Source organism: Apodemus sylvaticus, chromosome 12 (assembly GCF_947179515.1).
Source record: "Apodemus sylvaticus chromosome 12, mApoSyl1.1, whole genome shotgun sequence".
NCBI lineage: Eukaryota > Metazoa > Chordata > Mammalia > Rodentia > Muridae > Apodemus > Apodemus sylvaticus.
Window position 1 is genome coordinate 16,547,504 of NC_067483.1, and position 576,716 is coordinate 17,124,219.

At 41.5% G+C, this 576,716-nt stretch overlaps 3 protein-coding genes, 1 long non-coding RNA gene, 1 other non-coding gene and 1 pseudogene across 13 annotated transcripts; 5 read left to right on the plus strand and 1 right to left on the minus strand.

Moving 5' to 3' along the window:
• The first annotated feature begins 7,594 nt into the window (after nucleotides 1-7,594).
• On the plus strand, nucleotides 7,595-20,017 carry LOC127697754 (glyceraldehyde-3-phosphate dehydrogenase-like; annotated as a pseudogene).
• A 127,226-nt stretch (nucleotides 20,018-147,243) lies between these two features.
• On the minus strand, nucleotides 147,244-274,502 carry Pign (phosphatidylinositol glycan anchor biosynthesis class N). 3 transcript variants are annotated; one of them, XM_052200217.1, is made up of 31 exons: nucleotides 274,330-274,502; nucleotides 270,299-270,373; nucleotides 269,884-270,002; nucleotides 268,799-269,047; nucleotides 267,848-267,969; nucleotides 267,076-267,174; nucleotides 264,117-264,223; nucleotides 257,672-257,796; nucleotides 256,643-256,773; nucleotides 255,163-255,279; nucleotides 252,366-252,406; nucleotides 248,965-249,024; nucleotides 246,723-246,815; nucleotides 246,051-246,106; nucleotides 222,953-223,031; nucleotides 221,245-221,427; nucleotides 216,495-216,634; nucleotides 214,375-214,474; nucleotides 214,198-214,290; nucleotides 213,096-213,187; nucleotides 210,046-210,154; nucleotides 202,044-202,152; nucleotides 196,945-197,047; nucleotides 190,055-190,157; nucleotides 188,430-188,516; nucleotides 185,174-185,229; nucleotides 184,801-184,876; nucleotides 182,743-182,816; nucleotides 180,575-180,617; nucleotides 178,197-178,249; nucleotides 147,244-149,157 (listed from the first exon to the last, which is right to left on the minus strand). In XM_052200217.1, the coding sequence occupies exons 4-31, from the start codon at nucleotides 269,017-269,019 to the stop codon at nucleotides 149,034-149,036; spliced, it is 2,796 nt and encodes a 931-aa protein (XP_052056177.1). In that variant the 5' UTR covers nucleotides 269,020-269,047; nucleotides 269,884-270,002; nucleotides 270,299-270,373; nucleotides 274,330-274,502; the 3' UTR covers nucleotides 147,244-149,033. The 3 variants fall into 3 exon arrangements, 2 of the variants coding, with proteins under 2 accessions (XP_052056177.1, XP_052056178.1); XR_007980427.1 differs by lacking the exon at nucleotides 147,244-149,157 and adding an exon at nucleotides 181,527-181,703 and having other exon boundaries at nucleotides 178,234-178,249; XM_052200218.1 differs by lacking the exons at nucleotides 269,884-270,002; nucleotides 270,299-270,373; nucleotides 274,330-274,502 and adding an exon at nucleotides 269,451-269,518.
• Nucleotides 274,503-274,699: 197 nt separating this feature from the next.
• Relch (RAB11 binding and LisH domain, coiled-coil and HEAT repeat containing) lies at nucleotides 274,700-376,685 on the plus strand. Of its 6 annotated transcripts, none has more exons than XM_052201233.1 (29): nucleotides 274,700-275,453; nucleotides 297,427-297,516; nucleotides 306,244-306,315; nucleotides 306,425-306,480; nucleotides 306,572-306,685; nucleotides 309,101-309,304; nucleotides 309,409-309,500; nucleotides 310,103-310,396; nucleotides 312,691-312,766; nucleotides 313,741-313,836; nucleotides 328,963-329,075; nucleotides 337,802-337,892; nucleotides 340,896-340,967; nucleotides 342,885-343,025; nucleotides 343,326-343,490; nucleotides 344,574-344,721; nucleotides 349,929-350,085; nucleotides 350,623-350,746; nucleotides 352,252-352,300; nucleotides 355,079-355,158; nucleotides 357,067-357,173; nucleotides 358,471-358,570; nucleotides 362,835-362,917; nucleotides 363,682-363,745; nucleotides 365,515-365,653; nucleotides 368,309-368,425; nucleotides 371,550-371,638; nucleotides 372,161-372,231; nucleotides 375,085-376,685. In XM_052201233.1, the coding sequence occupies exons 1-29, from the start codon at nucleotides 274,928-274,930 to the stop codon at nucleotides 375,203-375,205; spliced, it is 3,651 nt and encodes a 1,216-aa protein (XP_052057193.1). In that variant the 5' UTR covers nucleotides 274,700-274,927; the 3' UTR covers nucleotides 375,206-376,685. The 6 variants fall into 6 exon arrangements, with proteins under 6 accessions (XP_052057193.1, XP_052057192.1, XP_052057194.1 ...); XM_052201232.1 differs by lacking the exon at nucleotides 362,835-362,917 and adding an exon at nucleotides 363,399-363,481; XM_052201234.1 differs by lacking the exon at nucleotides 362,835-362,917 and adding an exon at nucleotides 363,399-363,481 and having other exon boundaries at nucleotides 355,088-355,158.
• A 4,734-nt stretch (nucleotides 376,686-381,419) lies between these two features.
• On the plus strand, nucleotides 381,420-385,227 carry LOC127697768 (uncharacterized). Its single transcript, XR_007980526.1, has 3 exons — nucleotides 381,420-382,875; nucleotides 383,414-383,496; nucleotides 385,031-385,227. It is a non-coding gene; the product is annotated as an uncharacterized LOC127697768 (long non-coding RNA).
• A 10,052-nt stretch (nucleotides 385,228-395,279) lies between these two features.
• On the plus strand, nucleotides 395,280-457,009 carry Tnfrsf11a (TNF receptor superfamily member 11a). 2 transcript variants are annotated; one of them, XM_052200790.1, is made up of 10 exons: nucleotides 395,280-395,418; nucleotides 421,852-421,933; nucleotides 422,832-422,957; nucleotides 427,814-427,957; nucleotides 433,142-433,235; nucleotides 437,719-437,813; nucleotides 439,190-439,303; nucleotides 442,978-443,030; nucleotides 445,299-446,064; nucleotides 456,109-457,009. In XM_052200790.1, exons 1-10 carry the CDS (start codon nucleotides 395,341-395,343, stop codon nucleotides 456,453-456,455), a joined length of 1,899 nt encoding a protein of 632 aa, XP_052056750.1. In that variant the 5' UTR covers nucleotides 395,280-395,340; the 3' UTR covers nucleotides 456,456-457,009. The 2 variants fall into 2 exon arrangements, with proteins under 2 accessions (XP_052056750.1, XP_052056751.1); XM_052200791.1 differs by having other exon boundaries at nucleotides 395,348-395,418; nucleotides 433,147-433,235.
• Nucleotides 440,352-440,476, plus strand: LOC127697984 (small Cajal body-specific RNA 14). The gene has a single exon (XR_007980639.1). It is a non-coding gene; the product is annotated as a small Cajal body-specific RNA 14 (non-coding RNA).
• Nucleotides 457,010-576,716: the final 119,707 nt, after the last annotated feature.

Consider the following 576,716-nt stretch of genomic DNA (forward strand, 5'->3'; position numbering starts at 1 on the left):
GCAGCAGCAAGAACAACAAGAGCAAGAAGAACAAAAGGAAAACAAAGTGGTAAAGTCACAGTCAGGATCACCTCCCAGGTACACCAGCAGTGGGAGAACAAAGAGCTTCTGAGAATGGCGAATGCCCGTGAGCTATGCATATTGAGGCAAGAGACACTATGGAGTCTATGTGTAACTGAGTAGTTGAGTAGTACAAATATCTAGCAGATATTTGTAAAACTATTTATATAAATGGGTGGCATATATGGAGATATATACACATCTGTACAATGGTTACATATCTCTCCAATAAATGCATATATATTATATTCATTTTATTTTATATATATGTGTGTGTGTGTGTATATATATATATGGAGAGAAAGAAATATGCATGTATATGCACACACACACAAAATGTAATTACAATTATCCTTCACAGCAGGTAATGCCCTTCCTAGAAGCTATAGGTTACCAAATCAAAAGCACAGTACCAAATGTGGGATACCCTACCTCAAGGTATTAGTCATAGATTTCCTAGAGACCCTCAAAATACAGGCTACTGCCACTGCTCTTGGTAAAATCCTATTGCTGATGACACCACACATTTTGATCACAGGAATATCATGGGAAAATCAAGTTGGTACTGACCACGAATCTTCCTCTCTGCTAGCTAGCTTTCATATCAATGAAATGTGCTATATAGGCTGACTGATGGAGAAAAGACGCCAACAATGATCTTACCCAGTTATGAACTCATGAACTGCAATAATGACCAGAGTGACACGATATACCCATGGGTGTAATAGTGGCACAAGTGTTATTAGGGGTAACCAAACACTTTCGGATTGGATATAAGCGATGCTCCACAGGAAGAAACTCATTCCTTGTGCTGTAAATATCGTCAAGAATTCTTGTAGGGCCTTATAGGCCACAGTGACAAACTTACTGTTGTTCTAGTAAATTTACAAACTTCCCTGTAAATCCTCTATACCCTTAGATGGGTGCAGCTCACAGATCTCATCAGAGAAGTTTCTTTGTGTAGTGGATGGGTTAACATAGAAACACACAACTGAACCAAGTACAGAGAGAATAAGCCCCAGCAGTGTGCCCAGACACAGAGGCAATGTCTATCTACCACCTCCTCACAGGTTCATCCTAGAAGAAGGGCAGAGAGCTGTGAGAGTCAGGGGTTTGGGAAGACCTGAACAAAACAGTGTCTTCTGGACATAACACGGCCATTGTATTCATAAGCTCACAGGGCTGTGGTTGCTCACGGCTAGTCAGTCAACATTCCAGCATGGAGCCCCCATTCCCCCAGAGCTGTTAGTAGTTGATGGGTCTTGGAAAGGGAAAGACAGTTTTCCTCAAGGGAAACTGACCTCTGATAGGTCAAGCACGTTCCAGTGAACAGTCTCATATTCAGAATGTGATCAGCACAAATTGGGCTCAATGGATTTTAGAAAAGGAAAAGAGAGAACTCCAAGCTGGGAGAAAGTTGGAAGATGGATCTGGGAGGAGTTAGAAGGGGGGATGAATATGATCAAAATACATTGTATAAAACCTCAAAGAGTTAATAGAAATAACATTTTTATAAGAAAGATCTTTCAAATAATACGATTATGGGTTAGTAGTCCAATATAAAAACTACATTAGAAGAAAAATATTCAAAATAGATCATGCTTACAGTTTTAATTTATTATTTTCTGAACACAGATGTTTTACCTGCATGTGTATCTACCTATCATGTGCATGTCTGGTGCCCAGGGAGAACAGCAGTGGGTATTGGATACCATGGAATTACGGATGGTTGTGAGCCGCCATTCAGGTGCTGGGAATCAAACCCTCTCCTCTAGAAGGCAGCTGGTGTTCTTAGCTGCTGAGCTATTTCTCCAGTCCCAGGACTGAAATTTTAAACAAAGAAAAGCAATAGCTACAATACAAATGCAGAGAAGTGGAAAAGCATGCAAGTGTTCCTGCAGAAAAATAAGTTAGAATATAGGGCTGGCAAAATGGTTCCTCAGGTAAAGGCACTTGCCAGCAAGCTTGGTGACCTGATCCGTAGGACCCACATGGTGGGAGAGAAGAGACTCTTACAACTGCATCTTCACCTCAGTGCACACTGTGGAAAGTGGCTACCCACACCTTCACATATGAATAAATAAAAGTGAAATTAAATCCTCTTACAAATATGCAGCATAGACTTGTCTACCCTGCACAGTGTTTGATGCTTTGATAATAAATCTCAGAATCTGACAATTTTCTTGAGTTGTAAATTTCTTAAATTGAAACTGAGAATCATAAACTCTAACAGAGCAATAACAAAAAATAATAAATTGAAAGAAGTATGAAAGAACTCTTTCCTTAAAAGACTCCAGAATGTGCCTTTTGCTGAGAGATCTGTTTAATCAGTCTCTCCAGGAGTGAAGTTTGCCATCCCTATAAGCTGCTCAAGGCATGTGAGGCAGAAGCACACCATTCACACACACACACATGCACACACCTTCCTCTTGCTTTCTGCTGTCCCTGTCCCGTTCATCGTTTATTGCTACTTCACCAAACCCACTGAGAAAGTGTTCCTGTTCTGTGCTAATAGATGACAAACAGGAATAAGTTTGCTGTCTTCAGAATCTGGCTTCAGTACTAAATGTGTCTTAAGTGGGTGGCCCTGGCCATTAATTTAACAAAGACAAGCAGGCTATCTTGCCTTTGAGCGTGCACTTTAATTTTAACACATTTTCTTAGTTTGTTTCGAAGCCTTGTCTTTCATTGTCTCTCTAACATCCCTAAGATCTCTGTTCTCACACTTCCATTGCCTTCACTGCAGAACCTAACTGCTGGTCCGTATACTGCTTTTCAGAACACGAAGGTGAACTAAGGCAGTCAGACCCTGAGCAAGGAAACAGAGCTACTGGGCAGAAAGACTTCTCCCTTCACATCTGGTACACTCGGTGGGAGTGTGGACAGCCTGGACACCCCAGGCGCTGCAGAGTCATGCTCACTAAGTTTAAAAGCAGAGCTAGGGAAGGAAAATCCTGTCCTCACACCTGCCAACTGTGCCGCAAACATTTGAGTCCTTACCAAAAAGGAAGGTCATAGTTCCGCAGAGTTGCCACAGTAAATTCATGGCAAGGTCCTTCTTGGTTTAATCCCTCAATGCCTGGGACCATGATGGTGTCTCCTCTTCTACTGGTATACATTATATTCACTTTTAGTATATATAATATATTAAAAGTAAAACATGTAGTTTTTAAAAGGTAATGGCTCCTTGGGAAGATCACTTGACCTCGACCTCTGGCCTCCAGTTGTATTCACACATATGTGCACATACATGTTCATGTGTCTATTGAGGATGCTGCTTGACAGAAAATATAGTCAACTCTGTATTCCTCTACCACCTCAACTGAGCCTCACAACATAGTTACACTGTATAAATGTTGTTTCAAACTAAATCAAATCAAATTTCATCTAGCTAAAATAAAGACACAAGAAGCAACAGAGGAAAAAACGTTTCTAATTCTGCCCGGGGAAATTAGGAAAAGGCAAAACAAAAACAGCACTGAGTGTGTTCCGAGCAGTTATGCAAACCCTTTTAACAATTCAATTTAATTGCATGGAAAAAAAACCATGCACTTAATTTTAATAATCCTTATATTTTTAAAATGCAGCATTTTAATCTTTGAAGCCTTCCAGGCACTAAATAATTGAATTTTCTAGACTGCATTCTTCAAAAATCAACCACATTGATTTAATGTTCCCATCAGAGTAGTTAAATGAAAATATCAACAAATTAAATCAGAGGCAGCAGGAAGCTCAGAACTGCTGTCATGTTGCTCCGAGGACATGTTCTTTAAGATGGGCATAGGGAGGGTCAGATGGTGCTGCTTCTGTTCTGGGGCAAGAGAACCCACTGTGTCTGCGTGGACGTCAGCATAGTCTCACCAGGTATCCAAGGCAGAGGACACTCCAATCTCCCATCTTCAGTATGAAAGTTTCCAAACTTGAAGGCCAGGCCAGGTGGGACAAACTTGTATTCACAGATACTTTAGTGGCTGAAGCAAGGAGAATCTTGACTTGAAAGCCTGCTTGGGCTATATAGCAAGAATAAAGTCAATCTGGGTAATTTATGAAACCCTGTCTCAAAATTAAAAATATAAAACAGTTGGAGATAAAGCTCAGTAGTAGAATGCTTGCCTAGCGTGGTACTTGCAAGGTTCCATGTTGTGTCCAGGTTCAATCCCCAGCAGCATCACTGATGATGATGATGATGATGATGATGATCATGATCATGATGATGAAGGTGAGGAGGAGGAGGAGGAGGAGGAGGAGGAAGAGGAGGAGGAGGCCAGTGACAAAAACCTTACAAAGTTCAATTGGCCATTCTGTCCTGTTCACCTAACTCTCAGTTAATTATCTTCCCTGTGGCTGTGATAAAGTACCCTGAAATCAACAGTTAAAGTGAGAAAAAGTTTATACTAGTTCACAGCTCAAGAATACAGTCCATTGTGTCAGAAAGGTTAAGGCAGCAGGATCTTGAAGTAGCTGGCTACATTGCATCCACAATCATGGACAAGGAGCAAAGAATACTTGCTACTTTTCCATTCTCTGCCTCTACCTACCCCTTAAGGACCCCATAACCCTCTCAGGGAATGCTGTAACCCACATTGGGCAGGTCTTCCAACATTAATTAATGAAATCAAGATAACCTCCTAGATGCCCGGGTGATTCTAGATCACACTTAGAGGACAATTAGCACTAACCTTCATAACCATTTATAACATTTATTGGCAAACTAAAGAACTTCAGGAAATAGTTTTCATCTCTGAAGGGCATGTTTAATAAGACTCTGCCAGCCAAGGCTTTGAGCATGGCCCCCTGTGTCAGGAGCCCTCTGATAAAACTCTCTGAAGTTCGTCTCTAGCTTCTTCAAAAAAGACTACCCATTGGAAAAAGTAAATTGTGTGTGAGACATTGAAAAAGAGAAGGGAGAGGGGTGTATGTGTGCATGAGTGCATGTGTGTATATGTATGTGTATGTGTATGTGTATGTGTATGTGTATGTGTATGTGTATGTGTATGTGTGTGTGTGTATGTGTATGTGTATGAGTATGTGTATGTATATGTTTGTATGTGTATGAGTATGTGTATGTGTGTATGTGTATGAGTACGTGTGTATGTGTATGTGTATGTGTGTGTATATATATGTGTATGTGTGTATGTGTGTATGTGTGTGTATGTGTATGAGTATGTGTAAGTGTATGTGTATGTGTATGTGTTACAGACAGGCAATGCAATGGCTTTTTCTTAATCTCAGAAGCGGGAAGCCACTATATGATCCACTCCCAGAGACTGTAGTATGAAAGGAGTTTCCATAAGTCAAAAAGAAAGAAGGAAGCCCTGACCTTTCCCATTGTGTCTTTAAGTCTCAGCTGAGATCAGAGGTTGAGAGGAAGCAGCTCTGCCTCAAATGGAAGACAGTTTTGATCTGAACTAGAGAAAACATAGCTCCTGCAAAATGCTTGAAGCTTCTTCCTAAGACTGACTGCCTTTAAAGCAGACAGCCGTCAGAAGGCTACAGAGTCTGTGCAGGGTACTCTGTGGGTCCGGAGACGAGGTTCCAGCAAGGTCACAACGGGGAAAGTAAATATCCCCATGCACTGTTTGTGCTCAGTGAGGTCGTTCCACTTAATAAATAGCAACAGATCCTTAAAACACAGGCTTGTCTGTCCGTACGTGGCCAAAATAAATAGGCTCTACATAGTCTATTCTGTTAGGGGCTGTAATGATTCAATTGACTTAACAGCATGCTAATCGAAATACCATGCAAAAATCAACTGTAATTGTTGTTGAAAACTCTAAATAACTACACGGACATTGAGCAAATGACCCTGTATGGCTACAGCTTGAAACTTATCCCCTTGTTCTCTCACACAGTAACTCTCAATAGAACTAAAGGATGAAATGGCAACCACGCTGTCATTAACATGACACTACAACTTGTTTGGATAATGAAAGCCTGGCAGATGGCCCGTGAGTTGCTGTCATTTTTAAACAAACACTTCCAGTTTTCCACTGGGACATGGGCCAAGTGACTAACCCCAAAGATTATTAAGGACAAAGTTTAGCTGGAGAAATAACTTTCAGCCAGTCAACCCTTCAGAGGTCCCAAACTCCAACATCTCTCTGAAAGAATTTATGTATTTATTTGCATGTCTCTATATGTGGTTTTCATACTTGCCTATGTATGTTCACATGGGTCACTGCATGCATGTGTGCATGCATACATGCACCTGTGTGTGTGTGTGGAAGCCTGAGACGGACACCGGGTGCCTTACTTGATAACTCTCAAGATTATGTATTGAAGTAGGCTCTCTCTCTCTGGGTCTGTCGCTTGCTGGTTCAGAACCTGGATTAGTTCTGAGCCAGGCAGTGTGCTGTTGGGGTTGCCATGTCTGCTTTCTGTAGAGCTAGAGTCTGAACTGCAGCCTTATGCATGACCCACTGAAGCATCTTCTCAGCCCACAGAAGAACTTTCTCCCACCATAAGCTGCTTTTATTTTATTTGTAAGATCAGTAAGCCTGACCAAATGAAAGAAATCAACTAGACAGGAGAATGTTAAACGAATTCTCCCATGCAACTTGGAATGTTTTGTAATTAGCTGGTAATGACAGTGTTTACAATAGTCCGATGCTCATTATTTGATTTTGCAGTCCCTTCTTACTCTACAGTGCAATGGCAGCAACTGGTTTTATAGAAGCAAGATTATCTTTCTATTCCTGAGGCTTCTGTCCATGTGAATGGACTCTATTATGAGTAAACAGGAGATGAAATAGGGATTTTAATATGATTATAGGTCAGTGGTTTTTGAATTATTAATGTATAAAACATCCCAGGGGAAATTGCTGAATATATCGTCTGTGAAAGACACAATTAAATAAACAAAAAGCAATCTACAGGCTGGAACACACTTTGGTTCTCATGGAGTGTTCGCACATGTGTCCTCCAGCACCAAACTTAACAGGGCTGAGAGGACAACATAAAGAGAGGCAAGTAAATTAATTTCACTTCATCACCCAGAACCTGGAGGAGAACGGTGTGTAGGGGAGCAGCCCAAAACCAGAAATATGAACTTCAGGGATAAACAACAATGCTTAAGGGCATAAAGGCAGCATCAAAGGAGATTCATCTCGGGAGGGGATACAAAACAGTAGAGATGTGATAGATTTATTTGTGATATTGTACCTATATCATAAAAGTCCCTCAGTGAATGAAAAAGAAAGCCTGAGGTAGGAGACTTTTCAGTCTAAATTAGGTAATATTCCCAACACACATGAGACTCTGGGAACTTCTGTTCATTTGCTTCTCTTTGATAGTGCAAGAGTCCCTTTGCCATGATAATCAACTTCTTTATTTTCTTGGCTCCTATAAATGCTCCTGTAGGTAGTCATTGCAGGGTGAGAAGATAGCCTACACTAGATGTCATGGCTCACACTGTAGAAAAACTTCCCATCCAAGCCTAGACAAGATGGCTCACTAAACTTGTTAAGAAGGAAGAAAGCAGGCTTACCTATTTTCCTAATCTGTGTGTCCAACAATTCAATTTATTCTCATGCCGATGGCCCAAAGTGATCATGAAATTCCATACATTGAAAAGGTCAGTCCCAAAACATTTCCCTCATTCAGATGCCAGAAAAGGAGTACATGGGGTAGAGAATGAAAATGTCCCAGGGCAGAAACCTCTGTTCTTGGGGTAGTGAAATGCTGTGTCTGCCTGCTCAGAAGCTCTTTCAATTGTGATGCTTAGAGATTATAAAAGAGGTTTCATTATGCAGGCCTATCGTTAAAGGATTGACCATGATGATGGAACTCAGTCTCAAGTCCTCTTCTTTGCTTGCTATTCCTGGCTACCTGGAAGCATCCTGTAGCTTGCTAGGTTCTAGTCTAGAGTAACCCCACCAGCAGAAAGCTCAGAGACAGTAGAAAGACACTTCCAATAATTAGCAAAAGACATCCCTACTACCCTGTGGAAGGCCTGGATATTTTAAGATCCTTGTTCTAGGAACCAGGTGCAAAGCCCACATGCATAGAGTCTTTTAGCACAAACCTTAAAAAGTCCTCCAAGATCAACTTATCCAAGCCACCCACTCCCAGTAAAATGAAAAGCAGATCACTTCCTGTCCCCCTTCATGAACTCCCACGCGCAATGATGATTTCAACTTTGTCCCATAAATATCTTCTTTTTTTAAAAAAAGATTTATTTATGATTATATGTGAGTATACTGTAGCTGTCTTCAGACACACCAGAAGAGGGCGTCAGATCCCACTACGGATGGCTGTGAGCCACCACGTGGTTGCTGGGATTTGAACTCAGGACCTTTGGAAGAGCAGTTAGTGCTCTTAACCACTGAGCCATCTCACCAGGCCACACAAGTATCTTCTATGAGCTAATTATGAGTAAAGGACACTGCAGAGGATATACTCATGTTATCTTTGGTTACTGAACAAACATTTTAGTTTATTGGAGACAACTATCACATGTAACTTTAACTGTCAACTTGACACAGCTGTGAGTCACCCAAGAAAAAAGAGTCTCAATTTAAGGATTTTCCAGAGCAGACTGGCTTGTGGACATGTGTACTAGGGGTTGTCTTGGAGGTAATTGGTGTAAGAGGGTCCAGGCCACTGTAGGTGGCACCATTCCCTAAGCAGGCTGTCCTGAGCTAGATGTAGAAGCTACCTAAACGTGAACCTGTGAAGGACACTTCTTCCGTGGTTCCTGATAGACACCCCAGGCTGTGAGTGAGCTCCCTGGTTGGAGGTAATGCTGCATGGAATGTGGAGTAGGCCTGGTTTTGGTTCCTGCCTTGAGTTCTTGCCCTTACTACCCTCAGTAATGAGGTGTGACCTTGAAGCCTAAGATAAAATTAACTCTTTCCTATCCTAAGTTGCTTTTAGTCACAGTATTTTTATAATACAGATATAAAAGGAAACTAGAACAGATATACTATGTATAATGACAGAAAACTTTAATAGATTTAAAGAAAAATTAAAAATAAAGCCTTATTAATTCAGATGGCACTGATTCATAATTAGTGTTAAGTTAATAGAAGCTATGCAAATTTTTTTCCTGGCAAAGCCTTTCCTAATAAATCAAGAAATTAATTACACAATAATGAGTTTTATACTTGGTTGGATTCTATACCTTTACCCTTTATTTTACTGAATCCAATTGAAAGTCAGATTATCTGATTTGTCACACCTGCAAAACTTAACAGAAGAATATGTAATACAGAGCGCAGATGTTAAACTCTTTCTACAACAAAGTCCTTTGATTTGGCTATTTTATAAAATGTACCTAACCAATTTGGCAAGTTTAGGTTGTTTTATTCACAGATATAAGAAAATATTGTATACTTCTGTTCAATGTAATCCTCATAGAGAATATGATCTTGGTTGTTATTTCCTAGGTAATGACATCATTCATAATAAAAACTGCATCTTCTAAGGCAGCAGGAGCACTGAGATTTAAAAGTTCTTTAACAATAAAACTCTGGGGGGAACCTAAAGGTTCTGCCAGGCTATAAAACATGTTCAAATGCATTGTAAGTGGAAAAGAGATATTCTTCTTTGTACAATACATGCTAGGCTAACAGATTTCTCCCCTTGGCTTAAGTTTACATGAGATATGAATCTCTAGGTCCAATATTGAACAACAAATCATGCAGATACTTGTGGTTCCATTGACTGTATGGAGCCTTTACTAGTTTAAAACATCTTTTAATTATTAGTGAGTGTTCATGTGTGTGTGAACATGACACATATACAGTACTCAGTAGAGGGAGAGCATGTGTATAATGGCACATATATGGAAGGCAGAGGACAAATCTGTGGGGTCAGTTCTTTCAACCTTTATGAGGGTTCTAAGGCTGGAACCCAGATCACAAGGCTTACCATGGGAGACATTATCCATTGAGTTCTCACTCACCACACACACTTTCCCACTTGAAATAATAGCAAAAAGAGAAAAATAAAACAGGCTCTTATTTCAACATTAAAAATTGTCAATAGGAAGCCAGAGAGATAGCTATGTTGATAGAGTGTTTTCTACACAAGTGTGCGGACTTGGGTTTAATTCCCAATTAACCCAAATAATTAATTTATTTTTTTAAAAAAAGGGACAAGGATTCCAAAAGTCTGCTAGCAACCTACCAGCCTACTCTAAGTGGAAACTTCCAAGACAATAAGAAACTCTGTCTCAAAAAATAAGGTAACTTGGGCTGCCAGTACTGCCCAAAAGAATCTCAGAGGATCAAAACCCCTAGTACCAAGCATGAAAAACCTGTTGAATGATTGTTCAAGACAGTCCAAGTGATTCCCAAATCAATATAGATTATAAATGTATCCCTTCCCTGCCTCAGATGTTGAAAGTGGGCCTTATTGCTGAAGACACTGCACACAGATGATTTCATCTGAATCTGACCTCAACATGTCTTTCCTGCTGTCTAGCTTCCATGGTTCCAGAAAATACTATTCAAGCTTCTAAGTGAGGAAAGCTATTTAACTCTCTTACTCAACTGTAACACCTATGAACCATGACAGTTACCAGCATGGCAATATATGCATAAAGGTGCAATCAGTGGCACCCACATGTCAGTAGCAACCAGCACCTGTCTGATTGAACATAAGGCTCACTCAGCAGAAGAGAAATCATTCCAGGTTCTGTAAACCTAGCTAGCTTTCTGAGGCTAGTGAGATCATGAACTTTGGGAAATATTATCCTGCCCCACGGGACCTAGTTATTCAGGAGGGTTGAGGAGGACCAGGCCTGAAAGAGAAATGGATGAGAAAAAGGAGCAAGACCAAGCAAAAGGTTATCTTGTCAAGGTCTGTTTAATGAAAGGCTGAAGGCCTGGTTATAAGCTCACAGTGAAAAGGGAATAGGGAGGGGGCTGAGGGAAAATGATTAAAGGCACAGAAGGAGGGAAGGACATCTGGGGCCTATGCTAGCGGAAGGCTGGCGGCATCTTGAAACATCTTGCGGTTTTTCTGGAATGCTGGTTTCTCCTTAACAACCCCAGGTGTTTAGCCAAGAAAAGTACCAGTTGGTTCCCACAATCAGACTTGTGTAAAGGAGGGGGAGGTTCAGGTCCCAACAAAGGGTCAGTGGATTCTCAGGGTGGGAGCTGTTGAAAGTCTGGTTTCCCAGTTTGGTCTCCCACAAAATATCAATCTATCAATCTATCAACGCCACTATGCTAGACCAGTACAATTACTTACTACATTTTAACCTCATCTGTATACCCACAGATAAACGTTGAAGTCATCGAAGAATCCTCTCTTTATAGCACATGGAGACCATCACAGAAACCCACAGCTGGACACAATGCAGAGATGAACAGACTTGGGGAAACCCACCCCAACAAATACTTATATGCTCCAGCATATATGGCTCAAGAATGTCTCAGAAGTATGAAAAGACTGTAGAGCCAGAATATCAGTAAAGCTGCTATGAAAGTCTCTCCCAGAAATGGCAATATAAATAAGACTGGAACAGTGGTATTATCAATGATATGTTAATGTGGAAAGTGGAAACTTTCACAGGATCCCTGGACAAAGAACTACAGGCAACTCATGACTGCTATGAAAGAGAGTTAGCCTCTCTCATACATGAGTGCCTCATTGGTTTTCCAATGCAGAGTGATCAGCCTTGAACACATGGACTCAGCAAAGGGTGTATGTGTGTGTGTGTGTGTATACACACGCACACACACATGTGCATTAAGACATATATATGAATATATATATATATTCATATATATATATATATTACATGTTACACAATAAAAATAAGCAAACAAAAATGGTTATCAATTTGAAAGGGGTCCACGGGCAGGGCTTGAGGGAAGATAGCTGGGAAGGGCTGGAGGAAGAAAATGGAGGAAGGAAAATAATAAATTCTGTTTCAATCAAAAACATACTTTTTAGAAAGGTCCTAGATGGATCTCTGCTTGCTACATACATGTGCATAGACACAAGTTGTCAAGAGTAGTGACTGAAATGAGCTGGACTCCAAATCAGTTTACTCAATAAAGTAGAGATGATAGATAGGTTACATCTTTTTACAAAGTTATGAATCGATTTTAATGCCAATAGATTAGAAATGAAAGAAACAGAGAACAAATATCACTGTGAAAAGGAACCTCAGGATCTGAAGGCCCCTGCCTGGAGCTGTCCTGGGATAAAGCATAGGTACGGACAGTCAGCATCATGGGTTCAGGATTTGAGTTTCTCTATGAAGCCACTGAATGAAGCATGCTGACCAATGTCCTTATTTCTAAGATGGAACAGACAGGGAAACCATGACAGACATGAGACTGTGACCCCACATGGCTGTGGTTCTACCACCCCAAGAATGGCTATGGTCACTTCCATAGGTTGAGTTGTGTCATCTCTCAAAAGATGTGTTCCAAAGTCCCATATAGACACATCCAGACAAAGCAAGCCAGGAGATGTTAGTAGCAGACACTGGAGTCAATAGTTACAAGCTAAGGATTGTGGGTAATCATCAAACCAAGAAGGACCTTTCCCTAGAGCCCTCCGAGTGAGCATCATTAGGCCAACACCTTGGACTTTTCAGCCTCCACAACTGAGAGCAAATAATCACTTTTGTCTAAGCCACCCCACTTGTGGCCATTTATCAAAACAGCACTAGAAAACTCACACAGTGACTTTCATACCTAATATCACTATAGCCCATTTCATCCTAAGACAGGTTACAGTGGCAAGAATCCCAGTGCACAGAAACATGACACACACACACACACACACACAACTGCTTACATGACTGTTGTTTCTGAAGTAGAACATTCTTGCAATGATGTGTGATTCTCTCCACTGGAAAAGGTAAAGGGAGAGTGTGAAAATCTTGAGGAAACCGGTAGAAACAACAAAATAACAAATGTTAAAGTTGGAATCAAATCTGAGAATGCATATCTCAGAAACTACACTGGGACCAGCAAGATGACTCAGTGACTAAAAGTGCTGCCATGTAAGCCTGAGGGCCTGGGTTTGATCCCCAGAACCATGGTGGGAGAACATGAACCCTCTGTCTCTCTGTCTCTCTGTGTCTCTCTCTGTATCTCTCTGTGTCTCTGCCTCTGTCTCTGTCTGCCTCTGTCTCTGTCTCTGTCTCTGCCTCTCTCACACATGAACCCTGTCTCTCTGTGTGTCTCTCTCTGTATCTCTCTGTGTCTCTGCCTCTGTCTCTGTCTCTGCCTCTCTTTCTCTCTCTCTCTCTCACACACACACATACACACACACACACACACACACAAACAAGTAAGTAATTTAAAAAAGCCATATTGTAGCACTAACTTCCACTAGCTACCTGTGATGAACTGCCTGTCCACTGGTAGAACTCAAATTGTGCAGCTTGAAGCCCTGGACTGTACAATAGGTATGAAATGACTTCACACAGTCATGAACCAAGAGAAATATCCATGCATGCGGTTTCCTCTGTGCTGCAATGTCAGGTAGCAATCTGGATAGAATAAGCATACCCTGTCATCCCCTCCTCTGTTGCCATGCCTCCGCGTTCATTCATTCATCCACGTGTCCAATGAGCACAGACCACATATCTTCACATGCTAGCCGCTCTGGGCTTCCATGGGCCAATGAAAACACAACACATTAAGTTTGCTTCACAGCACATGGAGTGAAAATGTGTCAGGATGTAAAAGGGATAAAATAAATCCATTGTTCAAAAGTAAGTCATAAAGCTTTCCCTCAGATTCTAGCTCTTTAGCGAATTCAAGATTTTGTTCTCAATACTAAATGTACAGTTCAGAAGAGCCAGGTATTGGTGGTTTACCAACAGGAGGCTTAGGGAGTGTTTTGTTGTTTTTTTTTATTTTACTCACTCAAAGGTATACGGAATGAGAACTCAGAAAAGGGGGGAGGGGTGCTGAAGCAGCAGCGTGTTTTTCCCTGGCATGCTCCATGAAGACAGAGAATTTAATTTCCTGTTCTGCACAGCCAGAGTTTGGGGGCAAATAAGTGGGGTTTCCAACAGGCTGTATAAAAAATAATAGGCATAGCTAGTGTATAGGCAGTGGGAAAGCTGGAGGCTGATGGAGCAGGCAGAATGCTGAGGTGCATGTGTATGTGTGTGTCTGTGTGTGTGTCTGTGTAATGTATGTGTGGGTGTGGTGATGTGTGTGTATGTGGTGTGTATGTGTGTGTGTTTGTGTGTGTGATTGTGTGTATGGATGTGTGTATGTGGTGTGTGTATGTGTGTGTGTGGTGTGTGATGTGTATGTGGTATGCTACAGAGTGTGTGTGTGTGGTGTATATGTAGTATATGTGTGTGTATGGATGTGTGTATGTGTGTTGTGTGTTGTGTGTGTGTGATGTATATGTGGCATGCGACAGTGTGTGTGTGTGTGTGTGTGTGTGTGGTGTATATGTGGTGTATATGTGGTGTATGTGTGGTGTGTGTGTTTGTCTATGTGTGTGTGTGTTGGGAGCGGTATGTCTGTGTATGTCTAGTGAATGTTTATATCTAGTGTGTGTGTATCTTGTTTTTGTATGTATATATCTGTGTGTGTCTAGTATGAGTTTGTGTGTAGTGTGTCTGTTTGTGTGTCTGTTGTATGTGTATATGACTGTGTTTGTATCTATTTGTGATTCTGTTTTATGTGTCTATGCCTATATCTGTGAATATATCTGCGTGTGTCTAGTATGTATGTCTGTGTCTGTGTGTCTGTGTATGTATGTATGTGAGAGTCTGTGTTATGTGTGTAGTTGTCTGTATCTATATGTGTCTATGTATCTGTCTGTATGTGTCAAGTATGTATTTATGTCTATTGTGTGAAATCTTTTGTGTGTCTGTGTTGTGTGTAAGTCTAGTATGTGTTTGTGTCTATTATGTGTGTCTGTCTGTGTATATTATCTCCATGTGGGTCTCTATGTATGTATCTGTGTTGTGAGTGTAGGTGCCTCTATCTGTATGTGTGTGGTGGTGGTGGTGGTGGTAGTGTATGTGTGTGTGTGTGTGTGTGTGTGTGTGTGTGTGTGTATGAGTAGAGGTGGTTATGATGCTAAGGTCCTGCTCACCAATTGGTTCTTGATCTGTCAGTAACGAAGCCATGGGCCAATTTTTAGACAGAAGGAGGAGGCAGGACTTCTAGGTGCTGGGATGCTTCTGATGGAGAAAAGTTGACCAGCCATGTGAGATCTTACATGGAGTGGCCACACATGCCCCTCCTATAGGTGGGTGGTCAGGGGATAAAGTTTAGGGCAGATGGGAGGTATGGAGCTAAGAGTATTGATAAGGGCATGCTAGCTGTGAGAGTTTAACAATGCCCAGCAATTGTGCCAAGAAAGCAAGTTGAAAACGAACAACTGTAAATGTGTCTTTTATCCATAAATTCAAGGGAATCTGGATGAGGGCTGGTAATGCAGCCCCTTCCAGGAGCTAAGGTGGGGTAGCAAAAGAGCTACATACAATGTGTGTGTGTGTGTGTGTGTGTGTGTTATTTCAAGTGGCCACAAATGTGCATCCACTAGGAGTATTGGGCACTGATGCTGGAAATGTGCATGAGCTGAGCTCAGGTGGATACAAAAGGGAAGAGGCCCAGGGAAAGAGCAGCACTGTAGGATGAACGAGGAGAAAGCCCTCTGCTAGGCCTCCGTTTAAATAGCCCCGGCCTTCCTGGTGATAGAATGCTTTTTGTTTACCTACTTAAACTGCAGTAAAAGAGACCTTCAATGAAAACTGCAACTCACTCCTCTCCTGCCAGTCATCACAGATGTGCCACCCAAGCCTAGGGAGGCAGCCCAACCTCCACTGCTGATGTTTCTATTTATATTTTTAAATTCCTCTTAACTGGGACAATGGACACTTTGTTGAGTTCCACATGGAATTAAGGCCCTGTGAATTGTCTTTATAGAAAAAGGATATTCTCCTTCTCCTTATCTTTGTTGCAAAATTCTATAGAGATCTCACCAACACAAAGATTACCTCTAGATTCATCACTGGCATTTTATTTCTGTAAAGGATCAGACAGTAAATGTTTTGAGGCTTTGGATACCATACAGTTCCTGTTATGCCAACTAGTGTAAGACAAAACAGTCATCGACCACATGTAAATCAATGAGCATGGCTGTGTTTTAATAAAACTTTATTTATGATATGAGGAACAGATTTGGAACATGTGTGATATTTGATGGCTTCTTCTTTAGTGAAATGCAACTGTCCTTTTGAAGTAAGCAAATGTTCAATCTACTTTGTAATTGGTCAATTTTAATTTATTTTCCCACTCAGTTTGCTCCTCATTTTGATAATTTGGATTAAGAATTTTTTCAATTGCAAAAGTTTAAGAGATGGTGCTAGAAAATACTGGGTAGGAAACATGGAATTGAAAAACAATAAAGAGGTTATTAGCAGTTCAATTATTCCCACGACAACTAGAACAATATCCTACTGGGAAACTAAGAAGCCAAGATAGGATACATGATTCAAAGTTATCCTCTCTAAGGAAAAAGAAACTGGGGGTATATAGGGTGTGTGTGTGTGTGTGTGTGTGTGTTGTGTACACATGAGTGTGCATGTGCGTATACCAGGTGGGAGATGGGGCAGGAATTCACAAGGACAAGCTTTCTTACTAACCTGGAAGCTTGCCTTTCTGGCTAGGCTGGCCAGCCATCAACCTCTCAGAATCTAATGGTTTTCCTCACCAACGCTGGCATGTACAGCCAGGTCTGGCTTTTTTCCCCTTCCCTTCTCCCTCTTGGGCCCCACTCACTCTGGCCCAAAGGTTTTTTTTTTTTTTTAATTTGTTTCTCATTACAGAAGGTTGTGAGCCACCATGTGGTTGCTGGAATTTGAACTCATGACCTCCAGAAGAGCAGACAGTGCTCTTAACTGCTGAGCCATCTTACCAGCCCCAGGCCTGGCTTTTTACATGGGTGCTAGGGATTTGAATTCAGAGTAAGTGTTCCTCACCAAGAAGTCATCCTCCCCTCCCCCAGGCCAAGCACTGGGACTTATATACCCGCTCCCACGGCTTAACAGGCAAAGGAATCTGAATGCCTGCTAGCATAATGATAATAATAACAATAATAATAAATATAACACTCCAAGTAAACCAGGCCTTCTGTCCAACTATCCAGTCCCAATGAGCATATGCTCAACACAAAGCAGCCACATCACTAATGAAGGCCACCTGGGCATAATGGCATATCCATGTAATCTCAGCACTTAGAAAAAGGAGGGGGGGAGCTTGCCAAATGTCTGAGGCCAGCTTGCACCATACAACAAGATCAGTTTATTTCCTGTTGCTATGATAAACACCATGACCAAAAGAAACCAAAAGAAGAAAAGAAATTTATTTCATCTTATAATTTACATCCATCATTAAAGAAAAGAACCTGGATGAATGCAGGAACTGAGGCAGAGGCCACAGAGGAGCCCCACTCACTGGATTGCTCTCCCTACACTCCTCAGCTTGTTTTCTTACAAGGCTCAGAACCACCTGCCTGGAGGTGGCACTGCCCACTGCTCTAGATCCTTTCACATCAAGCACTAATCAAAAAATCCCCAACAGAATTGCCAGCAGGCAATCTGCTAGAGGCGATTCCGCAACTAAAATTCCCTCTTTCCAGTTAGACACTGGCTATGAGGGGTAGACAAAAGGAGAGAGGGTAGAAAGAAAGAAAGGAAGGAAGGAAGGAAGGAAGGAAGAAAGAAAGAAAGAAAGAAAGAAAGAAAGAAAGAAAGAAAGAAAGAAAGAAAGAAAGAAAGAAAGAAAGAAAGGAGGGAGGGAGGGAAGAAAGAAAGGAGGGAAGGAAGAAGGGGGAGGAATGGAGGAGGGAGGAAGGAAAGAAGGAAGGAAGGAAGGAAGGAAGGAAGGAAGGAAGGAAGGAAGGAAGGAAGGAAGGAAGGAAGGAAGGAAGGAAAAGAAAAAACATAAAAGGTTTTGTTTTTAAAAGCCAAAAAAGAAAAGAGAAAGTAGAGAAAACATTGCAGGGAAGTCATAAAGCAGGGTAAGTATGTGAGCAAAATAGTGTGGTTCAGACATGACAAGTCTGTGGAGTTTCTGGTAGCATTTTTTAGAACCACATGTAAGTAAATCTATCAGAAAATCCCAATTTCTCTGAAAATAAATAAACATTTATCCTTTACTAGTTATCTGATACGTCAAAGGAGGCCCTTTGTTAGTGTTATCAATGGAAGATAATGGGAGATTGGTATAAAGTTGAACTACAGACAACACACACAAAGATCAGAAAGGTTTCTGCAAGGCCATAATAGAATAGTTTCCCTTTGGCACATTACAGTCATTTTTAATATTGTCAAAGATTCTCTGCTATCTCCCTATCTCCAGAAGATATGCTCTTTACCTGAGTGTGGATTATGCTTTGAATGAAGCACCTGAGAAATTTTCAAGTATGAACAGGCCTGTAGCTAATAAATCCCAGGAGAGGTTGTGTTTTCAGGAGAGTTGGCTGTGGGCTGTGACATAGACCAGCAGCTGTGGAGAGTGCCACATGGGGAGAACTGAGGCCTGCATCCCAGAGGATGTGAAATGATATGCAGGTCCTCCCACCCAGACAAGCCTCCAGAGGACAGGGGCTATGGCCAGCCTCCTGATAGCAACCCAGTCTCCAAGTATCCCATCTGGAGTCTTAACCCTCTAAATCTGTGTCAGCTAATACATCTTTGATTGTTGGTGATTGTCTTAGTTAGGGTTTCCATGGATGTAAAGAGTTGTGTTACATGGTAATTCATCTCAGCGTGATGTAAAGTCAAACATATTGGGAATGAATGTGTGGCCAATAAGTCTTGTGGGATCATCAAAAATCGACAGCTTTTTACCCAAAAGTTGTAGAATTATTTCCTATGATTCTTTGTTCTTCAACCTCTGTTGTTCTCCAGTTCTTAAGAACATTCTGGTCTCTCTGCTCCTCCCTGTTCCAGAGATAGCTGCATCTTCTTGTGTAGTGCCAGCCTCATCCTGTAGACAAAATGGTGAAGGTCGGTGTGAACAGATTTGGCCGTTGGACCAGCAATAGAGACTGGTTACCATGGCTGCCTTTGGCTTTGCATCTGGCAAAGTGGAGATTGTTGCCATCAATGACCCCTTTGCTGACCTCAACTACTTGGTCTACATGTTCTAGTATGACTCCACCCATGGCAAGTTCAACAGCACAGTCAAGGAGAATGGGAAGCTTGTCATCAACGGGAAGCCCATCACCATCTTCCAGGAGCAAGATGCCACTAACATCAAATGGGGTGATGCCGGTGCTGAGTATGTCGTGGAGTCAACTGGCGTCTTCACCATCATAGAGAAGGCTGGGGCCCATTTGAAGGGTGGGGCCAACATCATCTCTGCCCCTTCTGCCAATGCCTCCATGTTTGTCATAGGTGTGAATCATAAGAAATATGACAACTCACTCAAGATTGTCAGCAATACATCCTGTACCACCAACTGCTTAGCTTCCTTGGCCAAGGTCATCCATGACAACTTTGGCATTGTGGAAGAGCTCATGACCACCATCCATGCCATCACTGACACTCAGAAGACTGTGGATGCCCCCTCTGGGAAGCTGTGGCATGATGGCTGTGGGGCTGCCCAAAACATCATCATTCCTTCATCCACTGATGTTGCCAAGGTTGTGGACAAGATCATCCAAGAGCTGAACGGGAAACTCACTGGCATGACTTTCCGTGTTCCTACCCCCAATATATCCATTGTGGATCTGACATGCCACCCAGAGAAACCCACCAAATATGATGACATCAAGAAGGTGGTGAGGCAGGCATCCGAGGATCTACTGAAGGACATCCTGGCTTTACACTGAGGACCAGGTTGTCTCCTGCAATTCCAACAGCAACTCCCACTCTTCCACCTTTGATGCTAGGGCTAGCATTGCTCTCAATGACAACTTTATGAAGCCCATTTCCTGGTATGGCAATGAATACAGCTACAGCAACAGGGTCATGGACCTCATGGCCTACATGGCCTCCAAGGAGTAAGAAGCCCTGGACCGCCCACCCTAGCAAGAGAGCAAGAGGGAGGCCCTCGGCTGCTGAGGATTCCCTGTCCCAACTTCGCTCCCAACACTGAGCATTTCCCTCACAATTTTCATCCCAGACCCCCATAGTAATAGGAGGGGCCTAGGATATGTTCCATATTCTCTTGAATACCATCAATAAAGTTTGCTGCAAACACACACACACACACCAAAAAAAGAACATTCTGCATCATTTGTCAGCAACTTTTCATTACCATATTTGGAACTACATCTACTTTACTATGCTTCATCCTACCCCAAAGCTCTATAAGGCAAAGGCCAGCTTACTCTGCTTAGAGCTTCCACACCAAGACCCAAATCGCAGCAATGGCAGCTCTGCAGTCATGCCTCAGACTCCAGCAATAGAGACTCTACAGTCATGCCTCAGACTCCAGCAAAGGAGACTCTGAAATCAGGCCCTCAGATCCCAGCAATGGTGACTCTGCAACTGTGCCCTCATCACAGAATAAAGTACATCTTTGAGATAGGAGGTACGGGCCATGGACATCAGGCTGAGGCTTTCCTCTAAGCACACATTTTCAGGCGTGAACATTTACCTCTTTCTTTCCCCATCCCCTTCCAGAAAGATCTCGTAGTATCAGCGTATGTGACCTACCTGATTTGGCACTAGTCCATAAAAATGCCTTCCTGTCTTTGGAGCCTTGTGAGCAAAACTGTCTATAACATCTCCTTGAGGCTGCAGGGAAGTGAAAAACAGTAGATTGGGCTGGGTGGAGAGCTAATCTTTGCTCCTTGATCCTGCCTTCCTGACAACAGCCAATTGGCTTCTCCTTGTGGTGGACTGAACATACGCTGGACTCTTTTAGCCCAAAACAACGGAAACAGCTGTGTTTGCAAGTTATTGCTTGCCAGAACTTATTCCTCTCATACTTGTTCAAACATCTACGAGCTGAGAAAAGGCTGATGGAAGGAAAAGAGTATTCTGTTGTCCTCAAATTATAGGGAACTGGGGAACTGAATTCATACTAACATGAGGCAGGAAGCAAGGGTGTTTTTCCCTACAGTTCTCTCAGAACTAGAGAATGAAATAGAACTCTGGTTGTAAGTGTAAAAACATATGCTCTGTGTTCTGAGAGGACATTTAATTTTTTAAGCTGGAGAGACAGTTCAGTGAGTAACGTACACGCCTTGCAAGCACACAAGAAACAGAGTTCAACTTCCAGACCCATGTAAAAAAAAAAAAAATCCATGTGTGCTGACACACATTTGCTCTCCAGAGCTGGTGAATATCCAGAGAGCAGTAGCCAGACAGCCTAGCCTGCTTGGCCAGTTCTAGGTCAGTGAGAGACCTTGTCTCACAAAACTAGCTAGAGAGACACTTGAGGTGGTCCTATGGACTCCCTATGCAGAAAAACACACATATACACATACACACACCCCTACATGAATGGACAGTCTCGGCATGATTTGCAGCCTCCACATTAATTTGAGTGTGACTCATTATAGTCACCGACATTGTAATCATCTAGCAAAAGAAATAACATGCTTTATCTGGTAATAAAAATTCCCAGGATGAATCAGTAAGTTCAGAGCGCCAGGCTGGTTGGTTTGTACCTCTGATCTCAGCATCCAAGGGCCTCCACGTGTCTAGAATCCTCCACTCCAGGACCCACACTGGTCCTCTTCCATTTTCTTGCCTGCCCAATTTACACTTTGAATTCAGATTGTTTAAAGATGAGCCAAGCTGATGCTTCTCAAGAGTTTATTATTGATTTGAATTATGAATTGAATCCAAGATGATTTTGAATCTTGTGCCAAACCTGAAGTTATTCCAAAATGCTTACTTTGGCAAAGAATACTAGAATGCCTGTCACATAGTAGGCACTTAATACTTATATGATCCTACTATACATACAATATATTTCTTTTTTTAAAAGATTTATTTATTTATTTTATGTATATGAGTACACTGTAGTTGTCTTCAGACACACCAGAAGAGGGTGTCAGATCCCATTACAGATGGTTGTGAGCCACCATGTAGTTACTGAGGATTGAACTCATGACCTTTGCAAGAGCAGTCAGTGCTCTTAACCACTGAGCCATCTCTCTAGCCCCATACAATATATTTCTTTACAAAGTTGTAGCAATATGTTCTTGAAATATGAATCACAGGTTCTTTAATAGAACTAGGACATGAAACAGAGTCCTACCCTGCCATCTCCCATGAGTAAATGATTTCTTCAATATCCATATATTGGATACATTCTGGACAGATATTTTTGTTCTTGGGGATATAAAATTCAGTAGTGTATGCAAAAATGTGTCAGTAGCTTGAGTTATAGCTTAGTTGGTTGAATATTTGGCTGGATTGTAGAAGGCCCTGTTAATCCAGACCCCAAGCTCCCAGAATATTGCCTCTGAGACTCAATTATATTCACAAATACCTAGGCCATAAGCTTTGGCTGTTCTCCAATAAGATCATACCCAAATATCTCATTTTTTCTAATCTAAGTTCTGCCATGTGACTGGCTATCTTTGTTCAGGTTCCATGCGTGCCCTCCTTCCTGTTCCCAGGGGTCCAATCTCTTGCACATGGCTCTAACCCAGAATCCCTTCTCTTCCCAGATGTCCCAACTTTCTGCCTCAGCTATAGGATAATCATCTCTAATTGACAGGTGTTGTATCCATACTGTACACAAGAGATTTTTCTCTATAAGACCCTACATTTAATCCTCAGTACCATACAAATTTGGCTTGGTGGCACAGGCCTATAATACCGGCACTGGCAGATGAGTGCAGGAGAATCAGAAAGTCTAGGCCATCCCTGGCTACACACAGTGTTGAGGTGAGCATGAGATGCATAATCTCAACAAAACAAACTGTGTTCATCTCCCTAAGCTATGAAAATCTTTATAACAAATCCCCTTATATGGACTTGTATATTGGCAGGAAAGGTGGGAGAAGTAGGGTAAAAGAAGGAACAAAAGGGATTTTCAATACATTCTTATGAGCATATATCAAAAAGAGCTCCAGTGCTTGGTCAGGCTGTGTCGCATACCTTTACTCTCAGCAACTAGGGAGCAGAGTCAGGTGGATAGCTGTAAAAGCCAGCCTGATCGCCCCAGTGAGTTAGAGGCCATGGCTATATCCCCGTTTCAAATAACAAAACAAATTGGGGTCTGAAGAAATGATTCAGTGGTTAAGAGCATCAGCTGCGCTGAAGTAGACCTGGGTTCATTTCCCTGCACCCACAGGGCAGCTCCCACCTATGTCTTACTCAAGTTTTCCAGGATCTAATATTCTGGCCTTCACCCTATGCACATGGAGCACATATCCACAGGCAAAACACTCATACACATAAAATAAAAATAAATAAATATGCTTAAATGTGATGCTGCTCAAATTTCATTCTGGGCTAGAGAGGTGACTCAGGGGCTAAAAACTCAGGGGACTCAAGCTCTGTTCCCAACACCAACATAGTGGCTCACAACCATCTGTAACTTCAGTATGGAATCAGATCTAAGCCTTTTCTGGCTTCTCTGGACACCACAGATGTACAACACAGATGTGTCGCACAGATGTACACATATGGTACACATGCATAAATGCAGGCAAAATACTCACACATTAAAAATAAATAAATCCATTTTTTAAAAAAATGTAAAATTCTATCCTGAGAGTACTCCCCACACACATACATACCCACACATCTTAAAGTAACTCTTCCCAGTTTCTTTTTTCTGGGGAAGAAATGAGAACAACCCACTAATGTAGCTTTCTTTCAAAATCTCTACAAATTAGATCAAGGCAATTTTGAATACCCAACAAATGTGTCTATCTTGAGACATCTCTGTCTCCTTTTTATATTTTTCACCTTCCTGTCTTGCATTTTGCATTTTCCTTGACTGTTGAGTCCATGGTTTCTATGGTATCTTCGGCATCTGAGATTCTTTCTTCTATCTCTTGTATTCTGTTGTTGATATTTGCATCTATGGTCCCTGGTTTCTTCCCAAGGTTTTCTATCTCCAAAGTTGTCTCCCTTTGTGCTTTCTTAGTTGTTTCTACTTCTGTTTTTAGATCCTGGAAGTTTTTGCTCAGTTTGTCATTTGCTTGTTTGTGTTTTCCTCTAATTCTTTGAGAGATTTTTGTGTTTCCTCTTTCATGACTTCTGCCTGTTGATCAAAGTTCTCCTGTATTTCTTTAAGTGAATTTTGCATTTCCTCCTTATTGGCTACAAACTTCTGACCCATATTGTCCTGCATTTCTTCAAGTGATTTTTGTGTTTCCCTTGTAAGGGCTTCTAGCTTTTGATCATTTTTCTCCTGAATTTCTTTAAGAGATTTATTTATGTCCTTCATGTGTTCTTCTAATAGCATCCTGACCAGTGCTTTAAATCCAACTCTTGTTTTTCTGGTGTGTTGGGGTATCCAGGACTTGCTATTTTTGGAGAGTTGGGTTCAGATGCTGCCATAATGCCTTGGTTTCTGTTAGTAACGTTCCTACACTTGCCTTTAGCCATCTAGTTCTCACTGGTGTTAGATGGTCTTATTGTCACTGGCTGGTGCTTCAACCTACTGTGAGCCTTTAACGCTATTTCCGAGACACTGGATGACTGGGTTTCCTCTGGCACAGATTACTGATATGCTACCTCCCTCTTTTGTGCCTTTGGAGCCCTGCTCAGTCTTGCCTCAAGAAATGTTATAGTTGGGTTGTCAAGGTGAACCAGGTGTTCTCAGACAGCTCTGTTATGGAGCAAAGATGGTGTGGGGGGAGTCACTCCCTCTGTTGATTCTCAGGTAGGACACAGGCCCCAAGACCAACCAGCTTGCAGATAAACCACCTATGTTCTCAGGTCCTGGGCGAAGGCAGACCCCTGGATATTTGCACCCCCAGAGATCTTAAGCTCAGGATAATACAGTACCTAGTGATGCTTTTCTGCCCTAGTAGGTCACGAAGATGGCCATGGGGAGTTGCTCCCTCTGCTGTTCTCCACACAGGACACAGGCCCCAGGACCTACCAGCTGGGAGATGAACCACCTGTGTGCTCAGATCCTGGACTCAGGCCGATCTCTGGCGGTTTGCACCCCCAGATATCTTAAGTTCTGGGTGATACAGTACCTAGTGATGCTTTTCTGCCCCAGCAGGCAGCGAATATGGCCTCGGGGATTCTCTTCTTCTGCTGCTCTCCAGGCAGGAAACAGGCCCCACGCCCAGTGGACTGGCAGACGAACCGCCTATGTGCTCAGTTCCTGAGTGCAGGCAGACCCCTGGTGGTTTGCACCCCCCGAGATCTAAAGCTCGGGGTGATACAGTACCTAGTGAAGCTCTTCTGCCCCAGCAGGCAGCGAATATGGCTGCGGGCCACCTTCCTGTCTTAATCACTTGTTCTCTCTGCTGCTGACAGTATCACTATATAGTCTTTACCATATATACATAATCTCAAAAAGACCCACAAATATTACATATTCTTAAGCTATACCAAAATTGGAGTAGTTGACAAGAGAGCTCTAGGAAATGAAAATCTCAACCATTGTCCTCTAGTAAAAAACTTGGGGACTCGTCTGGGAACTGGTGCTTCTCATGGTGTCTATGCATAACCATAGCTGTGTATCAGTCAGGAAACTGGGTTATGCTAAGGTAACAAACAAGTCCCAAACTGCAGAAACTTATTTGTCGCATGAGTGCATCTACCACCAGGCAGTCATTGCCTTGAAACCCATCATCTCTAATCTCACAGCTAAATTGAGAAAGAAGTTCCTGACTTGGAAATAACCAGTCTTTCCTTAATTTCTTTTAATTTTGCTTGTTTTTTTTTCTTTTATTCATTTTAAACACATACTTCCCAGGGTGGAATCCAAGTCTCCAGGTAGCTGAGATTGACATTGTATGTCTGATCCTCCTGCTTCTATCTCCAAGTGCTAGGAACATAGGTATACAACCCCATGGCCTGTTTGATATGATGCTGGAGGTTGAACTCAGGGATCCACACATGCTTAGCAAGCATTCCGCTGTCTTGGCTATACCCCTTTATTAAGGTTACCTGGAGAAATAGAGCCTTGGGGATGAATACACATATATTAATGATTTATTAAGTTCAGCTTACATTACAACAGTAACATCAGCTGAATCCCACCTGAGAGCAGAGACCGAGGCATTACTTGGGTGCTAAGCATCTAGAGTAGCCCCACAGTTGCTAGCCCTCACTAGGGAGGATGATAACCCAGTAGCTGTTCTGTCCACAAGGGTGGGAGCCTCAGAAGTCCCAATCTGGGTCTCCAAACACGCAGGGTTTCTGGAGAGCTGCTGATCTTTACTCGATGCAAGAAACATCAGTGCATGTTCTGATAACACCAAAGAAACCAGCAGCAGCAACAGGATGAATCAACCCATGGGCAAGAAAGGAGACTGCCTGAGTAAAAGGCAGATACTCTTCTTCCTGCTCAGTACTCTTTATGTGGGCTGATACATATGGATCCACTACCATGCAGATGACTCTTCCCCCTATCAATTTATGTGACAGGGTCCCCCCAACAGAGTCCCCCCCTCTAGAATGCACCGGAGACCTGGGAGGTGAGAGACTCGCAGGACTAAAAGGGAGAGATCTTAGATGAAATACCTGACAGTAGGGAGAGGAACTTACAGAGCCTACCTCCAGCAGGAAGACAGGGCTTCAAATGAGGGAGAAGGGGCCATCCCACAGTCACAACTCTGACCCATAATTGTTACTGTCTGAAAGAATTACAGGGATGGAAATGGAGAGGAGTCTGAAGAAAAGAAGGTCCAGTGACAGGCTCAATGTGGGATCCAGCACAAGGGGAGGTCCCAAGGCCTGACACTATTACTGAGGCTATGGAGTGCTCACAAAATGGAACCTAGCATGACTGCACTCTGGAAGAACTAAGAAGTAGCTGAATTAGTCAGATGCAGATATTCTCACCAAACCAATGGACAGAAGCAGCTGACCCCTGTTGTTGAATTAGGGAAGGCTGAAAGAAGCTGAGGGCGACCCTGTAGGAGGCACCAGCAGTCTCAATTAATCTGAACCTCAAGATCTCTCAAACACTGGACCACCAAGCAGGCAACATAAACCAGCTGATATGAGGCTCCTAGCACACATACAATAGAGGACTGCTGGGTCTGTGTTCATTCAGAGATGAGGCACCTAACCCTCAAGACTGAAGGACCCAGGGAGTTTAGAGGTCAGGTAGGGTGGGGGTGGGACATCCATGTGGAGACAAGGGGAGGGGAGGAGGTATGGGATGTGGAACTGCCGGAGGGTGGACAGGGGTTGGTGGGGTGGGGAATAGAATATGAAGTGTATAAAAATAATTAATAAAAATATTAAAAAATAATGCAACAGGACAGTCTTCAGGTTCAGATCACTACTCAGATGATTTTAACTCTCCATCCATTCTGAGCAACCTTCCAGCAGAAGGAAGGGAGCAGACTGGCTTCTCAGATGCCTTCCCATACAAGTGCCCTAGGAGATCCTCAATGGTGGGTGGCTTTACAGAGAAGTTCAATGTCCGTCAAGAGGATACGGACTCCTATGCCTTTCACAAGCAAAGGGTATGTGCTAGAATTAGATACTGTCAGTAACACAAAGAGGACTCCCTTTCCTGCTTGTGAAACAGTTGAGTAGTTACTGATACCCAGCACTGCTCAAAAAGAAAAATCTGTGTGTTTCTTATGCAAATTGTACTTCTTTCTTTTATTATTTTTTATTTTATGGGGAGATGGGGAGACAAGGTCTCATATAGAGCAGACGACAACTTTGTGGAATTGGCTTTTAAACCTTTACATGGGTACTGGGAATCAGATTCAGATTGTCAGGCTTATATGGAAAGCATTTTTAACCTATAAGCCATCTGGTTGGCCCTGTAGCTCCAATCTTAAAACAAAGAAACACACATACACACACACACACACACACACACTCTCTCTCTCTCTCTCTCTCTCTCTCTCCCCCCCTCTCTCTCTCTCTCTCACACACACACACACACACACACACACACGTATGTAAAATCCTCGGAACACAAGTGTTGGGAAGAGACTGACTGAAAGTTACTGATAAACAATTCATCCTCTATGGGTTCAGAATCCTTCTTGGAAATGCTTGGAGCCAGATACGACTCTGACTTCATCATCTCCATGCTTGTGAGAGCTGAGGCACTGCACGTGCTCTTAACATTGCTACATAACATTTAACAATGCTACTTAACATTTCTATGGAGGCACAAGGCTATAACTCTAACCAAATATAACCATATAAATGTGCTCCTAAGTTACAATTAAAGGCATTGATTTTTATACATTAAGATTTGAGCTCTTCTATAAATGACTCTGACACAAGCTTATAATAACCCTCTAGTGGGATTTGGCACATATGGGTAAGAGACTGTGAGTTCGTATTTTATTTCATGTTTTAAATAGCCTTGTGATGTCTTTACCATATCTTAAGGTAGAAAGATAGAAAAAGAACCAGGAATAGTATGTCCCCTTTATCGCACAAAGTAGGGAAATGAATATTTGCTTATATTTTTAAAATACTCTTATTCAGAAGGCTGAGGAGATGGCTCCATGTATAAGGTGTTTGCTGTGCCAGTGGGAGGAGCTGACTTTAAGTCTTCAGCACCCATGTAAGACCTGGGCATGGCAGCACATGTCTACATTTCCAGCATATGTAGAGACTGGCAGATACTGGGGCCTTTCTGTGCAGCAAGTTTAGCCAAAATAGTGAGCTCCTTAAGACCCCTACAGAAAAGATATTATTATCAAAATAATAATAATTAATAACAATAATGTGGAGTGTGATAGAGGAAGGCACTTCATTCATCTTCCACCTCCACATATATGTGCACAGATACACAGATACACATGTGCACATGTATGCGTATGACACATGCATACACATAGAATTTTTATTTATACAAAGAGAAAAGAAAGAGACAGGAAGCGAGCTAGTTAGGATAGGGAGCTGGCCTGGGACATGGGATAAAGAGGGCTGGGAGAAAAGTTGACCTTCTTTAAGTATACCTTGACTACACCAAACCTACATTTTGAAAGTGTGTAGTCCTTGCATATCAGAAGTAATGCGCAGCAAGTTCATGAGCTGCTTGGCTGAGAACTGAGGCAGGAAAGTCACCACACAAAACCAGAAACTATTGTGTGAGAATTCAGATGCGTGGCCTCCAGTGAGATGTCACCTCTGGACAAAAACACCATTAAAAATCACGCCGTTTGCAGTTACCACCTTGTTGGCAGTCGTTCCACAGTTACTGCTTCAAGGCTGTTGTCCATGTGTTTGGAGATAGTGCACGTGAGGCAATGTACTGGTTGTGTTGAGAGCTGGGATTCTCGGCTTCTGAACAAGTGATGGTGCAGAGGCATTGTGGGAGAAGGCAGGAGGGGCTGGGATGCTGGTAAGGAGTCAGCAACCAGACTGAAAGGAGAGTGAGGCAGAGGGTAGAGGAAAGACTGAGAGGGGAACTGTGTACTTCAAAGACACTTAATAGGCCGGTGAGGTGGCCCCAAGGAATAGAGCTGCTCGGCCAGGCAATCTGACTCAGTGGCTGGCACTCCCATGGTGGAGGCAGGGACTGACTCCTGTAAGGTTGTCCGCTGACATCCACACAAGCACCCTGGTGCTTATCCCTCCTCACACACCCACTAATAGATGTACCTATCAGCTATGGATACATGTATCCCTGGCTTAGTCACGGTGCAGAACTAGACGCTGAACAAGTTCAAAGCTGAAAGGCAGCAAGATTGTGATCAGAATGAAGTCCTGCACTTTCCATCAAAATTCATCACGCATGGACTTAAAGAGGCCGCCAGTGACCTTTTCAAAATGGGGAGCTGTCAACAGCAACAAGAAAATGGCCGCAACAGAGGAAGACTGCCTAAACATGGTTCCTGGGCACTGGCAGGGAAGCCACATGGCAAACAATTGCTCTTTTTTGTTTGTTTCTAATCTGTTTTGTGGGGTTTTTGCTTCTTCCCAGAGAGACATCAGGGAGTCTAGAGGGCCCCAGGTCCTTTTGTGCGAGCACAAAATAGCACTAGAAAAACCAGGAGCATTAAACTCACAGGCATTTCTCTTCAGCAGAAGGAATTTCCAGCTGTCTGTCCACCTGGATGGGGGCAGTTAATAGCCGGCCATCTTTTGCTATGCAAAGAACCAGGCTTCACTGGAATCCTGCCACCTCCAGAGCCCTGCTTCTCAGTCAGACCTGGTCCTTGGCAAAGGAGTTTCTATGAAGTCATGCCTTAAATTTGTTCTGAAAAGTGTGACAAGGAAACATTTTTCCCAAGTTGTGCTGTGCTTAAATATGAAAACAACAACAACAACAACAACAAACCACCTGAGTCAGGCATTAGAAGTTTGAACTAACACCAGCTACTGAGTTGGTTTGAACCTGATTCCCTTCTTGCCTCAATGTAGATCATTTCTCTGCCAACTGGGGCGTTTGCAAGGACCCCCGCATGGGAGCTCAGGCTGTAGCCCAGGAAGATTGTCAACTCCAGATCTTCATGACACTCCTTCCCAAGGTTTGGGATCACAAATATGTGCCACTCCCACTCCTGAATTTAACACTTTAGAAAACAAACAGTAACAAATAAGAATTTACCCTTTTGTCTCTATTCTCTCTGTATGTCTCTGTGTCTCTGTCTCTGTCTCTCTCTCTGTCTCTCTCTGTCTCTGTTTCTCTCTCTCTCTCTCTCTCTCTCTCTCTCTCTCACACACACACACACACACTAGTAGATGATGAAGCATTTATTGTGACAGGAAAAAAATAACTGAAGTTGTAAGTAAAGAAGGAATGACTGGATTATAAGAACCCCCTGGGCAGTTTCTAAATCAGTGTGAATGCAGCAATCAATCACCAAAGGCTACACCCAGAGCAGAAGAGAAGATAGTGGTAGACGTCATGCCTGTGATGAAAGTCATGTACTACTACCGACTAAGAGGGCATGCAGCAGGTACATAAATGTGCACAATGGGAATCCGCTTGGTGACATCCTGGGCATTTAAGCCTTAAGTGCAAGGGACTAAGAACTGATGAGATAGCTGCCCCTGATGTCATGGAACAGCTGAGCAAACTTTTGTGTAATGATAGAACTATGATGATTGTCAACAACTTTAAAAAGTGACCTCTTTCAGAATTCAGACTGAGTGACTCAGAGATCCAGTGCCTGAGATTCACTTGACAAAATGCATAATGGGAGGGGTGGGCAGGAGAGAGGAGAGCCAGCAAACAGTAAAGGAGGGAGGGTTGGGTAGCGATGACAGGGAGCCGCGCTGTGCATACCATTCTGTCGCATCTGGACAGGTCTAAAGCTTAATGATACAAAATGGCAGCAGCCAGGTTCTGGCACCTACCTGTCATCCAAGATGGTGGAGGCAGAAGCACCAGGCATATGCTGGGTTCAGGACCAGTCTGAGTTACACAGGACTTTATGGATAAATGAGTGAATAGACAGATATGTTTACAGCTGAAAACCAAACAGAAACAAAGAAACAAACAGAAAGCAAAGTAAAAATATAACCAAAAACTCCTTGAAGGAGAACAACTAAATATTTCCCCAACTACTAAGGCAGGAGATAGCCAAACTTCATGACTTGGGGTGGGGGAGTGGGGCAGCCTAACCCTTGTTGCCCAAAGTCAAAGTTTATTTGTGGACATTGTTCCTCAGTAATCACCCACAAGAGAGAACCCCATCTTTCCTGCTTTTGTTACAGTCACAGCCTTGGTGGCAGCCTCTTCCTGTAAGTGTGTCTGTCTGCACTCGAGCCTCCTCCTGTAAGTCTATCTACACTCCAGCCTCCTCCTGTAAGTCTGTCTGTCTGTCTGCACTCCAGCCTTCTCCTGTAAGTCTGTCTGCACTCCAACCTCTTCCTGTAAGTCTGTCTACACTCAGCCTCCTCCTGTAAGTCTGTCTGTCTGCACTCCAGCCTCCTCCTGTAAGTCTGTCTACACTCAGCCTCCTCCTGTAAGTCTGTCTGTCTACACTCCAGCCTCCTCCTGTAAGTCTGTCTGTCTGCACTCCAGCTTCCTCCTGTAAGTCTATCCGGTTGTTCCATATTTAGCCTTCACACTTCCCAACTCTTCACAGCACAAAGACTTTTCTACGTTTTTCATTTTTAATTTTAAAAGAAAAGTTATTTTTCAATGCCGTGTCAAAACTGCTGCTTCCCAAATCCTAGGCAAGAGTTCTACCAGTGTGCTCCAACAGACAGCTGGATCTCATTTAAACACTTCATGATGTCACTCAGAGACTATTCCAGAATGTATCCTACCAGTAAAGACTGTCACTCCAAGCACTCTTAGATGTCCTCTCAAGACGCTTGCCAAGTTTTCTCTTTTCTAGGAACCATTGCAGCCTGTGACCCACATGGAATTATCTTGCCATTTGTTGCATGCTGCTCTGATGTGTCTTGACTTGGGTGACGTGTCCGAGTTTGACCCTCTCATTTCTCAGGTTCCCTTGTGAGTCACTTACTATCTGTAAAAGTCTAATCAAAGCTTCACCCAGACAGTCTCACCAACCTGACAGCCCAGGGAGAAGTGAACAATGATGGTGCCAATGGGCATGTCAAACTGAGAGGGAACACCTGCCCCTCAGCCCTACACAAAACTATAGGCATCTGAGTAAAGCTGAGAGCGGGGCCGGTGGCTTCCCCAGGAAGAGCACAGCAGCTGGTTTTCCAGGGCCAAGTCAATGGGCAGCCTGGAAACCCGCATACAAGTAACCTTATACAGACTGAACAGGCTATATTTAGAAATATATATGCATATGCATATATGCATGCAGTAACAACAAAGGAAGAAGACATGAGTTTGAAGAAGACTGAAGAAGGTACATGGGAGGGTTTGGAGTAAGGGAAGGGAAGAATGCAATTATAATCTCAAAAATTAAAAAGTATATCAAAGGTTCAAATCTCATGCTAATAATTTCCCATAGTGCCTCCTCCACTTATTCAAGGGTTAATAGAGTTTTTCTTCTTTTGCACAAATCCTTTCTTCTCCCATGCCTTGTCAGACTTGTGGTCATGTCACTATTTCTTATCAGACTTCTTGAACACACACATTGTAAAGGTTTGTATATGTTTGACCCAGGGAGTGGCACTATTAGGAGGTGTGGCCTTGTTGAAGTAGGTGTGTCACTGTGGGTATGGGCTTTAATATTCTCACTCTAGCTGCCTGGAAGTCAGTCTTCCACTAGCTGCCTTCAGATGAAGATGTAGAACTCTCAGCTCCCCCTGCACCATGCCTGCCTAGATGCTGCTCTGCTCCTGCCTTGATGATGATGGACTGAACCTCTGAACCTATAAGCCAGCAGCTCAATTAAATGTTGTTCTTTATAAGACTTGCCTTGGTCATGGTGTCTGTTCACAGCAGTGAAGCACTAACTAAGACATGCATCAACTGCAAACATCTCAGGGGACACAGAGCAGACCAAGCCCTTCAAGACATTCACCTTCAGACTAAATTTAGAAGGTCATAAAGGAGATAACAGGGTTAGGGAGTGCTCCGATTCAATTTCCTGGTACTGAACTCTAAACAGCATCTTACTTCTAGGGCATTAAATGCTGAGCCTGGAGGAAAATGTTTGCCTCACATGAGCTTCAGGATGCAGTGGGCTTGGTCTGTGGATTTCTGGTGGGAGCCCAGGGCTTCCTATTCCTCCCTCACGGCTAACATTGAAGCTGTGATCTACAGTGACTTCCATGCTTCCATAGGCATTTCCCTTTCCTTTCTAAACAGCAGGAATGAGAGCACAGCCTATCCTGTCCTTGAGGCACCAGACACATTGTCATTTCAAAGCACAGGCACAAGCAAAGCTTCAGAAAACAGTACTTTTCTCCATGATGCACAGGCGGGGAGGCAAGCAACTTGTTCAGTAGGTTCTTCAGGGGACCACCTTGCTTATCTACAAATGGCACAATTCATCCGTCAAAGCTGTGTATTATTCCTGATTGATGTATGAATTAGTTACGTATCTCATCGCTATAACGAAGCACCCGACAAAAGCAACTTACAAATGGAAAGCTTTATTTTTGGCTCACAGTTTAAGGTCCAATCCATCATGGCAGGGTAGTTACAGGGGTCACAAGTGTGAGGTGGCTTCCCATCCCACAGTCAGGAAGCAGCAAGAAATTATTGCTGAATGCAGATCCGCTGCACTCAGCAGACCAGGAGCACCATCCCATGTCATGGTGCTGCCCACATTAGAAGTTCCATTGCAGAAATGTCCAGGGGTTTATCTCTTACAGGATTTAGATCCTGTCAAGCAGAGAGTGTCCATGGTCACAACTCATGCACTCACAGGCTCCTCTTTGGACTACAGACCTTATGCACAGATATATTGCTGAGCTTCGATCCCTCAGCCAGGTTGTTCTTCATACATTAGTGCCTCATTCATGTGCAGCTGTGCTAACGAGATCCAGAGCTAACCAAGGGGAAAATGTATTGCTAACCCTATAGTGCAGAGCTGGACACTTAGGCAACACCCAGCATGCACAAAGCAATGCGTAACGTAGCAGCTATGTATGTGGTTGAGCCAAAAGTATCAAAAGAACAATGCCTCCAAGAAGATCCGCTGCACTCAAAGCATTGGATAAGAACCCTCCCAAAGTCCCACAGCTACCACTGGGAGCCCAGTGGGTTCCGGGACCCATCAGCCCCAAACCTCCGCAGGCCGAACACCACTCCCCTTTGGCCCAGTCCTTTTGGCTAGGACAGACTTCTAGCTAGTCTGCTTCCATGAAGATAGCACATCCTGGGGCATCCCAGGAGATCTGCCGCACTCAGAGGCAACTGGGTAACTGACACCATGGTCTGAAGACCTGCCAGGAGCACTGTGGCATGAAGGGCAACTGACCCCACAGACTGACAGCCTACCTGGAGTTCTGCTGTACACAGAGAAACAGAAAGCACAGTCTATAGGCCCCCCTGGAGAACAGCTTCACACAGGACAACAGCTTGACTGCTCCTCTGAAGACCCAGCAGTCTGAAGGCCTTCCAGGAGATTTATTACAGACAGAACAACCAATCAGCAGCTTCCCTGCCCCTCTTAAGAACCCCCAGTTGGAAGGCCCCATAGAAGGTCTGCTATAGACAGGGTCTCAGGTATAACAGGAGACCTGAAACAACCCAGGGACAAAAGAGGCAAACTCCAGACAGAGCCACCCAAACCAGCAAACAACAGGGATAACCAGATGGTGAGAGGCAAGCACAAGCCCACAAGCAACAGAAGCCAATATACATGAGCATCATCAGAACCCAGTTTTCCCACCACAGCAAGGCCTGAATACACCAACACACCTGAAAATCATGAAACTGACCTAAAATCCTATCTTATGAAGATAATAGAGTCCAATAAAGAAAATATAAATAACTCACTGAAAGAAATGCAGGAAAACACAGGTAAACAGGTAGAAGCCCTTAAAGAGGAAACAAATCCCTTAAAGAAATATAGAAAAACACAGTCAAACAGGTAAAGGAATTGCATATAGCAGTCTAAGACCTAAAAGTGGAGGTAGAAACAATAAAGAAAAGACAAATGGAGACAAACCTGGAAATTGAAAACCTAGGAAAGAGATCAGGAATTATAGATGTAAGTATCACCAACAGAATACAAGAGATAGAAGAGAGAAGCTCAAGGGTAGAAGATACTGTAGAAGAGATTGACACAACTGTCAAAGAAAATCTAAAACATAAGAAACTCATAACTCAAAACATCCAGGAAATTCAGGACACAATAAAAAGACCAAAACTAAGAATCATTGGATTGGAGAAAAAAGATTCCCAGCTCAAAGGACCTGGAAAGGCCTTCAACAAAGTCATAGAAGAAAACTTTCCCAACCTAAAAGAAGAGATGACCATAAAGGTACAAGAAGCCGACAGAACACCAAATAAATGGGACCAGAAAATCCTCTTACCACATAATAATCAAAACACTAAACACACAGAACAAAGAAAGGGTATTAAAAGCTGCAAGGGAAAAGGGATAAGTAACATACAAAGGTAGACCTATGAGAATTACACCAGACTTCTCAACAGAGACTATGAAAGCCAGAAGAGCCTGGTCAGAGGTCATGCAGACTCAAGGAAGAGAACACAAATGCCAGCCTAGGCTACTACACCCGTCACAACTAATCCACATAGATGGAGAAACCATTTATCACTAGTCACCAACAATGAATAGCTCTTCTTACTGTATGATAATTCATTAGAAAGAGTACTGGGACCTGAATTCCAGAGAATCAAATTTTAGGATAGTAGAGAAGAATATGGCATTGCTCTTAAGAAAATAAAAGGCTCCATATTAGCATATATGTGATTTTTAATTCATTCAACAAACCCACGCTGTAGATTTTGTTGAAACCTACCAGCTGCTGCAAGTCAATTATTCATTAAATCATCAGCACCTCACAGTCCAGTAGAAATGGACATGGACATACCATGGCATCATTGAACACGTAGCAACATAGAGGCAATAAGGGAACCACCTCCTTCCTGCAGCCATGCCCCAGCCCCAGCCCCAGCCCCAGCCCCAGCCCAGTTCTGCCCATGCCCGCTCTGTCTCCTGCTGTCAGCACACGTCACTTTTGAGTTCTTCCCTGTTTCTCCTGCAGGCTTTAGAGCTGTTGGCATGGCTTCAGGAGCAGCCGCAGTAATTGCAAAGCATACGTAGACTGGTTTTAGCTGGCTGGCTGGTCCAAGTAAACTCAGGCTAGCAGATGTCATCATGCTGCAGACAGGCATCTGGGGAGCTGAGGGCATCCACAAACCCCTGGATTTCACCTCCAAACAAAGAAATCTGACTCTTGGGGGCTGAGCTTATGGTTATGGCTTTAAAGCTTTCTGTTAATACAGTCAGGCTTGGGAAACACAGCTCCAAAATGTTCATTGTGAGTCATTGGGCAGCCTAAGTACACAGAGGGCCCTACAGGACTGGACTTCTTCAGAAGGACAGAAACCCTTACACTATCTGTAAACCAAAGGTAACTTCACCTTATCTAGTTGTCGCCTCCAAGAATGTAGATTTGAGCAAGTTTATAACCCTTATGTTCTAAAATAAATAAGTACATAAATACATAAATAAATAGAAGCAGGGAAGTAAAGGGGAGAAGAGAGGACACACACACACACACACACACACACCATGAATATATTCAGGGTGTAAAAAAGAAAATGGGGGACACTTGGTCTTAGGTAAGGTTTACCTGCCTTACCTAACTTAACTGGTTCCCTAAGACTCAGCAGCCTTGTGTACTACTTGAGGCCTATGCTGTTAATATGATGCCTTCAAGTTTTCAGAGTGAATCTCATGCAGAATACAACTGTTGTGTTACTTTATTCTTTCTTTTTGCTCCTAACTAATTGAGGCTTTGCTTTATTTGTGTTTCTGGATAAAAATCTGGTCCCAGATGATGTTTGACAAAGGTGCTAATAGCTCCCTACTAAGTGCTAAGTGGACAGAAACAGAAATTCTTGTCTTGTTAGGTGTCAGATCACAGAGAATCCTGGTTGCCTGACATTTCTGTGATTTGGGAATTCTGAAATCTTTATTTATAAAATGTTATCATAGACATTCTGGATGTGTTTTGCAAATATTCTAATCTTTCAACAAGATTTGATTTATAAGGAACCATCAGGCCCTGAAGTAGCTCTTGAAAAAGAGCTACGTTTCTTGAGCATCAGACAAAGACTAACTAGGGCAAAGCCTGTGCCTGGCCTCCCCTCATGTCCTGGGAGTGTGTCCTGTTGGCTTTTATACAGAACACAGCCCTTCTATGACTTCAAGACTATTTTCATTCCCTAGACCAACTGGAAAGGTAGTCATCCAGTTGAGCTCTGCTGAGACTGTGATTGTGAACTTTATGTTTGGTGTTTGTGAGCTCTTACTGCACTTAGGAGACTGAAGTTGCTGGTGCTATGTTAGAATTGTGGCTTGAATCTGGACAGACTACCCCAGGCCAATTCAGTTCCATGTGGTGTTTATTGTGGGGAAACAGGACAAAGGTGGCAACGAAGACAAAGACAAGGGGAAAGAGACAGAGAGGTCAGAGGGTTCTGCCTCTTTTACTTGAAATGTGAAGAAGCTGCTCACAAGTAAAGGTGGGAGGTGAGCCAAGTGGATTCTGGGGATGTATGGCAGTTGCCATGGTAACAGGTGTGTGGGTCCCTACCACCTATGTGTAACATCACTGTGTTCGGAGCCGATTTGCCATGTGGGTTCCAGATACCAACAGCTTGTCTGTGTGCAATAAAGCCAAATCATACAATAAACACACACACACACACACACACAAACACACACACATGTTGAGGTTTGGTCTGTTGCTATATATTGTAATGCTAAATACTGGCTCCAAAGTCTGGTTGACCTTAGGGATGAGGAAATCCTACGAACACCAAATAATTTTATGCAACCCTTGCTCCTTAATTTAAAATATTGGTTGACTAAAGATGTTTACAGCCTATAGCTGGGCAGCAGAGCTCTGGTTCTTGGGCTTGGGGTCTATGGCAGAGACTACAAGAGGAGGAGAGAGGAGAGAAGAGAGGAGAAGACACCATGGGGTAGGTGAATCATAAAAACCTGCCATGAGTGCTGACCAATTGAAGAGTGGCCCAGACAGATCATGGAAAGTTATATTATGGGGTTATCTACAGAGAAGTAGACAAAACAGCCCAGAGGGTCGGCACCTGCCCACCTCTAATATTGTTCAAGCTTACTATAAATATAAAGGCGTTGTGTCTTTTATTTGGGAACTAAATGAACCAAAGTGGGGTAGCCACACCACACACATACACACATATGTTCACATATACACGCCCATACGCATACATGACTCTGAGAATTTCAACTATAGATGCAATGTATTTTAATCATATCCACCTCCACCCATACCAACAATGCCCCCACTCCACATGCTCCCAGCCTCAAGTCCCCCTCTTTAAAAACTAATAAACTAACAATTAGTTCAGCCCAGATATGCATGTATGTATACAGAGCTCTCCACTGGACTCTACCAATGGTCATGACCCCAAAGAAAACCCAGTCTCCCCCCACCCCACCCAGAAGCCTTCTCATCCCCACACTGGGATGTTTTTTTTTTGTTTTGTTTTGTTTTGTTTTGTTTTGTTTTGTTTTGTTTTGTTTTGTTTTTGCTTAGTCACGTGAAGGGTAGCACAGAGGCTGTGGGTTCATGGGTGAAATGGCTGTGCTGGGTCTTTACCTAAAAGACTACACTCCACAGTTCTACCTCCCATGCGTCAGTCCTTAGATTCTTTTTGTCCATTTTTGCATGATATTCCCTGAGCCTTGAGTTTTTTCTTTCCTTTTCCTTCCTTTCTTTTTTTTCTTTTTTCTTCATTGCTGTTACTAAAAATATGTCTCATTCTCTAGCCCCAACCTAGACCTTGCTGTGTAGTTCTTGTAGCTCACTATGTCACCTCAAACTCACAATTCTTCTTTCTTAGTCCCCCAGTTTCTAGAATAACAGGTATATTCCTAAGTCACAGGAGCCCCCGTTTTTCTTCTTGAAAATTAAAAGTAATCAATGATTTTGCAATGTTCATTATATTTTTCTTCTCTTTTTCTCTCTAGCTCTTGAAAATGCTCAGAGACAGTTAGGAAACCTACTCATGTACCTACCTTCTGGAAGAATGGTCAGGCAGATCTCACTGCAGAGAACAACTTCTAACACAGACTCAGTCTGATTTAGCAGAGCACTTGATCAGCATACAGAAGCAAGGGGTTCTACACACAGACACACAACACACATACATATTTAAAATAATTTAGAAGCTTAAAATAAATTTTAAAGTAACTACAGAAGGTAGAAAAATCTAGTTTAATGCTTTCAATGTGATGGTTGTTTAAAAGGAAAACATTTAAGTTTGCTGAATCTATGTATTAAAGAGACAAAAATAATGTGCTTGTTCATAGATTACAAAACAAAACACAGGGAGATGAGAGGATTTAAAACACAAAGAATGTTAATTTATATATGGTCTGTAACTTCTATAGGTATAAATTTTTTTGAAAGTTTAAGATATAGATGTTTCTTTTTTTCCACTTCCTTTTCAGTGAGTACTGTGGATCAGACTTAGGCCATCTGCATGATAACCAAGTCCTCTCCCATTGATCTGTACACCCTTCGGTTCAAGTGCAACTCAAATGGAAATAGTAATTTACAACATGTTTCTGATTATATTACAAACTAAAAACAATATTCTAATTTCTTCAAAATTTGGATTGATTTTCTCAAAGAAAGCCTAACTAACTAGTCTTGGAATTTAGAAGTTTCATAAATCAAGAAAGCTATTGTTATTCTACAAACATAAAAAGATTTGTCTAACTAAATAATCATATCACTAATATTCTTTAATATAAAAGGCATATTTGTCCTGGGCATGGTAGCCCATGCCTGTAATTCCACACAGAGACAGGGGCAAGAAGGCCGGCCCCAAGTGCCTTATCCGTTTGGACTACACGGTAAGACCGTCTTGCAAAACCAGGGGCTAGGAGTATGGCTCATGGTCACAGGCTGCCAGCACGAGTGAAGTCCCAGACTGCAGTCCCTGCACCACACAATGTCTAGCTGATGTAAAATTTTACAATTGTATAGCTTATGTTAGTGAGCACATACATATGAAAGAAATATGTTTGCAAAGCCTGTTTTTATCGAGGTGCCATCCAAGTAACATAAAGTTGACTCCTTTAAAGTGCACATCTGAGTGGCATTTATTACAGTCAGGATGTTGTACAATCGCAAAAGGCCAGATGGCGCTTCCACGACCCCAAAAGAGAGCCACATACACACTGCAGTCACCCTCCTCCTCCAAATGGCAAGGGGGTGCTCTCTACCCCTCTACTGCAATGACTTGGCACCAAGCTTTGGGGACCGGTGTACACTAAGTACTTCAATCCCAGAAACAGAATTGCCCAGTCACAAGACAACCCATGCATAACTGCAGAAATCACCAAATAACTGCTACATTATCACCAGCAACGTGCCATTTCCTCTTTTTAAACATCCCAACCAACATTTCCCCCCTATCTACCATGTTTTTTGTTTGTTTTTAACTATTATCCAGTTATCTCAGAGGATGTGAGGTGGTATCTGGCTACCAGTGTGGAACTCCTTTCTATGTGCGTTTTGGCTGTTTGTAGCTCTTCTCTGGAGAAGTATCTGCTACAAGTCTTTGGCCATCATTTAAACTGAAGAAGCTTTCTGTTGCTGATTTCTAAGAGGGTGTAGAATTTCTGTGAAGCTCGACCCTTACCAATTGTTTGAATAAAAATATGTATGTTTAGTCTATAAGTTGTTCTCTCATTTCCTACATAATAATAGACTCTGATGAGAGGGAGTGAATCCTCACGGCCATCTTCGCTACCTACAGGGGCAGAGAAGCATCACTAGGTACGGTATTATCCTGAGCTTAAGATCTATGGGGGTACAAACCACCAGGGGTCTGCCTGCGCCCAGGACCTGAGCACATAGGCTTTTCGTCTGCCAGCCAGCCCTTTGTGGGGCCTGTGTCCTACATAGAGAGCAACAGAGAGAGTGAATCCCTGTGGCCATCTTTGCTACCAGCCAGGGCTGAAAAGCATCACTAGGTACTGAATGATCCCGAGCTTAATATCTCTGGGGGAGCAAACTGCCAGGGGTCTGTCTGTGCCTAGGACCTGAGCACATAGGCAGTACATTTGTCAGCCAGCTTGTCATGGGGCCTGTGTCCTCCATGAAGATCAACAGAGGGAGTGACTCTCTGCTGCCCTCTTTGCTCCATGACAGAGCAGTCGGGAACACCTGGTTCATTGAGACAACCCAAGTATAACATTGCTTGAGGCAAGACTCAGCAGGGATCCAAAGACACAAAAGAGGAAGGCAGCATATCAGCAATCTGTGCCAGAGGAAACCCAGTTATCCAGTGTCACAGAAATAACCTTAAAAGTCCACAGGAGTTTGAAGCACCAACCAGTGACAATAAGACCATCTAACACCAGTGAGAACCAGATGGCTAAAGGCAAACGTTACTAACAGAAACCAAGGCATTATGGCAGCATCTGAACCCAATTCTCCAACAACAGCTAGTCCTGGATACCCCAACACACCAGAAAAACAAGAGTTGGATTTAAAATCACTGGTCAGGATGCTGTTAGAGGAACACATAAAGGACATAAATAAATCTCTTAAAGAAATTCAGGAGAAAAATGACCAAAAGCTAGAAGCCCTTACAAGGGAAACACAAAAATCACTTAAAGAAATTCAGGACAATATGGGTCATAAGTTAGTAGCCAATAAGGAGGAAATGCAAAAATCACTTAAAGAAATACAGGAGAACATTGATCAACAGGTAGAAGTCATGAAAGAGGAAACACAAAAATCTCTCAAAAAATTAGAGGAAAGCACAAACAAGCAAGTGAAGGAACTGAGCAAAACCATCCAGGATCTAAAACCAGAAGTAGAAACAACTAAGAAATCACAAAGGGAGACAACTTTGGAGATAGAAAACCTTGGGAAGAAATCAGGGGCCATAGATGCAAATATCAACAACAGAATACAAGAGATAGAAGAAAGAATCTCAGATGCCAAAGATACCATAGAAACCATACACTCAACAGTCAAAGAAAATGCAAAATGCAAAAAGCTTGTAACCCAAAACATCCAGGAAATCCAGGACACAATGAGAAAGCCAAACCAAAGGATTATAGGCATTGATGAGAGTGAAGATTTAAAACTTAAAGGGCCAGCAAATATCTTTAACAAAATTATGGAAGAAAACTTCCCTAACCTAAAGAGAGAGATGCCCATGAATATACAAGAAGCCTACAGAACTCCAAATAGACGGGACCAGAACAGAAATACTTCCCGTCACATAATAATCAAAACCCCAAATGTACTAAACAAAGAGAGAATACTTAGGGCAGTAAGAGAAAAAGGGCAAGTAACATATAAAGGAAGACCTATCAGAATTACACCAGACTTCTCACCAGAGACCATGAAAGCTAGAAGATCCTGGGCGGAGCTCATGCAGACTCTAAGAGAACACAAATGCCAGCCAACACTACTATACCCAGTGAAACTCTCAATCACTATAGATGGAGAAACCAAGATACTCCATGACAAAACCAAATTTACACAATATCTTTCCACAAACCCAGCCCTACAAAGGATAATAGGGGGAAAACACCATTACAACAAGGGAAACTATACCCTGGAAAAAGCAGGATATTAAACTTCTTTCATCAAACCCAAAAAAAGATAACCACACAAGTATAAAATTAACATCAAAAATGATAGGAAGCAATAACCACTACTCCTTAATATCTCTTAACATCAATGGACTCAATTCCCCAATAAAAAGACATAGACTAACAGACTGGATACACAAACAGGACCCTACATTTTGCTGCATACAGGAAGCACACCTCAGTGTCAAAGACAAAAACTACCTTAGAGTAAAAGACTGGAAGACAATTCTACAAGCAAATGGTCTCAGGAAACGAGCTGGAGTAGCCACTCTAATATCAGATAAAATTGACTTTCAACCTAATGTCAGCAAAAGTGACATGGAAGGACACTTCTTGCTGGTCAAAGGAAAAATTCAACAAGAACTCTCAATCCTGAACATCTATGCTCCAAATGCAAGGGCACCCTCATTCATAAAAGAAACTTTACTAAAGCTCATCTAACACAATAATTGTGGGTGACTTCAACACTCCACTCTCCTCAATGGACCGATCAGGAAAACAGAAACTAAACAGGAAGACAGTGAAACTAATTGAAGCTTTGGACCAATTGGATTTAACAGATATATATATAGAGAGAGAGAACTTTTCATCCCAAAGCAAAAGAATATACCTTTTTCTCAGCACCTCATGGTACCTTCTCCAAAATCGATCATATAGTTGGTCACAAGACAGACCTCAACAAATATAAAAAGATTGAAATAATCCCATGCCTCTTATCAGATCACTATGGAGTAAAAGTGGTCTTTAATAACAATAAAAACAACAGAAAGCCCACATACACATGGAAATTGAACAATAATCTACTCAATGATACCTTGGTCAAGGAAGAAATAAAGAAAGAAAGTAAAGATTTTGTTTTAGAAATTAACGAAAATGAAGGCACAACATACCCAAATCTATGGGACACAATGGAAGCAGTGCTAAGAGGAAAACTTATAGCTTTGAGTGCCTCTAAAAAGAAATTGGAGAGAGCATACACTAGAAGATTAATGGAACAACTGAAAGCCCTGGAACAAAAAGAAGCTAATTCACCCAGGAGGAGAAGACAGGAAATCATCAAACTCAGGGCTGAAATCAATCAAGTAGAAACTAAGAGAACCATACAAAGAATCAACAAAACCAGGAGCTGGTTCTTTGAAAAAATCAACAAGATAGATAAACCCTTAGCCAGACTAACCAAAGGGCACAGAGACAGTATCCAAATTAACAAAATTAGAAATGAAAAGGGAGATATAACAACAGAAACTGAGGAAATTCAAAAAATCATCAGATCCTACTACAAAAGCCTGTACTCAACACAAATGGAGAATCTGGAGGAAATGGACAATTTCTTAGACAGATACCAAATGCCAAAATTAAATCAGGATCAAATAGATCATCTAAACAGTCCCATAACCCCTAAAGAAATAGAAGAGGTCATAGAAAGCCTTCAGTCCAACAAAAGCACAGGCCCAGATGGTTTTAGTGCAGAATTCTATCAGACCTTCAAAGAAGACTTAAAACCAATATTCTTCAAACTATTCCACCAAATAGAAACAGAAGGAACACTACCCAACTCTTTCTACGAAGCCACAATTACGCTGATACCAAAGCCACACAAAGATCCAACTAAGAAAGAGAATTTCAAGCCAATTTCCCTTATGAATATCGATGCAAAAATACTCAATAAAATTCTTGCCCACTGAATCCAAGAACACATCAAAACGATCATCCACCATGATCAAGTAGGCTTCATCACAGGGATGCAGGGATGGTTCAATATAAGGAAATCCATAAATGTTATCCACTATATAAACAAACTCAAAGAAAAAACCCACATGATCATTTCATTAGATGCTGAAAAAGCATTTGACAAAATTCAGCATCCTTTCATGCTAAAAGTCTTGGAAAGGACAGGAATTCAAGGCCCATATCTAAACATAGTAAAAGCAATATACAGCAAACCAGTAACCAACATCAAACTAAATGGAGAGGAACTTGAAGCAATCCCACTAAAATCAGGGACTAGACAAGGCTGCTCCCTCTCTCCATATCTTTTCAATATAGTTCTTGAAGTCCTAGCTAGAGCAATTAGACAACATAAGGAGGTCAAAGGGATACAAATTGAAAAGGATGAAGTCAAACTATCACTATTTGCAGATGATATGATTGTATACTTAAGTGACCCAAAAAACTCTACCAGAGAACTCCTACAGCTGATAAACAACTTCAGCAAAGTAGCTGGTTACAAAATCAACTCAAGAAAATCAGTAGCCTTTCTATACTCAAAGGATAAGCAGACTGAGAAAGAAATTAGGGAAATGACACTCTTCACAATAGCCACAAACAGCATAAAGTATCTTAGGGTGACTCTAACCAAACAAGTGAAAGACCTATATGACAAGAACTTCAGATCTCTGAAGAAGGAAATCGATGAAGACCTCAGAAAATGGAAAAATCTTCCATGCTCATGGATTGGCAGGATTAATATAGTTAAAATGGCCATCTTGCCAAAAGCAATCTACAGATTCAATGAAATCCCCATCAAAATCCCAACTCAGTTCTTCATAGAGCTAGAAAGCAATTCTCAAATTCATCTAGAATAACAAAAAACCCAGGATAGCTAAAACTATTCTCAACAGTAAAAGAACTTCTGGGGCAATCAGTATCCCAGACCTCAAACTTTACTACAGAGCAATAGTGATAAAAAAAACTGCATGGTATTGGTACAATGTCACGCAAGTGGATCAATGGAATAGGATTGAAGATCCAGAAATGAACCCACACACCTATGGTCACTTGATCTTCGACAAAAGAGCTTAAAGCATCCAGTGGAAAAAAGATACCCTTTTCAATAAATGGTGCTGGTTCAACTGGAGGTCAGCATGCAGAAGAATGCGAATCGATCCATTCTTATCTCCTTGTACTAAGCTCAACTCCAAATGGATCAAGGACCTCCACATAAAACCTGACACACTGAAACTAATAGAAAAGAAACTGGGGAAGACCCTTGAGGACATGAGCACAGGGGAAACATTCCTCAACAGACATCAATAGCTTATTCTCTAAGATCAAGAATTGACAAATGGGACCTCATAAAACTACAAAGTTTCTGTAAGGCAAAGGACACTGTCAAAAGGACAAAAATGTCAACCAACAGATTGGGAAAGTATCTTCACCAACCCTAAATCTGACAGAGGGCTAATATCTAATATATCCAAAGAACTCAAGAAAGTAGAACCCAGAGAACCAAATAACCCTATTAAAATGTGGGGTACAGAGCTAAACAAAGAATTTTCACATGAAGAACTTCAGATGGCTGAGAAGCACATTAAGAGATGTTCAGCATCATTAATCATTAGGGAAATGCAAATCAAAACAACCCTAAGATTTCACCTCACACCAGTCAGAATGGCTAAGGTCAAAAAATCAGGAGACAGCAGGAGTTGGCGAGGATGTGGAGAAAGAGGAACACTCCTCCACTGCTGGTGGGATTGCAAGATGGTGCAACGACTTTGGAAATCAGTCTGGCGCTTCCTCAGAAATCTGGGCATGACACTTCCGGAGGATCCTGCTATACCACTCCTGGGAATATACCCAGAGGATTCCCCAGCATGCAATAAGGACACATGCTCCACTATGTTCATAGCAACCCTATTTGTAGTAGCCAGAAGCTGGAAAGAACCCAGGTGTCCCTCAACAGAGGAATGGATACAAAAAATGTGGTATATTTACACAATGGAGTACTATTCAGCCATTAAAAAAAAATGAAATCATGAAATTCTTAGACAAATGGATGGAGCTGGAGAACATCATACTAAGTGAGGTAACCCAGTCTCAAAAGATCACTCATGGTATGCACTCACTGATAAGTGGATATTAGCCTAGAAACTTTCAATACTCAAGACATAATCCACATATTAAATGATGTCCAAGAAGAACAGAGGAGTGGGCCCTGGTTATGGAAAGACTCAGTGCAGCAGTGTAGGGGAATACCAGAAGAGGGAAGTGGCAAGGGGTATATGGGGGAACAGGGGGAGGGAAGAGGGCTTATGGGACTTTCAGGGAGTGGGAAGCCAGAAAAGGGGAAATCATTTGAAATGTAAACAAAGAATATGTCGAATAAAAAAATACAAAGGAAAAAATAATAGACTTTGATGAAAGGAGATTCTAACTTTAACAATGTCCAATAGTTTTCTGTTATGTCTGCTTTTGTGTATGGAATCAATGCTAAGTGCAAGGTCAGGAGGCTTTGCCCCTGTGTTCTCCCCAGTAGTTCCTATAGCAACCTCTTATATTTAGGTTATTTTATTTGGAGTTGATTTTTGTATATGTTCTGAAGTTTAAGGCAACTGCACTGCATGCCGCCTCTCACTTCAAGTTCCACTTATTCAAAGCATCCTTTCCCTCATTAAGTAGCAGTCTGACAAATTTGTCCATGGTATCTTAAGTAGTGTTTTCAGCATCATCAGTGACTTAAAGGTGTTGACCTAATAGGAAACTGAGTTATTAGTATCTATTTTTTCAAGCCTGGAACTGTATTCATGTATGGTATCAGTCAGCAGTTTAAATCTAGATATACAAGTTTCTGTGGGGAAGTGTGTTTCTGGTCCAGCCTGGCAACCTCACTTCAGTGCCCAGAAGCCAGCTTTTGGATCTGCAGGAACAGGCTGGCAGGCCCACGCAGCCCCTCCCCCTCCCAGCACCCCCCCACCCCCCGCCCCCGTTAGAAAGGACACTGTCATCACAGACTGCGAGATGGCTGCCTGTGCATCCCAGACAGTCCTCACAGAGCAAGGCCTTCGTGGAAACAGTCTGTTCAGTGTAAGATCACCCAAGCACAAATCAGTCCCCTAGGACCAGATGACTAGGGGGAACTCAACTGTGTTCACTGTTCTATTTGAATGGGCAGAAGAGGAAAGAAGTTCTCCATTCTTTGTAGCTTAGCACTGACCCTCAATTTTGCAGGCTGTACCATTCGAACTGGTTAAAACCTCTTTCAGTGGTGTTTTATTCCAACGGGACCTAAGAATTTGGGGAGAATTTTTTCTGAAAAATATTAATCTACATTATGATGTATAAATCAGGAGGGAAATTGTACTTTAAATGTAATGATTCTTTTACAGAATCATTAAGAAATCATTTCATCCACAAAAGTAATAGGACAATAGCAGCAGTGGATGGGTGTTTGGCCAAACACATTCCTGGGGGTCTTTTTCATCCTTTGTCATTAAACTGTTGTTAAATATTTGCCATTAAATCTGTTTCTATGTTGTGTATATCTGAGTATATGCCACATGTGTGCAGGTGTCCATAGAGGCCAGAAGAGGGCTCGAGGTCCTCTGAAGCTAGAGTGACAGACTATTGTGAGCTTCCTGATGCCTGATGCAGGTGCTTGGGACTGAACTCTGGTCCCCTGGCAGAACAGCAAACGCTCCTAACCACTGAGCCATGGCTCCAGCCCACGGCCCCTCCAGTTGCACAGTCAGAGCAATGCTCGCATAGGTACAAGGGGAATATGTTCATTTTCCAACGTGTATAACTGAATAAGTCAAATCCATGGGCATGATCATGCCAGGATCCTCCTCTGATTGGGTGAGGCAAACCCAGAATCCACCCTTCACGCACAAAGACAAGTTCTGCAATGAATTCCTGGAAAAGCTCTCAGCCCTGCTCCCCTACCTCCCCTTCCCTCTCCTCCCTGCTGCCCCAGGCCTGGGCGGGTCAGAAATGCTAACACAGCAGGTGTCAGGGAAAAATAAGTTCCCGGTCTATCCAAAAGTCACTTGTACTTTGGGCAAAGTCAGGAAGAATGAAATTGAATGTTGCTTAGCCCTGCTGCCAGCCAAGAAACTGACCAAATGAAACACTTCGAGGCATAGAGTTAGTTCTCTTCTTCAACTGCGGGCTGAGCAGGGCTTGGCCTCATACCGACTCTTCAGTTTTAATTCTGTTACTCATTTGAATAGTCAGAAAGGGAACCTTTGTGCTTCGTACAATGGTTACTCATATAAAAATGAAACTCATTAAATAAAACTTAAAATTAATAGTACTGAAAGAACGGACCACCAGTGACCCCCTTAGTAAAATCTGACATGTAGAAAAAGGAATTCCGATCTAAAATGGGATGCAGACACTGTGATGAGCTCCTGTTAGGACTGAGGGCTGGATACAGTGGGAAAACTAAAAAAGAAAAAGAAGAAGAAGAAAAGGAAAAAGGAAAAAAAGAAAAAATATGTTCTCATCCAGAGCTAATAAAGAATAATGAAATTACTGTCTATCTCTGTGTTCTTAAAATAGTGACAATTAAAATAATCCCTTTAACCCCCCCAATACCCCCTCATGATCCCTGAGCAAAAGATAGTCCACCCCCACCTAGAGCAGAGTGCTGCTGGAATTTGACACTCTTGGCAGCTGCAATCCTGCCTTCCCCCTGCCTTGGTTTGGTGGTTTCTCAACAGAAGGCCATTTGTACTGGCTAGTTTTGTGTGTCAACTTGACACAGGCTGGAGTTATCACAGAGAAAGGAGCTTCAGTTGGGGAAGTGCCTCCATGAGATCCAGCTGTGGGCATTTTCTCAATTAGTGATCAAGTGGTGAGGGCCCCTTGTGGATGGTTCCACCTTTGGACTGGTGGTCTTGGGTTCTATAAGAGAGCAGGCTGAGCAAGCCAGGGGAAGCAAGCCAGTAAGGAACATCCCTCCATGGCCTCTGCATCAGCTCCTGCTTCCTGACCTGCTTGAGTTCCAGTCCTGACTTCCTTTAGTGATGAACTGCAACATGGAAGTGTAAGCTCAATAAACCCTTTCCTCCCCAACTTGCTTCTTGGTCATGATGTTTGTGCGGGAATAGAAACCCTGACTAAGACACCATTCCTGCAGAAGCGGGACTCAGGTCAGGTCGCTTCTTTGCACCTCAGCTCTTTCCGGCTCCTTCTTTCCACGAGCTTGCACCTGTTGGCTCATCAGGCTTGGAAGAAAATGGTGTGCACACTTTCAAGGTATTCTTCATGAATCCATGCGGGACTGTGCCCCTAAGAGCAGGCAGCTCCCCACCCACACCCCCTCACCTCCAGAACAGCTCCTTTTCTTTCCCCAGGGCCCCAGGGCCAGCTTGAGTGAGTGCTAGTTGTGAGGGGTGCAGGCAAACACTTGTGCAGTTCTTACTGCAGGCTGCTGGGGCCACTCCTCTGCAGGGCTGCACTGGGCAAAAGAAGTGTTTACCTCACCGTTTAAAATGTAAGGAAGGGAGGTATGCTAGTGAATGGCTGGGGCTGTAAAGTGATTGTCCTGTAAGCATGAGAACCTGAACTACTGTGGTTCCGTCCTTAGAACCCATGTCTTCTTAAAAAAACAAGACAAAACCCGGCAACCATCACCAACTGACAGAAATGCTGGTGTATTCTTCCAAACCCAGTGCTGAGGGCATGGATACAGGCAGATGCTCCGGTTCACTGGCTGGCCAGCCTAGGAAACTACAGGCACACACACACACACACACACACACAGAGAGAGAGAGAGAGAGAGAGAGAGAGAGAGAGAGAGAGACTCACAGACACAAAATGTACATAATGTATATATAAGGGAAGGAGGGAGAGATGGAAGGAAGAGGTAAAGGCAGAGGGCAAGGCTTGGGCCGATGTGCTGAGGGACCTGGGGCCCTGCTGCATGGCCTCTGTAAATGTGTCTGTGCATCCTTTATCTCATTATATGGCACCAAGCTCATGTCCTGGTTAAACTCGGGAAGCACAGCCCCTGGCCTCCTGTGATGCGAAAAGCAGGAAGGTAAAAATCCATACTGCTATTCTCGTCAGCTTAATAATAGAGAGCCTCGGATTCCGTATAAAATGAAAGAGATTCGATTGTGTGAGGGCACCGGGTCACAACGTTCCTGAGAACACTGCTATTTGGAGCCAAACATCCTTCTGAGAAGGGTCCTGGGGCTTTAATAACATCAGTCGACTGCAGCAAGACCCTTGGAGAGCACAGTGCAGAAGCGCAGCTCTGAGGGCTGTCTATTACAGGGAGCCCCGGGTTACCTTGTGTGCAATTTTAGATCATCAAAGGTGACATTGGATGCTGTCTTCTAAATTTCAATCACAGCCTTAAACACTTTGTGATGCAGTTAGTAGCAGTTCTGTGACTCTTTTGGAACAAAAGGCCACCTTTGCAAGGCTGGGGGAAAGGCACAGCCACAATAGGTGACCTGAGCGGCTCATGCTGCAGATTCTAAGCAATGAAAGTAGGCTGGCTTAGTCTCTGACTAGGATCCCTAGTTCCCTAGGAACTGCTGCTGTCTCATACTTGTTACAGAGCCCTCTTCCCATTTAGTCTAGAATCTGCATATCTTCTTAACTTGGCCCTCAAGGGAAAGTAAGTATCAAAGAGAACAGGAAATGTATCTTTCAGCCAGAAGCTGGAAAGAACCCAGGGGAGGAATGGATACAAAAAATGTGGTACATTTACACAATGGAATACTACTCAGCTATTAAAAACAATGAATTCATGAAATTCTTGGGCAAATGGGTGGAACTGGAAAATATCACCAGAGTGAGGTAACCCAATCACAAAAGAACACACATGGTATGCACTCACTGATAAGTGGATATTAGCCCAGAAACTTGGAATACCCAAGACACAATTCACATCTCAAATGATGCTCAAGAATAAGGAAGAACAAAGTATGGATACTCCAGTCCTTCTTAGAAGGGGGAACAAAATTCCCACAGAAAGAGATACAGAGACAAAGAGTGGAGCAGAGTCTGAGGGAAGGACCATCCAGAGACTGACCCTCCTAGGGATTCATCCCATATACAGTTACAAAACCCAGACACTATTATTGATGCCCACAAGTACTCACTGACCAGAACTGGATATAGCTGCCACATGGGAGGCTCTACCAGTGCATGAGAAACACAGACGGGGACACCCTCAGGCAGCCATTGAACTGAGCACAGGTTCCCCAGTGGGGAAGCTAGAGAAAGGACCCAAGGAGCTGAAGAGGTTTGCAGCACCATAGAAGGGACAACAATATGAGCCACCCAGAGCTCCCAGAGCTCCCAGGGACAAAACCATCAACCAGAGAGTGCACATGGTGTTACCCATGGCTTCAGACACATAGGCAGCAGAGTATGGCCTTGTTGGACATCAAATAGAGGAGAGGCCCTTGGTCTTGGAGAGGCTTGATGCAGCAGTGTGGGGGAATACTGGGACAGGGAATCGAGAGAGGGTTGATTAGGGAACAGAGGGAAGGGAGATGGCTTATGAGATTTTTGGGGTGAGGGGACCAGGAAAGGAGACAACATTTGAAATGTAAATGAAGAATATATCTAATAAAATAAGGGGGATAAAGGAAATCTATTTTTCAAATGTCTGCCTCCTTGTGGATCTCAGCTTAATAATGCCCAGTGAGAAAGACAGACAGCAAGCAGTATCTACTCTTAAGGCTCAGTTTATCTGAAGCTCAAGGTCAGGCTAAATTAACCTGTGATGACAGACCTCAGGAAAAGGTTGACTCTGAGTATTGCTGAGGACCTGGAACAGGGAAGGAATGCGGGGACAAATAATTAATGTTCAGCGCAATGACTCAGAGGCAAAGGATATTTGATCCCTGAGTCCTATGCTTTGGAAAGAGACAACAGACTCATGAAAGTTGTCCTCTGATACTCTCCCTCTCTCTCTCTCCATTTCTCTCTCTCCCTCTCCCCTTCCCCCCCCTCTCTCTCTCATTCACACACAAAGGTAATCAATCAATAAATATGATTGTTTTAATGTTTAGTCTCTATATGTGGAAAGTGAAGTTTCACTGCGCATCTTTAAAAGTTGTTTTTGTATGGCCCAAGAGTGTTAACACCTTTGCTGCCTTTGCCAAATAGTAGCTGTAGCTCTGTTCTAGCATTTCCTTGTTGTGCCCTCCACATCCTAGGTCTAGGGACACAAACTGGTACAGCTCCCATGCTTTGTCACCTGCACATATGCACTGACTGTATGCACAGGGGCTTGCATACATGACCGTGAGTTTCTGGGTTACTTTCTAACACTGTGTTAAAGACACCATAACCAAGGCAACTTACAAAATAGAGTATTTATTTGAAGCTTACAGTTTCAGAGAGTCAGAGTCTGTGACTCAGGTAGGGAACAAGGCCAGACAGACATAGTGCTGAAGCAGCGGCCCAGCTTTCACACCTTGAGACACAATCATGATCAGAGAGAGCTAGTGGGGAATGGAATGGGATTGTGAAACCTCAAAGCCCACCCCTAGTGACACACCTTCTCCAACAAGGCCACACCTCCTAATCCTTCTCAAACACTTCCACCAACTGGGAGCAAACAGTCAAACCCCCAGCTCCCATGCCCTGTCACCTGCAGACATATGCATTGTATACACAGGAACTTCCTCAGACCACTCTGCTGTTTGCTTTACTATACCTTTCTCATTCAAAGAAGCACAGTTATGGAAATTGAGCTGGAACAGAAATGCATAGCTCTTGAACAAAAGAAACTAACACCAGATGAGGCAGAAGGGAGGTTGGCCCAATGAGCTTGGACCTGAGGTTCTCCCTGGCTCTCCCTCATCCCATAGGCCTTTCCCTCCTCACCATGCTGCCCTGGGTGTCTTGATAATAGGCATCCTCCCTTCTCTTTAAGATTTCAGTGACTACATTTTGGTCAGTATGCACATAACATTATTAAACATTGGCATCAAAATGCTCAGTAGAAAAGATGAGAATTTAAAGCTATCCTTGTTAAGCTCAGTGGGTAACATTTTAAAATGAGTGCAGAGGGATCTTTCCCATATTGTCTTTTGTTGGCAAGAATTCCATAAGACACTGCTGTTAACGGAGAGACACAGTCATCCATGATTTATATTTATCTCATACAGTAGATTCAGAGGAAGGAATTTCTGTATCTGCTTCCCAGGAGAATAGCTGATGTTCTTCAAACCTAGCTGTGAATTCAGAGGATAAGTGTTTGATATTTGTTGAAAATAAAATTGTAATAATGTGTTTTCCCCTCTCATGCCCAGCCAGACGTTCCCTCCCATAAATCTTCAGACTTAAATTAAAGTTCGCACAAAAAGAAAGACCTACTGATTTTAAGCCATAATGTAATTCCTTTCTGTGTCCACATTAATTCTCTTTGCAGACTATGCAAGGCCAAGCACAGTGTTCTTTGTTTCCATCAGAGTTTTGTATCCACAAAAATGGTTTGTGTTATTTTAGCTTGCCATTTCTTATGATATTTTGAATGTCAGAAGATAATTATATTCCCATTTCATAGATGAAAAGGTCATGCCAGAGAAAGCACTGACGAACTCTTGACTTAGGGCTAGGGATGTAGCTGTATTAGTAGTACTTGCTGGATTCATCCCCAGTACCACATAGCCAGCATGTGATTCATGCCTGTGATCTAGCACTCAGGAGGCAGAGGGATATAATCAGCTAAAGTTCATCCTTGGATACACACGGCTTGAGCTCCCAAGTTACATTATCAAGTTTTACCAAATCACGTGTTTCAGAACCATTGATTCTGTCACTGGGGCACTGCTGAGAATAATCACCAGAAATCATAAGGGTAGCCACTGAGGTCCCTAAAGAGAAGGCCTGCAGTGGTTCAGCTAGGTGTGTGACTAGTCCATCATGGCCAACCCAGAGGAAGGCGAATACTGCATTTACCATGGAAGAGATGCATGCAGTAGGTTCTCCAGCAGGGTCACAACAATATCCATTCACCATTTACCCATTACCCAAGAAAATGGGTAGCTTTGTGGCACTTCTGGCTTTCTCTCAATGCAGGTAAATCTGAAGGGGGTGCAGAATGTTGGGACAAGATCCATTCCAACTGGATGCGTCTGTTGAGTTCCGAGAGAGCCTCCCCTTAGGACAAGCATCTAATGAATATTCTTGGCTTGTCAACAACTGCATCATCAACATCCTTAAACATTAAACAGTCCTCTGACAAGTGAGGAGCCAATTACTCAACAGTTCTCAGATGCAGAGATGACATGGGAAGCCAATCTCCATATCTGTTAGTTAGAAAAGAGTTCACACATTGTTGTGTGAACAGAAATCAAAAGTCTACCAGGGAAAACACAAACTGCAGAATGACTTCTGAATCCTCTTGGTGTTTTATTTTGTTTTTGTTTTTAAATCTTGTCAGTTTGTTCTGAGGCATTATCTAGCAATTCTGATCACTAATGAGGTGTTCTAAGACAGAATTAGACCTCTGAGTTGCTTGAATACCTTAAAACCTACCAGCTCACCACAAAGAAGCCCAACCCTCAAACCTATTAAAACCAGAGTGTGGGCTGCTTCCAACCTGCAGTCAAGGACATTCACTGTAGAAGAATGCAATTTGCATGTCTCCTTGCACCAAGAACTTTCCATGGCTTGGGGAGGAACACTTGCAAGTCCTCATTACTTCCCTGGAAGTCTTGCCCTAGGCAGCTCACCAGAGACAGCAAAGGGACAGGACTATAGTCTGCAGAAACATGAATCATGTACAGTACAGCCTCCTATTGCTACTCAAAGCTGCCTCCTAAATACAAACAGTTCTCTACTTTTACAAGACTGATCTTAAAGCAAGTGTTAGGCAGAATGGATCCCCACATTTCCCCAAACTCTCACATCTTCACATGCCAACCACCATCCTAATGGTACTAGTTGTAGATCCAGAAAATGTTTATTCATGCAACTAGGCAGATATGGCCCTCTGCTATTATCCTAGGAACATGCATGAGGTCAATCAGATGAATTAGTGTTTGAGGTTTTAGATACTTCCAAGTATTTGAAAGGATGAAAATCAGATAATTGATATCAAGGAAGAAATGCTATTTAAATATCTTATCAAAAGCAGAGGGTCATCTTTGGCTAAGCAGTGACTTCAAGATCAACATGAGACACACGCTAAAGCAGGAACATGCCAAGCAGTGGGATGACTTAATGTATCAAATCCAGCGTGTCCTCATGAGACATACAATGAGCCAGTGAAATGTGGAAATGGTTACTCATCATACACGTACAGAAAATGACAAATAATGCATATTTGTAATAAATTTAAAAAAAAAGCTCCATGCTTCTAGGAAGGCTTGTTAGAGGAGACCTAAGCCAGACAGGCTTGCAGAGAAGGATGTCTTGATGCGACAACTATTAAAGACTAAAGGCAATAAGGTAAAGATGGTAGCATATGATGCCAAGGTCCTGGGACAGGCAGGTGGCAACAGTCAGGAACTAAAGGGAGCCAACATGGCTGAACCACAAGACTTGCATGTGGTCTTGGAGGACAGACAGGGTCCAAGGTCAGGGAACTATAGAGAACAGCTGTAAGCACTTCATAGGAGAAAAGGTGCAGACTTTGGTCTAGGCATGTGACTCAGGCTTGCTGAGCACCTCAAACCGCTGAGGTCAATCCCTCACAGAACATAAAACTAGACATGGTGATTCATGTCTGTAATCCCAGAACTAGTGAATCTGAGACTATTCATGAGGGGAACATGAGACCCTATTGCAGGAAGGAAAAGAGAAAAAAAGGTATGGGGGGAGGAAGAGAAGGAGGAAGTGAAGGAATGAAGGAGGGAGGAAGAGAGAGGGGGGGGGACTGAGGCATGCTCAGTGGAGATGAAAGACTGGGACTGTGGGAGATGGACTGAGCTCTGGAGACAGTTTGGGCTGTGCATCCCACCCAGAAGCAGGGCTGGACAGATGAGCTTGTAGAAGAATGAGTTGCTCTCCTACTCTCTATCAAGAGTGACTCTGCACTTTAAATTTGCTGACATCTTTACCCATCTTCTACCCAGCCTCTTGCACTGGGATGTTACATGCCCTCTTTTCCCACAAGTTATGGGGTCCAAGATTCAAGAGAAACAAGCCTAACTCCCATTTTCAGATGAGGATCGGAGGTAGATGTTTGAGTTGTTTTGAAAAAGTGAGAAATTTATATCCCCAAAATGTGTCCCATTAAACACCAGTCCTGTGTGATACCATTAGATGCTTGGTAGAAGAGACATGTGGCATGCTGCATACTACAGTTCCCCTTTAGACATTTACAGTGCTTATTAACCTATTAAAGGCTCAAAGAAGCTCTACACAAACAAAACTTCTAAAGCTATTTTAGAAGTGAATATTCTGGATACTGATATAGATATTTATATAATTATATACTTAAGTATATTTCTATTATTAAAAAAATAAAGTTATTGTGGAGGGTACCTCAGTGCATATATGCAAGCTAGAAGACAAATTGTGGGAATTGGCTCTCTCTTTCCACCACTGGATACTTCTTAAACTAGATGTGAACCCCTGCACTTGGTGATGGTGTTTTTGGTGTTGTTGTTGATGTTGTTGTTGCTGTTTTACTAACCTGTCACTTTTAAGGCATATAAGGGGCAGAGAACTGTGAGCAAAGAGCATAGAAAGACTACAAAAGAACTCTGCCCCGGCAATGTCCTCTACACAATTTGTTCTCTTCCAAATATTCCACTTCCTCTTCCATGAAGCCATAGGCTTCACAAAGTCTTCAAGCCTCCCACCACTTCATCTCCTACCAGTTCAAGAACACCCATGGTGAAGGCTGGAGAGGGGAAACAGCTCATGGTCTTCAGTCCCATCATCTACCAGGGAGACAACAGAAACCAGGGCCTGAACTGGACATTTGAAAATTCTCAGCTTTTTCAGATGCGTTCACTTCTACAAGGTTTGTAACACCCTGTGAAAAGTTACAATGAAATTCACATTGCCTTAGCCACACAGCAGAGCCTCAGTCTGCACCCTCCCTGTGGCCTTTTCTGCCTGGGAAGAGGCGAATGTCCTGGCACCCTCACCTTTGCCTCTTCTGACAGCATCCATCCACTGTGACGGGCTTGTTCCCTCTCCTGGTTCTGTAATGTTTTCCTCTGTGTCTAGCTTTGGGTTTCTCATTCCTCAGTCCTCACAAATGCAGCCTGGCTGACGTGGTGCATGCAGAGTTCTCAGGGTCTCCTCTGGCTGCATCTGGCTTAGTGGGAAGCTATAAAGCACTCAGTGTGAGCACGTGGCCCTTTCTCATCTCCTCAGGTGGCAAAGCGGGGTGAGTGTCATGGCTTAGGGCCATGCCTTTTGGGTGCACCAGCTGTGCCCTCTTAGTCGAACCAATGGCCTTTCCTCAGAAAAACATCCATTCAGCGATGGAGCCCTGCAAATGTTTAGTGAAAACCTCTCCTTATTCCCCTTTGGCCCCATTGCTTCAACAGTTGGTGTTGCTCTCTCCTTCTTGTGCCTTTTCTGGCGTTTCCATCTACTGCAGCCAAGTCTTCCACTTCACATCTGACGCTCTGGCTATAGAGTCAAGGGCTCCTAAAAATCCATTAGGAGCCACAATCCCCGCCCCCCTCCTTCTCTGTTTCTCTGTTTTGTTCTGAGTCTCTGTCTTGATATATCTGTCTCTGTCTCTCTCTCTCTTACACACACACACACACACACACACACTAAAATAAAAACCTGACTGTATTCCTGGAAGCAGCAGCTCTGGCCACAAGCAGTTTGTAGGCACCCACCTCTTTTTATTTTTTTTTCTAAGTCTCTGCCAAAAAAATCTAAAACTGGCACAGCATAGCATTATTTCAGGTTGTATTTCCCCCTAGTTCCTTATGAGAAGGGTTACCTCTGGCCTGTGCCCAAATAGGTGAGAAAATGGCACCCAAATGTAGTGAAAATATCCGTATATTTATGATTTATGTCTGTATACCTTAGACACTGAAGGAAACACATGCTTAATGAATTCCAAGCATACACACCAGCAACTACACCTCTCTGGCCCCACAACAATATTTCCTGAATCTTTTCAGGGACTGGCCCCAAAGAATGTGCAGAGGCATCACCGTGAAGCAAGGGGTTTGTGATCAGGAAGAGCTGTAGCTTCCCTGAGCTCGCCAGTGTGTCAGCACTTGCTACAACACGAACATTGGCAATGACAAATCATGGGCTGAGGAGAAATGACTCAAAGATCTGATGGGGTCGAACCTCAGACACGTGCAGCTCCCTGGTACAGTCCATGTTTAGCATGCACAAAGCCTGGACTGGATCACTAGCATCACAAAGGGAAGAAAAAAGGAGTGGGGGATGGGGGAAGAAATACAAGAAGAAAGGGATAGGAGAAGAGTGGGAGAGAAAAGAGGAAGTCTTAATTCTGACATTTTGTTACTGTCCCACTTGTTTAAGAAATGAAGAAAAGGGGAACCTCAAGAATACCTTCCCTTGGTGGAAAGACAACTGGTCTAGAAATTGAAGGGGAGAAACTCAAGAATGGTAACTTTGGGCATGAGAGATTTGATTGACCTAACTATTCAGCCATAGGCATGACTGTCTCTATAGTCAAATAAGTGGGAGGGGCAGAGAAGGTGCCATCTTATGGAATAAATCAATATCAGAGTCTCACCACCTATGCAGTCCTGGTCTTGCTTTGCAGGTTACCTTAAGAAATCTGCCTTAGAGTTAGATCCGCCTTGTGACTAACATTAGGTCCTTCTTACAAAAGAAGAGAATGGACCAGACCATGGTTCACCTTTCTAACTCACCATGTTCTGATTCTGAGGAGTTAATGCTAGAGTCCAAAGACCTGGGAACAAGGAAATCAGCCAGGGAGACAGCACTGCAGAGAGGCCCTAGGAGTCAGGAAAGTCTATAGCCCAGAAACAGATGCCTTATCTGCTTCCTGAGACCTCACTTGCTCTAAGATAATGAAATTAAATAGAGAAGACTTAGGTGTGGTAACCCAATTCACTATAGCCCCAATGGTCTGTGCCCCGCACCTCATTAACCCGCCCCTCATCCCCACCCCTGCAGACCCATGCTCTGATCCTGTACATGCTCCAATCATGCATAGAATAGAACTGGCCTCTGTCACTCAAAGGATATGCCTAGTTGATAGTTGATAACCCTCCAACAATTGACCAACAATTATGGTTTCTTCAACCAATTTGGGATGTGTTCTGATTATTAATCTCAGAAGTCATCTGCCATGTCTTTTGATACAGCCTGGCTGCTGTGGCAGCCCACCAGCTACACTAGACCAGCAAGCTGAGGAGCCCCCAAGGGTCCCCCTCTGTCTTCCCAGCTCAGGAATTACAAACGCACATCTCCACGTGTGGCTTTTCCCACTTTAGTGCAGGGACCCACGCATAGTCCATGTACGTGTAAGGTGTCTCCTCAGTGCTGGGAGCACTTGAATGGGAAGTATCTCTCATAGGCTTCTGTGTTTAAGCACCTGGTCCCCAGCCAGTGGCACTGTTTTAGGAGGCTGCCAAAGCCGGTGGCTCGGGGAAGGCTGAGGGACTCTGGACTCAGCTGTGGCCCTAGAAGTCCCTCTCTGTTTCTCACCTGCTGCCTCCATGTGACCAATCACAAAATCCTGCAGGGAGGCAGAAGCCCATGCTAGCATATATTCCTGCCACTACACTGTAGACTAAAATAAATTTATCTTTCCCTAAGTGTTGCTTCTCAGCTACTTGGTCACAGCAATGACACAAGCAAGTAATGATGGGGATAACCCAGCTGCCCCTCCAGGACATGAGCTCCCATGGCAAGTTCATGAACTTGGGAGTCCAGACTTTCTGCCAGCAACTAAAATCAATTGCCACCCTGAGACTGCATCTCTTGGAGGTGGCCGCTTCAGTCCAGTCAAGTCTAGAGCTGACAGAGCACAGGCTGTAGCCTCTGAGGAGACCTAGAGCCAGAACCACCTGGCCGCTGACCAAAAAGGCTGTAATACGATAAAAATTCTGGCTTTTGTCTTGTGCTGCTAAGTTTGGAAACAATCTATTCTACAGTAATAGATAATTAGTCCATTGGGGAAATTGCTAACTACACAGAGATAGCTTTTATTCATGCTGAATTGCTCTGGAAATTTGGAGGTAGCCTAGCTATCGCCCCCAGGGAGACAACATCCAAAGATTTGTCACTTTGAGGGACAGCAGCCACACTGATGATCTACCTGTCAAACTGCCCAAGAGTCAGGACTGCAGGGACTAACCAGCTACAGCTTGGCGAGCACGGCTTTGGCAGGCCTGGCCCCTCTCCTGATTCCCTCTGCCTCGATAAAAGGCATTAGATTATATTCCTTTAAAGCTGGCCAACAAGGTCTCTCTTTTTATTTGGCTCTTCCTCTTCCTGAAGCTGTCTACCAAGGTCCAGCTATCAAAATATTGAAGCCCAGGCGATCATCAGCCCCTTTTGGTTCACCTAACGAACACACCCAATTAAAAATTAATCACATCCTAGCACAGCATCTCCCATTTTTACCTATATAAAGTGCCATTTTCCTATGGGCCACATCTGTCTCCTCGCTATCCAGAGACAGTCCTTGGTCCTCTGATACAAACACCACTTTCCCCTCTCCCTTATTCTCTCATTCCCTTCCCCTTCTCCTTCATCCTCTATCGCCTGTGGTTGGCTCTTATTCCCCACCCTCTGTCCCTTTTAGGGGAAAATAGATGTCATTCATGGTGAGAACTTGGGAGGTCCTGAGCTGATACAGGTCCTTACAAAGAAAAACCCAATACAAGCTAACAATCTGACTGAACAGCGAGGAAAGGGTGGCAGGTTAATTCTCACTTCTAATTACAAATGTGAGAGATACATTCCTCAAATGTCTCAGAAACCTGGGAGCAAACTAAGCTATTCTTGGGGCTTAGCCACATAAGAGCCCTTGGCAATCAGGGGTGATCAACCTTACCAAAAATTTTATCAGTGTCAACCATCAAATATTGTTAGCATTCAGAGCAACCCCCACAGTCTCCGGAAATGATGCAATAAAAGATTGAAGAGACACCTAGCTCTTGAAAGTGTGCTCTTATAGAGCTCTGAATTCTCATTTACAAATGCTCACCCTGAGTCCTCAGAAGCCTTGTTGATGTGACCCGAGAAGGTTTGATGAGTTAATTAACTCGCTGGAATCAATCTAATTTCCTAAGAGTCACCGGACTGCTCAGAGGCACTGACGAAGCAGCTACACAGATAACAGCAATGGCGGTCTAGCCATGTTCATTGTGGTGCTGTCTGGACTTCAAAGTCACCCAAAGATTTGGCTGCAGCCCCAAAAGTAATTTTCCTGAACACAGACCAAGGAGCTTTCCCCAAAAGACTGTACTTCACACAGAAAAAAAAAAAAATAAAGTCTTCATCCCAAAAGATTCTCACAAGTCGGTGACAAGTATTCAACAAGAACCCAAGGAGGCAGTGTGCTAGGAAGAGAGGAGGGCTGTAAGCCTCCTGACAGAGCCTTGCAAGGAGCCTGCCGGCTATGAGTGCAGTAACCTTGCCAAACTTTTCCTTCAGATTATAGCAGTTTGAATTTTTTAAATACATACATACATACATAAATTGGCATGCTGAAGATGTAGCCTGGGCATAGAGTACATGTCAAGGGTGTGGAACATAACTGAATGTAATGTTACATACCTATAATTCCAGCACATGAAGATCAGAAATTCAAGGTCAGCCTCAACATCACAGGGATTTGGAAACTAATATGAGTTAGAGACTCTGTCTCAAAAAAAAAAAAAAAGGATAAAACTATAAAAATTTAGTCTAAGCAGGGCAGTGGTGGCTCATGCCTTTAATCCTAGCTCTTGGGAGGCAGAGGCAGGTGGATTTCTGAGTTTGAGACCAGCCTGGTCTACAGAGTGAGTTCCAGGACAGCCAGGGCTACATAGAGAAACCCTGTCTCAAAAAAACAAACAAAAAAAAAATAAGTCTAAACATGTTTTCTCTCATTTTAGGGGCATGGCTGGAACCAGGTAGAAATAAGCAGTGAACACTGTAAGCTAAAGTCCCTGAGAAGCACCTACAGCTGACAGGGATCTGAGGTTGTCTTCTGCTGGTTAACTGCAAGCTAATTGGATCATTTGACCCTGATAACACCATTTTTGAGAGTGAGCACTCCTAAAGCCAAAAATGCAGGGCAGTAACAAGCTGCTTGAAACTTGGGGCATGCTTCCTTAAATCATGCCAACAAATACAGCTTCTGTGGCAACACAGGTTGGACCAACAGAGTGAGGTAGGTGTCCACACTAAATTGTTGGAAGCAATTTCTGACTAAAACTCAGCCCTCAGATACTGGACACCACATCTTTGTGACTTCAGTAAGCCAGGACAGGGTGGGAAACTATTAGAGGAGAATCCCATGCCTATGGGAAGGAAAATTTGGAAATGGCTCATGGGTTCCCAAGAGTGGCTGGCTTTGAAATCACGTGGAAGCATTACAAAATGAGCCTCGGATTCACCTAAAGTCCTTCTAGGCACAGAAATGCTGGAATTTACCTGTGGGCAAAGCTAAAGCTAAAATTTCAATCACATTTATAGACTGACTATTATTCCCTACAGCTCTGTTTTTAGTTGATTTATTCACCCTATTGAAACACTTCTTGGTGGAACTTAAATTTAAAATCTGACAGTGAACAGTAACAGTGATTCACCCAGGAGCCTCTTCTAGAGGCTCACAATGCACAACACCAAGTGCATGCTGCTGTCCTACAAACAGCCAGCAACTCCGGGAAGATGCGAGGGCTGAGAGTGAAGGGAGAGAGCTGGGAAATGTGGTCAGGAAACACTTATGCATAATTCACCATTATGAAGGTATGATGTCAACTTTTTAAATGGTGTACATAGATGGAAAACAGGAGGGATAATGGAGGGGAAGGTCACTCTTAGGGTGTGGGGGATGGAGAGGAGGGTCCCCAGGAGGACCAAAGGACACAGGAAAGGTGAGTTAAGACCAACGGAGACAAATACGATGTCCTTTCATGTTGCCAAGGGCAACACTGAGTCAGACTCAGAAGCTTGGGGGCTCATGGTGATCTGTATGCCACCTTCAAAGACCCCTGTGCTCCTTCCCCTGGTTGAATGGATGACATCATTTGACAAGTCATCTTCAATCATGTCAGGAGGCTTAGGGAGAGGGAGAGACAGCAGCAGGAGTCAGAAAGCTACTCAAAGGCAGAGGTCCTTGGGATGCCCGCCCAGTTCCACTCCACCTCATCAGATGACTTTATTATTCTCATTGTTATTAGGCTATTTTACTAAGGACCAGTACAATACATAACAAGATCTGGAGGTCACTCAGGACCACTCATGTGAGCTCAGTATCTAAATTAAAAGTAAACATTCTTTCAGATGTGATTAAAGAGAAAATAAATATTAAAGTTTTAAGATCAAGAGAGAAGAGTGGAAAGATTTGCTGAATCATTCTCCCCTTTTACAAAAACTTTTTAGGGCCAGTGAGATGGCTTAGAGGGCAAGGGTACTTGCCACCAAGTCTGATTACATTCTGTCAATCCCTGAGGATTACATGGCAGAAGGAGAGAACCGACTCCCATAAGCTGGTCTCTGATCACCACACATGATAGTGGCACACACACACACACACACACACCTACCATCCTTGGCAACCATACCCTTCATTCTGTCTTAGTATATTTTTCTATCTCAGATAATGGTTGTAGATCAATCATAAAATATATGACCTTTTGAGCCTAGCTCCTCTTACTTAGCTAATGTTTTCTCAGTTATCTATATTATGACACATATCAGTTCTTCACTCCTTTTTATACCAGAGTAATACTCCATTGTGATGGCTTCTATGATTCGTTCATTCACTCCTCTGTTGACAGACACCTTGTGCTCAGACCTTTGGCTCATTATACTACCTTTTCCTTTTATATTCTTTTCCTCCAATACACAAACATACTCCAAATGTACCATTCTTTATCATATGTCTTTCCCTTTGAAAGAGAAAGAAAGATATAATGGTAGTTTGTTCGAATGGGGTCCTATGAGAACTAACAAAACAAACACAAAGAATAAGGAAGGAAGATGGGTCAAGAACGAAGACTGGCATGATTAGAAATTAGCAGCCACACTGGAGAGGAGCAAGAGACACAGGACGGAGCAGGCTGGTGAGCAGATGAGGAGGACACTGTCATCCGGGCCCAGGAGCTCAGCGCAGGTCTCACAGAGACACTGAGGGTGCTGGTTGAAAGATGACTTCCTATCCCTCTTATGACACTTGAACTGACCCTGGGAACAAACGTCCTATGAGTTTCTCCAATGCCGTAAAGATTATCATAAGACTGTCCTGAATCCTAAGAGTCTTTGTAGAATTGTTTACATTTATTTCAATTTTAAGTAGCAAATAATTATCAGATGTATCTGTTTTGTGTAGTGTGCTGTTTGACACATGTATGTATACACTGGAAACTCTGCACACCTATCTTATCAGATATGTATCATTATGTGATGAACCAACATGTAAGATGTAAGATATATATTTTTATTTTATGTATTTTATATTTTTATTACACACACACACACATGAGCAAGAGTAACATCTACCTCTGTCACCATAGAATCTTAAAATTCTTCTTAAAAGAAAAAAGGGAGCTAGGAATAGTGCTGTACACCTTTAATCTCAGCACTTAGAAAGCAGAGGCAGGTGGATTTCTGTGAGTTCAAGGTCAGCCTGGTCTACACAGTAAGTTCCAGAACAGCCACTACATAGTGAGACCCTATCTGGAGGGGAAGGTGATATAGCAAAAGAAAGAAGGGGGAAGGATTTTCCCCTAAGGGGGGGTGGATCTCTGAGCTAGCTCAGGGATAAAAGTGCTTGTTGCTAATGGACTAGGTTGACTCCATCTTAAGGATGGAAGCCATTTTGTAATGAAGTCAGAACGAGTTTGTTTCCTTTTGCTACAAAATTCCAGTTTGAACATGCTGTAACTCCTTTGTGATATTTGTCATGTATCCCATCCTATTAAGTTTGACTCACACCTTGACTGTTTTCTGATAAGATATTCTGCCAAATAGTTTTGAAATCTTCAGCCAAATTCATACGTAATCAAAAATTCTTCTAGAAATCCCCCAACCTTTGAAACCATCCACCCAGTCTTACAGTTTTTTCAACTATATAAACCTTAACCTCTCTTATGTTCAATGCTATTTTTTCAAATCCCACTCTAGGGAGATAGCCCTGTCTGACAGAAAATAATTTGACCAAAGAATCTGGGTAAAGGTCTTTACTCTTGATAGGTGAGATTTTTAACAGCTGACTAGTAACAGTACAAGGAGAGAACTGACTCCCAAACGTGGCCTCTCACCTCCATGAGATGTTGTAGTTCACTTAGCCACATGCATATTCATGTAAAATAAGATTTTAAAGTTAAGCTCTGGCTAAGCATGGTGGCGTCACATACCTGTAACCTCAGCACTTAGAAAAGGGAAGAAAAAGAGTTTGGAGGTTAGCTTGGTCTACATAGCAAATTCAAGGCTAGCCTGGGCTACATAAAACTATTTTTAAAACAAAACTAAAACAAACAAAAGAAAACAAACAAAACCTAGCCCCCACCCCCAGCAACCACATGGTGACTCACAACCATCTGAAATAGGGTTTGATACCCTCTTCTAGTGTTTCTGAAGACAGCAACAGTGTACTCATAGACATAAAATAAATAAACAAAAACTAAAACAAAAAAAACAAAAAAACCAAAAACCTAGCTCTAAATCAGCTCATAAAAAAGTATGTGTGATCTCTATGAATGTAACCTGTTAATCAGTATTGAGAGATGAGTAAAACAAACTAAGAAGGCATATGCCTGCTTCTCGTTCTACTAACATGTATTATATTTGGAGTCTTGCTCTCCAAATATTCAAAATACTGCTTTAATGACAAGGATCAGGAGGTCCTGCCTACCGAAGCAATTACATGTGGCAAAGGCAGAGAAGTGCAGCCCACTCTCACACTGGTACCTTTAATTCCTGCAGCTCCTGGGAGATCCAGAGCTGGTCGATGCAGCAGGTGTAGTCTAAGCAGACGCATCCACGGGTGTCATAAAGTGCAAGAACAAGTCACAATCAAAACAGACATAAGAACCAGATATGAAGTATCATCTAATGCCCTCACCCAGTCCTCAAGTAATATTTTACTTTCCCAATGCCAGAATGGAGAGTAGGTATACAATTTTATGCAACTCAAAAATTACCTCTGGCCCACAGTCAGAGACGAAATACAAAATCTCTTCTATGATCAGAAAAGAAAAAGAAAGTAAGAGAGAGAAAGAAAGAAACAAAGAAAGGAAGGAAGGAAAGAAGGAAGGAAGGAAGGAAGGAAGGAAGGAAGGAAGGAAGGAAGGAAGGAAGGAAGGAAGGAAAGAAGGAAGGAAGGAAGGAAGAGACAGTATTAGTTTTTGCTGCTTTACTGGGAACACTGTATCTGCCCAGCATGATCCCAGCATCCTATGAATTCAGCTTGGACAACCCAGGTATAAGGAGAGAGCCAGCATTGTTTGGTGTCCGAGTATGAGGCAAGAGCTGTTCTTTTTTTTTTAATTTGAAATTTTAAAAAAATGTTTGAAACCATGCCATTGTGCACATGTGGGGCTCAAAGGACGACCTAGGATATTATCATTGTCTCCTGTCTTGTATCAGGGTCTCCGTTTCTGTCATTGTATTTGCCAGGCTAGCTAGCCCAAGAGCTGTCAGGGATTTCTCAATCTGTCTCCCATCCTCCATACAGATTGCTGTAAGCACAGAAGCACACGCTACCCTAGCATAACATGCATTCTGGAGATCTGAACTCAGGTCTTCTCTCTTGCAAGGCAACTGTTTTACCCTCAGAGCTATCTCCCCAGTCAAGCTATTGGTTCTTAAGTTCAAGACCAGCCTTTACATTCCAAAGGGATAGTTTTTAAAAGCCATTATGGACAGTGATCTTTGGAATGGAAGTTTTCCAAATGTGGACTCTGGGCCAGCTGTAACTACAGGAGTAGTGTTCCAAATGAAGGTGAAAGTGGCCAGCCACGCCCTAGTCAACTGTGATGGCATTCGGGCCATCATATAAGAATATGGCACTGGGAGCTTAAACAACAAAGGTCGTTTCTCAAAGTTCTGGGTACTGATGTGCAAGATCACAGTGTTTTTAGTGGCCGCACCTTCTGATAAGGCTTGTCTTCCTTACTTTGAGAAGGCTAATCCATAGACAGGCTGTTCCTCTGGGCCTTCCGGGGTGGGGTTCCATCCACATCATCTGATTTCATCTTAGCTAGCTGCCTTCAGCTCTACCCCCAAAACATAACACTTTGGGAGTTAGGGCTTCAATGTGAATTTACATAATTCAGCCCCTACCACATACTAAATCAGAAGCATTGAAGAGAGGCCCAGGTTTAATGAAGCCTTAGCTGGTCCTGTGGGTAATTCTGCTAGACACTCACATTTGAGAATCAGTAACCAGAAAATGAAGAGCTTGCTCTTTCCGATCCCTGCACTCTTCAGGGGTTGTGTGTTTGTTCACCTGAGGATGCTCCTTTCACCAGGAGCGTTTGAACTTTAAAACTGGGCATATAACATCTGCCAAAATGATCAACTGTGTTGGCCTCTTTGTTAGCAAGGGTGAGTGTTTTCATTAAGGACCCTTTGGAAGTACCAAAGTAATCACACATCGTGAGAGGGAGCAGAGCCAAATTGTCTAAGAGAGCTCAGAAGGGCTTTCCTAGCGGGATAGCAGCCATTGGAGAGGTGACCTGCAGCATCTGCATATTAAACAGGGCTGTTTCCTCCCTGACCCAGCACTGGTGAGAGACTTAAGTTTGCAGGAAAGAAAATCCAGTATCAGAGAAAGGGGTCTGTTGCTCCAAAACAGGGGTGGCTTCTTTGGAAGCAGTGTCCCTTACAGACATTGATTTCCACCTAGAGCAACAGAAGCAAAGATGCAGCCTCTTCCAAACAAAACACAGGACTAAGCAGAGGACAAAAGCAAGAAGGCAAATGGGAAATGTTCTAGAAGGCAAGCACATGACAACAGCCCTGAGAGTATGTCCAGCCTCTCCTCCCCACCATCTTGACTCTCTTAGACACACAGCGAGGACTGATCCTGAGAGAGAGAGACAGAAGGGAAGATAGAAGCCAAGTCAGTGTTCCCCATAGCCCTCGCCAATGCGAGGAGGAGGAAGGGAACTAAACCACACACAACACAACATGGATATTTGAGATGTGGTTTTCTTCACACTGAACAGTGAAGACAAGAAGTTTTTCAATTGCGAATTGATATTTTGTCAAGTATTATTTTTGCTTCTATGTAAACGATTATACTTTTTTTCTTCTTTTTTAAACTAACAGTTAAGTGTAGCTCTCACCCTGCAGCAAAGTTTCCTTTTTGGACAGAGACCATTGAAGAAATCTGCAACTGGTCAAAATGAAATCGATAGATCACAAGGGAGATGAGTTGGGCCTGAACCCCTGTTGACACACTTACAAAACAAACCATACATACACTTAGTGATGAGGGTAGATCAAGGAAGAGAGGGCAGAAAAATTTTAACAGCCAGGGAACTCAGAAGTCTACTGTGAGGTTGTCTTCTACAAATAACTGGGAAGCAAAATGCTTAAACAAGCCTCAAGCAATGACACCACCACCGGTTGACATGCCTATGGGATTGTGGAACTCTCTAAGGGCTCCAACCCTAGATGAAGAACTACAGATAATTATCATCCTGCTTATAATCAAAATGCTTCTCTCACCCATGAGTAATTTATAAGTGTTTGTTGACGCTAAACATGTCAGGATTTCCTAGTGGCCTTTCCACTTTAAGAACTACTCCATATGATTTTTACCTTCTGGTGGTTGTGAGCTTGCTTTACAACCAACTGCATGTTATCTCAATGAGCATTTTAAAATGTTCAATGTGCATTTTAAAAGAATTGCACTCTGCTGTTGGAAGCAGCCTCCTCCAAATGTTGACTATAGTAAGTGACTGGTGTGCTTCAAATTTCCTCTGCAGTTATTGGGATTTTATTTCTTTAAACCCTGTTATTTGGGTTTTTCTGTCTGTGCTTTTTTTTTAATTTCTTGTTTGTTTTGAGATTATATTTTATTTATATTTCCCCTTCCCGTCCTTCCCTCCATGCCTCCCATATGCCCCTCCTCACTCTCCGTCAAATTCATGACCTCTTTTTTATTGTAATTGCATGCATATATGTATTTGCATATACATATTTCCCCAACATAACCTGTGGAATCCATATAATGTTACTTGCACGTATGATTTTGGGGTTTCTAGACAGCCAATTGGCATGCTCTCCCATGGGAAAACCCCTGCTTCTAATTCTCCCAGTTTCCCTCAGTTTTGGGCAATTCTTTGTATAGGGTGGAGGCCTCTCGGGCTTTTCCTTGTGCAGTTTGGCATGTTGGCTGGTGTCTTCCTTGTTCAACTCATATTTGGGCAGTTATTCTTTGTGAGATATTACAGGTGTAGCTTCTGATGTTACCAAGAGACAGTCTCCCAAAGTCTCTGACTCTCCACTTCTTACAATCACTACCACCACCATTTCCATAACATTCCCTGTGTGCTTTGTGTCTGAGAGTGTTTGTAGATGTATTCACTAGAACTGCATTTTGGTTGGTTGTGGTTTTCTGTTTGGTCTCCCTTTGTTGCAAAGAGAAGTTTGTTTGACAAGGGGTAAAGACTAACGTCATCTGTGTGTATAAGGGCAACAAATGTTTATGCATTGTCCTTAGGGATTATGCTTGCTTAACTGTTTGCTTTGTTTTGGTTTTGAGACTGTTTCATATAGCTGTGGCTGCCCTCCAACTCACTATGTAGCCAAGGGTGATCTTGAATTTCTGTTCCCCTGCCTCTACCTCCCAAGTATTGAAATTACAGATGTGTACCTCCACCAGATGTCTGTGGTACATTGATAGGTACACACAAACTTATAGTTATCATATCATGGAAGTGGGTAGACCTTGCCCACTGAAGTTTCTTTCTCTTTTTAATGACTTTTTTGCTTTAAGGTTCACTCTGTGTGGTGTTCATATAGCTATCCCAGGTACTTTTGTTTAGTGTTTTCACGGTATTTTTTAACATTTTGTTTATTCTTAGAGAATTTCATATGAGTATACAATGTATTTTGATCACATTTACCCTCCACCCACCTTCAATTTACAAGCTTCCCCAACATCATACTTTCAAAACTTTTTTCATAATTCACTGAGTCCTATTAATGCTATACACATATGCACAGTAGAGCCACCTACTGAAGCACAGACAAACTACAAGGCCATACTCCCAAAGAAAACTGATTCTTCCTTCCTCCCACAATGGTCATAACTGACAGTTCTTAGCTAGGAGTGAGAGTCTCACATATGCCCTGCCAGCCACTGAACTGTGCTTCTTACACTTGCATTCCCTTAAGTGCCTTGAAAGTAATCTGTAATTGGAGAAATACAAATTAAAAATACTCTGAGATTTCATAGTACACCAATAAAACAAATGACAACTCATGCTGGCAAGGATGTGAGAAATAGCAACACTCATTTATTGTTAGTGGGAGTGCAGACTTGAAAATAAGCCACTATGGAAATCAGTGTGGCAATTCCTTAGGAAGCTTGGAACAGATGTACTTCAAGATCCAACTATACCACTCTTGGACATATACCGAAAGGACTTCACATCCTACTATAGAGACATATGCTCAACCAGTTCATTCCTGTTCTATTCATAATTGCTAGAAACTGGAAACAGGCTAGATATTGGTCAATGGATGGATGAACAAAGAAAATGTGCTGTATTTATACAATGGGATATTTCTTAACTGTTAAAAAATGAAACTCAAAGATAAATGAACGGAAGTAGAAAACTCATTCTGAGTGAGAAAACACAGATCCAGAAAGATGAATAAGATATGTATTGACTTACATGTGGAAGTTAGTGTTAAGTCTTTGATACACAGGCTACTATCCATATCACTGCTGAGGTCACTTACAGAGTGAGGGACTAGAGGGGAGAGAGCATCTCCTCAGGAAGGAGAAATAGAACAGCTAGCTATGGATTCAGGGGAGGGAGGGTTGAAATAGGAGGATCAAATAGAAGAGAGGAAGAACAATGCAGGTGAAGGAAGGAATACAAGAAGGGACAGCTAAAACTAAGAGTCATTTGAGGGGTATAGTAGTTATGTATATGAAAGAAATCTAAACAGAATCATCAAATAATGGGAGACAAAGTCCCAACTAAACATCTCTCAGCACCAGATATTGAACACAGAGATACCAAGTTGGTGCCTACCTAAAATCTTCACCCTTACTGACTAGTGTTAATGGAAAAGAAATGAAGGTATTCTGCATGCTACCAAAGGAGAAAAATAAACACCAGTCCAGCTCCAAATGCTTCAGTCTACAATTGTAATCTACCTGCAAGATGTACAAGTGAAATAGTGTGCAATGCTTGGGGAAGTTATCAACCAAAACTGGATTACTGGATTTATTTAAGGCCTCTGCCTCATGAGATGGAGCCCATTTCTAACACTGCAGGACCCTGAGAGTAGATGGCTCAGGAATCTTTAAAAAGCCAAAACTAGCCAGGCGGCAGTGGTGGTACACACCTTTAATTCCAGCACTTGAGAGGCAGAGGCAGGCGGATTTCCGAGTTCGAGGCCAGCCTGGTCTACAGAGTGAGTTCCAGGACAGCCAGGGCTACACAGAGAAACCCTGTCTCGAAATACCAAAAAACAAAAAAACAAAAAACAAACAAACAAAAACAAACAAACAAAAAAAGCCAAAACTACTATTCTGCTAAAGAAACAGCAATGAGATGACTCCTGACAGCACTCTTCTATTGTCAGCCATCATCAGAGAAGTTTTTCCTGCAGTATGTGGGATCAAATACAGAGACACACAGCTGGACAGTGTGCAGAGGGAGCGACTTGAAATACTCGGTCTTAAATGGATGCTTCTGTCAAATCCCTTCCACAGGGCTTAGGGGACTCTGTAAAAGAGGAGCCAAAGGATAGTAAAAGCTAGTGGAAACAAAAGACACAAGGGAGATGAGGCCTTCAGGACACAACAGGACTGACACACCATGAACTCCCCAAAGACTGGCAGCATGCACAGAGCCTGCTTGCTTCAAGACCTCACATCCTTTGCACGTTGTACAGTTGTGGATCTTTATTTCTTTTTCCAATTACAGGGACAAATGGGGTCTCAGAGCTGAGGGGGGAGAGGACACAAACCCTTATCCATAACTCAGAAAGTATCCCCAATTGATAACCACCTGCAAAGGAGTCTCACATAAGGGCAGGCCCATGTCCAGTAGGAGACACCCAACATAAAATGCGTACCACCATCCTGGCTGTTTCTGGTTTGGGGTTTGTTTGTTTGTTTGGGGTTTTTCATGTTGAAGAAAGAACATGTGATATTAACACTAATATAATATAAAATATTCCAACTTTTAAAAGTTCTACAGTCTTTAAAATTTCAAATACTTTAAAGGTTCTGTCTCTCTAAAGCATCCATATTTGGGGCTGGAGAGATGGCTCAGCCCTGAGTTCAGTACCCCACACCCACACTGTGACTCTCAACTGTTTCTAACTCAAGCACCATGGGATCTGGCACCCTCTACTGGCCTCTACATTTAGTAAAAATACCCATAAAAATAAATTAAAAATAAATTAAATCCAGATAAATAAAATATCAGAAATCCCTTTCAGAGTTCAAGCCTCTTTAAAATATCCATCTACAACCCTGACATCTCTTTAAAAGTTCACAATCTCTTGTGAATTATTGTGAAGGCTCTTATAAAATGAAAAGTAAGTTACATACATTCAATGCCATGAAGAAAGAACAAGGACACAGTTACAGTTAGACCAAAGCAAAACTGAAGGTTCTCAAAGGTTCCAAAAAGGTCAGTGCTTGACATCTGAGACTCAGTCATGCTCCTTTGGGCTCTGCCCTCTGCAGCTCAAGCAGATGGCCTCCCAGGCTGAGGCCAATTTTGTTACCCTCCCCAGTTGGCCTATTGCTGAAGACACCTCAAACGTGAGCAATATGACCTGTGGAAAGCAAGCTGCTATCTACCCGGAAGCTCCAGCCCTACTGACTCGTTTTCACAGTGCTAGAAGATTCTATGAATTCTATGGGGTGTGGGCTGGACCTGTGGTTGAGGGAGAAGCATGGCAGGGGGATAGAAGAGGAATGAGTGGGCAAAGAAGGATATGATCATAATGTACTAAAGAATGCATGAAACTCTTAAACAATAAATATAGCTATAATTCATTAATATTTTTTTAAAATATTGCCATCACTCACTAAGCTGCTTTTAGACTCTCTTTAGACCATCTTAATACTTTGAGGCAAATAAAGCAAATTCAGCCTCAGTACGTTCTAAATCACAGCCCTTATCCCCCATTATTTTGTATGGGGCTGAAGTCCCAGCCAAGGTGTTTGTAGTCAGTGTCTGGTGAGAATCAACTCCTGGTTCCCATCCTGTGCCATCATATGGTAAAGGCTGATGGAGCTCTCTGGGGTCTGTTTTATAAGGGCACTAAGTCCACTCACGTGCTAATCACGTCCCCAAAGACTTCATGCCTAAACACCACAATATTGGAGATGCTGTGTGAACATGAATTTGGGGTACACAAATATTCAGTCTATGGTAGTGACCCACTAGTTGGTTATGATCTTCAATATCAAAATACAATACACACACACACACACACATACATACACACAAATATCTGCCTATATGGTCGAATTTTTTAGGGCAGTAGGAATTAAATAGAATTTGTGTACTGGTCCATGCCTCTGGGCTTTAGTCATCATTTATAACAACATTTACTCTCATTTCAAACAACTGGATTAGCGTCCAATTTGAAGAGCTCAATACATCTCTAAACTGGAGCCAGCCTGTTCTAAATCAGGAACATTTTTCTCTTAGGAGTTCACTTACACCAAAACAGAAAAGCTGAGCTAGCCTTCATAAAAGCATTCCAGCACACACAACTGCCTGGGAATAGTACTGTCTGGGAAGCAGTTATCCCAACGCTTGTACAGCTTCTTCCCCCTTGCACAGAAACTTACTTTTAACTTCTGAAGATAGCACTGAGGCAACTGACTTCCCCATAACTCATGGATTGGAAGCCACTGGAGTATGTTTGCTACAAAATAAAAATTGGCAGTGCCCTGATGGGTTTTCTCAAATATACTTGCCCTTACCCTGAAGGTATTAGGTGCATTGAGGCAAGACCTTTCCCAACCCACCTGGGCATGTTGGCATGAAGATGTCAGGCAGCTGGGAGACTTTCCCCATGTATCTGGATTTCACCACAGATGTCTTCAGAAACTTTCAGAATATCTTTTGGCAGAAGGTGGTCTTCTTTTCAAACGTTTGCAATTCTATTTTATTATAGTTTGAATTGAAGTCTCACTTAATGGGCTCCATTATTTTACCAGGAGCTATCAGGAGGCTTCTTTGGAGACACTTTAATCACTTTATGCAGTGATCTCAAGAAACTTTGGGGTTGCTGGGCAGTGGTGGTGCATACCTTTAATCCCAGCACGCAGGAGGCAGAAGCAGGTGAATTTCTGAGTTTGAGGCGAGCCTAGTCTACAGAGTGAATTCCAGGACAGCCATGGTTATATAGAGAAACCTTGTCTTGGGGTGGGGGTAGGGGGGAGAAACATTGGGGTTAGGCAGTACATGGGTTTCTACTAGTTCATCACTTTAAAAATTAATTCTATCAGAATTTGCCAAGGACCAGCCTTGGCTTGGAGAGGGGGTCCCAAGGAAGGGATGTTTGGGAGCATTGAACGAAAGAATCAAAGTCATGGGTACAAGCTGACAACTTTGTGTTCTGCTATAGATGGCTCCTTAGATGGCTCTCTGCTTGAGACAGCTCTCTACTCGATAGAAAAAAAATTCTAAAAGCTCTCTGGATAGCTCATGGGTTTTACAACCAAAGTCAGAAAACTGCTAGAAAAAAAATTCTTGGATTTTCCCAAGCAAAATCAAAAACCTGCTAGAAAAGTTCTAAAAGAGTTGTTTGTTCTCCAAGCAGTTCTCTCTGGATAGCTCTCTCTTGAAGACCAAGGCCCAGTCTTTTATTTACATATCAATTCAATCATTTATTCCAGGTTCCCTTTTGATTATCCCATGATTCAGCATTTGACCTTAGCCCCTTGATTCTTAGAAGTCAGCAAGTAATTTTAAAAAAATATGGCAAATGAATTTAGCAATCTGCCTGCCTTTGTAAGCACAAACAATAAACTTAGCTGGGTGGGATCTCACTCTAAGATCACCATGCCCCAAATCTCTTTATCACCTTCCTTAATATCTTTCTGAGAGGCTGTCTCATTGTGCAGCTGTCTCTGTTCTTTTGGGTCTATGAAGCCCCTCATATTGCATCCTTATAGTCTGCATAGTGGGAAAATCCTGTATATATATTTTAAACTCGTGTTTTTGAAGTTTCTTTCCACAAGGCTATCCTGAAGGTCATAGCATTTATCTTTTGCTAAGGACATTAGACACACCCTCAACTCCCTGACTCTTACTGTTTCTAATTACCATAGAGTCATTAACCTTGACAGAGAGGGCATTCCCTAACAACCTTGGCAGGGAGACTATTTCCTGAAGGAGGAACATAAAGTAAATTATGTGCATTATTATACAAATAAGCCTCGTATATAGCAACCATTAACACTCTTGGAGGCCCAAGCTCTTCTGATTCTTCTCCAGGGGCAGAAAATGTGTCAGTCACATCATCACTTGCATGGCCATGCAGGACTTGGCAAGAATTCTCAAAAGAAGAAACAAAAATGGCTGAGAAAGTCTTAAAGAACTGTTCAATATGAAATGCATACTAAAACTAGACTCCAGAGAGTCTTAACTTACCAGAGAGACCCCCTGAGTGGACCACATGGAGACAGAAATCAATGCATAAAGAAAGAGGATTTTTATTTAATATCTAGCATGCTGGAGCCATCCTGCACATTGGAGACAGAACGACCCCATACTCTGGGCTGCACAGGCCTATTATACAGTTCTCAGGGCAGCCACCGTTAGGCATAATGTGATTGGCAGAACAGTGTTACCTTTAAACTAATTGGTTGTTAGGGGATGAGGTAGGTGATCAACAGACTCTGGGCCTTTCCTAGTACAGGGACCTCCCTGTAGTCTAAGGAATATAATTTAGCCTCTCTCTTCTGGGAGGGGGAACACTTGCCCTTCTGGAAGGGGCATGTGTTCCATGACCTTTCCAAAGTTCCTGAGTTAACTCTTTCACTATTATTTCATCCTACATCTGTAAAAATTGTCAAGATCAGTAAAGGGCAGCTCCTACTGGTAAGAATTTGGGGTAAGAGAACACTCATGGATTGCAACTTGTACACTCCATGCAAAATTGTACAGCCATTACGGAAATCAGCGTGGCAGATCCCTGGGAAGCTGGGAATAGTTCTAAATCAAGATTTAGCTTTATCATCCTTGTAAATATACCCAAAGGACTCTAGATCCTACTACAGAGACACATGGTCAGACATGGTCATTGCTGCCCTATTCATAGCAACACCAAATAGAAATTGACAGCAGCTAACAGGAAGGGGAAAGGAACTCACTGGATACTAATGTGGAAAAAAGATCAGTTCTGATGACTACAGTGTCACTGAGCTCCAGGATCAGAATCATTGATGACCAACAAAGAGCACACTGAATGAGTTGGCTAGCGGCAGTCTCCTCTGACTAATACAAGCATTGAAGGCACAATCAAGGACAATGATCCTCACACACATTTAAAAACATATATTGGTATACCAACTTTATAGATTCACTTGTGGAAAACCTCAATGTAACAACATGATATAATATCATCAACTTGGCCACAGGTTGTGTAGCACATTAATTAATTAACATTAGAGGCTTGAAGAAGAGACTGCATGGGCCTGAAACTGTGAGACCATGACCTCCACTCAGTCAGTGGTACTTACTTCACAAAGATGCAGATTGATGCAAAAGCAAGAGGTTTATTTTTCAGTTTATCACGGTCAACCTTTGATTAGTCCCTCAAGGTGAGTGACTAGAAGGTGACCCCCGAATGGCTGTTACAGTTTTATACTTTTTAGGGGCACAGGTTACATCAGCAGGGTTACAATTCAAACTTCTTGGCTAAGCATATTAACCATTAAATCTATTAGCTAGTAAGCATGCCACACATTTGAACTCTACCTGGGACTTTCCAGAGGGTCAGGTAACTATCAGTCAATACATTCTGCAGTTTTTCTGAGATTTTTTTCACTCGAAAATGTTCCTATGGGTGGAGAATGGAACTTGGCCTAGCCTTGACCCCAAGAAGGGGGTGGAAGGTGCAGGAGCTATAAGAAGGGTGTGGGACTAGAAAAAGCCCTTAGGGTCCCTCAGAACCATGGCTCTGTAACAGAATTGCTGGTGTTTGTCTAGGGAATTGACATATTTGTTCCTTGACAAAAAATTGAATGACTGAGCAAGACAGAAGAACAAGCTGTAGGCATGGACATTCACCAAACAGACTGATTTGAATGTTTTCTGGAGGCCCTGGTTCCTCCCCTTTCCCTTGTTGATCCTATTAAGATATCTGCCCCTAGCCTTCCCACTGTTTCTCCTCATAATCTCTTCAGGGAACAAATGATGTCAGGAAGCCTGCTTTCATTCTCCTTGCTTACCTCTGTCCCCCTCTAATTCAGCTTCATCTCACTAAGATGACTCCTCCACAGGAAGAAGAGAGATGCGAGAATGTTGGGAATGGGAAGTGCAGGGGACTGAGGCAGGTGTCCGCCACAAGTTTAAGGAACCAACTTGTTCAGTTCAAGAGGCCACAATGACCCATGTATCTGTTTCCTCCAGTGATTTACATCGTTGACTGCAGATGTACTGAGGCCATCAAAGAAGGAACCAGTCAATAAACATCACTGATAAATTGAGGAGCAGAAGGGCAGCATATCACATAAGACAGTCAAGTTTGCATAAAAACTGTTAGTAAACTACTGGAAGTTGAGCTGGAAGGAGGAGACATATCTACATACCAACAACACAAGACAGACAAACAAATATTATGTGTTAATTTTCCTGTGGCAAAAGGGAAATGAGGATAAAATTTCTTCAGGTGGGACAAATGTATATTCTGCAATGACAGTGGCAATCATGTAATTTGCATAATTTATATTCCCCTAGGAAATTCAATAGTAACTGTGCCTTTTCCCCGATCTTAATTACTGAGGTTTTACAGGTCCCTGAAGAAGCACTTTTGTGCTTTGACTGTGTCCGAAGCAGGCAGATTATGCAAAGTTCATCATATACTTCAGCTGCTAATACTCTACAGTTGTCACAGTCCCTACCCCAAGGGACTTAGAGTGTGCTTACTTTCTGAAATAGCTTCTAGTCCCACAGCATCTAACCCAGACACTCAAGCAGAAAAAGATAAATAAGTGCCACTCAGGAACAAGAGAGAAAAGTGCTTTCAAATATCCCTGGGTGTCCACATTGGATCATAAGAAAGAAACCACTACATTTGGTTAACTCTGAGGCACCATCACACAAACTTGCCCCACTCAGGAAATCAGTGTGAGAGGCTGCTTAGCAAAGAAATGTCATACCTTCACATAATATATTAAAAGCAGATAGATGAGTTGAACCACAAAGCCTTTAGATTAACCAGGAACCAAAATAGCTTTCCCCTTTGGCCCAAATGTGATGACCTAGTTACGAATAAGCACACATAAGGCACAGAAAACTCAGATCTGTGGTATGAGAGGGGTGGGAAGGAAGGTACATGAAATACAGTCATCTTTGGAAGCAGGGATTTAGAAGCTGCTCTTGACAGAAAGCATGGACTCCTTCCTTGGGCCCACAAGGTTGAAGATACAAACATAAGTCACTTACTAATTGTGTAGTCATCTTACATTAAAAAAAAAAGCAAAACCTCACAGGACACACTCTCCCAAAGTCCCCAGATATCACCCCAAGATGAAAGCAATTACTCACAAAGGTAAGGCTGCACCCAGGAGCAGAAGTTACCGTCTTCTGAGGAACCAAGTCATTTCCTCAAGCAAGAAGTATTGTTTTGAGCCATCATGCAGGATTGTTGTTAAGACAAGGAGAGGTGGGACCGCACCTGCTTAGTGCTAAATTAATTTCCCTTGGTCTTTATTATTCCATTGTGAGTGGATCTCTGGACTTTCCTCTAAGAACTGCACCTCCCATTTGGATATTAGCAATGCTAATTGTTGGCTACTGGGGAACCTCCATTCCAGGAGAGCTGCCCTCCCACAGTATCTACCAGATGCATCTGTCATCTATGCTTACTGTCAAGTCAAACTCACACCATTGCCAAGACAAAGCTGGTGTCTAGAACATATGTTTCTCTTTGGGGTCTTGATTAGCAGCCAGTTTGGCATCTTAGAACATAATGGAAATTAAAAAGACTAAATTTATTGTTCTACACTCCTTAAAGTGTTTTTGCATATGAATTTCCAAACAAATGTAAAAGAAACTAAGATTTAATAACCATGTACAGAACTTCAAAAATGGCTTTGTGCTGTCCTTACAAATGCCTCTAATACTGAGATTATTTTTTCACTTGAAGGTTGAAGATTCCCCAGGCACTTACCTAATGCCACAGAACTAAATGCAATGAAGCCAGAGTGTGAATCCAGGTGGTCTGACTCCAGAATTCAAGCTCATGCTGTTTCACAATACATCTTTGGAACCTCATGCTAAAATCACAGGGTGAACTGAGAAGCTTATACCAGTCTCCCAGACTGAGTTTATTGGCAGCAGCTTCACCAAAGATGAGCATATAAGCTATAGCATGTCTATATTCTGTTTTTATAAGTGTGCATGTACACACACACACACATATATATATATATACATGCAGCATATATTCACAAATAAACATAAATGCAAATAAAATGTTTATAAAATTAAATAATTTGCAGGAATAGGATCATTAGTGAGCTATTATCATAAGTATGAAGTTTCTTGGCCTTTAGAAAAAATTACTAACTTGATATGGAATATTGATTATCTCATCTGATTAGAAATTTGATTAATGCATGGCTTTTGCTATCAAATTTAGAAATCTAATAACTTCCAACAAATGCAAATTTACAGTGAAAGTTTTTTGTGTTTTGTCCTTTCTTCCCTTTTCATTGTACTACGGACAGCTCTAGATCAACAGTCTGCCACTGACCTGTGTCCCCAGCCCATGGGTTACAGTACAGGTCATGAAATTGCTCTTTTGTGACAGAAACCTTAGGACTCAGTTGACCTAAATTGGTCTTCATGATAGGCTTTCTCAATAAAATTCATCATGTTTCTGATCTCCTATGAATTCCTCTCCCATAAAATTCCCCTTGTGTTCTTAGAGAGAAACACTTTCTGCACCTATGATGCAATGCATAGATTTACTTTCTTAGTTTGTCAGTTCTAAGGCACTCTCAGCTCTGACCTGTACCTGGCTTTGTAAACAGCAAAGGAAGAAAAGGAAAAAACTACCAGCTAAACTGTGCAACTCCCCACACTCTCTTCCTCTGTTCTTCCCTCACTCCCATTCCCCACTGTCTCTCTGCCTCTGTGTGTGTGTGTTCATGTGTGTATTTGTGTGTGTGCATGTGTGTATGCTTATGTGTACAAGTGCTTGTGTGTGTCTGTGTGTGTTGCACATAGGGCTTCACCTAATCCAAGCATATTTTCTAGCTATACCTCAAGCTCCTATCTTAGTTTCAAAATGTGTATTGCAGAATTTGTGGAAAATGATATCATTAGTAGTTTGTTTCATTTCTCGTTATACATGCTTAAGAGGGCACTGAACTATTTGTCTTGTTTATTTCCATTTTCTCTGAGCATTGTAACTATTTCTTATGTGCAGTATCTTTTCAATATGTGCACTGTATTGAATTGTCCTACAGTTATCTCAGATTCCCAAAACAAAGAGCTCTTAATTTGTTCCTGTTCTTTGCATAAACTTGCAGGTAAATCCCATTGATAAATCATTAAATAAAGAAGAAAGCATGTGGAATTGCAGATTTCACCTCTCTCCGATCCTTCAAGTTCCCAGTTCTGTAGCAGACCACCTCCTGTAGCCTCTCTTACCTGCCTTACCCCATTTCCAGTGGATCACACAGACCTTCCCCTACAATCTTCCTTCCCCCAACTCTTGCTTTATCCCATTCCCCAAATCCAGCAGGGATTCCCTGGGAACTGTGAGGTCACTCCAGCCAGGAGAGCAGGTAGGTAAACTAACTGCAAATTTTTACCTCTCCCCCAATCCTCCAAGCCTACCTTAGTCTCATTCCCAGTTCTCTGGAACAACACCTACTAAGGTCTCCTTTCTTCTCTGAATCCGAACTCCAATGGATTCCATGGGCCTGTTCCTTGAGTCTCCTTTCTCTCCCCTAATCCCATTATTCCATCTTCCAATACCAACAGGTTTTCCTGGGTACCTCCACCCAAGCCTGACAGACAGGGAAGTAGGCCAGCAAAGTATAGTGGGTTGACCTAACACTGTTCATATTCTCATGTTAAGTGTTGGCCTCCAAAATTTGGAGTCTGCATATAGCCTAAGGGATCCTGCTCCCAGTTGATTTTGATTGATTAACAAATATGCCAACAACTAATAGCTAGGGGAAGAGACATAGGCAGGGTTTAGAAACCAGAAGGAAAATGCAGGAGAAGAGGGGTCACGAGATAGAGAAGTAAGAAAAGTCAACATGGACCCTGGGCCAAGAGAATATAGCCTAGAGGGCTGACGGCCCAATTGGTTCAAGGCAGCCAAGTTGGAACATAATAAACAACAAGTGACAATTTGGGGTTAGCATTGAAAAGAAGATTCTAACAGCATGGAGGGTAGGCAACTGCCCAACTATTGTGCTGCTTAAGACATATTAAAATATGTGTGTGTCCTTCATCCGGGAACGTAAATGATCAAAGGTGGAAAGGGACACCATAATGGGATTTTTAAAATATTTCTTACAATAGCAAAGCACGTAGGTAAGCTTCAGATCTTCACTCTCCCTGCATCTCCTCTATATCCAGTCCTCAAAGTCTCCTCCCCAGATCTGTAGCACACTACCTGATATGGTCTTTCCTCACTCTATGCTCCCATTCCCAGTGGGCTAAGCAGATCCTTGTGGAATATCCTCCATTTCTCCTTCCTGGAACCCTGCTCAGTACCCCAACCCTTGTCAGCCCAAGGACACTGTCATTTGGACAAAGCAGCAGCCTACAGAATGGGGAAAAAATTAACAAATATGCAACTGATAGAGGACTAATATCCAAAATATATAAAGAACTCAAACAAACTAGAAATAACCCAATTAAAAAAGGGTAAGGATCTAAACAGAGAATTATCAAAAGAGTAAACTCAAATAGCTGAGAAACACTAAGATATTTTCAACATCCTCAATCATCAGGGAATTGCAAATCAAAACTTGGTTTGAGATTTCATCTTACACCTGTCAGAATGGCTCAGATCAACAAAACAAGTGACAAGGATGTAGAACAAGGGGGATACTCATCCATTGCTGGTGGGAGTTCAAACTTGTACAGCGACTATGGAAATCACTATGTTGGTTCCTCAGAAAAGTGAGAATGAATCTACCTCAAGATCTATCTTTACCACTCTTGGGTATATACCCGAAGGTCATTTCATCCTACCAGAAAGAAACTTGATCATTATGTTCATTGTTAAAACTCTATTCATAATTACCAGAAATCAGAAAAAAAAAAAAAAAAAACTAGATATATTTACAAAATGGAGTGTTATGTGGAACTTAAAAAAATAAAATCACAAAATTTACAGGTAAATAGATGGAATGAAAAAATCACCCTGAGATAATCCAGACCCAGAAAGAGAAATATGAAAAGTTTTTTACTTATATGTAGATATTCTCTGTTAAGTCAATGATAACCAAGGTATAATCTAAGGACCCAGAGAGATTAGATATAGAGTAAGGGACTAGGGGATAAGATAGACAGACAGATTATACTAAAAGTGGGATATAGGATAGATATGGATAAACTGGAGGTAGATGGAATGGGAGGATCAAGTGGAGACAGGGAGGGAAAAGGGGGAAAGAGAGAATACAGGGAGAGGCAGCTGACACTGAGGGCCATATGAGGGGTGTTCCCTGGGAGTATGGAAACCTAATACAGTAGATATTAAATATATAAAAAATTACATATGTGAAGGCAATCTAAATGAAATTGCCAAATAATGGGGAGACAGAGCCCCAACTAGACATCCCTTGTCATCAAATGAAGGTCCGCTACCTGGAATAGGTTACATCTAATTCAGTTGTTGTCCAAAGAGGTCTCATGGGAACCCCCAAACAATCCAGACCACTGTAAAGACTAAAATTTGTTCTTCACTCTCTTAGTTGGGTTTACATTGCTATGAAGAGACACCATGACCAAGACAGCTCTTATAAAGAACAACATTTAATTGGGGCTGGCTTACAGAATCAATGGTTCAATCCATTATCATCAAGTCGGGAGCATGGTAGCATGTAGGCAAGCAGGAGGAACTGAGAGTTCTACATTTTTGAGACATCTACATTTTGATCTAAAAGCAAACAGGAGAAGACTATCTTAAAAGCAGCTTGGAGGAGGGTCTGAAAGCCCACCCCCACAGTGATACACTTCTTCCAACCAGGCCACACTTACTCCAACAAGGCCACACCTACTCCAATAAGGCTATACTTCCTAATAATGCTACTTCCTGAGCCAAGTATATTCAAACCACCTCCTTCCACTACCTGGCCCCATTGGGCATAATACTATTGGAGGACCCTGCTATACCACTCCTGGGCATATACCCAGAAGATTCTCCAACATGTAATAAGGACACATGCTCTGCTATGTTCATAGCAGCCTTATTTATAGTAACCAAAAGCTGGAAAGAACTCAGGTGTGCCTCAATGGAGGAATGGATACAGAAAATGTGGTACATTTATACAATGGAATACTACTCAGCTATTAAAAACAATGAATTCATGAAATTATTAGGCAAATGGATGGAACTAGAAAATATCATCCTGAGTGAAGTGACCCAATCACAAAAAAACACACATGGTATGCACTCACTGATAAGTGGATATTAGATTAGAAACTTGGAATACCCAAGATACACTTCACAGACCACAAGAAGCTCAAGAAGGAAGATCAAGAAAAGGTCCTTCTTAGAAGAAAGAACAAACTACCCACAGGAGGATATACAGAGACAAAATGTGAAGCAGAGCATGAGAAAAGACCGTCCAGAGACTGCCCCCACATAGGGATCCATCCCATGTACAGTTACAAAACCCAGACACTATTGTGAATGCCAACAAGTGCTTGCTGACAGGAGCCTAATAGACCTGTCACCTGGGAGACACTGCTAGTGCATGACAACTACAGAGGGGGACAGTCTCAGCCAACCATTGAGCTGAGCACATGATCCCCACTGAAGGAGCTAGAGAAAGGACCCCAGGAGCTGAAGGGGTTTGCAGCACCGTAGGAGGAACAACAATATGAACCACCCAGTACCCCCAGAGCTCCCAGGGACTAAACCATCAACCAAAGAGTACACATGGAGGGACCCATGCCTCCAGATGCTTATGCCTTGTTGGACATCAAAGAGGGGAGAGGCCCTTGGTCCTGAGAAGGCTAGATGTTCCAGTATAGGGAAATTCCAGGACAGGAAAGCAGGAGTGGGTGGGTTGGTGAGCAGGGGGAGGAGAGAAGGGCTAGGGGGTTTGGGGGGGGGCGACCAGGAAAGGGGACAACATTTGAAATGCAAATAAATAATATATCTAATAAAAAAAACACACTGTGTACACAAATTCAAATAAATCTTGTGTAGAAATTTTTTTAAAAAGAAATTTATGTATTTTCTAATAAGAGATGGAAAGGGGATGGATTCAGTTGGGAGAGGACATGGAAGGAGCTGAAAGGAGTGGGAGAAGGGAAACTATAATCAGAGTATATTATGTGAGAAAATATTTTCAATATAAGTGAAAAGAAAGAATAATGGTTCTAACAGACTCCCTACATACTGTTGTGTTTATAAAAGGATAAAGAGAGAAGGAATATGTTTTGGTGGATGCGTGGTGAGGTATGGGGGAGGGGTGCCTCTGTGGCCCATGCTGAACATTCAGGGCAAGGAGAGGGGAGGCAGAGAGGGTGGAAGAGGCAGAGAAAGAGAGGGAGGGAGAGGGAGAGGGAGAGGGAGAAGAAGTAGAAGCTGGCTATGAGCATGTGGAGAGTGGGGGAAGCGAAAGGGGAGAGGGTGGTAGTAGGAAGGCAAAAGCAAGAGAGAGAGGAGGGCAAGCAGTTCATTTTATAATGAGTCAGTCATACCTGGCTGTTGCCAGGTAACTGTGGGGAGGAGCTTAGACAAAATGCTAACACTATCAAAAGTAAACGAAATTATTTAAGCCAGGCGGTGGTGGTACACGCCTGTAATCCTAGCACTTGGGAGGTAGAGGCAGGCGGACTTCTGAGTTCGAGGCCAGCCTGGTCTACAGAGTGAGTTCCAGGACAGCCAAGACTACACAGAAAAACCCTGTCTTGAACCCCCCCCCCCCCCAAAAAAAAGAAAGAAGTTATTTGTGGTGCTGGGATATGGCTAATTTGACAAAGCACGTGTTCTATATGCACAAGGACCTGAGTTTGGTATTGAAGCACCATGTAAAACCTAGGCACTGTGTGTGTGTGTGTGTGTGTGTGTGTGTGTGTGTGTGTGCAACTCCAGTAATGGTAAAGGCTAGAAGGACAGGCAGATCCTTGGAGCTCACTGCCCATCAGACTTGATAGATTTCAGGGTCAGTGAGAGAAACTGTCTTAAAAACATAAAGTATAGACCACCTGAAGAGGATACCCATATGCTGCGGTAGCTCAGTGAAGTCTGTAAACATGATATTTTACAGACAGAGGCGAAAGAAAAAATGTTTCCTGGGAATAACGGACCTCCCTGTATATTTAGAAGCTGAAATTCTCACTTGGCAATTTCCTAAACTCTCCTATTTCCTTAGAGATGGGACATGGTATAACCAAGCAAATATAGATATATAATTATTCATCTTGTAGCCAAAATATTCTGCTTTGCTTTGCTCCATCCACTTATATTATTACGGGAGAAAAGGCATTCCAGAAACTCTAGTCACAGGTTCTTTTCTGCTTTTCAGTCATTTCCTTTCAGGGTAGGTGGATTCCAAACAATAGGCCAGACTAAGAATATTTACATCTGAAAAATCTTATGAGGTCCCTGCCATAGAGATGAGTATTGGGCAAGGTAGAAAGAATTTACATTTGAGTTGATACCTAGTCCCACAGCTACTACCTTCCCCCACAAGTTAATCCAGTTCTGCCTTTAACTCTTGATTTTGCTTACAGACAGGCTATCTCAGGCCCACCTGAATAGCAACGGAAGTTTATGAGGAACTGGCCTTTTGTGTTGCAGGCCTCACACAGGGAGCCCTTGAGAAAAACAACTTTTCTTAGCTTAACCAGGTGTGATTCAGGATACAGTTTATACTTAATACTCAGGAAGACTCAACTGAGTATTAAGTCTGAGTCACAGAGGGAGAGTAGAAAGACAGTAGATACATTTTACTCAGAGAGGCAATAGATTCTCCCTACTTAGAGAAAGACTCAGAGGAGGAATGAGTTAGTTAATTCATCAAGCTAAGGGCTAGAGGCTGGAGCACATCCAGCTAATCACCCAAGGCCTAGGGTGGCCCCTGGCTGAGGCTAGGGACTAAAGGAACTGATCACCAAGGGCCTTGGAGGGCCTACGAGGGCCCCAGGCATGGCACAGAGAAGAATGCAACCGGCAGACTAGACAAAAGGACTCTTGAAAGACAGTGCGAGCCAGACAGCTTCCCAAGCTCTACAATGTCACCATTTTTGCCAGAAGGCTAGGCACAAGAATCATCCTTCTTCAGCTCCCGGGCCGGCACAACATCAAGACCAAGATGAAGAAGCAGTTTAGCCACATGGGCCCTGGACTTTGGGTAAACACCCTGTATTGCCCGAGAAAGCCTAGCTAGCATTTTACAGATGTATGTGATGCTTAATTTGAGATGTTAACTTGACTGGGCTTTGGGAGATACCTGAAAAATACATTCAGATTTCAAACCATCTCTGTAGTCATGTCAGTTTGTAATTCTCGCCGAATCTGTGTCTTCCTGACCAAAGAATGCTGGTTATCCTGCAGCAGACCCACGGTCTGTAACACCCATACACACACCCACACAAATGCATGAACACAGATGTACATGTGTACATATCCACATGAATACATGAACTGAACATGGGCATGCACATTCACATACCCACACGAATGCATGAACACAGACACATACATGTACATATTCACACGAATGCATGAACAGAGACGCATACATGTACATATTCACACAAATACATGAACACAGACACATACATGTACATATTCACACAAATGCATGAACACACACACACACACAGGTTGTTCGTTAGATCTGTCCTATATCTGTGGTTCACAGCAGTACCTATTTGCAACCCTTGAACAACCACTTTTGGAAAGTGGACCAAGCAGGCATGGACATACAGGAATAGGAGCCAACTCAAACTGAAATCTCTTGCCTTTGGCCCTAGAAAATACAAGTGTCTCAGTGAATCCATGGATATTTGATTGGCAGTGTGAGTAGAGGGGTGGAGGGTGAGTTGGTGGTGAACTGCTAGCTTAGTAATGCTACATAGCAATAACAAAAGCTCCGTGCCACTCGGTAATTCCAATGTCTGACTCGCATGCTTTAGCAGAGTGCCCTGGCGATTTCTGCTGGGGCTGTTCACACAGATTCACATCAGCTGGGAGCCAGCTGGGCTGAGCTGGTTCACTGAAGCAGCAAGAATAAAGTTACTCTGCTCCACGAGCCTCTCATTCTCTTCCCGGGAGCACAGGCCCAGCCTGGACAGGCTCTTCTCTTCGCACAGAAATTGGCAGGGTATAGAAAAGCAAGCAGAAACATGCCAGGTTCCTTAAGGCCTGAGCTAGGAATTCTGCATACTCCTACTTTTGTTGTTCCTAGTGGGTGAAGCAAGCCTGTGCCTGCTAATATAGGGAAACACCCTTCAGGGCAGTGCTAAAAAGGAAGGGTAAAGAGTGAGGATGAGTGATGGGATTATTTTTTAATGATGGCCTCCCAAGTCACAAATGCCAGAGCTGACAGTCACATACATTTTCTCATCTGATCTTCAGAAGTGAGTGAGCAGAACTGAGCAGGCAAGATCATTACTACTCTACTGGCTTGGTAGGGTGCAGGGTACAGCACCGAGGAAATCTGTCCATGATGTGGACTCTAAGCTGAATATGGGAGAGTCTGACCTGTACTACAGCAGGTCTTCCTGGGTGCCTCTACTGTAAGTATGAAGCAGGGCTGTCAGTATACTGTAAGGATAAAGTATAAGGCAGCTGGAAAAGCAAGGGGCGGAACAGCATCCTCCCCTCCACAGCATCAGCTGCAGTTTTCTAGAAATCTTACCAGGAACTCCATTTCTAAAGCAAGGGTGTGCACCTTGTGCAACCCATGGATCCTGATTTTATAGATTTTAATTCCGTACAGTCCCCTGCAGAGTCTTCCTCTGCTCTCACTTATCCGAAGAGAAAAAAGAGGAAAGGTTTCTTAACAGTCTTTACAGATATAATTTGATAGCTACCAAAATGGCCTATGCGTCTAATATTAAGAAAATTAGCTCAAAGTTTCCCTCGTGGGACCCATATCCAAACTAGCCTATGGTTCACCCCCTTTCTCCATCATCTTCCTCTCCTCATGACTAAAGTCTATATTAAAGTATCTCTAGTAAAATGTCTAACTCTGCTTTATTCTTGATAATCCTGCATTTCTTTTCTGCATGGAATTCACAAGCTTGGATTGGCTTGAGCCAGTGATCCTGAAAGATTAAGAGACATCCTGAGGCTGCTGAGTGTGAGGATGTGAAGATGTGTCTGCCCCTCATTGGCTGATGGACATGGTGTTTGTGTGTCATTAGGAAAGGGTTGGACCAATATCAGAACAACTCCTGATATTGGATGTTAGGAACAACCAACCAAACCCAAGCATCTGGGGGCCCCGTTTTAGCTGGTTGCTAGACTATAGACAGAAAAGCATTAATTTACAAGCTGATTGGTTAAGGCATTCAGAGAATGATGAAAACTTAAGCCTGCGGCAGCACTGACGTACAAACAACCTCACAGTGAAAAACAACGCTCATGAATCTTCTGTCTTTGATTGGCTACAAAAAAAAAAGACTAGTTGGGGTGATGAACTGTAACATGCTGGAAGAAGTTGGTTTCATAAGGAAAGGAGTGTTGATTTAGAAATACCAATAGTTTTACCCTCCTGGGGGATTAGTGTGGGAAGCCATTAGAGGCCCTTCCTTACAGCCCAGAGGGCTGACAGGGCAAAGGTCCTCAGTAAAACAAAGAGCCTCTCCCTGTGATCTGCTGGTGGAAGGAAGTCCTGAGATAACTGTGGGATGCTCCAGGCTATGCAAACATCAGATGTCTCCATCAGAAGTCTCCACTGGAGGACCCTTATCTCTCCCTGCTCAAACTGCCAAAAATGCCCCTCCCTCCTTTGTTCTTGCCTTGAGAAGAGCTCTTCCTGAGAGCTTAAAACCTGTGTACCCCGAATATTAAATGAAGCCTCAACAATTGAACCCCCATTGCCTGGCTTCCTTCTTTCTCTCCCCCCTTTGACCCTCAGGTAGTGCCCCTTCGGAACCCTGAATAACTGAACCTGCTGGACTGGTCAGATTAGTAGAGAGAACGCACTGGGGCTCCCCAGTGACCTGACAGGCTTATAATTTCACTGGAACAGTGAAAGCCTCATGGACATGACACCTAAGAACATGTGAGCTTAGTCCTTCCTACCACAAGTTCAGCTTCTTTCCACCCTGCGACATCTACACACAGAGGGACGAAACTCGAAATGCAAGGTCACCTAACAAAACGTTTAGGGGGGAAATTGTCCCAGTGGTCTCTGCCTCTCCCACCCCAAAAGTGCAGACACTGATGTATGAGCACAGAGCATCCTGCACTGCTGTCCCCATGTCTGTGGATTGCGGTTTATTAACTGTTTTTATGTGACCATCGTCATTCTGCTGCCTGCACAGACTGATTTACCTGGGAGCACGAACCAATTCATTTCTGATTCAGTTCTGGTGTCTAGAGCACTTGTCAGATGAGAGGGTACTGTCCACATCAATCATTTCTCCCTTTGTGTAGCATATTATCTGGGACCTGGAACAGCAGGCTATAGGAGCGAGTGAGAGGAGACATACTTTTCATTAGTAGCCTTGCCCTGATTCCTAAAAGCTTCTCCTTGTTGTCCTGTCAGAAGCAGCACTGTATTCTATACTCCAGGAATCGGTCTTTTTTAAAGATTTAATTACTTACTTGATGTATGTGAGTACAGTGCTGCTTTCTTCAGACACACCAGTAGAGGGCAGTTGATCCCATTACAGAACCTCTAGAAGAGCAGTCAGTGCTCTTAACCACTGAGCCATCTCTCCAGCCCCAGTAATTCATTTTTTTCATTTTCATTTTTCTTCATTTTTCTCGTCCTTCACTCCGGCCCCGAGGACACTACAACCCCGTGTGATCCAGCCCATTGCACACATAAGCCTTTCTGCCATGAACCCTGCTACACCCCCACCCCATGCCAGCTGAAATATTTCCTTTCTGGGCTGCCACTCCACCTGTTTCCCCAGTGAAGCCTTACCCAACTCCCCACACTAGGTCTTGTAGCACAGGCTCAAAGAACCGCTTACTTCTCTCTTCAGCAGCACAAACTATAGATTTTCTTTGTCCATACGTGTGCTGTGCACTGGTGTTCTCAGGTATGTGTGGAGGCGTACTTGCATACATGGGCGTGCTCATGTGAGTCCAGAGGTTGACATCAGGTGTCTGCCTCCATCATTCTTTGTCATACTTGATGAGGCCGAGCTTTATTAGTTCCTTCTCTCTTGCTTTGGAACTTCAAAGTCCCCCTCCCAGTGACATACCTCCTCCAGCAAGGCCACACTTCCTAAGCTTTCCTCAAACTATGGGAGCCAAGTGCTCAGATGCCTTGGGATGCATTTCTCTTTCAAATTACCTGAGGCAGGGCAGCTCACTTGAACCTAGGACTTACCAATTCAACCAGTCCAGCCAGCCGGCTGCTCCAGCAATCTTGCCTCTAGAAACTGTGCTGGGATTGCGGGCAAGCTGCAGCACCTGCTTGGCCCTTTGTGTGGGGGCTAGAGATGCTTTCACAGCAAGCACTTTACCCACAGAGCCATCTCCGCACCTCTTGTTGTCAGTGTGCTTGAGTCATCACTGATCAATGACTGTGTCTCTACGGGGCTAGCAGCTGCAGGAGCACTGGGAGTGTGACAGTTCTGCCTGCTATCTAGTGTCTAGCATCCATGCCTACCACTCACTACTCAGGGCTTGCCAGTGAGGTTGAATACTTACTGAGTGAAGCAGTCAATGAATGGAATATTCACATATTTATCGCATCTCTTCCTCTGTCTGAGAATGTGCCTACAGGTGGTAGATGTGGTTAACCGCAATTGTGATGGCGATATGTCAAAACATTCTCTCTGTCTCTCTGTCTCTCTGTCTCTTCTCTCTCTCTCTCTCTCTCTCTCTCTCTCTCTCTCTCTCTCTCTCTCTCGTTTCTTTCTCTTGCATAATACATGACAAATTTTCAGTTCCTGTACGCTACTCCCTAGAGATCATTTGACTTAAAGAGTCAAGTTCTGGATGTGCATTTATTAAGTACAGGCAGCATGGTCTACATAGTCAGCCAAGAGTACAAGGTAAAACCTTTTTTGTTTGTTTGTTTTCATTTTTTCTTTCTTTTTTAATTAATCCACATTTTATTAATAGATACAAACCCCAGAAGAGAAATCCTGGTAGAAAATTTCTAAAAATAATTCTTGGGTTTTTTCCATTCAAAATCGAAAAGCTAGAAAAAGAATTCTAAAAGCTGCATTTTCTCTTCAGAGTCTGGACAGCTGCTAGAAGGCATTCTAAAAGACTTATGTTAGCTCTCTAAGTAATTCTTGAGATTTCTGACCAAGAAATCCTGTTAGAAAAAAATTCTTGAAGAGCTGTTTTCTGCCCCCTTAGAAATCTCAAGATAGCTCAGCTCTTGCTAGGGAAAAAAAATTGTAAGAATTGTAATTGGTTTCTGCTAGCCCATCTCAAGCGGCCAAAACTCCAGGTTTGTATTTACATATCAATTCAGTTATTTATTTCAGGTTCCCTTTTGATCATCCTATGAATCAGCATCCTGTAACCCCAGGTCCTTAATTCTTAGGAGACTGTGAGCACTTTTTTAACATTGCAAAAGAATTCACAGATCTGCCTGCCTTTGTAGATTTTGCCTGCCTTGTCCAGAGATTACCATTCCAAACACACCTGGACCTAAATTCCCTCTGTCCCAGGCTGACCATGAATTTAGGAATCTGCCTGTATTTGTATCTGCTTGTCTGTATCTTTCTGACAGGCTGGCACATAGAGTAGCTGCCTTTGTTCCTTTAGATCTGTGAAGCTCCTTATACAATTCATATTGTGTCTTTATATTTTTGCATAGTTGAAAAATCATATATTTTCGAACGGACGTTTTCAGAGTTTTTTCCCTCAGCTTTAAGAGCTGTTCTGAAGGTCCCAGTATTTACCATTTTTCTGGGACATTAGCCACACCTTCACCTCCCGGACTTAAGCTGACTCTGATTATCTCGGCATCATTAACAGGGAGGACATTCCTCTGAGGGCCATGAAAATGTCTACATTATTATACAAACAAGGCTTATGCCCACGGCAGCCATCAACACGTGTAGATGGCCCACTCAGATAGCCCTGTCTTAGGGGCAAGAACCATGTCATTCTGTCCCCACCAAGACCATGCTGGACTCAGCATAGCACGAAAAGTAATGTGTGTGAAATGTGAATTTTGGAAAAATTTGTGGCATATGTATGTTTTGGGGTTACAAAAGAGGATCTTTTCCTTACTGTGGAACACCTTTTTTTTTTAAATTAACTTTGAAGGACTATGGTTACAGTTTAAAGAATGTAGACAAGAGAAGACTCAGGCATCTCTGTAACCTTTCTTTTAATAAAGGGGAGGCAAGGGAGCTGGAAAAATGACTCAGTGGGTAAAGACACCTGCCACCAAACCCAAACGTCCAATTTTGATCCCAGGAGCCATTATAGTGGTTATTCTCTTGCCTCCACACATGAACAATGGCACAAGTGCAATCATACACACACACACACACACACACACACACAAACACACACCCTAAATGATTTTTTAAAAACCCCAATAAAGCTAGAAATGGTCATAAACACCTATCTCCATACAGACTTCGTTTTTATCATCAAATGAGTCATTAGTGAGTTTTTTCTCGCAGACACTCATCACAGTTTATCACTCATATTCTAAAACTCCTCTACACCCACCCTGCCACATATGGCCACTGCTTGTTTGCAATGAACGCTGAGCTGATTTGCTTTCAAACAAACCTACTCCCATATGTTCATGATTCATTCTGTCCCTGCCTTTGCTTCATTTGTTTTACAGTTGGAATGTAATTCTGAAGCTGTTGGGGTGACAAGAAGCAACTGGGAAAAGGAAGAAATAAGAGGAAGGGGCCCAGAGTGTGGAGAACACGAGATGGTGAGAGACCCGAACTCAATGTTTTTACATCCCTAAACAACTAGCCCAGCACAGAGTAACTTGTTTTTCTGCTTTCAGCTTGAGAAAGATAGCACACCTTGTTCTAGTTCCAATGTTTAACTATACAATGGCCAGATAATCTCCAGATTATGCTCCAGATCCTTCCTTAAGGCATAAACTATTGCCTGACTTCCTCATTCTGTGCTTCCGCATTCCATGCGTAATTTGTCCTCCACCCCTTGTCTTATGATTTTCCCCCTTTAAATACCTCTGACTTCAGTTGCATGGGGTCCACAGTCCTCTACCCCTGCGCAGGTGTATGGCTGTGGAACCCAGAATTCTGAAATAAAGAAATCCTCATATTATTGCATCGAGATCGTTTCTCACAAGTGATTTGGGTGTCACCTTCTGAGGCGTGGGGTGCTGGGGCACCCTCGGTTTTTAGGGGGTCTTACATATTCTTGGTACATTGGCCGGGAAGTGCAACTTTCCTTCACACACGAGAAATGACTTGGAGGTAAGGGGACCCCTCTGGAATGTGTGTGTGCTGACGATATCTTTGTTCTAAATTTCTGAGTGTCTGTCCTGCAGTGTTTTCTGAATCTGAAGAGATGCGTGTTTTTGGTAGGCAGCTGTCCTCTCGGCTCGTGAGACCAGAGGACCGTGGTGAGTAGGCCACAGGCTGCGACCCTGGGAGATGTCCAGGTGTTTTGGGGGAACTCCAGGGATCCTGGAAGATTCCCATCTGAGTGTCAGAGAGGACATGGTAGTTCTACTGAATTGGTGAACTTATATGCCCTCCTGGCCATCTGGTTTTCTGATCTGGTTCTGTCAGTCTCAGTGGAGGTAAATACTTGTAGGGGTGCCATGGTTTGTTTTCTGTCTGTCTCACTGTTTGTCAATCAAAGTCTGAGTCTATAAGCCTTTCTGAAAATTTCGGTTTTGCTTGCAAGCTTCTGAGGCTTGGAGAGCCTGTCTGGTGTGGTGTGTTTGACTGGCAGCTGCTAGAGTCGAGACCTCGGGGGTCTGGGGGAAGCTTTAGACCCTGTAGAGAGCTGAATAAGGCTCTTCTCCATCTGTAAACAGCAAGACACAGACCCTGTAGAGAGCTGAATAAGGCTCTCCTCCATCTGTAAACAGCAAGACAGTAACAGCAGGAACCATTTTGTTTTGCTGAATCTGGTTTATCTGGTCCTGGCAATGTGTGCAGGGACACCAGGTGTCTGAAACTGGGCCCCTCTAGGGGCAAATTGTGTGATTTTCCTTGTTCTGTGTTCTTGAATCTAGAGGCCTGATGGTGGCAGGGTCAGGCTGTCTATGTGGTATTGTTTGTATCATGTTTTGTGTTCTTGGACTTAGACGGACGATATTATTTGGACTTTAGACTGACTGAAAAGCAACTCTGTGGCACCAAAATCAGGTCATGTGACTCAAGCGTGCCAAAATCAGGTCACATGACACAAGAGCACCAACTTAGAACAAAAGGAGAGACAAAATACTTGGACTCTGACATCCCCTGGTGGGGAAAATAAGTCTTGACAAGATTCTCAATGTGGCAGGTGTGAGTATTCTGGTACATTAAGTTGGTACAGATGATTTATTTCTTTTATTTTAAATTGTTTAAATTATTATGATCGATGTGGTGTGAAACTTTGTGGTTATATTGTTCCTCTGGGAGAGAGGTCAAAAAAAAAAAAAAAAAAAAAAAAAAGAGAGAGACCTCCAGAAGACTAGATTCTAAAATATTAAATGAAAAATCTGTCTTTGTGATACTAAAATCTTGTTTTGAGATTTACATTACAGAAAATACCACTCCCCTTCATATCTCAACATCCATGTTCAGATTGAAAAGAAATGGTCTTTCTAGAGACTATAGAAATAGTCAGGTTTAAAATGGGGAGAAAATAAAATTAATTTCATTTGATAAAATCTTTATAATTGTTATTAAGTTCAAGGCATAAGTTCTTATTTGATACAGGTTTTATTTTGATACAAAATCAAGGTTTTATAATGGTTATTAAGTTCAAGGCATAAGTTTTTATTTGATACAGGTTTTATTTTGATACAAAATCAAGGTTTTCATTGGTATAAATACTAAAAATTTGAAAGTACAGGATTTACACCCAGTTCTTTGTTATTATTACCAATCTGAGATGTTTAAGCCTATGAGTTTAGGGCCAAATAGAAATATGAGGCTCTGAGTTTATTGTTAGGGTGTTTTCTAGGTTTTAATCAGAAATAGCTGAAGATAGTTTAACAGACAACAGTCCACATTACTTTACATAGATAGTTTTCAAAAACATCAAAAATCCATGGAATATGATGTTTATGTCTTAAAAGATATGTTAAGCTTTCTATATATTTACAGTTAATATTGGTCACTCTTAGATTTCTGATGGTGTTGAAGACTGTTAGTCTCACAGACAGCCCAAGCTGTTTAATCTTGAAAAAGCTGATATAGATTTAAATAAATGATTTTCAGGTGATATAAAATTTAAAGCCAGGACATGAGTCAATTCTTACAATGTTAATTTTTAAGTGTTAATTCTGACAGTCTTTTAAGATAACACAGATGAAAAGGTTCTGTTTAATTGACAGGGATGATTAACTAGATGTTATGTCTATCTTATAGTTTATAATTTACAAAATGGTAATAATTATTATGCTCAATTGATATTTAGAGAGGACCACAGAGTGGAGCAGGAGAGGATCAGAGACCACCTATCCTGATACCACAGTGGCTCTCTCACTAAGGGCATATTTCCGAAGAGACTAATTAAGCTCTTTGAGACTGTTTTATTTGTGCTACAGAAAGCCAAAAAGATTACCCCCTCAAACAAAAGGAAAGAGGCACCTGAAAAAACAACACTAGACTCCATTGGGAGGTCTCGAGGGCATGGCAGCCCACAAATTTGACCAAGGTATGTAAGGTTAAGCAGGGACCAGATGAGTCTCCTGCAGCTTTTTTAGAGCAGCTCATAGAGGCATTCTGCCAATATACACGCTATGACTCCAGGGGCTCGGAATATAAAGTTACTATAATGATGGCTCTTATAGACAGGGCTAGTAGAGTTATCAGGAAAAAGCTTCAGAGGCTAGAGGGATTTTGTGCAGGTTGCTGAGAAGGTCTGTAGAAGGATTTAGTGTAAGTTGTTGAGAAAGTCTGTAGAGAGATTTAATAGTTTGCTGAGACAGGGAGACAGGGGAGGAGAAGAAACGGAGAAAAAGAAAGAAAGAAAATGATAGAGAAGGAAGGAAGCTACAGAGAATATAATGGCTATAATAGAAAAAGCAGAAAAGGGAGATGCTGTGTGCATACTGTAAGGAGAGAGGCCACTGAGCCAGAGTGTGCCCTAACAAATAGAAGCCAGGAGCAGGAATTCCCAGGTCTTGGGAAAAGCGCCCCCAAATGGCAAACCCAGGTGTTAGCCCTGGGTGAAGACAGTGACTAGGGGAGATGGGGTTTCTGACCACCTCCCCCAACCCAGGATAACTGTAGTAATGAAAGAGAAACCCACTCAGTTCTTAGTGGACACAGGGGCTCAACACTTGGTCTTCCAAGCCAATGGTGCTGTTTCCGAAAAGATCTTGGGTCCAAGAAGCCACTGGCACCAAAATGTATTCATGGACTACCTAAAGAACAGTGGAGCTAGGGATGGGATGGGTAGCCCATTCATTTAGGGTCACCCTAGACTGTTCCTACTCTCTGTTGGAGTAAGACATACTCTCCAAAATGGAGAGGGGGGCAGATATGCTTCCTGCCCAACAGGCTGCAGCTAACTGGCTCAAAAAGAGAGACTGACCCCTGCTGAAAGTTGCTATAGACAAGAGCAGTTTTCTCCACGATAGACAGAGATAAGCAGGTGCTGCTATGGTGGACAACACAAATGTCATCTGGGTAGAAGAATCTTTACCCCCTGGCATGTCAACGCAGAAAGTGGAGCTCGTTGCCCTCACCAAGACCTTGGAACTTGGAACCAGCAAGAAAATAAACATCTACACGGATAACAGGTATGCCTTTGTCACAGCCCATGCCCACAGGGATATATGCCAAGAGGACTGCTCACATCAGAGGAAACCAACAGGAAAGCGTGAAGTTCTTAGATGTCCTAATGAAGCCAGCCACTGTGAGTATTCACTGCCCAGGACATCCAAAGGGAAAAGACTAAATGGGCAATAGCCAGGCAGAGCAAATGGCTCCAGGAATGGATATGCAAGAGCCTATACTGATTATGGGTATGTAAGAGGCACCATTGGGGAATGGGACAAAATTAAGGAACAGCCTCAGTTAAAAAAGGACTGAGATTGTTAACCACCCTACCAACTATTACCAAGAGAAGGTGCACACGAGAAGGGAGAACTATACTCCCCAGAAAGTAAGCCAAAGACTCACTAGGACAAATGCACAGATGGACTCATTTAGGGGATTAAAAACCTTGTCCTGGCAGTTAAGGGACCAAACGTATATATTTATGACTCAGGTTTTAGGCTAGAGAGATAATAGAACAGTGTAAGATATGCCAGCAAGTAAATGCTTATGCAGTAAAGAGTAAACAGGGCAAAAGACTTAGAAGAGTACAGCCTAGAGTACATTAAGAGATTTTATAAAAGCTAAGGTAGGAGAATATGGCTATAAAATATCTCCCAGCCTTTATACATACTTTTCTCTAGATGGGTTGAAGCAAGAAACAGCTGCCAAGGTTAGAAGAAATTTTCCCAAGTTTCAGAGTTTCTAAGGTAATTGGATCAGATAATGGTTCTGTTTTTGTTTCTAAGGTAAGTTAGAAATTGACAGAGATATTGGGGACTAATTAGAAACATTATTGGACTACTGTCCCCAGGGTTCAAGGCAGGTAGAGAAAATAAACAAAACCCTATGAGAGACCTTATCTAAATTGACCTTGGAGACTGGCTCAGGCTGGGTGGTGCCTCTCCCCTTGTTCCTGAACAACCCTTACCATTTTAACCTGACGACCCCCCCCCCAGAGAGCCTCTTTGATATCCCAACTCCTTTGGTGTCTACTGGCCCCCCCCCCCCAGGAGGTGTCCCACAATATGAGATTTGCCTTAAATGCTCCAGGCATGCCAGAGACTCCTCACTGCTTCCAGATAGGTAACTGGATCTATATAAAAAGGCTTCAGGAACTGTTGCTGAAACCCTGATGAAAGAAACCCTCACCAAATTGACCACAGAGACTGGTGTTAATGATTAGATAGCTCTCCTACCCTTTGTGCTCTTCAGGCTTTTGTTCTCTAGGCTCAAGGAGTGCGTGAGGCAGCGAGCATGGAAGCAGCTCTGGAAGGCCTACTCTGCGGAAGGAGACTTGCAAGTCCCACGTCACTTCCAATTTGGAGATTCAGTCTGTTAGACGCCACTGCGCAGAAAACCTGAGACTTAGTGGAAAGGCCCTTATCTTGTACTCTTGACCACCCTGCTTTCTGCTTTGATGAGACCCTTTGTAATTTTACTCCTTTTGCTTACAATTGGAACCTGTGTGATTAACCAGTTAATAGTTTTTATTAGAGAACATATAAATGCTGTGCAGATTCTTATGCTACGCCAGCAATGTCAGAGATTAGGGCAGGACAATCCAGAATATATAGAGTCAGAGATTTAGTTTTATAGTTCTAAGATTAGAACTATTAACAACAAAAGGAGTGGGGAATGATAGACCCCTCAACTCAATGTTTTTAGACCCCTAAACAACTAGCCCAGCACAGAGTAACTTTTTTTTCTGCTTTCAGCTTGATAAAGATATCACACCCTGTTCTAGTTCCAATGTTTAACTATACAATGTGCCAAGAACATTTGCTCCAGATAATCTCTAACCTTCCTTAAGGCATAAACTATTGTCTGACTTCATTCTGTACCTCCCCATTCCATGCATAATTTGTCCTCCACCCCTTGCCTTGTGAATTGTGTCCTCCACCCCTTGTCTTGTGATTTCCCCCCCTTTAAATACCCCTGACTTCAGTTGCATGGGGTCCACAGTCTACCCCTGTGCGGGTGTACGGCTGTGGAACCCAGAATTCTGGAATAAAGAAATCCTCATGTTATTGCATCGAGACCGGTTCTCACAAGTGATTTGGGTGTCACCTTCTAAGGTGTGGGGTGCTGGGGCACCCTCGGTTTTTGGGGTCTTACAATGACATAGTTATATTGCTAATTAAGCTTGCAAAAGGGCTCTATGCCTGTTAGAATCAAAAAGCCTTTTAAAGATACACAAAATTCCTCATCAGCCTATGCAGGTGGTTAATTAAGGTCAGGGAACAGAAAAGACATGGGAATGGAGAAATGTTGTCTAGCCTAAGTGGGTGAGAAAGCCTTAGAAATCTTCAAACCAGTGCATGCATTGTGGCAGCTAGTTTTGGTTGGTTGTTGGCTTGACACAAACTAGTATCACTTGGGAAATTGTCAGTGGTTCTCAATCTTATTAATGCTTCAGTCCTTTAGTACAGTTTCTTATGTTATGGTGACCCCCACCACACAATTAATTGCATTGCTACTTAATTGGGTAATTTTGCTACTGTTATGAATTGCAATGTAACTGTCTGATACCCAGGATATCTGACGTGTGACCCCCTATGAAAATGTCATTAACCCTCCCCCCCCCACACACACAAAGGGGTTGTGACCCACAGGTTGAGACCCACTGCCCTAGACTAAGTTGGCCTGTGGGCATGCCTGTGAGGGATTTTAACTGGATTGATGGATGTGACAAGACCTCCCTGGAATATGGCAACACCATAAGTCTGGCCCCTGGACTGAGTAGGGAGAACATGACCATGAACACGTTAGTCGGCACTCTCTACTGTGTCTTGACTGTGGACACAATGTGACTAGTTGCCTCAAGTTCCCAGACTTTGACTTCCCAAAAGATAGTCCATAACCTTGAACCATGAGCCAGATAAATCTTTGTCCCTTAAGTTGCTTTCGTAAGAGCAACAGGACAGGAAGCTAAGACACTTGTCTTTAAGGAATATTAATGCAATTGAAGAATGGACTGGGTGATGTTTTCTGATGTGTGACTTTACTGGAATAAAACATCATATAAAACTAGCTTATACTTCTTAGACAACTTGATAATACTGTTCAGTAGAATGCATGCCATAGCCCTTTCTAGTTAAAGGATTCAATACTGAAACAAGTTAGCAAAGCAGATTTTCTTATCTTCATGGAGCATATATCTCAACAAGACAAACAACTAAGCAAAAATACACACAATGGAACTTAATATGCCTTGTGGGAGAAGAAATATGTAAGTACTCTAAGGCAACATAGAGGATGAGGTTGGTAGCTTATTCTGGGAACTCGTTTTGCTTTTGAGTGTATATGTAGTGTGTGTATATGGGCACACATTTGCATATATGTGGATAGACGTGCAGAAGTACACATGCACAAGTGTGTTGTAGACTACAGGTTGATGTCAGGTGTCTCCCTCGATCATTCTCCACTTACCTAGTAAGGCAGGGTATCTCTGCGTGAACTCAGAGCTCGCTGATTTCAGTCTAGCTAGCCAGCTTGCTCTGAGAATTCCAACTCTGTCTTCTCACTGAGACTACAGCGGAGTCGCCATACTCAGCTGTTACTTGGGTACTGCAACTCAAAATCCACTCCTCCTGCTTCGAAGTGCTTTACTGTTGAAGACATCTCCCCAGCCCCAGGGTTATTCGTTTCAGTAGGGAAATCAGAGAATTAACACATCCATCACCTTCCTTCTCCCTATTCTCCCCTCCCACTCTTTTCCCCTCCTCCCTTCCCTTCCTTCACCCAAATCATTGCTCCTCTCTCTCTCCCTCCTCTCTGTTTGATAGAACATTTAGAATCTACTCTCTTAGTTTTCAAATATACATCAGGACCAACAATAATTACAATGTATAAGAGATCTGACTGAAATGTTGTGTCCTTGACCCCTAATTCCTGGTAAGCTCTTTGCTTCTACCAACTTGAATTTTTGCAGATTCTCTGATCAGTGAGATTATGCAGTTTGTCTCTCTATACCCTGGGTCTCTCACTGAGCATATATTCTTCTGGGTCATCCATGAGCCACAAGGTACAAGATTTCTTCAATGGTCTACTTTTAGGCTGATGCACAGTTTGATGCACAACCAAAATTCAGTTTCTTTTTACTAACTTGGTGGATTTTTAACTAAGGAAAGACTTTTTTATTTTAATCTTCATAAATTTGGAATATGGGGAAGTGTGGGGAAAGGAGAGTTAAAAATAGTAGTAGCTTACTTTTGTGCTAAAATAATGAGGAGATTTTCTATAACTGTAACTGAAATTTCACTGGGAGGCTGTTCTAAGATTTTTTTTTTTTTAGCTCAGATGGTTTTCTTTATAAATTAATGTTCTGCTTTTCTGAGAAGTTAACTTTCTTTATAATGTACAAATCTCCTTAAATATCCCAAGTAATGGCCACTGAGCCGTTGCTTACTTTTTGTATACCAGCAAAACTATTATTTTTGCCACACACACACAGGAAACAACCTCATTTTATACATAATAGATTCCAGATTAGGTTTAAGTTAGAGTGAAAACAGCAAAAAACTAGAGTTGCAATTTTTTAACTTTTGTTTTTGTTTTTTACATCCATGAGTGCTTTACCTGCCGGCTGTGTACCATGCATGCCTGGTGCTCTCAGAGGCTACAACTGGAGTTAGAGAGGGTTGCAGGAAACAGGAATGCAGTGGTAAGTCAGCCCCACCCCCATAGGGAGGCCACCCTGTATAATTCTCTGCTCTCTCATTTGAGGCCATAGCTTTCAGCTGTAAGGCACCTTTAGGCAGCACAGGGGTGTCCAGGAAGGCACAGAACCCAAGATGCCAACCTCTGTGAGCTTTCCCGACAGCACCATGCTTCTTATATCTCACTGCCACACAACTTACCTCCTTGGCCACATGCAGCTCATGCTGACATCAATTTTCAATCAGTTGTTTGCAATGCCCAAAATTAACCTGTAAACTCCACATGCCTAAGAACCAGGTAATTTTCTGGATTGCTGGGAGTTGTAGTTCTTTGGAAATAACAAAATCTTGTGGTCAAGTATGGTGGCCTATAGGTTTGCTCTTATAAGTCTCTGCAACATGTGGCTTGAGGTGGGAAATTCCAGGCAATGGTCCTGACCAAAGTCCATGTCTTGGTCAGTATTTAATATTTAATAAAACTTGCTTTAAATTTGGTTCAAAATGGTGGAGTCGGTTTTCTCCAGTGAACTGTAGGATTAACAGGCATGTTGCCACCTTAAAAAAAAAAAAAAAAAAAAAAAAAAAAAAAAAAAACGTAGGCCCTACCACTCTGCCTGTTTTTCTGAGGCCTGACAGATCCAGGGACACCTAAAAGGCACCTAGCATAACAGCCATCTGAAAGGCTTCACCCAGCAACTGATGGAAATAGATGCAGAGACCCACAGATGAACACTAGGCAGAGCTTGGAGATTCTCTGGAAGAGGGCTACAAAGGGTTGAAGGAGCCAGAAAGGTCAAGGACACCATAAGAAACCATACAGAATTAACTTATCTGGTCCCATAGGGACCAACGGAGACTGAACCACCAAACACACAGCATACATGGGACAGACCCTCAATGTTATGGAGGGTCAACAGGTCTGCAGTCTGATCTTCACTGGGACCCCTAACAGCAAGAGCAGGGCTGTCTCTCACTTCTGCCTGTCTTTGGCTCCCTTTGCCCTGACTGGGCTGCCTTATTTTGCCTCAATAAGAACAGATGCAGACAGTTCTACTGCAACTCTATATGGCAAAGCCCAAGGCAGGCTGATATCCGCAGGAGGCCTTTCATTCTCTGAGGAGAAGGGAGGACAGGAGCATGGTGGTGGGGAAGTGAGAGGGAGGGACTGGGAGGGAAAGAGACAGGGGGAACTACAATCCAGATAAAGTAAATTAGTTAGTTAATAAACAAAAACTATAATTCTGCTAGCAAAAACAAAACAAAAAGCCCAAACCAAACCAAAAACAATGCTAATGGATTTGGGTTGGCTATAAACTGTGTGTTCATATAGCCACTGGCTTCACTCACATTTGCACTTAACAACAAGCTCTGCTGCAGATAGCACCTCTAGTGGTTGACAGGTGGTATTGGCTCCTGGTTGCTTCTCAGAAACTTGGAGGTCACCTTTGTCTCCACTAAACTGTTTGAAACCACCTACCTTTCCTTTGTACCTATGTGGCATAACATTTTTTGCCACAAGAGAGACCCAAACTTGTACAGAGCCATATTGGGGCAGTCTTGCACTTGGTCAGAGTTTGACTTTGGTCAAGGTTAACTTCTCCCAGTTAGCCAGGATTCTGCTCCACTTAGGGTGGAGCGCACGTAGTAAAGGTTAAGTTCATTGTTCTTCCTGGTATAGGGATTCCTGAATTAAACAGGTGACCCACCCAGCTGCCGGAGCAGTCAAGACGAAGACCTCCAAGAGAAGCTAGACAACTTCCACCGGAACTCAGCCTGGAGTCTGGGGGGAGGGTTTGCCCAAACTGTTAAAAGGTCCGGCGCCATTAAAGTTGACGGCTTTGATCAGTGAACATTGACTTAGCCGTACTTTCTTTTCGCCGCTCTTCCCTATGACCCCAAAATTCTCTCAACAGGTAACCCGGTTTACATGTAGCTGCTGGCGGCTACATAGTGGCGCCTGAACGTGGGAAGACCTGGCACGAGAGAATTTCTTGAGGTAGCCCTATCCAGCGAAGCTTCGCAGAAAAAGGTGAAAATTAATGGTGTCCGCACGGTAAGCAACATAGAGGGCAAAACTAGCGCTAGTGAATTCGTGTCTATGGTTGTGAGTGCAAGGAATGGATACAGTTTTTCAAGCATACTGCGTGGACCCAGCGCAGGACTGCTTGGGTTGATAAGATAGGGAAATATGGGGAAGGAATTTGGTAGGCATTTGCCCAAAGCTCGTAAGAGCTGATTTCGGCGAAAAGAAAGGGGTTTTTAAAAATAGGCATATGTCCACAGCTTCTAAGAGCTGTTTAAAGAGGAAAATGGATGCAATTGCTTAACAAGCACGCTTAACTTTCTGTGTATCTTTCCGTGTTTGTCCCGGTGCACCGACTGTCTATGTGTATGTTTATGTCCTCTCTGTGTCTTTGTGTGAATGACTGTTTCATGTTAAAAAGAAAAAATTGGTAAAGATTACATCTGCTGGTAACCTTTTGAGCTAGCCACAGTTTGTGTGGGGATTGATTCAAAGCCACGCTGCAGCAGCGTAGCTCACTCACCCAAGACAGAAACATGGCTGGGGAAAAAGCCGCTCTTAAAAGCCCAGAAACCTCGAGATTTGGGAAGACTTTGGTTTGGCTTGTGAAATTCATCTAGTCGCTTTATACTTGTTTCTAATTGGTTTTAATGATATAAGGCTTTACATTTCTTGACTAAAGAGTTATAAATTAATTGGTTATTATGTAAAAGGTATAGTGTTATTAAGAAAAGGTTAGTTTAAAACTGGTGATTCAGTGTTAGAGCTATCTTAACTAACTACACGTGGCCTAACGCCACTCATGCCTTGTTCTTGTTTATAATTGGATTTAAAGGTATATTTTGCATGTCTTGACTATAGAGTATTGGCTTAAGTCACTGCACATGATTTAAAAGGTATAATGTTATTAACAAAAGTTAGGTTAAGGCTGGTAGTTTAGGGTAGTCGCCATTTTGAACACGTGGCATGATGGTTAAGGCTGGTAGTTTAGGGTAGTCGCCATTTTGAACACGTGGCATGACGATTAAGGCTGGTAGTTTAGGGTAGTCGCCATTTTGAACACCACGTGGCATGACGCAATCCAGGAAATACAGGCCTTTGGGACGCTCCTAAATTGGCATGGTGTTTCATGTGAATCTTGGCCTGGAGATTAGACTTAATGAAGATTAAGATCTAAAATATTGTCTCTTTAATAAGTTACACTGTTATACACTTGAACATAAGAACTGGCATACTAACCTTGTGCTGTAAATATGTGTTTGCCATTAATTTTAAAGAAAATAGATTGTTTAAAATTGAGATTTGCTTCCAAAATTACAATTGTGCTCTAATATTGCAAGAAAACATTGAGTTACAATAAAAATCAGTGTGTCATTGGCTACAGTTTTCAGTTTGCAGGCTCGTAATTGTTAACATTTTGTAATTAAGATAATTTTGAGAGTGATACAGCTATGGGTTTTAGGGGCCCATTGCCACTTTTCCACAAGTTTATAGGCTACAATGGTAGGAGCAAAATTTAACCCTCCAAGATTAAAAAGGAGATCTCTGTAGAAATGTATTTGATATCAAGTAGGTTCCTTTGACCATGAAATTACAGGTTTCTTTTGTTTAATCCTTAAATTGTCCTTGTAGGTTTGGGTCTGGTCTTAGATAAAAGGCTCAGATTAGAAGATATTTACATTTGAGGAATCTCATACAATGTCCTTGCCAAGGACTCAAGGTGGATCCTAGGGCAGATAAAAAAAAAATTTACATTTGAGTTAATGCAAAGCTTAGAGCTGCCTCAGGGGAAGCTAGTGAGGAAGTTTTGAGAAATTGTTTCCGCCTTACAGGCCCCACCTAGGGAGTGTTTGGCTTTAAAAAAAAAAAAAAAAAAAAGGTTTTTGACTTATCCAGGTGTGGGTTAAAATGCAGTTCAAATCTATGAAAGGTCAAGGAGGCTATAAAAGCATTAACATTTGGCCTGTCTACTCCCTATAAAATTATTGTAAATTTAAAGGGTTGGTTTTTTGCTTTACATTCTGATAATTATAAAAGCATTTGCTTCTAATTTTAAAGAGACAACAAAACAATTTCATTAGAAAGTTTTGCCTCAGGGAATGGCTAACCGCCTTATGTCTTGTGAGAAAAAGTGTTTTGTCTCTGTTTCAATACTAGAAGTTAAGATCTTAAAATTTTCAGTGTATAATGTTCATAGAATGTTTGTTACAGGCCCTTGCTCCTATAGACTTTTAGAATTTTTAGGTAAATGGCTTTCAAAGGTTGTTAGGATATATTAATTGGCTTTATCTTATTTACCTCATTTTAAGCTTGCCACAGAAGGTCTTAAACCTCTGTTTTCAAGGTAGGAAACGTTTGTTCCTTGCTTTAAGCAACAATCAAATTTATTATTAATGGTTGATCTATTACATGGCAAGCATTTTTAGGCAAAATTAATAACTGTTATCCAAAAGATAATTTGTACTATCAGATCACATGTTTATTCCTTTAAGTTTCTCCCTGCTTCAACACAGATACCTGAATTGGGTGCTATAGCAGCTATTTTTAAGATGTTAAAGGTCAAGCTTTTAATAATAGTAGATATACATAGCTCATGGTTTATAATTGCTTAAAATTGGTCCATTTTTAATACTGCTAATTCTTAATTTCTACAGTTTATACAAATGTGATTCAAATTTCTAAGAACAAAGGATATGTTCTCTAAATGACTGTCCTTTAGGTATTTGAAATAATTTTATATTTTGTGCACATCAAATTATAAAGATTTGTTCTTGATGTCCTCAATTTCTACCTCTACCACGTAATGGTGTTAATCCTAGAGGACTTAGTTATTACAGATAAATGATATTCATATTTCTAATTTAAAAGATAAAAAAAATATGTACATGTGACTAATGATTCATTTTTAGGCTGTCTAGTTGCAACTGCTCTAACAGAAAAAGCAACTATATTTTATATAATTACATAGTTATTGCCTATGTTATGGTTTATACTTTGTGTTCCAACTTAAATTAATAAAACAATATCTTCTTGGAAGAAAGAAGAGAGGGGAAATTGTGTCCCTGTGCATATAATTTAAATTATGCTTGCATGTTTTTAAAAAAAAAAAATTTTAAAATTTGGATCCCAAGAAACTCCTTGCTAAATGTATATGACATCTTGTAATTAGACATATTGATGTCTAGGTGAAATGAAGGAATTCACTTACTAACATATGCCATGATCCTGATTTAATATTGGGGGAGAAGGCATGTCCTCTGTTTTTTCCACAGAATGCTGCAGAAGATATGCTGACTGTGTGCTTGCTGAATGCCCAGACCATGGTAACATAAGAGCTATATTGGATATATGTTCTTGACTTACCTCAATTGTTAAATGTCCCAGGTTAGATAAATTGCCTAGCTTCAAGCTTTTAGACTTTGTGGGACAGAACATGGAGACTGTTATGCTAGCTTAGGAAAAATTAATTAAGAAGAGTTAAAATGACTCTTCTCCTTATTGTGCTCAGCTGACTCAACCATAGACTGGTCTAGAAATAATTCCAATATTGAAGATTCCAATTTTGAAGATGGCTAACAATCTTCAGCCAGCTGTGTTAATTTAACATATAGTCTCCACTTTTCCTGAGAAGTAACAGCTTAATTCTTGATTCACAAGGCTACCTCTCCCACCTCAGAGGCCAAGCTTTGGATCCTTAAAGTTGTTAATTTACAACTGAATTGGATACTTCTGGGACAAGTTAATCCTATTCCACCTTTAACTCTTGACCTTGTCTGTTAAGCAGACTGGCTGTCTCCACCCAGGCTCACCTGGATGGAGAGATTACATGTCTGTTAAAGACACTTGCAGACCCCCCTGGCTTCAAAACTTACACAAGTGGATCTCCAAAGAGGGAGCCACATAGAACTCAGATCTATGTGTGTTTGTTTTTGAACAAACATGGGTACCAGCGAGACGTGCGAGGCAAAGCACTGCATGGGGAGGTGAATTTCTGCTTCTGAGTCCCCAGGAAGTACACCTAATTGCATAGGGGTTAACGTCGAGAGGCTGTCCTTAAAATAATAAGGGAGCCTATTACCCCTCCTCTGAAAAAGACGTTATACAATATTTAAGAGGAATTACGGTCAATGCTTCCCCTCCTGGTTAAGGCCCGCCTTCTTATGAAGGATATTTATCCACTTGTTTTCTACCTCCTCGTGTTCAAATTAATAAAAAAAGGGAGGACATGTACAGAGCCATATTGGGGCAGTCTTGCACTTGGTCAGAGTTTGACTTTGGTCAAGGTTAACTTCTCCCAGTTAGCCAGGATTCTGCTCCACTTAGGGTGGAGCGCACGTAGTAAAGGTTAAGTTCATTGTTCTTCCTGGTATAGGGATTCCTGAATTAAACAGGTGACCCACCCAGCTGCCGGAGCAGTCAAGACGAAGACCTCCAAGAGAAGCTAGACAACTTCCACCGGAACTCAGCCTGGAGTCTGGGGGGAGGGTTTGCCCAAACTGTTAAAAGGTCCGGCGCCATTAAAGTTGACGGCTTTGATCAGTGAACATTGACTTAGCCGTACTTTCTTTTCGCCGCTCTTCCCTATGACCCCAAAATTCTCTCAACAGGTAACCCGGTTTACATGTAGCTGCTGGCGGCTACACAAACTCAATCTTCAAGTAAGACAGAGGCCACCGCTTTCTGAGCATGCAGCCCATGAAGAACCATGAGATCTGATTACACATGCCCAGACCACCAGGTACATCATTTTCCCTTACAACCAATTACATTTTCCCTCACCTTACACCTTTGGGTTTTTATTATAAATAAATATCCCTGGGCCCTATCCTGTAGGAGGTACATTTATACATTTTCTTATCTCCACAAAGTTGACACCTCAGGATTAAACTCTCCTTTGCAAACACTTAGAAAGTCATAATTGTCATGCTGTGTGGTAACCAAAATAGGTCACAAAATTTGCCTTATTTTCCCCTATTTATTCCCTCCACTGTGAGAGAAAAGCAGTCAGAGCTTGAAGCCCCACCATGGGCTGTCAGAAACCAGCCATTGGGCACAGGGGATAGAGTGAAAAACGGAAGAAGGGCAGCTTGTGCACAGGCAAAGCGGAGATGGCACCATATCCTTTGGGACAGGAAGCTTAGCAGACATGCAGAGATCCAACTCAAGACTACCTACCTTAGCAGAGGCAGCTGGCTGCTTTCACCAGACCTGGGAGCAGGGGATGCCTTATGTAAACTGAGGTGAGCAATTCCATTTGATTCACACACATGTAAAATTCACCCTACCTTTACTTTTTAAGTGCCTCCAATCTTTCTCTTCTTGCTTATGATTTATATTCATAGGCCAGGGCAGTGGTGTCTGTAGGTAAAACTGCTCATTGGGTAAACCTGAGGACTTTAGTTCCGATTTCCACAGCTCAGGTAAAAGACAAAGTCAGTGGATATGTCTATAATCCCACTGTACAGTGAGATGACAAATGGAGATGAGATAATCTTCTGGAAGCTCCCAAACCAGAGTATGCAGTACAATAGAAATAGCAAAAGAAGCCGGGCAGTGGTGGCACAAGCCTGTAATCCCAGCACTCTGGGAGGCAGAGGCAGGCGAATTTCTGAGTTCGAGGCCAGCCTGGTCTACAGAGTGAGTTCCAGGACAGCCAAGGCTATACAGAGAAACCCTGTCTCGAAAAAACCAAATCCACAAAAAAACGAGAAAGAAAGAAAGAAAGAAAGAAAGAAAGAAAGAAAGAAAGAAAGAAAGAAAGAAAGAAACAAAGAAACAAAGAAACAAAGAAAGAAACAAAGAAAGAAACAAAGAAAGAAACAAAGAAAGAAACAAAGAAAGAAACAAAGAAAGAGCAAAAGATACCCTGCCTTAGCAAGGTTGAAGGAGAGAACTAATTCTTAAAAGTTGTCTTCTGATCTCCACTTGTCTGGAGCCTGGAAAGGAGCTACTCTAACCTCTTCTTCTACAGGAGGAAGCCACAAACAAGGCCATCATGGGATCAAAAGACCTGCCTAACCCTGACAAATGAAATGTAGAAACTTGTACCTAGTGTCCTGGGTCCTTTTGTGTCAACTCAAGTGAGAGCCTCTGTTCCTGATGGCTTAGTATTCAACTGCCTCACTCCACATTCTACCAGAGATACCATTTTTAAACTTTAATGTTCCTTCAAGATATTTTGTTAATATTCACATCAAGGTCTTCTGAGACTAAGAAATTGAATTTCTTTTGACATTACATTCTGAATCTATTACTACTTTTTGAAGAGTAAGAGTGTTAACACCTAGGTAACTTTTACCTGGATAGCCTGCCATTTTGTGCTGTTACTAATATTATAAGGAAACTTTCTCATATGTTGTTTCTGCTGTTACTAGGAAACTTTTTCATGCCCAAGTTCATTACATAGTCTCTTATATTCTATGCTCTTGGAAATCAATCACAACAGAAGTCAGTTAAAGCAGCTTTGTATAGTTGGCTAACTATAGAAACCACTACACAAACTGTTAGCCAACTATACAAAGCTTGGACCAGAACCAACCACCCAGCAGCACTGCCTGCACCAGTGTATAAGCTTTTATGATATTTTCTTTTATAAGCTGCCCCTGGGATGGACACCAAGATAAGAGAGACACCTGCTCCAATACAAGAAACTATTTGGAGTAAGATTTCCATTTTGAGTAGGGGTCGAGTAAAGTTTAATTTCCCAAGACCTCCCTGGGAAGTGATGTCCTACTTGGCAGAAAAAGACATGTACATGGGTAACTGACACCTTGGTTGGCAAGTTAAGACATAAATGTTAGGCAAGACCAGTCCCCTACCAGAACTGAATACCCCAACCAATGGGAATGGATAAATGTACAACAAAGACATGTTCCTAAGGAAATCTTCTATCCCTAAATCTTGATTGGTGAAATATCTCAGCACAGATGTCTGTAGATCTCAAGCTTTAAAAGCTCTATAGGATCTTAACTCAATGTCTCTGTTCAGCTCCCTAATATGACCTGTACCCTTGATCATTCTTAGAGTGTGGCATTCAATAAACCATCCCTATTTGACTGAGATTGGTATCTGAGTGGTTTGTTTGGTGATTCCCAGATCCCAACAGGAGAAATTACCAGGAACTAGATATAAGCACATTTTAGTTTTTCACTAATTGACTGAAAAACAAAATGGAGGGAGAAATGTCTCCAAAGACACCCCCACAGCCTCACTTCACCAGTAGTCATTAGGAGGTGACCCCATAGGAGGTAGGGTGACCCATCACACCATGGTCGTGCATCGTGTGGTCTCCTTGGGGAAGCCTTCCGTGAGCCAGTTCTCTGGATGAATTCCCCCCAATATAGCACATTTAGGACTCCACTGCTGGCTATGGCAGGCTGTCTGTGGACCAGCCTTTCTATGGTAATCAACAATAGCAGCTGATTACCTCTAAAACTAAGCCTTTATGTTTGCGCTTTCAGACTGTGAGTGAAGGTGGCAGATGTTTATGGTCCAGAAAGAGACATGCCCTGTAATAGTCCTCAAGTCTTTCCAGGTGTGGCACAGGTGATCCCGCCGAGTGGAGACAATAGAAATCAGAAGACTGGGCCACAAGGACAGTTGGAATGTGCAGAGTGAGCTTCCTCAGGGAAGGTTACCAGCAGGGCTCTGAAAAGGGGACTGCTTGGGCTTTTTACTGAACCCCATTTGTAGGGTAAGACTCCACATGACTCATCAAGGGACACTAAGGAGAAAAGAGTACAACTCTTGGAGCCTGAAGAGGCCCAGAGGGCTTCAAGTGATAGCATTGCCCTGGCACCCAAGAGAGAACCTTGAAAGCCTATTCTTGACCTCTGCTAATAAGGCTTTCAACCAGCATTTGAATATCAAGATCTTCTATAAGGAAATGAACTGACAACTATAACAGATTTGATGTTCTAGTAAATAACTCAATGAAACATAAATGACCAACTCAATGATGCACTATTCATAACTTGCAGCATACAGTAAGTAACGAGCAGGAACAAGATGTGACATATAACCAAGAGAATAGGTATCTAGCAGTGACAGACAAGATGGAATCAGTAAATAAGGATTTGTATGTGTATGTGCAATGTGTGTGTTCATAGGATGCACATATGTGTGCATGGAGACTTGAGAGTGATCTCAGACCCTCCTGCTATGTGGCAAGTACTTTATGAAGTGAAATATCTCACCATCCCTAAAATAGCTATTTCCCCTCATTGTACAAAATATTTGACAGAAACTTCAACAGAGAAGACATGTAGGGCTAGTGAGATGGTTGAACAGGCAAAGGCACTCGTTTATCAAGTGTAAATGCCCGAGCTTTGTTACCAAGACCCACATCATGGAATGAGGGAACCCTCAACCTCCACAGATACACTGTGGTATGGGCATGCCCACAAACACACACACATAAATAAATGTGATAGTAAAGGAAGATATATAGACATTATAATAGTAGCATATCAGTCATTAACACAAATTTAAATCAAGCAACCACTGAGATGAGTAAAATTTAAAAAGGCTGACAAGGATGTGGAATAACTGGGTCTCTGCTATCTTTGGGTGGAAAAAAAAAGTCATGAACATTTGGGAATATAGTTTCGATATTTAAAAAAAATAAAAACTACATCTACTATATGACCCTAAATATTTCTCTAAAAGAAAAGAAAATATATATTCATATTCATAGATATTTACATTACCTTGACTTACAATAATCTCAAATGAAATAAATCCAAATGCTAATTAACAGATGGTAGTATGGGATAAATAAAAAAATGTGCCCCACAGGCTCATGTGTTTGAGGACTTGGTCCCCAGCTGAGGACACTATTTGTGAAAGTCGTGGGACCTTTAGGAGGTAAAGCCTCATGTCAGAAGGGCCTGGGGGTCATAACTCCCACCCCGTTTCCTGTCCACTTCCGCCTTCTGTTTTCCCTGCCTATACAATGTGACAAGCCAGCCTGCTCTTCCTCAGGCCATGCCTTCTCCAACATGATGGACCACAGCCCCTCAACCTATACATCAGAATCAAACGTTCCTCTTTGAAATTGCTTCTTGTGAGGTATTTGGTCACAGCACCTAGAAAAGTAACTAAGGCAGCTGGATAAGCAAATGGTAGCATATGTTAAGGCAGAAACTGTGTGATTATCATAGTTTCAGGGATATGGGCAGAAGATAGTCAAAGACAGGTTAATCCTCACAGCAATAGCCATAGCCAGAGTAACCCTGCATAATCTCTGCTGCAGAGTAACTCTGCTGCAGTCCCCCTGGAAGGAGGACATATGTTGCCTGTATACACAGTGGACATGTCATAAGGGAAGCAGCATTGATATTTGAGCTGACTGGATAGGAACTAGACACAAACCCACCTCATCTTCCCCTTTGGAGAAATGTACCCACAGAAGTTCTGTAGGAAAGCAGAGAGCACAGTCAAGACTGTATTGACAACTGTCATCAGATGTGTATGATTTTTACTGTTGTTTAATAAACAATTATAAATGTAGACCATAATTGAGAGTAGAAAGAAAAGTAGTGCCCCCAAGGCAAGTATGATACAGAAAGCATTCTCAAAACTAAACAACACAAAATGTGCCTTTGGTTCTGCTCTGAGGGGAGGAAAGCCACAGAGAAAAGTCAGCAGGGCCATCGCAGCAGAAGTTGCTCCATGTGCACATCAGAGAAACAGCATGCAATTGCCAAGGCCAGCTCTTCTGGGCGGGAGCTATGTGCCAGCAAATACACGCAGAGTGGTTTAGCCACCCTAGCAAGGACTCCTCCAGTAGAAAGCCACCATCACCATGCACAACCATTGTTACTGCTATGCTTGCAGTGTACTTACTAAGCCTGCTTTCATCCTACTGTGCTCTAAAGGATAAGTTCTTTCACCAACCCAGCAACTACCATGCCAAGCCCCACTTAGCTGAAATGACACCTGCTTATAACCTTTAATTTCTGTTGGTTAAAAGTCTGGAATGGGGCTGGCGAGATGGCTCAGTGGTTAAGAGCACTGACTGCTCTTGCAGAGGTCCTGAATTCAATTCCCAGCAACCATATGGTGGCTCACAACCACCTATAATGAGATCTGATGCCCTTTTTTGGTGTGTCTGGAGCCAGCTAGTGTACTCATATATGTAAAATAAATAAATAAATAAATCTTTTTTAAAAAAAGTCTGGAATGGATTCTCTATTCAGGATCTTAAACCTCAAATCAAGGTGATAGCAGAACTCTCATCTGAAGCTTGGAGCTCTTCCAAGTCCAGCCAGGCCACAAGAAGATTGATTCTGACTATAACAGGTGGAGCATTCCCAACTAAGCTGCAACCCCTTTAATGGTCAACCAACCTTTCACAGGGGTCTGCTAAGGCCATCAGAAAACACGGATATTTAAACGGATAGTACATGGATATTAGGATTCATGACAGTAACAAATTAAAATTATGAATATCTTCCTTGATGTTTTAGTCAATCTAAGCAAGCTCCATTGTTTTTCCCCCAGGTTATGAAACTCCCCTCTGGTGTGTCCCGACAAGGGAGGGCAGGATTTACTGTATTCTTGCTCTATTGGGTTCTGCTAGCATAGACTCCATTATAGCACACTGGATTCTTTAAGCCTTTGAATCTGGCTGGAATCTGAACTAGCTTCAGAATTAAGTAATTCTCAACCTTTCTAACTTTGCAACCCTTTAGTACAGTTTCTCATGTCGTGGTGACCCCCAACCATAAAACTATCACATTGCTACTTCATAACTGTAATGGTGGTACTGTTATGAATCATAATGTAACTATCTGATACGCAGGATATCTGAGATGCAACTCCTAAAAGTCACACCCCACAGGTTGAGAAGCACTGCTCTAGGCAATCTTGAGGGCCAATGAGCAAGCTGAAATTATGTTAATCAATATTAATAGTCAACAGGAAAAAATGATAATTCTGTGACCTTTAAAATTTTTGTCAGGACATTAAAATTCTCTTGCTGTGGGTTATAAATGTAAAGAGAAAGAAAAATTATTTAAGGAACTAATTTACTTAGAACTTTATAATTCATTAATGACATATTTATTGAGTTATAATTTATGTAAACTCAAAGCACATCTCGGAAATTCTCAGCAGAGTCATAGGATTCTGTGCCACAGTCTAGTTCCAGAATATTCTCACAGCCTCCCCCGCTTCTAGATCTCATGCCCATTATCACACACTCCTCGATCTCCACACTTTTCCAACTCCTGGAAAGCACTTATCTGCTGTCTATAGGTTTGCCCAGGCAGGGCATTTCCTATAAGCAGAATTCACAATCAGCGGTCTTGAGTGGCTGGCTTCCTACATAAACTCTAATGTTTCCCAGGGCCACTCATCCACATGTGGGTCAGCATTCTGTTCTCTTCATGGTGCAGTGGATTCCAATGCATGGATGCACCACATTTTGCTTACCCATCTGTTTGTTGATAGACATTTGGACAGAGCTTTTCCTCAGTTCTGTCACAAAATTGGAATGTTGTTTTCCTGGCTGTACATTTAGTGTTTCTCCATAGTGGTGGTGTCATGGCCCCACTATGTGCTGGTTTTTCCAGAATTCTGTTTCTATTTGAACTCTTTTCTCTTTGCAGTATCACCAATTCTCTTTTTTGGTGGCAACCTTTCTCTCTCTCTCTCTCTCTCTCTCTCTCTCTCTCTCTCTCTCTCTCTCTCTCTCTCTCCATCTTTCTTTCTGTCAACCAATTTTCTCCTTCAGTTATTTATACTTGCAAAATCTCATGTAGTTTTTTCACTGAGAGACAGAGACATCATGGCTACACACCTCAGTATGCACGACCTGACTCCACATACAGAGTGACCAGTGGCTGACCGATTTGCATCCAGGTACAGGAATGGTCACTGAGTATGGTGTGCACCTGCAAGTCACACATTGGTGTGTTGACCGTGGTGCTGGCAGTGCAGTTTGCCCATTGTATTCACTTGATGCAGCAGAGCCACTGCTCTACGTTCCTGAAACCTGAACGATGTGCAGCTGGGAATTGGTGCTGTTTACCTTAAGTGTAGCAATGGACCAAGCTGGTCCAAACTGCACACTGATGATAGCCTGTATTCTTCCAGAACGCCAGTACATTGTTTTCCATTTGGATTAGAATAAAAAGAATTGGTAATTGGAAAACACTTGAGTAGGCTTAGGCATGCTAATTCCTTCCTTTTAGATATAGATTGGATTTTAAAATCAAGTAACTAAATCAACCAAAAAGTGCTTAAGTTCTCCTTGCTCACACCAGTGGCAGAGGAAGATGGAGATCTAACAAATATCACAGCCTCCCCTCCCCCTGCTCCCTCCCAAGAAAATCTGCAGGTTTCTATGGTGCAGAGTCACCAGGGAAAGGAGTCCTGCCCCCTTTTTGTCCTGGAATTACTCTCTTCATCCAGGTTAGCTCTTCTCCAGGCCCCCTTCCTCTTCTTACTTGGGACCCCCATGGTTTCCCCATGAAGCAAACGTTCCATCTCTCCTCCCACCCAGACTCTCTAGGACAAGGCCAGGAGAGGGCATTGGATTTGAGTGGGACTGGAGTTGAAGGTGTTTATGAGCTGCCCTGTGGGTGCTGAGAACTGAACTTGGGTTCCCCATGAGAGCAGCCAAGTGCTCTTAACCATTGAGCCATCTTTCTAGGTCCATTTTTGCTATTTCTTTGAAGGTACATCACTCAACCGAACTCAACTCTTACAATTTGACTGTCACCAAAAGCTTGCTACCAAATACAAATTATAGTCTAAGGTATGGTCTAATACCAACACTGGCCAAGTGTTAGAAATACCACAGTAGGTCAAACATTGTTCCTATCCTTCAGGAAACCTAGTAAGCGCGCAGAGTCATGAAAGCTTTTTTTTTTTTTTTTTTTTTTTTGATATAATTTATTTACATTTCAAATGATTTCCCCTTTTCTAGCCCCCCCCACTCCCCGAAAGTCCCGTAAGCCCCCTTCTCTTCCCCTGTCCTCCCTCCCACCCCTTCCCAGTTCCCCGTTCTGGTTTTGCCAAATACTGTTTCACTGAGTCTTTCCAGAACCAGGGACATGAAAGCTTTAACTATCCTTCTGCACACAGTAAGAAGGCACATTTTTAGAGGAGGAAACATTGAAGCAGGTGTCCAAGGGATGTGGAGAGAGTGCACCAGGGGAATAGCTCAATTGCAAGGGTTTCATGCAAAAACGAACCTCTCTTGGGGATGTATGAAAATACATGCTTAAGATGTGAGGTCTTTCACATATACTTTTCTGTTATATACATGTGCTTTATGAGATCTTCAACAGGTCACTAGTATATACAGTTTGCCTTAGATGCCTTCAGTCAATATTAGGCTTTTGTGATTTTCCTCCACACTGATAATGTGATTCCAATCCATTCATTTAACTATTGCATACAGCCCACTACAGAATAGTACCAAGAGACATGCGTCTCTCTCTCTTTTCATTAGATATTATAAAAGGATTTATTTGAAATCAGAATTCAAAGAGCATATGACAATTTATAAATAATATGTCAGAGGGGCAGTGGTTTTTATTCTCTTGTGCCATTCCGGTGTTTATCCATCTATGTTTCCTCAGGGGAAATGAACCAAACCACCTTGCAAATACTTAGGCCATGTAACCATCTGTCTTAGTCAGGGTTTCTATTCCTGTACAAACATCATGACCAAGAAGCAAGTTGGGGAGGAAAGAGTTTATTGAGCTTACACTTCTACGTTGCAGTTCATCACTAAAGGAAGTCAGGACTGGAACTCAAGCAGGTCAGGAAGCAGGAGCTGATGCAGAGACCATGGAGGGATGTTTATTACTGGCTTGCTTCCCCTGACTTGCTCAGTCTGCTCTTTTATAGAACCCAAGAGCACCAGCCCAAAGGTGGAACCACCCACTAGGGCCCCTCCCCACTTAATCACTATTGAGAAAATGCCCCACAGCTGGATCTCATGGAGGCACTTCCCCAACTGAAGCTCCTTTCTCTGTGATAACTCCAGCCTATGTCAAGTTGACACACAAAACCAGCCAGTATACCATCTGTTGTGAAAAGAAAGAGAAGAAATTCAAACAAATGTTTTTAACATGTTTTAGCTGGAGAGAATACCATTATTTTGGTGGCAGTGGCAGGCAAAAACGTTCTTCATGGCAAAGCCTCAGAGATTTTCTGCTTAAAATGTTTAGAAGCAAGAAATTTCTACTCCTTCTTATCCAAATTGTGAGTCTAATTAGTCAGACCGAAAGCACACTGCTGCAAAGACGTGATTCTGAGGACGGATCCACATTTCTCATGGATCAGTCACCATGTGGTTCATGTAAGGATCTGTGAAGGGGAAAACAGAGAGCAAGGGGATAGAAGGCCGGATGAATACATGGATACCTGAGAGTACATGAGACTCTTTCTTAGAGAAAATGAAGCAGTTGACATCCAGCGGACAAAGCTGATTTGATGATGAAAGGAATGGGGCTTGCCACTGTAAATTGCTACACCCCAAGATGTGAACAGGAACAAGCCCAGTGTTTCAAACTGTACCCAAAAAGGAACTGAATAGGAATGAAAAGAGAGGGGACAAAGTTTTATAGGAGGAAGTATTGGCCTTTTTAAACACACACACACACACACACACACACACACACACACACACACACACACACCTACCTGTAGTTCATATCAGTTCTGAACCAAACTCTTCCAGCTGAATCCAGGTTCGTCAGCTTTCTTCGTGCTGTCAGTCGCATCCTAGAGGAACAAGTCTAGCAGATAAAATAAGGAGACAGTGAGTGAGCCCCTGGCACTCACGGATTTCACACAAGCAGACCCATGGGATGGAGCACAGGTCTTCACCTCATTATTCTCCCCTCTCCGACTCTAGTGAGTTCGGTCATCCTCCAAGGACTAAAACGCATTAAGAACAGCAGTGTCAGCCATCAAACTGACACAAGATAAGATCTTATAAACCAGGATGTCAGTTAGCATTACACAAGACTTGGGGCTTAACAAATGAAATGCCACCGGAAGGCTTAACCCTGAGTGAGAGACTGTTCTTGTTATGGTGCCAGGCTCTGTTACAAGGTATGTGATGGCGTGTCTAATGGCGGGCTAGTCTGGGTGAGGACTGAGAAGACTTGTGTGCAGGGCTCCTGGGAGCAAGCACACTTCCAATTCTAAGTTAGGCTATGGACTCAGCAAAGACACCCAGCCTCAGGCTCTTCCAAGTCCATCCCTACAGGAAGGGGGGGATAAAGGATAGGCAAGTTTATCATTAGCTTTCAACTTTCTAATTTCAGGTGGATCTAGACATGCAACCTATCAAAGAGAAAAGCAAAGTTCCAGAAACTGCCACTTCAGAAAAACATGACTGGAAAGTAAGCCAAAACCTTTAGTCATCTGACAGTAATAATGATTTGACTCCACTTTCCAATTTTATGTGCTGATATTTTACATTTCCATTTTTTGGTAAACTGTAGGACTTAAACCTATGTCCCAGGAAGTTACTGGCAATGGCTATTCAGGCGCTCTAATTTGAGCTTTCAAAGTGGAAAGGTACATGATGGAAGTTGGGGGGAGGGAGGGAGGGGTGATGGCTTCACTCCTGTATGGTGCTGTGTATGTCTTTGCAGATGACCAAAGACTGAGTTAAATATGTCTAGAAACAGAAATATGTGTTTAGAGGTACTTCTTACATCAAGACAGAAAATGTTGCCAGACAGAAAGGGAACCTTTGGAAAAGAATGAGGGGCTGTGTAATCCACACCCACTGCAATGTGTTTCAGCAGATGAAGTTTCCTCTGAAGGAAGCTGAAAAGCTGAGTGATAGATAACCTTGCCATCAGGAAGGAGCATGGCTTTCCAAAACTCAACAGTGACCTCTCCTAGGTGCAGAGACAGGCCAAGGACTACACCATCTAAACACACAGGCATAGCCTGGACCATACTTTAAAATGGAATAGAAATGGGAAGACCCAATTTTTTCTGTTCTTTTCTGTTTCCGTGTTTATATAACTCACCTAAGTCAGGACTTCAGGGCTAGGTCTCAAAGTCCAAAACAGTCCAGAAAAATGGCTGATGATTCTGCAAAATTCACCTCCCAAAATACAATCATTTCTCATGACTGCCTTAATAAATTCCCACAAACCCAGTGCTTTAACCATTGGATGTTTATCCTCTCACAGTTCTAGAGGCTAGACATGCTAAATCAAAGTAAGGCAGAGCTGTGCTCCCCTTTGTACTGCAGGGAGGTGGTATGGGACAGGCTTTTCCTGGGGAATTGTCTACTCCCTACAGGTAGGGAACTGACAACTGACCAAAGCACTGTGAATACCACCAAAGTTTAACTTGGAGAACCAATGAGTTACTAGAGTTACTTACAGGAGCTGAAGCCATTCAAAGACCACTGCATCAGAGACAGCTCACCAAAGCTGGGAACCTAGAGTGCATAGGACAGCCTGCAGGCAGCTCAACAGCTGGGGTGTATCTTTTCTAGGTGGTTCAGTTGGTGCAGCTTTTCAGGCAACTCAGCTGGTCTTTGTTTCTTCTAGGTGGTTGGCTGGTCTCTGATTCCATCACCCTGGGCTTGTCTGAAAGTCTTCTTGTAGCTTGGCTGGTTTGAGAGCAACTCTCAGGAGCCTCTACTGCTTATATACTGTCTGTGTTGGGATAGGGGTGTGGGGGAGGGGAATGGAGTAGCTAGGGAATCTGGTCCGTTTCAGGGACATCCTGAAGCTATTTTGAGTTGTTTACTTCCTCCCTTAAGGAACTCTCCTTCTTCTTAGAACACCACGTTGTTTCGCTTACCTGTAAACATGCTGTCTTAAGAAGTTTCCCTCCAAGATGGAAGGTTTTAATATCCCAGAAAGCTACAATAGGAGGGCTCTACCAGACCCCTTCCTGTGGCTGCAGGGCTTCAGTCACTTGTGCTAAGTAATTCCAGTCTCTGCTTATGTTGACTAGGGGCTTTCTCTGCCTTCTGACAATCTCTTACTTAGAGATCTTATCTCAATATCTTTACATTTGTAAGACTGTTTTTCCCCAAAAATAAGGTTATAATCACATTCTGATCGTCAGGACTTGAACCATCTTTTGGCAAGTCTCAGGGACTGCTCACTACAGTAAATATTCTTTGGAGTTCTGGGTCTCTGAAAATTTTCCATAATTTGAAAATAGACAATATTCACTCCATTCTTTCCTTCATTTACTATTAGAAAATAGCAGGCAGCCTTGTCTAGTCCCTGATTTCAGTGGGATTGCTTCAAATTTCTCTCCACTTAGTTTGATGTTGGTTATTGTTTTGCTGTATATTGCTTTATTTGTTCCCTTGAACAAGATATCATTGAGTAGAGCATTGTTCAGTTTCTATGTGTATGTGGGCTTTCTGTTGTTTTTGTTGCTATTGAAGATCAGCTTTAATCTGCAGTGATCTGTTACAAGACAAGGGATTATTTCAATCTTATAACTGTTGAGGTCTGATTTGTGACTAATCATGTGGTCAGTTTTGGAAATGGTACCATGGGGTGCTGAGAAGAAGATGTAGTCTTTTGTCTTTTGGGTGAAATGTTCTGTAGATATCTGTAAAATTCATTTGGTCCATAACATCAATTAGTTTTACTGTGTCTCTGTTTCTGTTTCAATGACCTGTCCATTGGTGAGAGTGGGGTATTGAAGTCTTCCACTATTATTGTGTGAGGTGTGGATGTGTGCTTTGAGCTTTAGTAAAGTTTCTTTTAAGAATGTGAGTGCCCCACCAGTCAGAATGGCTAAGATAAAAAACTCAGGAGACAGCAGGTGTTGGCGAGTATGTGGAGAAAGAGGAACACTCCTCCACTGCTGGTGGGATTGCAAGCTGGTACAATTGCTCGGGAAATCAGTCTGGCAGTTCCTCAGTAAACTGGGCATGATACTACTGGAGGACCCTGTTATACCACTCCTGGGCATATAGCCAGAGGATACCCCAGCATGTAATAAGGACACATGTTCCACTATGTTCATAGCAGCCCTATTTATAATAGCCAGAAGCTGGAAAGAACCCAGATGTTTCTCAATGGAGGAATGGATACAGAAAATGTGGTATATTTACACTATGGAATACTACTCAGCAATTAAAAACAATGAATTCATAAAATTCTTAGGCAAGTGGGTGGAACTGGAGAATGTCATCCTGAGTGAGGTAACCCAATCACAAAAGAACACACATGGAATGCACTCACTGATAAGTGGATATTAGCCCAGAAGCTCTGAATACCCAAGACACAGTTCACATATCAAATGATATCCAAGAAGAAAGGAGAGGCCCCTGGTCCTGGAAAGGCTCAGTGCAGCAGTATAGGGGAATACCAGGACAGAGAAATGGGAGAGGGTTGATTGGGGAACAGGAAGAGAAAAGAAGGCTTATGGGACTTTCAGGGAGGGGGAAACCAGGAAAGGGGAAATCATTTGAAATGTAAATAAAAAATATATCTAATAAAAAACCAAATACAGCTGGGTAGTGGTGGCGCACGCCTGTAATCCCAGCACTCTGTGAGGCAGAGGCAGAGGCAGGCAGATCTCTGAGTTCGAGGCCAGCCTGGTCTACAGAGTGAGTTCCAGAACAGCCAGGGCTACACAGAGAAACCCTGTCTCGAAAAAGCCAAATCCAAACAAACAAACAAAAAAACCAAATACAAACAAAAAGAATGTCGTTGGTGCCCTTGTATTTGGAGTATAGATGCTCAGAATTGAGAGTTCTTCTTGGTAGATTTTTCCTTTGATGAGTATGATGTATCCTTATCTTTTTTGAGGACTTTTGGTTGAAGGTGGATTTTATCTGATTTTATGTGACTGGAGGAATTCTTTTTCTGGTCTAATCTATTTGGAGTTCTGTAGGCTTCTTGTATGTTTATGGACATCTCTTTCTTTAGGTTAGGGAAGTTATCTTCTACAATTTTGTTGAAGATATTCACTGGCCCTTTAAGTTGGGAATCTTCACTCTCTTTTATTCCTATTATCCTTAGATTTGGTCTTCTCATTGTGTCCTGGATTTCCTGGATGTTTTGGGTTAGGCACTTTTTGCATTTTGTATTTTCTTTGACTGTAGTATCAATGTTTTATATGGTATCATCTGTACCTGAGATTCTCTCTTCTATCTCTTGTATTCTGTTGGTGATGCTTGCATCTATGACTCCTGATCACTTTCCTAGGTTTTCTATCTCCAAGTTTCTCTCCCTTAGTGATTTCTTTATTGTTTCTATTTCCTTATTTAGATCCTGGATTGTTTTGTTTAATTCCTTCTAGACAAAATATCACTATTTGCAGATGATATGATAGTATACTTAAGTGAGCCCAAAAACTCCACCAGAGAATTCCTACAGCTGATAAACAACTTCATCAAAGTGGCTGGATATAATATTAAAGCATACAAATTAGTAGCCTTCCTATTCTCAAAGGATAAACAGGCTGAGAAAGAAATTAGGGAAATGACAACTTTCACAATAAATAGCTACAATAAATATAACGTATCTTGGTGTGACTCTAATCAAACAAGTGAAAGATCTATATGACAAGAATGTCAAGCCTCTGAAGAAAGAAAAATAAGAAGACCTCAGAAGATGGAAAGATTTCCCATGCTCCTGGATTGGCAGGATTAATATAGTAAAAATGGCCATCTTGCTGAAAGTAGTCTACAGATTCAAAGCAATCCTCATCAAAATTCCAACTCAATTCTTCATAGAGTTAGAATGAGTAATTTAAAAATTCATTTGGAATAACAAAAAACAACCCAGGATAGAGAAAACTACTCTCAACAATAAAAGAACTTCTGGGGTTCATCCCTGACCTTAAGCTGCACTACAGAGCAACAGTGATAAAAACTGTATGGTATTAGTGCAGGAGACAGGCAGGTAGATCAGTGGAATACAACTGAAGACCCAGAAATGAATCTACACACTTACAGTCATCCAGTGGAAAAAGGACAGCCTTTTCAACAAATGGTGCTGGTTCAAATGGTGGTCAACATGTAGAAGAATGTAAATTGATCCATTCTCATTTCCTGATAAAAAGCTCAGGTCCAAGTGGGTCAACGACCTCCACATAAAACCAGATACACTGAATCTAATAGAAGAGAATGTGGGGGAAAGTCACAAACACATGGGCACAGGGGAAAAGTTCCTGACTTATGCTCTAAGATCAAGAATCAACAAATGGGACCTCATAACACTGCAAAGCTATGTAAGACAAAGGACACTGTCAATATGACAAAATAGCAACCAATAGACTGGGAAAAGATCTTTACCAATCCTATATCTGACAGAGGGCAAATATTCAATATTTACAATGAACTCAAGAAGATAGACTCCAGAGAACCAAATAACCCTATTAAAAATGGTGAACAGAGCTAAACAGAGAATTCTCAACTGAGGAAACTTGAAGAGCTAAGATGCATGTAAAGAAATGTTCAACATCCTTAGTCATCAGGGAAATGCAAAACAATCCTGAGGTTCCACCTCACACCAGTTAGAATAACTAAGATCAAAAACTCATGTGACAGCAGATATGGTCACGGATGTGGAGAAAGAGGAACACTCCTCCATTGTTGGTGGGATTGCAAGCTGCTACAACCACTCTGGAAATCAGTCTAACTGTTCCTCAGAAAATTGGACATAGTATTACCTGAGGACCCAGCTATACCACTCCTGGGCATGTACCCAAAAGATTCTTCAACATATAACAAGGACTCATGCTCCACTATGTTAACAGCAGCCTTACTTATAATAGCTAGAAGCTGGAAAAACCAAGATGTCCCTCAACAGAGGAATGAATACAGAAAATGTGGCATATTTGCACAATGGAGAACTACTCAGCTATTAAAAATAATGAATTCATTAAATTCTTAGGCAAATGGATGGACCTAGAAAATTTCATCCTGAGTGAGGTAACCCAATCACAAAAGAGCATACATGGTGTGTACTCACTGATAAGTAGTTATTAGTCCAAAAGCTCTGAATACCCAAGATACAATTTACAGACCACTTGAAGCTCAAGAAGAAGGAAGACCAAAGTGTGGGTGCTTCAGTCCTTCTTAGAAAGGGAAACAAAATACTAAAGGGAGCAAATATTAAGACAAAGTGAAGAGAAGAGAATGAAGAAAAGGCCACCCACAGATTGTCACACCTGGGGATTCTTCCCAGATACAGTCACCAAACTCTGACACTGCTGTGGATGCTAAGAAAGGCTTGCTGAAAAGAGCCTGATATAGCTGTCTGCTCAGAGGCCCTGCCAGAGCCTTACAAATACAGAGTAGAATGCTTGCAGCCAACCATTGTACTGAGTATGGGGTCACCAATGGAGGAGTTAAGAGAAAGGACTGAAGGAGCTGAAAGGCTTTGCAATCCCACAGGAAGAACATCAATATCAACCAACCAGACCCCAAGAGCCCCCAGAGACTAAGTCACCAACCAAGGAGTACACATGACTCTGGCTGCATATGTAGCAGAGGACAGCCTTGTGAGGCATCAATGGGAGGAGCGGTCCTTGGTCCTGTGAAGATGACTCAGTGTAGGGAAATAGAGGGCTGGGAGGTGGGAGTAGGAGGGTGGGTTTGTGGAGGAACACTCTCATAGAAGCAGGGGAAGGGAGGATGGGATGGGGGTTTCCGGGAGGGGGGGAAATTGGGTAAGGGGATAACACTTGAAATGTAAGTAAATTATAAATGAATGAATGAATGAATGAACAAATGAATAAATAAAGAAAATTTTTTAAAAAAAAAAGGAAAAAGAAACTAGCCAGCAGGTACCTCCAAGGCTAACACTGAGACTCTGGTGCAAGAGCATCCCAAGCCAACTGCCCAGATGGAAGAAACGCAAGCAGCTGGTTTTTCCCTATTACCTACATACAAGAGAACTTGTCTGGTTTTTCATATACCAGCTTGTGCATGGTGACTGCATTTTCAGAAGGAAGCATCTGTGCCTGAGAAAACACCTGCACATGACATGATAGAAGGTCATGGAAAGCCATCAAATGTAAAAAATAAAATAAATGTCTCATGATTAATAGCTGAGATATCTTCAACAAATTATTGCTATGTTATGCTTCCTTTTTACCATAAGGTGATATAATACTTATCTCTTCGGTTATGAGGTTCAAACAATCCATATTTTAAAACTTTTTAAACAATGTTTACTTATGTAATGACCACCCAAATGCTCATGAACAGGTTTTAAAGTTTGTAATGGAATACTTGACATGGTTTTGGAACATTCAGTCCTAAGTGGGATGTCTTCATCAAACTCCTCCCTTCATGGCTCAGGGAGCTGTGCAGGAAGTGTAAGAGCGTAAGAGTCTGAAGGGAAGTGCACCACCAAGGAATCAGCATCTTCCAGATACAACAGGATTGGCACACATGAACTTACGGAGACTGTGGCTGCATGCACACCATAGGCCCAAGACAGATGGGCTCCTAGAGCTGAGAGGGGACAGGGAAACAAGCTTCCATCTGTAATCCATAAACTAGCACCAGTTGATAAACACTTGCAAAGAAAATATTATTTTTCTCCAGTGGAGTCTCACTGGGTACACAAACCACATAGTAGATGGCAAACACAAACCAAACTAAATGTTGTTTTGGTTTTTTGTTTGTCTCATAATGCTTCCTTAGAGGCATTTTTTTGGTTTTGTTTTTTACCTTACTTATCTTTTGCTTGCATATTATGATTTCCAATTTTGTGTCTGTATGGTGTGTGTCTATGTATGTTTTTTTCTTTTTTAAAAAGATTTATTTAGTTATTATATGTAGGTACACTGTAGCTATCTTCAGACACTCCAGAAGAGGGTGTCAGATCTCGTTACAGATGGTTGTGAGCCACCATGTGTTTGCTAGGATTTGAACTCAGGACCTTCAGAAGAGCAGTCAGTGTTCTTAACCACTCTCGCCAACCCATGTTTTTCTTTTTTAATTTCTGTGATATTGGTCAGTTTGTTTTCTAAACAAAGACAAAAGATTGGAGTTGGATGGGTAGGGAAGATCTGGAAAGAGATGAAGGAGGAGAAAATATGTTCAGAACATATTGCATACAAATATTTTCAATTAAAAAAAAGAAAGAAACCTTAAAGGCTTAAGATTTATCTCAGTTCATGGCCTCAGGAGGTTTGCTCTATGACTGCTTGGCCATAGGTCCTTGTACAGAACATTTTGGTAGTAGAAACCTGTAGCAAATGAATCTCTGTACCTTGTGGTAGATAAAAAGCAGAGCAGAAGACATGAGGGGCCAGGTAGAAGCACCCCAAAGCCTGAACAATGATCTACTGTTTCTAATTAGGCCTTCCTTTTCCAATTTCTACAATCACCCCTAAATAGAGGCAGTAACTGGAGACCAAGTATTCAATACTTGAATGTGTGGAAGACATGATGTATTCAAACCATGACATTGCATTTCTGGTCCCCATGTCTCAAGGGCATCCCACAGTATAAAAATATAGCCAGTCCATCTCTAGGAGTCCCCAAATTCTTAAAAGTTCCAATATTTTTCAAAAATATAACTCTGAGGGCTAGGTGTAGTGGCGTACACCTTTGATCCCAGCACTGGGGAGGCAGAAGCAGGAGGATCTCTGGGAGTTCAAGGCCATTGTGGACTACGGAGAGAGTCCTAGGACAGCCAGGATTACACGAGAGAAACCCTGTCTCAAAAAACAAAACAAAATCAAACAAGCACAAACAAACAAAAAATTTTAACTCTGCTAACTCCACTGAGACTAAGGATAATCTCATAGCTATAGGCTCCTATTTTTTTTATATATTTTTCTATTTTTTATATTCTTTGTTTACAATCCAAAAGCTTTCCCCTTTCCCAGTTCCCCCCTCCCCATATGTCCCGTAAGTCCTCTTCTCTCCATCCATTCTCCTATCTTTCCCCCTCCCTTTTTCTCTGTCCTGGTATTCCCCTACAGTGCTGGATCAAGCCTTTCCAGGATTAGGGCCCTCTTCTTCATTCTTCATGGGAATCATTTGATATGCTAATTGTATCTTCAGTATTCAGAGCTTCAGGGCTAATTAATATTCACTCATCAATGATTGCATTCCATGTGTATTCTTTTGTGATTGTGTTACCTCGATTAGGATGATATTTTCCAGTTCCATCCATTTGCCTAAAAAATTCATGAATTCATTGTTTTTAATCGCTGAATAGTACTCCATTGTGTATATATACCACATTTTCTGTATCCATTCCTCCATTGAGGGACATCTGGGTTCTTTCAAGCTTCTGGCTATTATAAATAAGGCTGCTATGAACATAGTGGAGCATGTATCCTTATTGCATGCTGGGGAATCCTCTGGGTATATGCCCAGGAGAGGTATAGCAAGGTACTCCGGAAGTGTCATGTCCAGTTTTCTTTTTTTTTTTTTTTTTTTGTCTTTTTTTTTTTATTCGATATATTTTTTATTTACATTTCAAATGATTTCCCCTTTTCTAGCCCCCCACTCCCCGAAAGTCCCATAAGCCCCCTTCTCTCCCCCTGTCCTCCCACCCACCCCTTCCCACTTCCCCGTTCTGGTTTTGCCCTATACTTCTTCATTGAGTCTTTCTAGAACAAGGGGCCACTCCTCCTTTCTTCTTGTACCTCATTTGATGTATGGATTATGTTTGGGGTATTCCAGTTTTCTAGGTTAATATCCACTTATTAGTGAGTGCATACCATGAGTCACCTTTTGAGTCTGGGTTACCTCACTTAGTATGTTTTCTAGCTCCATCCATTTGCCTAAGAATTTCATGAATTCATTGTTTCTAATGGCTGAATAGTACTCCATTGTGTAGATATACCACATTTTTTGCATCCACTCTTCTGTTGAGGGATACCTGGGTTCTTTCCAGCATCTGGCAATTATAAATAGGGCTGCTATGAACATAGTAGAGCATGTATTCTTACTACATGGTGGGGAATCCTCTGGGTATATGCCCAGGAGTGGTATAGCAGGATCTTCTGGAAGTGAGGTGCCCAGTTTTCGGAGGAACCACCAGACTGGTTTCCAGAGTGGTTGTACCAATTTGCAACCCCACCAGCAGTGGAGGAGTGTTCCTCTTTCTCTACATCCTCTCCAACACCTGCTGTCTCCTGAATTTTTAATCTTAGCCATTCTGACTTTTAAAACGTAGGCTGGAGAAATGGCTTAGTGGGTAAAGCGCTTGCTGCCACACAAGTATAAGGGCCAGCATTTGGATCTCCATCATTCATATGAATCATATTGGCCTACATGTAATCACAGTATTCAGGAGATCCCCGGAACAACCTGGCCAGCTAGATTAGCTAAGTTGTTGAATTCTAGATTCAAGTAGGAGACTACATTAACATAGAATATAGAACAAATTATTAATTAATTATATTAGTTTTAATATAGAAGCAATCAAGGAAGATACCTGACATGAACTTCTGATCGCTATGTGCATGCACACACATGTGGCCATATACATGTGAACACACAGGCATACATGCATGCATACTACACATTTAGCATGCAAGAGAAGAATTACATATTTCTAAAACACATTGGTTCAGACTAAGCATTCTCATCCTAACAGGGTTTTTCTTTAGGATTTCTTTGTGAAGAGCTGGATGAGGAAGGAACATCCATCTAAATGTCTTCCTTCTACCAACTTTTTTGAAATCAGTACTTCCACATCTCTTTAGTTATTGACTTTGGCATAACTGATTTATTTCTTTCTCTATTAAATGTGAACAATAAAGATTAGATCTCCTAATTCTTCCTTTTTCTTTTTGATAGTGTTTCAGTAGCCCAGGCTAGCCATGAAATTCTAGCACTCATGCTTCTACTCCTAAGGATGATAGGCAAACAACACCACACACAGCTTACATGGTAATAGTTGTTGAACCCAAGAGCTTTGTGAATGGTGGGCAAGTAGTTGACCAACCAAATCACATGCCCAATTCCCCATCTGCTAGCTCTTCTAAAGCATTCAGCCAAGGCTCTCACACAGTAAGGGCTCAGTAAGCATGCATTCCTGTAAATGTTTGCTTGATAGATTATGCCCATTTTTTCTGAATATAAATTTAGTTCTAAAAACACATTGAACCATCCCTGGTTTGAGAATATCTCATCATGGGACCATGCTTATTTGAATTCATGTCTCAAGGCCTGTCTCAGCACACTGCTTCTGAACTTTTTTCCATGAGTCTATAAGCATTAATTTCCAAGTGTCATTCATAGGGAAAATGTCTCATTTCAGTTTTACTCAACAGCCATAAATTAGATACAATATTAAGCACACGAAGCACTTAGTACAGAGCTAACATCTTATCTGAATATGCACCCTGTGCATGAGGAATTTAATATTTCAATGCAATTTATCCTAACTAAAATGAGAAAAATTTCTTTTGTAAAGAAATGTGTCACTGCTTTACAAAAACCTCAGTACAGACACAGAGAGGCTTGCCTGAGGTCACACAAAAATAAGAGGCAAGGCCTAGATAGCCTGTGTGGTTGGTGCTCATTACCAAAGAACACAGAGTCCTGTCTCCTAATTTGGATGATAAATTTTTCACATCAAGAATAAGGTAATGTAGCTGGATAGGTGACTCAGTTCTTAAAACCCATACCCAGGAACACAAGTTTGATACACTAGAACCAATGTTTAAGAGTCTTGCATGGTAGTATGTACACACTTGTACCAGGGAGGCAGAGGCAGGTGTATCCTGGGGCTCCATGGGCAGCCAGTCTAGATGAATCACCAAGAACTGGGTAAAACTGTCTCAAAGTCAACAACAAACAAAAAGCCAAGTGACAAGTGATTGATGAAGACATCTGATATTTACCTCGCTCCTCAACAGCCATGTTCTTCTCCCAAGAACAAGTGCACACATGCATACACAGACACAGACACAGACACCCCACCCCAACACACATATAGGGGCATGGAGGGGGAGAGAGATACTATGTAATAAAAAGTAGGCAAGTATTATAGGGAAAAATGCTAAATTGCATTTCCCATAGTTAGGCAAGATATACACATATATATATACATATCCATATCATGTATAACTATACAGGGTGCAAAAATATGCTCCAAATGTGAGCAATTAGCAAGTTAATTACTTGATTTTTGTTCAATTACACAAAATTCAGCTATGGCCATGCATACCTGCCACCTTCATTATGGTCATCGCTAAACAAAGCAAGGTGATTCAGTTTCATGTTTAAAACCCTACAGCAGCGGATTTCCTTTAGGAAACCAGAATTCAATCCTATATTTTCATATAAAACCTACTTTAAATAACTGGACTTTTGATAGTAATTATCTAAATTTCTAATTTCAACAAATTTATCAAAAAAAATTAAGGATCACTAAATTTAGGCCATGTAAGAGAAAAGAGGCTTTTTTTTTTCTCATGTATCATTAAGCTAAGACTAGCAAAACAGTCCAGTGGGCAAGAACATGAAGATCTGAGTTCAAATCCATAGTATCTGAAGGACTACAGGTACTTGTACCTCCAGAGTTAGGAGCAGAGACAGGAGGATCCCAAGAAGTCACTCCAGTGAGCCTAGCAAAATGGTGAACTTCAAGTTCAGCACAAGGCCCTGTCTAAAGAAATAAGGTAATGTGTGATAGAGCAGGACACTTAATGTCCTCTTTTGGCTCCTCACACATGAACAGATAACTGTATACACACATACAGCACATACCACACAGCCACACACAAGACCTGCATACCCATGTGTAGCACCCCTAGATTAAATTTCATTGGCTAAGATTTTGGTCTTTCTCATTGTAACGACTGTTTAATCTGCCAGTCTTTTGCTGCCGCAGAGTTTTAAATGTGAGAAGGAGCAGAATGGGGACAGTGGGCATGGTCAGAAGGGCTTGCTTTAGATGAACTAGGACTGTGAGTGCACAGACCAGAGTTCTTTCTTCCTACATCCTGGGACTTCTCTGCTTGCATGGCATATGGCTCTGAAGAGGAAACATTGAAGAAACCCTCAAGTAGGACACAAGCTGTCTATGGGTCTAGTTTCCTTCTGCTGATTCTCACTGGCCACTATTTGCCCTTCCCGGGCATCAATTGCCACTTGGGACACTGGCACTTCATGTGAAGCACATGATTAGCCAACATCATTTCTTAAAAAACTCGTTGTAGTGATGTTAACTGGCATGTGACCCCTTTACTGAAAGATGTTTTTTCCTCTAATAACTCACCATTTGACGACCTGTGTCTTACATTGCTGGACTTACTTAACATAGCAGACTTTCTTGTATACAGGCTAGCATAAAGGGAGTAGACAGTAAATGTTGCATATACGTGTAACTGTAGGCTAAAAGGTCTGAGTTCACTTGCAGATTTGAAAATTCACCAAACCCCACCAATCCCTGAGCCTAAAAACCTATCAGTCACTGTAGAAAGCTCCTTCCTTGTGAAGCCCTACAAGCCTCCCATTCAGTTCTTTGCTGCTTCTCACCCAAGCAGAGGTAGTCACCCTCTTGTGTATTTCTCAATAAATCTCTTCTGTAAATTTTGCTCTGTGGTGTAACTTTGTAGTATTCCTTGACTCTGACTGATAGGATACTTTTGCCTTCAGAACTGCAACACTTCTATTAGGGAAATGTTTCCCCTCAAAGATATAAGACCTATATTGCTATTATGCCTTGGGTAGGCTGCATTGAGTCCATATTCATATGTCCTTCGTGGCTTTGGTTTGAATGGGAAAGTGTGTGCTTTTGAAGGCCTCAGTGGTCAGAGACGGGTAACCACTTTTGAACTCTTATTAACCTAAGACAGAGACAAACAACAAAAAGCTGTTTTGTCCTCCAGACAAACTCTAAAAAAAACAAAAAAACAAAAAACCAAAAAAACAAAAACAAAACTGTGCTCGTTCTCTGGGATGGGTAAGAAAGACCAATATAAATCCAGACTTAAGACAGACACATTAATACTTTCTATTCATGAGCATGGGAGGTCTTTCCATCTCCTGATATCTTCTTCAATTTCTTTATTTATGGACTTGAATTTCTTATCATACAGATATTTTACTTGCTTGTTTAGAGTTGCACCAAGATAGTTAATATTATTGGTGGCTATATGTTGTTAAGGTGTTGTTTCCCTAATTTTTTTCTTGACCTGTTTATTACTTGTATAAAGGAGGGCTACTGATTAATTTTGCATGAAGCCACTTAGCTGAGGATATTATCAACTGTAAAAGTTCTCTGGTAGAATTTTTGGGGTCACTTATATATACACTATCATATCATCCATAAATAGAGATGATTGACTTCTTCCTTTCTAATATGTATCCCCTTGATCTCCTTTGTCTTCTTGCTCTGGCTAGAACTTCAAGTACAATATTGAATAGTTAGGTAGAGAGTGGGCAGCCTTGTCTTGTCCCTGATTTCAGTGGAATTGCTTTAAGTTTCTCTCCATTTAGTTTGATGTTGGCTATTGGCTTGATGTATATTGCTCTGATCATTTTTAGGTATGTGCTATATATGCTTGGTCTAATAGTTTTAAAATGAAGGGGTGTTGAGTTTTGCCAAAGGCTTTTCCAGAATCTAATGAGATGATAATGTGATTTTTTCAGTTTGTTTATATGGTGGACTACATTAATTGTGTTTCTTATATTGAACCATCCCTGCATCCCTGGAATGAAACCCACTTGATCATGATGTTTTGGATGTATTTCTGGATTCAGTTTGTGAGTATTTTATTGAGTTCAAAAGAGAAATCAATGTGAAATCCTCTTTCTTTGTTGAGTCTTTGATTTAGGTATCAAGGTGACTGTTTGGCACTGTTCCTTCTGTTTATATTTTGTGGAATAGTTTTAAGAATATTAGTATTAGCTCTTCTTTGAAAGTCTGGTAGAATTCTCCACTAAAATCATTTGGCCCTGGGCTTTTTTGGTTAGGGGACTTTTAATGAATGCTTCTATTTCTTTACGTGTTATATGGCTGTTTACCTGTTTAAACTTTGGTAAGTGGTATCTGTCTAGAAAACCATCCGTTTCATTAAGGATTCCGCTTCAATTTTAAGGAGAACAGGCCTTTGAAGACCTAATGATTATTTGAATTCCTCAGTGTCTGTTGCTATGTCTCTCTTTTCATTTCTGATTTTATTTGTATATTGTCTTTTAGTTTAGCTATAGGGTTGCCTATTCTGTTGAATTTCTCAATGAACCATCTCTTGGTTTAGTTGATTCTTTGTATTGTTTTATTTCCTGATTGATTTTTGCCCTGATTTTGATTAATTCCTGCCTTCCACTGCTTTTTGGTGTGCTTGCTTTTTCTTCTGGAGCTTTCAGGTATACTTTTAAATTGATGGTATGACAGCTTTCTAACTTTTTATGGAAGAACTTACTGCTATACACTTTCCTTTTAGCACTGTTTTCATTGTGCCCCATAATTTGTTTATGTTATACCTTCATTTTCATTGAACTCTAGAAAGTACTTAATGTCTTTCTTCCTTTCTTCCCTGAATCAGAGATCACTGAGTAGAGAGTTGTTCAATATTCACGAGTATGTAGGCTCTGTGGTATTTGTTGTTGAAACCTAGCTTTAATCCATGGTGGTCTTATAAGATACAAGGAATTACTTCAATTTTTTGTGTCTGTTGAGGCTTTCTTTGTTACCGACTATATGATTACTTTTGGAGAAGGATCCATGAGGTACTGAGAAGAAAGTATATTCTTTTGTGTTTGTGTGAAATACTCTATAGATGTCTGTTAGGTTCATTTGATTCATAAAGTCTGTTAGTTTCATTCTTTCTTTTAAAGCATAAATTGTTTTATTCGTCCAAGGTGTTTTTCCTTCTGCCCTTATAAAGCCACCTCTTCACATGGGCTTTGCTGGAGATTGTGGTGTAGCACCAGCAGGTCTAAATTGTGGTGGGGCTGTTCAGTCCTTCCAGGGCTTCACAAGATCAATTCCTAGTGACCTTGCTGTGAATTGCACAGCTCATGAAGTAATACAGCTTGACATAGATCTTGGGAAGCATATAAGCATCTAAGGCACTTGGTTCAGGTATGTCCCCAACAGCAGCAGTTTCTACTATGTTCCCAATGACAAACTTAATGACCTTATCCTTGGGCATGCAACAGGTGCAGTTCATGCATCGAATAGGCTGCACATGGTCACAGCCTTTTTTTGACATGACCATTGATTTTTATTTTGGTCATCTTGGAGCCAAGACCCCACTATTAATATGTAGGGTTTGATGTGCAATTTAAGCTTTAGCAATGTTTCTTTTACAATTGCATCTGGGGAATAATGTTCAAAATTGAGATATATTGGAAAATGTTTCCTTTTATGAATATGAAGTATTTTTCCCTGTCTCTTTTGTTTGGTTGAAAGTATATTCTATTAGATATTAGAATGGCTACTCTAGCTTGCTTCTTGGGTACATTTGCTTGGAAAAAACTTTCCAGCCCTCCTTTACTCTGAAGTAATGTCTACCTTTGTTGCTGAGGTGTGTTTCTTGTATGTAGTATAATGATGGATTCTGTTTTCCCATCCATTCTGTTAGCCTGTGTCTTTTTATTAGGGAATTGGGTGCATTGATTTTAAGAGATATTAATGACCATTGTTATTTCCTATTTCATAATGGAGATGTGTGTGTGCATGCATGAGAGAGAGAGAGAGAGAGAGAGAGAGAGAGAGAGAGAAATTTCCCTTGTTTTTGATGGTATGGAATTACTTTTTTTCTGTGTTTCCTTGGATGTAGTTCTCCTCCTTGGGTTGGAGTTTTCCTTCTACTATTTTCTATATGGCTGGATTTGTAGATATTGCTTGTATATGGATTTGTCTTGAGATATTTTATTTTCCCCATATATGGTTACTGAGAGTTTTACTGGGTATAGTAGTCTAGGTTGGCAGCTGTGGTATTTTAGAGGTTGCAAGATATCTGTCCAGGCCCTTCTAGATTTTAGAGTATCTGCTGAGAATTTGGGTGTAATTTGTGTTACCTGGCCTTTTTCCTTTGCCACTTTTGATATTCTTTTTTGTTCTGTATATTTTGTGTTTTATGTGGTGGGAGAATTTTCTTTTCTCATCAAATTGGAACTCCATACGCTTCTTGTATATTTATAGGCATCTCTTTTTAGGTTGGCATTTTTTTTTCTGCTATGATTTTGTTGAAAATAATTTCTGGGCCTTGAAGCTAGGACTCTTCACCTTCTATTATTCTTAGGTTAGATCTTTTCATGGTATCCCAGATTTCCTGGATGTTTTGTGTCAGGAATTTTTTCCCTTCCATCTCCTGTATTGTTGGTTATGCTTACATCTGTTCCTTTTTTCTTCCCTATCTTTTCCATCTCCAGGATTCCCTTAGTTTGTGTTTACTGCTTCTATTTCCACTTTCAGCTCTTTTACAGTTTTACTTATTTCCTTCACCTCTTTAATTGTATTTTCCTTTATCTTTTTAAGGGATTTATTCACGCCCTCTTTAATGATTTAAGGTCATTTTCTTGTGCATTGGTTGTGTTAGGATATTCAGGGCTTGCTGTAGATAAAAACTGTGCTGCAAAGGTGTCATACTGCCCTGGCTTTTACTGATTATGCTCTTTTGAAGTCCTTTAGCCATCTGGATGGCTTTGGTCCCTGGATGTTCCTATTGTACTATGTATTGGGAGGGGCAGGGGTTAACCTTAGTGGTCCTGGTATGGCAGGCCTTTGATGGATATCCTTAGGCTGTATGGTTCTGGATCTGCAAGCCTGTATGATTCAGGATTTGCAGATCCTATGAAGGTGGGTAGAGAAGTGGCAGGAGAATGGCGGTTCTCCTGGGCTATCAAGCTGATCAGCAGAGTAGTTTAGAGTGCCCAGAGAACTGAGAGAACTGGGAAGATGGGTGGGGGAAGCAAAGTTTACCTGTATGTCTCAGGCTCAGCAGGTCTTTTTTTTTCCTGCCTTTTTTACTCTTTAGTATGTGTTATATATTAATTATTCTACATATAGACACACAACTTTCATACATATATGCATTTCTTTTATTCCCTCACACTTGTGCCAAATTGGTTATTTTTCCCCTCATCTTTTACCTTTCCTTGGCACCTCTAGGTACCTTAGTGAATTTACTCTTTCTTCTTCTTCCCTCTGTTTTTTAAATATTAGTTGAATATTTTAGCAGTGATATTTAAATAAACTGATCCACCTTCACTATTATACTTTTTCTTTCCCTTCCTGCCCTCACTCGTCACCAGGTTGCAAACATGTCCACTTCCTCCCATCATCCTCCTGCACTCAGCCTCAGAACTTTAATAGGATAATCTTAAGCTCTCTCAGAGACTTCTTTTACGTTATACTGTTTTTAACTTATTGTCTACAATAACATTGTAATTTATTATTTGTGTGTGTGCATGTAAACGTGCTTACCTGTACGTGTGCATGTGAAGACTACACATCAACATTATATCTCTTCCTCTGTTACCCTCTACCTCATTTTTTGAGAAAACATTTCTCACTGACCTGGTACTTGCTGACGGAGTAGGCTTGCTGGTCAGAGAGCACCAAAGATCCTCCTGTTTCCATATATCAGCACTGTATACAGATTAGATGCATGACATCACACCTGGCTTTTTAACATGGATGCTGAGAATCCAAACTCAGGTCCTCGTGATGGACCAAGTACTTATGAAGCAAGTACTACTGAGCCACCTCCCCAGGCCTCCTCAAACATGCAAATGTGGCTATACCTTTGATTAGCTCCATCTGTGTCTTAAGACTTAGTCTTTGTGACTGGTCTAATTCTTGGAGGAGCAATGCCCTCAGAAAAGATACATATGTGATTCATTCCACATTTCTGTAGAAGCAAATTACCACAAAGTTAATGCATGACAAAGCTACTATTTTATATTCACTTAGGGGAAAATTGCTCTTTGAGACAAGCTGCTAGAGGCTACCTGCCTTTCTTGGTTCATACCCTTCCTCCATCTTTAATCTCAGTCTCATAGTGTCTCTTTCTTGCCTCCCTCCTCTCTCTCTCTCTTTTTGTTTTTTTGTTTTTTTTTATTCGATATATTTTTTATTTACATTTCAAATGATTTCCCCTTTTCTACCCCCCCCACTCCCCGAAAGTCCCATAAGCCCCCTTCTCTCTCCGTCCTCCCACCCACCCCTTCCCACTTCCCCGTTCTGGTTTTGGCGAATACTGCTTCACTGAGTCTTTCCAGAACAAGGGGGCATTCCTCCTTTCTTCTTGTACCTCATTTGATGTGTGGATCATGTTTTGGGTATTCCAGTTTTCTAGGTTAATATCCACTTATTAGTGAGTGCATACCATGATTCACCTTTTGAGTCTGGGTTACCTCACTTAGTATGATGTTCTATAGCTCCATCCATTTGCCTAAGAATTTCATGAATTCATTGTTTCTAATGGCTGAATAGTACTCCATTGTGTAGATATACCACATTTTTTGCATCCACTCTTCTGTTGAGGGATACCTGGGTTCTTTCCAGCATCTGGCAATTATAAATAGGGCTGCTATGAACATAGTAGAGCATATATCCTTATTACATGGTGGGGAATCCTCTGGGTATATGCCCAGGAGTGGTATAGCAGGATCTTCTGGAAGTGAGGTGCCCAGTTTTCTGAGGAACTGCCAGACTGATTTCCAGAGTGGTTGTACCAATTTGCAACCCCACCAGCAATGGAGGAGTGTTCCTCTTTCTCCACACCCTCTCCAACACCTGCTGTCTCCTGAATTTTTAATCTTAGCCATTCTGACTGGTGTAAGGTGAAATCTCAGGGTTGTTTTGATTTGCATTCCCCTAATGACTAATGAAGTTGAACATTTTTTAAGATGCTTCTCCGCCATCCGATATTCTTCAGGTGAGAATTCTTTAACTCTGTACCCCATTTGTTAATAGGGTTGTTTGGTTTTCTGGAGTCTAACTGCTTGAGTTCTTTATATATATATTCGATATTAGCCCTCTATCTGATATAGGATTGGTGAAGATCTTTTCCCAATTTGTTGGTTGCTGATTTGTCCTCTTGATGGTGTCCTTTGCCTTACAGAAACTTTGTAATTTTATGAGGTCCCATTTGTCAATTCTTGCTCTTAGAGCATACGCTTTTGGTGTTCTGTTCAGAAACTTTCTCCCTGTACCGATATCCTCAAGGGTCTTCCCCAGTTTCTTTTCTATTAGCTTCAGAGTGTCTGGCTTTATGTGGAGGTCCTTGATCCATTTGGATTTGAGCTTAGTACAAGGAGACAAGGATGGATCAATTCGCATTTTTCTGCATGCTGCCCTCCAGTTGAACGAGCACCATTTGTTGAAAAGGCTATCTTTTTTCCATTGGATGTTTTTAGCCTCTTTGTCGAGGATCAAGTGGCCATAGGTGTGTGGGTTCATTTCTGGATCTTCAATCCTGTTCCATTGATCCTCCTGCCTGTCACTGTACCAATACCATGCAGTTTTTAACACTATTGCTCTGTGGTATTGCTTGAGGTCAGGGATACTGATTCCCCCAGACTTTCTTTTGTTGCTGAGAATAGTTTTAGCTATCCTGGGTTTTTTGTTATTCCAGATGAATTTGATAATTGCTCTTTCTAACTCTGTGAAGAATTGAGTTGGGATTTTGATGGGTATTGCATTGAATCTGTAGATTGCTTTTGGCAAAATGGCCATTTTAACTATATTGATTCTACTGATCCATGAGCATGGGAAGTTTTCCCATTTTTTGAGGTCTTCTTCCATTTCCTTCTTCAGTCTTGAAGTTCTTCTCATACAGATCTTTCACATGTTTGGTAAGAGTCACCCCAAGATACTTTATACTGTTTGTGGCTATTGTGAAGGGGGTCATTTCCCTAATTTCTTTCTCAGCCTGCTTATCCTTTGAGTTTAGGAAGGCCACTGATTTGCTTGAGTTGATTTTATAACCTGCCACTTTGCTGAAGTTGTTTATCAGCTGTAGGAGTTCTCTAGTGGAGTTTTTTGGGTCACTTAGGTAGACTATCATGTCGTCTGCAAATAATGATAGTTTGACTTCTTCCTTTCCAATTTGTATCCCTTTAACCTCCTTATGTTGTCAAATTGCCTGAGCTAGTACCTCAAGTACAATATTGAAAAGATAAGGAGAAAGGGGGCAGCCCTGTCTAGTCCCTGATTTTAGTGGGATTGCTTCAAGTTTCTCTCTATTTAGTTTGATGCTGGCTACCGGTTTGCTGTATATTGCTTTTACTATGTTGAGGTATGGACCTTGAATTCCTGTTCTTTCCAAGACTTTAAGCATGAAAGGATGCTGAATTTTGTCAAATTCAGAAGGTCTTATGAAGGTGAGAAGAGAGGTAGTGAGAGAATGGAGGTCTCTCTGGGCTAGTAGGAAGCTCAGGATCTGTATAAAACATCTGGGATTTGAGACATTCTTTTCGAAAGCCTGGAATCCAGGCTGGGCTCCTCAGATCTTACCTGGCTCCAGTGGTTATAATGACTCAATTTTTGTATCTTTTTTTTTTTTTCAGTTCCCTGGAGCTTGGGAGATTGTGCTCAGTTCATAAAATGTTCGCCACATAAGCATGAAGACCTGAATTAGATCCTCAATACTCAGGAGTAAGACCTGAATTAGATCCTCAATACTCAGGAGTTTAGCAGCCAGCCAATCTAGCCCACTAAGTTCTAGGCCGACAAAAGACCTGTCTCTCCCAGCAAGGTGGGCAGCTCCTGAGGAAAGACACCTGAGGTTGACCTTTGGCCTCCATGAATGCTTGAATATGCAGATATATACATGAGCACATTCACACTCAAACACAATTTCATCATTTCAGTTTAAAAATCTTGCAAATGACTCAAATTGGCCTTGCCTGAGTCAGATGTGCACTAGTAAATCAGTCAAGTGTGGGGAAAGACAGACAAAACAACTCATTCAGTTCTTCAGAGATACCAGACTCAGGGCCACAGCTGCCCCAAGCAGGGAACACTGCACAAGAACACAGCTGCCCACTGCAAAATCCCACTATACACCAAATTATACAAATACAAAGAAACCACATTAGTATACAAGCTGGGCCAGTACTTAAATGCCTAAGAGGCCTGAGTGCTGGCAGATGAGCAGAAAGCAAGAAAGGAGAGGGAGAAAAAAAAAAGAGAGAAACCACAGAAAACATTAAGTATCCCCAACTTATCATCTAACAAGCAACATGCATTATGTAGTTATTTGTGAAGAGAGTAAACATTTTAAATCAAGTTAACATTTTTATTCTCAAAGTTTCATAAAAAATTTCAAGAATGGTGCAGAGTTCCCTAAACAGCCCTTTGCCCGGTTTCTATTTTAACACCTTACATCAGTAGGTGCATTTTTCACATTTAATAATATAGGTTGATATTTTATTAACTGCATAGTATTCTGCTTCAGTATCCTATCCAGAATACTTAGCAATCATGTCTTCTTAGATTGTTCTTGATGCTGATGGCTTCTTAGGCTTTTCTCGTTTTTTTTGAAGACTGGCCATTAGGTTTTCCTAGAATATTCTGTAACTCTTCCTAAATTGAAGACAAGTCCATTCTTCCTTATGATTAAACAGGTTGTGAACTATCAAGAGGAAGGTGTCATTTTCATGATGGCATATCTGTCTGAGTCCAGCCTTGACACAGGATTGGAGTTCTCAACTGGAAGCAGGGATATCTGGAAGGCGCATAATAAATATACACAGACGACTTTTTGGGTACAAGCTAAGTTTCTCTCCTCTCTCATTCTCTGTTCTCTCTCTCTCTCTCTCTCTCTCTCTCTCTCTCTCTCTCTCTCTCTCTCTCCCTCCTCCCCCTCTCTCCCTCTCTCTTTCATTTTCTCGCAGCTTTAGGCTATGCACACTTTGTATTCTCCTGCTCACCCTGCTTTCTCCTGTGCACTTTTCTTTTCTTGGACTCTCATGCTTATACATACCTCTGTGCGTTCCCCTTTCACACACATCGCACGCGCACACACACACATACCACATGCTCTCTTTCACTCACACACACTCTCCATAAGTACCTCATATTCACTTCTCACTTTTCACATTCTCTCTTCACTCACTCTTCACATGCTCTTCTCATGCTCCACCACCTTTTTCTTGCTCTAGTATTTTACCGATACTCCAAAAGCAGACAGAAAAAAAGACATTGTATAATCATTGCCAAATCAAATTCAAACGGATAACCAAGTCCCACAAAGAATCAAAAATTATAATTGTTCCCCAAAGTTTCAAGCTTCCCTGTTCCCAGGCTTATAGCTAAAGTAATAATAATTGCAAACTTATCATTATTTAAACTTTAACTTATTATACTTCAGAGCTCTGAAACTTACATTTTCTTGTGAAGCTCTAATGATAAATGGCATGCGCAAAGCTGCCAGGCAGTGGCCAGAAAGAATCAAGTTAACCCTTACTCAGTAGTTCTGCTAGCTTTCTGCTTCTACACATTGCACACAACTCTCATAAGAATCCCAGTGTTTTGACTTAGTTTTACTAATATAAGATTTCATATATTCTATACTTGCTTATCCAGGAACCATTGTCAAATGTTGTGCAAAACTTATTTCATAACTTCAATAGTTTTCTTTTTCTTTCTTGGGGTCCCAATGTTAACTCTATTTCATTTTCTAATAATTTCTTCAAATTTTGTTTGTAAGTCAAACATTAAACTAGAACTACCATTGTGCAGCTACTGCATTGTTTCCAAGATAAGAACACACAGCATGCACCTGGGCCATTAGGACTGTGCTGTGCTGTGCCCCATGCCTCAATTTTAATTGTTTAAGAATCATTACACCAGGGAACATCTAGTTTCACAGAATTCGCCAGAGCAGAAGGAGAAAGAAAAAAGTCAGATATAATAGAATAATTATGCACATCAAGGCCAACTGAAAAGCAGTCACACACAAATGAAATCTATACAGCCATGGTCCAGGGCTAAGGTTAGCAGAAATGGGAACAACAGTTGTTATAAAGAGCTGCTGCGGGCTACTGATATGTCTCCACACAGGCCTACTGCAGGCAGTCCCTGTCTCTGTATGCTGTCCCCAACTGTACTGTCAGCACAGCTTTCACTAACCTCATTCACTTGGCTGAAGTGGTACAAAAAAACAAAACAAAACAAAACAAAATAAACCCTTCTGCTTTATAAGCTACAACCAGCCAATTACAATAATTTCCAGGATAGAACAAAAATAAACCAAGGCACATCAAGAAAATTGACTTTGAGTTTTCTAATTTCAAACATGAAAGACATTATTTATCTTCAGCACAGGACCTATTAAAACACGGATCACATCACTGAGTTCATATTCTTAGCTATCCTGTGAAGATAGGATCAAGATAGTAAGAACATCTGTAAGGACTAACAACTATCCTTGTCAATAATATTATCCAAATCCACTGAACCTAAAAGGCTAAAAAAAACTAAAATGGCACAGTAGCACACACCTGCAATGCTACTACACTCAGAAATGAGGCATAAGGATCACTCTGAGACCGATTTTGGATATGAATCACACCAGGTGTCCCAAGAACAAAAAAATCATGGAACCATTGCTACTTTCAGGTATGATGCAAGCCAACCTAATTAAATCATTGCATGAAAAGAACTTACCTTTTCACCTAAGAGTAATAATTCAAAAATTTAGTCATTTTAAGAAATCTAGACAATGTTTTCACTGTGTTCTTACAAAATATTTTAATATTCATACATGCATATCTTTAAACCAAACTTGCCATCTGCCCCCTCACTACTTTTCTCTCTTATCTTCGTGAGCTCTTCATTCTTTTCTTTTCTTTTTTAATACTCACCATGACCATTAGTGCTGCCTGTATTCCATGGGTATAGGACCATCTACAGGAATATGAGTGGCCTCTTAGGGACCATATCACTGAAGAAAACAGAATGTCCCTCCCAGAGGAGCCATCATATATGCCGATAGTTCCTCAAACCATCTTCTACCCATGCTGGGATCCAAGCTGCCTTGATCTTGCTTTCACAATTTTTGAACAAAATAGTACTAAAATATTTAACTACTAATGCTTTTGAAAGTGTCTCATCACAAGAAAACAAGTTGTGATTTTATTTTTTTCAGGTTGAAGATACAAAAGACAAACTCCAAACTGTACAGACAGTGATGCACAGGCAAAATCTGCAGTATATTCTCAAGTTTTCTCAGTTTAACAGTTTAATAAACATATTTTACCAGTTTCCAGAAAAAGCTTCAATTAAATGCACAACACACGTTTGTAAAAATTTTGTGGAAAAGTACATGGAAACTTTTGTAGAATATATGTACCCACCAGAAAGGAAAAAACACTCTCCTGTCAGGCATATGGAAGTTGTGGGCATCCTGCATAAATTGATCTAACTACCAGAAATAATTAAACCTTCTAACCTAGATGTTTCCTAAACACTTCCTCAGGAAACCCTTTTATTATCATATATTTATTCATCAACAAGTGATGAAACAAATTTCAAAACCCTGTTTGTGCACATAAATATTACAATTCTAATGGTGAGTCCATCAACAATCTATTTTAGTATACTAGAGAAAATTAGTGACATATATACCTCAAATATTTTTATTTCTTAATAGAATTATATTGAGCAATCTATTTTTTATAAACTAAAAATAAGGGAAGAAATGGGAAATGCTGCCAAGACATTACACAGTGCAATAATTTTAATCACTCTGAAGTATTTCAGAGAGGACGAGGACACTGTTGGCATAACAAACTCTTGATGAGAGGAGAGCCCGGGCCAGGCTACTTTTGGTCTCTTAAAGGCTCCTGAGCACTAGTGGGACATGGGAACTCTCCGTTACCGTGTTGGTTCAGTGTCATTCTCTCTAGCCTCCTGATGAGATGGCATCTAATGGGTAAGTGGAGCTCACTTGGCTCCCAAAAGGAGAGGGGAACACTTAACTGCTGCCTGTCTCTAAAGGCATGACTGCAGCCCTTCATTGTCTCCTGAACTACTAGCATTAGAAAGTAGTTTCAAAAGGAAGAACAAAGGAACCCCTGACTGCTAAGAGTATGCGATGGCACAGGTGGTAGCAGGGAGGAGTACTGATGTGTGAGTAGCATAAAATCTGGAATGAGGGTTCCAGGAGAAGCCACACTGTAACTAATGAGCCACTTTCTAGTTCAGTTCCCTGATAATTAAGTTACTTCACACCTCACATACAGCGATTTTATAATACAATAGTCCTCTACCACAATCTGTTTCCTAATACAGGGTCTCATGTAACATGTGTTACCTATGCTGACCCTGAACATGTGATCCTCCTCCTCAGACTTATAAACTTTGGTATTATAGACAGGCCTGTGCCACCACATCAGCTTGTAATATCGTTTTTTTCTAAAATGTAAGAAAGCATTTTGTGTTCTAAGACTGTATATACTAAATAATAAAATACAAGGAATTTATTGGCAAATTATGAGCATTATAGTTAGTAGCAAAGATTCATTCATGATTTATGTAACATAGTATATTTTTTCATCTGTCAATCAATATTTTAATTTTTTTCACTTTGAGATGCCTACCCTAACTCTTTTCAGAAAGCACAGGTTTTTAGAAGCATAGGCTGGTGTCTAATTTTCTATGGCCTTCAACTCATGATCTCCTACCTACACCTCCCGAGTGCTGGAATTACATATATGCCACCATGCCCAGTCTATCCCCACTTCCCTAAAGCACTTACTAATTGAAATAATGCTGACTGGCACATTTTATAGGTTTTCATTTTGAAACCTAGTATAATATTTGCAGAATAAAATGCCTTAAAAAGAAATAAAAAAAAATTTGCCTAAATCTCATTTACTTCTGCTATTCAATGCAAAAAAAAAAAAAAAACAAACAAAAAAAAAAAACCAAACACTTCAAGATATGAGAAACACTGTGCCAGAGGGAAGAGTGTCTCCCAGGGAGTATGAGTGTGGCTGAGTGCAGCTGCGAGTCCTATATCTGCAGAAGCGTGCCTTTTACAGACTGGACACAACCTAGGGGCATGAGCATACTGTGGGGAACAAAATGAAACACACAAGGCAGAAAGCACCATTTACAATGTTAGTTTAAAAACATTAACTCTGGAGTTAAAGAGATGTCTCAGTACTTAAAAAGTAAATATTATTCTTGCAGAGGATCCGAGTTTCTCAGTGCCCATGTTAGGCATCTCACAATCTCTGTAGAAAAGGAATGTGAATTAAATTGTACAAAGGCAAATGGTAAGTGTTCACACAATGGGCTCAGAAGTCACCTGAGGGTTCTGCCCGTGTCAGCATTGCTGCAGTAGCTCTTTAGCTGCCACCTAGACTGTTCCCCAGTGATGCTGGGGCCTGTGCTAGGACCAGTACTTCTCACTTAATGCACTATAATGGGTTTCCTCTGTATCAGTAGAAAATAAAGTATATTTTGCTCAGCTGAGCTTACTCATCTAGATACGTATTTCCTTACCTGTCAATTTGAAAAATTTAATGACTTGTAAAGAGCTTTTTGGTTACCAATATAGACTAGTAACATCATAACTTGAATCAAAAAGGCAATTATTTTTTAAATGGGACATATACCAGCAAAATATTAGCCAAGCACTTAACAGTATTGTATAGGCAACTCTACAATGTATAGGTCACTTTATAGAAAACCCAAATAAAAATTACTTTCAAATTACCTCATACACTGGAATATACAAAAGGAAAGCTCAGTCTAATAAGAGGGCCGGCCTTTGGTCTAGCTAGACTATCAAGACAAAAGAGCAGTAAGTTAATTTGAGTCTTTGTGATACTGTCAGGAAACTATAGCCACTGATTTGGGGAGTGACACTGAAACAATAACCAACAAAGCCACAGAGTCCCCCCAAATTTGAAGATGATGCAGAAACTGACAAACTGTAAAGGTGAAAGCATTGCTAGCTGGCTGGCTGTGAGAGGCCTGGAAGCAGCACAGAGAGGCACAAGCCATTGTACTGCAGGAGCAGAGCTGGCACACCTGGCACACAGCTCTGCTCTGAGGCTCAGTACATCCCAGACTGTCACATGCTCCTGCACCACATGTACTTATCACATGCTCCAGCAGTCGGAGCTACCAAAAAAGCAAGTCAATGCTGGGTTTATGTTGCAACCTGTTGGGGAGGACTGTGGAGGGTGCCAGTATTGTCCACACAGTAACATAAAGCTGACAGAGAGGAGCAAAGGGCTATAGGAAAAAAGCTGTCAGACAAAAGAAAGACCATTATTTCACAACACCTGTAAATCCAGAATGCCAGATGCAACATTCTCTAGAAGAGAATGTACTGTGCATTATCATCCATCATCTCTTAAAATTACAGTGTTATCATGTATATGTGTAGGACATATGTGTAAGTGCATGGTGTGTGTGTGTGTATGTGTGTGTGTGTGCGTGTGCGCGAGACAGCTTGTACTTGGAGGCTAAACGACATCCTTTAGAAGTCTGTTTTCTCCTTCCCGCGTAGGTTCTAGGGATCAAACTCAGGTTGTCAGCTTGTTCAACAAGCACTTTTACCCGCTGAGCCATCTCGTTGGTCCAATATCCATTTTCTTGAATCCTTGGTGGGACTTTTCTTTAAGAAGGAGAATCAGGATGCAGATGCTGACTGATGGCTTCACCAACATCACATAAAATGGCTTTTGGGTTTGCCACACAGTTGGAGTTTCTTTGTTGTGAGCAACTGTGCCAGGCCATTAAGAAATACCAGAAAGATGGTCATGGACATGACAATCACATAGTGGCTGATGCTGCAAAAGGAGAAAAGAAACATGTAGCAGGCAAAGAGGGAATGTATGAGAAAAAGCACAAGATGCCTTCAATTTTTAACTGAAGGAATTTTTTAACCTGATGTACAAAACATGGAATTTAAAAAAATGCATAGAATTAGAAAAGGTACCAAGAATTTAAAACAGACATGAGGAGCTAGGGAGGTGGGCCAGTGGATAAAATACTTTTCCCAGCACCCATGTAAAGTCAGCCGTGGCGGCATGTTCCAGGAGGTGAAGACTGGAGGATCTCATGGTCTCACTGGCCAGCCAGCCAGCTAATCCAGCTAATTGGGAAATGGGTGTTAGGTCTCAAACCCAGGATAAATGGCTAACTGAGTACCTAAACATATCAAAGTAGATCTGGCCACCAGGTTCTCCCTGCATCCCTCAGTCCAGGCCTGTCACAGGGTGTGGCTGGCATACCATGTCCCCTCCCCTAAACTCCTGCAGCCCAGAGCTGGGCTGCTCTTCCCCCAGTTGACCTTCCCTATATAATCCAGCCATTTTGGTTACCTGGCCCTTTTGTCTGCCCAGGAGAGTGTCCTGGGCTCCTGGGTCTCCTCTCTCCCTGCTCCCTTCTCGTCACATGGCCTAGCTCAGGGTCATGTTCACCCTGGGCCCTCTGTTCCTTTTATCTATAATAACCTCCTCCCCCACCATACCTAGGAGTAGCCCGATACTTCATTTATTTCTTTTTTTCATTCATCTGGTGCTGAAACTATGAGACTGAAGTAAATGAGTTCTTCCAAGAGCCTTGGCCTCTCCAAGCCAACACAGCTGCTGACTTGACTCTCCTAGGGTTTGTTTGTTTGCTTTTGTCAGCTGCCACATTTGATTGCAAACCCTAGAGTGTGCATCTTCAGCAGCTGTCTCCTCCTACCTCCTCTCACCATCCGTCTCTTGCCTACTCCATGTGTCCTCTCTACTTACTAGGACACTTACCCTTCTCCCTCTTCTGGAGCCCTCCCTCTTCCTCCAAGCTCCTTCCAGTTCTCCGTTTTCTCCTCTATTCAGTCTGTCTTATCTTTCCCCCTCATCTAGGTAAGTGTTCCCACAGAGCTGCCTTCTTTGTCTACTTTTACTACAACAGCCACAGTGCTGTGCCGGGACACTCCTCTCACCCTACTGGGGCCCCAGTCACACGGAAAGGACATCTCTCCTTTGTTTTGAACATTTCTCTCACACAAGTCTCCAATCTGCACCATGGATTGAAATTCTTGTCACCATGACACTTAGGCCCTCTGCTCCCTCATAGCCTCTCTTCAGCTTTTTCCTGGAACTTCCTCATTTCCCCCTAGGAGCTACCTGCTAAGTTCCACAGCTTCTCTATGGCTAGGCTACAGACCTATACTGAAACCCTATCCACACCTCCCATACATGTTTATAGCTCCCTCCTGGAGTTTCCTCCCCCTTCAAGCTACCTGCTCTGACTCTTCCTTAAGCCCTCCTACATAGAAGTCCGCTTGGGCAGAGTCTCTATACTTTGTTCCTCTCAGCTCTTTCCTGAAAGTCTCTGCTGTACAGAGCCATATTGGGGCAGTCATGCACATGGTCAGAGTTTGACTTTGGTCAAGGCTAACTTCTCCCAGATAGCCAGGATCCTGCTCCACCTAGGGCGGAGTGCTCGAAGTAAAGGTTAAGTTCATTGTTCCTCCAGGTCTAGGAATTCCTGAATTAAGCAGGTGACCCACCCAGCTGCCGGAGCAGTCAAGACGAGGACCTCCAAGAGAAGCTAGACAACTTCCACAGTCAAGATGAGGACCTCCAAGAGAAGCTAGACAACTTCCACCGGAACTCAGCCTGGAGTCTGGGGGGAAGGGTTTGCCCAAACTGTTAAAAGGTCTGGCGCCATTAAAGTCTCGGGCTTTGATCAGTGAATATTGTCTTAGCCATACTTCTTTTCGCCCCTTCCCTTCCCTATTTATCCCTCAGCTTCTGTTCCAGAAACCCACTTCGTAATAGCTGCAGGCAGCTATGGAACCCAACACTCTGCTGCTTCTCTAAGCCCTCCTGGGCCTGTGACTCTTTCCTTGGTTCACCCCCAACCCCTGCTTAATTCAGGAATTCCTGCTCTCTCTCTCTCCTAGTGGTGTCCTGGCTTGTACATTGTGAATTTCCTTGCCTCCCTCTTTTAAGTTCTTCTGTGCCTCTGAGACCTTGTTCCTCCTGGAAATCCTGCAGCACTGGAGCCCTCCCTCCGGTGCAGATCCTGTTTATCCTCCTTGTCCTTCATGACTACAAGAGTTCTAAGAGCTCTCTTAGCTCCCTCTTAGATCATATGTGAACCCTCCCTATGAAGGAGTTTGTTTTACCTCCTTTTCTCCTCATATTCAGAGATTTTTATTAAAACCTTGCTGTCTTACTGCAAATGGCTTGGCGTCAGTATATAAAGCTCTATGGCCAAAGATGGCATACACCAGTTTCAAATTCTTACAGATTTTAACAACTTTGCCAATACACAAGCCATCCAAAGTATTTTATCTCTAAGGTTTTTCAAATTCCCACTCTTAAATCTTTTATCCCTATGATTTATTTCTTTGTGCTCTTCTCTCAAGAAATCTTTTAAGACTATTATGTATATAGTCTTTATCTCGGGATTTATAAATTCATTGGGTTTGGTTAAATAAACTATAAAATCTGTAATAAAAGTTACTTTAAAAATTGTAGACAAAGTTAATAGCTAAAAAAAAATCTATGCATAGAGTAATCTTAATTTGCTACATCATAATATATACAATCAAGGCTTGTTTAGGGTTTATGTGTTTGTATAACCTGAATTCAGCTCTTGTTTAGGAAAATAGATATTCTTAAAAAGCAATCATGTGGTCTTGGCTGACAACCTCATAAAAATGAAAACAACCAACTACATGAGTGGCAGCCATTTTACTAAGGTTAAAGAGCACATGCCGTGTTACTTCTCCATCTTAAGGTGACTAACCATGTGGCATTAAGCAGCATTTATAAAGCTTCTTAGTCTTAATGAGCTCTGTTTATCATTCTTCTCCTTTTTAGAATAAGGAGACAATAGGTTTCCAAAATATACTGGATTAGTATGGATGTTTATATGATGTTAAAAATTTAAGGTTATAAAGGTCTGCTAAGGGGGCTGGAGAGATGGCTCAGCAGCACTGACTGCTCTTCCGAAGGTCCTGAGTTCAAATCCCAGCAACCACATGGTAGCTCACAACCATCTATAACAAGATCTGATGCCCTCTTCTGCAGTGTCTGAAGACAGTTTCAGTGTACTTACATATAACAAATAAATAAATCTTAAAAAAAATAAAGGTCTACTAAGATAAGCAAGAGTTGATTTATAGATTTACACTTAACTACTTATATATCTTCACTAACTTGTTGAGTGTCAGAAAAGTTAGATAAGTAACAGCATGTGTTTGATAAATAAGATTTATAAATTCTTAATATCTATTCAGGTTCACAGTAATATTTATCTAGGTTCTTTGTCTTTGCTCACTTTGTTAAAATTTAGATATCTGGATAAACTCAGTCATACAAAAATCTGATATTTGACCTTCTGCCCGGTCATTTCTGCTGGGGCAGACTACGAGCTAGTCTGCTCCCCTGAAGACACCATATCCTGAGCCATCCTAGAGGATATGCTCTACTCAGAGCAGCTGACACCATATCCTGAGCCATGCTAGAAGATCTGCTGCACTCAGAGCAGTTGTCTGCTAGACAGTCTGCTCCCCTGAAGGTACCATATCCTGAGCCATCCCAGAAGATCTGCTGTATTCAAAGCAGTTGAGTAACTGACATCACAGTCTGAGGCACCCCAGGAAATCTGCTCTACACAGGGCAACTGAGCAACTGATTACCAGCTTGTCTGATCCCCTGAGGATACCACAGCTTGAAGGCATCCCAGGAGCTACTCTGTACATAGGGCAACTGGGCAATAGACACCTGAAGACCTGTCAGGGGCTTTGTGGCATGAAGGGCAACTGACCCAATAGACTGAAAGCATCCCTGAAGTTCTGCTGTACACAGGAAAACAGAAACCACAGTCCTTAGGGCCCCTGGAGAATAGTTTCACACAGGACAAAGCTTGACTCTTCCTCTGAAGACCCAACAGTCTGAAAGTCTCCCAGGGGATCTATTGCAGCCAGGGCAACTGATCAGCTTCTCTGCCTCTCTGAAGAACCCCCCCCCCCCCAAGCTGGAAAACCCCATAGGAGGTCTGTTATAGCCAGGGCCGCAGGCCTACCAGGAGACCTGAGGCAACCCAGGGACAAAAGAGGCAGACACCAGACAGAGCCACCCAGAACCAGCAAACACCAAAGATAACCAGATGGCAAGAGGCAAGCGCAAGACCATAAGCAACAGAAGCCAATATACATGAGCATCATTAGAACCCAGTTCTCCCACCATAGCAAGCCCTGAATATACCTGCACACCTGAAAATCAGGAAGCTGATCTAAAATTCTATCTCATGAAGATAATAGAGTTCTTTAAAAAGGACACAAATAACTCACTGAAAGAAATATAGGAAAACACAGGTAAACAGGTAGAAACCCTTAGGAAACAAATAAATCCCTTAAAGAAATACAGAAAAACACAGTCAAACAGGTAAAAGAATTGTATAAAGTGGTTTAAGACCTAAAAGTGGAGGTAGAAACAATAAAGAAAACACAAATGGAGGCAAACTTGGAAATGGAAAACCTAGGAAAGAGATCAGGAATTATAGATCCAAGTATCACCACAGACTATAAGAGAGAGAAGAGGGAATCTCAGGGGCAGAAGATACCGTAGAAGAGATTGATACAACTGTCATAAAAAAAATTCAAAACATAAGAAACTCCTGCACAATTAGCATAACAAATGACTCCCATGAAGAAGTAAGGAGAGGGTCCTGATCCTGGAAAGGCTTGATCTAGCATTGGAGGGGCGTATCAGGACAGAGAAAAAGGAGAGAGGGGATTGGAGAATGAGTGAAGAGAAGGTTTATGGGACATATGGGGTGGGGGGAACTGGGAAAGGGGAAATCATTTGGAATGTAAACAAAGAATATAGAAAATAAAAATATATAATTAAAAAAAATAAGAAACTCCTAACCCAAATGAAAAGACCAAATATACCAAATATAAGAATTATTGGACTAGAGGAGAACTAAGATTCCCAGTTCAAAGGACCTGAAAATGTCTTCAACAAAGTCATAGAAGAAAACTTCCCCAACCAAAGAAAGAGATGGCCATAAAGGTACAAGAAACTGACAAAACACCAAATAAATGGGACCAGAAAAGAAAATTCTCTCATCACATAATAATCAAAACACTAAACCCACGGAACAAAGAAAAAATATTAAAAGCTGCAACGGAAAAGGGCCAAAGTAACATACAAAGGTAGACCTATCAAAATGACACCAGAATTTTCAACACAGACCAGGAAAATCAGAAGATCCTGGTCAGAGAGATGCAGACTCTAAGAGAACACAATCAGCCCAGGCTACTATACCCATCAAAACTTTCAATCAATATAGATGGAAAAACCAATATATTTTAGGACAAAACCAAATTCAAACAGCATCTATCTACCAATCCATCCCTACAGAGGATGTTAGAAGTTAAACTCCAACACAAGGAAGTTACCTGCACCTAAAAAAAGACAAGATAGTAAGCATCTCACAACAAAGCCTAAAAGAGAAAATCACAGCACAAAAAGTCACAACAAAAACAAACATATCAGGAACCAACAGTCACCTGTCTTTAATATCTTTCTATATTAATGGACTCAAGTCACTTATAAAAAGACATAAACTAACAGACTAGATTTGCAAACAAGATCCAGCATTTTGCTGCATACAAGAAACACACCTCAATAACAAACACAGACACTATCTCAGAGTAAAAGGATGGAAAATGGTCTTTCAAGCAAATGGTCCCAGGAAACAAGCTGCAGTTGCCATACTTATATCCAATGAAATAGACTTCCAACCAAAAGTTATCAAGCATGAGGAGGAAGGACACTTCATATTCAGCAAAGGGAAAATCCACCAAGAGAAAGTCTCAATACTGAACATCTATATCCCTGCCAGGAGCCATTCTCACATAGATCTCAAAACCCCTTCCTCTCAGCCATTTCTAGCCTGCTTTCTGTAGCCTACTTTTAAAAGGAAATGTACTAGTTTAAAGATTAGCCAGGTAAGCTAGATGGTCAGTACATGCAGAGCTCACCAGAGTGGGCTAGAACAAACGAAGCTCACCTGTGGTTAGGTTACCATAGCAACTCCTTTCCACTTGATCAATTTATTATGCCAAGTTCCTGCAGCAATCACCAGCTTTTCCCTGAGATTCTGAGAGACAATTCTGAGAAACTGTTCCTGAGAAACGATACTAGCCCCCTGAGATTGCTCCTCGAATACAATCACTTTCCCCCTTTACCCCTCCCTAAACCTTACTTGCTTCCCTTTAAATTGGCTTGTGTAAAAAATAAAATTTGACCGCTTGACAGAATACTGTCTTGCTGTCCGTCTCTTGTGTCTCTTGTCTCTCGCCTTCTCCTAGGTGGTCTGGGAACCCTGTTGACTGTCCAGAAGGTCGGGACATGCCCCAAATGCAAGGGCACCCACATTCATAAAAGAAACTTTACTAAAGTTCAAAACACACATTGAACCCCCCCCCAACAATAACAGTGGGAGACTTCAACACCCCATTCTCGCCAATGGACAGGTCATTGAAACAGAAACTAAACAGAGACACAGTGACACTAATAGAGGTTATGAACCAAATGAATTTTAACAGTTATCTACAAAACATTTCACCCCAAAAAACAGAAGAATACACCTTTTTAGCACCACATGGTACATTCTCCAAAACTGACCATATAATTGGTCACAGAACAACCCTCAACAGATACAAGAAGATTGAGATAATTCCATGCATTCTATCAGATTACCTTGGTCTTCATTAACAGCAAAAATAGAAAGCCCACATAAATGTGGACACTGAACAACTCTCTACTCAATGATAAGTTGGTCAGGGAAGAAATAAAGAAATTAAAGTCTTCCTGGAATTTAATGAAAATGTTGACACATCATACTCAAACTTATGGGACAAAATGAAAGCAGTGCTAAGAGGAAAATTCATAGCACTAAGTGCCCTGGTAAAGAAACTGGAGAGATCTTATACTAGCAACTTAACAGCACACCTGAGAGTACTAGAATAAACAGAGGCAAACTCACCTAAGAGGAGTAGACAGCAGGAAATAGTCAAACTCAGGGCCAAAATGAACCAAATAGAAACAAAGAGAACAATACAAATACCAAAAGCTCATTCTTTAAGAGAATCAACAAGATAGATAACCCATAGCCAAAGTAACTAAAGGGCCCAGAGGCAGTATCCAAATGACAAAATCAGAAATGAAAGGGAGACATAATAACAGAAATGGAGAAAATTCAAAATCAGATCCTACTACAAAAACCTATATTCAACAAAAACTGGAAAATCTAGATGAAATAGATGATTTTCTAGACAGATACCACATACCAAAGTTAAATCAAGAGCAGGTAAACTATTTAAACAAGTCTATATCCCATAAGGAAACAGAAGAAGTCATTAAAAATCTCCCAACCAAGAAAAAAAAAAGAAAGAAAGAAAGAAAAGAAAAGAAAAGAAAAGAAAAGAAAAAAAGAAAGAAAGCCCAAGGCTAAATGGATTTAGTGCAGAATTCTATCAGACCTTCACAAAAGACCCGATATCAATATTCCTTAAACTGTTCCATAAAATAGAAACAGAAGGAACACTGTCTAATTCATCTATGAAGCCACAATTACTCTTATACCTAAACCACACAAGAACCCAACCAAAAAAAGAGAACTTCAGACCAATCTCACTTATGAAAATTGATGCAAAAATACTCAATAAAATTCTTGCAACCCAAATCCTTAAACTGCTCCATAAAATAGAAAGAGAAGGAACACTATCTAATTCATTCTATGAAGCCAGAATTACTCTTATACCTAAACCACACAAGAACCCAACCAAAAAAGAGAACTTTAGACCAATCTTGCTTATGAATATTGATGCAAAAATACTCAATAAAATTCTTGCAACCCGAATCTAAGAACACATCAAAAGCATCATTCACCATGATCAAGTAGGCTTCATTCCAGGGATGCAAGGTTGGTTCAATATATGAAAATCCATTAATATCATCCACTATATAAACAAACACAAAGAAAATAATCACATGATGATGAAGGAAGAAAAAGCATTTGGCAAACTACAATACCCCTTTCATGTTAAAAGTGTTGAACACTTTTAATTCAAGACCATACCCAAACATAATCAAAGCAATTTACTACAAACCAACAGCCAGTATCAAATTACAGACATACTTGAAGCAATTCCATTAAAATTGGGGACAAGATAAGGATGCCCACTCTCCCCATATCTATTCAATAGAGTACTCAAAATGCTAGCTAGAACAATAAAACAAAAAAAAAGAAATCAAGGGGATACAAACTGGCAAAGAAGAAATAAAGGTATCACTATTTGCAGATGATATGATGGTATACATTAAGCAACGGCAAAAATTCTACCAGAGAACTTCTCCAGCTGATAAACAACCTCAACAAAGTAGCCATATATAAAACTAACCCAAATAACTCAGTAGCCTTCCTTTATACAAATGATAAACAGGTTGAGAAAGAAATTAGGGAAACAACTCCTTTCACAATAGCCACAAATAATATAAAATATCTTGAGGTAACTCTAACTAAACAAGTGAAAGACCTATATGACAGTAACATCATGTCTCTCAAGAAAGAATTGAAGAAGATCTCAGAAAATGGAGAGATCTCCCACGATCATAGATTGTCGGAATTAATATAGTAAAAATGGCCATCTTACCAAAAGCACTCTATAGATTCAATTCAATCCCCATCAAAATCCCAATACAATTCTTCAAAGACATGGAAAGAGAAATTCTCAAATTCATCTGGAAAGGCAAAAAACCCAGAAGAGTGAAAACAATTCTTAATAAAATAACAGGTGTGGGAATTACCATCCCTGACTTCAAGCTTTACTACAGAGCGACAGTGATAAAATCTGCATAGTATTGGTACAGAGACAGACAAGTTGATCAATGGAATAGAATTGAAGACCCAGGAATAAAACCACACACTTAGACACTTGTTCTTCAGTGTCTAAGAAGTAAAAAATATGCAATGGAAAAAACAAAGCATCTTTAATAAATGGTGCTGGTCTAACTGGCTGGCTGTATGTAGAAAAATGAAAACAAACCCATATTTGTCACCTTGCACAAAGCTCAAGTCCAACTGGATCAAGCACCTCATCATAAAACCAGATATATTCAATCTAATAGAAGAGAAAGTGGGAAAGAGGCTTGAACTCATTGGCACAGGGGGAAATTTCCTTAACAGAACTCCAATGTCTCATACTCTAAGATCAAGAATTGCCAAATGGGACCTCACGAAACTGGAAAGCTTCTGAAAGGCAAAGGACATAGTCAGTAAGACAAATCAGCAACCTACAGATTGGGAAATAAATGTTCACTAACCCCACATCTGATAGAGGGCCAATATCCAAAATATATAAAGAACTCAAGAAGCTAACCACCAAAAAACCAAACCCAATCAAAAAATGGGGTATAGAACTAAACCAAGTATTCACCACAGATGAATCTTATATGGCTGAGAAGCACCTAAAGAAATGTTCAAAGTCCTTAGTGATCAGAGAAATGCAAATCAAAATGACCCCGAGATTCCACCTTACACCAATCAGAATGGCTAAAATCAAAACCTCAGGTAACAACACATATTGGCGAGGATGTGGATAAAGAAGAACACTCCTCTGTTGCTGGTGGCATTGCAAACTGGTACAACTACTCTGGAAATCAATTTGGAGGTTCCTCAGAAAACTGGAAATAGATCTACCTGAACACCCAGCAATACCACTTTTGGGAATATACCCAAAAGATGCCCCACCATGCCACAGGTGCACATATTCCACTATGTTCATAGCGGCCTCGTTTGTGATAGTCAGATGCTGGAAACAACCCAGATGTCCCATGACAGAATGGATACAGAAAATGCGGTTCATTTACACAATGGGATACTACTCAGTATTGAGAATGAGGACATCCATTTGCGATCAAATGGATGGAACTAGAAAATATCATCCTGAGTGAGGTAACTCAGACTCAAAAGGAGATGCATGGTATGTACTCACTAATAAGTGGATATTAGCCAAAATAAATAAATAAATAAATAAATAAATAAATAAATAAATGTACAGAATATGCACGATACAGTCCACGGAACTCAAAATGGTCAACAAGCTGAATGGCCCAAGTGAGGACACCTCAATCCCACTTGGGAGGGAGAAGAAAGCAATCACAAGGGGAGGGAGGGATTTGGGAGAGAAAGTGGATGGGGTGGAAGGAGAGGGAACAGGATGAGGTACTGGATGGAGGAAAAGGACTGAAGCCCTAAGGGCCAGCAGAAAAAATGCAAAGAGGCATCCTTGGGAGGTAGGAGGTTGTGGGAACCCTCCAAAGTGTTCCAGAGACCTGGGAGGTAAGAGACTCTGAAGACTCAAATGGAGGGCTCTTAGATGAAATGCCCTACAGTGGGGAGAGGGAATTTGTACAGCCCACCTCCAGCAGAAAGACAGGGCATTTAGTGAGGAATAAAGTTGCTATCCCACAGTCAAAATTCTGACCCATAATTGTTCCTGTCTGAAAGAACTGCAGGGATGGAAATGGAGAGGAGCCTCAGGAAAAGGCCCAGCAACAGGTCCTACGTGGGATCCAGCTCAGGGTAGGTCCCAAGGCTTGACACTTACTGAGGCTATGAAATGCTCACAAAATGGGACCTTGCATGACTGCACTCTGGAACAAGCAGCTGAAAGAGTCAGATGCAGATATTTACACCAATCAATAGACAGAAGCTGCAGGTCCATGTGGTTGAATTAAGGAAAAACTGCAAGAAGTTTAGGAGGACCAGCAATCTCAATTAACCTGGAACCCTGAGATCTCTGAAACACTGGACCACCAAGCAGGCACCAGCTGATATGAGGCTCCCAACACACATATAGTAGAAGACTGCCAGTTCTGTGTTCATTCGGAGATGATGCACCTAACCCTGAAGAGATTGGAGGCCTCAGAGAGCTTAGAGGTCTTACTGGGTGTGTGGTGTGTGGTGGGGACATCCTTGTAGAGACAGGGGTGTGTGGAGGAGTTATGAATTGTGGAACAGTTAGAGGGTAGACTGGGTGGGTGGGGGGGATAAAATCTGGAGTGTAAAATAAATAAAATATAAAAAGAAAAAAGCTATATGAAGTGACAGCTCTAAAAGAAAAAAACAAACAACCATAATGGTAGACGAGTAAAGGATCAGAAAAGTTCCTAGTTTCCCTACAGACTGTATTTATGATTTAAAGTTTTATTTTGATGCTAAAAGATCTTCAATTAAATCTTCAATTCAAATTTTAAAGTTCAAACTTAACAGGGATAAAGTTGTACAGTTCTAGTGTTAAAATCCTTGAAGAATCCTAGCTACTAATGTAAACTGTGAAAGGTAATTAAGACATACAAGTTAATGTATTTAGGGTTAAGCCTAAACTAAATATTTAATAAATGGTCATCATACTCTTCAGAGATCTGTTGAATATGCCATTTAAAATGTTTAATTTAAAAGCTTCACAAAACAAATAGAAAGTTTCCTAGCAGAAACACCAAGGTCTCAAAAGAAGATGGATGGGACACTGACTACACCTGAGTTACAGTGACATTAACCACAGGGCACAGCTGTCCCACACTTCCCCTGCAGCCAGGGCTCTGTGCAAGTTCTGGACAAGTTAGGGTTGATTGCCCTGTTCCAGGTTCAAGTAAGGTCAGTCCTCAATTTCTTCCTCTGGGAAAATCTCTCAGAGCTTATGGATTTGGCAGCTGAAGGCCAATGCAGCTCTCTGTGGAAGCTGGAAGATTAAATGCTGTCCTGTACAACAGTTGAAGGCCTACGACTACTGCCCCCAACAAAACTGTCAAGAACCTAGGGCAACCATTCACAGTGTAAGTCTCTGTCACTTTAACTGACACATATAGCATTTAGACTATACCTCCTGCTATAATTTATCCTTCTCAGATCTCTGAGGATACTAATTGTAGATTCAAGAGCAACAAACCCCCAGGCCTGCCTCAAGGCTTCAGCAGTCTTCTCAGTCCTCGTCCCACATGTAAAGTGAGGCCTCTGTCCTGCAGCTACAGGTCTCCAGCTGAGAAAGACAGTTACCTTGCTACTAGACTCCGAAGAGATAATTTACAAAACAGGTTTCAAAGTAGCATTTTATTATTCCTTTCTTTAAGGGTGTCTTGCAATGACTGCTCTCAGTAATAAACTACCTGTGTACCATGGTAAATGATTGAATAGAAAAGAATAAAGTGTATGTGAGGATCTAGGAAAGTGTATATAAATAGAAGTTGTAAAGGTATGGCAATATGAAACATTGAGTAAGTTGTGAGGGTCAAAAAGTGTTTTAAGATGTGTAAAGGTCTAAGAAAATGACTTAATGTACATGAAAAGTAGTCTTTCATATTTTTTCTTCCTCGATAGAATATTCTTATACTAAAACTTCTAAAGTTCAAAATTCCAACTTCAATTTTTGGAGTTCTAAAAAGCTTTGGTAAGGTGCTGAGTACTATTATCAGTCACAAGGCAAAGATTTTAATTGTTCCTTGGTTGTCTTTTAACAACAGACTTAAAAGTGCTTCTCAATTGTCCTAAAAAACATCTCTGTCCAATCTATTCAGCCCTCTGGAAATCTGAGTGTTAATGCTTATAACCCAGAATTATTTTTGGGTCCCTAAGTTTTTACTATGACTTAGAGGCATGAGTCTATTGACCTTCATACAATGTGGATTTCAGTACAGACTTCAAATAGTGGTAATGTTAATATATCTAAAGCTTTTATCTCTTCTTATAAACTTCAAAATATTATATAAGCTTCAGGGAATCTACCTGGATCCACCTAGCTGGTCAAATGGACTGTAGACAAAGACAGTTTCTCCACCTCCTATTCCTGGTGGTGGGATCTTGCTCCCCTAGTCTTGGGACTCCCTCCAACTACTGTCTGGACTCCCAAGAAAGTGCTTTTCCCAAGATCTGGCATTTAGACAAAAGCCCCCATTTCCTCAGATGCTTGAAGAAAGTTCCTGCTTGCTAAAAGGGATTTTTTTCTTGTTTCTGGCAAGAACAACATGTCAAAGTCAGTGCTAGCTTCAGTCCTATTCACAAGCCTTAACCCATCTCCAGAGGCCCCCCTTTCCAGGTTCCATTTAACCCTGAAAATCTCTCTCCGTGTCTCTTTCTCCTAGCTTTCCCAGGAGACAGCCTGGGCAGTTTGAAATAAACCCTTTTGCCTTTTCACCATGGAGCTGCTGAGTTAGTTTCCATTACCAGGGAGTCCCTTAAGTGAGTCGTCCTGGGTTGCTCCCAACAAAGCAGCTGATCTGACTCTCCTAAGACATGTATGGTTCATTTGTTTCTCCTGGCTCTTCCACCCACAAAATTTGATTCTAGATTCCACCTCTTTAGCTGCTTCTTCTCTCTACCTTATCTAACTGCCCATCTCTCCTCACCAACCCAGCTATGCCCATTTCCCAGCTGCCCACCACACTGGCATCTCCCTTCTACCCATTTGGGCCCCACCATGTAGGCAGTTACAGAGCTCCCTGCTCTGGCTACTTTTACTACAAAAGACAGATGCACTGGTATGCCAGGAAGCTTTCTTGCCCCTACTGGCCTCCAATCACTTGGAAAGCGACTCCTGAGAGTTGGGATATTTCTCTCGAGTCTCCTAGTCTGCTTAGGGACACCCCAGCAGGACACCTATCCCCTCTGCTCCTCTCAGTCATGGAGGAGACATTCCTATCTGGAATTCCCTCACCTCCGCTAGGAGCTGCCTGTTCTGTCCATAGCTTCTCTATGCCCTCATGGCTTCTACATTGTTGGAGTCCTCCCTAGGGTGGACTTGATTCTTCTTCCTCCTTGTCCCTTATGGCTGCACTGCTCTGTCTGTTAGCTGCCTAACCCTTACCACGTGGAGTTTGTTTCACCACCTTTCCTCCGTTTTCTTCTAGGACTCAATTTTTTTCTTTTCAAACTCAACATTTTATTTTAAAGCCCCTTCATCTTACTGAAAATGGCTTGGGTTCACTATATCTAAATGATGGCACACTCAAGTTCTGGATTCTCCCAAATTGCAATTTTTTTCTGCCACTGCACAAAGCCAATAACCCCAAATTCTCTTATCTCTAAGTTTTTTTTTTCACACCCTTAAATCTCCATACTTTCTCTATGCTCTGCTCTCAAAAAATCTTTTAAGACTCTTTTTTTTTTTATGTAAACAGTTATGATCTCAGGGTTAATTTGTAAGTTCACTAGGGTGTGGTAAAGAATCTGTAGCAAATTGGCTTTAAACTTATAACAAAAGACTTATAATTAAACCCTATATATAGGAATTTTAATTTGCTTTAACATCCTATATATGTGATTCAACTCATCTAGAATATACTGTATATGTAACTCTGATCCAACTCTTGTTTAAGAAAACAATTAGCAACTAGGTGGCTGGCTCTCTTCCATCTTGGCTGATTACCTTCAAGATGTAAACAGCCATAACACTGGTAGTTAACTTTACTAAGATTAAAGAGTACACACCAGGGGCTGGAGAGATGGCCAAGAAGGTAAGAGCACTGACTGCCTTTCCAGACATCCTGAGTTCAATTCCTAGCAACAACATGGTAGCTCACCACCATCTGTAATGGGATCTGATGCTCTCTTCTGGTGTGTCTGAGGAGAGACAGTATACTCACAAACATAAAATAAATAAATAATTCTTAAAAAAAAAAGTACACATCCTGTGACTTCATCTTAAGATGACTACATGGCATAAAGCAACAATTATAAAACTTCTCAGTACTACTGAGACCTTACTTATCACTGTAGCTCCTTTTAGACTAAGGAAGCAACACTGAATCTCAAATGTTTTGGATTAATATGGCTTTTTTTTTACAATGATTAAAAATTTACAATATACTATATATGTGATTCAACTCTGGTTTACAATATACATTATATGATGATAAAATTTTAAGGTTATAAAGATCTATTCAAGCTGGGCGGTGGTGGTGCACACCTGTAATCCCAGCACTCTGGGAGGCAGAGGCAGGTGGATTTCTGAGTTCGAGGCCAGCCTGGTCTACAGACAGCCAGGATAGCCAGGGCTATACAGAAAAACTCTGTCTCATAATAACCAAATCCAAAAAAACCCCCAAAAAACCAAAAAAAAATCTATTCAAATAACAAAAGCTGATTTAAGATGTATGCCTAACTACTTATGTCTTTGTTAGCTGTTTAGCACTAACCTGCTAGAAAAATGTAGATAAGAAACAATGTATGTTTGATAAATAAACATAAATTATATTTGGTAATCAAGATTTATTAATTCCTAAAGTCTACTCAAGTTAACAGTAATATTTGTCTAGCTACTCTGTTTTTTCACACTTTGCTATCTAGTTGCCATAACAAACAAACAAACAAACAAACAAACAAAACCACCACCAACAAAAAACCCCCTGTAATATTCTATAACAGTGTGTCTAGTCCCAAGGTTGGACATTTGAACAAAAGCCCTCATTCCCTCAGGGGCTTGAAGAAAGTTCCTGCTTGCTAAAAAGGGAGTTGTTTTTTCATATGTTTGGCAGGAAAAACTTGTGGCCCTCAGTCTGTCAGAAGCCACACCACAGTTCATAAGCCCTCTCTCTCCTGGACAGCTTAGGCCATTTAGAATAAACGTTTTCCTTTTCACCCATGGAGTGGCTATTTTGGTTTCTTTACTGTGCCCAATTTCAAGATCAGTAAAAATACCCATCTCCCTGTGATCATTATGTAAGATTAAAAGTTTTATTTTGATATTAAACCAGATTCAATTCAAAAATTGTTATTTTTAAGGCTCAAACTGAATGGGGATAAATATACAAACTCTTAACCTTATATAAGCTATTAACTAACTGTTAAGAATAATCAAGACGTGCAAGCTGATATTTTGTGCAGAACTGTACTACTTGTAGTCATGCTAAGTACTTATGTAATTAATTACAGGAATAAACTTTATTTAGCTTCCTGTATATGTTTTCAAAGTTAAGCAGAAAGCAAGCAAATAGAAACAAGCAGTTTGTCTATTTAGATACACTTAATACATGGTCATCAAGCACTTCATATATCTGCAGAATATGGCATTTATAGTGTTTAATAAAAAAGCTTTTTGTGATAAGCATGCCAGCTCCTGCCAGCATACCTAATCTCCTCCAAAGAAGATAAAAGGCACAGAAGAATACCACCTAGAGTTTGCTTTAAATGTGGCGAAGCTGGACACTAGGGGGAAAGCTGCCATTTACCTTGACTGCTAACACGCAGGACACTGGGAATCTGATTGCCCCACTCTGTCTAGACAAGGTATGCCAGTCTCCCCAGATTCCTACGCCACAGGAAAGCCTGTCAGGTCTAGTAGGCCTGGTAGCCAAAGACTGATGCTGCCCTCTACCCACCACAGAGACCCTAAGGTGACGTGAAGCTGCTTGGAGCTACTCCATGAAACTCGTCCTTCTCGGGTCTCTAATGGGCTTGAAGACTGGGCTAGCTACAGAGTTAACATCTTAAAGCAGCAGCCGAGGCTTCAGCTGCCTTCTCTCTTCTCTTTTTCCTAGAGCTGCATGTCTACCTAGATACAGTTCACCTTGTTACCAGATGCAGAAAAGAGGTAAGCTCACAAAACAGGTTTCAATGTAGTTTCTTTTTACTAATGCTTCGTTGAAAGGAACTTATTTACAATGACTTCCCAGTAATTAACCACCTGTGTCTCCTAGTGAATAACTGGATAGGAAAAAACATGTAGAGTCTATGTCATAACAGCCCCCCAGTCAGACGTGTGCCAAGCTGGATACCCACTTGCTTGTTTGCTTGCCTCTATAAATACTTGCTTGAAACTGGGCTCTGGGCTTCACCCTCATGTCCTGCTGTGTCAGTGTTGACTGTGTGGCCCTTTAAATGATTGGCTGGTGCTGGGAGTCAAGCCTTAAACTCTCCTAAGTAGATATCTTTAGGTACAACTGTAACTTATGCTCTCCCTGTGATTGGCGGTTGTTAGTGAGTGATCTGGAGACCAGGGCTAGGTGCAGGCTTGGTGTGTTTAACTCGAGTTCTGCCTTAGGTCAGGCTCTCTAAGATGGAGCCTGAAGCCAAGATGGAGTTGGTCTGGTCTCTCACCTGCACTTCACTAGTACTAGGTAGAGTAGACTCACAAACTACTCCAAAGTGGCACACAGTTCTCTAGCCCCCAGATATCCATAGCGCCTGGACAGCAGGTGAAACAGCCTGCTCTTCCTGGCCTGGGCCAGCGTTTCAGCTGTCCTGGGTTCCCAGCAAAGCTGCTCCAATGTCAGAGGAAGCAGTCATAGAAAAGATTACATTGTCCACCATCAGTTATTAAAAGGCTGGTATGTTAGGTCTCAAACCTGTTGCCCCTCCTTATATAATCCAGTCATTTTGGTTACCTGGCCCTTTGGTCTGCCCTTTACTCCCTTGGTCTCCTGGTCTTCCCCTCTCCCTGCTCCCCTTCTCCTCACTTGGCCCAGCTCAGGGTCATGCTCAGGCTGGACTGTCCCGGATGTTTATGCCTCAGACTGTGTTCTCCCTTTGATCTACAATAAGCCTCCTCCAGCATACCTAGGAACAGTCATGTTCTTCTTATTTCTGTTTTCATTCACCTAGCTTCAAGAAGAGACCTTGCCTCAAAGCTAAGGTGGAGAGCAATAGAGGAAGATACCCAATATTGACCTCATGCTTCTACAAGCACATGTACTGCCCGTGTCCCATACAGAATAGATACTGATAACAAAAAAAAAACAAAAAACCCAGAATCACTTAAATAAAAATATATGAATAATGAGTTTACTGGAAATGAGTTAAAATAAATAATGTGAACCCTAAGCCTCAAGGGCAGCAGAACGTGATTGATTTTAATGCTCATGCATACAAGATACACCATATTCTGGAACAACACCAACCTCAACAGGTGTGTAAGAACTGAGACCATATAGATCATTTGTCTAAGCATCTCACAATCAAAACATCCAGCAGGAACATCTCTAGCATGTGGCCTAGATCCCTATTTAGCCCAGGGTGATCTCATGATTATCGTGCTTCACTATCTCAAGTGTTGTGATTTTAGAGATGTGTCACCATGTCCAGCTCAAAGACTCAGTTTTGAGAAAAATCTAAACTTATGTTTGACTTGGGGGTTGGGAAGATGGCTCAGTACATAAAGGCAATTGCCACTGAGCCTCACAACTGCACTCTTGGCATCCACACAGTACAGAGAGAAAACTCACTTCTACAAGTTGTCCCCTGACCCTCACACTTATGTCATGAGTGCCCATGCATAGATAAATGCTTGTGCACCCATGCCCATGTGTGCGAGCACACAAACACACACACACACAAATTTAAAAATACTTGAATAGAATAAAAATGAAAAGTATGCAGAACACTGTAAAGCCCTAATGTAATTTATATTTCTCTTACTCTGCCCAACAATGCAAAGCAGACACCTAATATTCAGCAATTATTAATTCATACACTTGACACAAAAGTTAGCTAAATTAGGCCATGGACTTGGATACAACAATAAAACAATTTTAGAAAACAAACAAACTAAGGTAAACTCATTAGGACCTGAGCTAAGCAAACAGTTCTTAGTTCTGACACTAAACGCTAAACAAGTCTTGATCAGGTAGTAAATCTGATAAAGAAACCATCATGGAACTGGAAACAATCCTGGCTGGCATTACTTAAAGTTTCTGAGCACAAACGTGATTGGCTTATCAGCACCTAAATCCTGAGGAAGAATCACCTCTGAGTAACTGCAACATGTCCTCCCTCCACGTTCTGCTACCGCACCGTCATCTGGGCTGATGACTTCATTCACAACGTAAAAGTGCCTTGTCTTTGCCCCAGAGCCTCAACCACGCAAATCCATGCTGATACTTTCTATGTAGCTGCTACTCCTAACAACGCCCACCTCTCCTTGGAGCCCATCTTGATTTTCTACTGGAAGACCCCTGTCCCACTTCACTAGTCTACCTCTCACTATGGAAGGAGCAGCCCTCACTTGACACACTTCACTTTCTAACCCAACAAATAGAGCAAAAAGCCTCTCGATCTCTTAACTCCGGTCCAGGGTCACCTGAGGACTCTTAAACCCCACATTCCTGAGCCCAGCTGTTCATCTCCTACACCCTACATCAGCAGGCTCACCTCCAGTCTCCCACTCAAGACTCACTGACCAGTGCTCAGAGTTCAGTGAACACAGAGTTCCATTATGCATAATGAAAAGTTCTGAAGATCTGATGTCAAAAGGAGGAGTATATCAGTACTGAACTTAACATGTATAACAAAGACAAAATCTTGTTCTGTTAAGCATGGCAGTTGCATAAAAAGAGACCAATGGAATAGAGAATCCAGAAATAAAGCTGGACAATTCCAGATCCCTATTTGAAATGCCTGTCTTGCAGCTTGTTCAAGCTGACATCATTGGTAGGAAGCATTCACTGATGAGGATCATTATCAAAACACCACAGCCCCATCAGGCATCTGGCTGGGAGATTCTGCATCCATATTTACTTTTTATTAACTTGCAATTTACAGCTGAGAAATTTTTTTAAAAAATATTCTGTAGATCCATTCTGGCGTTCTAGGTAACACTATATAATATCACAGGTAAGTTAACTAAGCTCACAAGGCTAATGAATTACTAGGATAATCTTGTCTAAATTCACAAGGCCATACAACAGTCCAGATATCCCTATGAATAACAGACACAAAATGTTTGAGGATCTCTGTTATTTCTAACACAGAGACGTTTAGAAAGAAAACTTGTCACAAAGGCAAAACAGCCCAAGACCCCATTCACACAGCCCTGGTTCCCATGGAGGGAACTGTCAGTGAATTCAGTGATGCAAGACAGACAACATAACTTTTCAAATACCCTTTCAAACAGGAACAGTTGCCAAACCTGACTGGAAGGCAATATTTTCACAAATGAATAACATGACAAAGCTTTAATGCATGGGCCATATTATCTGGCAGTTTATTTCTGAATGTTGCCAATGTTTCCTCTACCCAGGCTTGTCCCTGGCCATCGTGTAAATCCTTATGAAGATGTGTAAACAGTGCCCGTCCATTAGACCCGCCCCGCCTTGCTCGTGAGGCAATATGGATACTGCGGCTGTACAGTACGCAAGGGAAAGACTCATGCTCCAGGTGACCAACAAGAGCATCAGCAATAAAACACGCAGTGTAACCCCACAATACAGGAGCAATCCAGTGACAAACGTCATCTCATCCCATCTGCCGTCTCTCCACCTGACACCCCTTCCCCAGCACTTCTCCTCCCTGAATCACCTTCCTTTCTTAAAGAAAAGGTTAATATAACAACAAAGGCAAAGAACAAAGAGAAATTTCAGCAGCAGAGACCTGCTGAACAAGTAGGAAACGTGTAGATTAGTCCACTGTCTCAGTTTGGACTAACAGAACCGTGTCTTGTGGTCTTGTGTCTTGTAGAGATAAATCTATCTCTAAATAACCAGAGAACAAACAAATCAGAGACAGCACTCGCCCATGAGATGGTGAAGCATGACCGTCTTGGGAACTACTGACTTTGCACTGTTCATTGTGTAGCCAGAGGTGTGATGATGATCAGGGACAACAAATAAACATCAGGCCTGTCCCAAGCAAGCTTGGACAAGTCTCCATGAGTGAAGTACTACTCCCACTTCAAAAAGAACACCAGAAAAAAACCTTAACCCTTCATGCTACTCTAATTACATGGTATTTTAGTAGGGGTTTAACCTACATGAGTACTGTGACCAGGAGGACCTGCCCTGTCAGCCTTCTCAGCCACATCTGCCAGGTGCTGTTCCGCTTCCTTGGTGTTCTCTGGTTCTCTCTTTCTCTATGGTTTTGTGTTTGAATGAAACCTGTATTCCCACAATGGGAAGGTTTTAAAAACAGCAGAGAATGAAGCTGAAAGTCCTGAAAAGTGTCATGACAGATGTGAAACACAAGTTCTGCAAGGGCCCCTTAAAAACACATCAAACAAACATAGAACACAAAGTGAAAATAAAATAATAAGACTTTATTGGGGCTGGAGAGATGGCTCAGTGGGTTAGAGCACCGACTGTTCTTCTGAAGGTCATAAGTTCAAATCCCAGCACCCACATGGTGGCCATCCGTAAAGAGATCTGATGCCCTCATCTGGTGTCTGAAGACAGCTACAGTGTACTTACATATAATGAATAAATAAATCTTTAAAAAAGGACATCGGTACAGGGAGAAAGTTTCTGAACAGAACACCAATAGCGTATGCTCTAAGAGCAAGAATTGACAAATGGGACCTCATAAGTTTACAGAGTTTCTGTAAGGCAAAGGACACCATCAAGAGGACAGATCGGCAACCAACAAATTGGGAAAAGATCTTCACCAACCCTACATCAGATAGAGGGCTAATATCCAATATATATAAAGAACTCAAGAAGTTAGACTCCAGAAAACCAAACAACCCTATTAAAAAATGGGGTACAGAGTTAAACAAAGAATTCTCACCTGAAGAACTTCGGATGGCAGAGAAGCATCTTAAAAAATGCTCAACTTCATTAGTCATTAGGGAAATGCAAATCAAAACAACCCTAAGATTTCATCTTACACCAGTCAGAATGGCTAAGATTAAAAATTCAGGAGACAGCAGGTGTTGGAGAGGATGTAGAGAAAGAGGAACACTCCTCCACTGCTGGTGGGGTTGCAAATTGGTACAACCACTCTGGAAAGCAGTCTGGCGGTTCCTCCGAAAACTGGGCACCTCACTTCCAGAAGATTCTGCTATACCACTCCTGGGCATATATCCAGAGGATTCCCCACCATGTAATAAGGATACATGCTCTACTATGTTCATAGCAGCCCTATTTATAATTGCCAGATGCTGGAAAGAACCCAGGTATCCCTCAACAGAAGAGTGGATACAAAAAATGTGGTATATCTACACAATGGAGTACTATTCAGCCATTAGAAACAATGAATTCATGAAATTCTTAGGCAAATGGATGGAGCTATAGAACATCATACTAAGTGAGGTAACCCAGACTCAAAAGGTGAATCATGGTATGCACTCACTAATAAGTGGATATTAACCTAGAAAACTGGAATACCCAAAACATAATCCACACATCAAATGAGATACAAGAAGAAAGGAGGAGTGGCCCCTGGTTCTGGAAAGACTCAGTGAAACAGTATTCGGCAAAACCAGAACGGGGAAGTGGGAAGGGGTGGGAGGGAGGACAGGGGAAGAGAAGGGGGCTTACGGGACTATCGGGGAGTGGGGGGGCTAGAAAAGGGGAAATTATTTGAAATGTAAATGAATTATATCGAATAAAAAAAAATAAAAACAATAATAAAGGAAAAAAAAAAAAAGAAAGACTTTATCAAGCCAGAACAAGAGTTTGAAACCATTGCATAAGAGAGTGAAAACATACATAATCAACAGTTCAATGAGGAAACCAAAGAATGGTAGGAAAATTTGTAAATTATATGTATAGCCAATAAGTGATATACAGAAAACAGGAAGTCCCACAACTCAACAACAAAACAAACAACCCATTTTAAAAAAGGAAAACTGACTTGGAGAGATACTACTCATTATGAGGGAACCAGAGGTTTCAAATTCAGAGAAACAAGCAGAATAGTGTTGGCCAGCTTCTGGGAGAGGGAACTATGGGAAGCCAGAGTTCAGTGAACACAGAGTTCCATTATGCATAATGAAAAGTTCTGAAGATCTGATGTCAAAAGGAGGAATATATCAGTACTGAACTTAACATGTATAACAAACACAAAATCTTGTTCTGTTAAGCATGGCAGTTGCATAAAAAGAGACCAATGGAATAGAGAATCCAGAAATAAAGCTGGACAATTCCAGATCCCTATTTGTTGTTGTTATTGTTGTTTTTCAAGATAGGGTTTCTTTTGTGTGGTTCTGCCTGTCTTGAAACTAGCTACAAACCAAGTTGGCCTTCAATTCAATGAAATTTGCTTGCCTCTGTCTCCAGAGTTTATGCGTCCTGGGATTAAAGGCATGTACTACCACAACCCAGCTTCAGATCTTTACTTCTTAATAAAGACATTAAAAGCACATATTAGAGAAAAGATAGCAGTTTACTGTTCTACTTGGCAGTTTGACCTTGGAGGGTGGAGCTTAATAATCAGTTAGACTAAAGTCTCATACAATAGCCTATTTTATTCAGAGCATCAGACAAAATATGGGTTAAGAAAGGGCACCTGAGTAAAGTTCTCATGAGTTCAAGCTGTATATTATCACAAGAACAAGCTTCACATGGTAAAAACATGTTTTTCCATAAATAGAAATCACAGCAGCCAGCTGTAATGAATGCTCTAAACTCCGATCTGCTGTACCTGGAAGGGGCATGAAAGCACACCCCAAGAGCAATTCGTTGTTTTATAGAAACGTCATTTCCGGAGGATCCTGCTATACCACTCCTGGGCATATACCCAGAGGATTCCCCAGCAGGTAATAAGGATACGTGCTCCACTATGTTCATAGCAGCCCTATTTATAATAGCCAGAAGCTGGAAAGAACCCTTAACAGAAGAATAGATGCAGAAAATGTGGTATACTTACACAATGGAGTACTATTCAGCCATCAGAAACAATGAATTCATGAAATTCTTAGACAAATGTATAGAGCTGGAGAACATCATACTAAGTGAGGTAACCCAGTCTCAAAAGATCAATCATGGTATGCACTCACTAATAAGTGGATATTAGCCTAGAAAATTGGAATACCCAAAACATAATCTACATATCAAATGATCTACAAGAAGAACGGAGGAGTGGCCTGGTTCTGGAAAGAGTCAGTGTAGCAGTATAGGGCAAAACTAGAACCGGGAAGTGGGAAGGGGTGGATGGGAGAACAGGGGGAGGGAAGAGGGCTTATGGGACTTTCGGGGAGTGGGGGGGGGGGTCGGAAAAGGGGAAATTATTTGAAATGTAAATAAAAAATATATCGAATAAAAAAGAAAAAAGAAAGAAACTGAGGTCACGAGACTTGTCTGGTTCTCTGGAGTCTTCTCACAAGCACTCAGAATTTCCCTCTCATGACTCCATTCTTGAACTGAATTCTGACTGACAGCCTTTTAAGCAATGGAACCAGATAATCCTCACAGAAAACTGAACCTAAATTTCTCTTTAAACTTAACTCAAAATGGGCCAAAGACTTGAATGCAAGACCTATAACTATGGCACTACCAAAGGAAAACGCAGGGAAAACACTTCTGGCTTTAGGCATAGAGAATAACTCCTGAATAGAACTGCAAAGCTCAGGGAATAATATGTAAAAGTGAACAGATGGGCTTGCAGCCAATTTTAAGAGAATAAAGAGAAAGCCTACAGAGTAGAAGAAAATCCTCACCAGCTTTTCTGCCAATAGAGTATTAATACCCAGAACACAGAAAGAAATCAACAATCAATACCAAAGAACAAGCAATGCAATCAGCAAGCAGTCAAATGAACTGCAAAGGCACTTGTCAAAAGAACAAACTGGTAACTGCCTGCGAAAAGTGTTCAGAAATTTTGGCCACTAGGGAAATGCAAATCAAAACAACACTGGGATTCTCCAACTCTCCTAGTCAGAACAATTTTCCTTGTGAACACAAAAAGTAAGTGAGGATGTGGTGGGGGAAATGAGTCTTTGTTGATAGAAAGATAATTTAGTAGAAGCACTAAGTAAACCAGTATAGAGGTTCCTCAAAACTAAAACCAGCATAACCCTAAGATCCAGATATGCCACTCTTTCCCCGTTTAAACCCCTAATTTATATAATTCAAAACTTCATGGTAAACAGTCCCTCTGTAAAAATTAGAAACACCATTAGACACAAAGCCACCACTTTCTAAACAGCACTAGGGCATGAAAGCAAATCTGGTGTATGTTACAAACATTCTAACACTGAGCTAACATCTGTAGCCCCAATTCACTCAGTTCTGAGCTACAGTTTTAGTGGAAAGTGGTGCCAGACTTGCAATCTTTACTCAGGGTCTTCAGTAGCTGGGATAGCCACCATAGCTAGCTTAAAGTCCAAATTTTGGTTGATTTTGTGAAAAGGCTTATTTCACTACAAAACACACCTTGTGAAAAACTCCCCCTAAGTCCAGACAGCGAGGGAACAATGAGAAAACTAGAGCCTCCACTATCAAAGTGCCACCTCTAAGCTCAAACATGTACAGGCCCTGTAGTGTGAAGCAACTGCCATCTCCATAGGGTGGCAAGGTCAGATGGAGACAGCAAATACATCTGTTGGGCAGGGTAACAACTACTTCTCTGTTGGGATGGAAAGTGCATAACATAGTATGCTGGGAAATTCTGCAAGTAATGTAGTATAATACAAACGCAGTCCTTTTCTCCTTCCTCCCTTCTTCCCTCCCTCCCTTCCTTCCTTTTCTTTTGGTAAAGTATGACTCAGTACAATCCTCAGACTGACATCCTGGACCTTCTACTGAAATGTGAGTGTTTTGCTGTGGTTTTTATTTTCCTGTGCTAGATGGACTCTGATGGAGCTTCTGAAGTGTCATGATACTGCCTTTGAGGATCCACAATCCAAATAACCAACTTTGGGTAGAAAGGGTGTGAATTGCAATGCACAACCCTACTCTGAATTACGGGCAATTCTTTGCACACCACTTGGACTAACTGCTTCCAGAAACTTACTTTGAAAGAGGATAATCAGATAGGATGAACTAAGGGATGTTCAAATCTAATTATAATATTCCTCACATCCATTACTATGTGAAATGTAGATAAAATCTCGTGAAAGGTGTGACAATATCCCCAATACAAATGTTGCACATGTCTCTTTCCCTTTCTAAGCAAGCTTCAAAGAGTGGCCTAGGAGGACTTCTGCTTCCTGCCCCCACTGCCATTGAAGCACTCTTCCCTTCCAGCAGGAAAGGTAGTACTAAGAAGCCCAGGGGAAAGGAAGAGTGATCAGTAAAGAGCTCATTCTTTCATTTCCATTTCTCAGAGCAGCACCTCTAGTTCTATCTGTAGATCTTTAATTAGTATCTTCATGCTTCTGTTATTGAACATCAATTAAAAAGAATTTATGACCTTTATAGAAAAGAACTTATGTCATGTTCGTGACGATTTCATATAGTTCTGTTTTTCTTTATCAACTGAGTTTCAGATAAAAGTTCCATGTGAGACAATAGAACTATTTTCAGTACCCAATTAGCTGAGTATTAACAATAGGTACACCCATATGGCCACCATTGTTTTCAAGACATCTAGAATACTTCCATTCCCACAGAAGCTCCCACGAGTACCTCTGAATCAACTCCACACCCCTCAGACCACCAGAACCATTGATTAGCTTTCTGGAACTAGAGATTGGAATTTTATATAATTGGAAACAATATACTGTACACCCCTACATATCTGGTTACTTTAGATCACTATAGTTTCTGAAATCTATCCATGAGGCTGAGTCAATCAATCAATCAATCATTTGCTTTCACTGGCAAGTGGTTATCTATTGTCTAGATGCAGTGGAACCAATATAGCCACTCATATATTCATAACAGATTTTATGAACAAAGTTGCTATAAAAATTCCTATACAAATCATTCTGTGCACATTTTTCCTTCATTTGGATAAATACCTAAAAATTGAGTAGTCAAGTCATAGAGCTCTCTCTCTCTTTCTCTTCTCTCTCTCTCTCTCTCTCTCTCTCTCTCTCTGTATGAGATTGTGTCTCTGTGTATGTGGTATACATGTACACATGTTCATGTACATGTGGGTATGGGTGCGTGTGTGTGTGTGTGTGTGTGTGTGTGTGTGTGTGTACAGAAGTAACTAATGTATTGTATACGATTAGCTGCCTAGCAAGTTCCAGGTACCATCCAGCTCTGAGTCCCCATCACAGGCACATGCCACTATGCCAGGTGTTTGCCCCACCCCTTTCCCACATTTGTATATCATGAAATATGACCAATATATCCTCATTTCCCCTTCTAACCTTCCCTTCATACCTACCCCTCTCTCCTAGCCATGTCCACTTTCTTCGTATAGCCCACTAAGTTCAGTTAGTGCTGCTTACATGTGCATTAGAGGTCTACCATTATGCCTAGCTTTTTATGCAGATGCACGTCAGACCCCAGGTCTGAGAGCATCCAGTGTATCTGGAAAGGCAGACAGGTACAGCTGGAAGCTTTGAGAGGGTTGTCTAATGTATACTCTTATATAAACCCATAGAAATTCCTAGAAGCTCAGAGGATGACTACATATTAATTAAATGAAATCAGTTTATAAACACATATTCTTAGCTCATTATCCATTTGGGGACAAAAGATAGAAGAATCAATTTTGCTTTCTTCTTCTCAGAAAGAAGAATATATCACTGCAAGAGATAATCAGACACAGGAAAGAGGAAGCTGACTTGCTCAGATCATGTTTTAGATAAACAGCATGTTACAATATTCCTTAAAGCTTCTAAAAGGCAGATAATTATTAGAAGTCATCTAGGAAAGGCTATGGAAAGCAAGTGAGTTTCTGGAGACGGCCGGCCACCATGTTGCATGGCTGGGGAGGGTAACTTCCCTCCAGGATTGCTTCTGGATTCTGCTACACCTTTCTGCTACTATTACATGGCCTACGGATTCCTGGGCAAGAGCCTACCCTGTGGGGCAGATGTCCTGCAGAATCAATAGGAAGATGTACTTTCATGTAGTAATGCTGTGTAGATGAATTGATGATTTTATAATTTCTCATAATGATTTTATAGAACTCTTAAATTAATACAAGTAATATCAATCCCCCTAAAGAGTAAAAGCTGCAAATATAGCTCTGTAAATCTTCATTTGTCATGGGTTAATTGCACTAGAAGAAGAAAATAGGCTTGAAACAAATTTATGATCAAGGAAAACATTCCTTCTAGGTTAGGAATGAGGCCACTAGGTTAGGAATGAGGTAACTAAAGGTCATAAACTAGGAATGGGCAAATTATTGTAGGTGCAAGAACAGAAAATAAATGGTGGATTATTTATACAAGACTTCAAAATAATAAGACACAAGGCAGATGATTTGTCTTGACAAAACTGTGCAAATCTATGACATAACATTATTGTTTTAAACTTATAATAAATTTACGGAGCTAGAAAATAGATAATGAATGTTTAGTCAGGTATTAGTCTTAATGGAAAGACATGTGAACAATTGTGTTATAACTCCTGCAGCCTTACTGACCTATGACATGAACTTCCTTCAACTTACTATGAACTCATGAATGTAAAGATGCTTTAAAAACCATGTGATCACTTATCCTGAGTAGGCATGAAAACTAAGAATAAAAATAAAGTGGTAATGCAGGCCTTTCCTGCTTCATCCAGTATGTGTGTGTCTGTGAGTGGCCTGACTTTCTTTCTTTTCTTTCTGGCTCACCAAGAGTTAAGGACCTCACCTGACCAAATGAATCAAGTAGACAAGAACCTAAGTAACAAAGTTTCTTTTCTTAATTCCCCTGCTGCTGTCAACAGGAGTTAAACTGCCAGAAGCCATCTATCAGCTTTTGGTCCCCACTGATGCCACCCTCACTGCCTTCCTCAGACAAGAACACACAAGGACACTGGAGCTACTTTGAGACTCAGGATTCCCTCCTGCTGCCCCAGTTCTCTCCACACTAAACACTCATCCTCCTAGGCCACAGCAGCCCATGAAAATACCTGCCAGTGTGTTCATATCAAGAATTAGAAAAAGGTATCTCAACTCAGAGCTGTAAGATTGATGCAACTTCCTGTCTATGTCTCAGAGTTACACTGGCACCTGATCCAAGCCACTTTAGGAAGTCTTTGTGACTATGTACCATGCATACCTTGTTCCGATATCAAGCCAGCTGCCAGAATCCTTGACCAAGAAGAAAAAATGCTGTAAAAGATAATATAATATGACTTTATTAAAAACAAAGACAATTTAGTTGCAATCTATAAGAAAAGTTGTTTTAAGGGTGAATATTTGACATTTCTAACCCCCTAGAATCATTTCCTGCCCAGAATCCACAAAGATATACCCTTAACTGCAACTTCTGTTTGTATAAAATAAGCAATTGCCCAAATTCCACAAATGGAATTAAGATTCAATCAAATGAACAAAGTAGTGTTTGTGAATAAGAAAATCAACCAAGGCTAATACAAATATTAAAAATGCCAAAGATCCAACTGAAGCTGTATCACCTGATCATCAACAAACTTGCTAAACTGTCTACTATGACTCAATAATACTCACTGCCAGGGTCTAGAGAAAATTCCCTCAAAAGATGCATAATCTATTGAATCATTCAAAGTATTATGTTTGTAAATACATGTGTGTATGTGTGCATATGTATGCACAGAAACAGAGTATTGTATTTTCTAAAAAGATAAGGAGAGAAGATATATTTTAGTGGATGTGTAGTCAGGTATGGGGAAAGCAGGCCCTCCTCAGGTGCCTCCGCAGGCCCATGCTGAGGCATTCCTTCTCCTGAGGGACCAGCCAGAAGATAGTATAGTATAGAATGGGGTTTATTCAGACTATGGGAAGGGTAGTAGAGACAGAGAAAGGAAGGGAGGGGGAAAGGTAAGGGGAATGGGAGGGGGAGGGGGGAGAGGGAGAGGGAAAGGGAGAGGGAGAGGGAGAGGGAGAGGGAGAGGGGGAAAGAGAAGAGGCAGGACAAGAGCATGTAAATAGAGAGGGGGAAGGGCAATGGGAAAGGGGATGGGAGGGAAGGGGCAAGAGAACAGAGCAGGAACAAGAAGGCAAGAGCAAGAGAGAGAGACAGAGGGAGAGACAGAGAGGGAGAGACAGAGAGGGACAGGGAAAAAAGCTATGTGAAAGGTAGAAATAACATATAGACAAAATTAGAGATAGAGAGATAAGGAAGTTGTTTCTGGGCAAAGGGACTAGCTTGTTAAACACCAGGAGTCCAGATCAAGTTTAGTAGGTTCAAGGAAAACAAGAAAGGAAGGATATAAAATTATTCCAGCCAATGAAGCTGGATCAGAAACAGTTACCTTATTCTTGGTTCTCCACACAAAATCAAGCAGAAACATTCAATTCTCATCTATTCTTGTTTATTTGTCATTTTTGAATGATACTTTTGTTCTAACATCATGTGTGATCCATTTAAGATATATACTAGATACTTAGTTGAAGAAAATACAAAAATGCTCTCATCTATATCAAGGGGCCAGCAATCAGATTTGGGAAATTACTTAGTAGATACATAGTCAGGTATTAATCATAGCTTAAAAGAGGTATGGCTCTCTGCTCCTGAGAGGTGATTTCTAAGCCCTTGGAATGTCTAATGAAGCATTTTGCCTGAGGCACTGGCTACCAGTCTAAAATATGATCTATGATGGGATTTTTGGGCAGTATGGTGTGCTTTCAACCCTTGAAATGTCTAGAGATTAATGACCAGTCAAGTCAAGTGTGCTCTGTTGACCAAGACCCATTAAAAGGCAAGTAAGTGTAGGTGGCAATGTTCCACGGGTATTGTCACACTTTGTGCTGAAAGAGTGTGCTGTCCATACTCCACTGGAGAAAACAAGAGCCTCTGCACCCCACTCGACACAGAAATTCCTTTGGCTGACTTATCTCTATGATCTCACTGTCGTAAACCAGCACTGACTATAGAGACTCTAGGAAGATTCAGCAAGTTCTGAAATGGCTTCTAGAGAATTACCAAACCTGGGAGTAGATATGAGAATTCCTCAAATACCCAGAACAGATTTGCTCTTTTTGTTAAGACATTCTATGCATGAAGACTACATGTCAGTCCCTTACTTAGAACTCACTGAGGATAGCTGTTAACTCCTAGTTGACAAGGCTGTGTCTCCTTATTCCTTCACTCACCCACTCCTTTTTTACTCTCCTTTATAATCTGATAAGACTAAAAAAAAAAGTGCTGGATTATTTAAATCTGAAATTGGATTCTCCTGTTAATCTATGAAAGATTCATTTCACACACAGTGAGAATAACCTGAAAGACAGAGCATGAAATCACGAAATGACAGTGTGACTAAGTAAGGTTACGGGAAAAAATCTTGACAATTTAAGAACAGTTTCTACATAAGTACCTATGTAAGCAGCCATCATTTAGAACTCAGTATATAAAGATTTCACGTAGAGAAATGGATTCATATTTCTCCCAACTAAATAGATATGGAATTTAAGTTTCCTAATCCTACTTACACCATATATTCAACAGTGCCTTACCAAAGCCATGATGTCTGATATGATGAGAACAACAAGAAAAAGGCTGAAAAGTAAAGAAATATTTACATCAATGTAACAGGCATGCCTTTCAGATACATTACAACCCGATTGTGAACACTGTCCCAAGGTAACGCAGGGGGAGTAAAGCTAGACTGTAAGAGTGAAGGGAGGAAAGCAGGGCTGCTGAGGGGCCAAGCAGACTCTGCTCACGGCTAGCTTCACTGCTGGCGGCCTGCAGCACCCTTAGCCCACCCTCTATCAGCTACCCTTCATGCCCATGTGTCATTTTATGCCACATCCAAAATAAATAAGGCTTTATAGTGAGCCCAGTTATGGAGACTGAGGAACAAGACAAAGAAATGGCAATTAGAAAAGTTCATTTTAAGTCATAAAAGAAAATAAGCCTAACATGGCTTGTCGGCCTCACTTCTTCTGTCTAATACATATTTTAAGGAGCAGGTAAGGAGAAATGGAGGGAGTCTTCTCACTGGTGTGTAGCATTCAAATTACATTTTGGCAATGTGGGTATAATAAACAGCCAGAAGGTAAATGAAGCTTCCTTTATCCCCCAGACTTAAAAATGCTAAGATGTTTAGCAACAAAACTACAGCAACTATGAAGATGCAGGGAGAGGAGGGAAAGGCATGAGCGAGTTAGAAGCAGATCAGCCGTGAGGGAAGCTGTAGCCTGACTGCCACGGTTAGGGAGACAAAAGAGAGTCGAAGCGATCTGTCAATAGGATAAGGGAGTCACCGAGTCCAAAGGACGGCACATTAAACATGGGGAGCTTCTGATGCACAGTGGACAGTCAATGCCTCTCAGGGCTTAAAGGGCAAAAGACAAGATATTTTTTAAAGCCTTTGATTTTAACACCTCTGCTTCAGGTCTCTGTGTCTAGGGCTTGCTTGCATTAGACTGAACACAGAATTGCCATACAAAGTCACATAAATACCTGTATATAGATGCACACATCTGCGAGCTTTCTGTTTCCATCCCATTGCCCCAGTTCCTCTTATATAAGGCTTATTTAAATTTCCTTCTGAAAAATTTGTCTAACAGAGATGCAGGAAAGCATGCTATGTTGCTTACTAGTTTCTGTTGCATCTAAGCAACTGTCACCTGTAAGATACTGATGAGTAGTACATGTTTTCACTATAAATTCATGTAAATTACCTCAAAGACTATTTACAATTAAACTAGAAATAAGATTTTCACTATTTCTAAGCAGTAGAAGGAAATTTTCTTCTAAAAAAAGCTTAAATATATATATACTAGCATGCTAAACTGAGTTCTAGCTTAAGCTCATCAAGAAAACATGCAAATTTATGTTAAAACTATTCATCCTTTTAGCATTGACTGTGCCACCTTCATTCACTTATAAAACTGCTATTTATAAGTGGTTTCCAGAGAATCTCTGTATAGAGAATCTCTGGTGAGGTAATTTTATATGTTTAAAAAAAAGCAAATACTTGATTGACATCTTTTATTTCAGAATATTGAATGCTGAAGACTGATAGCTTCAGATATATCTGAAAACACAGTCTTTTGCATACATTTGTCAATGTATATTTTTGCAAATTATTGATATACAGAAAAGTTAATGTCAACCCACATAAAATGAAATGAGATTAACAACTTTGTTCAATAACTTTTTCATTTGTTTTTTGAGACAGGGTTTCCCTGTGTAGCTCTGGCTGTCCCGGACTCACTTTGTAGACCACGTTGGCCTTGAACTCACAGAAATCCACCTGCCTCTACCTGTGTCTCCCATTTGCTGGGATTAGAAGTGTGCGTCACCACACCCAGATTGTTTAATACATTTTTAAGAACTAAGCCAAAAGACATTTCAATGATAGCACTTTTCATTTTTTATAGGTGCCATTATGCCATAAGAGACAAATAATTAACTATAATATTTAAAATTTATGATTTTCTAGAGACTCTTACTAGCTTGAATAATATTCTAATGTTTTACTGTAAAGAAAGCATATTTTTTTGCTAAAGGCCCAAATTAGCCAATTTCCTTTAATGACAGCTGAAATCTAAAATAGCTTATTATAAACAATTTGTGTTACAAAGCTTTAACAGCAATCACATGAAATATCTTCAAACATTCTCTCATTTATGAAAAGTAGGGAAACTCAGGGCTTCTTAAGCATTTATCTTACCCTTTTGATGACAGCTGTGTAGTTATCTGAACTGCTTCAAAAGCACACATCACAAGAACAAAAGGAATTAAAATCTGTTTCAAAGAACAACAAATGATGTCATTGGTAACAGGCACCTGAAACATGTTCTGCTTATAAAACAACCTTCAATCGCTCCAATAACTCATATATAAAAGACAATAGGAAACAGAGAACATGGAACTGTCACACAGGAGAGTGAGAACTGATGCATAAACTAATAACACACAAAGAACAACAGCAAACATTAACATGTATTTCAAATTAAAATCTTCTCCAAATTTTGCACTATGTGAGACATTCTACTGATTCATGACAATGTTCATATTTCCAAGAATATATGAAAGAGAATGCCCAAAGCAAGTTAATTACCCAGCCTGTTGCTATGATATACAACATTCTGGTCTTAGCTTGTTATTAGATACTATAGCACCATGAGCATGACTCTGCTATCTTATTATTGCTTTTCTGAGTTTAAAAATGTTATTTTATTCACGATATAAACATACTTAATGTAGTAATTTGAAAATATATATAGAGAATAAAGAATGGGTCATGAGAAAATGTGCAATATCTTTTTTACCATTTCTTAAATTACATTTCTATTAGTATAGTAAGAAAGTCAGTACAACTGGTATAGTAAGAAAACTACAAAGAAGACATATACTTTCAACAGTTATTACTTATGTATCGGAATAGTAAAATAAACATATACTAACTACATAAAATATGCCAAGAGCTATAGAAGAGAAATTTGGTAGAAGGAACAGGTAAGTATGACCACTATACTGGCTTGAATGAGAAATGTCCCCTACAGACACTGGGTACTACTGGCACTGTTTGGAAGACTATGAACCTTTAGATGGCCAAGTCCTGCTGGAAGAACATCACTGTGGCAGTGATGTGGGGCAGGCTCCACTTCCCGTTCGTTCCCTTCTTCCCATGTATAATCTCTCTGCGTCCTGACTGCCAGGCTGGATTTATGCTTCTGCTTCTGTACTATCCTTCCATGACAGACGGTGTCCTCTCTGGAATTGTAACCGACAACAAACCCTTTCTTTCCTAACTCTCTTTTTGTCAAGGTATTTTATTACAGCAACAGAAAAGCAACTAATACCATAATATTAAAGATGATGGAACTGTATTCCATCATAATATTTATCTCTAAAACCCAGAACCTATAACTACATTGATACTGTAAATAAAGTTGGTGCCTGACACATTAAAAAGAGTACTTGATTACACATCTGTTGAAAGGACCCATCAACTCTAGGTACATGGGAAAAATGAGAACACTGTGGCCATCTTGTGGTTGGAGATCCACGGGGTCAGGGAACCTTATCATCTTTAGCTACACTGCAGCTTTGATCACAGCTCCCAGGCAGTCTTTAATTACCTATGATAAAAATTTCTTTTTTTTTATTTTTAATTTTCTTTTATTTTTTATATTGTTTATATTCCAAATGATTTTCCCTTTCCCAGTTCTTCCCTCCTCATAAGCCCCATAAGCCCTCTTCCCTCTGCCAGATACCCAATCAACCCCCTCCCACTTCTCTGTCCTGGTAATCCCCTACAATGCTGCACCAAGCCTTTCCCGGACCAGGACCCTCTCCTTTCTTCTTCTTGGGAATGATTTGATATGTGAGTTGTGTCTTGGGTATTCAGAGCTTTAATATCCACTTATCAGTGACTGCATTCCATGTGTTTTCTTTTGTAAATGAGTTACCTCACTTAAGATGATATTTTCCAGTTCCAACCATTTGCCTAAAACTTTCATGATTTTTAATTGCTGAGTAGTATTCCATTGTGTGCTAAAAGAATCCATATTCTTTTGTAGTCAAATAGTCTTAAAAATACAGGAAAGATTAACTATATCTGGAAGCAAGGGTTAGAGGGTTGTCTCCATCAGTGCCAAGACTGAAAGACTATCTCTGTTATAATGACAATGACTTTACAATCTTAATGCCACATGTTATACAAATTTAATATCACAATCTTTAAATCAACCATTTAATGCAAGTAATAAATTAGAAAACTAACCTTCCACATCATGAGCGCTCCCATCATGAAAGGACTAAACACCGTCAGAAAGCAATACACAGAGGCGAGGTCAAAGCTAGACAACAGCAAAGGGAAGAGTAAAGCTTTTAGAATGCACACTGTGACTAAAGGTCTATTCTTCTAAGAGGACACTCAGTAACTTTACTAAAACTGAATCAGAGTCGAATGAACAAAATAGCTCTCTATGCTAATCTCCTTTATTATCTATCTTATTATACTCCATTGTACCATTGAATATAAAACAAGGAAAAGGACAGGGGTCGGGGGGATGGTTCAACAGTCAGAGCAGTTGCTGCTCCTCTAAGGGGCACATACACATGCAAACCAAAACTAAATAAATATAAGAAATTACCTGTTAATAGAAGCTATATTTCCAGTTCCAAAAAATGCAGTTAATAAAAAGAAAACCTACACAGTTAAGGAAATACTGACACAACTCAGAATTCATACAATTTCTTTCTTTCCAAATCATTTATTCTTGTTTAATTGTCAAGACAATCTTTCAAGTGGAAGATTTCCAACTCTACATGCAAATCAGGCATGTTTTCTTGATTGCTTGCAAAGGACATTCTCACCATTCAAGCCTGTTTCTCCTACTACTTTAGCCAAAGCTTTCTAACCATGTGTTTGTTAAGATCTCTTTTTCATTTAGGAAAATAAAAAAGCCAATTCTACGACAAAAGCAATTTGTTTTTTTATCTGTTTAATCATTGTGAATTGTTGGAAAGGGATGGTTGAGAGCATCCCTGGTAAGCGTATCACAAAGATCTGAAAACTATTAGGATCATGGAGTTGCTGGTGACTCTTGAGAAGCCTACTTTCCTTTTTTTCAAGCATTGACAAGATAGACTGAGTCTGCAGTTGTTGCTCATGACTTTTTCAAAAGGAGGTAGGCTAGAACATCATACATTTTTCAGCTACAAGATAGCTTTATTCATATATACTCATCATGTGCCCTTTACATGTGAAACTCATAACAGATTCTTCAAAATGCTCTCTCTATATATAAATACACTTTAGAATAACTCAGTAGGGAATGCCAAACATTTTAAATATTTATTGAACTATATGATTATTGTTGTTGTTGTTATTATTAATATAATTATGATTATTATTAATAATATGATTATGTGTACCTGAGCATGGGCACAGGAATACTCAGTTTGCATGTGGAAGTTAAAGGACAACTTTGGGGAGTTCATGCACTCCTTTTACAGTGGGTTCTGAGAACTAACCTCAGGTCATTCGGCTTATACAGTACATTAGTTACTTTCTATTGCGGTGATAAACCAATGCCGACCAGCAGTCTGGGGAGGGAAGGAGTTATGTGGTTTACACATTGGTATCAGAGTACTTCACTGTGGGAAGACAAGGCAGGAATGTGGAGGCAGAAAGTGAAGCAGAGACCGTGGAGAAGTACTGCTTACTGACTAGCTAACCATGATTTGCACAGCCTGCTTTCCTTATACAAACAGCACCACCAGCTCAAGGGTAGCATCATCCACAGTAGGCTGGGTCATTAATCAAGAAAATGTCCAACAGACTTGCCCACAGGCAATCTGATGGAGGTAATTCCTCAACTGAAGTTCCCTCTTTCCAGTGACTCCAGTTTGTTACACGTTGACAAAAAACTAAGCACCACACACACAAAGAGGGCTTTTACCTGCTACACCATCTTGCTGCTATATTTCTTTTTTTTTTTTTTTTAAGATTTATTTATTATATGTAAGTACACTGTAGCTGTCTTCAGACACCAGAAGAAGGCATCAGATCTCTTTATGGATGGTTGTGAGCCACCATGTGGATGCTGGGATTTGAACTCATAACCTTTGGAAGAACAGTCAATGCTCTTACCCGCTGAGCCATCTCTCCAGCCCCGCTGCTATATTTCTTGAACTTTGATTTGTATTAAGTACCAATCCCATTCGTGTCTACAACTTAAGCAAAGTACTCAAAATACTGCCTGACTTAATGAAAGCTCTTGTTAACAGCACACATGGCACAGAGATGTAGAATGAGAGTGCGAGAAAACCATGACTAGTGACAAGGCATTGTCTGAGCCGGGAGCTGAGCCACGTCTCCACACAGTGTTTACTGAGCTCCCACCTAAAAGACCAACATTTACTGTCTAGTACCGGTCTGAAACAAAGTTTAAGAACATAAATGTGAATGAAACTGTCTTAAAGTGACTTAGATATGCTGGTAAAATTGGTAGACATGGTGGAAAATTACATTACATCATCATCAAACAGTAGATAGGTGTGGTGAGAGCTAATGTCTCATGAAAGACACAGTAAAAATTAAGTAATATAGACTTTACTAACTTGCTAATAAAAACTTTAGCCTTTTTGTGGAAATAATATTGGAGGCAAACAGTTAGGTACGTAACATAATAAAACCCATGATGTGATACACAAGCACAGGAAGACAGGGGCAGGGGGCTGTCTACAGAGCTGGTCTGTGCTCCAGGTCAGAGGCAGGGAGGGGGCTGGCTGGCTGAGGAGCTGCTCTGGATAGACACAGCTGTTACTCAGTTGAACAAGATTAAGCAAAGGAAGAAAAGGAGAACAGAGTGATAAAAAAAAATGAGGGAAAGGAAACCAAGAGTTGGAGAAGACAGTCGACTTCCTAGAAGGAATAGAGAGAGAGGGCCAAAGGAGGAGCTCTGGTCAAAGGACAAAAGTTTCAATTATCTACAGTGAATAAGGTCTGGACAGCTAAGGAACAGTATGGTAAAGTTAATAAACTGTATTGTGCTGAAGCCTGCTAAGACAGTAGATCTTAATTATCTTCACAAGGGAGGGAGGGCAGGAGGGAAAGAGGAAGGATGGAAGAGAAACGTGAAGGAGGAAGGGAAGAAAGGAAGGATGCAATGCGAATGGCAGCTGAACAGGTGAGGATGTGTCAATCACTTTGTGTGATCACTTTGTGTGATCACTTTGCAGTGTATGTGAAAGCACCACGTTATACACCTCCAATGTTCATAATTTTTAGTAATTTTACCTCAGTAGAGCTGAAAATTTAAGTAAAAACCTTTTTAAAAGGAATAATCTCCTATGAATTTCCTGCAGCTGGCCAGTAGGTCCCCTGAGCCGAGGCTTCGTCATTGTCTTTCAAAGTTGTAATGCTCAGTAATTCATCTGATGGGTGCAAAGCTATGAGACAGTTACGACCTAACAAGCCTCAGGAAAGCACACAAAATGCAAACTCCTAATGGTTTCTTCTAGGGCAGGAGTTAAGAGTTGAAAGAATTCCGGGTTAGCTTTAGCATTTCATTTTTTAAGGAGCGTGCGCATATGGGAAGAAGCCCTTAACTGCTAAGACACTGGATGGTGGGACACTTTCCCATAGCTAAGCCTGTCCTTGTTTGCACTGGTAGGGATTGAACCCAGGGACGGCACTTGCTAAGCAAGAACTCTATCCTTGAGATGAATGCCTAGCATCTAACATCTCCAAATTTTGATGAGACCTAGGCATGTGGAAAACTCAAGTTGGGAAGAAAGTTAACAGCCTCAAACACCACGATTAAGTAAACAAGCACAAACACCTAATCATCTTATTCTATAAAAAAGGTTGGAGGATCTTAAAAGTCCCAGAGCAAAGGATACGAGGAAAAAGGCCCTACGGATGTCATCCAGATGGAGCTGTCGGAACTGAGCTATATCAGTGCTCCAGGTGAACTGGATGCTGGTAAGCTGGAGGTAACAAGAGAGCATTAATACACAATAGCAACTGGGTTACATACACACCTACAGACAAATTAAGATAAGTCAACATAGCTAAGAATTTATACTGTGCTTACAATAAAACAAATACAAAAACAAAACAAAAAACCTACAACAGAGAAACAGCTTAAATACATCTTACTACAACACATTGGAAAGTAAAATATGTTAGTTACATGCTAAGTGGAGTTATGGTGCTATTGTGTCATTACAGTGACAGCTGGTCATTTTCCTACTTTACATAAACATTCCACTTTCAAATCATTATTCAGAGACTTCATTTATCAATGTTCTGGTCTTCTTAAATCAGTAATATAATCTTAAAAAGATGACACAAAGTAAGCATTTATCCCTTTCTTAGTCCTGCTAATTCTATTTGCAGATAAATTATTATTTTTCCTTATGAAAGCAAACTATTTCCATCTTTGATAAAAGGGGAAGTCACCCCATTAAGTAATGCACAGACGTTCTTGCTTCAGTCCCCAAACCCTGACAAGAGAGTTGAGAGCAGAACTCTCCCTGCTGCCACACACACCCTACATAAATACCAGCAAGCATAGGCAAAAAAACAAAAACAAAAAGCCGTGCTTTCAGTTAAAAGTCAAATTTTAAAGTTATGTGATGATCTTTCTTTTCCTGGGATAGTACCAGAGACAATTACTGACTCTTTACCCTGGTCTGGTCGACACTGGTTTTCACACATCAGTATAGCTGCTTCTGCACTAAGAGGTTATTCTGAATGAGCAGTGTGCCTCTTGGAAGGCAGCTGGAGCTAGGATCATTGTGCCTGCACAAAGTACTGTGCCCCACCTGACGTCAGTAAAACTAAATACTCTGTCACCAACTTCTCAGAATTACCTTAATTCCAAAACAGATGATAGACATTACATAAGTTTCTATTCATCACGGAGGGGACGTCCTTATCAAGCTTTAGCCAGTTCTAAGCACAGCACAGTGTGTGAACTGTGGAAGACATGGTCGGAGGCCACAGTCAATAAGATGACAGAGTAAGTATCTTGGATTAGGATGGCTAGAGAAATAATGGGTACTCAAATGTCACCTATGCCTAATCATCTGTCAGAAGGGAAGAACGGAGATGAAAACAGGAGTGGGGACAAACACGGAACGCATCACTAGACGCGCGTGAGTGGCACTCTTGGCGCTCTCTCTCTACCACTGGCCACAGACCATGAGGTGCACTCGCATCCCTGACATGTCTCCCTCACCCTATATTGATATTTTTGATCTGATTCTCAATAATTTTCTAGGAGAAGCCCAACACATACACGTCTTGCAAAACTTTAAACTGTGTTTGTTATATGTGGAAGTTTCCCTCATGTGTTAATTACTTACCTTAATTATTAATGCCAACAAAAATTTTCTAAGTTTTTTAAATGGTGAAATTTTAAGCAGAAAGAATTTTTGTCAGAATTACACTATACTGTCCTTATAGCTTGGAAAATATTGTATTATAGCCAAGTCAAAGCAACAATGGTTTGTAGCGCTACCTTCTGTTTACAGTAAACACCAGGCTGTTGAAGGGTCTCTTGTTCCACGTGTATCCACACAAACATCAAACAGGACAACACTAAAGGAAAGAGAGCTTCATACCTGAAAGACAGGGGTGAGAACACAAAGCTGAGTCCACTAACAGAAGGCTCAAAGCCAAAACTGGACATCATTCATGATGTCATTTGGATGGCAGCTGGGACGACGGCGCGGCAGTTATGAGCAGCTGCTGCTCTTACTCAGGACCCAGGTTTGGTGCCCAGAAGCCACCTGGTGGCTTACAAGTCTATCATGCCAGTTCCAAATATCTGTTGTCCTCCTCTGGCTTGTGGAGGCACCAGGCACACATACAGTTCATATATGTGAAGGCAAAACAGTCATACTCATAAAATAAAAATGAAATAAACCTTAAAAAATAACTGCAGTAATATTTCAAAATCTGTAAGTATTTTAGACAAGGGTAGGAAAAATACATTTAAATTTGAACTTTAATAGCATCTGTTTTTGAACTTCATTAAATACTGAGATAATTACATGCTTAAAATAGTAGAAATATTTTGTGAAAATCATCCCTAAAGTAGGTAACAACTATTTATTAATAGGAAAAAAAAGAAAATGCAAAGAATATTCATTCACCACAATCTAAGAGGTGTACAGAGGGGCAACAGAAGGCCTTGATGTTCACAGCACAGTGATCATCAATGCCCATGAACCTCCCTATGCTGGAGAACAGTCGACTTGACACAAAACAAAAAAGAAGTACTCAAGGAACAAGCCCTTTCCCAAACAGCTCTGCTCTAGCTTGAGGTAAGCCTCCATGATCTGAGCAAGTGCTGTATTCCAGCACTTACCATGCTGCTTGGATTGCACATACACGTTAATACCCTTCTAGTTTATGAACAGATCCTGGCTACCACAAGGTCTAGCTTACAAGAAGTTAAAGAATAACAAACTTGATCCAAAACAAAAACAAAAACAAAAACAAAAACAAAAACAAAAAAACCCCAGTGTAACCTTGCTTCACTTACTACTATTGAACTCTAGTCCATATGACATCATTTCCAAGATATAAAAATGCAAATGGTACAAATGCTTTCAATTCTACCACAACAATAAAACAAAAGTACTGAAGTCTGGGCAGAAACAGCTGGATTTGAGGAAATATATACAATCACTCAGTGTTTAGGATGCAGGATGTCCTAGGATATGAACACAGATTATACACACGAGAAAATGCCATTAGCAAAAGGTACAGAAAGCTGTACACACAAAGCAGAGTCATTTATAGCTCATTAAAACTGTACTTGGCATTCTCATGTGAAGAGAAGATTACTCAGCATTCCTGAGGATGGTATGATAAAATCGCACCTCGCGTAGTCTGCCGTAGCCCAGTTGCTAGCGTGCTTTCCTCGTATGAAGCCCTGGGCTTCATCCCACCATGGAACAAACTAGAATGTTAGCAGCACATGTTATAGTCCCAGTAATCAGGAGGCAGAGGCTGAAGAATCAAAGTCATCCTTGGCTACATAGTGAGTTTGAGGCCAGCCTGAGCTTCCTGAGACTTTGTCTCAAGAACAAAAAATAATATTTTTTTAAAAAAATTGGGAACAGCTAAATAAATTAAAGTATATTCATATCATAAAATATTATGCATCTACTAAAATGGTAGAGGAGGATATTATTCACATAAGAAAATGCTTCTAACATAAGGAGAAAAAATTAGAAAAATCTATCTGTACTATGACTAATTACATGTTAAAAGACAAAATTAAAGTTAGAAAGAAATATACCAGAGCCTCAACAATAAGGTGAATCACTTCTTCCTTTACCCCACTTTACTGGAATTGATGTAACAATAATTTAACCTTTCTGTTTGTTTGTTTGTTTGTTTGTTTGTTTGTTACAATGACTTAAAACACTGGGGAAAAAATTAAACTGCCTGTACCCTGGCCATTGTTTAAGATTTAGTTCAGCCACTACTCCACATGAACCGCTCACTGCAGGCCTGTGTACAGTGGCATGCCCTTGGTGGGACCGCAGTGCTCAGCACGCTGAAAAGAGAAAGGAAAAGCGTGAGCAATCAAGAGAAGGAAGGTGCGTACTCCAGGAAAAGGCCGACCGTGAGTTTTAAAAGATTTGCTTATTTTTGTTTTCTATGAATGAGTGTATTTTGCTTGCATGAACACGTGTGGATGCTTGGTATGCAAATATGCCAGAGGGCTCTGAATCCCATGGAAGTGCAGTTACAGAAGGTTACTAACACCATATGGGTTCTGGGGACAGAACCTGGGCCCTCTGAGAAAAAGCAGCCAGTGCTTTTAACTGCCTCGCTGTGGATCCAGCCCCATGGCACCATGACTTCTACAAACACTTGCAGTTGTACGTGAGCATCATACTTTCTAATAACACATAACCATAAACACATCACAGTACTTCAAACAGAGGAATGGCCCTTTTCTGAAATATAGACAAGATCTCGGGTAGAAACAGTCCTTCTATGAGACTTTATCTCTAAAGACAATATTTCATACACAGTCTGCAAATCTAAACTAATAAGGGAAGATCAATAAAATGCCACTGTGGACTTGAAGAGAGTGTAATGGAATGCTGAACTTTCAGTTGCAATCAGTTGGTTTGGCCTTGGACAGACTGAAATGGGATGAAAAGGCATTGGGACCTGTGTTATATTTTGTTAAGCAAAGGGATAATGTAAACAAAATTTCAAAGGGAAACATTTAACAACTTAACAGACAACTATTTTCAAGAATTATAATAGCTTTCATTTGTATAGCATTAATTCAGGGCTGATTACTAATGAATCTTTCTTACTCATTAAATCAAGAATACATTGTTGGAATTTAAGATTACCATTACTCTGTTTCTGTAATATAATAAAGGTGTATTAAGAATCTCTTATGTCTGAATATTCACCAAATTATAGTAAGGAACTACATAGTTCGTAACTTTTATAAGGAATAAGGGTAAGAAACCAAGGAACTTTACTAACCTAAGTGACTAGACCACATTATTTTATGACCATTTTTCAAAGCTAAATAGATTCTGATATTGAATGGTGTCTCTTAATGCTTTCATTAGTAAGGCCATACTCAACAGTAATATTCTCATTTCAGTCATGAACTTTCCTGGTTTTGATTTGATGTCATCTGTTTGACAATCCACTTTGTATCTAGAGTCTACAAGGACTTTAGTGTAGGTTCCTGAGGATGTTAAGGTCCATTGGAAGAAGCTTTATGTCTCTCTAATACTTAGTGAAAACAGCTAAGATTCCTAAAGCGTGATTCAGGCCTTGGACCCTAGATAGCTTTATAAGATCATTTAAATGGACAATAAGTAGTATCTATCTAGCTTTGAAAGATGTCTATGGTGTCTAGTTGTCACTAGAGCCCCTCTCATTAAAGGTTCTCACACATCCTGTTTCTTTTTCTTTCTCCCTGACATAGTTGTGGGACACAGCTATGAGCAGATGGCAGGAACATTATGAAAACTTTCCTCAGTTGCTTTAATAAAGAAATTTTGTGCTTTGCTTGTTTGCTTTAAAACTTGAAGTATGTGAGAACCTAGGTGTTCTTATTCAAGAGTGATAAACCTAATTTGAAAGTCATTACATTTTCCCACATTATTGGTAAAATTTTAGCATAAACAATTCTGTTATATTAGTACCCTTCAAAATAAAATATGCAGAAGTTTTTAGCACCATAGTGAATTCTGGGCTGAGTCTAATTTGGATCAAGTTCCCATGTTTTAGCCAAACGTTGAACTGGTGTTTATTTAATTTGTCTGGTCTGTTTATCATTTGTTCTAAAGAAAAAAAATTAAATAAAATTCAAATTCAAATGGCAAACTGGGCTTGATGACATGCCTGGAGGGTCAGCACTCAGGCATCCAAAGCAAGAGGAATTAGGAACTATACTACTGCTACACAGTGAGTTTAGTGTGTGTGTCTGGGGGTGGGGGGAGAGGAGGAGGGGGAGGCAGAAAGATTCATCCCTTCAAAGTCAACATGGAAACCATAAAAGGCCTTCACTGAATTTCAAAGTAATGTTCCAGGGTTTATGCCACATCAATGTCAGATTCTTTATTTAAATCAACTTGGTAAGAAAATTTCAATTCTATTTTAATTGCACATGCCTTTAATCTAAGCACTTAATGCAGAGCCAGGCAGAGCTCTGACTTTACTGGTCTATACAGTGAGATCCTATTCTAAAACAAAAAGAAAATAACCTCCAGTGTTTGAAAGAGATTTCTGTTTATATGCATGTGTTTTCATGCCAGTGTGTGCTCATCCATCCCAGTGCAAACTCAGAGGCCAGCAGAGGGCACTGCATCACTCAGCGGCAAGGACAGCTGTGAGCCCCGCCATGCAGACACTGGGCACCAAAGTCTTGTCATGCAATCTTAACTGCTGAGCCATCAATCCAGCCCCAGAGAATTTAAATTTTAAACAAAAATTAATTAACTGTTTTGGAAATACTCTCAAGTTTCTTTTATTAAGAGAATTATCTTAATTGCAAATTTCTTTTGGTGGTGTTGAGGCCTAGCACATTTGGACAAGCTTTCAACCCAAGTTACATCTCAAGTTAATGCACATTTTAAAATGCTTTAAAGAAAAAAATTTTCCCAAGGAACAAAGCCACAAACACACTACATTTAGCAAAGTGCGAAGTCCTCCTTGTTTTGAGTAGCCTACTGCAGTTGGGTCTAGTTACCTTTGGAAGCCATGCTGGACACTGGTTCTTGTCTACCTTCTCATGCTTTAGAGTAGAAGTTCTCAACCTTCCTAACGCTTGACCCTTCAATACAGCTCCTCATGTTGTAGTGACCATAAAATTATTTTTGTTGCTACCGAATAACTGTGATTTTGCTAATGTCATAAATAATAATGTAAATATCTAATATGCAGGATATCTGATATGTAACCCCTACAAAATGGTCAGTCAAGCCCCCCACCCCCAAGGGGTTTTGATCCACAGGTTGAGAACCACTGCTTTCAACTAATCTATGGGCATTTTTTTTTTAATTTAAAAAAGTCAAACTGCCAGTTTAGTACGTAGGGGCTGCTGTGGTGGTATCGGCACTGTCGGGTGGGAGGTGGGGGGACAGATGAGTGAGCCTAAACTGCTCGCGCCATGGAATGGGAGGCACCCAGACAAGAAGGATACTTCAGGGTCTTGAGCAGCTTTACCTGAGGTCTGCTGCCAGCTCTGTTCACCCAACAGTTTACTATGTTCAGCATCACCAGAGGATTGCCCAAGCTTTGTAAGGTGCCACTATGCCTTCCCTTACATAGTATCCCCAGTCACACACTCTGAAAAAACCACACTGGGCACAGTGATCTTTTATACACAGAAAACCCAACACTACTAATAGCAATAATGAACAAGAAGGATGAGATCACAACTGGAAAAGCAGTGTGGTGGTTTGTATATGATTGGCCCAAGGGAGTGAACCTATTAGGAGGTGTGGCCTTGTTGGAGTAGGTGTGTCATTGTGGGTGTGGGCTTAAGACCCTCACCATAGTTGCCTGGAAGTTAGTCTTCTGCTAGTAGCCTTCAGATGAAGATGTAGAACTCTCAGTTCCTCCTGCACCATATCTGCCTGAATGCTGCCATGTTTCTGCTTTGATGACAATGGACTGGACCTCTGAGCCTGTAAGCCAGACCCAATTAAATATTGTCTTTTATAGAACTTGCATTGGTCATGGTGTCTGTTCACAGCAGTAAAACCCTAACTAAGACAAGCAGTGACCTACAGCCCACCAGCATCAGTGTCACAAGATAGCTCTGTTACTAGAGGAAAAAGTCTCTGGTGCCAGAGCTGAAGTCTATTGTTATGACAAAGGGAAGGTCATACTGATTGTCCGAATGTTTTAGGTTCAGATGATAAAAGCTGTTAGGGATGTAAGCGTTAAACTAAAAGTTACATTGGGAACATACAATTTGTTTTAATTTTTTTCAAAAATTATTTGTTTACTTATCTGCTAGATTCTTGTCTTGTAATAAATATGTTACTTATTTTTTAAGTGCAATAGGAAGTGGTGATACTGTTCTGTGTTGAAAATAAATTTGTTTTGTTCCTAGCTGTACAGTTATTTAATGGAAGAGAGAGCACAGCACTATGCAAAAATGCATTAAAAGAATGCAACAACAACAAAAATTCCTTCTTAAAATGTCTTTAAAACATAAAATTGTGTCATAATATATCAGGATTTCCTAACACTATAATTAAATAAAACTTTAGCATCTCCAAGTAAAAGCAGATGGCAGACAATAATATGAAAATGATGAGAAAAATAAAGCAACTTACAGAACAAGTTATCTACTCACATATAGAATAGAAAATACTTATAACTTATCCTTCGAGATTTAGAGAATGTTCTCATTTCCAAGCTTAGCTACTAAAGAAGAAAAGTCAATTTAGCATTTAAACTTTACAACTATATTTTGAAATTATATTTTAAGAAAAGTTTATACCTATATATTTATAACAATAATAATTATAGAAGTCATGAACTTGAGAGTGAGGGGGGACACAGGAGGAGGTAGGAATGGGGAAGGAAGGTATATAAATAATGGAAATATAGTTCTCAAGAAGAGAGAGAGAGGAAGGAAGGAAGGAAGGAAGGAAGGAAGGAAGGAAGGAAGGAAGGAAGGAAGGAAGGAAGGAAGGAAGGAAGGAAAGAAGGAAGGAAGGAAGGAAGGAAGGAAGGAAGGAAGGAAGGAAGGAAGGAAGAAAGGAAAGAGAGAGAGAGAAAGAAAGAAAGAAAAAAAGAAAGAAAGAAAGAAAGAAAGAAAGAAAGAAAGAAAGAAAGAAAGAAAGAAAGAAAGAAAGAAAGAAAGAAAAAAGCAATTAACTAGAAAAAGGCTTATACCCTGTGCTTAGGAGCAGGTAGGTCGACATCAGGGAGAGAAGTATGCTGGCCAGCCGCTGAGAGAGAGCTGTGGAACTCAGGAGTGGTACCACCAGGGAAGAGGCTGCAAGAAAACAGAGCCAGTACTGAATCAGTTCTGCAGACCCAAGCACCAAACCTCCACTTACACAGCTTAGCATCTGTGTGATCTGTAACAAAAGCCAGAGATTTCTGTAAGAAAACCAAAACATTGATATTCTTTTTTTATTGGATATTTTATTTATTAACATTTCAAATGTTATTCCCTTTCCCACTTTCCTCTCCGGAAACCTCCTATCCCACCCCCCTTCTCCTGCTTCTGAGAGGGTGCTCACCCCCCAACACCCACCCATCCACCAACCCACCCACTCACTCCTGTCTCTCTGCCCTGGCATTCCCTATACTGGGGCATTGAGCTTTCACATGACCAAGGGCCTCTCTCCTCCTATTCATGCCCCACAAGGCTATCCTCCGATACATATGCAGCTGGAGCCCTGGGGTCACACCATGTGTAATCTTTGATTGGTGGTTTAGTCCCTGGGAGCTCTGGGTGGTCTGGTTGGTTGATATTGTAGTTCTTCCTATAGGGTTACAAACCCCTTCAGCCCTTTCTCTAACTCTTCCATTGCAAACCCATGCTTAGTCCCATGGTTGGCTGCAAGCATCCATCTGCCTCTGTATTTGTCAGGCACTGGCAGAGCCTCTCAGGAGACAGCTAAATCAGGTTTCTGTCAGCAAACACTTCTTGGCATTCACAAGATGGCTCTAGTGTGGGTTTAGTGTCTGTATATTGGGGAAGGATCCCCAGGTGGGGCAGTCTCTGCTCCCGGCTCTGTCTCCAGATTTCCTCCTGTATTTTGTTCCCACTTCTAAGAAGGACTGAGGCATCCACATGATGATCTACCTTCTTCTTGAGCTCCATGTGGTCTGTGAATTGTATCTTGGGTATTCCAAGCTTTTGGGCTAATATACATTTATCAGTGAGTGCATAGTGTGTGTTCTTTTATGACTGAGTTATCTCACTCAGGATGATATTTTCTAATTCCATCCATTTGCCTAAGAATTTCATGAAGTCATTGTTTTTAATAGCTGAGTAATACCCTATTGTATAAATGTACCATATTTTCTGTATCCATTCCTCTGTTGAAGGACATCTGTATTTTTTTCCAGCTTCTGGCTATTATAAATAAGGCTGCTATGAACATAGTGGAACATGTGTCCTTATTACATGTTAGAGCATCTTTTGGGTACATGCCCAGGAGTGATATAGCTGGGTCCTCAGGTAGCTCTATGTCCAATTTTCTGAGGAACTGCCAAACTGATTCCCAGAGTAGTTGAACAAGCTTGCAAACACAGCAGCAATTGTGAAGTGTTCCTCTTTCTCCTCATCCTCACCAGCATCTGCTGTCACCTGAGTTTTTGATTTTAGCCATTCTGACTGGTGTGAGGTGAAATCTCAGGGCTATTTTTGCACTTCTCTGATGACTAAGGATGTTAAACATTTCTTTAGATGCTTCTTGGCCATTCAAGCTTCCTCAGTTGAGAATTCTCCGTTTGTTCCCCATTTTTTAATAGGGTTATTTGGTTCTCTGGAGTCTAACTTCTTGAGTTCTTTGTATATACTGGATATTAGTCCTCTATTGGGTGTAGGATTGGTAAAGATCTTTTCCCAGTCTGTTGGTTGCCATTTTGTCCTATAGACAGTGTCTTTTGCCTTCCATAAGCTTTGCAATTTTATGAGGTTCCATTTGTTGATTCTTGATCTTAGAGCAAATGTCATTGGTGTTCTGTTCAGGAACTTTTCCCCTGTGCCCATGTGTTTGCGACTTTTCCCCACCTTTTCTTCAATTAGTTTCAGTGTATCAGGTTTTATGTGGAGGTCTTTGATCCACCTGGACTTGAGCTTTGTACAAGGAGTTAAGAATGGATCAGTTTGTATTCTTCTACATGCTGACAGTTGAACTAGCACCATGTGTTGAAAATGCCTTCTTTTTTCCACTGGATGATTTTAGGTCCCTTGTCAAAGATCAAGTGACTGTAGGTGTGTGGTTTCATTTCTGGGTCTTCAATTCTATTCCACTGACCTACCTACCTGTCTCTGTACCAATACCATACAATTTTTTTTAATTTTTTTCTTTAGTGATATATTTTTTATTTACATTTCAAATGATTTCCCCTTTTCTGGGTCCCCACTCCCCATGAGTCCCATAAGCCCTCTTCCCTCCCCCTGTTCCTCGATCTACCATTTTTATCTACAATTTTTATCATTATTGCTCTGAAATACACGTTGAGGTCAGGGATTGTGATTCCCTCCGAAGTTCTTTTATTGTTGAGAATAATTTTCGCTATCCTGGGTTTTTTGTTATTCCAAATGAAATTGCAAATTGCTATTTATAAGTCTATGAAGAATTGAGTTGGAAGTTTGATGGGGCTTGCATGGAATCTGTAGACTGGTTTCGACAAGATGGCCATTTTTATTATATTAATCCTGCCAATCCATGAGCATGGGAGATTTTTCCATCTTCTGAGATCTTCCATTTCTTTCTTCAAAGACTTGAAGTTTCTGTCATAAAAATCTTTCACTTGATTGGTTAGAGTCACACCAAGGTTTCTTCATTACACTTCATTTTAATTATATTAACTGATGTTTTCTCAATTTTATTCAAATTAAATTACTATACTAATATTAACTCCTAAATAAATAATTTATTTTCTAACGAAATAAAATGTATTGCTTTATACTCAGCAACTTGTCTTTCAGACATTTATGTCCTAGTTTAAAGACAACATAGTCCCTAGAAATAGATTATGCCTATTATCAGAGAAGTTGACAACTAGAGTTGTAGTGTACTACCTGATATATTAGAAGCAGGAGAGAATGATGCAGGTCAGAGTAGAGACATTACCCTAGAGAACCAGATCCCTCTAGTTGGACAAGGTGATGAAAAGGGGGCTGCAACAGCAACACAAACTTGTTTTGTCTACTTCAGAGAGAAACTCTACACAATTGCCTAATATCCGGGGCTCCAGAGTAGGAAACTTGGGTGAAGCTTTGCCAATTCACTCACTGTTTCTTTTGGGGGGAAGAGTGGCTGGGAGGTCAGGTTTATTAATCCATCTAAGGAGAAGTTTATACATATGTCAAGTAGGATGACATTCAAGAAAACTTTCCTTTAGTTTTAAGTGCAATCTCACCTATAGTATTAGCTGTTATCTTTATAAGTAACTAGTATCTTGTAAGGCAAGCTAAATATACAGATGATTTTCATTAAAGCTATAATTTCCTGCAAGATTCAAAGCGCTACAAGTCCTACTTGTAAAGCTTTAGCTGAGGTATGTAGCTGGGTCAATAATGCTATTTTCTGATACATATTATAACTACAAGAAATAACTTGCAATGTTTCTTATTTTAAGTGAGGTCAGAAGCATTTCTTGGTTGTTGTTTGTAGATTCTTTTTTTTTCCTCCAAAATTCAAGGCCTCAGGCACGTTGGGCAAGTGCTGTATCACTGAGCTACAGCCCCAACAAAAACCAGTTAAAATGAAACCAATTTTTCAATATTGAATATTTCATCTTGGTTTTATTTTTGTCTGAAGTAATAATAAGGTATTAAAGAGAAATTAAGAGCCTCCATTCTAAGTGACATAAACATATTAATATGTTATTAAATTGGGCACTTATGAATTTAAGCAAAATATGCCTGCTGTAGGACACCATGGCGCATCAGTGTTGAGGGTAGATCTTTAGAAACACTGCAGACTTTCTCTGAGTTGTTCTTACATGCCTCATATACTTGATAGAACTCTTGAAGCTAATACCTAGCTCTACTAATACCAAGGAAGTAATTTCTTATTTAAAATATTCCCAGGGAAATAATTATGTAGATTGATTGATTGATTCTAACTATAAATTTCTTCTCTATCACCCCAAAATGAAAATGTGATCAATATAGACATGAATAAACTATATAGGATATCCAAACTGCAGGCAGGGGTAGGATAGCAATTCTTCCCTAGCATGCATATGTGATCTACTATAACCTATGATACCAGGATTAGGGCTACAATCTAGCTTAACAAATAATGGTCTTCTCCTCTCCTCTTCCTTCCCCTCCTCTCCCCTCTCCTCTCTTCACCTCTTTTCAGACAGGGTCTCACTATGCATTCTTGGCTAACCTGGAACTCCCTGTATAGAGTAGGCTGACCTTGAACTTAAGAGAGACACACAAACCTCTGCCTCCCTAGTATCAAAGGCATGCACAGTCAAGGGTACTGTTTTTGGTTTTGTTTGTTCTCTTCTGCTTAGTTTGAGACAGTGTGTAGACCTGTTTGGTGTGGAACTCAGGGAGATCCTCCTGCCTCTGCAAGGGAACTTGAAATACTGTGAGCAAAAAGTACAAATAATTGGATTCCTACAGCATCCTTAAGCCTTTCCTCACTCAGCTCCCTGTGTATTCCTGAGGCATCTCCTGAGGCAGATGTGAACTACCATGTGAGTACAGGCAGCTCACAGTGTCCATGAGAAAGCAGGAAGCATGCAGCCACGGAACTGTTTCTCCATCCCCAAACCTAACACTCTTAAATACAGGTGCCATACAGAGAAACATGACTACAAACACATTTGTAGCTTTATAAAATATGCATCATGCTGAGATATAGCTAGTGAATGTTGGCTCTGAAAAGGGAAACATAAAATTTAATCATTTACTAATCTGTGTAAGACCTGAAAATGTAAAGATTGACAGGAAAATTAAATATATATGGTGCATATACAGTATGGCATATTCATAAAAACTTCGTTTCTAGAATAGATTCAATATAGAGATTTAATACTTTTATTAGATATTCATTAAATACACAGTCTAATTATCGATTTTCTATCCAGTAATTCTTATTAATTCATATTCACAGACTTCTACTTTTCTTTGTCAAATTCCAGAAGGAACTAGAAATAATAGCTGGTGACAGCTTTCCTTTATCAAAACTAATTCTTTCAGCCCAACAATGCAGACATAACGGTATCATTTTTAAGAAAAGTGACTGGAGGTCAAGTTTTCCCATTTGTTTTGAGTGGCCACTTACCTAATGTTGCCCAGCTCACAATCTGATTCATAAGAGGCAGGCCTTCTTTCTTTAACAGACTGTAGTGGGTGCTGTACACCACATACATAGAGAGCACCGTACTCAGCATCTGAAAAAACAAACCAGCTTAGCAAAGAGATGGCAGCAACAGTGATACACGACCAAGATGCCTAGGCGATGCTGAGAACAACTGGAATGCAGCTGGAACAGTGGAATCACAGCAGGCTGCCCTCTTGTACTCCAGAGCTACATGTTAGTACTGCTCTGCTGAGCCAGAGACTTGCCCAACGGTAACATGGGGCATGCACAGTATCAAGAGTGCTGTTGCATACCTCATCAGAGCTTCTATTTATAAGTATCTGTCACAAATGTTGAAGGCTTCTTAAATTATGCATACAAAAAGAAGTGGCTAGTCTAGTGCCTTTCCCTCCTCTGTTCCTCGCACAGTACTATCTGTATGTTTATTTATTCAATACAGTTCTGTGGTCTGTATATTTACCAGGCCCTGGGGTTCACTGTAGTTACTGTATGGGAGGAGTCAGGTTAAAGGCTGTTTTCATAAGAAACTACTTCATTGCAATATAGTCTTTCCTTTTCATTTATATTGTCTCTTTTTGTGCTGACATGTTAAGAGTTGAACATTTTTTAACAGACTCCTTGTGCACGACAACCAAAATATAATTCAGCTGTATAGAAAAATGAATACTGATCCCTGATCAATAGTGGATTAATTACCATTTTTAAGACATGAGCTGAAGTGTGACTACAAAAAAATAAGCTCTCTGAGTTTAGATCAGTGATTTCATCTAATCCTAAAGATTACTTCAGTTTGTCTTTTTGGTGAACCGATTAAGACACAAACATTTCTGTGAATAAAGCTAAGATGCACTCCTAGGATCCTTTCTATTGTAAGACATTTTCTCAATTCAGAGATGCCAAAATTGGGGGGAAAATGTATGCTTTGGGATCAATAAAATATGTCAGGCAGCACAGAAATTAATGCAAATTACTAAACATAATGCAGTAAAGAACTTTGTAATGGAGTTACATAATACTCAGGGGTATTTGTAACAAAGTATATAAGAATTTAAGCATGATATTCCTCAGTCTTCTGGAGTGAGAATCAGAAACACACGTTCCTGTCAAAGCTTTCATTACTGTGGGAGGATTCTGTCAAAACTACTCCAGTTTTAGAGGAAAGGCAGTGTGCTATTTACAATGAAGCATATGTTCTAAAGCTTGATAGGATGTTTACAAAGGATTGCTTCTCTTCTTATGAGTTCACTGTTGCTCTCCAAGAATGAACATAACTTACTGCATCTTTTAATCATGGTTCTATTTTTGTTTCACACACTTTTGAAATAAATGATGGTGTTTTGTCCTGAGTAACCTTTTTAAGAAAACTCATATGGTTTGGTTGAGCTCCAGTTATGGTTATCCATAAGAAAAGGGTAGAGAAGCTGGTGTGGAAGTTGTAAAAAGGGAACTCATGTTGGTGGGGCACGTTGGATACCAGTCTGGGGGTTTCTCAAAAGGTAGAAACAGAACTGATAGATGACCTGGCTGTATCTTTCCTGGGCAAGCACCCAAAGTACCTTATATTCTACTACAAAGACACTAGTATACCCATGTTTCCTGTTACTCTACTGTTACTCACAATAGCTAGGATTAACTAGCTGCCATAATAACAGAATTAACCTGTATCACTATTAGCAGATGATGGGTCAAAAAAAGTAGCACAATGGCATTTTCCTGAGCTTGACTGGCCATGACCGTCACACACATGAACCCACACTGCCATGCACCACCCCTAAATGAGGACATATTAGAAGTGGATAGCTGTGGGAGAAGGAGCATCATTCTTTTTGAGGGTGTTCCCTTGGCTGGTTTCCCATGCTCCAGTGAATGGCCTCACACCCATGCAAGTATGGACAGAACTAGATGGACTTAGTGGTACATCTACCCAATGGAATATTATTCAACTGTAAAGTAAAATGAAATGATGAGGTTTGTGAGTAAATGGATGGAAGTGAAAATAATCATTGTGAGTGAGATACCTCAAACCCCAAAAGACAAATACTATGCTCTCCTATATTTGGACAACAGATTTGATCCTTTAGATATATGTGTTTGAATTAGAGTACCAAAATATTACAGGAAACCAGTAAGGGGTCAACCAGCAGGGCACTGAAGTTGTGGGCCAGTGGGATCCCAAAGACCCTTCTCAATAACATTATAGGCTAATGCCATTGCTCTTGGTTACCGTCCAAAGCTTGACCGTAAGATTTCTGCTGAAGACACCATATGTGTGCTTTATCAAACATGGAGAAACTAAGATGGTGCCAACCTGGAAGCTTTCACAGTGTGGGAAGGTTCTGCATGTTACTAAGGAAGAAAAATAATCAACAGTCTTATGCAGCTACAGTGATGTCAGGACTGGGGGGTAGGCCCACCGGTGCAATAGCTGCACAATTACAGGAGCAACCACCCACTTTCTGCTAGGGCTTGATTTCCCTGACAAGATAGAGCATATTCCTGGGATAGGTAATTGTGCCCAAACTACTGCCTACACGAACTCGCAGCGGCTGTGACTGTGCTGCATGCACAGACCTGCAGGAGATTAAGGAGCCAAAAGTCCAGCACAGACGGGGTGGGGAGCACATAAAGTCTCATCCTATCAGAGAAGTTACTGGTTTCTACACGATGAAAAATTTTCTTCAGGGAAATGGTCATATATAGGTAGCACAAAATAGATTCAGTGGGTTTACATAGAAAGCACATGAAGTTGGGAAGGATCCGTGTTGGGGGGGGGGGGAAGAAGGAATTGGAGGGGAAGGAAAGAGGAGTGGATTTGACCAAAGCACGTTATATGCATGTCTAAAATAATAAAAAAATAGCATAGCTTTTGGAGCTGGGACAGCAGAAGGGTAAGAAGTAGATGATAGAGTTTCCTAGTATCCTTGCGGATCTGCCACTGGAAGAATCGGACTTTAATAAGGCTTACAAGATCAGGTTTTAGTTGTGGTGCCCAGAGACTGAGTTACCATTTTCTGAACTAAGTTTCTATTGCATTTTCCTTCATTTGGCGGCTTGTCAGCAAAGCGTGGGTTTGCCAGATGTGCACCACAAAGGCTGTGGGGGATCTGAAGCATGGGGTTGGTGTGGTAGTGACCCACCACTGGGAACCCAGCTAGCTGGGTGGAGACATTCCAGGAGCTCCAGGCCAATGAATCTCCATGAATCTCTAGTGCATGGCCAGCCAGGCAACCAGGGCGGAGAGTTAGAGGCACAACTGTGGTAATGTGCCAGTTCCACTTTTTAAATATTTTTCCCAAAAGATGGCAAACCAATGTGCTGACTGAGCATGAATCCATTAGAAATTAAAGAATCTTAGCCTGGAGTTAGAGTTTTATTTTATTCCCTTTCTTTTTTTTTTTTTTAAATGAGTAGCTGGGTAGCATGAGATGAGTCACTTGGGAATTGAAACATAGAAAGCAGGCTCTGAGGTCCCTGCCATGGGGAATGCTGGCTGCACTAGGCAGAGAACTTAACAAGTAAAAACTACCTGCTTTCTATAGGCAGATATTAGTGAAAGTTTGAATTAATTGCTTTACAGATGGTATAAGATATATTGCTCTAATATGTCTTACAGGATACTCGATTTTTGTCTAACGTGGGCTCCATGGGAATTCTGGGTTAATATCCTGCTTTGACTAGCTGCCTGCTTATAAGTACGTATCGATAGAAGTGTGAATCAATTGTGTTAAGATGGTATAAAGATATATTGCTCTAATACGCCTCACAGGATACTCATTCTGTATAATGTGGGCTCCACAGGAATGTTGGGTTTTATATCCTCTTGGCAACATAGGAAAGGCCAATATAGGAACATACAGTATCTTAGTTTACATCATTTGTTTTGGATTGTCTTAATTTTTAAAAAGGGTGTGATGTTGACTTTTGTGGTTATATTATTCCTCTAGGAGAGAGATCAAAATATAGGTTTTTCTGGCTACTGGCTCAAGGATATGCTGATTTGGGAGAAAGGATTTATGTTTGCATATTTAGAAATGGTGATTAGTGCCTATACAACTTCCAGAGTAATATGGATCAGATTTGATAGAGGGAGACCCCCCCCCCCCAAGAAATAGATTACGAAGAAACAAAAAAGTTATCTTGATAATATTAAAATTTTCTTTTGAGATTTGTATATTACAGAATATAGAGCCCTGGTGAATTTCCTCATCAGACATGCTGAAGTGACCTGTCTGAACTCCTGATGTTTTGGTGTTTCTTCCAGACCGAGTCAGGACACAGACATCAGAGACTAATACAATCGATGGCATGGACTTCTTAAGGCTAACCATCTCCCCCATTTTCCCTACCCTTCCCACCCCCTTAAAAAATATCTCAATGCCCATATTCAGCTTGAAGAAGTTATAAAGAGTCTTTGACCCAGTTCCCTGAGTTTTGCGGCTGGAGGTGGTTATTATAAGTTGTCTTTCTAGGGAATGGAGAAATGGTCATAACTGGAAAAGGGCGGAATAGCTAGAATTTATTGCATAGGTATAATTTCATTTGGTAGAAATCTTTTCAATTGTTACTAAGCTGAGGTCATAATTTCTTAAATGGTACATAATTTATTTTGATGCAAAAATCAAGGGTTTCATTGATATTTCTACTGATACAAAAAATTGTAAGTATAAGGATTAGACCCAGTCCTTCTATAACTGTTATTTTAATCTGATCTGAGATGTTTAAGTCTGTGAGTTTAGGACCAAATTGCAAACTCATGGCTCTGAGTTTATTGTTAGGGTATTTTCAAGATTTTAATTAGAAATAGCTGAGAGTTTCAGTGTGTCTGGTTTTATATGGAGGTCCTTGATCCACTTGGACTTGAGCTTAGTACAAGGAGAAAAGAAACTGGGGAAGAGCCTTGAGCACATGGGCACAGGGGAAAATTTCCTGAACAGAATACAAATAGCTTATGCGCTAAGATCAAGAATTGACAAATGGGACCTCATAAAATTACAAAGTTTCTGTAAGGCAAAGGACACTGTCAAAAGGACAAAACGGCAACCAACAAATTGGAAAAAGATCTTTACCAACCCTACACCCAACAGAAGGCTATATACAAAGAACTCAAAAAATTAGACTCCAGCGAACCAAATAAACCTATTAAAAAATGGGGTACAGAGCTAAAAGAATTGTCAACTGAGGAATACTGAATAGCTGAGAAGCACCTAAAGAAATGTTCAAAATCCTTAAGCATCAGGGAAATACAAATCAAAACAACCCCGAGATTCCACCTCACACCAGTCAGAATGGCTAAGATCAAAAACTCAGGAGAAAACAGGTGCTGGTGAGGATGTGGAGAAAGAGGAACATTCCTCCACTGCTTGTAGGAATGCAAGGTGGTACAACCACTCTGGAAACCAGTCTGGAAGTTCCTCAGAAAACTGGGCAAGATACTACCAGAGGACCCCATTATACCACTCATGGGCATATACCCAAAGGATTCCCCAGCATGCAATAAGGACACATGTTCCACTATGTTCATAGCAGTCCAATTTATAATAGCCAGAAGCTGGAAAGAACCCAGCCATCCCTCAACAGAGGAATGGATACAGAAAATGTGGTATATATACACAATGGAGTACTACTCAGCTATTAAAAACAATGAATTCGTGAAATTCTTAGGTAAATGTTTGGAACTGGAAAATATCATGCTAAGTGAGGTAACCCAATCACAAAAGAACACACATGGAATGCAGATATTAGCCCAGAAGCTCAGAATACCCAAGAAACAATTCACATATCAAAGGATGCCCAAGAAGAAGGAAGGCGAGGTCCCTGATCCTGGAAAGGCTCAGTGTAGCAGTGTAGGGGATTACCAGGACAGGGAAACAGGAAGGGGGTAATCGGGGAACAGGGGGAGGGAAGAGGGCTTATTGGACAGAAGAGGGCTTATGGGACTTTCGGGGAGGGGAGATCCAGGAAAAGGGAAATCATTTGAAATGTAAATAAAGAATATATCGAATAAAGAAAAAGAAAAAGAAAAAAAGAAATAGCAGAGAATAGTTAACAGACAATAATCCATATTACTTTACATAGATAGTTGGTTTTCAAAAACATCAGAAATCCACAAAAATGTGACATTTAATGCTATTTATTCACTTGTTGTTGAGACTAGTCTGCTCCTGACAGCTTTCCCTGTCTTGGATTCAAAGAACAAATTGAGCATCTACGTGTTACTCCAGTTCTGGCGAGACAGCCACTAGGCAAGAATTGCCTCTTTTCATCTACAGACACAATACTGTCGAAAAAAGGACACAATTGCAGGTTTAGAACAGCTTGGTTCTGCCAAGACTGAATAGGCTGGTCCTTAATATTCCTGTATCTCTATGGTCTGCCAGATGATCCTGACCAGAAGGCTGAAGGCTGAAGCTCCAACGTTTTGAAGTAACATACTGTCCAGGTGATCATAGGTCTCTATAAATTGACTAAGTTTTGGAAGCTATGTTAGGCTTCTTATATATTTTCAGTAAATATCAGTTGTTACTAGATTTCTGACATGGCTGAAGATTGGTAGTCTCAAGCCAACCCAAGCTGTTTAGCATTGAGAAAGATGATACAGATTTGAGAGGATAGTTTTCACATGGCTTTCAATTGACAAAATTGATGGACTAGGTGTTAGGTTTATCTATACCTAATCAATTACAAAATGGTAATAGTTGTGCTCTATATTGAGAGGAAGGTTTTGTTTTTTATTAGAACAGAACAGGGGAAGTGTTATAGATGGGCATGATGCTGTTCATGTGAACCAATCCCCTAATGAACAAAGGAGCCAATCACTGGGCAAGCAGACAGGACTACTGGGTTGGACAGAGGAAGAGAGGAAGCAGGAGGGAGGGAGTTCCTTTTGGAGCTGGGATGGCAGAGGGTAAAATGTAGATGTTAGAGTTTCCTAGTATCATGGCAGATCTGCAAGGATCCGCCACTGGAGGGATCGCATTTTAATAAGGCTTACAAAATTAGGTTTTAGTTGTTGTACCCAGAGATTGAATTACCATTGTTTCCGGGGGGGGGGGGAAGCATAAAGTTGAGGAGGAAACATCTTAATGGGTACATGGGAGTAGTTCACAGAGAAAATATAGGTTGATATATTTTATTGTTTATAAGTATGAAATTTTCAAGAATAAAGAAAAATTGCAATAAAAACAAAATTTTAAATCTTAAAAGATAAAACCTATTGTTTAAAACATAAAAATTAAAGAGGACTATTATCCTATTGAAAAAATGCTTTCTAAGCTGTGCTGTGGTGGCTTATATCTTTAATTCCAGAACTCCCAGGAGGCAGAGGCAAACAGACCTCTTGAGTTTGAGGCTAGCTAGGTCTACAGAGTGAGTTCTCAGACAGCCAGGGCTACATAGAGAAACACTGTCTTAAAACTAAAAAGAAAATGAAAGAGTACTTTCTATTCTACTACATAAAAAGATATCTCATTTTGTAAAACATGGTTACTATGTAATATATAACTTTCACAACCCTGTTAAACATTTGCTACAATGACATTAAGAAACAAACTGGAGGTTAATTACTGGAAACTGTACATCCTGCAAACACAATAACTGGGCACCCCAATCAGCAACCAATGCAAGCCTATCTCCCAGGCCATCTGTCACAACCTGCCCAGGAGCTGCCATATCAAAGCAGCTTGGTATATCTGAGGACTACAAGAATCTCAGTGCAGAGGAAACACTTTTGGCTCTTATTTGCTCTAAAGTCCTAAGGTGTCCTTAGGACTGATTTCTTGACATCTCTCCTTACTGTTGCTGACCCTTTGCTATTCTATGCATACTTCTGTATACTACCTTGAAAAGAAAAACTTCTCTGGTGGCAGTCTTGAGAGACAAGAATACAGGAATGTAACAAAGTATAACACTAAGATACATTTTACTCTATGGCTAGTATGATACAGTATAGAAAATTTTAACTGACCTGTAACAGAAGTACCAACAGCTCATCCTTTACCAAATTAATTTTTCTTTTTATGAGAGTTGTTAGAACAGCCAGCGACAGCAGAAGAACCAGCAATCCGGCACCCATTCTGTTTCAAAATATTATTCACGTTCAGATTTTTATAAAGAAGCATACTAAAGACAGCATATGAAAACATGAGGCAGTTAACTCACATGTAGACCTCTCATGCACTTTGTTTAATCATCATCAAGTGGTAAAGATGTCAGAGGGATGATGGGAATTGCAGGGCAAGCACATGGCAGTGTTAGTTGTAACCACATTCCATAATTTCTTTTAGTATATTTACCTTATTACCTATCTGTCTAATTCATTCTTTTTCATTCATTAACTGCCATGGCTCTTAAACTGTACTGGGTGAATACAGAGACTAGAAAAGGCAGCTAAACAAAGCATCTGCCGCAGAGATTCTCACTGAGAGAACGGATTCACACAAAGAGGGGCACAACAAGGTCCTCAGACCAAGTAGCTCCTTCCCATCCCAGACCGCAGTGTCTCCGCAGCTGCCTGTCTGGAAGGTGGGGCAGCAGTCTCAATAGTGTTGGGGAGTACACCACCATAGAAATCATTTTGGATACTATGGTGAAGTGGCTGAACTCATTTTCTAGACTGTCAGGAATATTGTCACCAAAATCATAGGTAACTAATACCAGGGAATTTTGGTTCTTCACAAAAAATCTGAGTAATACAACTGAACATATGTTTAAGATACAATCTAGAACTCAAATTATAAGAACTAAGGAAAACTGCATGTTAGAGAAATGAGAAAGTGCAAACCCATGATCAGGTATATGCCAAGAATATGGCTGATGTTCAGTTTTTATTCTTCAAATAATCTCTTGAGGTCATAAGAAAAAACATCAACACTTTAAAATGCATCATAATAAAACTCATAAGACTAGTTATGTAGAATAACAACTTTTGAATTTTTCTCTTTCTTTCATTTTAACTCACTGGCAATTGTTTTGCTTTAGTACACTGGGCTCACAGAAATCCAACAGTAACACTATACACCTATTGTCTGTCTTATTTTATCCTTAATTATTTTACACATCTGTTTCTGTAATCTAGAGGATGAAACTGCTATGAGAGATCAAATGGACATAGAACTTTCTCTATGAACTAAAAATAAGATAAATTTGCAAATAATCACAGCAAACCAACATGCATTTAACATTAATAGCAATTTAATCAAGTTAGATAGAAAGACCAAAATTCTTAAAAACATAAATTTGATTTTTTACATTTTAGCAGGCTTATTTGCTTTTTGAGTCAGTCTTTAATAGAAAATGCAAGTGGTAATTTTCTATAGAGACCATTTATGCAATATATTGATCTTTTATAGTATCTTCTCTCAAACTATGTCAGAACTGCATGAACAAGACTGATAAAAGGTAGGAAAGGACTTTAGAGAGACAGCAGAAGAACTTACAGGGAGAACTGTATCAATCAATAAACAAACAAATAAAAGTATTTGAATTTTGATTCTCACATGCTATGTTTACTTCATGAAAATTCCAAAATTTTTACTTAGTAATACTGTAATGTTGAAGTATAGCTTAGATGATGTGGTTTTATAATTCAATACAATTACTGGGCTCTGATTATTAACTGTATTCCTATGACAATTCCTGATCTAGTTTTTGTTGTTGCTGTTATAAGAAGCCAGAAAAACCAACAAGCAAAGAAAAATAAAGAATTTCTTAAATTAACAGACACTTAAGAATATTCAGTCAATCTTCTTACAGATAGAAAAAGATACACCCTCATGTATTAAAAGTTAGGCAAAATTCTTTTAAGAAATGCCCAGAGCACTAAGAAGCAAGCGGCAAAGTCAACTATATGATTAATGGTGTGGACTGGTACACATGCCTACAATCCCAGTACTCAGAAGGCTGAGGAAAGACCGTGAGTTTGAGGCCAGCCTGGGCTATGTATATAGCTCTGTCTCAAAACAAAAACAAACAAACAACAGCAAGATGAAACACAGATAACTTAGTCAAGCACACAGAGACTCAGACATACAAGGATGGGCACATACACACGCACTCAGATACCCATGGTGGTTGGGGGAAAATGTCAGTAGGTTATGTATGGTAACTTAAAAACAAAGGCAACTAATTTAAATACTTGTCTAGGTCATACTGAGAGGAAATGTACTATTAACAGAGAATATATGAAAGAATAAAGGGTTTTTTTCCCCAACTTGAATGGTTAAACATACAAATATGGCCTAGCAAGTATAAGTTCCTGGGGTTGATTCCTAGTTCTGTAAACAAAACAAAACGGGAAAGAACATCTTCAGAATAAATAGAGGTTATTTTTCATGGAAAAATTTTAATCAATTAAGACAGACTTTCATTTTTCAGTGGCATTTGGTTATGGACACCCTAAAAACTAACATTTGAACAGAGAACACTTTCACAATGTAACTAAATTTTTACATTTACATTACATTACAGATTCTATAAATTTCAAAATAAAGAAAATCTAAAGCAGGAGTAGGGCTGAGTTTTAAGTCACCACTTGGTGCAATTTTACTGCCTGTAAAGGTCTGGTAGCATCTCTAGGGGAACCAGGCCTCTCAGGTGACAGGCTAAGATCATAACTAGCAATTCAAAATTAGTATTTCAAGTTTACTCATATAATGTTAAGTTCAGAACCAAGATCAGTTCATGGTGTTGGGGCTGGAGACGTGGGCCAGCAGTCAAGAGCATTTCCTGATCCACCAAGCAGTCCTAGTCTAGTTTCCAGAACCCAAAGTGGCTCCCATATATACATAACCCAGACCCAAGGGACTTCATGTTTCCTTATGGCCTTCATGGATATCCACATATACATGGCATGCATGTGTGCGCGTGTACAAACACACAAAGAGACAGAGAGAGAGAGAGAGAGAGAGAGAGAGAGAGAGAGAGAGAGAGAGAGAGAGAGAGAGAGGAGTGTTTTTTAATGTCACGGTGTCAATAAAGGATAAACTCTATTGAAATGGCAAACAATATTGTACGTACACTAGAGAAAGGTTTGGCTTTCTACCTACAACAGGCATTAGTGGGAACACTGCCAGAAGCAGAGAGAAGAGCGCCCAACTCAGGCAGGTGACCTACAATCAAGAAAACAAACATATTTAGACAAACATGGAAGAGAAATCTGTTTTTAGCATCTCACATAGTACATGGCTAAAACTGAAAGAAAAGCTGTGCCAAATTTATTTGGACACTAACATTGTATTAGTTACTTCTGTAATGACAAAATATATGACAGAAAGCAGCTTAAAGACAGAGGGTTTGCTTTTTCTTATACTTCCACAGATGGCTCTGCCCATCATGGCAGGGGGGCAGCGTGGGCCACAGGGGAGTAGGTTATGCAGCCAGCAAGAGCTGGAGGCAGCTGACCACCACACTGCCACCAGTCAGAAAGCAGAGTGAATGTTGCTGCTCAACTTTACCTTCTCCTTTTTCAAAAACATAGTCCCAAGAGTTTTAAGGTGGGACTTTTCACCTCCATTAATTTAGAGAACCACCCCCCATAGATTTTCCCAGAGGCTTGTTTGTATGTGATTCTTAAACCCACCAAGCTCACAGTTAAGATCAACCATCATACCCTGAATCATATTTATTACCTATTTTGGGTTGGTTTATTATTTGAAATTTGCATACATGTGCTTTGTCAAATTCCATCCCAACTTCTTGTGGCTTTTAAAATACTCCTGGGTCTCCATACTGCTACTTTCCCAAGAAAGAGCTGTGTGGATGGGGCACAAGGAGGTTGGCTACTCCTCGGACTGGAGCTTGCAGTATGGGCCTCTGGGCCACTCTGTTGCTCTAAGACTTCTCCCTCTCTGGAGACTAGAAGCTCACGAGCACTGCAAACAAGCCAGCTCTGACTTTATAGGCTTTCTCTAGCTCTGGTTCATTATGATAGAACACACGTATAAATCAGAGAGACAGAAAGTTCCTGTCAGCCCTTCCTTTCAAAGGACCAGGCCTCTTATGTGTGTGTGCACTCCACTCCGCTGTGTAAAAACAAACAATTCTTTGAGATAAACACATGTCAACACAGAGTAATGACTACTGAGTTGAGACCACAGAGTTTTGCTAACATGAGTATTACCTTTGCTCGGGTCCACAGCTGAGTGAGAAACGGCCAACCTGCAAACACAATCAGTCCAGCTGTCAACATGTAGCGGTAGAAGAAACTGAGCACCTGGTAACAGATTGCAAAGAAAATGAAGAGTAAGGTCACTTCATGCCAGGACCATAAAAGCACAAAGCACTGTCAGGTACTTACCAGTACTTCAATGCCCAAGGCGAAGACAAGCAGGGAGGCAACCAAATGGCTCAGAGGGAAAGTCAACAGGGATTCGGCCAGGTCTTGCATAACTTCACGTCTGTTAAAGGAGACAATTTACAAAATGATTACTTATAATTTGCAACAGCATATTAATATTAGCAATATAATGCAAAATTAAAATTGCACAAAGCCCAAATTTCAGATGTTTTCATTCATAAACTATTTAAAATTTAAGATAAATGGTAGCAATTTGTTTTAATGGCTTTGCTTACTTTTATTTGTAGAAATCTGTATTATAGGAAAAATGATGATAAGCATTTGCTTAGTTTTATAAATATGAGTAACAAAAATGATTTTTGTATGACCTTAAACAAAGGTACATGCACTACAGATAAATCAAAACTAAAATAAAATGAACCCAAATGTATATAAACTGAAAAAAAAATCATTGGAATAACCTTATATCTACCTACCTCTGAGCTACACCAAAAGCCTTCATAAAGAAAGTCCTAATTGAACTTATTGACTTATTGACTTTCCCTTATTTGTAGTACTGAGGACTAAACCTAAGGCTCTACACACGCCAGACATCCAGTCTGACACTAAGCTAAATTCCCAGTCTTTACTATTTATTTTATGTCGTCATTCAGGCTGGCCTCAAAATGCCAGTTTTTGTGCCTTAACTCCCGAGGAGATGGGATTATAGACATGCACCACTAATCTCAGTTTAATTGAACTTTTAACTGAGCCAAATAACCTTTTCCAAACCCAATTTAAGATGTCATTAATTGTACACTAATTGTAATTGAGAATTTATAACCACCAAAAATGTATTACATACTTGAGTACATTCTACATTTCATCATCAAGAAAAAAAAAACTTTAGCATTTGTAGCACATTAAGTAGGTAATTGTAAAAGGTCAGTGTCATTTGGTTTATGACCTTTTTCTGACTGAAAACAATGGCTATAGAATAAGATTATATCACACTGTTAAGTAGCCACCTAGGAAAGGAGAGTATTTCTTTTGTTTTCAACTGTGAATAAATAAAGAGGCACAAAAGATTAAATGAAGTCATTTTGGAGGATTTTTATTCTAAAAAAATGGGTTAAATAGTTATTAATCATTTATTATGAGGATATGTGTGGAAGTGCGTCGCACACTGTGCACCCACAGTGGAGGTTGGAGAGCAGATACTGTCTCAATGATTGGGCTATGTAATCATTCAGAGGGCGTTCTACAGATTGGCTGAGAAACTTGGGCTTCTGAAGGTAGAGAAATGATGAGAGAAAGGTACAAGTGAGCTAACTGAGCAATCAAACAATCCTTTCAGATGCTGAAACCACGGTATGTTCTTTGCTCGCTGTCTTATTTCTTCATATTTAAAGTACCTGAAGCATTTCCATATTTTATTTCTTATATTTTAGTATCTCGATATAGTAGTCAAAGCTAGAATCAACGAATATTAGAATAAAATATGTACTGTCAGGACACACATGCTAACCAGCTGCCTTGCTGTTTTTTAAGCAGCCCTTCCCTAACCTAGACCTTTCCCAGACCTAGAAATGCAGATCCTCCTGCCTCTGCCTCTGCCTCCCAAGCCAGCTTGGCTGAGTGTCGTCCTTTCCAGGCTGATGGTAACAGGAAGAAGCCACTTTTAGGCCATGCTGAGAAAGCACATAAACAGAAGCACAGCACCCCGACTAGTAGAGGCCCTGTCAGCACACAGTTCATTTATTTCATGGCTAAGGAAGGAGAAGTAAAGCACATGGAAAGAAAACATAAATCTTGTAAAACATGAATAAACTAAAATACAATATGACAAAACAAATGCAAGATGTAAGGTACTCATGATACAGCACAGTAACATTTATTATGTCATTTTATTCTATATTTTTATTTAAAAAACATTCAAAGAAATGAACCAGGTCACTGCTTCCTCAAAGAAGTACAGGTGAAGTGAAAATGGTAACACAAAAGGGCTGTTTAATACGGGCATATGCAGTTCTAAATGAAATGAGAGCGCTGGGACATCTGAGAGTATTACAGCCATCTTGTAGGACTTAGGCTATAAAATCTAGTCAAGTAGAAACAAGGCAGAAAGGCATGCTACTTACTCTCTTAGAACTGCATACCATATAGGCACTGGCAGCAAGCAATACACATAGTAAGTCCAGGGACAGGCTTGAATCATCAGGAAGCATGCTACGAAGACACCAGTAGCTATGAAGCTACAAGGCAGGACATGGTGTGGCTTCTGAAATGAAACAGAACATTCGGGTACATTCAAACCCATGCTGACTTACAGTTTTTAAGAAAAATATCTTTTTTTCTATTTCTGCAACTAGATGATTAATCAAACTTCTTTCAAAATGAAAAACCTGTCATTGTCCTAGCATAGCAGAAAAGAAACTGGCTATTCTAAAATAGTTATCGTTTGTCAATTCTCAGTTGCAGGTTGGCAAGGGTCCTAAAATTGGTTTGTAAATAACTCATTCAGAACTCTGAACATAATTCTTAGAAACAATTTTTAAAATGAATCTTGACTGTCTTCTATGTCTGGCTATGTTACAGGGCCCATTCACCACACAATAAACTACTCTTATTTGGAACAGTTTCTGCATCTTCAGGGCTCCAGCCTGCCATGCTGCCCACTCCCCTCTCCCACTGCTTAAACACAGCTGGTTCCCTCAACCACATCTACTCTTCTCAGCCTGAATAAGGACCTCCTACATGTTTGTCACCAGTGCCAGCCTCACAGATTACCAATGCTTCTTGATGTTCTGGGCCATACAGCCCCACAACGAGGAAAACAGTGCGTTTAGGGGATGTTATAATGCTAAGAAATAGAGTTCTGGGGTTTGAAGCAGAGGTTACAAAATGGTACAAAGTACATTTAGTGCCTTCAGAAGATGTTAGAAAAGAAAGGACAGTGGGGAGGGGTGGTCTTTTGTCTCCACTCCATGTTGTTTGTTTCCTTAGCCTGTTAGCCAAGGATAAATGCAGCAAGAACCCAGAACCTCTTTCTGGAAATGCACAAAATTAGGAAATATATACATTTATATACATTTCCCAATCCTTTTTTATGTTTTTCTCTACTAGCGTAAAATATTAAGTCAGAATCAAGCATGGGTTAGGAAATGGCTGTAAAAGGAGCACAGCATTGTAAATAAGAACATGGAGTCCAAGTTCAACTGGCTATGATGGTGTGATGGGTGATATCAGTTGTCAACGTTATACGCCCAGAAGAGGAAACTCTACCTAAGGAACTGCTTCCATCAGATTGAGTTTTGAGCACGTCTGTACAACATTTTCTTGATTAAAAAAATAATGTGAGAGAGAGCAGTCCAAATTACAAGGCTTTCCTTAGACAAAGTTTTGCCTATCCATAATATGGGTACAATAAAATTATACATATTTATCAGTGTTGGTAATAAAAATCGGATTACACAGGGCTTAACAAAATAACTAGAATGTACTGCTGCTCAATAAATGATGGTTATTATTTTTATTTTTATTCTTCTTTGTATTAATCTCAGCAATTATAGAATCTCTCAGTAAACAGAACAAGAAATAAAGATAATAGAGGTCCCACAGAAAAAATGATGGAGACTAGAAGGCCACATTTAAATAACTGGGGACAGATAAGAGCTCTAAAACTGAAAGGGGTGATACCTGCAATTGACTGTAGGAGACGAGACTCATTTACACTATTTTGAGAAGAGTAAAATAATAAATGAAAGATATGAGTGTCTAAAAACACCTCCATATTCTAGAGTTGATACAATATGGTGGAATGTGGGGAGCACTTCTGGAGCTAACTTTGACTGACTTTTTGCTTGTGATTAATCATGAATGAGTCTGCCGACATCTGTCTTTGTTTTTAATTATGACACGCTTTATACCCTGACAAGTTCCTCTGCTTACATATACATCCTTGAGACATTGTCCTGGTCTGTAGGAAACAGCCCTAGCCAACATATATACTGTGTACCATAAATTTGCCATGTGAGGATTGGTGGTCATTGTTTACCTTGTGGGGATTGGTCATGCTTTTTCTTCTTCCCTTTAAAAGACTCTGAGAAAACACACTTGTTCAGTGGCCGATACTGACCAGCAGCCCTCCCGTCCCTGTCTCTGACATCTTCTTTCTGCCTTTCCTATAATCATGGTCACTCCCCCAGTTGTGGTTCCTATGCTGAATGACTAGCTGGCTCCAGCAATAGAATTATCTAAGCTTCAATCTTTCTTCCATATTATGAGTCATAACTAACAAAGTTGCAGTAAGGTTAAACCTAACTGAGCAACATTAACAAAGCATCCAGGGGAGGGTAGACTTGGAAATGATGGAGACCGTAGAGATAACTTACCACCCAGCACAAAAGTAGAGAGTTCAGCTTTACTTTTGCTTGTACCACCTAATCGGTTTGACTCTTCCCCCTCACTATATTCCCAATTTCCAGCAAAAAGCTGGAGAAATGATTCAGTGGTTAACAGTGTGCACAGCATGTGCAAAGGACGCAAGTTCAGATACCAGCACCCATTCTCGACAGTTTCTTAAACCCTGTAATCCTAGCTCTAGATCTGATTCCTCTGATTTCCACAGGCATCTGTAGTCACATGCACCCTCCTAGATATGTACAACCACACAATTAAAAATAAGTCCTTAAAAATAAACTAAACTCACACCAGGACTTCCTTTTTTTACTGTTATCAATATGATGGATTCTCTTTTATTTGAAAAAGATAATCACATCTTAAACACTAATAGTACGATATATAGTAACCAAAATCATTGAGGTTATTGTTGCTTACCTATTTTATTTAATACCATGATTTTTCATGGTAAGATCTGAATCTCCTATTTCTCTGTAGTACACCTAGCACTTTGTACTTGTACACTCAACTAAATACTGACTTGTGCTGTCAAATTAATAAGCAAAAGAACTATCAACCATGAAGTCTTGACACATTAACAAAAATATATCTTGTCTCAATATTCCGAACAACAAAAGGAAGAAGCAACGTTTGGCACAACAGCTCAGCTCTCAGTGCCCCGCCCCCCACGCCCCGCCTTGGTTGGGAGGCTGCTATGAACTTAGTTAATCCCCTCAGCTTAGTCTCATCTGTTATAAACAGAAGTTGAAATGCTCAGAGGGCAGTATATATTTCAAGAACTCAGTACAGTTCTTAGATACATCTCTCCATTGCCAAAGCAGTCATTTCTGTGTATTTCCCTAACATAGGAAATCATTCCCATTACAGCCAACCTCGAATACATTGAAATAATTACAATTACTTGGAAAAATTATTTAAGATGCATAGAAAGAACTGTAAAAAACTTGAAATTAAGCAATAATGTTCTTCCCTACATTATAGACAAATAAAATATAAAATGATAAAAGTTACCACTAGAAATGTTTAGAGACTATTATTATTTAATATACTAACAGTATATTTTTTAGAGGATTTAGACACAGTAATAATCATTAAAGAGAATGAAGCAAAGGAAATGGAGGTAGGGTATTCTGCCTGGTATAGTCAGCAATATACTTTAAGATAGAAAGTGTTTTAATGCAATAAAACCATGTAAGTACTGTTATATTCTCTGTTTAGAGCAGTGATTCCCCCAGTGGGTCACAATGCCTTTGAAGGGTTAAATAACTCTTCCACAGGGATCACCTAGGACCATAGAAAATACAAATATTTATATTATGATCCATAAGAGTAGCAAAATTCGTTATGAAGTAGCTACAAGAATAACAGTCACAGCATTAGCCAGGTTGGGAAGCCCTGGTTTAGAAGTTTGACCTCTTCCTTTCACTGAAAGCACAGGATGCCTCCATTCTTAAATGAAGGTAAAGATACTATACATATTAAAGACTCAGTACAATTCCTAGATACATCTCTCCATTACCAAAACAGTTATTTCCCTAATGTGTAAGAAATAATTCCCATTACAGCCAAGTTCAAAGACATTAGAATAATTAAATCAATCTTAAAGTAAAGAAAACATTCTTGAAATTTATGTCAGAAAGATGAAAGAGAAAAATCATACAAGTATAAATATTACTATAAAATAATATTTAACAATGAATATATTATTTGGTCAGTTCTTAATACGAGATAAAAGTAAATATATTGCTTTGAAGTGGTTTGCTTTGCGTTCTGGTGTTGTGAGATAGGGCTTCTCTGTGTGGCCCTGGTTGTCCTGGAACTTGCTCTGTAGACAACAGTGGCCTTGAACATAGAGATCCACATGCTTCTACCTCCTGCCTGCTGTGATGACCAGTGTGCACCACCACAGCAGCTTTAAGAGGCTTTAAAAAATATAGATTTATTATTTTTATTAATTTGCATGTGTATATGTGTATGTGCCTGCATAAATTTATGTGCCATGTATAATGAGATGCCTGGGAAGGCCAGAGGACATCAGATTCCCTGGACCTGTAGTCACAGGCAGCTGTGGGCCTGATACAGGCTCTAGGAGCTAAGCTCAGATCCTCAGCCAGAGCAGCAAGCACTCTCAGCCTCTGAGCTGCTCCAGGCCTGAAGTAGTTTCCTAATAACCTATTCTAGAAGTAAGTACAATACTAACACTTAGTAGTTATTTAAAAAACAGAAACAGCATCATTGAGATTACACTATAACTTTAATTATTCATATACATTTCTTTATGCTTTTCTTAAGTTACAGAGCCACTGGGGGGAAAAAACAAACACACCAAGAAAAGCAAAGACAAAACACATCACTTCACTTAGTCCTACAACGTGCATATTCTATGACCTCACTCTCCATGACTGACCCAGCCTGGAGTCCTGGTAAGCCAGACAGTGTCATCTGACTCGCTGTTACATCTGAACTTACCTTACCTTCCTCTCTGTTGCCTCTGGGAAGATTAGAGTGAGACTTGATGGCTAGCAGAGACGCATAAGACATCCATCCCACAAAACCAACTGCAACACTGACGCCCAGAAACAGTCTGTCGTAAGTGTGATAATAGGACAATCCTCTCAGTGCAAGGCCAATCAGCTCCTCACAGAGGGACACCTATGGGGACAAAGCATATACACAATGTGTGCTGTGAAACAGTCAAAACCCAGCTTCTCCAACCCTGGACCTGGCGTCCCATACAGCAGACCACGGCAGCAGACTAGAGTGAGAAGCTGTCCATGGAGGCTTAGGAGCAGACTGTCACTGTGAGGATCTTCTTACAAAACATGAAGAAGTCTCAGAATAAAAAAGGCTCTTTAATTTGTGAAGATAGGACATTCTAATGAAAATGATCTATGCTCTATATAGTATTTTAAAGTAACTCGTTTTGTTGGCATGGTCCTCAGATGACACACACTGGAGATGATGGTGCTTCAGCATATATCTCAGATACTGGAAATGCCCACATGTATATACATGTGAAAGCATGTGAGCACATGTACTGTATTTCACGTTCATGCCAGATTACACAAATCTACTATAAAATGTCAGCAAAATAACAGTAAGTTAGAGGAGAAGAGAGGTTAGTGAGCTGGGAATGTAGCTTAGTGGTCCAGGCTAGTCTAGCGTCTGAGACACTCTGGGCTCAAATACTACCAGGGAAAATGTCTAAAATTTAAAAGCATAATTAAAAAATTATAAATGCACAGACTGGTAATTACTTAGGTAATCTTTTAAAATAAATGTAGACTGCCGGGCGGTGGTGGCGCACGCCTGTAATCCCAGCACTCTGGGAGGCAGAGGCAGGTGGATTTCTGAGTTCAAGGCCAGCCTGGTCTACAGAGTGAGTTCCAGGACAGCCAGGGCTATACAGAGAAACCCTGTCTCAAAAAAAAAAAAAAAAAAAACAAAACAAAAAAAAAAAACAAAAACAAAAACAAAAACAAAAAACCAAAAAATAAAAATAAAAACAAAAAAATCCAAAACACAAAAAAACAAAAACAAAAACAACAAAAAAAATAGACATAGACTTTGTAGTGAGTCATGGTGCTTTAGAGACTATGCAAATCTCACACTAGCCTGGGCAACTGAACAATTCTATTTTTAAAAAAATTATCAAACAAATTGATAAATTAAATAACTAAAATAGGGCTGGGGATGCAGCTCGCTAATAGAGTCTTTAATGAGCATGCACAGGACCCTCTGTTAATCCCCTGCAATGCAAACACAATCCTATGCACTGCCATGCACAGTGCTGTGATTCAGAAGAGCAGTGAGGTGCAGGTGCTTAGAGCCCAAGCCTTAGTATGAATGTGGTGACATGAGCGGCCAGTGTGACACACGACACCCTCACAAGAAGATGGGGTTGGGGGACTCAGCATTGGTTTCTTTATTTTTTTTTAAAAAAAAGCAGTACAGTTCCTTTCTAAGCTAGAAGCTACCCTCCTGAAATGAAGAGGAGACCATCTGAGGCTAGTGCCCCTCCTCACCCCCCCCCCCAGTCTGCTGATGTGCTCCCCAGGCAGGGTCCCCTGCCTGCTGATGTGCTCCCCAGGCAGAGTCCCACAGCCTGCTGATGTGCTCCCCAGGCAGGCCCACCCCCCCACCCCCCCACCCTAACCCCAGGTGCCTGAGTACTTACTACTTCTTCAAATTTCTCTTGTTTTATGTAAGATCTTGCTTTTCTTAAAATGTCCATCTGCTGAGAATCAGACAGTGATCTACAAAAGAAAAGGAAAGAATAAGTTTAATGTTTCCTAATTTGGTTTCTAGTATTTCTTGCTAAATAAAGAGAAAAAAAATGGAGAAAACTGAAAACAAAACCAAATAAGAACAAAAAGGAAACATAAGATTAAACTTTACTGTGGCTGGATATTTGATTGCCTCTAAGAAGGGATTATGGTTAAACTTCATTTTGTATTTTGTTCACCCCAGATTTCTTTTTCTTTTTCTTTTCTTTATTTATTTATTTATTTTTTGGTAGTGCTAGGAATAACACAAAGCCTTGGCCATGATAATCAAGTGTCCCACTGGTGAGTTATACCCCAATCCCTGATGCAAAGCTTCAAACACCAACTATGTTTATGAAATCCATATAAACCATCATTCTAAAGAGATTTAAGGCTATGAAAAGAAACTGTGGATAAAGTTAAGATGATCAGTAGCTCACTGTGTTCTGTCACTAAGCCCTTCTGTGTGTGCAGACAAGGAGACGGGGCATCGGGCTGACACCTTGGTGCAGTTGCATGCCTCCCTCAAACAGGGCTAGGAATCCATGTTACATAAGTGCTCTGGCAGAGGTTAACGAATGCTGGGAGCTAATGAGCTACTTGAACTTCTTCATCATCTTTGCACTAAAATGTGTTCAGAAAATACTAAAAAATATAGAAAAACTGAAACTCTATAAACCCAAAGGCATCACTAACTTATAGAAAAAAGGGAATATCAGAACAATCGCCTTTATGATATAGGTATGTTTAAATGCAAATTTGAGTATATACTGCTTTACTAAGCTTGCATTCCTAAAGTGAGTCTCATCAACATCTAACAATGCACACAGACTACAGGAAGTGATGTATGACAAAACTGTGACAACTGCGAGGCTCAAACATCATGTCACTTGTCTTCTTTCTGACTGGTGGTTCCCCACCTCTGATGAGACTTAAGTAAACTTTCTATGTAACCTGAGGTGGGATGGTCTGGAATTCATTTATTTGAGACTCTTCTCTACAAAATAAGCATAAATACAAGCACGTAGGAATTCCACCAGACCAATGGAACGGGTTCCTTCCAGCCTAGGCATGTGCCTTGAGCAGACCTTGGGCGCAAACTCCACAGTCAGTCTCACAACATCCAGAGATATGTCCAATATTGTACAATCCATACACACATTCTGCTTGTTTGTACATGACAGTGTCTCGCTGTGTACATCATAATGGTCTTAAATTCATGCTTCTCCTATGTCAGCCTATTAGTAGGATTGTTTATTTGATGTTTATACACTATACTATGGCTTTCAGAACAGCTTACATATTTCAAAATTATTTATACAGCCAAAAGAAACTAGACAATTAATTTGGGAGGTGGCTTGTAAGAGAACAACAAAGAGTGAGACTAAATGTTTTAATATTTATAATTACTATATCAATTTTGAAGATGACCTTATAAGTTATTCTTTATCTGAATAAAGAATATTCAGAGATAAATGCTTTTCAAAATCATCACAGTCAATGAATCAGCATCTTACCCTCATGTAATAATGTCTCTGTTACCCTCTAAGAAGAAGCATTGTTCATTGAAACAGTTCATGAATGAACTTCATGGATAGACTATCTTAATACACACACCATTTCTTAAATGAATGTAACCTGTTCCCTGTGGACTGAGAATGATGACAATCACTCAAGTCAAATAGCTTTGACCATAGCAGGAAATCTGTATCCAAATAATTGTATCTACAATTCATTCCTTGGCACAGCAGAACTATCAATTCTTAGCTTAGCTACTATGAGGTAAAATCCTTTGGTGATGTGAAGGACATTGAAGTACATCCTTATTACAATGAACTCCAATATCTAAAAATTGTTTTTAGTTTGGGTTTGTACCATAGTAAGAGCCAAGATTTTAATTTCTACTAAAAATAAAAAAAAAACCTATCTTTTTATGTTCATTTGATAACATACCCACCATTTTTAAGATTGGTATATAAATATACATGGTTTTGAATATAATAAAAAATTAAAATAAAAAAAGAAGTTTGAAACTTAAAAAAACTATCTCCAAAATATTGTAACTTCTACATCAATATTAATAAAATGTATAATTAAATGTCTAAGAAATACAGCATTGTGTCAACAACATTAATTGCTAAAATCTGTAGTCATTAAAAAGTCATACGTTGGAAGTTAAAAAAAAAAGACAAAAGAAAAAAATAAAATGAACATAATCCCAAATCCTGTATGATTTTCCCAGAAAAAAAAGGAAAGCAAAAAGGAAGGAAAAGAAAAAAATTCATGAAAATAGTCTTGTGTTCTACAAGAAATCCTGCTTAAGGATCTGTGTTGAGAGGCTGGAGAGGTGATTCAGTGCTCTTCAGAAGTCCAACATTCAGTTCCCTGCATCCATGTCTTGTGGCTCTGCCTAGACACCTAGACACCTAGACACACACACACACACACACACACACACACACACACACACACACAGTTCTCCTTGAGGAGAACTCGCTCAAGGGCTATCATGTTTCTGACTGCAGGAGAACTCACCATCCTCCCATCCCTGCCTTCCAGGGATTTAGATTTGTAAAGAAAAGGTATCAAGAGTCAAAAATACAAAGAAAGTGAAAAAGTTACTTCAAAATGTTGGTTTTGTCCCTTTTTCTATCACTAAACATTTGGAATATTTTCTCGGAAGCTTTAGAAATTGCATTACTGAGCCAAGGGCACAAGCATTTTTGTTGAGGTTTGTATCTAAACTGCCAAATTGGAAAAACAAAAACAAAAACAAAACAAAAATAATAAAAAAAAAAAGGGCCCCTACCCTATACTAGCGGACCTCCTTTTCCTTGGTCGGATGTGTTCTAGTCATGAATACTGACTGCATCCTCCAACTTTCTTGTACTTATGACTTCTTTCATCTACTTCATCAGTTCTATGCTCCACATACTACTTCTATTACTCTTAATTCCTCATGATCCCAGATATACATACATACATACATACATACTCATGTACATGCATACACCCCTTTTCATCTGTCATCTACTTTGCATTCACATCTGAGTTCTTGTCCATAAAGAGCCTTATGCTTTCCAAATCAAATCGTTATGCCCCATTTCAAATCTCTCCTCACACCATTAACACTTTACTGTGGGTTAATAATCAGTTTATTCCCATTCAATCACATTTTAACTTCAGGTGGGCTAAGATAATATCTTATACTTCCATTAATTTTCACAATAATACTTAGGAAAGTGCTAAACAGACAGAATGAATCAATAAATCTTACTGGATAAATGCTGTCAGAGCCTGCTTAGCAGCACAAGCCTATAGCTCTCAGGCGCAAAGGCAAAGGAGCTCAGACTTGGGTCAGCTTAGGCTTCAGAGCAGGTTTCAGGCAAGAAAGAGCTACAGAATGAGCCTCAGGCATTTTTGTTTGTTTTGTTTATAAAGCTATCAAAATGCTGTAGGCCTGTACTTAGGGGAAAAAAAATAAAAGAAGGATATAGTCATATTGTCATTCTAAAAATAGTAAAGATTTACAAATTAAGTAAAAAGATAACAATTAAAAAAAAAAAGCCAGGAAGTGGTGGCACAAAGCTTTAATCTCAGCATTTGGGAGGCAGAGGAAGGCGGATTTCTGAGTTTGAGGCCAGCCTACTCAGTTCCAGGGCAGCCAGAGCTATACAGAGAAACCCTGTGTCGAAAAAAAAACCAAAAAAAAAAAAAAGAAAAGAAAAAAGAAAAAAAGAAAAAGTAGAGGAAGAAAAAAAAAAAAACAAGACTAATGATGCTGAACATTTCTTAAGGTTCTTCTTGGCCATCTGAATTTCTTCAGGTGAAAATTCTTTGTTTAGCTCTGTACTCCATTTTTTTAATAGGGTTATTTGGTTCTCTGGAGTCTAACTTCTTGAGTTCTTTGTATATCTTGGATATTAGCCCTCTGTCAGATTTAGGGTTAGTAAAGATCTTTTCCCAATTTGTTGTTTGCCATTTTGTCCTTTTGACAGTATCCTTTGCCTTACAGAAACTTTGTAATTTTATGAGGTCCCATTTGTCAATTCTTGATCTTAGAGCGTAAGCTATTGGTGTTCTGTTCAGGAATTTTCCCCCTGTACCCATGTGCTCAAGGCTTTTCCCCAGTTTCTTTTCTATTAGTTTCAGTGTGTCAGGTTTTATGTGGAGGTCCTTGATCCACTTGGAGTTGAGCTTAGTACAAGGAGATAAGAATGGATTAATTTGCATTCTTCTGCATGCTGACCTCCAATTGAACCAGCACCATTTGTTGAAAAGGCTACCTTTTTTCCGATGTTTTCAGCTCCTTTGTCAAATATCAAGTGACCATAGGTGTGTGGGTTCATTTCTGGGTCTTCAATCCTATCCCATTGATCTACCTGCCTATCACTGTACCAAAACCATGGAGTTTTTAACACTATTGCTCTGTAGTACTGCTTGAGGTCCGGGATACTGATTCCCCCAGAAATTTTTTTACTGTTGAGAATAGCTTTAGCTATCCTGGGTTTTTTTTGTTATTCCAGATGAATTTGAGAATTGCTCTTTGTAACTCTATGAAGAAATGAGTTGGGATTTTGATGGGGATTGCATTGAATCTGTATATTGCTTTTGACAAGATGGCCAATTTTATTATATTGATCCTGCTAATCCACAAACATGGAAGATTTTCGATTTTCTGAGGTCTTCTTCGATTTCCTTCTTCAGAGACCTGAAGTTAGAGAAATGCAAATCAAAACAACCCTGAGATTTCACCTCACACCAGTCAGAATGGCTAAGATTAAAAACTCAGGAGACAGCAGGTATTAGCGAGGATGTGGAGAAAGAGGAACACCCCTTTAGGGCTGGTGGGATTGCAAGCTGGTACAACCTCTGGAAATCAGTCTGGCGATTCCTCAGAAAACTGGGCATGACACTTCCGGAGGACCCTGCTATACCACTCCTGGGCATATACCCAGAGGGTTCCCCAGCATGTAATAAGGACACATGCTCCACTATGTTCATAGCAGCCCTATTTATAATAGCCAGAAGCTGGAAAGAACTCAGATGTCCCTCAATGGAGGAATGGATACAGAAAATGTGGTATATTTATTCAATGGAGTACTACTCAGCAATTAAAAACAATGAATTCATGAAATTCTTAGGCAAATGGTTGGAACTGGAAAATATCCTAAGTGAGGTAACCCAATCACAAAAGAACACACATGGAATGCAGTCACTTATAAGTGGATATTTGCCCAGAAGCTCAGAATACCCAAGACACAACTCACATATCAAATCATTCCCAAGAAGAAGGAAGGAGAGGGCTCTGGTCCTGGAAAGGCTTGATGCAGCAATGTAGGAGATTGCCAGGACAGAGTATTGGGAGGGAGTTGATTGAGGAATGGGCAGAGGGAAGAGGGCTTATGGGACTTACGGGGACGAGAGAACTGGGAAAGGGAAAATCATTTTGAATATAAACAAAGAATATAGAAAATTAAAAAAAAAAGAAAGAGAAAAAAAATTTTTAAAAAGGAAGAAAAACATTTTGAAGGAGAAGCATTTATGCTTATTATAGCATATTAGGGACACTCAGGTAAGGAAAGAAAAGCTGGGGAATAACAACATATGTTTAGCCATATCAAACATTTGTAGACTATCTGAGCCATGGTTTATCTGGAAGGTCGGCACAACAGGATTTAAAATCATCAAAGACAGCAGTTACCAACTTGTGGGTAATCACCCCATTAGAGGTCTCACATCATATATACTGCATGTCAGATATTTACAAAATGATTCATAACAGTAGCAAAAATGACAGTTATGAAGTAGCCTGGAACTAATTTTACAGTTGGGGGGATATCACAACATCAGGAATCGTAGTAAAGGCTTGCTGCATTAGTAAGGTTGGGAATCGCTGTCATAAAACATATCCTTCTGGGTGTTTCCAGAGAGTATTAACTGAAGATATTCCCTCAAAGTGAGTGGTGTCTTCTAATGAACACCAGAGACATAAAGAAGCAACATCACCTGTCTTTGCTTTTTATTTATCAGGAAGCGTCTATTGCTGCTGCTACTACTATGTCCCTATTCTAGAAGGAAAGTGGCACACTTTCCCCTCCTGCAAGTTCTAGATTGTACCATCCCCCCAGGACAGCATGACGCTGACTAAGAGTGGCAAGGTCAGGACAGGAAAATATATGCAAAACCATGTCATTAGAAGAGTCCTTATCCCTCTGATACTTCTCCACTAAATCAACTATCCTGACTGAGTGTCATAATTTACTACTCTTTGTAAAATTCAGTCACAATATAATATTCTGACCCACAAACAATAGAATCTTAAAAAATAGAGGCAAACTTTTGCTTTCCCTAAAGGATATATATTAACACAATCATTTTGAAAAATTGGGAATATAAAATAAATACTATACATACAATGATCCAAAATTTATCCCATGTGTATTTATGTATAATTACATCATAAATAAAAGCTAAAGCTAGTGGAACATACTGGCAATCCTAGAATTTGGCAGGCACAGAGCCCTGGATTTGAGGTTAGACTGTGACACATGGCAAGTACCATGCCAGACTGAGCTTACATAGCAAATAATGTCCTAAAAAACCCATAGGGAAAAAAACCAAACAATAAAAAAAAAGCGTAGAATATATAACTGACAAAAACTAGACATAATACAAATGTTTGTCAGTAGTGAAACACATAGAAAAATTGCAGGTTCACAATCCTGTATAGCAGTGAAAACACCAACATGTGGCAACCAGACAGAATGTCAGTCTAACAGTGGGCAAGGGAGCCGGGACAAAGGAGCACAGCCCTTTGAATTCTTATATGTGAAGTTCATACAGGACAGGACCAAGCAGGCTTATAAGTCCACATTGGTTTCTAGAAGCGTAACTAGTGGTTCTGTTTCTTCTTTTTTAACCTGAATAATTGTATTTGATCTGGTTTTGTTGCTTACAGAATGGGGTCACTAGTCTCAGTTCTGGATGAAGATGTTGTTTCACGCTGTTAATTTTTATAAGAATCATAGCTATGAGCTATATCCTTTTCTTTTCACATATTAAACTTATGTTTACAATTTTATCAATGCTCAAGTATGTGAGACAGAGGAAGGAGTGCTTATGCAAGGGACGAGATGGTAAGACACTCCATGATACATCTCAGTGGAGGCCAACAGCACAGTGCTTAGAGATGTCTAGAAGCACTGCTGAAGGCCAGGTGTATTTCTGGGAAGAAAGAAAACAGGAGGTAACAACAGCCACCAGTGCCAGTGCCACCATGGTCTTCATTCATTCATTTATTCATTCATTCACTCCTTCATGTTTTTATGTATTGCTTTTCGGCTTTATGAGACAGAGTTTTCTGTGGGGCTCTAACTGACTTGAAACTCAAGAGATCCATCTGCCTCCTGAGTTCTGAGATTAAAGGTGTGCACCACCACACCAAGCCCAAGCACTATGGTCTTGAATTTTTTTTCTTACAGTAAATTACATAGAACCAAAGCTCACTGTACCAACACCTACTCAGTATGCGTCCATGTAGCCACTGAGCTCAGAGGGGACACAGTGACAGCAAAGGTAGCTAAAACACTTGGCATAAGAATGCTCATTCATATACTCAAGTTTTCATTTTAAAAAGCAGCTTGGACATTGGCATTTAAGAGTTTAGACATATCACATTTTGTATATATTTGTATCCTTTCTAGAATACATAAAGTTTTAGGTTTAATACAACTTAATGGTGTTATGTTTAAAATTTCTAGAATATTTACAGAATTGATTAGCTCCGAGACCTTTAGAAAGAATGAGACAAATGAGTTAGTTGCATATTCTGCAACCCCAGCAGTTACGAAGCTAGAGCAAAATCAGACGTTTCATATTAGCCTTGGCTGTATAGTGAGATCTGCTATAAAAAGCGGGGGAGGAGAAAAAAGGAGGGAAAGAAGGGAGATAACAGAAAGATAGAATGATGGACATGGAGAAGGGGAAGGAAAGGGAGAGAAGGAAGAAGGGGTAAAGGAGGAAGAATGGGAGAGAAGGAGGAGGAAGAAGAGGAGAGGATTGGAAGCAGCAGCAGCAAACGATAGAAAGGACTGCACGATTTTCTTTCTCTCCTGACATTCGTACTAGAAAGTGAGCACAGTATTTCATGTAGACTAGGCAAGAACTCTTCTATTTGAGTTACCTCCTAACCTGTTACGCACGTTTTTGATGACTATAAAAAAAGACTCCAATAGAAAAAGAAGTTAATCTCTCTCCTCCAGCTGAGGCAGATGCCCCAAGGAAAGAAGGCCAAGAAGGGGTGGCCCAACGCTCCGCTGTTGTGAAGAAACAGGTGGCCAAAAAGGTGGTCAATCCTTTGTTTGAGAAAAGACTCAAGAACTTTAGCACTGGTCAGGACATCCAGACCAAAAGAGATTTCACACACTTCAAGTCTCATCAGGCCACAGCAGCAGGGGGACATCTTCTATAAGCAGCTCAAAGTACCTCCTGCCATTAACCAGGACACTCATGCCCTAGATGGGCAAACAGCTACCCAGCTACTTAAGCTTGCCCACAAGTACAGGCCAGTGACAAAGCAGGAAAAGAAACAAAGGCTCCTGGCCCGTGCTGAGAAGAAAGCTGCTGGCCAAGGAGACATCCCATCTAGGATACCACCTGTCCTCTGAGCAGGGGTCAATACAATCCCTACCTAGGTGGAGAATAAGAAGGCTCAGCTGGTGGAGATTGCCCATGAAGTAGACCCCTGCTTGGTGCCATTCTCGTTCTTTTTATACATAGGTTTAATCTGCCAAGGGTCTACTCCAAAACAGTTTTGAAATACCATTTCTATTCAGTCTTTTGTGCCATGGAAAAATTAATTTTATATATCACCTATATTCTGTGTTAATAAGCTTTCCTGTCACAAAACACATTCCAGAAAAGTATCTACACTGCTGCTTCTCTTTTAAATCTCTTCTCAACAGAAAATATGGGTTTTTTTCCCTTGTTCTGTGAAAACTGAATTCTATTCTTTACTATGAGGAATTATTTCTATTCTAAATTCCACAAATCTAATATAATAAATTCCATCATTATATATCATATATACATATGTACGTAAATACATACATACATACATACATACATACATACATACATACAAGCTGTGCTTGTTGTACTCACTGGTAAGATCTTAGTGGCCTTTTCTGCAGAACTAGGAGTTGGACATAGCCTCATATATGCTAGACAAGCATATACAATAGAGCTCCAACTCCAGCCCCTAATAAGTCTAATTTACCTTGTAACCAGTGTTTTCATCTCATGGTACATAAATGAGAACAAATAATTTGGAAAACCATAACAATTCTGAATAAGTTATAAAAGTTTGATGACAGCTGTAAAACAAGTAAACACTGTATATAACTGTGTATACAAATTGGCTTATACAGATAGACAAATATCTGTTAGGAGGTAGAGCATCCTAAATTGCACAGACTGGCTTTGAACCTATGGGCTCAAGCAATCTTTCTGCATCAGCCTTCTGAGTAGCTGATAATACAAAAGTACACCAACCACACCCAGCACAAACTACATTTTATAAAGGGTTTGATTAAACTAGTGTAAGGAACACTGAGAATATAGAGCAGAGGTACATTCCAGAGGAACATTCATGAGGTTCTGATTTCAACTCACACATATGCACAACAAACAACTCTGTATGCTACTTTTGGCATCAAAATAGAAAAGACAAATGTGAGAACTTCAGACTGTGCAGAGGTTAGAGAAGAGATAGAACCCGACTCTGCTTCCTTCAGTCCCATCTGATATTTGTTAACGTATGGTAATGAAGAGTCTAGACCAACCACCTTTGATGGTAAGATTTGCTTGTGATTAAAACATATAAACCAAGAGGTGCTGGAGAGATGGTTTAGTGGCGAAGGGCACTGGCTGCTCTTGCAGAGGACCCAGATTCAATGAAAGTGGTGCAAGCAGCCTGCCTCTGCCTGCTTTCTCACTGCTCACAGAACTTCCCCTCCCCCTGCGCACACAGGGCTCCCCTCCCCTCTCAGGCCTTTCAGAGAGGACCTGATCAGAGAGGCACCAGAATATTGCTATCACCATTTTCACAGAGGCACTCCCTAAAGAACCCCGACCCCCCACCTGGAGCAGATGCTGGCTTAAGAAATAGACAAAAGGCAACCTCCCTCACCCCCATATTGCCAAGGCTGGCAGTCTCACTGATAGATGGCTAAGCACTTCCCAGTGCAGCTGTTGCCTGTTCCTGGGACAAGTCCACCATATTCCTATTGTACAAAAAGGATTCCCATACGGAATAATTTTATTTATTGTTACTGCAGTATTTTTCTTCCCTGGTTTCTTCTCAGCATTCTATCACTCAATCCTAGTCTCAACACATGACCTCAGAGACAGCTGACCACCAAGAGTGACAGGCTAGCATTGAAGAAGATCAGCATTCTATATCTGGGGTGCTATATCAGGATACCATCTTAAGAAAGGGCCTTTGTTTAAATCTGCACTGATAGAGAGACCTGGACATTTCCAACAAGACAGTCTATAAACATCCTGCCACCATGTCTAGGTGGAAGATGGGAACAAGAGGTATATGTGGAGGGGGTAGATTCAAACAAATTCACTGAGAATAACAAGGAACAGTGAATCAATCCAGTCTATGTAGGCCATAGCAACTGTGCCCTCACATTCAAAGAATAAGACCCATTACCTGTGGGTTACTGCACAGAATGAGAGTTTGTCCATGGCTGGCAATCGCTTAGGCACAGGGGCTGCCTCCTTCTTCCCAACATAGTTTGTTGCTGGTCTAGTACCTCTGGGCCCACATCAGATCCCTAGATTTCTGCTGGGTAGTTTCCTGCCATAATCTGTCTAAAAGCAGAGCACCAGGTTCCCTGGCTTATCCATAACTTATGATCTGATGCTATACTTAAATGGTACTAAGGGCCTCACTAGAAAATTCATAAATCTGATAAATACTTTCAGTAAAGTAGTAATTTACCCATCAATATACAATCAATATACAAACCAGTTACTTTTCTATCAACCAGTAAATAGCATGTTAAGAATGAAATCAAGAAAGCAATCCCATTCACAATAGCAAAACAAAATACTTTAAGAATAATCCTTGAAGAAAGAGGTGAAAGACCTCTAAATGACAACTATAAGACAATAAAGAAGGAAACAAAAACAAACAAACCTGAGAGAAAAAAAGACCTCCAAGGTTTGAGGATCAAAAGAACTGATACTGTTAAGAATAGCTATATTACCAAAATCTATCACATTGGGCGCCACTTATCCCGTCCTGTTATTTGGGACCTAGTTATTCGGGGAGTCAAGGAGGACTGGCCTGAAAGAGAAATGGGCGGGAAAGAAAAGCTAGGCCATGCAAAAAGGGGTGTTTTGTCAAGGCCTCTTTAAAGAAAAGCTGAACGTCTAGTTATAAACACACTGTGAGAGAAAGTAGGGAGGAGCTGAGGGGGAAAAGAAAGAGGAAAGGTCATCTGGGGCGGATGCTGACTGTGGCTAGAAGCATCTAGCTGTTTTTCTGGAATGCTGGTTCCGCCTAGACAACCCCAGGTGTTCACCAAGATAGCAATCAGCCTTGTGTGAAGGAGAGGGTGGTTCAGCTGTAAACCGGAAGGTCAGTGGATTTTCAAGGTGAAAGCTGTTGAAAGTCTGGTTTTCCACAGTTTGGTCTCCCACAGCTATGAACACTTGAAGCTCCTCCAGAGAACCAAAGTTTGCTTCTCACACCCACATTAGTGCTTCCCAACTCCACCTAGAACTACAGCTGCAAGGGGTTTGATATCATCTTCTGGACTCTGTGGGTACCTATACTCATATGTGTAAATATACACACAGAGATATACATGTGCATACCAAACTTAATTTTAAGTCCTTTAAAAAAAAAGGAACTGTAAGTCAGAAGGGTCGGCTGAATGACAATGTTGTGAGTCTGTAATACCAGTACTGGGAAGACAGAGGCACGATAGGAGATAGAAGGCAGTCTGGGCTGCAAAGTCAGATCCTATATTAAACAACCAAAAAAGAAAGGAGAAGCAAGGCAGCTGTGTGAGCCAAACAAAACAAATAAATGGTCACATTTTTGCCCCTATTTGGCTAACACCAGGAAGTCTTCACACGGCATTATTAAAAACAAAAAGATTTAGGGATGCTTCATCTCAAACACAAATTTCTCTCATTTACTGAAAAAAAATTACCTTCCAGAAGTAATAATCCAAAACCATCATAACAGTGCATTCTCTTACAATGCAGCAGCTGCACTGGAACTGAAAGTCTGTCCCTCTACACTGCCACTCCTGAGTCTCCTGTCCCTCTATCAGTGGATGCTCGCACCTGTTCCCATCTTCTCTAGTGAATTTATGGTACTACACTGCCGACATCATAATGGATCTACCTTGGTATGGTCCATCAGTATGTTCCTTCTGTATGTTCCCACAGGGAACAAGTTGGAATGATCCCTCTATAAGGCAAAGAACACTTAGGGCATGCCTAATGATCCCTCTATAAGGCAGCCCCAGGAAGCTATATGGATCAAGAAAGGATTCCTTCCCAAGAGACGTTGAAGGGGGCAGAGTCTTGACAATATTTTAATTGTAAAAATAGTCTATAAAACTAAGAAAAAAACTTTTGTTGTATCAAAACAGCCAGGTTATGATAGTGTGCAACACTCTTGTACCACGCCAAAATTCAGGGGAAAGGAAGGGAAAGGAAGGGAAAGGAAAGGAAAGGAAAGGAAAGGAAAGGAAAGGAAAGGAAAGGAAAGGAAAGGAATGGGGAAGGGGAAGGGGAAGGGGAAGAGGAGGAAGGGGAAGGGGAAGGGGAAGGGGAAGGGGAAGGGGAAGGGGAAGGGGAAGGGGAAGGGGAAGGAAAGGAAAGGAAAGGAAAGGAAAGGAAAGGAAAGGAAAGGAAAGGAAAGGAAAGGAAAGGAAAGGAAAAAGTTGGTTGGTTAGAGGAAAATATATTGGGTTTTCTAAATAAAATTTACATTTTTAAGTACTTACTACTTACATAGTAAGTTTCAAAAGAGAAAGGATATTTGAGAAGATTGTCCTCCTATGTCAGGCGCACAACTCCTGCCTGGTTCTACTGCCCCTGTAGCATCTTAAGAGAGCCCTCAGTCTTCTTTCTCACTGCACAGCATTATTTTTTTCAATTTTTGTTTTGATTATTTTAGCTATGCTATGTGTGCCAGGCTGACCTTGGACTAGCAGCAAACCTCCCGCTTGTTTTCACTGCTGTATCACAGACCTGCACCACCATGCCCAGAAAAACTGAGCACTCTGGAAATAGTCAGTCCTTTCTCCTTTAGGTCAGAGAGTTGGGCATTTCACATGTCTTTTAATCATGTAGTGCCACCTGCTGGCTAAGCCTTAGCATACCAACCACATTGACCACACACCTTTAGCCTTTAGCTTATTTCTATTTGTGAAAAGAAATAGTTTGTAGCTTTTATTCTTCTTTTTTTCAGACGTATTTGAAACTAAATAGGAAACTACTTATTTAGGATAAAACAAAATATACAATTATAATAAGAACTATTGGGACTCAAAAAATCTAAAACACACATAGGACATCAGCAATCTTATTTTTCCTATTTTAAAATCTCTGCTATTCCATTATCTCAGGAATTATTTTACTGTTCATCAATTCTTCATAGCTATCTAGACAAAAATTATTAGATAAAAACTTAGTGATGTTGTAAAATCTAACTTGTAAGAAAAAATATAAAGATTATGAGATGCTCAGATGTCACCACTGAAGAGATAAATTTACTTCCATGAAGAACACACTGGTGAACAATTTCTCCGGGCAAAAAGAAAATACAAAGAAAAGCCATTTTCAGCCAATGGTTTGGACAACAGCCTGGGTCATTTCACTGAAAGACAAATCACCACAACTTTCCCTCATCCTTTCTATTTATATGCCAACATTTCTTTTATTCAGCTTATAAAACAACACCGACATTCTATGTATACAAAAGTCATTAAAAAGCAGATAATATGGGTGTAAAAATTTATTGTATTTAATAACTAAAAAATAAAAACATGTATTGCATTCAGATACTAGTGATCTTTTTCCGGTGGGTGAGGACAGGGGATATATGTCAGGCTAATATAGTCACAGCTCTCAAATACCTTTTAAGGTATAAAAGTAAAGATTCTTTTAAATTGTAATTTATTTTATGTCACACACAACTTCTCAAGTAACAGAAAAATCATTTTCAATTTAATATTATTCCTAATTCCTATATCTTCCATTTTCATATAACTAAATATTAAGCCAATAAATTCTTCCAATGATGCTAGCTAATATCAACTATTGCTCTTCTTCTTCAGCCACACAACTACCGCATGTGCACTTTAGGATTAATTTCACAAGGTTGCAAAGTCCTATGCTCACTTTTTTCTCTTGGTTTACAAACACCCTCACATGGGTGCCGCTGCGCTCACCACACTTTCCTCCTTGCCCGCCATCAACTGGCTCTCGATAAACAATGCGACTCTTACCTAGCCCACCTACTATTGATAAAGACGTTTCCAGGTCGCACTATGATAATTTCTCTACATATAATCACTTATCTCAGAACACATTGTCAAAAGTAAACTGTTCGGTACAGTTTGGATAGATGTACTTTAAACTGTTACTACAAAACCACACTAAAAAGTAGCTAAGAGTACAAGAGACTGTGGAAACAGTCATCTGGTTTCAGATTAGGATTAGAATTAGGGTTAGATATCTCAGAAAAGTCATTTTGCTGTGCCTTACTTTACCAGTAAAGAAGGGAAAATAATAGGAACTGCTTCATAAAGGGAATAATCCATTTTAATATACATTGTAAACACAAAATATTTAATGACTAGTAAATGATCAACAAATGAGGTTGATATTATCATAACAACCATCTATGCATTCTCTTTTGATGAATTTTTAAGCATAATTTTCCATTTCATTAAGGTAATATATTTTTTCTATTGCTGTATAAAACATTTTGTTACTGAGGAATGTAAGGGGCATGGAGGTGAGACACAGAGGTCAATCTAGGATGCCATCCTTTGGTACTTTTCCTTTTCCTTTTCTTTTTCGATGAGGCAAGGTCTCTCACTGGAAGAACTGTGAAAGCTATCCGGTTAATATATCCCAGGAATCTGCCTGTCTCCAACTCCACAATGCTGAGAGTACAAACAAAACATCACAACTAGCCTTTCCCCCACTTTTGTCTATTTTTGGAACTCAAACTCAGAGCCTCAAACTTAAACAGTGAGCACTCTATTGCCTAAGATATTTCCCTAACCTGATGTATAAAGTTCTCATAAATTATAATTCTTGTTATGTAGTTTATAAATGTTTTCTCCAAATCTGAAAATAATTTAATCTTTATGGTTTATTTTATGTGGCACAACATTTAGTTCAGAGATAATCAAGCTGTCTTTTCCTTATTCCTTATATTTTGCTTTATGGGTTTTATACTGTTGCTTTTTAAAAAAACATTTTTTTTCATTTTTAATTAGTGTAGAATTTAATTTATGACTGAAGTAAGGTAGGGGACCTAGTTATATTTTTTTCAAGGCAAAGGTAATGTATTGTATGTAATTCTTTTCCCCACTGATGTGAAATGCAATTTGTAATCAAAACTAAGTATCACATGGACAGCAACCTCTTTATGCACTAGCATCAGTCTGAGTAATCACATGCTACACTTATACCAATGCTGCCTTGTAAGTAACTTTAGAAAGCATTTACTGTCTAGCAAAAAAAAAAATCTCTGTCCTGTTCTTCCTCAGTATTAATTAAGCTATTCTTGAAATTTTACTCTATATAAAGTTTAAAAAACATCTTAAACCACATGAAAATTAATATTTTTATATTTAGTAACTATTTTAGACAGTGTTAATATTGTATGATAGTTAACATTATTAGTCACTATTTATTTACATTTTATTATGGCCAAAGTAAGTTTTGGATCTTTTTCCGCATACACATTTCTATTTTGTTTTACTTTTGCTATGAATGGTATCCTTTATGCTATTGAATATTCTACTTGATTAGTATCAAATATTACAATATTTATATTTTGAATTTCTTTTTTTAGATGACAGCCTCAATATGCTGCTGCTCAGATAGTCTCAAACTCATGACCTTGAACAATATATACATGCATTGTTGAAAAATAAAGCAAACAAAATACCACTTGATAATTTCATATGGTTTTTTGTTTTGACTTTTTTTTTTTATCTTGCTGGGAGTTGCTTGTTTTGATTTTGGGGGATGTTGTTTTTCTAGAGAGAGAGAGAAAGAACAAGAACTGGGTAAGAAGGTGGGGAGAATCTGGGCAGAGTTGGGAAAAAGGAAAGAACATAATCAAAATATAAGAAACAAAAATGTCAGTCAAGCAGAACTACATAATGATAATGCGGAAATATCCCTCTAGTTTCTTTGTCAATCAATCCAGAGGGACAAAACACCTTGACCTGTTTGCTTTGACTCTTCTAGTAGCTTTCCCCATAGGCATTCTTAACACTAAGTCATGATTCATCACTCAATACACTTTCTGTTAACCTGCGGCTGTCTCTAGACCGCCTCTCCTCAGCTGGGCCACCTCACTACTTTTTCTGTTATCCCTTGTTACTGCCATAATCCACTAGCTAAATCTATGTTATTTACTCAGTAGGCAGGATCTTCTGTGTTCTAGTTTATAAGGTCAGTAGGACCACCACATACATGTTTCCTCTCCCCTCTGTCTTCCAATTGACTGTACTATGTATTGTCAAGTAGTAACATTTCCATCCTATTCTGTATTTCTAATAAATTCTTCCGTGTTTTCCCTATGGATTGCCTCTAAATGCTGCAAACAAGTATTAACATGAGTATGACTAACATTTAAACGCTGCTCACTGTCTAGCAAAGCCCTGTGCTATGATTATCTTTTCTCATCTATTCAATCAAGTCTTGATCCATGTGGAAATGGAGAATCACTTTCCCCATCCTCACACTCCCAGCAACTGATCACAGTCATGCACAGCTGAGGTGTTATTTGGTCAAGTTTTCCTGCACACCATCCTTGTTAGAACCTCTCTCAGCTTTCTCCTCACTCTGCTACTTTAAATTTGTACAGCTCTACTCATGCACTATTCTAATTTAAAAGAATTGCTTCCTAAATGGAACTAGTCTTCAATTTATCTTTAAAGTTCTAATTGCATCCTTTCCTTCCTTTAAAATATACTTACTAATTTTGTATGTGTGCGTGTTTGTGTGTGTGTGTGTGTGTGTGTGTCTGTCTGTCTGTCTTTCTGCATGAAAACCAGAAAAGTTTGTTCGGTGTCCTGAAACTGGAAATACAGGCAGTTGCAAGCTGCCTGCTATGGGTCATGGGGATAAAATATAGGTTCTCTGCAGAGCTAGAAGCACTCTCAACCACTAAGCCAACTCTTCAGCCCCTCTTTCATTCTTTTGGCACATCCATTCATTCATTTTGTAAAGTAAGTGTTATTTTTATGAATATAACAGTTTTTGAAATATTGCTAAGAATTTTCAACATCTTAGATTCCATTCCTTGAACAGTATTTCCAGAAGAGTCCATTTTGCATTTTAGCATTATAGGTTTTTCTAGTGATACTGAAGGTTTCAAGTAAGTGATTTTTAGTCAGACAAATTTGGAGACAAGTCTTATCATTTTGCTTCAAAACCTGGTTGGGCCAAGCCCCCACATGAAACCGAGCAATGTCTCAAATACAGGTAGCAACATTTATGCAGGAGTTGAGCATCAAAGTAATGCTTATTTTAGACACTAAGCCAAGTGGAAGAAAGCAAAAAGTATTCACATGTCCTCGACAAAAACTCTATTCTTGACCAGCCTTGCCAGAGACGTAGGTTCAACCTTTAGAATCTCCTGCCTAGAGAATGGTGCCGCCTCACAGTGAGTGGATGTTTATACCCCAATTAAATAATCAAGTTAATACCCTACAAAATGCCCACTGGTCAGCGTGATCAAACTAATTCCTGATTAAGAATCTCTTCCTTTGCTCCCACCATTTGCACCTGGAAGCCAGGCAGCTCCAGAGCCTTCTGTGGATGGCCCGCCAGGAGAGAGTGATCTCCCAGTGAGTGCTGAGGTGAGATTTCTAACTTTTCTCTGAGGGGAACAGCTAGGAGCACACAGGGCATAAGATCAGTGAAGCAGCTGGGACAGAAGTCTTCCCACCGCCATTTGCATCAGGGAGCCTGGCAACTCCACAGCCTTCTTTGCACAGAAACTGACAGAAGAGAGTTAGTCTCCCAGGAATATGGACACAGGGTTACAGGCCCACAGGAGGGACAAGCTCCAACCAGAGACAGCAAGACCAACTAACACCAGAGATAACCAAATGGTGAAAGGCAAGCGCAACACACCAGAAAAGCAAGAGTTGGATTTAAAATCGTATCTGTTGATACTGAGAGAGGGCTTCAAGAAGGAGTAAATAACTCCCTTAAAGAAATACAGGAGAACATCAGTCAACATGTAAAATCCCTTAAAGAGGAAACACAAAAATTCCTTAAAGAAATAGAGGTCATGGGTCAACAGGTAGAAGCCCTTAAAGAGGAAACACAAAATTCCCTTAAAGAATTACAGGAAAAACACAATCAATCAAGTGAAGGAACTGAACAAAACCATCCAGGATCTAAAAGTAGAAGTAGAAACAATAAAGAAATCACAAAGTGAGACATCTCTGGAGATAGAAAACCTTGGAAAGAATTTAGGAGTCATAGATGCAAGCATCAACAACAGAATACAAGAGATAGAAAAAAGAATCTAAGGTGCTGAAGATAGAAAACATTGACTCGCCTGGTGGTGGTGGCACATGCCTGTAATCCCAGCACTCTGGGAGGCAGAGGCAGGCGGATTTCTGAGTTCAAGGCTAGCCTGGTCTACAGAGTGAGTTCCAGGACAGCCAGGGCTATACAGAGAAACCCTGTCTCCAAAAAACCAAAAAAAAAAAAAAAAAAAAAAAAAAAAAAAGAAAGAAAGAAAAAGAAAAAGAAAACATTGACTCAATAGTCAAAGAAAAATGCAAAATGCATAAAGCTTACAACCCAAAACATCCAGGAAATCCAGGACACAATGAGAAGACCAAACATAAGGATTATAGGTATAGAAGAGAGTGAAGATTTCCAACTTAAAGGGCCAGTAAATATCTTCAACAAAATTATAGAAGAAAACTTTCCTAACTGAAAGAGATGCCCATGAACATACAAGAAGCCTACAGAACTCCAAACAAACTGGACCAGAACAAAAAGTCCTAATAATAATAATCAAAACACCAAATTCACTAAACAAAGCAAGAATAGTAAAAGCAGTAAGGGAAAAAGGCCAAGTAACATAAAAAGGAAGACCTATCAGAATTACACTAGACTTCTCATCAGAGACTATGAAAGTTAGAAGATCCTGGGCAGATCTCATACAGATGTATGAGAACACAAATGCCAGCCTAGACTACTATATCCAGCGAAACTCTCAATCACCATAGATGGAGAAACCAAGATATTCCATGATAAAAACCAAATGTACACAATATCTGTCTACAAATCCAGCCCTACAAAGAATAAGAGATGAAAAACACCAACACCAAGAAGGGGAACTACACACTAGAAAAAGCAAGAAAGTAATCTTCTTCCAACAAACCCAAAAGAAGATACCCATACAAACATAAAAATAACATCAAAAATAATAGGAAATAACAATCAGTATTACTTAATATCTCTTAACATCAATGGACTCAATTCCCCCAATAAAAAGACATAGACTAACAGAAATATATTTCATGTAAATCTTCAATTTTATCAGAAAATGTTTGCAATTCCTCTTTCAATTAATTTAGTAATGTTTTTTAAGTATACCATTTTATCTGCATTATTTTTCATGATAATCTTCAATTTTAACATGTTTTTCTTCAATTTTATCAGAAATATTTTCCATGTAAATCTTCAACTTTATCAGAAAATGTTTTTAATTCCACCTTCAATTAATTTAGAAAGGTTTTTATATCTTTTATACATTTTATCTGTATAATTTTCCATGAAATAGTCAATTTTAATGTGTTTGTCTATATATTTCTTGAATTTTAGCAGAAATATTTTTCATGTAAATCTTCAATTTTACCTGAAAAGGTTTATAATTCTACTTTCACTCAATTTAGAATTATTTTTATGCCTACCATTTTATCTGTATAATTTCCATGATAATCTTTAATTTTAACATGTTTTTCTACATATTTCTTCAATTTTATCAGAAATATTTTCCATGTAAATCTTTAACTTTATCCAAAAATGTTTATAATTCCACTTTCAATCAACTTAGGAATACTTTTATACCTACCATTATTATATCCATATAAAATTTTCCATGATAATCTTCAATTTTAACATGTTTTTCTACATTTTTCTACAATTTTATCAGAAATATTTTCCACATAAATCTTCAATTCTATCATAAAATGTTTCTATTTCATTTTCCAATTAATTTACCAATTTTTTTATGTCTACCACTTCATAATTTTCCATGAACATTGTCAATTTTAACGTGTTTTTCTATATATCTCTTCTACCTTATCAGAAATATTTTTCATGTAAATCTTCAATTTTATCATAAAATATTTTTACTTCCTTTTTTAATAAAAGGACATGCTTTTCAAAAAAAAAAAAGAATCTCCTCCTTAATTTGACACAATTCAGCATACCTTCATGTTAAAAGTCATGCATGGAAAGATCAGAAATTCAAGGCCCACACCTAAACATGGTGAAAGCAATATATAGCACACCAGTAGCCAACATCAAAGTAAATGGAGAGAGACTTGAAGCAATCTCACTAAATCAGGGACTAAACAAGGCTGCCACTCTCTCCCTATATATTCAATATAAAGCTAGAGCAATTAGACAAAAAGAGGTCAAAGGGATACAAACTGGAAAGAAGTTAAAATATCACTATTTGCAGATGATATGATAGTATACTTAAGTGACCCCAAAATGCAGCCAGAGAACTCCTACAGCTGATAAACAACTTCAGCATAGTGACTGGATACAAAATTAACTCAAACAAATCAGTAGCCTTCCTATACTAAAAGAAAAAATGAGCTAAGAAAGAAATTAGGGAACCGACACCCTTAACAATAGTCACAAATAATATAAAATATCTTGGTGTGACTCTTGTGGTTACACAAGTGAAAGATCTCTACAAAAAGAACTTCAAGTCTGTGAAGAAAGAAATTGAAGATCTCAGAAGATGGAAAGATCTCCCATGCTTGTGGATTGGCAGGATTAATAAAGTAAAAATGGCTATCTTGCCAAATGCAATCTACAGATTCAATGCAATCCCCATCAAAACTCCAATTCAATTCTTCATATAGTTAGAAGGAGCAATTTGCAAATTCATTTGGAATAACAAAAAACCCAGGATAGTGAAAACTATTCTCAACAATAAAAGAACTTCAGGGGGAATCACCATCCCTGACTTCAAGCTGTACTACAGAGCAAATGTGATAAAATAATAATAATAATAATTTTAAAAATTGCCTGTTATTGGTACAGTGAAAAGCAGATAGATCAATAGAATAAAACTGAAGACCCAGAAATGAACCCACACAACTATGACCACTTGACCTTTGACAACGGAGCTAAAACCATCCAGTGGAAAAAAAGACAGCATTTTCAACAAATGGTGCTGGCTCAACTGGCAGTTAGCTTGTAGAAGAATGAGAATCGATCCATTCTTATCTCCCTGTACAAAGCTCAAGTCCAAGTGAATCAAGGGCCTCCACATAAAACTGGATACTCTAAATCTAATAGAAGAGAAAGTGGGGAAAAGCCTCCAACACATGGGCACAGGGGAAAAGTTCCTGAACAGAAAACCAATGGCTTGCGCTCTAAGATCAAGAACTGATAAATGGGACCCTATAATATTGCAAAGCTTCTGTAAGGCAAATACATACACTCAAATACATACATATTGCTAGCCATTGCTAAGTTTGTGTCACCTGGAAGCCCAGCTTAACCAATTGCTCAATATTCTGGAACAAAGTGACCAGGCTTGCCTTTAGACCCATGAGTCTAAAATTACTCACTGGCTGAAAGCATTATCTCTTTAAAAACTGAAAAACAATTTCCAAAACACACACACACACACACACACACACACACACACACACACGTATGTACATGCACACACAAAACAATCATTCTACCACAGTATTCAAACTTTTCTGTATACCTATATTTTATAACTTGCCAAAAGTAATTCCAATGAGCTGATGGTGGTGGTGGTGGTGGTGGTGGTGGTGATGATGATGATCCTATAATCTTTTTTAATCAGAAGTAAAATCTTTCTAAATACAAATATCCAAGAGCTGAGCAAACCTGCTGAGCCCACACATACAGTCAGACACATATAAATAGAGTGAGGTCTAGGACTCAGATCTGCTCTTTCATTGCTCATGAAAAACAGATCTTCTCTGGTATTAGAACAAAGAAATCTCGTTCCCATCCATGTAGCTCTCATATTTGGGAACCAATATTTCTCCAAATACTACACCTAGCCTTTCCCTGTCACTCTCTACACTCTCCTAGAGCCTTCTACATATTGAACAGTTTCTATCACCATGTTCACAGTGTTGGCCTCCAAATAATCAATACCCATCCAGATCTGGTATCGATGCCTCTGTGTATAGCAAATGAGCTGACATCTTCATGTGTGATGTGAAGTAACCAGGTTGACCATCTTTTTATATAGGTCACTACAGTACCACACCTCCATTCCTCCTCCAGCCTCTCACAGGTATGTAAGGCTTGGCCCACTAGCCAAAGAAACAAAAGATAACTTCAGTTTAGCCTCTGCTTTACCAAACACAAACATGACAATGCTTATACATAAATTAATCTCTTTCATTGGCATCAAACTCAAGTGAATATTTTCCTTTCAGTTAATAAAAAATATTTAAAACTTACTTAAATGGTGTAAACAAAAATGGTAAAGTAGCTTCTTTTTTCTGAGTCATTTTCACCTGGGAACCAAGCATGAAAATACTTACTATATTATAAATGAGAAAAAATAATGAATTTCATTCTGAAAGTTAAATATCAATTAAAATGCCTCTTTAGGGATGATTAACTTTTTATGGAAATAAAGGAATGTTGTGTTATTATTTTGGATTGTTTTATAAGTATTTAAAGAAAAATTAAGTAACCTTTTATTATCTCAGTAAGCTGAAAATTACATCAATTTTACAAAAATAGCATACTATAATGCAATTACAACAGTCCTTCCTCAACTCTGAAAATAAAGAGAGGCACAGTTTCAGTCTTAAATGCTGTGTTCTCTAATCTACTTCTTTTAGGCACATTCCCAATAAATAAAGATTTGGATTATAGTCTTTATACGCATGTACAGCAATCTTATAGTAAGTAGATAGTACTCAAAGGAAATTTTATGCACTCTCACTGTCCCCTAAAGCCTGTATTACAAAAATCTGTTACAGAAATAAAAACTTTATAACACTAGGCAAATATTCAAGTCCCATGATATTATTACAGGAAACTATTCATTAAAATACAAAATCAAGTATTGTACTTAACATGTTAAAAAATTATAGTACAATTCATTTGTTTAATTTTTTTCACCTTGAACTGTTCAAGAATCTGTACTGCATTGGTAAGCATGCTCTCTGCTTTGAAGAGACCAGTGTTGTTAAGATAACCTACAGGAAGTATTCCCTAGAAAACAAAACATAACAAGTATTAATAAAGACTGTAGTGTTCTGATTGTAAAACAAGCACCTCCCCATAAATCTAGTACCTTGGAGGCCAAGGTGGGGGACGGTAAATTCCGGGCCAGCCTAAGCTACAGGGTAAGAGTCTGTTTCAATAGAGAAAACAAAGAGCTATAGAGAACTCAGCAGGGCACTGGCTGCTCTTCCAGAGAACCTCACTTAATACCCAGCACCATTTGGTGTTGTAGGACCATGTTTAAACAACAGTTTCAGAGGTTCTGACACACTCTTCTGGTTTCTTAGAGCATCAGGCACTCATCTGGTACAGACACTCATGCCAGCACTAAACTACACATCTATAACATCTAAAAAATAAAGAGTGCTTACTGCTCAGTGGTTAAGGGAGTTTGTTACTCTTACAGAGGACAAAGGCTTCAGTGTCCAGCATCCCCATTAGGTAGCTTAAAATGCCTGAACAAGTGCACACATGTGCCCCCCCCCCCCCACACACACACACAGAGAGAGAGAGAGAGAGAGAGAGAGAGAGAGAGACAGAGAGAGACAGAGAGAGATGTGCATACACACATTAAAGACTTGGTCCCCAGTCTAGTGCTAATGAAAGATGACAGAAGAGAGAAGCGGTAAGACCTATTAAGAAGTGACAGAAACTTTGGGGGTGGTCATTTGGGTCGCTAGGGACACTCCCTATTATAAGACTAGGGCATCTTGGTCCCTTTGTTTCTCTGTCACAAGGCCAGCAGTTTTGGTTTTGGTCTGGTATGTACTCCTGCCACAATGTGCCAGCACAGACTGACACTTTTAATGCTGTGAGCCAAAAATAAACATGTTTTATTGCTGTTGCTCCATACATTTATTACTAGGAAATTTGTTACAGTGGGAAGCTGACTAATGTAACTATGTTGGTCATACTGTTATATGCTCAGTGAATTAAGTACAACACTATATACAAAGAATAATCACTGTAATGGTCACTGCTATAATACTTTTTTATAAGACAAAAGGACATTTAAAAGACATATATAAGACAAAGATATTCTATAGATTTTAAGAATAAAATAACACACACACTTATTGCAGTCAATATCTTATTGCTTAAAGTTTTGAATTATATTCTATTTTTAACATAAATTTATCTCAAAAATACAGCGGGTTGCAGCTGTCACCATTTGAATGCACCTTTTTTTGGTAGTGGTGGTGGTTTTTCAAGACAAGGTTTCTCTGTCTGTCCGGGAACTCACCTTGTAGACCAGACTGGTCTCAAACTTACAGAGATCTGCTTGCACCACCACCGCCCTGCTCAGACCCATACTTAGCAGCATTCCTCCTTCCTGCTGAGGGTCTTGCAGTCTGAATAAAGCATGGTGGGACTGTGATCTGAGGCCCTATTCTCCTCTGCGGAAGGGTAGGCAAATACCCAAGCCATACAATCGAGATTTGGGTCTTGGGAGTCAGAGAGCAGCAGCTACAAGCATAATTTTGCCTACCGTAAGGTTGGAGCCTTGAGCAGCACAGCCATGCAGGGACCTCTGGGTTCCTATTGATTTGCAAACATCGTTTTCAAGCATCTATGTGATCTAGCAAACCTCAAACCTTTTCAATAATTTCTCCTCTAAATGGACTCAGCTTCTGTTGCTTATCATCTAATGTTACATATATATATTATCATATATGTACATACATATATGTGTATATGTATATATACATATATCCCTTGTTACTAGAATAGAAAAAATCATATATTTTTTAAAGAAATAAAACATTTAGGGGCTGGAGAGATGGCTCAGAGGTTAAAAGCACTAGCTGCTCTTCCAGAGGTCCCAAGTTCAATTTCCAGCAACCACACTGTGGCTCATAATCATCTATAATGAGATCTGGTGTCCTTTTCTGGCCTATATGCAAGCACAATGCTGTATACATAATAAAACAAATTAAATTGTTAAAAAAAAATCCTGCCGTAAACCTTTTAAAGGTAAGCTTTCTTTCATGTTATATAGCATATATTTAATTATGAGGTATTAGATATAGATATATAGGAAGGAATAGTTTCAAATATAACTACAGATTGGGCAGAGGCACAAAAAAAGTAAATTTTATTTTTCTATGGAAAAATGGTAATAAGTGTTATTCCTTACCACCGAATTAAGAGGAAAGGGGACTCCAATAAGGGATGCCATCAACGGTGCAATATCTGCCTAGAAGTACAAAAGTTCAATTCTAGTAAGTCTGCACATTGAAACCAGCAAATTGTATCCTTGCATACAACTATAGACTATCACCATATTTATTATAATCAAAAACCTTTAAATATTTATATATGTTTTTATATAGCAGTGTCTTTAAATGCCATTTGCTAGAAATCCATGAACTTAAGAAAAACTAACTTTAAAAAGAAATCATTAAAGGTCATCAATACAAAACAATGTCAAACAAAAATTACTTGCCCTATTAGCTGAGAACCTGAGTATTTTGTAGAATGATTTCAGTACTGTGTAAAAGAATACTTTGGTGGTTACATAACAAATAGAGAAGATTTTACCTGGAGACATGTGCACAAGCATTAAAGAAAGCCCATCAGAAGGAAGGCTGGCCGACCAGTGGGGAGGGCAGCCCAAATGGCACTATGGGTATTTCTTTTTCAATTCCACCTTTGAGAAGAGCTGTTTATGTTTCTATTGTTATTCTGTTTCACTACCCACTCCTCTGCATACTGCAATTTACTTTGACCTATTATCATCCAGAGACTAATCTCCAAAGGGAGCTAACAACCTCAATTTTTCTAAATTTAATTGGTTGTGTTTATATTAGTCCTCAAAACTTGCCAAGTAGTAAAATACTTAGCAGTTGGATGAGTCAGCTTCAAATCCTGGCTTGAAAACTTCAGCATGATTTTAGACTTCCCCATCAGTTAAATATGTCTCTCCCTTACAAATAATGGCAGAATTAAATGAGATAAACTTACGGTGTACCTAGGACATAATAACCTGCAATGAAGGGCAGTTACATTGTTGCTCTTTCCAGGCCTCTCAGTGACCTGGAGATAAATTCTCTTCCTGGCTGCTTCTGACTTCCCTTTGTTTCACTGCTTCTTTTAAAGTACCCCTCTTTTTCTTACTTAATGTAAAGTTTGTGATGATAGCTATCAGATTCAAGCTAGTCCCAGAAAACCAGTGCTATTCAAAATCTTCCTTACATCTTGTCTCTCCCACTCATCTATTTGAAGACCATCATACACAAACAATTTTTATTTGTACCAAAAGTAAATCTTAGTCAAAAACTAAATGTAAAGTTTGTTTTCCGAAGTTTCTGAGACATCTTGTCTCTCCCACTAATCTATTCATCATAAAGGATCCTTACACACACACACATACACACACACACACACACACACACACACACACATACACACACTCTTCAGGAGCTTCCTTGAACTTTTGGAATTAAGTCCCCAAGGGCCATCATGCCCTACCAGACCAGTCCATAGCTGTTTCTGCCTGACTCCTGCGGCCCCTGTGATCTGAACACAAGCTACTCTACCACCCAACAACACAGGAAGTGCCTTCTCTGCAGAGCTCTGCGCTCAGGCTGCTCTTCTCCCTGGAGAGCCCGGCTGCTGCCCTGGCCTCTTGCGTACTCTTCAATCTCAGCTCAACCCCAAATGTCCTAGGAACCCTTTGCTAAGCAGAGTTTTCCAGGTAGATACATCCGTGCTCAGGTGGCTATATGTGTTCCTCCTATAGTATTTACAGTCCTAGTTTCACAGCTGGTTATACAATGCTCTGACAATGGCAGTTCTCACCTCTACAGCAGAAGCATCCCAGGCCACAGCTTGTATTTGTCTTTTCTCACAATTACCCCACTTCGCACAGGGCACAAGTGGGCATATGAGTGTTGATTGGAGGACTGAATACAAAGATACTCATCTAACACAGTTGTATGACAAGAATATTACCCAATAGATTGGAACTTTGGGAAACAAACTTCCCATTCAGTTTTTGATTAAGATTTACTTTTGGTACAAATAAAAATTGTTTTTGTATGATGGTCTTCAAATAATTTCTAGCCCTTAGACTGATTTTTAAATTAGAAATTAGTGAATTAATATCTTAAGCTTATATATATTCATTTTCTTCAGTATCATGCATTGATCCTAAGAGGAGAAATAAAAACAACCTATTTTTATTATGCTCCTAGAAACAGATTTTCAAAGGATAGACAAGAAACTGAGTCCCTAAACTGTGGTTTACTGTCCTTAATAAAAGGACCTTGTAAGTGACTTAGAAGACAGGCTACCTGCCACTTTCATATCCCAGTGACAGTGACCCTTCTGCCAACAGTGAAGGCACCTGCTTAAGTACCACACAGTCAACAACCCCGCACTTAGCATTACAGGTAATGCTGTCTAGCTTTTTGTTTTCCAAGAGAGGTTTTATTTGTGTAGCTTTGATTGTTCTGGAATTAGCTGCGTACACCAGGCTAGCCTCAAATTCAAAGAGATCTGCCTACCTCTGCCTCTGGAGTACTAGGATATAGGTATAAGCCACCACTGCCCAGTTTCTCTTTCTTAAGTTATACACACACTCTCAACAAAAGATCTGTAGCTGAGTAATCTAAATCTTGTCACACTTTTCCATTGCAATATCAAGGATGCTTATTCGGTTAAAATACAGTGAAAAAGTATCTATTAACAAGTCAAACAGTAACTGAGAGCAAGGAAAGAAACTCCTAAGAGGAATTTAATGTATGTCTGTTTAATGTAAGCAATGCAACCATCACAGGAAGTCAAAGAAACTTAATAAGAACATAAGTTTAGACTGATCAGAACAACGCCCGACCAGTACATGCATGGAAGGAGCCTTCCAGGCGGAAGGTGTGGGTGTACACATGTGTTTAGCAGCATGCATGCATGCATAGACAAGAGGATGTCTGCGGAGGATGTTGGGCGAGGTCTTCTATAGCTGTCCATCTTATATTCTGAGACAGGGTCACTCAGTTAACTAGAGACTTAGTCCACTAGGCAGGCTGACTGTTCAGCAAGCTCCTGGGACCTCTTCACCTCTCAACACTAAGGTTGGAGGCACATGAAGCCATGCAGAGACTCTACTGGATGCTAGGGCTTTGTATGCAGGCCTTATTTCATAGTCAGAATGCTTGAATACCCCAGAAGGGGGCTTTAGTTTCATTTGACAGTTTAAAAACTTGTTTATTCTTACTATGATGGAGGCTCGGAGGGAGCATGCGTGCCACAGCATGTGGAGACCAGAGGGCAGCATGCTACACAGTTCACTCTGCAAACTTTGAACTCAAGCTTACGTGGCAAGCACTTTACCCACTGGACCATCTCAACTATCCACTTGGTATTTGTTGTGGTTGTTTGTTTTAATTGGCACTAGAAGATTAGTCAGGCCAAAGCACTCGCACTAGAAGTAGTCTCCATAGCAGGCATGTTGAAAAATGTTTTGCCACTATTATTATTACTGCCAATTTTTCACTAAATTTCTTATAGAAAATAACATAATTAAATTTAAAAGGATACCTGATTGACATCTTGCCTCTTCCAGTTTTCCAGTCTCCATTCTGAATGACAGAGACATAAATATAAATATGAAGTTAAGATTTTTAACAAGAACAAATTGTCTTATGTTCAGGACACGCCATGTAAAGGATAAGTATTGGAAACCTCTCTCAACGAAGCATATAAAAAAAGGGAGAGATGAGGACACATGCTCCACTATGTTCATAGCAGCTCTATTTGTAGTAGCCAGAAGCTGGAAAGAACCCAGGTGTCCCTCAATGGAGGAATGGATACAGAAAATGTGGTATATTTACACAATGGAGTACTATGTAGCCATTAGAAACAATGAATTCATGAAATTCGTAGACAAATGGATAGAGCTAGAGAACATCATACTAAGTGAGGTAACCCAGTCTCAAAAGATCAATCATGGTATGCACTCACTGATAAGTGGATATTAACCTAGAAACTTGGAATACCCAAGAAATAATCCACATATTAAATGATGTCCAAAAAGAACAAAGGAGTGGCCCCTGGTTCTGGAAAGACTCAATGCAACAGTATAGGGGAATTCCAGAACAGGGAAGTGGGAAGGAGTAGATGGAGGAACAGGGGGAGGGAAGAGGGTTTATGGGACTTGCGGGGAGTGGGGACCCAGGAAAGGGGAAATCATTTGATATGTAAATAAAGAATACATCGAATAATATATATATATATATATATATATATATATATATATAAGGGAGAGATGTTAAAATAGCAAAGGAATAAAATAACTCTTCAGTGTTTTCTGTGCTTATTAAGCATCATGAGATAGAATGCCCAAAACATCCAAGGAAAGAAGGGGAGAGCAGGCCCAATGGCCGCTGTCAGCAGGGCTGCTCCCACTGTATAGAGGTGACAAGGCACAACAACCAACAGCCCTCCCTCCCTCCCTCCCTCTCTCTGGGGGGACAGCTGTTAGCAAAATAGTTACAACTATAGCTGTGAGGCTCCTAGGATCATTAACACCAAATCTTAAAAACAGTAATTGAAATTACTATTAAAATCCCGTCATGGGGCAGATCTATTTCTATCTTTTTGGGAAACCTCACCCTGATTTCCAGAGAGGTTGTATCAGTTGCAGTGACTATGTAGCATAAGTTACCTACTGTGTAGGTGACTAACCAGCGGTGAGTCCTTCCTTTCCCATGCTCTCCCCAGCGTTTGCTGCCATTTGTGCTTTGAAGCTTAGAACTTCTGACTAAGCTAAGATGCTTTCTAAGTAACTTTGATTTGCATTTCCCTAATGGCTAAATATTTGAATATTAAAAATAATTGTTTCTCAGCCATTTATATTTCATCTTTTGAGAACTTTCTGTTCTATGCCCTAATCTTTGTTTTTGTTGTTGTTGTTCAGTTTTTAAGGTCTTTACATAATCTAGTTACTAACTCCCTGTCAGATATATATTTGGTAAAGATTTTTTTTTCCCCATTCTGAAGGCTGCTTCTTTATTCAAATGATGGTGTCCTTTACTGTACAGATGTTTTTGTTTTCATCTGATCCCATTTACCAGTTGTTGGTTTTTGTTGGTCTTAATACTTCCATGACTGTATTCTTGTTCAGAAAGCCTTCCTGTGCCTGTATTTCAAGCATATTTCCTACCTTCTACTAGATTCAAGGTGTAAGATCTTAGCTCAAAGTCCTTCCCACACTGCTTTTAGTCATCATGTTTACCACATCAATTCAAAGTAACTAATACAGCACTTACTCATAACAGATAACTTCTTTATAAAAGTTTTAACCTACTAGGCAAGTTTCCACAGCATGCATAGTGTAAACACATATCTGCTTTATAGGTCATTGGAACACAACGTCATCCTCTACAAAGCTCATGTTCAAGAATGGCTCTCTTGAGTTTCAAAAATCTACACTTACAAACTTATGTTTTAAGCGAGCCTACTAGTAAGCTTATGACTTTGTACTGAGCAGCCTTTGCAGCAGTCCTGAGCTACACGTGGGCCATGAGCTGGATACCCCTATGCTAGTACTACGATCTGTGGAGACAACTGTCCCAAAGACAGCATAGTAGATTTAAAAGCAGCAATAAAGAGCTGTCTGAGCTCTATTCATCTGTGCTTCACTAAGTCTGGAAGACTCACAACAGCTCACTACTGCTGTGTTCTGGCCCTTTGTCAAACACTTCCTCTGCAGGCCTGTGGCCTGGCCTGGTGTTCTCTGCCAGAGTGGACAATATAGAAACAGAATAATGAAAAATGCACCATGACTTACATGAAGCCATGCTGTTCTGTCCAAACAGAAATAACTTGGCATTACATCTAGCTTTTCACATAAAAGATATACATTTTAAATACTGCAATATCATGAAAAATAGTAGAGGTTTTTTTGGGTTTTTTTTTTTTTTTTTGCTTAAGTTGGAAAATTGTAATCAATTTAACAACTTTCCTCTAAGAAACTGCGCATTATGTTTTATTCTTACTTATACTCAAATTCTTTAATATAATTTAATAAAAATGAGAATAACATTTCCAATTCTTAAACATTTAGGCCAAAATATTTACTATCAGTGCTATATATGTTCAACAAATGGCTCTGGGAAAAGAGAAAGAGAAAGAGAGAGAAAGCTAACTCCTTCATTTGGAGAATCTGCATATATAACAGTGACAAAAATAATGTCACAATCATTAAAATAAGAGATTTCAAACAATCTAAAGTGATTTGAAAAGAAACTGATTGAAAAAGTACTTAGTGTACTTTTGTTTTATTTAAATGCTAAGTTGCATAGGTACTTGAGACAATAAGAACAAATGTTTGTACCTTTTAAAAACTCATCATCATATTGCTGAGCTGATACGTTTTGAGGAAATTTGATTCCAGCCCCCCATGTAACGAAAGGAGTTAAAGTCTCTGAAGGATGACCAGCTCCATGAGAACCTACGGCAAAGACATCAAGTCATGAGACAGAGTAGGTAATCAGTGACAACAGCAAAATAATATCTAAGTGCTTTGGTATTAAGAATCGGTCCATGTATAGGCTGGGAAAACCATAGGCTCCAGACACGAAGACTACTACTATTTTGCTAAATGGATATAATGTGACTTTTCAATTATCTTCTCAATAATCATGCTGATATCCATGGATTACTGCTTTTGTTGGCTTTCGCCAAAGGAACTGCTTCTTACAGTGAGCAGCAGTAATTGCAGTGATACACAACTGATCAAGTGACAGAAGCAGGTGGCTATTGAATGTTCAGCCATTAAGGGGAACATTCTATATAGCTTGTAAACACACACACACACACACACACACACACACACACACACACGTACACCGAGACCCAGGGATCATCACAGAAGGGGCTTGGGTAGACAGAGGCAGAAAGAGTAGGAAGAGATTATTCAGGGGAATCATCTCCCATTTGGGATCAAGTGGTATGAACAGGACAGCCAGGTGTACAGATTCACCATGATTTGACAACAAAATGTTCCTCACAGGTTTACATATTAAATACTTGTGCCCAGCTAGTACTGATACTTTGAGAGGCTGTAGAAACATTAGGATGTTGCTAGCTAGAGTAATTAGCCACCAGATGTGTGCCTTTGAACATAATAACCTGCCCTCATCTCTGTTTATCTTTGTTTCCTATCAGCTACAAGGTGAAAAATCTCCTCTGCCAAATACCCAGCAACATGGAATTCTGCCCAAGCCAGCCAGCCACAATGAATCCTCTAAAACAGTGCGCCAAAGTAAATACTTCCTCTTTAGCTGTTCTCCTGTATTTTGGTCACAGCTATGGAGAAGTAACTACAGAATCCTTTTGTTCCAGCCTCTGTAAACAGGGGAGCTAAAAGCAGTCCTTTAGAAGACAGATTCCAGCTCACTACAACTTCATCTTATGAGCCAAGAGGCCAAACCTCAACTTTGTGTCCTACCGATCTCTACGCACAAACCCCACCTGCCTTGAAAGCCTCGCTGGGAGCAGAGTCCTGGTGTCTGAGGCAGTGCTCAGCCATACGCCTTAACTAGTGTCACTTACTTTGCCTTCATTGCAAATATAATTTCCAGGTACAATTTCTTTTCTAATAAAAAAGTATGAGGTAATTTAAAAGTACTTAGGTTTTTGTTCTCATTTGTAAATGAGAATATGTTCATTTTACAATTAGAAAAAAGTCTTTTCATAGAAGGTCAGACATTTCAAACATACAATTACATGCTGACATCTGATTTTCTGAACATAATACTTGGAAGCTACATCTACCACAGGTTCATTAAGATAGTACTGTAAGACAGACTGACCCCAGTCTGTCATTCCATGGTCAGAGGTAAAGATAAATGCTGTTTTCCCATCATCTCCATAAAAATGCTTGAAAATTGACACAATTTCTTTCACTCCATCGTCAACTTTTTTAATATTGTCCTTATATTCCCTGTTTACAAAAAAACAAAAGAACAAGTTAAATTAATGTAGAGAAATCAAATTTATTCAACCAAGACTCACTACATTTAAAGTAAAAAACTGAAAAAAATGCTTTCAGATTTAATCTTTACTACTTTAAATCAGACCCTCTCATAAGACTAATTTTTTTGTTTAATAAATTTCAAAAAACGGAAATAGTTTTCATAGACATTTTAAAAGGAAAGTATTGATTAGTAAATATGTTTAAATGAATACTTTTTAAATTCTAAACAGGATAATAAAGACTTCCATGTTTGTGTACCTAATAAACTACACTGTTCTGGTGACCTTATTAGGGAAGTACCATTATTTAAAGTACAGAATTTTTCCACACTATGGAGTACTTGTGATTTATCTCTACTACACTGTTGAAAACAAATTGAATTTAAGCTTCCCAGATAGTTAAACAGAGTCAGCTTAATATGAATGTATTCCACTAATGAAAACACCACATCATGCTAAACTAGGAGAATATGAGATATTTATGCTTATAATTAAACCAGCAGACATTAGAGTTAATATAAAACCAACTCAAAATAAAGAATAAAAATTCAAATGATTTCTTCTTTCTTGTGGTCTGCAAAGCTGAAACTACCACTGAAGAATTAATAAACAGCACGTTATACAATTGTTTGCTGGATACAATACTGTTAAATAAATACCCAAAGGCATTACATGTGTTATAAAATCCATACCAAAAATGTTTGTGCTTTTGAGATTTACTAAAAATACTCCTAAACAGAGGATAGTAGTTAAATAAAGTATTAGTTTTGCTGTCATAATTACAATGAAAATTCCAAACTATACCAATATTTTAATCAAAATAGCTACTCCCCACAAGATCAGACAGAATACATAATTCAGATTACCTGGAAGACGGCCGATGAGCGTGTCCATTTGTATCTATTCCTAATAAATGTAAGAAAAAAACTACTTTTTCTTCATTTACTTTTGAGAACAAAGATTGGTTGTTTCTTGCAGCATCAAAGAAGTCCTACATGTAACAAATCAGGTGAAAACTAATTTATTTTATTTAAATTTATAAATAACTTTTTAAAAAAGATTTATTTACTTTATATATGTGAATACACTGTCTATCCTTTCAGACACACCAGAAGGGTGCATCAGATCCCATTACAGATGGTTGTGAGCCTCCATGTAGATGCTGGGAATTGAACTCAGGACCCCTGGAAGAGCAATCAGTGCTCTTAACCACTGAGCCATCTCTCCAGCCCCAAATAACTAACTTAAATCATCATATATAACTAACTTAAATCATCATATTTTGTTTCATTTTTATCCTCAAAATATACCAACAAAAAAATCTTTGTTATCAATTCAGATATTTCTATCCAAATAATCATTCAGCTATTATAGTACTATTTTTAAAAAAGGAGCTTAATTTCATACCTTTGTTACCACAGAACTATTATAATTTTAAAAAATTGAGTATTTTGTTAAGTGGCAAATGTTAAACAGTAGGGGTGGAAGCAGTTCAAGACCATGTATTATATTTAATATACTTGGAAATGGATCATTTTTCATTGTCTTGTTCCATTGAATTGTTGGTCAGACTATGACATCTCACTTAGATTATGAGAATTCCCACCTACCGCCACAGGTTCATGAGTAAGACCTGTTCTTTGTGTCCTGTGCTGGAGAAACATCACTTAATAAAGTACAGGTCAGAAATTCCTAATGCCACAATTACAAACTGGATTCATAAACCCTTCAGCCATAATTTTCATATCCATGAGCATGTATGCAAGTAATCATGGAAGAGTGCTTTAAAATTATTCTAAATGAACCTATTATATTAACAGGTATCATTTATTTTTTACATAACTATACAGATTTAGAAGATGCTAACTTTCAACAAGATAAGTGTTCTGCAAATCTAATTATAAAAAGTATTGAAAAGTATACATGGGATAACTAAGGAAAATTGTTCAAGGATAAAACTACCCTTAATCTTCAATTTATCTTCTACTTAACTTGAGTTAAATTATATTTTTACCATGATTAGCAAAAACTTTAAGCATGTGTAAAGATTTGGAAAGTTATGAAACACTAACCACGCAGAGCTCAACCTGTCTCTTGACAGTTGTCACTTTGAAAGCGGTTCTAAAGTTCTGTTAATTAAAGAAGCTCACGGGCATTTATGCTGCCCACAACTCCTCCTGCTTGCCCAGAGGGGAATAGGTACAACACTTGTACCAGGGACGCCATATAAGACCCCGTCCCATTCCCTATGCCTGTCACCTCCCCTTACAGCACACCCAACAGTTATCAACTGCACCCTATCCCCTGCGCTCCATTTTCCAGTCACAATTCCTCCTGCTTTCCCAGAGGCCACACCAGCACCAGGGACACCAGGCCACAATGGCACTAGGGACCCCAGAGACAAATTTGACATGCAAAACCACAGCAGTCACAATGGCCACAAAACTCCCATCTGAGACACCAGCATAAATCTGCAGATGGGCCGGTCACTAGAACCCTAGGCTACTCAGGCCAAAAGACTGAGAAGAAATTGAAAGCAAAGGGAACCAATCTAAAATAAATAAATAAATACATACATACATACATACATACATACATAAATACATAAATAAACCCACCCATCTAACAAAGATAAACTTATAAATCAGCACCCAAACCTCCACTAACAACCTCCAAACTGAGAGGACCGGAGAGCAGCTTAGGAACACGATCAACAACAGGCAGGGCAGTAAGGCGCCAGAGCACAGGTATCCTGCAAGGTATAGCTACGTCACCATAGCTTAAGCACATGAAAACGATATTAAGTCCAGTCTTAACAAGATAATAGAGGCCTTTAAAAAAGAAAATGGATAAATTCCTTAAACAAAAACTGGAAAATACAATCAACTAAGTAAAGAAAATGAATAAAACTGCTCAAGACCTGAAAATGGAGATAGAAGTAATAAAACAAAAACTGTGGAAATCCTGAAGATGGACAACTTAAGTAAGCGAACAGGAACTTCAGACATAAGCATCATCAAGAGAATACAAGACATGCAAAAGACACTCTCACACACAGAACACATGATGGAAGACATCTGACAAATAAAATGGTAATTTTAAAAAAGCTCCTGACACAAAACATGCAGAAGTGTTGGTCACTATGAAAAGACCAAAACTAAAACTAATAGAAATAGGAGATTCCAAGCTCAAAAGTCCAGAAAATATTTTCAACAAAATTATAGGAAAACGTTCCCATAACCTAAAGAAAGAGATGCCCATAAAAGTACAAGCTTAAAGAACACAAAACAGAGTAGACCAAGAAGAAAATCTACCCACTATAATCAAAACACTAAATGTACGGAAAAAAAGAAAGAATGTGAAAAGTGGCAGAGAAAAGAAGACATATAAACATATAAAGGCTAACCTATCAGAATTATACTTGACTTCTCAACAGAGACTCTAAAATCCAGAAGGGCCTGGACCACAAATGTCAGCCCAGAAAAACTCTCAAATTACCACAGACAGAGAAATCAAGATATAACATGACAAAACCAAATTTAAACAATATCTTTCCACCAACCCAGCACTACAGAGGAGACTAGAAGAAAAACTCTAACCCAATAGGCCAATTATATTAAAAACAAAACAAAACAAAAACCTCAAGAATCATTAATTTCAAACATTAAGACCAAAAGAAGAGAATAACTAACATACACACACACACACCACCACCACCACCACCACCACCACCACGAACATCAAAAAACAGGAAATATCATTGGTCGTTGGTATCTTTCAACATCAACGGATTTAATTCCCCAATAAAAAGTCATAGGCTAACAGAACAGATGCAAAAATGAGATCCAGTATTCTTCTACATACAAGAAACAAGCCTTAGGATAAAAGATAGAACTTATCCCAGAGCAATGGGCTGGAAAAAAGTTTTCCAAGCAAACAGACCCAAGTAGTAAGCTAAAGCAGCTATTCTAATACATAATAAAATAGACTGTCAGTGATAACTGTTCAAGAGATGGGAAAGGACACTTCATACTCATCAAAAATATTCACCAAGATAACAGCTCAATTCTGAATATCTCTTCCCTAAATACAAGGACCCCCAAATTCATAAAAGAAACATTAATAAAGCTTACATCACACATTAAATTCCATACATTAATAGTGGAAAACTTGGTAACTCTATTCTTACCAATGGACAGGTTATCCGGACAGAAACTAAAGAGAGAAATAATGAAACTAACTGATGTTAAGAATCAAACAAGCCTAACAGATATCTACAGAACACTTCACCCAAACACAAAGAATAGACCTTCTTCTCAGTACCTCAGGGAACCCTCTCCAAATTTGACCATATACTTGGTCACAAAGCAAGTCTTAAAGAGATACAAGAAAGGCATGGATTAAACTATCAAATTTTTTTAAAAAATCAGAAATGAAAGGGAGACATAACAACAGACATTGAGGAAACCCAAACAATCATTAGGTTTTACTTCAAAAATTTGTACTCAACAAAACTGGAAAATCTAAATAAAATTGGTGTTTTTCTTAATAGATACCACTTACCAAAGTTAAATCAAGATCAGGTAAAGGATTTAAATAGACCTATAAACACTAAGGAAATAGAAGCAGTCATTAAAATCTCACAACAATAAAAAGCTCAGGACCAGATGATTATAATACAGAATTCTACCAGACTTTCAAAGAAGAGTTAATATCAATACTCCTCAAGTTATTACACAAAATAGAAAAAGAAGGAAAACTTCCAAATTCATTTTATGAGACCACAATCACCCTGACACCTAAATCACACAAAGATTGAACCAAGAAAAAGAATTTCAGATGAATCTCCCTTATGAATACTGATGCAAAATTCTCAACTAAATACTTGCCACTGGATCAAAAACATTATCTGCCATGATCAAGTAAGCTTTGCTCCATTCAGGGATAGTCCAGCAATGTAAATCCACCATATAAACAAAATGAAAAAAAATACATGATCATCTTATTAGATACTGAAAAAAACCTTTGACAAAATCCAACACCCCTTCATGATAAAAGTCTTAGAGAGATCATGGATACAAGGATCATATCTAAACACAATAAAGGCATTATACAGCAAGCCAATAGCCAATAGCCAACATCAAATTAAATGGAGAGAAACTTAAAGTAATTCCAATAAAATCAGGGACAAGACAAAGCTGTCCAGTCTTTCCATATTTATGCAATAAAGTACTTGAAGGTTTAGCTACAGCAGTAAGACAACTAAAGGAGATCAAGCAGATACAAATGGGAAAGGGAGAAGTCAAAGTACAGCTATTTGTAAATGATATGACAGTATGCATAAGTGACCCCAAAAATTCTACCAGAAAACACATGCTGTAAAATACCATCAGCAAAGTGGCTGAACACAAAATTGACTCAAAGAAATCAGTAGCCCTCCTTGATACAAATGATAAACAGGCTCAGAAGGAAAACACTCTTCACAATAGGCACAAATGATATAAAATATAGTGGTATGGCTCTGACCAAGCAAGTGAAAGATCTGTATGACAAGAACTTCAAATCTTTGAGGAAAGAAATTGATGGGTTGGTAGGATTAACATAGTAAAAATAGCCATCTTATTAAAAGCAAGCTACAAATTCAATGTAATCCCCATCAAAATTCCAACACAATAATTTACAGACTTTGAAAGAACAATATTCAACATCATATGGTAAAACAAAAAACCCAGGATACCTAAGACAATCCTGTACAATAAAAGAACTTCTAGAGGTGTCACCATCCCTGATTTCAAGCTATACTTACAGAGCAATAGTGATTTAAAAAAAAAAAAAAAAAAAAAAAGCATGGTACTGATACAGAAAACAGGTTGGCCAATGGAATTGAATCAAAGACCCAGAAGTAAATCCATTTACATATGGACACATGATTTTTGACAATGAAGCCAAAATTATACAATGGAAAAAAGAAAGTATCTTCAACAAATGGTGCGTCTCTAACTGGGTATGTGCATACATAAAATGCAAATAGATCCATATTTATCACTCTGTACAACAACACAGGGTACGCTAACTATGAAAGAAGCAAAAGTGGGAAATAGTCTTGAATACATTCACATAAGAGGCAATTTTCTGAACAACACCAATAGCTCAAGTACTAAAATCAAAAACTAATGAAGAGGACCTCATGAAGATAGTGAGGTAACCCAGATCCAGAAAGACAAACATGGGATGTACTCACATTTAAGTGGATATTAGCCATACAGTAAAGGATGCACATGCTACAACCCACCAACCCAGAGAAGCTAAGTAACAAGGAAGGCTAAGTGGAGGATGCTTGAATCTTACTGAGGAGGAGAAAGAGAATAGTCACAGTGGATAGAGGGGGTAAGGGAAGGGAGGGAAGAGTGGGAGTGGGCCTGGGAGGAAAGGAGTGGGGGGAAACTTTGATCAGGATGTAAAGTAAATAAATTAATTAAAAAAAGTCATCACTCTGGGGGGGGGAAAGCAGCTCATAGGCATTTAATAATGGCTAGCTGTCTAATCTGTTTGGGTTTATCTGATTTTTCTTCCCTTTTTATAGAAAACTTTTAAAAATGTGTATGTGTAGGGGCCTGACTGTCTATATATTTACCAATTACATCCAGGCGCCTGAGGAGGCCAGAGGAGGATCAGATTCTTGGAACTAAACTTATAGGTGGTTGTAAGCTGCCCAGTGTTAGCCCCAGGGATCGAACCTGGGTGCTGCAGTGGGTGGCCTTAGCTGCTGAGCTATCTTTCCAGCCCCTAATATTTCTTTAAAATCTATTTCTTAGTTATTATGAAAGTATTATTCTGAAACAACATTTTCAAGATGTTCCACCTTTCACTAGTAGACAAAAAGCTTCAAAGGGCAACAAAAGGTCAAGAATTACCTACGGTGATTCACCAAACTAGAAATGGTCAGCAGGTTTTTGTTACTACTAACCTAGGGTTCATTTTACCTTAAGAAACACAAATTTTTAGAGGGTTATTTAAAAACAGAATTTTAAAACTTTTATTAGTAACTCTTGTACATGTAATTTCGTTTAAAAATAGCATGATACAACACTGAATGTTCAAGTTCATATAGGCAGCAAACTAAACCTGAGATAAGTTTACTCAGAAATAAATTTTCAGGACTTTAAATAAGAATATATTTATTATGAGGCACTGCATAGCAAATACCTCCCCAGGTGTAGTGTACTCCCATGTAACACAGGACGTGAACACTGAAACAAGAAAGCCTAGAACAATGGACAGCCTGTTTCAAACAAAGCAAAACAACAGCACCTTAACTTTATCAAATACCCAGGTATCCAGTTTTGTGGCATCGTGAGCACCAAAATCTTCTCTTTGAGCATCGTAAGTATATGTATAAACATGATCACCAGTAGCACCTGAAGCAAAGGAAAGTTGATGAAAAGAAAAATTTTAGGAAACAACAACAAAATTTTCAGCTATCATATGAAATAATCATTTATCTTATTTTTGTTGTTTTGAGATCATCTTGCTATATTGTCCCTGCTGGTCTTGACCTCGTATCCTCAAATCATCTTTCCTTTTAAGCTTCCTGAGTTCTGAGATTACAGGCATGCGCCCCATCATCATGGCTCTACATCAAGAATTTTACAACTAGCCAGAATTAAAACAACATGCTTATGATGGAGAACGGAAACAGGAGAAATAATTAAATTGTATTTTATGTGTCATGAGTCATGTTATATACGTCAACATATCCTTATTAGTCAAAATTCTAATATGCAATAAAATAAAAAGAAGTTCTAAAGCTTGTTTCCGTTTAACCATGCACCTCTGAAGAGGTTACAATAAAAACAGATGAAGATGGCTAGCATGACCCTTCCCAGAGCAAACTCTAAAACATTTCACATGTCTTAAAATTGTATGTATTTATCTCAACTTTAGGAAATAAGCAGCCTGGAATTATAGTGTGTGCCTGTAATCCAAGCACTAGGGAAGTGGAGACAAGAAAAATCTCAAGATGGATGGTGAACAGACCAAGTCTCGAAAGCAAGGATTGGGGGAAGTCGATGCCTCTTATTACCAAATAAAGAGGTGGTCAAATATGTCAATCTTACAAATTTATAAACATGTATTAAGACTCCATAACCAATTTCTGAGATAGGTATGTTTTATATAGGTCATGAGGATGATACATCATGAAGTAATGACAGTCTACAACGCCAACTCAGTTCTGGTGCTCCTGTGACTCTGCTCAGCCATTCGATTTCCCACACCCCAAATGTAGATATTGGAACATTCTTACTGGTTTGTGTCTTATCAACTGTGACCAGAAGTAGGAAGATTAATTTAGTAAGCCACAGTAACTTAATCAGTCCTCACTGCTTCCTAAAGAATGAAATATATAATTAGCAAACGGGGTTTGTCCAGTGAAATACCAGTCTATGAACAGCATAAATACAATTCTGAACATATATTTTGCTTTCTGAACACAAAATTTTCTCCAGTACTTCTACTTATATCTATGTGTACTGGCTGGTTTTGTGTGTCAACTTGACACAAGCTAGAGTCATTAGAGAGAAAGGAGCCACAACTGAGGAAATGCCTCCATGAGATCCAGCTGTAAGGCACTTTCTCAGCTAGTGATCAGTTTAAGGGAGGGCACAGCCCATTGAGGATGGTACCATCCCTAAACTGGTAGTCACAGATCTGTAAGAAATCAGACTGAGTAAGTCATAAGCAAGCAAGCCAGGAAGCAGCACTCCTCCATGGCCTCTGCAGGAGCTCCTGCCTTCAGGGTTCAGCCCTGACTGAATTCCTGTCCAGACTCCCTCCAGTAATGGATTATGATCTGTAAGTATAAGCTAAGTTAATCCTTTCCTCCCCAATGTGCTTTCTGGTCATGGTGTTTTGTCGTAGCAATAGGAACTCTAAGACACCATGCTATGTATAATATTATAACATTCTCCCATTAAATGAAGGGACCAGTCACTTTGCTCCCAGTAAAAATCATTCAGAGACAAGAATTACACCCGATTGACTTTTTAAAATAAATGAATTTTCTAATCAAGAGATGCCCTGTTACTTGTGGATTTGTGCATATAAACAAATTCAACAAATCAACAAATCAAATATTAACTGACACATTAGTATGATATACATTAAATGACAAATTTTTGGCACAGTAAATAGATTAGTCATTATAAATGTTTGAATAAGCCAGGCGGTGGTGGCGCACGCCTGTAATCCCAGCAGTCTGGGAGGCAGAGGCAGGCGGATTTCTGAGTTCAAGGCCAGCCTGGTCTATAGAGTGAGTTCCAGGACAGCCAGGGCTACACAGAGAACTCCTGTCTCCAAAAAAAACCCAAAAACAAAAACAAATACAAAAACAAAAACAAAAAATAAAATAAAATAAATGTTTGCATATATAAAATCTTATGTGACTATCTACTGGCTTTTTTTTAACAAATTATATAAATATGAAGAACCAGACACCAACACTGTCCCTATAAAGAGAACACATACTTTAATAGTCAAATGAATCATTTAATTCTAAAAATAAACTTATAAGGTGTAATGACTATTATAACACATTTTATATAAAGGAAAACTAGAGCTCAAGTTTATAAGGCTGTTATATGATAGGACTATATAGCATTTCATTAAATTAAAAAATACTAACAGTGTTACATAGCAATATTTAAAATACAATGAAGGAGAAACCCTGTTTGTTAAACTGATAATCAAGTCCACTCTAGAAAACATTTGTTTTCAGTGTCATTTAAAAATCTCTAGAAATGAATAAATACAACATATAAAGATAGACTATATGCCAGCAAGGCGGCTAAGCAGAGAGAGGCACTTGCTACCAAGAGTGGCAATCTGAGTTATATGCCTGGAATCCACATGCCAGAAGAAAAGAACAGATGCCTGCCAGTTGCCTCTGGCCCCTAGACGAGTACCATGTACAACATGAGCACACAAACTATATAGCTCTGCCAGTCCTGGAACTCACTACATAGGTCAGGCTGGCCTCAAGCTCAAAAACATCTTCTTGCCCTGCTTCCAGAGAGCTGGGATTAAAGGTGTGCAGCATACCACATCTAGCTAAATACATTTTTGTAGGTAAAGAATTAAAAGCCAAGGAGTGAAATGTAGTTGACTAATAGACTACCCTAATTTCATCCTCAATTTCATCCTCAATACTACAAGAATGGAAGCATTTATTTATGACTTATTTCTTACCTAAATTTTAATCAATGTCTCTTACCTTTGGCAAACATAGGCAAGATATCTGGACTCCCCCAGCTCCATGTGTACTTGCTTTCATTAAAAAGAGAGTCAAATTCTACAGGATTTTCTTTCCATCCTTTGGGAAACGGAGAAAAGAAGCAAGGAATAATACAAGTGCACAGTAAAATAAGGCCCGAAAGCAGCATTCTTCAAATAGTACTTGAGGACAACACATAAAACTCACAGATTATCTGAGGCATATTGTATGCCTATCTTAAGATAAGTGGCAGACAATTCACTTATTAAAATAATCACTTTCAAATTCTTGATTGTAATGTCTAACAAAACACATATCTGTCCATATATGCCTTTTTAGTAGGTCAGGATGAGGACAGACTAAAGTTTAATTCCAGAATCAACACCAGGATGTGTTTATGTGGATAAGGCATACTTAAAGCCTTGTCAAAGGTATCTCAAAAAGCTGGAGACAGGCTTAGAGGTTAAACGAACTTGCTGCTCTTGCAAAACCAGATTCCTAGGTTTGGTTTCCAGCACCAACATTGGGAGGCTCACAACCACCAGCAACTCTAGTTCCAGGAAGTTGAATACCTTCTTCTGGCCTCCACGAACACCTGCATTCACATTGTGCACAAACATACAAGCACACACATGCACACTTACACACACACATGCACACAAATAAATCTTTAACAAGCACACTGAGTTATCAACTGATGTCAGGACCCAGTGGTAGGAAAGAGTGTTTATCTAACAAGCATTTTACTTATGAAACTGGTTCAGAACCCAACCTTTGGCAACTGCACTGACATCCTCATAAAACCCAGCTATCAAGGCTACATGGCCAGGCCGAGATTCTGTTGGCACACGCGTGTGAGATACTCCCCAGCTGCCTTCATGCATTATAACATTCCTAAAAGATAATTGAGATGAACAATTAATATATGCTAGTATTAAAACTCCCATCAGGCTTTAAAATTTTTATACAAGGAATCAAACTAAAAAGTTAAATTGTAAGATGGAAAGGAATCTCAAAACCTCCTTGAGCCCAATCCTATACTGTCCACCAACTCAATACAGCAGCATGAAGGAGCCCAGGCAATATGAACAAAAAAAAAAAAAAAAAAAAAAAAATTACTCCCCACTACAGAGAATCAGGAGATAAACTCCACCCCAATGTTTCAAGGCACTAAGCTGAAGAGTTTGGTTACACAGAAAAAGCTGATATACAGATTATATTGTTAAGTTTTATTTGATGTGAAAATGTTTATGGCTATATAAAAAAAAGTCCTTTTCCTAACATATATAGTATAGTGTTTGGTAGAAAAATGCCACATTGTCATATTTTCAAATTGTTCAGGGAAAAAAAGCTAAAAATTCTACAATATGCATATCCACAGTTATATGTGTGAGAGAAAAAAATCACATAATTTTAAAGTGGGAAAAAAAAGTAATGGCCAGGCATGGAAGTACATGGTCTTAATCCCAGGACTTGGGAGGCAGAAGCAAGCAGATCTCTGAGTTTGAGGCCAGCTTGATCTACACAGCAAGTCCCAGGTCAGTCAGGAATACATAGTGAGACCTTGTCTCCAAAAACAAACACACAAACCAAAACACAAATTGTAAAAATGTTTTAAAGATGGTCAACTGCAAGCTGATGTTCATCAATTCATAATAGGATCTCTCTTTAAACTTAAGCTAATATTTCTAAGACATGTCCCTGAACCTGTCAGCATCTTTACCTAATGAAAGGTGCTCTGGAGTTTCCATCTTCATCTAATTCATAAAGAGCATCTGCTCTCAGGCCGTCAGCAACAAATAACACTAATCTCTTTGCTGGAGGAGGCAAAGGTGTAAACTGAGGAGTCATTCCATGGACCAGAGGAGATGTAAAATAAATGTCAAAGATGGAGGCGAAGAACACAAAATGGACAAGCAATCCCAAAGCAAAAAACAGCAGCATATCCACAGTGGGCTACCTGCAAGAGAAGCTGAGAGAGACACACCCGATGAGGACCTTTCCTCCACAATCTGGTGGCTTAATAAACGTGGGTCAAGGCAGGATACTACACAACTTAAAAACTTGCCTTTCAATTTTAAATGGTAACAATAAATACTGTGTAACAACTTAAGATAATACTGTAATAAAACATACCTTATAGTACACGAAGCAAAAAGAAAGAGTTCAATTAGGATTGATAAACTATAACAATTCAGTTACCTACTAAACAATTAAAAATTAGCAAAGGAACTAATTTTAGTACTTAAAAATTAGTTAAGCTCAGTAACAGGAAATCCTAAATAACAAAAAAAAAAATATATAATTCAGTACATTCTTGGTTGTGCGCACAACACCGTTCCTACTCTTAGAATTTAAATTTATTAATTACTTACAACTTTAAATTTCTTGAGTTATTCTTTTAACCTTGGTAATCAGCCTAGGAGAACTGTCTGACTCTTGGGAGTAGTAGCATACATTTTATCCATTTTGCTGAGTTACACACAAGAAATTAAACTATCTCTAGTCAGAAAGTCTGCACTCTGTAGATAAATACTTTACTTCTCTGAATCAATAAAATGGTTTATTTATTCACTGAATACAAGTTGTGTGTCCCTAGAAAAGAACACCAAGAAAGGTTATCAGAGGTCTAATGAGTTTTTAAGTACTAAAGAAAGAAAACCAAGCCAACTGAAATGTTTAAATAATACTGTACGATAGTGTCCCATTACACCTCAAAGATCAAAGTGACATAAAATGTTTTTCAAGCTTTGTTTTTATTGGTAAATGTGTCTACAGATTAAGAAAGAAAACACTAGAATTTCTTACTTGAAGCAGTATTAGGCACAAATAATGACCGTGATCTGGAAAATATGAAAGATGAGACTTAGGACAAATCTTTTTCTTCCTGGTCTGAAGAATTAAATATCATAAGGATGGAGAATGTCCTGTAAAAAGGAAAGAGGCACTAAAAATGTGTTTATCAAATACAAACAAATTAGAAAAAATAAAATGAACCAAAAGATCAAACTATAAGATACCTTTTTTATTCTAAGAGAACCTAGGGTGAACACAATATCAAAGATTCCTTAGTAAACACATGCAACTTCAAAATCTAATCTGTCAGTATAATGTTGGCTTCTTTCCTAGTTTATATTATCATTAAATTACACAGTGGGTACCATCATGGTGTTCTAAATATTAATAATGGAGATACAGAAAAAATTAGCCAGGATTCTACTACCTTTTAAATCAGCAGTTCTCAACTTGTGGGTCATGACTTCTTTGGGAGGATCAGACAACCTTTGCACAGGAGTCACTGAAAATAATTGGAAAATAGGTATTACATTGTTTCATAACAGTAGCAAAATTAGTTATTAAGTATCAACAAAAATAATTTTATGGTTGGGGGTCACCACAACATGCAGGAACTGTATTAAAGGGCCATAGTATTAGGAAGGTTGGGAACTACTGTTGTAAGCAAATATTTGTCAATAGTTTCTTTAAAACTTTTATATTATCTCCATTTTATGTAGGCAAACATATCTGTATACTTTTAAAAAATAGATTTTAACATTTAAAAATGTTTTATTACATTTTATTTGTGTTTGTGTGTGCATATTTGTGTGAATATATATGCACCTATGTGTGCTTTTCTGTGTTTGTCTGTGTGTTTGTGTTTGTGTGTGTGTGTGTGTGTGTGTGTGTTTGTACGTGCGCATGCGTGTGCATGCGACAAACACTGGTCTTCAGGTTTACCGGCAGTGCCCTTACCTACTGAGTCATCCTGTGGGCCCCAGCACTCACTTTTCCATAAACATACACTACCATACTCTTAAAAACAAACTCCTCCCCTATATCGTGTACCATTACCACAATTTGTCCTAAAATGCATCTTTGCTAACAAATCCTAAACTGGAAAACACTGAAGGAGACTTGTCTTTAATTTCTGACTACTGATAGCATCTATGTGGTTAAATAAGATAATAGATGAAGGGCTTTGGATTTAGCTCAGTAGTAGATTTATGGGTTCAGTACATAACTGATTTTGATGATTTAATGTCTGCCTTTGTCACTTCACTATAATTCAAGGACAGCAGAAAAAGGTCATCATTAGCATCCTTCACATTTCTATGCAAAGATCAACTTTGCTCATCTACATTTCAATGGCAATATGTAAGTTAGCCACTAGAGGTCGCCTTGCCTCTCTCTTTGGGTTTCCTGGATAAGGTGTGTTAAGCTTCAAAGATACTTTCAAAATAAACCTCAAAATGCCCATGTTTTAAGATTAAGCAATTTATTATATATGAAGTTACAGTAATTTGAAAGTATGAGTATTTATATACACAATCACATTTTCTCAAGAGATATTACTATATAATTTTTTCTTAAATGGAATCACTTCTTATTTACAATTATTAAAAAAGAAAACTTCAGCTGGGCAGTGGTAGCGCACGCCTTTAACCCCAGCACTTGGGAGGCAGAGGCAGGCGGATTTCTGAGTTCAAGGCCAGCCTGGTCTACAGAGTAAATTCTAGGACAGCCAGGGCTACACTGAGAAACCCTGTCTCAAAAAAAAAAAAAAAAGAAAAGAAAACTTCTCTGACATAAACTTCCAAAATAAATGCATAACTAAAACACACCTATTCATTTGCCTATAAAAATATAGTTTATATCTGTGAAATATACACCACCATAAACTAAAATCTAACAAAGTTTTGGAAAATATCAAACACTAAGTGAACCAAACTTTCCATTTATAATGCTATTTGTGGTTATTTAAGACTATGGAATTCTCAAATAATTTTAAAATATAAATGATTTAAGTATTTAGGAGAAAAAAACCTAGCTTTTCTATTTTTATTTTTAAGAGACAAACTTCAATGACTATCCTTACTTATTCAGATAAGATGTCAGACTTAAAGGTTCTGACCTAGGTTAGTCTTCCAAAGAAGAAAGAAAATTTCCAACAAATATTAATAAATTATAAATAGAGGGAAGAATTTCTTAATATCCCAGCGTGTGCATTAAACCCCACACCCCTAACTCTTAACCCTAACCCAACCCCCCTAATCTTAACCCTAACCCTAACCCTAACCCTACTGAGAGGCAAAGAACCCTATGGGAAGCTGATTTGTTGAGAACTTGCAGTAAGATAAACAAGCCCTGGGTTACAGGATAGGAACTAGAAGTAGTAACTACAGATGGCAGGTCAGCCACTAACCTCGACTTTCAACTGAAAACTCAGCGGTAAACCTTTTAAACCTATTTTCAATTTGTGCTTTCAAATTCAGACCCTAAATCCAAGCTGCTGCCTCTTTTTGTCCTACTGATATAACTTTCTCATGCTGTGCTAGCCATTAATAGCTATGTTTAAAAACCTGACAAATGTCCTCAGTATCCAGTATCTCATTAACTGACCATACCAACATTTGCTGCCAACCAGCTACCAGGCACTGTGACAAGAACATTCACAATTCTATGTACTTTCATTGTCCCTCTGGGCAGACGAATGCAAGAGAGGCTGGGAGAATTTAGGCTCAAACATTTCCAATGTCTCACAATAAATGATGTGTATGTGATGTGCCCTTCTATTATTTTAAGTGCAGTTTTCCTCAGGCACCCTAATTGTAGATTTCTAAACATCGCCATTACAAGAAAAACAAAACAAAACACATTTCTGCTCATGTTTTTCCCATGTCAGTCACTAATCCTCCATTGCAAATTTTGGTTCCATTTTTAATCTCTTTGGCACTATCAAAGTAGGAACTGATAACCCGTTTTGCTAAGAAATGTAAAACACAATAAAATACTGATCATTCTATACTATTTCCATGTTGCTGAGGATTTTTTTTCAGATTCATCAATAAATGGCACATAAAACCATTTAGCCCAAAGAATTGAAAGCTAAAAGTCTCATTTTAAAAAAAAATCCTTACTACTAACATTATTTTTAAATTACTTCACAATATAGCAAGGGTCCTTATGGTCTTTTTACTATTTGGGTTAACTTTCTTCCGGGTCTCCTATGCTTATTTCAAGCACCCACCCCAACCTCCAATATTCCCTCTCCACCTTCATAACACATGTAACATATCGTAAAAGCTTCTTTTAAAAAGCCCAAACAATAACAATAATAGCAATAACAACCAAACACATCGTCTCAGAGCCTCATTCAAACGAAATTTTAGTTTACTGTGAGACTGATTAAACTGAAATTAAAACCTACACTTAACTGCTGGCATAGTTTACATGTAGACCAGTAACCAGACCTAAGGTCATATAACAATGCTCTATTTTTATTTTCTACAAAGCTATAGTAGATATTTCATTGCTTCAGTGTGTGTGTGTATAAATATATATATAATGTGTATATATCTATATATCTATATCTATATATAATAGAGCAGATGATTAGCACTGCTGGGTATTTATTTTGTTGTCTGTTAGGGCCTGGCTAGTAAGAACTTAAAGAATTCTAAAATCAGGAAGAAGTGGCAATCTGTGTGTAACAAAATGGAAGCTACCAACCAGGGCTACCTGTCTAGTAGCGACAGGGCACAATCAAGGAATGACATAGAGGATAAATGATCTTCCAAACCTTCCAGTATAGTTAGGTGCTAAATGTTTCATAAAGGCGATCCAATCTCTCTACAGCGTAGTTTTTAAAATCGCTAACATGTGACTGATCCACAATGAAAACCTCGATTCTAGCCTAAATGAACTCAGCAAGGTTTCGGGGGATTGCGGAAAAGAATGGTTTGGGACGAACGACAGGCGACACTAGTTCCAGGGAATGTGTGTCCCCGTGCAGCGGACTCGCCCGGGCCACTGGAGCGGCCGCTCTACGCTACTCGCTTGTACTGGGGAGATGAGGTTAACAGTCTGGAAAGTTCCCGATGCAAACTGCACGCCAGTCTCCAGGGTTTACAGAGCACTGCGCTGGCCGTCCAGGACCAGGCAGCTCACAGCGGGCAGCGAAGGCATCCGATTCCGTCCACGCTCTACCCGCGCCCTTCGGCTTTCTAGGTCCCACTCCCGGACGGAGGGGGCGGGAAGGCGCCCGCGCGTAAACCGCAAGGAGGCCGGCGGTCGCCAGATCTCCCAGGGAGAGAGCAGATGGCCGGGAAACTACGGAAAACCAAAGCAGCCAGGCTCCGACCGCAGCCCAGAGCACTCGCTGTCTGGGCGGAGACAGCGAACGGCGACACGAACAGCAGCACGAAGGGAGCAGGGCGTGCGGACGCCTCAATGGCAAGGGTCCCGGGACTTTACCTGGGACTTATCCGGCTCGGGCCCGGTCTTGGGAACGGGGCCTCCTCCAAACGAAGGCAGGACCCAGGGCCGCGAAGGACTCGGGAGGGCGCCCTTCAACCCTCCCAAACCAACGCCAGCCCGAACCCCTCAGCCACTACTCTTCGAGGAAACGCCCCCAACAAGCCCCAGGCCTCCGCTACTCTCGCGATAACTGTCTGGCCTGGCCCTGTAATTCCAGCCAATCCTCGAGTGCTTGTGGGCGTGGTCTCACGTTTGAGTCCCGAGCGGGTCCTTCAGTCTTCCGACTCCAAGGCCTGAGGTGGGTGGGGCTGAGGCGGGGACGGGGCGGGGCGAAGATGGGACCAAGACAGTTATCGCGAGACTAGAGACCAGGAAGACGCCTGCAGAGTCGGCTACTGGTGCAGCGGCGGCCGAGACGGGAGGTGCTGCTGCATCCCGGACTCCTGCCTCCCAGTCCGGCCTAGTCTCTGGGTGAGGAGAGGCGCGGTGGGCCTGGGCTGCCTAGGTGGTCAGTGGCTCTCGGGACCTAACGGGGATTCAGACTGAGGGCCTGTCGGGCCCAGCAGGGAAGCACCCACACTCCTGACAGAATAAGATGGCGGCGATGGCGCCCGGAGGTGGTGGCAGTGGTAGCGGCGTAAATCCTTTTCTCAGCGATTCGGATGAAGACGACGACGAGGTAGCGGCCACCGAGGACCGGCGGGCGGGCCTTCGGCTGGGAGCTGGAGTCGGCCTAGATCCTGGTTCTGCAGGCTCGCTGTCGCCACAGGACCCCATGGCCCTGGGAAGCAGCGCGCGGCCGGGGCTCCCAGTGGAGGCGTCCGCCGCTCCGGCGGCTCCGGGGAGCAGCGGGGAGACCCCTGCTCGATTGTCAATCGATGCGATCGCTGCTCAGCTGTTGCGCGATCAATACTTGCTGACTGCCCTGGAGCTGCACACCGAGCTGTTGGAGAGCGGCCGCGAGCTACCGCGGCTGCGCGATTACTTCTCCAATCCTGGCAACTTCGAGAGGCAGAGCGGGACCCCACCAGGCCTGGGGGCGCCGGGCATCCCCGGCGCACCGGTCGGTGGAGGCGCTGGAGGTCGGGAACCGAGTACGACGTCGGGCGGAGGGCAGCTCAGTAAGTAGGCTAGCCTGTGCCACCTGCAGATGGGTAGGGTTACGGCGCGCTGGAAGGGTATTTGTGGGCGGGCACTGAGTCTGGGGTCTTTTTGGGCAGCGAGAGTGAATCCTGCGAAATGGAAGCAAAAAGACCCTGCTGTAGCTCTTCTTTGCCTTGGTCTCCGATCTTTGGCAGGTGCTGCCCTGCTCCCCGCTTCCTGTGCGTGTTGGGACCTATCACATCAGAGTTTCCAGTTTATTGACTATTATGGCGCTCTAGAAAGCTTCCTTATGACTTGAGCATTTTTCTCTAGGCAGTTTTCCTTCTCCCCCAGTCTGTTGAGTCACACGATGAGGAAATAAGTGTTTCTTGGTAATTCTTTGACTTAAGGAAAAGAACAAAACAGGAAATGTCAGTACTCCCTAAGGTTGAATCCACTAAAGATCTTTTGTCTTTGCTTTTCCACTATTTTGTATCATTAATATATGCTAATAAAAAGGAAATGGGATTTGTCTACTTCATAGAATGTTTTCTGTTTGAATAATATCAATATAATTCAGTTCCACTGCCCCAATTTCAATAGTATTCAGTTTATAGGAAAGCTATGGAACAGATCAAGGATATCTGCCAGCTTTCATTTTCAACATAGCAGCAGCAGCATTAGGGCTTTTTTTTCTCTGAATTAGTGAGAGATTTGCTCTTTTTTTTTTTTTTCTTTTCTTGCTACAATCATTTTTTAGCAGAGTAATCACTGGCCTAGTCATTATTTATATATAAGCTTTAATAAGAATTCTCAGTGTCATCTTTAACAGGCATCAAATTTTTCCATACTAAAGCTAATACTTTGGTGTGTTCTGTGAACCCAACTGGAATTTACTAACAAATAAACCTAATTGATTTCTAATGACTGTACTTTTGCATAATACCAGAGGCTTGAAGTTGCTAAAGTTTGATGTCATAAAACTGGGAAGGGTGGGTTTTCTATCAGAGTAATCCTAAGCACATTTCCTTCTTTTATAATTGTCTAAATTATTCAGTATTGTCACTTGACGAACTATCCCACTGAGACTCAGACTTTCACCTATTTTATATATGGTACTTTATGTACGTTCCAGCCTTTCATTCTTCTGCACTTGATGTGATGACAGTAGTGAGTTAACATTGTCATTTCACTTATTAGCTTGGAGCTCCTGCCTCTCCTTTGTTAGGAACGAGGGGGTTGTTGACAGGAGGACTGCTAATTAGAAAATGAGGACTTTACATATTTTATCATTTAAGTGGCAGATCTAATATTTGAACTTAGATCTCTAAGATAGCATTGATTTTTACCACAGCTATGAATTATGTCTGCTTCAATACACAACTCAGCAAAAGTTAGGTTTTTTTAGTATATGATCAAGTAAAGTAATAATTCAGAGTATGTCTTCACTCAAATAGGCCAATTAGCACAAAAGGCAAGTAAGATGATAAAAATTTGATAATGTAAAGGATGAATTGACAAAACAGTACACCATATTGAGGTGGGAGGATATGAATGATCTGATTGGAGCATCACTCCCATTTCATCAAGGTAGCCACACTGCACGGCATTAAACTCAAAGTTAGGAAGGCAGTCCCAGGGCATGTGATTGTAAGCAATCCAAGATCATCGCCTAAGCCTCCACAGGGAACCAAGAATGTTTTTAACAGATTTTTAAAAAATCTTCCAAAACTTAATGCAATATATTTTGATCCTATCCATCTTCCGTTTCTTCCCCTAACTCCTTGTCTCCATATCTCCCTCTCTTCTTTTTCAAATAACCCACCAAGTTCTTTATGTTGCCCATATACTCAAGGATATGAACCCATTCACTGGAGCATAGTTACTCTACCATAAGTCATGCCCTTAACTGATTCTTATGAGAAGCCACCAGCTGTCTCTGGCTCCCCAGGTAACTGTGTGGACTTGTGAGTCCCTCCCTGCTCATTGTTGGAATGCTCATTGGCTTGATCTTGTGCTGGTTTTGTTCAAGGCAACCCAGCTGCTTTGAGTTCATGGGTACCACATTCCGGTCATGTCCAGAAGACACTGTTTTGCTCTGGTCCTCCCTAACCTCTGGCTCTTAGGGTCTTCAGAGCCCCTCTTTTGCCACAGTTTGTTGAAAGGCTTTGGTGGGGTGGGGGTAGGGGGCGTGTATGGTAAAGTTTTCTCATTTGCACTCCACTGACATTCCGTGATCATTTGTGAGTTTCTACATTAACTACCAGCCAGATCCATGGACATTTATCAACTATTCTCAGTCAAATCATCTAAGAAGGCCAAATTAGTTGTTAATCAAAAAACTTAGCTGCATGATTGCATGTGGTATTTCTGGTGACAGAGCAGGCATGGTTCAACCTCAGGGAGAATAAAACAAAGTTGTAAGCATGGGTGTAGCCTTCCAAATTGTCTCACCCATTTCAAAAATTACAAGTCAGTTTGTTTTTAAAACCTGCTAGTCCTGTTGTAGAGGTATAAGATTGCTCAAAGTAATGTCATCAGACTTTTTATGTAATTTCTGCCATCTCTCAGTTCTGTATTTGTGAAGTATGTGCTCCCTTAGCTCATACTTCAAGCTTGCATCTGATCCACCAGTTTTACCCTTATTCTGTGGCTTGATCTTGTCCTCTTATCTTTCCTCTTACTTTATTTTCCCTCACTTTATTATTATTACTGTTCTTAACACAGACATAAATTTCTTTGTACTGGTATACAAATATAAAGTAATCCTATGCACAAGATATAAGATATTTTCAGAAATACATAAGATCAAAAAGTATGAAATGAAATGAAATGTCATGGTGCACGAATTTAATCTCAGGACACAGAAGCAGGCAAATCTCTGAGTTTGGAGCCAACCTAGTCTAAAGAGCAAGGTCCAGAACAGCCAGGACTACACAGAGAAACCTTGTCTTGAAAAACAAACAGACAAATAAGTAGTATGAAATGAATTAGCATGGAACCGGGCAGTGGTGGCCCACAGTTTTAATCCCAACACTTGGGAGGCAGAAGCATGTGGATTTCAGAGTTTGGTCTACAATGTGAGTTCCAGGACAGCCAGGGCTACATAGAGAAACCCTGTCTCGAAAAACAAGGAAAAAAAGAAAAAAAGGAATTAGCATGTAATAGAGAGGCAAGGCATATAAACATCATTGTTGTTAAGGGAATGTGCCACAAATAAAAAGGCGCATGTGGAACTTTCAAAAATAGATGGAGGAAGGCAGACCAATGCAGGATAATTAGGAAACATTAATTTTTAAATCATTTATTTCATGTATATTTATATGTACCCACAAGCAGAAGCCAAAGGACACTATGCAGATTTTAATTTTCTCTTTCCACTTCTATGTGAGTTCCAGGGACTGAACTCCGGTTGTAATGCTTTTACCCACTGGAGTCAGCTCACTGTCCTTACTTTCTTAGCATACAGAGTAATAGGCTTTATTGGGGAATTTCATACATCTCTGCTGCTAGACTTGATTTGTATTCTTTCCCTTTTCCTCACTGCTGCCCACCAGTTCTCCCTGCTGCCCTCCTGTTGGTCTGGTCCCTTCCCTCCCTTCTGCTTTTATATCACATGTGTTCCATTACTCCTCTCCCCCACTGCGCTTTACAATTTCTCCTGCCTACCATGGTCCCCATTTTACTTTTGTTTTTCATTTTTACACACTTATAGCCCATATGTTCATATATAAATTTAAATCTAAAGGTCATGGTTGAAAAAAAATGGTATTTGTCTTTTCGACTCGGATTATTTCTTCTCCCTCTCCTCTACCCTCAGTGTTCAATAGTTAACCTAGGACCCCATACATGCTACAAGCCTTCTGCCACACAGCCAGGTAGTCTCCAGCCTTCCTTTCCTTGCTGTCTTCCTCCCTCCTTTCCCCCACTTACAGACAGGATCTTTCTGGGTTACCAGGTAGCCATTGAACTCTTTCTGGGAAAGAGGCATACCTTAAATTCTTGGCCCAGCCTCCTGAATAGCCATAATTACAAAGCTGAAGTGGCTGGCTGGCCAGTTAACTATTCAAAGTAACTTCCTTCTGTCCAAAACAATTCTTTGCAACCCTCTTTATAATTATCAAAAGTTTGCATTATAGGAAAAAAATATGACCCTTTTGAAAATTTGCCCCCGGTTTTGTCTACTATATGATAAAATTTGACTTTACCTCATTATATATATATTTATGTAGCAGTAAAGTCTTTCTTGTAAGTGTGCTTCTTTCTTCCTCACAGACATGCTTTTGTAAGTAATTAATCTTAGTCACATTTGCCCAGTGCCTACTATATTCCTATACTGGTTCTTGTTAACTTTTTCTGACACATTCACATATTCTTGTTCTTCTGAAAGGAAGTCCCAACATGTGAAATCTCACTCTTGAGTTGCAGGTGTGTTTCTTTGCTATAAAATGCTGATGGTAGTAACTCTTCTGCAGGGAGTTATTATAAAAATTAACTAAGTTGTCTATAAAGTATCTGCTGTGTAATAACTAGTCAGAAAGAATGCTAGTAAATAGTTCATAGATTATAATCATCCTTATTCCCTATCAGCCTGGTATAAGTAAAAATCACTTAGCATTATCAAAATTTTAACTTACATAAGTGATTTGTTTATTGCTTCAGCCTCTAAGTTTCGAAGTTTAAATATTTTGACCTTGAAATTTAGCTTGTAGAATCATGTGACATAGACTGCAAATTAAAAGATAGAAAATCTACTATTAGCTTGTGCACAGATTTATCATAAAGTGATTGATTTGTTATCTACATATGTGGCTTTACTCTCATTGCTTGTTGAGTTTAAAGCAAAGAGCAAGTCTTTTTTTTAATTTTTTTATTAGATATATTCTTTATTTGCAATTCAAATGTTTTTCCCTTTCCTGATTCCCCACTCCCTCATACCCCTGAAAATCCCATAACACATCTCCTCTCCCCCTGTTCCCCAGTCAACCCACTCCCGCTTCCCTGTCCTGGTATTCCCCTACTCTGCTGCATCCAGCCTTCCCAGTACCAGGGGCCTCTCCTCCCTTTGATGTCCAACAAGGCCATCCTCTGCTGCCTATGCAGCTGGAACCATGGGTAACTCCATGTGAACTCTTTGGTTGATGGTTTTGTCCTTGGGAGCTCTTGGGGTACTAGGTAACTCATATTGTTGTTCCTCCTATGTTGCTGCAAACCCCATCAGCTCCTTGGGTCCTTTCTCTAGCTCCTCCATTGGGGACCTTGTGCTCCATTTAATGGCTGGCTAAATGTCCCCCTCTGTATTTGTCATGCACTGGCAGAACCTCCCAGGTGAAAAGCTATATCGGGCTCCAGTCAGCAAGCACTTCTGGGTATTCACAATAGTGTCTGGGTTTTGTAACTGTATTTGGGATGGATTCCTAGGTGGGGCAGTCTCTGAATGGTCTTTCCCTCCTGTAATATTATGCCCAATTTTCTGAGGAACTGCCAAACTGATTTCCAGAGTGGTTGTACCAGCTTTCAATCCCACCAACAGTGGAGGAGTGTTCCTCTTTCTCCACATCCTCACTAGCACCTGCTGTCTCCTGAGTTTTTAATCTTAGCCATTCTGACTGGTATGAGGTGAAATCTCAGGGTTGTTTTGATTTGCATTTCCCTGATGACTAAAGATGTTGAACCTTTCTTTAGTGCTTCTCAGCTATTCAGTATTCCGCAGGCCAAAATTCCTTTAGCTCTGTACACCATTTTTAACAGGTTTATTTGGTTCTCTGGAGTCTAATTTCTTGAGTTCTTTGTATATAGCCTTCTTTTTTTGGACTGAAGGCTTTCTATGACCCCTTCTATTTCTTTAGGGGTTATAGGACTGTTTAAATGATCTATGTGATCCTGATTTAACTTTGGTATTTGGTATCTGTCTAGGAAATTGTCCATTTCATCCAGATTGTCCAGTTGTGTTGAGTATAGACTTCTGTAGTAGGATCTGGTGATTTTTTTTTTTTTTATTTTCCTCAGTTTCTGTTGTTATATCTCCCTTTTCATTTCAGATTTTGTTAATTTGAATACTGTCTCTGTGCCCTCTGGTTAGTCTGGCTAAAGGTTCATCTATCTTGTTGGTTTTCTCAGAGAACCAGCTCCTGGTTTTGTTGATTCTTTGTATAGTTCTTTTTGTTTCTACTTGGTTGATTTCAGCCCTGAGTTTGATGATTTCCTGCCTTCTACTCCTCTTCGGTATATTAGCTTCTTTCTGTTCTAGAGCTTTCAGGTGTGCTGCTAGTGTATGCTCTCTCCAGCTTCTTTTTGGAGGCACTCACAGCTATGAGTTTTCCTCTTAGCACTGCTTTCTTTGTGTCCCATAAATTTGTGTATGTCTTGCCTTCATTTTCATTAAATTCTAAAAAGTCTTTGATTTCTTTCCTTATTTCTTCCTTGACCAAGGTATCATTGAGTAGAGCATTGTTCAGCTTTCATGTGTATGTGGGCTTTCTTTTATTTTTATTGCTATTGAAGACCACCCTTATTCCATAATGATCTGATAGGAGGCATGGAATTATTTCATTCTTCTTATATCTGTTGAGGTCTGTTTTGTGAGCAGTTATCAATTTTGGATAAGGTACCATGAGGTGCTGAGAAGTAGGTATATTCTTTTGATTTAGGATGAAATGTTCTATAGATAACTGTTAAATCCATTTGGTCCATACCTTCTGTTAGTTTCACTGTGTCTTGTTTAGTTTCTGTTTCCCTGATCTATCCATTGATGAGAGTGGGGTATTGAAGTCACCCACAATTATTGTGTGAGGTGCAATGTGTGCTTTGAGCTTTAGTAAAGTTTCTTTTACGAATGTGGGTGCCCTTGCATTTGGAGCATAGATGGTCAGAGTTGAGAGTTCTTGGTAGATTTTTTCCTTTGATGTGTGTGAAGCGTCCTTCTGTGTCTTTTTTGATGACTTTTGGTTGGAAGTCAATTTTATCCGAACGGATGCTCCAGATTGTTTCTGGGACCATTTGCTTGGAAAATTGTTTTCCAGCCTTTTACTCTGAAGTGGTGTTTGTCTTTGACACTGAGGTGCATTTCCTGTATTCAGCAAAATTCTGGGTCCTGTTTACATATCCATTCTGTTAGTCTATATCTTTTTATTGGGGAATTGAGTCCTTTGATGTTAAGAGATATTAAGGAGTAGTGATTATTGCTTCCTATCATTTTTTTTATTCGATATATTTTTTATTTACATTTCAAATGATTTCCCCTTTTCTAGCCCCCCACTCCCCGAAAGTCCCATAAGCCCCCTTTTCTCCCCCTGTCCTCCCACCCACCCCTTCCCACTTCCCCATTCTGGTTTTGCCCTATACTTCTTCACTTGAGTCTTTCTAGAACAAGGGGCCACTCCTCCTTTCTTCTTGTACCTCATTTGATGTATGCTTCCTATCATTTTTTATGTTAATTTTATACTTGTATAGTTGGCAGTAGAAGACTCCTACTAATTTTGTCGCCTTTTTTAGTTCATGAGCAATGTCTAGGTCTTAGTATGTGCAAACATCAGCTTTTTTAAACACTAGGTTAAATATGTTTGTCAAGTGTTTATGATCCTTTGCTACCAAAGTTCCTAATATTAGTAACCATTTCAAACAATTTCAACACTGACCTTGATTAGCAAGAGGAGGCAAACAAACCATTTGGTTTTACTCTGTTGCTCTTTGATAAGAAAATACCCATTAGTACTGGGAGCAGATTTGCATTACTGCAAAAGTAGAAAACTGGGTATTACTGTTTCATAGTGTTCGTTAGAGGCACTTTTTAGGTTCACTTTCTCAGACATGAATTGCTAAGATCTATCCTTAAGTACCTAATATGTATGAACTTGAGCTTCAATATAATTAATTACTTTTAAGGGAAAAGTTTTAACCTATTGAATTTATATATTACATGTTTTCATTGACTTATATTGAATTCACATATAGTTATATATCATGACAAGGTTTTAAGACAATACTGAGTAAATGAATATTTTACCCAAAGAACTGTGGTTTAATGCCAGTTTCTTAAATCCCACACATATACGTTTTAATTGAATGTTCAATATTTTATGGTTTCAAAATTTTAAAGTACAATAGAGATTAAATGTAAAATAGGAAGATAATAGCAAAAATACAAACAAAATGCTCAAATACTATAGAGAGGAATATATAATTGAAAATTAACATTCTGCTCCAGAGAGTCAATTATTACCATTTTGTGCATATTTTACAAGCACAGTATGGATACATTTATGCACGGTCATACTTTCATTGACAAGGTAAAAGTTTGATTTTGTCACTTGTTTTTAAGATAGTCTCCCTATTAGTACAGATTAGATTGCCCTTGAGCCCAAAACCACACTACTACTGCTGCAGCTACAATGTTATGATTACGGCAAGCACCATAACACTGGGTACTTTGCATAGATTTTGTGTATCCACGTTTGCTTTTACTGCTGTTCAGTAGGTTTGGTTTTTGGTGTATTTGATATCAATATTCTTGATGACTTGGTACATAGTAAGTATTCAAGTTTTGAAGAACTGATTCCCCTTCTTTAGCCTCCCAAGTAGCTAGAACAGCAAGTGTATGCCGTATGTCCATCTGGTTGTGTTCTTTTTTCAAGAAAAAGAGGTTAGAACATAGAATCTGCTTGCATGGCTAAAGAGTTCTGATGCTCAAATCTTTGCTGCCTGCTGAAGCAGAAAAGCAGCACCAGTTACTGAGACATCCCGAGTTTAAGATCTCTGGCGGTTGCCAGGACTCTGCCTGCGCCCAGGTCCTGGGCAGATAGGCGATTGTCTGTGTGCCAGCCTATAGTGGGGCTTGTGTCCTGCTTGGGGATCAGCATAGAGTGACTCCCCGCCAAGATCTTCCCTGGCTGCCAGGGCAGAAAGGCAACACTGGGTACTGAGATATCCCAAGTTTAAGATCTCTGGGGGCGCAAACCACCAGGGGTCTGCCTGCACCCAGAACCTGGCCAGATAGGCGGTTTGTCTTTGTGCTAGCCTGTCTTGGGGTCTGTGCCCTACAGGGTGATCAGCATTTGGAGGGAATCCCAGCCACCATCTTCGCTCAATGACAGCATTATGTGAGCACCAGGTTCACTGAGAAAACCCAACTATAACATTGCTTGGGGCAAGACACAACAGGGCTCCAACAACACACAAGAGGAAGGCAGTCTGTGCCAGGTGAAACCCAGTCATATAGTGTCACAGAAATAGTTTTACAGGCTCACAGGAGCTTGAAGCATCAGCTAGTAACAACAAGACCAACTAAAACCAGTGAAAACTAGATAGCTAAAGGCAAACTTAGGAATGTTACTAACAGAAACCAAGGCAATATGGCAGCATCTGAACCCAATTCTCCTACAACAGCAAGTCCTGGATACCCCAACACATCAGAAAAACAAGATTTGGATTTAAAATCACTGGTCATGATGCTGTTGAAGGAACTCATGAAGGACATAAATAAATCTCGTAAAGAAATTAAGGAGAAAAATGATCAAAAGATAGAAGCCAATATGGAGGAAATGCAAAAATCACTTAAAGAAATACAGGAGATTTTTGGTCAACAGACAGAAGTCATGAAAGAGGGAACACAAAAATCTCTTAAAGAATTACAGGAAAACACAAACAAGCAAGTAACAGAGCTGAGCAAAACCATCCAGGATCTAAAAACAGAAGTAGAAACAACTAAGAAATCACAAAGGAAGACAACTTTGGAGATAGAAAACCTTGGGAAGAAATCAGGGGCCATAGATGCAAATATCAACAACAGAATACAAGAGATAGAAGAAAGAATCTCAAATGCCAAAGATACCATAGAAACCATGGACTCAACAGTCAAAGAAAATGCAAAATGCAAAAAGCTTGTAACCCAAAACATCCAGGAAATCTAGGACACAATGAGAGGACAAAGCCTAAGGATTATAGGCATAGATGAGAGTGAAGATTTACAACTTAAAGGGCCAACAAAAATCTTCCAACAAAATTATGGAAGAAAGCTTCCCTAACCTAAAGAGAGAGATACAAGAAGCCTACAGATCTCCAAACAGACTGGACCAGAACAGAAATACCTCCCGTCACATAATAATCAAAACCCCAGTTGTACTAAACAAAGAAAGAATACTAAAGGCAGTAAGAGATAAAGGCCAAGTAACATATAAAGGAAGACATATCAGAATCACACCAGAGTTCTCACCAGAGACCATGAAAGAAGACTAGAAGATCCTGGGTAGACCTCATGCAGACTCTTAAGAGAACACAAATGCCAACCAAGACTACTATACCCAGCAAAACTCTCAATCACTATAGATGGAGAAACCAGGATAGTCCATGACAAAACCAAATTAACACACTATTTTTCCACAAACCCAGCCCTACAAAGGATAATAGAGGGAAAACACCAATACAAGGAGGGAAACTATGCCCTGGAAAAAGCAAAATAATAACTTTCTTTCATCAAACCCAAAAGAAGATAACTACTCAAATATAAAATTAACATCAAAAAATGATACCAAGCAATAATCACTATTCCTTAATATCTCTTTAACATCAATGGACTCAATTCCCCAATAAAAAGACATAGACTAACAGACTGGATATGTAAACAGGACCCTACTTTTTGCAGCATACAGGAAACACACCTCAGTGTCAAAGACAAAAACTACCTTAGAGTAAAAGGCTGGAAGACACTTCTATAAGCAAATGGTCTCAGGAAACAAGCCGGAGTTGCCATTCTAATATCAGATAAAATTGACTTTCAACCTAAAGTCATCAAAAGAGACACAGAAGGATACTTCTTGCTGGTCAAAGGAAAAATCCACCAAGAAGAACTCTCAATCCTGAACATCTATGCTCCAAATGCAAGGGCACCCTCATTCATAAAAGAAACTTTACTAAAGCTCAAATCACACATTGCACTGCACCTAACACAATAATTGTGGGTGACTTCAACACCCCACTCTCCTCAATGGACCGATCAGGAAAACAGAAACTAAACAGGGACACAATGAAACTAATTGAAACTTTGGACCAATTGGATTTAACATATATATATAGAGAGAGAAACCATTTCTTCCCAAAGCAAAAGAATATACCTTTTTCTCAGCACCTCATGGTACCTTCTCCAAAATCGATCAAATAATTGGTCACAAGACAGATCTCAACAAATAGAAGAAGATTGAAATAATCCCATGCCTCATGTCAGATCACTATGGAGTAAAAGTGGTCTTCAATAGCAACAAAAACAACAGAAAGCCCACATACAAATGGAAACTGAACAGTACTCAATGATACCTTAGTCAAGGAAGAAATAAAGAAAGAAATCAAAGAGGTTTTAGAATTTAATGAAAATGAAGGCACAATATACCCAAATCTCTGGGACACAATGAAAGCAGTGCTAAGAGGAAAACTCATGGCCTTGAGTGCCTCAAAAAAAAAAAAAAAAATGGAGAGAGCATACACTAGAAGCTTAACGGCACAACTGAAAGCCCTGGAACAAAAAGAAGCTAATTCGCCCAGGAGAAGAATAAGACAGGAAATCAATCAAACTCAGGGCTGAAATCAATCAAGTAGAAACAAAGATAACCATACAAAGAATCAACAAAACCAAGAGCTGGTTCCTTGAAAAAAAATCAACAAGATAGATAAACCCTTAGCCAGACTAACCAAAGGGCACAGAGACAGTATCCAAATTAACAGTAACAACAGAAACTCAGGAAATTCAAAAAAATTATCAGATCCTACTACAAAAGCCTGTACTCAACACAACTGGAGAATCTGGAGGAAATGAACGATTTCCTAGACAGATACCAAATACCAAAATTAAATCAGGATCAAGTAGATTATCTAAACAGTCCCATAACCCCTGAAGAAATAGAAGGGGGTCATAGATAGCCTTTCAACCAACAAAAAAAGAACAGGACCAGATGGCTTTAGTGCAGAATTCTATCAGACCTTCAAAGAAGACTTAACACCAATACTCCAATACTCTTCAAACTATTCCACAAAATAGAAACAGAAGGAATACTACCCAACTTGTTCCAAGAAGCCACAATTATGCTGATACCAAAACCACACAAAGATCCAACTAAGAATGAGAATTTCAGGCCAGTTTCCCTTATGAATCTCAATGCAAAAATACTCAATAAAATTCTTGCCCACCGAATCCAAGAACACATCAAAACAATCATCCACCATGATCAAGTAGGCTTCATCCCAGGGATGCACGGATGGTTCAATATATGGAAATCCATCAATGCTATCCACTACATAAACAAACTCAAAGAAAAAAAAAACAAACTACATGATCATTTCATTAGACGCTGAAAAAGCATTTGACAAAATTCAGCATCCTTTCATGCTAAAAATCTTTGAAAGAACAGGAATTCAAGGCCCATATCTAAACATAGTAAAAGCAATATACAGCAAACCAGTAGCCAACATCAAACTAAATGGAGAGAAACTTGAAGCAATCCCACTAAAATCAAGGACTAGACAAGGCTGCCCCCCTCTATATATATCTTTTCAATATAGTTCTTGAAGTCCTAGCTAGAGCAATTAGACAACATAAGGAGGTCAAAGGGATACAAACTGGAAAAGAAGAAGTCAAACTATCAATATTTTCAGATGATATGATAGTATACTTAAGTGACCAAAAAAACTCTACCAGAGAACTCCTACAGCTGATAAACAACTTCAGTAAAGTGGCTGGTTACAAAATCAACTCAAGCAAATCAGTAGCCTTTCTTTACTCAAAGGATGAACAGATTGAAAAAGAAATTAGGGAAATGACCCCCTTCACAATAGCCACAAACAGCATAAAGTATCTTGGAGTGACTCTAACCAAACAAGTGAAAGACTTATATGACAAGAACTTCAGATCTCTGAAGAAGGAAATTGAAGAAGACCTCAGAAAATGGAAAAAATCTGCCATGCTCGTGGATTGGCAGGATTAATATAGATAAAATGGCCATCTTGCCAAAAGCAATCTACAGATTCAACGCAATCCCCATTAAAATCCCAACTCAGTTCTTCATAGAGCTAGAAAGAGCAATTCTCAAATTCATCTGTAATAACAAAAAACCCAGGATAGCTAAAACTATTCTGAACAGTAAAAGAACTTCTGGGGCAATCAGTATCCCAGACCTCAAACATTACTACAGAGCAATAGTGACAAGAAACTGCATGGTATTGGTACAATGACAGGCAAGTAGATCAATGGAATAGGATTGAAGACCCAGAAATGAACCCACACACCTATGATCTCTTGATCATTGACAAAAGAGCTGAAAACATCCAGTGGAAAAAAGATAGCCCAAATGGTGCTGGTTCATTTGGAGGTCAGCATGCAGAAGAATGCAAATTGATCCATTCTTTGTACTAAGCTCAACTCCAAGTGGATCAAGGACCTCCACATAAAACCTGACACACTGAAACTAATAGAAAAGAAACTGGAGAAGAGCCTTGAGCACATGGGCACAGTGGAAAAGTTCCTGAACAGAACACCAATAACTTATGCTCTGAGATCAAGAATTGACAAATGGGACCTCATAAAATTACAAAGTTTCTGTAAGGCAAAGGACACTGTCAAAAGGACAAAACGGCAACAGACAGATTGGGAAAGGATCTTCACCCACCAAGAACTCAAGAAGTTAGACCCCAGAGAACCAAATAACCCTATTAAAAAATGGGGTACAGAGCTAAACAAAGAATTTTCACCTGAAGAACTTCAAATGACTGAGAAGCTCCTTAAGAAATGTTCAACATCATTAATCATTAGGGAAATGCACATCAAAACAACCCTGAGATTCCACCTCACACCAGTCAGAATGGCTAAGGTTAAAAACTCAGGAGACAGCAGGTGTTGGCGGGGATGTGGAGAAAGAGGAACACTCCTCCACTACTGGTAGGATTGCAAGATGGTACAACCACTTTGGAAATCAGTCTGGCAGTTCCTCAGAAAACTGGACATGACACTTCCAGAGGACCCTACTATACCTCTCCTGAGCATATACCCAGAGGACTCCCCGGCATGCAATAAGGACACATGCTCCACTATGTTCATAGCAGCCTTATTTATAATTGTCAGAAGCTGGAAAGAACCCAGATGTCCCTCAATGGAGGAATGGATTCAGAAAATGTGGTATATTTACACAATGGAATACTACTCAGCAATTAAAAACAGTGAATTCATGAAATTCTTAGGCAAATGGTTGGAACTGCAAAATATCCTAAGTGAGGTAACCCAATCACAAAAGAATACACATGGAATGCAGTCACTGATAAGTTGTTATTAATTAGCCCAGAAGCTCTGAATTCTCGATACAGTTACCATTTCAAATGATACCCAAGAAGAGGTAAAGAGAGGACCCTGGCTCTGAGAAGAGTTGATCCGGCATTGTAGGAGAGTACCAAGACAGGGAAATGGGAGGGGGCTGATTGGGAAATGTGCAGGCAGAAGAGGGCTTATGAGACAGATAGGGAGGGTGGAACTGGGAAAAGGTAAAGCATTCAGGATGTAAACAAAGAATATAGAAAATAAAAAAATAAATAAAAATTTTAAAAAAGAGGTTAACTTTTCCAAAATGTCCCTCTTGTATTAGAACATTTGGGAAGTGAACGATATTTGTTTGTTCTAGAAAAGAACTGTGTCTGATTAATGGCCCTGACCATGTTTCTGTGGTGCACTATCCTACAGCCATGTTAGTCAACAAAGAACTCCTGCAGAAAGTTCTTAAAGACTGTGTTTAAAAATCTGTGGCTAAAGAAGTGCTTTCTGGAAGGAGCTGTCTCCTGAGGGGCCCTGCCAGAGCCTTGTAGAAACAGAGGCCGATGCTAGCAGCCAACCATTGGTCTGAGCATGGAGTCCCCAATGGTGAAGTTGGAGGGAGGACAGGAGGAGCTGAAGGGAGGACAGGAGGAGCTAAAGGGGTTTGCAGCCTCATGGGAAGAACAATGATGTAGGCCAACCAGACCCCCCTCAGGGCTCCCAGGGACTGAGCCATCAACCATGGGGTACACATGGGTGCAGCTGCATTTGTGGTGGAGGAATGACTTGTCAGGCATTGGTGACAGGGGAGGTCCTTGGTCCTATGAAGGCTTGATGTCCCAGCATGGGGAAATCGAGTAGGGGGTAGGTGGGAGGTGGATTGGGTAGAAAGGCATCCTCATGGAGCCTGGTGGGGGGGGATGAGTTGGGGGTTTTCTGCAGGGGGTGAACTGGTATAGGGAATAACATTCGAAATGTAATTGAAGAATATATTCGATTAAAAAAAATCTGTGGCTAAGCTGGGCAGTGGTGGCTAATCCTAGCAGTGGGGAGATAAGGCAGGTGGACTGTCTGAGTTCAAGGCCAGCCTGGTCATGTACACAGTGAGTTCTTGAGCGGCCAAGGCTACACAAAAAAATCTCTGCCTCAAAAAGTCAAAAGAAAAAAAATTACAAGCAAAATCCAAAGAATTATACTTATCTTGAATCTACAATACATTTACTTACAAAATCTGTTGCAGTTTAGTCCAGTCAAAATTAATATTAATTTAATAGTATGTATTCTATGACAAGATGGAATGAATTGTAATGAGTTGAAATATTTTAATTTCTTTTATATACTTGACTGTTTAGCCTACATGTATGTCTGGACATCACCTGTTGTACCTGGTGCCCCACAGAGGTCAGAGGATTTAGATTGCCCAGAGTTGGAGTTACATTCAGTTGGAAATGGTGGCACATGTGGAAATCAAACCTGCAGAAGCAAAAAAATGCTCTTAACCATGGAGCCATCTCTTCAGCCCTTGTATTTGTCTTCTATGAAATTATAATTATTACTTTTAAAGACATCACAGGAATATTTTCCCTATTATAAAATATAAAATAAAATTATTGACTTGAAATATATTAAAAATAGGCACTAGGCTTATAACTAGATGCTGAAGCAGTCACCTAGGAAGCATTTGTGAAGCCCTGAGTTTGATATCAGCACTTTTCACACACACCCAAAAAATGTAATAAATATATACATCTTATCACTAAGTAGCTTTAACTGTTTTAGAATTCACTTTACAGATCAGGATGGCCTAAAACTCAGAGATCTAACTACCTCAGTCTCTCAATGCTGGAATTAGAAGTGTAAGCCACCAATTCCCAGCAAGAAAATGTTTTTCAGTGCTATAATGATACCAAGTTAAAAATTAAATTGTATTTGCCTTCCTTAAAGTTCTTCCCTGTTACATATTTAAGTTCTTTAAAAGTTAAAAGAACAATACTGCTAGTAAGGATAAAGAATGTATTGTGACCAAACAGGTTCTAATCTAGGCATTAATGTATATCTAAAAATATTAGGAAGAAAAGGAAGACTTAGTAAACTATTAAAAGGTGGGTATTTCAATAGAGAACTCATTTATCTTAGATTTTTTTTTTGTATTTATTACCTTTTAAAGTTACCTTTTAATAAATTTAACAAGAGACAAAAACAAATTTTTAAAAAAATGGGTACTTAATGTTTACCTGAAACTGGGATTTTGGGACCCATGTCTAAAATCCCAGCATGCATAAGGCTGAGACTGACAGAAAACTTTAGAGTTTAAGGTCAGTCTAGCCAGCTGGGCGGTGGTGACGCATGCCTGTAATCCCAGCACTCTGGGAGGCAGAGGCAGGCGGATTTCTGAGTTCGAGGCCAGCCTCGTCTACAGAGTGAGTTCCAGGACAGCCAGGGCTACACAGAGAAACCCTGTCTCCAAAAAACCAAAAAAAGAAAAAAAGAAAGAAAAAGGTCAGTCATGTAGGGAGACCCTGTTTTAAACTAAAGAGAAAGTTATAGAAAATCAAGTCAACATATTTCTATCATTCCTTTAAAATCAGGTGTGAAACAGAATTCTGATACAACACTAGAATATTGGTTGATAAAAGACTTTCCTTGTGTTCGTGCATTTAATACACAAATTGGAGACATCGGAATAGCTAATAAGGAGATATATTTGTGCTATTCCTATTGGTGTAATAAAATAGCCTGACAAAAAGGTAACTTAAGAAAGGAAGGGTTTATTTTGATGTACAGTTCTAAGGTCTGGTTCATGGAAGCAGCAGGAGCTTGAGGCACATTATTCGGGAAGCAGAGGGAGATGAATGCTTGTGCGTAACTCACCTTCTCCTTTGTATGCAAGCTAACATCCTAACCCAGATGAATCTTCCAGCTTCAGTTAACCTAATCATGATAATCATTATCATGCACAGACAGTCACAGAGTCTAGTCTCCCAAGGGATTCTAGATCCCATCCGGTAGATATATAGTATTCATTAGAGGTCATTATTAAAATGGGTTTCCTATCTTTTGAATGAAAACTTACTAAGATTTACAAATCTTGAGAGTACAGTTTGATGGTTTCTTTTTTTAGTTGAAATAATTTTTTCATAGAAAATATTTTGATCATGTTTCCTCCCTCTCAATTCCTCCTAGATTCTTCCCCCATCTGCCAAATTTGTGCTCTCTCTCTCTCTCTCTATCTCTCTCAAAAAATTTTTTAGAACCAAAATACATACAAACTGAAACCAAAATATACAATTTCAATATAAGTAAGACAAAATATACCATTTTGAGTTCGTATTTTTTTGTTGTTCAACTATTCCCAGGTGTGGGGACCTATTCTGGAGTATAGGTAATACAACCAGTGAGAGGCCATTGGATAAAACTGAGTTTTGCCAGTAGATAACAATTTTAGATTTAGATTGCTTCTTGGTTAGGGGTGAGACCTTGTGTTCGTACTCCCCCTTAGTGCTTGGATCTTGTCAGGCTTGAACCTGTGAGGCACTTGGACATGTTATCCTACTCTCTGTGAGTTCATCAGTCCTGTTGTGTCTGAGAGAGCCATCACCTCTGGCTCTTACAGTCTTAACATAGCCTCTTCTACATAGATCCCTGAGCCTTGAAAAGAGGGGTTTGATTAAGGCATCTCATTTAGGACTGAGTGCTCCAGAATCTTTCGCTGCACGTTTGCAGGTTGTGAGTCTGTATTAGTAACAGTCTGCTGCAACAAGCTTCTCTGGTAATAGCTGAACAAGACACTGATCTATAGGTAAGTTTAGCAGAATGTTACTAGGGAGTCATTTTGTTCATTGCTGTGTTCTTTTAACAGAATAATATAGTGAGTTTTTTCCCTGGCCTATGACCTATCTAGTCTCTCACCTACTTGGCTACTTTAGCATTCTCAGGCATGGGTTCCATCTTTTAGAGTGGGTCTTAAATCCAATCAGATAATGGTTGGTTGTTCTTAAAACATTTGTGCCACTATTACACAGTATATCTTGCAGGCATTTCACTATTGTGACTTACAATGCTTGTAGCTAGGAATGAAGTGTCTAGTTCGGCAGGAGCTTGACTTCTCTGTGTTCAATGATATGTGTTAAGTGTCAATCTTCAGCAGTAGGCCCTTACCATCAGATTGTGGAGAGTAACCAGTAGCCTTGTCTGATGGTTGGGTGTTTCTAGGGCACTACTTTGGGCAATAATTCAACAAGATGTAACTCATTGCTGACACTGGGGGGTTTACATAAGGTATTTAATTAAGGCATGCTATCCCTATTATTTGCTGACTCCATTTAGATTTATTTCATACAAACAAATGTAGGTTTCTTTCATATATGTATACATTTACATATATGTATACATTTACATATATGTATACAGCAATAGGTTTTCCAAGTGCCCTTTAGTATTAGTTGTCCTTTCCCGCATTCACACTTTATCCTCCTCTCTCATACCTCTCCCCATTACCTTCCTATTATATCTTCCCTTTGTCTCTTCATAATAATATATTCATATATTCCATTTCCCTTTATTTAGGAGACACCTGCTCCCCTTGCCACTGCCCCCGCAACCACCCACTAGTCCCTTACTAGGTACCTAACCTCTGTGGCTATTGGATTGTATCATACATATTAAAAACTAACATCCACATATAAGCGAAAGCATATAATTGTCTTTTAGGGTCTGAGTTACTGCATTTATAATGATTTTTTTTTCTGGTTCCATGCATTTACCTGAATTCATAATTTCATTTTGTTTATTTGTTTACTTACTTGCTTACTTAATTTTTTTGGCTTTTTGAGACCTGTTTCTCTGTGTACCAACTCTTGGCTCTCCTGGAACTCGATTTGTAAACAAACCAAGCTAACCTCAGACTCTCCAAGATCCACCTGCCTCTGTCTCCTGAGTGCTTGGGATTAAAAGCATGTGCTACCACACCCAACTAATTTCACTTTTCTTAACAACTGAATAACATTTTATTGTTTAAGTATTCCACACTGTCTTTATCCATTCATCTGTTGGTAGACATTATGCTATACCATGCTATACCAACATCTATGCTGTCCAATTTCTGGCTATTATGAATAAGCACCAGTGAACATGGGTGAGAGGGTGTTTTTATAATAAACAAATAAAATGTAGAATCCTTTGGGTATGTACCCAAGAGTGGTATAGATGGATTTTGAGGTAGTTTGATTCCCAGCTTCCTCATTAACCACCAAACTAGCTGATTTCTATTATAGATGTACCAGTTTTCACTCCTACTAGCAAAGAATAAGTGTTCCCTTTCCCTACATCCTTGCCAACAGTATATACTGTCATTTGTTTTGTTGATGTTAGTCATTCTGACTGGGGTAAGATGAAATCTCACCATAGCATTATTTACATTTCCATATTGGCTAAAGCTATTGAACATTTCTATAAGTGTTTCTTAGCCATCTTCTGAGAATTCTCTGCTTAGATCTGTGCCCCATTTTTAAATAGGTTTTCTTGATGCTCAGGAGATTGTGTGTTTGTTTTTAAGTTCTTTATATAGTATAGATACTACCCTCTAAGTCTGATGAACGTTGACAAATGAATGCGTCTGTACTAACACAGGCTCCTACACTTTGTATGTGAATAGCCTGTTTTTCTTAATATTTTCTATTCATTGGTTTTTAGCAACTATGATATTCCTACATTTCTGTGCTCTGTCCTCATTGGTATCCTCTGTTTTGAATCTGTATCTGCCCAGCCTCTTGTTTTATCTGTTGTTGCTTCCACTTCTGTATAACTTGTCTTAGTTAGGGTTTTACTGCTGTGACAGACACCATGACCAGTGCAAGTTTTATAAAAGACAATGTTTAATAGGGACTGGCTTACAGGTTTAGAGATTCAGTCCATTGTCAAGGCAGAAGCATGGCAGCATCCAGGAAGGCATGGTACAGGGGAACTGAGGGTTCTGCATCTTTATCCAAAGAAAGCCAAGAACAGACTGGGCGTGCTCAGGTATCTAGGAGGGAGATCTCCAAGCCCATCCCCACAGTGACACACTTCCTCCAACAAGGCATACCTTCTGATAATGTTACTTCCTGGATGAGCATATACAAATCATCACATACCTTAAACATGTTTTTATGGTGTTCCAAGGAAACAATTCTGTTATATTTTATGTTTTACCCTTTTTCTTTATTCTTCATGTTGAATACTTTCCTTATTCTTTTTTAAAATCCTCATTTGTATATGTCTATGTACACGTGCCCAGAAGTTGATTAAAGAAATTGGTTCCTTCACTATCTGGAGCCCAACTGGCTACATGTCATTAGACTTGACAGCAAGTGCTTTTATACACTGAGTCCATCTCACTGCCCCTGTAATTACTTTTAAATTCATTCCTCTGCCGTGCTTATTCAGTTGTTATACTCTGCATTAAACTTTTCATATGAAGCATTTGCTTTTCAGGTCTACTGATATTTTCTAGAATTTCCATAGGTATTTTCTATATTCTGTTTTTTTTTTCTGCTAGGATTTCCTACCCTGATGTTGTGTTGTTCTTGTTCTGGTTGTTCTTGTTCTTGTTGTTCTTATTCTTGTTGTTCTTGTTCTTGTTGTATTCAAACATCATGACCAAGACAACTTGTAGAAAGAAGGATTTATTTTGGGCTTAAGGTTTCAAATAGATAAGTGCCTATCAAAGTGGCAGCAGGCAGGCAAGCAGACATGGTTGCTGAATAGCTGAGACATCACATCTTGAACAGCAAACAGTAAGCAGAGAGAGAGTCCCTACAAATGGTGCATGGCCTTTGAAGCTTCAAAGCCTATGTCCAATGACACATCATGAGCTCCAGAAAGCTGACACCTCCTACACCTCCCCAAATGCCGATAACTGGGGACCAAGTCTTTAAATGCCTTAGACTTATGGTGGACACTTCATTAAAACCACACACTTTCATTCATTGAACATAATTTTAACAGCTGCAATGTCCTGATTGTCACATACTCCTTGGAATTGATCCTGTTTGCTGATATTTCCTCTTGGGACTAGATGATTTGATTGTTTTGCTGTTCTTGTGTACCAAGTCACCTTGGTCTGTATGATAAACAGTGTATGTGATAGATTGTTAAGGCTGGATTTGGTCTGGGTTTTCCAGTGTTTTATGTTTTCAGTCAACAATTATCTAGCCTAGACTAAATCTACAAAGTCTTTGAGGTGGGAGTTCAAATAATTGTTTGGGGGAGGTGGCTGTTGTCTGGTTGGAATCTTTGGTTGGTTGGCTGGTTCTAGCTGGTTGTAGTATTTATAATACTCTCTTTGTGTGCTTGGTTCATAAGTAGGACATTTATTTGGGTAGGGAAACATAATTACCTAAAGTAGTTGAACTGGTTTAAACTTTTTTTTTTTTTTTTTTTGGATTTGGTTTTTCCAAAACAGAGTTTCTCTGTGTAGCCCTGGCTATCCTGGAACTCACTCTGTAGACCAGGCTGGCCTCGAACTCAGAAATCCACCTGCCTCTGCCTCCAAGAGTGCTGTGATTACAGGCGGGCGTGCGCCACTACCGCCCAGATTGGTTTGAACATTTTTATCTTTTTGGTTTAATAGAATTTCTAGAACTTAGAGTCATAGTTTTGTTAAGTGAAAATATTTATGGGTATTTGAATTATAATCTCCTATTTTGCAACTAAGTAAAAAACCTGTTTTGTTACTTTTCTCTTTTATATAGATCGAGCTGGGAGCATTAGTACTCTTGATTCATTAGACTTTGCAAGATATTCAGATGATGGTAACAGGGAAACAGATGAAAGAGTGGCGGGTAAGTAAGCCTAGAAAAATAGATTTGGATTCTTTCACCTTCCAGAAATAACAAAATGACCTGAGGAATTCCTTTCTCCTACCATACTAATGTTAAAATACCTAATTATTATACAAAGAGGTGTTGTTACTAATTTATTATGTTGGAGATACCCCAGCATTCTATCCCAGTGGCATTAGGAATTTTAGTATAAACCTACAATTTGCTGAATTTTCCTTGTGGCAAGCTATTAACAACTGCTGTAAAAACAGTTTTATGTTATCAGTTGCATAGTTCAAAGGTAACTAACCGTACCTTAGCCTCATTCCCTTGGTACTCCCAGCCAGGACCACATATGTCTCTCAGTACAACTCTGGAGTTTTCAAAGCTGGTTGAAATATATCTGTTCTGATTATTAGGTTAAACTTTGCCTTGAGTTCTGTGAACATGCCATAACTCTCACAGTTGTTTCCAGAAATTCTTGATTTTCCTGTGGTATCTGGTTCAACAGGGTCTTCCAGGATCCTGCCCATCCTAATAGAATAATATGTTTTCTAATTGCTTACTCAGTTCAGTTTCCTCCATTCCCATCCCCACCCACTTCCTCACCAGTCCTTCCAGATAAATATCAATCACTACTGGATATGTAGGGGACTCTCAGGACCAATTTGTCTTACATTGTATTCTGTCGGTATCATTTGATTCCAGTGAAAATTTCCTCAGAATCTACTGCAGAATTTGCCAGTGGAGAAACTATGGCTCTTTGAGTGCAAATATCTGGTTCTTCAGGGTTATAGCTTCCTATCATTGAAGTCATTCTACTTAGTGTTATAGGATTGTTTTTATAAGACTTTGCCAAGAGTGAGACATTGAAAGCAATGGAATGTGGGCATTCCTGAAACAGTAGAGCCATACAGATAGAGCTTCGAGGGCAGAATGAGTCTAGATCTACATCTATTATTAACGGACTTTCTTGTACTTAACTGGGACAAGTTTGTTAAAGTCTACACAATGCTGACCTACTATAGTCATTATAATAAAAATAATTAATTCCATGGGCTGGAGAGATGCCTCAGTGCTTAAAAGTACTGACTGCTCTTCCAGAGGATCCAGGTTCAATTTCCAGAACCTACATGATGACTCACAACTGTAACTGTAGCTCCGAGGAATCTGACTCCCTCACACAGACCATACATAAAAGTAAAACACCAATACATATAAAATAAAACTAAATAGATGAATTATTAAATGAATGAATGAATGAATGAATGAATGAATGGGACTGGAGAGATGGCCCGGTGGTAAAGAGCACTGACTGTTCTTCCAGAGGTCGTGAATTCAGTTCCCAGCAACCACATGTGGCTCACAGACATCTGTAAGCAAAAGTGTGCTCATATACATAAAATAAACCTTAAAAAAAAAAAGAATGAAAGAATTTTTGTAAGGTCCCTGCTTGCTCCAATCTAAACACTGATACTTATTGTCTCATTGAGGTAGACCACCTATCCACAAGAAACTAAGGCCTTGGGAGAAATTGTACCAGACTTGAGCAGTTGAGGTAGGATTCAAATCCAAATAGCCTTGAAACAGAGCCCACAGATAATTAGATTGTATGCTACTTCTTGATGTGAAGGATTAGGTTTGAGATAATTAAAATTTCCATTGCAATATGTGATATCCATTCCTTGCCCAAGACTAGAAACTTGATATTTAAAATTCACAATATTACATAAGTAAGGGGAGAGAGACTCAACAGTATAAATAATAATAATGTTAATTTAAAGAAAAGGTCACTGGAAGAATTTAATGTGACCTCTTATTCTTCATTATTTATTCTTTATGGCTATTTTGTTATGAGCATAATTTAGCAACAGTCATCAATACAGCAAATCAGATCTGCCATAGTAGCTAGCAACTCTACTCTAGCACTTGGATGCTGGGGCAAGAGAACTGCCCTAGACATAAGACTAGGCAGGGTTGCACAGTGAGACCCTAACCAAGGAAAGAGAATTAGAAAAAGAAGAAGCTTTATAGATCACATCTCTAATGTATAAATTAGCAAATCAAATGGTAGGTTAATTGAATAAACTTACGATTGGTTTATCCTCCTGTATCATTTGTACAGTAACATTGTTATATAATTACATAGTAAATACTTTGTTATATAGTTAATATGTGGATTTCAGGGGAATTTTTTTTGTTTAAGATGGATTGAGTAGAACTCAGTATGTAACTGGGAGTGACCTCGAACTCTGGCCTTCCTTGCCTCCACCTCCCAAATGCTGGGATTACAGTTGTATCCCACCACTACTTACGTTGCTGGCCTGGGGGTCAAATTCAGGCTATAGCCTCAAGATCCTGTTTAGTTTTTTCAAAGAGTTAATATAACAGATTCTATTGTTTTTAACATGTAACAGTTCCATACTAAAAAATAACTCTTGCCCACAAATTGGCCACATAATTATGTACCTTAATTTCCATTTGAAATTAGATCCCATTAGATTGAATCTGAACAAAGAGTTTCTTGTTACTTAGGTATTTTTGATTTCTGATTAGCAGAAAACACTGTTTAAAAAACAAACTTTGGGCCATTCCATCTTCCTTGGTGTCAGGACAGGAGTGAGAAGGTTGGTAATCTCTCCTCCAGCTGCTTCCTCATGGAAGAGTGGACCTCATCCTCCAAGCTTGGTGCAGCAGGAAGTAGAATGTGGGACTAAAGAGTTAGCTCAGCACTTTAGAGTACTGGCTGTGCTTCCAGAGGGCCCAGGTTCCACTCCCAACATCTTAGCTCAGGGCAGGACAGTCCTTAACTCCCATCCCAGTGACTCCAGCACCCTCTTCTGGCCTCTGCAAGCACCAGCAGTGTACATGGTACCCGGACATTTGTGCAGGCAAAGCAGAACATAAATATTTTTTTTTTAAAAAGGTGTTTTGAATGTGACAATTTTGATCTTACATTTTAAATCTAAATAATATATTCTACCTTTCTGGAGATAGCCATTTTTTTTTTTTTTTACTGTACTGTTCTGATATGCTAATGAATGTCTTCATTTTCCTTAAAGAAAGAACATGTTATTCTAGAAAACAGTTTTCAGTCTTGTGTGGAACCAAACATGTGTATGTGTGAGGCTTTAAGAAATTAATCACATTCTCCAAAGATTTTGATTTTTTTACTAATCATTTGTAATAATTTAAAAGTTAAAGACCATGATTCATGAAAGTAGGTTGTCCTGTCATCTGTCATTAGATCATAATGGAACCCTTAATAATATAGATAACACATATCCAGAATACATTGTCCTATCAATGTGGCTCTTTTCTAACCTTATGTTTGGGGTGGGCTGGGGTAGACTGCTTACTTTATCTTTTTTTCTTTTTCCTTTTTTTTTTAAATGGTGCAGGTCTCAGGTAGCCCAGTCTGATCTTGTACTGTATAGCTGAGGCTGGGTTTGAACATCTGATCTTCCCACCTCTACCTTCCAGGTATTGGAATTGCAGACAAGCATCACCATACTTGAACAGCTGTTGATATTTTATAAGACAGATATTATATTTATCACCTTTCTGCTAAGTTAAAAATCTAGTTATTTTCTAGGCCTGTAGAGTGTTTTTTAAATAGACACTCCACCCCCATCCCCAGAGATTAGATGGATGTATTTAGGACCCATTCATATGCTTTCTTACTGAGCCCTATCCCCAGGCTTAGGGGAAGACTTTAAATATTAGGCATTCTGCTCAGTATTGATAGAAAATATCTTATTTAATACTGTTAACATTCCTGTGAAGTAAGTAATGAAATATTTATTTTAAAAACTAGTAAAATGATACTTCAAAGATTTGCTAGTAACAGAACGCAAAAAAGTATTATATCCAAAGCCTACAGTGTCTGTTAGTATAAGCTGTACCTCTGAAAAAGTGTATATTTTTAAGAATATCAAATTTTAGTTTTTTCCCAATTAATTAATTAATTAATTAATTTAACCTAGTCACTTTATTTTCAACGAGGTAAAAGACTAAGGCTTTTTATTGTTGGCAGGTTTTCATTGAACTATACATTTAAATTGAATTGTATAACATGGAGGTTTTCCTTGGCCCTTAACATGCACACAAGTGTCTTTGTACCTCCACATGCAAGCTTGTATTCACAGTTATTCACACATTGAACTATATACATAAAATTGATAGTAACATGTCAGAACAAATGAGCTGGATTCTGATTTTGTTAACAAATGACTAAAGCTTTTTTAAAAAAGATAGATTTATAATATTTGAACTGCTGTTGTTTAGTTTATTTTATGCATTTTGAGCATAGAAGTGAAAAGTAGTTTTTGCCATCAAGGACTTTCTTTGTTCCTTGTTGCAAGATTGCTATGGAATTGTTGACAAGGGCTTTGATCGCTTTAGAACTGTGGCTGGGAGATAACTCAGCCCATAATGTGCTTACCTTGCAACCATAAGGACCCGAATGGAAGGAACTGCATGAGCTTCATCCTCAGAACCCGTTTAAAAAATCAAAATGAAAAAAAAAAACAGGTATGCATAGTATCATGCAGCTATAATCACAGTGCTGAGGAGGAGCCCCGGGGCTCTCTGGCCAGCCCACCTAGCCTACTTGGAGAGTTCCAGGCCAGTAAGACACACACCCTAGAAACAAAATGGAAGTCAGCTCTGCCCAGCACACGTAGCAAGTGTCTTTGTACCTTCACACACCTCTGTACACAGTTTTTCACACAGGAGAACCTGCTTTACAAACATCCATCTTTTAAGATCAGAGTTGTTGATTTTATTCTTGTATTTCTGCCTACTAGAGTAAACTTCTATGTTCACACACTGGTGAAACCCAAAGAGACACAAAGCTACTTGCTTACTAATTTTCAGGGAAAGATCCTCCTTAGTATCATCAATGGTCTTGTTGTTCCTTGGTTAATGGCCAAGGCAATATCTGTATCTGTTTTGCTTGTTTTATTGAGACAAATCTATGTGAACTAGGTTGGCCTCAACTTTATGATTTCCCGCCCCTAGCTTTCTGAGTACTGAGATGGCAAGCATGCAAGCATACACACACAAACACAGACACAGCCAGATTTTTTTTTTTTTTTTTTTTTTTTTTTTTTTTTTTTTGCAACAGGGTCTCACTAGGATACCCTTGGCTGTCCTAGAACTCACTATGTAGACTAGGCTGGCCTCAAACTCAGAGATCTACCTGTCTCTGCCTCCCAAATGCTGAGATTAAAACCATATGCCACCATTCCTGGCCTGGATATTTTTTTTTTTATGAAAACCCAATTTCTCTTATTTTGTGTATCTCCCTAGTTTAAACAAACAAACAAACAAACAAAAGGTGTATATGTGTGTTCTTTTCTATTAGCAGAGCCTTTGATTTTATTTTCTTATATTGAACTTGATATATGAATCTTATATTTAGATATTATTTAAAGTTGGATTGGTATTTCATGTTACCATGAAATTAAGGTAGTATTAGAAATAGGGAAAAAATATTGTAATGGGTGGTTATATGTAAGTTAAAAATAAAGGTAATGTTCATTAAATTTTGGTAGATTTCAGAGTCCAAAGTTCTCATGACAGTGTTAGTTTCACAAACAAAAGGGTAGTGGTGGCGCTCATGGGTAAGAAAGTTTAGAAAGATGGGGTTTTCTGCAGATTATTTATCTTTGATACTTGAGTATCTTAATATTAATATATTATTAATTAGTACTAATAGTATAGTATTAGTGATTATTGATATGTAATGCCACAAAAGTTTGACATTTGAGCAGTTACAGAGATAGTTGAGATAAATTGCTAGTTACTAAAGGATTAGAATCAGTATGATATGGACATTAATTGATGGTAGGATAAAGACAACATGTATGTGATAAGTTATCTCCAAGTTTCCCTTAGTTGGCTTCCAAGCCTGCTCACTGGATGGATGAACCATTAAGTGGGAAGAGTCTACTAAGGAAGATCAGGTTTGAGAAGGAAATGATGCAATTCATTAGGACCAAATTCAAAACTTAGGAAACATTCAAATGGGCATGTCTAGGAATAACAATGTATCTGGTGAGAGGGTTTTAAGATTGTGATCCTCAAAGCCACAGGCATTCATGTCATGGGTTAGGTAACATGAGAAAAGGTCCAAAGATGATAATGAGAGAAACCAAATTCAAGATAGTGGAACCTAAGCAGAAAGAACAGTGAGGGCAAGGGTTTCATCGCTGAAAGGCTTAGAGGAAGGATCTCATGTCAGCATGAGTTAAGTTAAAAACAAGCATTGTAAAATAGTTGTACTGGGTTGGGACCTAGGGTAATTTAACATTGCTTATACTGACTTAAATGTTTAAATTGTAAACAATAAAAGTCTAAGGCACACTCTTAATATGCATGCATGTTTGTAGTTATTACATTTAATCTCATGAGATCACCTTAGTTTGGGTTGGTCAACTAGAATGAGTAGATTGGTTGTTAACTCCTACAACGCTTTACACACACACACACACACACACTCCTACAACGCTTTACACACACACACACACACACACACACACACACACACACGCACGCACGCGCGCGCACACACACATACTCCTTTATATGCTTTTAAAAAGAATGGTGATTTTAAGAACTGCTTGGAATTTGTTCCTTACAGGGAACTCAGTTTGCACTTCAGTCCAGTGTTTTAGGAGGCTTTGTATGTATAAATACTTTGTGGCATTAAAAATCTTCCTTGACAGCAGGAGAGAAAAAGAAAATACAAAGTACACATGTATAAAATTGCCAGAAAATCAATTTTTAAACTTTGAAGAAAAATGTATTATAAATTCTCCCAAATTTGTATTTCTTGGTTATATTCTACCTTTTATAGAGATGTGCTATAGCTTCAAGCATAAAACTCTGTCTTTTAGAACCTGTGTTGTATACTAAGAAACATGCAGCAGAGTGAATTCATTTTGGAAGTCTGTCTTTTCAAATCATTGGTATCTTCTAATGACATTTGACAATATGTATATAGATGTTTATAAAATTATAAATTCTTGCCGTCTGACATGGGTTTTCTGGCTTTCTGTGCCTTTTCACTCTTTGTTTTGTTCCTGGTCACCAGTTTAATTTGAGCATTTCCCACTTTGTGTTTTAACCAGTTTCCTCCCTTCCCTCTCTCCTCCTTTTTTTTCTGTCATTCTGGTGTAGGGCATTTCTGATCTGCAATTGTTCTGTAGTGTATTTTGGATAATTTTAAGTGATATTGAGAGCATAATATCTATATTTTTACCTTATGCATAGTCTAGTTAGGTTTTTTTTCAAAATTTCATAGAATTTTCCATTTTTTTAAATGAACAAATTTCTACATAAAAGTATTCAGTTACGTAACTAATCTGACTTTAACAAAAACTCTTAAAGTGTTTCAAGGAATTGCAGTTCAGGGTAAATGTCTTAGCTTTGCTGCACAGAAGTGTTTGCAGATCAGCTTTGCTGACTACCAGCGGCACGCAGTGACTCAGTGCCATGCTAGCTGTGCTTTCATTGCTGCTGCAACTAAACTCTGTGCATCAAAATAAATGGCCATCACAGCTGTGACTCAACTACATCCTAAGTTTTTTATTGAACACATGCAAACTGAGTGAATCCTAATTTTTCCATATATTCTTAAAGCTTTCTTATATCTGATCCATCTCATCTTTTTTCTACCAGTCAGAGCAAAGTTGCATTTCTTAGGATGAAAATTAAACTCCTTAGTTTTTATGCAAGTCTGTAATTACCATTTGTGACAAAGATCAATTAATTTTCCCAGAGTTTTAGTTGACAGAAGTAACTCCTGCACAATATCTATACCTTTTAAGAAAACTTCATAGGTAAGATACATTCAGCTCAGTCTTGTTCATGATAAATAATTCACAAAGCTTAATAAGAAATTTGCCCAGCATTCGTGCTATCTTGCATTCAGACTAAATGATAGTCGGAGAAATCTTTAAAGTATATTAATCTCTCTTAAAAGAAAATAATTTATTTGAAGACCTATTAGAACCTTTAAAATTCTCCCTAATTTTACCTCTCACAACTATTTTAAAGGTGATTGGTATGTATGTAATATTTGCTTTAGGATTAAGTCATTTCTATTTTTGTTGCTAAATGAGAACAGAACTAAAACATTTGAGCCCTTTTGTGTGTGTCTTTAACCTATCTGCTTGTTTTTAGAAAACTTGCTTCCTTGGAGCGAAATGTATAGGCATACAACACTTGTTACACATTTAAATGTAACTCAACAAGCAGTCTAGCCACTAATGTGTCTACAGTTACAACATTCTAAACAGTACATTTCAGAGTAACTTAAATCGCTCTTTTAAAACTAGTTAATTTTCATATAATTTTTACCTCCCTTCCTCCAAAATTATGTTAACCAAAGATATTTTATTACATTTTCTTACTCAGATTGGCTAAAATAGTAGTACCCAGATTATTAACTTTTTAATTACCCAAATAAATAAAAGTATTGTATTTTTAATAGCTGTATTCCTTGTCAGACAGCTAGAACATATACCCCTAATTCTGCTAAAACAATGGAAAATGATCACCAGTTTGCTTGCAAATCAACTCTGCTGCATGCGTTCACAAATTTCATAAAGGTTGCATGCTTTATGTTTTATACAAATTGTGTTTTTTTTCATACCCATCTTTGCTTTTTATTTTTTTTTATTTTTGTTTCCCTTTTCTTGGTTGGATGCCTGTGTGTGTTTAATCCAAATCCCTGTCCAGTCCTGGAGTTTGAACTACGGAAAGCCAAGGAGACCATTCAGGCCCTCCGAGCCAACCTAACAAAGGCTGCAGGTGGTGTACATAAAACTTTTTGAGCCTTTTCCCACTTTTACAATGTAGAAGTAGCTGGACTGTTTTTAAGTATAAAATAGTAAAACATTATCTCATTTTATCTCACCAGAACATGAGGTTCCTTTACAGGAACGAAAAAATTACAAATCAAGTCCTGAAATTCAGGTGGGTGATTGACAACACCAGTTATCTTCCATACAATCCAGTGTCAAGGGCAAAGCTCACGTTTCCCATCAATCTTTTTCTTTGTTTCCAGGAGCCCATCAAACCTCTTGAAAAGAGAGCTCTCAACTTCCTAGTCAATGAGTTTTTGTTAAAGAATAACTACAAGCTTACATCAATAACCTTTTCAGATGAAAATGATGATCAGGTAAAGACACTGTTTTAAGTAATGTCTACTTTTAATCTACTTTTTCTCTAACTTGATTTTTAACACTTATGCCTGCAGTAAGATTCCATGTGGTAGTTTCTAAAATCAAAGTAGGTACTACTCAGTTTAGTATTCCATTGGCTCACAAACCTTTTCTATTTAAATAAATCTTTTTAAATAAAGACTTTTCTTTCCAGGTAATTTTTTACAGCCTAATAGTAACCTTTCATGTTGTGGTCATTCATAAAGTATGTCTTTTAAAAACTGAATAATTATTTGGTCATATTGATCAGTGCAGACTTAAAAATTGAGTTTCACTCTAAGATAATTTCTTGAGTAGCACTGTATATAATTCTGATGGTCAGTAGCTTGTTTTGGGGTTGGGGGGGGGGATTGTTTGGTTTTGGTTCTTGTTTTTTGAGGGTTGTTTGTTTGAGGCAGGGTTTCTCTGGGTAGTCCTGGCTGCTCTGGAATTTGTCTTCTGGTCTACAGAACTCAGAGATAGACTTGCTTCTGCCTCCCAAGTGCTGGGATTAATGCTGGTATCAAAGGTGTGAGCTTTACTCCTACCTGGCTGGAAAATACTCTGAATGACTGTGTGTGTGTGTGTGTGTATGTGTGTGTGTGTGTGTGTACATATATATAGTACACATATAGTGCATGTATACATGTTTCTATTTGGTTCTCTGAATAGGAACCATTTATTCTTCTGATAAAATGTTGAAGACAGAGAAATAATTGTTTTATTCTCATCTCTCACTCTGGAAGCGTGACACACAGCTTATTGTCCTGTGTTTTAATTTAGACACTGTAGAAGTAAATACCAGAGAATTTATTATGAATAAAGCGGAAGGCTGTCATTTTTGTTTTTTGTTATTTACTTACTTTTGTGGTGTTTGAGATTGTACCTTACATATACTAAGCAGACACCCTACTTCTAAAGCTTCATTAAATCTCCTGTTGTTATTTTTATAGAAATGTAAGTTCTCTAAAAGGACATAGTTGTTTATTTACTTCCTCGATTATCATTACATTTGTCCACACTTAAATATGATATAGTTAATTGTGTATCACTTAATAATATGACACTTTCTGAGAATAGTAGCAGTCATTCAGTGATTTCACCACTGTGAAATTCATTGTTATAAAATACACTTTTGGAGACTCAGCAAAGTACTATAATTCTACTGTGATGTCATTCATATATGAAGACTTGTTGATTTTGATGCAGTATGTGGCTTATGCTTATAAATAATTTATCTGTCCATGACTTATTGCTATGTAATTTCATACAGCCTGTCTAAAAATCTTTGCCATAGAGTATTCAAGATACTCTTTTTGTGGTTTTAATGAAGTTGATTTATTCTGAATTAGAGGGAATGTTTCAAAACACAATGGCTTTATAGGTAGCTATTTGGGTTAATTTCCAGAAGTATTTTTACTAATGCAAGTTAGATTTTAACATCTATAGCAATATCAGTAGGCTATGTTGGTTATTAATTCGTTAGAGAGAACAAGACTATATGCAGTGTGGGATGATGGAAGAACAGCACCATTAATCAATCTACTTGTAACGTGTAAGTATGCATGATGAACTAAGCATTTAGACTTTTCCTGCCCCAGTGATCAAACTCAGGATTTCCTGCATTGTAGACAAGCACTGAGCTCCATCCCAGTCCATCCCTGATAGGTTTAACTATTAAAAAAACAAAACAATAAAAAAAAACCTGACCAACATCTTATCATCTAACAGATTTAGACAGAAAGCATAAAATTGTAAGAATACTAATTGTGCAGTGTAAGAGCACCTAGAATATACACTTTGGGTTTTGTTGTTACTTGGTTTTGGTTTGTTTTGCTGTTTGGAGACATGGCCTCATTATGTGACCTGGTCAACCTGGAGCACAATAAAGGCTGGTGTCAAACTCACAGATCCATGTACCTCTGCTCCTTTGTGCTGTAAGTAAATGTATTGCACCATCATCATGCCCAGCACACTTAAACATTATAATAAAACTTAGGTTTTTCAGGATAGTAACACGCAAAATGCAAGATACAATTGCCTTAAAGGTTTTTATTTTTATTATTATTATTTTTATTAAGTGTGTGTGTGTGTGTGTGTGTGTGTGTGTGTGTGTGTGTGTGTGTGTGTTCGTATGTTCGTATGTGCATTCTTGTGTATGGAAAAATCAGGAAACAGATTTCTGGAGTTTATTTTCTACCTCTACCATATTGGTGCCAGGGATTGAGATCGGGGCATCTAATTTGGCAGCAAGTGTCTTTGCACACTGAGCCATCACACCAGCTTCTCAGAAGTTTGTTGTTGTTATTGCTGTTGTTGATGATGAGCTAATGGGAGGTTTTTTTTGTTGTTGTTTTCTTTGTGTGTGTGTGTATGTGTGTGTGTTCTATTAGGATTTTGAATTATGGGATGATGTAGGATTAAACATTCCCAAACCCCCAGACTTGTTACAACTTTACCGAGACTTTGGAAATCATCAAGTGACTGGGAAAGATCTTGTGGATGTGGCCAGTGGAGTAGATGAAGATGAATTAGAGGCTCTTACACCAATTTTAGGCAACGTCCCTCCAACCCTTGATACTCCCCTGCCTATAGAGGTGAGAAATACCAGTTAAGTACTCATTTCTACAAAACATATTTATGTAAAAATGTTCCTGTGAGATCTTGAGTTTCTGCTTCTTTTTCCTGCTTTGATTTTTAGAACTCCTTGCTAGTACAGAAATTAGAAGATAAAATTAGTTTATTAAATAATGAAAAATGGTCATTGATGGAGCAAATCAGAAGGCTTGAAAGGTTAGTACTTAGTTGTTATTTCTAAGTCCTAAAGTTTGTGTTGACATTGGCAGGTTATATAGTTATATGAAGCAGGATTTCAGTAGTAAGGCTTAGTATTTTCACATAGCTGTTATTAAAGCCTTTTAATTATTTTCTTTATTTAAAATAGCAAAATATCTCCTTTCACCGATAAACTTGATTTATGTGGTATTCTTATACTTAAGAAGTTAGATATTTCAACTTCACCCAAGTCTTGTCAGTTTCAGTAAAATAACTTCAAATTAGTGGCATTCATACTTAACCATTCATTATTTCTTTAACTTTCTTTAAATTTCTTTACTTTTTGTAATACTAAGTGGGTTTGATGGGGTGATTTCCCTGTTTCAAATAGATTTCTCTAGAGCAGGCTTTAAGACTGTTGTTTCTCCTCCTGGTTGATAGTTCATAGCTACACTTTTAGAACTAGGAAACTTCAGTGACTTTTGTGCAGAAAAGCCTGGTTACTCAGGAGCTAATTGACTTTAATTTGTTCTGCTTGTATTCACCCCTTCTCTGGGGGTGGATACTATTGTCAAAGCTTTGAAAAGTGAAATTGTTCTCTGGGCATTTTCTTTCTTCAGTGAAATGGACATCCTCAAAACTGAACACTTTACCACCCCAGCAGTTGGTGATTCTGTTCAGCCTTCCTTGGTTTGGTCTTCCCCAAAAGATTCTGAAGACAATAGGCAGAGCCCAGTTGTAAATAGTTCAGACCAGGAAAAAACCAAGGATGTTCATCTTGAAATACCACATGGAGCTGATTCCGTTATTCCTAAAGAGAATTTGTCAGATTCTTTCCCCACGAAGGAAAGAGAAGAGCTGCCACCTTCTTCTGTTTCAAGTAAAACCACTCTCCACTTCGATCAGCCCAATAGGTTAGTATACGTGCTATGCTTTGTCCTGTGTCTTTCATTATTGTGCATTGGCAGGCTGGAAGAACTTAGTGTTCATATTGGAACACCTTTTGCAGAGTTACAAATTTTTATATTTGGTATGCTTAGCACATAAGCAGAATATATATCTCAAGACAGGACAAGTATTAAATTATATCAAAGAGAAGAAAACCATAAATGGACAAGTTCGATCTTCCTTAGGTGCGTGAGGCCATAAGTAGTGTGTAGTTCCTAAGTGCTCTTGGCCTTCCCTCCATGCTTCTCCTTCTCTGTTACCAAACTCAGATCTCAGTGCTGCATAGTTGCCTGTGCTATAACAAAACAAGACAAAATAGTTTTGGTCTTAGTCGGTTTTTCTATATCTGTTTTACTACTAGTTGTGTGCATTAATATTCTCTTTATTTAATTTTTGCTGGATTATAGTACTTAAACTCAGGAAGTGAAAAAGTTATAAACCTGCCATCCTTTGTGATCAAATTATTTAGTAAAGAAAACAAAGCATAAATTTTAAATATTTTCAATTATAACTTGAAAAAAGTACTGTTAAGGGACTATTTACTAATTTGCTTTTTATACATATATGCTTAGTGTATATAACTCACTTAATCCTATAGTGTACTTTTGGCCACAGACTTGTTGAAAAAAAAAAACAAAAACAGGCCCAGTATACCCAACATTAGGATACAATTTTTAAATCATAGCTAATTTGCTTTAGACTTACAGATCTTCATTATCAGTGAGAAATACTGAAGTTGTTTGCATAAGAAGCTTTCCATTCGTGAATCACCTATCACTTCTGTACCTATCAGACATAGTGATCTTTGTGTATATAGAGCTCACAACATTGGAATAAGGTGTGCGATGCTCAAAGAGTTTTTTTCTAATGTGGATGAGATAAAAGTCATGGAAATATCTATCGTGGTGTTCAGTAGGAATGGCTCTTGGAAAGTCCTTTTGTATCAGAGCAACTGTATAGTTCTTTACACTGTGAAGATAGGTGGTGTTGTATTCACTCAATGGGTCGTGACTGTGTGCCAGGCTGTGCTACTGAGAATACACAGGTGAGTGAGACGCACTGTAATCCTTTTGTACATAAGCATTACAATAGGAGAGAGAGCCAGTGAAGCAATTAAACTAAAGCATGAAAAATAAAAGAATAGGTCTTGCTTTAGGAATATATAATCAAAGCCCCGAACCTAGTTATCAAACTGAAGGGCTTTATTGAAGAAATACCATCTAATCTAAGTTTTAAAGGCAATGTAATAGTTAACTAGGCAAAGAAATCAAAGGATTAGTGGGTAAAGAGAGTGTTGGGAATGAACATTGGAAAAACAGATTTGCAAGATAACTAAAAGTTGGAAGGTTTATTGGATTTGAAGTGGAGAGAAAGGAATGAGTCCAGTGAAGTTTACAGAAAGACTAGTTTGTAGTTTCTGGTTTCAACAAGTAAGTAGATTGTGGCCCCTTCAGTATAGAGGGTGGGGCAGTGCATAGAAGAGCCTGGGGACCTCTCTCTAACTATGTAATCTTGGAATGAGTACAACTTTGTAGTGCCTACTAAGGGCAGGTTTGTTTATTTTGCACTTTTGGGGGCTTTTTTTGTTTTGTTTTTTGAGGTTTGGCTTTGGCTGGCCATGTCTTTGTAGATGGAGCACATGAGCAACCTGTAGTCAACTTTATGAGTACTATTTCATGAACATCAGCATTGTAGAAACGAAGATAGCCTTGACTATGCTTATTAACTATCAAAGAAAGTTCATGTTTTCTATTGCCTCTCCAATGATTTTCCTTTAAATTAGATCAGTAATATTCATTGCCTTTTATCATTTTTATATAGGTTAAAGTTCTGTCATTATAGTTCAGTACAATTGTAGTGCCTTTCTGGCTTTGTCTCTTGTTCAACCTTCGTCAGCTTTGCTGAAGCCATAGAAAATGGAGGATGGAGATAGTATGCATTTTAAATTGCAGAAATATTTTCTATAATTATGGATTACTGTACCACTTAGCATGTAGTCCACTAACACTTTAAGGGACAGTTGTTAATATGGCATCTAGCTGTTTGCAGTAGGCAGTGTTTTTCCCTTAAGATTGTATCCATCAAGTCTGGGCAACACAGATCCTAGGGTAGGGTGAGTGGGGGGATGTGACTTACCATGTGCAGATAGGCAGCCTCCTTCCTCCCAGACAGCAGTGCTAATTCTTGTGTTCGTGTTCTCTCTCTCTCTCTCTCTCTCTCTCTCTCTTTCTGTCTGTTGTTTTACATTATTATTTTGTAGGAAATTGTCACCTGCTTTCCACCAAGCACTACTCTCTTTTTGTCGAATGTCAGCAGATAGTCGGTTAGGATCGGAGGTAAGTTTATATTATAGATTTCATAAAACATCTCTACTTTTTTGGGAAGGTTGTTTATTTTCTTGCTTATAAGGTTTTGTATAAAAATGTTTATGCTATGGTTCCACTGCAGTTGAAAATTTGTTATTTAAAAGTAATTTTTAAAGAAATAGTACTTAAATTTTTCAGCAGTAAGGATTACTGGTTCACCTGTAGTCTAGAAGACTTTAATAGAAAATTAGGTCAGCTTTCTTGGGCCACTCATGATGCGTTTCATCATGCAAGCTGTTGACATGGTTGTAACTTGGGGGATGTTTTTAAGAGAAAAAGCAAATGAATATGCAGCCATTGAGGAGGCCCTGTCTGGACTATTCCTGCTTCCCAGAACTGAAACATAGTATCCCCAGGTCTCACTGCTGTTATTAATATTTTATCGTATCCTTTAAGTAAATATTTCCTTTTCCTTGCATGTAGAATTGTACACGTTTATGCACATTGTGACATTTAGATACATCAGTGTACAAGGATCCACTGGAATAGGATGACTGACATCTGTCCTTTCACATATTTGTTTTGTGTTGGGCACATTCAAAAATTATAAATTATCTCTATAAGCTAATTTGTGATATTCAATTTGTTACTTATTACCATAGTTACCTTATTGTACTATATCCCTACTAGGATAGACAACTTTTTGTGTTGTCCTTAGCAGCTAGAGGGTATAGCTTAGTAAAAGGCACGTGCTTAATGTGTGTTAGCCCTAGCATCATAAACATTAGACATTATCCCTCATACCCAGCTTACCCCTGTTACTAGCATATTTACTCCATGACTGACCTTCAGATATGATGTGTTCTGGGGCAGTCATGTTATCTGTATGAATCATAATTCTTGAATGTATTTTTACATCAAGGTGACAAGATCTAAAATATAAACTTTTTCCCACCTTTGTGCACAGAAGTCATCCACAGTCTTTTAACTGTTTGGTTTTCTAGGTGTCTAGGATTGCAGACAGTGAAAAAAGTGTTATGTTAATGCTGGGACGCTGCCTGCCACACATTGTACCTAATGTGCTGTTGGCAAAAAGAGAGGTAAGAAACATAGAAGTGTTTTCACCCCATTAGTCCCATCATGTGGTCCATTTTTTGTCATTTTGAGGTTTACTGTTATCTTTTTATTTTATTAAGTCTGTTACTTGCAATCATATTCTTACTTTTGTGCATGCATCTCTGCTCCTAGAGAATGGTTTTACACCTCTGTCAGGTGAGTTCTGTAAACCTGCATGGTCTTTATGGTTTCCAACTTGCTAAAGCATTGGTATTAGCTTCTGCAGTGCTGTTGCTGTAGGTCCATTTACATGTCATCAAGGTAGTCATTTTCACTTTACCAAATACTAATTGATCTTTTTCTGCTCTTTTGATGTCTTTAATATGTCTACAAAAGTTGACACTCACTGAAAATTAACAAAGACTAATAATATAACTTTTCTCTAAATGCATTTGTAACTGACTGTTATAAATGTTAGTTTTATTATATTTGTTTGACAATAAATCATCTTGTAGTGATAGGATAGTGGTGATAGTAATTATGATAACCTTTTAAGGTTCCTTTTAAAGGTTTTTTTAATAAATATCCTGGAAAAACTGCAAATTCATTTTAGTACATGTGACCTAGACCGTGAATCCAGAATATATAATGAAGTTATCTTAATAGTTAAAAATGATTATTACATATTTATATATTTATCCAATAATGATTGAAATGTTTTTGTCATTATCGTGTTAATGTTTACCACTGATTTTACGCTTAATCATGGGACCTACAGTATGATAGGTACATAATGCATTGGCAAAACCCATTTAAAGCTGACCTTAGTTATCTATTTAAGCAAAAAGAAATTTGTACTGATCCTCAAGAAATTTAGGGATTTGAAAGTTTGTATTCCTATAGGTATTTTTAATTTTTAAATAAATTGAAACCATTTTTGCTTGAGGCTGTATTTTTATCTAGTTTAAAATGATTATAAGATAATACTATATATGGAAGTTTTCTAGATCTTGAAGGATCAGTGTCCAATTTCAGATTGTTTTGCAGTTCTGCCTGGCAGGGTGATGTTTGAGCTTTTCCTTCCTTGGCTTGTAATATCATCTGTGATGATTTACTATTTGCATCCTACTTGTCCTTCCTCGATAGTCTTTAAATGTTAACAAACCTGATTCTTATAAGGTCAATTTTGCCTATTTCATTTCCCATATTAATTATAATACACTTCTATAACTAAAATCTTATTGTAGTGCATGAAGTATTTATAGATATGTATCATCAATAATCAGATACTGTGTGTGCATGTGTGCGTGCGTGTTTGCGTGCGTGCGTGCATGCATACATGCGTACATGTATACTTGTTTGGCTGATTTTAAATTTTTTTATTTTTGAAAACTATTGAATGTTCTTATAGGTTCATGATCCTTTTCTCTATATAGTTATTTTTATCTTCCTCCATTCAATTGAAATTGTAGCTTCTCAAAATTAACTTAATAAATAGTAAAATGTATATCAATCTGGCTTAAAACAAATCCTTGGGGTCAGAAGGACAAAGTCTTACAGCATGGGCTTAGCACCCATGAGGCTTTAGGTTCAATCCCTAGTACCACAAAAGGGAAAGAGAGGCAAACTTGTTTTATTATATCCCTGACATTGAACTAGTTTTTATATTTCACCTCTTTAAGTCTATATTTTTAAAGAGCTCTTATGAATAAACGATTGGTATTTGGAACTTATTTTCCAAATTTTGTGTCCTTTTTTTTCAGTATAAGCAAAGTTTAAAATTTTAGTCAACTATTGATCATAATAATATTCTGATTACATTATATTACACTAGAAACAGGATTTAAGACTTTTGTAAGCAATATATTAATGTGAATTAACTCTCTTTAAGTAACAAAAGGTAAATAACATAAACCCTTTTTCCCCATCCCACATATTATTTTACTAACTTCTAATATTTTTTCCAAGTCCTTTGATCATTTTTTTAACTGTACCATCTTTGTATGTTTTGGTGTTAACCGTATAAGTCTTCATATATTCTGGATATGAAATCCTTGTCACCTATGACTTGCAATCATTTTATAGTCTAGCCTCTTATATGAAGATTATTGAGCTGACACACGTTCAAGAGAAAAAGTTTTGCCTGTTGAACGTGTTTGCCATTGCTGTTCACAATCAGCTGGCTATAGATTGTTTAGATCTAGAATCTCGTGTGTGTGTGTGTGTGTGTGTGTGTGTGTGTGTGTGTGTGTGTGTGTGTACATGCACATGTGCATATCTTTAAGCCACTCCCACAGTGTTTTGATTACTCTAGTTTTTAAGTTTCAATAATTAGGATATCTGAGTCTTCCAATTTTACCCATTTCAATATCACTTGGTTATTTGGGGGCCCTTGTATTTATATAGTTGAATGCTTCGTTTCCCTTTCTGTAAAAACAGGTCATGAGGATTTTGAAAGAAATTACACTGAATCTGGAACTCACTCTGTAGACCAAGCTGCCCTCAAACTCAGAGATCCACTTGCCTTTGCCTCCCAAGTACTGGGATCAAAGGCTTGTGCCCCCACTTCCCAGCTTGTTTCGTGGCTTTCATTTTGTCATCAGTACTTCAATTTCTTTGATTACATTTCTCCTTAGCATTTACTCTATTGGTTGGTGTTAGAAATGGAAATGTTTTATTACATTTCTTTTTAGATTATTCATTGCTAATATATAGAAATTTGACAGACATATTTGTGTTCATTTATAATATCTTGTAACTATGTGAATTTGTTTTGTTAATAGTTTTTTGTGAATTCTGTGGTGTCTTCTGTAACCACAGAATCTACAGAGATAATTTTGGAAACTTGAGTAGCCTTCACTTATTCCTGTGTTTTCAATACTGTGTAGGATTAGGAATAAATTTTGAATGGCTCTCTCTTTAGGAAGCAGATAAAACTTTTGTGACTGATCTTGTGTGGGCAGAGATACTCTTAGGCTCTTTTGCCTCTAAGTTTTATGTTAGTGTTGGATTTTATTTTAATGCCCATTACCATATTGAGGGAATTTTCTTTGAGTTTTTTTTTTCTATTTTTTTTTCCAATTAGGAAAAAGCATTAAATTTGGTCATGTGCTTTTTTTCATATGTATTAATGTGATAGTGATTTTTTTTCTCTTTATTCTATGTTTGTTGTATAATGGTTTTTCCATTCTTGACTTGCTGGAGTATATATAGCCCTTTGTGGTTTATAATCTTTTAAATGTACTATTGATTGGACATTAATATTTTGTTGAACATTTTTATGCTTGTATTAATAAGAGATACTGATCTATCTATCTCTAGGTTCTACTGTTGTTTTCTACTTTGGGTAGCTGGCTAGATATATCTTCATAGAAAATGCTGGGGACTACTTATAGCTCTTCTCTTCCCCCCCCCCACCCCCCCATATTTAGTTAGTTGAGGTAGGATTGATGTTGAAAAGTCTCCGAAGCTGGACCTTCTTAGTTGGTTACTTTTTGAAACTCCTTACTGCATCATGACCTTCTAAACATGACAACATCTAAATATTCATTTTGTTTTAGATCCTTTTTGGATACCTATCCCCTTCTTATCTAGTACAGATACACACTATTTTTTCAAAATTTAAAAGTGAGACTAGAGAAATAGCTAAACAGCTTAAGAGTACTTGCTGCTCTTACCCACACTCTGACTTCAGTTCCTAGATACACATAAAGTGGTTCACAGCCGTCTGAAACTCCAGCTCCAGGGAATCCACCTCCAGGCTTGTGGGTGTACACACACACACACACACACACCTGACGTGCTCATTCAGATATACAAAAGTTTAAACATTTTTTTTATCTTTAAAAAATTATTTAAGATTTTTGTTTCTTTGAAGTATGAATACAGGTTTGGAAAGATGGTTCAGTAAATAAAATGATTTCCCTTGTAAGCCTGACAACCTGAGTTATGGTACCTAGAACCAATTTAAATAACCAGACTTAGAACTGGTGGTCTTGGCTCCTTATGCCTTTAACCCTAGCACTCAGGAGGCAGAAGGAGGCAGATTTTTGCATTTGAGGTCAGCCTGGTCTATAGACTGAGTTCTAGGATAGCCAGGGCTATACAGAGAAACCTTCTCTTTGACTTCATGTGGTTGGGGTGAGGCAGGGGGCAGATGCTATAGTACATGTGACTATAATCCCATTCCTATGGAGAGAGAAGAAGTAGAGAAAGGAAAATCACCAAAAACTTAATGGCTCCCTGCAACAGTGAGTGAGACTAATACCAGAAGTTGTCTTCTGGCTTTCACACTTGTGCTATGGCAAGTTACAGACATACATACTCACACACACAAAGGCAGACAGAAAAACAGACATGGAGATTTAAGTGGCTGAGGGTATAGCTTGTTTGACAAGAAGGCAGGAGGATCCCCTTGAATAAAAGTCCAAGCATTGGAAGGCAGAGACATGTCACAACAGGCTCTCTGAAGCAAAGTGGCCATATGGTCAAACTGTGTGTTTGATGAAGAGACTCTACCCCAGCAATTGAGGAAGATACTATACATCAATTTCAGGACACACACATACCCACATGCATACACATGAAATGAAAAGGAGGTAGTTGAAAAAACATGGAAAACTTTTCTTACATAGGGAAGAAATTGTCTTTTAGATTTCTTGTTGTTAGAGTTATAATTACCATGAATATTTTCTTAACAAGGATGGGTATGATTTTACTTTAGTGTAAAATAATAAAATCCTTAAATGTCTGAAAATCATCACATTTTATATAATTTTTTTATTTGATATATTTTTTACTTACATTTTAAATGACTTCCCCTTTCCAGGATCCCCCCTCATAAGTCCCATAAGCCCTCTTTCCCTCCCCCTGATCTGAAGCAACCCCTTCCAACTTCCCTGTCCTGGTATTCCCCTACACTGCTGCATTGAGCCTTTCTAGGACCAGGGGCCTCTCCTTCCTTCTTCTTGGGCATCATTTGATATGTGAATTGTTTCCTGGGTATTCCAAGCTTCTGGGCTAATATCCGCTTATCAGTGAGTACATACCATGTGTGTTCTTTTGTGATTTGGGTCACCTCACTCAGGATGACATTCTCCAGTTCCACCCACTTGCCTAAGAATTTCATGAATTCATTGTTTTTAATAGCTGAGTAGTATTCCATTGTGTAAATATACCACATTTTCTGTATCCATTCCTCCCTTGAGGGACATCTGGGTTCTTTCCAGCTTCTGGCTATTATAAATAAGGCTGCTATGAACACAGTAGAGCATGTGTCCTTATTACATGCTGGAGAATCCTCTAGGTATATGCCCAGGAGTGGTCCTCCAGTAATATTATGCCCAGTTTTCTGAGGAACCACCAGACTTATTTCCAGAGTAATTGTACCAGCTTGCAACCCCACCTGCAGAGAAGGAGTGTTCCTCTTTCTCCACATCCTTGCCAGCACCTGTTTTCTCCTGAGGTTTTTATCTTAGCCATTCTGACTAATTCTGGGGTGAGGTGAAATCTCAGGGTTGTTTTGATTTGCATTTCCCTGATGACTTGAGGATGTTGAACATTTCTTTAGGTGCTTCTCAGCCATTTGATATTCCTCAGGTGAAAATTCTTTGTTTAGTTCTGTACCCCATTTTTAATAGAGTTATTTGGTTCTCTGGAGTCTAACTTCTTGAGTTCTTTGTATATCTTGGATATTAGCCCTCTGTCGGATTTAGGGTTGGTAAAGATCTTTTCCCAATTTGTTGTTTGCCATTTTGTCCTGTTGACAGTGTCCTTTGCCTTACAGAAACGTTATAATTTTATGAGGTCCCATTTGTCAATTCTTGATCTTAGAGCATAAGCTATTGATGTTCTGTTCAGGAATTTTTCCCCTGTGCCCATGTGCTCAAGGCTTTTCCCCAGTTTCTTTTCTATTAGTTTCAGTGTGTCAGGTTTTATGTGGAGGTCCTTGATCCACTTGGAGTTGAACTTAGTACAAGGAGCTAAGAATGGATTAATTTGCATTCTTCTGCATGCTGACCTCCAATTGAACCAGCACCATTTGTTGAAAAGACTGTCTTTTTTCCCCCTGGATGGTTTTAGCTCCTTTGTCAAAGATTAAGTGACCATAGGTGTGTGGGTTCATTTCTGGGTCTTCAATTCTATTCCATTGGTCTACCTGCCATACTGTACTGTACCAATACCATATAGTTTTTAACACTATTGCTCTGTAGTACTGCTTGAGGTGGAGGATACTGATTCCCCCAGAAGTTCTTTTACTGTTGAGAATAGTTTTTGCTATCCTGGGTTTTTTGTTATTCCAGATGAATTTGAAAATTGCTCTTTCTAACTCTTTGAAGAATTGAGTTGGGATTTTGATGGGGATAGCATGGAATCTATATATTGCTTTTGGCAAGATGGCCATTTTTACTATATTAATCCTGCCAATCCAAGAGCATGGAAGATTTTTCCATCTTCTGAGGTCTTGGATTTCTTTCTTCAAAGACTTGAAGTACCTGTCAAACAGATCTTTCACTTTGTTTGGTTAGAGTCACACCTAGATACTTTATATTGTTTGTGGCTATTGTGAAGGGTATCATTTCCCTAATTTCTTTCTCAGCCTGTTTATCCTTTGAGTATAGGAAGGCTACTAATTTGCTTGAGTTGATTTTATGTCCAGCCACTTTGCTAAAGTTGTTTATCAGCTAGCTGTAGGAGTTCTCTGGTGGAGTTTTTTGGGTTGCTTAAATATACTAACATATCATTTGCAAATAGTGATAATTTGACTTCTTCCTTTCCAATTTGTATCCTTTTGACCTCTTTTTGTTGTCTAATTCCTCTAAGCTAGAACTTCAAGTACCATATTGAATAAATATGAAGAGAGGGGACAGCCTTGTCTGGTCCCTGATTTTAGTAGGATTGCTTCAAGTTTCTCTCCATTTAGTTTGATGTTGGCTACTGGTTTGCTGTATATTGCTTTTACTATGTTTAGATATGGGCCTTGAATTCCTGTTCTCTCCAAGACCTTTAACATGAAAGGATGCTGAATTTTATCAAATGTTATTTCAGCATCTAATGAAATGACCATGTGGGTTTTTTTCTTTGAGTTTATGTAGTGGATTGCATTGATGGATTTCCATATATTGAACCATCCCTGGGATGAAGCCTACTTGATCATGGTGAATGATCATTTTGATGTGTTCTTGGATTCCGTGGGCGAGAATTTTATTGAGTATTTTTGCATCAATATTCATAAGGGAAATTGGTCTAAAGTTCTCTTTCCTTGTTGGATCTTTGTGTAGTTTTGATATCAGCAAAATTGTGACTTCATAGAATGAATTGGGTAGGGTTCCTTCTGTTTCTATTTTGTGGAATAGTTTGAAGAATATTGGTGTTAAGTCTTCTTTGAAGGTCTGATAGAATTCTGCATTAAAACCATCTGGTCCTGTGCTTTTTTTGGTTGGGAGACTGTCAGTGACCACTTCTATTTCTTTAGGGGTTATGGGACTGTTTAGATTGTCTATCTGATCCTGATTAAACTTTGGTAGTTGGTATCTGTCTAGGAAATTGTCCATATCCAGATTTTCCAGTTGTGTGTGAGTATAGGCTTTTGTAGTAGGATATGATAATTTTTTAAATTTCCTCAGTTTCTGTTGTTATATCTCCCTTTTCATTTCTGATTTTGTTAATTTGGATACTGTCTCTGTGTGTCCTCTGGTTAGTCTGGCTAAAGGTTTATCTATCATGTAGATTTTCTCAAAGAACCAGCTCCTGGTTTTGTTGATTCTTTGTATAGTTCTTTTTGTTTCAACTTGGTTGATTTCAGCCCCTGAGTTTGATTTCCTGCCTTCTACTCCTCTTAGGTGTATTAGCTTCTTTCTGTTCTAAACCTTCCAGGTGTGCTATTAAGCTGCTAGTGTATGCTCTCTCCCAACTTCTTTTTGGAGGCACCAGAGCTATGAGTTTTCCTCTTAGCATCGCTTTCATTGTGTCCCATAAATTTGGATATGTTGTGTTTTCATTTTCATTAAATTCTAAAAAGGTTTTGATTTCTTTCCTTATTTCTTCCTTGATCTTCCTTCCATCATTGAGTAGAGCATTTCAGTTTCCATGTGTGTGTGGTCTTTATCTTGTTTTTGTTGCTATTGATGACCATCCTTATACACCATAGTGATTTGGTAGGAAGCATGGAATTAATTTGATCTTCTTTTATCTGTTCAGTTCTGTTTTGTGACCAATTATATGGTCAATTTTGGAGAAGGTACTGTGAGGTGCTGAGAAGAAGGTGTATTCTTTTGATTTAGGATGAAATGTTCTATAGCTATCTATTAAATTCATTTGGTCCAAAATTTCTGTTAGTTTCACTGTGTCTCTGTTTAGTTTGTGTTTCCCTGATCGGTCCATTGATGAGAGTGGGGTGTAGAAGTCACCCACAATTATTGTTTGGGGTGCCATGTGTGCCCTAAGCTTTAGTGAAGTTTCCTTTACGAATGAGGGTACTTTTGTATTTGGAGCATAGTTGTTCAGAAATGAGAGTTCTTCCTGCTAGATATTTCCTTTGATGAGTATAAAGTGTCCTTCTGTGTCTTTTTTGGTGACTTTTGGTTGAAAGTCAATTTTATTGGATATTAGAATGGCTATTCCAGCTTGTTTCCTGGGACCATTTGCTTGGAAAACTGCTTCCAGCCTTTTACTCTAGGTAATGTTTGTCTTTGGCACTGAGATGCATTTCCTGTATGCAGCAAAATGTTGGGTCTTGCTTATGTATCCATTCTGTTAGTCTATGTCTTTTTATTGGGGAATTGAGTCCATTGATGTTAAGAGAGATTAAGGAATAGTGATTGTTGCTTCCTGATATTTCTGATGTAATTTTTCTGTTTGTGTGGTTATCTTCTTTTGAATTTGTTGAAAGAAGATTAATTTCTTGCTTTTTGTAGTGTGTAGTTTTCTTCCTTTTGTTGGTGTTTTCCATTCATTATCCTTTGAAGGGCTAGATTTGTGGAAAGATACTGTGTAAATTTGTTGTTGTCATGAAAAACCTTGGTTTCTTCATTTATGGTAGTTGAGAGATTTGCTGGGTATAGCAATCTGGGTTGGCATTTGTGTTCCCTTAGGGTCTGTATGACATCTGCCCAGGTTCTTCTGGCTTCCATAGTCTCTGGTGAGAAATCCGTGTAATTCTGATAGGTCTACCTTTATATGTTACTTGCCCTTTTTCCCTTACTGCTTTTAATATTCTTTCTTTGTGTATACGTTTGGTGTTTTAATTATTATGTGACGGAAGGAATTTCTTTTCTGGTCCAATCTATTTGGAGTTCCGTAGGCTTCTTGTATGTTCGTGGGTATCTCTTTCTTTCGGTTAGGGAAGTTTTCTTCTATAGTTTTGTTGAAGACATTTACTGGCCCTATAAGTTGGAAATCTTCACTATACCTATAATCCTTAGGTTTCGTCTTCTCATTTTGTCCTGGATTTCCTGGATGTTTCGGGTCAGAAGCTTTTTGCATTTTTCATTTCCTTTGACTGTTGTATCAGTGCTTTCTATGGTATCTTCTGCATCTGAGATTCTTTCTCCTATCTCTTGTATTCTGTTATCGATTCTTGCATCCATGACTCCTGACCTCTTTCCTAGGTTTTCTATGTCCCGAGTTCTCTCCCTTTGTGATTTCATCATTGTTTCCCCCTCCTTCTTTAGATCCTGGGTGGCTATGTTCAATTCCTTCACCTGTTTAGTTGTGTTTTCCCTTAGTTCTTCAAGGGCTTCTCCCTGTTTACTTGTGTTCTCCTGTGTTTCTTTAAGGGAGTTATTTATGTCCTTCATGAAGCCCTCCATGAAGTCCTTCATCAGCATCCTGACCTGTAATTTTAAATCCAAATCTTGTTTTCCTGGTGTGTTGGGGTATCCAGGACTTGCTATTGTGGGAGAAGTGTGTTCAGATGGTCCCATATTGCCTTGATTTCTGTTATCAACGTTCCCACATTTGCCTTTTGCCATCTGGTTATCTCTGATGTTAGTTGGTCCTGCTGTCACTGGCTGGTGCTTGCCCGTCCTATGTGCCTGCAAGCCTATCTCAGCAACCCTGGGTGACCTGCTTTCCCCTGGCACAGATTGCTGTGGTGCTGCTGAGTTCCTGGGTGCAGGTGTTGTCCTGGCAGGTATGTCCCAAGTGATCATCTCTACTCTGGTGTTCCCTGCTTACCAGTCTGCTATACAGTCACAGGAGCGATATCTAGCCTCTGCAGGCTGGACTCCCTCCAACAGCTTCCCTGCAGGAGTATTCCAGCAGGGTACCCCAGCAGGGAAGCTGCCCAGCTGGCTGGCCATGGCACTGCGGAGCTCCTGGGTGCAGGCAGAGTCCTGGCGGGGTGTGTCCCAAGTGATCCTCTAGTCTGGTGATCGGCATCTTATATATTACTTGGTTACTTTTGAAATATTTAAATTAAATTTTACAGAGACATTTTTCTAACAGTTATCACTTTGTTTGCTTAGAGAAATTTAGCTGTCTTTTTTTTTTTTAAGATAAAGCATTCAGGATTACAATGAAAGTTTTAAAAAGCTAGAGGTCTTGAATTAGAGGATTGATGAAAAAAGAATACTGATCCAGTTTGTGAGTGGATGTGTAAGGAGTAAAATGACAAACCGTAATCTCTGAGGTGTGGATGTATTAGTGCTTCAGAGACTTGGAGGTGAACTCAGAGTTAAATGTGTAAAGAGCACAAAGGGCATGTGTTTCTAGATTTCAGTATTTCAAGGGTAGTGTAAGTAGAAGATGGGAATAAATAACTGACAGAATTAGGATTACTTGAGGTCAACACAGCTTAGCAGGTAAAATTGTAGTAGAGTTCTGTGCTATTTCTGTTAACAGACCTCTCAATGTTTTTATCATTTTTATTAGCATTGTGTCTGAAGAAGAAGCTATCTGGCATACCTTCTCTGCTGAGTTGTACATGTCTGTCCTAGTCAGGGTTTCTTTTCCTGCACAAATATCATTACCAAGAAGCACATTGGGGAGGAAAGGGTTTATTCAGCTTACATTTCCAAATTGCTGTTTATCACCAAAGTGGTCAGGACTGGAACTCAAGCAGGTCAGGAAGCAGGAGCTGATGGCCATGGAGGGATGTTTCTTACTGGCTTGCTTGCTCTGCCTTGCTCAGCCTGCTGTCTTATAGAACCCAAGATTACCAGCTCAGAGATGGTACCACCCACAAGGGGCCCTCCCCGATTGATCACTAATTGAGAAAATGCCCCACAGCTGGATCTCAGGAGGCAGTTCCCCAATTGAAGCTCCTTTCTCTGTGATAACTCCAGCCTGTGTCAAGTAGACACACAAAACTAGCCATTACCCTGTCAACAGCCATTACGCCATCAAAATGTACCTAATTACCATGGTGCTGAGCATCAACCAAAAATTATTGGCAGTGATTTCTCATGTCACAAATTTCACTAACAAAAAAATTAAGTAAGATAGAAATTATTAACAGTAATCATTTTAGCAAACAAAAAGTAGGGTTTTTTTGTTGGTTTTGTGTTGTTTTGTTTTACCCAGAATCTTTAATTTTTAGAATAAAGGGACCCAAACAAACTTCAATGATTCCCTTCTCATGTTTCAATTTGGATTGGTTGAGTAGTGGCTACTATGTTGAGAAGCTTTTTGAGGCCACCTTTACTCTCCTGAGATCAGTGTATCCACAGTGGATACATTGAAAATGTATGTATAAAATACTTGTCATCTCTGCACTAATTCAGATTCCTACCAGCTTCACTTAAAAAACCTGAAAGAAATGATTGCCTTGGCTTTGTATAGAAACAGTGGTTGGCTTATCCTTAGCTATTACAGTTAAAAGATTTTCTATAATAAATGAGAAACTTGCCCCGTGGTTAAGAATACTAAACCTCATGATAATGTTGTAAAGCATAAACAAGATATAGTTTGATGTTTTGTGCTACGTTTTTTAATTTTTTTTAAGACCAAAGGTTATACTCCTTGTTTTAAATTCTATTTCTGTCTTTACAAGTATGTCAAGTAGCTGTCCTTCATTTCATCATTTTAAAGTTACAAAATAAGAAAAGAATATGAAAATAATATAGGAAATACATAGAAATAGAAAGGAAGAAAGATAAGGGTTCAAGAAAACTGCTAGGGGGCAAAAGATCAGACCTGACAAGAAGTACAGGGGAAACCTGGGAGTCTGTTTTGGTTTCAGAAGTCATTTCTTCTCAGTGCTTCTGGGAGAATTTATAACGTACAGTTCTACTCTTAGTAGGGTGACCAGATGTTGACTCTTGGAGCTTCTCTCATTGCTTGCGTTGACTCAGCAGCCTGAATAGAATCGGCTGGGATTGTGTCACGGAACTGCCAAGTCAGATTAAACATTTATTCTATGAGAGTTCTCCAATAAAATAATAATCCACCAGGCATCATTTACCGTCCAGTGCTGTCATACAGGGCTCGTGTTCTGTCTTCCACTCTGGCTGCAGAGCATCTTCATTAATTATTATTTCTGTCACGTTTCAGTTGCTTTATTGTCTTAAGAGCCACATAGGCTTTTAAATTGGATGATTGAAATAAAAAAATAGGTACTTTAGACTTTTTACTTCTTGTATTTTGTTTGTTATTCCTCCTATCTAGATTTTATAACTTCAAATTTAAATTTTGTATTAGCTAATTAAAATTTAATATGGAATATTAAAAATTTTGAAAATAATAGAAAAGAGCTTTTAGTTACACATTTACAATTTCAACTCTAAAAATTGTGTCTCTACTACTAAGGAAGCAATTTCATACTTAAGACATGCTTCTCTTACAGTGTAAGTATTAGCATTATTTTCTTTGCCAATAAGCTGTTACATGTTCACTTCTTAGTTTAAATTTCTTGACACTTTGGGGCAGGTATTTAAGTAAATGGGAAAGAGAGAATCTTCCCTCCACATCACAATATAGTGTAGTGGCTTCTTTAAAATGCTCGTATTTTGGAATATTTCGCTCTAAAAATCTCCTTTCACTTTTTAACTTTTTTTCCCCCATGAGATTTCAAAATCTATTCAATTGAGAAGCAGAATATATTCAGGGTTCAGAATGTTGTCTAAATGAAAATGTTGAGCAACTTTAATTTCATGCATTTCTATGAAAAGGAAAGTAGACAGATACTTTCCTAAAAAGTATTTATGTTACTTCTGCATATTGAATGTGTAAAGAAATATAGTTTAATGTCAAATATTTCTAAAATAACAGTAATACTCACTGATCTGCACCAATAGCCCAGAAATGGCAATTGATTAAATGTGAAAAGTATAAAATATTGAGTAATATCCAATCTTAAAAGAAGCATATTGTAGTGTGGAAAGGAATTTTTGTTATATTGTTTGGAAAAAGTTTTCATTAGTTTGACTTTTGTTTTCCTGTGGTTGCTTTTAACATGGAATTTTATTATTGCTGTTGGGGTAGTATGTGTGTGGCTGAGTGTTGGGGTAGTATGTGTGGGGCTGAGTGTTGTGGTAGTATGTGTGTGCCTGAGTGTTGGGGTAGTATGTGTGGGGCTGAGTGTTGTGGTAGTATGTGTGTGCCTGAGTGTTGGGGTAGTATTTGTGGGGCTGAGTGTTGTGGTAGTATGTGTGGGGCTGAATGTTGGGGTAGTATGTGTGGGGCTGAGTATTGGGGTAGTATCTGTGGGGCTGAGTGTTGGGGTAGTATGTGTGGGGCTGAGTGTTGGGGTAGTATGTGTGGGGCTGAGTGTTGGGGTAGTGTGTGTGGGGCTGAGTGTTGGGGTAGTATGTGTGGGGCTGAGCGTTGGGGTAGTATGTGTGGGGCTGAGTGTTGGGGTAGTGTGTGTGGGGCTGAGCGTTGGGGTAGTATGTGTGGGGCTGAGTGTTGGGGTAGTATGTGTGGGGCTGAGCGTTGGGGTGGTATGTGTGGGGCTGAGTGTTGGGGTAGTATGTGTGGGGCTGAGTGTTGGGGTAGTATGTGTGGGGCTGAGTGTTGGGGTAGTATGTGTGGGGCTGAGTGTTGGGGTAGTATGTGTGGGGCTGAGCGTTGGGGTGGTATGTGTGGGGCTGAGCGTTGGGGTGGTATGTGTGGGGCTGAGCGTTGGGGTGGTATGTGTGGGGCTGAGTGTTGGGGTGGTATGTGTGGGGCTGAGTGTTGGGGTAGTATATGTGGGGCTGAGTGTTGGGGTAGTATGTGTGGGGCTGAGCGTTGGGGTGGTATGTGTGGGGCTGAGCGTTGGGCTGGTATGTGTGGGGCTGAGCGTTGGGCTGGTATGTGTGGGGCTGAGCGTTGGGGTGGTATGTGTGGGGCTGAGTGTTGGGGTAGTATGTGTGGGGCTGAGTGTTGGGGTGGTTTGTGTGGGGCTGAGTGTTGGGGTAGTATGTGTGGGGCTGAGTGTTGGGGTAGTATGTGTGGGGCTGAGTGTTGGGGTAGTATGTGTGGGGCTGAGTGTTGGGGTAGTATGTATGAGGCTGAGTGTTGGGGTAGTATGTGTGGGGCTGAGTGTTGGGATGGTATGTGTGGGGCTGAGTGTTGGGGTAGTATGTGTGGGGCTGAGCGTTGGGGTAGTATGTGTGGGGCTGAGTGTTGGGGTAGTATGTGTGGGGCTGAGTGTTGGGGTAGTATGTATGAGGCTGAGTGTTGGGGTAGTATGTGTGGGGCTGAGTGTTGGGGTGGTATGTGTGGGGCTGAGTGTTGGGGTAGTATGTGTGGGGCTGAGCGTTGGGGTGGTATGTGTGGGGCTGAGCGTTGGGGTAGTATGTGTGGGGCTGAGTGGAACTCAGAGCCTGACACAGACAAGCTTGTCACTGAGGTGAAGGTCCAGTTCTAGGGAAAGGGTTTGTTTGATTACTTTCTCTTTTTGAAGTTTTAAAAAATAGTGAATTTATTTCTAAGAAATTTAAAGTACTTTCAGAATTAAAGTTATATCAGTTTGTTACATGACGGAATGTTAATTTAGTTAAAAAAAAAAAAAAAAAAAACCTAGTGGAGCCTTGAACAATACTGAATAAGAAAATAAGGTTAGTTGAATCTTAAGTAACTTTTATTACACTAATTTATCCTCCTGTATAACCAATATATACATATTTCTAATGATACTCTTGATTTTTGAGGGTTAAAGTTTGTTTTAAGAATATTCTGGAAGAAAAAAATAGAACATACAGCAATGTATTTTTATTTTGAATTTCTCTACCCTCATATTTCTGTAGGAGTTGATTCCTCTCATATTGTGTACAGCATGCCTACACCCTGAGCCTAAAGAAAGAGATCAGCTCCTCCATATACTCTTCAACTTGATCAAGAGGCCAGATGATGAGCAAAGGTAGGTAGACTGCTTCACGATGAAAACACACAATGCTGACATCATGGGTTTTTCCTAAGTGAGCCCCACTTTTGGTGATTTAATCTCCAGACTGGTTTTCCCTTACAGTATCCATCTCAGTGTGCTTGCTGGAGCAGATGACTTCAGTAATGTTGTCAATAATGGCTTTCCTTCTGCTCACCTCTTTTTTGAAAAGGAGCCTATAATTTGCCCCAACAAAAAGAAATAAATAATAAGTTAAGCCAAGGATCTGGAAATAAATATGTTCATGAAGTAAAAATAGTTATGAAAAGTATGTACAAATCCTATTGAGAGCCCGTACTATTGTAATTACTGATAACTAAGTCTTTGCAAAGTGAATCTGTGCCTTGTTCTTGAACTGTTAATTTCTCAGGGTCTCTAGACATATGTATATACTGAAGGATATTACCACAGCTATCTTATATTTTGATCTGGAAATTCTATTAATTAGAATCTATTAATGTACTTTTCTCATTTCTAAAGAGAGGTGTTGGGTTATAGCTGAGACTTCATTATAAAGGAAACAGATAAAGCAATATAAACCTTGCTACTATTCTCCCATGTGGTATAGATGAGTCAGCTCTTCCTTGGTCTACAAAGTGCAAGAAGCTGTAGTTAGGTGACATGGAGAAAATTGATCCCACTCAGTGATCATCCAAGCATTCTAATATCCTTAGATAGGAACCTCGCCTTATCTACCAACATATGTTCTTAGTGCTGTTTTGATGAGGGAGAAGACCTATAAAAACAAGTGGTAAAATCTGAGAAGGTTCTAAGCTACTTACTCAGATTTTCCTCTTTTTTTTTTCTATTTTATTTATTTTTTTACACTCCATATTTTATTACACCACCCTTCCCCCCTCCTCCCTCCAACTGTTCCACATCCCGTACACACACCATGTCTCCATGTGGATGTCTCCACCCCACCCCTATCCCACCTGACCTCTAAACTCCCTGGGGCCACCAGTCTCTTCAGGATTAGGTGCATCATCTCATACATATGTGCTAGGGACCTCATATCAGCTGCTGTATGCTGCCTGTTTGGTGGTCCAGTGTTTGAGAGAGATTAATTGAGACTATTGGTCCTTCTACAAGGTTGCCCTTCTCAGCTTCTTTTGGCCCTCAGCTACATTCAGCCTTCCTTCCCTAGTTCAACAGGGCTCAGCTGCTTCTGTCCATTGGTTGGCTGCAAATACCTGCATCTGACTCTTTCAGCTGCTTGATGGGTCTTCCCGAGTGCAGTCATGCTAGGTCCCTTTTTATGAGCTCTCCATAGCCTCAGTAATAGTGTCAGGCTTTGGGACCTCCCCTTGAGCTGGATCCCACTTCGGGCCTGTCGCTGACCTTCTTTTCCTCAGGCTTCTCTCTCTATTTCCATCCCTGTAATTCTTTTAGACAGGAACAATTATGGGTCAGAGTTGTGATTGTGGGATGGTCCCCCTCCCTCATTGGCATTTTCTATGAAGACATAAACTACTTCGGGGTGGGGAGTAAAGCAATAAATATTTGTCAGAAAGACGTACTTGGGAAATAGATGTCCCTAAATAAAGCTATATTAGGAAAACCATTGTTTGACCCTTCAAAGAGGATGAGCTGCCTTTTGAATATATAGAAGTAATTGAGACAGGCAACCATTATTTGTGTAAGGAAACTGGTTGTTGCTTTTGCCCTCCTTTCACCTGCATCCAAGATCCTTGCCAGTAAGAAGAACTAGACAGAAAGAAAGGTGCAAGTGGCATAATTTTGACCAAATTATGTGGTCTTTGGTAAAATCCTTTAAGCCTATAAGAAAGGCCAGAAATCAATCAAGAAAGTACACAGCTAATTTCATTTAAATGAATTTGCAAGCCATCTCAAATGTTTTTAATAACATAAATTCTCATTGTGAAGAAAATAAGTACTGAGGCAGAAATGCTAGCTATCACATGACTAATCCCATATGCAGGAGACAGAGGCATGTGGTTCCATTAGTTTGGGGACATCCTGATCTAGTGAGTCCTAGCAGGGCTTTATAGAGAGACCCTATCTTAAAATGAGAAAAAAGAAAACCATGTACTAAAAAGAAAAAGAAAAAAGCAATCCTAGGTACAGTATAGCACATAACATTAAGTATTTCCTATGCCTAAAGTATCTCAGGAGTAAGCTATTGTATAGCCTCTTCTTCCTCTTTGAGTTCCCTTTCCTCAATGTTGGGCACTTTGGCTAAGGTCATCCCCCATGAGTCCTGAGAGTGTCTCACCTCCTGGGTCTCTGGAACTCTCTAGAGGGTCCCCCTCCCCCACTACCCAAGGCTGCTTATTTCCATTTATTCTCTTGGCCCTCTGGATTTCTCTCCTTTCCCCTTCCCTTCTCCTCTCCCTCTCAGGTCCCTCTCGCCTTCTGCCTCCTGTGATTATTTCCTTCCCCTTCTAGGTGGGATTGAAACTGCCTTACGTGGGCATTTCTGCTTGTTATACTTCTTATGGTTTGTAGGTTATATCCTAGGTATTCTGTACTTTTTGGCTAATATGTACTTCTCAGTGAGTACACATACCATGCCTGTCCTTTTGGGTCTGAGTTATCAGGATGATATTTTCTAGTTCCATCCATTTGCCTGCAAAATTCATGATGTTCTCATTTTTAATAGCTGAGTAATACTTCATTGTGTAAATAAGTCACATTTTATGTATCCATTCTTCAGTTGACAGACATCTACATTGTTTCTAGCTTCTGGCTATTACAAATAAGGCTGCTATGAACATGGTAGGTCCTTGTGGTATGGTGATGCATCTTTTGGGTATATGCCCAAGAGTGGTATAGCAGGGTCTTCAGATAGAACTATTTCTAATTTTCTGAGGAACCACTAGGTTGATTTCCAGAGTGGTTGTACCAATTTGTAATCCCACCAGCAGTGGAAGAGTATTCCTCTTTCTCCATATCCACACCAGCATGCGCTGTCACTTGAGTTTTTGATCTTAGCCGTTATGACTGATGTGAAGTAGAATCTCAGGGTCGTTTTGATTTGCATTTCCCTGATGACTAAGGACTTTGAACATTTCTTTTAAGTGCTTCTCGGCCATTTGCAATTCTTCTATTGTGAATTCTCTGTTTAGCTCTGTACCTCATTTTTTTATTGGATTCTTTGGTTTTTTGGAGGTTAACTTCTTGTGTTCTTTATATATTTTGGATATTAGTCCTCTATCAGATGTAGGGTTAGTGAAGTTTTTTTCCCAATCTGTAGGTTGCCGATTATTCCTATTGATGGTATCTTTAGCCTTACAGAAGCTTTTCAGTTTCATGAGGTCCCATGTATCAATTGATCTTAGAGCATGTTGGTATTCTGTTCAGAAAATTTCCCCCTGTGCCAATGTGTTTGAAGCTCTTTCCCACTTTCTCTTAGATTCAGTGTATCTGGTTTTATGTCGAGGTCCTTGATCCACATTCACTTGACCTTTGTGCAGGGTGATAAATATGAATCTATTTTCATTCTCCTACATACAGACTACCAGTTAGACCAGCATCATTTATTGAAGATGCTTTCTTTTTTCCACTTTATGGTTTTGACAAAAGATCAAGTATCCATAGGTTTACTTTTGGGTCTTTGAATCTATCCCATAAACCAGAAAGGAACTCAAAGAAATCAAGTCTTAGAAAGAAAAGTCTAAAATAACAAAATAGCAGAAAGAGTAAAATATGCAAGTTTTTCAAATTTATAGTAAGACCCTGCAGTAGATTTAATACTATAGAAAACTGAGCATATGTTATAATTGATAAAATATCAGTAAACTACTTTGTTGTCTGGCCTCTGGAGGACTGAAGAATTGTTTGCTCAACTGTCAGTTTTTAGCAATTTGTACGAACTCTTAAGTAATAGTTCATAATTTATAGTGGTGGACAGAATGTAAATGTAGAGTTCCTCTACTATGATTATATAAAATAACTTGAAAAACATCAAAGCCACTAGAACGGGTAAGTGGGAAGGGGTGGGAGGGAGGACAGGGGAAGAGAAGGGGGCTTACGGGACTTTCGGGGAGTGGGGGGCTAGAAAAGGGGAAATCATTTGAAATGTAAATAAATTATATTATATCGAATAAAAAAATTTAAAAAAAAAACATCAAAGCCTTTCTAAATAGCATGTGTTTGTTTTATCAGCCGCTTGATAATCTTGGAAGCCAAGTGACACATTTACTATTTCACTCAGTATAAGTTTATAGATGTTCATATAAAGAGCCTAGCAGTTCCTCTGTAAATGTTACTATAATTTAAATATTCCTATTATAATCACTTTTCATGAACTTAGCCACCTATGTATCTATCCATCCTTCTTTGACCCAACACATACACACACACACACACAAATAGGTTATAATCTCTGAAAGTTGGTTTCAGTCAACTTCTCCATGGTGAAATCCAGTTTCACTTTCATTATAAAAGGCTGTGAACTCTAAAATTATGTACAAGTGAATAAAGGAACCATTACTCAATGTATTGAATAAACTGGGAATCTACCCTATTTCTATTCTTATTCCAGTTACCCCTGTTGAGTTTTTGCACTTACAAATTAGTTATGTGAGGGCATCTTATTCATATTATCTTTTTTGCTTTTCTTCTTCATGCTTGATTTCTCTTAGGAATTCCCATTTTCCCACATAGATGAACATGGCTTCATAACTATTAGTCTTTAAAAAAATATTACATGAATATTTGCATCACTGATTTATCATTAAACCACTTGTGAGCTTGTGTTTAGGCTACAATCAATAAATAAGAAAAATGTAGAAATTTATTTTGTTCTAAAGCAGTGGTTCTTAACGTTCCTAATGTTGCATGTGACCCTTTAATATAGTTCTTCATGTTGTGGTGACACCTGACCATGAAACAATTTTCGATGCTACTTCATAACTTTAATTTTGTTACTGTTATAAGTTATATTGTAAATGTCTAATACGTAAGACATATATGTGTCCCTTGTAAAAGGGTAGGTTGACCACAAAGGGGTCACAACCCACAGTTGAGAACCACTGATATAAATGGTGGTTTGACTGCTAGTCTTAACATAGAAAATGTATGCCCTAAAACAGAAGACTCTGGCAAGCCTATTGTAAGACTGCTGAGCTAACTTACCAGAGGCTCCCTACCCCGAACCCCCAGTGCACAACACAGAGCCAGGGATCAGTGCAAAGCAAGAAGATTTTTATTGTTCCATCATGTTCATGTGCAGGTTCGCCCTGCACATGAAGGAGAGAGGAAACAACCATGCGCAGCCCATTTGCGAATTTTTATACATGTGCTCTATGACTTTTCTCTTCTAGGAGGGGAGGGGTCTGGTGGAATTTTCCAAAGTTCCTGAGGTGACCTCTTCAATATTTCCAATTGTAGGAGAAGACCTGCATTGGTCTTATAATGGCTAGCCACGCTGTAAATTTAACTCTTTGTCAGAATCTAACAGAATTTGGCATCTTTAATCTTCCCTGATCTTCTCAAGATTATTGAGAATAGAAGTCATTTTGTTGTCATAAACCCTGGGGAAGATCAGGAGCAAGTTCACTGGCTACGGTATTTCCCAAACTTTATTGCCCAGCACAGATACTTGAGAGACAGGAAGGACACTATGTGGGTTTCTCCGGATCACACCAGTTTCTGAGGGAATAAGATCTCTTCTTTCAACATTGATCAAGTAGAACCTCTGCAGAGTAGATAGGTCAGAACTTCCTGGAACAAGTCCTTCCTGGAGCAGTCATGCAACCCATGATAGAGGCAGACAAAAACAGATAGTGTAGACTTGCCTCAGACAGCACGCTGCACACAGGAACTCAAGCAAGTGTGTTGTCTACCTCAGAAGTGAAGTATTCAAGCACTATGGAAAGCTGCTAGGGTAACCTGAAGAAAGCAGCCTGGCAAAGATAAAATAGTGTGCCCAGATGTTTTTCTATTGCATTCTTTACTTTAATAATAAAGGAGATTTTGCTTTTATTTTGTAAAACAGAGTTGTGCTTCCTGAGTATTTATCTAATTTTACAGCTGTTTTTTAGAAACCATCTAATGATTCATTTAACAAATGAGTCCTGGGACATAAAGCTGGGAAGTTAAAATAGAAAGAACTCCAGAGTTGTGACCACACAAGCCTAATGTATCCTGAAATTTACTATGTGTCTCTCATTCTCACAGAACCTACCCAAGAGCAAAGTGGAGATGCATCCTCAGGACGCAGCCAAAGCTAGCTGCATGCTCACTAAACAAGTAGGGATGAGGGAATCAGATCTCTGTGGAAATACTATTCAATTTCAGTGTTTTCTAGGGATAATTTGGTGATACTGTACAGGAAAGTGCATATCTCATTTTCTTCTTTAAAGTGTCTTTCCCTGTCTTGGTAACTTAGTAATAAAATACCTTCTTTGAATTTGTATTCTAGGTTTGCAAGGCAAAACTTAAATGTAACTGCTGCCACCTGGTGGCAGGAATAAAGTATCCATGTCTACTGTGTTTTATCTTACAAAAATACAACTTTTTATTTTAAAAAAGACTGATAAATTAAAAATAATCAATATTATTATATAAATGAAAAGTGGACATAAGTGTTTGTTAGCCTTTGTTTGATAAATAACCACTTGTTATTTTTCTTTAGTTAATCTCAGACTTCTTTAACAATATCCCAGTAAAACTTAATTGACACACCATGATAGTGTTTTCTTCAGTGCTTTGATAATAACCATACATATCATATTTCTAGCTAAATCATTTGGTAATTAGTTTTATTTTTTACTGTATAGCTTACATCCAGTGCTATTAATAAGGTGTTGGACATCTGACCTTTTCTATTTTGAACTGCATTTCATAGTTATCACTTTTTCTATTGATGTTTAGATGTGGTTAGTATTGTGGTAGCACACGATTTCATGATTTCAACCTCTGTACATATATATCATGAAGAAATTTTCTAAAAGCTTAAAATTTGTGTGCCAGTGAACATGACGACTGTCTCGGGGTGCATGTATGTTAGCCAGAGGGCAACTTGAGTATTTTTCTCAGGCACCATCCACCATTTTAATTTTGTTGGCACTAATGATTGGGCCCAGAGACTTGTGAATGAAAGTCAAATAAATGCTCTACTACTACTACTAACCTACAGCTCCAGACCTGACCCTTAAAACCTAGTTCTTTGGGGACCTAGAGGAAAACAGGCTAGGCTGACAAGCCAGAGGGTACCCAGATCTGCCTGTCTCTACCTCCCCTGAACTGGGCTTACAAGTGTGCCCTATCATACCTTGATTTTTCTATTGTCATTTCTGAGAAAATTGAATAACAACAATTATAAAACATTTATGGAATACATACATATATGAATGTAGTTGGTACAAGAATAATCAGTTATTCTAAATTTCTCATTCAGGAGCAGGTGGCAGAATTTCTTATATTTCCTGTTATTCCCTTTAGTTTACCTGGCTTCCTAATGTGTGGGGGGGGGGGGGGTAGAAAAATAAAAGATAAAAATTAAGAAATTAAAACAGGATGATAAAGACATTAACTTGACCAATTGGGAAACAGCAATAAGGATACTTAGAATTGATGTTTTTCTTGTTTATTTTTGAGTTCGGTTTGGTTTGAGTTTGTTTTAAGACAGGGTCTCACCATATTGGCCTGGACCGTTGTGTATATCAGACTGGTCTCCATTCACAATGATCTGCCTAACTTGCTGCCAAGGACCAGCCTTGGCTTGTGGGGTGGGAGATGCTCTTTAGGAAGGGGTGTTTTGGAGAAGCAAAAGAAATGACTCCAAGTGTGGTGTGAGCTCACAACCTCCTGTTCTGCTCCTGCTGGCTCTCCAGACAGCTTGCCCAGGTAGCTCAGACCAAAACCCAGTCTTCAGTTTGCTTATCAATTCAATCATCCCCTCCAGGTTCCCTTTGATTATCTCATGAGTCAGAATTTTACCATCTTAGCCCCTTGATTCTTAGAAAAGGAGTTATACTTAAAAAAAAAAAAAAGAAAGAAAGAAAGAAAACATGAAAAATGATTCAGAGATCTGCCTGCCTCTATAAGCACAGGCAGTAAGCTTCTGAATAAGATCTTGCTCTGAGATCACTATTCCCACCACACCTGGGCCTTACCTTGCTTTGTCCCAGGCTGACCTTGAACTCTGTGTGCCTGCCTATCTAAGTACTAAGAATAAACTTAGCTGGGTGGGATCTTGCCCCACAGCCACCACTCCCCAAATCTCATTATCTCCTTTAATATCTTTCGGACTTACTGGCTCCTGATGCAGCTACCTCTGATCTTTTAGGTCTGTGAAACCCCTTATATAATTCATATTGCATCCTGTTTATATATTTGCAAATTCATGTTTTTAGAATTCTTTGCCACAATCTTAGGGGCTGTCCTGAAGGTCATGGCATTTACCATTTTTGCTAAGAACATATACGTTCTCACTGCTAATTATCACAGAGTCATTAACTTTGGCCAGGGGAATATTTGCTGAAAGAAGAACATATATTATGCACATTATTCTATAGGGCAACCATCAACACATCAGCCCACCCCTCTGGCTTGCTCCAGAGGCAGAACCTTGTCACACAGTCCCTTCCAAGGCCATGTAGGACCCTTTCCTCCTAAGTGCTACGAGTAGAGGTTGTGCCACCATTCCTGCTATTTAGCTCTTTTTAAGTTGTGGTCATAGTTCTATTTACTAATGCACATTCAAGGGGTTCCCCCCCCCCATTATTTTTCAGGCAAATGATACTGACAGGCTGTGTGGCATTTGCACGTCATGTTGGACCAACACGTGTGGAGGCTGAACTTTTACCACAGTGTTGGGAACAGGTAAGTTAACTGTTTTTGTTAGCTATTTTGTTCTTAGTTTTGAAGGTTTTTATTTCTTAAATGCTATGAGAAAATCCATGGAATGTAAATTATGCTACTGTCCATTGCTCAGCACATGGCTTATTTGCACAAAAGAATATTCTGGAATACCCTGCTTTATTCATCCACTCAGCAGATACTTTGAAAACGCTAATTCCAGTACAGAATACTAGTATAGTAACTAGAATAACTGTGTGAAAAAAGACAGAAGCATCCTAGTGAGGAGATGGCGTAGACAAAGACTTGATGTGCTTCCTTGTGTTGGTATATGGGAAGAAAAACAAAGTAGAAGGAGGTGGAGCACCGTGGAATGTGTCGTCCTGCTCTGAAGAAGTGCTGTTGGACCAAGTGTCTGGGGAAGTAAGGAGAGGCAGCTGCAAAGTCCACAGAGTGCTTCTTTGGTGACTTGGAGGTTGAGGTAGCAGTGTGTGCTCTCACACAAATGGATGACCTGTACAGTTTGTGTATTTAGGTTTATTTTTGGATTCATGCAGTATGCAAAATGTAGACTGTTGGTATAGCAGGTTTGTGTATTTATAATTAAATTCTTTTTTTCTGGAGTAGTTTTACCTTTATAATGTATGCTAACATTCCAGTCCTGAGAAGAACTCGGAATTACTGATTTTGTAAACAGAAGTCATTAAGCACCTTTAAAAGGTACTTTCTCATTATAGACACAAGTTTATAAAACTGAATTTACAATACAGTCTCTTGTTCTTAAGAAAAATATTGGTCACAGATAACACCAAATGTGTCACTGTTTAAAATTCTAGTCCTAATTTCTTTGGGCATTTATTATTAAAGTGGTAGAGCTATCAAATTCAGTGTGTAAAGTGAACAATGTAGCACAATGTAGTAATAGTTACCTTTGACAGTGGCAGGCAACATCTTTTTATTACAAAGCATGCTAATTTAGAATGTGTTTCTAATTGCTTAAAGTCAAAATTAACTCCAATGCATCATGAAACTTCAAGTTGATAAATCTGTGCGACTATTCATGTGTGCATATAATATTTTATAGTTTTTTTCCATTTTCCCTTTTCAACTTGCATTTATCAAACTGAGCGTAGTGGTAAACATATATAATCCCAGCACTCAGGAGATAGATACAGGAGGAATCCTTAAAAAAAATTTTAAAAATTATACTAGTCACGGTGGTACATGTCTACAATCTCAGTACTGGTGAAGCTCATAGAGTATTACACTCATTTCTGCATTCAGTTTGAACCCTTGTATTACCCCCAACACAATCGTGCTGCTAGGTTTGCTGTAGCTACTGTTAGGTGTCTTAAATCTCCATATGAATTTTAAGATCTGTTTTTCATTTCTGCAAAGAAGCCAGCTAGGATTTTGGTTGGTTGGTTGGTTGGTTGGTTGGTTGGTTGGTTGGTTGGTGGGTGGGTTGATTGGTTGGTTGGATGGATGCATGGGTTGGGTTAAGTTGGGGTGGTTTTTTTGTTTTTTGTTTTTTGTTTTGTTGTTGTTTTGTTGTTGTTTTTGTTTTTTTTTTTGAGGCAGGGTTTGTCTGTAAGACCCTGGCTGTCCTGCAACTCACTCTATAGACCAGGCTGACCTCTAAATCAGAGATCCCATTGCCTCCCAAGTACTGGGATTAAAAGCATGTATCACCACTGCTTGACTTTTCAGTTTATTGATTCTTCAGATTGATCTGAAGAGGATTCCCATCTTTTTTTTTTTTTTTTTTTTTTTTGGTCTTGGTTTTTTGGTTTTTCTCGAGGGTTTTTCTGTGTAGCCCTGGCTGGCCTCGAACTCAGAAATCTGCCTGCCTCTGCCTCCCAGAGATCTGGGATTACAGGCTGGGCCACCACCGCCTGGCTGAGGATTCCCATCTTAATCATATAAGTTTCTAATCTGAGTTTAGGGCAACTTTCAAAGTCTTTTATAATATTCTGCAACAGTGGTTTATAGTTTTCAGAATGTACGTTTTGTACTTGTTTCATTCCTTAAGTACTTTAGTTATAAACTGAAAGAGAATCTTTCCTTAGTCAAGTGCAGAAATACAATTGATTTTGAGTGTATACTTATATGAGACACAGTACACTAGACTGAGAAGGAATGAAGTGAAACTTTTTAAGTACAGCACACTGATGTTAAGACTTACTCTGCTTTTAGAACAACTGTGAGTGGATCACTCTTAGCCCCAAGATGTTAGTTTCATGCATCTTTGCTATAGCTCTTTTGAAATCTTTGTAATCATGGATCTGGAATCTACCTAGCCACCTACCTTCAGTTTATTGCCCAGTAGATTTCTATATAATTTCTTTTCTTAATTTTAGGCATCTAAAACATTATTGAATTATATATCATCTTTTGATATGGGACTATGAGAACAGATATACTTCTTTTCCAGTCAAAGAAAGATTTATATTCTATGAAGAAGACATATGGGAACAAAACCCAGTATGTGTCATTTTTTTTTTGTTATGGTTCAGTATAGTTAGCATATAGCAAAACTCTACTGTTTTGCATATATAAACAGGAAAGAAGTCTTCTTAAAGAGAAAACATAATTCTCATCTAGCTGGTTAAGTCATGATTAACCTGTTTGCTAGCCTTATTAGCAGAAAGCAGACCGATGTCCGTCACATGCCAGAGGCCAGATTTCCAACTCAGACTTATGCTTCTGTTGCTTGGAGAAGATCCTTCTCCCTCTGACATCCTAAGGAAAGCCTAGGCAAACTTAATTTCTAGATAGCTTGCCAATTAATTCTTCATGTTTGATTTTCCCTCTTTTCTTTAACAGATACCCCTGTGACTTAATGTTTAGGCTCTCCTTGATTCCCTTATTCCTGATCCAGGTATAGCCACACAAGGGTTCCCAGAAATGGAAAGGGAAGACAATAAATGGTAGTCTTAGCAGGATCTATGGTGAAAAGTAATTGTCTTTGGGAGAAGAGAGGGTGTGTTGCTTACTCTTGGCTAATATGCTTGGTTTTTATACCAGATTAATCACAAATATCCAGAAAGGCGACTGCTCGTGGCAGAGTCCTGTGGAGCACTGGCACCTTACCTTCCTGTAAGAGCAGTTTTCTTTTTCTTTGTTTCTGTTTAGTATCTTATACATTTTAATCCAAATCCTCTTAGTCATGCTGTTTTAATAAAATAAAGAGATGGGCAAACAAATAAAAAAAAATGGAGGCTTAGACTAATGTTTTCTTTTAAAAAAAAAAAAGGTGCATCCTAATTGGTTGTGCGTGCATATAAACATGCACCAGTACTGGTGATTCTGACAGTATGTTCTGAGAACCCTGGAAAGTTCCTTGTGCTTCTTCCAAAGAGGAGGTGCATAAGGTGGGGCCTATTTTCTTAATAAGATCTTTTTTTCCTCTCATACCTAGACATTGCTGGCACAGAAGTAGTGGTGAGCAGAAGTGCTCCTGGATGACACTGACAGAGAGGCAGACCTCAGATGTCCTGATAAGAATGTGCTCTTCAGAGCCCCACATTCCTAAAACAAACAGTTTAATTCAAAAAAAAAAAAAAATGACCTTGCTTATTCAGTAAAATTATTCATTTTACTAAATTTTATCCCTTGGATGAATGTTATGTTCTATGACACAAATGAAAGTAATAGTAGGAAACACTTTGACTGCACACTGAGGTTTGGCAAGGTTTTCAGGAAAAGCACTTAGGTGCTTGTTTGAGTACTCAGTCGCTGTTTTTCCTTAGGTTAACAGTTTTTCTCAGGACAAACACACAGTTGAGCTGTGCTTATTCAGAATGGTGTGTGACAGACATCCTCATTTTCATGGCCTTGTATGTGGAGGAACATACATAGGAAAAGGGATCTTAAGTGGGTTCTAGAATTGTGGGAATTTTGTATATACTACTAGAAGCCTAACAGCTTTAAAATGGATAAAGCATTTTTAATAATAAATTAGTAGCTTTTTTAAAGTGATGAATGTTCTGGATTTAAAGAAAATCTACGTTTTTAAATGAACAATATGTATATTATCATAAAGGCATTTAGTCTGAGATGGAGGAATGAAATTTAAGTATCAGAGACTTGTGGGATTTGGTTTGCTTTGGATTTTAGAAAATACAGTCTCATTGTAACCCTGGAGGGCCTGAAGCTTGCTATGTAGAAGATGACCTTGAACTTCTAATCCCCCTGAATCCATCAACCATGTGCTCGGATCACAGGTCTACATAAATACAACTAGCTCATAGTTTTAAATGTTTGTAGATTTGACTTGAGAAAAAGTCTAAACAAAAGCCAGGTCTTTGTTTTTATTTTATTCTGTTTTTTATATATTTTATAGCTGCCCAAACAAGGTTAGGCTTGATTAATTTTATAACTTAAACAAGTTTCAATAACTACAAAGAGGGATATGAACTTAGATATTGATAACTTTATTTTTTATGATTTTTTAAATTATGTGTCAAGGCAGGGATAGGGACTACACATGAATGCATTTGTTCAAGGAGGCGATATTCATACCTGTATAGCTATAGTTAACTGCTGGTTGTGAGCTGTCTGACATGGGTACTGGCCATGGAACAGAACTCCAGTCCTGTAACAACAGACAGGGTTTCAACCAGTGAGCTATCTCTCTTCAGCCCCTGATAACTTTATTTTAATCTCAGCCTTTCATTAAGCTGATTCTTTAACATAACTGGGAACAGTAGTAGTGTGGGGTCCTGAAGGTTAGCTCCGTGTTGAGCCCTGTCTGGCATTCATGTAACTCTGGGTTTCCAGCATTCACACCAGGTGTTTCACAACCACCTCTAACTCCAGTTCTAGGGATCCAACGTTTTCTGGCTATCACAGGCACTGACCCAGTGTTTATAAGCACCCTCCCCCCCACACACACACCATTTATAAATAAATGAAAATAAATTGGATTAAAAGTAAGCTAAGGCACAGCATTGACATTGTTATTAAGTATTGTCATATTAAATAACATAAATAAAACATATTGATTATTTTCAGAAAGAAATCCGTAGTTCCTTGGTTCTTTCAATGTTGCAACAAATGTTAATGGAGGATAAGGCCGATTTGGTAAGAGAAGCTGTGATTAAAAGCCTGGGTATCATTATGGGCTACATTGATGATCCTGACAAGTATCAACAGGTATGTTTTTCCGTGGAAACTTCTTTTATCCTGTTATAAATTTTTAAATTCAGTCGCTTGGTTGTCTGCAAGTGATGTGGCATATCTGTGTGGTCAGCGAGAAAGGCAGCTGCTTTCAGTGCATGGAAACGAGTGTGCATGTATCCCGCCCTATCTGCTCAACATTAACACTTAAGAAAATGGGAAAGGTTTCTTAAAACACTGCCTCAATTTCTTGAAATATATATTGGTTGCATTTTCTTAAGCTTTTTAGAAACTTATTCTTTTAACAATCTCCACTTGCCTATTTCTCTTTTTCAGGGCTTTGAATTGTTGCTCTCGGCTCTGGGTGATCCCTCAGAAAGAGTTGTTAGTGCAACACACCAAGTATTTTTACCAGCCTATGCCGCCTGGACAACTGAACTTGGAAACTTACAGTCTCATCTTATACCTACACTACTGAACAAGATTGAAAAGCTTCTCAGGGTGAGTTCTCCCCTTTTATAAATTGTTCATAATAGCTTTCACTCTTAGAACCCTTTGTGTATTTTATACAGAAATTAGGACCTGGTGCCTAAGTAACTTACCAGGTCCCCCAGCTCTCATACAAAAATTGATTGTTGTTTCTAACTCTAAACTCTTATGCTCTGTGCTTCAAATTTTTTAAGGCTCTATAAGGCTCTTACTATAAGTCATAAAACTAATAGATGATCTCATATGTATATGTATGAGTGGCACTTGAAACCTGAAGTGGCTTGGTCAGAAAATGTAGGATTTTTTTATATTAATTATGTGCGTTCCTTCTGTCATAATTAACCACGCCTTGATTTCAGTGTATGTTGCTATGGTCTGAAAAATGCCGCCTGGCTTCTAAGTGTCTCCAGTATTCTACTTAGTAATGTTTCTGTATAAAAATTAACTGATTTAGAAGTTAACTGTAAGTCCTATCTCTTAGATTATAGCACACTTATTTCCTAGTATAACAATGACATCTCAAGTAGATTTGAATGCAACAACTGCCTTCATCTCTAATCTTAGTGTTCTGGTTTGGGGTTTTCATTATAGGATTTGGTTCTGGGTGCCGTATCAATCCTTCTTTTTCTGTCATCTCTCTTTTTTTTTTTTTAAGTTTCTGCTACATTTTGTCTATGTAGAATTGTTTTATAGTACTTTTAGCACCTGCACATACAGATAGTACCAGTGTTTAAAAGCACTTAGGAAGTAGAGAAAACAAATGATTCTTTAGAATTAGCAGTGCCACACTTACTGTGACTTCTGTGACTCACTCTAGTATACAAGAATTTCAAAAGACAAGATACTCCCCAGAAAAACTGTTCCCAGCACTGGAAATGACTGTTTGCCCTGAGTGTTTTATATTAAAAATTCTGGTGTGTGTGCAGTGCCTTCTTGCTTCACAATTTTCATAGACATGTCTGTTAAGTGCGTATGCATTTGGTATCTAAAGTCGAGGTCCTTAAGTGTTTATTTGCCCATAGAAAGGAAGTCATGCATCCAACTTGCAGTGTGATTTCAAGAGCCTAAGGTTAGCTCCCACCCGTTGTGTTTCAGGAAGGAGAGCACGGGCTGGACGAACACAAGCTCCACATGTATCTTTCTGCTTTGCAGTCCTTGATCCCATCTCTCTTTGCATTAGTGCTACAGAATGCACCTTTCTCCACTAAAGCCAAGCTGCATGGTGAAATACCACATATTGAAGGTACTGGACTGGGTTCTTGAAGGAAGGTGTGGAATATTACCAGTTTAGCTTCCCAAAGAGTTGTTTTGATTCTAATCATTATATGTCAGCACAGGTACTAAAATGTATTGTATGTATAATGTATAGAACATTGTGTTTAGAGATTATTAAAGCTTCAGATAAATATATATAATTTTTTAATTTTATAATGAAATTTTATTAATTAAATTTCACTATAATATAAATTTTATAATGAAATTTTATAATTTCATCTTTTATGGATAAGCCATTTGAAATTATTTTGTAATATTTGTGCTTCTGTTACCCATTAGGTGGGTGGGTGGTTGCATGCTTGCTTTGCTTTGGTTGTTGGTTGTATGGGAGGGTTTGGGGGTTTGTTGAGACAGGGCCTCACAGTAGTGCAGGCTAGCAGTATTTATAGACTTTGCTAGGAAGCTGGAATAGATATCTTTGAATCAATGAAAAGGCTCACTTAATAATAACTAATGCTAGTGTGTGAGGTTTCCCATTTCCACTTTTTTTCTTCCCTAGCTCTTTTATTTTCAAAAGGGTAAGATAAATACAATTGTAATTTTTATTTGGTAGAAAGAAACAAGCATGTGGATAAGATTTTTTCTTTCTACTCCCCCCATTAAAAGAAAATGACTTATCTTCAGAAACTCATGAAATCAGGCTGAGAATACAGTTGACTGACAGAATGCCTGCTCAATATACGTGAGGTACTAGATTGAATCCCCAGGACTGGGATTGGGGAGAAAGGAAAAAAAAAATCATCAAGTCACACTCACAGTCACCAATAATTATGTATAGCAGGTGATTGACAGCTACACTGCAGTACATCTAGGAAGTGGCTGTACAGATGCTGTTCCTGAGTATGAAATATCTCTGTAGCATTTGTAGCTTTATGAAGTTATCTGTGTGTCTTACTGGCTTCTGATAAAAAATTCCTGTTTTAAAGATAATTTTCAAACTTCATTAAGTTGAGATCCCTTAAGATTTCATAGCTAGTCACTCTGTAATTCTACCACTGTACTAACATCTTGTCCTAATTTTCTCATCCTCTTCCTAGTTGGCTCTATTAGTTTGCTGATGTCTTGACAAAGTATCACTGGCTAAGTATCTTAAACAACAGAAATATGTTATCTTGTAGCTCTGTGGGACAGAAGATATTTTAAGAGTAAGGACCTTCCAAGGACTGCCTTAGATAGCAGCCTACCCAGCCTACCCTCCCTTTGTCTAAACATACCTGTAGCAGTCCTGTTTCCAGACAGAAGACTGGAGAGGTGCAGAGAGACTAGCTCAGCCTATAATATCTGTTACCATTCTTACTGTATTCAATAGATACTTCTTGAATGCCAGCTGTTTCCATCCACTTAGTTACTCTGAACATGTTCCTTATACAACTACTACTTCTTGTGATTGTCTTTGTTGTTGTAGTAGAAGGATTTAATTCCTGGCCTGAGGTTTCTACCCCACCCTAGCTATTTTAAGTTCTTGAATGAAAGACATGCACACCTTTATATTTACAGTAAGCCTTCAACAATGCAAGAGCTGGGCAGCTTCCTACCCTCTATGCTGTTAGAATCTACTTTCTTATCAATAACCCCAAGTTATTGCTAAATTTCATCTGGGCTGCTCATAACTCCAATTGACCAGCCCTTAAGGCCATTTTCTTACGGCTCACCTAAGCCATGCCAGCATCCCCTTCCTCCTGCACTCACTCTCTGTCTCTTCTGTCCAGCTATTGGCTATTGGCATCTTTATTTACCAATCAGAAATAACTTGGGGCAGGGTCACTCGGCATCTTATATGGGAACTCTCTTGTCTCTGGAGCAACCAGTCTTGGGTGGGTGGGGGGGGTGTAAATTAGCATTACAATACAAGCAAGATTAAGCCAACCCACTACACTTGCTTATGCCAGTAATAATCTTTTGGTTTTAGTTACTGTTGCTGTACCTCTTTGGCTTGTGGAGGTGATGGTGGTGGTGGTGGTGGTTGAGATAGGGTCTCTTTATGCCTCTGTATCTGGAGAGCTGGAGTAGAAGGTGTGTGCTACTATACCCAGCTTTTAATTTAATATTAAAGTTGTATCCTTCAGTTAAGTGTTCTATTTATTATAATTGAAAATTGACTATATCATCTTTTAAGGGATTATCTACTTATTATGTTTATATCTTGGTATATACCTATGTACAACTTATGGTATAATTTACTATGTCTAAAGATTTGTGTTTTTATAAAGGATGATAGATGCAAGTTTTTTATTGCCAGATATTTCATAATGTTAACCAAAGTTTACATCAGGCACTTGTGTTTAGGGCACTTGGGGTGTACTCATGAACAGGGAAGCACTGTCTGACATTTTAAAACTAACCTTCAGAGATTCACAACGGCTATTATTCTATACAACTACTTACACATTTCATTGCTGATAAAATGCTATTGTTTTACCATCTTATTAAAATGGTATTCTGAGAATCTTTCTGTATTCGTTAATGTTAGATTTCAATTTTTTAAAACAATTGTTAAGTAGACAAATATTTTAAGGCTCCTGGAACTCACTCTGTAGACCAGGCTGGCATTCAACTCAGAGGCCTGTCTCTGCCTTCCAAGTCCTGTGATTAAAGGCATTACTATGCCCACCCACTGAGACTTTCCTATTTCTTCTCTATAGCTAAGTTAACCACCTAATTTCCTGTCATCATTTTGTTTCTTTTGGACTCAGATTTTAGAATGCTTTTAGTCTCACTCTTTATAGTCCATCTCAATCCATCTACTTGAATTCCTATTTATTACATTATTTTCCTATCTGTGCCAATAATTTTGAAATACAAGCATTCATTCTATCATAGTATATCAGCTTGTGCCCAAGGTGATAGGTCTCTGGTTGAAATTGTATCAGATATGCTTTAATGTGATGTAGAAATTTGAACACAATACAATGAGGTACCCTCATTATCCAGATCTCCTATTGCTGAGCAAGGCTAGTAAGGATTCAAGCAGAAACCCAGGTGGTAATGTTACCCACGTGTATTGTAAGAACAAATCATTGTGTGTTGTGAGTACACATAGGAGAGCTCACGCAGCAACCATGACCATGCTCTACATTTAATATATTGTTGAGTGCCTGTTGCAGCAAAAGAGTTTGAGAGTCTTATTTTTAACTTGGAACATTTTTTTTAATTAAATGAGCCTTTATTAGGAGGAAGCAGGGCATGTCTGCAGAGGTTGGTGGTCCACAGAACAAGGGCTTAAATTAAAGTCGCTAACTGTATTGTGTCAAGGGAAACCAGGTCTGGATGGGGAAAGGACAGCAACAATCATACGAGCAGAAGGCCACCCCCAGTAGTGCTGGACACACAGCTGCTTCTGCCTTTCACAATGGAACCAGATATAAAAAGGGTGAGGGAAGAAGAAAACAAAACAGAACAAAAGTAGACTCGGCCTTTCAGATCAGACATCCCTATGGATTGAGAGGGAGTAAGCCCTACTGACTCTAGACATAAGGGTTCTGGCTGGGCCTTGCCTGGGTGAAGAGAAAAAGGATAGAATTTTTTAATAAGATAAACCACAAAAAATAACCCAGCAGCCAGCTGTGGCTCCAGCATGGTGGACCCAGCATCGCTCTGAGGCCTTTGGGTGTCAGACAGAATCTGAGCTGCGATTCATTCTAAGTGTGGAAGCCAGGGGCTACAGTGAGCAGCAAGATACGACTAGAGCCAGGGTGGCACCTGCCATCTCTGGTGCTGCCACTCCAAGCATCCTTTGCGGTTAGAGCCTATCAGACTGCACCGTGTACAACAATGATCCTGGGTCTATGCAGTTCACTTTTAATTCTATCATCATCATGAGGTGATTATTAAAAATAAATAAATAAAATAAAACCCAAACTTCAACCTGTAGATGGCTATGAAGAGGCAGAGACTCAGGGACTAAGATGGGAAAAGCCAAAAAAACCAAAACCAAAACAAAACTTTGGGAGCCCCTGGTGCCAGCCTGGCCCACTGGCCAGGCAGAGCTGGCTCCAGGTCCAAGTTTCTTCTGGTGTCAGGGAAACTGAAGGCAAAAAGGAAAGGAGAAGGCCCAGGGGGAAGGTCCCTGATTCTGATCCCGGCCGCAATGGCTCTGCACTCTAGCTTGGAGCATTTTTAAAATCAAGTACTAATTTTGTGAAACCTAATGTCGTTTAATATACTTTGAGCAAATGCTGTACCTTTATGTGTCTTTTGGTATTTGTTTGCTATTCACTAGAATTTTATAGCCTACAGTAAATGAACTTACTATCATACATTATTCATTTAATAGTCATGTAAATATTCCATAATACCATGAAATCCTGGGCTATCAAGATGGCTCAGTGGGTAAAGGTTCTTGCCACCAAGCTTAATGACCTGAGTTTAATCTCTGATACCCATGTGATAGAGAACCTGCTTTTATAAACTGTCCTCTGACCACTATCCATATTGTAGCACATGTGTACCACCCCCCAAATACACATACAGGCAAAATTAAAGTATAATTTAAAAAAGAAATCTGATTATGAACCATAGAATTACAGGCCTTATTAATATGCTTAAGCTTTTAAAATACACTAATATTTACATGTATGTATTCATATTTTAGTTATATGATTTAAAAGAGTTCTTTCAGTTTTCCTTCAGATTTTTTAAGTTTATAGTATGAGACCTTGGTTACAGTAACTGTATAGATTGTGCTTTAACTTATTGTCACTGGCTTTAATACTTTACATTAACTCAAATAGACTGAAATATTTTTAATAAAACATTTAATATTGAAAATTAATTTCTAAAGTTTGTTCAGCTGAAGTTTTAATATTTTACATCATTATTTTCTCCTGTGAAACATATTTTCCCTGCTTTTAATTTTAGTCCCTAAAGACTATCTTTTATAGATTATTTCATTAGAATAAACAGTATGATATAATTTTACATTTTCTTTTTTTTTAAACTTATTGGAATCTTTGAATCAATTTTAATTTCACGTACATAAACATAATTTTCACTAATAAACTTTCATTAAAGCATTTATTTATTAAGTATGGGGGTTTCAAATTCTCTTTAGTGTTTGAGAATTAAAGTTTATAACATGTTATAAGTATTAAACTGAGGGCCTTATTTTGCTTTGGACAGAATAGCTAAGTGATCAAACTACTTTTTCCTGTGTGATTTATTTTGCTTCTGTTACAGTGACCAGGTTCCCTCGGCCTATGTCACCTCTGCAAGATGTGTCTACTATTATTGGAAGTCGTGAACAATTGGCAGTGCTGCTACAACTTTATGATCACCAACTGGAACATGAGGGCACAACAGGCTGGGAGAGTTTACTCTGGGTTGTCAATCAATTGTAAGTTACCACCTCTGTGTCCATTTTATATTAAATTAGCTTAATTGAAAATAGCTCATATTTAGATGAAACAGAAAGTTTATAAAAATAGATTTACTTTCTTTAAGAAACATCAATTGGTATCTTCAGTAGCAAAGCTTTGGCAGTACTTACTCCCCCTGAGTATATAATGTTCTGTGAAGAGGCTGCATCTTATGCATATTATGTCAGGACTGGTCTGCTGCCTTTACACAATATTCTAATTTATTAGTTTTGAGTCTAGAATGAATGTTGTGTAAACAAAGGTTATGTGATGTATCAAATCCACAATTTTGAATCCCATTAACCTCAAATACAGAAAGCTGTTTTATAGCAAGCAGTTAAGACTGATATTTGAAGAGTTGATCTAGATGAGTCCACTCTTAATGCCATTTCAGAAGGTGTGAGGCCATCCTTTGCTTACAGAACACAGGGAAGGTTTGTAATCTGTGCTTCTGCGGCAGTGTCATGGAGACAATCATTTACATGTGCCCCTCCTGTCTCTCTCTTCACATTCAGGTTGCCACAGCTTATAGACATAGTGGGCAAAATTAATGTGACCTCATCTGCCTGTGTCCATGAATTCTCCAGATTTTTCTGGCGTCTTTGCCGGACATTTGGCAAAATTTTTACAAACACTAAGGTAAATACTTATATCTTTTCTTATATTCAAGAGACAGAATCTTAATATGATAATGCTTTAGCAAAGTAACCGATAACACAATCCCTCTCTATCTGTTAACTTAAATTTTAGTAGTTTATTTAGCCTCAGCCTAGTGTGTATTAAGGTTTTATTATGAGATCCGCCACAGTAAATCTATCAAAGGCTTTTACCATAGGTATATCAGGGGAAAGAGCCCAATCCTTTTGAGTACAGATCGAGTTTTTTTGCGATATAGAATAGATTTTGGAAGCAATTGTCTGCTTAGCACTTGAGAAAAACCTGAGGTGATGGATATTCAAATGTGTCTCAGTCATTACCAGAGTGTGGTTTGTCACTGTGGCCTGTGATGTTTACAGTTTCATGTGTTAAAATTTGAGGATGCTTGCATCCAATTTCTTCTTCAGTTCTGTCTTCATAGTTTATTGCTAGGATAGTTGCTTAGAGAACTAATTTTAAAAGAGTTTTAATGTTTTTTTAGTCTGGTTTTCATCAAGATACTTAAATAGTAAACACTAAGTATCTGCTCCTTACTATTGAATCTGTATTGTTGCAATATTTAAAGCAGAAAAGTATTCTGTAAGACTGTTGAGTTCAGACTTCCTTTATAGTGTATTAGCTTCTAACCTCTGTGACCTTTAATAAGTTAAATAATTATTAGTGTTTTGTGAAATGAAGAAATTCAGTCTTGGTTCTATGATTCTGCAGATTAAACTTTTTCCCAGTGTTCTTCCTTTCACTCTACATTAAATATGTGAATTAAAATGACTGAGATGCTGACAAGAAAGCAAACACTGGATTTTAACATTAACATAGAGAAAGCAAAATCCTTGTGCCTCTTCCCCAGTCTGTTACCATTATCATTGGAAATTGCTCAAAGCTCCTAAGTAAGTAGCTAGCTAGCTGTATGGGTTCAGAAAAACATGTAGGAGTCATTCAAATATTGAACACTGCAGAATTGTCTTCCAGAGTTTGAAATCTATGATAATTCCATTTTTAAAAAACTGGAATTTTTTTCTCTACCTTAAGATACTAAAGAAATTTTTCTACCTTAAGATAGTGAAGAAAAATTTCTTATTTGAAGGAATTGATAATGGATTGTGAATATGCTAACTATGAAAATCCTAAATGAGGAAAATCTCCTTTCAAATATAGCCAGATGCTTTTTCCGGTAATTCTAATCATATTATGGTGATATAAAATTTAATCATGTATGCAAGTTAGCTTTTTGGTCACTAAATTTAGTTTTTAGGAGGCAATAATTGTAAGTACTTAGAATCATATTGAAATTATTTTAAGAAAAGAAACCAAAGGCTGTTCTGAAAATACCTGCTGATTTGAATTGATTTTTATCCTTGAAGGTCCTGTTAATTAAATATAATATACTTCTGACCATTTCATTGCCTATAAAGCAAAATACCTGTATCAGTAAAAAGTATATATTTTATCACTGATTAATCCATAGGTCTTTCTTTTGCGTTACTTAGGTTAAACCCCAGTTCCAAGAGATTTTAAGACTCTCTGAAGAAAACATCGGTAAGTAGGTCCATTATTACTTTAAAAAAAAAAATCGAACCTTTTATTCAGGAAAAATATTATAATCAGTTACTATATTTAGTATCTTATACATTTGGAAAAGTAATTGAAAAGGAAAATGTGTATCATGAAACTTTTAGTCTGGGCCATGTCAGTTATCTTGCCATGGGGTGGATTCCTCCTTCCTCACTTTAATTTTAAATAAATAACTGCTTTGTGACCAAACTAGCCTAAGGCCACATTTCTCAGACTAGGTGCTTAATCCGTTAAGTATGCCATGGTGTGCTCAAAATACTTTATCTTAAGAAAAGAAGCAGCATTGATAAATAAGAGTGGAGGGCTGGAGAGATGGCTCAGCAGTTAAGAGCACTGACTGCTCTTCTAGAGGTCCTGAGTTCAAATCCCAGCAACCACATGGTTCCTCACAACAATCCGTAATAAGATCAGACGCCCTCTTTCTAGTGTGTCTGAAGACAGCTACTTACATATAATAAAAAAATAAATCCTTAAAATAAGTAAATAAATAAATAAATAAATGTGGAAATGACATAAAATAACAGTAGAAGGCAATGAAGGTTATGGAAGGTTTTTTTCTTTAATGAAACTGGAAATTTCAAGAAACTGTAGGTCTGTGTGATCAAACCTTGCATTGATCATTTTCACTCATCTATCTAGACAGTGCAGCATCACTCTAGGCCAGCATCACTGGCCTAAGAAAGTAGTCATGTAGACATACCTCTTGTAGCTCTGTGTATGTTTTTAGTTCTAAGAATAAATTATAAAAAATATTAGATGGAATATATAGCAACTTCTAGCTGATCAATCTTAAACACATAGACAATTCTTTGTCTAGAATCTTACCTTAATAATGTTATTTGATGGTCCATACAATTACATTTCTGGTGTCCTTAGAAGTACTTGAAGAATGAATAAAATGTCAATTACCTTTGGTACAGGTTTTTTATTATTTTGTTTGTTTCGAAGGAAGCAGAATTTAAAGCATACTTCCCAAATTTTACTGTCTTAGTTGGGGTTTCTATTGCTGAAACCAATCACCATGACCAAGTTGGTGAGAAAGGGATTATTTGGCTTACACTTCTGAAGTGCTGTTCATCATTAAAGGAAGTCAGGACAAGAACTCAAACAGGACAGGATCCTAGAGGCTGGAGCTGACATAGAGGCCGTGGAAGGATGCTGCTTACCAGCTTGCTCAGCCTGATTTTTTTTTTTTATAGCACCCAGGACCACCAGCCCAGGGAAGGCACCACCCACCATGGGCTGGGCCATCTCCCATTGATCATTGAGAAAATGATCAATTTACATTACAGCTGGATCTCATGGAGATGTTTCCTCAACTGAGGCTCCGTTGTCTCTAATGACTCTAGCTTGTGTCAAGTTAACACAAACCAACCAGCCAGTACAGTTCCTTTTAGTGGTTTTTTTTAAAGAGTTGATATTTGAAATGCCTAATTGTTGATGCTTGAGTTGGTTACTAATTCTGATGAATTAGTGAAGAAAAAAAATCAAGTTATTGAGAATTGACAGCTTTTAAAATCAAGTTAGCTGTGAATAGTTAATTGTTCAGAAAGAAAATGATTATTAATCCCATTTTTAAAGTCAGGATTGCTAAATACCACTTACTCCAGCCTCAGATTTAATTCTCTGCTACCACTGTCATGTTCAGCTAACACCAGTATCCTCCCATGAAAAGGTTACCTTTACCAGCAAAATAAACTTTAAATGCTAGCTAATGTGAAACCTGTTTTGTTGTTGTTGATATTACATCCAATTGTTAAATGTATCTTTTCAACTCAATTTCTTTATGAATGGCTCTGAAAATAAATGAACTATAAAAATAGAAGTACAGTAACAACAATATCAAAAAAAAAAAAAAGTTTAAGAACATAGAAACTAACCAATTAAAACAAGTATGTAATAACCAGTAAATGAACTAAATTGTTTACCTCATTGTCATGTCTGGAAGTTTTCTTTGTAAGACTCACTTTATCTTAGTATTTGTAGATAATGACTCTTAGAGAATGGGTCATATGTCACACAGTCATGGTTGAAATCTCTTGCTTTTCTTTCTTTTCATTTGTGTAGTCTAATTCCTCCTCCATGAACATTATCAGGGTGCTGTCTGGCCAAAACCCTACAGTACATACAGAAGGGGCCCTTGGAAACTAGAATCCCCAAGCTAAAGCAGGCTACAGATTTATATCCGGGTGCTACTTTTCGTTAAGTGCCTTTATGTTTTACAAAATGCTACAACCTAAAAGCATACAGATTTACCAAGACCTGGCTATGTAGGTGCTTGAGAGACTCTCAAAGAAAGTTTTTGGTTTTTTTATTCTAAAAACACGAGTCTAAGATCCCAGTTTGGCTCTTAAAATTCCTTTTTCATCTATTAGAAGTGTGTGTGCTAACCAGGCAGTGGTGGTGCACACCTGTAATCTCAGCACTCTGGGAGGCAGAGGCAGGCGGATTTATGAGTTTGAGGCCAGCCTGGTATACAGAGTGAGTTCCAGGACAGCCAGGGCTATACAGGAACCCTGCCTCAAAAAAACAAAAAAAAAAACAAACAACAAAAAAAGTGTATGTGCTAATGCCACTTCAGAAATACTAAGTTATGGTTAACACCCCAAAATGTGTCTTCACCAAAATACTTCCCAAAAGAATCTTGTAAATAATTGGGCTTTTAAATACAATTGTGATTTTCACTTTTTTCTTTACACTTAAAGTATGCTAGAATTTTTAAAAATATTTTAATAATTTTAGATTCCTCAGCAGGAAATGGGGTCCTCACTAAAGCTACTGTCCCCATTTATGCAACAGGAGTCCTCACGTGTTACATTCAGGTAAGAGAAGAATCTTCCTCTCCAGTAAAGGTGATTTCTCATTAGACAATACCTGATGTTTGCTTGCTGAGGTCAACCCAAAACCTCTATCTAGCTTAAATGAAAATGTTAGCCAGAAAAAAATAAAAACCAAAAGTTACTCTTTTTTTTTTCAGGAAATGTTTTGTAATAAGCATATTTGAGTAAGTCTCCGAATTAAGTATCAATTTAACAAATAAATTTACCATCACATTTACTTAGCGTAATTTCTTTGTGTTTCATGATGTTTTAAATAAATGAATGAATAAATAAATAAATAAATAAATAAATAAATAAATAAATAAATAAATGTATTAGGTAAACCAAATTAGAAAATACAGTAGAAACTTGTTTTACCAAGGCACCCTTTAGAAGGGCTTTGTTTTTCCTAATTACCTCTCTATATTAAACTACCCCAAGACATAGTATTTTATAGCAGTTTTAAACCATTGTATTAGTTCATGATTCTGCAGTCAGCATGGGCTTATCTGACTTTCTTGTCATGCTCATTCGTGCTGCATAAGCAGTTCTGTTGGTGGAGCTTTGGCAGGGGTGACTGAGCTCCACCACCCATGTGCCAGGACCTCTGTCTGCCTTCCATTACCTGATGTGGTGATTCAAAAACCTGAGTGGAATAGAAGTAGAATGCGCTAGACTAAGAGTTAGTCTCAGAACTGGCACAGCTTAGTGTAAATAAGTCACAAACCCAGCCCAGATTCAGGAATAGGGAAGTAAACTAGTGTTGATGTTAGGAGTTGTGGCTCATTGCTTACTGCTGCAGCAACAGGCTGGCACTCTGTGTTCCCTGTGGCTTGGAGCAAATTCCATGATCCATGTCCCTTCTCAGGAATCATTCATCAAGAAATGCCCACCAACTTGCCCAGAGGCAATTCTAATGAGGTAGTTTCATCTTTTGAATTTCCCTCTTCCCTGATGACTCTACTCTAGCTTTTGTCAAGTTGACCAAAACACAAACTAAAAAACTAAACAGCACAGTGGTTTAAAAAAGAAAGAAAGAAGGAAAGGAAAAAGGAAAGGAAAAAGGAAAGAAAAGGAAAGGAAAGAAAAGGAAAGAAAAGCAAAGAAAACATTCTGTGTCTCCCTTTGATTCCATGTAGCTAGTGTTCCTTCTGGACCTCTGGGTGTCCGGAGCTGTTAGTCCTTGGCTTGTATCCTGTTGGGCTGTTCCACCTTACTTATGTATTTATTTCCTGGGAGAATATCAGATTCCTTCCCTGATATGGACAATTCAGATTAGCTTTACCTCTCATCTAACAGCGTTGTTCATTTCTTAATAAAAATTATGAAAGTCATAATGACTCATTGAATAAGACTTGAAAATGTTACTAATTTATTTTTAATCACAAACTTGAACTGTTTCTAGAGCAATTAGAGTTTTCACCACTAGATATTGCAAACATAATTCTTGGAACTGTTTACTATTAGAAAGGCAGTTGTTTTGGTGGTCTGTATTAGCTGTGTATAGCCACTATTTATGGAAACTAAAATTGATAATTTACATTTTAATAAAATATACCTTAAATCAAGATGAACCAATGAAACTTTTTATAGTATATGGTGTATAGATATATATCAGAGTCTTCTAATACTAAGGATACTGAGGAGTATTTAAGACTGTTATCTAGTGTGGCTAAAGAATTTTTATGCTACTTAATTTTATTTAAGTATAAATAATCATGGCTACTGGCTTCTATATTTGACAGCAGTCTTTGACCTCATCCCATTGTAATCATGGATAAGGTTAATGAATAATATTTTTAAATGGGATTCTCTACATGTGGCAATCATTTCTTATTAAAGATGGATAATTATGACACTTGTTTCTACTTAATTGTTCAGGAATTCACCATCAGTATCTTTCCTCTGTAGGAGGAGGACCGAAAGCTGTTAGTCGGCTTCTTGGAGGACGTGATGACGCTGCTCTCCCTGTCTCATGCTCCTCTTGACAGCCTGAAGGCTTCCTTTGTGGAACTTGGGTAAAAACAAAGTAGCTTATAGGTGGCTTGGCTTGTGTTTTTAAAAGCATATTAAAGAAAAAGATAGACTCAGGAAACTGAGTCTCAAACAAGGAAGGGAAGCTCCTGAGTGATAACAGTGGGAAGTCCCACCTAAGAGTGGAAAAGCAGGTGAAAGGAGCACCCACCCACCCCGACTGAAGCCGGGCAGTGCTTGCCTGAGAGGCAAGGGAAGGAGCTCTCACACGCTTCCACAGCTAGAGAAGGAAAACAGGATAAGATACATTCTTTTTTTGTTTTAAGGTATATGTAGTTTTTCAAATGTATTTATATAATGAAGGAATGATTAAGCTTAGTCACATAACTCTTGTTTTTAAGGAAATTAACATTTTACATTTTGAGTTGGTTTGGGTTTTACTTACTTGATTATTCTTAAATATTTTTGTAGTCAATGTGTTGTAAGTTTTTAATGAGAAAAGCGGTGCAGACTAGTACTGACTTTGAAGCTAGTAGAAAAATATGATTGAGTACAGATTTTTTAAAATGGTTTTCCAGAAGTGAAAAAAGAGCCTCAATTGAAAGCTGCTGTCATGAGGTCCCTGTGATGAGCTTAGTCACAGCTACCGGGGTACTTAGAGCTCAGTCATTCTTCTGTGCTACTAGAAATTAAATCTGGACCCTTGTACATGCCAGACAGATGTTCTCCCACAGAGCCTCTTTTTAATTTTTTCATTTGTTATGAACAGAATCTGACTTAGTTGCCCTTGCAGGAGTTCATGCAGCACTTGAACTCATGCAGCACTTGAACTGGGAAACCGCCTGCCTGCCCTGTTCATCAACTAATAGCACCATCTTCTCTTTGAATTGGCTTTTCACTGCAACCATGGGGCAAAACAGGCTTTGATAGACCTTGGCTACATGGTGGAGGCTAGCCTAGCTAGAGCTTGTTACCCTTTGACTCTCGCCTCCTGTGTTCTGTATATAGGGATGTCCTACCATTCCTATTTTTATTCGTAATTTTAATTTTCATGCTATTAAATTGTTTAGAATTTCTGTCACAATTATAGATGCTTAGAGAAAAGTGTAATTCTGACTATGGTTTACACTTAAATATAAAATTACTTTTTTGTGGAATCTTAGCTGTGGTGTAATAAACATATACTTCATCCATATATTTCATTCATATTCTCTTCCAGTATTTTGCCACTAATGTGCTTACGCATAATAAAATACACACACACACACAGATGGATTATGATTTTTCAATGCAGCAGTTAGACATGGCTTAGATCTTAATGTTGTCATTTTTCTTCCACAGTGCCAATCCGGCCTACCATGAGCTGTTGCTAACTGTTTTGTGGTACGGTGTTGTTCACACTTCTGCCCTTGTCAGGTGTACTGCTGCTAGAATGTTTGAGGTATGTTACATTCTCTTTTCTTGCCTCTATTTGTGATTTCCTTCGGAAAAGAAAAAGTTTTAATACCATGTATATGTGTATATATATTTATTGATTGATTTGTGACATTAAGTACTATCTAGTTGTGTACTGTGTGATGGGGCAGAACTTTAGCTTTGGCAGATTGAAGAATGTTTTCTATCCTTATTGGTTCTTTTAAATGTTATTCTTGGTTTCATTTCTCCTTTAAACCTTATTTGAATTGCATCCTATTAAATGTTTCTGGTTGTCCTTTCCTATTTACAGAGGTAAATAACTACTCAAGCTAAAACAACATAGAGAATTGCTTAAGTTGTAGTATTCTTTATTAGTATTAAATGCAGTTACTTACAATTATAGTTTTTCTTCACATATCATATCTGGAATAAGATCCCTAGTCACTGACTACTGACTGCTTATAAGACAGGAAATTGTTCTGTAATATACCTAAATTTTATTAATTTGCTATCTTCCTAATATGGTATGATAACTAAGAACGCCTTTCAGTTTACACATTAGGTAACACATTATAACATAGAGCTAGGTTCTTAATTTTAGATCTTGGAGTCCTCAGTTGGTTTAGTTTTGGTGCTGTTGGGTTTTACCTAGAGCTAGGCTCCCTGGGTTCAGTTTACATCTCTTCTAACAACTTTGTTAATCACTAAGACAGAGTTGAACTTGTCTATTCATTAGTTTCCTCATCTACAAAATGAAGATAATGATTAAACATATCCTACTCAAATGATTTTTATATTCTGTGAGCTAATACAGCCATTAAAATGGTGTCAAACATACGAACTGTTATAAATGTTGATTGACATGTCACTGTTTTTCTAATTTGTGCTATTACTTTACAAAATAATAAAAGTATATATAAGGAATGTATAAACTAAAATTATCTCTTTATGCCTGTCATTCTATTTTTTAATTTTTTTCACACACAATACTTTGGTAATATTCATCTCCTTCCTCGGCTCTTTCTAGATCTTCCTCGCCTCTTATCCAACTTCAAGTTCTTTCTCAAAAAATGATTTTTTTTAAAAGCCAACAAAATATTTAAATAAGCTTTAAAAAAAAAGAAAAGAAAAAGAAGAAAATCAGTAGGACAAGAAAACAAAACAGAACTAAGCAAAAAAAGCTCTAAAAATAATACAAAGTCTGTTTTGTGTTGACAGCTGCTCTTTTGCATGAGCCCTGCCCTGGAGTGTGGTTGATGTATACCTAGTCACACTCCAGTGGAGAAAACTGGCTTTTCCCTTTCTCAGCCAGGTATCGTGTCTCCATTAGGGGTTAGAATTTAAAATGCTCTTGGGAAGAATAAATTAAAATCTTCGTAAATTTAAGAATTTCTCCATAATTTAAGACAAACTGCAATTGGAATGATAAAATACAGAATATACCTAAAATATTTGCTTTCTATAATTTTCAATAACTAGATTGATCAAACCTGAATAAAATTCTCTTGGCCAGGAAGTTGAAAGTTTTGTTCTTTTTTGTTTTTGTTTTTAAGATGATCTATAATTAAAGTTATCTGTTGAAGCCAATGCCAGAGTAATTTTGATGTTTTTATCTGTACAAATTCCCTTTTGGATAAATAACTTTGTTTATTCAGTGTGTTGAACAGTGGACATTATTAACCATGAAGATGGCTTTCTTCATTTCTCTCAAAAGAAAAATGTGTCCTTTCAAAAACTATCATTAATACTCTCTTTGTGCAATTTTACTCTCTTAAGAACTAAAAACTAACTTCTTTCTCTTGACTGCTAGTTTCTAAAAGGTATGTATATTTCAAGCATTTCAGATAAATAAAAGTAGCTTCCCACATTTCATGTTTGGTTTTGCCTGTGTCTGCCTTGAATGCTTGCCTTGAATGCCCAAGGTTCTGTGTTCTGTCCCAGGAACACATAAGATTAGGTGTGGTGCTGCAGAACTCAGGCAGGTGGATCAAAAGTTTATGCTCATCCTCCGATGCCTGAGAGTTCAAGGCCAGCCAGGACTACCTGAGAGCTTACCTCAAAAGTAAAGTAACAGGATTAAATAATGAAGTGCGAAATTGATATACTAGGAAATTTAACACAAACTCAGCTTTGTTTTTAGATAGCAGGACATGGAGAAACACACTGGAATTATGTTGTTCCTAGTGCTAAGAAAGATACCATGCCGTGCTTTTTGAAGTAGAAAATAAATGGATATAATTCTTTACTGGGGGAACACAATGACTTTCATGTTAAGTGGCCTTCTAGAGTGACAAATTACAGAAAAAGACATCATATGACTATTAATCATGAGGTAATTGAACTATATCATTAGACTTTAACTCAAAGAAAGGACCGACATCAGTTAAGACAAAGAAGAATGAATCAGTCTGTCTTCTGGTTCTACTTTTGACCCTGAACAAATGCACATTACTATACATCTAAGACTTTCATCTGCTAAAATTTTGATAGTTTTGTATTTGCCTCACCAGACAAAAAACATCAAAAGGAACAGCATGTGAATAGCTAATAATTGATAACTCTTAAATTTATTCCTAATTGTCTACCTTTTTTTAAAAAAAAAAAAAATTACCTAAAGGATCCTAGAGCAGTGATAAACTAACTTGTCCTCTAAATTACCCTCTTTGAAATGATGAATTCAAGACACCAGGCATCAAGATAGGCCTTGCTGATCCAAACTTAAGCCAGCTTATGGTGCAATGAATTTGAACTCCTTGAACTATTTCTTCCTACCCGAACTTAATATTACTCAAATAATAACAAAATATCTTTTGTCACTTTACTCCTGCCTAATTAACATAGGCATTTAATAAATTGTTTCAGAATACTGAAATCAGTTCTGGAATGAATGGGTTGATAAATGGTAATGGATTACCGCAGGATTAAATAAATTCACATGTTAACTAAGTTTTTCATACTTTATAAGAGGAATGCCACCACATGCACAGAGGTGATTGTGATATTGAAAGTTAATGGTAGCTCTGATTCTCTGAGAGCTACAACTAATGAACAGATTGATTAGGATTTAGTAATTAGATGTGCTTACATTCTGAATCTGGGAGGAGTGACTTCAATAATCTTTATAAAACAAAATTTATGCTCTACTACTATCTTGTTTTATGAAAATTAGCATCATTTACTAACCAAAGTATTTTAATGACTGTTGGAGAGATTGATTCTGTTCATCATATGTACTTTAAAATGTATGTAAGCTTTTAGAAAATTATATGAAAAAGATCTTTTCAAAAGTGACCTAACAGATGTAATTAAATTACTTATTTTTATAAAAATTTAGTAGTATTATAACTAAATTCATATTATATGCATATTCTTTGCCGTGCGCAGTAGTTCTTGCTTGCAAATTAATAGTACATTCACCATTTGAGTTAGGTGAAAAATTCAACATTTTCAGATGAGTAAACTAGTCTCGAGATTTTGTAATTTATCTAAGGCTGCATGGCTAATAGTGAGAAAGAGCTGGAATTTGAACCCAAAACTAATGTCTAGGTTGAGTACTCCAGAACATATTGCTTCAGTATATGTCTGCAACTCAGATGATAAGGCTGTACAAGGAAAGGTTGGGAGTTTTACTGTGTGGTCTTTAGAGTCCTCGCTGTAGAACAGACAGAAGCAGTTTAGTGATGACTCAAGCCATTAAAGTTTGTTTTCAAAAGTTTGTATTTCATTGATCATAATAAAATCCTACTCAGTTGACTTTTAATAATTTTAACTAATAATTATTAATATAATACACATCTCCATTTTAGTTGTTTTTTTTTTTTTTTTTTAAAGAGCTGAGTGTAGTGGTGCATGTCTTTAATCCCAACAGAGGGAAGCAGAGGCAAGGGAATCTCTGTGAGTTCAAGGCCATCCTGGTCTGCATAGTGAGTTCCAGGACAGCTGGGGGCTACATAGTGAGACCCTATCTCAATAAAACCAAAAAGAAAGAAAAGGAAATTCTCCTTACATTGCATTTTAATTGAAGATGAAAATTGAATATAGTCTTTGACCTAAAGAACAAACTGCCATCCAACTGGTGGCAAGCCTCTTTGTGGACTGCTAAGCAATTCAGCTCTCTTTCCTCCTGAGCCCTCTGCCTTGGTAAGCACTCCAGCAGCAGTGTTCGCTTAGCTTCTAATTTTGGTTTTGCTCTTGTGTTTTCTCTCTCTTGGTTGTCCCTCTCTCTTCCCGCGGGCCGCACACTGTTTGCTTTCCGTGCACCATGTGAACCCCCTGTGCTGACCAATCAGCTGTTGGTGAAGGGGGTGAATGAGACTCTGGTAGCTCAGAGGGTTGTTCCTGCTCTCATTACTCTCTCCAGTGACCCCGAAATGTAAGTGTTGTCCCTGCCTTCCATGTCCAGCATTCCTTTCCAAATGTGCCTGGTGAGAAATAACCATCATGCTGTTAACAATCACTTGAAAATAGTAACATTGGGTTATATGCCTATTTGATTTTCAACTTTATCATGTTGCCAGTAGTGCACTGTTGAGGTTGTTTTTTAAGTCAATCTCACAATAAGCCTAACTTAGAGGCCATAAATATAGTAGCAATATCAATAAACACTTTCAAAACCAAAACATGCTGATGGACTATTTCTTCAAGCCAAGAAAGGATGCTCTGCTAATCTCACTAACAGGTTGTTACCAGTGAGTGTAGTGGCATGAACCAAAGGCTTAACATTTTTAATGTCTCATGTGGACACTAAAGCAAGAAAGGCCAGTGAGTCTGCCTGCCCATCCGCAGTCACAGCTAACCCAGTTCTCATTCCAGTTTACCAAACCATTTTTTATTGCATGTTGACTGGTTTACAGCTGACTCTTCGAGGCCTGAGTGAAGCGTTAGTTGACAAGCGGGTTGCTCCGGCCCTTGTTACCTTGTCCGGTGATCCTGAATTGTGAGTTCACAGACTGTGACCCTGAGTTATCCTGCCTGTCTTATTGAGCATTCTTCTTGGTCTGCTCTTTACAAGTTTAACTATCATTGCTAGAGACTAATGTGGGATTTCTACCTTGTGCTTATTTTTATATACATGTTAATGATGATCCTATTGTCTTTCAGGGAAGTCTCAGTCTCTTTCTTTTTGATTCCTAACAGCTCTGTCAGGATTGCTACAATCCCAGCATTTGGCACTATTATGGAAACAGTTATTCAGAGAGAGGTAGGAAATGGACATTTGTTTAAACTCTGCGCTAGTGGTGATGACAGATTTCTGATGACGTACCCGAAGGTGGGGTCAGGAAGCATCATAACTTTTATAGCATTTTGTAATTAATTACTTACCAGATATTTAAAACTACCATAGTTTAGAAAAATAAAAATCCTGTACCATTTCTGTATTAGAGTTCTCAATTTAAAAAATTAGCTTTAGTCTAGCTGGATATAAGCCATCCTGTATACATTTTTTTTCTCATTTCCTTTTTTAGATAAAATCTCACTAAATAGCCATGTCTGGTCTGGTACTCCCATTGTACGCTAGACTGGCCTTAAATTCACAGAAATCTGCCTACTTCTGCCTTCCAAGTGCTGGGATTGATGATGTGCACCATCATGCCCAGCATACATATTTTATTGTTATAAAACATTAGGATGCCGGGCAGTGGTGGCGCACGCCTGTAATCTCATCACTCTGGGAGGCAGAGGCAGGCGGATTTCTGAGTTCGAGGCCAGCCTAGTCTACAGAGTGTGTTCCAGGACAGCAGAGCTATACAGAGAAACCTTTTATCAAAAAACAAAACAAAACATTAGGAAAACAAAGCTATCTCCCTTTTACAGATGAAGTAGAGGAGGGACCTGTATCCTAATAACTGTCACAGATGCTACCTTATAAAATCCTCTAATATGTTACATAGATCTTTGTGGCTTGTACCACTGTAAATCCTGACTTCCATGCTTCAGGTGTTTAGGAAGATTTTTTCTCCATGACAATTATCTTGATTCTGAAACTGTGGTTTCATTTCAAGATTTTTATGTTCTATGCCTAACTGCAACATTACATATGACACTCTTCTCAAGGTACTAGAGAGTGCTTCAGTGCCTAAGAGCTTTTGCTGCTCTAGCAAAGGACCTGGGTGTGGGTCCCAGTACCCTCATGGAGGCTCACAAGCATCCATGCCTCCACTTTCAAGGAGGTAAGGAAGATGCCTTCTTCTGGCCTGTCCAGGCACCAGGTGCATACACAGTGTACTATATACATGCATACATGCCAACACTCAAACACATAAAGGAAAAATTCGTAAACACTTACCAAGATGAGTTTCAGAGGTGTTTTGTTTTTTGTCATACTGGGCATATATTTAATACAAATGAAAAAAATCTTGTGGACTAGAAAATAAGTGATTTGAGGATTTATTACTCACCAAAATAAGAAATTCAATGAAATTTCATTTTTGTAAAGAGTCTTAGAATAAAAACTAAATTTTTAATTATAGAAAGAATATTTCTCCCTTTTTTGCCCTCTACATATTTCACTGACAAAGCAACAGAAAAAAGAGCACATCTTTCTGCAATGCTTGCAGTCTTGCCAGAATTTCAACATGGCCTTAAATCCTAAAAATACAATGTCTTTTAGGGAAATGTGAGTAAGATGTAAGTCAGCCATGACTCACTGCTCTCAGGGGTGGATAGCTGGTACCTACAATATGTTTTGAGACGTATAACTTAGATACAAAAGCAAAAACTTAATCAGATTCTCCTTACATAGTTGGCTTTGTTTTTTCCATTTGTTTTTAATTTTTTGTCAGGTGTATTTGCTTGTTAACCTAAATTAAGAATTACTACAAAAACAGAAAGTGAGATCTTTTCTTAATAAGAAAACTTGACTATAATGGTTTTGCAGTGTGAATCCACTACTATAGGCCATTTTTAATCTGCTTATTATTCACCCTAACAGCATACTCCATTTCTCATATTCTTATTTCTGATTTCAAGTTGCTAGAAAGAGTGAAGATGCAGTTGGCTTCTTTCTTGGAAGACCCTCAGTACCAAGACCAGCATTCTTTGCATACAGAGGTCATCAGAACATTTGGCAGAGTCGGGCCTAATGCAGAGCCCCGGTTCCGAGATGAGTGTAAGTGATCTTGTTCTGCATTGTTCCTTCACAGTAGTGAAGCTTACTGAGTGTCAGAGCCTTTCTGCTCTTTGTTTCTCGTGGTCCAGCAGCTATCCTGGGATGCACCCCTGTTGTGTTCCTAAATACCAGCTATAAGACCCCAAATACCTCTCCACCTGCAGTTAAGAGACTTTCTTCATCAAAATTTTATGTATGCCTTAGTGCTTCTAGTCACTAGACACATTCTCACTTATCCCTCTTGGCCATCCTGATACACTACTTTAATTTTCAGTGTTTAGATCTACATCGTGATATGCTAACTCATTTTCTCTTGTTTCTACTTTGTCTCCTTTATCGTGGCCCACATCCTTTGTAACAGTTTCTTGGGTGGCATCAAACCCACCCAAGCATATTTGGTATCCAAAAGCATGTTTGTTTTCACTGTGAAACTTAATGGTCCTATTAGTTTCAGGAGTTTTCCATCCTTTCTAGAGGATCATAGGATTGGCCACTTAAATCAGCATGGTTTCTGCTGTAACAGTGCAATCTCTAATAGACTTTATTATATAGCCAAGATGATAGTCTTTTTTTCAACCAGTCTTAAGATCAGAATGATCAACAAAATATATTAAGTTATTTGGACTACAGTGTCTAAAAGGTTTATGAGGGCATGGGCACTTACTAACACAATGAGAGTCTCTGCGTATTAGGTGAATGTACTTATAATTGGTTAGTCAACCAAAAGAAAAAGATTGCTCTTCTAGTTATGAGCATGGACAATCCCAGTGTTACAGCACCACATTTATAGAGGTCCCACTCAGAGCTCTGAAGGTGGGTTGACATTAAGACAGTAGTTCCTTTGAGGGAGAGAGTAACTCCTAGCTCCTAGATTGAAGGATATATGCTAAGTAATAATGGGTCTGTGGCTTATGCCATGTGTTGAATTTAGTTGCCAGTAGAGCTTTTTGTAACCTGTCTACAAATACCCTCGAGGGCGATGTGGAAGAAGAAACGATCTGGATCGCCATGGGCATGATGTGTAGTGGTTATTTTTATAGATCCACGCAGGCTTTGTCCTTTGTAATTCTAAGCTGACAGTTATTTCTCAGAGCAAACACTATCTGTATTTCAATGCCTTTTTTTTACAATTTTTAAGAACTGTTAAAAAATTGGAAACAAAAAAATTTTTTCTTCTCCCATTAGTCCCAAAAGAACAGTTAAAAGTAAATTTAAGAAAAACTTCAGTTGAATAGATCTAGTTAACTTTGTCTCTGATATCTCTTTAAAATTTTTAGGAAAAAAAGAAATTTGATTTTTACCCTTCCCCCTTGCTTTGGACTACTTTCCCATTCAAGGGGCTTTTACCTTGAGGAATTTAATGTCAAATCTGTAAGTAGGATTTACAGTGAAATCAAAAAGAATACTGTATTGTTAACTATCCATATTTATAGGTAATTCTCTTGGTGTTTAGAAAAAGAGTAGAAGAGTCGGAATAATACTAGCATTAGTTCTTTCATTAGTCCATATTATTTCCCAATTTTCCATTTAGGTCTTGCATCTATTTGAAATTTTGTTTTGGGGTGTGTGTGTGTGTGTGTGTGTGTGTGTGTGTGTGTGTGTGTGTGTGTTTTGCCTGCATATATTTCTAAATGGTGTGTGTGTGTGTGTGTGTGTGTGTGTGTGTGTGTGTGTGTGTGTGTGTTTTGCCTGCATATATTTCTAAATGGAAGCCTGGTACCTGAGGAGGTCAGAAAGGAATATCAGATCCCCTGTAACTGGGAACTGGAATCAAAGATAATTATGATCTACCATGTGAGTGCTAGGAACCAAACCTCAGTCCTTTGCACAATAAGCACCAAGTGCTCTTGACCACAGAACCATTGCTACAGTCCCTTGCATCTATCTTAAACATAACAATTTTCAACTACTTCTAAGGGTCACTAGGGATGCACCATCATACTTTGGAGGCTTTTGAAAGACTCATATAAATCTACTTTGGTTTGAGTTGGCTTCCTTTTGTTCCCATATTCTACCTGTGCCTGAACTAATGACAGTCTCTTGCCTCAACCTCTCAAGCACTGGGATTACAGTGCAGGTTTCAATCCCCAGTGCAGATTCTCTTCTAGGTTTACTTCAGGTCCAAATACAAACAAACAAATAAATAAATAAATCTATCTCTTTGCTTTGGCTGTTGTACCTACCTCAAGATCTTACTTAAAAGTCTCCTAAAATCTAAAGTTAAATTCTATGTTTGTTTGTTTTATTTTATTTGCTATTTTAAATCTTTGCCTAATCAGACTTGAATAAAAGACTTCTTAGGTATTGTATCTTATTTTTCTTTGCCCTTGAAGATGAGTTTTAGAATTATTCCCACCCAGGTTATGTGTCATGCTGTGTTCCTAGACATAAGTTTCCATATGAATAGATTACCACTACTGTCTTGGCTCATTTCTTTATCAGTTTTTCCAAATGGGAGATTGAGAGGTGTGGTGAGATCACCTGTCCTCAGAACTAACTGTGGTGTTATAATGTCTGAAATAACAAATCGCTTACTTAGAAAAGCATACATTCTTGCCTTATAAGAAAAAGCATAACTATACATTGTAAAGTATGAGAGCTGTGTATATGTGATTGTGATAACATTTAACAATTTCTCCCCCCCCCCCTTTTCAGTTGTAATACCACATTTACATAAATTAGCCTTGGTGAACAACTTACAAATTGTGGATTCGAAAAGACTGGACATTGCAACCCATCTTTTTGAAGCCTACAGTGCACTGTCCTGTTGTTGTATCCTTTCTGAGCTGAACTGTATTTGCTGATATAACCCACTATAAACCAGTGTAAACCCACAAAAAAAAAAAAAAACTAAAAATTGAGTGGACTTTTTGGAATTTCTAGTTCAACTTTGCCACATCTGTTCTACTCTACTCATCTCATAATTTTTAAAAGTAGTTTTTAATCCTCTGTTTATATTTTATAAAAATAATAAAGCCTTGATGAGTTTCATACCCTGAGCTTTACTATATGATGAACAATAAATGCATGGCAGAATGAATCTAGGCTCTCATTTTCTGGTATTGGACTTTTCAATAAATGTTTAACTTAACTAGTGAAATACTATGAGTTTCTCTTAGAGAAATGTTATTCTCTGGAGAAGTTCGGGGCCAACTTGGTAGTCATCTCTAGTAATCAAATTGGGAGACAAACAGTGGTCCATATCATCTACTAGATTATAAATGATTAAACCTAGACTTAAAGACTAGTAACAACTTCTGCTTTCCATAGTTAAAAGCTAAACTGAGCTGGAACACAGACCTTTAACTGTCGTGTTGAGCTGCCTTTCTCTACTGTGTTTAGTAAAGTAAAACAGGAAGGAAGTGAAGATGGGCCAAGTGAACTCTAGCCTCTGGCACTCAATAAGAGACAGGGAGTTCAAGAAAAGGAAGTAAGGCTTTGGGAAGGGCGAAAAGCTGAATTCTCAAGAGAACCATGGAAGCACATTCTAGGCAAGTAATTAGAGAATTACATCATAGAAAAAAAAGAAAAGAAAAAGTTTAAACTTCCTAGTGATTCATAGAGAAAAGGAAGAGTTTTAGAATACTGTGGTTGTGTGTTGTATGCCAGGTCACAGTCCTCACCAGAGGGAGCAGGTCATTTGAAATAAGATAAAGATGTTCTAGAGTACCACAGACACTCATTAGGGCTGGATTTTCTTTTAAACTCAAGTATAACCATGGAGGATTGCTTTTGTTCAGTCTGGGACTGTTAAAACTCAGGAAGCAGGGCCCACTGCTGAGTTCTTCACTTACTGTGAGGACTGAATGGTCTGCTTACATGGACTCCATCAGCATGCTTCCTGTACATGTAGATCGTACAGTAAGCAGAAGTCTTAACATTTTAGTTTGATAACTAAAGTCCGTGTCCTTTATAAGTTTTGTTCCACTAAAAGCAGAAGTCATTGTCACTCCTGATTCATCTTCTAAGCTGGATTTTCAGCTTAGAGAAGATAGAGGAAACCAATGAGGAACTCCTGGTGTGAGTTGGCAAGGAGGAATTTTTTATGAAGAAGTGACAGAACCCTGGTGAGAGAGATATGATAGTGTAAGAATTAGCTCAACTGTGAAAGGGTCCATTAGAAGTTAAGCAAAAAACTCATGTAATCTAATTAGCTAATAGAAAGTTTATAAAATGTTCCTCAAGGAAAGGGAAAAGCATCGGGACAACTTTAGCTATGTAAAACAGGATCTTTAAATAAGAAAAGCAATAGTTTCTAAAGAACATACAAATTTATACAGAGAAAATATCAGGTATTAAGTATGTATAAACTGTTGCTGGGATAAATAAATCAAAAGGACAATAAGGGGAAGAAGAGCCATTTTAGAGTAGCCCCCCATTCAGTCAAGCACTGGGTTTGTTGTGCATTACTCCAACCTTACTTGTGTCAAGAGTATAGTCACAAATAAATTCTCATTTCCCGGGTCTGTTCCAAAACTGATTAGAACATAGCTTCCTTGCAGAACTGACATGGGAAAGTTACAGGTAACATTAGGCCTAATAACAAGTCAAAATGTCATGACATGCTTGAAGGACCTTAAAAATCTTTGGAGAGTAGGTGGCTTAGGGGTGATGAGAAAATTTGACAAGGCGTGTGTGCCAAGGAAAGATGAATAAATGCGAGTTGGTGTATGTGGAGGACAGGGCTTAATGTTGGGTGGCAAGTATTTTAAAGGGAGTTATGGAGAAGGAAGGTCATATACTGTGGATATAAGGGATAAAGACAGAGTTTGTTTATAAAGAAACTTTATTACAGAGCTATCCAAAATACAAGAGCATGTCTTACGAATCTCTAAATGTCTTCTTGGCAGTCAAAGGTGTTTAATCATTTACCACTGAGGTAGAGTCAGTTTTAATATCAGACAAGACTGAGCCATATGCACATTTCCAGTCCTTGAAACTTTGATTTTATAAGGAAAAGATAAGGCCCAACAAGTGAGTTGAAAGAATAACTTCCCTATTTTCTGTATGTCTGGCCATCTCAAGCCTCCATGCCCGTTTTGGTATTTCATTTTCTCTAATCCAAAGGTCACCCACTTATATCCTGGAGGTACTTTCCCAGTATCTAGAGAAAAGTCTGTACAGTAACTAAGCTGCAGTCCTCTGTGTCATGTGCATATCTAAATTGTGCATGCAAATGTAGGTGTGCGCACAGTGACACAGTACAACATTAATGCTAATGCGCACGTTAGCAGACCACTCTCTAGAGTTGGTTCTCTCCACCATCGCACCGCTTGGTGTCAGGGTGGGTCTCGGGTCACTCAGGCTTGGGTAGCAGACAGGTGCTTCTAATACTGCGTGGCTCACTGGCCCCGTCTAGATTTTTGGTTTTTTGGTTTGGTTTTTCGAGACAGGGTTTCTCTGTGTAGCCCTGGCTGTCCTGGAACTCACTCTGTAGACCAAGCTGGCCTCGAACTCAGAAATCTGCCTGCCTCTGCCTCCCAAGTGCTGGGATTAAAGGCTTGTGCCACCACCTCCCGGCAAGAGTTTACTTAATTTAACATTAGATTACATAATTAAATGTTCATCATCATTATTTTATTTATATAGTATTTAATTAAGTTATGGAATGTTAGTGTAACAGATATCACCAAAATAAATAGAAGTGTGAGAATACACTTAGATGACTATTAGTATCAGCTTTCCCCACAAAGGTACTGTCTGAAGGAAGTCTGACACATGCACGTTTGCTGTGCCTGAGCACTATCTAATGAGCATTTTTCTATATCATCTCTTCTCTGTTGGCTGAGGTTTTTGGGTGGGTGGGTAGGTGGGTGGTTTGTTTGGGGCTTTGTTTTTTATTTTTTTAGGTTTTTTCTCTCCCTCCCCCCCCTTTTTCTTAACTGCCTTTCCTCAGTCATTTCAGAGGATTTAATGGTAAATCACTTTTTACCCGGCCTCAGATGTTTACGGACTGACATGGAGCATCTGTCTCCAGAACATGAGGTAAGTGCCTGTGACCAGCAGCAGCAGGCCTGTGCAGTTTGGGCTCTCTGTACACTCTCTTCTCAGGGTGAGGCTAGAGATGACAGCCATGCTCAGCACTGGTTAAGTCTAGCTTGGCATTATTTTGTGAGTGTGTTTACTAATTGTAATACTTCATCAGGTTCTTCAATATCTTTGAACCTCTACAACTCTCTAAAGTAGGGATAACACACTCTCTTCACTTGATATGAGGAGAATTTAATATGGAAGTGTCTGGGATATTTACTTGCATTCTGTCCATGCCTTTCCTTGCCTATCACTTGTTTCTAATTCTTCGGTTGTATTTCTCCCCAGCATTCTGTGCCTACTCCTGACTGTCACACTATTGGCACACAAACCTACTTGCATGTCAGAGCCTTGGCCCAGCCTCTTCATGGGGTCCCTATCACTTCATCCTCTTCAGGTTTTTACACTTGTTTAGACTGTGGATTATAGTATTTGATAATGTTAATTTTATTTCACTAAAATGACTTTTCTAATCAGGTTATTTTAAGTTCCATGATAAAAGAATGTGAACAAAAAGTAGAAAACAAGACTGTCCAAGAGCCTCCAGGGTAAGACGTTTATTCTTTTTTAAGTGTTCTTGTTTACCTCAGTTTCTCTCTCTAAATTTGCTATCTATACGTATAATATTTTGTATTATTTGTAATCACTTCTTTGGAAGACAAGAAAATTATGCAAGCCAAGTGTGGTGGCACACACCTTTAATCCCAGCAGAAGCAGGTAGATCTTTGGTTCAAGACCATAGTGAGTTGCAGGACACTGAGGACTACATAGTAAGTCCCAGTATCAAAAACACAAATAAGTAAAAGGAAATTATGCAGGTCAGCTTTTTCTCAAGTATTGAATGAAATCGTAAGAACCAAAAATGAGAGACGGTGACTTTTTTAAGATTCATATCTCTAGTCAATGCTTTGTACCTTCCTTCTAAATATTCTGACTCAGCCTTGAGGAAGGGTGCACGTGAGGGTGCTCAAGTGTGTTTTCTGACATGCACAAATATGCACTGTCACACATGTGAAGACAAGAGGACAACTTGCAGGAGGCAGTGCTCTTTCTGCCAGTCAGGTTCTGAGGACTGACCTTGGGTTGTCAGGCTTGATGACAGGTATCTATCTTGATGAGTCATTTTTCCAGTCCCCAGCCTAGAAATCTTTATGTTTAAAGGCTTCCAGAGACATTGCTGGAGTTGCTGCTGGATTGAACCTTACCAGTCAAATAAATAGTACCTATAAATTTATGATGGGAGTTTTCAAATGTGGGAGTGCTCTAGAAAAAGCCAAATAGAATTCAAGGAATCAGTTGGGTTTCAAGTTAGAATGTGAATGCAGAAGTCTAACAGTGATAGTGAACATTCAATGTCTAACAGTGATATTGAACAGTCAGTGTCTAACAGTGATAGTGAACATTCAATGTCTAACAGTGATAGTGAACATTCAATGTCTAACAGTGATAGTGAACATTCAATGTCTAACAGTGATATTGAACAGTCAATGTCTAACAGTGATAGTGAACATTCAATGTCTAACAGTGATAGTGAACATTCAATGTCTAACAGTGATATTGAACAGTCAATGTCTAACAGTGATATTGAACAGTCAATGTCTAACAGTGATATTGAACAGTCAATGTCTAACAGTGATATTGAACAGTCAATGTCTAACAGTGATAGTGAACAGTCAATGTCTAACAGTGATAGTGAACATTCGGAAATGGTATAACTTATACGTGTTATGTATACTGTTATTTTTAAAGAATAATTAAGATTTTTGAGCAATAAATAGTAAATAAAATTCAAACATATTTCCTTTAAGGGTGACTGCAGAAATGTTTCATCCAGGCAGTCTTGAGTTCTCAGACATAGGAATAAGCATATACATGTGTGCACAAACACATACACAGAGAGAGAGAGAGAGAGAGAGAGAGAGAGAGAGAGAGAGAGAGAGAGCTCATGCTCCTCCCAAAGCCAGTACACATACAAGTCCCTTGCCTCTGTATTGGGAAGTTTTCCCAACCTTTTATGATGAAAAGAGCTTCCACACACACTCCAGTGTTTTATCATGGGTCTGCCTCTGTGTGTTGGAATTGCTAGTGCACACCACCATGTCCATTTAAAACATAAATCCATTCTGAAATCAGGTGAGTGGAAACTTGTAACTTGCCATGTGTTGCCCTTGATGTGTTCACACACGTTTTCTTACTTAATGCTTAGAACATTTGCAGTAGAAACTGCAAGCTCTGTTCTGTAGACAAGGAAACTGAATCTAAATTAAGTCTAAAGCTTCTTGATCAAAACCACAAGGCAGTAAGCTGGGTTTCCTGTCTATTGCAGGACATTTTTGTCAGGGCACTGAAAAATTGTGCCTGATCAGGGTTCTCTTCCTGTTAAGCAGTGTGGTAAATCAGCAGTCTTCAGCAGTCATTCAGATTGTGTTTACTCCCTGCATACTAGGTTGGAGAAAAGAAGAAATGAATTTGTAATCTCTTCATTGAAATTAGTATAACACACACATACACACACACACACACACACACACAAATAGGATTGTTATCAGCACAGTGCAAACCTCACTGTGATTTAGTTTACTCATTTGGGAAATATCTGTGTTCCAGACTTGCTGTAAGAATTGAATGGAGTGATAGAATTAAAGAACAACTGCACAAAGCTAGAAGGGTAGCTTGGTTAGCAGCTGTTCACTGTGCTAGCTTTCAGGCCCCAGAACCGGTTTTGAGATGTGGGTGGGGTGTGTGTGTATGTGTGTGTGTGTGTGTGTGTGTTTTGTTGATTTTGTTTGGTTTGTTTGGTTTTGGTTTTTGGATGTAGTGGTACATTCTTATAATTCTAGCTCCAAGGTAGCAGAGACTTTATGTTCATCCTGCATAGCCAAATTAGTAATTCCGAGGTCAATAAGCAATCTGTCTCGGGTTGGGGTGGAGGGCTCCTGAGGAACAAAATATGCAGGCAAAAGGATAACCATTAAACTACTGACATTTGCAGAGTACTGTAATGTGCCTCACACTAGACTAAGCACTTTGCATGTGTGGAGTCCCAATAGGCCCCATTGTGTAGACAAACAACTTCCTCAGGACCTCACAGCTAGAAAGCCAAGTCTGGCAAACCCTAATCCATATGTGGTCTTAACTGCTGCTGCTGCTGCTGCTGCTGCTGCTCATGTAAAAGAGAAAATCTAAGATAATACATAAAAATTCCTCATCACAAAACTTCCTTACCTTTGTGTGATGTAATGATAATAATATGTCACTTGCAAATGAAAAACTGGAGAGTCCCCAAGATGGCTCCGTAAGTTACGGCATCTACCGCCATGCCTGATGGTAGAAAGACCCACAAATTGTCCTCTGACAACCACACATTTTAAAATTTAAACTTTAAAATTTTTCTTTTCTAGCTCAATGTCAATTGCTGCAAGTTTAGTGAGTGAAGACACAAAGACCAAGTTTTTGAACAAAATGGGCCAGTTGACAACATCAGGTGCCATGCTGGCCAATGTGTTTCAGAGAAAGAAGTAGCCGCAGGAGGGCCGCCCTGTGAGCACCAAGATGGACTGACTGCTCCTTGTACTTGAAGCGCTTACCATTTTACTTCCTGGCTTTATGTTCTTGTGTTATAATTTCATCCTAACCTCCAAAGATATTTGCACTGCTTTTAATTATTGCTGTGTATCTATTGGTTTGGGAATTATAACTGGTAATAGAAACTTGATTTAATGATCTCAGTCCCTATTCTATGTTCTTATTTTTGAGAATAACTTTTATATATAATATATATATGTATAGTGAAGAGGGGTTTTTTTTGGTTTTGTTTTTTTATTTTTATTTTTGGATGGGATATTCACAAATATCTGTATTATACTCTAAGCTATTACAATGGTACTTAAAATAATGTAAATTTGAAGTCATTGTTATAAAGTAATAAAAGTGGAGATTACTTAAGTATTTAAATTATGAAAGAATAATGCAGACTTTTTATTATTTCTTAACTGACTAGAAAGAGCCACCAGCATAATTCTGTGCCTTTTGGACTTCAGTTTGTGTGTTCTGTAAGAACTACATGCATTCCTTTCTCACAGTATTTGAGGCTGCTGTGGTGGATTTGAATGGCAGACCCTACAGTCAATAGATAATGATGAGACTTACCACATTTCACATCTCTCTTGAGAATCATTTAAGTGCTATTTAGCCTCCCAACATGTAGATAGATGCATATGATGTTATTCCCTGAAGGAAACAGCCCTTGAGCATGGTGAGGAGTAGCCATGGTGAATTTCACAACATTTGTACTAGATTTGAATGCTCAAGAATGAATGTACTGAGAAGAGCTAATAATTCTTTATCCTCAAGTTGAAATACACAAGAAAATATGATTTAAGTCTGAAATTTAACACCTACTTCCTGTAACATATTGTAGGATGCTTTCTGATTATTTAAACTTAGCAGTTTACTTTTTCATCCTGACTGAGAAGTACTAAGTGGTTTAGGATATTTGGGGGTTCCTTTTTCCCTTCTAAAGTGAAAGCGATGTTGGTTAAGTTATTATTAGTCAGTCACCACCTGGTCCCTTAAACTCAGTGGCCATATCCATTGCTGTGTTTTATTTATATGGTATTATGTTGATAGACAGTCCCACTGGAATTGACTGATTGTCCACACAGTGACACAGTGCTGTGTATCGAATGGAGTAACTGGCTTAAGGGGTTAATGTGAGGCCTTACACAGTTCCTGCATATACATGATTCTCATATTTATTATATAAATTGGCTTTAATGCACTTGGATCACATTCACGTCCTTTGGAAAAGCTAGCTTTCCCACACAGTCAAAGTTTATAAAGTTATTTGCTTTAGGCAAAGTCATTCTTTTGCCTATAGTGAAATTATTGAGTAGTAGTTTTTCTGAACTGTTGGATTCTAGGCATTCCTGAGAAACTGAAAGTGGCTACCTTTCATGTCAAAATGTTGATCTGTTATAAGTAAAATGTTTTGCATACTTGTTTTGGTTGTGCATTTTGTTTTCATTTTGAATCCCTTTATCCGTACAAAAATAAGAAATCATTTATTCATGAAAATACATTTTAGAAATCTACCTATTTAGAAATCTAATCTCTATAAATTCCCTAATCTAGTTTATGTTAAAAGGATTGAGGTAGTATAAAACTAATGTATTTTGAACATAATTTCTAAAGAAAATGTTTATGCTCTGCTCTGAGGTACAGTGGGATAAGTGTGTTGGCCTACCAGCTGACTAGACATGGAGCCCTGGAGTGTCTGGAGGGTGTTCCAAGAGTCAGTGCTGATGACAGAGATCTGCAGATGCCTGAGTGGATAGCGTTTACAGCTAATGTTATCCTTCCATAGACTTTGAGTCAATGCTATATTCATTATAGTATAAGGTAAAGGAAATCATTTCCTTTTTTAATATTTTATTAGTTCTTTGAGAAATTCATGCAAGTATTTTGATCTTATGTACCACAGAGTCCTTCCAGATCCTCCTAACTTTTTTTGGTTTTTCCAGACAGGGTTTCTCTGTATAGCCCTGGCTGTCCTGGAACTCACTCTGTAGACCAGGCTGGCCTCGAACTCAAAAATCCGCCTGCCTCTGCCTCCCAGAGTGCTGAGATCACAGGCGTGCGCCGCCACCACCCGGCTGATCCTCCTACCTTTGCAGGGCTTTTCGTTTTTTCCTTTTTTGTGGAGGGGGCCGATATTTGTGTTTTGTTTGTTTGGGGGTGGTAGTTGTTTGTTTGGTTTGGTTGTAGTAAACCCATCATGTCTGGTTTATGCTGCCTTACAGTCTTATATGTGCAACATTCGCCTGGAGTGTGGTCGACTTACCAGGGACTATGCTGTTAAAGGTAATTACTATCTAAAGATTACTACAGTACAGAAAATGTAGCTGCTTGATAGTAACAGTTTTTATGAAAATTTTTCAATCTGTAATTAGGCAATTTATAGTAAACTAATATATTTCTGTTATACTTTTATTAATGAATTGATATATTTAAATAAGGATTTTTGGAGGAAAGCATACATTGTATCTCAAGTAAGAGTCCTTTAACCTTTTGTCTTATCTATTACTAAGACTTAACATGATTGGGAAGTAAAGTTTGAACTCTTCAGATGATAGTCATTGATTGTAAGTTCATCCAAAACACAGCAAGCATTTGAATAGTAGGAGTACCCATCTCTATATAAAGCTTGGTTGACCTGAGTAAGAGTTTCAGTTGTTTCTCTCACATATTTGGTGCAGTAATGACAAGCCTATAATACGCAAGGAAGAATAGGTTGACAGGAAGGCTTAGGAAGAATTGTTGTCATTAGAGTGGTTACATAATTTGTCTTCTTTGAATTTACATTTTACCTAGAAGTAGCAAAACCAGGCTTTGGCTGTGTGACACAGAAGAGAGAAGAACCCTAAGTGTATGGGGCATAAAGTGACCTAAAGAGCTAGGAAGACATGAAGAGCAGCATGCTAGGATGGGGTACCACAGAGGGCTAGCAGGAGTGAGTGACAGGTCAGCACAGTGGCAAAGAGGCAGGGAAGCCTGAGTTTGATGGTAATCCTGTTTTAGGTTTGTGAAATCTCTGATGCCTGAGAATTGTGGTGAAAGTGGCATTTAAGAAGTCCACTAGCTGCACCTGTATCTCAACAGAGGCCAGGGCTGGCGCAGCCATTCATATTAGAACGGAATGAGAGTCTGGGATGAGTTACTATGGAAGAAAGAATCTAAAGCAACCTTGCCAATCACACTTGCAAATTTCAGCAGAGCAAAAGCAGCAGGGGACAATGAGACTGGAGGGAAAGCAGCAAGGAAGGGCTTCTCCGCTGCAGGCATGGCAGCCAGGGGCAGCAGCTGAAGGGGACACTTGAGAAAACAGCACGTGGATGGACAGTAGGAGAGAATGCCACGAGGCCAGACACTAGCAGGTGAGCCGTAGGAAGATTAGGGGCTTTCCACTGAATCCCTTCTGTTTTATCAGTCAAGTGTAAAGCAGACATTAGCTTGCCTAATCTAGAAAATACTAGAAGCTTGAGAAATAACTTTAAAATAGTCACCTTCAAGAACTGTCAGAGAACTGTAGTCCTACCAAGCAATTTTCTGAGCTCACTTGGAAGTAAGAATTGTGAATTTTAAAGAGGAAACTACTTAGCATAATTGTTTAGTGTGTGTGTGTTCGCACGCGCGCGCGCACACACACACACACAAGATCAGATTACCAAGACATTCAGAAGTAGGACATAGCCAGAGCTGATTTTCCATGTGTAGAGCAGAACGTTAAAAGTCCTGTAGAGAAATGTGTAAAGTGATGGCCACAAGAATGAGCTACTGGAGTAAACATGAGGGGAGATGTCTGAGCTCTCAACAAAGAACAGCAGGAGTGTTGTAATGAGAATATTCGTGTGAGTGAAGTGGAAGGGTGTGTCCTGTGGAAGAAGAGATGAGAAGCACACAGTGTGTCATCCTGCTCCACGTTCCGAAACAGGCTCGTGGGGACAGTTTGATCAAAGCAAAGCCGTAAGGCACCTTCCTTAGGGTAGCTAGAGTTCACTTAGAATGGTATGTAGGGAAGGGCCTGTCAAAGGTTTACGCGTAAGCTGAGTTCTCTGAAGACAGCATGCTTTTCCATGGGCCAGGCAGCTGGTAGGGGAGGATTACAAATGGACTTACCTCAAAGGTGTTCAGTGGCCGGGTTAGAGTTCAGGTTGATGTGCACACACATTGAGAGAGGGAGGTAAACAAGATTGGGGTAAGCCCGCCCCAACCGTCCTGAAGATCTGACCCTAGTTTGTTTCTATTTATGTATTTCCTTTGTACATGACTTGACTTTCTACCCTGGAAATTGAGGTCTTCTCTTTAACTTTTGTGTTCTAAAATATCATAGAGGGATTTGGGGGGGGGGGGGTTGTTGCTGTTTGATTTGGGTTTCCAATGTTAATGCTGAGAGTTCTGCCCAGTTTCTACAGCTTTATGGGCAGTGAATGCATTCGAGACTACTTGCTAGTAGATCCCAGCATCCTCGTGGAGGTTCACAAGCATCTGCAACCTCGTCTCCAGAGGATCTGGCACCCTCCTCTGGCCTTGGCAGACACTGCATACACATAGTGGCATGAATTTTAAAAAGAAATATAAAAGCAAGGACATAACAGATCCTAGTATGGGGAAGGAGAAAGTTTAGTATAGATTTATGGGCAAGCATATCGAGAGGCAGATGCATCTGGCAGAGTACAGAGTGAATATGACCAGGCTGAGCTGGGCCTTGTGCAGGTGGAGGAAGAAGAGAGAGGGAAATGCTGCAGCCAAGGGGCCAAAGGTGCAGTGTTGGCTAACCAAAATGGCTAAACTACATTGGGAAGAGCAGCCCAGCCCAGCCTCCTGGGCAGAAGGGTTCAGGGTGGACAGCCACACCCTGTAACAGGTAGAGAGACTGAGGGATACTGGGAGAACCTGGAGGCCAGGTCTGCTTTGATATGTTAAATGCCCAGCCATTTGTCCTGGTGTGAAACTTAACAGAACACAGGCAAACATGCAGGCAAAGCAATATGTGGACATTTAAAATAAAAATAAAACTTTTTAAAGTGTGTGTGTGTGTGTGTGTGTGTGTGTGTGTGTGTGTGTGTGTGTGTGTGTGTACTGGAGACATATATATATATATATATGAAAAAGTAGCAGTCTCTCACAGAACCTGTTTTTCATAATTTTACTTCTCTCAGAGTTGTATTTTCTAAAAGATTTTTGAAGGTTATCTTTTGTCTTTTTTTCTTTCACCAATTATGTTCACTCCAGAAGCTTTTTTGTATTCTCTGATCCTTTTTCCTAGTGTTTAGGACTACAAAAAAAAATGTCCTTGAAGATTTTAATTAGATTTGCTTTTAATTTTCTCCTTTATTACCTGTTTTTCTTCAGTATTATTTTGTATTTGTTTGCCTTCTTCCCATCTTCGGTTTCTCGAACACCTGGTCACTCTTAACTAGGGGAGGTTGCAAGGGCAAAGGGCAGGTACGAAGATGTGAGGACATGAGCAGGATTGGGGTGTGTGATGTGAAACTCACAACAAATCAATAAAACACGTTTAAAAACCAAACTGTGAAATAAGCTAATTGGGCTCTTCTGTATTCGTTGTTGGGAGGAAATTCCTCACAGGTCTCAGGCTCTCAGAGCTCCTCCAGACAGACAACTAACTGCCTTGCTGCTAGTCTACTTCACGGAAGATTCTAACAGAGAGAGAGTCTTGGAAGATTTAATATTGCTCTCCAGGAGGAAGAAAGGATTTGTTTTCTGCTTCCTTCCAGGAAGGAAGTTCAGGAGGGCTCTGCCTATAGTTAAAGCTGACTTCCCTGTGTGTAAGGCACACCCTTCTTCGCCTTATCCCTGAGAACTGTGACTCAGGGAACCAGTTACAGTTGTTGCAAGGAATAGCAGGTTGCATCTTCTCTGTGCCATCCATAAAACCCTCTAGCTTGTCACCATTCAAATAAAATTATCCCTGACAGTGGTTCGTGATAGTAGCAGGGCGTATTCATGCAGCAAGCTCCATTGACCATGAAGCCTAAGAGAAATTTCTCATGAAATTCATGCAAACTGAGTCATTTCAACCTACCTGTGAATTCTGAAGGTTCTCAAGCAGTTAATGTGATCTGCCTCTGACTCCTGTTGGCGGTTGGTCTGGTGCTGTGTATACAAATGCTAAATTCTGAACCCCAAGATCTGGTTGCCCCCTCCCTCCCCCCCCCCCCCGCCCCGACCAAAAGGTTCTCATGTTGCTCCTTCGTTGCTCCCGAATTTAAAGCTATTGGTTAAATAAAAGTGCCTACAGCCAATTACTGGGAAAATAGAAATAGGTAGAGTTTTAGTTTCCAGGCCAGGGGTCGCAGGCAGGGATCAGGAGGAGAGAAAAAGGAGAAAGAAGGCAGGAGAACAAGAGCTTTCCATTAGACAAGATAGACCAGGGACATGTGGCCCAGTGAAATGTCCCCTGAGGACAGGCTGATGAAACAAATAACCTGGGCCAGCAAAGCTGGGGACTTAAGAGTACAGTGTATAGAAAAATGGGTTACGGGTAATTCACATAATAATTGTGCTAAAGCTGATTTTTTAAAAATCTGTCTGAATTGATTATTGGGTAAAGGCTAAATCAAATTAAGAATAGAATTAATTAATAACTTTTCTCTCTTTTTTTAATCAGATATGTTCTTTATTTACATTTCAGATGTTATCCCCTTTCCCAGTTTCCCTCACAGAAACCCCCTATCCCATCCCCCTCCCCCTGCTTCTATGAGGGTGTTCCCCTATCCACCCACCCACCCACTCCCACCTCCCTACCCAGGCATTCTTCCACACTGGGGCATTGAACCTTCCAGAACCAAGAAAGGACCAACCTCTCCTCCCATTGATGCCCAACAAGACCATCCTCTGCGACATATGTGGCTGGCACCATGGGTCCCTCCATGGTATTCCTTGGTTGATGACTGGTCCCTGGGAATTCTGAGGGTCTGGTTGGTTGATATTGTTGTTCTTCCTATGAGGTTGCAAAGCCCTTCAGCTCCTTTGGTCCTTTCTCTAACTCCTCCAATGGGGACCCCATGCTCAGTCCAGTGGTTGGCTGCAAGCATCCGCCTCTGTATTTGTCAGGCCCTGGCAGAGCCTCCCAGGATAACGTTTTAGCAACAGATTCCACTTACTCCCTACTCAGAACAAAAACCATGTCATTCATGCCTCCATCCCAGATCTCTTACTGAGCATCAATCAATGAGGAATTACTGCTTATAGTGAAGACAATGAGCCAACACTAGGGAAGGAACTTAAACCAATGTACAGAAGAGCCCACTATCAACATTACTACATAGAATAGTGACCCTTAGCCTTCCTAATGCTGTGACCCTTTAGTGCATTTCCTCATGTTCTGGTGATCCCCAACCATAAAATTATTTTATTACTACTTTATAACTGTCATGCTAGTGTTATGAATTGTAATCACAATGCAGATGTCTGTTTCTTGAGTGGCCCCTGGGACAGGATCATTCCCCACTGAAGGACTCAGGAGCCACTGGTTTTTGAGAAGCACTGACATGGAATATCCATATAGCAAGTCACAGAGTGTGTAAAAACAGTGCACACTAGCAGGAAAGCCAGAGAAGAACATGCAAGCTAACGAGCAATTTAGACGGTGACGCAAAGGAGAAAAGGTGAGAGTCCTAGAGCAGAAAGAAAAGCCAACTCTTTGACAAGAGAAGTGCGGTGAACAGGACAGATAGCGTTCCTCTATACTGAAGCTGCTGAATCCTAATACAAAGTCAGTAAGAAGTCTAGCAGTGACTTAGCAGACCACAAAGGACTTCTTTAAAAAGGTGAAAGAAAGTAATTGCCCTTAAAACTCCCTACTCAGCAAAAACTTTTAAAGTGAAGGCAAGGACTGATGCAGTGCTCAGTGGTAAACCACTCGCTAGCATGTGCAAGGGGCAGACTGCTCAGTGGACAGTTTATAACTGCGGTCCCCCTGGTTTAGGTCATTATTGACTATTAAGCTGTTTTTCACCAGTTTCTGAGAGAAGTGGGCTAAAATCATTAAGCAAAATGGAGTTAATATGACCTCTTAAGAGCTTTAGTATATTTTGAAGCTGTTAAGTGCACAACAAGCTGAGCGTTTTATTATCTAATATTTGACATCCCCCCTCTATAAGCTCCATGTTTTTTCACTGATATTCCACTGTGGCTATTCCTTAGGTCTGATGTGTTCTTGAGTTTTGGGTTGAGACAAGCTCTCATTATGGGGCCCTGGTTGACCTGGAACTCACTATGTAGACCAGGTATGTATACCTTGAATTCCCCTTTGTCTTAGGGTTTCCAGTGCTGTGAAGAGACACCATATCCTAGACAACTCTTATAGCTTACAGATTCTGTCCATTATCAAGGCAGGAAGCACAGCAGTATCCATTTAAGCATACACTGAAGGAGCTGGGAGTTCTGCATCTTGTTCTGAAGGCCAACAGGAGATTGGCTCCCACATGGTTAGGAGAAGGCTCTCAAAGCCCACCCCCACAGTGACATACTTACTGCAACAAAGCCACACCTCCTAATAGTGCCACTCCCTGGGCCAAGCATAGACAAACCACCACCACTAAGTAAGAAGTGAAATCCCACTGAATCTTTTCTATGACCACAAAGGAATTAAATAAGAAAAGTTAAAAGTTAAGGAAGAAAGAACAGTGGCTGGGCAGTTGGTTGTGCACACATTTAATCCCAGCACTGGGGAGGCAGACCTCTGAATTCAAGGGCTATACAGAAAAACCCCATCTCAAAAAAACAAAGTGGAGGAGTTAGGGGAAGGGTGGGAGGAACAATGGGAATCAGAAAAAATTTTATTAATAATAAAAAAGTTAAATACATCAAAGCTTAGAAGTTAGAGTTAACACCGTAGTATGATAAAATACACATGTAGTTTTAAATGTATCAGTTACAAAGTACTAATGGCTCAAAATCACCTGTAACCTGGAGACATTTGGGAAAGAGGCACAGTTAATGGATCAGAAAACCAAAGTACACAGAATTAACAAAGCTGGGAATTTGTAATTTGTCAGAACTAACAAAGCATAGAAAAGGGGAAGGCATAAATTTTGAATAGTAGAAGTGAAATGCTTCTATAAACATTAAAATATATGAAGTATTATAAGTGATGTCATAATGATGAATTAAAAGGTTTAAGAGGAATAGATATATTTCCATTTTTATAAAAAAAAAAAAAAAAAAAAACTCTTACTGAAACCACCACAAGGAGAAATAGAAGATCAAAGTATTATTTATCTATTTAAAACTGGGCTCTTATTTTAAAAAACACACCACAACCAAACAACCAAAAAATGCACCACTATCCAGAAGGCTTTATTGGGGAATTCTACCAGATATATGAGAAGTGAAAAGTATCATTCTTAAAATGCCCTTCAAACATCTTTTGTTCCACAGTCGAGCTCTGGATGGTTAGTTAGCTTGTGGGCTAAGCATAAACAACCCGTCAAGCAACGTGAGCCCAGCAAGTGGCAAGGTAAATCAGCTTCGCTAGGTTGAGTTCATTCAAGAGACTGTGTCGATCTCACTTTGAAAATCACCATAGTAACAAAAATATGCATGATTTTAACAGACGCTCCAATAACTGCTTAATAAAATTAAAAATCTAGGAAAAATAAAAACCTTAGCAAACAGAAGGGACTTTTCTTATTTCAATCAGGATTATTTCCAAACACCAATAGTAAACTTAATACTTAGAGGAAGAATGTGGAAATCCAGAGGGAATTAAGAGGCTAGGGTAGCTACTCAGTTAACAAAATGCTTGCTTGCCTTGTGCAGATTGAGAGCCTGAGTTTGATCCCCAGGACCCACGTGAAAATGTTGGATCTGGTGCTGTGTGCTTGTCACCCCTTTGCTACGAGATATGGTGGCTCACAACCATCTGTAATGGAATCTGATGCCCTCTTCTGGTGTGTCTGAAGACAGCTACAGTGTTCTCGTGTACATTAAATAAATAATATTTTTTAAAACATACTGAAATTTTTAAAGATTCATTTTTAATTTTATTTATAACCAGTTCTATTTCTGTATAACACCAATAAAATATCAATGTTATTTTGAATTTTGTCTCACTATATAGCCAAAGCCCCTAGTGTCCTTCTGAAGACTCACAAAATACATTTGGAAATTCAAACGACCAAGAAGAATGAAAACAATCTTAAAAAACAAAGTTTTACACAGAGAAACCCTGTCTCAAAAAACAAAACAAAACAAAAAAAAACAACAAAAGAAAAACCAACAAAACAAAGTGGAATGAATAATGATGCCATATGGTAAGATTACTTACAAAGTTGTAAAAAGAATCCAGAAATAGATCTACATGTAAGTGGACACTTCTTACTAACAGAGCCAAGTGCTCCCGAAAGGTCTTTTCTTTCGATTGCTATTATATCAGGTGATACCCAGTGGAGGGAAACGAACTTTGATAGGTTCCAGAAGCAGATTTTTAAAGGAACACAGTAAAGCTTCTAAGGGTGAATATCTTGAGTAGGTCTAAAACTTTCTAATATAACCCAATGCCTTAGTTAGGGCTTCTGTTGCTGTGAAGAGGCACTATGATCAGAGCAACCCTCATAAAACATTTCCTTGGGACTGGGTTACAAGTTCAGAGGGTTAGTTCATTACCGTCACGGCGGGAAGCGTGGAGGCAGGAAGCACAGGCAGACATGGAGCTGGAAAAATAAGAGTTGTAGGGCTGGATCGGCAGGCAGCAGGAAGAAAGAGTGGCACTGGACCTGGCTTGAGATTCTGAAACCTCAAAGCCCACCCAGAGGGACACACGTCCTCCAACAAGGCCACAACTCCTAAAAGTACCACTCTCTATGAACCTATGGGGACCATTTTTATTCAAACTACTTTATTCCATTCCCTGGCCCCACACACCTGTAGCTGTATCGTAGTGCATAATGCATTTAGGTCAACTTCAAAAGTCCCCACAGTCTATCACAGTAGCAGCACTGTTTAAAAGTCCAAAGTGCAAGTCTTGTCTGAGACTCATGTAATCTCTTAACTGTAAGCCCCTGTAAAATCATCAAAATGCAGATCACATATTTCCAACATATAATGGCACAGGATATACATTACCAAAAAGAGAGGAAAAGAGAGGAAAAGGAGCACAGTGAGAGGAAAGGGAGCACAGTGAGGAAACCCTGGACCAAAAACCAGCTGGGCAAACTCCAAACTCTGCCCCTGCATGTCTGATGCCAAAGTGCTCTTTAAACCTCCACCTACTTTCACCTTTGTTGACTGACTGCGATATACTTCTCTCTCTGGGCTGTTTCCACCGTTAGTGGCTTTCCTTGGCAAGCATCCCAGGACTCTGGCAACTCCACCATCTTGGGGCCTGTAAAGAAAGGCAGGCTTCACTTCTACAGTTTTACACAATGGCCTCTTTGCTGAGACACTCCCGACATACACCTGGCCTCAGCCTCACGGAGGGAGATTCCCCAGCCCCGTCTTATATCCTTGACTCTGATGCCAGAACCACGTGGCTAAAGGTGCCACGTGCTGCTGCTCCCCAGGACTCTTACACGGCCCTCTGATCCAATCACATCTTCACTGTCAGCCCATCTGTCCTGGAACTCTCTTCGTAGACCAGGCTGGACTCAAACTTCAGAGACCTGCCAGCCTCTGCCTTCTAAGTGCTGGCATGAAAGGTGTGCACCACCACACCCAGCCCAAGCTTTTCTTTAGTCTGTTTTCACTTTACTTCTTTTTCACAAATTGGAAGCTTAGCTGTGCGGTGTCTGTCTCTGAGGTCACCATTTCCTTTATTCCACTGAGCATCAGGCTTTTTTTTTTCTCTCACCCGTTTACACTTCCTGGTGCCCCTCCCCTTTTTTTCAAACTGTGCACCTTGTATTTTTCACTCCTCATCTTGCTCCTTTTCATTATAGATATGTATAAGTGTGACGACTCATAGCCAAGCAATGCAGTCAGTACTAGGCTGTTGGAAAAATCTCTGCAAAAGTTGTTAATCCCAAACTCCCTAATTTAGCTGCACTGGGGCAGTTGTTTGTTTTTTTTTTGTTTTGTTTTGTTTTGTTTTTTTTGGTTTTTTTTTTTTGGTTTTTTGTTTGTTTGTTTGTTTGTTTTTTGGACAAGGGTACAAAGCAGCCACATTCTTCACCAAAATATTACAAGAACAATCTCTAGGCCATATACTAATATCCTTCTCCTCTGAAACCTCTTATGCTCAAGTCACTCTCTGCACCACACCTCTGTCTTAAATGTCCCTGCTAGTATGGCCCATTAAGCCCTGCTTAAAGTGTCCAATCCCTTTTCTAGTCCAAAGTTCTAAAGTGTTCCATATTCTTCCAGGTAGAAGTATGGCCAGGCTTATCATAGCAATACCCCACTCTTAGGACCAACTTCTGTCTTAGGGTCCTATTGCTGTGAAGAGGCACCATGACCATAGCAACTCTTATACAGGAAAACATGTAGTTGGGGCTGGCTTACAGGTTCAGAGGTTTAGTCCATTCTCTTCGCGGTACGAAGCACAGAGGCATGCAGGCAGATGTGGCGCTGGGGGAATAGCTGGGAGTTCTACATCTGCATTGGCAGACAACAGAAAGAGTGACACTTGGTGTGGCTTGAGTATCTGAGACATCGAAACCCACCTCCAGAGATGCACTTCCTCCAATGAGGCCACACCTACTCCAGAAAGGCCACACCTTCTAATAGTGCCAACACCTATGGGTCTATAAGGACCATTTTCATCCAAACCACCACACCCCAAAAAAAAAAAAAAAAAAAAAACTGATTACAAAGGAAGTAGTTTTGGAAAATTGGATAAGTTGGAAAAGTTATTCTCAACACTACTGAAAGATTGAAAAGAAAATCCACAGAATGTGACAATGTATTTTGCTACCTATAAAGAAGCAAGGATTTGTGTCCAACTGTACATGAAGAAGTCTCATAAATCTATAATGAAGACCAGATACCAAAGAAAGAGGCATGTTGAATCTTGAACCAACAGCTAACACAAGAGAATATCCAGATGACCCCAAGATTAACAAAAGATCAACACATCATTAATACAATAAATCCCCAAATGATAAAACAATGAACACCTATAAAAGAGCCAAAATGTAGAAGTCTGGTGGTCCCAGGTGTCGCCAGACAGCAGCTGCTTGTGCAGCACCTCACACATGTCTGCTAGAAATGACACAGAGCAGTTTGGTGAACTAGCAGTACCTATTAGAACTGAACTTAAAGCTCCTGACAACCTGCCTCTTACTCCTATGTAAACATCAACTCCAAAGTCCATTAGTTCAAATGATATGGTTTTCATGTCTGTAGACATCACTTACTGTCAACCTGATATTTGATGTCTTTCTATGAAAACGTAAAGCCTCTTCTCCAGAATGAAAACAAAGAGAGCATGAACAGGAGCGATAGTCTACTTCATGATTTTCATGCTGGCTATGTGCAGATTTTATTTTCTGATAACCTATTAAACTATTGATATTACGTTAGGTGGCAATAAAAGTGTTATTAATAGTCATCCTGGGGCAGGCATGATGATTCATTGGGTGAGGGTAATTGCCACCAGGCAGGCCTGATGACCTCAGTTCAATTCCCAATGAATCTGACCTTTACATGCATGTTGTTGTATGTACAGGAACACACAAAGACACGTAGGAGTGAGGGGGAGAGAGAGATGGAGAAAGGCACAGAGGGGGACAGAAGGAAAACAATGAATGATGTAGAACAGTCACCCACAGGGCTCAGGGGATGGCTTATTGAGTAAGATCACTTGCAGCCCAAGAATGAGGACCTGTCTTCAATCCTCAGCACCTGGGGGGAAGCAGGGCGTGGTCACCGACCTATAACCTGGCTATGGGGTGAGGGGGCGGATGATTGTTGGAGCTTGCTGTGATCCTGGCTACAGGTTCAATGAGAGACCGTGTCTCAAGCGAATGAGGGGCAGTGTGGTAGACAGGCCCTCTAGTACTCTAGGCTCAGTGGGCACATTTGGACATGTGTGTGCATATACCACACATATATACCAGACATAGGCACATCAGTCTAAATAGGAACTTATTGAAGCCAATCTAATCTCCAGCCACCTCCAAATAGGGTATAAAATCACAAACATTGTTGAGGGGGAAGAGGGCACACAAATTATACCCATCTTCTACTGAAAGGCATTAACTTTATCACAAATATTCAAAAGCATGAAAAGATGACAAGTTTTACTCACAAACTTGAGTACACATTTCTTTTGAACACCATATCTGTCCCTCCCCACTGCTCACAAGTTCTTAATATGATGCGATGTCACCATGAGAAGTTATTACATCTTGATTTTTCGTGACAACACTGATAAATTAATTGATTATGCTTTAGCAGTTTACTTTGCAGTTTACTTTGCTTAAATAGCAAAATCTTACAGGGCAAGTAGTAACCTCATATGCATTTTCTTTAGCTCTCTGCCTGTTAATTGCAGCTGTTTTTAATGTTACCATGGTTAAAAAAAAAAAAAAAGCGTAACAGACGAGCCCCCAGGCTCCATGCACTGCTTGGGTCTGGATGTCTGCATCAGTCTGAATCAGTTGCTGGGTGGAGCCTCTCTGAGGACAGCCATGCTAGGCTCCTGTCTGCCAGCATAACAGAGCATCAGTAACAGTGGCAGGGGTTGGTGCTTGCCCATGGGCTGGGCTCAAGCTGGGTCAGTTATTGCTTGGCCAGTCCCTCAGCCTTTGCTCCATCCCCTGTCCCTGCATTTCTTGTAGACGGGATAAATTTTGGATTGAAAATGTTGTGGGTGGGTTAGTGTCCCTTTCGCTCCACTGGGGTTCCTACCTGGCCACAGGAGGTGGCCTCTGCAGGTTCCAGAGTCACAGCATTCATTGATTCTTTGGAACCTCCCTGATGCCAGGTCTCTGTCACTTCCTAGAACTACCCCCACCCCCGTGTCCCTTCCCCGGACACCCCATCCCCGGACGCCCCATCCCCCAGACGCCCCACCCCCAGAAGATGAAGATTTTCATTCATTCTCAAGGCCATCGGGCCATCTCTCCTGTTCTTCCTCATACTTGATCCTGAAACTCCGCCCCACTCACCTCCTCCTCCCCTCTTCCGCCCATTCCCTCCCTCCATCTGCCTCTTAAAACCATTTTCTCTCTTCTAAGTGAGATTCGAGCTTCCTCACTCGGGCCTCTCGTCTTGTTTAGCTTCTTTGGGTCTGTGGCGTGTAACACGGTACCTGTATCCTAAGGCTAATATCCACTCATGAGTGAGTACATACCATGCATGTCGTTTGGGGTCTGGGTTATCTCACTAAGGTTGGCATTCTCAAGTTCCATCCATTTGCCTGCAAAATTCATGAAGTCTTGGTTTTGTTTTGTTTTGTTTGTTTTTTGGATTTGGTTTTTTCAAGACAGGGTTTCTCTGTGTAGCCCTGGCTGTCCTGGAACTCACTCTGTAGACCAGGCTGGCCTCAAACTCAGAAATCTACCTGCCTCTGCCTCCCAGAGTATTGGGATTACAGGTGTGCGCCACCACTGCCTGGCGAAGTCTTGGTTTTTAATAGCTGAGTAGTATTCCATTGTGTCGATGCACCACATGTTCTTTATCCATTCTTTAGTTGAGAGACATCTAGGTTGTTTCTGGTTTCTGGCTATTACAAATAAAGCTCCTAGGGTCCCTAAGGGGATAGGAACTCCACAGGAAGACCAACAGAGTTAACTAACCTGGATCCTTGGGGCTCTCAGAGAATGAGCCACCAACCAAAGAATATGCACAGACCGGACCGAGGCCTCCCCGCACACATGTAGCAGATGTGCAGCTTGGTCTTCAGGTGGGTCCTGAACAATTGGAACAGGGGCTACCCCAAAAGCTGTGGCCTGTCTGTGGGCTATGCTCTAGCTGGGCTGCCTTGTCTGGCCTCAGTGGGAGAGCATGCATCTAGCCCTGTAGAGACTTGATGTGCCAGGGTTGGGGGATCCTCAGAAGGGCCTCACTGACTCAGAAGAGGAGAGGGGACGTGGTGGAAGGATTGAGGGAGGGATAACTGGGAGGTGGGCAGTGATTGGGATGCAAAGTGAATAAGTGTAAAAAAAAAATACATTTCATAAACCAATTACTGCTACTGCCCCGATATTTACAACAATTCATTCAAAGAGTGGTTCCCATTTTCTAGAGATTAAATGAAGAGCTGCTCAAATGTAATTTTATTGCTGCAAGCTAAAGATGATATGTGAATTCTTACCTTTCTGGTTCTGGAGCCTTCCCAGGTGCTGTACACACTGTCCTTACAAACCCGGGCTTTGCTGCCTGCACCACTGCCCAGTGTTGTTCTCCTCATTCCCAACGAGGAAATCCTCGGTTGACTGGGGCATATTACATTTTTTAAAATGGAAATATTTAGCTTCAATATAAAGAAATGTTTGATTAAAATATATTATACATGGTTTCTATATCACCAAAATTTAATTATTTGTATACTTATAAACTTAAGTCTTAAACTTTTCACTTATGTGTATAGATGTGGGAAGGGTTTTAATTGCAGGTGCCCATGGAAACCAGAAAAGGTCTGACGTGGATCCCCTGGAGCTGGAGTTATAGATCGTTATGAGCTGCCGGACCTACGTGCTGGGAACTCGACTCTGAGTCCTCTGAGAGAGCGAGCAGTGTTCTTAATCTCGGAGTCATCTCTCCAGGCCAACTTGGTTTTTTAAATCTGGTGTAGCATTTAAGTAGTTTCTGGAAGTAATAAGCTACTGCCCTTGCTATAATTTTGTGTATTATTCAGAGTATTTAGAAAAGTATTAGAAATAATTAGGTCCATGCTTCTCATAACAACACTATGTGCAAGAAAGATGTGCCAGGCTTGGTAGCTCACACCTTAGTCCCAGCCCTCAGAAGTTAGAGTCAGAAACATCTCTGAGTTTGAGGCCAATCTGACCTTCACCGTGCGTTCTATCCAAGCCAGAGCTACACAGTGAGACCCTGCCTCAAAAAGGAGGAGGGAAAGATGAGTGTCTGTAGCGATTTTAGTGGAGCTTATTAACAAATGGTATTCTACATTAATGTCTATAAAACATTTGAGGGGCAATTTTGTAAAGACCCAAATGAGTTCTTTTAAAGCAATTTAATTGTTAAAACCATTTTAGAAGATATAATGTATTAATGTGGGCTCTCTGCTTTTCAAACACCTTTCCAAAAACAGCGCACTCACCTCAGGGGCTTTCCAAGCAGAAGTTTTAAGTCTCTTAATCTTATTTGAAAACAGAAGAGGGCAAGGCTGGAGATGTGCCAGGAGTGAGCCTTGGTATTTCTGAAGTGGCACAGTGAAAAGTACCTTCTCTCACAAGGCAGTTCCTTTTCGCAGAATCAATCTCTTCCAGCCCTCAACCACTGCTTTCCAGAAAGCCCATCTCCGCCTCCAAGATAGCACAGGCTAGACAACTCAATAGAACTTTACCCATCCTTGTGGCCGCCCCTATACGCTCTTAGTGTTGTAACATCTACTAACCAAGTCTATATTACTGTCGTTTCAAAGTGCAAAAGCAGCCGTGTGTGGTGGCTCACGTCTTCAGCCCCAGAATCTGGTTATCACTGGCAGGAGTGTGTTGACAGCCACTGTTGACCACAGATTAGACCTTGTCTAAGTGGGGCCAGGGGGAAGCAAGCATGGCGGCACATACATTTTCTTTTCTTAAAAGTAAAGTAGGATAGAGGGAGAGGAGGTGTGAGAGATCACCGAGGGAGGGAGCATTTCCTGTCTTCTCACATTCCTGTCTTCACATTGGACATTGGACCTGCTCTGAAGGAGCATCAGAGCCCTCAGCACCCTGGACGAGCACCAGAGCCCTCGTGCTCTGGAGGAGCCCCAAAGCCCCAGCTCCTCAGTCTCAAACAGAACGGAGCCTCGCCTCCCAGGACACCTCAGAAATGGGTTAATAGTGGAAAAGAAAGGAGAAGAAAGGGTTGAGGTGAAATTGAGCTTAAGGAAAGTTGCTTCTCTCATTTGCAATGTGAACATCTTTTCAACAAACATGTAAGGTTTTTAAATATTACAAACCAGGTAAGACATAGTATTGACCAACCTTACTCTATTGAAATCCACATCTTTTTCTTTGTGTGATTTTTTTTATCACAAAGCTGAAATAAACAGTTTTGTGCACTTACCTGTGTGTGTTGGTATGTTAAATTCTTAGACGTGGTCCTACTCCTCCAAATGATTTTTAACTTTTTTAACGCAACACACACAGATTAGTTGCCAGAAAACATAAAAGTAACTGGGTAGTAAACCAACCAGGCTGCGCAGTGGAGAAGTTAGAAGTCAAGCAAGTATTTTGAGGAGATAGAAGGATCCCTGGGGCTCTCTGGCCAGTCAGTCTAGCAGAACTGGTGAGGTCTAGGATTGGTGAAAGGTCCCAAATTAAGATGGAGAAATAGGGCTGGAGAGATGGCTCAGCGGTTAGAGCACTGACTGTTCTTCTGAAGATCCTGAGTTCAAATCCCAGCAACCACATGGTGGCTCACAACCATTTGACGCCCTCTTCTAGAGTGTCTGAAGACAGCGACAGTGTACTTACATATAATAATAAATAAAGCCTCTGGGGAAAAAAAGATGGAGACGTAATTAAGGAAGATACTTAGCACTGACCTTAGGTCTCCAACATGCACACACACACACACACACACACACACACACACGTACACACACACAGGTAAACAAGGACATGTATGAAACAGGCTAATGATGGGGGAAAAAATGGAATCTTTAAAAGTAACCCAAAGGATTGTTTTCCAGGAAAGGAAAAAGATTGTTTTCCTAATTTTCTGTTTTAAAAATGATATCATTTTAAATCAAATCATTTTACTGTGGTATTATTTAACATAAAAATGTATTGTTATGCATAAAATAAAGGACTGTTTTCAAAACTATTTTAAGGCAACACAAATGAAGCCAATAATAAAAATGGAACACACAGAAAAAATGAGAAAGGTAGTCTATGACGATCACTAAGTGCGCATGCTCCAATAGGAAGGCAGGAGCGGTCCAGATTGTATGCTGCCACTTTAAACAGGCTTGCTTACATGTGGAAGAACCGGATATACTACTTACATAGCATTCATAAGAACGGTGACATGGCTACACATACATGTAAAGGAGACCAGAATGTGAAATTTTATGTTGGATCAAGAAGGGCATGTTGTAATGATAAAAGGTCAATTTACCAAGAAGACATAATTCTAAGTTGCTATGTCTCTAGAGAGTTCCAAAGATGAGAAAAACTGACAGAATTGAAAGGGATAATAGACAAATCCAGTCTTCCTTGTTAGAAAACTCCACAGTTTCTCAGAAGTAGACGGAAAATCATTAACATGGAGGTCAGCAAGCTGGCAGGGACGGTTCGGGCACTCAAGGATTGAAGACTGTGTTTCTGTTGACTGGAGACAAGGCTCTTCCTCTTACTGTTACTACACAAAGGCAAGGCTGAATGTACCATTGTGTAACCAATACTGACATGAAATTTGGAAAAAGACAAACCCAGAAGACACTAATACAACAGGATTGCTCATTCCTGACTTTAAATGAGTTCTGTTTTAGAAGAGGTGACCTAAGGGTTCAGGTGAAGGGCTTCGTCAAGCATGGTGTCTACCTGGAAAGTTTGCTGTGAGTGTGACAGAGGGGTGAAGGGCAGAGACAGGTGCTCGGAGAAGAGCCAAGAGGAAGCGGTTGTTGGAGGCGGCCAGAATGAGGGGGAGCATCGGGCTGGGTAAAGGACGTTTAGAGGAACCGTGGACACTAATATATTGTGTAGATTCTTTAGCTACAGTCAAGGAACCCCCAATAGGGGTGCACCTTCTGCAGGCAGGGTCCTCTGAAGGTGAAGGACAAACTTGGCAGGGCTGCCTAGCTCCTGGCCGGCAGGTGCTGCACCCTGAGAACTCAGCCATCTCTGCCCGGCGTCACTGCGGCCCGCGCTCGGACACCCCCTGGCGGAGCCGGTCGGCAGCGCGGGGGCAGGTGCCGGGCGGAGCCAGGCGCCCGGGGCGGGACGAGGCGGGCGGAGGGCGGTGGCGAACGCGGGTCCACAGAGGCCGAGCGCCCAGCCCGCCCGCACCGCGCCATGGCCCCGCGCGCCCGGCGGCGCCGCCAGCTGCCCGCGCCGCTGCGGGCGCTCTGCGTGCTGCTCGTCACACTGCAGGTAAGAACCCGCACCGCCGTCGCCTGCCGTCCTCCAGGGTCGAGGTCCCCTAGCACTAGCTGGAACTCGGGGGATCCGGGAATGGAGACCCCAGCTGGTGCGTGGAGCTAAGGGACGGCGGCTGGAAGGCTGAGGTTTGCAGAACCCGGACCCCGGCACACGGAATCTGAGAGCACGGAGCTCGGGTGTGACCTTGGTTCTCCGGGTGCACCCAGTAGGCTCTTCCCATCTGTGGCTAAGGCGGACCTCTGCGACGCTCAGGGAGAGTGTCTGTACAGACCGTGTTACTGATCCCTTCCTAAAACCTGCCACCCTGGGGGTGTGCTTCCATTCCGCGTGGGTCCCTCGGAGTGCAGGGTCCCTGACTTGGTCTTCACGCCTTTCCCTGTTTTCGTTTTCTCTCCATCTCCCCCGCTGCGAAGGTGGAGAAGCGTAGGAGGGAGGTACTGGACGTGCAGAGAGTTGCAAGTTTCTTGGGCTAAGCCGACAAGCTTTCCTGTGCGTGTTCCTTTTTCCTCCCTCCTCCCCACACACACCTCGTGGACGGGAAGGAATTGCTTGTGCTTAGAACCCTTTGACCATGTTAGGATGAAATATGTCTTTGCAATGGCAGAAACTAGGGTAGCGATGCGCCTCGAGCTATTATTGATGCCAAAAACAGGCCTTGCAATTCTTGCCTCCTCCTGGGATGGGCCTGGGCCCAGCGGTGATGGACATAATGCACAGTGCTTAGGGACCAGGGCCTTTCTGCTTGATCTTCGGGCACCATCAGCAGCCTAGAGGAGGACGCAAGGGTCAGCGTGGAGAATCCCCTTCCTGCAGCCAAATGTCCATGCAGGAAGCACTATCAGATCCCTGAACCCCGTACCAGGGTCCGTCCTCTGCTCTACTAGGGGTCCCTAGTCCTTGAGTTGTTGGTCTGATGGCAACTGAGGGGTTCACTGGGGCTCCCGGGAGTGATTTCTTTACCACCGTTGTTCGGTGTGGCAGCCGCCCCAACCACGAAGCCAAATGTTCACGTCTGTCCGGGAGGAGTGAGCTGGGCAGTGTAGGCAAGCGTGCTAACATCATGTGCGCCTTGGGGGTTCCTCTGAGGGAAGAAAGCATGTCAGTGAGGTTTCTTGGCTCAGCAGTTTTAGATTCCCCTGCTCCTGATAGAAACAGTCTGAGGCTTCTGTGAATGTCACTGCCCCGGAGGAGACCTAGCTGTGTTTGGGGTAAAGCGAGAAGAGAAAGGCATCTTAGCTGAGATCAGGACAGAAATAGTGCAAATGTGCTCAAGATAGGGCCTGAACAGTCAAAAGACTCATTCTACTTCATTCCCAGCAGAATGGGTCTCTTAGCGCGGCCGGGGAGGACAAGGCGCAAGGACCCAGTGGAACCGATCGTTTGAAGCACTTCAGATGGTGCCTGCTTGATGAAGTGTTCAGCAGGTGGCACAGGGAACTGCCTTTTTTTTTTTTTTTAACTAAAAAACTGGGTCTCTAGCCTGGAAAAACCTGCCTGACTGCACAGCAAAAGGGAAAAAGTGTCCACGCATTTGACTGTAATGACAGACTCACATAGCGTTTGGAACGAGTTAGCAACTCTCCTACTGCATATGAACGTCTGCGTGCATGTGTGTGCTGGGTGTGTTGCTGCGTATGAACTTCTGTGTGCATGTGTGCCCTGGGTGTGTTACTGTGTATGAACGTCTTTGTGCATGTGTATGCTAGGTGTGTTGCTGCATATGAACTTCTGTGTGCATGTGTGTGCTGGTTGTGTTACTGCATATGAACTTCTGTGTGCATGTGTGCACTGGGTGTGTTACTGCATATGAACTTCTGTGTGCATGTGTGTCCTGGGTGTGTTACTGCTTATGAACGACTGTGTGCATGTGTGTGCTGGGTGTGTTCTTGGCTGTGCTGGGTGTGGCACTGGGAATTGGGCCGAGACGCCCAGCATCTCACCTCTGAGCTGCATCCCCAACCCCTCATTTGCTTTTCTCATCTCAGGACAAGTGGGCATGCCCTGTGGGGCTTGTTACGCTGTCTTGATTAGGGAACAGTAACACAAAACAGTTGCTGCGTGTTCAGCAAAGTCACAGACTTTAAGTGGTATCTTTGGTCAGCCGTGGATTGAGTTGTGTGCAGAACTCGTGGGCACAGTGAACTGACTGTGTGTGGCTTAAGTTGGTCTCTCAGATCATCCTGCCTTTACCTTCTAGTTCCCTTCTGCTTTTCTTTGAGACATTTTAATTATATACATTCTTTATTTGTAACAAGAAATACTATATGTATGCCGTTGTGAGGTGTGGGCGAGAGAGCAGACTCGCAGCAGTTGTCGCCTGTGGGGTGTCACCTTGGAGGTGGAACGACGCTTTCACGGCGATCACATCAGATATTCTGCATATCAGATATTTAAATTACAATGTATGACATTGGCAAAATTACAGTTATGAAGTAGCAATGAAAATAATTGTATGGCTGAGGAAGGTCACCCGAAGATGAGGAACTAACAACATTAAAGGGCTGAGCCGTGAGGAAGGGCGGGAAGCACTGGGTCAGAGGCTACCTCAGCTGGAAGCCGGCTCTGTCCTTCAGCCTTGTGGGACTCAGCCAGCTCCGCGGTAGGAGTGTTTGCCGGAGAAGCTAGTTCACCACGCAGTGTGTTCGTTGTCCCCAGTAAGCTTCCTGGGAATATGTGCTACTAAAAGGCAAACTATTCAGAGGACACGGCAACAGTGGAGATCCACGCTGAGCACTGGTAACATGGATTTGAACCATACGCAGCCGTCTGCATCCACCACTTCCGCTTAGCTGACCAACCCTGAGCGCTCGGGAGCCTCGCTTGCCTCCAGCCTCGCCAGTGCGAGTCCACGCTCTTTTACCTCTGTCTTCCCGCGTTGGCAACTGAAACTGTTTTCAGAGCTGAAGAAAATAGCCTTTTAAAAAGTTTTAAGCCTTGCGTTACTAGTTGGGCTGTTTATTCCGTTGCACTGTTGTTCCAGAGATAACTATGCATAAGCCCCAGGCTGTCCCAGGCCTTAGGGCTGATTCCCTCGAAGACCATTTACAGGGTGGAAAACATGCCTGCCCTTGAGAAAAACGGCAAATGCATAACTGGCTCTGCCCAGGTTATAGTCTGAAGACGAAGACAGCAGGAGGAACTGTAATGGTCATAAAGAAGCGTGTAATAAGGAAAGCACATTGAAGGAGGAGGGGGGACAGGCGGGGGGAGGAAGGAGGAGGGGAAGGAGGAGGGAGAAGACGTACTTTGGGAGGAAGAGTTTTCTCAAGCAGTCTTTGAAGGATGGGGAAGTCGAGCTTCAGAGAAGACGTGATCCAAGAGGTGGGTCAGGAAGAAAGCTTTCTAGGTCAAGGGGATGGCTCGTGTGGTTTAGACATGAAGGGATCTTGCCAATGAGAAACCACCAGTGTTTACGACCTTACAGATTAGCACAAGGCCCTGAATTCAGGAAACACAGCAAACAGACAGGCATTAAACCTTTACAGTTTTGAGATAACAACGCAGACACAGCCCTTACTGAGGGGGTTAGGCAGACTATCAACAAAGTGGCTGTGGGAAAGCCTGTAGGGACCCTTCCAAGGAAATCCCCAAGGGTGTGGCCGCATCTGCACGTTGTGCCACACCGCCTCGTTTAGAGGGAGACCTGGGTATGGATTAGCTTTTTGTCTGAGAACATGGACACACAGTTATGAGCTTTCAGACGCTGGGTTGATAGGACTTAAGATGCCTCTCCTCTTGCATCCCCTGGCCTCCTGGACTGCGATAGAAGCATTCTCCATGTCCGTCTGCTTTTCATTGTCTGCCCTGCAGTTGTTCCTACACCAGGAAAATGATAACAATGGAGTCTGTGAAGGTCAATAAATCACTGTTTTATGAGGCCCTGGAAAGGGGAGTCCCAGGCTAAGCTCTCTAGAGAATACTGTTTTGAGAAGGTGCAGAGTGAATTTTATCTGCTGTGGAAGTATCAGAAAAAAAGTCCCTTGTCGAATTTTCTTATTTTTGGAGTGCGAAGGGGAAAAGCGAGCCATTTTCCCACCTCAGGTGTTTGACGGGTTCTAGCAATGTCTGCGTTTCCTAGGTAACGTGAGTCTGTGCGCACACTGAGAGTCCTCGCCGCCCGGCTATTTCAGGCTTGGCATCTCCTCCTGACCCCCACCAAGAGCTAGTGGCGTCTTTTCTGCTTCCTGCAGCTGCCTGTGCTTCAGCTGCAAGGGCATCCGGCTGCCTTTACGTACTTTTACCACTGTGCGTCCCCGACCAAGAGACGGACTTCTAACTGGGCAGTTCTTCCAACTGTCGCTGCATCCCTGCCCGAGTTCACTGTAGGCTTCTTTCTGGGTGCTTGAGTCTCCACAGCTAGAAAGACAGTTGAAGTTCGGTTCATACTGTCTGCTGGCAAACACTGAGGCCAGAGGAACCAGGAAGGAGCTGTGGGCTTCAGCCAACAGGCTTGGTCCCTCCCAAGTTGGTGCTTTGAAGTTGGAAGTCCTGTGGGTATTTTCTGTCCTGATTCTGAGAGATGAATGAGGTGTGTTTCCTGCCCCTGTTCCCTTCCAGGCCTTATCCTCACCCCCACCCAATTCCTTACCCCTCCCGCCTCCCATTCCCAATGTGCCCAGTCTACCTCTGTCACCAGAGGGCTGGCTGATACTGCTGTTCTCACCGCAGCGTGTGAGAAGCAGCCCAAAGAACCCCCAGTCAGCATGTGGAAACACATTCTTTGCAGCTGCCCGATGACAGCTTTATATCTGCTTTCATTCTGGGGACTGCTACACGAAGCACCGGCCTTCAGCTATGAGCAGGGAGGGGAAATGTGTGACGTGCACACATTTAGTATAGCAAGATCAGCACCCCCTCCCACTTAGACACTGTAACAGGCTAAAAGGAGGCTAAAGACAAAGCCTCCTTATGAGGGCAGAACTGTAAGCATGTGAAGACGGCAGAACAGTTCCCGCGTGGATGCTAGGGAAGAGAGGCAGTCGCGAGTCTTTCTTCTGGAGTGGGTAATAATGGAAGGAGGCTCCTTGGTGGTGTGCCTTCTGGAACTCTGGAGGCCAGTGTTCCCAAATTCAAGGGCCTTAGGCAGGGAGAGAAGGCACGAGGCAAACCTCAAGTGCACGCAGAGCCGTTCAGATACGATCTTGCTGCTCGTGATCTGGAGAAAGACCTGACCAGATTTGGGTGTCGAGGGGAGGGGTAGCGAGGGCTGCTGTGGGCCAGCGAAGAGGCCTCTGCCTGCTTCAAGGAAGACCTAGAGGAGGCTCAAATCAGGTCAGGGCCATGCTGAGAGAGGAGTCGGGTGTAGGGGCGATTCTAGAGCTGCCAGCTCTGCCTGCTGGGGGTGCAGGTGGCAGAAGATGCTCTCAGACTTATTAAGACAGCAAGGAAGCGGCAGGGCAGAAGCGAGGCAAACTGCACGCCACTTGGATCCTGTCTTTCGCAACTTAGAAGTACTTGGTACAAACCAAAGCGTTTTTTAGGTTCATGTGAAATTGAACTTTCCTTAAAAAAAAAAAAAGGTGACATTTAAAGTGTTGACTTAGCGTATACTACCTAGAACTGAGATTCCCCAGTAAACATCTAAAGACCGTATGTTAGTTCTGGAATCTACAGAGCCATTTCCTGCCCTAGGGGTGTGTAAGGATGAGACAGGCAGGATAAAGGTCCCACTGTGAAAGAAGGGACAGAGACAGGCAGGGAGTAATCTCCCGAGGGCACAGCATCCTAACAGGTGTGACGCGACCCCTGGCTCCCCAGCAGCCCCAGGGCCATCACCTGCCTCCTAAACATTGGTGGACAAGGATGTTTATATTGGACTAGGACTCTCACTCAGTTGTGTGTGCCTTTTCCTGGCAGGTTGCTGTTGCTTTCCTCTCTGCCTACCACCTCCCAGATTCCACTAAGAAAAAAATTCCTAAGCCAGCAGGTGACAGGGAAGTCCTTGGCAAGCTTCAGAAAAAAACTGACCAAAAAAAAAAAAAAAGAAAAATGACCAACCCAAAACAAACAAATGAAGCTAATTCCATTTCCCGCTCACAGTGTCAGGAGCACAAGGGCCACTTCCTTGAGCTGGCAGAAATCTGAAGACTTTCCATCAAAAATGAGGAAGAAAAACTCTAGCTTTGGTGCATGTGCCGCCTAAACTGCAAACAGGGAAACGGGGCGTGGCCTTGCCTCCAGTCCGCAAGGGGCGGGCTCTGTCGGGCCAGGATTTTTTCCATCTCCCAAGTGGGAAGTGGAGCACTTCTGTATAGTTTTGATTACTTATCTTATTTTACTTTACTTACCTTTTCTTCTCCTGTGAGGTACGTGTACACAGTATGTGTGTACACAGCATGTGCGCACACATGTATGTGCACACGCCGGCCAGCGGGGGACGTTGAATGTCCTGATCTGTCAGTCTCTGCCTTGTTCTTTGGAAACAGTTCTCCCTTACCCTGGAGTGGGACTGGCAGCCTGAAAACCAAGCCAGTCCTTCGTTCTTCCGCTTCGCGTTTGTGGCGCTGGAGTACAGACACGTGAGGCCCCGCCGGACTTTATTACCTAGGCCTGGGCTCTGAACCAGCGCCCCACGCGTATGCAGCGACACTGCCCCTCTCTCGCTCCTTCTAGCTAACTCAGTTGCGGAGCTGGGACCGACTTGAAAGTGCTTATAACACAGCAGTTGCCAAAGCCCGTCCGGGCCTCTCACCACCTTCTCCCAGCAAACCTGATCAAAGCAGGGAGCGGCTGAGTGGGTTTCATGAAAATGCCCGTGCTAAGTGATGTGTTAACGGATGTGACTACCGAGCTGGTTGAAGCACTTGCCAGGAGGGGTTGTTGACCCCTCCTGTGTATCACACGTGTGCGAGCTTTATCTGTCTCACCCACGCCACTAGCCAGGAAGATATAGAAACTGAGACATACACAGGTTAGGAAATGCGCCTGTGATTACACAACTGGCTAGGGGCAAAGGTAGGACTCCTTCCAGACATGCGCTCTGGGGGCCATTAGCATAACCCCTCGGGTGAACACCTCGCTGGGTCCTCTGTGACAAGACAGAGAATGCAGAGAGAAGCCTACTGCGGTCAGTGTGGGACAGAAGCAAGCTCTCAGAGGACCTAAATTCTAATCCCCTGTTCCAAAGGAGGGTGTGGTTGCATGTTTTGTAATCCAGCTACCGAGAAGGCAGGACTAGGAGAGTCCTGGGTTCTGGCCAGCCAGCCAGTGTAGCCAGCCAATGATCTCCAGGATCAGTGAGGCACCCTGTCTCAAACCCTTCAGGTGGAAACTACAGAGATATCTCGTGGGTACAAGTGCTTCTTGAACAATCATACAGACCCACGTTCAGTGCCCAGCGCTCACACAACAAGCCAGGCATCTCGTGCACACCTGTGTCCCCAACCCCAGTGCATCCACTGGACTCAGGAGGATTGCTGGGACCTGCTACCTTCTAGTCTGGCTGAGAACATGTGAGTCCAGAAATCGGTGAAGCACTACCACAAAGGAATAGGTGGAGAGTGATAGAAGAGGTCACGTGACACCATCTTCTGGCCTCTGTGCATGCAGCAGGTATGTGTACCCACACCCACATGCCCTAGAACGCATGGTAACATATTCACAAACCTCAAAATTAAAGATGTAAAGTGACTAAGGAAAACATCTGGTGTTGACCTCTGGTTTCTATGTGAACCTGCATACACACACACACACACACACCACACACACACACACACACACACACACACACAAACACACACATGAATGATTGGACAGAAATGAATTTGTTTATGTTCTGGAAGATCATTTCTTGGGTCTGTGTTCTCTAGTAGAGGATGTGTTTTTTGAGGAATTTCTGGAAGTATTAATTAGCAGAAATGAAAATGTCCCCTTTTATGGCCACAAGAGATAAAGGTGCCCACTGTACTGTGTGCCAGTTGACCCCTGACTCAGAAGGCAAAGAACTGTGACTCACAGAATCCTCCCCGCTACTTCCTCAGGCACAGGCGCCCCTGAGTCCTCTGCCCCGCAACACCAGAAGCAAACTGTGCGAAGCCATGATGACTCTGCCCTTCTGCCACCCCCAGCACAGGCCTCATTCCTGTCACACTCACAGACCAAGACACCTGTAGTGACACTGTATACTGGCCCTATTGCCACCCAACCTACACACACACATTACCTGATAGACTTGGGGTTAGTTCTAAGACCTCACGTAGTCTTCTGTCTGGGGGTTGGGGGGACATGTCTGGGCTCATGAGCTTTTGGAGGAAATTAAATTCCATTTCCCAAAGTTCTTTGTGCCTTAGCCTCATAATTACAATGAGTTTGAGTACACCTTCTGGGATCATTCCCCTCCATTGACGACTTGACTTGGTTTAGAGTTTCTAGGCCTGTAACTGGGCACTTGTGTGAGAAAAGTTGCAAAGAGTCCCAGAGGTTGGGCACTCCCTAACGTGGGCAGCGCAGTCTACACTTGGAGGCCACCGTCCCCAGCTCTGCCTCCCAGCCCATGAGGTGGACTGACTACCGTGTTCCAACAAAGCTTTCCAGTCTCAAAGGCCCTCTGAACTGTGAAGGAAAATGAATCTTTCCCCTTGCGTTGTCCTGTCAGGTGTTTTGTTCAGAACAGTGATTCAAAGGAACTAACATATCTCCTTTGACATGAGGCTCTATGTTGATGTCTCTGTGTAGTGCCTTCCATCACTGACATTTTGTTTTAGTTCCCTGAAAGGCATCCTCAGGGTAGTATGTGATGGTTGTGGAGAGAGAACATGTAGAGAATGGTAGGGAACACTCTGGGTCAGTCTCGGTCCCTCAATTCTCTGGGAGCTGGCTGACGCCCATGAGGATGACACAGGTGCTATGAAAAGCCAGCCTCTGACAGCGGAAGGCAAAATGCAGGCAGGACAATCACATTCACCGTGGCCATATCTGGACTTGAATACAAGTGTGCTTGAAAACTCATCCCATTAATTTCTAATGGTCAAAAAATCTGAGATTGAAAAGACAAGACAACAAAAACATTGCCCTCTTCTCAACAGCCAGGTTTAATCTTTGAATTTAACCTGAAGACTAAGTTATTGGGACCTAATCTGTCTGTAAAAATGACAAATGGCCAAATCCCCAGAACACATAGCTAGTGGGCATGACTATATAGAGCTGTCCTCTTGGGTGAGGGAGGGCAGGACAGGAGACCCAGCCTCTCTGTGCTAAGAGTAAGTGTATGGACCAGGTCATAGGCTGAACCAGAGGCCATCTGACAAGCAAAAAAGGACAACATTTAATTGGGGGCTGGTTTACAAGTTCAAAGGTTCAGTCCATTATCATCAAGGTAGGAACATGACAGCATCCAGGCAGATATGAGGCTGGAGGAGCTGAGAGTTCTACCTCTTCCTCTGAAGACTGCAAGCAGAATATTAGTTTCTAGGAAGCTAGGATGAGGGTCTTAAAGCCCACACCCACAGTGACACACCTACTCCAACAGGACCATACCTTCTAATAGTGTTACTCCTTGGGCCCAGCATATACAAACCAGCATACACCAAGGATGATAGAACTTGCTTAGCATCTATTACATCCAAGGTTCTCAACCTATGGGTAGCGACCCTTTTGGGGAGTCAAATGACCCTTTTCACAGGAGTCACATATCAGATATGTACATTATGATTCATGGTAGCAGGAAAATTACACTTACGAAGTATCAACAAAGTAATGTTATGATTGGGGACACCACAGCACGAGAAACTGTATTAAAAGATCGCAGCATTAGGAAGGTTGAGAAACCACTGTATTACAGGTACACTTTGTCCCTTATGTCAACAGACATGTACATACCCAAATTCCAGGGGCTTGAGGTGGTCAGGAGGGCCCAGTGAGAATACTTTGAGTATATCTTACTGGCTTCTGGAAACAGAGTTCTGAAGGCATAGTCTAAGCATATACATTGACAGGAGGTAAACACTTGAAAAGCAATCATAAAATATCAAAGAAGCTGGAGCAGGGGAAGCCTCAGTTGGGAAGACCACCCATCCAGCCTGGTAGGTGAAGGGAGAGCAGAGTTAAGAAACATGATCAAGATGCGTGATTTCACATCTCAGTTTGGAAGCCTATAAGGAAGACCTTAGAGTTTCTGGGAGAAATGTATAGGTCAGACTGTGCTCTAGATCAAGAGTCCCGGGCCAGGCTGCTAAGAGGAAGTGCAAGGAGTGACTAAAGGCGGGGCTGAGCAAGGCCCTGGCGTCTGGAGAGGTTGGCCTTCAGCTTGGTCTTTGATGTCACCCTGACCTGTCATTCAGATCGTCAATTTAGGAACATAAAGTCTCAGGTCTCCTCCAAATCTTCTGGATCAGAATCCGCCACTTCATGATTCTCGTGTGACCCCATGAATTGGAGGAGGTCTGAATTTCACCCTGAGACCAGGAGCAGCAGCAGTGGCATGGACAACTGAGGCAGTCCCTTCCTTGGCCCCTTTAAGCATTTATGACCACAACAACTTGATGCATCCTGAGAATGGAAGAAAGGCCTAGAAGCATCCTGGGTGTCAGGGGGCCATTGAGCTCCTAGAAGTCATTGGCTTTTACTGCATAGGAAAAGTTTTCATCTCAAATAAAATATTAAAGAAAGCAGTCAGGGTGGCAAAGGAGAGAAAAGGTCAGCTCTCACACGAGAGGATAAAGGAGCATTCATGGGCCCTGGGAATCACATGGAGAGAAGCACAAGTCCAATCCCTAATCACTGTGATTAGAAACAACCTTCTTTGAACATCTTCCGGGTATCCCACAGCTGAGAACTTTGTACTCTTCCTCTCTGAAAAAAGGACAAAATTGAAAGTTTTGAACTGCGAGAATTCTTTTTCCCTCAAACCATTTATTTTATTTTCGAGGAGCAGAGATACTAAAAAGCACAATACAGAATGTAAGAAAGAAGGCTGAGCAGAATCAGCAGACCTTTGATAGGTAGGGGCCTGCCAGTCTTTTTCTTTAAATAATGTCTCTTCAGTGAGAGTGGTCCAGGGCAACGATACTGATAGGTCCAATAAAAACCAGCTTTCAAAGTAATGTGTAAAGCCAATAGGGTAACAAAATGGTAACTGTGTGTCTTAATTACTTTTCTATTGCTATGATTAATTACCACGACCAAGACAAATCATAAATGAAAGCATTTAATTGGGGGCTTGTTTACAGTTTCGGATGGTGAGTCCATGGCCGTCATTGTGTGGAGCATGGCAGCAGGCAGACAGGCATGGTGCTGAGAAGGAGCTGAGAGATTACACAGTGAAGGCAACTGTGGGGCACTGAGGGAGAGCTAAATGGAATGGAGTGGGCTTCCAAAATCTCAAAACCCATTCCCATTGCCATACCTCCTCCAACAAGTCCACGCCTCCTCAGCCTTCCCGAACAGTTCCACCCACTGGAACCAAGTTGAAACATATGAGCTGATGAGCGCTGTTCTCATTAAAATCACAACATTATGCAAAGACCTTTGGTGGGTTACATTAACTCGTTCTAAGGATTTATTTTTAAAAGCAAATGTGACCTTTATCAGATTTTTTTTCTGCGCATGATATATTTTTCACAAAAACATTTTGGCAAAATAGTTGACACATATGATTTTGTGTTATATGTATTTTGTCATGATTATCAGTTACGGTATAAAATTTTGTGGCAATTTGTCTTAGTCTATTTTGTGTTGCTCCAAGGAAATGATAGAGTCGGGGAACTTTGTATGGGAAAGGATTCACTTGGTTCATGGTTTTGTTAGCTAGACAGTCTAACTAGCACGACAAGTGCCCCGCTGGCTGTATCCTAGCAATGTAGATGGCATCTCATAGTCAGGGAGTACTCAAAAGCAGTAAGGATCAAGTGTCTTCAGAGGAGGCCCAACAGCAGGAGAGGAAGCGAGAGACCCAGAAGGGCTTTGCTTTTGTAACAACCTTGTGTTTTGAGAAATAATCTGTTCCCATAAGACCCAAACCACTTAGGGAACCAATGTTAGCATCTTCACAAGGCTGCATCACTCACCCTCTTCTCACGAGGAAGTTATATTGGAGAATTAAGCCTCAAATGAGTTTGAAGGAACCAATCACCTTCAAAGGAGAACAGGGAGGCTGTGATTCCTGCCTGGTAAAGAAAATGACATCGCATACCTGTGTATGCAGGGTGATGGCTATAGCTAATGTGCTCTTAGCAAGGATACACATTCTTGATATAGAGTCACTGAAGAGAGGCCAGGAAAGGTGCAACCTGGGTTACAATTGGAGACCCCAGGAATGGCAGGGTCAGGGGTGTCTGTCAAGAGCGTAATAGAGTTGAGCTGAGCCTATTGCTCAAGCTGTGCGAGCCAATGGGAGAGCTGGAAAACCGAGCCGCCTGCCAGTGGGAGGCACAAGATCATGAGTGAGTTCCGCACGTTGGAATCTGGATTCATACCGTGGTTTCAATTAAATCTGACAGTTTTTATGCCTGTTTTTGTTTTCCATTTTAGAATATGAAACTATGTTTTTTATTATTTTTTTAAAGAGCCCAGAACTGAGAGATGTTAAATTTTTAAAAGAGACCTTAGAGATTTTAAATGTTGAATTTTTTAAAGACTCTGGGATTTTTAGAGCTGTACTGTATTTAATATTATGATATCAACATGAAGTCTTGGGTATGGTTTAACAGTGATGTGTATGCATGTCAAGCTGACAAAGGGTAGATTGTGCTGGTTGGTTTTACTGTCAAATTTAAGGAACCTGGATTCACCAGGGAAGGAGGCTCTGTGACTGTATCTGTGCGAGATTGTCTTGATTGGTGATTAATGCCACTGCGGGTGACGTAATCTCTAAGCAGAAGACCCTGCGCTACATAAAAGAGCGAGTAGAGCATGAGTTTGGGAGTGAGCTAGAGAATTAGCCAACGTGCAGCATCCCTCTGTGGTGTCTGCCTCCGAGTTTCTGCTTTGAGTTCCTGCTTCTCCTGATGAGGGGCTGTGTCCTGAGGAGTTATAAGCTGAAGTAAACCCCTCCCTCTTTCGCGTTGCTTTGGTCATGGTGCTGAGAGCAACAGTAGAACAACACACACTGACTATTATAAAACAATAGTAGAAAATAACAAGATAAATCGTTGAAGATACAGGGACGCTGGGACCCTTTGCTGGTGTGACGTAAGGTGCGGCAGGCCCCATGGGAACTCTTCCGAAAGCTAAGCCTAGACTCGTGTGATTCGTGATTAGGGATGGCGTGATTTCCAGCCACACTCCCAAGACTGAAAACACACTCAATTGTACTTGCGTGCCGTTGTTCTTCAAAGCATGGTTGACTGTAAAGGAGGTAGAAAAGACCCAAATATACATCACAGATGGGTAAGTAAACAGAATGTGGCATGCCCACATGGTAGACTATTATCTAGTCATATAAGTGAGGCTACATACATGATACAGTGTGACAAGCCTTGACTATATCCTGAGTGACACAGACAAACACCTAAGAATGAACACTGTGTGATTCCATGTCTGTAGAAGACGTCGTGAGGCAGGCAGAAGAGGGGAGGAAGCAGTTCTTTATGGTAATAGTGGTTCTCTCTGGGAAGATGAAAATGTTCTGCAAAAAGGCAGACTAATGTTGGACACTGTTGGAATTCTAGTAAGTGGCGCTGACTGTGCATTTTAAATGGTTAAAATGGCAACTTTTAGTTTGCCATGATTAACGTTTTAAAAACGTTTATTTGCATTTATTTTATGCTGACTTTATTTCTATGTCTTAAGTATCGTTTACATTCAATGACTGGAGACTCCTTGTCTGAACCTTTCAGTTGAGAATTCTCTGCATTCTAAGCATGTGCAGCATTCGTTTTGGGCCACCAACCCTGTGTCCGTCCGTCCCACTGTTTGGCCCGGCTGCACCTGCCTCCTCTACCATTTTATCACCCAAACGACACACGTTGCTTTTTAAAAGTCACATCTTGCAGATACTTTTCGGGTGCCTTTTCAGGTATCTCTTTCTTTGATGGTCTGGGCAGATTCACAGACATTCTTAAAGCGACCATGAAGATTTGAGCCCTCAGGCCGCATGACTTTGCAGGGATTTTTAGGTCAAGAGAGTGGTGAACCATCTTTCCCAAGAGGCTCAGGCTGCATCATAAAACACGCTTTCCTGTAAATTACCCACGGAATGCTTAGAACACCAAAGGAAGGACAACACAAGAGTCAGCTCCTGAAGTTCCTAATGGAACCCAGCAGTCGCTGCTGGAATGTTTGCTCCAGACAACCTTTGCCCTCTGGTCCTCTCTCTCAGAGCTCAGGATCCTAATTCTTTAGTTGTCCGGAAGGACTACCACCAACTTGCTGCCTGTTGTGTCTTAGCAGCCTTTATGGTGTGATTTGAGATGTTACTCAAGAGACACGACTCTCCCCCACAGTGCCTTTGCCATCCTGCCCTGGAAGGCCATGAGTCTGCGCATTCTCCTCGGCCCAGGTTCAGCCCTGCATCTGTCCGCCCCGTCAGCGTCCGTTTCCCTCCTCCTGTCCCAGCACACACCTCTCCAGGGAAGGTCTGGACTCCAGTCAGCCCGTGCCTGGACCATGCTTGTTTTCCCCTTCCCTTCACATCCTCGGCACTTGGTGGGATTAGTGGATCTCTCCAGTGCTCCGTCGCTGTGGGGACTCTGCTAGCCTTCCATCCTGCCCTTGTGCCTGTGTCTACCTGGTAATAAAGCTTTGTGAGGGCAGAGACAGGCCTGCCTGTCAGTGAGTCACTATTGTAGCCAATATTGGGAGCTCAGCACAGATGCCTTTGGCCATGTGGTAGTAACAGATTATAAAAGAGAAGGCAATCTCTTGCTAAACCCAGATTAGATCAAACTCAGACATGAAAAACAAAATTAAATTAAAAAACAAAAACAAACAAACAAACAACAAAATGGCCTTTTCTTATTACTTGTAGAGAGAATACATAAACGATCGCCCAGCCCCTCTACTGGAATAGTTTCTATGTGGGGAGAAATCTCTGTAATTTTCAGTGCCACCAGTAGGAGCTGTGCAGCCGGGACGAAAGGCCTCCAAGTTGAAGGCCCTGGACACACATTCATCCAAGGCGTTTATGATCAGGGTAATTACAGGGTTTGTGAGGGCCATGACTGCCTTCACAGCATTCTTGAAGTTTATCTTTTCACACTGTACTTAACACAAATAGTTTAGTCACACTTGACTAGGAGATTTTCATTCAAGAGCTGCGAGTCAAAATGTATTCATTTGAAATGGATTATTTGTTGAACACTCAGGGAGTGGTGGAATTCTCTGTGTTTGGGGGTTTGCAGTACTGTGGATGGAGGCCAGAGCTTTCCTGTTCTGGGGAGCACCCTCGTACCAGCCCCTCGCTGCCTCTCTCTTTCTGAATCTACTACTTCTGTGGCTTCTCTCTGGTACGAGGCTGGAACAACCTGGGGCTCCACGTTCCCAGAGGTTCTGTGAGTTGGTGGTCTCTCGGGTAGGTGAGCATGGGGAGTACTCGGTGGCCTCCGAATGCGCCCCTGCTTTCCCTGTGGTAGGCTGGTGGTGTAGCCTGGTTTCCATGGGTGTCTCTGCAATGCGTTGGAGAAATGTGAAGTGCAATTTTTGTTTATACAAAAGAAAAGTGAGTCTTAATTTTTCCTCCACATCGGTAAGATTGAGAAATTGTCTGTAAAGGTTTACTTAAAGTGAGACCGTCTAGCCGGGGATCTGATCATAACTTGATCAGTGTCTTACTTAACGAGAGTCAAGAAGAGATAGGAACCGAGCAGTGGCTTTATCAGATGTACTGGGTAAACTCGTGCCCACACCTAGTTATTCTCACACAACTGATTGAAGCCCAGACACAAAGTGACGGAAGTGACTCGGCCACTCGTGAGGGCCTCTGGGAGACATGTCACAAGCTCGGCCCCGTGAAGTCAGTCCTACCTCTTGTTTTGAAATCATGCTTTGTAAATCAGGAGTCTTTGCCCTGGTTGTGTCCCGAAACCCTCCGTTCTACAGCTCCTGTCTTCCGGATCCTCGTTTAAAATAAAGAAAGCAAGTGCACACAGGGACACGTCAGGCCTTCAGACTTCCTTCTCAGACCTCTGGTGACACACCTTTCTTTTGTGCCAGCAGGAAGGAGTGGGTGGAGGGAATTTATATTGACTAGGTCTGCTCAGGTGTGCAAGGAAACACTGGTCTGTGGCAACCAGGCCCAATACGATGGCTGCTAAGCAACCCTGTTCCCACATCCACTGGAAACGGCGGTCTCGGACCACCACGACGGGCTTTTGTGGAGTCACTATGGGCCTTTATCACACCCAACTCTGAGGGCAGCAGGATGGACAGAATTAGGAACAGTGTTGTGCACACTGGGAATTTTTTAATTTTTTGCATTTTGATCCTCAAATTATAATAATGTAGCACTGGGCATTGTTCTGTCCAGACCAAATTGGAAGCCCATCCCAAGACCACCGAGCACGCCCTTGGAGGCCCTCTGACCAGACAGGCCCCAGTCACCGTACCCCTGCCCACTGTGAGTTCTCCAGCACAGTCTCACAGTCTCTACATTGTATCTGGTCAGATTTGATATTCACCATATTTAATTTTTCTTTTAAAAAAAAAAGGCCCATCTGACTTCTGGGCTACAGAGTCGTTTCCACTTCCTTTTAAAAACATTTAGCCAGAAACCATGATGGTGGGATGCCATCCTTGCACGTGCAGACACGTGACATCCAGTTGCCAGCCAGCATGAGCACCTGTCTGGCCTCCCAGAGGCTGGGCTCCTTCCCCAGCATTGCAAAGAATGCCAACAGTCAAGCAAACACAACACAGTAAACCGAAAGGCTAAATGAAACTTCCTGAGGAAACCACGAAGAAGGCAAACCTGGAAGGCCGCCTGGCCATCGCAGGCCGAGGGTGTGCGTGCCGGCTTAGTGATACAGCTGCTTGTGAGGGGGACACTTTGTCCTCCCCGGCCATCTCCTCAGCTGGCAGAGGGAAAGATGACAGAAAGAAATGAGGGGTGAGGGATGAGAGCGGCCATCTTGTCTTTAATCCCATCACGTGGGTAGCAGAGGCAGGCAAAGCTCCGTGAGCGCCCGGCCAAAGAGAGAAAAGGTAAGGACATAAAGAAATACAAAGGGCCGGGTGTGGTGACGCACGCCTGCAATCCCAGCACTTGGGGGGCAGAGGCAGGTGGATTTCTGAGTTCAAGGCCAGCCTGGTCTACAGAGTGAGTTCCAGGACAGGACCACACAGAGAAACCCTGTCTTGAAAAACAAAAAAAGAAATACAAAGGAAGGACCCGCAGGTAGGTCTGGAGGAAGAGACGGTTGTTACAGATAGCCAGAGGCAGGGACATCTGGGAGAGTGCAGTGTGATCATGGCCATGTGAAGGGGGAGGGGAGAGCCAAACCAAGAGGCTAGGATGGTGAAGGATAGACAAAAATGACCAGGTAACCAAAATGGCTGTATTATGCAGGTGCTGCAGGAAGTCAGCCTAGCCCCTGGGCTAGAGAAGTTTAAAGTAAGGGCGTGTGATATGCCAGTCAGACCAGGTCACAGGGAGGGACTGAGGGGTGCTGGGGGAACCCGGTGGCCATGTCTGCCTTGATGTGAATGGGCAGCTCCGTTCGCCTTCTGTCCTGGGTGTGAGACCGGACAGTCTGCACAGTGAGTTCCAGACCAGCCATGGCTAAGCAAAGGAACAGCCGAAGAAAAAGGAGAAGCGAAAGCATTTGTGTGCTGGCGGGCGGCTCACCTCGTAAACGCTGACTCGGGTGTTCTGTCAGACACAGGGGGCGGGAGGTTCAGAGAGAGGCCTTTCTCAGAGTGGGGCCGTTCGCAGCGGGACATTCTCCAGTCGTCTGCACGTGCTCACCACTGATTTGTTTGTGTTCTGTTCTGGGTACGATCAGTCCCAGCACTGCCTAGAGAGGATCTTTTAAAAGTTTTATTTACCAACTTGTATGTGTGGTGTGGTGGGTGCACTGCTCAGGCGTGGAGGGCGGAGGATAATTCTGGCCTTTGTGTTGTCTCTGGGCATGGGACCTCACAGAAGGACTTCCCCCAAGGTCGGGAGGACGATGAACCTAAGAGTTACTTTCTCAATGAAGTTTCTCAATTAGTTTCTCTTTAAAAAGCAAACACAAAAAAACCTACATGGTTTAGTTCAACCATAACATTTAGAAGTTTGACGCCCTCCTTTCTGAAGTTATGACCAAATTCTCAAATACAGTCACAGATGGATGACATTTTATAAAACGCAGTCTATGGAAACCCCCATCTGTCCTGGGCGAGGTTCTTCCCCACTGACATGACAAAGAGGGCCAAGCCTCCTTCTGCTGCGAGCTACGCCGGTGTGAATTTTCACTGGAGCAAGAAAGCGGCTTTAGTATCCACAATGACTTTTCCATAATGACAGCTGGGCTGGTCAACAGCCTGAAAACTAGACATTTAAGACGGCCCTCCTACGAGATTCTATGCACAGGTCCTCCTGGCTCTCCGACAGAAATATGTTTCTTCAGCTCTGGCTTCATTGCACGGGGCCATGAATCTACAGTGACTTATGAAATGTTCATTACATGTCTTTATTTAGTGTGTGTGTGTGTGTGTGTGTGTGTGTAAGTATGTGTGTGTGAGTGTGTGTGTATGTGTGTGCGAGTGTGTGTGTATGTGTGTGTGAGTATATGTGTGTGTGTGAGTGTATTGTGTGTGTGAGTGTATGTGTGTGTGTGTGAGTATGTGTGAGTATGTGCGTGTGTGTGAGTGTGTATGTGAGTGTGTGTGTGCGTGTGTATGTGTGTGTGAGTGTGTGTGTATGTGTGAGTGTGTATGTGTGTGTGAGTGTGTATGTGTGTGCATGTGTGTGTCCGTGTGTATAAGTATGTGTGTGTGAGTGTGTATGTGTGTGTGAGTGTGTGTATGTGTGTGTGAGTATATGTGTGTGAGTGTGTGTGAGTGTATGTGTGAGTGTGTGTGTGAGTATGTGTGAGTGTGTGTGTGAGTATGTGTGAGTGTGTGCGTGTGTGTGAGTGTGTATGTGAGTGTGTGTGAGTGTGTGTGCGTGTGTATGTGTGAGTGTGTGTATGTGTGAGTGTGTATGTGTGTGTGAGTGTGTATGTGTGTGTATGTGTATGTGCATGTGTGTGTGCGTGTGTGTGTGTGTGTGTGTGTGTGTGTGTGTGTCCGTGTGTGTGTGTGTGTGTAGACACAGAGGACAACTTGAGGACTTGGTTCTCTTTCTACCACATGGTAATCAAACTCAGGTCGCCAGGCTTGGCCATCAGCATCTTTACACAGTGAGCCACCTTGTGGCTCCCAGAAAGTTAATTATCATTTAGTATCTCTTCCCAATCCTTGCACAGACTGTGGGCACATTTCTTCTAGAAGATTCTGTCAGTTGTTAAGCCAAATACCAGTCTGTCTGCTGTGAAAAAAACGCACACAAACCAAAAAAGGCCATACAGGGAGACAGGGAAACCTAAACTCAGTATACCGTCCAGCTGTGGTCACACATCTGCACGCTGGCTATACTCAGACTCTAATATCCATTGTGAAGTCAGCGGAAGTATTTTTTAAAAAATGCTAGTAGATGTTTGTTATATAAACTGAATACAATTTTCTAGCTTATTAATTATAGTACAGCCCTCTCAATACAGTGAGTGCCTAGTGGTTTTTTTTTTTAATTTTTTATATTTCTAAGAATGACAAGTTCTTAGAAAGTTTGTATTCCCCTAAATCCCCCCCAATACACCTCACTGCAAACAGATGAGGTCCCTAAGGCTATAATTATGAGTGTCTGTCTCTCAAGTGAGTCACAGGTCACAGTTCTTGAGTTCCAGAAGGATGTCCCCAAACAAGCAAGCAGAGGTAACCCTGGCTATCTGTGGGAAGATAAGGGAGCAGCTGGTCAAAGTGGGCGGAAGTGGGCGGGACTTGTGCAGAAGTAGGCGGTGACTTGTGCGGAAGTGGGCGGCGACTTGTACTGAAGTGTGCTGCTGCCTCTTCACTTCCATCACACACAGGGCCGTATCCCTCCTCAAGAAATGGCTGCTTGTAAGATGTAGCTGGGTTGACCCGAGTCATGGAGACAGCTGTGCTCCTAAAGCTCTGACTCCGGGTTTTAGAAGGAAACGGATCACAGTAAAAGACAGAAGAAGATCTAGAGAAGCAGGGTGTGGGCTTCTCAAGCCAGTCATCCAGAACGAGTTGCTTCCCGAGGCCGTCCTGCACCGTCACCAGAAAGAGCCGGCTAGCCATAGTTGTTGGCCGTCAACATCAGCAGCGGTCGCCTATCATTCCCTGGGGGCCTCCTCAAGTCACACTGCATCAGGAAAATGCTTTTACCCAGCAATGACTTCAGTAGCATCACAGCCAACCATAGCTGCTGCTTGCCTACCAGGAGTGCTAGAGTCCTGCCGAGTTCTGGAGGGAGGTGTAGGCTGCCACCGGCTGAGAGGGCCTGCGTGGCTGGGTTGGCTTTGCCCACTGCTGGTGGGCAGTGCAGCCAGCGGTAAGAGGGAGGACCCGTATGTTTACCCGTGCTCGTGAGGAGCACGCGCACACACATACACACACATATACTCACACACATACACACACACATACACACACATATACACATAAACACACACATATACACACACATACACACATACACACACACATACACACATATACACACACATACACACACATATACACACACATACACACATACACACACATATAGACACACACACATACAAATAAAGCTGTGTCAGGGTTAGCTGAGTGAAGTAGTGTATACCTTTAATCCTAATACTCAGGAGGAAGAGGAAGGCAGATTTCTGTGAATTAAAGACCAGCCTGATCTATATAGCAAGTTCTAGTGTAGCTAGGGCTACATGGGAAAAGCATATATTAAGATCAAAGAGTTGTGGTTCCTATATGCCTGTGACAATACACTAAACTCATGTCTAGTAATCTTTAAAGGGTTAAATTTATGATGTGTGAATTATATAGTATCTTTTTTTTTTTTGTTAAAGAAAGGCAAATGCTTGGGGGAGAAATGGGCTTAAAGGAGTAACTTGTGAAGACCTGCTTTAGGGTTGGATCCTGAGGAGGCTTTGGAAGGCAGTGATTTTTGTGTGTCTGAGGGAAGTGAGATAAACCCTGAGCTAGAGCTGGCCCCGATGCTGAGAGTTCCATGTTAGGTGTGAGATCAGGTCCATTCAGTGGGATGACGCTTGGGAGACTGGCTGTGGACCACCACAGTGCGTCTGAACACTTGGCTCAGTGTGCATCGGCTCTCTGTCAAATTCCCCTAAAAAGTACCTTTCTGTGAGTGTCACCCAAGCCAAGGGTGTGCTTATCTGACAGACACTGCTGCTGCTTTCTTAATGGGTCAGAAGTGATTGCTAACACTTGTCGTCTGGAGTACAGCCTGCCCACACATCTTGCCATCAGTGTGCACGAGTGTCCACATCCTTAGGTTCAGACAAATCCTGTCAGATGAAGTCTACATACACCACATCCAGTTTTGTCATTTGCCTCTGCGTGTCCCTCTTATGAGGGCCATTGGGACCCAGAAAAAAGCCACAGCTCCCTCCAGGAAATGGAATCCTCCAAAAGAAAAAGACCAAGAGGGCCCAAAGGAGAAGCAGACCCCTTGTCAGCTGTTCTGGCCGAGTTCTCCTAGGCTTGCTGTGATGTCCTAAGGCCCCATCATCCGGTGACTGATGGGGAACCCCAGCTGATAAACCTTCCATCAGGAGAATGATAGCAAGGCCAAGAAGCAAGCCCAGACACGCCCACCCCCACCAGTCCTCCCCAGGGTCCCCACTCAGTGTGCTCCCTAATTTCACTTGTCAGACCAGAGTGAGGCCAGAGGAACGCTTCCTCACACTCCGCTCAGCTAGCCCTGGGGATGATGGTTTTTTTTCTATAAAACTTCTCTCATAATTGCAACAATAAGATAGCGGGCATCTTCCCAGTCTCCTCACCTTACAGCTTTCCTCCAAGCGGGCTAATAGGCAGATACATGCTTCATTTCTCTTTTCAAATGTTCTTTGACAGTTTCATGCACGTATGTAATGGGGTCGAGTCGTTTCTATGCCTTATTAAGCCCTTTTCATGCCCCTCCCTACCACCAGAGTACTTTCTTCCTCCGGAACCGCGTGCAATCTACTCTCGTGTGTTGTTATATTTGTGTCCCACCAGGTTTAGTTGCAGTTGCTTGCATGGACATAGGTGGGAAGTTACAGACCGGAACTTGGGTATCTTCTTCTTCTTCTTCTTCTTCTTCTTCTTCTTCTTCTTCTTCTTCTTCTTCTTCTTCTTCTTCTTCTTCTTCTTCTTCTTCTTCTTCTTCTTCTTCTTCTTCTTCTCCTTCTCCTCCTCCTCCTTCTCCTCCTCCTCCTCCTCCTCCTCCTCCTTCTCCTCCTCCTCCTCCTCCTCCTCCTTCTCCTCCTCCTCCTTCTCCTCCTCCTTCTCCTCCTCCTCCTCCTCCTCCTTCTCCTCCTCCTCCTTCTCCTCCTTCTTCTCCTCCTCCTCCTCCTCCTTCTCCTCCTCCTCTTCCTCCTCCTCCTTCTTTTATTTTTTAATTGAATATAATCTTCATTTACATTTCAAATGCTAAAATCTTTCCTGGTTTCCCCCCTCCCAGAAAACCCCCAACCCCTCCTCCCACCCCCTGCGTCCAAGTATATGCCCCTCCACCTGACCCACTCCCACCTTCTCTCTCCCCCCCCCCCCGCCCCACATTGATTTCCCTTTTGGGGGTATCTACTGAGCCTTCACCTGATCAAGGACCACTCCTCCCACTGATGCCTGGCAAGGCCTTCCTCTGCCACATTTTTGGCTGGAACCACATGTATCTCTTAGTTGATGGTTCAGTCCCTGGGAGTCCTGGGTGTCTGGGTGGCCAACATCATTGTTCTTCCCATGGGGCTGCAAACCCCTTCAGCTCCTCCAGATCACCTTCCAACTCCTCCACTGGGGACCCTACGCCCAGACCAATGATTGACTGCTAGCATCTGCCTCTGTACATGTAAGGCTCTGGCAGGGCCCCTCCGGAGACAACCATTGCATGCTCCTTTTGATATGCACTTCTTGTCGTCCATAATAGTGTCGGGGTTTGGTGACTGTTTATAGGATGAATCCCCAGGTAGGACAGTCTCTGTGTGGTCTTTCCTTTAGTCTCTGCTCCACACTTTGTCTCCTTTATTGCTCCTGTGAGTATTTTAGGAACTTGGGTATATAATCAGTGGCTATACTCTGAAAGAAACTGATTCCCCTTGGGAGTCAGTGCCTTTAATCCCAGCACTCAGGAGGCAGGGGCAGGTGGATCTCTGTGAGTTCGAGACCAATGGTCTACAAAGTGAGTCCAGGACAGCCAGAGTTCTACAAACAAACAAACAAACAAACAAAAGGCGACTTCCCTTCCCCAGCCACCATTTCCTCTCAGGGAGGGTGGGGTCTCACAAGCCATTCCTCTTTCCTTGATGAACTTTGTCAGCCCCAGTCTGATGCAGGTCAGGTCCTGTGTGGGTAACCACAGCTACAGTGAGCTCATGAGTGGGATGAACTCCATGGCCCACGCCATGTCCAGAAGACGTCCTCTGTAACATTCCTCCCTCTCTGGTTCCTTCAAGTCCCTCTCCCCATTGGAAAGGGTGACACCAATGTCGCATATAGCGCCAGCAGTCCTCTGTCCCTTAGTCTTGGGGCTGCAGCAGTTAAGAATGCCTTCATTAGCCCATGTCTGATGAAGGCTGAGAGCCGCGCTGATGGACGGCTATAAATGTGAGCATTTAGAAGGCAGTGTGACCACATGTGCATTTAACAAAACAAAAATCGGAGGCTCTACCCTAGAGACTATGGTCTTTCTAGTCACCAACTCTGGACCAACTTTCCACTACCAGGCCTGAGTATCTCCCATACTCAGCAGGCCTCACATCCAAGCCTGAGTCTCTCCCATACTCAGCAGGCCTCACATCCAGGCCTGAGTATCTCCCATACTCAGCAGGCCTCACATCCAGGCCTGAGTATCTCCCATAGTCAGCAGGCCTCACAGCCCATCGGACAGCGGTTGGTTACCTTCCTAGCAGTTATTGCCACCATTGCATCCGGCTTGTCAGGCTTGTCTCCCTGCTAACACGAGTTCTTTCCGTCTGAATATTGACTCCCTCCTCTCCAGGCCATTTTAGACTTCCCTGTGTCTACTGAACTAGTTTACAAAGTTGTCCCTGCCCCATTTCCCTCCCTTGCTCCCTCCAGTTCCCACGTCCTCATCTGGCTGATGAGGGAGCCTACTCACCAAGTCTCTGAGAACTTCTCTGGCTTCCCTCTGCAACTGTCAGCTTCCTCTGCCTCCACAGCATCTGCCAAAGTATGCAAACTCCACAGGGAGAGTCTGTAACTCCGTCTCTGGAGCAGGTAGGAAGGCTGCCATGGGGCGTGCCCTCAGTGTGGGGATCTGTTCAGCCATGTCTGGCTCTTCGGTTTTCTGTATTCCTGCTAACATGACTGCTTGCCGCATGCCTTCTTCTCCCGCTGAGGAAGGTGAAGGAGACAGGCAGCTCTAAGACTTTGTGCTGACCGTAAGGGACACGGTCATTTGATACTCTATATTAGAATCATACTGTTTTGGAGCACCTATCAGTTATGTCTACTTTTCTGTGACCACACTGCCTGGCAGAAACAACCCAAAGGGAGAAGGATTCATTTTGGCTCTTGCTTTGAGAGGGGTCACTTCATCATAGCAGGGAGGGCAGTTTGTGGAGGCAGACATACACAGCAGGGTGCTTACCTCACAGCAGACCAGGAAGGGAAGGGAAGACCCTTCAGAGGCCTGCTCTGGTGACTGATTCATGTTAACCAGACCCCGAATCCTCAAGGTTCTACAAACTCCCCAACAGTGCCACTCTCTGGAGGATAAGGTCAAAGGGTGAGCATGGAGAGAGCACAGTGAGCACGAAGGGAGCACGGTGAGTGTGGAGGGAGCACATCAGTATCAAACCCTGAAGCCTTGGGAGGACACAGAAGTTCTGTGTGAGCAGGCAGCTTGGAGGGGTTCCATCAGGAACAGGCAGTTGGGCCTCACCCTCACAGGACCTATAAGTCTTTGCTGTTTATGCTTTTAAAGTTTTTTGTTGTTGTTGTTGTTGTTGTGTTTTGTTTTGTTTTGTTTTGTTTTGTTTTGTTTTGTTTTTGTATTCTGGAAGGGGAGCAGTGCTTAACAGCCTCTAACCATCACAGGGCGCTTATAACAGTGAATCCCCTGGTTGGTTTAATCCTAGAATTGGTGTGTGTAAGTGGAACCGTGTCACCAGACAAAAACTGGGAAGGTAGAACTGATTCACAAACCCCAGTAAGTTCTCATCTCTGAGAATGGCAGGTATTTTATCTACTCCCGCCCTGGTTCCTGTCCTAGAACACTGACAACGACACCCCACGCGAGGAGGATTGTGACCACTAATCACACAGCACAGGACGCAGAGTTCTCCATGCTAATGAGGGCGCTAGATGGGCCAGCCCAAGGGTTTAGCCATAAGCTTCCCTTCCCCGACATTCTTCCCTGCAAAAGGTGTTTAATCTCTGGTTCACCCTAAGTAAGTTGTATGCATCCATTTTCCACTACCAGTAATCGGTTTGGGCAAGACTGTCTCTCTCTCTCTCTCTCTCTCATCAAGAACCACTGTGGGGGGAAGCCTTTGTCACACAGAGCTACTGCCAAGTCTCTTGCAGAAGGCCTCTCTGCCCCAGACAGGGACTCTGATCCCTGGCCTAAGCAGGAGTTCCCCGTCTTCCCAGGCCCCAGGCTCTTGACTTGTGGGCCCCTCTGCTCCGACTCTGAGATAACCAGCGGAGTCTGGGCATTAAGGAAGCCCAGCTTCAGACCCAGGAGGTTTGTAGCGAGGTTTGCACCTCCCCTTTCATCTGCCCAGAGGCCATCACACACCCCAGTGGCCAGGTGGAGCTGGGCCCCACAGATTGGCTCATTACATTCCTGTACGAGTTCATGTGCCAACTTTTTAAGTGTCTTTCATGAAGAAGTTTTCAACCTTCTGCACACACATAAACATTTCCTTCACTTTGCTCTGTCACTGTCGCTCTAGTACTTCAGTGCTCTTAAATGTCTAAGCAGGCCAAGCCCTGTGCTAGAAGGTTGGTTTTATATATCCCCAGATGATATGACCCAGCCTAGGACAGTGAAAAGTTTAAAGGCTGCAGCATATGAAGGCTCGTGCCATATTCATATGCTTTATAGAGGTACAATTGACAATTAATTTTCCTTCACATTTTCTTATTTGGTGTGCTTGTGAGCGCCTATGGAGGACAGAAGACAGACTTTGGGAACTACTTCTATCTCTTTATCATATGTCACCAGCCTTGGCCGCAAAGCCCTAGCCACTGAGCTATCTCTCCAGCCCTGTCCAGGAATAACTGTGTACGATGTCTTCCTGATGTCCCTCTCCTTTTCAGGTGACCCTCCAGGTCACTCCTCCGTGCACCCAGGAGAGGCACTATGAGCATCTCGGACGGTGCTGCAGCAGATGCGAACCAGGTACCCTGCATGTTTTCGCTTTCCCTTTTTTGTGTTAAGAAATGAAGATGTCTGGAGATCTTTCATGGCAGTGGTAGGTAGTGACATTTGCCTCTCAAAAGACAGAATGTGTTCCCTCAATAGATACCATCATTTATGAATCAAAGCCAGTTTCAGAAACGGGTCCTCGGTTTGTCCCAAAGTCACATCTTAGTAAACCAAAAAGTTCATTTGACACTTGAAATCGTGTGCACATAAGTCTTATGTTGGAATAAAACAAACTAGAATTGCTTAATCCTTGACAGACTTCCTGCATACCCGCCAAAGAGCACTGGGGGACTGGACGCCACCTCCCCAGTGTAGCTCAGTGTTTGTTTGCCTCTGTGGAGTCCAGCCTGTGAGGTCCTCATTTTCTCTTGTTCTTGGAGACAGAGGAGAGAGTTTGAAGAGAGGAGGGAAAGAACAATCCCCAACAGTAGTCCTCTTCTCTTGGTCTGGTTCTGCGAACCACTCAAGTTCTGCAGGGCACAGATTCGTTGTCGATTTCTTCTCAGTCAGACGTTTAGGAATGCAAAAGATGGATGCTCAGTTGATTATTTAGACAAACTAAGAGACCACTGTAGTAACACAAAGCTACGAGGTAGTAACACTAGGTACAGCAAACCTGGGACTATTTCAGGCAGCAGAGGCCGAGGAGCCCCGGGTACTGTGCTCACTGCCTGGAGTGCCCTCATCTGTGCGTTCCACTGTCTTAGAGGACCTGGATGAACGGTCCTGTGAGTCAGTTCTGGAGGTTGGTGTTCATTTCTTTATTTATCGCAGGGGATTTAATCCAGGTTCTCACACACACTTAGCATCTTGTTGTTTTGATTGGCACACCGTTTTGTTTCTGATTGGTTCGTTGTCTTCTTAATTTAAGGAAAGTACCTGTCTTCTAAGTGCACTCCTACCTCCGACAGTGTGTGTTTGCCCTGTGGCCCAGATGAGTACTTGGATTCCTGGAATGAAGAAGATAAATGTTTGCTGCATAAAGTCTGTGATGCAGGTGGGTATGTCACGCCGACGGTCACTGGGGACCTGAGGAGTCACTCTTTGTCTTCTGTTCCTTAAATCTGTTCCACAGAAGCATGTGAAATATGCCCATTGCTTTCCCATTGAGTGGTTCTGCTCATGTGTTATGTCCCCAGTGCCTCAGGTTAAAATTTCCACAATATGTTTATTGTACTTTAATTATGACCACATCTTACCATTGACAAAATGTCTCCACAGTGTTCGGTGTGTCTATGTCATTTAATCTTTCCCAAGTCCTATACTTGTCCCATTTTGAAGATGCAAACATGGAGGCCTGAGATTGAGTGGCTTCTCCAGTGTTAACCCATGAGAAACAGTCTTCAGACTGATCTGCTGGCTGGCAACCCTTCCCCTAAACAGTGTACGTTCTATGTTATAGTTTGTTGCCTCCCAAGGCTGCCATAGCTCTGGGGAGAGGAGACAGATAATAAAAACGTTTTGAGATAGGATCTCACTCTGTGGCTCAGGTTGGCCTTGAACTCACTATGTAGCCCAGGTTGGTCTTGAACTTGCAGAACTCCCCTGGCCTCAGCTTGACAGGGCTGAAATCATTGGAATACATCGCCACACTCAGCTCCATTAAAAAAAAATAGCTCATTTTAGAAATAAGGATAGAACTATGTCTATGGATCGCCTAAGAAGTCTTTGTGCTATTTTTCCTCTCTTTCCTTCCTCTGTTCTGAATACTAAGCCATCACCAGGTTGCTCTAGCAGGGCTCCTGTGGCTGCATCTCCTCGAGTCATTTATTACCCTCTTTCTCTGGTATTTCTGGTATATTTCACATGAAATCTAGAAGGTTGATAGAATTCTGGTTTATTTTGGCTGGGGTCTGGTAAAACCCTTTCATCTACAGTGTAGTTCTTCTGATTAACACTGGGAATTTATTTTTGTAATATTAGCTACTAATAAGCATGGGCTGCATCTTTATCTTTATCCTCAGTGTCAGGGACCAACCGCAAGGCCTGCACATGCCAGGCGCACTCTCCTACTAAAGCTACACCCAAAACTCTTGGTTTGTTTTAGAAATAGAGGCTTCCTATGTAGCCCGGCCTCCATCTTCCTGCCTCTGCCTCTGCCTCTGTTTCAGCCGCTGCCTTACAAATGTTAGGATTACAGTTGAGTGCCTCCATGCCTGACTGGATCAACCTTCATAAACCTTCTCTGTTTATTAGCCAGGTGAGTCGTAGAAACCCTCCTGTCAGTCAGTTTGTTGTCTCCATGAAGCAGAACACACACAGAAAGGTACACCAAGTTCTTGTAACTTCCCAAATCCTGGCAGGATGCTCCAGCTTCCACACACTTGTGTCGACACGATGGCCTCGTGAATGCACTTGTGTCTGAGGTGCTTTACTTTCGCAGACACTAGTTTCATTGATGGCCACATTATCAAACCTCTCTGAGGTGAGCCCAGGTCTTCTAACACTACCACGGGCGTCTTTATGGACTCCCACGAGTTCCCTGTACTGAGCTGTCCTTAGTTCTGACAACCAGGAAGTTGGCAGTCCTGAACACCACGGTCCTTCTAATGTGTCTGGGACAGCTGGCAGACTCTAGGCTGGAGAAAGTGCTTCAGAAACTCCACTGGACAGCAGCATCTGATCAGTCCGTTTTACTTCCTCTGATGACCTTGACTCACCGCTGTCTGTCGGAAATAAGGATTCATTCTGTCTACCGCCAGTATCAAAGTCAACCACTGAGCGTCAAACACCGAACACATTAGATCGTTCTTAAAGTGCTGCCACCCTCTATTCCTTGCGCCCATACAGGACCCTGCTGGGATTTTGCAGAGAAGTGGTATCTTCCTGTGCTCCTGTATGGTTATATGTGCTACACATGTTTTGGGCTGCACAGTTTGGGCACTTGATACTTTAGCAAATGGGGCTCATGCTTGGGTCTAAAAAGCACAAAAATAGCAATGTCCTTGTTTTAGTTGACTGTAACTTGAGACAATGAAGGAAGAGGCAGGTTTTGATTTTCTGTCTCTTTTCTCCTTGGAAATTAATGTACAAGGGCCACGTAGATAATCCAGACGATATGGGGCCTTTACGTTTACAGAGTGATGATGCTGTTGGTTGGTTGGTTTCTGCTTTTTAAAGAGTTATTTTAATTATGTGTGCATGTGTAGGGGATGGCGTGTGCGCACGCATGTCAACCCCCCTGGAGCTGGAATTATAGGCAGGAGTGAGCTGCAGGGCATGGTTACTCTCAATGGGGGGATCCTACCCTGCCTGTGATGATTCAGTTCCCAGATGAAAGACACACAGCTTTTATTATTATTATTATTATTATTATTATAAACTTTAATCAGCACTAGAGCTGGGCAGATATCTCTCCTCTAAGCTATTAGAATCTATTTCCCCATTAATAACCCCGAATTATAATTTGCCAGGTTCCATCTAGGCTGCTCTTAACTTCAGTTGGCCGCCCCTCTCGGCCATGCTTCTACAGCGTCTTCTGCTTCTCCTCCGCTCTCCTCTCCTCCCCTTCCTCCCCTCCCTTCCCTCTCTTTCCCCTCCCCTCCCCTCCCTTCCCTTCCCCTCCCTTTGCCTTCCCCTCCCTTCCCCTCCCCTCCCTTTACCCTCCCTTCCCCTCCTTTCCCCTTCCCCCTCTCCTCCCTTTCCCCCTTCCCTCCCTCCTCTTCCCCCACCCCTTCCCCTCTTTCCCCTCCCCTCCCTCCCCCCTTTCCTTTCCCCTCCCCTCCCTCCTCTTTCCTCTCCCCTCACCCTCCCCTCCACTTCCCCTCCCCTTTATTTCCCCTCCCCTCTACTTCCCCTCCCCTCCCCTTCACCTCCCCTTCCCTCTTTCCCTCCCTTCCCTCTCTTTCCCCTCCCCTCCCCTCCCTTCCCTTCCCCTCCCTTTGCCCTCCCTTTCCCTCCTTTCCCCTTCCCCCTCTCCTCCCTTTCCCCCTTCCCTCCCTCCTCTTCCCCCACCCCTTCCCCTCTTTCCCCTCCCCTCCCTCCCCCTTTCCTTTCCCCTCCCCTCCCTCCTCTTTCCTCTCCCCTTACCCTCCCCTCCACTTCCCCTCCCCTTTATTTCCCCTCCCCTCCACTTCCCCTCCCCTCCCCTTCACCTCCCCTCCCCTCTTTCCCTCCCCTCCCCTCCCCCCTCTTTCCCCTTCCTTCACTCCTTCCCCTTCCCCCTTTCCTTCCCCCTCCCCTCCTCTCCCCTCCCCTCCCCTCCCCTCTACTCCCTTCTCCTCTCCTCTCTTCCTGGTTCTCATCAGACTCCAAGCTCAGGAACCCCAAGTCCCTCCCATCTCAATTCTGCCCAGCTATAGGCTGTAGGCATCTTTATCCACCAATCAGGGATAACTTGGGGGGCAAGGTCACAAAGTCACTTGAGTCTGTGTGGCAAATTCTTTCATCCTTGGGGGGCAGTATTTAACATTACAATACAAGCAAAGACCAAACCTCAACAGGTACTGGGAATGGAATGTAGATTCTGCAAGCAGAATGGGCTCTTAACCTGTAAGCCATTTCCACAGCCACCTGGGTGATTTTAAATAAGTTGTGACTTCATGTGTGTGCATGCCTGTACTGTCGAGTTTCCTTATTCACAGTAGCTGTATTCTATGAAGTCAGCACAACCTTTGAGTTAGTGAGTCTTGAACCACTGACTGCTCCTAAGAGAATTCAGGCCTGGATTCCAACAAGCCTCTGGCCAGAGGGACATCACTGGCGTGTGCCCCTTGTCCTGTGTGTGTTACTATTTGCTAGATATGTGTGTTGAGTAGGCACACAACCCAAATGTACACCAAACTTCACCACACACATTTTCTGTGCAGAGCACATCACTGACTTCTTGTACGTAGACACAAGACCCCCCTGCACATGGGGCCACTTAAAATAGGACATTGTCCAGTAAAAGCAAACCCGAGACAGTGGCGTTGGATAGACGGAAGCAGGGATACGCATTCAGGTTGGGGACCTAGCCGCGTGGTGCGACGCCTGACTGGCACGCACGAGGTTGTAGTTTCAATCCCAGAACTGCACTGAAAGGTGGCTGGCAGCGAAGGGGAGGAACAGAGGTCTTGTTAGGAGTGTAGAGTGACCCCAGGCTTGTGTGGCTCGCCCCGTGTCCAGAGACGGCTGCAAACACGCTGTGTTAGTAGCAATTGTAGTGATCCACAAGTGTAGAGAAACTCGTGTGAATATGAGGAACAAGCATGGTTTGTGTGTGTCGGACCCTCGGCTTACGATAGACTTAAACTCCCATATGCCTGTACTCTGGAAACTGAGAGGCGCTGTGTGAGTAAAGGAAGAAGGCGCGCACTTTCCATCTAGGGGGAGACACAGTGTGTAACCCTGCGCACGGGACAGGCTGCTCCCCACATGTGACCTGCTGCCTGCCTCTGCTTTGTCCCTTGGCTGAGCACCCCACAGCCTTCAGAACCCCAGCATGAGTTCACATCGCCAGAAAGCCCTGCTGCTTAGCTACACTCGGCTTAACAGTTTGTGGGGCATCTGAATTTCCCAAACACACACACACCAAAACAAATAAAGAAAAACAGAAGAATCAAGCAGCTATGCACTGCTGTGTATTTCCCCCAAATAATTAAACCTACTAACACAAAACTGTTTAGACAGTCTACACAACTCCCAATTATTAGGAAGAAAAGGGTCTGTTAGACAGCTTCCTACCAATAAGGAAGTATGGAAGGAACTCTGGAGTTCCTCAAATCCAGTGAGTCATCCCGTTGGTGGCCAGATGCAGCAGGCTCGTGGACTGTTTGGAACTGGGGCTGGGGGTGGGGGACAGTGCACCAGGTGGGCAGTGCATCTGTGTCTCCTGCCCCTCGCTGGACGCTGACCATCTCTTGTCTTCTGCAGGCAAGGCCCTGGTGGCGGTGGACCCTGGAAACCACACGGCCCCGCGTCGCTGTGCCTGCACGGCCGGCTACCACTGGAATGGAGACTGCGAGTGTTGCCGCAGGAACACGGAGTGCGCACCTGGATTCGGAGCTCAGCATCCCTGTACGGCTGCTTGGTTACGTGTGTGTGTGTGTGTGTGTGTGTGTGTGTGTGTGTGTGTGTGTGTGTGTGTGTGTGTCACCCAGCATCCATCCCTGTATGGCTGCATAGTTGCTGGTGTGCGCCTTCCCAGGGAGCCCTGCTTTTAAGGCCTGGCCAGGGGGCTTCCTGGGATTTGTCATGGCTGTGTCAGGGGTCCTCCAGGGAGCACAGCGGGCTCAGAGGAACTCCAGCTGAACCATCGCGTTAGTCTAGTTTGGAACAGCACGTGGGCGGACGTCCCAAATTCCCTCACCCCTTCGTCCCTTTTGTGGCTACGGGCCTCAATATGTGAAACCCAAGTGTACTCACTTAATGTAAAATAGTGTAGTGCAGGGATCCGCCAAGGCTTTGCGAAGCCACAGCCTCTTAGAGGGTGCGTACCTCTGGACACACTGTAAATTGACAGCTACAAACATTAATTTCAAATTTATAAACTTCCACATTTAAAGAGCTCCTAAAGCCTTAGCTGTTGGGGAACTATAGCCACAATAAGACTTTGAAAGCAGGCAGCGAAGGGCTGGGAGGTATTTCTGCTGTAAAGTGCTTCCCAAGCGTGAGAACCAAAAACCCACAGTAAAAGCTAACGCCAGCTCCGGGCTGGGGGTGGGGGATGGGGAGGTGGGATGCAGTGGTCCCTGGAGCAGGCTGGCCAGCCAGCACAAGCCAAGCTCCGGCCAGTGAGAGGCTTTGCTTAAAAGCAGAAGCTCCTGAGGACAGAGCTGGGGAGTCTTCTGCCCTCTGCCCTCTGCCCTCTGCCCTCTGCCCTCTGCCCTCTGCCCGTGCGGGCAGCGCTGGTGTGTAAAGGCTGCTCTCTCCTCACCGTGGCTTTGCCTGACTGGCACCAAGCTCACACGCTTCCTGCTTCCTTCTCTGCGTTCACCCACTTTCTACCTGGAGTTGCCTCCGGCTCTGTTTGGAAGTCTTTCCTAATCACCTCTTCAAATCCCTTCACATAAAGTGTAAGCTGGTTGGGCTTTTTTTTTTTTTTTTTTTTTTTTTTTTGTAATTGAATTGACTTGGGTTCACAGGGTAAAAATTAGTGTTTTTTTTTCCTCCTAGGTAAAGCTGCCGCCATGCTCATTATATGCCTTTTAAACCCTTTATAAAGTTGTAAAAGTTCACACCTTTTGAACTTTGAGAGCAGGCTTGCCCGGTGGGGGTGGAGGTTTGTACTGAGCCGAGTGTCTCTCTCATCCGTGTCATGCCTTAGCACGGTGTCCATGAGCATGCCCAGTTTCTGACCTGTTTGTGTAGCTGCCTGAAGCTCACAGTCCACCAGCGCCTTCTGAGTGCTACCTCCTTGCTCACTCCTGCCGTGAAGTCAGTTCTATTTTTAATGCTCTGTCATCTGAGAACCCCATTGTGTCCCTCAGCTTTGTTGAAAGCACAGACGCAGAAATCCTTTCAACTTCCCAAAGTGCTTCTGAGAGTCGGTGGCTGTCCCCGCTTCTCAGAAGTGTCACAAAGGAGGTTTTCAGAGGGCAACAAATGTGCTTGTCAGCCTTTCACCTGAAGACGTGGTGGTTTTAAAGCCCGCGTGCTTGGACGAGGGCTGGGAAAATCAAAATATTAATCATTTGAGTCCACATGGAAGAATGTATCCAGCATGGCGGCAGGCCTCTGCGTCAGCCCTGACTCATCTGCACATGCGCTCTCGGAAAGTCAAGCTGAGCTTTTAATTCGCAAAGACAGACCTCCCTACCAGGTCGACTCCCTCCAAATTCTGCTTTTAGAATAGACAAAGCCCTCGGCCTGGCCACAGACTTCCCACCTCTGTGAACTAGGTGTGGACATCATCATTTCTGGAAGATGTTCTTGCAGGGGGAAAAAGAAAGGAGTAAAAAAGGGTATGACTGCTCCTAGGTATGTGCAGGAGAAGGTTTATTGGAGACATACAGGAGAACCCAGCCAGAGGCAGACACATCTGGGAAAGGCCAGGTGAGCTGCACCATGTGGGGAGAGCCAGGAGACCCGGGAGAGGTCAGGATTTAAAGGGTAAAAAGGAGCAGTGTAACCAAAATGGCTGACGATACAGGAAAGAGCAGCTGGGGAGAGATCAGCTCAGCCCCTGGGCTGGAGAATTCAGTTGGGGCAGGGTAAGCCAGCCAGGCAGACCCTGTAACAGGGACTGAGGGACTCAGGACCTGCAGAACCTGCGGGCCTCCAGCATCAGCTTTGATGTTAATAGGCACCCCTGTTAGCCTTTGGCCAGCCTTTGAGACCTCACATTTCTCTCAGTCTTGAAGCCTTGGAAGAGATACACTTTTGACAGTAGGTAAATAAAAATTCACTCCTGAGACTGGGGAATGTGAGCTCAGTGGGTGGAATGTTCACCAACTCTGTGCACAAAGCCCTGGATTGATCCCTAGTACTGAATAAAACCTAGAATGGTGGCACATCCTTGTAATCCTAGCACGCTGGCACTAAAGCAGGAGGATCAAGGCCATCCTTAGATACACAGTGAGTTTGAAGCCAGCCGGGGCTCCAAGAGACCTTCTCCTCTACCCCTAAAAGACTCAATCGTTCATGCCCCAACTTGCAGTGTATTTGAATTCAAAACAGCTGACCTGGTTGCCAGTACCATTCTTTGACCGACCACACTTCTGCTCTTTCCACTAGAGAGAGAGAAACAGGACCAGGCGGCTGTGAGGGCAGTTTTATGGTCTCCAGGATCTCAACTCCTGGCTCAGTTTCATACAGCCAAGACTTGGGTCCACGGCAGGGTTTGGAGCAGATAGGAGTGTGATGTCTCCTGTTAGTGGGCATGCAGTGTGGACGCCAGTGTCGGAGGACTGCAGAGATCTGGGATCCACTGGGCATCGCGGGCAGCTGTGTGCGGACTGTTGCCAGCACTGGGAACCAAACTCTGGCCCCAGTGTTCATCTTTTAAAATGCTGTCTCAGTTAATGTTAGTTGGTAAATGGTCCTGACATTTTCACAATTGTTTGAAAGTCGGTCACATGGCCATATCAGTGTGGCGATGTATCTTATTTATTGAGCCAAATTATAAAAATCGAACATACACCTCTTATCAGGCATGTACCATGAATTTTAATTATTATTTTAGGTTTGTATTTGTGAAAAATAAGTCACAGGAATACTACTCATTTCCTAAGTTAGTTGTGGGTTTAGTACCGGCCAATTGTTTCACAATGGCCGTCAGGAATGTTTGTTTGTGTTTACCAAGGCTTCCGTGTGCCTGATACAATAAAGACCTGAGAGGGAAGCCTGAGGCATCTCTTAGGTGCTGATTTAGCTTAGGAGGAACATGAGAGTGAAGCTCTCTGGTCAGGGCAGTGTCTGCTCTGAGTACTGTGATGAAGGCGAGGTGCACACGTTCGCATCACTTGCGTCTGTGTTTGCTCGGGGTGCAGCTCAGTCCCCCCCCCCCTTCACATATTGTCTGTAATCAGCTCTGTGCTATGAGCAAGCACAGCATCGGCCATTGGTAGAAAAGCCTGACACCAATTCTTGTCTAGGAGGAAGAGACTTATGAGGTTGGTCTTGGTTTGTTTGTTTGTTTGTTTGTTTTTAGGGGGAAAAGGTATAGTTGGTAAGCTGCACTCCTTAGCCCAGTGAAGGGAAGCTGATCATGTCACCATTTATTTAACAGTCAGGCACTTCAATTGTTCTGAGTTTTGAAATAATAACCCTTTTAGTGGATAGTGTCTTAATAGCCCATATCCAACAAGCTTGGGACCAGAACTGTTGTCCAAACCTACTCCCTGCCCCTTGACTTTAGAGGAATTACATACCTTGGATTTGGAAGAACAGGTGTCCCTTAAAGATAGTGGTGGCATCACATTTGCCTGCTGGCGAGGGCTGATGCAGCCATGAAGGCTGGAGACAGCCAGATAGCAAATTCCAGCTATGTAAGACCGAAGGGGAAATATGTTGAAGGCAGAGCTGGCCTTAGCTAGACATTAGTCTCAGTGTCCTGACGAAAGAAGCCAGTTCCTGAGGAAAATTCCATAAGCACTTCCTCTAGCCAAGCCTGGAAGAGCTGAAGGCAGCAGATAGACCTGGCCAGGCAGACGGGAACATGGGGGAAGCACCCCAGGGACGGGACGAGGGACCATCCTGGAGGATCTCTAAGTGTCCCTTGCTTTTTTTTTTTTTATGTATTTTTTTATTCGATGTATTTTTTATTTACATTTCAAAATGATTTCCCCCTTTCTGGCTCCCCACTACCTGAAAGTCACATAAGCCCCCTTTTCTCCCCCTGTTCTTCCATCCACCCCGTCCCACTTCCCTGTTCGGTTTTGCCCTATACTGCTTCACTGAGTCTTTCCAGAACAAGGAGCCACTCCTCCATTCTTCTTATACCTCATTTGATGTGTGGATTATGTTTTGGGTATTCCAGTTTTCTAGGCTAATATCCACTTATTAGTGAGTGCATACCACGATTGATCTTTTGAGACTGGGTTACCTCACTTAGTATGATGTTCTCCAACTCCATCCATTTGTCTAAGAATTTCATGAATTCATTGTTTCTAATGGCTGAATAGTACTCCATTGTGTAGATATACCACATTTTTTGCATCCATTCTTCTGTTGAGGGATACCTGGGTTCTTTCCAGCTTCTGGCTATTATAAATAGGGCTGCTATGAACATAGTGGAGCATGTATCCTTATTACATGCTGGAGAATACTCTGGGTATGGCCCAGGAGTGGTATAGCCAGATCTTCTGGAAGTGATGTGCCCAGTTTTCTGAGGAACCGTCAGACTGATTTCCAGAGAGGTTGTACCAATTTGCAACCCCACCAACAGTGAAGGAGTGTTCCCCTTTCTCTAAATCCTCGCCAACACCTGCTGTCTCCTGAATTTTTAATCTTAGCCATTCTGACTGGTGTAAGGTGAAATCTCAAGGTTGTTTGATTTGAATTTCCCTAATGACTAATGAAGTTGAGCATTTTTTAAGATGCTTCTCAACCATTTGAAGTTCTTCCAGTGAAAATTCTTTATTTAGCTCTGTACCCCATTTTTTAATAGGGTTATTTGGTTTTCTGGGGTCTAACTTCTTTAGTTCTTTGTATATATTGGATATTAACCCTCTATCTGATGTAGGGTTGGTGAAGATCTTTTCCCAATTTGTTGGTTTCCCTTGCTTTTTAATCTGTTTTTGTTTGTTTGTTTTTTGACAGTGCAGCTCAACAAGGATACGGTGTGCACACCCTGCCTCCTAGGCTTCTTCTCAGATGTCTTTTCATCTACAGACAAATGCAAACCTTGGACCAAGTAAGTGACTGTGCAGAATCCCAAGGACCAGTTGTGTTTTCTAAAAAGGACCCGGGATATGTTTAGTAGAGCGTGGTATGGTGAGGTGGAGGGGTGCCTCAGGGGCCGCATGCTAAGGCATCCCTTCCCCCTCAGGTACCAGCCATTCAATGGGTATATTATAGAATGGAGTTTATTTGGGGCATGGGAAAGGGAATTGAGAAGGGAGTGGAGACAGAAGGGGGGGAGTCCACGAACAAGTGAAAAGAGGCAGGGGTGGGGGGCAAAGGAGAAAGGGGTAGGGTTAGGGAGAGAAGAGAGTCAAAAGTGGCAGAGAGGTAGCCATTTGCACCAGGCAGCTCCACAGTCTTCTGTGCACGTCTGCCAGGAGAGAGTGATCTCCCATCTCCCAGCAGTGCTTTCAGCTCTGAGCGGGTAGGTGAGCTCTCCACCATCTCTCTGGAGGGGAACAGCTAGGAGTGCACGGAGCATAAGATCAGTGGAACAGCTGGGACAGAGGTCTTCAGGCTGCCATTTGCACCAGGAAGCCAGGTGGCTCCACAGCCTTCTGTGCACAGACCCTGCCAGAAGAGAGTTGGTCTCCCAGGAATATGGACACAGGCTTACAGGTCCACAGAAGGGACAAGCTCCAGCCAGAGACAGCAAGACCAACCATCACCAAAGATAACCAGATGGTCAAGAACCCTACAAACAGAAACCAGGGCTACTTGGCAACATCAGAACCCAGTTCTCCCACCACAGCAAGTCCTGGATACCCCAACACACCAGAAAAGCAAGAGTTAGATTTTCATGATGCTAATAGAGGGCTTCAAGAAGGACATAAGTAAAAAAAAGAAGGACATAAATAACTCCCTTACAGAAATACAGGAAAACATGGATCAACAGGCAGAAGCCCTTAAAGAGGAAACATAAAAATTCCTTAAAGAATTACAGAAAAACACAATCAATCAAATGATAGAACTGAACAAAACCATCCAGGATCTAAAAGTGGAAGTAGAAACAATAAAGAAATCATAACAAAATCTATCGTCAGACATCTCTGAAGATAGAAAACCTTAGAAAGAATTCAGGAGTCAAAGATGCAAGCATCAGCAAAAGAATACAAGAGATAGAAGAAAGAATCTCAGGTGCTGAAGATACCATAGAAAACATTGACTCAACAGTCAAAGAAAATGCAAAATGCACAAAGCTTATAACCCAAAACATCCAGGAAATCCAGGACAAAATGAGAAGACAAAACCTAAGGATTATACGTATAGAAGAGAGTGAAGATTTCCAACTTATAGGGCCAGTAAATATCTTCAACAACATTATAGAAGAAAACTTCCATAACCTAAAGAAAGAGATGCCCATGAACATACAGGAAACCTACAGAACTCCAAACAGACTGGACCAGATCAGAAAGTCCTCCTGGCAAATAATAATCAAAACACCAAATGCACTAAACAAAGAAAGAATATTAAAAACAGTAAGGGAAAAAGGCCAAGTAACTTATAAAGGCAGAACTATCAGAATTACACCAGACTTCTCACCAGAGACAATGAAAGCTAGAAGATCCTGGCCAGATCTCATACAGACCCTAAGAGAACACAAATGCCAGTCCAGACTACTATACCCAGCAAAACTCTCAATCACCATAGATGGAGAAACCAAGGTATTCCATAATAAAACCAATTTTACACAATATCTTCCCACAAATCCAACCCTACAAAGAAGAATAGATGGAAAACACCAACACAAGGAGGGAAACTACACACTAGAAAAAGCAAGAAAGTAATCTTCTATTGAACCCAAAAGAAGATACCCACACAAACATAAAAATAGCATAAAAAATAACAGGAAGCAACAATCACTATTCCTTAATATTTCTTAACATTAATGGACCCAATTCCCCAATAAAAAGACATAAGTTAATAAAAATATTTTTCATATAAATCTTCAATCTTATCAGATAATGTTTGTAATTCCTCTTCCAATTAATTTAGTAATTTTTATGTCTACCATTTTATCTGCATTATTTTTCATGATAACCAACAATTTTAACATGTTTTTCTACATATTTCTTCTATTTTATCAGAAATGTTTTCCATGTAAATCTCTGATTTTATCACAAAATATTTTTAATTCCACCTTCAAGCAATTTAAAAAGTTTTTTTATATCTACCATTTTATCTGAATAATTGTCCATGAAATTGTCAATTTTAACATGTTTTTCTACATATTTATTGAATTTTATCAGAAATATTTTCCATGTAAATCTTCAATTTTACCTGAAAATGTTTATAATTCCACTTTCAATCAACTTAGAATTATTTTTATGCCTATCATTTTATCTGTATAATTTTCCACGATAATCTTCAATTTTAACATGTTTGTCTATATATTTCTTCAATTTTATCAGAAATATTTTCCATGTAAGTCTTCAACTTTATCAGAAAATGTTTATAATTCCACTTTCAATCAACTTAGTAATACTTTAATGCCTATCATTATTATATATATATATAAAATTCTCCATGGTAATCTTCAATTTTAACATGCTTTTTTACATTTTCTACAATTTTATCAGAATTATTTTCCACATAAATCTTCAATTCTATCATAAGATGTTTCTATTTCATTTTTCAATTAATTTAGCAATGTTTTTATGTCTACCACTTTACTCTTCAATTTTCCATGAAAATTGCCCATTTTAACATGTTTTTCTATGTATCTCTTATATTTTATCAGAAATATTTTCCTTATAAATCTTTAATTTTATCATAAAATGTTTTTACTTCCCTTTTCAATAAAAGAACATGCTTTTCAAAAAAAAATGGCAGAGAGAAGTAGGAGGGGGCAATCAGTCCCTTTTATATAACAAGCCAGGCCTACCTGGCTGTTGCCAGGTAACTGTTGGGCGGAGCTTAGAAGGAAAGCTAACACCAGTGAGCCTCAGCACTCTGGCTGAAGGGCTGGTTCAGTGTGTTACCTGGCTACTTGGTTACTTGTTAGCTTCTTATCGACTTGGTTCAGTGGTTAGCTTCTGTCCAAGCCACAGTAGGGACTGAACCTGGCATTGCTGGGCCAAGCGTGTGTCAGAGTTTTGTGTCACTTCTTCCATTCAGATATATATGACCTTCAGTTCTGGAATCTTTCTCCTTTACCTGACTATATTTAGTTGAAAATTATTTGTTGTTTATTGATGTGTGGGCGGTGGGTGGGCTAGTGTGGGTGGAGGGTAAGGGCTCCAGGTGTGCTGTGCATAGCATCTCTGAGTGAGCTGTCCCCAGCTTGTACTGCCACTCCGTCAGCACTGCAGCCTTCTGGTCTGTGGAAGTGTGTGTGCACTGAAAACACCTTGCTTCTCTTGCACAGTCTTGAAGCTCTTTACACGCTAAATAACAGGTTCACCTGAGCCTTCCATTTTCTCCCGTCTATGGTTATCTTGATATTCATATTCATCAATACTTTGGCACTGCAGCTTACCTGACTTTCTTTCTACGCTGAGTTGGCAGTCTCTGAGACTTCTTAGACCTGCCGTGTATCTCACTGTGGAATTGCACCAGCGTTGACTTCCTAAGCTCCTGTTGCCAGGCATGTAAGCGGTTCTGGGTTTTCTGCAGGGATAAATTTGGTCGTGGTGTGTGGTGGCATCCAGACTGAGCAGACTTTTCCCCAGGTTCTGGCCTCTGTTTTGATGTGTACTGAGAACTTGTGAGGTGTGGGGGTGGATGCCGGCTCTCAACCCAGAGGCCTTGCCTCTCACGGCTCACGGCCATGGTCTAAATTACTTTTACAAGTGAAATAAAACCTCATGGTGTCAGATTTGTTACTGTGATTTCATGTCAGTGCTCCAGGAGTTTCACATTCTGACTGTCATCGGATTTGGGGTTAGGGACTGATGTATATATGGCGTGTATACGTACATGGCACCTCCCATGTTATGTGGATCAGATCCCCAGGCTCGCTCTTGCACCCCATTGTTTGATACAGGGATAAGTGTAAGGAGCTTCAGTTGCACATCTATTCTTTATGTTTTCAAAGCTCACATTATCCATCCCACAAGCTGCTGCCGTTGCTTCTGCTTCTCTTCTTCCCACCATGCACTGCTCTGAGACAGGGCTCACTGTCAGGATACAGGTGGACACCACCACGCTTAGCCAGGAAGCGCTTGTTAATGCTGATTCCCAATGCACTTCATTCAAGCTTCATGTGGAGAAGACGGTACTTTTTAATCTTCAGATAAAACTCTCAACATTTGGAATTCTCCTTACTGAAGTCCCTCATGCTTACCCTCTGTGTTCTCAGTAGTTCTTGGAGTATTCCACCCACCTCTGAGGGCTTCTGCTCCCGTGGTGAGGATGGAGAGTCAAACATCTGGAAAGATATGTCTTCCCTTCCTGAAGGAGCTGGGACTCAAGCTCAGTGCGATATTTCTTTTGTTTGGTTTTTAAATTAAAATTGTCAAACCACAGTCATCGCCTGCCTTTTTCTCTCACAGCTGCACTCTCCTTGGAAAGATAGAAGCACACCAAGGGACGACAGAATCAGATGTGGTCTGCAGCTCTTCCCTGACATTGAGAAGACCACCCAAGGGTAGGAGCAGCAGGGCTGTGGGGTGGTACTTTGCTCAAGGCAGTCTCTCTAGAGTGACACACTGTGTCTGCAGTGGTCTCTCTAGAGTGACACACTGTGTCTGCAGTGGTCTCTCTAGAGTGACACACTGTGTCTGCAGTGGTCTCTCTGGAGTGACACACTGTGTCTGCAGTGGTCTCTCTGGAGTGACACACTGTGTCTGCAGTGGTCTCTCTGGAGTGACACACTGTGTCTGCAGTGGTCTCTCTGGAGTGACACACTGTGTTTGCAGGGACTTATTTGTGCTTTCATCGTTCCTTTTGTCCACTATCATCTTGGTATTATTTTCATTTTTCATTAGTATTTTATCTTATGGTTTAAAAGATTCATTCTTTTTTATTTTCTGTTATAGCTATGTTGACTGCATCTGGGTTTGTGCGCTGCCTATGTGCACTGCTGTTCTTCCTCTCTTCTTCCTCCTTTTCCTCCTCCTACTCTTAATCCTTCTCCTTTTTGTTTTATCTGATGTAAATTTGACACAGTACATTTCACATGCTGGGTTACTTGATTATATCTATATCATCAATATCTATATCTATATCATTTATATCTATATTTACACTGAGGTGTAAGCTATAAACACTAATAATATATATTTATTATATATACAGATATATGTATTATATGTAAATATATGTGTGTGTGTGTGTGTGTGTGTGTGTGTGTGTGTGTATTTATACTGAGCTAGGGGTAAGCTATAGACATAAATGTCAGTGCCATTCCCCAGGCACGGTAGAGTGATAGTCATAATGAGGGTGTCTATGTAGAGATTTGGATCAAGCCAAAGAGAGTGACTTGTTAGACTTTGGCTGTGAGCCAGAGTCTTATCTGTGAGTGTCTGTAGATTAAGCTAATCTAAATAGTGTTTTGAAGGTTTCTGGTTAACAGGCTTCTGTCTGGTTGCTTTAGATGAGAGGGTCTGAGTAGGGAATAGGCTGTATCTCAGAAAAGAGCAGACTGGAAAAGACCCTTCTAATGTGGCAACAGAACCAGGCTACAGAGCAGTAATAGCAGGCTGCAAACAAGGAAATCAGGGTGGTGAAGGACGGACTCAGAGGGCCATGATAACATGGTGGATGGCGTTGAACTTACTCTAAAGTAGAGATGGGACCTGGGTCTGGGCTCGTCCTGCCCAGAGGGGAGGCCCCTGGGCAGCGTGGGCTGAGCTACAGAGGTCATCCTCTGACATCTGGGAACTCTCTGCAGTTAGGGTGGGAGCTTCCACTGTTGTTTGCCTCCACACCCACAGCCTTGGTTCTCGGGTTGGATTTACAGGACTTCATCCTTTAATTTGGTAAAATGGATAATCTTTAATCCCGTGTTTTCTTCCCACACAGAGGTCCACGTTTACTTGCCCAGTCTCATCGTTCTGGTCCTCTTCATCTCTATGGTCGTAGTGGCTGCCATCGTCTTCGGCGTTTACTACAGGAAGGGAGGGAAAGTGCTGACAGGTATGGTGTCCATGCTGGTGTCTGAAAATGGCCGTGAAGAGCATGGTGCTTTCCCCGGGGAGCATCTCAGGACATGAGCAGATTATCCATGACTATCACAGAATCTGCTTTTTAAATTTTTGTTTATGGGGCTGGAGTAGTAGCACAGTGGTTAAGAGCATTGGCTGCTCTTCCAGAGGACTCTAGTTCAATTCCCAGCACCCACCTCATGTCTGACAACTGTCTTAACTCCAGTCCCAGGGGACCTGACACTCTTCTACAGACATACATGCAGGCAAAACACCAATCACATAAAATAAGTGACTATAAATGTTACTTATTGTATGTATTCATGATGTATGTGCGTATGTGTCACAGTGCATATGTGGAAGTCAGAGGGCAATTCTGTGGAGTTGATTCATTCCTTCCACCTTTAAATGAGGTCCCCCCCCTGGAGGGTCAGATTTAGGTTCAGAAAGTAAAGCACATTTGTGTTTGATTCTTTGTTTTCTAGTAGCAACAATAATGAGGAACACTGAAGGGCAACATTGTGTTTGTAAGTGGATAATACTCAGCCTTTCTGAAATTGCTCCTGTGCTGCTGCTGAGAACCACTTTATGTCTCTGTGCAGCATTTCAAACACAAGGACTCTAGCTAATTCTGTAATGCACCCCGTTGGAAATGTACCCATTAAAGAGGCACTGCTGGGCAGTGGTGGCACACACCTTTAATCCCAGCACTTGGGAGGCAGAGGCAGGAGGATTTCTGAGTTCAAGACCAGCCTGGTCTACAGAGTGAGTTCCAGGACAGCCAGGGCTACACGGAGAAACCCTGTCTCAAAAAAACCAATAAATAAATGAATGAATGAATGAATGAATGAATGAATGAATAAATAAAACAGAGGCACATGCTCAGATAAATGGATGGGTGGGGGAAGTTTTGACTGGGATACTATTTCGAAGTATGAATCTAAAATTATAATGGTAAGTGACTTTACATTTTTAGAATTTAGGGGCTTATGTAAAGTAGAAAAACCAATGTTACTCCATTTTTGGGGGATATCTGCAAAAGGTTTGATCATGTTTTTAAATGTCACATCTTCAACCGTAGTCAGTCACATACATCAAAACAGATGGTTCTTGCTGACAGGGTCTGTATAGTTGTCAGATTTTCTGTGCAATGGCTCCATACATAAAAAAAAAAGTCACATCTTGTTTTACCTTTGTATGGCATTGCTAAGAGATGTGTGGTTTTAAATAGAGTTCTGCCAGTTTTTTTCAGATATATCATAATAATTTAATTTTTTTTACATTGTATGTTCATGATGTGTGCATGGGCACATGTGCATCACACGTAGCTATAAGTCAAAGGACAATTTCGTGGTGTTGGTTCCATCTTTTCAGCTTAGGTAGGTTTGGGGATGTACACATCGGGCTTAACAAGTAAAGCACACAGTGACCAGACACTCACAACCTTGGTATTGAGATCCTGTCTTTAAAACCAATGTCCAAGGCTCGGGGCTGCAGCCCAGTGGTAGAGAGCTCCCCGGGCATAAGGAAGACCCTGGGTTTGATCCTCAGCACTGGGTGATGGGGTGAGGAGAAAAAAAAGATAGGGGGATGTGAGTGTGTGTGTGTTCACGTGTGTGTGTGTGTGTGTGCAGGCGAGTGTCAGGGGAGAAGGAGCAGACAGAGAAGGGGAAAGGGAAGAAGATCGGAGTCTATGGAAGCCAAGTGTTTATAATCCAAAGGTCAAACAGTGAACCAATGGATGAGGCTGAAGGAAAAGCTCAAGTCCACACTTTGTCCTGTGTGACCTAATGGGAATCATTCTGAGGCTGTTCTGGGAAGTGGTGCTTCCCAGGAATCCTAGCGCACGAGGCCGGGAAGGTTGGAAGGGCATCCCTTGAGCATCCCTAGCTATATTATCTGTACTAGTGAACCTTGGGTTTAAGTGAAACAACCTACCTCGATGTATAACGTGGAGAATGATTCATAAAGATAGCCAGTGTCAAACACACGTGCATGCACACACACACACACACACACAAATGAATAGGCACATATGTGAACAAGCGTATGCATGCACAGCACACATACATGCAAACATACATACGTGCATGCACACCACATGATATATAAAAGCAAAAACAAAAGCATAATTTTCAGCTCCTGACTTCAGTCTTAGTGATGAAAGTATTGGATTTTCCTAAGGGATGAGATAAAACTCCGTCTTCATATACAATTGTGCCAGAAGCACCTTCTTTGTCCCCCTGCCTTGGTAATCTTGCTTCCTCATACACACAGTAAAATTTCGAATGTAGCAAGAATGTCTGTAGTCTACCAGCATCGTGACCCAGCTGTGTCACTGGTATCTGGTGGACTACTAGCAAGTTTCTGTTGCTATGATAAACACTATGACCAAAAATAACTTCGAACGCAAAGGTATTTGTTTGTTTGTGTTTGTCTTTCTGTCTTACACTTTATAGTTCAGAAGTCACGACAGGAACCTAGAGACAGAAACAGAAGCGGAGGCCATGGAGGAGTGCTGCTTATGGGCTTGTTTCCTCTCATTCACCCGGCTGCCTTTCTTTTTAAAATCTTTTAAAGTTTATTTGATGTGAATGGGTATGTGGTCTGCATGTAAGTCTGTGCACCACATGTGTGCCTGCTCCCCTCAGAAGGCAGAGGCATCGGATGTTACAGATTGTTGTGAGCATACATGTAGGGGCTAGGAATTGATCCCAGGCTGTCTGGAAGAGCAGCCAGACAGCTCCCTTCAATCTCTCCAGCGCCTTAGCTACCTTTCTTACACATCCCAGATCCTCCTGCCTAGGGTGGCATTCTCACAGTGGGCTGGGCCCTCCCTCCCACATTAGTCAGCAACCAAGAAAATGCTCTACGGACAGTCCAAAGGCCAGTCTGACGGGGGCAATTCCTCCAACTGAGGGTCCCTTTGCCTCAGTGTCTAGGTTGACCAAACACTAACTTTGACAGTCTTTTTCTCAGTATAGACCAGCAAGTTCTGTTTTTGTTAAGAAGCAAGATGCCTTCAGAGTGTTTAAATCAGTTGACTTTTGAATTGACTGGTTGATTCACAACCCTGTGCTGGAGTTTGAACTCAGGTCTTTGCTTTGTTAAGCAAGAATCCTGTCACTGAGTCATGTCCTAGTTCCTACTGCACCCCTGCGCCCAGTCCGTGCTGAGACTAGAACTGGAGCACTGTCCATGCCAGACAAGCTTTCTGCCCTGAGCCTCACTCCCTCCACCGAGCCCTGGGTACCTTACAACCAAATACCCAGGGATGCTGACACCAGGCTGTCGCACTCGCAGTGGTTATGTTTACACAGTGGCACACAGAGACGGAGAATAACACAATGGCGAGAAGGGCTGGGAGGAGGGCAACGAGGAGATGCGGGTCAACGACTGTAGCAGCAGGTGTATGAGATAGACACACTCAGCGGAGAACAGTGGACTGGATGAGAACTTTTGCTAATTTAGTCAACATAAGTTCTTCTTGCCACATAAAAGTCTCCCTTGACACAATGGATAACTTAATCTATTTTATTATGGTGCCAACTTTGCCCTCAAGTTTATCCTGTAACATCAAGATGTACTAGCTAGATATAGAAAACATTCTATATTAAAAATGAGGAGAAAAGTATAACCCAAAGCTCTCTTCTCCTTTTCTTTCAGCTAACTTGTGGAACTGGGTCAATGATGCTTGCGGCAGTCTAAGTGGACATAAGGTAAACATGGCTAATGCCTCCTTTAAGCACGGCCACAGGCTCTGGAGCCGTAACTAGGCAACTATGGAGCACACTGCCTACCAGGCAGTTAAAGCGCCAGTCCAGAACTGATCCCTGCGGAGTCAGTCGGAGCCTAACATCTTCATTACGCCCCACGCCCACCTCTGCGCTGAGCCCCAGACTGAGAACTGAATGGCCTTTCCTCCTGCTAGGGAAACATGCTACCCCTGGGCCATACAGTAGTCTCCACTCCAATTCTGTGATCTCTGTGTGTGCCTTTTTAGAACTGACCTTGATCACCTAATACAGAGACTAGGAGGCACCATTTATGACTTTTCTTTACTCTGCAGTTCTTTAAAATATATTCTACTCTGACTTAATTTCAAAAATTATCAAAAGATATTAAGTAATGCACATCCTGGTACAATGCATAACTTCACCTGTAGCTTACACTTTATCACACAGATTCGTTCTTTACTTTTCCTGTATGCAAACAAAGTGAGCCTGGAATCCCCACAGAGCGAATGGATGTGGTGTGGTCCTCTATTTGCAAATATCTACATGCACATTAAGGTTACACAGTCTTTGTCCAACAGTAAATTTACTAGAATGAAAAACCAAACCAAACCAATCAAACAGACAAATAAAAAGCATCTGTGGCTGGAGAGATGACTCTGTGGTTAAGAGGCTGGACTGCTCTTCCAGAGGACCTGAGCTCAGTTCTCAGAACTCAGGTTAGGCTGCTCACAGCCACAGGTGGTTACAACCTGTGCCTGCAGCCCAAGGGGATCCTGTGCTCTCTCCTGGACTCCTAGAGCAACACACACACACACACACACAGACACACACACAGACACACACACAGACACACATACATACACACACAGACACACACAGACACACACACACAGACACACACATAGACACACATGCACATGTACACACACAGAGACACACACAGACACACACACAGACACAGACACACACAGACAGACACACACACAGACACAGACACACATACATACACACACAGACACACACAGACACACACACACAGACACACACAGACACACACACACAGACACACACATAGACACACACATACACACATAGACACACACGCACATGTACACACACAGAGACACACACAGACACAGACACAGACACACACACAGACACAGACACACACACAGACACAGACACACACACATACACACACAGACACACACAGAGACACACACAGACACACACACACAGACACACACACAGACACACGGACACAGAGACACACACAGACACACATGCACGTGTACACACACACACACACACATTAAAAATAAAAACAAATCTTTTTAAAAAGAAGAAAACGAATGCCCATCTCTGCTTACTTTCTCCTTTAAAGTAAATAAATAACTAAATGAATACGCATTGTTCAAAGGTGGCACTGGTTATGTATGTCAGCTGAGAGAGCGTTTGCCAAGCAGGCACAAAAACCTGAGTTCAGTGCCAGCATTGAATGAACTGGGCATGGTGGTACTGGCCCAGAATCCAAGTGTCTGGGGGATATCGGCAGGAGGGTAGGAAGTTCAGACTCACCCTTTACTCCACAATAAGGCCAGCCTCAGGCACATGAGACCCTGTCTCAAAACTCCAAAGCAAAACAGCAAAAAACCTAATAGTGACAACTATTTTCCACTTCACATTTGACATTAAAATGTCAATGATTGTAGTTTGTCCTTTGCATCTTACATATAAAAATGTGTCAACTACAGACATTAGATTGATTTCTATAGCTCAGCTCCAATACCACACGATCCGTTCTCATCTCTCGCTATTCCTGCTTGACTCGTCCTTCCCAGAATCACGCCTGACCCGTCTCACTCCCAGTAGGCTTGTTCACTTACTGAATTATATAAAGTGCTGAACTAAGTCGCAGAGCAACTGCCTGAGGCTCAGTGTTTGGTGGCCTGGTGCTGTTGCTTCATTACAGACTGAAGTCGTGGGCAGGCATTGCTTGGGGTGGCTCTTCACTTGTGTAGGTGTGTAGATGCTAGTCCTTGCAGAAAAGTTCCAGTCAACTTCTGGTGGTTCCCCTTTCTAGACGTTTCTCATATACTGTAACTTTATACAGCAAAAATACAGCCATAGAGGATGGGGCACCTGCACTGGCCAGGGTGGAAACAGTTCGTATTGTCAGCAGTTGTTACGTGAACATGTAGCGCTAATTCTGGATATTAAGGCCTTTGCCTTCTGAATTCACATCCCCAGGAGTCCTCAGGGGACCGCTGTGTTGGTTCCCACTCGGCAACCTCCAGTCAGCAAGAAGTGTGTGAAGGCATCTTACTAATGACTCGGGAGGAGAAGATGGTCCCAGAAGACGGCGCTGGCGTTTGTGGGCCTGTGTGTGTGTCAGGTGGGCCCTGGGCAGAAGGCAGAGATGCTAGGACGTTCACCTTGGTCAGCGAGGTTGAGATGCAGGGGGACCTCGCAAGGAAGATTCCCACAGAGGATGAGTACACAGACCGGCCGTCGCAGCCATCTTCGAATGGTTCGCTGTTCCTAATCCAGCCTGGAAGCAAAGCTACGCCTCTGTTCCGGGAGCCCCTGGAGGTCGGGGAGAATGACAGCTTGAGCCAGTGTTTCACGGGCACTGAAAGCATGGTGGATTCTGAAGGCTGCGACTTCACTGAGCCTCCAAGCAGAACTAATGACATGCCTGTGTCCCCTGAAAAGCACCCGACAAAAGAAATAGAGGGTGACAGTTGCCTTCCCTGGGTGGTCGGCTCCAGCTCAGCAGATGGATACACAGGCAGCGGGAACACTCCTGGGGAGGACCACGAACCGTTTCCCGGGTCCCTGAAATGTGGACCATTGCCCCAGTGTGGCTACAGCATGGGCCTTCCCAGTGACGGGGCAGCCAGCATGGCAGAACCTGGAGTGCGGTCCCAGGACAGGGCTGATGCGAAGCTTCCGAGCTCAGAGAGGGGAGCCTCAGGGTCTGGGAGCTCCCCCAGTGACCAGCCACCTGCCTCTGGTGAGTAACTTGCTTGGGTTCCCACTTTTGAGCAGAAAGGGATGTCTGAAAGACTTCAGAAGCGTATTTCACATAAGAGACGCATAGCCCAGCTCCTTTCTCGGCTTAGAGTCTTTATACACAGAGTCTCTTGTAGCCTAGGCTGACCCCAAGCTCCCTAAGCGAAACTAGGATGACTTAGAACTCCTCCTACTCTGACTCCATCTTTCTAGTACTGGTGGCTTCCGGGAGTAGGACATCACACCTGGTTTACCGGGGCTTCATGCTTGTCGGTCGAGCATTCTACCAACAGAGGAAGTTCCCAGCTTTTAGCTGGGTGCTTTACAGGGGTTTTGAGTTCTCTGCATTGCACTGTGGACTGTGCTGGCTGATATAATGACGTCATCCTCTTGGGAGGCATGCCGGATCCCTCCGCCTTCAGGCTTCTTGTGGTCGGATTAGCTGGTGGTCCTCCAACCACAGGACCAAACCCCGAAAGACAAAGTGAACAGTCATTTTAGGAGTGGCTGAGTCATGGTGTTCCCTCATATTTAGGGGTATAGGGAGTAAAAGAACCTTGAGCTTCTAAATCTCAAGATAAACAAAACTGTTTCATTGTTGGAGTAGCAAGTTAATGGTGCAGTGAAAGCATCTGCTGTTGCTTTCTAAGAAAAGCCCCCTTTAGATCCACCACATTTAGTATGTTTGCAAAACTCAGATGATAATTTACAATTCAGCATCATTATAGAGATTTATTGCTGCAATATTGCTTGAACACAAACAGCCCGCCAATGATAATATTATGACTTTTTTTTTGCCTGAGGGTAGAATTACCATCTGTTAAAAATTGTGTAGTTACAGAGGACTTCACAGTACAGTGTCCTTTGACTCTGGGTGTTATTAACCTGATCAGAAGCAGGGAGTTTATCGAGAATCTTTCAGAAACTATAAACATTTTCCAGAAGAAAAAAAAGTGAATGGATGGATGGATGGATGTGTACCATTTCAAAGGCTTCTCAGAATCCCCAAGCTCTCAGAAAGGAAGGAAGGAAGGAAGGAAGGAAGGAAGGAAGGAAGGAAGGAAGGAAGGAAGGAAGGAAGGAAGGAAGAATGGAAAGAAGGGAGGAAGGGAGGGAGGGAGGAGGGAAGGAAGGAAAGAAGGGAGGAAGGGAGGGAGGGAGGGAGGAGGGAGGGAGGAAGCCTCTTGTGGGGTACCCCTCTCAAAAGGCAACTTTCCTGGTTCCTGGTTGGGACTGTGAGTGGTGCCAGCTGCTGTGTTTTGTAACATGGAGGTGGTCAGATGGAGGCCCAGCGCATACACGCTGTTTTGGCCACGAGGTAATATTGGTTCCTGCTTGATTGGTAAAACAACGAGTTTTCCTGCCTCTCAGGCAGTGCGGTGCGCTGTAAACACACAAACACATTCGGTGTATTGAGAACGTAGGACTTAGAAAAAAAATTTTGCGTGAGAGCGAGGGAGTGGGGGAGGGAGGGAGGGAGGGAACCGTGGAGCCAAAGGCCAAACCTTGCCCCTGTATCAGAGCAGAAACAGCCTCTCGCGTCTGTTGCTAGCTTTGCCCCTCGAGCACCGGGCATGCAGTAGGCACAGAGGAAGGATGTTGATGTGTCATCAACAGACAGTGTTAATTTTCTGTGTCTGATACTTAGCCATGTAGAACGTGAACAGAGAGCCGGCTCATCACCAGCTAGCAGGCCAGGTTAATTCTCCCCGGAGTAGAGGTAGCAGCCAGATTGATTTCTGAGGCCGTCCCATTCTCTCCATAATTACTTATACATGAACAGTACTTAGAGTCAAAATAATGTATTCCTAGCTCTTTGAAACAGTACCGTAATTCATACTCTAAGATGTGTGTGAAAGAGGGTGATCTTGGGGAAAGAGAGAGACCTGACCCAACCTTCAAGGCAGAGTGCTCTCAGGGCTTAAAGGCAGAGGCCTCTTTTCCTGGGATTTTAGATTGTATGGCAGGGTATCATTTCGTTTTCTTGTGTGCACGCACGTGCACATACACCGTGGCTTTTGTGTAAAAGTCAGCTTTTGACAATCTGTTCTCTCCTTTGGAACCATAGATGAAATGGAAGCATCTCCACGTCCCCTGACGTCCTATACCCTGGGTCCCCTTGACCAGAAATACAGTTGGGAGAAGGTTTGGGATCTGGAACAGATTAATAATACCCAGAGTCAAAGGACACCCGCACCGTCAGTTGCAAAGTCCTCTGTAACTACACAATCTTTTAACAGATGGTATTCTATCCTCAAGCAAAAAAAAAAAAAAAAAAATAATAATAATAATAATATCGTCGGTGGGCTGTTTGTGCTCAAGCAAAGAACCTTTGTTCTCTCCTTCCATGATGTGACCCAGGGGAATCAACCTCTGGCTGCCAGGCTTGGCCACAAGTGCCTTCACCTGGTGAGCCTTAGCTCTAGCGTATGCTGCCAGCTTTTTACAGAACATAAATAGCTGTTCAAACAGTTCCACGTGTAGAGACAAATTTGAGAAAAATACCCAAGATTGTTAAATCTATTGCAGAGAAGTTCTAACTCTTTAAAAAAAAAAAAAATTATGTATTTATATGAGTACACTGTAGCTGTCTTCAGATACACCAGAAGGGGGCATCATATCCCATTACAGATGGTGGTGAGCTTCCCTGTAGATGCTGGGAATTGAACTCAGGACCTTTGGAAGAGTAGTCAGTGCTCTTAACTGCTGAGTCATCTCTCCAGCCCAATCAGGGTTATACTGTGCTACACATTGCGTTGATAGCTAGCCTGAAGTATACCACCTTTGAAGGGAGGCTGTTAAGAGTTGGATCCACACCTGTGGGGTGTGGCCCTGCAGGTTCTAGTGGAGGCCCTAGTTGGAGACTCCGCATCTACCATACTATTTCTGTCCATTGTCATCTGTCCTGGCGCCCAGGTATTCACGCATTGACCCTGAGGTTTCTGGGATCCATCCACCATTTGGTGAGTTTGGTGCAGCCAGGAGTCTGAAAGGGTGTTGGGGGAAGCAGTTGTGTGCTACATGCTGGAGTGGCCCCGTGGAGAAGGAGGGTCAGCAGCTGTGCTCACAACTGGCTGGGGACTCAGGGGGACTGACGGGATGAGCCTGTACTTCCAGCTTGGCAGCTGGCAGCAGAGGGCTTTGTGGGAAGGAGAAGAGTTATCATCCCAGGCAGATGCTGCAGCCTGGCCAAGGGAGGGTGCTTCTCCTGCTCCAAGGATCCCTGGATGAAGCAAACCCCAGCTTGTTCCTCCTTCAGTCTGAGTCTGGTGGCCATGTTCTCTCGAGTCCGGAGGTCCCAGGAGGGTTCCATCTTGAAGTGGTGCTCCAGCTCCCAGAGCTGCTCCCAGCTATATTTCTGGTCAGGGGACATGGAGATGCTTCCATTTCATCTGTAGCTCACTTCAGGTATCGAAGTTCTAATTTTTAATGAACTAAGAATTACTACCTTAGACCAATGATAGAGAAACATATTTTGGGTTGTGCCTTAAACAACTGGGACTTAATTCATAAGTAATGCTTAATTTGGGGGCTCACTATGGTTACCTTGATTATAAGCCCTCTGTCATAATTACCATCCCATTGCTGTGAGGAGATACTGTGACCAAGGCAACTTATAAAAGGAAGCATTTGATTGGGAGTTTGTTTATAGTTTCAGAGCTTCCACAATCATGGTGAGAATCATGGCAATGGAGCAGTAGCTGAGAGCTTACAGGAAGAGAGAGAAAGAGAGAGAGAGAGAGAGAGAGAGAGAGAGAGAGAGAGAGAGAGAGAGAGAGAAGTGCCACTCCTCCTCCAACAAGGCCACGCCTCCTAGTCCTCACTGGATAGTTTAGCTGGGAACCACGAATTCAAACAAATGAGCCCGTGAGAAGCTCTCCTCCAGACCTTCTTACAGGGAACTCAGGATTCTCTCAGCTCCTAGGGCACTGGAAGGAAGATGGCTGCCTCACATACTCTCATTTCCATCCCCACCCCTGAGCTTACCCGCTTTAGGAAAACCGTTTGTATCCTGAAAGGTGGGGACAAAGGTTTTCCTGTCCAGTGTTCCTCCCTTTCCCTCAGTACTCCAGCGAGGGCAGCCTGCTCACTGCCCCGCTGTCAGAACACACGTCGGTACCAACTGGGCCCATAGAGTGGGCAGCACATGGGTAAAACTGGCATCTTCATAGTTTACTTGTCAGAGATATTTGGCGTTCATTAGTGTTAGAAATTAACACGTAGGGCTGGAGAGACAGGTCAGCGGTTCCAAACGCTGACTGCTCTTCCAGAGGTCCTGAGTTCAATTCCCAGAAACCACATGGTGGATCACAACCATCTGTAATGGGATCTGATGCCTCCTCCTTCTGATGTGGCTGAAGACAGCTATGCTGTACTTATATACATAAAATAAATAATCAAATCTTAAAAATAGAAATCAACACATTATTTTTAAAACGTTGGTGATGGCTAGGGAGATGGCTCAGAGGTTAAAACACTTTAGCACAAGCAAGAAGACGACAGTCCAGGTCCCCAGAAGTAACATACATGCCAGCTTCATGTGTACCCACAGTGCCCACCACAATACCCATGTATGTATGCCCACGCACATTGCACACATACACACCCACCCAAATCCACATCCAAGTATGTGTGCCCACACACATGCAAGGACATACATATACATACTACATACACATATGAAAAAATATTTAAAAATTGTTATAGATAGATAGATACATAGATAGATAGATAGATAGATAGATAGATAGATAGATAGATAGATAGAATCCTCCTTTCTGAGCCAATAGGCTTCGTTTAGGAAGGGATTCGCCACAAGATTGTCTAAATAATTCTTAGCATGATTCAGAATGGAACTATTTTATACATTACTTCCTTCCCTTGCATCACATGCTTAATTTTTTTCCCAAATGCCTGAAACAGAGCTTGCATTACCTTAAAAAGGGAAGCCATATGGGAAGCATATGGTGAAACAGAAAATGTTTGTGCGTTTTTGTTCGTATTTTTAGCTCTAGGCATGTAGAAATCTCCATGACAATTTGGTGCTTTTTTATCTGGCATGCTTCTTGTGGTTTAATATTCATATTGTAAGCATCTTAAACAACATAACATGCCTTTGAGAAAGAAAGAGTGCATTCATTGCCTTGCTTAAGAATGTTAAGTCCTGCCAGGAAGTAGCTTCTCAGAACCAAGTTCGTTCTTCCTGCCTGAGAAAAACATTTTTTATCCTTAGAAATACAGAAAGAGCCTTCTATATAAAGCGTGGGTTTAGTAAAGTATAAACATATCTCTGATTATAATCAGGCAGATAATTTGTTCATTACTTCCATTGTCTTTGATGCCATTTTTAACATTGTCATGTTGTCTGAACCTTTATCTAGTTAAGTCACATTAAATATCAGCATTAAGCCAACTAACCCATTTTAAGTGTAGTAGAAACGCCCCGGCCATTCTGGCGTTGAAGCCTTCTAACATGGTAGCAGTTCCGTCACCAGGGAGAGCGGCTCCATTGCCTAAAGCTTGGAGTCCCATCAGGGGCCGGCATGCACTACTAGGGGCTGAGGAGACATCTCCGTGGATAAAGTGCTGCTGAGCAGGCACTAACTTTGCCTCAGTACCCACTTAAAAAGCCACATGTGGCCATGTGTGCCTATAATCTGGGACATGGAGACAGTCCAGCCAGTAGAGTGTGAAGACACTTGACCTCTGCCCTCCTTATATATACCTATGTATCATACATACATGCATATATACATACATACATACATACATACATACATACATACATACAGTGTATACACAGGGAAATTTTCATTACCAAGTACTTTATATATTATCTTAATTAGAGAAATCTTTTTTTTTGTTTTGTTTTTTGGATTTGTTTTTTTCGAGACAGGGTTTCTCTGTATAGCCCTGGCTGTCTTGGAACTCTGTAGACCAGGCTGGCCTCGAACTCAGAAATCCGCCTGACTTTGCCTCCCAGAGTGCTGGGATTACAGGCATGCGCCACCACCGCCTGGCTTAATTAGAGAAATCTTAGGGAGTAAGTTCCTCATCATGAAGCTAATGAGCTATACAACAATCGTTCACATATGAGATGGTGAAGCTTGTGCCTTAAAGCGCCAGGCCATCGCCTCTGAGATCAGTACCAGGAAGAAGGAAAGACAGGCCTGATTGACTTGAATTCCTGGAGGTTTCACAAGTCCTCCAGGTTTAAAAAAAAAAAAACCAAAACCACAGCTTTAGGGGATGGGGAGGTCACTCAGTTGCTGCAGTGCATGTTACACTAGCCTGAGATCCACAGCATACATGTAAAGTCAGCAGCACACATCTGCAACCCCAGCAACAGCCCCCAGAGGAGAAACAAGAGGACCCCTGGTGCTCACTGTTTGACCAACCTAGTCAAACTGATGAGTTCCACACTCAGGGAGACAGTGCTGTCCAAACATAATGTGGAAAATAAGGAAGGGTATCAGACACCTAGCATCAGCCTCTGGCCTGTGTGCACACACACATGCATGGCCATGCATCTACACCACACATAATCACAATGTAAACCATGTACGTCGGTCACTCATGCGCATGCACACATGGACACACACACACACACACACAATCATAATGTAAACAAGTACATGTATAACTCATGCACACACACACACACACACACACACACACAGACACTTCCTGCTTCCACCACTGAATGGCCATGGGTCCTTGAACCCATGTGTTCCCAGGGCTGTGAGTATGGCCAGAGCTCATTGTACTTTAGGACATAACAGTTATATTAGCTTACAAGAAAGAACATGGCTGATAGGCGAGAGGATTATTGCTATAAAAACCATTAAAAGACTTGGTAGAAGCCAAAGGACGACCTTTCCTTCTCACACTGCTTTAAAGAAACCACAGAAAGAGCTAAACCACAAACACTGAAGATGCAATGGGTGTGTTGTAATCGGACACTGTGCAGCCCCATTCTCAGATCTCCACCATCAGAAAGCAGTTAAGAACTGACCACCAAGTGGTAGGGGAAACAAAGCCTGGGGTCTGTGCTTTAAGAGCGTTGGGGCTGGAGACAATCTAGAATGGACCAGCGATTGCCTGGCACACATAAAGTCCCAGGTCGAATGCCCGGGACTGCATAAACCAAGCATGGTGGTGCATGCCCATGGCCACAGCAAACCTGTAACCTGAGCACACAGGAGGTAAAGGCAGTATGATCAGACATTCGAGGCTATTTCCAGCAGGGTAAAGACTTTAGGGCTGTCCTAAGGAAGGACATAGGAGAGGAGAGAGGGGAGTTATCAACGGACAATGTCTACAGTTCTCTGCCTTCTTGAGTAGCCAGTTCATTGATAAGAGAAAATTATTTATTCGCAAACCCTGCAGTAATATCAAAATATAGCTATCTTATAAAACATTATCTCCTAAGAGAGCAACAGCAAACCTGTGGGGACAAAACCAGAGCTGCCGTCTTATCAGGGCCACTTTGCAGAGCCTACCGAAGAACAAAAGCGATGTGCCTGGTATGAAAGTTAATAGGAACCTGGAGGTGAGGTGACAGTAAAGTCTCTGTGCCCACGGCCTTGGCAGGTGTGCAGGTAACCTGCGCACAAGGTCTGTTCTGCCTCTCACAGACCACCAAGTCCATGGTTTTTTGTTTTTTTAAAGTTTAATCAGGACAAACTGACTCTTTCCCACAAATGCTAGCCCAGTGAGCTTGATCATAGATTGTTTTTGTCATACATCATTCCTTTATATTTTTATTTAATTTGTGTGTGTGAATGCATGTATGTGTCTGTCTTCGTGTGTGTGTGTGTGTGTGTGTGTGTGGTGTGTATGTGGTGTGTGGTGGGTACACACATGCCACAATGCAAAGGTGGAAGTCAGGAGACAATTTTCAAAGTTGGTACTCTCCTGTTAAGGATTAAACTCAGGCGTATTCAAAGAGTGCTTTTACCCAAAGAGACATTGCTCTGGCCCATAAATCATACATCTGATTAAAGAAAATTGGCAATTAAAGTTGATAATTATGTTCTCTTTCTAGGTAACTTTACTAACTGTCAGCAATTTCAAAGGCCTTTGTGAGCCATGCCGTCCAAGGATGGCATTCCGGATTCTGTCTGTGCCCTGTGAGCTCAAAGAATTGAGTTCCACGCTGAAGAAAAAACAAACAAACAAACAAACCAGCAAACAAGAATGCACATTAGGATTTTTAGTGTATCGTTATCAGGATAAATGTGTTAAGGGATGAAATGCTCAAGATTTTCCACAAAATCTTTTTGTGCAAGAAGGCACAAAAAAAGCTCAGGGCCTTTACTGGGCCCAGATGAACTGCGGCTCCGACCAGTGGGCTCATCATGATGATCTGTAGGAAGATAAAAATGTAAATGGCCAATAGATCCCGTGTACCCGACACCACCAGACAGATCTAATTAGGATGAGGAGAAAGATCACAGCCAGAGTCGTGAATCGGCCCTGCACCAGTGAGGGAAGCCCTCTGTGCTTCAATATGGTGAAGAGCAAAACAAGTAGATGATGTCATAATAAAACAGAATGGCTGAACGGAGAAAAACCATATTCTAAGCCACCCACAGTTACTGACTTTATTAAATACATAGAGTATGTGTTTAGTTAGAATATAACATGTGTGACATGTATGTGTTACTTTGGTTTCTTTTCCACCCAGCTGGAAGGTAACCCGATGGGAGAGATAGGCACACGGAGAGGCTGAGAACGCCCACCACAGGGCGACAGAGAGGCTTTGAGTGCGTGCACAGTACCGGGAGGGAGAAGCGCCTGTAGACGCATGGGGCTGGGTAGCAATGGGAGCCAGGCTCCCTGATGGCACTTTATGCGGACAGAACCTTCCGGCGCTCCGTGCAGTAGCCTGTGGGAGAACAGCAGGAACCACAGACCGTTGCCTCTTTGGATTCGTTGTTCACATTAAAAATCCTTATCTTCCCAAGTGCTTTCCACTGTGCCTCCCCACTGGCTTCTCAGGCAGAACGGTTCCCCCAAGAAATTTCCAGAATGCCTACAGTGCATTAGTCACTGTCTTTAAAAGCCCTTCCAGTTTTGAGGAAACTTCGTTCAGAGTGGGTAGTGCGAGCTTCATCTTGTTTGTATAAATTACTGTTGAGTTGGGTTACAACAGAAGATGGGCATGGACGTAAGCACGGGAGACCAGGGAGACCAGGGAGGGGCCGCTCTGATGGCTTCGGTCTGATTTCAGGCTGAGTGTTGGGAGTTGGGGCAGTTATTTTCCGCTTGAGAAATTCGTGGTGCATGGGTCTTTAAATGAAAAAAATAAATAAAACAAAGGAGACGGGGCGTGTTCCCTTCTGTCTCTTAAATGTCCTGCTTGCTAGAAGTTTTATTAATCAAAGATTGGCTACTTCCATTTAGCCACCAAAGAATGATAGAACTAGAGTTCAAAAGGAAAGAATGAGTTTTTCGTTTCTCCTCCTCTTCCTCTCTCTTCTAGAGGAGTAAATTGAAATGTATCAATGTCTGTTGAACTCTGAGTGCACTTAGCTCCATGATCACTCTGCAGGGCTGAGACATCAGGAACCCTTAGAAGGTGACAGGCAGGCTCAGCCCCAGTTCAGCCCAGCGAGCCGAGGTCTGCTCTGTGTTTGGTGGATTGATTGCAGGCTGGACTCCGCCTACTGAAGTCGTCCCCGCCCCCTTTCGTCCATCTTCCTCTCTCCTCTTCCATCTCCTCTCTTTTCCCCTACCGCCACTCTATCCCCAAGCCCGAAAGCTTTCTTCCTTCTCTTCCCTCCTGGAACTCCAACTTAATGTTGTCTAGAGTCCAGAATCCGGGTGGGTTCTCCTGCCAGTGTCCTGGAGTTGGGTACCGTCCCGGTGAGATATGAAAAGGTAGCCATTCATTCCCATCTCTTCACCTCCTCCCCGTCCCCTCTGTTGCTGCAGTGCTCCCGCTGTGATGGCCCAAGCTTCCCCAGGGGGACACACCTGCCTGCCGCGTTGCTCTGACTGTAGTCCCTAATGCAGTTTCTCTATGCTCTGTCCCCTGCAGGGAACGTGACGGGAAACAGTAATTCCACGTTCATCTCCAGCGGGCAGGTGATGAACTTCAAGGGTGACATCATCGTGGTGTACGTCAGCCAGACCTCGCAGGAGGGCCCGGGGCCCGCCGAGCCGGAGCCGGAGCCCGTGGGCCGCCCGGTGCAGGAGGAGACGCTGGCACGCAGAGACTCCTTTGCGGGCACCGCGCCGCGCTTCCCCGACGCCTGCGCCACCGGGGCTGGGCTGCAGGAGCAGGGGGCACCCGGGCAGAAGGATGGGGCATCGCGGCCGGTGCAGGAGCAGGGTGGGGCGCACGCCTCACTCCATACTCAAGGGTCCGGACATTGTGCAGAATGACAGCACCTTTTCTGCCTGCCCTGGGTGCAGGGCGCCAGTGGCTTTCCAAGAACCCGTTCCATGCCGCTGCGCACCTCCTCACAGGTGCAGGCTGCTGGCGTGGCGGCAGGGCGGTGGAGTCCACCTCGCACTCCCTCCACAGCCCCTCTCCTCTGCCTCCTACCACCTGGCATCATTCAGTTTGGCCTTTTTTGCAACGTTGGTGTCTGGCATTATTGAGATCTGTATCACCCACCCCCATATTTATTACCCACTTGCTTTTGTAGTGTTTTCTGATCCCCCCCCCCATACACACTTCCTGGCAATCCTGAGGTGCTGTCCCCTTTACATTGTTTTGCACTCCTCCCATGTGGTGACAGCTTTTGCCAGTGTCCCCTAAGCACTTTCAGAAAAAGGCTGGATGTGGAGAGCTAGGGGGTGACGTGCAAGGAATGAGCAGCGGGTTTTATTTTCTGAAAACAGTGTGTGTCTCAGTTTTTCTCCAAAGAGTGAAAGGGACACAAGGCCACCAGCACTAAGGCTCTTAGTGTGTGTAGATCCTTCAGAGCTAAGTTCAGGTGGCCCTGTCCTCTCCCTGTTTCTGTTTCTGTTTTGTTTTCCACAGTGGCAGGTACTTGGCCACTAAATCTCAAAAAAAAAAAAAAAAATACCTTTTGTGGTTTTGGCATTCTTACTTTTTTTTAATGATTAGCTGTCTAGAAAAGATGGAGGGAGTAAATAGGACATACAGCCAAAGGGAAAAATAAAGGTGCCCGGGAAATTCAAGAAAGAATGAATAAAGTTGGTGTGTCAATTTGCTTTTTCTCTTCCTCCGTTAAATGTCATAAATGCACTTAGGCAGGAGGCCCTCTTTTCTTCAAAGTATTTGTGCCTGAGTAATTTAGCCTTATAAAAGTAAAAAAACACTCTTCCGTGTGTGTGTGTGTGTGTGTGTGTGTGTGTGTGTGTGTGTGTGTGGTTTGGTGTGTATGTGGTATGTGTATGTGTGTGTGTATATGTGTGTGTGTGGTGTGTGTGTTTGTGGTGTGTGTGTGGGGTGTGCGTGATGTGTGTGTGTGTGGTGTGTGTGTGGTGTGTGTATGTGTGTGTGTATATGTGTGTGTGTGGTGTGTGTGTTTGTGGTGTGTGTGGGGGTGTGTGTGTGGTGTGTATGTGGTGTGTGTGATGTATGTGTATGTGTGGTGTGTGTGTGGTATGTGTGCTTGTGTATGAGTGGTGTATGTGTGTGGTGTGTGTTTGGTGTGTGTGTGTTTGTGTGTGTGTGGTATGTATGTGTGGTATGTGTAGTATGTGTGTGTGTGTGTGTGTGTGTGTTGTGTGGGTATGTGTGTGGTATGTTTGTGTGGTGTGTGTGTGTGTGTGTGTGTGTGTGTGTGTCTGTGTGTGTGTTTGTCCTCGGAGGCCAGCAGAGGACATGGGACCCCATGGAGCTGGAATTACGTGTAGTTGCAGACTGCATGGTGGGGTGCTGGGTTTTGAACTCCAACTTTTATTCTTAATTGTGAGGCATCTCTTTAGATCTCCTGGCTTGTCACTTAAAATGCGGAAGCAACACACACACACACACATACACACACACAAACCTGTGCACTAATCAATCAGGGCCACAATTCAGGCTCAGAAGCTGAACCATGACACTGAGTTAAGATCCTACAAAAATCCACAAACACATTATTTCACCAATCAGGGTTTAGAGATAGGGGATTTTCTTATGAGCGTGTCTTTGTTGTACATTTAACTTGTTCTCGTTGGTTGGGGTATTTAACTGCAGCAGGGGACTTGGCTTGTCCAACATTCATGTCTTAACTTGTCTACCAGGATCAGCTACCCATGTACATGTGTCTTTCTGCCAAGTGGGATGTCAATTCCCAGGGAGGGCTTGGGAAATTAAACTTTACTTGATTTCTACTCAAAGTGGAAGTTTTATTCCAAATAGTTTCTTATATGAGTGTCTCTCTGATGTTGGGGTTCATCCCAGGGGCAACTTATAAAAGCAAATACCATAAAAGGTTATATTACAGGTACAGGAAGTGGGTGGCTGGTCTGAGTCCAAGCTCCTTGTGGGTCACTATACAAAACAGTTCTACTGACTTCTACCATGATTTTTTTCCCAAAGGCACAGAACATAACAATATGCAATCAGTTTGGACATGAGAAAGTTTCCTAGTAACAGCAATAACAGCATATGAGAAAGTCTCCTTATAACATTAGAAACAGCACAAAATGGCCGACTGCCCAGGTAACAGTTACATAGGTCTTAACATTCCAACTAGGCCTTAATGTTTTACACAGACCTTAACAGCAATCCGATAGGTTCTACACTTGTTAATGATGGTCATGTGCAGCCACAGTACCCAGCTGAGCAGGGCCCCATCTGTTACTGGTTTCCTCCTGACTGAAGTTCTCCTGTGGTCATAGCAGTTGATTCTGATTTTTAATGCAGAAGTGGTGAACAGCTCTGTAATGTATGGGCTCCTATGCTAACGTAAAGAACTTCAGGAAATAAGCCCAGTGCAGGAATGATGCAATGATAGTAATTTTGTTAATACCCTTCCAAAGAGAGATGTTACTGAATTCAATAAAGCCATTATGCCTTTTGGTATGGAGTGTATTAAACTCCATGAAGAAGGGGGCGGAGCTAAAAGCTCCATGCCCTGGAGCGTCACCGTCCAGTTCTTTTTGCTGTACTTCCATTTTCCCCATACAAAGTCAAATGGCAATTTAACACTGTTTCCCTACCCAGAGACACCAAAAGGACGATTTGGTGGAGGCTAAAGTACTCCTAAAATCAAAAGTTTAAGAGCATTAAGAATCTACTTTCAGGGAAAGAAAAAAGGTAATAAGGATCCCTACCGAGGTTATATTGGTTCAAAGCCAATGACACCATAGGAAATACACAACAAAGACAGCTACGTGCGTGCATGTGGCTGGATTGTCTTTGGTAAATATAAACAATATAAAGAAGAGAATGATAAAAGTTACTCCAGTGTCATGGTAAAGAGATTATTAAACCTTTATTTGCCCATAAAATGTTATTCTTATGTCCTGTTAAAACAAAGCTTATTACAAAAATTATAATCCAACCAGGCATGATGGTACACTCCTTTAATCCCAACCCTCGGGAGACAGTAGCCGGCAGATCTTTGTTAGTTCAAGGCCAATGTGTTCTACATCTCAAATTACAGGACAGGCAGGGCCACACAGAGAGATCCTGTCTCAAAACTAAACGAAATTGTGATCCAAATTATTTCTATTGTATTGTATTTTATTGTATTTATTCATAAGGTAAGGCAAAATATTATTTGACAAGTTTAGGACACATACTGCTTACAGAGGACCAGGGTTCAGTTCCTAGCGTCAGTTTCCAGGCACCTGTAACTCCAGCCCCTCGAAGAGCCAATGCCCACGGCTTCTGAGGGCACCCGCACTCATCTACACACACACAGGTGTGCATATCATTGAAAATAAAGGAATAAGCCTTTAAAAGGAAAGCATTTCAAGTCTGGCCACTAAGCCGGAAAGTTGAAAGGGAAGGGAAGTACAGTCTTCTCTGCCAGCCTGCGACCCAGAGAGCAAAATGAGAAATTCGTTTGACCTGTGATCATAGAATAGTTTGAATGTGACATGTGGAACCTTCAGGTGACAGAGAAAAGAATCCTGCTGTGTAACAAAAACACTCCAAATTCAGTGGTTTAAAACGTCCCTCACCTGCGCAGCTCAGATTCTGTGGGTTGGCTGTGCTAAGGCGATGGCTACCCCTGTGTTCAGCTGAGCTGGCTCGCTCCCGGGCAGTGAGGAGGCTTGTCGACTCGCCAGCTCTCCAGGCCGTTCTAAGGGAGCTCTGCCACCTGCTCATCCCACGCCCCACCCTTCCGGCCTCCAAACTGGGCTAGATTGCCCTATGGCACAGACTCCTTGGGAGAGCAGAATAAATCCCCCCATGATTCTTGGCTCAGGTTCTGACTTGCAGATGAATTCTGTAACATCAACTGACCACAAGAAGTCACAAGGCCAGGCCAGATTCACAGGGCGTGGAACCTGCCCCAAGTCCTGGTGTGGAAAACGTTCCCGAGTGACATGGAGTGTGTGACATGGGGGAAGAAAGGGAATAATGGACTGGAGCCACCTTTGCTTTCTACCACGGGGTCATGATAAAAAAAAATGCTGAAGAGGGTGGAGGTAATTTGAGAAATGCACATTTTCCATCCCTGGTAATCGAGGAGCCCCTGGTGACCGGGTCCCTTTGATGTTCAGGGCAATGAATTGATTCCTACAATGGTGAGAAGCTGAATTTGCATTTAGGCATCAAAATCCCAAAGTAAATGAAAAAGATTTGGGAACTGGGTCTACAGGACTCCTGCCCCACTCCACTGGCACAGAAAACAACAATAAAAACAAAAGCTGAAGCAACTGTGGCTACTCTAAAAGCGACACAACTGGTAAGGTGCTTCAGGCTGAGCAACCTGTAACCTGCACCCTCGATGGATAAATGACCCGGAGCTCACACTCCCCTTGAATCTAGCTCACCATCTTTGCATGTGGCATGTATGTATAAGTGTGTGGGGGTGCATACACATGTTAATACAACATGAGTGTGGTACCCAGTGGCGATCCTTGGATGTCCTTCATTAGGATGCTGTCCACTTTGTTTCTTGAGGCCCGGGCTCTCACTGACCGGGCACTAGTGAGCTAGTGGCCCCAGAGACCCCTCTACAGGCTAGGCTCCCCTCCTCCCATGTGACCTATAGACACAACTCCAGATGTCATGCTTGTATGCAAGTGCTGTGCCAACTGTTAGCTCCCCAGTTCTAAACCAGCTCTACGTGATGTGCTAGGCAAAAGGGACGAGCCTGTGCAGAGGCCTGTCTCTAGTGAGGACTATGGGAAGGAAATGTTTGCTCTTTGGTAGTGCGTTGGCAGGTGACCTCCCACCCCATGTTACTGACTGTGAGGAGCTGTGGGGAGCACTTGTTTGCGACGGGGGAGAAAGCATTGCCTTATACAGGATGCTTTTAATGTTTGGCCCTGAGTGGCCAGAGAAAGGAGATGGTGGAGAGCAAGGTTGGAGAGAATGCTTGCTTGCTTCAGCTGCCCAAGGAGGCTGACGGGAAGGTGTGGTCTGTGGACTTCCCAGGCCCTCGGGCGGTGCTGATGAACCAAGTACCTCGCTCCACCAGAGCCCTTCCAGAAAAGAAGGGGGACTTGAAAATGGGTGGCGGGTGTGGCCGGCAGCAGGCCCAGCAAGAGTCTAGCTGGCATCAGTGAAGGTGAGCCTAGAAATCACTGGAATCGCTGGCAACAGACATGGCAGCCATGCCAAGAAACTGCCTTCCCACATCCCTCAGGTAACAGGGTCACCTACATAACCTCTGTGTCTATTGGCACCCTTCATCTTGGCTTCTCATGGCTTTCCTGGACCTGATTGTCTCTCTCAGCCTCGTTACCTAACAGCTATCTGGGATCCTTCTTGGCCAACAACATACTTTCAAGTCCCCTTAGTAAAACTGATATACATAAATGCTTTCCAAATTAGAAACATGGAAAAAAAAACCTTTAACAAAATTACCAATAACACAAAAGAAGATAAAATTACCAGTCTTGTAACTTGTAACTTCGTTCTGGTCAAAGAACTGGTAACGTGACCCCTTTGTCTTCGTTGGAACAGGCTGGCATTTCCCATCAGGCCCTCTGAAGGCGCGCCTCCTGCAGCTGCCCTGCTTCCTGTCTGTGTTAGTGGAGAAGGCAGGGCAGGCAGGTGTGAGGAGAACCTGGGGTGAAGAGCAGCCACACTCTACCCAAGTCCTCAGCACTGTCTCTCAGGTGTCCCTCGATGACTATCTTCCCCTGGGCTCAGAAGCCATCTCACATATCATACTGTCTTCCTGAGACAGACCACCCACCCCGGACACCTGTCTACTGAAGCTTAGACAGAGGGACACACCTTTCCAGAGCCTTTGGATTTGTTTTTATCGAGACAGGGTTTCTCTATATAGCCCTGGCTGTCCTAGAACTCACTCTATAGACCAGGCTAGCCTTGAACTCAGAAATCGCCTGCCTCTACCTCCCAGAGTGCTGGGATTACAGGCGTGCGCCACCACTGCCCGGCGACATATACATTCTTAATTTCACATCATCTTGTACTGACAGCCAAGAGCTAAAATGGGCCCCAATTGGTCTTTTCATCATAGCTAAAGACCTCCAAGGAGAATGAATGCCCACATGTGTGGGTAGAAACTCTGTGAGTTGTTTTCATCTCTGGTGTCTCTCCAAGTTTGGGAAAAATAATGAATTGACAATCAGCTCAGAGACTGGAGGACTGACCAACCACTGTGGGAGGAGATTGGAGCCCAATAAAACCACTCAGTGTATGCTGGGTTTGTGGATAAAGGGCTTACCTGGCATGTATGAGGTCCATACCCAGAACACATGCTGAGTAAAGTCAGGAGTGGGCTCTCGTAATCTCAGGGCTGGCGGGGCAGAGGCGGACCAATCGCTGAGATCACTGGTCAGCTAGCCTGGCCTCTCTGGTGAGTTCAGACTTCAAAGGAAGGACCCGGCCTCAAACATGGAAATAGAATGACATCCAATGGTGTCCTCTTATCTACACACAGCACCAGCACCACAAACGCCACACAAGCTGTCACTGTACCCCAAGCTCTTGGTCTCCAAGAGCAAGAAGGCAGAATGCAAAGGCCACCAAAGTCAAAGGAAACCCACAATCTCACGAGGCTCTTGAAGGCCACCGTCGCTTTTACTGGTTTTTGTGATCTATTTCAATAGCTAAGAAGTTGTGAAGTTTTATATCTAAGGCTTTTATTTACTGCATCTGTGAAAAATAAACATTCTTAATATCAAGTTTCTATAGAGTTTGTTATGTTAAAATGAAGCTCACCCTTTCTAGTTATAGTTTTACAAGTTCTGACAAACTGTATAATTATGTGATTAGCATCATCACAGACAAGATACAGGATGTTTTCAGCATCCCCACACCCTTGACCGAGAGCCCCCGATACTTAGCCAGGGCCACTGACAAGCCTCTGTTCTCTGTGCCTGCATTTCCCTGTGGTTTAGTGTAGTTGGTGGTCATTCGAGTCTTGCTCCTTCCAACACAGTGCTGCAGCAATCCCTCCCAGAGGTTGGGCCCATCAGCAACCCACCCCTCTTGGCTGATGAGTGGTAGCCTTCTGCATGGATAGACATTTACTCACTGACTTCTGCTAGAGAAAATCACCAGTAACTGTCGAACTCTAAGAACTGTTGTGGACACGGAACGGGATTTTATTTCTCTTGGGTAAGCGTCAGGAGTGAGAGGGCGGGGTCGTGTGGTAAATGATAAGCTATGTTATAGGAAACCTCGAATGTTTCCCAACGTGTCTATAGTATTTTGTATTCCCGTCAGCAGCGATGACAGGTCGGGTTGCCCCACATCCTCCTGAGCAGCCCTACTGTCAGTCCTGGCTTGTTTGTGTTTGTATTAACAATTCTAACAAATGCACAGTATCTGAGCATGCGCCAACGTGTAGGTGGGACTCAGCGGCTTGCCCCTCCCTCTTTATCCTCAAATTGGGTGGGTTTTACGCCCATTTTAAGTTGGGTTGACTTTTTTCTTACTGGCTTTGTGTGTGCACATGCGTCTTGCCTACAGAGCTCTCTCTCCAGCCCTTCTTAATGACTTATGAAAGCCCTTCATATTTACTGAATACAAAATACACAGGTTTATTAAACTTGTCTATTTTTCTTTAAAAAAGTATACATTTTGATCATGTTTTTTCTCCCCCAATTCCTCTCAGATGCTACCCAGTCCAAAAAAATCAAAACAAGCAAAAGACCAATAAGACAAAAAATGCCCAAACAAAGCATAATGAGACAGAAGCCCACGAAATAGAACTGAGTTTGATTTGTGCTGGGTAACTGCCCCTGGGCACGAGCCTGCACTGGAGTAGGTTTGATACACCCAGGGAGACTCCATCAGAAAAAAACCCGACTTTTCCTTTGCCAGTGGGCACCAAATTCAAACAACTCGGTTAGGGGTGGGACTCCATGTCCTGTCCATCCCCCTGACTAGGTGCTGGGATCAGTCTGTGTAGCCCGCGTGCATGCTTCCACTGTGGCTGTGATTTCATGTGTGTCTCAGTCCTGTTGGGTCTGGAAGACGCTGTGTCCTGGGGATCACGCATCAACTCTGGCTCTTACAATCTTTCTACCTCTACTACCCCACCGTTCTCTAAGGCCTGAGGGAAGAAATTTGAAGAAAATATCACATTTAGGACAAAGCACTCCAAAGCCTCTCACTCTCTGCACACTGTTTATTGTGGGTCTCTATACTGATTCCAAGCTACTGCAAAAGCCTTCTCTAGTGTGGGTTTAGTAATCTGTGGCTATAGCAATATGTCATCAGGAGTCCTTTCATCCCTAATAATAATAAATATAATATTTAATATAAAATATATGAAATAAATTGCATATTATATATAAAATATATTATATATACATGCTTTATATGTAAATATAACTATTTTATATTTATATAAATATATTTATAACATATTATAAATATATTATATATAAAATATATAATATAAATTATAATATAAAAAACAGCAAATAAAGTAAAAGGTTTTCTTCTAGGCAGCTGACCTATCTAGTCTCAGGTCTTAGCTATTGGTTATTTCCATAAAATCTGGACCACTATTGCCCAGTATTATCTTGCAGGCAGGTCATTGCTGTAGATCACAGGGTTAGCAGGGATTGACTGATGACTGGCTTCCTTCTCCAGTAGCCCACAGAGTATCTTTCAACAGCATCAGTGCTAGTCAGTAGGGGCAACGCTTTCAGTTAGGCAATATCTCAACTTCTCTGTGTTCAGCAAGACATGTAAGCGTTGTCTTCAGCAGTAGGGCCTTGCCATCAGGTTTTAGGAAACAGCCAATAGCCTTGGAAATGGCCTGTGAGGTTTGGGGGTTGTCAATGGACCCCTTTGGCTGAAGACCCAACACGTTGTAACTCACTGATGGCCCTGGGGGTTTCACAGAGTGGCATGAAGTGTTCTGTTGTAGCATTGTTTCTCCTATTACCTGGTGAGTCCATTTAGATCCCTTTCATGTATGTACAGCTTACACTTAGGAAGTTAAAGCATGCACAGTGGGCTTTCGTATGATTTTTCAGATGGATTTCAGCATTTGCTGTCCCTCCCCAGACCCACATTTTACCCTCTTCTCCACCCTATGCTAGTTTCCCCTTCATAATAATACATTCCATTTCCCCTTGGAAGATCTTCATCTTCTCTGTAGGTCTCTAAGTAGGTACATAATCTACAATTATTGGATGTATCACAATTATTAAAGACTTAAAAGTTAACATCTACATGTAAGAGAAAACATACATTAGTCTCTTGGAGTCTGGGTTACCACACTCAAAATAATTTTTTTACCTCCACCCATTTACCTGTGAATTTCATTTATCTTAACATCTAAATAATATTCCATTTTGTAAATATACCACATTTTCATAATCTATTCATCTGATCTGTTGTTAATGAACATGTAGGCTGTTTCCAATTTCTAGCTACGAGGACAAGAGCAGCAATAAGTGTAGATAAGCAGGTGTCTCTTAGTAGGATGTAGAGTCCTTTGTTTATATGCCCAAGAGTTGTATAACTGGATTGAGGTACATCTATCACCAGTTCCCTAGAGCACCTTTACTCTGTTTTCTACAACGGATGAAAAATTTGCAGCTCTAGAGGCAATGAGTAAATGTTCACATTTTCCAACGTCCTCAACAACATGATCTGTCATTTGTTTTTATTGATCTTGGCCATTCAGATTGGGGTAAAATGAAATCTTAAATTAGTTTTATTTTACAATCCCCTGACAGCTAAGGATGTTAAACATTTCTTTAAGTGCTTCTCAGCCATTTGTATTTCATTTAATATCTCTCTTTAGTTCTGTACCCTGGTTTTTAACTGGATCATTTGTTTTCGAGATATCCAGTTTGTTGTTGTTGTTGCTGCTGCTGCTGTTGTTGTTGTTGTTGTTGTTCTTCTTCTTCTTCTTCTTCTTCTTCTTCTTCTTCTTCTTCTTCTTCTCTCTATATTTTAGGTACTAGCTCTCTATTAAATCTGTTGTTGTTGAAGATCTTTTCTCATTCTGTATCCCTCTGTTTTGTCCAAATGGCAGTGTCCTTGACTGTATAGACAGACGTCTTTAAAGCTTCTTGAAAGCTCAGGAAATAGTTGTTGGTCTTAGTTTCTGTGTTGTCAGTGTCCTTGTCAGAAAGTCCTTGCTTGTGCCAGTGAGTTTAAGCCTATCCCCCACTTTCATTTTCATCAGACACAGGGTATTTGGCCTTTTGTTGAGATCCTTGATTGAGTTGAGTTTTGTACAAGATGATAGATATGGATTTATTTGTATTCTTCTACATTCAGCCACAAGGTGTTACCAGCACTATTTGTTGAAGATGCTATATTTTTCTCAGTTTGTATTTCTGGCTTCTTTTTCAAAAATCAGGTATTTGTAGGCGTGTCACCTTATATCTGGGTCTTCAATTTTATTCCATTGATGAAGGTGTCCATTATGCTTTTATCTGTATAGCTCTTAAAGTCTGAGATGGTGATGCCTCCAGAAGTTCTTTTATTATTCAAGATTGTTTCAGCCATACCAGTTTTTTGTGTTTAAAAATGAAGCTGAAGATTGCCCTTTCAGTTTCTGTGAAGAATTCTGTTGGAGTTTTTGGTGAGGATTGTATTGAATCTATAGATTGATGTTGGTAGAATAGCTATTTTCAAAATATTAATTATTCTAATCCATGTGCATAGGAGATCTTTCTATCTTCTGGTATCTTCTTCAATTCTTCAATGTTTTAAATGGCTTAAAAATGTTATTATGCAAATCTAGAGTTATCCAAAGAAATTTAACTGTGTTTAGGCTATTGTGAAAGATCATGTTCTCTGTTTATAATGAGTATACAGGAAGGCTACTGGTTTTTTCTTTGTTTTAATTTTCGATATTGCTACTTTTATGAAAATGTTTATCAATTATAGAAGTTTCCTCATTGAGTTTTTAGGGGCTTTAATGTATAGGTTCATATGACAAAGCAAGTCTCAAGAGATTTAAAAAAAATGGAAATAATCCCTGTATCCTATAAATCCACCACAGTTAAAAGCTAGATTTCAACAACAGAAAACCTACACACTCATGGAAACTGAACAGCTCTCTATTGAATGACCACTGGGTCAAGGTAGAAAGAAAGAAATTAAAGACTTTGTAGAATTCAATAAAAATCAATGCCTAGCATACCCAAACTTGGAAAACAATGCTAAGAGGAAAGTTCATAGCACTAAGTGTCTTCATAAAGAAATTAGTGAGCTCTCATATTACCAACTTCACAGCATACCTGAAAGCTATAGAACAAAAAGAAGCAAACATACCCAAGAGGAACAAGAAATAATCAATCTCTGGACTGAAATCAATGAAACAGAAACAAAAGAGAACAGTATGAAGAATCAATGAAACAAAGAGATGGTTTTTTTGAAAAAAATCAACAGAATGGACAACCCCTTATCCAAATCAACTGAAAGGCAGAGAGATAATACCCAAATTAAAAAACCTAAATGAAAAGGAGGTCATAACAACTGAGAAAATCCAAAGATCATACTTCAAAAATCTGTACTCCACGAAATTTGAAAATCAAAAAGAAAGGGACAATTTCTTTATAGATACCACTTACCAAAGTTAAATCCTGATCAGATAAACATATAGACTTATATCACCTAAGGATATAGAAGGACTCATTAAAAGTCTCCAAACCAAAATAAGCCCAGGTCTAGACAGTTTTATTGAAGAATTCTGCCAGACTTTCAAAAAAGAGCTAATATCAATACTCCTCAAATTATTATACAAAAGAGAAACAGAAGAAACACTGACAAATGCATTCTATGAGGCCACAGTCACTCTGATACCCAAACCAGACAAAGAACCTGTTGGATATTTGTTAAGAAAGAGAATTTCAGACCAGTTTCCCTAAGGAACATGTTGAGGGAAATATTAAAAAAATAGAATAGTCTCATTCCTGCTCTCAAGTCCTGCCCTGGCGGCCTGGCCGCCATGCTTTGGCGGGCAATGGCCAACCTCTTTTTATCTCATGGAGGTTCTGACTCTGAACTCCACAGTCTCTCCACCCAGCTTGATAGGTTCCCACTGGCAAATCACTACCTTGTCAATCCTGTGCTTCAAATCCCCTACAGCCTTTGTGGTGCACCTCAGGCAAACTCATACTTGGTCTCTGTACCTTTCTCTCTTGAACCCAGACAAGCTGCTGCATGAAGGAAAACACAACACAAACTTAGTTCAGAAACAATGGTGACTCAATCTCTGGGCACAACAACTAAAACATAATCTTGTGAGCCTTATTAAAATTTGATCCCTCTGGTTGCAAATCCTTGCGGACCCACCATGATACTAGGAAACTCTAGCAGCTACATCTTACCCCTCTGCTGTCCCAGTTCCAAAGAGAACTAACCCTCTCCTGCTACCTCTATCCTTCTATCCAACCCAGAAGTCCTGCCCACTCACCCAGTGATTGGCTCCTTTATTCATTAGGGGATTGGTTCACAGGAACAGCACCAGGCCCATCCACAACAGGAACATTGTTGAAAAAATACTCAATAAAATACTCACAAACTTAATCAAATAATATATCAGAAAAATCATACACCATGATCAAGTAGGCTGCATCCCAGAGATGCAGGATGGTTCAACATATGAAAATATGACAGTGTAATCTACCATATAAACAAATGGGAAGAAACCACACAATCATCTCATTAGATGCTGAAAAGCCTTTGACAAAATCCAACACTTCCTCATGATAAAAGTCTTGAAGAGATCAGGGATAAAAGGGATATACTTGAATATAATGAAGGCAATTTACAGCAAGTCGATAGCCAATATCAAATTAAATGGAGAGAAAGTCAAAGCAACTCCATTAATATATGGAACAAGACAAATCCGTTTACTCTCACAATATTTATTTGATATAGTATTTGAAATTATAGCTAGAGCAATAAGACAACTAAAGTGAGTGCAAATTGGAAAGAATAAAGTCAAAGTATCATTTTCAGATGATATATTTATGAGCAACTCCAAAAATTTTACCAGGGAACTAGTGCCACTGATAAATGTCTTCAGCCAAGTGTCTGGATACAGAATTAACTCAAAAAACAAACAAACCAACCAGTGGTCCTCCTTTTTACAAATGAAAAATCAGGGGAACACCACTTTTTCATAATAGCCACACATTTTCTAAAATATCTTGGAGTAGCTCTAACCAATCAAGTGAAAGACCTTTGTGACAAAAACTTATGCCTTTGAAGAAAGAAATTGAAGAAGATATAAAAAATTGGAAAAAAATCTTCCATCCTCATGGATCAGTAGGATTCACATAGAAAAATGGCCATCTTACCAAAAGCAATCTTCAAATTCAACACAATACTCATCAAAATTCCAACACAATTCTTTACAGACCTTGAAAGATCAATACTCAATTTTATAGGAAAAAAACAAAACCAACCCAGGCTAGCTAAAACAAACCTGTACAATAAAAGAACTTCCAAAAGTTTCACCATCCTTGATCTCAAGCTGTAACACAGAGAAATAATAATAAAAACCACATTGTATTATCATTAAAAAAAATGGACAGGTTGATCAATGGAATTGAAGCAAAGACCCAGAAGTAAACCCAGAGACCTGTGGACACTTGACTTTTTTTTTTTTTTTATCCAAACGGATAAATGAAAGCATCTTCAACAAAGGGTGCTGGTCTAACTGCATGTCAACATATAGAAGAATTCAAGTAGATACATATTTATCACCCAGTACAAAACTCAAGTCTAAGTGGATCAAAGACCTTAACACAAAACCAGACTCAATGAACCTGATAAAAGAGAGAGTATGGAGTAATCTTGAACTCAGGACGAGACAACATTGTGAACAGAACACTAATAGCACAGAACTATGAACAACAACCAATGACTAGGATCTCATGGAATTGAAAAGACACTATCAAGAGGATAAAATGGCAGCCAGTGGAGGTAGCTGGGAGAATGTTGCAGTAAACAATGAATACTTTTCAAATCTGCTACAATGCAGAGTTTCTCAGTACCTTCTCCTTTGTTCTGGATTCCTGAATAAAACACACACACACACACACACACACACACACACACACACACACAGCCTTACATTTAATACTGCTTACTTAGCTCAATGCCTGAGCCACTCCTAAACCTCCATGTGACTAACACCTCCCCTCTGATACTCCTGAGTTTTTACTTACTAAAATCTATATTCCATCCTAGACCCAATGGAGGTGGGGCTGGGGTCACTCTTACCCCAGATGATTGGTATGTTTTCTCATCTACACCTCTCAGGCCTGGCCCTGCTCCTTTCCCGGCCTGGCTGTTCCAAATCCTCCCTTTTCTCCAGGTCCCCTTAACTACAATTTCTAAAGTCCTGCCTTTGTCTCCATGCCCAGCCATTAGCCGCCAGCAACTCTATTTACCCATCAGAACCAACTGGAACAGGGACCTCAGAGTCTTACATGCAGATTCTCCTGCAATTTTGGGAACCCAACTAACATAATGCAAGTGTTAGATCAAATCCACAACAGAAAATGATTTTCAACAACTTCACATCTGACAGAGGGCTAATTTACATTAGCCCTGTCTGACAGAGGCATTGCTAATGGGAGGGTAAACTTGTGCAACTACTTTGGAAATCAATGTGGCAATTTCTCAGAAAATTCACAATTAACTTACTTCAAGATTCAGTCGATACATAATGAATGACTGAATGGAAATGATATTCAAAAAATTAACCAGCGCTCTCTAACCTCTCTACAGTTTAGATAAGAAGTGTTCTCCAAGGCCTAGGTGTTCAACGTTTTGTCCTCACACAGCAATGATGTTAAGGTGATTTGATTACAAGAGTGCTGTCTTAGGGATTTGCTGCTGTGAACAGAAGTCATGACCACAGCAACTCGTATAAGGATAGCATTTAACTGGGACTATCTTATATGTTCAGAAGTTCAGTCCATTACCATCAAGGTGAGAACATGGCAGCAACCAGGCAGGTGTGGTGCAGGAGGAGCTGAGAGTTCTACATCTTCATCTGAGCTGCTAGGAGAATACTGACTTCCAGGCAGCTAGGCTAAGGGTCTTAAAGCCCACGCCCACAGTGACACACTTACTCCAACAGGGCGACATCTTCTAATAGTGCCACTCCCTGGACCAAGCATATATAAACCATCACGGGTGCTAACTTCAGCAGCAGACCAATGCACTTTGGGATCACAGCTGAATGGACTGAGACGATGTAGATCATTGACACTGGCATGCTGTTACTGCTCCACCGTGCTCCCACTCCCTCCTCTATCTCTGCTTCCCCGAGATCATGGTGGAAGCCCCGCTTATCCACTGCATTCTCTTACCACCATCATAATGTGCCTTGCTTCAGGCCCAAATCAAGGAAGCCAACCAACTACAGTCTAAAACCTCTGAAACCATGAGTCAAAAGCATTCTCAGTGAGCTTGTTTACTTCGGGAATTTTGTCACAGTAATGGAAGCTGACAACCCCAGCGGCTGGTTGATATCCCCCAAATGTGGCCTTGCACTAAGCAAAAGTCTACTCAAAGCCACAGTTGCTCAAAGGAAAGATTTAGAGCTGAAATGACCAGGTAAGCTAATGAAAACAGAAATAAACAAACAAAAAACAACCCCCCAAATCTGAAGAAGCCTCACACAGGTGAGGCCAAGGCTGTGAGGAAGCTGACACGGGGCAGACTGAAACAAGACCGTTGGGAGATTCACCAAACCTGGACACTACTAAGGACGACAAGAAGCGTGTACCAAAAGGAGCATGCCACGATTGTCTCCAGAGGGGCCCTGCCAGAGCCTTACAAATACAGAGGCAGATGCTAGCAGTCAACCATTGGACTGGGCGTGGAGTCCCCAATGGAGGAGCTGGAGGGTGGTCCAGAAGAGCTGAAGGGATTTACAATTCCATGGGAAGAACAATGGTCTTGGCCACCCAGATGCCCCAGGACTCCCAGGGATTAAACCTTCAACAAGGGGCACACATGGTTCCAGCCAAAATTGTGGCAGAGGAATGTCTTGTCGGGCATCAGTGGGAGGAGTGGTCCTTGGTTGGGTAAAGGCTCAATAGAGACCCTAACAAAGGGAAATTGAGGTGGGGGGAGGTGGGAGAGGGTCGGGTGGAGGGGCACATACGTGGAGGCAGTGGGTGGAAGGAGGGGTTGGGGGGGTCTTTCGGGAGGGGGGAAATCGGGAAAGGTTTTACCACTGGCAATGTAAATGAAGATGATATTCAATAAAATAACAATAATTTTTTTAAAAAAGAGGCACTGATTCCATCACAAGAAATTTACACTCATAACTGAGTATCTCCCCAAGGACTGACACCCAAAACCAAAAAAAGAAGAAGAAGAAGAAGAAGAAGAAGAAGAAGAAGAAGAAGAAGAAGAAGAAGGAGAAGGAGAAGGAGAAGGAGAAGGAGAAGGAGAAGGAGAAGGAGAAGGAGAAGGAGAAGGAGAAGGAGAAGGAGAAGGAGAAGGAGAAGGAGAAGGAGAAGGAGAAGGAGAAGGAGGAGAAGGAGAAGGAGAAGGAGAAGGAGAAGGAGAAGGAGAAGGAGAAGGAGAAGGAGAAGGAGAAGGAGAAGGAGAAGGAGAAGGAGAAGGAGAAGGAGAAGGAGAAGGAGAAGGAGAAGGAGAAGGAGAAGGAGAAGGAGAAGGAGAAGGAGAAGGAGAAGGAGAAGGAGAAGGAGAAGGAGAAGGAGAAGGAGAAGGAGAAGGAGAAGGAGAAGGAGAAGAAGAAGAAGAAGAAGAAGAAGAAGAAGAAGAAGAAGAAGAAGAAGAAGAAGAAGAAGAAGAAGAAGAAGAAGAAGAAGAAAAAGAAAAAGAAAAAAGAAAAACCAAACCATGAACTGACAGAGCTGAGGGGGCCCTCCCCCACCCTCACCCCACCTCCCTACTCCTATCTGAGTTCCCTTGAGCATCCATTTTAGGTCAGAAGGACCACAGCAAACCACCAACAACCACAGCAAAAACAAGAAACAAAACAAAAACAACAAGAAAACAATTTTGGGCTACAGAGGACTCCCGAGGATTGCTCCCAAAATTCATCTCTGTATGATACTGAGTTCCGTGTTTTCAGCACCCAGGTCATGCACAGTGTCAAAGGGCGGAGCAGCCCTATTCGCAGTAGCCGAGAGGCATTGACCCTTGACGCATGTTGCTATGTGCTTCAGGGTCCTGGGGACTATGTAAAAGCGGCCACGTGTGATGATCAGCCACAAGAGAGCCCTTAAAACCAAGAGCACAAATCCAAGCCTGGTAGTTGCCTGAGTGACTCATTGTCTCCACCCATACACGGCTGGAGAGGGCGGTGGCGCGTGTCTGTGGCACGGAGGACATCTGCCAAGAGGGACAGACCCAGGTCACCTTGGAATATGCGCTACAGTCAGCCATGGGTCTCCGCCGGTGGTCAGAGGCACTTCTCACGCTTAGACAGGCGAAGCAGAGGAGGCACTGTCCCTTTCCTCTTCAGATGTGCCTTCCCCAAACCTGTTTATAGCAAACATCTTATTTTTGTTTGTTTTGACAAGGTCTCACTATATAGCCTTTGCTGGCCCAGTACTCTGCTATGTAGACCAGGTTGGCCCCAAACTCACTAAGATCTGCTTGTTTCTGCTTCCTGAGTGCTGGGACTAAAGACGCACGCTACCACGTCTGTCTATGTAAGGCATTTTAATGAAAGCTTATTTATCATGGCAATAATACCCATGAGGTCTCAAAATGACTAATTTTGTTTTAAATTATCATTTACTGAGTCAGTATCATTTACATATAGTAAAATTTGCCTTTTTATTGCCTGCACTTCTCTGTATTCTGACTAATACATGGAGTCTACCATCACCAAAGCAAGACAGGACATTCCATCACCGCAGAATACTCCTTCCTGCCCCTTGGTAGATGGCTGCCTCTACTGTGTCCACGTCTGGCAGCAGTGATCTAGTCTCTCTTCCTGAGGCTTCCCTTACATGTTACAAAGATCAAGTGTGGCCGCCTGGGCCTGGCGCCTTTCACTTGATGCCATCTGTGTTTTTGCATGGATCTGTTATTTGTCCCGTTTTATTCTCTAGTAGTGTTGTTTGGGGTCTGAAGGGTTGGTAGGTGGATGGGGCGGGCAGGGATGCTCCTTTGGGTCACAGGCTTTCCAGCTCTTGCTGTGTCCTGACACAATGAAAGTGTCATGAGGCCGGCTTCTTAAGGGCACTAATCCATCCATAACCCAATCACTTCATAAGCCAATCATTTCCTCGATTTCCAATACTATTACCCACCTGGGGGCAAGGCTCTAACTGCGAATTTGGGGAATGCAGACATCCAGCAAGGTTTACAAGAGTCATGCTGGAGGAGAGGTCTGATTGCTCCACGTCCTGAGCTGAAATTGGAAATGTCTATAAAGGACTGAGAACCGTTATCACAGTAGCTAGTGATGGGTGAAGTTGGTGTTGCTTTGTTTCCTAGAAGAGAGCACGCACAGAAATGGGCTTCAGGGCAATCTAAAGAAATCAGTAAAGAAGATAAAGTATTCTTTTGGGTAATTCTGGGAATTATGTTATTCGTCTTCCAACCAATATCCTTGTCACCCCAGCAGTAGACTGGAGAGCAACTGGTCCCATTTTTAAACATTTAAATGAACCTGCTTTTTCATTAACAGGAAGTGTTCCACTTCCTTAATACTGCTTTGAAAAAATAAATGAGGATTCCTGTGCTCCGGGGAAAAACAAAGCCATAATTAGAACAATGACAACCTTGGGCTGGTCTCACTTCTCTTCTAGGAAATGACTTGTTTTTGTTTTAAGTTATCTGTCTATATGATGCATTATCTGCTTTTAAAATGACATATCGCTAATTCAGCACAACGAGTTGCCCCAAATTTCCCTCTAGCTCCCTCAGAGTCCAAACAAACTGACTTTGTGTTTCAGTCCATATAGGCATATTACAAAGTAATTTTAAATAATTAGCATTGGCCCAAATGTAACATAATTAGAAAATTATCTTGGTAACAAAAATGATACTCTAAAGCAGCCTGAAGCCTGTGAAGCACAGCCTTTTCAGAATACCATTCCACCATTGTTCTTCATTAGCCTGGATATGAATATCCAGGCTATGAAATAGAAAATAAAACAAGAACATATTCAGCTAGTGTGACAATGAATGAGTCAGAAAAAGCCAGCTGCTCTGGGCAAGGCTCGGCTGCCCTCCCCGACCTGCTGCCCAGCAGCGGTTCACAGGCTAAATGCTGTAAAATCTGTGGTTTATAAATGAAGGCCAGTGCTTCCTTTGAGGGTCTCAGCAAACCATCCCAACCAGAACTGTGCAATACATGGATTACTGGGCCAAGCAGGGCCTTTGGGCTTGGTCTTCCCAGTGTGTCTTCTAGACATGTCTCTCGATGTGCTCAGGGCCTGAAGGGCTGTGCAGGAAGCAAGGACAGTTCATCTGTCCACTCAGGCGCTGCTGCTGATTCCTACAAGTTTAAGGCAGAAGGGGAAGGCTTTACAAAAGGCTAACCTGCTCGCTGTTCCTACAGGATTCTAGCAGAATGACTCATTATCTCAGCGGCTGAGCCCAAACAGACAACAACAGGGGTTGGGGAAATGATCAACAGACAAAGCACCTATCATGCAAGCCTGACAACCCTAGTTCACATCCCAAAAACCTACGCAAAAGCCGGCCAGATAAGGTGCACGTGCCTGCACCCTTACGGCATGGAAGGGGAAAGAGAGTCAGAGCTGTCCAGAGGCTCAAGGGCCAGCCAGCCTGGAGCACACAGCTTCAAAGACCAGGTTAAAGGACCAACGCTTGGGAGTGTTCTCTGACCTCCACACATGTGTGTGTCATGCGTCCTCCCTAACATGAACACACACAAAACATCAACATGTATACATGCACAAAATAACTATTTTACAAAGAGGAACAACAGATGGGACAGAGCCGACATTATCTTAAATAACCACTGTCTGCTGAGCTGAACGGTAGAATCTGTTCCATGGTTCTCAACTGTAATCTCAGAGGATTACCAATGAGCCTTGTCTCCCAGTTACTTGTAGCCAGGGAAACCAGACAGGCAAAGTGAGCACAGTTCCGGTCAAGGCGTCAGGGTCCAAGTGCTACCAGATCCACTTAACTCTAAAGTTTATTCTCTTCCCATCACTCTGCAGTTGCCTCCCCAACGAATAGAGAGTGTCCTCTAAAATGCGCCCTCTCACTAGAGCTCCCAGGAAAGCTCGAAAGACGCCTAACACATCTTCAGATTTAAAAAAAAAAACACTACATTTTTAGTATTTTTACATTGCACTTCCATATTCTCAGTCTGCTCTTTCACGTGTGGTCATTAACAGTTAAGTCCTGCCACAGCATTTTTTTGGTGGGTGTGGCAATGAGGAAGTGATCTGAGGGAGGGGTTCACTTGAGCACAATCAGGAAAACACCATGCTTGTCTTCCTTTAAGGGTCACTAAACTGTAAACACTGGGCTGGCCAGGTACATTTCCACACGTTCTGCGTATTTAGTTCAGAACTTTCCAGGGAGCTGGGGAGAATGCTCAGTGAGTCATGAGCTTGCTATGCGAGCACAATGACCTAAGTTCTGACTCCTAAGTTCTGACTCCTCGCTCCCTTGTAAGCATTGCTGCAGGTGCCTATAATCCCAACGCTCGAAGGGACAGAGACAGGCACATCCCAGGGTTCTTACCCAGACAGTTGTAGCCAAAACAGCAAACTTGAGGTTCACTGGAGAGAACTGTCTGTCTCAAAAACTAAGGTGGGAAGTGACTGAGGCAGACACCCCCATGTTGACCCTTGGTCTCCACATGTGCACGCATGTGCACATACCAGAGAGAAAACAGAGAATACAAAGAAAGAGACAAATTGTCAGCATATAAACATACAGAGTCAAACGAAATATTTGTTTTATGGAATCAGTAAGTTTGGGACCAATCCCCAGGTTCTTTCTAAGAGTGCTTTTGAAACAGTTTAATATCTGTTTTTATTTGTGTGTGTGTGTGTGTGTGTGTGTGTGTGTTGGGAGAGCTGGAACATGGTATAGAGTTGAGTTAGGAGGACTCAGCTGCCATCAGCGCTGACTCTGGTGTGTAAACTAGCAGAGGTACCAGCTCTCTGGGCTGGGAGGTCTCTGTTTGAGACCTCTTTCCTCTGACTGCTGGGCTCTTCCATCTTGATTGTGGAGGCCAGAAGACAATCCAAAGAAGCCCTTCCCTGCTGTGTCAGCTCATTGGCCCAATATTTTTAATTTATCAGGGATTTGAACACACTCTCATCTGGCTAATAGCCAGGCTGTCCCTTTCCATTGGCTTCTGTAACAAATGGCCAGACTTAGAGGCTTAAAACAACACAAATATATTTTCTAGTTCTAGAGCTTAGAAATCTAAAACGTAGCTCCCTAGGCTGAAATCAAGGCGAAGCGATTGCTCTGCCAGCCCGAGGACCCAGCGGGGCCATATTCCTTCTGCAGGCCTTTCTGAGCTTCTGGAGGCTGCCTGTCTCCCTTGATTGGCACCTCCCCCATCTTCAACCTTCATAGCACTTCAACCTCTGCTTCTGCTGTCTTCTCCTCTAGCGCACCCATTCCCCCCTTCACTTCAAAGGACCATTTGCAGTTACCGAGTTCAGTCAGGATCACCTGACCATCCCAAGAGCCTTAGTTTAATCTTCTCTTTCCCCTTGACCAGGTGAAAAAGTATATTAACTGGCTCCAGGAAATAGCTACTGTCCTGCAGGACCTACATATCTTAGGGGCATAAATTTATTCCAGTCCAGTGAGATAATTAATGGGTGAGGGTACTAGCCACCAAAGTGGATGACTTGAGTTTACTCCTGGAGACCCACATCGTAGAAGGAGATAACTAATTCCTGTCTCCTAGGCACTGTGACACGCACGCATGCATGCAAAATAAATAGAAGACCAAAACCTGAAAGAAAAAATAACTTTGTTGTCCAGGGTGGCATTATTGGGAGGCAGCAGAACCTTTAAAGGTGGGGGTCTTTGGAACACTGAGGGCTTCCTCTTAAAGGATACTATGGGACCCCCAACTCTTACCTCTTTATTTAGGTTTCTGGTCATGAGGTCATGAAAAAGAAAAGCTGTATTTTATTATAAATATTTGTTACTTTAAGAAACCTTCAAACTTACAAAGGAGTAAATCCCTGTAGGGGGAGTGGCTGATATGGAAATCTGGTTCCCTAATTATTTCTTGATTATGTCAATAAAGACCACAGAAGCTAATCGCTGGGTAAATATAAAGAGGTCCCAGGAGGAAGAGGAAGGAAAAGACAGAGAAAGGGGTTTTCGGGCAGGCTTTGGAGGGAGGAGCACGGGCCACATAAGGTCTGAGGGCTGCTCGAGCCGGTGGTAGCCTTCACCACCAGCAGAACTCTGACATAGGACAGCTGATGAGCTTAGAGCAATAGGTTCTTTTCCCAGCAGTTGTGTTATCCGGCTGGCTTTAAAATATTAAGGCTGTCTGGTGTTTCCCATCCACAGCGACTCAGGTGGGCAGGAGAAAGAACACAGCCTTGTGAGGGACAGTAGAGAGTTGGCGAAGCTAGCTGTGAGGGCTTGGAGGAGCTCTCAAGGGCCAGAGAACCAGCGGCCATTGGTGGAGCTGCCGGAAGTGGGAGGAGCTCTCAAGGGCCAGAGGCCATTGGTGGAGCTGTCGGATGTGGGAGGAGTTCCCAAGGAACCAGCGGCCATTGGTGGAGCTGGCAGAAGTGGGACCAGTGGTAGCTTGTTCTCGGAGCTAAGCTGAGAGTGCAGCCTCGAGAAGGTGATAGTGTAGCTGTTCAAAACCACGCACTGCAAATCTCATTGTGCCCTCTGACGTCTTGTTATCCACACTCGACCATTCTCATTTGTTCTATACTTTAGCTACTTCCTTCATCTCTAAAGCATCATTTTACGATTTACTTTTATTTGTGTGAGTATGTGCGTACACAGGGTCTCCTCTGGAGCTGGAATTAAAGATGGCTGTAAACACCCACAACGTCCGCACTGTGAACCAAATTCATGTCCTCCACAAGAGGAACCCAAACTCTTAACCACTGGATCATCTCTCCAGGCACTAATAAATCATTTTAAAGAAAATGCAACATTTTCATTTGCATCTCCAAAGACAAAGTGATTTAGAAGTACCACAGTGTCCTAATCATATATAAAATATCAACAACTCTTTGTATCATTGCCAGATAATCATTGTTGAGATGTCCCTAATTCCTTATCAGTGATTAACAATGTGTCCAATCTAGAACTCAAGTATGACTATAAGTATGACTATAGAGCGTTCAGTTGGTACCGCCTTTCAGTAGGCTTTGTTCTATATGCCCAAGTCCTACATGTTTCTTCTCATTAAACAATGATGGTTTTATGGTTGGAGAGGTGGCTCAGTGGCTAAGAGCGCTTATTGTACAACCATAAAGGCCTTAGTTCAGATCCCATCATTTATATAACAAGCCAGCTGTGATCTTTCAGAGACCTGGCAGTCTGGGTAGGTAAGGCAAGCATGGAGACAGGAGGATGGTTGGGGCTGCCAGTCTAACAGGAAAGACAGAGAGCTTCAACTCTCAAGAGAGATCATGCCTCAAAGGAATACATGCAGAGCTAGAGATGAGGGGACTGATGCCCTCTCTGGCCTCTACATATTCACAGGTGCCCACACCTGCACATAGAAGTGCACATACTCCCATGCATAGAGCACACACACACACACACACACACCACAAACACACACATAAACAGAGAGAGATGAGTGAATGAATGAATGAATGTTGTTTTAGGTGCCCAAGCACAGATGAATAGATGAAGAAAATGAGCTCTGTACACATAACAGTTATATTCAGCCATATTGTGTATGGCTTGGAGGTGGAGACCATGTTCAGGGAAATAAGCCAGACTCACAAGATCAGCGAGCGCTGCGTGCTTCTGTTTTCTCCTCATATGCAGAGTGTGTGTGCAGTCAGGAAGGACGTGAAAGGACGAGGAGATGAAGACGTGGAAACGGAAATGGGGAGGAGATGGGGAGAGATGAGGGCGATAGGGGGCGACCGTGATGGACATGCATTGCAAGCATGCATGGGACTGTCATAATGGAAGCCATTACTTTGTTCAGTTAACAAACAGCAGATAAAAACAATATCCCTGGGTCTTCTGTCCTCTTTACTTTCCCCGAGTTCTGTAAGAGACTTTCGCTCGCTGTCACCGAGCATATTTCTTGGTCTTCTATTTTCATTAAGGCTTGTTCCTTCTGTACATCTTAACAGATATTCTCTTATAAAGAGCAATGTTTCCTAAAGCTTTTGTTTCCGTGAGGTGTCACTTAGACAGGGAAGGCAGAGGGAGTACTTGACTCTTTTCCTTAGTTAGTTTTTAGGATACTGACACGTCCCTGCCTTAGCCATCTCCTAAGATGACTAAGCTCTTTAATGAACACGTGGATTTTTAACATAAATTGTTTTAATTCACTACATTCTTGAAGTCTATATTTTAATATTTATTTTAATTTTATGCATATATATATGTGTGTGTGTGTGTGTGTGTGTGTGTCTGAATGTATGTGTGTGTACCACATGCATGCAGTTGCCAACAGAGGCCGGCAGGGGTGTCACAGCTCCTGGAGCTGGAGTTACAGATGATGGGGAACCAGCTGATGCAGGTGCTGGGACCCGAACCTGGGTCTTCTGTGAGGGCTGTGTGTGCTCCTAACCACGAAGCCTTCCTTCCAACAACCTTTGCTGTTGCTGCCACCACCGCTGCCGCCTTCTCCTCCTTATGAATATTTAAGTAGTCTCTTCTTAGCCTACTGGGCTTTTCATATTCCTTCCTATGTCCTTTAAACACAGCCTCTGATAGTGCCCCTGACTTCTTATCCATGAACACAGCCCAGGCTCACTTTGTCCATGTCCTGTCTCTGAAGAGAAATCAGTTATTCCTGAGAAGCCTTCATTCCGTTCACTGTGGAGCAGATTTAAAGACCTGTGAATATTCTTCATGAGTTGGTCACTCATGATCATTATTTTTAGATCTTTTTAGTGAAGAAAACTAAAAATATATTTAAAATATTAGTTCATATTGACAGTCATAAGTCAAATTAAGACTATATTTTTGCTTCTTTTGTGTGTATATATTCACTTGTGGTTGTGTGTATGCACATTTGCTTTTGTATTTTAAAAATAATTTTATATAATTGTGTTTATACACACATACGAAATCACTGCTAAGCAAGGTCACTTGAGAAGAGTCTGTCTGTGACCTCTATCATGCTCACCCTGGGATATTGTTCCCTCTGCAGTCATTTTTCACTTGCTCATTTTTTTTTTTTTTTTTACGAATAGACATGTGTGTGCACACATTCATTCTTCCTGTTTCTAAAGAAAGGATAGCTCATCTACACAGCACGTTCCGTATTTGGGTTGCACTTCGAAATGACTCTCAGTCTATGCTGGCACACAGAGAGCTTCACTCCTCATTCCCAGTACTCCAGTGTGTGTGTGTGTGTGTGTGTGTGTGTGTGTGATATGCTCTAGTGCATTCAGCGAGCTCGCTGCTGCTGAGACTTGGGCTATTCCTGGCCTTTCATACTCCCCAGGATACCAGGAAAGTCCTAGTGTGTACGCCCTTCTTATGTTCGAGAGTATGGTGTTTGGAAGGGATTCCCAGTGCTGAGATTGCTGGAGCAGAAGGTGGTGCATGCGATTCTGCCAGCATTTCCAAGCTCTCTAAGGCTTGCACAACGTAGCATCCCACCAGCAAGGACTGTGTTACTCCACTTGGGGATTTTGCCTCTCTGAAAAGTGAAAAATAGCATTGAATGAGGATTGAATTCCCCTGTCCCTAAATACACACTGTCAGCCCCGTGCTAGGAAGGGATTCCTTTGGATCGTAGCCCCATTGGATTGTCGGAGAAGAAAACTTGTGTCCTGGCTACATTTATATTGATTAGGGAGCTTTTTTCTTACAGATGGACTCGAAGGGTTGAAGCCTCACTCTGCGTAGCTGGAAAGTATGAGTTCATGAGAATCAACAGCCAGCATTCACAAACCAAGATGCTTTCAAGAGCCTTCCTAAGCAGTGCACACCATCGCGGGCTAACAGAGCATCCACACCGGCAAACACTCAGTGGACAGCGTCTAAGAAAACTGAATCTAATACTGGGCCTGATCAGAGGTGCATGGTGAAATCCTGAAGCTGCAGTGCTCAGCAGCAAAGGGTGAATGAAGTGGAAAAAGACATTATTACAACTTTGGTCAAAACCACGTGACTTGACTTTGAACAGTCCCATCCCTCCCTGCCAACATCGAAGGAATGACTGCACATTGTCTGCATAATCTGTTTGTATTTCAACAATGAAAAACGCGTTTGAAAAAAAAAATGAAGCTGTCAATTCTTTGGTTTACTCTTGGTCAAATTAGGCATTTTAGCATTATAAAGTGAGTTTTAAAGTTCTTTTCTAATTATATTTTATTTATCTCGTATTTAGTAGAATTCTTCCCTAATTGATTGGATAACAAAGATGACAAGAAGCCAATCACTGGGTAAGGAGGAGGTGGGCTTTACGGTCCGAGGAAGGAAGGAAGAGGAAATGCAGGAGAAAGGAACGCCCCTTTTTGGACGGTAACAGGGGAGAAAAAGGAGGCACAATGTAGATCAGATACTATTAGATCTGGTGGCTGACTCCGCCAGAATCCACTACTGGAAGATTTCTAACATAGACCAGTTATGAGTTTTGGATGATATATCTCACACCCAGTGATTGTGTTATCTGTTGATTCTAAACCAAGATTGTCTGGTGTTTTCCATTTCGCAGTGACTCAGGTGGGCCAGAGGGAAAGAACAGAGCTCAGGCAGAATTCGGCCAGGCTTTGGGACGGGAAGACTGAACAAGGACTGCGCTCCATGGGAAAAGGGATCCAGGGCAGCATGGGCTGGTGGGAGCAGGTCCACAGCTGCCTGCCCGGGGTGGGAGGGTGGGGCTGGGGACAAAGCTATCTTGGAGCTCTGGAGAGGCAGAGCCAGCCCTGGTGGCAGGATAAACTTACGGTCTCGGTCTCAAGCTATGTACCAGCTGGATTGTTTTTCTTTTTTAAATAATCTTGCAAACCAGGAAAGGGGATAGCATTTGAAATGTAAGTACTTAAAATAGCTAATAAAAAAAGAAAAAGAATAATTTCACGCTAAATTCATCTATGTTCCATGCTGCTGTGTGGAGATCGAAGAACGACTTGTTTGAGTCCTTTACTGTGTAGGTCCTGGGTATCGAACACAGGATGTTAAGTGTGTTGGCAAGTTCCTTTACACACTGGCCACACCACTGGCTCAGACTGTGGGTCTTTTCTCTGAGCAGTTACCTTTGCAAAAGCATCCAATGTCGTATTTTACTAAAAGCACTCACTTAGGGTATGTTCTTCCCCAACACTTGAGAGTGATCACCTGGGCTGAGAACCATGCTGGGGTCTGGAACTACAAAGGCAACAACTCACGGCTCTGTCCTTCTGGGTCGCGCAGGCTGGAAGACCAGCACAATACACCAGAGGAACCTCCTCCCCGGGACCGGAGAGAGCTCGTGTACTTGTTCAGTTTGTTCTCACTGGCACAGCGCCCTCCAAATAGCTGTGTTGAGGTACAGTCTGTACGCCACACAACTCACACACTTAAAGTACGGTATGGTCATGTTCACATGTTCACACAGGCATACAGCTGTGGCTGCCTTCAATCTCAGAAACGTCTTCACTCCCAAAGAAGGCACACACCCACTCTGAGCAGTCCCCATCCCCACAACACAGCTCGGCCACCACAAATCCTCCTGTTGTCCCTAAATCTATCTGTTCCGAGAACTTTACATAAAGAAGTGAAATGACACACTGTATCATCTTCCGGGACTTTCTTTTCTCGGTGAAAATGATTCTAAAATCTGATCAGTCCTTTAGAGCACCTCATTTCATTCTTTCTTACCACAAGAGCATATTCCATTTCCCGGACAGAGCACATTTCCTCCTGGCTGTTCTTTCATTGGGTGATATTTTCATATGGTAAAGTGTGTATTTCATCTCAAATGTGACTATGTCTCAGTTTACATACTCGTCACACACTAAACACTTGAGCTGTTTCCACTTGTATATGTGTGTGGTGTATGCATGTGCACATGTATGCAAAGGTGTGTTAATATATATGCACATGTGTACAGGCACATGGTGGATACTGGTGATCAACATCACATGCCGTCTTCTATTGTCCTCTAACTTACTTTTTCAAGTGCTTTTCATGTGTGCTTGTGTGTGTGTATGTGTGTGCGCATACGTGTGTGTGTGTATGTGTGTATGTGTGTGTATGTGCACATACGTGTGTGTGTGTGTGTGCACATACGTGTGTGTGTGTGTGTGTGTGCCCATATGTGTGTGTGTGTAGTGTATATGTGAGCATGTTTATTTGTGTATGTGTACACGAGTGTACAGGGGTACAGGAATGTCAGAAGAAGGGTGTTAGATACTTTGGAGCAGGACTTACAGGTGCCTTTGTGAGCTGCCCAGCGTGGGTACTGATATGCAGACTCTGGTCTTCTGATAAGTAGTGAGTGCTCTTAACTGATGAGACATTTCCAGCTTGGTCTCTGAGACAGGCTCTTGCCACTGGAGCTGGGCTCGCTAACTGGAGATCTGCCTGCCTCTGTCTCTTCTCTTCCGACCGTTTCTCAGGGGATAGAGCACACAGCCACGCTTGGCCTTTCACGTGGACGCTGCACACCCTTATGAGGTCCCCACGCCTATGTGACAAGCTCCCTGCTTCTCTTTTGTTAGGTTGTAGAGCAATGCTGCTGTGGACACACCTGCCCTCACACTGAGCAGGCTGCTTGGACGGTTCTGGACTTCACCTGCATGACCTCTTGAAGTCATGCAGGAGCACAGGCCTCTGTCTCCTTGTACACCCACCATAAAGCACAGCCGCAGAGAATTTGTAAGGTGTCAGCCTCTTGATCAGAATGTGCACAGCATGGATTTCTTGTGTTTTGAAACTGGGAAGACCCAATGCAGGCAGTTAGCCTATGTGCCAGGTCAGGCATTGCCCACACATGGCTATAACATGAAGATATCCAATCCATATTCCCCACCCACATACATGACCTTTTTGAACCTTCCCACTAGTAGCTGTCACACAAAAAGAGAAAATGTGTCTAGCTTAGTACCGCCTGCTGTTGGTGCTTGTGTGGACAATTACTTAATGGCAGGTTCCAATATTTAGCCAGAAATAAACACCATCTTGCCTGCCCTCCTTAGATTCGACCTGTCCCTGATTTTCATACATCAGATCATGTGGCGATGAGCCTTTTCTCTCGGGGCCTGGGCTCTTCCACGGGCCTGGCTCCCAGCCCCCACACGCTGAGCTCCTGACTGTTCTCACTATCTCGGCATTTATCAGCGTGTCAAGGTTGCAGGGCTTCCTCTCTGGTTTCACAGGCTCTCTAAGATTCTTTTTATTATACTTTCTCAGTAAAGCGATCATTTCCCGATAGAGAACAAAAGCACCATTGAGTAGTTCTGAGTGGATCGTGTTAGGTATTTACAAGCAACTTCCCTCCTGCCTATGAGTTGTCTCCCTGGTTTCTGACTCTGGTGGGAAAATAAAGTCCTTTAGGTTGGTCTCAACTTCTTTCACAAGTCCCAATCAAGAGCGCTTCCTGCAGTGGCTCTTAGGGGTCCAGTCCCCCTTTCTCTGTGTTTTTGCATAGCTGACTATAGCGCCACGGACCTCGGACACTGCATCTTAGAGCCATTTCTGGACGCTAATGGAATCTCCTTGCTTCTCTTTGGAGAGGCCGAGGCACTGTCTAACTGCTGTCTCTTCTCTGTTGCCCCACTTTTCTCCAATCCTTTCCTTCCACCCGGATCTGTGGGAAGGAAGCCAGCCACATACCTCAGTGCTCTACTCCATTTCCAAATAGAATGAGGAATACATTTGTAATCATCTAGGCAACATAGATCTGATGAGGGCAGGGAACAGATGGGGACTTACAAATCATGAAGGAATTCTTTTTAAAATCTTCACCATCTCTAGAACTTCACTCCTAAAGCCTATTTCAATGCAGTTGACCCTGTCTTCTCTTAGTCATCCCAGAGACGAAAGGTGAGGCCCCCTTCCCCCCAGCTCTGTGAATGCTCATAGCGCCCAGAGACTGGGTCCTCCTTCTTTCCGCATTCTGTGTCTTCCAGCTTTCCAGGAAAGATGCCAGTGTCACCATGTTTGGACTACAAGTCAGAAATCCCTTACTCCATGAGTCTCCGCCTCCTGTGCACATGGCTCATGCCTTTCGAGAGCTCACCAGGTAGCCACTGGGATGTCTGAAATGGCAGTCCTGGTCAGGGTCAGCTATAATGGTACTCATCCTCTAATACACGCACAATACAGGTACACTCCCGCACAAGCACACACAACCAGTGCTTGCTATTCACAGCAGAAGACGGCACTGGCAAATGTTAAGCTATTGCCCGCAAGGGAAGCCCAAGTTGGTTTGGTTACGCTTCCCAGCGTTCTCCGGTACACTTATTTTCTCAATAAGACACATCTCAGTCATCCTGTAGTTTGATTCATAGGCAGCACTTAGCACCGGAAGCAGCGGAATCACTATAAAAAGTACAAAGCTAAAAAAAAAAAAAAAAAAAAAAAAAAAACCTCAAAAAGTACAGGGTGTTAGTATTCTGTCTAAGCTCCACCCCACACTTACCTGGCAACAGCCAGGTATGCTCCGCCCCATAGACCTGGCCCACTATAAAGGGGGTACTTGCCCCTCCTCGCTCTCATCTCTCTCTCTCATCGCTCTCTCATCACATTCTCATTGGCCTCCACTTATCTACTCTCTCTCTCTCTCTCTCTCTCTCTCTCTTTCTCTCTTTTTCTCTCTCTTTCTCTCTCTGCCTTTCTCTACTTCCACTATATCATTAACTCCCATCCTCTGCCCTGAATAAACTCTATCCTATGCCATGTCTGTGTGCGTGTGGTCCCTCCAGGGGAAGAGGTGCCTGGGCAGGGGCCCGCCTGGGCACCCCCTTCCCCACACCGCTGTGCCATACTCCCTAAACCCCTCTCTCTCTTTTTATGCCCCCTTCATTGAACAAACCCTTCACAGGGTATGTACCCATAATCCTGACACTTGGAAAGCTGAGGCAGAAGGATCACCATAGATAGAAACATTCAAAAAGCAAAATGTTAAAAAAACTAGTACAAAACTATGGTACCAAGTAGACTGGAGAGAAAAATCACTTAAGACATAAAAACTAAACTGAGAATTTAGTTTAGAGAATTGGATGTACTGGGTGATCCAAAGGTGAGCCACTCTGTTTCAAACGATGCAGAGGAGACACAAGTACCAATCTTGAGATCTTGAGTTCATTTTTGTGAATAGATTAATAGGGGATTTTCAGGTAATGGACACACACACACACACACACACACACACACACCTGATACTGTGCATTGCAACATACTTGCACAGCAGAGGGCCTTGGCCTTTGGCTCACTGGTACATATACCATGCCTAACAAAGGACAGGACTTTGGAGGCCAACAGTAAATACGTGTTTGATAAGTAAACGAATCACTGAAACTCCAGCAAGGCTGACTATACACTCGCAGAGAGCACACTCCAGGTACATAGTCTGTAGAGAGTAGATGTTATCTTACAAAACTGCCGCAGCTTCACCTGGATTGAGGTGAATAATACGTTATCTTGTGATGACACTGGTGATAACCTTCGTATGGTTCTTTATGGCTTAAAACACATTCACACAGCTCCAAGACTGTATTACTGTATATCAGCAGATGGCTGATTCAACATTGTCTACAGTCTCTATGGAACGGTTTTATTTTTCATAAATCCCAAAGAAACACTGAATGTATTAGTGCAGAGACCCAGTTATGTTTAGGTTCTATTTTTGTAGTCTGGACTTTCAAAGGCCCAAAGAGAGACCAAGAGTTCGTGGATTTTGAAGGGCCCAAGAAAAATTGGCATAGCGCCATCTAGTGGTCAACAGTTAAACATGGGACCGTTGAAATGGGTTTGGACCTGGGTTGGCTAATTTCATGTCAACTTGACACAAGCTGTAATGATCGGAGGTGAGGGATCCTCAAGTGAGACATTGCCTCCAAGAGATTGAGGTGCAGACAAACTATAGGGCAATTTCTTAATAGAAATGGGGGAGGGCCCAGCCCATAGTGGGTGGGCCACCCCTGGGCCCTGGGCATTAGAAACAGGCTAAGGAAGCCACCCACGAGGAACAAGCCCGTAAGCATCACTCCCTCACCACCTCTGCACTGCTCCTGCCTCCAGATTCCTGCCCTGTTTGAGTTCCCGCTCTAACTGCTTTTGACAATGAACTGTAGTGCAGAAGTGTGAGTGAAGTAAGCGTGTTCTTCCTCACAGCGCCTTTGTTCTCAGTGTACTGTCAGAGCGATGGAAACTCTGACGAGAACGGTCTATTAGATTCTCCTTGCGCACCTGAACTCGGGTTGCTGTTCTCGTAAGGGAGAGGTTTATGGATGCAGAAAATAAAAAGTTGAGAGGGGATCTGGAGATAGCTCAGTGGCTGAGGGCGCTTGCTCTGCAGGCGTGGAGACCCCGAGTTCAAATCTCCAGGACCCAGGTTCATATCTGGGGCTTAGGCAGAAGGGATAAGGGCTGGGGACAGGAAGCTGGTTAGATCTTGCCAGCGGCCCGCTTGTTAACAGTGATCACGGCCTAAGCCAGAAACGTCCAGGGTTTTGGTTCCTTATCCTAAAATCTAAAAGAAGAGCTCACACTTATCAGCAAAAGGATCAAGATGACTTTCTTTGGAGCAAATCGACAGTACAGAGCATAGAGGGACTGTTGAAAAGACCACTAGCAGGCCACATGGTCCGTTAACGGTCAAGGCCTTTTTTCTGAAGGGTTCCGGGAAGTGTGGTTACTTAGGAACATAGATTGGGTGGTTCTCTGTTTTGATTGATAGATACGATCACATATTCATTTTCCCTGCTGCATATGTCCCTTTCCAGACATACCTGATTTTAAGCATAGGCCTGCCCCATTATGCATAGGCATAGGAGAGTAAATCGAGGATTGTGCCTAAAGTTTACTAGGGGACACCCCAAAACCACTTCAGGCTAGGTGGGCCCCTTTATTTTTCATAGCCCCATACACTGGAAATACACTTAAACTGAGACTGTTAACGAGACTGTTAGTAGGGGTAAAGAAAATTATATAAAAGAATACATGTAGCCTGGTGCAGGTAGGGGTTTGAGGTTGCTAGGTATACTGCTTGGAGGCAGGGAGGGAGGGAGAGAGAGAGAGAGAGAGAGAGAGAGAGAGAGAGAGAGAGAGAGAGAGAGAGAGAGCAGTTTCTGCGGGTGAAGGAACCAGGTTACCGAGTGCATTAACACAAGAGGAAGTGTACAGTGTACGTGTAGAACCAAATTTCAATGGAGTCTCAAGCCTCAAATCTCTCCTGTGCCTGCCTCAAATCCAGGTACATGTTCAGTGAGAGGCAGTGTTTCAAGAGAACATGAGGCATGCATTCACATGTACAGCACACACACTATACACAGAACACTAGATTGGTGAGTGTCACTATGGAAATCATTAGTAAATGTATTTTATGAGCTTTAGACTCATATATGTGACTTTAAATCCCAGCTCTGTTACTAACAAGCTATGCAACTAGATGCAAGATGCCTGGTTACTCATGTACTGTGTAAAACGGGAACGATAATTATATCATGCTTATTTCAGGGATTAAACAAAATGACACATGCAAACCAACTAGCACAGTAGCTGCCGCATAACTTATTATCAAGCAACACTAGATGCTTGCAGGAAGGAGTGTGGTGTTTCCTTAAGGAGCACTCACTGTTGCATGCTGGCTTAAGCTCTCAGCAGCTAGGCACGGTGCATAAGGCAGCAGAGTGTTGTGTGGCCTAGTGTTGCGTGGCCTAGAGTGGGTTCTACTGAATGATCGAATGAACAGATACATGTCAAGGAAAGAGGAGTCCTAGACAAAAGGTCTTGGAGGAAAAGTGTACTGGTTTCTAGTGGGATCTGTGTCCGGGGAGACAAAGGTTATATTATAGCATGTCATAGCTGTTCCTTTTATATCTGCTAAACAGAACAGAGAGAAAGCCTTTGACATATAAATCTAAATGTGTTCTAAACCAGCAGCAGGCCCAGATAGCCTTTCCGAGGAGAAGCACATCTGTTCAGGGGACTGGAGAGGTGGCTCCAAGAGGAGGCTAAAAGAGCATGCTGTTCTTACAGAGGACCTGAGCTTGGTTACCAGCAACCATGTCAGGCAGCTCACAGCTGCCCCAGAACTCCATCTACAGAGAGTGCGACGGCCTCTTTTGGATCCTGTAGGCACCTGCATTCATATGTGCACATCACAACATACTGGCATGCACACACACACACACACACATGATTTTAAAATAAAATCACAGGGTCAGAGGTGAGGAGGATACAATATCTGTCCCAACACTGGAGTACCTGGGACCAGTGGAACCCAGGCACGCCGGAATTCCGCCCGACCAGTGGCACCGGTTCCTTCCAGTCTGAGCCTGCACCCTGAGCAGACCTTGGGCACAAACTCCACAGCCAGTCCCACAATACCCAAAGGAAGCTCCACTCCCGGGCACTCTAACACACCCAAGATCCCAGTGGCATGGTCACACCAGGATCTCAGGGTCCCAGAGGCAGTTTGACTCCCAGAAGCACGGACACACCCAGGACCTCAGGATCACAGAATCCAAGAATCACAGGATCAAAGAGACAGCTTGACTCTGAGGAGTTTTGACACAACCAGGATTACAGGTAGGACAGGCTCCAGTCAGACATATCGAGGACAGGTAGCACTAGAGATAACCAGATGGCAGAGGCAAGCATAAAGACACAGCAACAGAAACCAAGGTTATTTGCATCATCAAAACCCAGTTCTCCTGCCACAGCAAGCCCTGGATACACCAACACACTGGAAAAGCAAGACTTGGATCTAAAATCACTTCTCATGATGATGATAGAGGACTTTAAGAAGGGCATAAATAACTCCCTTAAAGAAACACAGGAGAACACAGGTGAACGGAAACACAAAATCCCTTAGAGAATTATAGGAAAACACAATCAAACTAGGTAAGGAAGTGAACAAAACCATCCAGGATCTAGAAATGGAAACAGAAACAATAAAGAAATCACAAAGGGAGACAACTCTGAAGATCGAAAACCTAGGAAAGAGATCAGGAGTCATAGATGCAAGTATCACCAACAGAATATAAAGGATAGAAGAGAGAATCTCAGGTGCAGAAGATACCATAGAAAACATTGACACAACAGTTAAAGAAACACAAAAAACTCCTAAACCAAAACATCTAGGAATCCCAGGACAAAATGAGAAAACCGAACCTAAGAATTATAGGTATAAAAGAGAGAGAAGATTCCCAAATTAAAGGGCCAGTAAATATCTTCAACAAAACTATATAAGAAAACTTCCCTAACCTAAAGAAAGAGATGCCCGTGAACATACAAGAAGCCTACAGAACACCAGATAGACTGGACCAGAAAAGAAATTCCTCCTGTCACATAATAATCAAAACACCAAATGCACTAAACAAAGAAAGAATATTAAAAGCAATAAGGGAGAAAAGGTCAAGTAACATATAAAGGCAGACCTATCAGAATTACATCAAACTTCTCATCAGAGTCTATAAAAGCTAGATCCTGGGCAGATCTCATACAGACCCTAAGAGAACACAAATGCTGGCCCAGACTACTATACCCAGCAAAATTCTCAATTACCATAAATGGAGAAACCAAGATATTCCATGACAAAAACAAATTTACACAATATCTTTCCACACATCCAACCCTTCAAAAGATAATAAATGGAAAACTCCAACACAAGGAGGGAAACTGCACCCTAGAAAAAGGAAAATAATCTTTTAACTAACCAAAAAGAAGATAGCCACATAAACATAATTCCACCTCTAACAACAAAAATAACAGGAAGCAAAATTACTTTTCCATAGTTCTTAATATGAGTGGACTCAATTCCCCAATAAAAAGACATAGACTAAAAGACTGAATACCAGCGGGGCGGTGGTGGCCCACGCCTGTAATCCCAGTACTCTGGGAGGCAGAGGCAGGTGGATTTCTGAGTTCGAGGCCAGCCTGGTCTACAGAGTGAGTTCCAGGACAGCCAGGGTTATACAGGGAAATCCTGTCTCAAAAAAACCAAATCCAAAAAACAAAAACAAAAACAAAACAAAACAAAACAAAACAAAAGACTGAATACCTAAAGCAACCTACATCTGATAGAAGGTTGATATCCAATATATACAAAGAACTCAAGAAGTTAGACTCCAGAGAACCAAATAATCCTTTTAAAAATGGGGTTCAGGTTTTATGTGGACGTCCTTGATCCACTTGGAGCTGAACTTAGTACATGGAGATAAGAATGGATCAATTCGCATTCTTCTGCATGCTGACCTCCAATTGAACCAGCACCATTTGTTGAAAAGACTATCTTTTTTTCCATTGGATGTCTTCAGCTCCTTTGTTGAAGATCAAGTGACCATAGGTGTGTGGGTTCATTTCTGGGCCTTCAATTCTATTCCATTGATCCACCTGCCTGTCACTGTACCAATACCATGCAGTTTTTAACACTATTGCTCTGTAGTAGTGCTTGAGGTCCGGGATACTGATTCCTCCAGAAGTTTTTTACTGTTGAGAATAGTTTTAGCTATCCTGGGTTTTTTGTTATTCCACATGAATTTGAGAATTTCTCTTTCTAACTCTATGAAAAACTGAGTTGGGATTTTGATTTGGATTGTGTTGAATTTGTATATTGCTCTTGGCAAGATGGCCATTTTAACTATATTAATCCTGCCAATCCATGAGCATGGAAGATTTTTCCATTTTTTGAGGTCTTCTTCAATTTCCTTCTTCAGAGACCTGAAGTTCTTGTCATACAGATCTTTCACTTGTTTGGTTAGAGTCACACCAAGATACTTTATATTGTTTGTGGCTATTGTGAAGGGTGTCATTTCCTTAATTTCTTTCTCAGCCTTACTATCATATCATCTGCAAATAGTGATAGTTTGACTTCTTCCTTTCCAATTTGTATCTCTTTGACCTCCTTTTGTTGTCTAATTGCTCTGGCTAGAGCTTCAAGTACTATATTGAATAAATATGGGATTGCAAACTGGTACAACCACTCTGGAAATCAGTCTGGCGGTTCCTCAGAAAATTGGGCATAGTACTACCTGAGGACCCAGCTATACCACACCTGGGCATATACCCAGAAAATGCTCCAGCATGTAATAAGGAGACATGCTCTACTATGTTCTTAGTGGCCTTATTTATAATAGCCAGAAGCTGGAAAGAACCAAGATATCCTTCAATAGAGGAATGGATACAGAAAATGTGGTGTATTTTTACAATGGAGTACTACTCAGCCATTAAAAACAACGACTTCATGAAATTCACAGGCAAACGGATGACACTAAAAATTATCATCCTGAGTAAAGTACCCCAGTCACCAAAAACACATATGCTAAGTACTCACTGATACATAGATATTACCAAAAAAACTCGGAATACCCACGATACAACTCACAGACCATATGAAGCTCAAGAAGAAGGAAGACCAAAGTGTGGATGCTTCACTCCTACTTAGAAGGTGGAACAAAATAATCATGGGAAGTAGAGGGGGGTGACTTGGGAGAGAGAGAGAGAGAGAGAGAGAGAGAGAGAGAGAGAGAGAGAGAGAGAAGGGGTCAGAATCAGGTGTGTGAGAGGGGGCAGATGTACAGAGGCTTGTGGCTTGTCCCTTTGTCCCTTCCTATTTCTTATGGACAGATGTGTCAGTCTGGCCTTCAGTTCCTCTGTGCAACCAAGATGTCAGTTGAGGTGAGGTCATCCGGAGGAGGGTGGGGCCCCATGCAGCATCAGTGGGCCTATAAGAAGAGTGGCAGGGACACGTGCCGTGTGGCGAAGGGCAGGCACAGAGGGCAGATGGTGAAGGGACACACTAAAGGTGACACAGATTGTGTGACCTGTGCACAAGCAGAGGAGTTAGAGAGAGCACCACAAACACAGCAACAAGGAGACAGACACAGCGCACACTCCAGAAACGGAGCAGCCACAGAGGCTGGCTCCTTCTCCTCAGACTCGCTGCCTGTGTCGTGCTCCCAGCTGATGGGACGTGAGCTCCCCGCTGCTGGACAGAGCAGCGACAGGCAAGAGTACTCTATTCCAAGAAGAGGAAAATTCCTACAGAGCTGAGTGGTGGGTGTTGATCAGAAAGGGTTTTTTTTTTTCATTTTGTTTTGCACATGTATGTGTGTGTGTGTGTAGGTGTGTGTGTGTGTGTGTGTGTGCTCCCATCCATATGTGTGTGGGTGCTCATGTGTGGGCATGCAGTCATACATGGAAAGGCCAGAGGTTAGCAGCCAGCTGTCTTAAGTAAGGCATGGCCTCTCATTGAAGAGAGTTTGACAGTTCCGTGAGCCTAGCTAGGCCACTTGTTCTGAAGATCGGGTCTCCACCCGCCACAGACTGGACTGCTGCCCCGGGCAGGAATTTACACGGGTGCTAAGGATCCCAGGTCCCTGGAAGGTCAAGCACCGGACCGTCTCCCCAGCCTGCTCAGTTCTTTTTATCTGACATTCTAACCTTGTGAAGTTACAGCAAGTTGCCTCTTAACAGGAGGGGCTGGAGGCTGGAGGCTGTTCCTGCTGTACTGAGCAGCTGGGAAAGTGGGGGCGCGGAGCTCCTCTGCACTGCTGGCCTCACCAGAGTGGAGGAAGGGGGGATGCTCCTCTCCGGTTGGCTGGAAGTGTTTCCGAGGCCTTCTGTTGACAGGACATCTGTCTTCTGCTTGCCTGAGGAGGACATTTATTAATCTGGCAGTGCCTGATCTCTTACAGAAACTTCCAGGCACTTCCCTTCCCTTCCCCCCTTACCTGACTTTCTCAAGAAGCTACCCTCCCCCCTCCCTCCCTCCCTCCTTCTCCTCTCCCCTCTCTCTTTCTCCCTCTCCCTCTCCTCCCCTTCTCCTTTGAAGAGTATGAGCGTCAGGTTCCAGGCCTTTGAAATACCCTTGCTCAGTTAGCATGCGCAGTCTTGCAGCCCATGGCCAGTGTCCTCCCCATGGCTTTACCCAAAGCTCATCAGCTTGACCTACTGCCTAAAATCAGAGGCAGAGGGCTCCCAAGTTGCAAGCCTCTTGTACGCAAGAACAGTTCCACCAGGTGGCGCCCCGGCAAAGGCTGGGCCAGGGGCCCTTGAACTTCACTCTTAATGTCTGAAAATAATCGCAACAAAATCCCAGAGCCAGTGAAGCTTCTAGAGGCTGAGTTAGGAGGCGTCGCTTACCCTTCTCGTCCGACCTAGCCGCCCAGGAGGCAGAACGTTCTACCGCTTCCCTCATTAACAGCCTCATCTAGAATCAAATTCCCACAGCAGGCAACACGTGAGAATGTTCATCCACGCTCGTCACATGGAAGTGGGCGGTCAGGTCAGTTGGGTCAGCCTGTCACTCTGGCAGGAATGGCGATCACGGGGATCAGAGATGCCATCACGGCCAGCACCTCATCGGATGCCACCCGGAACTGGCCAGACCCGGAGATCACTCTGCGCTCACTAACAGCCTTGGGAAACTCAGAAGGCAGCCAGACCCAAAAGGGAGGAGAGCTTTTTATAGTTTTATACCACGACAGAAAAAAGAGTGCATTTCCAGTTGAACGTCAAATACTCAAGACAGAAGAAGGAACTGTAGCCAGCGTGTCCTGTCAGAATCTTTGAAGATGGTGCAACATGGGAGCAAGACAAGCAGCCAACAAGCTTGGCTGGGGACTGCATGGCGATGACACGACTGTGGCTCTCCTGGCTGCTGAGTCCGTGTATGTTAAAGCAGGCTTCCCGTGCCATCGTAGACGAAAAAGCTTGCTTTTTCTCAGTGACAAAGTTTCTTTGGGCAATGGTTTGGTGAGCATCCTTTGTCATAAATTGAAAGAAAAAAAAGAAAACCTAGTTCTTTTCTCATTGTTCAGGATTGAAGCTTGCAAACAAAATATAAAATTTCCTAGCAAAGGAAAAACACACATAATCGGTCTAAAATCAGTAACTCTTCCTCTCCTCTTCTTGCTGACATTCAAAAAGCTTTGTGGCATCTTCTTAGAGATACTGACATAATTATCACACATTGCACAGTGCCGTTTCCCAATGTACCTGCTAAGTGATCACAAAGATAGGGTTTAATAATGACAGTATCCCACAGGCCTGCATCCTCAAACTGGTCCCACAGGGCTGCATCCTCAAACTGGCAGAGACCTTTAGTCATTCAAAGGCAGCTGCCATTTCTGGGCCTTCCCAGGAGCGCAGAGAAACAGGACAGTCTGACCTCAGGGAACTTCAGTTTCCCTAACCGTGCCCTGTTCTCTTCTCTGCCATTGAAAGTGCAGGCCCTCAGCTTCTTTTCTTTGCTTGTCGCCTTTATCAAAACTTCACGTCAGGGGTAAGAACCACCAGCAACTTTAAGAGAGTGGAATCCGACACTGCCGCATCCCCTCCTACCGTACTTCCACAAGTGTTTTCTTGGTTTGCTCATCACCAAGAAGGGCTTGAAAGCCTCCTGAGGTGAGGGATCTTCAGCCGACCCTGAACTCACTTCAAAAGACAAGACTGCCTTGTTCTGTTCCAAAGTTCAGCACAGGGAATCCCATCCCTGGGGGAGCACATCAGAGGTGTCTTGGGAGTGTTCCAGTCAATTCACAAATGTCACCCTGGTTAGAAACTCTCAAAGCCGCACCTCCAGGAGGAGGGTTAGGGGTCACCATCTTTTGCTTTATGTCTCTCGAAGCCCAGAATTTTGGGATAAAGACATTGTTTTCTTGACAACATGACTATGAGAGTCCTGGCAGACAGTGACTCCCAGGCTTCTGTACGCGATGCCCAGCACCACACTCACACACAGACTCAGCATTACACACCACCATGGTAAGCCATGCTTGCTTGTGATACGCTGGGGCTCCTGTAACCTAACTCAGACAGCCAGCGATAATCCTTTTCAGGCCAGGGTTGGAGCTTGGTAATCTGCCTGTGTTCTTGCTTTCCTCCAGGAGAAAATTCAGTAATGTCTGGAAGATAATAAAACCCATTGGCCCATTCAGAGCACTCACCGAGATACTTTCTGTTCAATATTGCAAGGGCTGCCAGACGACGCAACCTAATGACTGAGGGCGGAGAGGAAAAAAAAAAAACAGACTAAAATAAAGATGTGCAAACGACCCCCCAATATTGGAATGATCAGGCATGAACATGAAAATAGATTTCTAAATGGAAACTCACACCCAAAAAACTATAGCCTACGGTTGTTTTAAACACCAAGTATAATATTAAAAGTAAAAAGAAAAACCCAAAAATTAAAAAAAAAAAAAAGAAAGAAATTTGGAGCTGATGAGATGGTTCCTCAGGTAAAGGAGTGTGCCGCAGAACTTAACAACCTGTCCTTAATCCCTGGGACTCATGTAAAGGTGAAAGGACAGAATGGACTCTGCAAAGCTTGCTAAGGCGTGGGTTCGGTGCCCTCCAGCAGGTCCTGCAGGGAAGCATTCTCGGCTGTACAGTGGCAGTGGTAATGTACTTTGGGGATACACTGGGACTTCAGATGAAAGACTCCGAGTTCAAACGCATGCCTGGCACACAGTAGGAAGTGTCTCTCTTACTGTAATCCTCACTAAACAGGGCAGTGCTAATTAAGAATTTAACGGAAAGAAATTAAAAAAGAGATGACACCGAAGAGCATCCGTGAAGTGGAAAGTGCTGTCAAAGTGCAGACATCAGTTGGGGAACATCAGTAAATGACACACCTGCACAGATGGGACACGCTAAGCATGTTCAACGCATGCAGCTGGAGCTCCTTACCGTCAGAAAATGCAGCACATGAGAAACTCAGTGTGATGCTAGCCGAAGCAACGCTGAATTAAGTCCTCAGTTTCAGAATTAGTAAAGACATCAAGTGTCAGAAACAGAAAGAAACAGCACACCTGGACATGCCACAGTCGGAAAAGATTCCACACCTCCAAAGGAGTGATGGGAAAACTAGCAGTTAACTTCCGGCAGTGATGGGAAAATGGAGGAGCGTGCTTTAAAGACTCAGCTGCAGCAGCAGCAGCAGCAACAACAGAGTTGATGACGACAATGACAACAGAGACAAAGACAACAACAGAATGTCCATCTATAATTCTGCATCTGGGAGAAAAATCCTTTAAAACAGTAGGAAAATACCTGCAGAAAAGCACAGATAATTCCTCATCCACATAGCTAAAATCAATACTTCAGATGCTCTGTGGAGAACAAGGAAAGAGAGGGGCAACATGCGACCTGGGGGCAGGGGGACCCTACTTAGCTTCCGCCGTCAGACAATGACAACAAAGACCCCAGCTGGTCTTTAAGCTAGTATTTAAGAGACGCTTAACCCAAATACATAAAAGGCAGGCGCAAAGGTGGATTCTGCTTTGCAGCTAGGATCTCATTATTCAGCAGAAGTTTTGATGTATTTACAGTTCAAGGTAAAGGTGGTATTGATAATGTCATTGAGAATGAAGAGTTAGTGTTTTAAAATCAATCAATAAGTACAGAGATGCTTGCTTTCTGGGCAGATAGCAGGGCAGGGAAGTGGGTGGGCAGAGCGCGCTGAGTCTGCGAGTCATGGCAGAGGAGTCTGGTCTTCGGGAAGGCTCTGTCCTTGTGTGCAACAGCTTTCCATCCTACTTTGTCCACATTCTCCACGAGACGGTTGAGAGCATCACGTTTCAGAAGTTCCAGCAGAGAAGTTTGAAGGAGTTGGGTACTTGCTCCTAGATTGCCTCAGAAACGGTAGCAAGTCCCCATAGATAGATAAAAGACGCCAAGTGTGCTGGGTGTTAAACTGTTCCGGAGGCTCTCCTCTGTGTTAAACTGTTTCGGAGGCTCTCCTCTGTGTTAAACTGTTCCGGAGGCTCTCCTCTGTGTTAAACTGTTTTGGAGGCTCTCCTCTGTGTTAAACTGTTCCGGAGGCTCTCCTCTGTGTTAAACTGTTCTGGAGGCTCTCCTCTGTGTTAAACTGTTTCGGAGGCTCTCCTCTGTGTTAAACTGTTCTGGAGGCTTTCCTCTGTGTTAAACTGTTTCGGAGGCTCTCCTCTGTGTTAAACTGTTTTGGAGGCTCTCCTCTGTGTTAAACTGTTTTGGAGGCTCTCCTCTGTGTTAAACTGTTCCGGAGGCTCTCCTCTGTGTTAAACTGTTCTGGAGGCTCTCCTCTGTGTTAAACTGTTTCGGAGGCTCTCCTCTGTGTTAAACTGTTCTGGAGGCTTTCCTCTGTGTTAAACTGTTTTGGAGGCTTTCCTCTGTGTTAAACTGTTTTGGAGGCTCTCCTCTGTGTTAAACTGTTCCGGAGGCTCTCCTCTGTGTTAAACTGTTCTGGAGGCTCTCCTCTGTGTTAAACTGTTTTGGAGGCTCTCCTCTGTGTTAAACTGTTTCGGAGGCTCTCCTCTGTGTTAAACTGTTCTGGAGGCTCTCCTCTGTGTTAAACTGTTTTGGAGGCTCTCCTCTGTGTTAAACTGTTCCGGAGGCTCTCCTCTGTGTTAAACTGTTCTGGAGGCTCTCCTCTGTGTTAAACTGTTCCGGAGGCTCTCCTCTGTGTTAAACTGTTCTGGAGGCTCTCCTCTGTGTTAAACTGTTTTGGAGGCTCTCCTCTGTGTTAAACTGTTTCGGAGGCTCTCCTCTGTGTTAAACTGTTCTGGAGGCTCTCCTCTGTGTTAAACTGTTTTGGAGGCTCTCCTCTGTGTTAAACTGTTCCGGAGGCTCTCCTCTGTGTTAAACTGTTCTGGAGGCTCTCCTCTGTGTTAAACTGTTCCGGAGGCTCTCCTCTGTGTTAAACTGTTCTGGAGGCTCTCCTCTGTGTTAAACTGTTTTGGAGGCTCTCCTCTGTGTTAAACTGTTCCGGAGGCTCTCCTCTGTGTTAAACTGTTCTGGAGACTCTCCTCTGTGTTAAACTGTTTTGGAGGCTCTCCTCTGTGTTAAACTGTTCCGGAGGCTTTCCTCTGTGTTAAACTGTTTCGGAGGCTCTCCTCTGTGTTAAACTGTTCTGGAGGCTCTCCTCTGTGTTAAACTGTTCTGGAGACTCTCCTCTGTGTTAAACTGTTTTGGAGGCTCTCCTCTGTGTTAAACTGTTTTGGAGGCTCTCCTCTGTGTTAAACTGTTCCGGAGGCTCTCCTCTGTGTTAAACTGTTTTGGAGGCTCTCCTCTGTGTTAAACTGTTTCGGAGGCTCTCCTCTGTGTTAAACTGTTTTGGAGGCTCTCCTCTGTGTTAAACTGTTTCGGAGGCTCTCCTCTGTGTTAAACTGTTCCGGAGGCTCTCCTCTGTGTTAAACTGTTTTGGAGGCTCTCCTCTGTGTTAAACTGTTCTGGAGACTCTCCTCTGTGTTAAACTGTTCCGGAGGCTTTCCTCTGTGTTAAACTGTTCCGGAGGCTCTCCTCTGTGTTAAACTGTTCTGGAGACTCTCCTCTGTGTTAAACTGTTTTGGAGACTCTCCTCTGTGTTAAACTGTTCTGGAGGTTCTCCTCTGTGTTAAACCGTTTTGGAGACTCTCCTCTGTGTTAAACTGTTTTGGAGACTCTCCTCTGTGTTAAACTGTTCTGGAGGCTCTCCTCTGTGTTAAACTGTTTTGGAGGCTTTCCTCTGTGTTAAACTGTTCCGGAGGCTCTCCTCTGTGTTAAACTGTTTCGGAGGCTCTCCTCTGTGTTAAACTGTTCTGGAGACTCTCCTCTGTGTTAAACTGTTCTGGAGGCTCTCCTCTGTGTTAAACTGTTTTGGAGGCTCTCCTCTGTGTTAAACTGTTCTGGAGGCTCTCCTCTGTGTTAAACTGTTTTGGAGGCTCTCCTCTGTGTTAAACTGTTTTGGAGACTCTCCTCTGTGTTAAACTGTTCTGGAGGCTCTCCTCTGTGTTAAACTGTTTTGGAGGCTCTCCTCTGTGTTAAACTCTTTTGGAGGCTCTCCTCTGTGTTAAACTGTTTTGGAGGCTCTCCTCTGTGTTAAACTCTTTTGGAGGCTCTCCTCTGTGTTAAACTGTTTTGGAGGCTCTCCTCTGTGTTAAACTGTTCTGGAGGCTCTCCTCTGTGTTAAACTGTTTCGGAGGCTCTCCTCTGTGTTAAACTGTTTTGGAGGCTCTCCTCTGTGTTAAACTGTTTTGGAGGCTTTCCTCTGCTGTTGCGGAGCAGCCCTGGATGAGTTGCCCTGCTCCCACTGTGAGCTCTGCTTGAGGAAATTAGTGTCTGGATTCAAAACGACCGATTGTTACATTGTTGTTTTTTTACATTATCAGGTTTTATCCTATGCTCACGCCAAGCACATCAGAAGGGAAGCCCTGAGGTGCCGGCTCTGCTCTGCTGTAATGGCTGCTGCAAAAGCGGGCACTGCCACCAGAGCACCCATTGGCTGACATCCCAGATCCTTCTCCTGAAGCAGGCACTGCTTATAGACCTGAGCCAGAGCCCCCAAAGGCTGGGTCGGCCTTTAATCCTCAATGCAGCCACCTGACAGGGGCATTGTTAGAATGAACCTTGGTGCCAAACTCTGACCAGCACACCTAGTGTGGGTCCCTAAGGACAGGGCCAACGCTGTGAGCTAATTACTAATTCTTTAAGGTAATGCAAGGTAGGCTTTCTGAAACAAGTAGCTGGCTGTCCTTAAAACCCCTTCCCATTTTACATATGGAAACATTGAGACTTCAGGAATGAACCGCTTAAGATTGTATAAGTAGTAAAGACAAAGCTGAAATGAATAAAACCAGCCTCTTCACACCTGAAAACCCTGCTTTCTCCATGGGTCACACAGACTTTAATTTTTAATTCCTGGGAGAAGAGAGAAGAGACAGAACAAAAATCACATTTTTCATTTGCTATAACTTGTGAAGTTTTCTCTTGTTTCCAGAGACATATGTGGAGTTATGAAAAGCCATAGGAAGACAAGTTAAAGCTAGACATGATGGTGCATACCTACAAACCCACTTGGGCGGCTGAGGCAGAAAAATCCCAAATTCAGGACTAGCCTGAGTAAGACTCTATTTAAAAAAAAATTCTTGTATATTTGTATGTATGTATGTTTGTATGTATGTATTCTTGTATATTTTATGTATGTGTGCATGCATGTATTTTGTATGTATGTATACATGTATGTATTCACACATGCACATGTGTATGCATATGTTTACATGAGACCCATCAAATCCAGTAAGTCTCACATCACAACAAACTCTGGGAATGCAACACAGTCCATGTCTTTGCTTCTGAAGAAATTCTAGCAGCTTTCAAATGTCACCATAGATAACATTTTTCACTAAAGAAAAACCACTACCAGGAAACTGCTCATGCATTTTTATGCAATTTGTTCGTGAGTCTTTCTCCTGAGAAGAATCACAAAAGACGCCTAAATGGCAGGTAACAGGGGCTGGGGTCACTGTGTGCGTGCTCAGGTCTGAATGAAGCCAACGAGTCTGTGAGCACGGGCAGATTAAGACTAGTGTCTGCACATCATTCTCATTTTCCTCCCTGTGTGCGGATGTTTTAAATGTATGTGAGAGAGACAGAAACAGAGACACAGGGACACAGAGACACAGAGAGCAAGAGCTGAGTATATGATGGTGTGTGACACAGAGAGAAAAGTAGGTGTCTGAGTGTGTATACGTGTGTGTGCATGTGTGTGAGAGAGATGAGTGTCTGAGTGTGTGTGTGTGTATGTACATGTATGTGCATGACTCTGTGTGGATACAGGGTATACCACAGCTCACGTGTGGCATTCAGGGGACACCTTCAGATGTCACCTTTCTCCTTCCCATCCTATCTACACTGTCATGTGCTCCAGGCTAGCTGGCCCATGAGCTTCTGTGGTTTCTCCCTCCTTAGCGTTCCCAGGTCACGCACGCTTACATGGCTGTGTCCGGCTTCTTCATGGACTCAGGGGACTTTGTACTCAGGTGGTCAGGCCTGCACAGCAGGCACTTACACCCCATCCTTCCTTCTTAAACCAATGTCCATTCTTCACTCTTTAAAAAGGAAATGATCTCTCTCTCTCTCTCTCTCTCTCTCTCTCTCTCCCTCATTCCTGGCACAGACCTTCAGTGGACAGTGTGGTGGCATTAGTCCATTTCTTACCACTATAACAAAGAAGCGGAAGACAGGAGCTTATAAGGTCGCTTTAGTTTGGCTAACTGTTTCAGTTCACAGTCAGTTACCTCGGTGCCTTGGGCACAGTTGATGGCTGGGATCCCATCACCTCTCTCAAGGATAAGCCCCTAATGTCTGAACTGCATCTCACTAGACCCCGTCCCTCAGACATTCTACTGCATCATGGAGGCCAGAGACCTCTGGTCCTCAGCCTGTGGGGAGCTGTGAAGACTGGATGGCTAGAGTTACAGACCTGGAGTCACCCAAGTTCCATTGCTCTTACTCTGAAATCACTCAGTCACTGGCTTCTCCCCTCCCAATTTTGAGATAAACACACACAGCTGAGTTCAGCCAAATTAGCTTCCGCATGGAATGTGACGTTTACTGAAAAGAAGCCATCTTTAAAAAATGGGTTAACTTAGTCTCAGACTACCCTTGACGTACTGTGTATGTTGTAAGACCCCAAAAAACTGAGGGTGCCTCAGAACCCCACGCCCCGGAAGGCGACACCCAAATCACTCGAGAGAAATGGTCTCGATGCAATAACATGAGGATTTCTTTATTCCAGAATTCTGGGTTCCACAGCCGTACACTGCGCAGGGCTAGAGGACTGTGGACCTCGTGCAACTGAAGTCAGGGGTATTTAAAGGGGAAAAATCACAAGACAAGGGTTGGAGGACACAATTCACAAGGCAAGGGGTGGAGGACAAAGCATGGGGAAGTATAGAATGAGGAAGTAAGGAAGGTTAGAGATTATCTGGAGCAAACCTCCTTGGGGCACTGTATAGTTAAACATTGGAACTAGAACAGGGTGGGCTATCTTTCTCAAGCTGAAAGCAGAAAGACAAGTTACTCTGTGCTGGGCTAGTTGTTTAGAGGTCTAAAAACATTGAGTTGGGGGTTTCTCAGGTGAGGATGATGAACCTGATCTTCCTGCCTCTACTGTGCGCTAGGATCCAGGTGTGTGCCTCCATGCCCAGTTCACAGCATTGCTGGGGAATCCAGCCCAGGGCTGTGTGCATGCCAGACACACCCACCGACTGCGACCCGCCCCCAGCCTACTGACGTCGTTACGGTGAATTGAACTGATCTAAAGACAAGTCTCACAACTTTATTTTCTCCTGCCTGGCCTAGGAAGGGGCCGTTTCACATCCTGAGCCTTGCCCAGACATCCTTGGTGGAACTGAGGGTTCTTATCTGGAGCTTGCCTTGGCTCTGTGCAGATATTCTTTCTAGAACACCTGGGCAGTGGGCTTTTGGCCCCTTTCGGACACAGGTGACTTCGAGCTCTCAGTGAAATGTCCTTCCTTTCATAAGCAAATATTTCACTGAGTGCTTCTAATGCCCCTTCTGGCATCCTCACGGGACCCCGGAGGTCAGCTGACCTTGGCTGGTTGTCCTGGATTCCTGCAGACAGCACTACCGGAGCAGGGCAGCTCCTGAACCCCTGGGCCAGGGATCTCACAGCCCAGGGATCTCACAGCCCAGGGATCTCACAGCCCAGGGATCTCACAGCCCAGGGATCCAGCGCCCAGGGATCTCACAACCCAGGGATCTCACAGCCGAGGGATCCAGCGCCCAGGGATCCAGTGCCCAGGAGCCACTGCTGACTTTTAAGCGTGTCCTGTATCCGTGCTTGGCATCTACAGAGTATCCGGGCCCCAGAGACTTCCAGAGGTCTGTCTTTTATATCCAGACCTGGATTTCCTGGGCAGTGTCCTCCTCGTTGAAGCATTCCCATCTTCCCGGGCTCTTTCCAGAGACAGGCAGGGATGGTTTCCTGATGCTCTGGCTTTGCCAGGGAACACTGCTGCTCCATCCCCAGCCTCACCCTGTCCTGTACCAGTCGGAAATCAGAGTCAGGGACAGTTATGATCACCGCTTTAGAGGCAACATAGGGTCCTGAGGCTTGGTGTAATCCCCACAATGGTACGACTGTTCTTTGTTCATGCCTCACCCCTAATTTCCCATCATTCCTCACCCCTAACTTCCCATCATTCCTCACCCATAACTTCCCATCATTCCTCACCCATAACTTCCCATCATTCCTTGCTCCTAACTTCCCAACATTCCTTGCTCCTAACTTCCCAACATTCCTTGCTCCTTACTTCCCGTCATCCATCCACACCAACTCCGACTCACTTAGTTTTTGTTTGGCTTGGGTTCTGCAATCCTGGTTACACAGCCAATATCAAGCACGTATAAACAGATGCAAGAGTCTTGCCTCAGAGAATCCATGATTCAAAATCATAGGATTTGTACATTGTACAGCCAGATGTCTTTAGAAATATGGGAAAGAGTAAAGGCATAGAAATAGCTCCTTTCTATGACTTTGTTCTTTGTATATTTTTATACCAGAGCAAGAAAATCTGCTACCTGTGTCTGACAAGAACACATTTTTGGGAATGGTCCTTTAAAAGCTACACTCTTGGAATGACTAATTTGCGGCATGAGTCCCTGGAGATGTTTGTGTGCTGCACCGTGACGCTCTCATGGCTGTCTGCCCAGGTTGCCCAGATGCAGCCTTGGAATCTTTTCTGGCACAGCCCTGAGCTCAGCCACACTTGTCACACAGGATTCTAACGTGTGGGCCAGCCTCGATTCGCAACATGGGTGCGTGGCAGAGCTGTAAGTTTGAATTGAATGATGTTGGGTTGCCTACCTCACGATCCTTTGAGATCGGTCCACTCTGTCTCCATGTCTGTGTGTTTCTGTGTGTAAATTTGTCTTCACGTGTTCTTTTGCATCCACATGCGTGTATGGGCATGTGAAGGGAGGTGGTCAGACTCGGGAGTTATTCCTTAGGCTCCTCCCACCTTGTTTGAAACAGACTCACTGGGGCCTGGGACTCAGCATGTGGCCTGCCTGGATGGCCAGGGTTCTCCAGAGAGCTCCCAGCATTGTCGTCACCAGCACTGGGTTGCAAACACGTGCGGCTGTGCTGCTTTCTCCTTGGTTCCTGGAGTGGGTCCTGGGTTCTCCTGTTGGATCGTCTCATCCCCAAGCTTTCCCCATCGGTGCCCCACCTCATTTCCCCAACAAGAGCAGGAGAAACAGCCTCCAGGGGGAGGCCAAGCCACCCTGATGTGAAACAGGCACATGGCACCTGAAGGCTGCCGGCAGCAGCACTTTTTCAGGGAAATCATTTAATTTGACAGACTCTCTCTGCCAACCACCCCCAATTCTTGGGGCAGACAACTTTTGTGAGCGCCCCTCCTGTTCAGAAGTCCGATGACTCAAATGTGTGCCAGCTCCTTCTTGCCTCCTGGAGACCTTTCCCCTTTCCCAGATGACAGAGTCTTGAAGACTGAGTCAAGTCTTTGAGAAATTATTTCGGGTAGGGGGAGCGCCTTCAGCTAAGAGGTGAGTAGGGAGGGTGGTCCTCGAAGCAGCAGATGCCATCTTCACCCTCTTTAGAGACAGGTGTCTTTGTAAATCCCATTGTTAAGGTTACGTCTTACGGAACAAAGATGCTGGGAGACGTGGGCTTCGTCCACATCCACCGGGACCTCAGGGTGTGAGCTTATTGGTAGATGGGTTTCTTTAAAAAGTTGAAGAGCCGAGCAGTAGTGGTGGCCTTGGGAGGCAGAGGCAGGAGGATTTCTGAGTTCGAGGCCAGCCTAGTCTATAGAGTGAGTTCCAGGACAGCCAGGGCTACACAGAGAAACCCTGTCTTAAAATAAATAAATAAATAAATAAATAAATAAATAAATAAGTTGATGAAGGATGCCTCAAGGGCATGCCCAGGCTCAACGAGACTGTCCATGTAACAGGAAAGGACACACAGAGAAACTGAGGAGGAAGTGCTGGAGCTTAGTCGGATGCTAAGTAACCCAGCAAGCAGAGGCTGGAGGATGCAGCCTCCTTGGTTCATCCAAGGATGATTATGAAAACCCAGAAGGTGGGAAGGCTGAGGAAGGACCCTCCTCAGAATCTGTAGAGGAGCAACGGCCCTGCCAACCTCTTCTGGCCTCTAGAAGATAAGAGATGTATTTCTGTTGCTTCGGGACATCCCCATTGTGGACATATTTTACACCAGTACATCTTTCAAATGACACAGCTGTCCCCAAAGCCACACTCACGCTTGGCTCTCGGATGCAAGGAAAGGCATTCCGAGACAGCAGGTTAGCCACACCACAGGCAAGGATGCCGAGACAGCTTTGCCCACAGCATAGCAGTGGGGTGCGAAGGCCTGGCAGCCATGCTGACACTGGAAAGAGGCCGAACCCAGTCTCTTGCCAACCTGCTACAAAGCTCCGACATTCTGAAGGGACCTGAAGGCTATGTCAGCCATGTGGCCTCTGGCAGCTGGCAACCCCCACCCCCCAAGAAAAATGGAGGCAACTGCAGGGCCAAGATGTGCCAGAAAGAAAACAATTAAACATATAAAAACAGGTTGTGGATGTCGGTGCAGTTGGTAGAGGGCTTGTCCCCAGCATACACGAAGCCCTGGGTTTTATCCACAGCACTTCATAAACTCCTAGCTCTTGGGAGGTGGAGTCAGGGTCATCCTGAGCTACGGAGTGAGTTTATGGTCAGCCAAGGCTACGCGAGGCCTTGCCTAAGCAAACCACAAACAAACAGCACTGAGAAAATCAAGACCAAATGGAAGGCAGAGGGTGAGGTTTAGTGTCCTCCTCCTCACGGCTCGGAAGAGCAGATCATCCGAGTGCTTCATCGCCAGGTACTGTATTTCATACCCGGTTTCACTGTTCATAAGGACTTACTCAGTTGAACACTCAGCCTGAGAAAACAGCCTAACAGTTAATAGCTCAGAAGGAAACTTTTCTTTCCATTGTCTGATGCGTTTTCCAAGGCACGATTTCTTCCTGTTTTCTGAGAGCCACCAAACAAATGCAGCCTGTATTTCATGTTTCAGCCTCAGGGATCAAAGGCTTTTGCATTTCTCGCACCCTTTCCCTGACCACTGTGATTACTGTAAATAAAAGAAGAACCATCTGCTGCCCATGATGTGTGCTTTCATTAACCTAACCAGAGGGCCAAGAAACCTTTGTACCCGTTGGAGAAAAAAAACATTTCCCAATTTAAAAAGTCCTCGTTATGATGACTTAAGCCTCTGTCCCTGTGTTTATTACTTCTCAGTGTAGAGAAAAGGCATATTTTTTTCCAGAGGATTGACAGATTCCACACTCAACAGTCACCTGGGGTTCGGGGTTGGGGGTTGGGGGCTTCCCAGTTAGGGGCATGGTGCTGAATGGATCAAGAATAGAGGGATCACCGGGAGCTACCCTGAGAAGTGGACAGTAGAGCATCTGATGCCAGGATTCTTAGGAGGGTTGCACTTCCCCCTCTTCTCCAGTGCCAAGTCTGTCAGATGTAGCCTGGTCCCTAGAACTTCTGTGTGGGCAGCTCAGAGGCACTGGGCGATATTCGTCTGCAGGCTCTGAGCTAGCCCATGGCCGTGCAGGCTGAAAGACAGGGAGAAAGTGATGGGAAGGTGGGGGCCTCTTGCTTTAGTGTTCAGAGAGGCAGTGCTGTGGCTCCCGCGAGGCTTTAGCAAGGACCTGCTGACCCACGGAGGCGTGAGTGTGGATCTGCTGACCCACGGAGGCGTGAGTGTGGATCTGCTGACCCACGGAGGCGTGAGTGTGGATCTGCTGACCCACGGAGGCGTGAGTGTGGATCTGCTGACCCACGGAGGCGTGAGTGTGGATCTGCTGACCCACGGAGGCGTGAGTGTGGATCTGCTGACCCACGGAGGCGTGAGTGTGGATCTGCTGACCCACGGGGGTGTGAGTGTGGCTGGCACTGACCTCTCTCAATGGCTTTGCCACTCACACGTCATAGAGCTAATGGCCGATGCAGAATGTGGCTGAGTCTTGCCATGTGTGACCGTGGATTTCAAAACGGGCCATTTCGTATGCTTGTGAGACCAAATTTGAGTGTTTTGCTTATTTGATCCAGGGTTTTACTGGGTAGCCCAGGTTGACTTCAGACTCACAATCTTCCTGTGTCAACCTCCCTGGTACTGGGAATACAGGTGTGTACCACCATGCCGGTCTCAAACTTACATTTTTTTTTTCTTAAAAGTTTCGGGAGCCATCGTTTGATCAACTGGAGCGATTTAAAGAATATATTCAGACTAGTTGTTGACCTATTTCCTGGGACTGTATTTCCCAGAATACTGTGCTACTGCTCTACAAGGCTGGATAACAAGGCTACCTGATAAAAGCCACACTGAAAGCTGGGAGAGCTGGCCCTGGGGAGGCTGCCTGGAGGATCTGATGTGTCTGACTGTGATCCTGCTGTCCTCTTACCTGTACACCAGTACATAGATGCCCATTGGCTCTCTTTGGAGGGTTCAAGTCTGTCCCCAGCCACCCAAAGCTCACCAATGAAAGAAGGAGACGGCCTTCAAGTGGTTAGTCTGCTGTTCCCAAATAATAATCTGGACCAACAGTTCCTTTCCTCGGGTGTGAGGGGTGGGGGGTTAAAAATAGAGGCGAGAGTTCAGGTCAGGTGCACTTAGAAGGAGCACTGTAGGAAGGCTGGTAAGGACGACATGAGGATTTTCTTCCTCATGTTGTCCACTGTATGATCAAGTCAACTGTAGCTGGCAAGGGCAGGCATACAAGTATACTGTCTTGGCTTGCAGTTATGCTGTGATGATACTTTAAATTTTATTGAGTAAATAATTATGTCTGCAGGCTTAACAGAACAAAATAAACAAGGCACAGCGGCATCTATCAATCATCTGCCTGAGGTGAGGCTTAGGTACACACTTAACACGTGTGTGGTTTTATAACACGTGTGTGTATGTGTGTGTGTGTATGTGTGTGTGTGTGTATGTGTGTGGTTGTGTGTGTGTGGTTGTGTGTGTGTGTATGTGTGTGGTTGTGTGTGTGTGTGTGGTTGTGTGTGTGTGTGTGTATGTGTGTGTGTGGTTGTGTGTGTGTGATTGTGTGTATGTGTATGTGTGTGGTTGTGTGTGTGTGTGGTTGTGTGTGTGTGGTTGTGTGTGTGTATATGTGTGTGGTTGTGTGTGTGTGTGTGTGTTATTCAGAGCCTGAGCCAGAGCAGCAAGGACTGGTTCACTCCTCCACAGAGTCATTAGTTCCATTTTGATAAAATTAGGTTGTTTTCACTTCCTGCTAGAACCTCTGTCGTGATCTTTCAATTCACTCCCAGTCAAAGGCAAGAATGGGTTTGGGCATGCCGGGTTCACATTTTGACTGGTGTGACTGAGGGTGTTTGAGATTGAGTAGCAGGTCTATTGGTGTGTGAGCCTCAGCTCCCAAGGTAAGAACCAGAAGAGAAGCATTGCTTTCTGGAGCGGCCAGGGAGGCTGGCACTGAGCTCAGGACACATTGGTAAATCTTAAAGAGCAGCCAATTGCCCTGCCTGCCGTGGTGTTGTGGATTCAGAATAAAGGCTTGTTGGCAGTATGGGCAGGGTTGACTCAGAGACAGTACTGAGAGGGAGGCCATGCCCCCTTTGCTTGTTATAACTTTGATGTGTTATAAATCAAATTAAGGCCATGTATCTATGGCTGGTGTAAGCCGACCTCAAAGAGGTGTCTGTCAGAAGACAAGATTCTGAGCCCACCTGCAAGAGGGACTCAACAGCCAGAGTGAGGTTCGAAAGCCACTCCCGCTCCCATTAATTAATTTATTCATTTACTTTACATTCCAATCGCTGTCCCAATCCCCTTCCAATTCCCCCTTCACACACTCCCTACCCTTCTCCTCTGAGAGGCTGGAGCTCCTTTCTGGGTACCCCTAGCCATCCAGCCTCTGCAGGGCTAGACAAATCCTTTCCTACCAAGGCCAGACAGGGTAGCCCAGTTAGGAGAATGGATTCCACAGACAAGCAACAGCTTTAGGGACAGCCCCACTCCAGTCGTTGAGGGATCCACATGAAGTCTGAGCAAGATGAGTTTTTATTACCTGAAGAAGGTTATTCTGGTGGTAATGATTCAAGTCACTCTCCTAGGGTAGAGCCAGGGCCACCCCGATAAAGCGTCCACAGATAGCAGTGTCTTCTTCCCACCAGGGCTGCAGGTCCTGGGTCATGAACGCTCTGACTTCAGTTTCAGGTCTGAAACAAAGAGTGCGGACCCCTCCCTGAGTTGACTGACCTTAGGTCCTAGTAAGTCCCTTGAGAGTTTTGTGCAAGAATCCAGCACCAAAAGATAGAGACTAGATTCTGCTTACTGCAGCTGTGCCAGGGAGTTATATCTACCCATGGGTAAAATGCTTTCAACTGGAGCCAGAGACATGGCTCACTGGCTAAGAGCACTAACTGCTCTTCTGGAGGACCTGGGTTCAATTCCCAGCATGCACGTGGCAGCTCACAACTGTCTGTAACGACAAGATCTGACACCTTTACCCAGACACACATGCAGGCAAAACACCAGTGCACATAAAAATAAAATAAAATAAAATAAAATAAAATAAAATAAAATAAAATAAAATAAAATAAAATAAATGCTTCTGACTGGACTGTGCAACTTCACAGAATGGTGCTGAGTACTGAGGCAGAAGGGATTAAAAAAAAAAATCAAACAACAACGAGAAAACCCAGGATGATATCCAAGAAAAGCCTTCTTACAAAAGCCAAAGCTATGCTTTATAACAGGCATTATTTTTATGTAATTACTGCAATATTGATTGCACACTCAGCAATGTGCTTAAATAAGACAAGTTAAACCTGTAACAGCTCTGGAATAATCTTATTGCGGACATTTACCATTCAGATCTTTTCCGCAATCATTTGATGGAAGCTTGTATAGGATGCTATGCGATGTATTGAGCATTGATTTTAATGCTTACAGAGCTGTTGCTACCCTTTCTCCTGACTGAGGGCCTGAGACAGACACCATAGCACAATGTCAGCTCCACAATTAGAACATAAGACAGAAACAGGGATGGGACAAAAATAAATCCCACCGTCAGTGTCTGGAAAGTCGTCAAAGATGAGGGACTGGAAAGAAGGGGAGGACCTTAAACCGGAAACATCCCAGACAAGACTTGATGAGAGACGCTTTGGGGAATAACATGCAAGCTGCATTTTTATGGTAAATTCCAAAGGCACTGGATTCCAACTTCTCACAGGCACTGGAGAGACAGGCCAGTGGTTAGTAACAGGCTCTGTTCTTCCAAAGAACTGGAGTTCAGGTCCCAGCGCCCACAAGCAGCACCCAACTGCCTGAAACTCCTGTTCCAAGGGAATGCAGCGCCCTCTTGTGGCTCCTACAGGAACCTGTAGTCATGTGCACAAACCAACCCCAGACACACCCAAACGCACACAAGTTAAAAGTAAAATAAAATGCAGACTGTATATAAAGTTACATTCATAACCACTTCTTCAGGAGGACTTTTAAAGGGCTGGCTGCAGCTGAGCATTGAGCACGCCATTTTGTATGTAGGCGCGGAGGAGGCCTGACTCTTCCCTCGGTAGGTAAGACAATAAGGGAATACAGAAGATCTTTTCAGCTAGACCCCAGTGGGCTGCTTTACCCACTTATTCAATAGAACTTAAAACATTCAAAATATTTTTACTTTAAAAAATGTTTAAAAGTAGAACTTTTAAAAATTTTCCGTCGTTCTGTCTTTCTGTTTTTGAACGTCCATTTTCATTTTTTGCCAAAAATCTGTCCGGTCATTTTTAGAGCCTTGATTATTTTTGCGATCCCTTTTCTAGCTTTCAAGGATTTTTGTTTTTAATTGTGAATAGATATGCATATGTATCTGGGTGCAGATATGCACTGGAGTCCAGGAATCCATGGAGGCCAGAAAGTATCCCCTGGAACTGGAATTACGGGTGGTGATGAGTCTCCCAGTGCGCGTGCTCTCTATGTGGTAGAGAAAGAAAGAAGCCCCACCCCGATCTCACATACACCTTATCTATCAAGCACAGGCCTTTGCATATAGGAAGTACCCATGATGTAACTAATGCTTTGTTAGTTAATATTTAAACACGGATCCTGGCAAATTAGTGTATCATTGCCAATTTTCCTCTTGAACCAATGCCCTGTCCTGTGTGCTTTCCTAATTATCTGAATTCATAATTATTTGAAGACCTTTCTTCCGTAGGTCACAAGTGATGAATTCATTGTTGGTTCAGCTTCGAGCACCACTGCCACGTTCCAGTCTTTGCGCCCCAGCCTTTGCCAACTGTGGCTTACGGTGGCTGGGCCCACATCCCTGTTTGTTTGTCCTAATGTTCGTTACTGTTTGGCTCTCCTCCACCTGCTGCCAATGCAGAACTATTTATATCAACACAGAGAAGCCTTGGTGAGCTTTGCTGTGATAACCCATCCTCAGAATGCCCTTCCTCACATTCTCATCCGGGAACCCCTCTCCTGGCCAGGGCCCAGGGACCCTCCCTAAGGGGAACTCCTGGCTTCCCCAGGGGAAGTGACAGCTACTGGTCCATCAGCTTGAATGATAAGGTCTTTGCCTTGAAACTGAAGGCACTGTCCAGAGACATGCAGTGGAACTTGCCCAAAGAGGTCATGGCAGCTGAGTCACAGAGAACAGCATTGACTCCGAGATTCTGAGAGGAGAGTGCTCGCTGGAGTGAGGCCAAGGTGCTGAGTCATGGCCTTGGGCTCTGTGTTACTTGCTCGGTGTCAAAGCTTCTAGAAGAAGGAGACGCTGCCCTTCCGTGAACATTATACCAGAGACACATGCCCAGATATCACACAGTACCCCAAAATTATGTACAAGTTTGATGTATCAATTTTTAAATATTGCAGTGTGTGTGTGTGTGTGTGTGTGTGTGTGTGTGTGTGTAGAACAACTTGTGGGAGAGTCTGTTCTCTCTTTGCACCATGAAGATTCTGGATGAGGACTATGAGAATTGAATTCAGGTCATTAGTTTTGCTAGTAGACATCTTTACTCACGGAGCCATCTTGCTAGCCCAAGTATCAGTTGTTTAGGATAAAACTAGGATAAAATTGGTTGATTAAAAACGACCAGCATTTCCTATCCAAATTTGTTTTTTTAGTTATTTTCTTTTGACTTAAATAAAAAGAGAGGTTGGAGAACACTTGTCTTCCCAGTGCCAGGACCTGGCTGCGAGTTCTGCAGTTCAGATGCCAACATGGTAACGCCATAAGAATATTTATTGTCAGTGTTGTGCTTTATAAAAAGAAAAAGATCAGAGATACATTTGGTGGAGGCAAGGTATGGTGTACGGGAAGAGGGTACCTCTGCCGGCCCATGCTGAAACATCCCTTCCTCCTGAGGGACCAGCCAAGTACAGGATAGAATACAGTTTATTTAGGGCAGGGGGAGGGGAGTTGACGGGGTAGGAACGAGAGAGGGAGAGAGAGAGAGAGAGGGGGGGGGGAGGGGGAGGGAAACGGGGAGGGAAAAGGGGGAGGGAGAGGGAGGGGAGGGGGAGGGGGAAGGAGGGGGAAGAAGAGAAGCAGGAGGAGAAGAGAAGAGAGCAAGGGAGTGAGGAGGGAGCGAGCAGCCCCTTTTATAGTGAGTCAGGCACCCCTGGCTGTTGCCAGGTAACAGTGGGGGCGGAGCCTAGATGAAATGCCAACAGTCAGCAATGTGGCATTTGGGCTATCGGCTTTCATCAATCCATATAATTCATTACCACCAATATTCCACCCTTAGACACAGGACAGAGCTCCCATCGAGGTGTACAGGCAGAGTCTAATAGGACTCCACAGTCACCAGTCTGAAGAAATCAGAGCAGCTCCCCGAGAAATCAGGCCGCTGGAGTGGAGAGCCAATCGGTGATTTTCAACCGAACACATTCATATTCTTGTTAGCATTCACAGCAGGTGATGTATGAAGTATGCCTGGGAGCCGGCCAAAGAGACATTTTAAGACCTAGCATGATTTTGTGCTAAAAATAAAATTACCAGTCAAATGCACTTATTTATATGTCAGTTGGGCCACTCTCAGGGCCATGTGGGGCCTACTCCCGGGAAAGCTGCCCATCTCTAGCCCCAGGCCCACGTTTCTCACAGGGGAATACCAACATCGCACCACTGGGTCAGCCTTGAAAATCAGTAGGTGGTGAGTTTCAAAACAGTGGCCTAGAAACAGCCCCAGGGCTGCTCCCACATTCAGGCCCGGCAGGATATTGGCACCATTTACACCCCTGTGAAGGTTACCCCTCCCGCCATAGACACAGCATGAGTTCCACAAGCACACACCTCCTGCTCTGGGTCCCACCCTTTCTTCTCTGCATCACAGCTACAGTTCCCTCTGCTCTGACATGACCGCTTCTCTCTCTGAAGGCTCCGGGAATCAATATGACAGTGTGGACTTTCAACTTGGAACAAGCAGATGTCAGTTGTCCCGTTCTCTTCATTTCCAAAGAAAGGTAAACAGACAGTGTTACAGGGTCTGTGGGAGCCAATGCGGCCTTACACCAGCTGCTCTTAATGGACCAGTGTCCCCTGGGAAGAGCAGGCCACAGTAGCTACCTCCTGCTTTTGTTTATTAGTAAACATTTTAAGGGATTCTTCTCATCTGATTTTTATCATGGAATACTCTTAAAAATAGGAATAGAAAGTCAAGCCTTTAAAATGTAATGGCTGATCCTGCCTTTATTGCTTTCAAGCCTTCCAAGTTATTTCCTTTCTTAATTATCAATCATTAACCATCTTTTAGAGACCTAGTAGAATGAACTGGAAACAAGTCTCCATGCCTTGCCTCTGTCTATGCTCCCGCGTCTGTTCCCAGTCAACACAGCCTCTCTGAATTGCTCTGAAGAGCTCGGGGTCCCCATGTCTCCCTGACCCTGTCTTCAGGCTCCTAGCGCTTCTTCCCATTAGAGGTCTCCTCCATAGGTAGGAGGCTATCTCACCCCTGCTATCCTATACTCAATCAAACCAGCTTCAGCAGTACAGCCACCACTCTGTTCACAACCATCAGGAAGGTCCCCAATGCCATTGTCAGAGGCAGTGTCCAGTGTATCTGTTAAGAACAGCTGCAACGTCTATAGCCAGTGGTGTCTGTACCAAACTATTCCTGAAGATGACTCCGGACTGTCCTTCCTGTTTCAAAGGCTCCTGTTCACATCGGTTCCTCGTCCCGCTCCATCTTTCCTGGAGCTTTTGATAAATCCAACTGAGGCTGGTGAGATGGGTAATGGGGTAAAGGCACTAGCTGCCAAGTTTGACAACCTGAGTTCAATTCCTGGGACACACACACACACACACACACACACACTGCCCCTTTTGTGATCCCATTTTGCCTTAAGGTAGCCAGAGTTACCTCTAATGTTTATAGTAAAGAACTCTTAACCAGTTTGCTTTGGGAGCGAAGGGCTGAGGGGGTTGGTAGGGGGAAACTAGACTCAGCAACTTCTATAAGTAGAGTAAGTTCTGAACCATACAAGCAGGCTGAGGGGGTGTAGTTCAATAACAGAGAACTTGCCCAGCATGTGAAAGGCTATAGGTTCAGACAGCACGTATTGGTGAGGATGTGGAGAAAGAGGAACACTCCTCCACTGCTGGTGGGGTTGCAAGTTGGTACAACCACTCTGGAAATCAGTCTGGCGGTTCCTCAGAAAACTGGGCATGACACTTCTGGAGGACCCTGCTATACTACTCCTGGGCATATATTTAGAGGATTCCCCGGCGTGCAATAAGGACACATGCCCCACTATGTTCATAGCAGCCTTATTTATAATAGCCAGAAGCTGGAAAGAACCTAGATGTCCCTCAGTGGAGGAATGGATACAGAAAATGTGGTGTATTTACACAATGGAATACTATTCAGCAATTAAAAACAATGAATTCATGAAATTCTTAGGCAAATGGATGGAACTGGAAAATACCATCCTAAGTGAGGTAACCCAATCACAAAAGAATACACATGGAATGTAGTCACTGATAAGTGGATATTAGCTCAGAAGCTCTGAATACCCAAGACACAATCACATATCAAATGATTCCCAAGAAGAAGGAAGAAGAGGTCCCTAGTCCTGGAAAGGCTTGATCCGGCATTGTAGGGGAGTACCAGGACAGAGAAGGGGGAGGGGGTTGATTGGAGAATGGGTGGAGGACGAGGGCTTATGGGACTTAAGGGGAGGGGGGAGCCGGGGAAGAGAAAATCATTTGAAATGTAAACAAATAATATAGAAAATAAAAAATTAATTAAAAATAAAGTGGACAAGATTTGGGAGAGACTGGTGGTCCTCTGCCACCAGGAGAAGTGGGAGAATCATGGTGGCGCTGGCTTTAGGCAGCTGACAATCATCTGTTGCTGCTGTAGCCCTCAGTTTCCCCCAGGGTTGCTGTCTTCCTGTCACGGGTTGCTCTGTTAGGCTTGACCACGATGCCCTTCTTGTGCCCATTTGTGCACTTAAAACAGGGACAAACAAGGTACGTAGAATAATGGCCAGAGGCTGTGGGCCCGAAAGAGCCCACACTAATAACAAAATGAACCGCTCACAGAAGCTAACACTCCTCGATAACTAGGAGCAAGCGAAATAAATCCCACTCCATTAGTGAGCTTTACACCTGGCTCCGTACAGTTGATGAAGCCGTGGGAACTACAACACAGCTTTCTTGAAGAAAACGTCCTCGGCGTCCACAAATCGTTAACTACAGTTGTGAAATCTGTGTAGAGGAATCCACACAAAATGCTATCCAAGGCAGCATATATCATCCCAGAGTTTCCATGGAGAAATCTGGACTTCTCAGCTTCCACCATTAGGAGAGTAGCTACATAAGCAGTGTGCACGTGGAAGTGAGTTCCACTCAGGGAACTTCCTGATGCTGAGAGGGAGATGCATCAGTAGTTGAGATTCTTGCTGAGCAAGCTTTGGAACTGTAGTTTGGATCCCAGGACCTACATACATCCTGGGTAGGTTTGTCAACCCGCCTACAATCCTAACTCCAATAAAGCAAAAGTCACATTAAAGAAGCGGAGGTGGGAAGATTGTTGCTATCATAGGGAATCTGTGAAGTCAGATTCACAATCCTGTCTTCTAGATAAGTCAGGGTATCTCCACCCATGGGAGCTCAACACCGTGGACACCTACACAAGGGTTGCACTGTGGCCTCGCACGGTGGTCCCTACAACAGGTAAGGACTTCTGAAAGAGCGAGAATTAGTGGTCTCCAGGCATGAGGCCCCTAAGTGGTGATCTAACCCTGAGCCGTCAGCTCTGAAAGCGGATACACACAAGAAGCACGAACCAGGCTCAGCAGGTGGTATTTGAGAGGCAGCGGCGGAGAGGAGGGGATAGAAGAGGTTAGACCCAGGAATGAGAGAAATGATATAATCATTCTTTCATTAAGAACAAGATAACTAAGAGAAAATCTGTATTCTGAAAACCAGTTTTTATAGCCAGAATTTCATGTATACAAAGGTGGGAGTGGTGATGGCTAAGAACTCCAGAATGAAGGGATGAGCATGCCTCACTGTGTTGTTAATATCTCATTTAATAAGCCAGATGGTGGGGGCATCTCACCGAGGAAGGAAATGGTTGAAACAAAGGGTTAGGAAGGAAGAAGGGTCAGCCACAGAGGCTTCCGCAGTTCCTTCAGGGTGGGATGCTAGATTAGCACAGGCACAGATTTGGCCATGCTTCCCATTCATACAGCCCTGTGTCCCAGCTCATGAAATCTGAGTCTATTGACCTAAGGATTTACCTTCCACTGTTTATGTTCCATGACCACTGGAGAGAAAGAAACATGAGCTGCTGCCAATCAGGTTGGCCCATTTCGTTTCCTGCTTCCTGTTATAGGTGAGACTTGTTTAGGGTTAAAAACAAAAGGGGGGGAGGGCAATTGGTTTCTAGCACTGATTTCTTCTCACTGAGTTCCTAGCCTTGTGCTCATAACCTACACCAGTTGGCTTTAATTGACGATTTGACATAATCTTGGATTACCTGGGTTTTAGTGAGGGTTGTGCAAATCAGGGAAGTCTATAGCTTGTCTCCTGGGAGTGGATGGGAGTGGGTCTTCTCATTATGGACACTAAGGGGGAGATCAATCCACTGTGGGTCCAGGCATTCTCTAGCCAGGAAATCCTAAACTGTAGAAAAGCTGAGCGCACACACATTAATTGCTTTCTGTTTGACTGCGTGTGGTGTTACCAATTGCTTCAAATCCCCACAACCTTGACTTCCCGGCAGTGATAGACTGCAATCTACAATCTTGAGCCAAATAAACTCTTTTCCCTTCAAGCTGCTTTGGTCAGGGTATGTCATCACAGCAACAGAAAAGGGAATTAAGAAACTGCCCTTTAAACAGAGAATTCTCAATAGAGGAATCTTGAATGCTTGAGAAGCACTAAAGAAATGTTCAGTGTATTTAGTCATCAGGGAAAGGAAAATCAAAATGACCTTGAGATTCTCACCTCACACTCAGCAGAATGGCTAAGACCAAAAGCTCAAGTGTTAGTGCATGCTGGTGAGGTTATGGAGCAAGGGGAACACACCTTCTTCATCGCCGTCGGGATTGCAAACTTGAAAAACCACTCTGGAAATCAATTTGGTGGTTTCTCAGAAAACTGGGAATACTTCTACTCCAAGACCCAGTTATACCACTTCTGGGCATATACTCAAAAGGTGCTCCACTATAGCACAGGGACACTTGCTCAATTATGTTCATAGCAACTTTCTTCATAATAGCCAGAAACTGGAAACAACCTATATGTCCATCAACTAAAGAATGGATAAAGAAACTGTGGTATATATACACAATGAAATACTATTCAGCTACTAAAAACAAAGACATCATGAATTTAGCAGGCAAATGGATGTATCTTGAGAATATCATCCTGAGTGAGGTAACCCAGACCCAAAAGAACATAGATGGTATGTACTCACTTATAAGTGGATATTAGCCATAAAATACAGGATCCCCATGCTACCCTCTACCCACCCAAAGAAGGTAAGCAAAAAGGAAGGCTCAAGCAAGGGTGCTTGAATCTCACTTAGAAGGGAGAACAAAATATTCATAGGAGGCAGGTGGAGGGAGGGAACTGCGTATGAGAGGGGACAGGGAGGGGAGTGAAGCTGCTTTAAGGATCAGGTGTGGGGACAGGATCAGGAGAGAGAGCCAGAAGGCCAGGAGAATGAATGGAAATCTGAAGCTGTGGGGTACAGGGCATCATAAGGACGAGCAAGAGACCTAGGATGAGGGAGGCTCCCAAGAATCAATGGGGGTAATGTTAGCTGAAAATCACAGCAGCGGGGATATGGAACCTGAAGAGGCCACCTGCTGTAGCCAGGCAGGAACCCCAGTGGAGCAATAGGAACACCAACCCACCCACAAAACTTTCAATCCAAAATTTATCCTGTCTACAAGAAATGCAAGGATGGGGAATGAAACATAGACTGAGGGAATGACCAATTGACAACCGGCCCAACCTGAGACCCATCCCATGGGCAAGCACCAATCCCTGACACTATTAATGATACTCTGTTATACCTGTAGACAGGAGCCTTGCATAATTGTCCTCTGAGAGGACCACCCAGCAGTGGACTGAAACAGGTACAGAGGCCACAGCCAAACCCTGGAAGAAACTCAGGGACTCTTATGTAAAACTTGGGGAAGGATTGAGGGAAACAAAGGAGATAGGATCTCCACAGGAAGACCAACATAGTCAACTACTAGGCCCTTTGGGGGCTCTCAGAGCCTGAACCACCAACTAAAGAGCATAGATGGGATGGGCTGAGCTCTCCCACATATGTAGCAGATGTGCAGCTCAGACTCTAGGTGGGTCCCCCAATATCTGGAGTGAGATCTATCCCTAAAGCTGTTGCCTGACTGTGGAATATGTTCTCCTAACTGGGCTATCTTGTCTACCCTCAGTGGGAGAGGGTGCACCTAGCCCTGCAGAATCTTGATGTGACAGGGTAGGGGGATACTCCACTCTCTCAGAGGGGATGGGGAGGTAGGGATGGGGAAGGGATTGTGTGAGGGGGGACTGGAAAGGGGGGAGTGATAGGGGTATAAAGTGAATAGAAACAAACAATAAAAAAGAAACTGTTATTCTCCCAACTGCCCAAAATATTTGAATAGAAGGGGTGTGTGTTTACTGTAGAGTTCATGATGTAAAACTACTCAGAAATTAGCTCTGTGTTCCCTCCACGGCATGAATGGTTGTTAACCTTGTACCCTATGAAGAACTGTCTGCACACATAGTAGGCAGCTATAACACAAGCACACCAGTAGGATATAGCAGGGACGGCAGTAATCAATTAGCATATTTATCAATATCCCATGACCCTCAACTCAGCCATTACACTTTTAGAGCATTAGCTAAAAGTGATCATTAAATATTTTCAAATATTTTTGTTAAACAAAGGAGAAGTTACTAGAAACATAGAAATCCCATGAGGTATCATGGGTATCTCAACATGAATGTTGAGGGACTACCGACAGCTCCATGGAAAAGCTTCAAATGGAGCAAACAGGATATGAAAGTGTAACCTATGCTTACCTGTCGTATGCTAAAGACATTTCTAGTGTCTTCCAAACTATACAGACACAAACAAGAAAACGAGTGGACAAGGGCTGGAGTAGTAGCCACCGCTGGGTAAATGGTCAGTTACAGAAGGAAAAAACAAAAAAACAACACTCGTGTGTGTGTGTGTGTGTGTGTGTGTGTGTGTGTGTGTGTGTGTGAAATATATATGAGGTGTAAGCCAATGCACAAGTGTAGACAATTATGTGGAATGGTTCCCTCCTCCCAGCCTTATTTTATGTGGGTCCCAGGTGTTAAATTCAGGTCACCATGAATGCTGTACAAACAGCATGTAGTCTACTAGGCTTTCTCACCAGCCAAAGATCTTATGTAGTGAAGATTGCCTTGAACTTGAAACCCTCCTGTGTCTATCTCCCACGGGCTGGGATCACAGGGGCATATGACCACGTAAATCCTTCAAAGTTTTACAGACTAAGAAGTACTACTTGTCTAAAAGTAAGGGATAAGGTATCAAAAGAGACCCAAGTGGGGGTCTCAGAAATGGTCTAGTCTAAAATGCCTAAAAAAAAAGGAACATGATAGCAGGGGCCAAGAAATCCTCAAAGAGAGAATGTTTCAGAATGTGTTTTGAGGGGTCACCACGCCAGTTCTCAGGAGACTCAGCTGAAGGGGAGGTCAGCTCAGCACCTTCCCATTCTCATTCCGATCTGGGCCTCCGAGAAGGATACCGTTTGATATGAGGCTTGAACACCTAGCTTACCTTCAGGACAGGAAACTGGGATGTGAATTATGGCCCAGAATTCTGCTGTGAATACTTTTTCATTGGGCTCAGAGCACTGATATCACTGATACCTTAGAACATTAGCAGAAGAAAAAAAAAAAAAAACATTAGAGTAGGTGACTTCAGATATTGAATTCTAAGGTCCCATGATATGTAAATAACTTTCAGATAATTTCCCTTTTCAAAAAATTTACATGAATGAATTTTGAATTTATTTATTGTGTGTGCATTAATTCCTCAGGATATAATCTCAAAAATAGGTATATGAAAAGGTAAGAAAGTCTAAAGAAGTCGACCTTTCAAAAAAAATGGTTATATTTAGTGTGGTTTTGTGTGTACAGGCAAGTTTGCCACAGTGTGTATGTAGAGGTCAGAGAAGAACTTAAGGAGTTAGGCTCTTCTTGTACTTGTACATGGGTTCAGGAAATGAAATTCACTTCATCAGACACTACTGTGTATACCTTTACACACTGAGCCATCTCCCCAGGAACCAGGTCATTCTTAAACCAAGACTCGATAGAAGTGAATTCGGGTGGCAGGAGTTTGGTAAAGGAGGCATAAAAACAGGTCAAAGCAAAGAAACCGCTATAAAGCTCGGATCTGCTCACCATGCCTGGGCTTCCCACCAACTGGACAGTCCCCCACCCCAGAGAAGCATGGGGGAGAAAGCTGGCTCTTTGTTTGTTTGGTTTTGTTTTACTACAGTTGCAAACCTACAGCTTTGGGGGCCGGGGGGGGGGGGGGGGATTTGGGGGAGGAGCCAGAGAGCAGAAGGTTCCCCTGTGAGCCAGTTGGATTGTGTCTTGTCCCCATTTCTACTTTGAAGGCCTTGTCCCCAGGGATCTTAGAATTAGACCACATGTGGAGACTGGATTGTTGGAGGTGCAATTAATTAAGACTGGGCAATCTTGGAGAAGGGTGAGTCCCTCACCCACTATTATTGAAGTCCTTATTAAAAGGAGCAATTTGGGAAACAGCAGATTTGAATCTGCCTCCACATGATGCACTGAAAGAGAAGAAATCAGAATAAGAAAAAAAAATACACCAGAATCCATTCCAATTGGAGACAGTGCATCATAATATACAACAGTCATGATAAGATTGCTAAAAAAGTATAGAGAAATCAAAAGGCCAGTGCATGAGACAGAGGTCAAATCAAACATTCTATCACTGCATGGCACCCAGAGAAGTGCGAGAAGTAGAAAGACAATGCCCATCACAGAGACCTAGAAAGAAGAGGATTTAACAATGAGAGTTAAAAGGATCTGCTGTATTCATCATGGCTCACCAGCAAACCCCTAAATCTAATAGAAAAAAGAACAAACAACAATCCAACAAGAAAAGCAACCCGTGAAATTACAAGAAATAATAAATGCCTCTCATCAGCTTCTCTTAAATGCAAACAATCTCAAAAGACCAATAAATAGACACAGAGCAGCCTGGCATGGTGGCTCATGCCTTTAGTCACAGCCCTTAGGAGGCAGAGGCAAGTGGATCTCTGTTAATTCAAAGCTAGAATGGTATGCAAAGTGACTAATAAGGCCCTAAAGATCCTGCCAGAAAAGGAGGAGGAGGCGGAGGTAGAGGAGGAGGATGAGGAGGGGGAGGTGGAGGAGGAGGTGGAGGACTAGGAGGAGGAAGAGGAGAAGGAGGAGGAGGAGGAGGAAAGAAGAAGAGGAAGGGGAGGAGACAGACTGACAGCCAAATTGAAGTAGGGCCAAGGTGTGCACATGTAGGTGAAAACACCCAGAGATTGGCAAAGATAGAAGTCAATCTACCAAGAATGGAAGCTCAGAACAAGTTTGTGCAGAAGTTACAGAGAAAGTTACTATATATTAATAAAAGGTAACAATTCAACAAGAAGGTATAACAAGTGTAACCATAGACACTGGATATTGAGGCTTCTATTTCATAAAAAGAATTAGCAGTGTAAAAAGTCAGGAGTCTGCCAATAATAGAAGGCTACTTCCACACTGAATGCTCACCTATGATTGGTCTTCTAAAAGTCAGCAAAGAAATGCCTGACTTAAGCCACATCTTATCTAGCAGCTCTAACAAATATTCTTCAGAAAATTTCATCTACTAGAAATTGACTATACATTATTCTTGGTAGCCCATGGAAACCTTTCAAATACACAACATTCTACATCACAAAGCAACCCTGAACAAAGAAAAGAACCAACTGTATCACATCAGATCCTAGAGAACACACTGCACTCAGGGCATTTGCTAGGATCCTCCTCCCACCTCTGGAGTCCCAGAGCTGCTGCTGGGAGCCCAGTGGGACCCAGCAACCACCAGAACCCCTGCCCTCCTGAATACCACTCACCTTCCGTTCATTCTGCCCTTCTGCCACAGGTCCCCCACAGGAGTGCAGAGAGGCCTGGGAGCACAGGTAAGACCACTCCTGCTGCTCAGAGGAACCCATCCAGAACCCTCAGGCAGGAGCCTTGCAGTTTCTGTCTCTGGCTGGGGACCATCCTCTGCCACAGTGCACCATATCCAGGTGGAACAGGGAGAGGCCTGAGAGTGCAGAGCTGATCTTGGGCCACAGAGCTATATATACGAACACCACCACAGGAGAGCTGGTCTCCCAGGAGTGCCTACATACCTGTATGCACTGAGAGAATAGGAAACCCAGGAGTACAGATACACAGGCTTGCAGGACAGACAAGCCACAGTCAGAGTCAGCAAGACCAGCTAACAACAGAGATAACCAGATGGTAAAAGGGAAACACAAGAACATTACCAACAGAAACCAAGGCAACGTGGCACCATATAAACCCAGTTCTTCCACAACAGCAAATCCTGGATACCCCAACACACAGGAAAAGCAAGAGCTGGATATAAAATCACTTCTCATGATGCTGATATAGGACTTCAAGAAGGACATAAATAACTCCCTTAAAGAAATACTGGAGAACATGGGTCAACAGGTAGAAGCCCTTAAAGAGGAAACACAAAAATCACTTAAAGAGACACAGGAGATCTTCTCTCCGGTGATCAAGCAGCAGGTACAGCCAGGAGTCAGGAACCAAGAGCAGCAGAACAGCTATTCATTCACAATAACCACAAATAATATAAAATACCTTTGTGTGACTCCAACCAAGCAAGTGAAAGATCTGTATGACAAGAACTTCAAGTCTCTGAAGAAAGAAATCAAAGAAGATCTCAGAAAATGGAAAGATCTCCCATGTTCATGGATTGGCATGATTGGTATAGTAAAAAATGGCCATCTTGCCAAAAACAATCTACAGATTCAATGCAATCCCTATCAAAATTCCAATTCAATTCTTCATAGAGTTAGAAAGAACAATTTCAAAGTTTATCTGGAATAAAAAAATCCCAGGATACTGAAAACTACTCTCAAAAATAAAAGAACTTCTGGCAGAATCACGATCCCTGACCTCAAACTCTACTACAGAGCAATAGTGATTAAAACTATATGGTACTGGTGCAGAGACAGGTAGGAAGATCAATGGAATAGAATTGAAGACCCAGAAATGAACCCACACACCTATGGTCACTTGATATTTGAGAAAGGGGCTAAAGCCATCCAGTGGGAAAAAGGCAGCATTTTCAACAAATGGTGCTGGTTCAAGTGGCAGTCACCATGTAGAAGGATGGCAAATTGATCCATTCTTATCTCTCTGTACAAAGCTCAAGTCCAAGTGGATCAAGGACCTCTACATAAAACCAGATACACTGAATCTAATAGAAGAGAAAGTGGGGAAGAACCTGGAGCCCATGGGCACTGGGTGACATAACAACAGAACTTAAGAAATTTAAAAATTCATCAGTCCCTACTATAAGAGCTTATACTTAACAAAATTGGAAAATCTAGACAAAATGGGCAATTTTCTAGACACATACCAGGTGCCAATGTTAAAACAGTAGCAGATAAACCATCTAAATAGTCCCATAAGTCTTGAGGAAATAGTTGTTAATAGTCTCTCAGCCAAAAAAAAAAAAAAAAAAAAAAAAAAGCCCAGATCCCAATGGTTTAGTGGGGAATTCTATCAGATCTTCAAAGAAGACCTAATACTGATACTACCTAATACATTCTATGAAGCCACAATAATGCTTATACCTAAGCCAAACAAAGACCAAACAAGGAATGAGAACTTCAGACCAAATACCCTTGATGCATGAACATTGATGCAAAAATACTCAATAAAATTCTGTCCAGCTGAATCCAAGCATGCATCAAAACAGTAATTCACCATGGTGAAGAAGGTTTCATCCCAAGGATGCAGGGGTGGTTCAGTATACAGAAATCCATCAATGTAATCCACTACATAAATAAACTCAAATTTAAAAACCATATGGTCATTTCATTAGATGCTGAAAAAGAATTGACAAAATGCAGCATCCCTTCATGTTAAAAGGCTTGGAAAGATCAGGAATTCAAGGCCCATACCTAAAAATAGTGAAAGCAATATACAACAAACCAGTAGCCAATATCAAACTAGATGGAAAGAAACTTAAAGCAGTCCCACTAAATTCGGGGACCAGACAAGGCTGCACACTCTCTTCCTGTCTATTCAATATAGTATTTGAAGTCCCATCCAGAGCAATTAGACAACAAAAGGAGGTCAAAGGGATACAAATTGGAAAGGAGAAAGTCAAAATATCACTATTTGCAGATGATATGATCATGTATTTAAGAGACCCCAAAAATTCCACCAGAGAACTCCTAAAGCTGATAAACAACTTCAGCAAAGTGGCCGAATATAAAATTAGCTCAAACAAATCAGTAGCCTTCCTCTACTCAAAGGATAAACAAGCTGAGAAAGAAATTAGGGAAATGACACCCTTAACAATAGTCACAAATAATATTACATACCTTGGTGTGACTCTAACCAAGCAAGTGAAAGATCTGTATGACAAGAACTTCAAGTTTCTGAAGAAAGAACTTAAAGAAAATCTTAGAAGATGGAAAGATCTCTCATGCTCATGGATTGGCAGGATTGATATAGTAAAAACGGCCATCTTGCCAAAAACAATCTACAGATTGAATGCAATCCCCATCAAAATTCCAAATCAATTCTTTATAGAGCTAGAAAGAGCAATCTGAAAATTCCTTTGGAATAAAAAGAAGCCGGGATAGTGAAAACTATTCTCCACAACAAAAGAACTGCAGGAGAATCACCATCCCTGACCTCAAGCTCTACTACAGAGCAATAGTGATAAAAACTTCATGGTATTAGTACAGAGACAGGCAGGAAGATCACTGGAATAGAACTGAAGATGCAGAAATGAACCCACACACCTACAGTCACTTGATATTTGACAAAGGAGCTAGAAACATCCAGTGGAAAAAGACAGCATTTTCAACACATGGTGCTGGATCAACCTGAGGTCAGCATGTAGAAAAATGCAAATCAATCCATTCTTATGCCTTTGTACAAAGCTCAAGTCCTAGTGGATCAAGGACTTCCACTTAAAACCAGATACACTGAAGCTTGTAGAGGAGAAAGTGGGGAAGGCCTTGAACGCATGGCACAGGGGACATTTTCCTGAACAAAACACCAATGGCTTATGTTCTAAGAACAAGAATTGACAAATGTGAACTCATAAAAGTGCAAAGTTTCTGTAAGGCAAAGACACTGTCAATAGGACAAAACAGCAACCAACATATTGGGAAAACATCTTTACTAATCCTATATCCGATAGAGGACTAATATCCAATGTATACGAAGAACTCAAGAAATTAGACTCCAGAGATTCAAATAACCCTATTGAAAATGGGGTACAGAGCTAAACAGAGAATTCTCAACTGAGGAATCTCAAATGGCTGTGAAGCACCTAAAGAAGTGTTCAACATCCTTAGTTATCAGGGAAATATGCAAATCAAAACAACCCTGATATTCTACCTCACACCTGTCAGAATGGCTAAAATCAAAAATTCAGAAGACAGTAGTGCTAGCAAGGATGTGGAGAAAGAGGAAAACTCCTTCATTGCTGTTGGGGTTACAAGCAGTAAAACCACTCCTGAAATCAATTTGATGGTTCCTCAGAAAATAGTACTACCAGAGGACCCAGCTATATCACTCCTGGTCATATACCCATAATATATTCCAACATGTAATAAAACACATGCTCCACTATGTTCATAGCAGCCTTATTTATAATAGCCAGAAGCTGGAAAGAACCCAGACATCCTTCAACAGAGGAATGGATACAGAAAATGTGATATATTTAAACAATGGAGTACTACTCAGCTATTAAAAACAATGAATTCATGAAATTCTTAGGCAAATGGAGGGAACTAGAAAGTGTCATCCTGAGTGAGGTAACACAATCAAAATAGAACACACATGATATACACTTACTGATAAGTGGATATTAGCTCCAAAATTCAGAATAAACAAGATACAAATCACAGACCATCTGATGCTCAAGAAGAAGGAAAACCAAAGTGTGGGTGCTTCAGTTTTTCTGAGAAAGGGAACAAAATACTCACAGGAATAATTATGGAGACAAAGTGTGGTGCAAAGACTGAAGGAAAGACCATCCAGAGACTGTCCTACCTGGGGATTCATCCTATAAATAGTGACCAAACTCAGACACTATTGTGGATGTCAAGAAATTCTTGCCAAAAGGAGCCTGATATGGCTGTCTCCTGAGGGGCCTTGCCCAAGCCTTACAGATACAGAGGCAGATGTTAGCAGCCAACCACTGAACTGAGCACGAGGTCCCCAATAGAGGAGTTGGAGGGATGACTGAAGGAGCTGAAGAGGTTTGCAGCCTCATGGGAAGGACAATGATGTTGGCCAACCAGACCCCCCAGGGCTCCCAGGGACTAAGCCATCAACCAAGGGGTACACATGGTTCCAGCCACATTTGTGGCAGAGGAATGCCTTGTTGGGCATCAGTGGGAAGAGAGGTCCTTGGTCCTATGAAGGCTGGGGAAATGGAGGGGAATAGGTGGGAGTGGGTTGGGTGGAGGGGCATCTTCATGGAGGCAGGAGGAAGGAGGATGGGTTGGGGGTTTTCTGTGGGAGGGGGGAGCCAGGAAAGGGTATAAAATTTGAAGTGTAAATGAAGAACATATTCCATTAAAAATTAGAATCTATTTTATATTTCAAAAGTAAATATACCAATAAGTAAATCAAGAAAATAGTACCATCCACTATAGATTTTTTTACGCATCTAGAAGTAAACCACAATAAAGGAGATAAACACATCTACAGTGAATATCTTGGGTATCAAAGAGGACATCAGACAATGAAAATCTTCCCATGCTTATTGATTAGCAGAATTGGTACAACAAAGGTGGCCATGTTACTGAAACTATTCTACAAATGTAATGCAAGTTTCCTTGAAATGACAGTTACATTCCGGACAGAACTAGAAAAAAAAATCAATTATAAAATTCATATAGACGCCAGATTCCAAATACCCAGATAATCCTAAGCAGAAAGGGTGATGTTGGAGGTATCACAATTTGAGATCTCAAATTGTAGTAGAGAGCCATAGAAGCAAGGACAGCTTATTAAGGGCACAAAATGATGTGCAGACAATAAAATAGAATAAAAGGTCCATAAATATACTCATATATCCGTACAGGCACAACCATCTGATCCTAACAAGGTAACAAAACATACACTGTGAAAAAAGCTAGTATCTTTAACAAATGGTTCTAGGAAGGTGGATATCAACTTGCATAAACATGAAATTAAATCTATATCTTGAAAGGGTTAACTCAGAAACTCAGAAACTTTGAAAAGGTCATAGAACACTGGCCCCTACCAGAAGAGCAAGTGTTCCCCCTCCCAGAAGGGAGAGGCTAAATTACATTCCTCAAACCACAGGGTGGTCTCTGCAGCTAGGAAAGGCCCAGAATCCATTGGCCACTTACCTCATCCCCTATCAACCAATTAGTTTAAAGGTAACACTGTTCTGCCAATCACATTGTGCCTAATGGCGGCTGCCCGAGAACTGTATAAAAGGCCCGCACAGCCTGGAGTGCATATCATTCTGTCTCCATGTGCAGGGCAGCCCCAGCATGCTGGATAATAAAAATTCTCTTGTTTTTTGCATTGATTCCTGTCTCCGCATGGTCTGCTCAGAGGGGTCTCTCCAGTAAGTTAAGACGCCCTTGAGTCTTACAGTCTCTCACCATATACAAAGCTCAATATAAATGGATCAGAAAACTTATTGTAGAATATGGAACTTTGAAAACTCTTGAGGAAAATATAAGAACATTTCGAGATACAGGCATCATCAAGAACTTTCTGAGTACTTCAATAACCCAGATAATACTGAGAAATGAAAATTGAATGACACAAAATGAAAGGGCATCTGCACAGCAAGGGACACAACCTTGTCGTTTGAAGAGACAGACATAGGATAGGACAATCTGCTGAGTCTACATCACACCAGGGATTGATATCTAGTATATATACAGAACTGCAAAAACTGAACAGCACAAAACCAATCCACAGGTCATCCAGACAAAAATGGGCTAATGAACGTAATAGTTGTCAGAAGAATAGATCTGTTAGGGAGAGTGTAAATTAAAGCCGTCATGGTGGAACTCAGTGTGAGGTTGATTCAGAGAACAGGAATCACAACTACCATATGGTCAACTATACCACCCCTGCATATCCATTTGAAGTACTCTAAACTGACTTATGAAGATAACTCACACTGCATGTTTATTACTGTACTATTTGCAATCATAAAAAATGAAAACAGCCTAGATATGAACCATTAAGTGAGTGGCTGAAGAAAAAGTGGTGCATATATACAACAGAATTTTATTCAGCCATTAGAAAGGTGAAATCATGACATTTGCAGGAAAATGGGGGAAACTGAAGATATTTTTATTAAGTAAAATAATCAAGATGCAGAAAAACAAATATCACATCTGCTGTCTCATATGATGATCTTGTAGTGTCTCTGTGTTTGAGTTTGTGTGTGTGTGTGTGTGTGTGTGTGTGTGTGTGTGTAGTGAAATTGGAAAAGTACCACAAGAGAGAAGAAGGGATCTGTCTTAAGGGATGAGAGAGTGAAGGAGGAGGAGGAAGAAGAGGAGGAGGAGGAGAAATAGACTACCTTTGACGTGGAAACAGGGAAGACCTCTTTGGGGGAGAAAGGGAACTAGCAAATGATAACTCTTCAAGTGATGGAAATGGAAGGGTGGAGATGGAGGAAGGAAGTGGAGGAGGATGAATATGAACAAAATATAATAACATCTAGCTATAAATACGTCATTATGATGCTCATACTTTATATATTCACTTAAAATTAAAATTTTAATGCCTTTAAAAATGAGCAATTTACTCATAGACCTGCTCACAGGGAGATCTCTGTTTGAAGGCTGGACTTACATTGCCACAAGTTCAGGAACTAGCAGAAGCTAGATAAGCCGCCTAGAACAATCACCTCCCAGGCAACCTTCAGAGGAAGCACTGTGCTGTGACCTTTCAGTTTCAGACTTGTGACTTCCAGAGCTGTGAAACGGGTTCCTGTTATCCTAAACCACTTGGCTTGTGATTGCTCCTTTACCATTGTTAAAGTCTGAGCTGGTGAGGAGATCCAGCTTCATACCCATAGATGGGCTGAAACAGTGGTCTCCACAGCACTGACCTCTCATTCAGTGTGAGTGCAGTGTGTGTGAGTGTGTGTGTATGTGTGTGTATGTGTATGTGTGAGTGTGTGTGCATGTGTGTGTATATGTGTGTGTTCATGCGTGTGTGTGTGTGTGTGTGTGTGTGTGTATGTGTATATGTGTGTATGTGTATGTGTCTCTGTGTGTGTGTGTGTGTGTGTGTGTGTGTGGTCTGTAGAAAGGCTAATCCAGAGTCACCTGCCACACAAGAAGCCTGCTGCTGGGCACAGTTGTCCATTTTTATACTTGCGACATATAATCATATAAGTAACTCATAACATTAGATGTAACAGGGAGGTTATTCCCTTTCATATCATTTATTCCCCTTAACGCAGTGAGGAGATCAATCGTTTATCACATCAAACAATTGAAAAGCATTCAGAAAGCATTTCATCATCCTGAGACTTGGCAGTGGAAGGTTTGTATCCCACAGTCTGAAATTCTTGCATCTTCTCCATCTTTGGCAAAGAAAACATCAGGAAATTTAAGCAAGGTGTTTGTGTTTTTTGTTTTGTTTTGTTTTTAGTTTGGTTTTTGTTTTTGTTTCGTGAGACCGGGTTTCTCTGTGCAGTCCTGGCTGTCCCGGAACTCACTCTGTAGACCAGGCTGGCCTCGAACTCAGAAATCTGCCTGCCTCTGCCTCCCAAGTGCTGGGATTACAGGCATGCACCACCACACCCAGCTGGGGGTTTGTGTTTTTTATTTCCTTAAAACACTTCTTTGTTAAAGAAAGTCCCAAGAAGCCAGCTGAATTCTAGGAATGCAAGACCAACCACAGTGTCAACATTCTGGGACTTCCTTGTGCAGTTGAAACTAAGTGAATCACCTGCTGGTTACCACCGCTCAATTTCTAACTCATTAGTTATACTTAACAGCTCCTCTTTCATTGCCACCAAGGACCTCAAAGTGGTTTGCAAAGGAAATTGTAACTTCACAGTCATCTATAGGAAGATTTACTATATTTACAACCAAGTAGAACAAAAAGAAATAGAAACAGGCACGTGGCCCAGGTGGCTACTCAGGCTGGTTGGACACTCCATGTATTGCTGCCCCTTGCCAGCTAGGCCTGACCAACCAAACTACAGCTGCTTGAAGAAATCACTGGCCAGGTATTACTCCCCTGAGAATATGCCACAAGCACTGGTCAAGCCACCTGCTGTTTTCACTGCTCAGGTGTGAGTCAGAGCATATGTCATGTCGCTGCTGCTACGCTGCCACCTTTCCTGTCTGTCAGAGCAAGGCCAAGGTGACATTGTGACATGTGGCCGCTGGCTGCCGAGGTGAATGTCATTTACACTGTGGAGATAGTTCCTGCTGTTGGGCTGCGTGAGTCACCATGCTTCCCAAGGGCAAAGGACATCTGCTCCCAGCAAACCTAAGAAACCAAACTTAATCCAACAGCAAGAGGATTTGTTGAAACTACCAAAGCAAAAATGGCACCCTGGCCTTGGTAACCGCTGAAGGATTTAGGTCACACTTCCAGAAAATGTTTGCTCCAAGTATACAAACTGCTTTCAATGGCCTGTCCCGGTAGAATCAGAACCAGGGAGAGTATTCAACAAAATGAGTGACATCCTAGTTCATTTACTAGAGTGATTTTTCTACCTCATAGGAAGCCCTGAGTTCCATTGCTAGAGCAGCATAAACCTGGGCATGCTGGTCTAACTCTGTGGTTCCAGCATTGGGAAGTAGAGGCAGGAGGGTCAGAAATTGAAGGTCATTTTCCATCATGTAATGCGTTCCAGACCAACATGGGGTATATGAGACTGCCTCAGAAAATCATGAAACCCAAAGTGAGGTGAATCGATCTAGACCATAGATCTAGAATGGTCAGGATCACCTTTGTTGACAACTTATGGAACTTAGGTAGAAGGTTTCCAAAATACTGATCCACTTAGGCCAGGGCTACTTTTTCTCATCTTCCTTAAAGATCTCTCCCCAACATGTAGTTAAACTTCCTTCTAGATATTTATGTCTTCACCCATGAACTAATGCAGCTCCCAGCCCAGGTCAGAGAAGACTCTTGGCAGTGGGCAGTGGACAGAGCCAGAACCCCATCACTGTCAAAGGGCTGAGAATAAGTGACTACTGAGTGCTCTGCCTCAAACAAAATATCGGTGACATTAAGGCTCTGGGAGCATTTCAGAGGAGAAGGTCAGATGAACGGTAGAAATGAAAGGATGAAGATGTCTGCAGTGGTGCTGTCTTCTGGATACCTCATGTACATTGTAATCATGATCACAAAGCTGTGATTGCTTTCACAAGATCAGAGAAGCAACAAGAGGGCCTGAAAGAAAGGAGGAAGTTGGCGGAATTGCAAGAGGATGAGAAAGAATAGACTGCATGTTATGGTGCCAGCTTGGGTGTGTCGTGGGTGAATATAATCACATGAATGGAATACAAATACAATACTGCCAAAACATTTAAATATATATTTATAAATAAAAAGATGTCTCCCCTAGGTCTCCCTGATCAATGTATTCCCCTCACTGCTTCCCATGTCCATGTTGGGATGCTGATGAATCTAAGGTTATCTTGCCTCCTGCTCATTCATCAATATTCTGCTCATGTTCTGCTATTCCTGCCACAGAGAAAGATCAGGTTATATTAGTTTTGAAAAAAATGTCTCCTGCTACCTAGAGGACATATTTCATATAGAAGCATTCTCCAGTCTACTCATTTCCTAGTTTCTAAAAGAGATGACAAGAGAGAGCCAAGAATGACCCTTTGCATGCAACTGCAATTTGTAAAGGTTTTATGTAAATTAGTGAATTGGTGAGCAGAAAGGAATCGTTTTCATACAAAGGAAGAAGTGATGATCCCAGAAGAGCTAAAGTGATAGCAGCCCAAACAAAATTAGATATCTAAGGCTTGTTATTTTAAACCCATGAACTGGACACAGACCCCCTTCCAGAGGTGGGTTTTCTTGTATATTTGAATGTTACTTTGTTTGTGTATTCTAAGGGATGGAAGCAATACAACTTTAAAATATGAGGAATGGCAATGCAATTTGGTAGAGTGCTCACCTAGCATGCACAGAGCCTTGGGTTCAACCCCAGCATGACACAAAGCCAGGTATGATGGCACATACCAACAATCCCAGCACTGGGATGTTTAGGGGGTGGTTCTCATGCTAAGGTCCTGTTCCCCAGTTGGTTCTTGACTGATCAATCAAAATGCCAGGGGCCAATTGCTGGGTGGAAGGAAAGAAGCAGGACTTCTGCATCCCTGCAGGCAGATGAAGAGATGCAGGAACAGAAAGGGGGATTTTTGTCATGCTTTGGAGGGAGAAATGGTGACCGGCCCCAGATGGGATATTAGAAATGCCATAAGCAGATGGCAGTTTTGAGCTGTTGAAGAAGGAGAGGGTAACTATGCTAAGGGCAGATTAAGAGATGCTGACCTAAGAGTATTGGGAAGGGTACACTAGCTAGGGGAGATTAGAAGCACCCAGCAATTGAGCCAATAAGACAGGTTAAAATTGAGCTGTGGGTGTGTTTGTGGTTTTCATCCATGGATCCAATATTCTTTGTGCAAGGGCTGGTAGCATAGTTCTCCTGGAGCTTAAAGCAGGGTAGCAAAAACTATACGCTACAGGAAGGTAAAGTGGGGAAGAACAGTTCAAGGTCATTGTCAGAAACACAGCTAGGTCAAAGTCAGCTTGGGTGCTATAATAGTTGGCTTTAATATCAACTTACCACAGATCATCCAAATAGAGTGCCTTGGCTCTGATCCCCTTGAATGATGAAGCTAGAGTCACCCCTAATGTGGGTGACACCTCTGGTATCAGCCTAGCTAAAAGGTCATAGCAGAAGAAATAACATCTCACTCTCCTGACACTCTCTTGCTTTCCCTGTGATTGTTGCTGCTGGTCCCTTGGCTGATATCAGAAACAGCATTTCTGGGCTTCTGTCATGCAAGGAGGACTAGTGGGAACCTTGTATAGTTGGTACTCAGATTGGGACTGATGGGAATTCCACCCTTGTAGACAGAGTAACGACTGTGTTGTCAGCTACCTAGTGAGAGGCAGTGACTCTGGGACCACTCTAACTACTGAATATCCAGCCTGAAGGATCTAGTAACAGTCTCAGCCTCTTGAGAGTTTATTTAGCTATTGTCACTATTTTACTATTTTACCTTACACACACACACACATACACACATACACACACAGGCACACACATACAAACATGTGTAGACACTCTCACGGACCTATGCACACACACTCATCCCATTGGTTCTATTTTCCAGAGAACACTGACAAGTGCATCTCGATGAGACACTGCCCCATGTTTTCCCTGAACATCAACTATTTTCATAGCTTTTTCCCACAAGTCTCATTTTTTATTAGATATTTTCTTTATTTACAGGTCAAATGTTATCCCCTTTCCTCATTTCCCCTCCAAAAACCCACTATCCTGTCCACTCTCCCCTACTCACCAACCCACACACTCCTATTTCCCTGTCTTGGCATTTCCCTAAACTGGGGCATCGAGCCTTCACAGGATCAAGGGCCTCTCCTTCCATTGATGTCCAACAAGGCCATCCTCTGCTACATATACAGATGGAGCTATGGGTTCCTCCATGTGTACTCGTTGGTTGGTGGTTTAGTCCCTGGGAGCTCTGGGGGGGGAGGGGTACTGGATGGTTCAAATTGTTGTTCCTCCTATGGGACTCTAAACCCCTTCAGCTCCTTGAATCCTTTCTCAAGTTCCTCCTTTGGGTACCCTATGCTCAGTCCAATGATTGGCTGAGAGCATCCACCTCTGCATTAATCAGGCTCTGGCATAGCTTCTAAGGAGACAGCTACATCAGGCTCCTGTCAGCAAGCACTTGTTGGCATCCACAATAGTATCTGGGTTTTGGAACTGTATATGGAATGCATGCCCGGGTGGGGCAGACTCTGGATGGCTTTTCCTTCAGTCCCTGATTCACACTTTGTCTCTGTATCTCCTCCCATGGGTGTTTTGTTCCCCCTTCTAAGAAGGACCAAAGTATCCATACTTTGGTCTTCCTTCTTCTTGAGCTTCAATTGGTCTGTGAATTGTATCTTGGGTATTCTGAGCTTCTGGGTTAATATCCACTTATCAGTGAGTGCATACCATGTGTGTACTTTTGTGATTAAATTACCTCACTCAGGATGATATTTTCTAGTTCCATCCACTTGCCTAAGAATTTCATGAAGTCATTATTTTAATAGCTGAATAGTACTCCATTATGTAAATGTACTGTGTATTTCCTATATCCAATCCCTGTGTTGACAGGAATCTCTGTTCTTTCCAACTTCTGGCTATTATAAATATGGCTGCTATGAACATAGTGGAGCATGTGTTCTTATTACATGTTGAAGCATCTTCTGGATATATGCCCTGGAGTGGTATGGCTGGGTCCTCAGGTTCCAATTTTCTGAGAAACTGCCAGACTCATTTCCAGTGTGGTTGTACCAGCTTGCAATCCTACCAGCAATAGAAGAGTGCTCCTCTTTCTCCACATCCTTACCAGCACCTTCTGTCCACTGAGTTTTTGATCTTAGCCATTCTGGCTGGTATGAAGTGGAATCTCAGGGTTGTTTTGCTTTGCATTTCCTTGATGACTAGGGATGTTGAACATTTCTTTAGGTGCTTCTAAGCCATTTGGTATTCCTCAGTTGAGAATACTTTCTTTTAGCCCTGTACCCCATTTTTAATGGGATTATTTGGTTCTCTAGAGTCTAACTCCTTGAATTCTTTGCATATATTGGATATTAACCCTCTATGGGATGTAGGATTGGTGAAAATCTTTTTCCAATCTGTTGGTTGCTGTTTTGTCCTATTGACAGTGTCCTTTGCCTTACAGAATCTTTGTAATTTTATGAGGTCCCATTTGTCAATTCTTTATCTTAGAGCGTAAGCTATTGGTGTTCTGTTCAAGAAAATTTCCCTTGTGCCCATGTGCTCAAGGCTCTTCCATACTTTCTTTTCTATTAGTCTCAGTGTATTTGGCTTTATGTGGAGGTCCTTGATCCACTTGGACTTTAGTTTTGTAAAAGGAGATAAGAATGGTTCAATTTATATTCTTCTACAAGCTAACTGCCTGTTGACCTAGCACCATTTGTTGAAAATGCTGCCTTTTTTCCACTTGAAGGTTTTAGTTTCTTTGTCAAAGATCAAGTGACCATAGGTGTGTGGATTCATTTCTGAGTCTTCAATTCTATTCCACTGATCTACCTGCCTGCCACTGTACCAATGCCATACAGTTTTTATCACAATTGCTCTTTAGTACAGCTTGAGGCCAGGGATGCTGATTCCCCCAGAAGTTCTTTTATTGTTGAGCATAGTTTTCAATGTCTATTTTTTTGCTATTACAAATGATTTGGGAAATTGTTCTTTCTAACTCTATGAAAAATTTATTTGGAATTTTGATGGGAATTGCATAGACTCTGTAGATTGCTTTCAGCAACATGGCCATTTTTACTATATTAATCCTGGCAATTTATGAGCACGGGAGATCTTTCCATCTTCTAAGATCTTCTTTCAGTTCTTTCTTCAGAGACTTGAAGTTCTTCTCATACAGATATTTCTCTTGCTTAGTTAGAGTCACACTAAAGTATTTTTTTATTATTTGAGAATATTGTGAAAGGTGTTGTTTCCCTAATTTCTATCTCAGCCTGTTTATACTTTAAGTAGAGGAAGGCTACTGATTTGTTTGAGTTAATTTTATATCCAGACACTTTACTGAAGTTGTTTATCAGCTTTAGGAGTTCTCTGGTGGAATTTTTGGGGTCACTTAGGTATATTTTGACGTCTTCCTTTCCAATTTATATTCCTTTGACATCCTTTTGTTGTCTAATTGTTCTGGTTAGAAATTCCTAATATGAATATAGAGGGATAGAGTGGGCAGCCTTGTCTAGTCCCTGATTTTAGTGGGGTTGCTTCAAGTTTATCTCCATTTAGTTTGATGTTGACTATTGGTTTGCTGCACATTATTTTTTAGTATGTTTACATATGGGCCTTGAATTCCTGATCTTTCCAAGACTTTTATCGTGTAGGGGGATTGGATTTTATTTTTCAAATGCTTTCTCAGCATCTAATGAAATGATCGTGTGTTTTTTTTCTTTGAGTTTGTTTATATAGTGGATTATATAGTGTAAGTTGGTTGACTTCCATATATTGAACCATCCCTGCATCCCTGGGATGAGGCCTACTTAATCGTGATAAATGATCATTTTCATGTGTTCTTGGATTTGCTTTGTAAGAATTTCATTGAGTATTTTTGTATCGATATCCATAAGGGAAATTGGTCTGAAGTTCTCTTTCTTTGTTGGATCTTTGTATGGTTTATGTATCTGGGTAATTGTGACTTCATAAAACAAATTTGGTAATCTTTCTGTTTCTATTTTGAGGAATAATTTGAAGAGTATTGGAATTAGGTCTTTTTTGAAGGTCTGATAGAATTCTTTGCTAAACTCATTTGGTCATGGGCCTTTTTTTTTTTTTTTCTTCTTTTGGCTGGGAGACTATTAATGACTATTTCTATTTCTTTAGGGGTTATGGGACTGTTTAGACCATTTATCTGATCCTGATTTAACTTTGGTACCTGTCTAGAAAATTGTCCATTTCATCCAGATTTTCCAATTTTGTTGAGTTTAGGCTTTTGTAGTAGGATCTGATGATTTTTGTGGTTTTTGAAAGTTTCTGTTGTTAAGTCTCCATTTTCATTTCTGATTTTGTTAATTTGAATACTGTCTCTGTGCTCTCTGGTTAGTCTGGCTAAGGATTTATCTATCTTGTTAATTTTCTCAAAGAACCAGATCCTGGTTTGATTGATTCTTTGTATGGTTCTTTTTGTTTCTACTTGGTTGATTTCAGCCCTGAGTTTGATTATTTCCTGCCATCTACTCCTCTTGGGTATATTTCTGTCTTTTTGTTCTAGAGCTTTCATATATGCTATCAAATTCCACATTCTTTTTGGAGGCACTCAGAGCTATTAGTTTTCCTCTTAACACTGCTTTCATTGTGTCCCTTATTCCATGTCTTATTTTTTCATTAAATTCTAAAAAGCATTTAATTTTTTCTTTATTTCTTCCTTGACCAAGTTATCACTGAGTAGAGTGTTGTTCCGCTTCCATGTGTTTGTGGCTTTCTATATATATTTTGTTGTTGTTGTTATTGAAGACCAGTGTTAGTCCATGGTGATCTGAGAGAATACATGGGATTATTTCAATTTTCTTATGTATGTTGAGGTTTTTTTGTGATCAATTATATGGTCAATTTTGGAGACGATACCATGAGGTGCTGAGAAGGTATATATATATTACTATATATATATATATATATATATATATATATATATATATATATATATATATATATCCTATTTACTTAGGATGAATTGTTCTTTAGATATTTGTTAAATACATTTGGTTCATAACTTCTGTTAGTTTCTCTGTGTCTCTGTTTATTTTTTGTTTCCATGATCTGTCCATTGATGTGAGTTCCGTGTTGAGGTGCAATTATTGTGTGAGGTGCAATGTGTGCTTTGAGCTTTAGTAAAGTTTCTTTTATGAATGTTGGTGCCCTTGCATTTGGAGCATAGATGTTCAAAATTGTGAGTTCTTCTTCGTAGATTTTCCTTTGATGAGTATGAAGCGTCCTTCCTTATCTTTTTTGATAACTTTAAGTTGAAAGTCAATTTTACTCAATATTAGAATGGCTACTCCAGCTTGGTTCTTGTGACCATTTGCTTGGACAAATGTTTTCTATCTTTTACTCTGAGGTAGTGACTGTCTTTGTCACTGAAATGCATATCCTGCATGCAGCAAAATGCTGGGACCCGTTTACCTATCCAGTCTGTTAGTATATGTCTTATATTGGGGAACTGAATCCATTGGTATTAAGAGATATTAAGGAAAAGTGATTGCTGCTTCCTGTTATTTTCATTTTTAGAGGTACAGTTATGTTTATGTTGCTATTCTCTTTTTGGTTTGTTTAAAGAAGATCATTTCCTTGCTTTTTCTAGGGTGTAGTTTCCCTCCTTGTGTTGAAGTTTTCCTTTATTATCCTTTGAAAGGCTGGATTTATGGGAAGATATTGTATAAATTTGGCTTTGCCATGGAATATCTTGGTTTCTCCATCTATGGTAACTGAGGGTTTTGTTGGCTATAGTAGTCTGGGCTGGCATTTGTGTTCTCTTAGGGTCTGAATGACATCTGCCCAAGATCTTCTGGTTTTTATAGTCTCTGGCAAGAAGTCTGGTGTAATTCTGGTAGGTCTTCCTTTATATGTTACTTGACCTTTTTTCCTTACTGCTTTTAATATTCTTTGTTTTGTGCATTTGACATTTTGATTATTATGTGACAGAAGGAATTTCTTTTCTGGTCCAATCTATTTGGAGTTCTGTAGGCTTCTTGTATGTTCATGGGCATCTCTTTCTTTAGGTTTGGGAAGTTTTGTTCTATAATTTTGTTGAAGATATTTACTGGCCCTTTAAATTAGGAATCTTCACTCTTTTCTACACCTATTATCCTTAAGTTTTGTCTTATCATTGTGCCCTGGATTTCCTGGATGTTTCCTAGGAGTTTTTCCATTTGCATTTTCTTTGACTGTTGTGTCAATGTTTTCTATGGTATCTTCAGCACCTGAGATTCTCTCTTCTATCTCTTATATACTGTTGATGTTTTCATCTATGGCTCCTGATCTCTTTCCTAGGTTTTTTATCTCCAGATTTGGTTCCCTTTGTGACTTCTTTATTGTTTCTACTTCCATTTTTAGATCCTGGAAGGTTTTGCTCAATTACTTCACCTGTTTTGTTGTGTTTTCCTCTAATTCTTTAAGGGGTGTTTGTGTTTCCACCTTAAGGGCTTCTACCTCTTTACCTGTGTTTTCCTGTATTTCTTTAAGGGAGTTATTTATGTCCTTCTTAAAGTTCTCTATTAGTATCATGAAATATGATTTTAAATCCAATTCTTGCTTTTTCAGTGTGCTGGGGTATTCAGGACTTGCTGTGGTGGGAGAACTGGGTTCTGATGATGCCAAGTAGCCTTGGTAAGGTTTTTGCATGTGCCTTTTGCCATCTGGTTATGGCTGGTGTTACTTGGTCTTGCTGTCTCTGGCTGGAGGTTGTCCCTCCTGCGGGCCTGTAAGCCTGTGTCAGCACTCCTGCGAGACCAGCTCTGTTCTGGCAGGGCCTGTGTACAGAGGGCTGTGGAATAGCCCCAACTCCCTGGTGCAGGAGATTGGAGGGATCCTGTCCCAGCCGTTCCACTGTTCTTATGCCCTGTGTCCTCCTTTGGACAGTTACTGGGGAGAAAGTGGAAATTTCACCTCTGAGCCTCGAAGTGAGAGCCCTCCTGGGAGACCAGCTCTCTTTTGCTAGGACCTGTGTACAGAGGGCTGTGGAACAGCCTTACCTCCTGGGTGCAGCTGGCGACCGAGCCACAAGTCTCACTTTACATATAGGGGCTGTGCTGTACATAATTGTGCAGTACATACAGACTTTCACTTCCTCACTATCTGAAGTCCCAATGCATTAGTGTTGCTGTGCATTCCAGACCCATCCATGTTTGCTGACGCATCATACTCAGCACAGTGGAAGCACTATCGCTCACTTGTTTGGTTACAAATACCAACAGGAAGGATTTCCCTGTGAGAGTTGTTTTCTGGTTTTTGAGTACTTAGGAAAATTCCTAGCCTCATAATGACTAGCCTAGTGAGAATTTGTCTTGTTTGCTCTTTGTGAGTTTTCTTTGGAAAATTTCATAATAGCTCTAGAGGTCACAGGGAGCATGAGGCTATTGCAGAACCAAGGCTGCTGACCCAGGAGTTGGCACTGCGTGTGCTCAGGCCGTGCTCACTAACAGCACAGTGTTTTAAAGACACACGCTTTAAGGAAAGTCGTTTGAGACGATACTGGAACGGCTTACAAATGGCTAGGAAAGCCATTTTCTACCTCCAGTGATTTTTTTTTCTGCTGTCATACAGCATTTTATGAAAACGGTGTTTACTGTTTTAATATATCTGTGACTCATCAGAAAACTACCTTCTGGGCTCTCAGCTAGCCTAAAAGCCATACAAACTGGATGAATGCTTGCCAAATTGAAGAAAATCATTCTTTTATGTGACCTCAATACACTTTTCCATTTTCACAGTAGAAAGACAGCACAAACAGGTAATAATCTGTTGTCATAAACAGAGAGATTCCAGTATTGGCTGTCATCGCAAAATAGCTTAGACTCTAGATTGGTGAGCTGTCTGTCAAAGGCTTTGATATGTGTTTAAATACACAAAGATATTTATAATGATTTATAATGTCATCATGATCTCCCTTTCCCTCTCCATCCTCCCCGGCATGTGTGTGCTCACACACATGTGGTTTTATATGTATGATCACACATTTGGATGCCAGGGATCACCCTGGAGTGTCATTTTTCAGGTAATTTTCCCCTTTGGGTTTTGCTGTTGTTTTCACACAGGGTCTCTTGTATCCCAGGCTATCCTTTAGTTCTATACTGTGTCAGATAATCTTGAATTCCTGATCCTCTGCCTCCACTTCCCAGGTAATGAGCTTACTGGAAAGGGCCATTCTGCCTGTTTTTCAGACAGGACTTCTCACCAGCACAGAGCTCCCTAAGCAGGCAAGGCTGGCCAGCCAGCAAGTCCCAGGGATCCCCAGTTCTCCACTTCCCTAGTGCTGGGATTTTACAGTGCATGCCACACACTTGGCTTTTTATAAAATGTTAGTTCTATGGTTGAACTCAGTTCCTCAAGCCACATGACAAGCACTTACTGGCTGAGCTACCTTGCTAGCATTCATAGTAGCATTACTTACAATTGCAAAGAAAAGAAACTACTCTAGGAATTAATAATGTACTTGTTCCACTCAATCTGTTGTGCAATCATAATTCAGTTTTGATCATAAGTATCCAACAGTATAAAAAGTACAAAACAGATCTGTAGATTTCTAATATATTAATACAACATGCATGACTACATACAGTACATCCTACAGGAGAAGGCTGTGGTTGAGGTCTACTAATAAATAAATAAATACAGAAGTAGAGATGATCCATCAAAGTATATTCTGCCACCAATACTGTAGCCAAAATGTACCAAAAAAGAAAAAAAAAATGGATGCATGTTAGCATTCCTTCTATGCTCTGCCCAATGGTTGCCTAGCAACAGGCAAGTAGGCTTGGCTTACTATAAAATGGACTGTTTGCTCTCTCACTCTCTCTCTTTCTCTCTCTCTCTCTCTCTCTCTCTCTCTCTCTCTCTCTCTCTCTCTCTCTCCATCCTTCCCTCCCTCCCTCTGCCTTTTGCTGACTCAATTCCCTTCTCATGCCCCCAGATAAACTCTATTCTAAACTATACCCGTCCTGTGTCTGGCACCTCAGGGGGAAGGGAAGCCTCAGTGTGGGGTGCCCAAGGCACCCTTCCTACCTCACCACACCATGCTCTACAAAACATATATTTGGTTTTTTATAAAACATAACACAGAATAATTGTAGGTATATGTTCACTGAACATTAAACCTTCAGAACAATGAGAAATGTCTATTGTCACCCAGTCAGTGATGTTTTTATCACAGTGGTCTAAATGGACTACACATCTCTCCCCAAACCTCTCTTTGACACAATGTCTTATAATGCCCTGTATCTTAAAGCCAAGGAGCTTTGAACTTCTAATACTCCTGCCTCCACCTCCCCAGTGATGGATTCAGGTATACACAATTATGCCTGGTCAATGGGAAATTGGGGATCGAACCCAGCTAGGTCTTTGTTCGTGCTAGCAAAGTGCTCTGTCAGAAGAACTATATTGCCAGATTGAATAAAAGCTTTCAAGTGGAGAAAATTGTTCAAGGGAAAGAATGGAAAGAGAGTAGACACATACGGGAGTGGCAACCGCTGAGTTTGCAGGAAGCACTAGTTAGGAGGAGGGCTGGATGCTGGATGCGGTGCTTCTAGATGCAGCCTAGGACATTTAGACAGTATTTACCAGTTGGACTCTTAGCAGAACCATGCCAGGGTATGAATACTCACACCTCCCTGCTCAGTCAGGCAGACAAAGCTCACTTTCCCAAAGCCCCTGCTACTGCTTTGTGTTGAGCAGGATGGATTCCTTAGTAGTTCTCATTTGTTCAGATACCTGTATATTTTCAAGTCTATAAGATCTTAAACAATATCTTCCCCTCAGGTCCAATATTAGTTAGTTTTTTGTTGTTTTTGTTTTGTTTTGTTTTGTTTTTGTTTTTGTTTGGTTTTTTGTTTTATTTTGTTTGTTTGTTTGTTTGTTTGTTTGTTTTTTGAGACAGGGTTTCTCTGTGTAGCCTGGAATTCACTCTGTAGACCAGGCTGGCCTTGAACTCAGAAATCTGCCTTCCTCTGCCTCCCAAGTGCTAGGATTAAAGGATTAATCTGTATCTCCTCCTCCTTCTTGTTTTTCTTCTTCAACTAAATCTTTGCAGACCTTTTTTTTCACTATAGCAAAAACCTGACTTTTTGTCTTATTGTTTCTATTACACATTCATCTTATACTATTAATTTGTATTCTTATTATTATTTACTTTTATGTCTTAGAGTTTAACTTATTTTTAAATTTTTCTTGGGTTATGAGTTTCTGTAGGTAATGAGTTGATACTCCTTTAAGTTTTATATGCACAGCAAAGACTATGCATTTCTTTCTAAGTGTCCCATAAGGTATGACATGTCATCAATTTGTTTTCTTATATTTTGAACATTTTTCACCTTTTGCATATACTTGGTTCAGAATTAATTTCATGTTAGGTGGCGACTAGAGCAGCAACTCAGTGCACGTAACATATACAAAACTGTGTTCAATCACCAGTATTACAAAAAAATGTAATTAACCCTTAAAAATAAATAGATAAAGTTTTTATTTTTAAGAAAAGCTTTTTGGTTTTTGTAGAAAATTATTGAGTTTGAAGCATGTAGAAATAATTTCAGTGTTCAAATTATTGGAAATAATTAATCTGTCCGGGATCCACTAGGTACAAATAGAATAAATGTTGCAATTACTATGTTTAGAAAATATTTTTATTAAAAATATCAAACATATTAAAATAAAAAGACTAATATTGTCTACATTTTGTTTTCTGTTCCTATGACAACAGGAAATACCCTAACAAAACCAACTTAAAGAAACAAAGTTTTTGGTTTTTTTTTTTTTTTTTCCAAGACAGGGTTTCTCTGTGTAGCCCCGGCTATCCTGGAACTCACTCTGTAGACCAGGCTGGCCTCGAACATCAGAAATCCACCTGCCTCTGCCTCCCGAGTGCTGGGATTAAAGGCGTGCACCACCACTGCCTGTCGTTTTGTTTGTTTGTTTGTTTGTTTGTTGACACAGTTCAAGATCATAGTCCATCCCTGTGAAAAGCCAAGGCAGAAAGAACTTGAAACAATTGTTCCTCACATGTCCACAGTAAAGATCAGAGAGCAGTGAATTCAGCCACGCGTGCTCGTGCTCAGGTCACCTTTTCTACTGCTAAACAGCTCAGTCTCCTGCCTCAGGAATGGTGCTACCCAGAGTGGGCAAGTCGGTATACCTCAGATACCATAGACAAGGTAATGCCCACAATCCAAGCTGATCTAGGTAACCTTTCATTGAAATCCTCTTCCCAAGTGATTCTAGTTTGTGCCAGGCTGACAGTTAAAATGCTCTGTCATAAATATAAAGGCCCTTCCCTCTTATCAACTTTGTGTTACTACAAAAAAATGTCTTGAGATATTTAACTTATAAAGAGAATAGCTTCATTCTGCCTTATCCTGTTGAATGTCCCAGTCCATAATCAGGTGACGTCTTGATCTATGCCTTTGATGAGGGCAGCATATCGTGACCATAATACATAAATCTGAAAAATGCTGTAGATGTTAAGAAGTGAGGAGAAAGGAGCAGCCAGTGTCCCACAGTTGCTTGTAGGGCCATGGCTTAGGTGTCCGAAGGCTCTCCCACCAAGCCTCATCTCTTGAAAGTTCATAGTATTTCCCATCAGTGCTACCTTGGGCACTGGGAGGCACTAGATACTTTCCCCATCACCAGGACTAAATAACTGATGAGAAGCAACTTAAGGAAAAGGCTGTGGGGTCCAGCCCATCACAGTGGAGAAAGCATGGCTGTCGGAGGATAAAGTGATGTCACGTGAGTCTGCGGTCAGGAAGCAGAATGAGCTGCTGGTGTTTAGCTCCCTGTCTCTTCTTCAGTCCAGAGCCGCACATCGTGGGATGCACCACCCACAACCTAGGCAGATCTTTCTTCTTCAGGTAAAGCTTTCTGGGATCTCTTCATAGAAAGACTTGGAGGTATGCTTCCAAGGTGATCATATTTCACTATCAAGATCGACTACCACAGAGGCCTTCAGCCTCCAAACTGTTGTACCTTTAGGTCCCTGTCTGTCTCAACGATGACAAAGACAGTATAATTCTGTCTCTAAGAGTTCTCAGGTTAACTGTGGCAGCATTGATCAGAAGTTCATGTTCAACTGTGAGCAGTGGCACATTCCAGCCACAAGGAGACTGGGCAGAAGGCATTTAAGTATCTCAGGTCAAGGCTAGTATTGGCTACCTAGTGTGTGAGGTCAGCCTCGCTCTCTCCCCACCTCCACCCCCAAAGAAAATTCAAGAGCTTGAAAGACAAACTCAACTAAGTGCCCCTGATTACATATCAGGATGGGGTGTGGGTAAGAAGAAGTGTTACAAACTTCCTGGGTACCTGATGATATCCTGATTCCACTGGGTACTCTCTAGGGTTTACTTTGCATTTATTTAAATGTTTCCCTGGATAGTTTACCAGTGCTGGAACTTCTATCTTCCTGGGGCCCCCACTGTCACTTTGTGCCCCACAACTCTACCATGTATCCCCTGACAGGGGCTGCCTTACATGGATGACAGCACCTACCTAGCACACTGCCTAGCTTCCCAACCTTTCTCTGAAATCTTGATGGCAGCTGCCGCGACCCCATAACTCTTGCATTCTGCAGTTCTGTAATGCAGCACCTCCCCGGAGACACTCCAAGGTCTGTTGGCAGTATGAACTGCACCTGCACCTGCCTGAGCCACAGCTGCTTTGCAATCTATTTGAGTTCAGTTAACCTTGTTGTTAAAATTTCTGACTACGAAAGGTGTTTAGGCCCTCAAGTGGCATGCATAACACAGCTGAGAGACAGGCTCGGGGCAATGCTGTGTAAGAGTCGAGGCAGGTTTGATGCGCACATGGTTTTTTTAGTCTTGCTCTCAACTGTTGCTTTTAAAATTAAATTTCTTTCCTGTAACTTGTCTTCCCCCACCCCTGATCCAACCCATGGCTTTTATACTGCTTTCCTGCACCAGGTTGAAATCATGCCATTGTATCTGATGAAATCTTGGGCTTCTAGAAGAAGGGATCTGGAATGCCATCTGGCTAACCATTAGATGTGTCCAGACAGACACTGCAGATTATCTCCAGGAAGGAAGAGAAATAGATGAGTGTCTTAGAACTATTTATACAGTCATCCTGCAGGCTTTGGCCTGGAAAACAAGAAACTGGGACTTTCAGGTTTTTCGATGGCCTCCCCCATACCCGCCGCCACCGCCGCCACCACCACCTCATATTTTGTGAAGTTTAACTTATAACCATCTGTTTCAAGAGATATAAAAATCTTGAATTCAGTCTTTCTCCACACTAATGGGATACTAACCCTTTGGGGAATCTTGTACTGACGTGCTCTGCTAATTGTGGCAAAGCCAGAACGCCACACACATCGTCTGTGCACGTCATAGACTTTCTCACGGCTGCTGAAGGAGCATTGGTCTCTGAGATGCTGACGGTGCTCCCTGTTTGACGATGGGATCAGCAGCCTGGTCTCTGAGATGCTGACAGTGCTCCCTGTTTGACGATGGACTGCTGGTGATGGGATGGCCCCTCTTCTCGCAGTTCCTACTAAATGATCTGCTTCTGTTTATGCTTTTGTTTGAAGCATGCTTGCTTCAACAGCTCCAGTGCTAACGTTGGAGTGCTGTTAAGAGCATCAGCGTGGCCTCTGTGCAGGAGTGAGGCCCTGCACATCCAGGAAGTGGTTTATATTTAAAGAAAAAAAATCACCTAGACCGTGGCTGGTAATTCAGAAGCATTTGGTGATTAATTGAACTTGCCTTCATTCTTACAGCATAAAGGAATGTGTGAGTGAAGAACACTGCTCTACAATTCATCCTCTGAATTCTCTTCCCAGCTGCATTGAGTCCTGACCCCATTAATGTGCTAGATTCAATACTTTTCTCAAAAGTCAGAGGCAAAATATGACATTATGGCTACAGGAGACCACCCCGGGAACCTCTCTACCTTGGTTAATTTTCAAAATTCCAATTCACTCTTTCTCTCTGTCATCTTTCAGAAATAATTCCCTTTTCCAATTTACTAATTGCAAGACTGGTGTTGTCTTGCGAATTGTATTATACCTGCCCCTTCCAAAAACAAACAAACAAAAAAACAGAAAATCATGTTTGCAGTGTCCTACACACTGGCTAAAGGAAGCCTGCCCCCAGACTGGATTTGGTTGCATACAGCCAATGGCTGGGCAAAGGGAGACAGGGTGGGACCCTTAGAATCGCGTCGGGTAAGATGCAAGAGGAGGAAGGGAGAATTGAGCTGAATGAGAGAAACATGAAACACATTTAGAGCTGCAGGCAGGAGATCATCCAAAATGTAAGAGTAAAGGGAATGTGGCTGCCGGGAGGGCTAAAAAGACCAGCGGGCTTCAGGGAAGGTAACAGGGGTAGATTTAGAAGGTGTTGAGCCCGGAGGACCAGAGGGAAGGGCATACTAGCCACGGAAGTCTTAGAAGTGCCCAGCCACTGAGCTAGTAAGGCATGCTAACGATAAGTTAGTGCGTGTGCGTGTGCGTGTGCGTGTGTGTGTGTGTGTGTGTGTGTGTGTACACTGTGTGTTTCATTCACGGATCCAAAAATAGCTCCTGGGCGGGGGCGTGTGTGCGACCTGCCAGGAACCAAAGCAGTGTAGCAAAAGCTCCCGCTACAACTAATAAGCTCGTACTGAGCCCTGTTTCCTACTAACGAGCTCTTATTGAGCACCAGTTGTTTTCTGAGCACTGCTCTGAGTGTTGAAGATAGAGATATGAACTAAGATGGAGCCCTGTAAATAAAGCACTACCCACCACGCAGTGAATAAGAGTCCTCTAAAGCAGGGCTGAGGGCTTGGTGGGGAGGGGACGGCCCGCAAGGCAGAGAATCAATGGCATGCTCTCCCGCACCTGCAGGACTCCGCTATTCCATAGATAATACCTTCTTCTTACTTTATTATTGCATTCTCTGTATGTTCAAAATATATTTTTCTCCTCTTCTTTTACTCTGTCTGTCTTACCACGTGTCTCACAGATAAATATAACCTTTCCTTGCACCAGCTGGATTTGTTGGAGACGCAGAACTCAGGAGGAGGAAGCTCTGCACTGAGCAGCCCTGCAGCAGCTGGCTGAGTTAACAGGCGGGGGCACAGCCAGGGTGTGGAGACAAAATTGGCAGCTTTGTCACACTTTCCTGGCAAACATGCTTCAGGCTATCGGGGGAAATGAACAACAAGTGACTCAGGACAGGGAAAGTTCCCCCTAGCTAAGAAAACAGAGGGGGAGACCTGGGAAGGCAGGTCTTCTTAACAGGACTCCTGGCCCCGGGGACCTCAGGACACCTGCGCTGTGTCTGTTCCTACAGATGACCGACTTCAGAGCTCCAGTGTGTGGGACCCGGGACAAATCACATGTAAAGGGCAGGACGAGGAGGTGGTGAGCAGGTGAAGAAAACATGACTTCTGCTTGGAACTATGTCATAAAAGAAGCAAGTTGGTGTGCCCCCCGACCCCACCTCTCCCTCCCCCCCCCCACGAGCTGGCAGTCGGTCTGTGTGTGATGCCCCAGTCCTCCCCCCACCCCCATAGCCCCCTGGCAGTGGACAAACACCTCGTTGGTGGGGTGTTTTTATATCAGTCATGCGCGGAGCAGATGACAGGGTTTTGCTCATCCTGACTTGATGCCTGGCTTGACGGCTAACGCTGCTTTATACCTAGGACTCAGAAAAAATCAAATTAAATCGCATTGAGTCAGCACTGCACAGGAGAAGGAAGACAGACACCTGTAGGCCACCATGCCACCCACAAACCTGCCCTCCAGCACATGCACAGGCAGGCCGTAGAAACCTCCCACAACACACAGCACACAACACACAAAATGGATGAAGGATGTCACCCAGGGACCACCAACCGCAGAGACAGCCTGCAGCCAGGAGCCATCACAATGTACCAGTATGTGGTGGTCAGAAGGAGAGAAAGTCCCATCCTAGTCTTGTCACCTGGAGCCATGGTCGGCGCTGCCTCTGAAAGTGTGTGTTGATGTCCGTGGCTCATAGTACCACTATAGACGATGAGGACTTCCTTACTTGAAGCAGTCACAGGGACCCTGTGAATGTCTAAGGGCTGTGCATAACTGCCCTTGACCCTCACTGGACGCAGTGGTCAGGAAAGCTGGCCCATCTCTCACTGGTGGCAACACTCGGTCAGGAGAGTGGGCCCTGCACCTCCCCGAGGCAGCACAGTGGAGCTGGCCCTGGTGGAAGGAGTGTGGGAGAGCTGACCCTGCCAATCATGTGCCATGGGATGGCACAGGCACAACAGGGGTTGGTAGCCTTCATCCCCACCCCTCCCATACCCCACCACCTCTGGCAGTTGGAAAGGCTGCCCATGGGCTCAGGAGAGCTAGCCCTGTCCACCACCAGCACTCGGAAAGCAGACCCTGTGCCTCATCTGTGCGGCACAGTAGAGCTGGACCTGGTGGAGGGGGCACAAGTGAGCCCCCTTCTCCCCCCCCCCCCCCGGGCATTGGGAGAGCTGGCTCACCACTCATCTGGCATGAGGTGGTGTGTCTGTGGGGGTGGTGCCTTCCACTCCACCCCCACACCACCTGCAGTCGCAGGGAGAGCTGGCCTTGGAGGCATGAGAGCAGGGCAGCTAAGCCTGCCCTTCCCCCGCCTCGCCTAGGCAACACGGAGGCACAGGTGAGCCAGTGTGAGGGTGCAGGAGCTGGTCCAGTCTCTCACAGGCTGCAGCCCTGGGGAGAGTGGGGCCCTCACCTTGACTGGGGAGCACAATGGAGCTGGCTCTGGAGGGGTGGGCGTGAAAGAGTGACCCCCAAGGGCCTGAGAGAGGAGAGCCTCAGAAGGCAGCAATGCCCGCTGATGCCAGCACTGGGAGCTCATATGAGGGGGTGGGGAGATGAGCTGGGTGGGCGTGCACGACGTGAAACTCACAAAGAACCAATACAAAGTTGAAGAAAATAAAATTATAAAAAAAAAAAAGGATATTTTCACTGAAGGAAATCTGTTTCTTTCAGCACAAAAAAAATGAAGCAAGTTGCACAAATAGTACTCTAGCTTGTATTTAATTTTGAACTTTATTGCACTGTAATTTAAAAATATTTTTACTACTCTTCAATTGTAGAATTTATTGAAACATATTTAATGTATTCTACTAAAGCTTTTTCTGTGACAGTTTTAAAACAAGATGCGCCATTAAGTTTTATAACAAAGGAATCCATCTAGTTCATTGCTGTGCCCTTAGCATCAAAATTGCTCTGGCCCAAAAGAAGCTTTTAGTGAGTATTTATAAAATAAATGAGTGAATTTACTGACACACTGTCTTAGTCAGGGTTTCTATTCCTGCACAAACATCATGTCCATGATGTAAGTTGGGGAGGAAAGGATTTATTCAGCTTACACTTCCACATTGTTGTTCATTATCAGAGGAAGTCAGGACTGTGATAACTCCAGCATGTGTCAAGTTGACACACAAAACCAGCCAGTACACACACAAAACTATAACTTTGCCTGATGAACATCTTAGGGAGAGTGTAATTGAAATGCATTATATATTTTTAAAGCATGAACATGCCGTATTAATGGGAAGTTAAATTTATTTGCCTTGAGACTATGCCCAGTGAAAGATTAACTGTGGTTCACTGCTTAACATGTATATATGGAAAACAGCATGTTTTCACATTGTGCTAAGGTGCTGACATGATATCTAAACTAGTAATACACGGGAGTTATGAGTATGGGCCAGAAGGTCCCAGGACACAAATCCCCCATAGTGGAAGTGCACTCGGATTCAGAGGGCTGCTGTTACAGAGATTTGTACCAGGAGTGGGGTCGTCGATGCTGGACACAAGCAAAGGATAGACACTAATCATTGTGCTGCCTGAGTTCACCTGCTCATTTAATTATCTACTACTGAGCTCTGCACTGAGGATATAGAACACAAACTAAATTGTTAAGCACACTCAACCAAAGAAGGAAATCTGTGGGGGGACATCTCAGACTCGGTGGCTAAACAACAGAGCAGCTTTCTCACAATGTTGAAGATAGATATCCAAGGTGGAGCTGCCAGGAGGAATGTCTTCCTATGAGAATGTTCCTTGTCGTCTCCTCCTCTCTCTTCACCATAGCCTGGTGTCACCATGTTCTCCCTTTTGTGTATAATACTATGGCCTAGTGCATGACAGGCAAGCAGCCTGCCACTGAGCTGTGTGTGTCCCTACCCGTGTTCCTACCTTTTATTTTCAGACCAAGTCTCATTAAATTGCCCAAACTAGCCTTGAAGTCGCTCTGCAGTCCAGACAAGCTTTATAATCCTCCTTCAGTTCCTCAAGAGCTGGGATGGCATCTCTGTGCCATAATACCTCGCTTCTTCTTCTTTTGTAAATGTAGAGTTATTTTATGTTCAGGTTGTAGGTTTTTATCTTTGTAAAGGAAGGTCTGCCTGTGTCATATTTACTTTAACAACCCGAAGAGAACACTGAAAAGTGTCCAAGTAGCAGAACCAAGTACCAGACTCATATTATTTCTATAAATGACACATAATCTCATCAACACGAGGCAAGGAGCAGCTCGGTTTTCACATAACCTTATCCATTCACTTAAGCTTGAAAAAAATATTTTTTCCCATTTTTCTTTTGTTTTTTTTTCCTAAATAAACCATGGATCATAAATGACAAATTTTCACAGAAATGTATAATGTATTTCTTTGGTGTTTTTTGAACTGTTCCAGGAAAAAAAGAGAGGGATCTCTAAAATGACAAATTAATTTTTTAAAAGTGCACAAATAAAATTGTTGAGATAATTATTAACAATGACGACACTGCATCAACCACGCACAGCACACGATGTGAATTTCTACAAACCCTGGCAGGGGATGGTATCTTTAGGGTCCCTAAGAATAGATTAGCACTCCTTAGCATATGTGCTGGAGTTTCTCATGGGTTACACTTTGCATGGGAGATGAGCTGTGCCAACAGAACATGAAGTAAGAGCTCCTGTCCGAGGTTCCTGACCATTCACATCCTGGCTTGACAGCTCTGGCAAAGGTCACACTTTCATCAGTATTTGGTGGGAGCTATAAACTGTTTAAAATTTAACATATGTAGCAACTCCTCCATGTGAAGTAAATCATACACTTTATACTGTTAACTCCAGATGGAAGAGGGTTCAGTGCTCAGGACACAGGTGAAAAATGCATTAAAAATACAGACCTTTAAAAACAACAAACAGAAGGTGGTTAATACAATGGCAAGAAAGACGGGTGGGCCTGTTTTCTTTGTTTTGGTTGTCATCGCTTTTTTGTTGGTAGTATTTTTGAGAGGTTTCTCTGTGTAACAGCGCTGGCTGTCCTGGAACTTACTTTGTAGACCAGATTAGCCTCAAACTCACAGAGATTGGCCTGCCTCTGCCTCCTAGTGCTAGTATTAAAGGCATAAGCCACCACTACTCAGCCTTGTGTTTGTTGTTGTTGTGCTTTTTGTTGCTGCTGTTATTGTTGATGTTTTTTAAGTTTAAAAAAAAGGGGCAGGATGCCACACTAACACCATATGTCACTGTGTATGCTGACATGGCCAAAAAACTTACGATAAAAAAATGTAACTCCTTATTACTCAACAAGTTTAGACATAACAAGAAGGCAGGATCTGAAGTCCCCAATTTAAAAATAAAACAACAAAAAAGTAAGCACTTAAAGGGCTTCTGGTATGTGAAAGGTCCCGGTCTCCATCTTGCAGTTGTCCATCTTAGCACCTCTGCTTCCCATCTCTGCTTGAACATCCACAGCAGCACGGCATGTGCAGCTATATTAAGGTGACCGCACTTTGCTGGCCTCTCATTTGTTTGTTTTAAAATCCTGAAGAAAACATCCTGTATGAAAATATCAGGTTACACGGATATCAGGAAGAAAAGCATAGAAATTTAAGTAAAAAATTTTTAAAATTAAAGGTATTTTTCTTTTGTTTTTTTTTTAATAGACTTTTGGTACAGACACAATCTAGGATCTGCTGGCAATGCAGCAAGTGTGTTTTACAAGGAAGAGGCCTTTGCAGAACTGAGCCTCCACAAGGAGGCCCAAAACCAGGCCTCAAAGACATCTTAGAGGCACTCTGGGATGGAAAGGGACTGGTTACTATGCTAAGTTCTCTCTCTCTCTCCCTCTCTCCCTCTCTCCCTCTCTCTCTCTCTCCCTCTCTCTCTCTCTCTCTCTCTCTCTCTCTCTCTCTCTCTCTCACACACACACACACACACACACACAATGTATTGGCAATGAATTTTTTATTACATATATTCTTTATTTACATTTCAAATGCTGTCCTCTTTCCTGGTTCCCCCACAAAAAATATCCCATAAGTCATCTCCCCTCCCCCTGTTCCCCAATCAACCCACTCCGACTTCCCTGTCCTGGTATTCCCCCACACTGCAGCATCAAGCCTTTCCAGGACCAAGGGCCTCTCCTCCCTTTGATGTCCAACAAGGCCATCCTCTGCTGCCTATGTATCTGGAGCCATGGGTAACTCTATGTGTGCTCTCTGGTTGATGGTTTTGTCCCTGGAAGCTCTGGGAGTACTGGGTGCCTCATATTGTTGTTCCTCCTATGGTCCTGCAAACCCCTTCAGCTCCTTGGGTCCTTTCTTTAGCTCCTCCATTGGGGACCCTGTGCTCAGTTCAATGACTGGCTGAGAGTGTCCGCCTCTGTATTTGTCATGCACTAGCAGAGCCTCCCAGGTGACAGCTATATCCAACTAGTCAGAAAGCACTTGTGGGCATCGATAACAGAGTCTAGGTTTTGTAACTGTATATGGGATGGTCACTAGGTGGGGCAGTCTCTGGATGGTCTTTCCCTCAGACTGCTCCACATTTTGTCTCTGTATCTCCTTCTGTGGGTATTTTTGTTCCCCCTTCTAAGAAGAACCATAGTATTCATTCTTCATTCTTCCTCTTTCTTGGGCATCATTTGATATGTGAGTTGTGTCTTGGGCATTACAAGCTTCTAGGTAAATATCCACTTATCAGTGAGTCACACTATGACTTATAAGTTATTTTGTGGTTGGGTTACCTCACTCAGGATAATATTTTCCAGTTCCACACATTTGCCAAAGAATTTCATGAATTCATTGTGTTTAATAGCGGAGTAGTATTCCATTGTATAAATATACCAAATTTTTTGTATCCATTCTTCCGATGAGAGACATCTCAGTTCTTTCCAGATTCTGGCTATTATAAACAGGGCTGCTATGAACATAGTGGAGCATGTGTCCTTATTACATGCTGGGGAATCCACTGGATATATGCCCAGGAGTGGTATAATGGGGTCTTCCGGAAGTGTCATGCCCAATTTTCTGAGGAGCCGCAAGACTGATTTCTAGAGTGGTTGTAGCAGCTTGCAACCCCACCAGCAGTGGAGGAGTGTTCCTCTTTCTCCACATCCTCACCAGCACCTATTTTCTCCTGAGTTTTTGATCTTAGCCATTCTGACTGGTGTGAGGTGAAATCTCAGGGTTGTTTTGATTTGCATTTCCCTTATGACTAAAGATGTTGAACATTTTGTTAGGTGATTCTCAGCCATTCAATATTTCTCAGGTGAAAAATCTTTGTTTAGCTCTGCACCCCATTTTTAAATAGGGTTATTTGGCTCTCTGGAGTCTACCTTCTTGAGTTCTTTGTATATCTTGGATATTAGCCCTCTGTTGGATGGAGGGTTGGTAAAGATATTCTCCCAATTTATTGGTTGACTTTTTGTCCTTTTGACAGTGTCCTTTGCTTTACAGAAACTTTGTAATTTTATGAGGTGTTATTTGTCAATTCTTGATCTTAGAGCATAAGCTATTGGTGTTCTGTTCAGGAAAATTTCCCCTATGCCCATGTGCTCAAGGCTCTTCCCAGTTTCTTTTCTATTAGTTTCAGCGTGTCTTGTTTTATGTGGAGGTCCTTCATCCACTTGGACTTGAGCTTAGTACAAGGAGATAAGAATGGATTGATTTTCATTCTTCTGCTTGCTGACCTCCAGTTGGACCAGCACCATTTGTTGAAAAGGCTATCTTTTTTCCACTGGATGGTTGTAGCTCCATTGTCGAAGATCAAGTGACCATAGGTGTGTGGGTTCATTTCTGGGTCTTCAATCCTATTCCATTGACCTACCTGCCTGTCACTGTACCAGTACTATGCAGTTTGGACTAATAGTGCAGTTTAAGGTACAGATACTGATTCTCCCAGAAGTTCTTTTACTGTTGAGAATAGTTTTAGCTATCCTGGGTTTTTTGTTATTCCAGATGAATTTGAGAATTTCTCTTTCTAACTCTATGAAGAATTGAGTTGGGATTTTGATGGGGATTGCATTGAATCTGTATATTGCTCTTCCAAAGATGGTTATTTTTGCTATATTAATCCTGCCAATCCACGAGCATGTGAGATCGTTGCAACTTCTGAGAACTTCTTTGATTTCTTTCTTCAGAGACTTGAAGTTATTGTCATACAGATCTTTCACTTGTTTGGTTAGAGTCACACCAAGATACTTTATATTGTTTGTGACTATTGTGAAGGGTGTCGTTTTCCAAATTACTTTCTCAGCCTGTTTATCCTTTGAGTATAGAAAGGCTACTGATTTGTTTGAGCTAATTTTATATCCAACCACTTTGCTAAAGTTGTTTATCAGCTGTAGGAGTTCTCCTGTGGAGGTTTTTGGATCACTTAAGTATACTATCATATCATCTGCAAATAGTGATAATTTGACTTCTTCCTTTCCAATTTGTACCCCTTTGACCTCCTTTTGTTGTATAATTGCTCTAGATAGAACTTCATGTACTATATTGTATAGATATGGAGAGAGAGGGCAGCCTTGTCTAGTCCCTGATTTCAGTAGGATTGCTTCAAGTTTCTCTCCATTTAGTTTGATGTTGGCTACTGGTTTGCTGTATATTGCTTTTACTATGTTTAAGTATGGGCCTTGAATTTCTGATCTTTCCAAGACTTTTAACATGGAAAAATACTGAATTTTGTCAAATGCTTTTTCAGCATCTAATGAAATGACCATGTGGTTTTTCCTTTGAGTTTTTTTTATGTAGTGGAGTGCATTGATGAATTTCCTATGTTGAACCATCCCTGCATCCCTGGGATAAAGCCTACTTGATCGTGGTGCATGATCATTTTGATGTGTTCTTGGATTCAGTTGGCAAGAATTTTATTCAGTATTTTTGCATTGAAATTCATAAGGGAAATTGGTCTGAAGTTCTCTTTGTTGGATCTTTGTGGGGTTTTGGTATCAGTGTAATTGTGGTTCATAGAACGAGTTGGGTAGTTTTCCTTCTGTTTCTATTTTGTGGAATAGTATAGTAAGCCACCTTTTGTTCATCTCTATTACAAGATGGCGCTGGCCAGATGCAGCTCCCTGGTAGCAAATTACTTTAGTACATGTGCAGTGTGCTGTATTCGTTATCACACTTAAGTGCTAATGAAGAACTCACTTAGTTCACCAATGAGGAAGCGGCTGGCTATCTCTTTTGGCAGACGGGGCTGAGTAGGCTATATAAGGTCAGGCAGGGAGAGAGTTGGGGGCCGCCAAAAGAAGAAATAAGCTTAATTCAAGGTTCCAAAAATAAACCATAAGAAGGAAGAAACTCCCTGGTGTTGCGTCCTCCTTGCCAGCAAGGGTGGGTGTGACAGAATAGTTTGAAGAATATTGGTGTTTGGTCTTCTTTGAAGGTCTGATAGAATTCTCCACTAAAACCATCTGGTCCTGTGGTTTTGTTGTAGTTGTTGTTATTTGTTTGTTTGTTTTGGTTGGGAGACTTTCAATGACCCCTTCTATTTCTTTAGGGGATATTGGACTGTTTAGATGGTCTATCTGATCCTGATTTAGCTTTGGTATTTGGTATCTGTCTAGGAAATTGTCCATTTTATCCAGATTTCCAGTTGTCTTGTGTATAGGCTTTTGCAGTAGGATATGATTTTTTTTTGAATCTCCACAGTTTCTATTGTTATATCTCCCCTTTCATTTCTGATTTTGTTAATTTGAATACTGTCTCTGTGCCCTCTGGTTAGTCTGGCTAAGGGTTTATTTATCTTGTTTATTTTCTCAAAGAACCAGCTCCTGGTTTGGTTGATTCTTTGTATGCTTCTTTTTGTTTCTACTTGGTTGATTTAAGCATTGAGGTTGATGATTTCCTGCCTTCTACTCCTCTTGGATGAATTAGCTTCTTTTTGTTCTAAAGCTTTCAGATGAGCTGTTAAGCTACTAGTGTAAACTCTCTCCAGCTTCTTTTTGGAGGCACTCAGAGCTATGAGTTTTCCTCTTAGCACTGCTTTCATTGTGCCCCATAAATTTGAGTATGTTGTGCCTTCATTTTCATTGAATTTTAAAAAGTCTTTGATTTCTTTCCTTATTTTTTCCTTGACCAAGTTATCATCGAGTAAAGCATTGTTCAGCTTCCATGTGCATGTGGACATTCTGTTGTTTTTGCTGCTATTGAAGACTACTCTTTTTTTTTATTATTCGATATAATTTATTTACATTTCAAATGATTTCCCCTTTTCTAGCCCCCCCACTCCCCGAAAGTCCCGTAAGCCCCCTTCTCTTCCCCTGTCCTCCCTCCCACCCCTTCTCAGTTCCCCGTTCTGGTTTTGCCAAATACTGTTTCACTGAGTCTTTCCAGAATCAGGGACCACTCATGCTTTCTTCTTGTATCTCATTTGATGTGTGGATTATGTTTTGGGTATTCCAGTTTTCTAGGTTAATAACCACTTGTTAGTGAGTGCATACCATGATTCACCTTTTGAGTCTGGGTTACCTCACTTAGTATGATGTTCTCTAGCTCCATCCATTTGCCTAAGAATTTCATGAATTCATTGTTTCTAATGGCTGAATAGTACTCCATTGTGTAGATATACCACATTTTTTGCATCCACTCTTCTGTTGAGGGATACCTGGGTTCTTTCCAGCATCTGGCAATTATAAATAGGGCTGCTATGAACATAGTAGAGCATGTATCCTTATTACATGGTGGGGAATCCTCTGGGTATATGCCCAGGAGTGGTATAGCAGGATCTTCTGGAAGTGAGGTGCCCAGTTTTCGGAGGAACCGCCAGACTGCTTTCCAGAGTGGTTGTACCAATTTGCAACCCCACCAGCAGTGGAGGAGTGTTCCTCTTTCTCCGCACCCTCTCCAACACCTGCTGTCTCCTGAATTTTTAATCTTAGCCATTCTGACTGGTGTAAGATGAAATCTTAGGGTTGTTTTGATTTGCATTTCCCTAATGACTAATGAAGTTGAGCATTTTTTAAGATGCTTCTCCACCATCCGAAGTTCTTCAGGTGAGAATTCTATGTTTAACTCTGTACCCCATTTTTTAATAGGGTTGTTCGGTTTTCTGAAGTCTAACTTCTTGAGTTCTTTATATATATTGGATATTAGCCCTCTATCTGATGTAGGATTGGTGAAGATCTTTTCCCAATTTGTTGGTTGCCGATCTGTCCTCTTGATGGTGTACTTTGCCTTACAGAAACTCTGTAACCTTATGAGGTCCCATTTGTCAATTCTTGCTCTTAGAGCATACGCTATTGGTGTTCTGTTCAGAAACTTTCTCCCTGTACCGATGTCCTCAAGGGTCTTCCCCAGTTTCTTTTCTATTAGCTTGAAGACTACTCTTACTCAATAGTGATTTGATAGGAGACATGGGATTAGTTCGATTTTCTTATATCTGTTGAAATCTGTTTTGTGACCAATTATAAGGTCAATTTTGGGGAAGGTACCATGAGGTGCTGAGAAGAAGGTATATTCTTTTGATTTAGGAAGAAATGTTCTATAAATATCTATTAAATCCATTTGGTCCAAAACTTCAGTTAGTTTCACTGTGTTTCTGTTTAGTTTGTGTTTCTCTGATCTGTCCATTGAGGAGAATGGGGTATTGAAGTCACCCACAATTATTGTGTAAGGTCCAATGTTTGGTTTGAGCTTTAGTAAAGTTTCTTTTACGAATGAGGGTGCCCTTGCATTTGGAGCATAGATGTTGAGTATTGAGAGTTCTTCTTGGTAGACTTTTTCTTTGATGACTATAAAGTGTCCTTCCATGACTCTTTTGATGACTTTTGATTGAAAGTCAATTTTATCTGATATTATAATGGCTACTCCAGATTGTTTCCTGGGACCATTTCCTTGGAAATTTGTTTTTCAGCCTTTTACTCTGAGGTAGTATTTGCTTTTGACACTGAGGTGTGTTTCCTGTATGCAGCAAAATGCTGAGTCCTGTTTATGTATCCAGTCTGTTAGTCTATGTCTTTTTATTGGGGAATTGAGTCCATTGATGTTAAGAGATATTAGGGAATAGTGATTATTGCTTCCTGTTATTTTTGATGTTATTTTTATGTTTGTGTGGTTTTCTTCTTTTGGGTTTGTTGAAAGAAGATTACTGTCTTGCATTTTCTAGGGTGTAGTTGCCCTCCTTATATTGGTGTTTTCCATCTATTATCCTTTGCAAGGCTGGATTTGTGGAAAGATATTGTGTAAATTTGGTTTTATCATGGAATATCTTGGTTTCTCCATCTATGAAGATTGAGAGTTTTGCTGGGTATAGTAGTCTTGGCTGGCATTTGTGTTCTCTTAAGAGTCTGTATGAGGTCTGCCCAGGATCTTCTAGCTTTCATTGTCTCTGGTGAGAAATCTGGTGTAATTCTGATAGATCTACCTTTATATGTTATTTGGCCTTTTTCTCTTACTGCTTTTAATAGTCTTTCTTTGTTTAGTATACTGTTTTGATTATTATGTGATGGGCGCAATTTCTGTTTTGGTCCTGTCTGTTTGGAGTTCTGTAGGCTTCTTGTATATTCATGGGTATCTCTCTCTTTAAGTTGGGAAAGTTTTCTTCTATAATTTTGTTGAAGACATTTACTTGGTCCTTAAAGTTGTAAATCCTCGCTCTTGTCTATACCTATAATCCTTAGGTTTGGTCTTCTCATTGTGTTCTGGATTTCCTGGATGTTTTAGGTTGCAAGCTTTTCGACTCCTGAATTCTTTCCAAGGTTTTCTATCTCCAGAGATGTCTTATTTTGCGATTTCTTTATTGCTTCTTTTTCCACTTTTAGATCCTGGATGATTTGGTTCAGTTCCTTCACTTGTTTGTTTGTGATTTCCTGTAATTCTTTAAGGGATTTTTGTGTTTCCTCTTTAAGGGCTTCTGGCTATTGACCCATGTTCTCCTGTATTTCTTTGTGTGATTTTTGTGTGTCCTTTTTAAGGGCTTCAACCTACTGACTTGTGTTCTCCTGTGGGTTATTTATGTCCTTTCTGAAGTCCTCTACCAGCATCATGAGATGTGATTTTAAATTCAGATCTTGCTTTTCTGGTGTGTTGGGGTATCCAGGACTTGCTGTTGTGGGAGAACTTGGTTCAGATGGTGCCATGTTGCCTTGGTTTCTGTTTGTGGCCCTTTGCCATCTGGATATCTCTGGTGTTAATGTGTTGCTGTCTCTGACTGTGACTTATCTGTCATGCAAGCCTCCATGTCTGTGCTCCTGGGAGACCCGTTCTCTCTGTGTACACAGGTATATAGGTACTCCTGCGAGACCTGCTCCCTTGTGGTTGTATTTGGGTATGTAGCTCTGTGGCCCCATCAGCTCTGGGTGCAGGCAGTAATTGGAAGACTCCTGTCCCAGGCTGTTCCTAGGCTCTTGTGTCCTCAGGGTTTCTAGCTGTTTCCTCTGAGCAGCAGGGAACAGTCCTACCTGTGCTGTCTGGCCTCTCCGCACTCCTGAGTGATTAGCTACCTCTGAGCAGGACTTGGATATGGTGCACTGTGGCAGAGGGTGGGCCCAAGCCAGAGACAGAAACCTGAGGTCTTCTGCCAGAGGAGTCCATTAATAGGCCTATTGCCATTTTCCACAAGTTTATTGGCTACAATGGTAGGAGCAAAATTTAACCCTCCAAGATTAAAAAGGAGATCTCAGTGGGAATGTATTTAATATCAAACAGGCTCCTTTGACTACTATGAAGCTACGAGTAGAATTTTTCCGGGAACCCAGAAATTGCAGGTTCCTCTTGTCATTCAATCCTCAAAATGTTCTTGCAGGACAGGCGGGCTTGGGTCTGGTCTTAGATAAAATGCTCAGATTAGAAGATATTACATTTGAGGAACCTCATACAATATCCTTGCCAAGGACTCAAGGTGGGTCCCAGGGCAGATTAAAAAAAAAAAATTTACATTTGAGTTAATGCAAAGCTTAGAGCTGCCTCAGTGGAAGCTAGTGAGGAAGCTTGAGAGAAACTGTTTTTGCCTTACAGGCCCCACCTAGGGAGTGTTTGTCTAAAAGAACATTCTTGACAGACTTATCCAGGTGTGGTTTAAAATGCTCAAATCTATGGAAGGTCAATAAGGCTATGTAGAACTTATAAAGGCATTGAAATTTGGCCTAACTACTCCATACAAAATTATTATAGATTTAAAGGGTTATTTTTTTCTTTACATTCTGATAATTATAAAAGCATTTGCTTCTAACTTTAAAGAAGCAATAAAGCAATTTCATTAGAAGGTTTTTTTTCCTCAAGGAATGGCTAATAGCCTTACCTTATGTGAGAAAAAATGTTTTGTCTCTGTTTCAATACAAGAAGCTAGGATCTTAAATTTTTCAGTGTAAATGTTCATGGAATGTTTGTTACAGGCCTTTGCTCCTAACTATGGACTTTTAGAATTTTTAGGTAAATGATTTTTAAAGGTTATTAGGATATATTAATTGGCTTTAACGTATATTAACCTCATCTTAAACTTGCCCTGAGAGGACCTAAACCTCGGTTTACAAGGTAGAAAATATTTGTTCCTTCTTTCAAACAGCAATTAAATTGGTTATTACAAAACATTGATGGTGATCTATTACATGGCAAGCCTTTTTAGGCAAAATTAATAATTGTTATATAAAAGATAAATTATTAAAAATTTTCCTCTATACATGTTTTTATAGTTATAGATTTATACATGCATCCTATAAAAATGCATCTACTATGGGAGTAAAGCTCATATAATTAGATCACATGTTTATTCTTTTGACTGTCCCATTGCTTCAGCACAGATAATTGAATTGGGTGCTGTAGCTGTTCTTTTTAAAAGGTTAAAAATCAAACTTTTGATTTATATATTAATATATATATATATATATATCATGGCTTACAATTGCTTCAAATTGTTTTTTTAATGCTACTAATTCTTAACTTTTACAATTATTTATACAAATACAATTCAAAAAATTAATCAAAAATATACATATGACTATTGACAGCTTTTCAAGCTTTCTAGTTATAACTGTTTTAACATAAGAAACAAAAAATAAAATAAAATTAGTCATTACATATGTCATTTTTTATACTGAATGTTCCAAATCAGATTAAGACAAATATTATAATTGATTATTATAGTGAGTCATTTGAGATGTTTTATTAACAATTTGATATTACTGAGATTCCTTATAATTTGCAAAGACAAGATATTATGGAACAGGCCCATAGAACTTTATAGCAATATTTTTATAATAAAAGAGGGGAGAATCACATCTCTATATACCACAAAAATTTTTAAATTTTAATGCCAGGGAGCTCTCTGAGTGTAAAGAAGAGGGCATGTTTGTGTTTTTTCTGTAGGATGCCGAAGGAACATGCTAGCTGCCAGAGTATGCTGATGCTGAAACTTCTCCCTGGCTCTCCACCTTGCTCCCCAGCCTTTTGGGGCCCCTCGTGGCTGTTTTGTTACTTTTGTCATTTGGCCCCTGGGCTTTTAACAGATTAACCAGTTTTGCTAAATCACAGATTGATTCTGCCTTAAACAAACCAGTTGCAGTCCACTACCATCAGCTAGACATCCGAGGTTCAGCTGAAGACTTCTCTTCCACCTATGCGGAGACAGCAACCATTGGCCTTCAGTTCTCCACCCTTGCTGCAGGCACGGAGCCTTCTTGGTTCCATAGGCTGTGGAGACGTCAATGATGGGGAGGGTGACCTCCGGCTCCTATTAGTGGCTGAGGGCCATAAGCTGTGGAGTCGCCAATGACGGGAATATTGTGGTGCCACAAGCCAGATGCACACCACCTATTGGCTGCAGGGTGACTCCATGACGGGATTATTGTGAGTCCACTACTTGGGTGCCCATCACGACCACCAAGGGCCTGATTAAGTCATTAGAGTGGGACGTGATGCCGGGAGTAGGTACCATTCACAGAGCCTAAGACAGAGGCCCTGCCCTATTAGGACCTAAAAAGGCCTAGTTAGTGCGGTGCTGGACATGGGTGCAAGCCACATAGCCTAAAACAGGCTCTCCACCGACCCTCTTTCCATAGCCACCTCCCTACTTTAATAAAGAAAAGAGGGAGAGATGTAGGAGACCAAACTGTGGGAAACCATCAACAGCTGTCACCTTGAGAATCCACTGACCTTTCGGTTAAGAGCTGAACCACTCTCTCCTTCACACAAAGCTGATCGTGAGGATCAACTGATCCTTATCTTGGCTGAACACCTGGGGTTGTCTAGGCGGAACCAGCATTCCAGAAAAAACTGCTAGAAGTTTTGAGCCACAGTCAGCATCCGCCCCAGATGACCTTCCCTCTTTCTGTGCCTTTAGCATTCCCCTCAGCCCCTCCCTACGTCCTCTCACTGTGTTCATAACCAGGCGCTCAGCCTTTCATTAAACAGGCCTTGACAAGACACCCTTTTTGCTTGGTCTTGCTCTCTTTTCTTTCCCATTTCTCTTTTAGGCTTGATCATCCTCGACTCCCCGAATAACTAGGTTCAGGGACGGGATAGAACGTCATTGTATAAGATGAAAGAATATCATACTTTTATGTGCTGTGATTAATAACTGACCACAAACTATTTATTGTGTGGTCAAAACTGACATACAAAATGTTAACTATGTATTTAAATCATAACATATAATCTGATACTGAAGTGTTTACAGCATTCACATAGATGCTTTAGGTGTTGAGAAGGTGTCTTAGTTAGGGTTTCCATTGTTGTGAACAGACACCATGACCAAGGCAACTCTGATAAAGGCAAACATTTAATTGGGGCTGGATTACAGGTCTGAGGTTCATTCCATTATCATCATAGCAGGAAGCATGGCAGTGTCCAGGCAGGCATGGAACTGGAGGAACTGAGGGTTCTACTTCTTCATCCAAACGAAGTCAGGAGAAGATTTTTCAAGCAGCTAGGAGATGGGTCTCAAAACCCACCTCCACACTTCCTCCAACAAGGTTACACCTACTCCAAGGCCACACCTACTACAACATGGCCTCCTAATATCACCACTCCCTGGGTCAAGCATTCAAACTACCAGAGAAGGATTATAGCAACGAGAGCCAGAGGGCTCAAGGAGCTGAGATTGTAGCTAGAATGAAAGTTACACACATGGAAAGTCCCCAAACCTGCTTCCTGAGAAGTGAGAACTGGAGACTATGTGTGACGAAGGTTAAAGAGGAAAGGCTTTAACAGGCTGCTGATGGCGGTGCAGCCAATATCCCAGAACTCTGCAGGTTGCAGAAGGAAGAGTGAGAATTCAACATCAGCCTGGGACACAGAGAGAGAGAGTCCTAGACCAGTCTAGACCACACAATGGAACCCCACCTTAAACTCACTAAAATTTTAAAATCAATGCAATAGCATGAATTATCAAAACCCTAATAACTTAAATGATTGAACCAGAGCTAATTTTAAAAATGTTTGAGCTACAGGAAAAATTCAATCTAATCTAGTGTTATTTTACAGTTTTAGAGATGAGAAAGGGCAAGCTTAGGGAATCATGTGCCAAGTGACTTACCTGAGGACAGACAGATCCAGTTCCTGGGAAGGGACAGTCTGGCATTTATTTATTGTTGATTGTTTGTTTGATTTTGGACGACGTCTCTCTGCATGGCTTAGGCTCTCTTTAAACTTTCAATCCTTTGATCTCAGCTTCCCACGTGTTGAGATTATAGGATGCTTCAGCACATCTGGCTGGTTTATTTATTTATTTACTTTCTTACTTATTTTTGAGGTAGTGTCTAGGTAGACGTGCTGGTCTTGAACTCACAGAGAGACTGCCTCTATCTGTCAAGTGCAGGGCTTAAAAGTGTGTACCACCATGTCTGGAAGTTCTCCTTTAAAACACATGATTTCTGGGGCTGGAGAGCCAGTCAGCATCTAAGAGTATAGATCGCTCTTGCAAAGGACTAGACTTCAGCTCCTAGTACCAGAGTCAGACTACCTGTAATTCTAGCTCCAGAGGAATTTGATGTCGCTAACCTCCACGTATGTGTACCTGCACATGTGTGTACAGCCCTTTATAAAGACTTACATAAACATGAATAAAAATAAAATAAATATTTAATTTTTCTATGTCTTATAAAGATCATACCTGATTTTAAAGGAGTGCTGATTACTTGAAAATTAGTTATATGGAAAGATGAGATTTTGCTCTGGAATTTTACTTACAAATTCATGTTGTGAGAGTAATTATGAATACAGCAAAAGCAAAAGTTTGTTTGCACTCTCAGTTTGCTTATTTAACTCCACTCCACTGGGCATGGCCATGCATACCTGTAATCCCAGCACCCAAGGGTCAGACTTAGCTAAGCAGTGAATCCTAGGTTAGTCAGGACTCCATGACAATACCTGTATCTCAGAATAGCAGAGGTTTTTAAATTAAAAAGTAATAATAAATGAAGCTGGTACGTCGAGCATCTGGTACGTGGCAAACACACTTCTGGGCTCTGGAACAAAAACCGTAAAAATTCCTGGGCTCTCAGAGCTTACACTGTACCCAATGGTCCAGAGATAAAGAAAGCTATTGGGTGAGAACATTTCAGTTTTCAAGTTATTTCTCATATAAGAGACACACAATATACAAGAGGCAAATAGATCAAGAAAATGAATCCTTTTCCTTCCTTCCTTTCTTCCTTCCTTCCTTCCTTCCTTCCTTCCTTCCTTTCATTTTTCTTTCTTTTAGACAGGGTCTTGCTCTGCAGCCCAGGAGCTCAGAGCTCAGGGTAGCCTCAAACTTTCACTCCACCTGCCTTCTTGCCTCCCAAGGGCTGGGGTTAAATGTGGATGCAACCATACGAGGCTAAGAATATGACTTTCTTTCCTTTTAAAAGACATTCTCATTGCCACCGCCAACAAAAGCTTTGCCTATAACTTTAAACTCTTAGTTCAGAGTGACTGATTTCTGGAACTCTGTGAGCCTGCTGTGGGGTGCTAGCACCCCATGTTTGTGGAACTGGACTTCTCACAGCTGCAGGTGGTTTTAGCCTTTGATTCTTGCCTTCTTCAGGACCTCCAGCCCGGGAAGCTGGTCCCTGGCTGAGCAGCTTGGGAGGAAGGAAGATCAGTCTTTTAGAGACCAGTGGAGCACAGGTTCCTCTGTCCTAAAGGTGATTATTATTATTCTACATGGACATAGCTGAAAACTTAGGTGCAAAAAGACACACATTCAAGATTTGGAGGAGGGAGTTCTGCCTCCACCTTGAGAAAGAATTATCAATAGTATTTTTATGTATGCTTCAAAGAAATATAGATACATAGACACACGTGTACTGATAAGGGTAGTATTAGCATCTGCCCTTTTCTACTTCATATAATAAAAACATATTTCCGCTAAAATATATAACACTAAACCACTTCAATAGTTGTGTGAGTACTGTCTCATGAGTTACTAAGCCTTTATTGGGAGTGGTTTTCACTGCTGTAAATATTTCACCATTTCAGGCACAATGTTGATGTGTGTGTGTGTGAGAGAGACAGACAGACAGACACAGACACACACACAGAGCACATGCACATGCATGTGTGCATATGTGTGTGTTTGCCCCTCTTCCTGCCGTGTTCAGTGCGCTCCTTCCACAAGCCCTCACCCACGATGCTGCTCTTAGGAGAATTTGATCTCCTCTCAATTTTTCCCTCACTGCACTCCAAACAAGCTTCCTAGATGTGGAAAAACTGTGGTATCCCCTCCAAAGTCTTCTTTTTGAGATGTGGCAGCTGTCCAGTACTGACTGGCACACTGCTATCAAGCTGCCCTGGGGGATCAACAGCTCTGCCCTTTATCTTTGAAGGCTCAACATTCTAACCCATGAGTGGGGGTGGGGGAGGCTATAAAGAGCTGGCTTAGAAACTTTGCTCCCCTTTTCTCCAGCACTTCCCAGATGCCTGGCAGATGTTCTACACAGCTCTTGGGAAGGTTTGTAAATATCAGTGAGTCCTCTTCCAGGAGCTGGGTCTTGATTAGAGAGAGGTGTGAACTGGGCTGGCTCTGGTGGTTTCCTGTGGCACCTGTGGCTTCTGATGTTTGTAACTGAAACCAAATGCCCTGTCATAGGGAGCCACTACCTCAATCTATCCCTGAGCTGGGGGTCACTAGTCAGCAGGGTCCTGTTCCCCAGAGCAAACCCCTGGTGTATTTCAAATGTGAAAAGCCGTGTGGAGCCAGCAGCAGAAACAGCGCTGTCCCCCATCCTAACCCTCAAGGCTGTGACACTTGGACCGGGAAAACCTTCCCCTTGGAGCTGCAACACATACCCACCCCAACCCCTTTGATTTCTCTGATTATTTCTCAGGAGAAATTTTGGCTGACTAATTCAAACTGAATGCATTTTGAAGACTATTGGGGTGCAGACAGGGACCTCGAAAGGAGGCCAGCTGCCACAATGTCTCCTAGTTAAGGAGCTAGGAAGTGGTTGAATGGTCCCTCCTATGGGGGGGGAGGGGGGTCGCAGTAGTTGGTTGTGAAACACAAATGAGACTGAACCAGAAAAGAAAGACTCAAAACTGTGAACATTTATACCTGGGCAGCTGTGAAATTATCCTGTTGCTAACAGGAGGAGACCTCTGAAAACAGCTAATTCTAGCCTGGCTCCTACTATACACTGAAAACCTAGGCCTCAAGATCAGTTCCCCACCCCCACTCCCACTTCATAGAGCAGCTCTTCTGGCCACCAGGGGAGCTGCTGGCAGGACCTGGAGCAAGAATCCGTCTGTCTCCCTACCGTGAGTTCCAGCCAGACGGCCTAGCTGAACTGGGTGAGCCTGAGACTATGAACAGCGAGGCCCATCTGACTAGGAAAGGCAAACCTGGGTCTGAGGACTGGCATACTGGGTCAACCCTTCAGATTGGTACCTCCTGTCTTTTGACTGACTTCATGTCACAGTGGCCAGTAGCTGACTGGAACAGAAAGCTCATTTGTGCCTTTTAAATATTAAACGGGCCATGTCCCACCTGCTAGGTTCTGGAAACCCAGGGTTGGTTCTCCGGCTCCGCCCCCTCCCGCCCCCTGCTCCCCCACCCCACCCCCGCCCCAAGACTGTCAGACAGGAAGGGAAGCTGGTCCCGTCTACAGCCGACCACATGCAGCATCTGCCGTGACTCAACTCAGGCCCTGCCCCTGTACCCGAGGAAACCTTGTGTCCCCAAGACCTAGAGGGTCAGGCAGTGTCAGGACAGTAAGACCCACTCAGAAGGACAGTCCTGCAGGAAAGATCCCTGCCCTGGGGTGAGCTAGAGGCCAGTTCAGCTAAAAGCCAAGTCTCTGGACTTACTGAGCCAATAGCAAGCAGGCCCCCGTCTGTGGACCCCGTCTGTCCTGCAGTGTGTGTGCGCACCCCAATCCATGTTGGTCTCCAAAGGAACACTGCTCAGTGACTTGGAGATTTGATGAAGCCTGTGAGATGGCGCAGCACATAAAGGTGCGCACTCCCAAGGGACGGCATGGCTTCAGTCCCTGGGACCTATGAGACAGGAGGCCTGACCTCAGTGCAAGCTCCAAAGTGAGCATTGCACACACACACACACACACAAACACGCACACACACATGCAGGCACGTGCACGCACACACACACACACACACACACACACATATTCAAAGTGAGCCTTTCTCTCACTGGCTGTGTTGTTACCACGAGTGAAAGTATTTATAAAAAGGGCGCCCCCCCCGTACGATCTTTTCCTCCATTGCTCTTCCGCCGCTCCGCTCCAGTTTGCTCTCATGTCCCACACCACCACCAGAGCTTGCACATTTCAGCTTCCAAAACCTTGAGACCAAATAATTTTTTCTTTATATCCAGTGCCTGGTATTTTGTTAGAGCAACACAGAATGGATTAAGATGTACTATGAGGAAAGGGAGGCTAGGGTAGAGGCTGGAGGGGCCTCTGCGCAGGGAAGTCTAATGTTGTGGGCTCGACTTTGGGTTTGTGAGTCACATTGCCCAGTCACATAAACAAGCGTTCATATGTTCATATCCTCTCTTCCCTCCTTCCCTCCCTCTCTCCCTCCCTCCCTCCCTCCTCCTCTTTCTCTTCTCCTCCTGCTCCTTCTCTACTTTCTCCTCTTCTTCCCTATCTCTCCCTTCCATCTTTTATTTAAAATATAAAATTTCACTGAGGTTACTATAGACCACATGCACTTTTAAGAAATTAAAAAAAAAAAAAAGGATCGTGGCTCCTGGATGGAGCACGCGCGCGCGCGGACACACACACACACACACACACAATCTGAACAGCCCCCTGAAATAAAGCAGGAATGTCAGGGATGGGGCAGGAAAGTCAAGGTTAGGACTCGTCGCTAAGTCACTGTAAAGTTGTGTTTATCAAGGAAGGATGCTACCACACTATGTAACGATTTGTTGACTGGATTTATAACTGTTAAATATTTAGACATATGGGATATAGGCCTCTGTTAGCAATCACTTCCCACACCCCGGCAGAGGGTAGAGATCTAGGAACAGATATGACCTTATTCAGATACAAATTCATAGTGTTCATTTCTAAAACCAAAGAAAGGGATATAGGGGTAGTGTGTCAAAAATGGGTCTAGGAAAAGATTTTCGGGGTTTTTGTTTTGGTTTGTTTGGGGGTTTTTTTGTTGTTGTTGTTTTTGTTTTTGAGACAGAGTTTCTCTGTGTAGCCCCGACTGTCCTGGAACTCACTTTGTAGACCAGGCTGGCCTTGAACTCAGAAATCTGCCTGCCTCTGCCTCCCAAATGCTGGCATTACAGGCGTGGGCCACCACTACCTGGCAGGAAAAGATTTTCATGGCGTAGTAGGCATGCAAAGATTTTGTTCTTTTGGGATCCACTGATACATGTTCAATATTTCTGATTTGGTGTTTTTCTTCTTTTCTAGTTCTTTTGAGAGACCTCTTAACATATTATTCAAATTCTATTTGGAAAAACCTCCCATGAGCCTTTGCTGAATTGAGAGGCTAAGGAGGATGAAGATCTAATTAGCTAGAAATCTGAGTCTGAAGTCAGAACCAGAGCAGGCAGAGCCATCTGATTGGTTCGCAACTCCACACCTACAAACTGACAAAGGGCCTGGGACACAGAACCTACATAACAGCCCATAAGGGGCAATCGTATAGTATTTGTTGTGACGTAATAAATATCTCCTAGCAAGATAGAAAAAAAACACTCAATAAATTGTTAGGTAATTACTTTTAAATGTCTAAATAGGAGCTATAATAATAATACAAATAATAAACAATGTGTTGTAATGATCTAAATAGAAATACACAGACTATAAAGTTTTAATCAAAATAGTAAACGATGTATAAAAGGCTTATCACATGCACTTAAACTGAAGTTAGTCTTAGGCAGTTTGACCACTGTTGTGGTGTGGACGGGGACTCCACTGGCTCAGGTATCTGAACACTTGGTTCCGAGCTGGTGGCACTGATGGGGAAGTCATGCAGTATGGCTTAGATGGGGGAAGTATGTCACTGGGGGGCCGCTGAGAGGCTTATAGCCTCACCCCACCTCCTGTTCCCATTCTGATGAAATTGGAGCTCTGCTTCCTGCTCCTGCTGTTATTATAAACTCTATCTCTGTGGAACCATAAGCTAAATTAACCCTTTCTTCTTTAAATTACCTTGGGCCATGGTGTTTTATCACAGCGAGAGAGGAGTAACTAACCGGCACTTTCTCCCGTTCAAAGGCTGGTGAGGGGCGATGGTTTGTGTGATGTCAAGTGGGCCGCCCTAATGCCCCTCGCCCACCGTGCACTTTCACCTCGCAGAGCACCATTTCCAAGCTGCTTGCCCTGTCCTTGATGTACCTTCCTTTTCTCGACATGTTGATCTTGAATCTGGAGGGATTCGTGCAGCAAGAAAATAGAAGCTATGTTTCTTGGAAAGGTCTGCCAAGTGCAATTGCATTAGGCTGTTTCTGTTTAAACATTCGAGTTCTTGAGAAATTCCCTAGCCGTTGCTCTTGGTGTGCGTGCGTGTTGGCAGGACTCATGCTAATGTTAGCAGCTCTTCTGCCACCGAAGCATCAGAAGAGGCTGCGGCGTGTTTCCCACTCGTGGGTTGGAGCCTCCACTGCTCAATGTGACTGGCACTGATGGGAGGGAGGGCGCCTTCACGGGAAGTGCTGACCTCACGGAGCCAGAAGCCTCATGCCTGGGTGAGTGCTGTCCTGTGAAACTGGATCACTTATCTTGAGGAGTCAGTTGTTACAAAATCAAGCTGGCTTTCTCGGTGTTCTCTTGCCTCCGCCATTGTCACGGGGTCCCTCCCACTGTCGGGTGTGAGTTCCAGCAGCACGCAGCCCTCATTAGAAAGGGCCTTTAAATGTGGGACTTTTCTGGCTTCATGAAACAGGGCCAAAGTAAACCTCCTGCCATTATAAATTACCCAGACTCAGAGACTCTGTGACAGCCACAGAAAACAGACTAAGACAACTATATTTGATCTCTAGACAGAATGTACTGATACACTCCTATCCTGTCTCTACAGAAGGAAGCCATCCCAGCACACTCATACACACAGGATATATGGGCCAATGTATAGAATTTAGAGCCCAGAGACAACAGCGTGCATCTATGACTAATCAACTATTCCAAGACAACAGAATGCAGACAAAGAGTCTGCCCCGCCAATGGATATCCACATGCAACAGAATGACGTTGGACTCCTAATTTATATTATATACAAAAATTAATTCAAATAGGTCAAGTATCTAAATATAGGAGCAGAAACTATGAAACTCTCAGGAGAAAACAGGGGGTTACGTTTTATGGCCTCCTATTTGATGCTAGACTCTGAGAAATGGCTCAAAAGAATAATCCACAAAAAGGAAAGAAAATTGGATTTACTAGAACCTCAGAATGGAGTCCAGGTATCACATGCTCTAATCCTGGTGCCTGGGAGAAAAAGGCAGTAGGACTCTGTAAGTGTGTGACAAACCTGCCCTACATTATGAGGTCCAACCCACTGAGGATATATATGTGTTTATTAAAAGATAAAGGGAGAGGGCATATGTTTTGGTGGATGTGTAGTCAGGTATGGGGAGGGGGGTACCTCAGAAAAGAGTTTATTCAGGGCATGGAGAGGGGAGCTGAGAGGGTAGGAGAGAGAGAAAGGCAGAGAGAGAGAGGGAGAGAGAGAGAGAGGAGTACAGACTGGCTATAGGCACGAGGAGAGAGAGGAGGAAGAGGAAGGGGTGAGGACAATAAGGGAGCAAGAGCAGGATCAAGAGAGGGAGCAGAGGGGCAAGCAGCCCCTTTTATACTGAGTCAGGCACACTGTTACCTGTTGCCAGGCAACTGTGGGACGAAGCTTAGACTGTACAGAGCCATACTAGGGAGTCATGCCACGTGGTAGGAACTTGACATTGGCCAAGGACAATTCCTGGCTTCGGGCAGGAATCCGATTTAGGGCATAATAGGGAAGTAGGCTACAGCAGGAATTCTCTTCCTAGGGTGGAGCGCTCAGAGTGTATTTGACATTGGTCAAGGTGAACTTCTCCCAGCCTATACTCCTTATTGAGTATGGATTCCCATGCTCGTCAGGCTCCTACTCCACCTAGGGTGGAGAAGCTCAGAGTGAAGGTTAAGTTCATTGTTCCTCCAGGTCTATGAATTCCTGAATTAAGCAGGTGACTCACCCAGCTGCCAGAGCAGTAGAGCCAAAGACTACCAGAAGACTTCCCCGAACTCAGTCCCTTCCCCCACCCCCCACCCACCTCTGAGTCTGGGGGGAGGGGCTTGCCCAAACTGTTAAAAGGTCTGACCTTGATTAAAGTTGGGGCCTCAGTCTGTAAACTATCGTCCAGGCAGGCCTTGTTCTTTTCGCCCCTCCCCATCCATGCCTCAACTTCTGTTCCAGAAAACCAGTTCATAATACAGCAGCTACGGAATACAACATTAGACAAAATACTAACGGGATACCTAGTGAGATCCTGTCTCATCAAAAAGGTAGTGCATAAAAAGACATTATTGAGAAAATAAAATGACAACCTTACACAATGAGAGAAAATATTTTCAAACCAAATATCTGTAAGAGATTTGTATCCGGGATATACACTTTAAAAAACAAAACAAAACCTTACAACTCAACAAGAAGACACAATTAAATTTAAAAATAGGCAAAAAAAAAAAAAAAGCATATTTCTCCAAAGAAGATGTTTTAATGGGACTGTAGGCACGTGCGAGGGTGTGCGGCGACGAGGAACATGGAGACCATAGGAAGAGCCCTCTCCAGGACCTGGATCTGTAAATGGACAGAACTGGGAAAGATCATACTGAGTGAGCAGCCAAGACCCGGGAAGACAAACATCACAGTCCTCTCTACCGTGAGCTCCAAGCTCCACATTGTCAGATGGGAGAACATACCCTGGAGTACTGCAGACACAAAGACTGTAAAACCGACTGACTGTTGCCAGGGTAGGTGGGGAGGGAGCAATAGAGAGGAAATGGAGGATCTGATCCTGACCAGGGAGGGAGGGGGATAGGAAAAGGGGGGAGGGGCTATGTCAGGGAAAGGGGAGGCAGGTAAACTCAGCAGG

Bases quoted from the DNA above. Each gene is read 5' to 3' on its own strand.
- Pign (XM_052200217.1), bottom strand. From the start codon at position 269,019: ATGCTGCTGTTTTTTGCTTTGGGATTGCTTGTCCATTTTGTGTTCTTC. The intron at 255,280-256,642 runs GTCAGTCTGTCT...TCTTTGCCGTAG, and splicing joins CCATGGAATGACAGACTGGG to GTTCTCATGGAGCTGGTCAT. The intron at 178,250-180,574 runs GTAAGGCACTGT...TATCTTTTACAG, and splicing joins TATCAGACATCATGGCTTTG to CATTTTTTCTTCTTGGTCAA.
- Relch (XM_052201233.1), top strand. From the start codon at position 274,928: ATGGCGGCGATGGCGCCCGGAGGTGGTGGCAGTGGTAGCGGCGTAAAT. The intron at 357,174-358,470 runs GTAAAAACAAAG...TTTCTTCCACAG, and splicing joins GCTTCCTTTGTGGAACTTGG to TGCCAATCCGGCCTACCATG. The intron at 363,746-365,514 runs GTAGGAAATGGA...TCTGATTTCAAG, and splicing joins AAACAGTTATTCAGAGAGAG to TTGCTAGAAAGAGTGAAGAT.
- Tnfrsf11a (XM_052200790.1), top strand. From the start codon at position 395,341: ATGGCCCCGCGCGCCCGGCGGCGCCGCCAGCTGCCCGCGCCGCTGCGG. The intron at 422,958-427,813 runs GTGGGTATGTCA...TGTCTTCTGCAG, and splicing joins GCATAAAGTCTGTGATGCAG to GCAAGGCCCTGGTGGCGGTG. The intron at 443,031-445,298 runs GTAAACATGGCT...TCACATCCCCAG, and splicing joins GCAGTCTAAGTGGACATAAG to GAGTCCTCAGGGGACCGCTG.